This window comes from Panthera leo, chromosome F3, assembly GCF_018350215.1.
Source record: "Panthera leo isolate Ple1 chromosome F3, P.leo_Ple1_pat1.1, whole genome shotgun sequence".
In the NCBI taxonomy this organism is placed as follows: domain Eukaryota; kingdom Metazoa; phylum Chordata; class Mammalia; order Carnivora; family Felidae; genus Panthera; species Panthera leo.
The window spans coordinates 23309059-23882783 of record NC_056696.1 but is presented as its reverse complement, the minus strand read 5'-3'; the positions used below and the strand labels follow the sequence as shown (position 1 = coordinate 23882783).

Sequence of the window (573725 nt, the reverse complement as noted above, 5' to 3'; positions counted from 1 at the left end):
TTAGTAGATATCAAAAAAAATATTTTTTTGAAAAAATTACTCCATGAATGAGTCCTGATGGTACATGGAAAACATCATTTATTCTAGGGCCTGAATCAAAAATTCATGGGTTTAACTTGAAGCCTCCGACAGATAGAAATGAAAATACCATCCTTTTTCCCCCGCATGATCTCTCTCAAACCAACGTACAAAAAAACTGTCCCCCACATGATTCAGGAAGCAGCATAGAATGTGGGAGCAAGGAGGGAAGGGGGTTTTAAGTGTTATCTACCAAAAGCCACCCCTAAGCTTGAAAATCACTTCAGTACCTTGTAACAATTCCCCAACACATACACCCACTTTCCTACCCCAACAGTTCTACTTAGAATCGCTAAAGAGAGGCCTCACTACTACATGTGTGTATCCCTTTGTGTAGAGACCAGAGGGGGAAATTAATAATCCATTAATTTGGATTCCATGAAGTAAACCACAATGGATCTGCAGAAGGTGTGGATCAGTATCCAGAGAGGACTCAAGATTCCTGAAAAGAACGGATAGGGGTTGATGGAAAGGGGTCTTGATACAAATTTTCTTCATCTGTAGTCTGCTAGAGTCTGGACTTTAGTCCATGACAGGGAAGAAATAAAAGCAGGAAATAAAGGGCAGGCTCAATAGGTTCAACAACCAAATCTCAAATTGCTTGAGTAGAGTCTTTAGTTGCCCTTTATCTGTGCTGCCAGAACGCTTCCTCCTCTGCCTGCAGAACCACCACTTGCTTCTCAGTCTTCCCAACTGGACTCAGTTCCCTAAAAGCAGGGACCACAGCTTCTTTCCTGCTCCTTGCCTAACCTCAAGAAGAAGGCTTGCCCGAAGGCAGACGCTCTCCATGAATTAGTTGGGCATTTGCTCATGTCTCGCAGATTTGGGTAAAATCCAAGAGTAAACTTCTTTTTACCTTGCTGACCTCATAGGGACCTCAGGAAAATCCAGTGGAGGTTAGTGTTCTGAAAACTAGGAGTGCTTCATATTAGCCAGCTTGATTTGGGGGCAACTTGGCTCTGATGTCCTCTCCCAGAGTGACAGGTGTGCACAAACACAGGATGAAATTCCATCACTAAAACAGAACTATCTCAACAGGCTGAGGGTGAGTAAAGTTGCCAGCTTCTCAGACCATTGCTGGGATTGGTGATATTTATTCATTCATTCAACATTTATTGAGCACTTTCTGTACACAGGGAGGTATGCTCTGTTGGGGACACAAAGACTGAAGACAGAGAAGGTAGATGGCTGTGGTAGAGTAAGAGAAAACAACCAGAAGTGGGCAAGTAAATTAGGGTGACAGTTCAGCAAAGTGTTATCGTGGTTGTGGTGAGGGTGGGGGGAGGTTTGTCCTGACTTATCCTGACTCTTACAGGAAAAGTGGGCATTGGCCAGATTGACAAAGAGGATCAGAAATTCTTGGAAAGGGGAAGACTATGGCGAAGGTTGAGAGGTGTTTTACACCAGGCTAGGAAGCAAATACCCATTCTTGGCTCTCCCTGGCCATGTTTACCCTGAGAACTTGAGTTTGGGGATATCAGGGACATATCCATCATGTTCACCTCTGTTTCTCCAGTACCCACTAGAGTGCCTACATATAATAAATACAGAATCATTATTTTTTGGATGAATTAATTCCTGGAGGAATGAGCAACTGTGGATATTGGTGAGTAAATATTATTTTATGCATGACTGTAGAAAGAATGGATGTTTTGCTTAGTGTTACCCATTGCAGATAAATTTGTTTGAACAGTAGTTCAATTACGTCAAGAGTAATTGCCCATTATTACAGACATAGAGAAATTATTTCTAGAGAAATAAGCCTAAGTTTCAAAGCATAATTACCTCTGACATTAAGTGACTTCTCTGTGGACTCCTTTCTGACAACAGAAAATGAAAAGTTCCATAATACGGCAATAGTGACTCACTCTTCCATCTGAGGGTGTTACTCCCAGCTCGAGTATGACGTTTGCTTAAAAGAAACCACCCCCATTCTAAACAAATATGACATTTGGACAAGTCTTCAAGGATGAACATTTTATTGGAATATAGGCACTTGGCAGAGTAAATATGTGGTTACAAAGTGCTTTTAAGTTTATTTGCTTTATATAGTGACCAGAAAAACCCATCCACAGTGTAGATTTTATTCTTGAAGTTACAGACTTCAGAAGGCAGGTCCCCAAACCCTGGGTAAAGTAAGAAGACACACGTAGCTGACTTTTTTTAACCTACTGAATCTGTATTGCTTTAATCAGTAATGCCCTTCCCCTCCCCATAGTAAAATTGCTATGTAGCATATAGCATTTAGCACTTTTTATAAAGAATGAAAATCACTCATCTGGCAGAACTGTGAAACCCTTTGAAATCACCGACTCCAGTCTGGAGGGTCACAAAACCAGACTTAAGAATCTTTGCAATAAAATGTAGAAGATCAGGCCCAAAGACCTGCAGTTCCTCACACTCAGCCTCTTTATAAAAGCTTTTGGACAGGTCGGAATCTTATCCTTGTGATTTCCAAAATATTTTTTTTTGAAAAGAGAGTTTTCTCTGCGTGACTCAAGGCACCACTGTCTCCATTCTAAGCTGCAAAGGAAAAAATGACAAGCCAAATTTTTTCAAGGAAAACATTCTCTTTGTAAAAGGTCAATAGTAACATAGCTCATTTAAAGTCATGGGATTTTTGCCAAAAACCATGTCCTGAGGTTTTATGCATTTCTAATGGATTTGCCCATAGGAGAGATCCCTAGAGCAGCCTGCAGAAGCCTTTCATGCTGCTCATTTAAATTACAATAACCTTGCTCTAACCTGGAAACCACTGAATCAACATGAACAAGTCTATTAAAAACAAGACAAGCTCATAGTAATATGGAGCTATGCCATTCGACATGTTGAAATGAATAAGGAATATTTTTAACGAACGTTAGTTTCCTGTTCCACCTTCAAACAGAACAATCATCCCGCTTAATCTAGTGAACTTGTCTTTTGTGAAATCTGTACAGAAAAATTATTTGTATTGTCAGCTATATCCTCCCAGCACCCTCTGGCCTACAAGATGAGGAAAGAGAGGTCACTGATGTTCATCCATCCAATGCAGTGAGATGTACTTTCTTTAGGGTTGGAAAAATCTCTTAGTTTTCCGAGGGGTCCAAGAAGCCCTGAGGTGAGCAAAGGGAGGAAGGTGGGAAGCTCCAGCATGGGCTCGTACTGAGCGCATGTACCTCCTTGCTCGCTGACTTCTCCTGGAGAGAGAAGGGCAGTCCCGGGTGGGGCTGGGCACTGCTCCTTTGGCTCCTGGCCTTACTGGGCAGCGCATCTGACCATCTGGCTGTCTGCCTCTTGGACTTTGGACTCGCCTTAAGGGAAGACTCCCCAAAGGCAAAAAGTCCAATTAAAAACGTCTCCCTGCCTGACAGCAAGCCCCAGATAGCCCCGGCACAGCAGCGTGGCGGGCGTTCAGTTCTCACATTTCCTGAGCAGCTTGACGCGTGCCAGTGCTTATGCTCAGCACTAGGGATATGAAAGTGGCTTGAGAAGGCAGTGAGCCGTTACTCAAGGCTGTGTCTCCCTAGCAGGAAGCACACATGATTAATAAACCCCAGTTTCTGTCCTTGAGCAGAGGGGCCCCCGGAAGAGACGGGAAGTAAATAGAATTTCAATACTCTATGCTAAATGCAAGGATATGAGTGAACACTGGGTACTGCAGGGGACCAGGGGAGGAGTGGCCTCTGCCTTCTTTCCCTACAAGGAGATCCTTCATAGATGTGAAGATCTAAACACCCTAAGAGAAGTTATAATGATTCAATATGAGAATATAGTTATACTGATTATTCTTCATTCTTTGTGATGTAGAAACCTAGAAATTCTTCCTGGGGAGGTGGACAGAGCTATATTTTAATTCCTGGTTAAATAGTTAAACTGTGGGATAAAATAACTGATATAAATTTGCTGATGATGATCAAAACAGGCTTTTAGGACAATACGTTGGGATCTAATGCTAAAATTTATGCAAGGAAGTATCAACAGGTAGTTCCTGGGCCAGAAGCTTTTAAAAAATAACATGGTATTTTCTTGAAGATTAGAACACATCTTTTTAATCTTTTGCAAGTAAGTCCTTTAACATTAACAGTTATCATTGGTCACGATCCATCGAGAAGATGTATCTGTGTCTATTTCCATTAAGGTGTAAGTTCTGGGAGAGAGGAACTGAGTCTTTTTCACTACAGCATCTCCAGTGCCGGGGACATAATTGGGACTCAGTTAACTTGCTGCATGATCAAACAAATGATTTCCACTTGGGGTGACATCTTTGGAATTTGATATTGTACAACTTGGCTTTTTTCTTTCTCTCTTTCGCTGTCCACCTGCCTTTCTTTTTTCTTCTCTCTCCTTCCTTCCTTCCTTTCTTCCTTCCTTCCCCATTTATTCACATTATTCCCCCTCTGGGAATGAACCAGGTCTGCTGAATGGATAGACAGAAAGTTGTCATGGTTTGAAAATGGACATATTTTTTTTCTTTAAATTCCCATAGGCCTTTTAATTTATGCTAGACAAAGCACCTTTATCTTTTCTTCTTCTTTTTTGTTATTACTATGCCTAGCACAGCACGTGGCATACAGTAGCTTTCAAATAATGCTTGTTTAATTGGTAGTCTTTTACACTCGGTAATTAGCTAAGCTCTCTCTGCACATTCTAAGACTAATTTGGAATGCTTTCAGGCTTACACATGCCAAGGAAATTTTCTTGCCTCATCTGAATTTCCCCAAAAGGTGATTAATTAATAAGAATCAACACGATTAATTAACAAGACATTGATAGCGGAATTAGTAACAGGCTCAGACAGTCCCACAGACCACAACGTTCCTCTGTTTCTGCTCAGCTCCCCATGGGCTCTCTCAGGCATAACGTCTCAGGCGCTGTAGGACTGCCCACAGCAGGGTGACCAGTGCTCGCCACCTACCCTTTCCTGCGGTCTGACTGTGGATGAATGCTGAGTCCTTCAGGGACAGTGAAGTGGGGATAGTAGACGGTGAAGCTGGATTTACAATACACATTTGCATTCTTACCCAAAATTAAAAAGCCTTAAAGTGCATTAGAGGAAAATGTGCAGTGTATTGGCAACTGTGCTCCCACTGTTTTCTTCATCTTCGCTGGAACACCACTGCTTCCCTTAGACACCCTCAGCTGCCTTTCACCCCAAACACTCCATTACTTTGTAATTCCTATTAAAATGCTAACGCAGTAATTCATGGTAGAACTGTTCAATTCCACAAAGGTCCGCCTCAGTGCACATGCCCGGTGTGCATATCCTCTGGTTTCATCACACACACTAAGTACTTAATTTTGTTTTTTTGTTTGTTTGTTTGCTTTTTATGGTAACAACTTGCGTGTAACCCCTAAGCATACCCATAACCATTAACCTCTGGCTGAGTTTGTGCAAAGAAATACTTATGCCAAATTGCCCCTTTCACTCTTCTGAGGGTCGCCCTAGGGTACTCTCCCCGACGTCTTGTGAATCTAGCAGATCGATGTTTGGAACATTCTCCACCACCCACTGACACTCATGAACACCAGCAGCCTGAATCTGCTCTGTCTCCACACTGGCAGCAGCCTGGGCCATGCTGCTATTCCCTCCCACCGCTTCTTCCACAGAAACCTGGCTCTCACTGGGGCACGTGTGGTCAGCCCTGGAAATGCAATCTTCTTGCTGCCCGGCCTCACCCTCCACAGTGGATACAGCCTGGGCCTCCAGTCTGGAAGCCCTGCCTGTGAGCTCGCTCTCAGCGGGCTCCCCGGCCTCTGCTTGCTGCTCTGTGGGGTCTGGGCGGCTGTCACCCTGGGTGAGCCCTTCACAGATCAGCTGAGCCTCCACAAATCCCCCCAACTCCACCCTGCCAGCCTCCGCCTCCGGAGGGGGAGAATGGGCCTCCCTCTCACTGACTTCATTCTCTTCACAGCTGTGTTGGCTGGAGGCAGCTGCTGGACCGGCCTCTGTGTAGGTCTGAGTCGTTTCCTCTAATTTTTCAATTTCTTGGGGAACAAGGGTCTCCTCGTTTGTATCTTTTTCAATCTCAAGGGTGGCAGATTCCACTGGTACCTCAATGGTCACTGTCAACAAATTTCTGAGCTCCTTTAAGGAGCCTGAGGCAGAGCTGGATTCTGGCTTTTCGCAGGTGGGCTCTCCACCCTCAGGAGCCCCTCCAAACTCCAGCTCTGGTGAGCATGTGCCCAGGGCTCCTGCCGTGTCCTCTGCAGCCACAAGATCTACGACAGGGCCATCCATGCCTGCAATAATCACCTGTCCATTCTCACCCGGGGGAGGGTCGGGTACAGGAAGAGAAAGGCTTTCTTCTTTGGCCAACGGACTAGGGACCCCAGGCTGCTTCTTTTCCCCTGACTCCTGGAATACTTCATTACTCAGGGACTCACTATCTGAAACTCCTGGCAGAATGGCCGAGGCTCTCCTGGCAGGGCTGGCCTGGTTTGACCCTGCAGGGGTTTTTAGATCAGTTAAGCTGGACACGCTTTCACTGGGCAAGGCCATGTTGTCTTCAAATAAGTTGTGTTTCTTCAGGATAGCAGCTTCCTTTATCACTGAGAGAGACCAGAACACAAAACATGACATTAACACTCTGCCCTGGCCACCCTGGGGTTTCTGATTTTATCCAGAAGCCAAGCTTCCTTCCCAGCTTTTCTGGCTATCCACATACATTTCTCGACTTCAAATTCCAGTTTTTGTTCACCCTCTTCCAGCTGTCCTTCCCTGACGACCAAAAGCCCACAAACTCATTCCAAACTCTGGACCTCTGTAGTGTTCATTCATTCATTCCTTTGCTCATTCATTTTTTCAAAGTGGGCATCAACGATGGGACAGACTTTGAGAATCCAAAGATGAATAAAGTACGGCTTTTGCTTTCAAGGAGCTCGCAATGTAGAATAGTATCATCTGTAGCACTCATGGAGGCCCCAGTGCAGGGGCAGGCCTGACATTTCTCTGCTTCACCTCCCAGTCTAGTCCTGAATGTGTAACGTGTACTCCGTACTGAGCATGCAGAGAGAGCCCTGTTGACGTGTAGTGTCTAGAATGAAGACCTGTGTGCATCCACTCAGTCTTAGAGGCCTTGAGAGGACTACAAACAGTAAAAATAATGATAGCGGCTGACAGTTTGACCTCCACTATAGCTGTGCCAGTTGTATAGTGCCCAAAAGGATCACACTCAAGGGGGCGCCATTCGCTCCAGGATCAGCGCAGATGTGTGTAGTCAGCAAAATTCTCCAGCACCTGGCAGCAGAGCACCCTACTCTGATAAAATCAGTGTATCACGGCGATTTTTTGACAGAGAGCAATCAAGTGTCTGGAGAACGGGAGCCATTTCCTAATTGGCTCAAAGGTGCCACGGTGGACTGGCCTTGAGCGGGCCCCTCCTGTCACACACTGTGCTGACATCTTTACATTTTTTATCTCGTCGGATTGGCTACTGTGACCTGGGGCTTGTGCCTGGCCAGTTTTCTTTGTGGAGGGTTTTTGGGGATACTAACACCTTCTCCACGAAGACCAGATACGTTTCAGGCCTACGGTTTCAGGGAATGGCCCTGTGCGGTGTATTTCTATCAAAGTTTTCCTGTCCACGGTCCCATCACAAGCAAGGCCTCAGTCCACGGATAGTGGACACGGAGCACTGTGTCGGCACCCCGTGTCTGCTTCTGTCCAGCTGACGGGAGGTGAGGAATGTGCTGAGGGAGCAGCTGGCAGCCCTTTTTCCTGGATTCACCTCCTCCTGGCTCTGGGAGGGGCTGTGAGTCTGTGGCTAAAAGCACCTGTTTTCCTTTGTTTCTATCTGGAGCAGCCGGAGGAAGACAGCTGTTCATGAGACAGTCCAGCCTTAATCTCCCCAAGCCTTGGTTTTCTCTGAAAAATGAAGCTTGAAATTCCTGTCTCACAGAGTTCTTATTGATATTCAAAGAAATAATATCTAACGGGCCAGCACAGTGTGTGCCAAACCATGAACCTCGGTCAAGGTCAGTATCCCTCTCTCTTTCCTCTCTGTCTCCCCAACAAACCAGTATCGATTGCTTCTTCCCCTTTCATCCCTGTTGAGAAACCTCACTGGCCTCGCTGGGTCCCCTTTGAGGGGTACTCCCATCTATCTGGTGTCCCCACTCTCGGCACCAAGTAAATCTTCCTTACCTTTCAGGGTTTCGTCAAGGAGGCTCTGATGTAAAATCTCCTCATAGACATTTTCAACGTGAATCATATTGGTGTGATCTGCAAAAATGAACTGCTCGTATTTCTGGAGCTCCTGGGAGGGTGAGAGATAGGAAGACAGAGGACGAGGCATGAGAGGGCAATTTGTAGAGGAGGTACAGAGAGTATGGCTCCCACTCGTGACCCCCTCCTCGGAGAGTGAGGCACTCAGCCGTTGGTCATTCCCTTCCTTTTCCCCAGGCACCAAGGCACCATTTCCTGTACTGCGCACACAGATTTTGATCATCTCAAAGCCCTGTCAGTGGGTCAGTGGGTCTCAAGGCCCTCCTTTTTTTTTTCATCACAACCAAAATGCTCCCTTCTTCCTCTTTTTTTTCCTTTTAAACTCCAACAGGACTTTACCAAGTAAGTTACACACGGTAAAATGTACACATTTTATAAGTGCATCTCAGTGATTTTAAATATATTAACTAAACCCACGTAACTATAGCCCAGATCATGACAGAGAACATTTCCAACACCCTGTGCATTTTTTCCAGCCTATAGCCCCACCAAGAGATAAGCATTACTCTGATATCTGTCACAATAGATTAGTTTTTCTAATTCTTGAGCTTTATACAAATTGCATCACATCTTCTTGTGTATTTGGTTTAGAGATTCATCCGTGTTGCTGCCTGTATCAGTAGCTCACTCCCTTTTATTGATGAAAGGCATTCACTATATGGGTGGACTAAAATTGTTTAGCTATACTCCTATCGATGATGTTGAGATTTTTCCATTTTTAACTATTATGAATATAATTGCTATAAACATCCTTTGCATGATCTTTTTGGATTTAGGGGTTTATTTATCTTAAGTTCATACCTAGAAGTGAAATTCCTGGGTCCCTGGACTAGATATTTAACTTTATTAGGATGGGGCCTTTTTCAGGTGTGGGGAATCTCTAGTCAAGAGTTCTTCAGGAACATTCTCTTCTTTCCCTCCAACTGGCCCTGACACTCATTGACAAACCTAGGCAGGATGCAGAAGCCCTTAACCCTTCCTGCTTTCGGAGAGTTTCCAGATGGCTCGAGGACAGCAAGGGGTCAAAATGTACCAAATCATATCCCAGTTATCAGCATGAGGACACAGAAGGGATCAAAATGTACCAAATCACATGCCAGTGATGAACTCAGTTATCCTTACAGCTGATGGTGCTGGAAGGGCCCCAAGGGCCAGGGCCTTAGCAGCGGGATTTGATGCTTTTCGCCTGAAGGGACAGGATTTACAGCAGGTGATCAGAACCCACTACATGCAGACAACTCAGTGCTATAGGACTTGGGGGCCTGTTGTTCAGGACCAGGTCACAACAGGTGATAATGGGGTCCCTTTATATCCGCCCTAGAGCAAAGCCAAAGGATTGAAAAGGCATGAGCTTCCATGACCCTGAGAGGGTCTGTGAGGCAGGACTGACACACAGACAAGAACTGTGTGGAAAGAGCACTGCCCAGGAGGCTGGAAACTGCCCTGGATTAGCTGTGGGACCTGAATAAGTCATGTCACTGCTCTGTGCCTCTCCCTTCCTCTGCAAAGCGAGGGCCACAGGCTCATGTCTGCAACACCCTTTCATCTCCCTAGGTGGTCTCCCATTCTTTACTCCCCTGACTGGTGCCTAAGGACTAGGTGAAAACATGACTCTGGGACATCCTCCCTGACCCCATAAGCAGAGCTGGGCACCCGGCTCAGAACCGTGGCCATTGCTCTTCCCCATAAGGCCACTGCTGTGCTCATCACATGGCATACTATATGCCTGTCCATGCCTGTCAGCTGCCTCTAGGCTATGAACTCCAGGACAGCAGGGACATTGGCCTAGCACAGTGCCTGGATCACATTTGATACATATTCAATACATGTTTGTGGAATAAACAGCAGGCCTTTAAAATTTCAAACAGCTAAATAAGTGTGTGGAAAGGAACAATTTCTAGGGATGTTTATACTGTCGTGACATGTCTGGCTTTATAAAATAGGTCTTCTATATTGAACTGATTAAACGATAATGTATGTTTAATTCCTTGGAGCAATCTAACTGGAAGCCCTGAGGTTGGGTCTTGAGGAATTGGAATTTTTTTTAAAGCTTCCCATGCAATTTTAATGTGCGGCTGGACTGGAGTACCACAGATCTAGGAAGCTGTGATATAAAGAACCAAAAGGACCATGCTTTAGTCAAATAAAGAATCCTTCAATGAAGCAAGTAATTCCCAAATTTGCCCATTCTGCAAATTCAGATTTTAGGAAATTTCTTGGCACTGGAATAATATCCTTAACTACTGAAAACCTGGGGTGTCAGCTTCTTTTGCAACTAATCTCTCTTGATTAAAAATCATAAGAGCATTTTATAGATTGGGTACAGTTCTGCTGATGCTTGGAGAAAGGGAACTGATGAAAAAGGGGACTTTCTTTACTCTTCTCCTCTTCTTGGACAAGATGGCCTTGAGGCACCCAGATTGCTTTGGGATAGAAGAAGAAAAACACCCCAGGCAGAATATCTGTGTACAGACACAACGAGAGGTGGACTAAGTCATCCTCTGGGTGGCAGCATTTTTCCATCCACATATGGCCAAGGGCCAAACATACGGACAGATTCTTTACTCCTTTGACTTTTATCAAACGCCCAGAAATAAATGCTGGGTACTAGATATGCCAAGACTCTAAAGGAAAAAAAAAAAAACAAAACATTTATAGAATATAAAAATGACCAAAGAAATTTCTGCAGTAAAATAGCTTATGCAAAGGATTTTAATATTCCAACTCTTGGAGACCCTCTAAGCTACCCCAAAGCCCTTTTTAAATTCTAAAAAGCTCTTTATGATTTGCTCCAAGAGGGAGAAGGCACTGATAATGTCCAGGCTCATATATCATTTCTAAAATGTAGAAACTTTAATAGTAGTAAATATACCATTTACTGTAAATATACCATTTGCTGAGTGGATGCCATGTTATTAGCAAGTGTGAGCTGAGTTCAAACTCTGGTGGTTACCAGCTGTGACTTTGGGCCTGTGACTTAATCCCTCAGATTTCCTCATTTGTACAATGAAGATATAAATAGCACCTCCTCCTAGAGTTGTCATGAAAATTATTGAGATAATCCATACAAAGTGTTTAACATGGTAAGCGCTCATCGAATATTAATTAAATCATTCTAGTCTCCTCAATCTTAAGAAACATGCCACAAAATATGTCATCTCCATTTTCTAGAAGATGGAATCTAGGCCAAGGAAGAGGAAAAGTGACTTGCTCAAGGCCCCAGAGCCAATATATGGAGGAGCCAGAACTTGCACCCAGATGTTGAACCAGCCTCCTCAGGCAGCTTGTTCATTACTCTGCTCTGCAGACTAAGTCACACCTTCATAATCATGGCTGTCACTGGTAGCAGCTTTAAGTGGTTTCAGTTTCATTGATTTCACCAAACACACATTACTGGATTTATAAGAAAAAAATACCCTTCTGTAATCATGTTTCTTAAGGTCTTTTTCGGGATTTAGCGGTCAAGTTTCAGAGGACATGTGGTTCCCAAGAGTCATACTATGATGAAGAACGCCTGGTGTCCTCAGATGTTCTATGGCAAGACTTAATTTGGCTCAGAGTCAGATCATTACCTTTGAGATTTTGTCTAGGTCAGGGGTCAGCAAATCTGGTGGCTGCTTGTTTTTGCAAATAAAGTTTTATTGGAACACAGAAGCACCCATTGTCAATGTATTGCCTATGTCTGCTTTTGCACTTAGCAGAGCTGAGTAGTTGCAACAAAACACTATGATACATGAATCCTAAAATATTTACTATCTGACCACTTATAGAAAAATTTGCTGACCCCTCCCGGGTCTAGTCTACTGTTTGTAAGCACATCATAGCAAAAGGACTTGCTTGAACTTAATAGCAATAAAAGTATGCTCTCTGGAGTAACTCATCTCCTTACTGGTTTGCATGTGGATGCCAGTGCCTTCTGCACGGTGGGAAGTGTGATTTGAACCAGTGCCTCTTGAAATATCCTCTTCCTGATGGTGCTGCTGTCATAATCATATTGCTGTCAATACAGAGATAGAAACATATGCTAAATAGCAACACTGCAATCTGTTAACTTTTGCTTAAACAAAAACTCAGTCACTCACTTGTCTCTGTTTTTCCCCTAATTTCTGAGGACACTTGTGGTGTTTCTAAGGTCTCAGAGATCTTATCATGCAAATCTCTCAACCCTGGGTGGAGGGTACGACTATTAGTGACCCATCTTATCCTCCCCTCTTACAGATAGGGAAACTGAGGCAAGACCAAAACAATAACTTCTGCATTATAAAGAAGTTGGGGACAGAACTGGGGAGTGAGTTTGTATGACATCACCCCTGTCCTGGGTGGCTCCATAGGAGCCACAGTCATCTACTTCTTTCACTCTATATCCTAAAAGCAGGATTAGTGGGTTGTAATGGTTTCCACAAGGGAAGACAGAGTCTGGATCATTGCAACCTTAACACTGTGGCATGTTAACCAAAGAAGTTTAGTATCTAGACCAAGAAAGATGATCATTCACTGTTCTGCATGGAATAGTCAAGCCTAGGGACCACAGTTTGGTTTTAGATGATACTTCAAGGGGAACACAGACAAACCGGAACATAGTCACAGGCATGTGAGTAGAATGGTTAAAGACATGAAGGCATTCATACCAGAAATAATAACTTTGGGTGAAATTTAGCTCCCCTCCTCTCTTCTTATTCTCTGAGCTTTGAAAACAACCAAAGGCTACTATGTTGAGGGACATGGACAGGGAGGACAGAACTAGAATCACCAATGGTGAGAACTTTGGCTTCACATCAGGTAGTATGTTCTTGCGGTTGAAGGTGTCCAGAGAAGGAATGGACTGTCCTGAAAGGTATAAAGTGTCCTAACACTGGAGGTGTTATTGACATTGATTCTATCTTTTCTTTCCAATTGAAAGCTCATTATTATTTGTGTTATCATAATAAAAATTGCTTTTTTATTTGCTTTTTTAATTTGCTTTATTTATTTTATTGCTCAGTGATTTGGTTGCCAGAGTTTCCTACTTTCTGCGAGGTATTAAGATTGGGTCTAAAATTCAGGGACCACATTCTAGGCTCTGTGGGACTTTTATCTTCTGCTTCAAGGCACTGTTTAAGGGAATAGGTAGTAAGAAACTAGTGGGCTAAGTTTAAATATAGTTTGAGCTCTAGGCTCACCATTGACTAGCCTGTTGAGCTTAAGTAAGTCACGCTAGCTCTTAGTGGGTCACTTTCCTCATCTTTACAATGGAGACATATTCTAATCATATCACAAGTCCATGTGAGAATCGAACAAAACAGGATAGGTTAAAAACAAAAAAAGCTTTAAAAATACACCAGTGTAAGCTGGTATTATTAAAAACCATTTTGATATATACTTAAGCAGTAAGCACAATAAAAACAATTTCACATGGTGGGCATCTTTTTTTTGCTTACAGTGGACAGGCAATAAATATCAAGTGCAACTGCTATGAATGCAAGCTGGGAACAGGTCACTTCTAGCTGATGGACAATGATACTGAGGACCTGCGGTCCCTAAAGCTGCCACTAGATGCCAGAACAGGCATGAAAGTTATGCCGGGGGGGGGGAGGGGGGGGGCGGGCGGGGACTGGATGCCTGGTAGCCATTGCTACCTCAAGGGGGCAAAGGGGCCGGATTACAAACAGGGAGTGTGAAAGAGAACTTGGTATTTTCCACTTAACAAAAGCAGGGGTCACGCTCTTGTTTTATGCTTCCCACAAATGAGAGAATGGTTTTACCTTTAAGACTCGGAGCTTAACCTTCTCAATGGCGATCGCAGTTCTGGATGCCTCTCCTTGGAGGTGTGGGGAAAGCAATTGCTCGAAAGTGAATACTGCATTCTCCATTAACTAGAAACCAAAGGCGACACAGAACGACACCTGGTCAGAGGCCAGGGTCTCTGCCCTGGAGCAGGGAGGGGATGACCATCACAGTCCCCTCAGACTACTCTGGGGCCACCCAGAAGAACAGATCCTCACGCCTTCCACCTGGGCTGTGAAATAAATAGGCACCTGGCTACAGGGGGATCAGTAAGAGTCTAAGAAGTAAGCACACACTCACACTCGCGTGGTGGCATGTATACGTGTATTTTTTCCCCTCCTCTCTTCTTATTCTCTGAGCTAGAAAACCTATGGAGGCCATGGGATTGAGAATACCATCCTCCCCTGTGGTCAACCCCTTTCTCCAGTCTCTGTACCTGCAGCCAGGCCTTGACAAAGTGAGGTGGGAAGCTTCTCCAGTGATTTTTTTGGCTGCTTTAATCCTGCACTTCCACTCTTCGGTGGATGCAAACCACACCAGCACACCTCTCTCCACTTCCAGCCTACCACCTCACTTCTCTGCCTTTCTCTGACGGCCTGGAAGGGAGGCAGGGCCAGGGCTTGGTGGGGAGAATGGCTGATGTGCTCCAGGGTCAGGAAACGGAAGCGATTGAGATTTCTTATTCTCCGCACGTGTGCCTGTATCAGCTTCACTGGGTTCAGCATTACCAAAGGGACTTCTGTTAAACTGTTGCCCAGTTTTGTTCCTGGTCCATTTTTAATCCTTCACAACTCAGAGGTGAGATAATACGGTGTATCACTTAATCCATCCTGTAACTTTTAAGGACAAAAATGCTCCTTTCTTCCCCAAGCCTGTGATCTCAAAGCATGAACACATACCTTTGTTATAGCACTCTCAAACACCGTTAGTGACTTATCTAAGCATCTGTCTCTGAAGTGGGGTCTGGCACACTGTCCAGCCCCCTAGGGAGTTCCCCCAGAACACCTCTGAAGTAGAATTGGTCTTTTATGGCTTCAGTGATCACACCCTTTCTTCATTTAGAAAGCACTAGGGTATGAAAAGAATTTATAGTTGTTCCTGGAGAAAAAGTTCCTTATGGGGGAAAAAAGGTAGATCTATCAAGTAGATCCAAGAAATCCAAATAGGAAGCCATGATTGATTGATTTATTCATTGATTTACTCTTAACCAGGTTAGGGAATTAATTTAATCCAGTAGTTCTCCATTCTGGCTGCATATTAGAAGCAGTGGGCGTAGGAGTAGGGGAAACCACCGGGAGTGGGGTCTAGACATCAGGACTTCTCAAAAGCTCTCCAGACGATTCAAATGTGCAGTCAAGGTTAAAAGCACTGGTTTGACAAATCAAGTAATTATCAGTTAATGCTACTTTATTTCCCTGAAATGTTTTTTTTTTCTTTCTTTCTTTCTGATGCTCATCCACATGGAAGAAAGATGAAGCCAGCGGGGAGGACAAAGTACATCCTCACGCCACATGATGAAGAAATCGTGGAGAAATGGACCTCATGGCCCAGGGCGACACTAGCACACCAATCTCACCAGCCAGCCCCAGTTTCTCTGCTGTCTCCATCCCCACCCGCCACGGAGGCCCCTGCTGCTCCCACCTCTTGCATGTAGTTCTGGGTCCTCTGGACCACCAGATCGACGTGGGGGAATCTGAAGCGGCTCTTGAGATCCTGCAGGCGTTCCTGGAGCAGGTTGACTTTAATATAACAAGGTTCCATCTTCACGGAATCCAGTGGAAGATTCATAAGCCGGTCTAGATGCTGCATTTTGGTGAAGGGAAAAGTTAAATACCTTCAGACTCAGGAGCAATTTTGCATGCATATTACATATTACATAAAGTCTAAACAATCAGATGTATATTATTAGAGTGAATTGCTTCCTAGGTCGCTATATCAATGACATTTCAATTGTCTTGCTTCCCTCCTTCAGGGGTCCCTGGGGCAGTTCTATCGCTAGGGCAGGGACTAATAGAGGACCCGGCTGGAGGGTGGAAGGACCCAGGGAAGCATTTGGGGGACTCCAATCTTAGCTCTTGATGGACTCCAGGCTCCCACCTCCAGAACTCGAGAACTAGGCGGGCAGGCTCCCTGGCACCTGGAATTGCTGCTGGGCCCACAAGCCTCCCAGGCCTTCTTTAATGAGTGCCATGCACTTACAAAACCTCAGAAAGGTCGGGATGTCCTCGCACCTGGGACTCTGGGAATGAAGCCAGAATCTCCCCAGTTCTCAGAGGTTCTGTCAGTGCCCACAGAGATTCCCTCTGCCGTAGGTTCTCTATGGTGCTAGTGGGTAAGGAGGTGGGTGGTAGGAAGAGGCCTGGCCTAGGAGAGGCATCCAGTTTAGAAACTGGGATCCCTCCCCTTCTGGCTTGCGTGAGCAGTGACTTGGTCAGTGAGGCCACAGGGCTTCCAGCATGAGGGCAGCGATGGACCGCCTCTGCTAGAGACGTCAGGTTTTACCAGCATGCTCTTACACTGCGACTGTTGTCAAGATAAAGCATCCTATTTTCCAAGCTTATTTTAAACTAATTTTTAAAATTGAATACTGGGTTTCTAGAATAAGCAGGACGGTGGGTGGAGAAAGAGAAGATAGAAAGGTATTGAAAATGTATGCTCAGGGAGAAGTGGGGAGTAATACTGAGTAACTGTGAGTAATATCGGATGTGCTGTCTGATTTTCAGGTCACAGAAAGGAGACAAATCTAGACTTTTAGGTGCCTCTAAATAGGAATTGTTAAAGGGCCCATTTTTTTTTTTGCATGTTTTTAAAAAGAAAACGTTACTCTTGTTGAGAAGTGAGCTGTGACAGCCTCACAGAAGTGGAGTGAATGAGCACACACGTGGGGTCAAACTTGTCCCTCCTCACATGATATGTACTGTATTTATTTTTAAGAAATAACAATTAAGCAGGCAGGAGAGGGAAAATGGGTTACTGCTTGGCTTCTATCAGACCCACCAAAGTTTAAACAAGTGGTAATACCTATTGCTGATGGGCATATGGAAAAAAGTCCTCTGCCATACCCAATTGGTGGAAACGTAAAATTTAAATCCCTTTTTTTTTTGAAATGCAAATGGCAACATCTGTTAACAGGAGAAATAAACCTACGTTTCAACCTAGCAATCCTGCTTTAGGAATCTATCCCACAGGCATGAAAGCATCAGAGCATAATATATGTAACAAGATTATTTATTGCAGCTTTGTCCATGATGCCAGCAACATTTGGATAGTTGAATAAATCATGGTACATTCATACGTGAAATTATTATGTAGCCATTAAAAGAATGATTTAGAGCTAGAACGGCTAACTTGAAGACAGTTTCATGAGGTATGTTTGAATGAGAACACTGATAAACAGAGTAGGATCTGTAATACGATCCCATTTTTCTAACGAACAATCTGAAAAAACAGCCTGTAAATGTGTATGTTTTATATGCTATAGAAACATGGGGAAAAGGACAGAATGGCATATGCTAACATGTTAACACTAGTGACTTGTAGGGAGGTGGGTGGTGCCAGGGTACGAGGGAGAGTAAAGGCAAGGTTTAAAAAAGGCTGGAAAAAGAAACTTCAAAATATTCATAAAATTTATCTTGTTTCTGTATAATTACATGCATATGTATGCATAAAGATATAAGGGGGGAAAAAAGAGAGGTATCTGGTTTTATCCACTGACTCGTAGCAATGTGTCAAGAGTAAAACCAAGTTGCCACGTTATGTCTGTCTGTGATTATACCTCTGTCAGTGATTCTTGAACTTCAGTGTGCATCACATCCTTGGGGGGCCCTTGTAAACCAGACTGCTGGGCCCTACCTCCCCTCTGCCCAAGTTTCTGATTCAGTACAGAGATGGTGGGGGGCTGAGAATTTGTGTTTTTAACAGCCAGGTGATAATGACGCTGCTGGTCCAGGGACCACACTTTGAGAAACATTGCTTTTATCATGAGTCTTATTATTGGAAACAAATCAACAAAAAAAATTTATATAAATGACGGTATATGCTTCTATATTTGTATGAACAAGAAAAAATTATGTGAAAACACATTCTAAGCTATTTATATCAGTTAATTCAGGGAGTCAGGAGTCGAGGTGGTGTAGGTGTTGGGGTGGGTATGGGCGATCAATTATGCTCATATATATGAGCATATTGCTTCACTTGTGCAAGCATATTATTATTCTTGCAACTTGAAAACCATTGATAAAGGAAATCAGGTGAATGGACTGATGGATGGGGTGGCTGGAGGAATGGAAGAACTAGATGAATGAGAGAAGGAAGGGAAGGAGAGGGAAAGAAGGAAGAAAGGAAAGAAAGCATGAATGCAGATAGAGCACCAAGGAAAAGGCAGCCCCATGCAGACCATTCACACTGAATTCCTTGGCTTCATATCTACCTCTTTTAGCTGGGCGTTGTCTTTGGTGGTCTGAAAGTTCTGGGTAAGTTCATCCACTTCTTTTTCAAAGAGTGAGCGTACTTCACTGAATCCTGAGCTCACCGGCCCCATGAGCTCCTCCAGGATGGATGCCAAGAATGGTTGAACACTCTCCACACAGCTTCTCTCTGCTGGCTCGGCCACCATTGCTGAGATAGGAAACAGCCAGAAAACCATCACTTGTTATAGGCAAAGTTGAGCTCAGAGTCACTGGAGCCAGGCCACGACTGGGCAGTGCCCACAGAGCCATTTAACAGCCAAAGCAAGCTCAAATGGGCAAGACAGACCAGCACAGGGAGTCCTGTGCCAGCATCACCAGAATGGAAAGCCATTAGATGCTTTCAGAATTGAAATAAACAGTCCCTCCTCTCCCCAAGCTTTCCCCTGCCCTGGGATGAAATGCATTTTTCTGCATGGTGCCTGTAAACATGCAATGCCTAATACAAAAAAGAAAATGCTGGTGACCCTCCTGTTTACTATCAATGATCATTATATGTGCATAGCTTGTCTTCTAAGAAACACAGTTTACTAAGTTCTTTTAATTGAGGTATAACTGACATCTAACATTATGCTAGTTTCAGTTGTACAACATAATGATTCAATGCTTGTATATAACAATTTATTAAGTTTTAATTAATTTCTCTAAGAGTTAATCAGCTCATATAATTCAATTCCCCTCCCCCTCCTCAAGAGACTTTTTTTTTTTTTTAATTTTTTTTTTCAACGTTTTTTATTTATTTTTGGGACAGAGAGAGACAGAGCATGAACGGGGGAGGGGCAGAGAGAGAGGGAGACACAGAATCGGAAGCAGGCTCCAGGCTCCGAGCCATCAGCCCAGAGCCTGACGCGGGTCTCGAACTCACGGACCGTGAGATCGTGACCTGGCTGAAGTCGGACGCTTAACCGACTGCGCCACCCAGGCGCCCCTCAAGAGACTTTTTAAAAATCAAGTACAGTCTTTTCTTGGGCAAACAGAAACAAATTGCATTAAAAACAAATGCCACCTACCTCTCATCCCCCAATTTTTGTTAAAAGGCTATTTTCTTCCCCTGATAATCAAGGAAAACATGTGCAGAGACAAAAATACAGAGAGTGCAAAAAATTATAAAGAGGGATGAAATAAATGTAACCACACTTCCCAGACTCAGTAAAGATGCTCATTTAGAAAGTCTGAATGGGACATGCAAAGCTCCATTTACTTATTTATTTATTTATTTTTAATTAAAAATTTTTTTAAGTTTATTTTCTTTTTTAAAATATAATTTATTGTCAAATTGGCTAATATACAGTGAGTACAGTGTGCTCTTGGTTTTGGGGGTAGATTCCCGTGATTCATTGTGCTTATTTTCATTTTTGAGAGAGAGAAAGGGAGACAGTGTGTGAGCACGGGAGAGGCAGACAGAGAGGGAGACAGAATCCAAAGCAGGCTCCAGGCTCCGAGCTGTCAGCACACAGCCCCATGCGGGGCCTGAACCCGTGAACCGCGAGATCATGACCTTGGCTGAAGTCGGATGCTCAACCAACTGAGCCACCCAGGTGGCCCCCAAAGCTGCATTTTTTTAAAGTCCTAAGGTGACTGCCAAGATTAGCCAGGTTTAAGAGCAGTGAACTCGTGAAGGAAGCCTGAGCTGGAAATGGCCTGAGTTTGTTCTGTAAACTGGAAGGCTAGCTTTGTGGCGCTGGTAAGTCTCATAGCCTTGTCATGTAGTATCTCAGAACTAAGGGAAGTGTAAGTGCATATGGGTGTCCAATCCTTCCATCTTATAGGTGGACAGTCAGAGGCCTGGAGGTGCCAGATGGCTTGACGAAGGTCACACCCTAATTTGCACATTTGGGACTACACTTCGAGGGTATTTCTTAATGTTTTATTGGCAATAACTTGCTTACAGTGAGATGAACGGCCACGTTATTTCAATCTGCAGAAATATTTCACAGTAATGGGGGATCAGACTGCCTCTTCTAAGAATCTGAGACGACCAGTATTATTAGTATTATGAATGATTCACAAATATTTGGTATATAAAATATTAACGAGTCTTAGAACTGCTAGGATAAAAAAAAAACCTTTTGATTATTTGATTTAAATATGAAACAGTCTATGACTTCTACAAATGACTTGCTTGATACCAAAATGCAAAACTGTGTGTCAGGAGAATAAGTGAATGATTTATCAACTAACTTTGAGAGAAGAACTGTTTGAAAAGCATCTAATTGAAATTTCAGAATAATCACGAACACAGGCAGAATGCAGAAAAGATTTAGGGGTAGCTGGCCGGTTTCACCCACTGAGTGGGGAGGAAATGGGCACAGGGAGGGGCCGTGGAGAAACCTGTTCCTCTCTGCCTGATTCCCACTGATGCCTGCGCCGCCATGGGCTCTAGCCCGCTCCCTGTGCCTTTATTCAGTGTACCTTTCACCTTCTTTCCTCCACCTCTGCTTGTGAACATCCCACTCACTTCCAGACCCAGTATAAACTTCACCCACTCGGACAGCCTAGAGCCCTGGTACCACCACACAGCTCCTGAACTGTGGTCTGCCTGCCAGTGTTTCCGTAGGGATTGGAATAAATTTTACACCCCACACGGATATGCTCTGCTGATTTTCAAGGATGTAGAGGCGCTGTTGTAATGAATACTGTCCGGTGACACAATGATTCATAAACCATCCAGAAGTTAGGGCAGCTGTGGAGAAGCCACTGAGCGGAGAGATTAAGGCAAAAAGTGCTAGAGTTTGAGGGGTTTGAAGCCTGACTCTGTTTTGTTATCTGGGGCAAGTTACCTAATCTCTGGTTCAGTTGTCTCATCTGGTAGGTGGAGATCATAAGAGTAATTACTTCTGAGTTTACTCTGTTCAAAATGCTTCGAAGCGTGTGTGGAGCTCTGGAAACCCTCACTCACTGTTAGCCCTCATCATGCCTGTTGGCATCATCCTTTTTTCCAATCAACCCACACTAAAACAGCACTGTTGTTATGAGAGGCCCACATGGGTTTTGAAGTTGAAATGGTTGCTGTTTATGAACCACTGTGCCCTCTGTTCCTGCTGCTCTTGTGGCATCTACCACCTTTTTTGCTGCTGTTTCAGTATCTGTAACATGCCTCCTCTCCTCCTTTTGTAAAATCGCATTGTCTTCTTTATATCCTCATAGCCTTTGTATTCAGTAGGAGCAGAATGCATGCTTATTTATTTTTTTAATTTTTAATGTTTATTTATTTTTGAGAGAGAGAGAGACTGTGAGTAAGGGAGGAGCAGAGGGAGAAGGAGACACAGACTCGGAAGCAGGCTCCAGACTCTGAGCTGTCGGCACAGAGTCTGACACGGGGCTCGAACCCACAAACCATGAGATCATGACCTGAGCCAAAGTAGGATGCTTAACTGACTGAGCCACCCAGGTGCCCAGAATACATGCTTATTGAATGAATAAATAATTGTGGGGCAGAATGAAAGATTGGTTGTTTTACTCTCAAGAATCACGTGGGAGGAAATGGGAAGAACAGGACTTAATACTCCCAAAGTTTTCTCGAAATACAAAGCCCTTTATTGACACAGGCTGAGGTATACAGTCAGCCCCTGAACAATGCAAAGCTTAGGGGCGCTGACCCCCCTGTATAGTTGAAAATCTGTGTATAACTTTTGACTCCTCCAAAACTCAACTCCTAAGAGCCTACTGCTGACTGGAAGTCTCACCTATAACATACACAGTCAACGAACACATACTTTCTATGTCATCTGTACTACATACTGTATTCTTGCAATAAATGGAGCCAGAGAAAACAAAATGTTATTAAGAAAATCATTAGGAAAGGGAAATATATTTACAGTACTGTACTGTACTATAAGTGGATCTGTGCAGTTCAAACACCTGTTGTTCAAGGCTCAACTCTACTCATTATTTTAATGGCAGAGAACCAGAGGCCTGGTCAAAATGTGTTTCTTATACTGCCTTTTAAAAAGACTTGATCGTGACTTCCTTTCAAGGTATCTTTTAGGAAACAAAGACTAGTCTAGAACAGAATGTTTTTCCATCTTATGTGGGTTATACTGGAGCCACAGAGACCAGGCAAGAGTGAAAGGGAGAGGTTGGTTTAATTTGGGCCATGAGAATCGCCATGGTTAGGTCCAGCTCAGCCCAGCTGCCAGGAATATGGACTCAGGAGTTGGGTGCTGGCAGTTTTAGGTTGAATACGGTACTTTGATACACAGTCTATTCTAGATCAGTTGTGCTAATGGGAGGAATGAGAGATGTGGATGATAATACACACAAAACACTGTGAATTTATATCTGCCTGGGAAGGCAGCGCATGAACAGACACGCACATCTTTGCTGTAGTTATGCCTCCACCATTCTACTCTCTCAGAAGAATCAGCTGGGAGGGTGCTGAGGTGAGCTGGGCTGCAGTGGAAACAGGGCCTGAAGTGCAGAGGATAATGTCCCTATTAGATTCTAAGTGTCTTGAGAGCAGGAGCTGGGTCCCCTGTTCACTGCTAAAGCTCTAGCACCTTGCTCAGAAAGCACTTAGTATGTTTTTAATGAATGAGTAAGTAAACGGGCAAGTGAATGAATAATCTGAAAACTAACAATATAAGAAAATTGCTGATAAATAATCACAGATTTGCATGCACGCTTCTGTCATATGACATTGGGTGTGGCGCACTTCTGGAGATGTAGGAATGGAGAACCTCAACATTTTACCCTGTAGAATTCCTTAGAGGCCATTTCAGGCCTCTTGTGAGGGCACAGGCAAATATTTTTCTCTTAATGGCCAGGTAGAGAACATTGGAGACTTTGCAGCCCAGAAAGTCTCCATTCCAACTACTCAACTCTGCCCTTGTCGTATGAAAGCAGCCATAGACAACACATACATGAATGGGCACGGCTGTGTTCTGATGAAATGTTATTTACAAAAATAGATAGTGGGCCCGATTTGGGCCAAGGGCCACAGTTTGCAGACCCCACACTTGTGGGCACTCCTGATTACAGAGGAGGACACTAAGGCACATGGAAGTCAAGTGACCTTCCCAAGGACACATGACTGGCCAATGTTGCACTCGTGACTAGAATCTTGATTTATCAACTCTAAGTCAACTTTTTTTTCTTGTTGAGGGAAAATCCATTTATTCATCCATTCAAGTATTTGCTGAGAGTCTGCATATCCCAGGCGTGGTACTAGCCCCTGGGTGTGCCTGAGTAAACCAGGGATCACACGGCCCAGTTCTTAGCTTACAGCAGAGAAGGGCAGAGGTAGAAGCCATTACAATCAGTGTAAGAAGTGCTACAGGGGCACCCGGGTGGCTCAGTTAAGCGTCCAGTTAAGCGTCCAGCTTTAGCTCAGGTCATGATCCCACATTTGTGAGTCTGAGCCCCACACCGGGCTTTCTGTTCTCAGCGCAGAGCCGGCTTCAGATCCTCTGTCTTCCTCTCGCTCTGCCCCTCCCCCACTCTCTCACACACGCACGCACATGTGCTCTCTGTCTCTGTCTCTCTCAAAAATAAATGGACAAATTAAAAAAAAACAAAGAAGAAGTGCTACAGCAGGGAGGTGTGGGCAGTATCAGAATATACAGGCACCACCCCGGGCAAGAAGCAAACTTTCCTCCACCTTGTGTCCCTGAAGTTTCCTTGGGAAGGGCCAGGCCCTCACTAGCACCGCTAGCATACTCCTATTACACCTGTTAGCACCTCTTCCCAATTGCCTCAATTTAGTTTTCCTCTCAAATCATGTATTCTGACGACACGGTGGAGCCCTACACACACAGCTTATTTAGCACACAGGAGCATGGATGATCTCCACTGACCTTTGATCTTTCCAATTAAGAAGTTCTTTGAGTTCACGATCTGATCCATGTCTGAACGGATGGTTCCTTCTAGGTTCTTCGTCAGAGTTCTGCATTCCTCCTTCAAGGCACTTAATCCTTCTGAAACCTGATGCCGAACCAGTTTGTAGGCCTCCTCAAGGAGCTGCAACAGAGAACAGCACATAAATCTGGGCTCGGTCACGTGCAAGCGTGCAAGCGACTGCTGGAGTCAAGTAGTGGGGGTGGGTGGGAGGGTTAATCACAGATTATCATAACATAAACAAACCTGCATGTGCACTCTAATTGTTCTTTCAAAGTTTGAGTCTGTTTGGATCAGTCCCCATGTAAGTGAGACTGAGCAGACTCAAGGTATGCAGTTCTCTACACAGCAAAGAAATGATTTAAAAAAAAAAAACAACCCTGCCCACCCCCAAAAGAAGGGAATTCGAGTAGCACAGTTGCATAGCAAAATGATCACTTACACCAAGCCAGGCCCTCTTTCTGTCGTTCTTCTTCCCCTTAATTTTGGGCAAAAGGTCTGTCTGAAGGGTTGGCAGGAGCTCTTCCATCACCAGGTTACTTAGGATCTGTGGGGAGGAAGACACAGATTCCGTTAGTTGGTGATTGCTGAATCTGAGCATCAGGCCAACTGAAGTTGTCATCATTGGTCGTCCCTATCCAACATAAGATTGTCTTGGGCTATGTAAACTCAGCTAGACTATTAACAATAGCCAAAGTATGGAAAGAGCCCAAGTGTCTATCGATGGACGAATGGATAAAGAAGATGTGGTATATATATATATGTATATATATATATATATACACACACACACACACACACACACACACACACACACAATGGAGTATTACTCGGCAATCAAAAAGAATGAAATCTTGCCATTTGCAACTATGTGTATGGAACCATAGGGTATTAAGCTAAGCGAAATTAGTCAGTCAGAGAAAGACAAATATCATATGACTTCACTCATATGAAGATTTTAAGACACAGAACAGATGAACACAAGAGAAGGAAAGAAAAAAATAATATAAAAACAGGGAGGGGGACAAAACATAAGAGACTCTTAAATATTGGGGCCCCTGGGTGGCTCAGTCGATTGAGCATCTGGCTTCGGCTTAGGTCATGATCTCGCGGTTCGTGAGTTCAAACCCTGCGTTAGGCTCTGTGCTGACAGCTCAGAGCCTGAAGCCTGCTTCCGATTCTGTGTCTCCCTCTCCTTCTGCTCCTCCCCCACTTGTGCTCTGTCTCTCTGTCTCTCTGTCTCTCAAAAATAAATAAACATTAAAAAATTTAAAAAAAAGAGAGACTCTTAAATATGGAGAGCAAAGGGTTACTGGGGGGGGGGGGGGATGGGCTAAATGGGTAAGAGGCATTAAGGAATCTACTCCTGAAATCGTTGTTGCACTATATGTTAACTAACTTGGATGTAAATTAAAAAAATAAAATTAAATAAAAAAAATAAACTCAGCTAGGCTGATAGTTTAACTCTGGTTTTGAGGCTACAGAAATCTCAACTAAGACAATCTTCGAGGATAAATGTTCTTAAACATCTGCAAGGAACAGTAATGTCTGCTGACAGCTCCTCATCAGGAAGGACAAATTCCTCAGATTCAAACTTCTCAGATTCAAACCAAAAGAATCTAGTGCATTTAGGATAAAAGGCAAAACTTTCTCTATCGATAAGGGCACCCATAGCAACATTGTGAAAGGGGTCAGGCTTTGTTTTGGTGGCTTGAGTCCTGGCTTGTGTCCCCTGAGACCATCATCCTCCTCAAGCTCCCTTGGAATCTGTGTGTCTTCATGTTCTTTGTCCCTGCTGTTCTCTGAACCCCACCTCCATCCTCTATAAAGTTTAGAAAAAGATGGGGGTAACACACAGTTGGGGCAACTGGATGTTTGTGGGATGAACAGAATATGGGGAAGGGGATCTGAAGTTTTCAGAATGTTAAAATTGTTTCCAAGTCACTCCTAAAATGTTGCTTGGCCCAATGAAAAAATTTTTTTGAATCTGAGCAGTGTTCTCTGTGTCAATGTATTACAATGCTCCTTCTTTAACTACCCACCTTACCCTGCATGGAGCAGATTTGTTCAGATTCAGTTTCACTATGAATCTTTTGGGGTTCACAACTTAGTTTTCAATATCAGGCTATAAAAAAGATTTACAAGGGAAAAAGTAATTTTGAGAATGGTAGAAAAGTAGAGAATCATTTGACATCTGTTCTATGAATTTAAAATAATGTTCATGCAAAATAATTGACCTCCTTCTCATAAAAATTCAAATTAGGCTTTGGGAATTATGGACAATTTTTTCTGAGGTCATTGGTCAGCCTCGTGCTAGTGGAAATACTTATGAGCTCACTAGATTTTGCCTTCCACCAAGGGCTCTGTTACAGCAGGGTGTAACACATTAGCTGAGCTGAACAGGAACACTCCCAGGGTGGGAGGTGGATGAGCTGTCCAGTCCCCCTGTGCCTGTGGGTTCCTAGGAGAGAAGTCTGTTCAGGTCAGTGCAGGGAATGGGCCTCTTGTCACCTGAAATATTGAACTTCATGGTATGACAAAGATTATAATGGAGACAGGATTTCTGCTAGTTCTTGTGATTCATCGGTGGAGATGTTTTTCTTTCTTAGTCATTCTTTGGGAGCAGTCACGAGATGAACTAGAATTTTTGAGGAATTTACAAGGAACTTGACGTGTGCAAGCTCCATGGAGATGAGGAGATCCAACAATTAGATTCAGGTAGGTAGTTAATAATCCATTGACCCTCCCCCCCATCCTGCACAATGGAGTAAGTCCTTAGTTGGAACACATTTTCCCAAGAGTGATGAAAATGTAGCATAGGGAGAAGGAGCTAAGAAAATAAAGAGACCAAAGCCAGAACTTAAAAACAATGGGAAATATTATCTTAGTTGAAAGTGTTACATTCAGGGTCATAATAATTGCCTGCTTCACCCTTCTGCAGAGACTGGTTTGAGTCTGAACATAAGCATGAGAGGGGTTTGAAAAGATCAAAATGTTACAAAGGCCAAAGGGAAAAAAATCATCTATTTGGGTAGGTTTATAGTTTTCTTTTAGTCTTTCCCATATAATATTCCAAGACATTCAGTTCTATTTTATAGTTTAGGGAATTGAAAAGGAAATATGTCTGGGGGAAAAAAGGAGGAGAATAGGAGTGGTTTGCAAGGGTGGGGGGCTTGACAAGTCACAGGGCAAGGCAGAGCCTCAGAGTGCTGGGGCCCAACTGTGTCCATCCCAACACCGAGTCACCCTCTTCCCCTAACCTTCAGCCCCACCCTCCATCCTTGTGCTGCCTCTCAGCTTCCCAGGGCCTTCTCTGAGATTCCCTACCTGGGTCAGCTCTCCATGAGCAGGGTCCAAAGTTCTGGGGCTGTTCTAGGGAAAGTAGCTACTTTAATAAATAAACTGTGCTAATGAAAGGGTTCCTCAACCTCTCTCTTCAGAACAGGATCCACTGGGTCTCACCATAAGGGCCCTAAAAATACCACTTTTGCTTAAAAAAAAATGGTGTGTGTGTGTGTGTGTGTGTGTGTGTGTGTGTGTGTAAATTTAACTTCTGGGATATACAGATTTTAAAATTCCATCACACATATAAGAAATCAAACATGCCATTAGGTTGTTCAAAATCAACCACACCATGTGTTACCTTCCAGATGTGGGGAAGGTGTGAGATCTAGAGAGACTGCCCTCCTTCCTGAGACTGGACTGATAGTCTGATCAGGCTGTCGGCCTTGTGCCTTTTGTGTTGCTGAGAGGCCATGGGTGAAAGAATCCATTTAAAGGGGCATGTTTGAGGTCATTAGACAAAAGACAACCCTGAAATGTATGGAGAAGGCCTAAAACGTGGACAGTTTTCTTGTCTTGAAACCACCTGTTCTGTGGGAACTATTAACTATTTTCTCAGCTCATCTGGTTCATTTAAAGGCAAATTTAAATTGACAATAATAATTACAAAATAATAAAGATATATTTATTAAATGAATATATTGCTATAAATAATAAATATACCAAATCACTGTAAATGCTTTACATCTTGCAAAATACTTTCCTTCAGGACTTCATTTGATACATTTTTTATAGACAAGTAGGATATATATTGACGTTTTTACTAGTATATAAATATTTTCACCTTAATAGTCTGTAGGCAAGTTATCCTAAGATATTTGCTTTGCCTCGGCAGTTGCCTAAAAAATCACCACTGCCATGAGGGCCCACCAGACTTGCTGTGTGAGTCATTACTATGAAGATAATAATGTAATAATGCTGAACATCTGAATACCAGGCCATGAGGTTAGAGGGGGTGACGACACAATGATGATCAAGTAAGTGCTTAGCAGACAGGAAAAAAATGCAAATAAACCCAGTGCTTTAAACAGAAGATGTCAGTATGGAAGCCAATTTGACATATTTAAAAAAATAATAATAAAAGAAACAGAAGATGCCAGGGGCACCTGGGAGGCTCAGTTGGTTAAGCATCCTACTTCAGCTCAGGTCATGATCTTGTAGTTCATGGCTTTGAGCCCCGTGTGGGGCTCTGTGCTGACAGCTCAGAGCCCGGAGCCTGCTTCAGATTCCATGTTTCCCTCTCCTCTCTCTGCCTCTCCCCTGCTCTCTCTCTCTCAAAACTAAATAAACATTAAAAGAATTTAAACAGAAGATGTCATATTCTCAAACTCAGTTACGTCATGCCATTTTCTTTAACTACATAGCTTCTCTGGGCCCCTGACCTCTTTTTCCTGTGAGTCTGAGGACAGATGCTGCTTCGGCTTCATATGTGAGGTTACAGAGAGGCGGACCCCCGCTAGGCCCCAGACAGGAAGGTTTTGGAATTCATTTCCTTTCTCCAGCTTATTGAAGGAGAGCCTGATGTGGTTCGAAATGGGTTTTCTGTCACAGACTGGCACTGTGACTTCAGCCAACCTCTCTGAACATTCTTTCAACTGGAGGGTTTTGGACAAACAATCCTTGAAATGCCTTTCCGGCGCTCACATTGTCTGAGTCTAACTTCACCATAGATATTCAGATTCCTGGGGGAGCAAAATTTCTTATTGGGTCACTTGATAACTCCAGCTTTTACTGATCTCGTCTCTGTTTTTGTTTTGTGTTGTTCTGCTTTCCTACTTATGGTATTTTTTATACTGCAAAATTAGCACCTTCCTATCACTGCTGGCTGCCAATGCTTTATGATGTCCATATATGTACAGACCCACATGTCTACCCACATACACTTCTAAGGCTGCCTCGTTCTCGGGATGTTTCTAGGTATGTCTTGCCTCACCGCAAGGGCAAGGGATGAGTCATTTGCTTCTCTTGCACCTTCTAGCACTTAGCACAAATCAACCCAAAGCAAAAAAACAGAAAGTCAACTCAATCCAAAGAAAGGTTTCATTAAGTACCTGTTTTCAATGGCATCGAGAAAGAAGTGAGCTGACATGAGATTCTAAATGAAAAGATTAAGCAAATAGCATAGCTAAACTTGAGGAGTTAAGTAAATGTTGAACTTGGTATAGCCCCATGGTTGGTGCTGATCTTTCACTGGACCAGGAATCGGAAGCCATCATTTCCTTTGCCATCTGTCCACTTAGCATGGGAGCATGAAACTATCAGCTGCACAGGGCTGGGACCATCCTGTCGTGCCCATCTCTGGATCACCAGCCCCAGCATGGTGCCTGGCATAGAGGGGCTCAATAGCTATTTAATGAATAAAACTGGACAAGTCACTTCACTGCTATATACCTCCCTTGGTTTTCTCATTTACGAAATTGGAAATACTAATAACCTCATGAGATCGATAAAATGAACACACAGAATTAGGATTTGAACATTAAAAAGTATTACACAAAGGCATTTTAATACTGGTATATCTACTAAATATGTTGGTTTATTTGGCAGGCCAATCAGCGTCAAGTGCTTCAGCCTCCCCTTTTGCTTTCATTTTTCTTTATGGTATAAGTACGGTTAGTCCTTAGTTCTCTCAGATTGACGAATGGATATACTTCCCCCAAATATCAGAAACCAAGAGTTAGCCAAAGTTCTGGAATAAGTCTCAAGCTAAGAAATAAATGAGTTTAGAATCCACCAAAGCAGGGGTGGGTGGGAAAGAAGAAGTCATATGGTTAAACAATAAAGAACAGCCCCATCATCACGATCAAATGTTTTCGGCTTCAGATGTTTAATGACTATACGAAGGCAAGGCCTCATCCGGTCTCCTAATAACAAATTTCACTGGCCCCCAAAAGAGGCACTCAGGGAAATGAGGGGAAATTAAAGAACAGCATTGTTGGACCCTGTGTGCCTCTAATTAAATAACGCCGTTCCCACTCTCCTCTTCCTGGCTGAATCAGCTGTGTGATTGGTGTCCTCATGGACACAGTTTCCTTGGAGATTTGTAACAACGTCCCTGGTACCAAGCCAATGGACATGCTTAGCCCATGACTGGCATTTAACCAAGGTCATAGGAAAATTATATCAGACTATAGAGGATAGAAAACTAGAAGAGGTAAGTAAAACTCATAGAAAACTGTCTTAATGCTTTTAAAATGTATTTCTTTGACTTCATTTATAAATCATTCAGTAAATAAAGACAAGTGCATGTGCCAAATAGTTTTCCAACAACGTCTCACTTAATGCTCAGTACCCTGCAGGGCAAACATTATCATTACTCTCTTTTTTCAGAGGAGTAACTTGAGACTAAAAGAAGTTAAATAAGTTGGCAAGATTTAATCCAAGTAGGTTGACCTAAGCCCCCATCACACACTTTGAACTATGCCACACTGCTCGTGTTGGATTGTGGTCTGGAAGCATGAGGTCACTTGAAAGAATAATGCTTTGTAAAGAAAAAAATAGAAAATAATGGAGGGGTGCCTGGGTAGCTCAGTCGGTTGAGCGTCCGACTTCAGCTCAGGTCATGATCTCGCGGTCTATGGGTTCGAGCCCCTCATCGGGCTCTGTGCTGACAGCTCGGAGCCTGGAGCCTGCTTTGGGTTCTGTGTCTCCCTCTCTCTCTGCTCCTCCCCCACTCATGCTCTGTCTCTCTGTCAAAAATAAACAAACATTAAAACAAATTTTTTTTAGAAAATAATGGAAGCTCCTTGTTGTGGTTGCCCTGTTTTTATACTGTCCTGTTTTGCTCCTGGTCTGGAGGTGTTTGCAGACGGTGCCCAATACTCTGTGGACCAAATGCATCTAGACAATGAGAGAAACGGCCTTCGGAACCACATCTTCCACTTTTTTGTGTGTGATTATTTACCCTGACCCTGACCTCCTACACACAGACAGAGAAGAGAACCCCAAATTCTGAGCCCATGTTACCTGGACTTCATCCCCAGTGATCATTTCCCACGAGCCATAGTGTCCCTTCTCCTGCCGGAAGAACTGCACAGCTTCTAGAAAGGCTTGGGCTTCAAACGTCGTCTGCTTCATGTAATCTAAAAGAAAGAGGCAAGGGCACTTAGCAAAGAAAAATACTTCTACAGTTTACCATGGTTCTTCGAGTGTCATGGCTCAGAGACCTAATGTTACCTGAATATTACGAGGGATAGAATTACGAGACACAGAAAAATGAAGCAGATCCTGAATTCAAAGTTCATCTGCAGATGTGTGTCCCCTTGCTTGCTCACCACCATAGCAGCTGATTAATTCCATCAGTTACTGGGCATACTGGTTAGGACTAGAAGCAGATCTAGCCCCATTTGTTTCTCTCTTATAAATGTTTCCCTTGGGCACCTAGGCACCTAGTGGCTCTATGCCTCCAACCGTAGCACCTCACTAAGGCAGACCATTCTTTAACAGGGCCTCTGGTATCCACAGTATCCACTCCCAGTTCCCCGAACAAAACTCCGATTTCTTTGTGACTTATTATCAAGTTTCTGTCAAATATGCTGATTTACGCAAATAAAGGATGACAGTTTCTAACACTTTATATAGCAAGATACTATTCTTCTAAACATGTTACATATTTCACTGAAACCTCACAAAAACCTGTGAGGTAACAGGGCGCCTGGGTGGCTCAGTCGGTTGAGCACCCGACTTCGGCTCAGGTCATGATCTCGCGGTCCATGAGTTCGAGCCCCGCATCGGGCTCTGTGCTGACAGCTCAAAGCCTGGAGTCTGCATTAGACTGCATTCTGTGTCTCCCTCTCTGCCCCTCCCCTGCTTGTGCTCTCTCCCTCTCTCTCTCTCTCAAAAATAAATACAGACTAAAAAAAATTTAAAAACCAAAACCCAAAAAACCTGTGAGGTGAGTGCTATTATCATGTCGACTATACAGATGCTCCAAAAGCCCAGAAAGATTAATTAATTGCTTAAGGTCATACAGCTAGCAAGTGGGTGAACTCAGGTATTCTGATCCCAGTCAGAATACATTATGCTATGCCAGCACTATGCTATACTACTTCACATATTAGTTTTATGGTTTTGCCCTTCCAAACAGATTAGATTTTAAAAGGTATTATATCTGAGAGGTGATGTTTAATGCAGGATTTTAAGCATAGTCGAGGAAGCAGGGGCTCAACAGCCTTCCCAGAATTCCACAAATCACACCACGAATGCAAAAATTCTGCTAGGGACTGAATGGTTTGTGTCCCCCAAAAGTCATATGTTGAAACCCTAATCCCCAGTATGATATTTGCAGCTAGAGCCTTTGTGAGGTAATCAGGTCACAAAGGTACGTTGGGATTACTGCCCTTATCATGATGGGATTAGTGCCTTTATAAGAAGAGAGCTCTTCCCCGCTTTTGGCTCTCTCTCCAAACACTGGATCTGCGGGTGCTTTGATCTTGGACTTACAGTATTTTTGTTATAGCAGCCCAAACGACTGAGGCAATTTTCAATGCACAAAATATCTGTTAGAGGATACAACGATAACAGAATTATAAAAATCTTTGCAGGGGAATAAATTTTATAAATAATCTAATAATAAAGAATAGAACAGTAAATAAATCAAATCTTAGGGGAAATAAGGCAAAATGAAGTGACTGAAAGGGCCAAGTCTCTTGCTTCCAAGCCTCTCCTCTAGGACATGAAGCTCTCTTGCTAACAGCATATGATCTGCCTTTATAGGGCATATTAGATCGGTCAGTTCAAGGCAGCTGATTCACTGGGGACATTCGGAGCTTCAGACAATGGGATTACTCAGTCAAGGAATGAATGGTTGCTAAGTGGGATGAGGCTGAACTAAAAAAGAATCAATGTGCTCCAGAAGGTGACAATCAATTAATAGGCTGTAGATGACTACATTGAGATTTATTTATGAGGTCATAAGCCTCAGGAACTTGGAAAAGGGAAAATACAATTCAAGGCTAGCCTTGATAAGATTTTCAAGCAGGGGTGCCTGGGTGGCTCAGTTAAGTGTCCAACTTCGGCTAAGGTCATGATCTCATGGTTCCTGAGTCTGAGCCCCACTGTCAGCATGGAGCCCACTTTGGATCCACTGTCCCTCCCTTCTTTCGCTGTCCCTCCTCCCATCCCCGTTCTACCTCTCCCACCGCCACCCACCTCTCTCTCTCTTAAAAATAAACACTTAAAAAATTTTTTTTTAAAAATGAAAAAGAGCTCAAGCAAAATCCTCCACAGTGAGGATACCACAAAGCCCAGAATTTCCACCTTCAAAAATGTGGGACAGTAACTGACATTTCTAATATTGACATAGAGTTCTGCTCGAGCTCTAAATCAGAAAAAGAGCATGTCTGAGAATCAAGTTTTTAAATTGATGTATTTCTTCCTGGTTATTTTTTCTGGTTTGGCAAATGATTTAGTGTTTAATCTTTGAGGCTTGGAAAACACAAATTAAAGTCTTGGTATAAAATTGACAACAAGGGGGCTGTGATATGGAGCTCAGTACACTGGGAGGGACTTTACCAACAGAGATGGAAACTGTAATTGCTACACTGAGATTCAAGATTGACTCATGAGCTCTTATTTTTAACAGCTGTTTTCATTTCCAACCTCAGGAAACAAAGACATGGAAGAAAATGTGGTACTTGGATGGAGTGAGTACTGCCAGACCTGTGAACCTCAGAATAAGGTTTTAAATTCATGTCTTTACCAAAAGCATAAATTTACTTATTTCTTCCCCCACTAACCTCAGCAACCAAAGGAGGTATTTGAAATCCTACTCCTACCTTCTATTACTCTATCAAAGCAAACTATAGCATTCCCACTATAGTTGTGTTTTCAAAAACTTCTGGAAAAAATAACTGAGGAAATGGAATGTGGAGACAATGATGTGGGAGTCAGAGAGAAGTCCAAGAGGAAAATGGGGAGCTGGAATACAGTAGTGGTGGATGAAGCACCTTCATACAGGCAGAGAAGAAAAGGGTTAGTAATCAAATGAACCACACAGGAAATTATAGTAATTGAACACCAGCAATGAAGCCTGAAAGAATGAGGGCAGGGATCTGAATTCTGGACTCTCTACCATTAGGATGGATTTAAACTGCATTTTAACTACTCCTTGTCCATAGGGGAAAAAAGGATCTAACCTACTGATTCATCATTAGATTTTCAGGTTATAAACTGATTAGGTAAATTAATTTATACAAAACTTTTAGGACAGTATCTGCCACATAGCAAGTTGTTTTATGGATATTGGTTCTTATTATTGTAAGCCAAGCTCAACAGCAACTGCCAGATCATTAAGGAAATGAAGAACAAAGGTGTGCTTTGTAAGAGACAGAACTGTATTGCAATAGTAATGTGACCTTCATTTCTTCTAAGTTCTTTGCAAAGGCATCGCTGAACTCAGCCAGAATGTACAGGTGTTTGAGAGAAACCGGATTATCAGTTATTTGATCAACTTCCTGCCACAGATCTCATGAGAACAAATCCCAGGATCACAATCGTCCACTCTCCTGCCAACGAGCAACTGAGAGTTTAGTCCAATGGTCCCCAGAATCAACAATGGCCTTTGCTTGTTAAGTCTTCTCCGTGTAAGCTGACTTAGAAAAATGGCAGGTATCAGCGCCAACTCTACTTTTCCAACATGCTGTAATTATGAAGTTGCGGAGAACTTAGATATCATTAAATCCAGATCCCTCATTTTATGGCTGAGGAAATTGGAACAAAAAATGGTTAATTTCTTAGCCGAAGGTCACACAGCTGGTCAGAATCAGAGCCAAGAGTTGAAAAAGTAGCTCTGGCATGTCATAAGCGGCCTTGGCATTCATGCTTACTTAAATCACAGACTAAGGGAGCTGAAAGTGGTCTTAAAGGTCACCTACCCTAAGCTCTCATTCAATGCTAGAAGCCCTCAGAATCCCAGACACTCATCTGGCCTCAGCTTGAATATTTCCAGTGACAGGAAACTCACAATTTAGTGAAATAGTCATGGAACTGCTCTAATTATTTGAAAAATTTTCCTTTTATTGAGCCAAAATCTGTTTCCATGAACTCTCATTAATCCCATTTCTGATTTTCAGAGCAAAATAGACAAGTTTACTTGTCCTCTTCTGTAGGGCAACTCTAAAAGAATAGCTGAATATCCTTATTTTCCCTCAACCGTTCTTTAAACAATATAGTTTTGGGGATCCTTTAAATTCAGCCCTACCTTTTCTTTCCTCCCCTTGGTAGCCAATTCCATTTAGTCACTATCTTTCTTAAATTTGGCCCACACTGAATACAACCCACTGAGTATTTTTCAACTTGTGTAAATTATGTAAAGTAGAAAGATTACATTCCTTTTTTTTGGTCCCTAACTTCCTTTCTAAAATACAAATACATCACACCATTGACTCATACCTTTCTTATAGTCACATAAAATCCTACAACTTTTTTTGTATAAAACCCCTGTCAATTTAATCCTTTCCTAACCCGTACTTCTGCTTTTGGTTTTGAAGTACAGGTTTTAACACTGCCCCTAATAAATTACAACTTACTGTGATCAACTCAGTGCCCCACAGCCTGACAAAATCATTTAAAAATTATAATTGTTCCCAAACTCCCTTTCACCTCTGTAACATTCAACTATTTTGGTGGGCTTACTTTCTGTGTTTTTATCCAACTGACTGATAACAACATTCATCAGATCGGGGCAAGGACAGATCCCTAGGAAATTCTAAACATTTCAGAAGATATGTGGGAGAGACATCTTGGCCATCCATTCAACTATCACATCCTCAGGACCAAGACATGTCTATTCTCCTTGGTCTCTCCCTTTTTCGCATCTGTGCAGTTGCATGGAAAACTCCTATTTGGGAGACATGATTAAGGATTCTGCAAGGAAAAGAAAGCTTCTCTATGCCCCTTGGGGAAGAGTTATTCAGGGGGCCAGCTTTTGTTTCCCCCCCACCCCTTACACAGATTTACAGCATGTCTGAGTCAACTGAAACACCAAAGCTCTAAGGCCTAGGCAGTCATTCTGGATTTTGACTCTGGCTGCTGTGTCGGGACTCCCTGACTCAGGCTGGGTTTGGAAGCTGCGTTGTTATTTTATTTTATCGGTTCACTGCGCCAAGCCATGTTAGCTGATCTGCCTGGTGATCTGTAAAAGTTATGTAACTGCATTACTCACTACACTGCTATGGGGTTCATGTCACTAATGTATACTTCGAAATTGTCTTTAGCTTCAGGTCGTATGTCGTCTTTTCTGGGAGAGCTGCAGCAAGTCCGTTTGCCCTAATTTCTTCTCTAGAACAAAGGAGAAGAAGTACAGTGGCAAGTAACCAACATTTATTGAATACTAACAATAGAAGTATAAGCCAATGTTTATACACACCATCTCATATAATCCTTCCAGCCATCCCATTAGGTAAGGATTAATAGTCCCAGTTTTTAATTTTTTAAATGTTTATTTTTGAGAGAGAGGGAGCGCAAGTTGGGGAGGGGCAGAGAGAGAGGGAGACAGATGATCCCAAGCAGGCTCTGTGCTGACGGCAGAGAGCCCAATGTGGGGCTCAGACTCAGGAACCGTGAGATCGTGACCTGAGCCGAAGTTGGATGCTTAACAGACTGAGCCACCCAGGTGCCGCTTAATATTCCCACTTTAAGGCTGAGAAAGAAACTGACTTCAGGAAGGTTGAATAATTTGTTTAAGCTAATATGTGGTCAAGAAAGGCCTACTCTTACTTCCAAAGTCCTGTTATACAGCCTATGGTTTAATTTTTTTGAACTTTTTATTTTGAGGTAATTGTAGATTCATGTGTTCTTAAAAGAAATGATACAGAGATATCCAATATACCCTTCACCCCATTTCTCCTAACAGGAATATCCTGCAAAACCATAGCACAATATCACCACCAGGAAATTGACATTGATGCGGTCTCACCAGTTTGATATGTATGCACATGTACATGTGTGTATGTTTGCACATGCACGTATATGTGTGTGTATTGTGGTTTAACTTTTAAATTGCGTTAAATTTCCTTTCCTTATCAAGGTTTAGAACCATTTAATTCTAGAGTTTGAATATACCATAGGATCATCTAGTTCAACCACTCGTTTAACAAGTGAGCAGACTGAAGGCCAGACAGAATGTGACATTCTTAAAAACAGAACAAAAGAAAATACTACGGTGGAATTAAAAATGAATGGGGTCCATCCTAACGAAATGGTAATAAAAGTTTTTATTTAAAAAATTTATTCATGACCTAAGCAAATATTTATTGCCATATTATAAATGATAACTCATGAGCACTAGCCCCAAGATTACTTAGAAGTCCCTGAATTATATTTCGTAAACTACTAGACTAAAACATATATCTGCTGACCAAATCTTATTTGCGTTAGTGGATACAGACCGGCCAAGAAGAGAAGAGGAATAGGTCAAGAAAAAAAGTGTGCTTCACGGAGATCCAGGCACCTGAAGATGAATTATAACGGTGTTGCTCTAGGTGAAAATACAAAGATACAGAACTCACTCTGAGGATATAAATGGCTTCTCAAACAGATGGCAGAAAGGTGTTCCAGTGAAGATGTTTTGATAGAAGTTTTTAATCACATAGGAAAAGGCTGCATGCCTCATTTGATTAAAAGCAGGGCATCTCATGAATTCTTGATATGTCAATAAATATTAAAAGACTGTTTGTCAACAGAGAAAAGGAAGTGGTGATTACTAGAACAAGTGAAGACAGACTAGCCCATTTCCTTCACACCGACATACTAGATTGGCAGATTAGAAGGCTGTTGGAGACATCCTGCATCTAGATTCTAGCGAGGCAATTCTTAAAGCTTTACATGCTTTTGATTGACACACTGAAGATATTTAGATTGGTTGATAATGCCAGTACACATAATCGACTAAACAACCTCAGTGACGGCTGCTGGTTAAAGGGCTGACATCCTAGAGGAAAATCTTGAGGGCACTGCCCTTAAAACATTTTCAATTACTTAAAAAAGGCAAGCTAGATAAGCCCAGGGTTTCACTTAACTGCGAGCCCAGTGCAAGTTAGTGATGTGATGCAGTTGTACACAGGGCAGGTGAGGTTGGGCCATGGGACTGTGGATCATAATCAGGACAAGGACACTCATAGATGGAATCTGAGATATGCTCCTAAGAAATTACCATTACACACTTCTAGTTGATGCTGAGAAGCAGAATATTTTACAAACATCTTTTTAAAAACTGGAGTGCTTCTGAAGGAGACCAAATAAATGAGGAGTCTCACAGCCTTGAAAAGAAAAAACCTCGAGGAAAGAGATCTTCATCATCTACGTGAAGATCTGCAACGTAAAAGAACACTGGACTTGTTCCATGTAGATTCAGATACACAGTCAGGTCTGCATGGTCCAAAGTACAGTGTGGCATATTTTCACTGAAATAGGGAACAGATTTCTAACACTTATATGTATCTTAGAGTGAGGCAGGCTCCAACTGGGTGTCAGAATTCTCCCTCAAGAGGAAGTGCTCCATCTGGGCTGAGCTGCCTTGTAGAAGGTATGCAGACATGCTCAAACCCCTGTCTTATATACTCTCAGAACATCATGTGCCTCCTCACCATAGCACTTACAATAATTATAATTTCATAGTTATTAGTGTAATCATTTGAAATATGCCTTCCCCTAGCCTGTAAGTTCCAAGAGGACAGGAACTTTCTCTGTAGTTTGCATTCACCACTGTATCCTCAATCCGTAGCCCAGTGCCTGGCACATAAGAAAGAGAGAGAAAAAGAGAGATGGAGTGGGGAAAGGGGGAAAGGGGGAGGGAGAGAGCGAGGGAGATAGAGGGAGAGAGGGAAGGAAGGGAGGGAGGAATGGAGGGAGGGATGGAGGGAGGGAAGGAATTTAAATATTGGAGGGCAAGATTAAATCTCCTTTTAAAGTTCTGTCTAAACCAAGATTCCTTCCTTCCTTCCTCCCTTCCTTCCTTCCTTCCCTCTTTTCAACAGCACAAGCAGTGGGGAAGAAGGGAAGAGGGAGAAGGAGGGGAGAGGGAAGGGGAGAGAAGGAGGAGGGGAAGGGAAGGGGGAGAGGGAGAGAATCTTAAGCACAAAGCCCAACGTGGGGCTCCATCCCAGGACCCTGGGATCACAACCTGAGCTGAAACCGACTGAGCCACCCAGGCACCTCAAACCAAGATTTCTCGGTTCCAGATAAGACCAAAGTGTCATGAATGAATCAGATTCTCTCTTAATAAGTCTCTTTCTTACTGTTGTAAAGAGGTACTGAAGGGAATTGACATACTCTACCCCCGTGCTTCTCGGACTTTGGTGAGGATCAGAAAAACGGATTGCTGAGCCTCACCCCCAGACTTTTCAGATTCAGTAAGGTACAGGGCGGAGTCCAAGAATTTGCTTTTCTAATGAGCTCCCAGATGATGCTGATGCTTTAGGTACAGGGGCACACCTTGAGAACCATTCCTCTACCCAACATAAGGGGAGTGGTTCTCAAACATCAGAATCACCTATGTGCTTGTTAAAAATGCAATCCTTGGAGGGAGTGCCTGGGTAGCTCAGTCGGTTAAGCGTCTGACTTTGGCCCAGGTCATGATCTCATGGTTTGTGGGTTCAATACCCGCATCAGGCTCTGTGTTGACAGCTCAGAGCCTGAAGCCTGCTTTGGATTCTCTCTCTCTGCCCCTCCCTGGCTTGCACTCTCTCTCTCTCTCTCTCAAAAATAAATAAGCATTAAAAATGCAATTCTTGATCTTGCTCTAGGAATCTGCATTTAAAAAGCTGTTCAGCAAATTCTGTTGCAAGTGGTTTATAAACTATAGATTTTGAGAAAACACAAATTGCATAGAAGAAAAAGATACAATAGAAGACCATAACTTTTGAATGCTTATTAGCATCTTGATGAACTTATTCCCTCATTATCAGGTTAGGAAATGTCCCCTCTGCCGACTGCTCACTCACTTAACACAAAAGAACCCTTGTACTTAAAGTGATGTATAAAAATAGTACTACAATGAAGCTCTGTCAAAAGGTATGTGGATAAGGAAATACTTTGGGCAGGTTCATACAGACATCATTTCAAACAACTAGAACTCTATCCATTGAAGGCAATCATCACTGTCCAGACATAAATCCTCACTTGTGACCCTGGTTGAATCTCATTTTCTCTTTTTTGGTACTCAGTTGATATATAGACTATGTCTTCTGTGTGGCAGCCTTCTTTTCCTTAGCATAAACAATCCCATTTACTTTAAGTTTTTTCAAAGCCTTAAAAAAATAAAAATGACCCCACTCCTATCTCTTTCAAACAGTAAGGATGGTGTCATCAAAATCCTGATAAGGGAGGAGAGAATATTTGCTTCCCTCTAAATACCATGAAGATGGTCTGTGTCCTGAAGCTGTGTTCATTGAACATGCTTTCCATGGGCCTGAATGAGTTGATCTGTCACCCTATCCGTGTTAGATACCTGGGCAGAGTCAGGCCAGGAGAACAATAACACAATCAATGATTTCCTATATGCCCAGGACAAACATGTGTGTCTTTAGATGGGGGAGATTCGTATTTGAAGACAGTTAAGTGCAGAACGGTCTCCCAATATCCTAGTAACTATTCGTGGAGATCCTGCTGAAATGATCTCAAAGGAAAAAAAAATAATCATGCCCCAAAACTTAAATGAAAACGATCTAATTTCCTCTTTAAAACGTGAATTGTAGGAAGACGTCACTATGTAATGTTCACAGGCAGTTGAGGCAGTGCACATGCGCGGGTAATCTTTCAGCTCAGACCACAGAAACTGGGTCACGTGCATATCGCTGCCCTTGTGGGGAGTCGTGTGGCTTACTCCCTGCAGGCAAAATGTGACCACACAGCCTGGACACAATTTAAAGCAAGCTTGAGTTTTCAGATAAATAAGGAAGATGCTCCTCTAGCCACAGACTTGCCCTTCATTTTTGATGACACTTTCTCTTATTCCTGGAGATGATTGTTTACACATGGGTCTTATTATAATTGTCACTGCAGCACACAAAAACGTTAGGGAAATTCTTCCTGACTGCGTCTATGGATGACCTTTGTCTTGTGAGCTCAAAACACCTTGTGTAATCTTACCCACGTCGGTGGGAGCACGCTTTCTACAAGTAAGGCAGACAGGGGAAGGACTTGGCCAGGTTTACGTTAGAGAACAAATCACTGGGGTTAACTGGCATCACTTTATCATGTCCTAGCCTGATACACCCACAGAGTATAGCACCGTCTGCCAATGCTATCTGGGGATTTTCCACTCATCGTCATTACCAATGATTAATAATAGCATCCAGCTTGCACTTGTCAGAAGTTCTTACAGTTTACATCTCATTTGAGTCTCACAGCTATCTCATGAGACAGGTAAGCCAGATGTAATCATTCCTAGGTAGCAAATGGAAAACTCAAAATCAAAGAAGTTGAAGTCATTACCCAAGGTCATATAAATACATAACTCATTTCATTGGGTCATCAAAGGAGAGTAAAAATAAGAAGCAGGAAATAAGGTTCTAGTCCTATACAGACCTCAAAAAGGGCCTCACCTTACTTAAAACATCTAACTACAGCAGAAGTTGTAACAACTTTTGTCTAGGATAAAATATGTTTCCTTATCAGTAACCTTTCCCCAAAGACCTAAAAAATCGGAACTGCCCCAAGCTCCATTCCCTCCCTGAGAACTAGGGATGGCAGCTACAGCTTCCTGGAAACGCACTGCCTGCTCCGAAGAGGAAGGTAAGACTGGTTAATTGAATGGCCTCCTCCTTAGGTCTGGAGAGGCCATCTATAATTTAGTCCTCAGGTTCTTAGGGGCCAGATCATTTTTTAAAAACTGGGAACTTTAGGGGAGCCTGGGTGGCTCGGTCGGTTAAGTGTCTGACTTCGGCTCAGGTCATGATCTCACGGTTCATGGGTTTGAGCCCCGCGTGGAGCTCTGTGCTGACAGCTCGGAGCCTGGAGCCTGCTTCAGACTCTGTGTCTCCCTCTCTCTCTCTCTCTCTGCTCCTCCCCTGCTTGCACTCTCTCTCTCCCTCTCTCTCAAAAATAAACAAACATTAAAAGAAATTTTTTTTAAACTGGGGACTTTAGCAATCAGGCACCAATAAAAATAGTGTCTACATTCCTGACCTATTACAAGAAAGGGCAATGCTGCCAACAGAGTTCTTTTGAATTTCTAGGTTAACTGAGCCCACAGTGTGTACCCGTCTTGCATAATTGCTTCAAACCAAAGATACTTGGAAAGCATCTTGCTGTTGTGGTGGTTGAAAACCTATAACTGCATTAGCATACATGTCTCACTAAGGGATCTTTATAGGTAAATATGCAATTTTGTCATGAAAACCCGAAGCGTTCACAATTATTTTCAGTAAAGTCCAAGGAGCATCTTGCTTAATAACTTAGCTAATAACAAATTTAAGCAAAGCTTGATAAGATTACTGAATGGAATATTACGCAGTCACTAAAATAACGATTATGATGACTCATCTGCATCATGGAAAAGTAGTTTGAAGAGAATTTTCACTGCGAAAACAAGATTATAAAATTATACACACATCCTGATTAAGCAATGTAAATATTCACCCATGTGATTGAAAGGGAATGCATATTTGTATTTGTATTTGTAGCTCAAACTTTATGAAATGTTATACTATTATCCTTAGGAAGATCTGTGGTGATCTAATAACTTTTTTTTTAATACCAATCCTCTCGTGACCATGAGCAAGATTTGCCTTTCCCAAGTCCAAATGGTCCTGTGGCAGTTCGCCTCTTGGAATCTGAGAACCCTTATGAGCACTGGCAACTGCCAAATCATGGCACATTCCATGGTCCAGACATTCAGGATCCACGCTGAGGTGTTTGTAAAGTAAATGAACTGAAGAGTTCATTCTTCTTTCCCTCTCCTTAAAGGTATTGCTTTGTGCTGTTTGCTCAGAATAGGTCTGCACGCCTCCTTCCAGTGTTTTCTTTCCAATGAATGGAGGGGGAAACCCTTACATCTTGGAGCACTTTCAGGCTTGTCACAAATGTCCTTTAATGTATTATTACTGTCTCCTGCTTTCCATGACAACTGACACAGTGTGACAAGCATCAGAAGCTGGAGGTTCATCGGTGACACAACTGGATAAACTTGTGTCCCCCTATACCATAATGTCTTTGAGGACAAGGACTGTCATATTCATCACCGTATCCCAACGCCATAGCACAGTGCCTGGCACCAAATGTTCTTTTGAGCAGACCAACGAACGAAGAAAAAATGGCTGAATGATACAGAGGCAGCACAGAATGGCAGGATAACTATCTGCTGGGAATCAAAACGGGGTGTCACTTTGTCTATGGGAGTTGAGGTAAGTTACTTTGCTTCTCTGGGCCTAATGTATCACATGTGAAATGAAAGGCTTTCAGGTCTTCTTGTTCACTGTGAAATAGTGTAATTTTGTGATAAGCTGCAAATACAGTTAGTTTATCAACATGGGGTAGTGTTTTTCATGACAGAGATCTAACCTGGGGATCCAGCTGCAGGACCACCTTATTCTTTTCTTCCCACTAAACCTCTCTCTCTCAAATATGCATCTTTCTGTGGGCTTCACCAAACAATTAATGTGGCTACTAGAAAATATTAAATAACATATGTGGTATACTGGGTATTTACCCAAAGAAAACAAAAACAGTAATTCAGAAAGATATATGCACCCCTGTGTTTACTGAGGCATTATTTACAATAGTCAAGAGATGAAAGCAACCCAAGTGTCCATCAGTAGATGAATGGACAAAGAAGATGTGGTATAGATACACAATGGAATGTTACTCATAAGGAATATTACTCGTAAGAAAGGATGAGATCGTGTCATTTGCAACAACATGGTTGGACCTAGAGGGTATTATGTTAAGTGAAATAAGTCAGACAGGGAAAGACAGATACAGTATGATTTCATTCATATGGGGGATCTAAGAAATCAAACAAGTGAACAAGCACACAAACAAAAAGCAAGCACAGACACAGATCCTTAAATACAGAGAACAAACTGATGGTTGCCTGAGGGGAGGGAATGGGGGGATGGGCAAAATGGGTGAAGGGGAGAGGGAGATACAGGCTTCCAGCTGTAGAATGAATACATCATGGGGATGAATGGTAGAGCTTATGGAGCATAGTCAATGATAGTGTAACAGTGGTGCATCGTGACAGATGGTAGCTATACTTGTGGTGAGCAGAGCCTCATGTGTGGATTTGTCCAATCACTATGTTGTACACCTGAAACTAATGCAACACTGTGTGTCAGTCATACTTCAGTTTAAAAAAATTACATACGTGCCTTTCATTATATTTCTAGTGGACAGTGCTGATCTGAGTCTCTTTGCTCTCCCCTCTGCTCCTTCCATTAACCTGAATAACAGCTCAGTTTGTGGCTATTTCCACTGGGCTTACCACATGGGCTATTTAATTAAGCGACTGAAATAGTGAAATTATTCAAATTTGTCATTTTATTGTCCATGATAAGACTACAGCGACACTGATTTGTCTTCTATAAAACACAGAATCATTAACTTTGATGCTCATATATGTGTGGTCTATAACATACCCCCCCCCCATTTTTTCCTTGAAAAAATAAAATCTGCTTCGTATCACTTAATTAAACATTTAACAAAAGCACTGTGATTTACGCAATCTTCCAGTTCTCCAGAAAACTCACCATACTAGTTTGGGTATTTGAGTCTAAACTGAAAAGCCCTTAAAAGATTCCACCTCAGCCAGAAACTCCTCTTTTTTACAAAATGCTGAAGAACAAAACACATTGTATCCTTTGCCCAAATCAGAACTACCAGTTGGAATATAGGTCAGTTCTTAATTACCTTCGTTAACTAAGGAAAGCAATGACAATGATAATTCTTAAAACTTCATGTTTGCTTCTGTACTGACGTTACAGAAGCTTTTTGTGTATTTACATTTGAATTCAGATGAGTCCAATGTTGCAATGATTCACCCTAGTTTTTAAAAAAAAGAGCAAAGTTGGGGCACCTGGATGTCTCAGTCAGTTAAGAGTCTGACTTCAGCTCAGGTCATGATCTCACATTTCATGGGTTTGAGCCCCGTGTTGGGCTCTGTGCTGACAGCTCAGAGCCTGGAGCCTGCTTCAGATTCTGTGTCTCTCCCTCTGCCCCTCTCCAACTAGCACTCTGTCTGTCTCTGTCTCTCAAAAAATAAAATAAAAACATTAAAAAAAAAAAAGAGCAAAGTTGCCTTGTGGGGAGCTAACTCAGGCTTTCCTCTTTCCTTACTCTAAGTGAGAGTGGATGGCATCTCAGACCAATGAAACTGCTCACTTCTCTTCCTGTCCTTATTTGTTCCTTATCCTTCCCACTGAACGTTCTCTGGCCTGCACGCATGCACTCACATGTGTGCACAAACGCACGTACACACACACAGAAGCAAATCTGTCCCTAGGCTGCAGACAGTAATCAATACTGGTTTTAAAGGCTCCTCTGGAGTAGTAATGGAAAGGGGAAGTGGGAGCACAAAGAGACTCCAGACCAGTGCTGTCCAGTAGAAATACAATGAAAGCCACACATGCAATTGTAAATTTTATAGTGCCACATCATAAAAGTCAAAAGGAACTGTTAAGATTAATTTTAATAACATATTTAATGTAGGGGTGCCTGGGTGGTTCAGTCGGTTGAGCGTCCAACTCTGGATTTCGACTCAGGTCATGATCTCATGGTTCATGAGTTTGAGCCCCACGTCAGGCACTGTACTGACAGTGTGGAGCCTGCTTGGGATTCTCTATCTCCTCTCTCTCTCTGCCCCTCCCCTGCTCATGCTTGCTTTCTCTCTCAAAAATAAATAAACTTAAAAAAAAACTTAAAAAAATAATATATTTTATGTAAAGCAATATATCCAAAACATATAAGCAATATAAAAATTATTAATGAGATATTTTATACTCTTTTTTTGTACCAAGTTTTTGGAATGTGTGTATTTTACGCCCAACAGCATGTTTCGTTTTGGATTAGCCACATTTCAAGTGTTTGGTAGTGAGATTTGGCTGATGGCCACCCTGTTAGTGCAGCTGTAAAATATGCTCATGGTTTCAGAGTTATACTGTTTATCTGAGTGAGGAGGAGGAAGAAGGCAATAAAAAAAGCATGCCACTGCACACCGGAAACTCTTTGTTTATTTTTGAGAGAGAGAGAAGCGGGGGAGGGGCAGAGAGAGAAGGAGAGAGAGAAAATCCCAAGCAGGCCCCGCACCATCAGTGCAGGACCCAAGGCGGGGCTTGAACTCACGAACTGTGAGATGATGACCTGAGCCAAAATTGGGTGCTTGACTGACTGAGCTACCCAGGCACCCCCTGAACCTTTTTAAAGCAGCATCATTACAAAAGCAATCTATTCTGATCTATTCCTATTCTAAATCAATAAAAAGGAAAAAAAAAACTGGCTTTATCTCTAATTCCTCATTATACACATAGCACCATTTATCTAGTAGAATAATCCCAGGAGTAGAGTAATGCACAAAAATAAGAACTAAGATGACCTATAACAAATCCTTATATAGATTAAGGTTAGAATTTAAGACCTTTGACAATTATATCTCACTCATAAACCCTGCTTTATGGACACTGAAGAATCCTTGTGGCTTTAACTTTGAGGGTTCTCTAACAACACTGCCATATCTTAATAGTCCTGTTCCGTGTGGTGGAAAACTGCTAACCACCAACAGACATGTTAGATGAGATCATTTCCAAACAGGATACAGCCTTACAACAATCCGCTGTATTTATAGCAACAAATTGTTCACCCTTCTCTTACCCTTCACCAAAAAGAAAAAGCAGCTAAAATGCTCGATGGTAGCTAAAATGCTCGATGGTTTTAAGTGCCTCCTATTGTAGATAATCTCAGTAGTTGCTATAAACGTGAGCTACATCATGTAATTAACTCATTCCATGAAACTATTTGGAAGAAGTGGCCCAATGATCTAATTCCCTTATGGTAAAATAGAGACAGAAAATAAAAACAAAACTTCAATTCCTGTGTTGGAAATGTCAAAGTTTCTGAATGTATGAGAGAGATGAGGGAGAAAGGGAGAGAGGGAAAAAGGGAGACAGAAGGAGGGACGGAGAGTGGAAGGGAGAGAGGGGGAGAGGGAGAGAGAGAGAGAGAGAGAGAGAGAGAGAGAGAGAGAGAGAGAGAATGTGTGTATACATCTCCTATGATGATGTGTTAGTTGTAAGTAAATGCCTCCTGAGTGTTCACAGTTCTTAATGGTATTTTTACTATTAAAAAAGACATAATGGAATCATAAAACCAAAATGAGCTTTTAATGTCTAGTTCATTTGTCTACTAATAGGACAGCATTTATTTACTAAATAACTGAAACAGCATATAAATTATTCCAGACCTAGGATCATTATTAACAATAGTAAAAGCCAATATTTATTAAGTAATGCATTCCACTTGGGTTTACAAATTAAAATGAATCAAGTGTCAGTCATTTAAAAGACATTCCCTCAATCTTCCCATATATCACATTTTAGAGCATGAGTGTTCTCATTATCAGGTGGCTGTCCCTCATGGGTAACCTACATTTCTCATGTTACAGTCGAGAATATTCCTGCAAGTAACATCTTCAATGGAGTTAGAAATACCATTCAAAAGTCATTATTGTGTCTTCCCAGACCTTTCCTTTCAAGCTGAGTGCTAACAAATATCTCTAATATTCTTTGAAGTTTTTATTTTTCAACCCCATACTTAACTTTTTTGGATCTCCTCTCACAGTACTCTACAACTCGACATTTCTTAAGTCTTATGCTGGGCTTATTTCTCTCTCCTTAATTCTCAGCATATTTAATATAACCTTATTTTATACCGCAGGCTGCCCTCACCCCTCCACATCCAGCAGACTTGAGCCCTGTTAATCTGCTCCACTGTTTTTCCATAGGACTTATTTCCTTCTATCATACTATATAATTTGCTTATTTATTATGTTTATGATTTATTTCCTGTCTCAACCATTGGTCCCTAACTAGACTATAAGTGTCACAAGAACAGGGATCTTTGTTTTGCTCATTGTTGTATCCCAGGTGCCTAAAACAGGGCTTGGCACATAGTATATGCTCAATAAATATTTGTTTAATAAATGAATGTAGATCTGATCAGTGTTAATCCACATGGTTTCTAATTAAATGAATGTATAAATATTCATTTAGACCCATGTTTCTAGTTGATTGATAAGTATCTAAATGTCTAAATTAAAATAAATGTTTATTACGACATACAAGAAAACTGAGTTATACTGGCAATATTTATTCTTTAAAACGTTTGTTATTTTTCAGTATCAAGGACTGGGAATACTAATTATTTTTGAATTATTCCTACTTTTTTTGTAATTATAAATTACAGTCCACAGATCTAGAATATTCAAAGCTATGTTTACTCGCTTCTCAATTTAAATATCAAATATTAAATATGCTTTAGGCTGCTGACTGACTTCTTTACCTGTTTTATAAATTAGATCTCATAATTTTAGATTTTAAAATGTTGTGACTACATGCTATCTGGAGGAAACTGACGAGACGGCCAGTTTTTCAAACGGCCATTCTATTGATGTGAGTTTACCTTTGATCCCCATTTTATCTCCAATGCTTATTATGGGACCTAAAGTATAGTAGGGACCCTAAAAATTATGAATGTATGTATTTATGTATGTATGTATGTATGTATGTATAAAAACAACAAATAAATTTGTTGCTTTAAACAAATTTAAAAATTTTAAAGCTAGGAAAAAAGTGATAATTGGTTGATGTAGAACTGATAATATCACATTTCCACCAAAGTTATTAGTCCCATGGCCCATTCCCTATCACAGATTCACTCACTCACAGAACATGGGTTGAACACATTTTATGTGTGAGTCACTGTGAAGAAGGCTCTGAATACAACGGAGTAAGATTTGGTTTATGGGAGTAAAGTCTGGTGTGGGAAATAATGATCCCACCTTTTGTTCAGCACCATGTCCCTAGCATCCCCAAACAACCACATGGCAGATGCTTCATTTGGTAAATTTTGGTAACAAGAATGCATAATCACCCATAATGCAATAAAGGGTGTAACAAATGTTATCAGAAAAAGCCAAGAATCATGGGAATTCAGAAGAGGAAGGAACCCCTCTGGCTTGGGATAGCAATGTCTCCCTGGGGCAGGGAGCCAGGGAGACAAGGACAGGTTGAACTGTGGCAAGGAGCAGGTGTTCAGGGAAAGGGAAGAGCACCATCCATAGAATGGAGGCAAACCACATAGAGCATCTAGGACCTGTCCTTATCAAACAGCATTTCCTGTTTTTGAACCCTCAAGCTATGAATCTTCAAACAAAATACAGAAAAGTATGTATCACATAGTCTCACTTGGTAAAACATCAGTGACAGAACCCCCCCCCCCCCCCCGCTGTAATGTATGTGTGTATATATGGAGAAAAACATGGAAAGATACACACAGGGTTTTTAATATTGTTTACGCAGGAATGGAGAGAATGGGAGGAGAGAGCAAGCCAAACAAAGGTCTGGGACGTCTGGGTGGCTCAGTCAGTTGAGCGTCTGGCTCTTGATTTCAGCTCAGGTCATGATCCCAGAGTTGTGGGATTGATCCCTGTTTCAGGCTCTGCACTGAATGTGGAGTCTGCTTAAGATTCTCTCTGTTTCCCTCTGCCCTTCGCCCCTGCTTGTGCACACTCTTGCTTTAAAAAACAGAAGTCTAGCATTTATGATATGGTCAAATTTATGCATTTGTATACAGTTATGTATATGTCATATATATATATATAATATATATATTATATATATATATGATACATAGATGACAGATGTGAAAATTTTTAAATAAAAAATGGGGAAATGCGGGGCACCTGGGTTAAGCTCAGTCAGTTAAGCATCGGACTTTGGCTCAGGTCATAATCTCACGGTGAGTTTGAGCCCCACATCAGGCTCTGTGATGACAGCTCAGAGCCAGGAGCCTGCTGTGGATTCTGTGTCTCCCTCTCTCTCTCTGCCCCTCCTCCCGCCTCTCTCTCAAAAATAAAACATAAACTTTTTTTTTTAAAGGGGGAAACAAAATTTGTCTGAAAATACCATTTGGCTCATTAAAACCCTCTGCTCTCTGCAAATCTGTCCTCAGCGTACCTACGTTTATCAATGCCTCTCTTCCTCCACGTGATCCTGGGTAAATTCTCAACCACCCTGTGTTCGTATCTATCAGTGATGTCTGTGGAGTACGTGGTCTCTAAGATCCTTTCATTTGATCCCTCTGCTTCCCATGTCACTGGGGTCAAAGAACATAAGCCTACGTTTGTATTTCCCCAGTAACCATGTAGACCACACAAACAAACCAAAAAGGATCAGAAAGCAGAAGCAGGGTACATCTCACTACCTAATTTCTGTTCTGCCCATTCTGATTTTTTTTTTCCTGACTGGGCAATCAAGCCAATGCTTATTTTCATGGTTGTGTGAAGCCATCCCTACAGTGTGGAAGCAACGCTCACTTGCTGTGCATTGCTGATGTGCTTTGCAATCTCATTCAATTTCTGTTGGGTGGCTGCTGGCCACCAAATAGGCATTTCAAAGGAAGGTCTGGGTGCCAGTTTCATGAAAAGCATGGTGAAAACTCCACTGTTCAGGAGGGAACCAAGGTCTGGAACAGTAGAGGGGACAGCTGGGTGGGTGTGTGCAAGGCAGTTTGCTCTCACCTTTGCCACCCTTTTGCCTCATGGCTTTTCAGATGATAGTCAATCAGTGCCCATGTACTCCTGCACATCAGAGCCTTAGGAAACTGGAACCAGAGTCAGAACTTCAGCAAAGAATGAGCTGGGGGTGACATGGAGGGGGCAATGGTTAGGTCAGCACAAGGACTGTAGATAGCAGAGAAAGAGAGAGAGAAAATAAGGAAAGGTAGAAAGAATAGGCCCTCTCATGAATGGTTAAAAATAAACTGAAGAACTGCAGTGTTGGATGCAGTTGGAATTTGAGCTGTAGAGTTAATGAGGTAATACAGGCCATGGTTGTAGGCTGAGGGAGCCATGAGGAGGAAGATGAGCCTTGAGGGGCATTTAGAGATCCGCAAAGCTATAGGCAGTTGGGAGTAAGCAAGGGAATTAGAAAGCACACGATCCTTAGGCATAGAACATGGGGAGGGAGATGGGAAAGACAAAGAAGGCGAATTCCTCAAATTTCCAGATTAAAACATTTTTTTTAATTTTTAAACATGCTAAAAACTTCAAAATACTGGGACACCTGGGTGGCTCATTCAGTTAAGCGTCCAACTCTTGGTTTTGGCTCAGGTCATGATCTCACCGTTTCTTGAGTTCGAGCCCTGTGTTGGGCTCTGCACTGGCAGCACAGGGCCTGCTTGGGATTCTCTCTCTCTGCCCCTCCCCCTCTCATGCTGTCTCTGTCTCTCTCAAAATAAATAAATAAACTTAAAAAAAAAGAATTAAAAATTTTTTTTCAAAATATAAAATCAACTTCAAAACATTATAAAATTGTGACTTAGATATCGCCATGCTTAATTATCCTCAGACATCATGAAAAATGTTTTATTAGGATAGAAAATAAAATTTAAAAAGCCATGAAGGCTGTTTATGGGACGATATTACAAAAATTGATGTGTTACTTTATGAAAATATTTTTGATATTAAAAATAACGATATATATTAAACATTTACTGTATGCCAGTCATTGTACAAAGTATTGTCACATTACTTCATGTAGTTTTCATGAGAACTGTTTGGGAAAACTAAAGAGTAACGAGGGTCAATAACATAGTTCCTAGGCTTGAATCCAAAATAATCTGATTCCAAATGTAAAGCTTATGACCTCCACGCCATAACACTCTCCACAAAGAGAAAATTCATCTGAAATATGTACTGTCAGGTTTTGGAGAAAGCTTTTTGTCTGCTGAAAGCTTATCTCATGAAGAGACATACACTGGATGTCCAAATAGTTTGTGCCTGCAAACCTTTCACTCATGCAAAGTCTATGGCTCACATTGCCTGAAAGTGCATTGGTCAAACTAAATACTGTAGCTCTTATTTTCAAGGATTTTCTAGACCAGTGGTCAGCAAGCTTTTTCTGTAAAAGGCAAATTAGTAAATACTTCAGGCTTTGTAGGCTTAAAGGTCTCTGTTGGAGCTAGTCAACTCTGCCATTGTATCTCAAGACTAACTCTAAAATTCACAGGTGAATAGTATGGTCATTTTCCACATAAAAACAGGTAGCCAGACTTGGTCAGACTTGGTGAGAGAGAGAAGAGAGAGTGAGTAAGGTATACAGACCAATACTTTGCCAACTCTTGCCCTAGATCTTACATTCTTCAGGTCTAATTTTCCATGTTACTCCTTCACAGAATCCTTTCCTTGAGCCAATCTAAATCAAGCCCTTCTGTTATAATGTTTTACATACAACATCTCAAGTTCTAATTATATTTTCTCTTTATTACTACTAGCTTTTTACCTCTAACAAGGCAGGGATCATATCTAATCTACTTTGTACACCACTGGATTCCCAGCACCTAGCAAGTGCCTGATATACAAAAGGTGCTCAGTAGGTATTACTTGGCACAGGAAGGGAGGGATGGAGAGAGGGAGGAAGGAAGGAAAGAAGGCAGGCAGGCAGGTGGGCAGTTCCTCATACTTAACCGGGTTCTGTGTCCAGGAGTAGAGTTAGTGTGTTTCACAAAGCCACCTTCGCCAGCACCTCTTTAACTAGCACTGTGTAGTCTTATGTTATCATCAGAACCAAGTGTTCCAATGTCCTTTCATGTGAAAGAAAAGCAAATTTTCTCCTCTTTCGCCCACAGGTGCAAGAGCACCCATGGTTACTCTGGAGGAGTAACTCTGAAAGGAAATAATGACAAGGTTCACGTGGTCTTTCTTTGCACCAAGTCAACATCAGACCATGCCAAAGTACATATTGGAAAATCACCTGCAGACCTTCTCTTGGGGCTGCTTGTTTATCCTTAAATGCTCCTCCTTCCCAGCTGACATCAAACCCTGTATTGTGATGTGAAGTGATGGCCACCCCTCAGAATGGCTGATCCTGGGTCTCCTGATCCTGTTCACATCACTTCCTACTTGGTGCTCAACTTTTCATCAGGTTTATTAATTTAACATTATGTGCCTCCTCTAAGGAGCTCCAAGAACTTCATGTTCAGTAGCTGACTTACCTCATTTCCACAATATTGTGGTAGGTATTATTGGTTGACTTGTCTAATGTCCTCTGCCTTCTGAAGGCTTGAACACTGAGGCAATTCCCCTCTCCTAACTCATCAGTTGACCTTATCATCCTCTGGAACTACCGATACTTTCTTAGAGGGACAAAAAGAAGAAGGTTATTTTTGTTTTCATTCTGGCAGATATGGAGCAGACTTGAGACTTTGTCTCTGTTACTCTGGAAGTGTTTTTCCTTCTAATACTGTGATGCATGTAATAGATGTCACTCAGGAGCTCTAGCTGAGTTCAAATTTAGTTGTTAGTAATTTTGAACTATAGATTCAATTCCTACTTTGAATTAAATAAAACTTCTAGAAGCAAGCAACTACAATTGGGATTTCAGAATCAGGACCGCCTGCATTTATAAGAGACACTTTTGCCTTTTGAGGCAAAATAAAATATGCCTGACCCTTCTTCCACGTGACAGAAGATATTTGAAGACTTTTCCTCTCCTCAGTCATTGTGAAGCTGCACATATCTGGTTTTCTCAGAATACAACCTAATTTCCGGATCTCATACTATTTAACACTTCTCTGAACACACTCTAATATTGCAGCAGCAAGAACACACATCTATGTATGAATAGAGCCTAGCTATCTGATAGCTCTGTGACATTACACAAATTTCTTAATTTCCATGAGCCTCGGTTTGTTTGTCTGAAAAATGGGGCTAAAAATTACTTCTGCTTAGTATTGTCATAGGGATTGAAAGAGCATACATATATCAGACACACAGTACATTACCTAGTATAGTCACTCAAAGACTGGTTACTAGTATTATTACTTTCTAAAATCCCTCTTGAAATGTGCTGGGGAAAACTGAATGTAATCCTTCAGCTGCCGAGCTCTTAAACACACATCAGTTAGGAGCATGGGCTTTAGGGTGAAACATTGAGGAATTCAGTTCTAAGTCTACCACTTGATTAATTGTCCACCTCCTACACAGGTTCCTTTACCTGTCCAAACCTCAGTTTCTTCAAGACAACACCATATGACCATTGTCAACCTTAGCACATGGCACATGGTAAGTGCTCAATAAATATTAGCAATGTTAACCACTATTTTACCATTACAATTTACAATCATATCTCTGCAAGTTATTACATACAAAATATTTCATTTCCATTTTCTTCCTCTCTGAGCTATCTAATAATAGACACTTTACACGTGCATTATTTTAGTTCATGAACAAATGTGACTTACAAATTTCAATAGGGTAGGATTGGAAAAAGATACCTGCCTTGGAATTATTCTAGTAAGCTTCATGGAGGGGATAGGGTTCCAGAAGCCACTTTAATGTGAGAGGAAAAGTCTTTCATTCACAGAGGTGAAGAAATGTTTGTGTTCTTCTTTTGTTAAGTTACTTATCCAAAAGTGATGACATTAAAGTTACAGTTACCAATGTGAGTCTAAAGGATCATGTATAAAGCGAAAAGAGATATATAAAAGATAATAAGGATTTTTTTAAACAAAAGAAGGGATGTTTAATGAGGCATAGCCAGCAAAACCATTCATTTAAATAATGACATAATAATCACTCTGCCTGGCCATTCTTGATCAGAAATCAACTAGTAAAATTGATATTCACAAATCATCCAAATAATAAGCCCCAAGTGCTGTTTTATATCAAGAAGAAAGACTAAGGGTGCCTGGGTGGGTCAGTTGGTTAAGTGTCTGAATCTTGGTTTTGGCTCAGGTCATGATCTCAACAGCTGATGAGATCAAGCCCCACATGGGGCTCTGCATCATCAGCATGGAGCCTGCTTGGGATTTTCTCTCTCCTTCTCTCTGCCCCTCCCCTGCTCTCTCCCTCTCTCTCTTTCTCAAAATAAATATACTTAAAAAAGGAAAAAGAAGAAAGACTAAACAGGAATGACAGCAAGTGATGAGGAGCAAGAGAAAAAGTTATAAAATTGATGCACCTTTAGAGAAATGGAAAATAAGCAAAAAACTGTAAGGTATTCAAGGACGAAAGTGGTGTCTTTCAAGGAACTGCCTTTGCTGTTAATACTAGTAAACTGGACCCTCCTCCAAAACACTCTGAATAGCTTTGTTAACTATTCTTACCCTTTCCAGACACTTCTTCAAATAATCACCCCCTCCCTATGCTCTTTCATTCAGTTAAAAAGTAAGAAAATGCATGCATGCTTACCATACCCCAGACCTGTTGTTAGAAGCAATAGTAGAAGGGAACTGGCCTGGTCTCTAGGAGCTTCCAGTTTTAAGAGTCAGACAAGTAATCAGTCAAGGATGATATAATATGGTTGGTAGTGTGATGGAAGTAATAACAGAGAGGAAAGAAGGAAGGACAGACAAATGCACAGATAGAAAGAAGAAAATCAAAGAAGCTTTTATTTAACCCTGACAAATTAAGGAAGGCTTTCCAGGGCAAATGACATATAAGCTAAGGCCTTCAGAAAACTGAACTAATGAGTCCCAAATGAGCAACTGGTCCATGATTTATTTCTAAGGTAGAAAGAAGCAAAAGGCAGTAAAAATAGTGTAGTAATTATAGGTTATGTTCTTTGGAGGAAAACTAAGCAGGCAAGAAGTACAATTTCAAGAATATAATGTGTAACTGCCCATTTAGCCCCAATCGTTACCTCTCTATTATAATATTTCAATTTCAAATCTGTTCCCTTCTCTTCAGTTATCAAATTTACATTTCCAGGAACATCTTAATGAGGCCATAGGAGACTCAGATTCTTGACTTGGTAAAAGGAAAAATGGTATGAATAGAGCAGTACTGTATTCATTGAAAATCGCCAATTTTTTTCCTGCACTTGGGGGAATATGGTGGCGCCTGGCTGGCTCAGTCAGTGGAACATTCGACTCTTGATCCTGACATTGAGTTCAAGCCCCACGTTAGGTGTACAGCTTACTTCATAAACCTTAAAAAAAAAACAAAAAATAAAACCACCGAAGACAGAACTACAAAATCAGAAGAGAAGCCAGAGATGGAAAAAAATTTGACCATCCTCCCAGTCCAATCATCTATGCTGGGAATTTCCCTATGCTTCATTAAAACCAAACTGAACCACAGATGTCAACCAACCTACCTCATAATTAATAATATTAATGATATTTAGAACTCGCTGGCAATCTTAAGAACATTTTGCTTCCAAGGCATTTATGGAAGAAATCATGGAAGTTTTGCATTTGTTTTAGCCAACCAGAATTCAATATTTCTTTTCCATCCTATTGTTCATCCATCAGCACACAAGTGGGTAAACTGGCTCATTTTAAAGACAAACACAAACTATGATGACCTGTATCTGTATAAAAGATACGGAGCACAGTGTCTGTGCTGATGCAGTGATGTCAGTGAGGCTGGCAAGGGAGCTGGGGTGTAGCCCCCATCTCACACAACACGACACACACACATACATACACAACTCACATATGAAAAGTGGTCCAGCTGTAATACTGAATGTCTTTAATGAATGGCCTTGTTGCAAAATTCTGTGGTTCGTGACTAGGGCACACAGTGCCAGGAAGTACAGCTCACTCTGGGTATGTTAAGCTTCCTCTGACAAGAAGTGCTAGACGGATGCAAACTACCTATGTTGTTGGCAAGAATGACTCATTAGCATTGCCTAAAAGGAGTCTACGGCTTTGCTGGAAGGCTTTGGATCTCAAAACTTGAAAATACCTAATCTGATCTGGTAAAGAGTGACAAAGAAAAGAAGAGGAAAGACCTTTAACTATTATTCTCCCCACAAGGGACTGAAGAAGGGAAGGACAATGGTTAAGATGTGTTATAGGAATGCATCTACCCTGATTCACCACGTTCTCTGGAACAGAGACACTGCAGGCTGGGCAAGAGCTGACTTGAAGAGAGATGGAAGGAGGTAAAATGATGTTCCTGGTCTACTTCCCAGTTGTTATTCCACCTGTCCTTGAAAGTTAGGAGAAACCAATTCCCCAAACTCTCCACTACTGATGGAATGGGTGAACCTTACAACTGAGTCTTGTTTACAGGCAGTGGCTGTTTGGTTTTGGTTTGTTCTCCGCCCCCTGCACACCCACACCCACCACCCCGTCCAGCATCTAAGACAATGTTATGGATATGGTAGATACTTAATAAAGGTTCTTTTGTTCCAAATTTTGCCTATCTCATCACTTAAAGTGTCATTTATCCCTGACACACAGGCACGAAACTAGAAGAAAGATGATTGTCATTAATCTAGGCATTCGGACAGTCTGGGCAGTCCTCTAATTTCTATGGAAAGCTGGGGGAAGGAACAGGGAAGTACAAATAAAGAGAAGTCTCAGTTCTTTTCTTTGCTTGTACTTACATAGCCCATGCCCTGATCTCCCACAGGAAAGGGAACTTAGGAGGGAGTAGCCTGGTCTGAAAGTGGGTGTTATGATGTCATTGCTCCTCCACAACTTCCTTCTCTTTCACCTCCCTTTCTGATCCCCTTAGAATAGGAATGTCCCACTAACAGCCAGATGGTGATCGCTTGAAGCATAATTTGTGGTCTTCACAATAAAACACTAAAAAAAAAAAAAAAAAAAATCAGGTCAAGTCAGGACTTTCCCCCAGCAATAAGCCAATATAGAAATCCAACCAGCATAAGAAAATGCTGAAAGGAAGAAAAAATAAAGGCTAAGTACTTAAAACATAAGGAGATGGTAATACATAAGTACCATGAATTTTCAATCCCACCCCGGCAACGCACCCCACAAAATTATTCTCAGCTGTATATTTGTACAAGCCAAGAAAATTGACTTTGGAGAGCATTTTTACAGTACACAATCTACCACAGGAAAACACATCTGGGTTAAGGCACAACTTCATGTTTAAAAGCAGAGAAAAGACTTAACTTCTACATCTCAGCTGCTGCTTTAATTTCAATAAATGTACAGCAGCTCACTTCCCACTCAGATACATATTACAAAATTAAACATGCTGGTGTCAAGTTCAGTAAGAAGTGACTCACCTGACATCATCATGTGGGCCTGAATCAGGAGTTGGATTAGGTTTTTCTTATAGCAGCTAGTCAAATAATGGATGCACAGTAGGTGCTTAATAAGTACTTGCCTATTGAGAAGCTACATGGTGCAGTGGGCTAGATCGAGCACGGGCATTGGAGTCACACTGCCTGGGTTTAAAATCTTGTATTAATCACCAGCTGTCTTCCCAGCCAGAATCCTGGTCTATAAGATGGGGATGATAAAAACAATAGTGCCTACCTCACAGGATTGCTGTGAGGATGAAATGAGTTAATACTGTGGTTTTCCAAGTATGGTTCCCAGACCAGGAATATCAGCATCAGCATCACCTGAGAACATGTCAGAGATGCAAATTCTTAGGACCCAACCCAGACCTAGTGATTCAGAAACTCTGGGGATGGGGCCCAGCAATCTGTGTTTTAACAGGTACTCTGATGCCCGCAGAAGTTGAAGAATCACTGATTTAATCCCTGTGAAGTGAACAGCATGGTTTCTTTTGCTTCCATGCCTGTGCGAGCACCCAGGGAGCCCTCACGGACTGTTAACTATTACTACTGATCTATATAGAACTTAAAGGCAGCAGACAGGTAACTCAAATTTTTATATCACATGGTTCCTGCCCTCATCAGGCGTGGCCTCTGAGATAGCTGACCAGCAAGGGAAAAAGACTAAATAACTTTTAGAGGTATTGTTTACCTCTGGGATTTTATAGCCATCTCTCAGTTAGAGGTAGAAGATAGTAATGGGGTTCAGAACACGCTCTCCCCAAATATGGCACCTCAGCATATTGAATTTCTAAGCTGGAGTAGTTTGAGAAAATGGCAGAAACTGGAAGATCTCCCTGACCTTCTCCGACCCTTATCCCCCACGTGAGAGGTGACCTCCTTACACCTGGAGGAAAGGAGCATCCTTACATCCAAGACAGAGGAGCACCCAGAAGAATCTGAAAACCAGGCCTTACTAAGCTTCCCTCAGTTTACTACATTCAGCTCATACTCTTTGGCCTGTCAGGTCTTTCTACAACTTGCTATTCTGCACCAAACCCAGCATAAAAACACTCAGGTGTAATTGTTCCTTCAGGTCTTCATTTCTTTCTTTTTTTTTAATGTTTATTTATTTTTCAGAGAGAGAGAGAGAGAGAGAGCGAGCATGAGCAGGGGAGGGGCAGAGGAGAGGGAGACACAGAATCCAAAGCAAGCTCCAGGCTCTGAGCTGTCAGCACAGAGCCCGATGTGGGGCTCGAACCCATGAACTGTGAGATCATGACCTGAGCCGAAGTCGGACGCTCAACCGACTGAGCCACCCAGGCACCTGATCTTCATTTCATTATAAAGGCTCCCATGTCTATTAGACAAATGTGTATGCTTTTGTCTTGTTAATCTATGTTTGTCAGTCTGATTTTCAGACCCAGCCAGGGACCCTAAAAGGAGTGAACAAAACTTTCCTCCCCTACAATAGTCAGAAGGAGAGGACACAGGCAGAAGGGGAGAGAGTTATTTCATCTTGGTAGAGGAGATCATCCACACACTCAAACTCAAGGTACAGCTTGCCAGAGTGAGAGCTTTTATATGCAATTATATAATGCAGTAGAAAAGAAAAAGGCTCACATTGGAAATGCAAAAGTCATTAAATAAATATTTCTCAGTTGTAGTTGCTATTAGAATTAAGATTGTCTTCAAAAAGGTAATTCTATGAAATTGTGGTACTCTACAACGCGTAAATAAGTGGTTTGATTTTACCACTTAATGGCTAAGTACATTGTGCCCATTCACTATTTTAAGCTATTTTATTGAACACCATTTTAAACGCTGATTTCACATTATAAAAATCCTAACTCTTGGGGCGCTTGGGTCGCTCAGTGGGTTAAGCATCCGACTTCGGCTCAGGTCATGATCTCCAGGTTTGTGAGTTCGAGCCCCGCGTCAGGCTCTGTGCTGAGAGCTCAGAGCGTGGAACCTGCTTCAGATTCTGTGTCTCCCTCTCTCTCTATCCCTCCCCCATTTGCAGTCTGTCTCTCTCCCAAAAATAAATAAATGTTAAAATTTTTTTAAAAAAAATCCTAACTGTCTACAAGGAATGTGATTTTAAAAAAATAAAAATTAAGTTGCTTAAAGAAAAATGCCTTACATTTGAGAGGAAGACTCGGCAGCAACAATGGCATAACTTTGAAGGGATGCTGGTTTAAAACACAGATTTCTGGGCTTCTCTCCTCAGAAATTTGGATTTAGTAGGTCTGGGGGAAAGCCAGGGAATCTGAAATTTTAGCCGTCTCCTCACCTCCACCCTGACCGCAGACTCCTTCAGAGCAAGTGGTTAAACAGATCACATTTGAAAAACATGTTAAAAATCTTTGTGGATACTCTTAAATGAATAAGGGCTTCTGATTAAGCAAAGTTTTCAGAGCACTGAGGCTGAACCCTTTATATATAGGAAGGGTTTGAGTTATATTTAATGAAAAGCTTTCTAAACTGGAGTCCACATTTCTCTATCATGTCACAAATAGCATACAGGGTATAATTTAACCTTGATGCCTGAGACTTCTTCATTATTATCATTATGGCTGATATGTACTATAGCTGCAGAGAGCATTCAACATATAGTTGACTGAAACACTGATTCCTAAAGTGGCCCTGGAACTTGAAAACTTTCTGAATATCAATCAGCTTTAGCTTTTCAGCCTTTCCCCCAAGGCCAAGGTGGCAAATGTGTAGCGTCCAAACCTCAAGGGCAATGCAACATGGTTGCAAAACAAACTCAGGCTTAAAAGAGGTATTAGGGACAATTAACTTTCCAATACCATTTAAATTTTATCTATGGGTGCTCAGCAGTATGGTCGGCTCTGTACTTTAACCAGGCCTCTCACTGGGAAAAAAAAAATTCTGGATAAATTACACTGTGAATCCTATTTTTAAATACCCTGATGAATGTGCTGGCAGTAAAGTAAGAAATCTGTTTTGGGTTGAATTGTGTTCCCCCAAAATTCCTATGTTGAAGTTCTGATCCTCAGTGTCTCAGAAAGTGACCTGAGTTGGAAATAAGGTCATTGTAGATGTTAACTAGTTAAGATGAGGTCATTCTGGAATAGGTTGAGCCCCTAGCCCAAGATGACTGGTGTCCTTAGAAAAAGGCAAAATTTGGACACAGGCATGCTCAGAGGGAAAATGCCACGTGAAGATGAAGGCAGAGATAGGAGTGATGTTTCTAGAAGGCAAGGAGAGAAGCCTGGAACAGATCCTTCTCTCACAGCCCTCAGAAGGAGCCAACCCTGGCAACATCTTGCTTCGAAAACTGTGAGACAAAAAAATTATGGGGTTTGGGGCGCCTGGTTGGCTCAGTTGGTTAAACGTCCAAATTCAGCTCAGGTCATGATCTCAGAGTTTGTTAGTTCAAGCCCTGCATTGGGCTCTCTGCTGTCAGCTCGAAGCCTGGAGCCTGCTTTGGAGTCTGTGTGTGTGTGTGTGTGTGTGTGTGTGTGTGTGTGTCCCACCCCTGCTTGTGCGCTCTCTCTCTCTCTCTCTAAAAAATGAATAAACTTAAAAAACATTTCTTTTTTAATTTAAGGGGTTTAAGCCATCCAGTCAGTGGTAATTTGTCATAGCAGCCCTAGCAAACTAAGACAAAGCCCCAACACATAAGCCAAGCCTTGAAATTAGGCTTAGAAAAGTGAAGACATAACGTACCCAGTGCCTTTACCACCTTAGGCCAATGACTTTATGCTACCCTTTACATAGTCTCCGGGATGCTGGGTACTCCCAATCCATATGAGGTGCTCTATTAAATTGCAGAAACCACCCACATATACATGGTTTTAGACCATTACAAGGAACATTGCCTGTGTCAAACCTTGGCCCTGAGTAAAGGAGATAAACACTTCCCCTGAGAAATCATATTCATAAGCATGTTCCCACAACCTTTATGGCCTAAATTCACATTAGCTGAGTGCTCCAAATATCTAGTAGTGCCCTCTAGCATGTGGTGAGAAGAAACACAAATCCTCTCTGGAGGAATTCACCTTCAGTTGGCCTCAATGAAATATGAGTTTATCATGAAATATCACAAAGTACACAAGTTAATAAGGTACCATGAGCAAGAACAAGCAGAAATAAGAACCAGCAGAATACAACCCACAAAGATCTCAGATAATGGAATTAGCAGACACGGAATATAAAATATGTTAAGTTTAACATGTTTTTAAAATAAAAGAAGGAATTAGGGTACGTGGGTGGCTCAGTCGGTGCGTCTGACTTTGGTTCAGGTCATGATCTCATAGTTTTTGAGTTCGAGCCCAGCATTGGGCTCTCTGCTGTCAGCACAAAGCCCGCTTCAGATCCTCTGTCCCCCTCTCTCTGCCCCTCCCCTGCTCACTCGCCCTCTCAAAAATAAATAGACATTAAAATAAAAGAAAGAATTAAACATGTGAGTAAAGAGAGATGGTTTTAAACGACTATTCAGATTAGAAAAAGAATGAAAATGATGAAATAATAAAAAAAGTATGACAACTAAAAAATAAAACTCAACGAGTGTAACAGCAGATTAAATATAACTGAGGGGATCCTGGGTGGGTCAGTCAGTTAAGTGTCCAACTCTCGATTTGGCTCAGGTCATGATCTCACAGTTGGTGAGATCGAGCCCCATCCACGTTGGGCTTTGTGCTGAGTATGGAGCCTACTTGGAATTCTCTCTCTCTCCCTCTCTGCCCCTACCTCTGTGCACTCTCTTTCTCTCTCTCTCTCTCTCAAAATAAATAAATACATGTTTAAGTATAGCTGAGAAAAAAGATCTGTAGAAACTTTTCAGGAAAAACAGAAAAAAAGATGAAAAATATAAAATGTTTATATCATATGTATCTTATCAGATTTCTTCCAAAGAGAAGACATAGAAAAAAGGGAGAAAAAGAGATAACGTCTGAGAATTTTCCCAAATGTATTAAACAGTAATCCACAGATTCAGGAAAACCAACAAATTTCAAGCAGTATAAATAAACAGGAAATCCACAGCTATGGCACGTGAAACTGCAGAATGCCGAAGACAAAGAAAATGTATTTCTTTAAGTGAGAAATACATCAAACTACTTTCAAAAGAACAACAAATCTCTTACCTTCAATGACGGAAGCCAGAAGATAGTGGAATAAAATATTCAATGTGGTGACAGAAAAATAACTACCACCCCAGGATTTCACATGTGGTGAAATATCTTTTCTGAGCAAAGAGGAGGTAAAGACATTTTCTGATAAACAAAAACTAAGAAAGAATGAACCCAAACTAAAGGAAATTCTACAGGATATAGGTGAGGAAGAAAGAAAATGCTTCCAGATAGAAGGTCTAAGAGGCAAGAAGAAATTGTGAGCATAGATAGTGTAAAAATGTGGTAAGCATTAAAACTGTATGAAACAGCAATAATAATATATTGGAAAGTCAAAATAAAAAGATTAAAACTGTATGAAACAGCAATAATAATATATTGGAAAGTCAAAATAAAAGATAATTAAAATTCAAGTCAACAATAGCCTATAAACTCTGAGGCCGGGGTGGGGGTTGGGGGAGGATGTTGCAGGAGTTAGTGTTCTAAGTTACTTGTATTATTTTGAGAGAAAGTTGAGGATGTTGATTAATTTTTGAGACGTTAAGTTATGCAGGCTAACAAAACAAATAGAATATACACATTTTTATTGTGCAATACTAATCTAGAAGAAGGGAAGAATGTAGAGAAAAGAAAACAGAAAAAGTGAGATATATGGAAAACACAAAAGTAATTATAGTAGATATAAGCAAACTAAATGCTCCATTTAAGAAACTATCATGTTTTTATTAAATGGATATTTGTGTAAGCCATGAAAAAAATAAAACCAGTGTTGCTATATTAATATCAAACAACATAGACTTGAAAACAAATAGGATTAACGGAGATAAAATGGGTCATTTCATAATGGTAAATAATTCAATTCACAGGAAGCTAAAACAAATTTTAAATAAGTATCCATCTAGTAACATGTATATGTTACAAAATATGTAACAAAATATAATCCAACAATGAATAGAAGTGGAAAAAAATCTACCATTCATGGCCACTTTCAAGTGGCAGATTTTAACAAACCCCTCTTTAGTAACTAATAAATTTAGCATAGTAGAAAACAATCATTAAAAAAAAAAAAAGGACTGGAATGACACAAAGATACACTAAAGCTAACAGACACATACAACTATACAAGTGTAAAATGTATAGAAGTACCCATGGAGCTTTTTAGGCTGTGGGCCCCCTCCCCCAGAACACCACACACATACAGGCCATAAAACAAGATGCAACCAATTTTAAAGAATATCAGACAGACCATATTTTTTGTCTGCAGCACAATTAAGCCAGAAACCGATAATAAGGGGTGCCTGGGTGACTCAGTCGATTTAAGTGTCCGACTCTTGATTTTAGGTCATGATCTCACAGTTTGTGAGACTGAGCTCTGCATCAGGCTCTGCACTGAAAGCACAGAGCCTGCTTGGGATTCTCTCTCTCCCTCTCTCTCTGCCCCTTCCTTGCTCACATGTGTGCTCTCTCTCACTCTCAAAAATAAATAAGCTTAAAAAAAATAAATGCACAATATATAGTTGGAAATTAAGGAACATAATTCTAAGTGACTCAGAGGTTAAAGAAAAAATAACGGAAATCAGAAAATATTTAAATCTGATGGTGAAAAATGAAAAATACTGCAAAAATGATAATGAGGGGTGCCTGGGTGGCTCGGTTGAGTGTCTGACTTCAGCTCAGGTCATGATCTCACGGTTTGTGGGTTCAAGGCCCACATCGGGCTCTGTGCTGACAGCTCAGAGCCTGGAGCCTGCTTCAGATTCTGTGTCTCCCTCTCTCTCTGCCCCTCCCCAGCTTGCACTCTGTCTCTCTCTCTCAAGTAATGTTAAAAAAAAAAATGATAATGAAATATCATTTCACATCCAAACTTGTAGATTAAGCTAAAACAATACATAAAGGGAAGCTTAAAGCATTTATACTTATATTAGAGCAGAAGAAAGGATGATGATTAGTGACTATATTAGTTTTTCAATTGCTATACAAACAAATTACTCCAAAAGCTAACGACTTTCAATAGTGGTACATATTCATCCTTTCTCATAGTTTTTGTGGGTCAGGAACTCTCTGGGTGGTGGCTTGAGGTGTTTCATGAGGTTGCAGTCACATTGTTGGCCAAAGCTACAATCATCTGAAGGCTTGACTACAACAGAAGCATCCACTTCCAAGGAATTTTACTCACATGCCGCCATGTTGAGGCTGGCTGTTGGCAAGAGGCCTCAGTTTTCTCCACGTGGCCCTCCACAGAGCGCTGCTGTGTGTTCTCACTAGATGTGGCCAGCTCTTCCCAAGCAAGTGACCCAAAAGAGAGAAAGCCAGGCAGAAGCTATTCTTTTTGTGACCTATTCTCAGAACTCAACATACTACTTCTGCTACTACTCAACATACTACTACACCTCACCTCTATTTGTGAGTCACTAAGTCTGGCCCACATTCAAGAGAGGGAAAATTAGGTTTCATCTTTCTCAAGGAAAAGGTGTCAAAGAATTTTCAAGCATTTTAAGACCCTCACAATGAGCTAAGTATCTACCTGAAGAGATGAGGGGGGTAGGGATGGGGAACAACAAGCAAAAGAAAGCCCAAGGAAATAGAAAAAAAGGCAATTAGAAAGATAATATCAGAAATTCACCTAATAGAAAACAAATATGCCATTGTCTGCAAAATCCAAACTTGTTTCTTTTTAAAAAAAAAGTTGACAAAATTGACAAATTTTTAGTAAGACTGACCAAGAAAAAAGGTGAGGAGATACAGATCAACAATATTAGAAATAGAAAAGGAATAACTACATGGGGTGCCTGGGTGACTCAATTGGTTAAGTATCCAACTCTTGATTTCGCCTCAGGTCGTGATCTCACAATTTGTGAAATCAAGTCTCACATGGAGCTCCATGCTGATAGCACAGAGCCTGCTTGAGATTCTCTCTTTCCCTCCCTCTCTGCCTCTTCCCACTGTGCACATGCTCTCTCTCTCCCTCAAAATAAATAAACAAATACGCTTTATTTTAAAAAAGGAGAATAACCTTGATGGCAAAGTGTCATTGCAAAATTGCAGGCCAAATACACTCAACACTGATGTGAACACCCCCTGAGATATTAGCAAATCAATTCAAAATTATATTTCTATAAACCAGCAACAAACAGAAAGTGTTCATAGCAGCACTGTTAGTAACAAAAAATGGAAACAACCTAAATGCTTATCAAGAGTAAAATGGATACTAGAAATTATGGTACATTAATACAAGGGAAAATATTTTGCCACACAAATCAATGAAATACAGCCGTAAGCAATAACACGAGTGAATCAATGGAATAAAATATTGAAAAAAAGGAAGTCATGAAAGAACGTGTGTAATAAAATTCCACAAGATAAAGTCTAAAAACATGCAGAATGATTAAATATATATAATAAAGCTATGAAGAAAAGCAAAATACAAAATCTGGGATGGTGCTCTCTCAAAGGGAAAAGAAGGTAATAGGATAAGGGGGGGCACATAAGAAATAACAGAGGTGACAGTAATGTTCTTTAAACCTTTTGCATACTTCATAAGCATTCTTTTATAGCTAGTCAATGTTTAATTTAAAAAAAAAGAAAAAAGCTCCAGGGGCTCAGTCGGTTGAGTGTCCAACTTTGGCTCAGGTCATGATCTCGTGGTCTGTGAGTTCAAGCCCCACATCAGGCTGACAGCTCAGAGACTGGAGCCTGCTTCAGATTCTGTGTCTCTCTATCTCTCTGCCCGTCCCCTGCTCATGCTCTGTCTCTCTCTGTCAAAAATAAATAAACATTAAAAAAAATTAAAAAAAAAAAAAAACAACTCCAAACAACTAATAGAATGAACAACAGCCCCAACATGGTTCTCTTCCATCTTACAAGCTCCAAATTCGTTCACAGTATGGGAAGGACAGTGGCTCCCCATCCCATGACAATAGGTGAGACTTTTCTCCAAGCCCTCCTGCATGTTGATTTTAAAAAGAAATATAGGGGGCGCCTGGGTGGCTTAGTCAGTTAAGTATCCACATTGGCTCAGGTCATGATCTTGTGGTCTGTGAGGTCAAGCCCCGTGTTGGGCTCTGTGCTGACAGCTCGGAGCCTGGAGCCTGTTTCGGATTCTGTGTCTCTGTCTCTCTCTGCCCCTCCCCTGCTCATGCTTTGTCTCTCTCTCTCTCTCAAAAATAAATAAACATCAAAAAATAAAAATAAATAAATAAAAAGAAACCTACGAACATATGCCAAATGGAGTTCTTTTATAATGTTGATTACACAGCCACGTATTAAAACAGCCATCTCATTTGCTATATCATTTCCATCTTACCATATTCCACCCACAAGTTAAAAAAACAAACACAAAAACCCTTGAAAGTTAGTCAAGCTTTGCCAAAATCAGTCATAATAACATCAAAAACTGTCCAGTAATTTTGGAATGTACCCAGTCCAAATAACACAGACAAATAACTTCACTTGAATTAATTTCAACTCTCTGCTTGTTTATATGTGCTCCAATTTGTCACCCTTAGCTACCATCATAACACAACCTTTAGATCTTCATACCAAAATAACCACTTGGTTCATTAGAAGTAGGAAGTGGGGAGGGCGCCTAGGTGGCACAGTGGGTTGAGAGCCTGGCTCTTGGTTTCTGCTCACGTCATGATCTCATGGCTTCATGGGTTCAAGCCCTGCATCAGGCTCTGCGCTGACAGTGCAGACCCTGCTTGGGATTCTCCCTCTCTTGCTCTCTCTCTGCCCCTCCCCTACTTGCACTGTCTCTGTCTCTCTCAAATAAATAAATAAACTTAAAAAAAAAGAAGTAGGAAGGGGAGGTGAAGAGCAAGAATCAGTGGTTTCACTGAGGTGATAACATTTTCTGGACAGGCCAAAAGACGTGTTCAACAGTAGTTCCATGGCAATGTAGCTTCAGGCAACAGATAAACGGAAGACTATATACATAGGTACTGGTGGTGATAAATGCTAAATGGCTGAGAGAAAACACTTCTCGTGATTCTAGTCTCTGATGGAGACCTATTCTTTCAGTATCAATTCTTAGACTGTTTTTGAGAGATTTGAGTAATTTAAGTGTATCCATAAGTATAAATAATATGAATGAAACACATTTAGATCTATCATTTTGGCTTTTTACTTTAGTTTTATTCAGGTGCAAAACTGACATATAAAATTATAAGATATCTAATAGGTACATCTTGGTAACTACGTATATACTACACACACATATATATATATATATATATATATGTATGTGTGTATATATATATATATGTATATATATACACATATATACGTGTGTGTGTGTGTGTGTGTGTGTGTGTGTGTGTGTAGTAGTGGAAAGATTCCCCCTATCTAGTTAATTAATACATCTATCACTTTGTGTATTTATCTTTGGGGGGGGGGTGGTTAGAACATTTAAAATTCTACTTTTTTAGCAAATTTCAATTATACAAAACACTATCACCTATAGTCATCATGTTTTACATTAGATACTCAGACCTTATTCATCTTATAGCTGAAAGTTTGTACCCTTTTACCAACCTCTCCCTATTTCCCCTACCCTACAGTTCTGGCAACAACTTTTCTACTCTGTTTCTGTGAGTTTGACTTTTTTTTTTTTTTTTTTAGATTCCACATATAAGTGACACCATGCGGCATTTGTCTTTCTCTGTCTGGCTTATTTTAGGTGTATTATTTTTAGACTATTCCAACCCATGTCCTCACAAGCAGCATAATCTTCCTTTACAAACCAGCTTTTATTTAAATTATATAAAACCATATATAGTTTTATCATACACAAAATTTAACCAGTAAACAAGCTACATTACCAAATATTTTATCTTCAGAGCATATCTAAACTGAAAGATACAGTTATGTTTAGCAGGTGCACAATATACCGAGTTAAATTCAGATAGAACTACTTATCAAGAAACCAGACATAACCCACGTTTGGGTCATGCAAATGTATCATAAAGGTAGTCTGATTTAATAGTTTTGTGTTTTAAAGGACCAAGAGATGAAGGAGTCTTCTAAAAAGTAATGCTGAAAAGACAATAGATGTCAAGGACTAGGTGTCAGAACAACTAGTCCTCTACCACTAACCAGCTGTGTCCTTGGGCAAGTGACGCACTATTTGAGCCTTATCATAAATGAATTCTGGTGGGTTAGAATAGGTGACCACTAAGGTCTCTTCCAAAGTCAGCTTTGTATAAACAATAAGCAAGGGTCAGAAAGGGGGAAGTGATAACTCCTTTAGAGAAAATGGCATATTCACAAAGGGACAGAGAAATATTTGTAATTTGTACAGCATTCACTCTGTGAGGCAAAGAGCACAGACTAAAACCAAGGAGAGAAGGTCATCTCCAAGCAGGGAGAATCTTTGGGAAGAATTTCCTTGGGTCAGTCCTATGAAAACTGGAAACTGATATCGAGTTACTTATTAAACAGTAATTTAGCAAGCATTTTCTTTTATGGTGTATATAGGTTTTTATGCATTGCAACAAAAGTACACTGCAGAATACTTTTTATAAGTAAAAGCATGCAAAGAGATGTTTATTAAAATTGTACTTATATTTACGTATGTCCAAACATTCATCTCTAATAAAGTGTCCAGAAGATCCCACGCATAGTTAGAATTTTCTGACACAGAGATAGGTGTGTCTGTAAATATAAGTATGTGCCACAAATTCCTAAGTATGTTTTCATATATAACAACATAAAATGCATTGTACAGTTTCAGTTAAAACTGGTTGATGCCCACATCAGACACTTAGTCCCTCAAGTAATGAACTTGCTTCACAGGTGATAATAGGCTGAGGAGACACTGCTCCAAGGAGACGTTAGTGAAAACAGATCCGAGATCCACTGGTGAGTACTGGAGAGCATGAAACGTCATGTTCAAATAAACACACCAGAAAGGGTTTGCTCTATTTACTTGAATCATAAGATCCTTTTCTGTTTTAAAATTCAGTTTAATTCAGCAACATTTACTGAACACTGAAAATGTGCAAGTGTCAAAACCAAATCTAATAGAGGCGTTTGATTTGACGTGGGATTTCTGGGATAAGAGCTCAAAGCAGTCAATCCTGACAGCAACCAATTCCAAAGTTTAATCACCGTGACAGCTTCACATTCAGCCTGACTCACTCCATTACAGGCACCCTGGGATGTCACAATTGTCATAAGTGATTGAACAGTCTAATTTGAAACAGAGGTTTGCAGGGCATCATTACATGATTCTGCTCTTCTTCCCCAAATCCTCTGGGCTCTTCTTTTATACTAACTTTTCAACCCATGTGCCCTCCTGCTTCCCAGATAGTTCACTCTCCCCTCTTTCTTAGTGTTCAAGATGATGAAGACAACAGCGTCTGGTGAGTGGCAATCCTGGCTGTCCTTCAAGCTAGCACAGTACCGTCGAAGAAAACTTTGCCAGGGGTCCCCCTCCTTTCCAGAATCACCATTCATCCAGCAACGGTGGCCTTCTAACATCGGACTCTTTTGTTCCTCAAACCCTTTAGGCTTTGTGTTGACAAATTCCTTCAGTCACTCATGCCAGTGTGGTTTTGAAATAGGCCAAGCCACATTTACAATTATCGTCTCTAAAATCGCACTTCAATTCTGAAGTCAGCTTTATTTTAGCAGTAAGTTATTAATTCATTCATGTCCTTGAGCCATTTTATGAAACACAAGATACTTGCCTGAGCACTGCATGGGGATACAAGGGTGACACACGATTTCCCTTGAGGGACTTGAAATAGAGGAAGAGAAATAGGACAAGGAGATGTGAAAATGAACAATGTGAGGCAAACTATAGACAGTTTCCAATCGGGGGGCAGATAACAGGTGCTAGAGAAGTTAACCTTGGGGTCTTCATGGCAGGGGTCGGACTGAAGCTGGTTCTCAAAGGAGTAAGGAATAGGGAGAAAGGAGGCATAGGTATTTGAGGTGTATGCAAAGCCAAAGGTATCCAAGTAACACTCCGATTCAAAGAAGGCGGGAGGAGTAAGGCAGCAAGATTGGGAGAGAGGTGGCTTGTGCCCGTGAATACAGTAAATCAGGCCCAGCCAGCCGCCTTGGAATGAAATGTTTCATCTTTGTGACAATGGCCGTGCCCACTGAAGGATTTTAATCAAAAAGTGTGCTTACAGGTGATTTATCTGACTGTTACCTATAGAAGGAAGTGGCAGTAATTGGAAAAAATAAGATCAACCATAAGCCTCTGGGCATGTTTTTTATATATGAGTCCCAAAGCAGGTTGGTAGCAGTGAACTTGAAATAAAATATAGAACAGACACTGGCAATTAAGTATGTATCTGTATGAAGAGGGTGAGTCAGAGACCCTAACTGAGCCACTGAATTTCACAAAGGTTTTATATTCCTGATGAGCTTGCTGCCTACAGGCTCAATAGTAAAATCACAGATCCACGTAGTGAGTGAATAAAAGCACCAACCCATTTCACTTAATGTTTACAGATTTTACATACAAACATCTTTAAGCTGCACCAACATACATGCTCCATGCTTTTTCACACATGAGCGTATTTGTAACTACCAAAGGATGAAGGATTGAGATATTTACAGAGCCTTTACCGGACACCAGACCCTTGGACAATTGCTGGCAATGGGGATACATAGAAAAAAAAGCTGGTCTCCCTTTGAGGGGCTGGCAAACCACAGCCTTCCTACAAAGCCAGCCACAGCTTCAATGATGGCACAAAGACTGCTGATTTCCCCAGATTGTCCTCCTGTCTCCAGCCCTGTCCACGTGTCTGTCTATGAGACTTCCTCACCTGGATGTTCATGGACTTTTCCAACTCAGCATCTACAACACTGACTACATTACCTCCTTCCCTTGGAACCTGCTCCTTAGGCAAGGCTGCCGTCTCAGAGAATGGCAGCAGCTGGGACTCCTCCTACTGCCTCCACACCATCTAACCTCAAGTTCTGTCCATTTTGCTTCCTGCATATCTCTCTTATCCAGCCACCTCTCACTATCTCCATTATCAGCTCTCTGGCACAGGCTACCCCCATCCGTTGCCAGCCAAAGCTTCCTAAGTGGTCTCCTGGCATCCCAGCCTGCTACTCTCCCATCCTCTGCCCACACAGCAGCCAGTGTGACCTTTCTAAAATGAATATATGACTGAGTCACTTATCTGCTTGAAACCCTTTAAAAGTTTCCTTTAGCTGTTACAATAAAGTGCAAATCCCTTAATATCCATTGCAAAGCCCTTTATAGCCTGGATCCTACCCATCTTCCCATCCCCACTTGGATCCTCTCTCCTCTCTAAGCACCAGCCACACAAAATTCTTCCACTTTCTCTAATGATCCATGCTCTGACTCTCTTCCTGACCCCCCACGCATACTATTCCTCCCACCAGAAACACCTTTTCTCCTTCCTGCAAATTCCTATGCCAAGGAATCATTATCCTGAGCTGAAAAGACAGGCTTGCATTGATAATGATCATTATTCCATGTTGCATATGTACAACTCTGTATTTGTTAAAAGAGTTTTTAACTCTAACCCTATAACTACAATGACCAGATTTTTCAAACTAAAGTTCTAAAGAATAGGACAGGGCTGTGTTAGAATACCTTGCCTTTATGTAAGTCTCATTTTATGGAAGTGGACATTTAGTACCCTGACCTTCCCTCACTGGGGACAAGGGATTGCAGTGTGATTCCAAAAGGACAGAGGACAGAAGTTGCTCTGGGCACATATTATGCAATGGGCTTGATACTTAGGCCAGTGTGTTGGAGTGGGATGTTCTGCTAAAGAATAATCTTGTGGAATGTTTTTATGCCTGCTCAGTGAAGAGGTGCCAAAAACAAAACAAAACAAAACAACACACACACACACACACACACACACACACACACACACACCTGCCTTTATGTACCTTGGGAGTGTAAATAATATTTGAGGAGCCCAGAAGCAGCTCCCTCTCTTGAAGGAAGAAGGAGCAGAGAGCCCTCTGCCTGCCCCAACCTACTCTAAGACATAGCTTTATTGTCCAAGAACCAGGTGTCGAGATTGAATCTGTCAAGACAAATCAGGCCCTTTGTTGAGATTAAATAGGAAACACACCCACCCCATAAGGAGTAGTAGGAGAAGTGGTTCTGGATTCAGAATGAATGGACAAGGATACCTGGACCAGTTTGAACCCAGAATTCCTGGGGCAAGTGGGCTGGGTTGTGGTGGTATTTGAGCACCAAGGGAGGTATCCTAGGAATCCCCAGTGGCAGACATCTTTGGTGGAACTTACCACAAAGGCAATGAAATGATCTTCCTTCAAAGATTCCCTGAGGGTATTATGCTTAGTGAAATATGTTAGACAGAGAAAGACAAATACCATATGATCTCACTTACATTTGGAATCTAAAAACAAAACAAAATCAAGTCATAGGAACAGGCATTAGATTGGTGGCTGCCAGAGACAGGAGGTAGGAGGCAGGGAAAGGGGTGATGGTGATCAATCAAAGGTATAAACTTCAAGTTATAAAATAAATAAATTCTGGGATGTAATGTACAGTGTAGTGACTATAGTTAACAATACTGTACTATATATTTGAAAGTCACTAAGAGAGTAGATCTTGAACGTTCTCATCATGAGAAAAAAAACTATAATTCCGTGAGGTGATGGGTATTAACTAAACTTATCGTGGTGATCATTGTATGATATATATACATACATATATCACAATGGACTAATGGTATTGGACTAATACCATGTTATGTCAAATTACATTTCAATAAAAATGAAAAAGAAAAAAGAGGGGCACCTGGGTGGCTCAATTGGTTGAGTGTCCAACTCTTGATTTCAGCTCAGGTCATGATCTCACGGTTTGGGAGTTTGAGCCCCACGTCGGGCTCCATGCTAACAGTGCCTGCTTGGGATTCTCTCTTTCTCCCTGTCTCTGCCACCTGCCCCCTCAAAATAAATAAACTTTTTTAAAAAAGGAAAGGAAAGGAAAAAAAGATCCCTGAAGACTTGTGAGTGGACAAAGTCAATGATGGCCCAGCACCAGCTGCCTGAATATCTCAGACCTAGTTTTCAACAGCGGCATATTGTGGCCTGACAGCCAGTGGAGCAGAGACAGCAGGCTGACAGCCCTACTCTATTTGCCTGAGAGTGGAAATCACGCCGTCCCCTTAGGGTTTCAGGCCCCCGTCATGGCCCTAATTTTACATCTATTTCTGGACTCTTCTGGTAATTATGGAAAAAAAGAATGGTTCACTGTTCGTGAACCTCTTACGGGTTTACTCAAGATCACACAGTGAATAACAGGTAGAGGTGGAAACAACAAAAGTGAGTCAGTAAAGACGGGTGGTACATTGTGCGGTCAAAAACACAGAAAGACAAGTGAGGAGGGAAAGACCCGGGAGCTCACTGGCCCATGGCAGTCAAAGACTGTTCCTTACAATGTTCTGATGGTCTCTGGTCCTGCCTGTGGCTACAGGAATGTCTGCCACATCACAGCAAGTCTGCATAGAGCCTCAGTGAGGGAAAGTTGTTTATGGACAGAGGACTGTGACATAAAATGAGAGCAAGTGACTAGACCTTGTTATCTTAGTGCCTTTGATAACACTGGAGAGCAAAGTTAGGTTTTGAATTGACTGAAATCTTCCATAAATGGAATCTGAATGCAGGCTACATCACATCCAAAAATTCCCCAGGGAATTTCCTATTATGTACATGGAAGGGGGAATGAAGCAAGTCCCATCTGGCGAGGCAGAGAACATTCTCTGCTGCGTGAAACTGCATGGTTCACATGGTTAGTGCCAACGGCATGTTCATACTAGACCAAGGCCCTGCACACAGAGGTGTGAGTGTGTTGAAAAATGAGCTAGATGGAATGGGCATTGCTAGGCAATTATTTGTCTCTAAAACATCAAAACCACAAGGCAAGATATTAATAAGGGTATCGTTTTTATAAAGTCCCTAACCAGTTATGAGCCAATATTGTGACCATTGTTACTCAGAGTTGCTATAGCAAAATAGAGTGACATTATTTTTTCCCATAGCTTCCTACCAATACACGAGCTAGAATCAAGAACAGACCAACAAACATCGCTAGTGACTTTTGCTCTTGAGGACTGACATTCTCAGGGAAACCTCAGAACTCTAAAGAAAATATACAATGACATTAGCCTTATTAGGAAATAAAGGCACTGATGGATAAGGTGACTCAATTCAAAAGTCACCCGCTCAAAAAGACCTCCTCTGACAAGCCTCAAGTCCTGAACTCCATTCTTCACTGTGTAGTAACACCCCGTTACTCTGCAACACATTATCAAGTTATCTTGTTAATTTGTGCTCCTGTGGTCCTTCTTCTGTGTTTGAATATAGACCCAGAGAGAGGAACTCTGCACGGTTCATGACTCTGTTCTTAATACCTATGAAGGCTGACACAGGGTACATCCTCGGTGATACTTGACTAACTGCCTTTCCAGCGGCCAAAGAACAAAAAGATTAATTATCTGTAAATGAAGACTTCGTGGAGTCCAGAAAACCCCGCATTCACATCAATTCATCAAAAACATCCCACAGCGCAATGAAAAGTCTTTTTCCCATTATAGACTTGATACTGATTAAATCCATACCTAGAGCAAAGTGAAGCCAACATTACTCCAGGTGTGGCCCACGACCAGCAGCATCAGTGTCGCTCGGCAGTTTGTTAGAAAAGCAAAATCAGGGCTCCACTATAGATCCAGTGAATTAGAATATCTGAGGGTGGGGCCCAAAAATCCGTGGTCAATAAGTTCTCCAAGTGATTTGGTGTACCATAAAGTTTTGAGCAAGTTATTCAGATACAAAGGAGAGAAAAAACAAGAAATGTCATAAGGACTAAATTTGCCACGGACAGCTGGCACATCCTTGCTGTCATTTCAGCAAGAAACATCAAGAAAAAGGAAGAGGATGGATTGTGCACAAAATTATATGGATAAATACGGCTCACACGTGCCCTGCATTCTGTTTCATGGAGGCTTCCCAGACCTGACTCAAGAACCAGCAAAGTGGAGGCGCTCCTGGGCTCCAAACTCCTGCTTTCACTTGACTTCCCCTCCTTTCAGGGGCCAGCACAATGGTGGCCCTTTCTAGGAATCATTCTAACAGGCGAATGAGTAGGCCCCCTGAGTAAAAGCAGCCCTGCTGCGGATGTGAGGACAGCCATGTCATACCGTGATTGAGATGTCTGATGCAGTCACTCAGGAGAGCACTGAACTTCTTCTGCTCGGCGGCCTCGTGGAAGCAGAAGTAGCCGTGTCTGAGGAACGGCTGCCACAGGTACACCGGGAATTCCTTAGGCACGACCACAAAGGGCTGAGCGTTCTCCTTCTCACTGGATGCTAAAGAAACATTGAAAACACAAAGACATTTTAAAACGTGTTATCTTTTATTTAAAATACTTACTTCAGGAGGCACCTGGATGGCTCAGTCTTGGTCTGACTCTTGGTTTCGGCTCAGGTCATGGTTTGTGGGTTTGGGCCCTGCATCAGCTGCGCAGCTGGGAGCACAAAGCCTGCTTGGGATTCTCTCTCCCTCTCAATATGCCCCTCCTCGTCTTGTGCGCTCTCTCTCTCTCTCTCTCTCTCTCAAATTAAATAAACTTTAAAATACTTATATCAGCCTGTGAGGGAAACTCTTTGGAGCAGGCCGTGGAACAGAACCATGAAGCAGATGTCTTCACAGGATGGTGGAAAATGGCAGTTCAGGCTCCTCTCACTCCATCCACCAGCTCTACCTGTCTCGCTCCAGCAGGTGGCCTCACCTGCTACTTGACAAAGACAGCCAGGGCCACCAGACATCCTCTTTCTCAACTTCCTCATAGCAATGCTCCACAGAGTCTGCGCATCCCCACTGGCCTTCCTCAGGGTCACCTGTCCACCTGTGCAGACGCTCACACTCCCGTCCCCGCTCCTCCCTACCGCTGCCAAACCAACACTTGCTTCTTTGATCAGCAACCCGATTCTCACCTCGGTCTGGTTCCTGCCCCACCAGTCCTGAAACCCCAGTGCCGAGCTCACTGATGTCATCCTAATGGCCAACCTGGGGCTTCTTCTTCATTACCTAAGCCTTTCTTTTTTATCTTACCTAAGACTTTTTTTTTTCATTAAAAATGTTTTAAATTTTTTTTAATATGAAATTTATTGTCAAATTGGTTTCCATACAACACCCAGTGTTCATCCCAACAGGTGCCCTCCTCAATACCCATCACCCACCCTCCCCTTCCTCCTACCCCACATCAACCCTCAGTTTGTTCTCAGTTTTTAAGAGTCTCTTATGTTTTGGCTCCCTCCCCCTCTACCCTTTTTTTTTGTTTTGTTTTTGAGAGAGAGAGAGAGAGAGAGAGTGTGTGTGCACATGTGAGCAGGGTAAGGGCAGAGGGAGAGGGAGGGAGAGAATCTTAAGCAGGCTCTACGCTCAGTGCAGATGGGTTCCCATTTTATGTAAGAAAGGAACAGATCTCACAACTGTAGGATCATGACCTGAGCCAGAATCAAGAGTCAATGCTTAAGTGATTAAGCCACCCAGGTGCCCCCATTACCTAAGACTTTTTAACCTAATCTGAAACATCTGTTGCTGCTGCTAACTACCCTTTCTTTGGAAAACATTCTCTTCTCTCCCTTTGACCTGTAGCATCACCTCTCTCCTGGTGTCCTTCATGCTTTTTAAAAAATTGTTTCTTCTTGGCCAGCTTTACTGGTTCCTCTGTCCCTTCTCTCCATCCCCCTGTGAAGTGTTGGTGTTTGCCCTGTTCTGTCCTGGCTTCCCTCCACTCTCACTAGTCTCTGCTCTCCTTTGGCGTGGTCATCCATTCCATGATATCGCAGGTAGCTTCTACAGTTCCTATTACCTTTTCCTCTTTCATTTCCATCTAGAAAATCCTTTTGCCTAGAAAATCTTCATTCATCCTTCAAAAGTCCATTTAAAAGTTTGTCCTTGGGGTGTCTTTGTTGGCACACCCCCCCCCCACCACTGTACTACTAGAGACAGAGTTGTGTGCTCCCTATGTTATTCTCCCCAAATATCTCCCCAGATCTGTTTTCATGTCTGGCACTCACACTCAGGGTGGAGGGCACAGAATGAGATGAGCTCCCCACTGGTTCTCACACAGTTCCCCTCCCCAAGAAGCAGTACCACTGCCCTGGAGCTCCCAGAGGATGGAAATTGCATCGTACATATCCTTGCATGCTCAACCCTTAGCACAGTCATGGAACTGACTAGATGTTCAACTACAGTTTGCTGAGTAAATGTGCTATGTTATCCTAGGAAAGTTTAAAAGCTTTAAACAGTGGACTTTTACCACTCAACTCAAAATCAATTCTAAGAAACTCATGTTAAACCATGCTACTATTCATATCCCTACCCAAATTTTATTTCCTTCCATGCATTCCAATTATATATTACGCTTGGTTAAATGACCCCCAGCTTATTAGCTCTGTGCTCCCTGCCTACATAAAAAGGGCACCAATCTCAGGGAAGGGGAGGAAAAAAGAACCCTCTACGAGGCCACTGAAAGCACTGGGCGTACCCAACAATGGATCAAAGCCACTCCAAAACAGTCTTGTTACTGGCAAACTAATAAATCAAGACTGGATAAATAAAAAACAGATTTCCTGGGGCATATATGGGGACTCTATTTCAATGTCCTGAAGCTGAAGGTAACAAAGTAGAATGCACTAGAAGCACAATCTTTGGCCCACCAGTACCTCGAAAACTACCTGGCAGGCACATAATATAAGAATGAATCAATGCATGAACGAACAAACGAGTGAATGATGAAATTTGGTAGCACAGACCTCTAACAGTAACACATTATCTACTTTCCCCTTCTTTCTTAGTTATAAAATCCCTAACTTTCAGATGAGCAAGTGACTGCTTAAGACAAAGACTACGTTTCCAGCTTCCATTGCACCTTGGTGTGCCCTAGCCACTATGTTCTGGTCAATGGGATATAAACTAGAGAGGTAGCGAAACTTCCTGGAAGTGTCCTTGAAGAAAGGGAATGCCCCACCTCCTCCTTTTTTCTCCTTCCTGCTGTCTGGAATGAGAAAACGCCTGCCTGATGCTCCAGCAGCCCCCTCAGACTATGTCAATAAGGGCAATGACCTAGAGACAAAGGGAGCAAAAGCTAGAAAGGGTCCTTGACATTTATGGAGCTGTCACACCAGCCCTGGACTTGCAATATCCAAAAATATTTTTAGCAAAATAATAAAGCTTTATGTATTTGAGCCTTTTGTTTTGTGCACCAAATGAGATTCTAAATAACTGTCAAATAAGTGAATCACCTTAGCCAAATAGGAAGGCATTATTGATACATCATCTTGGTAGAATAGCATGTAAAGAAGACATATTCATTCATAACCTCCAGTGCTTTTCCCAAGTGGGGTTAATGCTTCCCATCTTTATTGTGCCTTTATTCTATTTCCAGTTGAATTAGTATCACACAGTGAGTCTTTCCTGATTAACATGGTTTTATGAAACCATTCCCCTCACTCTTTCCAAGATGTCAGTTTTATACAAATAAGTCAAAAGCAACACTGACCCTTTGCATTTAAAAGCTTCAGCAAGCCCCTTAAAATTCACTCCTCTTAGCCTCTAGCTGTCTCCCATTTAACAATGTACAACAATTTTCCAGAGGCCATTAGTCTGCATTTTTTCTGAGTTGAGTTACAAAGACATCACAAATGATCTACTGTAGAATATTCTATTTTTAATACCCAGAGAGCCACACCATACAATAAAAAAAAAGTCACTGAAATACCGCAAACTGAAGCCTTGGGCCAAACAGCGTTAGTCACACAGGCCTTGTGTTTTTTATTCCTTTTCATTCCTTCTGATATGCTTTCACCAAAAAACCAATAAATGTATTGTCTATTCTGACTGATTTCATTGGAAAGTTCTACTGGAGAGATTCTGAAGAGTCATCAAGTTGGTATTCCCATTTCTAGTGGCAGCTCCAGAGCCAAGATGACATACAAGTAGATGTTGAAAGGAAATATAATAATATGTACAGTACACATAAAGCATTGTTTTAGCTTGAATTACTTAGTAATAGTTTGTTAGTCTAGGTTTATGGTCCATGTACTAATCCTATAATAGTGCTATTAAAAACCCTATGCTAAGCATTCTGCACCAAAATAATGATTGATAAAATAATTATAATTTTCTCCATAAATTCTAATGATATGACTATACCCATTTTAAGAACGAGGTCTCTCTTCAAGAAACCAAGTAATTACTGTGTGGTGTGATTTACACAAAGCCAGATGGAATTGTTCCCCACAGTTCATGAATCTCTGTGAAACGTGCTATTTTGTCTACATATTATCCATCACTTTTTCTACATGGAAAAAGTGGAATAAATGAGAATCATAGTATGTTAGAGCTGGAAAGATCTTTCTAAATTTTTAAGTTCAAGGACCTAGAGTAGGAGAATCGGAAACCACAGAGGATCAGTAACAGCTAGGGAAAGCACTTGATAAGTGTCACAGAACTAGATAAAAATCCAGCCTCCAAATTTATCGTTCAATACTCTTTCCATGGCAACAATCAGCTATTACTTACAGATTCGCTGATTAATGCAATGCTATTTTTAAATAGTACCTATGAGTGACTGCAACGTTTGTTTAAAGTACTTTGTCAGTTTAGGATATTTTACTGCATTATCATCCTAAAATTGTAAAAATAATATTCCCAGACAGGTCTGGACTTGTTTGCTTAATGGTGGTATTGTACATTGCACAGACTGGACCCTACCTATTTATTTTTGCCACCCTGTGTATTGCTGTTAAAGCTGGCATATATTCCAAGGCCTTAAGATGCCTGACAAATGAATGGTACATTTTCCACGGGCTAGAAACACGGGGACTGACTTGTGTATTACTGAATGTGATTTAAAATAACAGAAGTGGTAAAATGTTTACTCCAATTAGAGAAATGACATCTTCCATTTGTCTACAGAGAATGTGTGGCTAGCCCAAAATTTGTCAGCCTCAGCAACTATTAATATTTTATGACAGGTAAGTCATTGTCAGGGGCTGTCTTGGGCATTGTAGCATGTTTAGCAGTGTCATTACCCTCTATCCAACCAACAATGTCTCTGGACACAGCCAAATGTCCCTGGAGGGTGAAATCCTCTTTCCCCATTGAGAACCACTGGTCTAGCTAAATAAAACAAGTTTAGGAGTTTTGTCTTGAGAAAGAACGCTGAGCAACTCACCAATAGGGTCTGGGAAAAACCGATCAGATAACAAATTATATTCATCTTCTGAGGTTAACACCCTGCCACCAGCTGGAAGAATTCGGCTTTTAGGAGCTGCTCCTCTCTGATAGGCCTGGGGAAAAAAAAAAGCGTAAATAAGTGATTTTTTTCTCCATTTGGATTTTTGAAAAATATCAGTAATATTAGACATAGACACAGGCACACACAACTCAGAGATAGCAACTCCTCCACTATGTCATTAAGAGCCATATATTTTAAAAATAGGTTTTGCATACCTGTTCCTTGCAAGGTATTACTTTAATACTTTCACGTGATGGTCACAACATGGTAAGTCAGAGTCTTTAATCCCAGGAGATTCACCCTAGCTATGTTTCTCAAGTGGGGAAAACATAATCTCAGTAACTTCTTGAAATTCTGCACCACACTTAACCATTTCAGACGCTGGCACCTGAATCATTCTTATTAACCACAAGAGTGATGATGCATACAGACACTTAGTGCACAAAATGCTTAGCGACTGACGACTAGTGAGATACGGGACACGTAATTGCAATTATGGTTGCCATGGATTTTCACCAAAAACATAAAAATGTTGCCATGATAAGACATGCCACTACGTGAGACTGTTTTACAGTGAAATGGTCTGGGATGGAAAGGTAACATCATGACATCAGAACAAAGTCTGGCCAGCAGACGAAAAGCTCTGTGGTTCGGGAAATGTCAAAGAGGTGCAGAGGATTGCTAAGCCCACAAGCAGTTTGTGGGCAGATCCACTCGCGAGGACAAAAAGATAAGCATGTGCATCTGAGGGGAGGGCTTAAGTCAGGGCAAAATTTTGAGATGAACAGCCTAAACGCAAATCAGGAATGGAACCAGGAAATTGTAGTACTCCAAATCTAGAGGGTAGTCTTGGGGAAAAGGAAAATGGTGTCTATCAGGGCAACAAAATCACAATAACAATAACATATTCTGCATCAGTAGGATGGCGAGTGAAGAGACCCAACAAAGCAAATTCTTGCACGTCTAAGAAGGTTTTCCAGTTTGTAAGAACCACTCATCAGCTGCTTAAGCGCCTCAGGGACCCAGGGCATAACAGAGAAGAATCTGAAATGGTGACTTTGAGAAAGTCTAAGGAGCATTTCAGTTAAGACTGGCCTCAAGACTGAATTGTGTTATTTGTTATAACGGCCCCAACCTGGGCTTTAATAAACATGATGTTATTTAATCCTCAAAAGAGTGCTATGAATTAGTTATTATCTCCATTTTATAAATGAGGAAAATGAAGCTCAAATAAGTTGCCAGTAGCCCAGTGGTAAGTTGGTGACAAATCCAGGAATCACACCCCGGTCTGTCCAGAAAGTGGACAGGAAGTAGGGCCTGATTATCAAATGAGAATGCTTCATTTTCTCCTGCTTAATTACCTGCCAAAAATGGACTCTCAATGAAATAATAGGCAATAGGCAATTTATAGGTACTTAATATATAACTCTTAGGTATAATTAAAAAAAATTTTTTTTACATTTTATTTATTTTTGATAGAGAGAGACAGAGCACAAGTAGGGGAGGGGCAGAGAGAGAGGGAGACACAGAATCCAAAGCAGGCTCCAGGCTCCGAGCTGTCAGCACAGAGCCCGACGTGGGGCTCGAACTCAGAAACCGCAAAATCATGACCTGAGCTGAAGTAGAACACCTAACCGACTGAGCCACCCTGGTGCCCCTCTTAGGTATAATTTTTTTAAAAATGCCCTTCTATAAATTAAAAAACAGGATATTATTAAAACCTTGAGGAATTATGGCAAACTGCATGGGCATTTTTTAAATTTCCAAGTTTTAAAAAAATATGTAGTTATTATCAAATTCAGTGACCATATCTTAACAAACTGAGCAAGTTTATTTAAAAACGATGAAAAAAAGGGGCATGTGGGTGGCTCAGTTGGTTAAGCGTCTGACTTTGGCTTGGGTCATGATCTCATAGCCCATGAGTTCAAGCCCCGCGTGGGGCTCTGTGCTGACTGCTCAGAGCCTAGAGCCTGCTTCAGATTCTGTGTCTCCCTCTCTCTCTGCCCCTCCCCTGCTCATGCTCTGTCTCTCCCTGTCTCAAAAATAAAAACATTTAAAAAAATAACAAAAATAAAAACTATGAAAAATAATTTTTTAAATAAAAATAAAACTGAAAACGATAGCAGGGACACCTGAGTGGCTTAGTCGGCTGAGTGTACAACTCTTGATTTTAGCTCAGGTCATGATCTCACAGTTTGTGGGATCGAGCCCTGCATTGGGCTATGCATAACAGCAAAGAGATTGCTTGGGATTCTCTCTCTCCTTCTCTCTCTGCCCCTCTCCCACTCCCACTCTCAAAATAAATAAACATTTTTAAAAAATGACAAGCAAAGCAAACAATACAGTCCATAAATCGCAAGTGGAAGGGGCAAGCTTGAAAAAATGAAAAGAGGAAGAAAAAAACCCACCAAAATCTGATCCAAAATTAAAATTTCAGTTAGCACCAAATGTGGTGAAAACCCTAATAAATCCAAGAGCAAACTCTATTGTGTTTTCTCCCAATTAGTTAGCAGTAATCAAACCGCCACAGCCCTACATTGGGCTCCGCCAGTGCCTGGCCATATGTTAAGTACCTCAATGCATTCATTTGTTTGATGCTCACAACAACATTGTGATGAAGGGATCATGCTCACCATTTTACAGAGGAGAAAAATGAGGCTCAAGGAGATGTACAATTTACGCAAGGACACATATCTAGTAACCGGCAAAGGTGTGATTCAACGTGCATTATATTAACCATGATGCTATAACTGCCTCTTCTCAAGCTTCCTTGAAAGAACATTGTAATGCGCCATCCAAAATATGAGATGATTTGTTATTATTATCATTATTGTATGTAGTGCATTGACAATGTGCTTCTGAGAGCAAATCAGGTGTTGAATAAAGTCCTCATATAGATAAGCAATAAGCAGAGAAGATATTAGCTTAATGAATGTTGAAAGAGTAAGACTACTTAAGAGAGCACTTGAGCATTGCCTGGTAGCCTGTGGAATAAGTTTGAACTGTATTTTATTTCTACTTTCCATCAGAAATGGAAAGGAAACATATTGACCTGTCAGTCTAAAGCCTCTTCCTAATGATTTAGCATCAGAAGTATTACTCAAAGTATCCATGGAGGTTGTGCCAAGTACTCTTGAACTGAGTCAAGAAAGCAGTTTTAAACCTGTTACTACCTTGAACTGTTTGAACAGTAACCATTCATTTCAAAAGGAGCTTGAGGATCGATGTAAACTAAAAATGTGTACAGTGCGAGATCTGGAAGGAACCAATGGGATCATTCAGCCTGACTCTCCACTTTAATTGAGGCCCAACCTAAACTTCAGTTTTTCAAATTCACTGCCCAGGGTTCTTTCCTCTTAGGCCAAATTACTTCCTTCCATGGGGAAAAAAATGGGAACCAATAAAGACTGAAGTCCTCTCAGGTGCTAGGCGCTTTACACGTTACCTCATTTTCTCTGTAGTTTGCAGACATTTTATATTAGCTAATAATCTAATTATTTTATAGGAAAATAATATGATAAGCAGAAAAAAGTTAAATGAAATCCATTAAGTGTAAGCGGCATAAAGTATGGAAATGTCTGAATTCTTAGCAACCAGGCAAATTCAGTCATAGTCTTAGTAAGTTAACTCCTCAGACGCTTGTCACATAGGAGGCTTAACAGTAGGAAGATATGGAGACACTGAGCAGAGAGGGGGAGATATCAGGCAGTGACTGAAAAAGATCTCGAAGCTGAATGATCAGAGTAAAGGCCCCTGCATTGGTCATTCAGTGTAACTTATCTTCAGGCTCACTTGCAATTACTTGTTCCAAGTCTGCCTTGCCCACTAGACTGCAAGCATCTTTCTCAGCTGCTGTTATATGCTCAGAACCTTCTAGGACACTTGGCATATACCAGGCATTCAGTAAACATGTTAACTGAAGTGAGTATCTGCATGAGTGAGTGCTTACTGACCGAATCAGTCTCAAAGGAGAGGGCATGTCAATCAACCCGGCCCATGTTTGAAAATGGTGCAAGAACCAGTGAAAACTAGGAAATATTTTACCTCTTTGTTCTCATAGCTCTCCACAGCAAAATCATTTTTAACCACAATGTACCGCTCCTTCCACTTCTTTATGTCTTCGGCAAACTGTGATAGCTCTGCTTCATACAGAACAGTTCCAGGCTCCAGTGGTGGCTTTAAATAAGGTGAATATAATTAATTATTACAACAAAAGATAACACAGCATGCTACCAACTAAGTCTGTGCATGGCAGTTCAAGGACTGTTTTAGGAAACTATCTTGTGGTAGTTGAGATCTTGTGAGATCCTGAGAAAATTGTTGCTTCCCCACCTCCCTCCACACTTCCCCTTCCTACTCCCTCTGACCAAATGCAAATATTTGTCTTATTGATATTTTTGTGACTTCCATTTCCCTCCATTAGGCTACAACAAGAGAAGTAGATGGTAGAATCGGGATTATAGGAATAAGGTTGTGCTTTGTATATATGTGGCACTTAATGAATCCGTCATAAACTCCAGAAGAGAGGGAGTGAGGTAGTTAAGTGTGAGTTGTGGCTATCTACCCCAATACCTTGAATATGCCCAAAAATAGGAGATTTAAAAGGCTGCTCCCCTGTTCATCACACTGTCAGGTGTAGTCTTGAGGATCAGTGTTCAATGGGCTTCCCAGATCCAAAAGCCCTGAGGATCCTGGCTGTAAACACATCCCCATGCTCCTCAAGGAGACCTTGTTTGCCCTCTGGCTGAAGATCGAGCAGGCAAGCCAGCAAACCTCAGTTCTACCTTTGTACTTAAGTAAACAGTCTGAGGATTTCTCCTTAACCCTGGTGACATACGTGCTGTAGGGGAGTCTCTGTTAGATTCTCAGTTAGGTCTCCCTTTGGGTTAACTGTGTAGGGAATAATTCACATCCTGTCTCATGGTATAATTCCTGTATTATCTCAGAATATAGGAATGGGCCTCCTGTCTTGCACATGTCACTGAATTTACATCTATTTTCCCTTTATTAAAAAAACCAAAGTGCCTCTAGAAACGTATCCCTCCACTCTCAAGCAAAATTTACATGAACCATATGGAAAAGATAGATATGCTAATCTTTGTAAGAATTGGCTAAGGGATGAACTAAATTGCCTTCTGAATTTATTCTGTCCTGACAGATAAAGAGGCAGTTTCCTATCTTGCCTCATTAACAGGTAAGAGAGAATCTCACTCTTCTCTTTAAATGAGATTGAACCGATATATAGGCTGAACTCTATAGTTTTATGTGCATTTTTTTTAACCTGGGCTGCTTAAATCAATTGATATGCTTGTTAAAATGTGGCCTTACTCTAGACTTACTATATCAGAATCTCTGGGGGTTATGGACCAAACTTTGCGTTTTTAACAAACTTCCTACATTGTGAGTAACAAACTCCCTAAAAATCACTGTTTTATGGGGATAACACTCAGTTATCCCTACACACTCATGTGGCTAAATCTATTGGTCAATTCACTCAACCTCTCAGCAGTATCTGACCTGTTTATCACTCCCTCTTTCTTGTAAGCCCTTCTTTATTGGCCTTCTGGCACATTCCTCTTTCCTGAATTTCTCCTCCTGCACAGACTATTTCTTGTCCATCCACCTTGCTGGATCCTTTTCCTTTTCTAGGGCTTGGTTGCGGAATATCTTCTTTTCTCTATTGATACTCTCCCTTATTATGTCCCATGGCCTAATACCAGTTATAAGCTAACAGCTACCAAATATCTATTCTCTAGTTTCTACCTCTCCACTGAGCTGCAGATGAGAGAATTCAACTACCCATTCAATATTTTCATGGGTGTAAATCAAATAACCATCTCAAACTTACATGGTCAAAAGAGAACTCGTGATTCCCAAGTCCAGTTTGCCTTCACCCTTCTCTTGCCCTGCTATCGGGTCCTCCTTACCAGTCTCCAAGTTCCCTTCTTATCCCTCTCCATAGTCTATTCACTGCAGAGAGGCCAGAGAAGTCGCCTAAAATTGTAAGTCACTTTGTATTCAATACCCTCCAATAACTTCTCTTCACATTTAAAATAAAAACACTTGGGGTGCCTGGGTGGCACAGTCTGTTAAACATCTGACTCTTGATCTCGGCTCAGGTCATGATCTCACAGGTTCATGAGTTCAAGCCCTGCACTGGGCTGTGTGCTGAGGGCGTGGAGCCTGCTTGGGATTCTGTCTCTCCTTCTTTCTGCTCCTCCCCCACTTGTGCGTTCTCTCTCTCTCTCTCTCTCTCTCAAAGTAAATAAATAAACTTAAGAAAAAAAAAAAAGAAACCCTTATCACAGTCTACAGCTCCTACATGGTCTGGTCTTTCCCTTTCACTCTGTAGTCACTTATCATCCCTTGTCTCTTGCTCACACTGCTCTCAGCACATAGCCTTCCTGATGTGCTTATGGCTCCTGCAGGGCCTTTGCACTTGTTGCTCCTTATCCCACAGATATTCACCCAGCCTACCTACTCTTATTTCACTTGAGTGTCTGCTCAAATTTCACCTCCACAGGGGGCTTCTCTGACCATCTTCTCTAAAATAAGACTTCTGCTTTATTTTTCTTGGAAGCATTCATTAGCACCTGATATCCCCTGATATATGTTTATTTATTTGTTTACTGTCTTCTACTTTTGAATATAAACAGGAAAGCAGAGAATTTGTCTTGATCCCCAATTTTTAGAGTAGGGCCTGGCACATAGTAGGTTATCAATAAATATTTGTTGAGGTTGTAGGTAATTATTATGATGGAGCAAGGGAGAAAGAGTAAGTTAGGGGATTAGAAGAGAAGATCACGGTTGATGAATGACCAAAACAAAAATGCCCATAGTCCAAGGCACTGAAATTATGACTTTTTTTTTTATTGAACTCACAACAGCAAGTCCAATTTCCTGATATTAAAGCATCAGTGTGGGAAAAACAATAAAACTGACCATGCTAGGTTTCTTTTCATATGGATTACACCATCAGCAAGGAATCACACATTCTAACTTCCAGGCAAATAACGTTTTTTGAGCATGAAATGATTTGAGAACAGATTTTTTTCTTAGGGACAGATTTTGTTGAACTGCCATTCAAATTACTGTTTATTTCTGAAACATGGTATGTTATAAAGCATTCTTCAGTGGGAGATATTTGTCAACCAAACGTCCACGGGTTACCTTGGTCTTCAAAAATTGTGATGTTAAATCTCTTTGCTGTTCCACTTCACTGCGAACATGATTGCAGAAGGCCACAGAGTACTGACGACTATAGAAGGGACTGAAGTTTTTGATGGTAGCCTCAGTTTTCCCTAGAAAAAATAAGAAAATTAGAATTTAGAAATGTGGCATCTCTTACAAACTAGACACATATCTACCCCACTAATACCACTGTTTACCAGGGATTTGTTAGTTCACATTTCCTGAGAACTTTGCAACATGCCATATGTGCCTGTATCTCTCCCTCCCCTTCTGACGTCATCTTGAGAGTCTCTGCTGTCCCTAAGGACCATCCATCCAGTAACCAATAGAATTTTTCTTCATCTTACGTCAACAACCCATTGCCTTGGCTATAAACTCAGTCATCCTTCTAAATCCCTATATGACTACCATTCTACCTTATCCGGTTCTCCACTCCAGCTTGTTCTTCATTCCCCTCTACCTCCAGTCATCCAACTCCTACGCAGTAATCCCAGGGGCCACCATTTCAACTCTGCACACACATCATTCCATTCTTCCTTCGATCCTTGAGGTTCCACCTCATCTCACTGACCCACAGCCCTGGATAAAATCGACCAACTGTTTCTTCTAGTTCTGCTCCTATGTTTCTGGTTTAAATTTTTTGTGTGACTCAAAGCCTTATATAATTACTATGAGGTAGAGGAAAACACTTTAAGAGTCTAGAGACCTGAGCTTTGGTCCCAATTCCAGGGAGACAGAAATCAGCTGGATGTTCTCAGTCAAGTCCCTCATTCTCTCCAGGGTCCAGTGTCCCTAACTATAAAGGAAAGTACTCACTAGTTCATGCTTTTCTTGAAATCTACATGACATTGAAGTACAACCCTGGAAGTACAGCTGCCTTACAATAGTGACCAACAACTGCATTATGATGACTTAGCACCAGAAGAAAATGAAGCTTAGGATCAATCATGGGGGGAAGAGGGGTAGTTTGAGGACTCAAGATGGAGAAAGAGGAGCGTCAGGCACTAGAAATATTCTTGAACTTTTCCAACCTGTGCTTATTAGCTTTAGAGAGTAGGTTAAGTTGCAAAGGAGGGAAAGGAGAAAAAGAAATAGGGGAGAAAAGGCAAAGGAATATTCCCAGACAGATTAGAAATCCTCACCTTTCAAGGACTTGCTACAAAGTAGAGAAATAAACACAGGTCTCACTGGCTGTGCTTACAAGCTGTTAGTCCTTGGAATAAGATATTATCTTGAGATAAAAATTAATGTGATATAACAATTCCAAAATATTTTAAAATATTTTCATGTGAGCTTCGCATAATTTTTGTTTTCAAATTTGATATAGTCACAGAGAAATATTAAAATATACTGGCAAGATTTGTTTAGAGCTATTATGCATATAAAATTTCAAAAATAAGTGAAGAGTTCTAACCACCTAGATTGAGATACTCAATATGAGAACCTTGAATTCATAGCTGCCAACTTCTATACGCATGGAATTATAGCCCCAGACACCCATAGTGTATGAATACTCTTTCTATAGAGTATCCTACTTTAGATCAGGCATTTAGATCTACTCTGTATGAGGAAAGGGGGAGTTCTTCCTTATTCCCTCAATAAAATGACCTTTTTTGGTCATACTTATGGGCTTTAATAACTATTACTTGAAAGGTGTGTTGAGACCCACTAATAATAGGTTCTGTAGAAATGCAAATAAAAGCTCCTATAATTTGAATCAGCATGCTTTTGCTTGCTCTGTGAGTCTATGGTATTACTATTAATCAGTATTTGTATAATACTTTAATATACTTAGGCTTTATAATTATCTAATTGGTTAATATTTTTTTAGCTTTTATATAGTGCATAAGAAATAAAATTCTATATCCTTGTCTATAATTTTCTTACATAGGAGTGGGATATCTTTAGGAATTCCCACAATGAGAATGAGCCTCACCTCACCGAAACATAGAAACAATTAACAAAATCTGCCCTTTGGGTCCAAGTGACCACTATTTTGTCTCGCAGAAGGGCAGCCTGCTAATTTATGACACTAATTTTTGCACTCTTGCAAGCACTTGGATTTAAATGAAAGAAGGTGGATGCCATTTTATGATGAGCTCTACAAAGCTTTGAAACTTGATTTCCTGCCACATCACAAAGCCTCAGTCAAGGATGCCCTGCCTCTACTGAGGTGTTATGATGCCACCACTCCCTCCCAATGTATGAGAAAAAATGCTTCTGTGATTTGAGTACCAACACATCTTCCACCAGGCAGCATTTATAAAAAAGGGACTACAGCTTTCTATGGTAATTAACCTAACGACTGGTTCAAAATGTGAATGAAACAGCTAACTATCATAAGTTCTAGGGGGAAAAGAACCTCAAGTGATTCCCAAAATGTATCTCGATTTTAGATTAAGCCTATCTAAACCCAAACAAAGGAACACCTAAGTAGGGATCTTGACATTTAAATAAAAGCCTGGTGTTGGGGCAAAACACCACCGTGGTTAGGAAAATGGACTCTCGAGTCAGACAAACATGGCTTTGGGTGCCATCTCAGCTACTCAACAGCAGTGGGGCCTTACACAAGTTAACTCCCCTCCTCGTATAAAATGAAGACAGAGGAGCAATCTCATCGTGTTACTGAGAGCACACATGTACATGAGCAGGGGAGGGGCAGAGAGAGGAGGAGACACAGAATCTGAAGCAGGCTCCAGGCTCTGAGCTGTCAGCACAGAGCCTGATTCAGGGCTTGAACCCACAAACTGTGAGATCACGACCTGAGCCGAAGTCAGAGGCTTAACTGCCTGAGCCACCCAAGCGCCCCTGGATCTTGTCACTTCTATTCCCACAATATTTGTTGATCCACCCTGTTGCCCCCACCCAAACCAGTACAGCTTCAACACCATAAAAGTCTCTTAATCTGCATTATTAATCACAGCAGAAAAAAAACAAAACAAAACAAAAACAAAACAAAAAAAAAAAACAAAAAACCACCAAAAGCATACTAGCTCTCAGCTCCAAAAGAGGAACAAAAAAGTCAAAGCCAGAGTGGGAGTTGGGAATGCCAGTGCTGATACACAGAGCCTGGAGGATTATGGGAAGTAAGCCAAAGCTTGGTCAGTGTGGCCAAGACAGATTCTGGGGAGTGGCCAGAGTGAGTCCAGGGCTGACGGAGCAGAACATGAGAGGCTGAGTCCAAGCTGGCCACCATGGTTCCTCTCAAGAGAAAGCTAGCACAAGTTAACAAGGCCCAGACAGTAGGGTAGGAAATTGTCCTTCAGATCCAAGTCTTGCCCTTAATGCTCCCAGGGAACTCTTGAAAACCATAAGAGGCATTCCTCATAGTCATAGAGGTACAATCCTCTTGGTCCTGGTCTGACAAGTTTCATTTGACACGTTGCTACAAGATCATTGTCACTACCTTCATAAAAACTTCAACAGTTCCCCATTGCCCAGAATAGTAACCACTTAGCCCAGTACCAAAGGCCCTGTGATCTGGCCCCAATTGTCTTTATTTTCTACCTCTCCTACTCAAATGAAATCTCCTTGTCCCCTGTACACGCCTTCACCCCTCCTTTCTCCCGCCAAACGCCCTGCCAGTCACTTTCAGATCCTTCAAGCCCAGATGGAAATTCCAACCCTAACAGAGGCTTTTTTGGCTCTCCCCAGGTGGAAACAATCTCACCTTCGTTTGTGTTCTCCCAAAACTGTGCTCCACTTTGCTACAGCTGTTTAAATATAGCTTATCTCTCCTCCAAGGGTATATATTGTATTTATGTACTTAGCAAATATTTGTTGAATGAATGAAAGAATGGTTGAGTAAATATTTAAGAATAAAGCAAAGTACAATGCATCATAATCTTGAAACCCATGCCAATGTCCCCAGAAAGGAGAAAGGCCCAATTCTCAACTTGAATATTTGTTATTAAAACTATACACTTTCAAAGCTCAACTCATTTGTTTTTTCAAAAAAAAAGACTCTTACTGATTAACTCCTTTTCAAAAAAAATTTTTTAATGTTTATTCATTTTTGAGTGTGAAAGAGAGCACAAACAGGGGAGGGAGAGGGGGGCGGGGAGAGACACAGAGTCAGAAGCAGGCTCTGGGCTCTGAGCTGTCAGCACAGAGCCCGACAAGAGGCTCAAACTCATCAATCATGAGATCATGACCTGAGCCAAAGGCAGATGCTTAACTGACTGAGCCACCCAAGCGCCCCCTGATTAATTCCTTTTAAGCTTTTAGATGAATTTTGTCCATGAAATTAGATGTGGAGAATTATTTACGAACAAACACCTTCCTTAGTTTGTTTATTTTTCTTGACCAGTCTGTAATCATGGGAAGTATATAAGTGTCTAGGTAAAACTTACATGAAGTCTGAATTGATTTGTATATTTTTTTATTCTAGAAGTTTTTTTGCTAAACCTCCAGATCTGTAGTGATTCAACTTAAATCTAGTCTTTATCACTAGTTTTCTTTCTTGAAAGATACCGTTTATAGTGGATTATTTCTAGTTTTCCCATCATCTGCACTGTCAATACAACTATAATCTATTCTAAAATCTTCTCTGAAATATAGAGATTTATCCCTGCTTCAAATACTTTTAGAAAAACAGCTGATAGGTAGTGAAAGATATAAACAATCCAAACATTATTTTGCTATATTTCCTTCTAATATTTTTTATAATTATTTTTTAATAGTTTGAGAATATTATATTTTGTGCCCAGTTTTATTTACTTAACATTTCATCTTTGTTTTTTTCCCTATATTACCTTCCAAAAATCACTATTTTCAGATGTCACATTTTTATTGTTACTATGAAGAAGAAAAATACAAACATTTTTAGAAAATGGATTTATTTTAACAAAGTGGCTATTTCCTGAAAACCGGGCCAAATCCAGACATTAGAAGAGGATTAATTAAACCTTTGACACATTTTCATAAACGCTGTTGAGGTTTCTGGTGAAGATTAATTTGGGGGGGGGGGACACCTGGGTGGCTCAGTCAGTTAAGCATCCAACTTCAGCTCAGGTCATGTTCTCACGGTCTGTGGGTTCAAGCCCCGCGTCAGGCTCTGTGCTAGCTCAGAGCCTGGCTCCTGCCTCGGGTTCTGTGTCTCCCTTTCTCTCTCTCTGCCCCTTCCACACTAGCACTCTGTCTCTGTCTCTCAATAATGAATAAACATTACACACAAAAAAAGATTAATTTGGGGGAATAAGAGAAGTAGCTCTAAAAAATAAAGTATTTTAAATATTTATAAAATAGAGTATAATACTCACTATTGTTTTTCCCCCAGAGTTTCTTAAATTATAAAAGTTTAAAAGTCCTGATGAATTATAACATCAGTTATAGTCTCAGGCTTCTGAGCATCATCACTGTGCACCTTAGGGTGGAGAAATCAGAAATCCCAATTCACAATACAAAGGTGCAAAAATCTAATTACACAGAATAATGCCCAAGGACTCTCTCTTCCAGTAAATGCCTTAGAGAATGGGGATAAATTGGATTCTCCATAATTGAACTAAATGGTGTGTGTGTGTGTGTGTGTGTGTGTGTGTGTGTGTGTGTGTGTGCTTAAGCACAGTGATGTTTTTGAACAGATTCCAAAGGAAAAGTAAAAAATTCTTCATGGGCAGCCTTAATCCCATCAACTCTCTGAAATTTATCTGGCAGGAACTCTACTTTGTGTTAAAAACAAGAAATATATAAACCAACTTATGTTCTCTATGATTTACTTCAGATATTAATACCCAGAAGAGAAACATAGAACTCTCCCAAGAGCTTATATTAAATATTTCAAAATCATGCCAGGACCCTCTGGATAGAAAACAGACATGCTTAGGAATAAACAAAGAACAGTTTCCTCGTTTCCAAAACTCATAGAGATCCAAAACTCTGAGTTAGGCTTGCAATATACTTGCCTTTGCACTATTAAAGACCTTCAATTTTTTGCAATCCCTGTTCTAAAAATGGGCCCAGTATCTTTAATATGGCCACAAAGCTTGACCTGTTAAGAGCATTCCATGAATCTGCATGTACTTACAGATGCTATGTAAGGGCCAGACACCAACTCCAGTGGGTGAACAGTGTGAAAATTCAAAAAGGAAAACCTAACTAAAACAGAGTCAGGAGGTTTGGCAGGGGAACTCTCAAACCCTACCACTCTTCATTAATTGCAAATCCAATAGGAATAGATGGACTTAGCTGATGGATACTACTTTACTATCCCAACAGGAAGAAGAAAAGCTTTCCTCCTCCCCTAGCAATAGCCCCGCCAATGGGAGAAAGTCACAACTCAGCCAATGAAAAACCACTCTACTTCCACTCCCAGTTTACTCCAATGGATTTTTTGTTTATGACAGCCTTCCCAACTTCCTCTTTACCTCTATAAAAAAGTGTTCCTCTCCCCTTTGTTCAGTGGATTTGCTTATGATTTTGCCATAGTTTGCTTGTCCCAGATTGCAATTCTCTGCTATTCCTGAATAAAACCCATCTTTTTCTGGTAAAATAACTGGCAGGTTTATTTTGAAGGTTAACAGCAGAAATAAGAACAATGTTTTCTACAAATGACCACAGCACCGAAATAAATTAAGGTGCCCATCTATACTAGGGATTTAGTAGAACAATACGCTCACAGGTTAATAAAAGTAAGAGAAATGGAGGAGACACCAAGAAAGGGAAAAACACTACCGTGCTATACATTCCAATGCCCATTACCTTATCCAAGGGAAAATTTAAAATCCCTGTGGTCAGCTATTCCAGTGAACAGCTTTCTAGAACTTTGAGACCTTAAGTCTGCCCTCCTCTTTTTTTAGAGGAAGAAATTATAATAGTATTGTTGGAAGATAGATATGTATATAAATATACCTGCATTTTTATGTACGCATTTTTCTTTAGCCATAATTAGATGAAAGCTAACTTTAAATTTCATTTCATTTGGAAAAACGTGCTTGGAAATTTTCAAGATTATTTTGCCATTACCTCACAGCATGCTTCCAATTTTCCCATGACACATCTGATGAGAATAAATCTTGTTTATTTTGCCACTTCTCTAAGCTGTCTAATGTCCCCAAAGGAAGCTGCAGATTGGCTGTCTTTTTCTTCATAAATATGAGAGGAAAGTGTGTGAAAAATAAAATTAAACCCATCTGACACAGCTACTTTTTCAGAAAGCATCACAAGAAGTATGAATTCAGAAGGAATCATGGTTGCCCATTAGACAGCCTTTTTTGGTTTTGAAGAAATACATAGCTGAAATTCACAAACTGAAATGAGATTTCCTTTGCTCCTTTTGAGTCTAATTATAGTTATTAAAATTTTTTGCACATATTTTATCAGAGGCTCTCAGATTATTCCAGAATCCTGAAAATATTCTTTGCTTTGAGATTGCGACCGTATAAATGAACACAATATGCACATTAAAAGAAATCAGGCCAGACTTAAAATAAACCAGGCAACAAGCCTAGGAATTTTACTAAGTGATTCCCCTTCCAACACAATAGGTCCTGGTGTCTCTTCCAGGTTTCTCTTTATTTTCCTAATTATATTCTTTTTTTCTTTCATTCCATTTTTCTTTTCCTCACACAGAAGTATATTTGCTTGAAATGCTTTCCACTATAGTTTCTACTTCTCTCTCAAGAATCTATACCATTCGTGTAAAAAAAAGTGCATTTTTTAGAGAACTGTATTTGGGGCTCAGATACGTGTTTTGTTAGTCTGGGTATATGGGTAACGATAAGTAGGAGTGACTTGGCTAGGAAAATGAAAGATGATAATGCTAGGCTTAGGAAGGTGCAGGTAGAACTTCATAAACCAGTTAACATTTCTGTAGGCTAGCTAACTTTCTGAGACTATTTACAAGGCAGATAAAGTACTCATTAGTGAAAATTATTTTAGCATGCTCTAACTTATCCTCACAAGAATTTAAGAACTGCCAAAATGGTTCTCATTCCTATCCACTTAATTCAGTCAGGCACTGTGTCCTCTGAATACAATTTTCTTGATAACAACCCAAGTATCTCCAATAATAAAGTCAGATCTAGCACAGTCTAAAATACAGCTCATCACATGCTTTTTTGACAATCTGTTGCCAGCAAAATAGTTAATCACTAAATTAAAATATTCTTGTGTAATGTACATTAGTGAAAAATTATCCAAAGCGATTATATGTGATGCTCTAAAAAAGGAGACAGAAAAAGGCCCATTAACTCTCTAATAGAAATAACTATTTAGATAGCATCAAGTTTGGGGCGCCTGGGTGGCGCAGTCGGTTAAGCCTCCGACTTCAGCCAGGTCACGATCTCGCGGTCCGTGAGTTCGAGCCCCGCGTCGGGCTCTGGGCTGATGGCTCGGAGCCTGGAGCCTGTTTCCGATTCTGTGTCTCCCTCTCTCTCTGCCCCTCCCCCGTTCATGCTCTGTCTCTCTCTGTCCCAAAAATAAATAAAAAACATTGAAAAAAAAAATTTAGATAGCATCAAGTTCTATGGAAACCCCATTTTTTCTATGGAAATTGCTCTTCTATAAAGTGATTTTACATGGTCCTTAACAAATGTCCTGAAACCTTCTAAGTTTAGCTCTGTTTGGAGTCCAGTCCTCACAGGTGAGATTCATTTACTCTAAACTAGTCATTACAGGCACCAAGGAAATTAAATATGAAAAAGAACTATAAATAACTGGGACTGCCTTCCACAATATCCCTAAGAAAGCAACTTGACTTCATCTGGACGGTAGCACAGATCTGCCAATGCCAATCACATTCCAACTTCCACATATTAATGGAAAGATCAAAGTTACAGACCTCCAGAGCTAGGTGGGATCATAATAATAAATTCCAATGTCCTCCTATTTTCAGATCAAGAAATTAATTGTCCCGTGGTCATAAAACTACTTAGTAACAGAACATTTGTAAAATGTTTTTTTAAATCAATGTCAATTTTGGGGGGCACCTGGATGGCTCAGTCTAAGCATCTGACTTTGGCTCAAGTCATGATCTCACGGGTCGTGAGTTCAAGCCCCGCGTTGGGCTCTCTGCTGACAGCTCAGAGTCTGGAGCCTGCTTTGGATTCTGTGTCTCCCTCTCTCTCTAACCCTCCCCTGCTCACCTCTCTTTCTCTCTCAAAAATAAATAAACATTAAAAAAAGTTTTTTAAATAAATCAATGTCAATTTTTAAAAATGTTTTATTTTATATTTGAGAGACAGAGAGATAGTGCAGAGGAGGGGCAGAGAGACAGAAACAGAATCTGAAGCAAGTCCCAGGCTCCAAGCTGTCAGCATAGAGCCTGATGTGGGGCTCAAACTCATAAGTAGTGAGATCATGACCTGAGCCAAAGTCAAACGCTTAACCAACTGAGCCACCCAGGCACCCCAGTCAGTGTCAGTGCTTTTAGCAGAGTTTTTCTTTCTACAAAATACTACATTGATTTTTATAGAAGAATTCAAGCACTCCTTTTTTTATTAATGGAGGAATGTAAATAATCTTTGGTAATAAAAACCATATTGTCAGGAAGCCTTGTGAAATGATCTTAAATTTGAGTAGAAAGATTTTTGTTATGGCCAATTTTGTGTGTCAACTTTACTGAGCCATGGGGTGCCCAGATACTCTGGATGTGTCGGTGAGGGTGTTTCTGGATGAGGTTAATATTTGAATAGGTAAATAAAAAATGAAGATTGCCAACGCCAATGTTGGGTGGACCTCATCCAATCAGTTGAAAGCCTGAATAAAACAAAAAGGTTGAGCAAAAGGGAATTTCCTTCTTTCTAGCTTCCCTGAGCTGGGACATTGTTTTTTTTCTTGCCTTTCAACTTGGACTGAAACATTGTCTCTTCCTGGGCTTCTAGCATGCTGGCTTTCATAGTGGAGCTAGCCTTCAGCTCTTCTGGGTCTCCACCTTGCTGACCTCAGATCTTGGGACTCATCAGCCTCCATAATCCCATGAGCCAATTCCTTTCTTTATTTTTATTTTATTTTTTTTTCCAAATTCCTTATTTAAAAAAATATCTCTCTCTTTCTTCTGTTGGTTCTGTTTCTCTGGAGAACCCTGACTAATACAGATATAACCAACCAAATACATTATTGAGTCCCAAAACAATTACTAATTTATTTCATTTAATCTATACATATTAAACCGTTGGGTCAGTAACAAATTAAAAGCAATGCAAATGTCTAGTGCTTCAATATAATGAGTTCTAAATTTATCAGTACAATCAGCATGCCAATGTCTTTCAGAATACATTCGGAAATACATGGAATCTGTATTTAAAACATTCCATTAAATGATTTATGAAGGACAGTAAAAGCATTTGGCTCAGATACATCTCAATTGGCAGAAGTTGCCAGCAAGAAGGCAGAGACCCAGCAAGGCTCTGGGCACAGGGGAAACAAATTGACCTTAACTGAGCACCCCTTAATCTCATTCAGGTGTTCCAATTAAATGGCATCACTGTTTCAATTAAAGCTACAGTCTTTGCTGACTAATAACATAAGGCTCCCTGGGAAATGCACTAATTAGGTAGATTTTCTTATTTACTGATTAAGAATGTGTTTTGTACCAAATCAAGGTTAAAAGGTACTGCTGTGAACCAGGCCTATCATCCACATGATATTTGAAATGTCTTCAACAAAGTTTTTCTGCCCTCTTCTCTGTTTCCTACTTTATATGAGTCAAGAGGTGAGATGTGTTGCCACTAATAAGAAGGTTGTGCCTATGTCTGTGTTTTCTTTAATTATGAACAATTTCAAGCATATAGAACATAAAGTGAAGAATATATATTCCTACCATCCAGCTAAACAAAATCTTAACATATACCATATTTGCTAACAAAAGATTAAACAAAACATTACAGCCACATTTGTAGCCCCCTCTACCCTGCCCCACAACATGACTAGGCACCACTATACTCAAAGCGGTATTTATTCCTATAAGTCATTTTAGATTCTTACAACATAGGTAAATATCAATACATATATCCATGTATAACTAATAGCATTGTTATGCATATTTTCTGACAACTTTGCCTGTCATTCTGCAGCTTGCTTAAGGCAGATAGGTAGATCACGTATATGTCATGTATATGTATATCATGTATATGTGTGATATGTATTTCTAGTGTATTCATTTTAACGGATATCTTTACTTCTAACACATCTCACAATTTATCTGTCTCCTTGTTAATGGGCCTCTCACTTATTTCCTCTTTTGCTCTTCTAATCAATGCTGTTGTGAATGTATATGGGTCATAAGCATTAGTTTCTCTAGAGTGTATGTATAGAATATTGGGGCAAAGTGCGAGCATCTTCATCTGCACTTGATATTGCCAAATTTCTCTCTGGGGGACGGCGGGGGGCGGGGGGGGGGGGTGGTAAGCTGTGTAATTCACACCCTACCAGCAGAGTATAAGAACTTCCTTCCTCCCACATCTTTAGAAACTCTAAGTATTGTCCCACTTATACATTTTTGTCTATTTTGATCTGTAGAAAATGGTACCTTAATTTACATTTATCAAAGTAATAGTGAGTTGAGCACTTTTCCATATATTTATTGGCCAGTCAGGTTTCTTATTCTATGAATTCACATCCTTTCTCCATACATCTTCTTCTTACTGATATATAGGCATTATCTGTCAATTTTAGGTATGAATCCTTCTCAGATAAAAACATTTCTGTTGTCTTTTCCCCATCTGTGGCTTGTCTTTTCCCTTGGATTACAGTGTTGAAGAACAGCTTTAAAGTTTAATGAAGTCAGATGTAACTATCTTATTCTCTCTGGTTTGTGTTTTTAGTGTCTGGTTTAGGAAATCCTTCCTTGCTATTGTCTTCATAATGATATTCTCCCTCATGTTCTTCTAAAAGGACATTAGCACAGGCTTTTTACAACCTGGAATTAATTTCTGTGTGGACTATGAGCCATGAATCCATCCTTTACCCTACAGATAACTAATTATTCCAGCAATATTTATTTTGCATTTCTTCCAACATGTGCCTATTTCTGATACATTCCAAGTTTGCATATTTGAATAGGTTGCTTTTGAGCTCTCTAGTCTATTCCATTTGGTCTATTGTCTATCCCTGTGCTATTGGTACCATACTGTCTTAATTATTATAGTGTTAATAGGAATTTCTGGGGGCACTTGGGTGTCTCAGTTGGCTAAGCATCTGACTTCAACTCAGGTCACAATCTCACGCTTCGTGAGTTCGAGCCCCATGTTGGGCTCTGTGCTGACAGCTCAGACCCTGGAGCCCGCTTCAGATTCTGTGTTTCCCTCTCTCTCTGCTCCTCCCCCACTCTATCTCTCAAAGATAAATAAACATTTAAAAAAATAAGAATTTCTGCCATCAGGAGTGTAAAGTCTTCCCACTTGGTTCTTCTTCAAATTGTCTTAGATATTCTTTAGCCAATGCTCTTCCATAAAGTGAATTATGTCAAGTCCCACAGAAAAACAATGTCAGGATTTTGATTGGAAAAACAGTGAATCCGTGATTATTATGAGGCCGATAGTTTTATGATATAATCTTCCCATCTAAGATTGCTGCTAGCCCAGACAGCATTTACGTGCAAACTAGGAAAAGCTACCCTTTCCTACAGCCAGCCTCACATGAGAGAAGAATGCAGCACAGGCTTGTTTTGACCTCTGCTAACCCTTCTTTAGTTAGGAGCCTCCTGCTATGAACATCCTGAGTCATTGTAGACAGGAGCCCTGTTCTCATTCATTAGCATGGCATATCTCTTCATTTAGTCAAGCCTTCTTTAATGCTCTTTGATGACATTTTGTCATTTTTATTCATGAAGATTTTTGCACATATTTGTTGATTTATTCCTAAACCCAATTTCATATGGATTTGTCTTGTTCTTATGAATGGAATCTTTTTTCTTTTACATTTTTAATTGGTTATTACCAGCTCTTAACTTCGATATGTTTGTCTTATACCCAGAAACTTTATTTTTTTATATATGAAATTTATTGTCAAATTGGTTTCCATACAACACCCAGTGCTCATCCCAACAGGTGCCCTCTTCAATGTCCATCACCCACTTTCTCCTCTCTCCCACCCCCATCAACCCTCAGTTTGTTCTCAGTTTTTAAGAGTCCCTTATGGTTTGGCTCCCTCCCTCTCTAACTTTTTTTTTCCTTCCCCTCCCCCATGGTCTTCTGTTAAGTTTCTCAGGATCCACATAAGAGTGAAAACATATGGTATCTGTTTTTCTCTGTATGACTTATTTCACTTAGATAACACTCTCCAGTTCCACCCACGTTGCTACAAAAGGCCAGATTTCATTCTTTCTCATTGCCACGTAGTATTCCATTGTGTACATAAACCACAATTTCTTTATCCATTCATCAGTTGATGGACATTTAGGCTCTTTCCATAATTTGGCTATTGTTGAAAGTGCTGCTATAAACATTGGGGTACAAGTGCCCCTATGCATCAGTACTCCTGTACCCCTTGGGTAAATTCCTAGCAGTGCTATTGCTGGGTCATAGAGTAGATCTATTTTTAATTTTTTGAGGAACCTCCACACTGTTTTATACCCAGAAACTTAAAAGAAAAAAAAACTCTTTAAATTAATTTATCTTTAAATTATCTTGGATTTTCTATGTACTCAATCATATCTTCTGCAACAAAGTTTAAAATTCCTCATTATACCATGCAATTGCCATTCTAGAGTTTATTAAGTCCCAACATGAAGGCACGTTTTAATTACATGTGAGAATTAAATCAAATGGGTTATTTCAGTTTAGAAAAAGACTTTAGATTCCTAGTTAACAGATCTAGAAAATATATGGATAGAGTAAATTGATTTTGTTTGCCATTTTTGCCCCCAACTATAATTAGTCCATTATTAAATAAAAACATCAAGATTTGTGTTTCATTAAGGATTCATTAAATTAGTGTGGTTCAGCTTGAGTTTCTGTACCTTTTATCAAAAGCCTTCCTTTTAAAACAATTTTTGTAGTCACTGCAACATATTCTTTTTTAAAATTAAGGGATCTAGAAAAATAGAAAATTCTATTCCCTACCTCAGACCCACTGAATGAGAATGTACTAAGACTGAATGGAAATCCTGTCTTCTCAATATATTCTTCCAGTTGAGTCTTATGATCAGGACAGTTTGGTATTTAATAGCATCCCTGCAGGCGTCCCAACAGTGTAGAAGAGAGAGCAAAGCTGTCTGTTTGGCTCCACTACAAACAAATGAGCTCCAGACTGGGCTGGACTCAGCACTATTTAGCAAGCCTTTTCTCATGCTCGGTGACTGCCTTGTCCACTCTCCAAAGCAACTACTGCACCTTCATCAGTATCCTCAGGCTCCCTTCCCCGCTCTCCCTTTACTCCCAGAAGACTTCCTCTTTCCAGAAAATAAAGATAAACCTTAATTCTCTCCTATCCATTCTCAAGTTCATCCCTTGTCCACTATACTTTTCCTTTTTCCAGCCTGTCTCAAAAGGAAGACATCCCAATCCACTTCCTCCAAACGCTTACCCCATCAATGATGTACCTTTTCTTGGATTGTCATTATCTTCCTTTTCACTGGGTTTTACTTCAAGCCCCAAAATGTGCTCAAGTTCTGAAGGAAAAAAAAGTACTCACCTACCTCTCAGGCAATTGCGCTCTTTTTTTCCCTTCACCATCAAACCTCTTGAACAGTATTCCAGATTCCTCACCTCCTATATGCTTCTTAATCAGCCACTCTTTCTGGAAACACAATCCCACTGCACAGGCTGTATACACCCCAATGATTCTCACATGTGTGTCTGCGATCCCAACCTCTGCTACATTCTGTCACAGATTTCCTACTGTCTATTGCTATATAACTCCATAGCTCATTGAAAGTGCGTTTCTTGTCCCTGACTCCTAAGAGCCTAGAAAGGTCAGTACCAGGCACATAGTATGCCTTGATAAATATCTGTTAGATTGACACTGTAATATTAGCAATATTAGTTCTATACTGGATGCATTTTCCCTGCCCATCTTCTCAATCTCTACCACCTGTTCTTAGTCTCTTCCCAGGACTAAGGGGAAAGCAGATGGGAAATTAGTTTGCCAAACAAATAGAACATTTATACCAACATTTAAACCTGTAAGTACCTTTATAATTCTTTAGAAAACTCTATTCCAAAACTGTTTCTTTCATACTATGAGTTTATTTTCCCCTCATCAGGGGACCAGATAGGCTTTCAATAAATAATAATTTGTCAGAAAGCAATATATTTAGCTATATACTGATTAAGTATGAGACAAATTGCAAAAAAAATTAAATAAATAGGTAATCTTAAGCGTTTAGATATCTGGTACAGGGGCACCTGGCTGGCTCAGTCAGTAGAGCATGCAACTCTTGATCTCAGGGTTGTGAGTTCAAGCCCATGTTGAGCATGAAAGCTACTGAAAGAAAGAAAGAAAGAAAGAAATCCTACAAATAGATAATAGAAACCTAGTACAAATTGGACTGTCCTCATCTGTTGATGAATCAAACTAACCTCGCAGCAGCCTGAGGCTCACAGCAGGAACACTTTATTCCTTTTCTCTAAATCCAATCTGAGCTTTACTGTTCCACTGGGAGCAAATCATCAAAACTATACATTTACAAAGAAAGTTGTAAGGTAAACATATAGATTAAGACCATGCTTACATGTCACAAAAATAATTGGTTGATTTAATCCAACTCAGCATGAAGGGGGAAAGAATTGAGTTTAAACAGCGTGAATATTGGAAATTTGTTACCTATTAGAAAAACAAAAGGTTCAAATTTATGCTGGAAATAATTTTAAAAGAAAGACCATTAAGAAGAAAATTAGTGAGATATTTTGTCATCTGTTTTCCTGTTTTCTGTGCAGGGTGTCGGTGGTGCTTGGACTTGTCTATATTTGGGTAATGGCAGCAGGTGAGGTGTACAAAGCAGCTGCCTTTGAACTTCCTGGGGGGGGGCAGTGGAAGACATTCTGTAAACATCCTAGGTAATGAGCATAAAATATATCTGAATACACAATGCCTTCTATGAGTCACAGGTTCTTTAATAATCTTTAGATAAACAAATAAATAAAACAAACATTAAACAATAACCAAAAAACAATTTTTTAAACCACACATACTCAAAAATAATCTCCAGATGGAAGGAAATTCCCTTAGGAAGGAAAAATGAAAAGTTTTGTCTCAGTTATGCAGGACTAGAAAGAAAAGAATATATACACATATATATATATCACATATATCTTATATATACCATATATAGTTATTTTCATATACATATATATACATATACACACACACACACACACATATATATATATATATATATATATATATATATATATATATATATTATGGTTTTAAATAAATAAGACCTGCCAACCAAAGCCAGGAAAATGAATGGACAGGAAATGAGGCAAACTTGAAAGAGGAAGTGGTTTTGAGCCGTCAACAAGAGGGGATTGAAGAGTAGGAAACCCACAAGATGGGTAAAAATGGAAAATCAAGGGCTTTATCTTAAGAAAGAAACTCAGCCCATGACTAGATTATCACAAAGATGCATAACTCAACCAATTAGTCGTTTATGGCTATTTAAAGAGACTGAGAAGATAATCAAGAGAGAACAAAAAGAAAGAAGTTGTATTTCCCCTCAAAATACTTGTAAATCATTAAATCATTAAAAATATAAAGGGAACATTTTTTTTATTTTTTATTTTTTTCTTAATTTTCAGGTTTGAAATAGAGTGTGAGCAGGGGAGGGGCAGAGAGAGAGGGAGACACAGAATCCAAAGCAGGCTCCAGGCCCTGAGCTGTTAGCACTGAGCCCGACACAGGGCTTGAACTCACAAACTATGAGATCATGACCTGAGCCGAAGTCAGATGCCCAACTGACTGAGCCACCCAGGAGCCCCTAAAGGGAAACAATTTAAATGTAAAATAAGAATATCTTTCTTTTGATTATATAACCATCTGGGATTTTTAAAAATTCAGTACTTTGACCTTAGATATCTGAATTGTTATAAAACTTGGTAGTTTATCTGCTACTTTGAAGTTATATAAAAGTTGAAGCAAGTAAAAATTTTCTTCCATAAAAAAGTAATGTATTTTCTGATCTTAGAAATAAAGTATGGCATATTTTAAGTTGAATGCAAACATTAAAATATATTTGTGAAAGGAAACTAACATAGCATGTAAAAATGCACATCATAAAAGTAAGCAACACCAACAGAAAAGTGAACATAGACTTTTATAGAGAGATCACAAAGAAGTTAAAGAAACAAAACCAGATGGGCAGAGAAAAAAAGACTGGAAGGACCTATATTAAAACAGTAACAGTGGTTACCATTGAATAATAGGCCCATGGATGAAATTTTTCCCTTCTATTTTTATAAAGGGCTATGCTTTGTAGACATACTGTATTTTTAAATGGGTAATAGAGAAACTTTCTCCAGAGAAACAGCACAGACAAATAATAACCTGCTTAGGAAAGGTTTAAAAACCCTGGGTAGAAAGTACACAACTACACATATAAAACCATTCTGCATTATTAAACTCGTATTTAAAAATCAAGGCAAATAGGTGTCCCATTAACTGCCAGAGCATGGCATAATCAATCCAGTCATTTTAAGAGTAGTAGTAATCAATAGTAATCCCTGGAAAAGCATCAATTCTGCCATCATTTTCGAGAACATTCAGACAGTTGAAATAAGCAATTGATTTAGCTCAACTATAACTCTGTGCTTGGGTTATTTTAAACATGTAGTCCCAATTTTAAAAAACCAGTAATTACATAAAAATACCAATTTTGGCTTAATTATTTTTCTCATTTTTTTTGCTTCTATATTACAATTTTAACACATGATTCTGTCAAAATATATTACATGTTTATTATGTGCACACAATTGTAATAAATGAATTGATGCAGGTCAAAGTAGAAAAAGGAACAGGCCCCCCCACTCTCCATCCTCACTGATTACCTTCTTCACTCCCTTATTTTCCCCAGGCCCTCGCTGCTGTCCCACTCCACCTGCACACGTACAAGTAACTGTCACTGTGGAAAGATCTCACACATACTGGGAAGTATAATAAGCATGTAAAATACAATGACACAAAATCATTTCCTTAACAGTTCAGTGTAATGTAATTTCTGCTCCCAACTATGACCTTGGTGTCATGGGTTGTCTATAGAAAGTCCCCTCCTTGGAATTCTAGTGAGTCCTTTCTAAATCCCAAAATACTTTACTCTTTTAATCAGTGTTACTAAAGCATAATTTGCACGCAATAAAATTCACTAATTTCAAGAGTACAATTCAATGAGTTTTGACAAATGTTTATAATTGTACAACCACACTTGATCATGATATAAAATACAAAATATTTTTAGCATTCCAAAAACCCAATTAAAAAAAAGTCAGGCTATCTAACAAATAATTACTTTTATCCCCTTTTAAATATTCAACTACCCTAAAATCATAATATTTAAAATGTTTCTGGGCACCTGGGTGGCTCAGTTGGTTGAGCATCTTACTCCTGATTTCAGCTCAGGTCATGATCTCTCATGAGTTCCAGCCCCACACTGCACTCTGCATTGACAGTGTGGAGACTTTTTGAGATTCTCTCTCTCCCTTTCTCTCTGCCCTTCCCCCACTCATTCTCTAAACAAACAAACAAACAAACAAACTTTAAAAACAAACTAACAGGGGTGCCTGGGTAGCTCAGTCGGTTAAGCATCTAACTTCGGCTAAGGTCATGATCTCGAGGTTTGTGAATTCAAGCCCCACATAAGGCTCTCTGCTGTCAGAGCACAGAGCCCACTTCAGATCCTCTGTCTCTGTCTCTCTCTGCCCCTCCCCTGCTCTCTCTCTCTCTCTTTCTCAAAAAACAAAAAAACATTTAACAAACAAACAAAATATATGTCAGTTCCATGAATGCTTAGTCAAAAGTGTTAAAGAGTATACCTGTTAGATTAGATTATCACGAGATGCCAATAGGAAGATTTGTCTCATTTGTACTGAGCATTGTGTTTGGTGTTTAAAACACCATCACTTTTCATCTTCTAACTAGCTGTGAGACCACACCCAGCAGATGAGAGCAGAAGCAAACCTCCAGAGATAGCAATAGGAGTAATATTTAAAAAACAGGAATCAAGAACTCTTCCAACCCCAAGAGAAGTCCAGGGAACATCCACAGGATCCGTACACCCAGGTCCCGCTGAAGTTGTCCACTTTCATGCTCAGTGACCAAAGCCACAGCTCTATCTCTCTTACACTTCGTCTCCTGCAGACTTTTCAGGACTATCCAGTTTTCTGGGCCTTTCCTTATCCTCTTTCACAATGTCCTGCTCAGTGTTTGTGTTTTTGTTTTTTAACCAGTAAGTGGCTGGAGGAAAAGGGGTAGGGTAAAAATCAAATATATCCGTGTTTCAAATGATCCGCAATGAAATAAGAGTCTTCAGAGATGAAGTTCTAGACAGACTACTGAGAGGAAAGTTTGAGTTGCATTCAATTTAGAGTCAAGGCTGCCAAAATATAGATGTATCTATCAACCTTCCTCCTGGAAGATAAAACAACTGACAGTTTGATTTCTCTTGGCAGGTTTCCCACATCTCTGTTTGTGGGGATGTACTCTGCAGTATGGGGATGCCTGAAATGAGCGTGCTCAAAGTGATAAGAATGAAACTGACTCAGGGGGGGTAAGTTATGTGATTTCAACACAGGTTTTCCTGTATGTACACGGAAAGACATGCTCTACTAAATGAGGACCGGCAAGAAGTCAATCAGACAAGAAAAGCACAAAACCATCCATTGAATAAACTCCTAACTGGTGCATATTATGGGTGGAAGGGAGCAAGGGCAAATTAGGCGTATGATACCTCTACACATAAATATACAGGTACCAACTTGGGAAACAAAGTTTAAGGGTATGGATGCTCAGGGCTTCAGCCTCCCTCCTGGCAGAGCTGTTTGGTAAGAGGAATGTGGTCACCAAATGTCCACGATGGTTTTAGGACATATGTTAACGCACATAAGCAAAACAGAACCATAAGGGGATGTGACTCAACTAATTTAGTCTTTAGTGATAGATGCAATACTTCAGCAAGAGGTAAGAAGGTCTCTGGCCACGTTTTGATGCAAATGTGCTTCCTTGCTCCTCAAATGCACATTTTCTCCACATTTTAACAATTCTACATTGGGAGTGTGTCTTATAATCAATGGGGTCTTACAATTGTCTGCCATGAAGTTGCTATTATGACCTGGTTCCACGAGCATGAACTTGGTCACAGCCATTCATTTTGCAGTCGCCATAACTGGGCTTTGTTTTATAGCTAGTGTTGGATTTCATTGCCATTTTTATATGTCTTTAAAAGATTATACTGATTCAACATCAAAACAAAAACTATCGTGTAAATAGAAAGGCAGGCGAATGGGGTTGCAGGATAAATTTAACATTAATGGAATAAATATTTAACTTTGGAAAAATAACCACAATTCCCTCTTTGATTGCAAAGCAACAGTTAACGGTTGTATGGGATCTAAACAAGAGATAGGGGAGGTTGAGTTGCATTTTGTTACAAAGATCCATGAAAAGTACTGTCTACCACATGCCAAGCAGTACAAGTGAAAGCAGGCAAAAGGGCCAGATACCTCGGAAGAGATGCAAGAAACGTCAAAGCAATGATAAGCCAGGATGGTCAATTCAGGTGTAATGCAGGATGATTGTTAAACACCGTTGGCAGCACTTTTTTTCTTAATGGTACATATGACCTTATAATTGAGGTCATATGCAAGTCAGTGAAATACCACAGTCAAGTTTGTCTTCAGCACCCTTCTCTCCAGATAGCTCAATACACTTCCCAGGTGATTCTGCCTCTTAGTATCACCTCCCTCAGGAATACTAATATTTGAAATACAATACCTAATTATAAAATGAAATATGGACAACACTGCTTCAAAACCCTAAAACTGTTTTTGCATTATTCCTTCAAATAATCCAGCATATGGAAAATCATAGGTTCAAATACACTTGACCACTTTATTGGTGGCTACAGATCGCCAATTTCATCCAAAAATCATGAATTCTTTCCTCTTGCATATTTGGCTTCTTTGACTTGAATTTTATGATTTGTCTTTCAAGAGTCTTGAAAGCTATTAATGTTTGGTATAGGATTTAAGAAAGACAGAGTCTGGGCATAATCAAAGAAAAACTTATCTGCCTCTCTATTCCTTCTTAGCACCAGTCTCTTTATATCTGTTTTCTCTAGCATATAGAAAAGGCATCTCTTTATTCATGCCAAGGACTGCCCAAACCCTTCCAACAAAAGTAGAAACACATCAGATGGCAATTACAATGGAAAACTCTCAATAACCCAGAAAACATGACAAAAATGCTGTCCAAAATTTGTTTGGACATAGAGGAATTTTATTTATTTGTTTGTTTATTTTATTTTATTTTATTTTATTTTGAGAGACAGAGAGAGTGGGGCAGGGGCAAAGAGAGAGGGAGAGAGAATCCCAAGCAGGCTCCAGACTATCAGGGCAGAGTCCAATGCAGGGCTTGATCTCATGAACTGAATCGTGAGATCATTTCCTGAGTCAAAATCAGGTCAGACACTTAACTGAGTCACCCACGTGCCCCTACACAGGGGAATTTTAAAAAGTAACTAGACTGGAAATGCCTGGCTGGTTCAGTTGGTAGAGCATGTGACTCATGATCTCAGGGTCGTGAGTTTGAGCCCCACATTGGGCATGAAGCCTACTTAAAAAAAACAAAAGTAACTAGACTGAATTAAATACAAACTGCCAAGTTTAACACTGAAAACCCTTCCAATACCCATGAAATATTCCCAGCTTACATTTTACTCTTACTTCTACTACTTCCCTACATTCCCGTCAAACTATTGTTCTGCCACCATGACCAGTACCTTCCCATGTCCCTCTACCTAGAATGCCCTTTCTCCAAGTCCATTTCAACCCTTCAGAATCCTAACAATCCTTCGAAGTCCATTAATTCAATGGATATTAAACACAGTCTATGTACACAATACTAAGGATAAAAAAAGTAATTTGGAAGGTTCCTGCCCTGAGGAATCACCAGTCTGACCTATCTTAAATATATCTTCTGCAAAGCCCCATTAGATCCCCTCAAATACCTGTGATCTCTCTTTCCTGTAAATCTTCTTCTCTTGTATTATTTCAACTAAAGAATCTTGTACTAATCTCCCACTATATACCAGAGATAATATTGGGCACATTTGCATACATTTACATTACATAACCCATACAAGAGCTTCACCAAGTAGAGTCTCCATAGACCCACCAGGCACATAAGAAAACTAATGCTCATAAATTCACATTCATGGCAAGTGTCCTGTTCAGCATCAGAATCAAGGTCTATTGGTTTTTGTATCCAGGGCTCTTTACATCAACATTTCAACAGCATTTATGTGATTCTATTGTTTGTGTGATCATTTTGCCTTTTTTTTTAATGTTTATTTATTTTGAGACAGAGGGAGACAGAGCGTGAGTGGGGGAGGGGCAGAGAGAGAGGGAGACACAAAAACCGAAGCAGGCTCCAGGCTCTGAGCTGTCAGCACAGAGCCTGATGCAGTGCTCAAACCCACAAACTGTGAGATCATGATCTGAGCCAAAGTTGGACGCTCAACCAACTGAGCCACCCAGGCGCCCCCATTTTGCCCTCTTAATGACAATATTTTATTTTTATTTATTGTCTATTCTTTATTTTCTATTTTTCATTTTTATTTATTCCTGTTTTAATAAGAATCGAAACTAATTCTAATGTATAGTTTGAACACCAACTATATGAAATATCTGGCTTAGAGCAAGTGCTCGAAACTTGTTTACAAAAAAAATGTGTTCCAAGTATTCTGGTGAACGCCAGCCAATGCTGGTCATAATGATGCAGAGATGAGGGTCTAAGAGCAGCCTCCTCCCCGACATTGTGAGAAGTGGGGACATTGAGAACTCACTGGTCCATGAAAGGGTAAACAATCTATGTTGACCTGATTGCGACTGAGGCCTAAAGTAAGCAACACGCTGGTAATGTATTAAAAGAAAAAACATGAAAAAGAGAAGTTTGCAAGAATTCAGACTGGTCTGATCATGCTCTGTTCACAAATGCTGGGTGAGATGTAAGTACCTAGGACCAGAGAAAGCCTAGGTAGGTAAATTGCAAAGTCCGAATCCAAGGATTCCAAATTAGTCAAGAGCTAAGGTTGTTTTTTAAGCTTTGACTGGGACCTGGGATCCAGAAAGAAAAACATTCCTCCTTCTCTAGGAACTTATGTAGCTGAGAGAGAGCTCAGCTCGCGTCTTGAAGAAGAAGAAGCTACACAGAGAGAAAGGCTACAGGCTCACGGTTGAAAGCAAACACAGACTAACCAGAGAGACATAGGATTTCAGAGTTGGAAGGAATCACAGCTATTTCCTAATCAAACCTACTCTTGTGATAGACACAAAAACAGGGGAGTTGAATCTATTTAAAGGTTACACTTAGGCTAAGCTAATTCAATAACGTGAGCTTGCCCAATTATAACTGGCCTCATCCAAATATAGCTGTGCTCCCAAGATTCCGTCACCAGGCAGTGAAAGCCATATGCACTCAAAAGGAATGGATATATGCACTGCCTGAGCCGTGACGGACACTGGGAGCAGCGGATCATGGGAGAGAAAAATCACTGGAGTGTTCACAGATTTGGGGAGTACAGTTCTAGAGGCAGACACTCTCTATTTTTGATCCCCTGGAAAGTGAAAGTAGAAAGCTCTCCGGAGTAAGTGGGATGAAGAGCCACCCCAGGGAGCTCTCTGTTTGTGGGGTCTCATATTTATCATATTCCCAGACTGCTGTCTCTCACTATGTACTAGTTTCCTGCGGTTGCCGTAACAGACTACCAAAAACTTAAAAATAATAGAAACGTATTATTTGCTTCCAATAATAGAAACGTATTCTCCCACCATCACAGAGGCCAGAACTCTAAAATTCGTGTCACTGAGATGAAATCAAGGTGTCATCAAGGCCACACTTCTTGTTTGTGTGTGTGTAGGTGTGTGATCTCCCTCTGCCTCTCTCTTATAAGGACACATGTGATTGCATTTAATCACCTCCTCTCAAGAACCTTAACCTAATCACATCTGCAAAGACCCTTATTCTAAATAAGTGAACATTTTACAGGTTTCAGGGATTAGGGATATTCTTCAGTCTCCCAAGTCATGTTAACAAAAGTCCACCCTTAATATAAAAATATTTTCTGTTAATGTAAACTGTTAACGCAAAAATATTTTCAAATAAAGAAACTCACAGGAAGCCACACTGTGAGACTCTTCTCCATCCGATTCCTATTCCTCCTGTGCCCCTTTGTTACTTGCATAGGGACATTTCTTTATAAGGACTGGGTTTAAAATTTTTTCTAATGTTTAAAAAAACATTTTGGGGGAAGGTGGAGGGGCAGAGAGAGAGGGAGACAGAGGAGCCAAAGCAGGCTCTGCGCCGACAGCAGAGAGCCCGATGCAGAGCTTGAACTCATGAACCGTAAGATCATGACCTGAGCTGAAATCAAGAGTTGGACGCTTAAGCGACTGAGCCACGCGGGCACCCCAAGGAATAATTGTAAGTTGACCTAAGGAAGCAATAAATGCTAGGCAGTACAAACATTCAAAAATCTAGTAAAATCATGTAGGTCTTCATTCCTGACTTCTTTCAGCAGCAGATTTAAAGCTCCTTCCTAAGATGGTTCTGGAGGTCCTCCAAAAGCCCTTCTACTTCAAAAAGTCACCATCACTACGTCTCACCTTCTTCAGCTTCTCTATACCACCACACTGAAAAGATCAAGTGAGATTATTTGCTCCCAGACAGTTAGAGTTTGTATATTGTTTGGATACTGTTTGGTTCGCTCATTATCTCAAGAAATATTTCTTAACTGCCTGTCATGAGTCAGACACTGCATTAATCCTTGGAGATAGAGGAAAGGTGGGCTGATGTTCCCAGTAAGTGCAGACGTACCTGTGATGAATGCCATAACAAAGTCTACACCAGCGTCAGGGGAAGCTACAGCAACAGAGGGAGGTGTAGCAGAGAGAGCTCAGCCTCTTGAAACACAAAGAATGGGGTTCAAATCCCAACTTGCCACTTAGTGTCTTACTGTGTGACCTTAGGCAAATCACTTAAGCTCCTTGGGCCTTACTTTTCCTACCTGTAACAAGGGGACACAGACTACCCACTTTAAACAGCTATTGGGAGAACTAAGTAGTATAACATATACGAAGCTCCTGCTGTGTGGTAAGGAGCATCTGAGCCAGCCTGAAGGAATTGGGGAAGCTTGACAGAGAGGTAAGGCTTGGACTGAAACTTGACAGGCACGTAAAGGTTTGTCAAGTCAGTCCGGGCAAAAGCTAAAAGCTCAAGGTAACTGGAAAGAAGGTCATGAGGTGGGGCTAGAGAGGTGGGCAGGAGTCAGTTATAAGGTTAACAGGGAGCCTTTGGTGAACTTCTAACAGGGAAGTGACATGCTCTGATTTACACAAACATGTCAAGAATGGTTTGGGGTACACACAAAAACAAAGTTAGGGAAATCCGTTACAACCTGTAACGATCCTGGCAAAAGCTCACAAAGGCTTGGAGTCAGACACTGACATGGAAGAGGACAAGACAAGAAGACAAGACATTTTGGAGTTAGAATTTTTTAGTGGGGGGGTTGTCTGTGACAGGTAATGGAGAATAAGAAGATCAGGATGTCTCCAAAATTCTCCAGTTACATCTGTATGATATCAAAATAACTATGATTCCTTCCTTCTTTCCATCCTTCCTTCCTTCCTTTTTCTTTCCCTTCTTCCTCCCCTCTTTTCCCTCCATCTGTATCTCTCTCTGTTTTCTTTCTTTCTGATAAAATCAAATGAAATCTTTCCTTTTGAACCGAAACAGAAATTCAAACTGGGATATAAATACAAAAGTATGTTGAACGTATTTTTCAGCTTTCAAGTGGTTGTTTTGACAGAACAAAGTCAGTATAAATGTATTTTTAAATCCTGTTAAGCTTTCTCCTTAAAAAATGTAAGGATTCTGGTGGAGTTCTAAAGTGAAAACATTCTTTTCACTAATGAGAAATGACAGAGTGCTGAGAGGCCCCAGATGTCAAATATAAATGAAATTTTAGAGGGAGAATTTCAGGGTTCACCCCAGTGACCACCCCAGTAATCATGACTACTGTCTGTGGCCAGCTAATAAACTGTATCTGTAAAAGTTAGCTGCGACAGGGGTGCCTGGGTGGCTCAGTCAGTTACATTAAGCATCCAACTTCGGCTGGGGTCATGATCTCACAGTCTGTGAGTTCAAGCCCCGCGGTGGGCTCTGTGCTGACAGCTCAGAGCCTGGAGCCTGCTTTGGATTCTGTGTCTTATTCTCTCTCTGCCCCTCCTCCTACTTGTGCTCTGTCTCTCAAATAAATAAATAAATTTAAAAATTAAGAAAAAACTTTTTTAAAGTTAGCTGCAGCAACCAAATCGAGTTACTCAGAGTGGGTTACATTATCAGATATCTACTGGCTTATTTACTCCTGAAATAAATTGACTCCATCCCATCTGACAAGGATTATGGATTATTTTTATTCAACTTTTCCAATAATTTTACTTCTCTTGACCTGATTAACAATCATTCAATATTCAGTAAATGTGTAGTAGGTTACCATTAAATGTAACTGTATGAGAAGCCACAGAATTATAAAGAACACAATTTGGTACTGAGACAGAGGTGAGATACAGCACGCCCAGTACAAGGCAGACTGCCCTGGGACCACCTAACTGTTATAACAAGGTTCTCAGAGTACAGAGGAGAGTTACACTTCCCAGGGAAATAACTGATGGCAGAGATGAAGGTAGAAAAAAAATCTCAGGCAGAGAGAACCACATAAACAGAAAGACAGAAAGTGATCAGCTCCAGGATTCTCCTTTATTCATACCCCCCCCCCCCCACCAACCCGTCAGAGCATGCTTCTTCTCACTGAGGTTCCTTGGCCCATAACACCTCCTTCCCCTCCTTTCTCCTTCTGCTGGTCTCAATTCTAATATTACTTCCTCTAGGAAGCCCTCTCTGACCTTTTTAGGTAGAATTTAAAGCTTCCTTTTTGTAACTCACAAAAGCTCTCTGGGCACATTTTTAAATGCATATATCACACGTTATTTAAAAATGGCTACTGGGATTTAAGTCCCTTACTTTTGCCCCTTGACATCCAAAGGACTTTAGGCAAGCTACTTAACTTTTTTGTGCTTTGATTGGCTTAGCGCCAAATCTACCAAGATCAATGTTCAATAAGTGCTGGCCACTGTTATTATGGCATATTTAGAACTCTTGTCTCCCACACTTGACTGTAAACCTCTGGTGGCTAGGGATTTATCTTATTCGTCTTTGTATCTCCAGACTCTAACATAGAACTTGGGAAATGCTGAATAAATGAAAATTTTCAGTGGCCAATGTCTGCTTCCGGGAGTGTTTCTGAGAAGATCTTCAGGAGAAAATACCCGGTATGCAAACGGTAATTCAGAATTAGTGCTTGGAAGAAAATAATTTACATTAATGTGACCATTTGAGCATTAAGTATACAATAGTGATGTCAAGAGGTGGGATGCAGGGACAGATGTGAATGATAACAAGGAAGCATTACAGTGAATAGATTCCTCCCAAATTACTCTTACAGGCCTCATAGTGACTTGGAACTTTTAAAATTCTTCAGATCATGTAATATCACAAACTTCCCCCACACCACTCAGCGGCAAGTGGCTTAAAAGTACAGGGAAGAAAACAACTTATAATGTACTGCATTTAAATGGTTTTCTGAGGAAAACACTTGTAAGCATATAGGATCTTAATTAGTGTAAACTCAAATACCCTAATTTATTTTATTTAGGGGCTAGGGAGAGGACTAGCATTGTCTTAAAACCTTTCAACAATAATATGATTGATATTAACTTACTCATTAAAGCAAGCATTTGGCAAGAAATTTAAACTAAACATTTGTATAATTTAAAAAAAATTGTTCTTATTAGTGCTGTGAGTAAATTGCTTAGGTATATTCTATATTCTTAATTAATACACAAAATGGATAATATTTGTGAGAATGCCCCCTCTATTTCTGGATGGAAAAGGTACAGAAAAACCATGAACATGTCATCACTCATTCTGCTTGAGGGTTGCATGAACTGACTTCCTACATCTAACTGGTTAAAAGGGGCAATATGATGGGGAGCCTGGGTGGCTTACCGTTTGTGAGTTTGAACCCTGTGTCGGGTTCTGTGCTGGAAGCTCAGAGCCTGGAGCCTGCTTCGGATTCTGTGTCTCCCTCTCTCTCTGCCACTCCCCCACTCACGCTCTGACTCTCTCTCTCTCTCTCTCTCTCTCTCTCTCTCTCTCTCTCCCCTCCCCCTCTCAAAAATAAAACATTAAAAAATAAAAGGGGCAATATGCTGCAAACACAGATACAACAGAAAAGGACCCACTTCTATCTACCCTTTCTTATGTGCCAATTATTTTCTGGTTCACATTATGGGAAAACTTCCTAGACATTATACTGACTCTGGACATCACTTAGAACAATACCCAAATGACTGGGGTTGGCAAATACAAGAAGGAAAAAGAAAGGAGACAAGAAATTGAGCCCAGTAGGGGCACCTGGGTGGCTCAGTCGGTTAAGCGTCCGACTTCGGCTCAGGTCACGATCTCACAGTTTGTGAGTTTGAGCCCCGCGTCGGGCTCTGTGCTGACAGCTCAGAGCCTGGAGCCTGCTTCACATTCTGTGTCTTCCTCTCTCTCTGCCCCTTCCCTGCTCATGCTGTGTCTCTCTCTGTCTCAAAAAATAAACATTTTTAAAAAATTTTAAAAAAAGAAAAGAAATTGAGACCAGTAAACTAAAGCCAATTGAAACTCTTTGGCAGCCTTTTCCCTCTCAGCTCTAACAAGCCTTGTTCTAAATTAAGCAAGGTAAACACCTAAGATGTCAACACTTTTATTTAAAGAATCTGAGAGAGATTCCATGGACCTCCTGAATTCAGATGGGAGAGTGGCTTAACACATACATCTTAACAATACCAGTTACTTTATTCTGGTTACTAAAAACCATTTAGAAGTGTTTCCCTATGTCTCATGCTAGAGGGTAACACAGATTGGTGTCTGGTGTCATGTTCCTGCAACATTCTCAGAGATGCACCTGTAATTGGGCTTGAGGAACAAGGCAGCCACTGGGAGGTGGAGGAGATCGTATTTGCTCTAATTTGTGGTAAATTCTGCAGCCATCTGCAGCTTTCTGACCTCACACTGAATTAGGGTCTGGTCTCCCCTAATGAGTTGCATAAAGGTATCCATTTCATTATAAACTGTGTCTCTAGGACCTGGGAAGATGTATAGTATTGTAAGTGATGATGGACAAGTCTGTAATTGAAGTGTTTGAGGTTACGAGTTGGGTTCACAGGATCAGTTACTCTCACAGGGAAGTGCAGAGGGCAGGTGAGTCTCTCACAGGAGGGACATTCAGAGTTCTCAGGAGAAGAGGGAAGTTTTAAACCATGAGGGAGGATATGAAGACAGATCAAAGATAGGTGATGTTAAGGCAGAGAAATGACCTTGACTTATCTTCCCACAGCTCATAGCCCAATGACAGAAACTGTATTTAGACAATGTATAGTACATAATAAAGTCAGTAGTTTAAAAAAAACAAATAAAATAAATAAACAATAAAAATAAATAAAAAATAAACAAATTAAGTGGTAACACTTAGTTTCTTGAAGTCCCTGAGTTATCAATGACTCAAATACATAAAAATTGCTGACCTGTAAAACAATTTCTCAGGCAGCCAATACAGCTCATAACGAAAGCTATATAGGCCATGAAATACAATAATAAAAAGTAAATAAATAAATAAATAAATAAAAATTTAAAAAGGGGCACCTGGGTGGCTCAGTTGGTTAACCATCCAACTTCAGCTCAGGTCATGATCTCGTGATTTGTGAGTTCAAGCCCTGCGTTGGGCTGTGTGCTGACAGCTCAGAGCCTGGAGCCTGCTTCAGGTTCTGTGTCTCTCTCTCTGCCCGTCCCCCCCCCCCCACTCTCTCTCTCTCTCTCTCTCTCTCTCTCTCTCTCAAAAATAAACATATAAAGAATTTATTTAAAAAATACAATGGTAAACTATCAGAAAGAGAACATAGTAATTACTATATCTTTCCACTTCCTGTGCACATTTAAGCTATGCTTTCTTTCGTCCATTTAGCTGTTTTCAGTTGAAAAGATGAGATGCATTTTGTAGGTTATAAAATACAAAAACACTTACCTTTGGAGCAAATCTGTAGCATAGCAGGAAGAACACAAATGAAATAGACTGAAGCCTTGAATTTCATCACCTATTTGAGGAAATCTTTGTATTTCATGGGTAGACTTCAATATTAGACATAAGAGCAGTAAAACAAAAACAAAAAAAAAAAACAAAAACAAAAAACTAAGAGCTGCCATTTTTTTTATTTTTTTTTTTAACGTTTATTTATCCTTGAGACAGAGAGAGACAGAGCATGAACAGAGGAGGGGCAGAGAGAGAGGGAGACACAGAATCTGAAACAGGCTCCAGGCTCTGGGCAGTCAGCACAGAGCCTGACGTGGGGCTCGAACTCACGGACCGCGAGATCATGACCTGAGCCGAAGTCGGACGCTTAACCGACCGAGCCACCCAGGCGCCCCAGGAGCTGCCATTTTTAAAAGAATCCCATTTCTCCTAGATGCTGTACTGATACGCCTGACTGTCCACATTTAGAACCACGGTAATGACTGGTGGCAGCAGCATCTCACACTCAAACTCTGGAACTCTGTGCATCATCAAAACGGTCAGCCCCTGTGATTTGTCAAATCAAATCTGAGAAAGGCACCTCTATGTGACTTGAAAATCAATGATGTTTCAGAAAAATCCTCGACCCAGAACAGGAAAAAGAAACATGCAATGATAAGAACATCAATGAGAATGAGCACTATGTGTTTTGTTTATTTTGGAGAGAAAGTGATACTTTTTCGTGTAATCTGTCTAGAAAAATGGTTCAGCTTTTTGGAAGCCCCTTTAATATGTTGAAAGTCTGGGGTTCCAGAAAAATGTATATAGACATAAAACCCTGCCAATTCAAATTCCCTGACCCCCAAGTCGAGACATTTTGATTTAGATGTCTGTAAGGAATCTTTCTGCAGCTAGCAAGACTGATATTCTCAGTTACAAAATTAGATCAGAATGAGTTCTGTGGGAAGCCTGTATTGGCCAACACGTGGAAAAACAACGGGTTTGTCCTGAAAGAATAAAGGAAAAGAGGAGATTACATCTAAGCTTCATTAGTGTTTTGGTTCAGACATAAATTCAATTTCCAAAATGGTAGCTCTTTGAAATTAATATAGGCCCCAGATCAGTGCAACTTTAATCACCAAACCATCAATGCCACTTCTTAGGGAGAAATTTTCATTTTCTTAATAGCAGAAGAGAGGCTGGACTTGGGGCTTATTAATGAAGCCAGCAAAGGTTAATGATGAAGGACACACAAAAAAGCAACCATATTGTTTAGAACTTGACCATGTATCTTACTGCTTGAATATCTGCAATTCGCTAAGGAAATGTAGTACAGCAAGTCAGAACCAATAATTCAGCAACTGCAAATTACCATTCAAAAAATGACTTCCACAATATTTGCTCATATAGTTAGTGGGATCTTATAGGAAATGATTAACTTAAGAAATCTCTATCAAGTACCAACTTATCTAGAGCACTACACTAGACACTGAAGGTGATATGAAAGAGAATAGCTCACTGTGGAAGAATATGCCCCAAAAGGAAAGAAGAAAGCTCAGGATTTGAAGCTTATCACAAAAATTGAGAAGAGTGGATAGGATGATCTTTTAAAAAGAAACATGAAAAAATCATGTGCTACCTTTATCCCTGCCACATTGTACAGCACCCACAACACAGTTACCTCTAGGCATACTGCCAATTGCTATCTTTATGCATGTGGCACATCAAGGAGTTACATCCAGAAGGTACCCAAATACCACAGGAATAAAGGAAGCTACTGCCCCGGGAAGGAAAGGGTGGGGAATGGTCACCTCTCCTTGTTGAGGGTATTAAGGGTCCTATGAAGATAAGATTGGTCAGTCATACTTCTTGTCCATCTTTCTGGTGACTCATTCTGTAATATCATAGTCTACTGAAACATACAAATCCCCACTAGCCCATGATTCAGTCCTTGGATCCTCTTAGGAATGAGTCACATTGCTAGAAGATAAAAGGAGCATCATTTGTATCTAAGAAGTCACAGCCTAGAGACTAAGAGACCCAGGAGCACAAGTGTGGTTTTTATGCCTCTTCGCCTCAATGGTTAGTACTTTGGCAAAGTGAAAAGCCTGGAGAAGTGAGAGATCCACTATGAAGAGATGATCGGTAAATGGGATGCCATGTTCTGTTTGATGCCTTTACTTGCCACAGTGATGGCCTTTGGGTAGGGCTGGAGGACATCTCATTAGGAGAGGGAAGAAAGTCTTCAAAACCATTAGGCAGTCTTAACTTGAATATGGAAGGCAGGGGGGGGGGGAAGCAATGCTCATGTAAAACCATGAAACTAGTTGCCAGAAAGGTCTTCAGTCATGTCATGGGAAAAAGAATAATAGTTCAGAAGGAGCCATGAGACTCCTATAAGAAAACAATTGGGAAAACTTCCCAAAATGATACTCTCAAGGGTCTCATAGTTGTATGATACCAGTACACAGCATGGGAATTTGAGAATAAAATGGTAAATACCATCTCATATTTATTACTCGAAGTTGGTAGAATTCCAAAGAAATATCTGTAAGGAAGGGAGGTAAAGAAATATCACTTATTATTTGTGTGAAAACCCATGAACCTAGGTGGTAAAGGATGATGAAGACATTCAAATAAGGATTAAATGAGAGGAAAATATATTGTTTTGTTGATAAAATTGGTATCAACAGACTATCAGTCCAAATGGATAGTCTGGAAGAAATGGATGATGTGTTCCTAATTTAGTTTACAATGCTGGCAAGAGGCACAAAACAGTTGTGATGGGAAACTTCAACTACCCAGACATTTGATTGGAGGCTCTAAACTAAAAGCAGAATGTCTGACAAGTTATTGCCTGGACTGGATAGCAACTTTATTTCTTTATAGACAGAGGAAGTAACCAGGGAACTGCTACTTGGATCTAATTATAAACAACAAAGATATCAGCCAGTGAAGCGAAATAAAGGCATACCTTGTTGCACAGACATTGCACTTTTTACAAGTTGAAAGTTTGTGGCAACCCTGCACTGAGCAAGTCTATCAGGACCATTTTTCTTTTCTCTTCTTTTCTTTTTTTAATATTTATTTATTTTTGAGAGAGAGTGTGAGCAGGTGAGGGGTGGGGGGGGGGGGGGGGACAGAGCATCCCAAGCAGGCTTCACACTGACTGCAGAGCCAGACGCGGGGCTTGAACTCACCCACCATGAGATCATGACCTGCACCAAAATTAAGAGTCGCAAGTTCAACCAACTGAGCCACCCAGGCACCCCTCAGCACCATTTTTCTAACAGTATTTGCTCATCATGTGTCTCTGTGTCACATTTTGGTTATTCTCCCAATATTTCAAACTTTTTTGTTATTATTTTGTTATGTGATCTTTTCAAAAAATTATTTTTTAATGTTTATTTTTGAGAGAGAGAGAGACAGAGACAGAGCACGAATGGGGGAGGGGCAAAGAGAAGTCAGACACTTAAGTGACTGTGCCACTCAGGCACCCCTGTTATGGTTTTCTTTGATGTTGTTATTGTAATTGTTCTGCGGCATCATGAACCATGCCCATATAAGTTGGGCAACTTGATTGATAAATGTTGTATGCGTTCTGACTGCCCCACTGATGGTCATTCCTCCATCTTTCTTCTTCTTGGGCCTCCCTATTCCCTAAGACACAACAATATTGAAATAGGCCAATTAATAACCCAATAATGGCCTCTAAGCGTTCAAGTGAAAGGAAGTGTCATATGTCTCTCACTTGAAATCAAAAGCTACAAATAAGCTTAGTCAAAAAGCTGAGACAGGCTGAAAGCTAGGCCTCTTGCACCAAACAGTTAGCCAAGTTGTGAATTCAAAGGGAAAGTCTTTGAAGGTAATTAGAAATGCTACCTCAGTCAACACACATATTATAAGAAAGCAAAACAACCCAAATGCTGATACGGAGAAAGTTTTAACAGTCTGGACAGAAGATCAAACAGCCATAGCATTCCCTTAAGCCAAATTCCAGTCCAGAGACACATTCTGTTTTCACTTCTATGAATACAGAGAGGTGAGGAAGCTGCAAAAGAAAAGTTTAAAGCTAGCAGAGATTGGTTCATGAGGTTTAAGGAAAGAAGCTGTCTCTGTAACATAAAAGTCCAAGAAAAAGCAGCAAATGCTGATGTAAAAGCTGCAGCAAGTTATCCAGAAGATCAAGCTAGGATAATTCATGAAGGTGGCTACGCTAAACAACAGATTTTCAATGTAGACAAAACAGACTTATATTGGAAGAAGATACCATCTAGGACTTTCATAGGTAGAGAGGAGAAGTCAATGTCTAGCTTTGAAGATTCAAAGGGAAGGCTGACTCTCTTGTTAGAGGCCAGTACAGGTGGTGACTTTAAATTGAAGCCAGTGCTCATTTACCATTCCAAAAATCCTACTGCCCTTAAGAATTATGCCAAATCTACTCTGCCCATGCTCTAGAAATGGAACATCAAAGCCTGGATGACAGCACACCTGTGCACACAGGGTTTACTGAATATTTTAAGCCCACTGTTGAGACCTACTGCTGAAAGAAAGAAAGAACGAAAGAAAGAAAGAAAGAAAGAAAGAAAGAAAGAAAGAAAGAAAAGAGAAAAGAAAAGAAAAGAAAAGAAAAGAAAAGAAAAGAAAAGAAAAGAAAAGAAAAGATTCCTCTCAAAGTATCACTGCTCATTGACAATGCACCTGGCCACCCAAGAGCTCTGACGGAGATACACAAGATTAATGTTGTTTTCATGCCTGCTAACATAACATCTGTTCTACAGCCCATGGACCAAGGAGTAATTTCAACTTTCAAGTCATATTCTTTAAGAAATACATTTTGTAAGACTCTAGTTGCCACAGATACTGGTTCAATCTGATGGATCTGGGCAAAGTAAGCTGAAAACTTTTGGGAAAAGGACTCATCATTAAGATGCCATTAAGAACACTCATGATTCATGTGAAAAGGTCAAAATATCAACACGAACAGGAGTTCAGAAGAAGTTAATTCCAATCTTCATGGGACTTTGAGGGGCTCAAGACCAGTGGAGGCAGTAACTGCAGATGTTATGGAAATAGCAAGAGAACTAGTCTTGGAAGTGGAGCTTGAAGATGACGTTGAATTGCTGCAGCCTCACGATAAAAATTTAACAAATGAGGAGATGCTTGCTTGCTTCTCATGGATGAGCAAAGAAAGTGATTTCTTGAAACGGAATCTACTCCTGGTGAAGATGCTGTGAACGATGTTGAAATGCAAACAAGGGATTTAAAATATTACCTAAACTCAGTCGATAAACAGTGGCAAGGCTGAAGAGAATCAATTATAATTTTGAAAGAAACTCTACCCTGGGTAAAATGCTATCAAATGGCACCACATGCTACAGAGAAATCATTCATGAAAGGAAGATTCCATCAATGTGACAAACTTCACTGATGACTTAAGAAACTGCCACAGCCATCCCAACTTTCAGCAACCACCACCCTGATCAGTCAGCAGCCAGAGCATTGAGGCAAGACCCTCCACCAGCAAGAGGATTATGACTCACTGAAACCTCAGATGATAGTTAGCATTTGTTAGCAATAAAGGATTTTTAAGTTAAGGTATGTATGTTGTTGTGTTTTTTTTTTTTGACATATGCTATTTATAGACTACAGTATAACATAAACATAACTTTTATATGTACCAGAAAGCCAAAAAATTCAATTGACTTGCTTTTTAGCGATATTCGCTTTATTGCAGTGGTCTGGAACTTTACATTATCTCTGAGGTCTGCCTTTAATGAAACTTGGGTGGAAATGATGTCACTATATGTCACATATGACAGAGCCCTCTTAACGGTCCGCCACTTATGCAAGGCTGTCACAAGTTTTGTAAAACACACTTGCTGATGCATAGGGACCCAAGGCTCAAGTTCAACAGATTACACTCTAGTACCTCTGCTTTGCCTGCCACGTTGTGTGCTTATCAAGTGCCTGCTGCGTTTCCTTCCAAAGCTATCCATGCCAATCGTACTGGATATTGTGGATAAAGAATTTAAGTTAAATACTCTACAAACTAATTATTAGTGTAAAAAGAAAAAAAATGTAAACTATGCTAAATGTTTTAGAGAATTTTGATAAAAAATTCTAACAAGAAGTGTTAAATTAGGTGTAGGTAATTCAACACAAAAAAATAGAAATATAGATTCAAGGTGTGTGTGTCGTTTTATGATTTGCCACTTTAGCTGTCTTATTATTAATTGTCCAACTCCATTCCAACAGCAGCAGACAAAAGGCTTCTATCATGGCATTTTTGACAGTCAGGCAGGGGGTGGCTGAAAATGATAATAAAACCTAGACTTCAGGAAGGCAGACTTCAAAAAGGTCAGCAGAGGGGCAGCCAGCTGGCTCAGGATGTAGAGCATGCAACTCTGGATCTCAGGGTCGTGAATTCAAGCCCTATGTTGGGCACAGAGCTTACTTTTAAAAAAGAGGTGGGGGGTAGGGGTGTGATGGAAGGATGCCTGGGTGGCTCAGTTGGATACATGTCCAACTTCAGCCCAGGTCATGATCTCACAGTTCATGGGTTCGAGCCCCACATCAGGCTCTGTGCTGACAGCTCAGAGCCTGGAGCCTGCTTTGGATGCTGTGTCTGCCTCTCTCTCTGACCTTCCCCCATTCACACTCTCTTTGTGTCTCTCTCTCAAAAATAAATAAACATTAAAAATTTTAAAATAAATAAATAGATAAAATTTTTAAAAGGTAGGGGATGAGCAGAAACAGAGCCATGACTGGAGCAAGAGACTCTGAAAAGGGTTGAGTGGCACCCATCTGTCCACATCGTCTGTAATTCTATCCGTACAATCTTAGGTTGGGATTCCACCAAGGGAGAAATGATGGGGGCTCCTACATCGTTCTCCGGGGCCTCTGACTTCAACAGACTAGAATAAAAATTAGAAAGAAGGGCTCCCCAAGAACAAAGGTAAGAAAGTGCTGGGGCTCTCTGAAAATAGTGACATATAAATTGGGACTTAAACTTTATAAGAACAACAAAAATGTTCATTTAGCTACGTTAGGAATGAAAGGGATGCCAGGAAGAGATAAGTGAGAGGGTTGGCACCATGACATAATGTTGCTGAACTAACAAAGAGAAAGAAGAACTACACCACTATTATTTTTGTCCTGTCTACTCTTCCAAGAAGAATGATTTCTGGACTTAAAATAGTAGACCAAATATGGTCGCAGAAAACGAAAGCCCAAGATTGGTAAAGAGATTTAAAGTGAGCAGCAGGAGTCTGTAAAAGAACTACAATCCGGTGCACTGAGAAAACGCATAAATAAGAGTGCTCAGCGTTGCTGAACAATGGAGGTACTGGCAGAGTTGAATGAACACATGTAAATCTGATGCTCAAAAAAAGAAAGGAGGAGGAATGGATGCAGATTTCACAATTCACAGGCCTTTGAGCTTCATTTTTATACCAGGAAAGATTATAGAACTGATATCAATGGGATGGTTTGAAATTTTTTAAAAAGTCGTAAATAGTATTTTTCAAACTAAAAGCAACTATCGAATTTATTAGGGAAACAATAGAGGCATTTCTTTTAAAAAGCAGGACCAAAATCAGAATGACTACTACTGGGGACGGGGAAGACACAAATTCTCCCCTCTTCATATTTTCATGAAAGGAAATCTGGCACCACAGAAAGAAGAAATTGCCCACAGAGGAGTTTTAGAGTTGAAGACAAAGAAAAGCATTGTTTCTCCTGACTTGATTTCTGTTGAAGTAACCGATGTGCAGTCAAAGCCTTTGAGATATTTGTAAAAGTGTGGCAGCTCTTGGAACTGAATGAGGTTAAGAAGTTTAAATAGACAAAATGCATTTGTGATAGAAAAATGATGCTAAGAAGGTAAGGTGCCAGTAGCAGATACAGAAGGACAAATATTGTATGATTCCACTTATAAGAGGGACCTAGAATAGGCAACTTTATAGACAGAAAGTAAAATGGAGGTTATTTAATGGGTACAAAGTTTTGGTTGGGAATGATGAAAAGTTTGAGGTACAGATAATGGTGACACTTACACAACATTGTGAATGCATTTAATGGCATTGAACTGTACATTTACAAATGGCTAAAAAGATAAATATTATGCTATGTATATTTTACCATAATAAAAAAATTAAAAAGGCTCTGACCAGAGAGACCTGGGTTTGAATCCCAGATTCATATGGATTGAGTTCTCTTCTTATACACACCTGGGAGCCTGGGTGCTGGCCAAGGACCAGAGACCTGGGAGGGTTGGCTGAGTCTGGGCAAGAAGTTGTGGCAGAGGGCCTGGTCCAGGAGCTAAGTGTGAGCCAAGAGGCAGGCATAGAAGCTGGGAAGAATTCAGTTCTGGCACAGTTCACTAAGAAAGTAACAGTCCATATATGGATAGATTGGGTTTAGGAGATAATGAGCTTTATGTCACTAGAGATATTGAAAACTGCTCACCGGCTTAAAAGAACATTCAAGCATAAGACGACCTTTAAATTCCCTTCCAGAGGGGTAAGCAGATGACGTTTATTCCTTTATCACACCCTCCTTACACTAGGAGACATATACAGTAGTGCCCCCAAATAGTGGTGAAGTGGAAAAAGAACTCTCAGATATTTGGTTATTCAACCCACTCCTGGACAAGCAGAATCAAGATATTCAAGAACATGTGGCAAGAAGAAAGGATCCCTAGAAATAAAAATTGTCAAACACAATAGTCACTATTAAATATGCTTATGGAATTTTTTTCAAGAGATCCTGAAGGTATATTTGGTACTTAAAATGGGCTAATTCAGATACATTTCTTTCTGAAAGAGGTCTAGATTCAATGAACTCCAGTTCAAAGCAATTATTTATTCATTCATTCGATGAACAAGTATTGAGGGCAGAAATCATGGAATCCAAAGGTGGCAGGAAAACACGGAAGAGAAAATTGCTGCTACGGTGAACTCAGATTAGTTACTGTGTGCTCCAGGAGGTTCAGAAACTCAGTGAGACTGAAACACTGCACATCCACTATGCCTTTCGGTTTAAAGCTATTAACTGTTCAAGTTGTTCACACTCTTTGACACCTAAGAAGAATTTCTAAGAAAATAATCAGACAGGCACATAAATATTTATGCATTAGAATGCTCACTAAAATATTTTTTATAATAAAGAACTTGAAAATGACCTACCAGCTCAATAAGAGGAGGATGGTCAAGTAAATTGTAGGATATACGGAACCTAGCATCCTCCATAGCCAATGAAACTTATGCTTTAGAAGAAAGAATATTCAGTGGTAAAGGTATTGTTTGTGATATAATACAGAGTAGCAAAGTTCTCAGTTTCTAATCTGGAAACTGAGGATGACAGTATTTATAGAAAATTATGTAGAGCTGTGTTTGGGTCCCTGCTCTGCGGCAGACCAGCTGTAAATAAGGTTCTTGCACTACGAAGCAGACGGCAAACATCACCATCACTACTGCTCTCATCACTATTGAATGGAAGCCAAGAAAGAAGCCATAAAGAGATCATTCAGTGGACTGTTTATTTAAAACAATTCAATCAAGGTAATGATTTTTTATCCACTTTATCTTCAAAATAGGTTTTTTAAAATCAAGAGTTATAAAGGTAAGGACCCCACTCACCCCAACTCAAGTGACTGTATTAGCCCGATTCACTAGTGCAGAGGAGTCTTTGTTAATGTAAATTGATGGTTTTATGTTGATCACCTGCTAGCTGGACGCTGAACAAGGAATCTGAGCATGTTGGTGGCAAGGTAAGCAATTTTTTTTTTTTTTTTTTTTTTTGCAGGCCATCCAGGATTGTTTAGCCTAGTGAGATGAAATTTGCAAAAGGTAACTGAATAATGAGGAAGAGCTAATGTAATTTATTCCCCACTGTAATTTATTCCACATTCTTAAGCAGGCAGGCCCTGGACACACTGCCTTTTTGCTCCGTCATTCTCCTGCTATGTGATAGGGGCCATTAAACTAGGTAAGAAGATGAATTGCTAGAGATGATTATGCATGCCTTCAGCAGCCCATGAAATGTACCTGAGAACAATAAAGATTTCTGATGACCTGTCAGGGAGATGCTTATGCAAATGAGAACATCATGATTATACTTCTGCTTGTTCATCTAAAGGCTATCATGATATATAGATAGAAAAACTTCCCTTGCTCAGTAGCATCACAAATAAGAAGCTAGTTTCAGATTAGGATATGCTAGAAATGAAAATTCATGGCCAAGTGCCTAATTCGGCTATAAAAGAAGACAATAATGGACACAGGATCAGCATCCAAGTTTATTTCCTTTGGAAACAATAATTTCATCAGATGACACTTCTTACTGCTCTTCTGAAATTATAGTATTTGGCACTAAAAATTATTTGCAATCCTCAGAAGTAAAATATGTTGTAAATATATGTCATCAGCATCTTTCTGCTCTTAATAAATGATACTTCTTTTTTTAATTTTTTTTAATGTTTACTTATTTTTGAGAGAGAGAGACAGAGACAGAGCATGAGCAGGGGAGGGGCAGAGAGAGAGGGAGACACAGAATCCGAAGCAGCTCGAACCCACGAGCCATGAGATCATGACCTGAGTTGAAGCTGGACACTCAACCGACTGAGCCACGCAGGCGCCGCAACAAGTGATACTTCTGACCCGAATTCAACAACTTTTAAGGTGTCCGTGAAAATTAAGACAAAAAGGGGTAACTGAGGTGAAGCCCAAAGCAAACTCCTTTTGAGAGCAGCCTCCTCTTCTTGTGGCTCTACAGTGACATGATAACAGCAGGGCTCTGGCTCCAGGGATAACTCCATCCACTAAATGTTAGTAATTTGACCTAAGCACAGATTTACTCTTCCTGAGCCTCAGTCTTGCTGTCTGCAAAATGGGCACGATAATAGTACCTATCTCGGGAATTACTGTGAGGATTTAAATGAGGTAACATATACAATTCTTAAGTGCCTGGCAGGTAATTAAAGGCCTCATTTAACAAATAGCAGTTACGATTATGATTATGAATCCATCTGCCTATTTGATATCTCCACTTGAATCTCAAACTTAGCATGTCCAAGATGAACTCTTCACTGTCACCCTCACATGTGTTCCCCCCATCTTCCCTGTTGCAAATAGTGGCAATTCCATTCTTTCTGTTGCTCAGGTCAGAAATCTTGGAGTCATCCTTCAAGCCACTTTTCTCCTCCTATCCCACAGCAAATCCTGTCAGCTCTGCCATTCAAAATGTATTTGTAACCCAAACACTTCTCACTACCTCCAGACCTCTAGCCCTAGCCACCCCTGACCTGGATTATATAGCTCTAACTTCTTAACTGACTTCCTGCTCCCTCCCTTGTTCCTCTTGCAGTCTGTCTACACAGCAGTCAGAGAAATCAGATTATGTCACTCCTCTGCTCAAAACTCCCCATGGTGTCTCTTCTCACTCAGAGTAAAAGCCCAGGTCCTTACGGTGGCCTATAAATCCCTCCGTGATGTGACCCCTCTTATCTCCCTGCCCCTCCTCTTCTCATAATATCCATTACTCACTCCTCTCTAACCACACTGGCTTTCTGCTGTTCCTAAAACAAGACAAGCTCCTTTCCAAATTCAGAGGCTTTGGATTTGCTATTTCCTCTGCCTGGGAGGTACTTCCCCTAAGTACTCCTATCTGGGACTTCATTCAAAAAGTAGAGAGGGCTTAGGGGCACCTGGATGGCTCAGTCTCTTAAGCGTCTGACTTTGGCTCAGGTCATGATCTCATGGTTCTCGTGAGTTCCGAGGCCCACATGGGGCTTGCTGCTTGACAGTGCAAAGCCCACTTTGGATCCTCTGTCTCCTCTCTCATTGCCCGTTCCCCACCCCACCTCACCCCCGCCCCCCACTGGCTCACGTGCGCTCTCTCAAAAATAAATCAAACACTAAAAAAAAAAAAGTTAGAAAGGACTTCCCTGACCCACATCTGAAGCTGAAGCCCTCATCACTCTCTTTCCACTTCCATGCCCTTATGTTTCTTCATAATATTCATTACCACATCCTATCTCACTATTTACTTACTATTTACTGTATTCCCCCCCCACCCGACCTCCCTGATGAAGTCTCTGGAGAGCAGTTTAGTCTGTTTTATCTCAGTTCATAGAACAGGGAGTATCCTCTTTGATGACTAGAAAGAAAAACATGCAACGAATGCCTCACTATAAGAAGTGGATATATTCCATGAGGTTTTATAAATCTATCCTAAGTAGGATTCTCTGGAGAGACTTCATCAATTAAATGACTTGTTTCACTAATGAGAAGACTGAGGCCTAACCACAAGCCCAAAGTCACACGGTAAGTGTTAGAATCAGGACTCAAATAAGTTCTGCACTATTTCAAATACTTGTGCCTAAAGTCCCTGCTTTCTATTGAGTTTGGAGCATGCGGTAGGCTCTATACCATAAATTTTAAAAACTGGATAGAAGCTCAGTTCTGGTTCCAACTGGTTGACTGAGGATAGTTTTTTTTTTTTACTTAAAATTTTTTTTTGAATGTTTATTTTTGAGAGAGAGAGTTGGGGGAGGGGCAGAGAGCGAGAGTGAGACACAGAATCCGAAGCAGGCGTCAGGCTCTGAGCTGTCAGCACAAAGTCTGACGCAGGGCTTGAACTCACAAATGGCAAGATCATGACTTGAGCTGAAGTCGGACGCTTAACTGAGCCACCCAGGCGCTCTGACTGAAAATCCAGACAGAAGAGATTTTATTTGATGTTCAGTTTACTTAAAATGTTTTACTTTGATTTTAGAATGAATAAGGTATACGATTGTAAATACTACAACACCTAACCATTGTGAGAAGACTTGTTCCTATCTCAGTTTTCAGTACTTTACAAAAATTAGCAAAATGAACCCTTACGACCTGGGGTGGTACCCTTATCCATTTTACAGTGGAAGAAACCAAGTTTCAGATGACTGGCAAAAGGTTGCACAGTTAGCAAGTGACGGGGCTACTCGTGTTGTCTGCCTGCAGGGCTAATGTTCTACTGAGTCAAGAAAACTCCACAGTTAGCATTTCATAATGTTTTGTAAAGATTTATCTGCTCTGTACGTTCATTTTGTCTGCTTTTCTGAAAATGGAACACATGCATATTATATAAAAATATCATTTTGAAAGTTTTTATCACAAACCTTAATCAGTCTTATACTCATTTGCAAAAGACATCATATGTATATATTTGTCCTTTTAATGAACAATGGAAGGTTAAAAATCTCTGGAGAACTGCTGAGCTTGGTTATCAACACAGCCCAGGGCATCACATATTTTCATAAAAACCATATGGAGACGAGCAAGGGTTTGCTCTCCCTCCCTCGACATCCACTGATGTCAAAAGCTGTGGTGATCCTAAACAAAGCAAAGTAGTTGGTTATGGTATGCCTCAAGAGTTTCTCATGAAAGTGCCAAATAACGATATTGACGAGAAGAAATGTCAAAACATGAAACACGTTGGTAAGAAGATCACCAAAGTTACCATGGATCAGGATGCAGTCCTTATGGCTCTTCTTGGAACTTAGAATTCTAGAGACCACTGGAAATGTAGGGAAATGCAACTGCAAAGAAACATGGGACATCCCAGAGTGTAGGTGGCATATCATCTTTATCAGAGAGTGCTGAGTAAGGTAACTACATTATTTCAATTTCAGTAAATTATATGATTCAAGAAGCACCTGTATTATTTAAAATTCCTAAGAGGAATTGGCAATACGTTATTTAAGGCAAGCATTTTTTTTAATTCTAAACTCATCTTAAATATTATTTAAAGACACAATGGCCCAAATGTGATCCTATGAAAAGTGGTGCATTACAGAGGGAGAATGAGTTGGAGGGAGAAAAACCTGTGGAAAGGAATATTCGGGAACAAAACGGTCTGTAAATATTCCAGACATCCTCATAAAGTTGTCCGTAGGGTCCATTATAGCAGCAAAGAAGAGAAAATGGAAGAAAAGAAAAGGAAGTCCATCATTTTTTTCTTTTTAATTGCTATCCACTCTGCCATCGCCTGGCTGGAAGAAAGGGGTGGTCGTATTAAGAATACTAAATTTCCACAAGTTTCCATCCCTTTAAGACAAAATCCCGAGGACATAAGAATTAAAATTTCTTTATGAGCTTAAACTATGCAACAGAGGGAAATGTGGAGACCAGAAACAAAGAGAATGACCTCGGGGCTTCTTTTTTCTGGGATCCCGAAGGAGTCAATTTCCGGCCAGTGTGTCTGCTCACCTGTGCCTGCAATTCTTCAGTAGCAAAGGAAAGCTACACTTAAGTTTTAAACCTAAGGCTGAATAATACATCAGATGAAGAAAAGACTTGCCACTGTTAGCGTTTTTTTGTTTTTGTTTTTGTTTTTGTTTTTGGTATAACTCTGAATTAGAGCATCTTCTGGTTTAGACTGAAAACTTCAAGCTCGGAGATTTTTGATTGGGTTTGGTTTGGTTGGAATACCACAGCTTATGAAGAGAGCTCTGTGCCAGGAACGTGGAGATCTGTGTTCCCATCCTATATCTGCCGTTACTAGCCTTGCAGGCAGGAGCCACTCACTCGGTCTCTCTGATTACAATAAAGGGGTTGGATTAGATAGCTATCCGAAGGTCCCTTGCAGCTCTGTGAATCTTCTATGAATTTTTATTCAAAAGCAGGAGTCTGTAAGAAATATCATGTGAGCCACAGATGTGAGTCTCATATAATTTTTTTAAATGTTTTGTTTATTTTTGAGAGACACAGAGAGAGACAGAGCGTGAGCGGGGGAGGGGTAGAGGGAGGGGCAGAATCTGAAGCAGGCTCCAAACTCTCAGCTGTCAGCACAGAGCCAGACACAGGGGTCAAACCATCAGATAATGACCCCAGTGGAAGTCAGACACAACCCACTGAGCCACCCAGGCGCCCCGAGCCTCATGTAATTTTAACTTCTCTAGTAGCACATTAAAAAATTTGTAGAGAGATTACACTGATTTTAAATTATTTTATTTACATTTAATGTATTTATATATTTATTTCACCATTAAGACTTAAATATTATCGCTTCAGTATACAATTGCCATTAAATAATATTGATGAGATATTTTGCATTCTTTTCTTTGCAGACTTCTTTGCATTCTTTTCTTTGAAGACTACTAAGTCTTCAAAACTCAATGTGTATTTTATGCTTGCATCACATCTTAGTTTGGATGAGCCACATTTCAAGCGCACAATAGTCAAGGTTAGAAGGCTTGAACTTTTCTTACCTAAAAATTAACATACAGCCTGCCTTTCAAGTGGGACTACACTTAAAGTAGAAAAGCTATTCATTAAGATGTAAGGGTGATGTTGAGGGGATGTAAGGGAAGAGGTGATCATAAAAGGGGTATGACTTCTGATAGAAATCGCCAAATGAAGAGATACAGAAGGAAGCTGTGTCATGTGGAAGGTTGGAAAGTTGGACACAGATGATATGTGCACCTCCAGGCTTGGACAATAAAATGTTTGCCCCTAGTGTGCCACTGACCCTCTTATCTGCAGACATAAGCAGAGTATCTAATTAAGGTCTTTGTCCCCACCCCCAAAAATAATGGAGCCCCATCAGGGGTTCCTAATCTGGGGTCTGTGGACCTTTATGGAATCTGCAGATGGAATTCAGGGGTCTAAAAGTTGAATGGGGGGCTATAACATCTTTATTTTTATTAAACTTCCAACTCAAATTCAGCATTTCCTTCAATTATGAATGGAGACAACAGACCGGTAGAATTTACCAGTACTTGTGACATTTTTTTCCTGTTTTACTTCCGTTACAGATTTCTTTAAAAAATTTTTTTTAATTCCAGTTAGGTAACATCACAGCATAATATCAGTTTCAGGTGTACAATATAGTAATCAAGACTTCCATACATCACCCTGTGCTCATCACAAGTGCACTGCTCAATTCCCATCACCTGTTTCACCCATCCCCCCACCCCACCCCTCTGGTAACTTGTGACTTTATCATCCATAGATATCACAGATGTTTTCACAGCACATTTTATTAGCTGCCCATCTTAAGATAGCACTTCATCAAAGTAACAGCAGTTATTAGACCCACCATGAGACCTTGCCACTGAATGTATTAGTAAAGAAGCACATGTTTATTATATCACTGATTTTTAATATATTTTGATATCTGCATTTCTTTTATTTTTAAAATTTATTTGAGAGAGAGACAGAGAAGGAGCATGAGTGGAGAAGAGGGAGAGAGAGAGAGAGAGAGAGAGAGAGAGAGAGAGAGAGAGAGAGAATATCCCAAGCAGGCTCCTCACCAGCAGTTCAGAGCCCGATGTGGGGATTGAACCCACGAACCATGAGATCATGACCTGAGCTGAAGTTGGACACTTAACCGACTGAGCCACCCACGCGCCCCGATATCTGCATTTCAAAAAAATTGGTTTCTTTTGTAATTCTGTGTATTTTTGTTTTCACTTAAAAAATGTCACTCTGAGAAGGGATCCATAGATTTCATCAGAGTGCTAAAGGGGTCCGTGCCACAATGCCCTAGATGGAAAGAGTATGGGTTTCTGAATGACCCACTCCCCTTCTCTATCCCACATGGAATCACATTGGATTGTGTAATGACTGAAATATACATTGTTATCACGTCGAGCCATGGGGATTGGGGGGTGGGGGGTGGGTGTTAGTTTCAGCAGTTAAGCCCACTCTGCACTAATGTATAACTGAAATCTGGCTTCAGGCCCTGACAATTGAGTATGAATATAACTAGATTCCATATACTGAAGAGAAGGGCACTGGCAGTGATGTGCTGATAAACTGATCTAAGAACAAAAAACAAAACAAAACAAAAAACCCATCCAGCATGGCTGATTTCAAGCTACCAACAAGGCATCACTGAACTCTGAGTAAGGAGGGGATGCCCAGATTCAGCCAGTCAGTGTGAGCCAGCTCCAGAACACCACTGGGACTCCTCTCCCATGACAGATCCTAGAAAGGTGTCTTGCTTTGTCTTCCCTTGGTTTGAGGGGAGGTGTGTGTGTGTGTGTGTGTGTGTGTGTGTGTGTGTGGAATTTTGAGACTAGTTGTTGAAAGGCTCCTATGGAAACCATTGTGTCTGACTCTTTCATAATGAATAAAGAATACCTTAGATGCAGTAATTTGTGAATTCAAAATGCTGTTGAAAAGAATCTAATTAGTACTAATTATAATACTAGAGTGTCCCAACAAATTATAATGCCATTGCTTCTGTAGAGGCATTTTGTGTTTAAACACTTTAAACATTAATCCTCAGAACAAATGTGTGAGACAGGTATTATATGGCAGTGTCTGAAAGCCAATTATTTACTCTGGGAAGGCCTGGTACCCTAACTGATAGTAAAAACAAATTAGCATACGTGTAGGATTGGGAAATCCAAGAATTAAATCACCTTCATTTATGACCTCCTTTTATCTCACTGGCCATTACTGCTGGGCATTTTACACATGGGAAACTGAAGGCAGCCAGCGGGCACATCCAAAATCTTCAGAGAATCCAACTTCAGATTCGACAAGTCCTCAGGAGAGGATCATGCCTGTTTTTAAAATGTGAAAGCTCCATTTATGAGTCTTTTGAGCCTTGTTTCCCAAATATTAATATTTTCTTTAATAATGAAGAAGTTGCCTAAGGTACCATTTTATTTAAAATTAATTACAAGTGACCTACTATTCCTGCTTCTACATAAGCTCCACATTATGTTTTGCTAACATTTAGATGAATTTTAATTTCTGGACTATGCTATGTATAATCTTATCCACTGGAAGTACTCACTTCGAAAACTAGTCATTTAGAATTAAGATATGGAATCAAGGGTTTAGTAAATGTTTCAGTTTCTACCGAGAAATAAACTACCAGTTTAGCTCATTTAAAGTGGACAAGACACTATTCAAAGCCTATCAAGTCGGCACTCCTTTCCATTAAAGAAAAAGCTTTGTGGGGGCACCTGGATGGCTTAGTCAGTTAAGTGTAGGACTCTTGGTTTCGGCTCAGGTCATGATCTCGTGGTTCGTGGGTTCAAGTCCTGTATCAGGCTCTGCGCTGGCAGTGCGGAACCTCCTTGGGATTCTCTCTCTCTTCTCTCCGCCTCTCACTCTCTCTCTCAAAATAAATAAATAAACTTAAAACAAAAAAAAAATTTTTTAAGCTTTGTGGACAAGATCTGGAATTTCTGGAAGAACATTTGACATCCTATTACCTTTTTTCTGAGACATTCACTTGACGGGCACATAGCAGACACTCAATAAATGTTTGTGTTTACAGTTCTTTTTATCATTATCATTTCTCAGACCAGGAGTTACCATTTTTAGTTAAGAATCACCATCCCAGTTGACAGGCACAGGTCTTAGCCATGCTCTATAATTCTTATTTAAGTAGCACGTTTCAATTAATGTCACTGATTAATTACTTTCCAACAAAAACATTTTAAATATTTACACTCCAGATATTACACATTTGCTATTATTGCTAATAAAATTTATCTTCATTCCAACTCCAAGCCTGTGTCTGTTTTGCTCAGGCATATCAGGCATATTTGCTTCAGGCATATCTATCTAACTCATTCAAGCATGACTTACAGAGGAAATAATTTTTTAAACAAACATGTTTAATCCAAACTGGGCGGGGGGAACCCTCTGAATTCTTGGGAGCTAATTATAGAAATTGTCACTTGCCCTGTGTGAGCCCCAGAAGTAATGGCACATGTCCACTACTAACAGTGCCCTTTTTGAAAGAATAGCCACAATTTCCCTTCGTTTCTGAGTTGACCCCTGCTCATCTGTCCAGGACCCAACCCAGCCCCATGTCAGCAGCTCCTCATGCCGATCTGCAATCTGCTCCTCTCCCAGGTCGACTGGGAGTGTTGGTAGCAGATAGTCCAGCTACATTTTCCAACAGATGTCCCAACAGACTTCAAAAACATAGCAGTCATATTGCTCTTTCCTAAAGACTGGAGACAAGAATCATTTTTTATATCTTCTATTTCCCTTCTCATCATGTTCATGTTTCCCTCTGCTTTAGCAAATGGAACATATTTATAAAAGCCGTCTCAACATCCTTGTCTTCTGATTTCATCATGTCTACAATTCCGAAGTCAGTTTCTATTGATGGATTTTTTTCCCTTAGAGTTATGGATATTTTTATTTGCCTGGTAATTCTTGATTGGATGCTGGATATTGTGAATTTTGCATTGTTGAATGTGTATTTTTTTCCAATAAAACAACTATGACAAATTCTTTATTCATCAACCAACCCTTACAGAAAATATGAGAACTCACATTGCATGAAACAGAGTCACTGAGATGAATAAAGGAATCCTTAGTGATCACCTATTCCTTAGTCAACTTTAAAGTTCCCACACTGAGATGATACCAATACAGACACCAACACAGAAAAATACTTCAATTGGAGTTCTCATCAGAAGACTCCAACTAGAAACAACTATGTATCTCTATGCTTTTTTTTTAAGTTTTTATTTTAATTCATTAGTTAACATACAGTGTTATATTAGTTTCAGGTGCACAATACAGTGATTCAACAATTCCATACTTTACTGGTGCTCATCATGACAAGTGTAACTCCTTAATCCCCATCACCTATTTAATCCATCCTTCCTCCCCGCCCCCACTCTGGTAACCATCAGTCTGTTCTGTATAATTAAGAGTCTGTTTCTTGATTTCTTTCTCTCTCTCTTTTTCCTCTTTTGCTCACTTGTTTTATGAATGTGTATTTTTTTTTGTATTTTTATAAAGAATGTTGAACTTTGTTTAGGCATGCAGTTAAGTTACTTAGGATCAGTTTGATCCTTCTGAGGTTTGCTTTTACATTTATTATTAAAGCAGGTCCAAATCAGTCTTGCAGGGTAACTTCTGCTCGCTACTACTGAAGACTCTGAACCCTATGCATCTTCCTATTTTTGTGGGACTTCTGTGAGTCACATATTAAGGTTTTTGGATTGACCTTTTAATTTTTTTAAGTTTATTTATTTATTTTGAGAGAGAGAGAGAGAGACCATGGGAGGGGCAGAAAGAGAGGGAGAGAGAGAATCCCAAGCAGGCTCCACATTGTCAGGACAGAGCCTGATGTGAGGCTTAAGCCCACAAATTGTGAGACCATGACCTGAGCCAAAATCAAGAGTCAGATGCTTAACTGACTGAGCCACCCAGGCACCCAGACCCTTTAAGTATTTTTTTTTTAATATTGTCATCATTTGATCTTTTTGTTCTATTTTCTGCAAGATTCCCTCAACTTTTTTTTCCAAAGCACCATCTGGGTTTTTAAAAATTCTGATCATCAGATTTGTAATTTCCAAGAGCTATTTCTTATATATATATATATATATATATATATATATATATTCAATATATAAATATAAATATATATATATATATATAAGAAATATATATATATATATTTCATTTCTTCATTGCATCCTAAACTTGTTTTGTAAACTCAACACTTACCTTATTTTTTAGGATATTCATTGAAATTTTTAAATTTTTTCAACTTTCATTCATTTATTAAGCAAATAATTATTGATAATAAACTATGTACCAGATGTTGATGCATTTGCTGAGAATAGAGCAGTGAATGAAAACAGAGGCCCTGATTTCAGGGAGCTTACATTGTAGTGATGGCAGGCAAGCAATAAAAAATTAACAAATAAATGTATCATACGTCTGTTAGTAATAAGCACTGTGCGGAATCCCCTCCCATCAAACTCTTCTCCCTCTTTCTCACTACACTCCAGTCATTCCACCTGTTCTTCAGGACCTTCAAGTTCCTTCTCCTCCATCCCCTTCTATATACCATTCTCTCTACTCAAAATATTCTCCCCCTGGTTCTTCACATGGATAGTAACTTATTACCCTCCTGAGCACCATATCTTAAGCATATCTCATCTCCTTGCCCTATCAGTGCCATTAGTTTTCTGTCCCAGTACCCTTTTAATTCCCTTCATGATATTTATCAAAACTCATAATGTTGGTTATCTGTCTAATAGCCATTCATGCTTTTCCTTGGTAACTGAACCTGATTTTGTTCAGGTATCCAAGATCCTCCCTATAGCCATGTGCTTCAGAGAAGTTTGACTCTAGCCCTGGTCCACGGGTGAATCTGGATGAGTCTAACCAAATCATGATAATTCCATACACTTGTCAGTGATGGCTTAGGAAGGATTGTGTGACCCAAATTCTGATCAGTGGAATATACAGAGGAGTCTCCTAGTAAGCCATCTGGGAAAGGTTTGCTCATATAAAGAAATTCACAGAATAGATAGTCCTCCTTTTAGTCTCTTGATTTACCTAAGAATGTGATACTTTCTGATGCTCTGATCATCTTTTAACCATAAGGAGAACTAGTGCACAGAGAGTAGAAAGATACAAACAAGCTGACTTTTGGTGATACCACTGATCCACTAAATTAGTATGTTGTCATTCTTTATGTTTCCATGAGCTCTTAAGGCATCTACTAGATAATGAGTCTCAAACACCAGAGAGACGTCAATATAAGGACCAATGTATTAAATAATACTTACTTGTAAAACAAGAGTAAATGAGAAAAGAGAACATAATACTTATATACTCTGACATAGTAAAATAATAAAATAAAATTGGAGGAGAATTTGGATAGCATATACAAAAACTGTGTTACTACTTCTTAAAACAATTTGTTCAATCGTTTTCTACGATCATAACTGGTGGTGGTAGTATTTGTGTTGTCTGAGGTTATTGTTTGTATTAGGGGGAATGCATCAAATGAGAATTTGGGGATATTTAGTTCTATAATCTTGTGATAGAATTGAGAACCAAGGAAAAGAATAGATAGAAAGATAATGTAGAAAACACTTTTTCCTAGTTCTATTCACTAAATAGGCACAGAAACAATGGCCCACCTGTCATTGCAATGAGCTTTCCTAGGCCCAAATTGTCATCTTGAAATACCATTTCCCACTAAAATAAATCAGGCTTCTTATAGATATTGCATATTCCAGGTACAGGGTAGGATATAAACAGGATGAGCTTAGAACATCTTGATCTACCAGATGGCAAGGAAGCTATTAAATACTACTAGGGTAATTTCAAAAGGATTCAGGAGCCAACTTGAAGAGGTTTTCATTCCCAATGATGGGAAATTCAAGCTTCAATAAGGATAAGAATTACAATGGAATTCATGAGTTCACAATAATATATATTTTTTTACTTTAGAGAGAGCAGGGGGGAGAGAGGCAGAGGGAGAGAGAGAGTCTTAAGGAGCCTCCACACTCAGCACAGAGCCTGGTGCAGGGCTCAATCCTAAAATCCTGAGATCATAACCTGAGCTGAAATTAATATTTTTCTAAATTAATTGATCACTGGGGTGCCCGGGAGGCTCAGTCAGTTGAGTGTCCAACTCTTGGTTTCAGCTCAGGTAATGATCCCAAGGTCATGAAATCAAGCCTTGCGACAGGATCTGGGCTGACAGTATGAAGCCTGCTTAAGATTCTCTCTCCCTCTGTCTCTCTCTCCTGCTCTCTCTATCTCTCTCCTTCTCAAATAAATAAAATAAAAAATTTTTTTAAATAAATTAATTGATCATCTTTGGGGAATGACAGGAAAACAATAAATTATCTTGAAAATGGTAAATAAAAGGGATTAAGTTTTTATCCTGCCTTTCCTATACAAACTATAACAAGGGGTAACAAAACTGTAGATTACAAAAAGTACCATTCTATAAAATGATTCCAGCTAATAGATGAGAACAAAATGACATAATTAGCATATAACAATTTTTCAAACCCCAGTGAATTCATGGGTTCTGGCAATGAGCATCAATGGTTGCTAGCATCACAAGAAGAGACAACCAGATGTTATATACCTCCAAATTAAGACCACAGCACAACCCATAGTCTTGACAAAAGTCTTTACTCTGAGTCTGATCAAGTCTCACTATCACTCTGTCAATGTGTACAAAATCTAGAAGAAACGTGTCGACCTGCACCAGGAGCAAATTCCAGACCGTAGAAAACTCTACATTTCAAATAGCCTGGATCCTCCTACACATAATTTGCAAGTAAAAAAGTTATAAGGGAAACCTGTAGATTAAAAGAGATATTTTTTAAGTGGCCAGGACTAAACTATAGAGTTTAAAAAGGCATTGTGGGGTGATAAAACTGTAAGGAAATGTAAGGAAGTCATTACTCTAAAGTCTAGGATTAGTGGTGTGGTACGTAGTCTATTATGGAAGTAACTCTCTGATGAAGCACAACTCACGTTATTCATGACTTTGTGGAGTCCCCTCCTCTTTAATCTGGGCTAGTCCCAAAACTTGCTTTAACCAATAGAATGTAGCAGAGTAATCCCATGTCATTCCAGTCCAAAGCCTTAAGAAGCTCTGGCAGCTTCTAGAAGCCGTAGCACTCTTGAAAACCCTGACCCACCATTTAAAAAGCTCAGTACCTTAGTGGACCTGGGTGGCTCAGTTGGTTAAGAGTCCGGCTTCAGCTCAGGTCATGATCTTGCGGTTTGTGACTTCGAGCCCCACATCAGGCTCTGTGCTGACAGCTTGCTCAGAGCCTGGAGCCTGCTTTAGATTAGGTCTCCCTTTCTTTCTGCCCCTCCCCCGCTCACACTCTGTCTCTGTCTTTCTCAAAAATAAATATTACCAAAAAAAAACAAAAACACAAAAAAAACCCCACCTCAGTACCCTACAGGACAGACCATGTAGAAAGGCCACCTAGAGAGAAAGAAAGCCTTCCCATTTGAGTCTGGCCACCAGCCCATCCACCAACTGAATGCAGCCACAGGAATGACCACTTGTAAAATATAAGATGTACAACCACCCAGTTGAAGCCAGGGCAGATAGCAGAAGTGTGAGCAAATTAACCGTTGTTTAAAGAGCCAGTATCTCTTGGGGGTAGTTTGTTAGGCAGCAATAGAGAACTGAAAATAGTGGTCACTGTGGGAGAAAACAAAGTGATTTAGGATTTGGATGGAGTATGTGGAAGCCTCTGGAATGGCTAGTGAAGTCCTTTCCATTTCTTGACCTAGGTGATGGCTACATGGATACTTTGCCTTAAAGTGATTCACTATGCTATACATTTGTTTTGTGTGATTTTCTGAGCTTGTGTTTTATGTTAAAATAAAATAAAATAAATAAAATAAAAAAATAAATAGTTTAAAAGAAAAAAGAAAATCCAAATCCACATGTTTTGGCACAAAGATATTTACTCTTCTTCCAAAATTCCTTCAGACTATGGACTTTCTAAAAATTGCTTAGGAGCTCCTAGTTAAAACTATTAATATATTCTTATCCTACAGACATAAACATCTAAATAATAGCAAGCACAGAAATATAAATTTCTTTGGGTCCCAGACCTTGCAATTTGCAAAACTGAATTAATTGCTTTCATATCTCTAAATCTTTTCTCCTCGGAGTGAGAAAAACTATGTATACAAAACTATGTATACTATGTATACAAAAAAGAAGAAGAAGAAGAAGAAGAAGAAGAAGAAGAAGAAGCAGCACTTTTATAAGCTGGCCTGCACTTTCTTATTGGCAGCAACTTGCTAGTCTCTTTTTAAAATGAATTTTCCAGTTTCAAAGGAGAAAATCTGTATTGCATTTGTGTGTGTGTGTGTGTGTGTGTGTGTGTGTGTGTGTGTGTGTTTTAGTTTGGAACTGTTAGAACTTTAGCCCTTGTGTCCTATGTTTTTCTAAAGTGCTTTAAACAGACTGTAGCATATGAATTCTGTTTTTTGTTCTTTTGTATTTACTTCTGACTTCATTTTACATTTACCAGTGCACATTGCTGCATGTACCTTTCTTCTTAGAATGATGTCACCTAGCTTTGCTGACAAAAAAAAAAAAAAAAAAATTAAATTAAATTAAAATATCTGGGGCACCTGGGTGGCTCAGTTAGTTGAACATCCAACTCTTGATTTTGGCTCAGGTCATGATCTCACCATTTGTCAGGATCTGCCCTGACAGCGCGGAACCAGTTTGGGATTCTCTCTCTCTCTACCTCTGTCCCTCCTCCTCATGAGTATCCATGCTCTCAAACTAAACATTTTTTTAATTAAAAAAAAATAAAACCATAAAATACCTAGGAATAAATTTAACCAAAGAGGTGAAAAATCTATACACTGAAAACTATAGAACGATTATGAAAGAAACTGAAGAAGACACAAAAAAATGGAAAAAGATTCCATGCTCCTGGATAGGAAGAACAAATATTGTTAAAATGTCGATACTACCCAAAGCAATCTACATATTCAATGCAATCCCTATCAAAGTAACACCAGCATTCTTCACAGAGCTAGAACAAATAATCCTAAAATTGGTATGGAACCAGAAAAGACCCCGAATAGCCAAAGCGATCTTGAAAAACAAAACCAAAGCAGGAGGCATCACAATCTCATACTTCAAGCTATACTACAAAGCTGTCATCATCAAGACAGTATGGTACTGGCACAAGAACAGACACATCAATGGAACAGAATAGAGAACCCAGAAATGGGCCCACAAACATATGGCCAACTAATCTTTGACAAAGCAGAAAAGAATATCCAATGGAATAAAGACAGTCTCTTTAGCAAGTAGTGCTGGGAAAACTGGACAGCAACATGCATAAGAATGAACCTGGACCACTTTCTTACACCAGACACAAAAATAAACTCAAAATGGATGAAAGACCTCAATATAAGACAGGAAGCCATCAAAATCCTCGAGGAGAAAGCAGGCAAAAACCTCTTTGACCTTGGCCGCAGCAACTTCTTACTCAACACATCTCCAGAGGCAAGGGAAACAAAAGCAAAAATGAACTACTGGGACCTCGTCAAAATAACAAGCTTCTGCACAGCGAAGGAAACAATCGGCAAAACTAAAAGGCAACCGACAGAATGGGAGAAAATATTTGCAAACGACATATCAGATAAAGGGTTAGTATCCAAAATCTATAAAGAACTTATCGAACTCAACACCCCAAAAACAAATAATCCAGTGAAGAAATGGGCAAAAGACATGAATAGACACTTCTCCAAAGAAGACATCCAGATGGCCAATTGACACATGAAAAAATGCTCCACATCACTCATCATCAGGGAAATACAAATCAAAACCACAATGAGATACCACCTGACACCTGTCAGAATGGCTAACATTAACAACTCAGGCAACAACAGATGTTGGCGAGGATGCGGAGAAAGAGGATCTCTTTTGCATTGTTGGTGGGAATGCAAGCTGGTGCAGTCATTCTGGCAAACAGTATGGAGATTCCTCAAAAACTAAAAATAGAACTACCGTACGACCCAGCAATTGCCCTACTAGGCATTTATCCAAGGAATACAGGTGTGCTGTTTCGAAGGGACACATGCACCCCCATGTTTATAGCAGCACTATCAACAACAGCCAAAGTATGGAAAGAGCCCAAATGTCCATCGATGGATGAATGGATAAAGAAGATGTGATATATATACATACAATGGAGTATTACTCGGCAATCAAAAAGAATGAAATCTTGCCATTTGCAACTACATGGATGGAACTGGAGGGGATTATGCTAAGTGAAATTAGTCAGAGAAAGACAAAAATCATATGACTTCACTCATATGAGGACTTTAAGAGACAAAACAGATGAACATAAGGGAAGGGAAACAAAAATAGTATAAAAACAGGGAGGGGGGGCGCCTGGGTGGCTCAGTCGGTTAAGCGTCCGACTTCGGCTCAGGTCATGATCTCACGGTCCGTGAGTTCGAGCCCCTCGTCGGGCTCTGTGCTGACAGCTCAGAGCCTGGAGCCTGTTTCAGATTCTGTGTCTCCCTCTCTCTGACCCTCCCCTGTTCATGCTCTGTCTCTCCCTGTCTCAAAAATAAATAAAATGTTAAAAAAAAATGTAAAAAAAAAAAAAACAGGGAGGGGGACAAAACAGAAGAGACTCATAAATATGGAGAACAAACTGAGGGTTAATGGAGGGAGTGTGGGAGGGGGGATGGGCTAAATGGGTAAGGGGCACTAAGGAATCTACTCCTGAAATCATTGTTGCACTATATGCTAACTAATTTGGATGTAAATTTTAAAAAATTAAATAAATAAATAAATAAATAAATAATCTGATTAGGAGATTGAAATTCACTGCCATAATTCACACTGGGTATTTTGTGAAATTTTCACGGTACATTTATTTTAATTGGATTAGAAACCATTACAAATTGAGCTCTTGCTGTTGCACTTTCTACCTGGGAACCCAGTTCAGAATTTCCCAAAGATTACAATAGAGTACAACTACAATCAATCAGTTCAGTAGTCCAACAAAAATAAATAAAACAATAAAAAGAATCACCATTGTCATTTTAGTAATTACCATTACTACAGCACCATTGATGGTGTAGTCCTCTCACTGCCAGTGTCCATAGAAAAAAAGAAATGTTTCATTGAGACCAGATCTTGATTCAGTGTCTGACTCTATGAGGTTCATCAAGGCATGAATTGGAGCCCAGGAGGGAAGGTCACTGTTTCTTCCACAAAAATAGGAGAATATGTTAATTTGTCTCAGTCTAGTGTTTATTTTTGATGATTTTAAGAAACTCTCAATTCATACTAAAGAAATACTAAAGGTAGTAGAAAGTTATTGTTGCCACTAGAAATTACCAATTGGCAATAGTTTTCCTAATTAGAAACTCCTCCTAGCTTTGTCAGTAGTTTGGCATGCATTTGGCATGATTTTTTGTCAAAATATAATGTGATCAGCATATGTTTTTGTGTTATTTACACTGGGCACTCTCTCCTTCTTCCTCCCATCCCTGCTATTCCCACCTGGGTAGCTGTAATTCCTCACTTCCCAGGAGAATCCATTCCCTTCTACAAATTAAGAACTAACACTGATACTAATGGCAGAATCTTTACTGACTTCCTACTTTCTTCTGATTAATTTTTCTTAAAGGGAGTCAACAAGGCAGCACTTAGTGTGCTGGTTATGACATTTGGGGCACAAGTACTAGAGACAATCAGAGTAAGATGTGTCTGTGGAATACAGTAACACAGATAACACTGGCTTAAATAAGATAGAACTTTATTTCTCTCTTATGAAGGCTCAGTGCTGGTATGGAGGTTCTACCACGTGAACCTAGGCTCCTTCTGTCCACTGACTCCATGCTGCATGAACTCCTTCTTAAAAAGGACACCTCATAGTGAAAGACACTGTTCCAGCCACCATCACCATCTAGCCAATAGTATGAAGGAAAGGACACAGAAGGGCACACTCTTTCTCTTTAAAGTTACTTTCTGGAAAGAGCATACAACATATCTACCTATACCCCTTACCAAAACTCAGTTACATGACCACATCTAGTTGAAAAGACGCCTGGGAAATATTTTTACTCTGGAAGTTCACATGGCCAGCTAACATTTAGAAGTTCTAAAGAACTTCTAGAAGTTTTTTTTTTAAGTCTATTTATTTTGAGAGAGAGAGAGAGAGAGAGAGAGAGCACATGCTCATGGGCAGGGGAGGTGCAGAGAGAGAGGAAGAGAGAGAGAATCCTAAGCAGGCTCTGCACTGTTAGTGGGGGGAGCCCAATGTGGGGCTGGACATGGTGCTCCACGTGGGGCTCCATGCGGAGCTCGAACTCACGAACCATAAGATCATGACCTGAGCCCAAATCAAGAGCCAGTCGCTCAACCAACCGAGTTACCCAGGCACCCTATAGAGGTTCTATTATTTTTAAAAGTAAGGAAGGGGCACCTGCCTGGCTCAGCTGGAGGAGCATGCGACTCTTGATCTCAGAGTCATGAGTTCAAGCCCAACATTGGGTGTAGAGATTACTTAAGTAAATAAAAACTAAAAAAAAAAAAAAAAAAGGGAAGAATGATATTGGGGGATAACCAGCACCCTCTACCACCCCTACTCAAAGAGGATTTAGTATATTACACAACAAAAAGTACGCACTAGTAGGACAGAGAGGCGATCAGCAAGGTGTGCCCGGGCTCTAGCTTCTCTTCTCTGAGACTACGTTGGCCTGGCAGTGCTCCAATGGTGGCTATGTCTTTGAGCTAGCTCCCTTCCTACTTAGTTCCAGGCATCACATTCAAACGCAACAAAGTCCAAAAGAAGAAGGAAAGGAAGAATATGTCTCAACCCTTTGTCTCCTTTTAAAAAGGGAAGAAAACTTTCTTAGAAACAGCCAGTAAACCTCCCTTCAAGCCTCACTGGCCACACTGCATCAGAATCCCATGCCGCATATAATCACTGGCAAGGAGAACACAGCACCGTGATAGGCACGGGCCAATCTGCACCCACCCCTCAAAAGCCGTAAGTGGGGCTAGCCTCGCTGGGACACATGGCTTTACAGAGGGGACATTCAGTCCCCAAATAAAAGTGCGGTTCTGTTTGAAAGAGGAATGGGGAAAAGATGTTGGGTTGATGTCTAATTGTGCCTACCCATGCTCCATATCCTAATTACCCATGACAATATACTGCCATTTCTAGCGAGATAAACTGGACTCTCAGATTACACTGTCATAATATCCATATAAATCAGACCAGTTCTTATGCCCGTCTCCTACCCACAAATTATGACTGAAGAACAGGCAAATGTGTAGACTAGTACTATATACATCTAGATTAAGTAGACTACAAACATGTACAGTTCTCCCTATCTTCCATTCATCCTGTCTGTGGAGACATCACTCCAGACACTGTTCTGAGCATAAATTTCATATACTGCCACCCATGTGAACCCTTACGGTACAAGTATGAGAAAATCCCCCTATGAGAAATACAAGTTGTTTTTAAGCTGAAACTCGTTTTCTTTATAAGCATCAGATCACCGATAAGCATTTCACTGGAAGCCATTGGGCCCTTACGGGTTAACTGGGACTCACTCTGCAGTAAGTCTAGGAAAAGAACGGTTTTCCTGCCACTTGCTGCTACCGGGCCTCCACGTGTCTGCCAGTCCCCACCGAGACCCGTGTCTCCCACAATTCTCAGCTGTGGCACTGATTTTCCAGTACTTATTCTGACTCTACGCAAGGATTTGGGAGGGAGTTTTCAGGTTCTTTTTTGTTTTGTTTTGTTTTGATTCATTAACAATCCAGTGGCAATTTTTAAAAGGAAATATAATTATTTCTCAAACAGGAAGGCATTGTGTGTTTTGAAGCTATAGCTCATTTTTGCATATCAAAGTTTAAAAAGTAAAAGGAAACGTGGCATAAAGAGAGCAAAGTGCCCTAAGTTGATCACCGGTGCCTGGATAATTTATGAGCTTTCTTTCTCATTGAAAGAAGACCCTTTTAAGTCAGTGCTAAAAGCAACACTGAGGGCTAACAGATAACAAACACTGTCCCTATGATTACAACCTGGTCTTAGAATTATTTATTAATTGAAACATCGTATCAAGTGAAATTACTGAAAGTTTCCAGAAGCAATCCTAAAAATGTATTCTGTGCCAGGAAACATGAGTGTGGTAATAATTTTCAAAGCATCTTTAGAAATGAAGTAACTCCTCAATACTTCTGATATCCCTTCGCCTGGAAATTCACTAAATCCTAAGAAATAATGTATTTTCAAAACAACCATGTGATGAGCATCACTGTTAACACAAAGTTTCGATGCACACAAACTGAACGGCAGCTGTTAAATGATTTGTCTAAAAGCAAATGCTGATTCAGACTCATTAGCATACCAGAAGTAAGCTGCTTATAACACATACAAGATTAAGTTAACAAAACTGACTCCAAATATACTGACTAGTTATTCTCCATATGTTAGCAAAGTTTATCAAGCTTGAAGGAAAGTTATTGAATCAGCTACAGGGGCTTTCAAATCTATAATATTTCACTGGCAGCTCCTTTCTGAAAAATAGGTCATAAAATTGTATTTAAACCTTACTGTCATATTTTCGATTGTTCTGCTTATAATTAAATCAAAACTTGAGAATATTTATGGGCTAAAGGATGGGCAAATCAGAGAAGATAGGGCCATATATATACATATATATATATATACACACATATACGTATATATACATACATACATGTATACATGTATATATGTATATATACGTATATATACATATATACATGTGTGTATATATGTAAATATACATACATACATATACACACATGTGTATGTGTATATACACACATATATGTGTGTATATGTGTGTATATACACATACATATATGTGTATGCATACATATACACACATATGTGTGTGTATATATATATATACACATATATATAATTTTTTTACAGGGATCTGAGGCTTCAAAACCATCAGGAAATCACAGCCTCATGACCTTCATGTGCTCATGCACTAACAATTCACAACACCATGCATTTTTCCAATGCTCTTTTCTCTTTTGGCAAGACTAGTATTCTCAAATGAGGCAACGTCTCATTTTCTCTGGAGGTATTCTAACTTTAACTCTTCTCTTCCCTCTGCCCGTACATAACTTGAAAGTGTCCTCCCAAAGAATAAGGAGATAAAATTGAACAAGACTTGTGGATGTAATGACTGTCACACACTCTGCTATAGTTTTATGCATTCAGAACATATTCATTACAAGTCCTTTCTGTGCACTAGCCGTCTCATACTTTTGTGAGGGTAATAATTTAATTTCACAATAAAATAAAAGGGTAACACATTTTCTTTTCACATGAATACAAGGCTTGCACCAACTGTCATGACCATGAAGTCTTTAAGGACATTAATCCCTTACATTGCTGGACTTCCAATGATTACTGTAGATGGCCATGATTCAACTTTAGGTGTCTCTAAGCTTTGCGGTGAAAGGAAGTCTTATAAAATAAGTGGCATAAACATATTTTGCAAATAACTAAATGCAAACCCCTCCTCACTATGTTCTACTACATTGTTCTTTCAGTCCCTTACACACTGGTGAAAATAAGCACATGGCCAAATTTGTAAGACTAAGGCAGCCTTAGTTTAGCTGTTTAACTAATATAAATAAGCCATCCATCTTTCTCCCATTTTAAATAAACTACAGCAAAGGAATACTTGACCAAGATTTATCCCCTGACAGAATGGGCTGTCGATGATCCTCTCTGCCTCCACAAGCACCAGAGCAGGAATCTGGAAAGTCAATTACATGGCTCTCAAGTGCCCTGATTTGATATCCTTTTAAAATGATTTTAAATGTTGTGGTGACTGAAAACAAATATGGAATAAGGACACTAAATAAGTGTTTTCCTATCAGGAAAGTTCAGGGGGCCAGAAACAGAACTTAATCAGGAAGAACTTAACCATTTCTTTACAGAATTAGGGTAAAATGTACAGTTCAATACTTAGTTTAGAAGGTATTTCTAAAGCCAGAAAAATACTAAATTCACAAGATAACTAAATAGGTAGTGGTTGTGGGCAAGGTTTGCTGCAGAATAGAGAGATGGGGTCAAATACACCCAGGAGATAGAGTCACGATTTTCTGCAGTTTCCATTTAGTCTGGGTTTTTGTTTTGTTTTGTTTTCTAAAGTTTTTCGTTGCTGTTGTTGCGTTTGTGTATGTTGTTTTGTTTTTCTGCCTCAGACTCTCCAGTGAGTCACTTTGTCTGAAAGTCTCCCCAAATGAATTTCTCCCCATCTATTACTTTAGCTAACTGTTACAAAATATGCCAATGTTCCTCTTTTGTTCCCCCCCCCCTCCTCCGTCTCCGGAGAGGGAAAGAAACCCTGTAACCTGGGAGCATAATGACACGGTCCTTTCTGCCTCTGATGAAATCATCCACAAGTGATCTGAAGTTCCAGTGAAGAGATGTGGCCGACGCCGCGTTTTACAAAAACAGGCCAATGTTACCCGGAGGGAAATTCTGCTGTATAGGCCGGGAATCCCCCGGGAAGTCTCCAGAAATGAGGGATATCCCCGTGGCTCTCTTTGGGCAAGTTCAGAAAGAGCCCAGAACTGAGGCGAGGGTGAGGTGTTTCTGGGCCAGGTGCTGATCAGACCCCAAGGCGGGCTGAGCGGAAAAAACGGGGTCGCGCCCCCACCCCTCGGCCTGCACCTGCCTCCCACCACCGTGCCGCGGCGCTTCCCAGAGCATCCCCCGCCGGCGGGCCCCCGGCCGCAGCGCAGCCCCTCCCGAGCCCAGGCGTGCGGCCCCGGAGCTGGGAGAGAGCTGGCCCCGCGAGGCGCCGTGCGCTCCCGAGGTCCCCACGCCCGCCGGTAGCGCGCCTCAGGTGGAGGGCGGGTCCGGCACCGGCTGGCGACGCGCCCTCTGGGGTCAGGGTCCGCGCGGCGGTGCAGTCCCCCCCCCCCCCCCGGGCGGGCGCGCCGCCCCCGGCAAGCCCCCCGCGCGCGCGTACCTCGGATGTAGGTGCACTTGCCCTCGTCCAGCAGGCTGGAGGCCGAGCCGCCCATGGCCGCGGTGCGCGCGATGCACCCGGGGCGACGCTGACGGCTCCCGTGGGCGCCCGCTGCTCGCTCCTGGAGGTTGCTGCGACGGCGAACCCGGCTCTGCAGTTAAAGGACAAACTTCCTCCGAGAGGCGCCGCCTTCTGGGGCGCCTCCTCCAGGTCCGCGCGCGCCCTCTGAGGATCTGTGGGCTGGCCTGGGGGCTGTCTTCCCGCCCTGGCTTCGCTGGGGAGCTCCGAGGGGACGTCCAGTCTGGAAAGACTGCCCGCTCGTTCCTTCTCCTCGCCGGCCTTTGCTTCTTTCCCCGGGTTATGGGCAGCCGAGAAAACACCGTGGGGTAAGTGCACAATTTCCCTAGTGACTGGAAACCTCTGTGAGCTGGAACCTTCGCCACTCACATGTCACGAAGTGGAATTAAAGACGTTGCTTTGCACGCCCTTTGGTACTAGAAGCAGCAGTTCGCAAGCATCACCTAAGAACTTGTTAGAGATGCAAAATTTCAGCTCCCCCACCCCTGTGTACCCTCTAAACACACACACACACACACACACACACACACACACACACACACACACACCGCGCCCCGGGTTAGAAACTCCAGGAGTGGGCCCAGCAATCTGTGTTTTTCTCAGGGCATTCCAGGTAATTCTGAGGCCTACTAAGGTTTGAGAACCGACAGTAAACTGTACCTTCCTTCAGCCATGATGTTAGACCAAGGAGGGGGTGGTGAATGAAAGGAAAAAAAGAAAGAAATAGAAAACCAGGGAAAACCTAAGGCTGGGTCCTGCAATATGTTCCTAGTCCTGAAACTTCTGAAAACCCCATCAGAATCTGTTCCTACACCTTTAGGTCCAGTTCTTCCCCTCAGCAAACTGGAAATAGTTCATCAGAAAGGGCATCTAGTCTTTTCCCACAACCACTATTTAGCTTGGCAGCCTCTCCCAAATAAGACTCCACTGGGGCAGAAGGGTCACCATGCATTTCTTCCTATTCTTAGTAATCAGAGTTTCAGTGACTCCTATTGACTTAACCTCCAAGGTCGAGTGGCCTGTACACAGAAGAACCAGGCCTGAGCAGGACTCGGAGGCTCTGCCCTCAAAAGTTAATTAACTAGCATTTTAACACAAAGATTTCTCACACCTCACACCCAATCTCTCTCACCCTACACTCTAATCCTTCAATAAATCCTCTCCTTTCTGCTTTCAGAATATATCCAGTATCCAACCATTTCTCACCCCACCCCCACCCCCCCACTGCTGTGACACTCATCTTTTCTCACCTGGATGATTACAGTAGCCTCCTGACTGGTCCTCCTCCTTCAGAGAAAAAGCCCCAGTCTGTCGCTGACACCAGGCCCCCCCTTCCTCTCTGCCCTCACCTACCACCACTCTCCCCTTTGCTCTCTGGTTGGCCCCACTGGCCTTTTTGCTCTTCTAGGATACACCACCGTTGCATGTGCTCTTGGTTCGCCTGGGATGCTCTTCCCTCAGATTTTCACCTGGTTCACTCTCTAAGTCTCTCATTTTATTCAAATCTCTGCTTAAATGCTTAACACTTCAAAAGAAGCATTTTTTTTTACCCCATTTATACACCAGCCCTCATCTCTCTCCACTCCTTACTCCACTCCACTTCATTATTATTATTAATTTCACTTAGCATCATCTGATATGCTTCTTTATCTGTCCCCACTGAAACGGAAACTCCATAAGGTTGGGGATTTTCTTTGTTGATGTCGTTTCTTGTTTCTTTTATATGTATATTATTATTCATTTTTTTTCTTTAAGGGCGGGGATTTTTGCTCATGTTCTCTGATGTATCTCAAATGCCTAGAACAGCACCTGGCATATAGGTGTTCAATAAATAACCAGTGAATAAATGAATGAGTGAAATATATAATGTAGAATCTGGACTCAATGAAAGCTGTGAATCTCAATGAATAAATAGCATTTCCAGGTAACTACTCAATAATTTAAACTCTTCAATGTTCAACTTTTTTCTCAATATTTTAAGTTAGCTCTTAGAATTAAGTATATCTTCCCAGGGTAGTAATACCTTTTCTTGTATAAATAGCTACAATTGTGCATCAGAATGCTGTTATTGTTGTTGAAGAAAACTGATTTGGATCTTCTGCCAGAGTTTTGGCTTGTCACCTCTGGTTTGGGAACAATCTGAGAAAAGACTGATTATTCTCGTCTCTCCTTTGTTGCTCATTTGTAGCACTCACAGATGGAACAGGTAAGAGGAAGGATTTGTATGTGTGTAGTAGCAACAAGCTTTGTAATCACAGTCTCAGCCTCAAATCCTAGCCTGATAACTTAGTCGCCATGTGACCCTGTCAAAGTGCTTAACTTACTTGTTTCAGTCTCTCTATCTATTAGACGGAGCTAATAACACTTCCCTTATGTGCTGTCATCAAAATTACATCTGATCAGGTCTGTGAAACACTTAACATATTCCCAGGAACATAGTAAGTGTTCAATAAATGGAAGCTAGGATTGTTATTATCAGTAACAACAAGAGTGGTCAAGGCAGCAAGTCTTTAGAGAAAGTGGAATTTTAATTAGACCTTGCAAATCATTGATATTACATTAAGAAAGAACTTCTGTTCCCATTTTTTTCCCCAAACAAATAAAGCTCCTTTTCCCCAACCAGTTTACAGGAAAAAATAAGGAATTCATTATTTTAGTTACAGTATTTAATATTTGCAAATCCTATGTGGGCACCATTTTATTAATCACACACTAAAAATGAGTCTCCAAGCAATTCAATAACTTTATGAAGCAGAGTCAACTTCATACGATTCAAATCAGCTAGTTTAGAAAATTTCCTATGCAATGTTAGTTTTTGTACTACATTAATGTATTTTGTATTAAAATACTCTTTTTATTTAAAAAAAATTTTTAAGTTTTATTTAGTTATTTTGAGAGAGAGAGAGAGAGAATGAGCAGAGGAGGGGCAGAGAGAGGGAGAGAGAGAATCCCAAGTAAGCTCCGTGCAGTCAACGTAGAGCCTAATACAGGCCTTGAAGTCACGAACCGTGAGATCATGACCTGAGCCTAAATCAAGAGTTGGATGCTTAACCAACCGAGCCACCCAGGTGCCCCTGTATTAAGATACTCTTAAGACCACTGCTTTCAGGTCAAGAGCACATATTAAAATGATTACCCTTGAAACATCTTAATTGAGATATAATTCACATACCATAAAATTCACCCAGTTAGATTACCTTTTTCAAAGGAGCAAATTAGATTAATAGACATTTAGTACCTTTATTTATTTATTTAAAAACATTTTTTTTATGTTCATTCATTTTTGAAAGACAGAGAGACAGCACACAAGCAGGGGTGGGGCAGAGAGAGAGGGGGACACAGAATCTGAGGCAGGCTCCAGGCTCTGAGCTGTTAGCACAGAGCCCAACGCGGGGCTCAAAGTCACGAACCATGAGATCATAACCTGAGCCAAAGTTGGACGCTCAACTGACTGAGCCACCCAGGTGCCCCAACATTTAGTACCTTTAAAATGTGCATGAGTTCGGGGATTCTCTTACATGTCCTAGAACTATGAATCCCTTGTTTGCCATGTTCTCATTTGAGTAAGTGACATCTCTCTATGTGGGCATTTAACTGCCTGCACAACAGGGACAATCTCACACTTCTCTGCATTTCCCCAGGGAGCCTGTACTGCTGTGTAATGTAGGGGCAGGAGCTCTGTAATTACTTGATTGTATGAGAAGTACACATCGTAGGTCGTACAAGTTATCTAGCTTCATCTTTGCAAAAACTGATTGAAGTAGGCACGTTATTATCACCATTTTAAACACGAGAGAATCAAGGTTAGGAAGTTTAAGAAATCTGGGGTGTCTGGGTGGCTCAGTTGGTTAAGCGTCGGACTTTGGCTCCGGTCCCGATCTTGTGGTGTGTGAGTTCCAGCCCCGCATCAGGCTCTGCACTGGCAGTGCAGAGCCTGCCTGGGATTTTTCTCTCTCTCCCCCTCTCTCTGCCCCTTCCCCACTCTCTCTCTCAAAATAAATACACTTAATTTAAAAAAAGAACTTTAAGGAATATAGCAAAGGTCATCTGTCACCTGGGTTTATCAAACTCCAGAATTCACCCACTTAACTGCTGTACTACCACTTTTATATTAAATCTTTTGTTTATTTACATAAATAATCCAGGTCTTACTATAAAAAATTAGAAACTATTGACAAAAAGAAAAAAGGGGGGAAAAGCATGCAAATCCCAACATCAAAATCTTTAGGTAACCCCAATCACCATTTTGGTATAGATTCCTACAGATTTACACAACATAAGTGCAACTCTAATTTATAATTATATAAAAACTTATTTATAGTTACTTAATAACCAAAATGAGGTGATGCTCTTCATATATTCTATAACCTGTGTTGTAATTTTTCATTTGGAGTATTTCCATTTAAATAAATGTCTAGATCTAGGTCAATAACAGTTCATTGTATAAATGTAACTTAAATCACCTGTCTAGCAGCTATGTATGCATGCTTGTTTCCCTACTTCTCAGTCACATTGGGTATTTTCATATCTTTTTTTAATTATCATCATTATTTTCATTAGTCATTTAAAAAAATTTTTTTAAATATTTATTTATTTTTGACAGAGTGAGAGAGACAGAGCATGAGCAGAGGAGGGGCAGAGAGAGAGGGAGACACAGAATCCAAAGCAGGCTCCAGGCTCCGAGCTGTCAGCACAGAGCCCGACGCAGGGGGCCGAAGGTCATAGGACCTCAATAGACATTTTCCAAAGAAAATATATAGATGGCCAACAGACACATGAAAAGGTGTTCAGCATTACTCATTACCAGGGAAATGCAGATCAAAAGCGCAATGATATATCAGCTCATACCAGTCAGAATGGCTAGTATCAAAAAGACAAAACAAGTGATGGTGAGGATGTGGAGAAAAGGGAACTCTCACGAACTGTTGGTGGGAATGTACAAACCATGAGCCGAAGTCGGATGCTTAACCGACTGAGCCACCCGGGTACCCCTCATTAATCATTTAAATATTTGGTAATTTAGGAGCCAAAATAAGTATCACATCCTGTGATTTAATTATGAAATGCTTAAAGAGAAAGATTCATTGTTCTTCCATGGACTTTCTGGCTATACAGGTTATTCTGATACTTTTCTGTTTTTCTGTTGATTTTTTAAAATGTTTATTTATTGGTTTTGGGAGAGAGAGAATATGTGAGCATGCACACGTACTCAAGTCCGGGAGAGGCAGAGAGAGAGGGAAGAGAGAGAGAATCCCAAGCAGGCTTCTCGCTATTTGTGCAGAGTCCTATGCGGGACTCGAACCCACAAACTGGAAGATCATGACCTGAGCCAATATCAAGAGTCAGTTCCTTAACTGAGTGAGCCACCCAGGCACCCCTTTATTTTTTATTCTTATTGATTTGAAAGAGTTTTTTTTATATATTAAAGACATTGACCCACTTAGTCTAACACACATTGCAAATTAAACACATTTTGCTTATTAAATGTACTTCCTTATGTTCTTTATTCAGTTATCTTCTTTGAAGATTGGCCAGCCATATACAAATTGTAAAATCAATTACATTGGTCTTCAGCACCCTCCAATCTTCCCTTAACATTCCCTTCTCATTTTTTTTGTTTAATATATATTTTTTAATGTTTATTTATTTTTGAGAGAGAGACAGAGCACGAGCAGGGGAGGGGCAGAGGGAGAGGGAGACACAGAATCTGAAGCAGGCTCCAGGCTCTGAACTGTCAGCACAGAGCCCGATGTGGGGCTCGAACTCACGAACCGGAAGATCATGACCTGAACTGAAGCTGAATGCTCAACCGACTGAGTCACCCAGGCACCCCATCATTTTCTGAGGAACCTCCATGCTGTTTCCCACAGTGGCTACACCAATTTACATTCCCACCAACAGTTCATGAGAGTTCCCTTTTCTCCACATCCTCACCATCACTTGTTTTGTCTTTTTGATACTAGCCATTCTGACTGGTATGAGCTGATAGATCATTGCGCTTTTGATTTGCATTTCCCTGGTAATGGGTAATGCTGAACACCTTTTCATGTGTCTGTTGGCCATCTATATATTTTCTTTGGAAAATATCTATTGAGGTCCTATGACCATTTTTTAAGCTGATTGTTTTTTTAGTGTTGAGTTGTATAAGTTCTTTATATATTTTAGACATTAACACTTAATGGATAAATCATTTGCAAATCTCTTCTCCCACTCACTAGGTTTCTTTTTTGTTTTGTTTATTCCTTCTGTATTGGTTTCCTTTGCTGTGCAAAAGCTTTTTATTTTGGTTATTTTGGTCTAGTGCCAGTAGCTTATTTTTGCTTTTGTTTCCTTGTCTGAAGAAACATAGCCATGAGTATGTTGCTAAAGCCCACATCCAAGACATTACTACCTATGTTTTCTTTTAGGAGTATATGGATTTAGGTCTTAACATTTAGGTCTTTAAGCCATCTTGAGTTTATTTTTGTGTATGGTGCAAGGAAGTGGTCCAGTTTCATTCTTTTGCATGTAGCTGTCCAGTTTTCCCAATATCATTTATTGAAAAGACTGTCTTTTCCCCATTGTATATTTTTGCCTCCTTTGTTGTAGATTAATTGACTGTATAGGTATGGCCAACGTACTTTTCAAATATGAATCATCACAATTTTATATAGCTCTCTAGCATTGCATAATATCTGTCATTAGAAGTACAAGTATTTTAACAGAAACTAATGAAGGCTTAGAACTAAGGATGACAAACTCTAGAACCAGGGGGGGCATTTAGATGTTTAGGTATCCATCTTCAAATGTGACAAAGACCAGACCAACACAGTTGCCCTTGTATAAGCAGTAACCTATTATTGCCATAGATAAGCAGATTCTACTGGTTCTGAAGGCAAGACTCTAAACTCCCTTGTACTTGGGCAAGGTGTTAGTTTAGTACTAGTGCACAAAGGGAAGAGTGCCACCTGCTGGACCAGCAGTGATACTCCGTGTGGGGTGAGGGCTCCATGGCAATGAGGAAAATGACAGACTCTGGTCCAAATCAAATTCCTATGCTTGCACTTAAATTAGTTTACCAGTCATTTGGCATTATTCACCTATTTCTTACAAAGTTCTTATGCTCATCTGACAAATGAATTGCTTTTCCAGAATTTTCCTGTTGAATTTATTTGGGGTGCTAATTCTATTATTTTATTATACAAGCTTAAACTTACTGCTTATAACACACATTCTGACAGTAGTTATAATCTATTTTGTAAAGCAGCCTTTTGATTTTTTCCTCTCGGAGTCACAGTTCACTCTTTATAGTGCAAGTCACGAAACACATTAATTCTTCTAGTCAGGTACCAATAGTTGTGAAAAATAATATTCCAGGGCTCTGACTTCTGTTCTGGTGTGCTTGAACGGAGAGATGGAAGGAAGAATTGGCGAGGAACCCCAAGGGGTTGCAGGAACAGTGGGCCTGGTCCATTAGGGTGGGGAGGGGCACTACATCACTGACATCGCTTATAATTTCTGTATGTGATAATTTAAAAAAATGAAAACTGACTTAGTTTCATTGCTTTTCTGTTCTCTACAGACAACGCACCCCTTATGACCTGAACCAAGGGCAGACCACTCACACAGCATCCCCCTGATTCATCCCCAAATATTTGCACTCATATATCGTATGGGTAGTAGGGCAGAGATGTCCAGATTTATATGCCTCATGTATGGAAAAAATACACGATGACTTACACCTGATTAAAGCAGTCTTCATCCATGATGCATTAAATGCCTTCTTATTTTGACACTGAGGCAATTATTAGTTCATTTAGGTTGCAAATGATAAAACTATCATATTAAATACCTTAAAGTGAATCTATTTAATCAGATTACATCCTTTTAAAATTTAGCTAATATCAGCTCACTGAAGGGATAGCAGTTTTGCAGGAGAAAAGAGTAATCTAGGAACATGAGGGCCTTTAAAATATATTTGGTTAATCTGTTTCCCAACTGGGAAAATCAGGATCTTGCCCAGGACTATTCTATTAGCAACTACTGAAAAAGACTGTTTATTTCCCCTAAGGTTGATGAACTGGGAGGATAGCACTACATTCTAGCTCTGTGTAGGGCTCTCTGCTGACAGCTCAGATCCTGGAACCTGCTTCGGATTCTGTGTCTCCCTCTCTCTCTGCCCCCTCTTGCCTGTGCTTTGTCTCTCTCTCTCTCTCTCTCTCTCTCTCTCTGTCTCTCAAAAATAAATAAACATTAGGGGCACCTGGGTGGCTTAGTTGGTTAAACATCTGTCTTCAGCCTAGGTCATGATCTTGCTTTTCCGGAGTTCAAGCCCCACGCCAGGCTCTGTGCTGACAGCTCAGAGCTTGGAGTCTGTTTTGGATTCTGTGTCTCCCTCTCTCTCTCTCTCTCTCTCTGCCCCTCCCCCACTCACCTCTGTCTCTCTCTCTCTCTCTCTCTCTCTCAAAAATAAGCATTTAAAAAAGTTTTTAAAAATAAACATTAAAAAATTTTTTTTAAAGATTAAATCAGATTGGCAGAAATTCGGCAACCTAAATAGCTTTGTTTTACATGGTGCTATTAAAGTTATAGCCACATAAATTCTATCACTTAATGCTAGAATTCTTGGAAATTAACTACTGGAAGAGCAATAATAAATTTGAGGGAGCCCAGGGTAGATAAACTAAGTAATACTAAGAAAGTGAAATATCAGTAGAAAACCTGCTGGAGGACAAGGATAGTCTCAACTTTCTGAGTTTGTTTGTTGAGACTGACGCACTATAATTTTGATGGCTATGACTTGACCTGCGGTGCCTACAACAGTGCCAGGCTTATGATCAGCACTCAGTAAAGGTTTGATGAATGAATGAATAAATGTTCTACAATAGATACAAATCTTTGGTGCAATAAGGTTTTTCCTGTAATTGCCATAAGTTATAAGGCATAGTCATTGTGGGCTGAGCCAGATGGAATTTCAGGTGACCTTTTTTTTAAAATTTCTTCATTGTATGCGCACCTGGCTGGCTCAGTCAATAGTGTGCGACTCTTGATCTCTGGGTTGTAGGTTCAAGCCCCACATTGGGTGTGTAGAGATCACTTTTAAAAAATCTTTAAGGGGGCTCCTGGGTGGCTCAGTCAGTTGAGTGTCCAACTTTGGCTCAGGTCATGATCTCATGGTTCGTGGATTCGAGGCCCGCATAGGGCTCTGTGCTGACAGCTCAGAGCTTGGAGCTTGTTTCAGATTCTGTCTCCCTCTCTGTCTGCCCTGACCCTGCTTGTGCTCTGTCTCTCTGTCTTTAAAATAAATAAACATTTAAAAAAATCTTTAAGTAAAAAGTTTCCTCATCTTAATATTGAAGGAAGTGAGATCAGAAGAGGTAAAAATGATTGCCCAAAACAGAGATAGGAGTAGTAAATCAGTTACCAAACATTTATGGAGTACCCACTACTAGGTAAATGTTTGGCATTGTTTCAGATAATGGACATACAGCAGAGCCTAAGATGTCAAGGTCTCTGCCTTCAAAAGAGCTTATATTCCAGTGGGGAGAGAGGATTAACATGTCCATGAATAAATAGTTTCAGGTCCTGATAAATGATGCTATGAAAACACTAATATAGAATATTGTAGTGGAGAATGATGGAGGGTGGGAAGAGACCCATTGAGTTAGCATATTGCTCAGCACGGGGCTCTCTAAGAATTCTCATGTGAGCTGAGCTTTGAGTCATGAGCACATATCCATGCAAATGTATGAAGGAAGAGTATTCCAAGTGCAAGTGCAAAGGTCCTGAGATGGGAACAAGCTTGGTGTGCTTGATGGGGGAGAAAAACCCAGCTATGGTGTTTCACCTGGAAGGAAGAGAGGATAAAATGGACTGAGATGAGGTTAGGAAAAGGAGTTGGGTTTTATTACAGAGGGTGATGAGACACTGTACGGAAGGTTTCAAGGAGAGGAGTCATATAACCAAATTTTCATTGTAGACAAACCACTCAGGCTGCTATGTGGAGAAGGGGCCAGGGTGGGAATGAGGGGAGGCTGTGAGCCCCTTGGAAGGCCGTCCTGGTAATCCAGGCTTGATGGTGGTCACTTGGACTAGGGTGTAGCAGTGGACAGGGGGCCAGTGGCCATGCTCAAGCATGTTTTGTAAGCACCTGCAAGACTTGCTGATAGATGCATGTGGGCAGTTAGGAAATGAGTGTGCCATGTACAATGATGGGGAAGACTCTGGGAAGAATTAATTGGGAGAAAAGGGGAAATGAGTAGTTCTGCTTTGGACATGTTAAATTTGACTTTTTTTTTTTTTTTTTAAGTAGACTCCGTGCCCAACATGGGGCTTGAACTCATGACCCCAAGACCAAGAGTCACGTGCTCTCCTGATGGAGCCAGCTAGGTGCCCTGGGTTTGACATTTTTATTAAATATTGACATGGAAAATGCCAAAAGGTCATTGGATGAATAAATTTAGGCCTCAGGCTAGAAGTCAGGAGAGGAGGTATGGATTTAGAAATCATCAGTAAATAGGTGAAAATTAAAGCCATGGTTCTAGAGGAAAGTGGAGGTAGAGAAGAGAGAACTGAGGCCAGAGCCTAGAGCACTACAGGAGGCCTGCAGGAGGAGGGGGAGCTGGGAGAAGGGCTGAGAAAAAGCTACCAGGCAAGTCAGGGGAAAATCAGAAGAGTATGGCTTCCTGGACGTTGAAGCAGGCAACCTTAATAAGCACTCTTTCTCATTGATATGGGGGTGGGAGAATGGGGGGAATGAAAGCCTGGCTGGAGTATGGAGGTTAGAAGGGGAGATGAGGACAGAAAAGCAGCATGGCTTTCAGAGTGAGGAAGAGAGATGGAATTGTGGCAGGAGTGGGGATGGAAGGCCGAGAGACTGCTAACGGAAACAATCCAGTGAATGTGTTGGTAAAGGAGAGCAGGGGAATAGCCATGTGGAAGGACTGGCCTGGGGCCTTGGATAGAGCAGGGATGCCTCTCTCACTGTAACTCAAGGGAAAGACAGGTACCTGGGTTCAGATGCAGGTGGGCTGCAGGATTTGGTGAAGAGCTGGAGTAATTCTTGGCCATTTTCCATCGGTTTTCCCAAATCCTACTCCAGGGTATAACCACACAGCCTCCATTAGACTTCTGAAGGTGTAACCCCTACTTTTAACTGATTTGCAGTATGAAAATATTCTGCTAACCTGATCATCTAAGTTTAGCGGTACAAAAAATCATTGTCTAATTAAGTGGAATTCTTATAATACCAAGCTTATTTTGAGTACAACGTAAAAGAGACACAGCCCTTAGTTTTTAGTCTGAATAAAAGAATAGAGTTAACAAACAGAAAAGTGGAAGGAACCTAGGTCCTTGAAATCATTGTTGAACCCTTGAATTAACCAACTCTGGAATGACCCTACCACAGATTTCTTTATGGGAGTTAATAAACATACTAATTACTTAAGCTGTTTTGTTGGTTGCCACTTAGAGCTGAAAGCATTTTAACTGGCACAGAATTTCATTGAGATACATGGTAACTATCTGGAAAAATAAAGCTCAAACTTTACACAAAAATTGACAAATCAAAATATAATTTAAAAAGTACTGGCAAAGCTATGCAATTCCTTTCCAAGTATGAAACAAAACCTAGAGGCCCCATGTAGATGGGATAATTGTTGAATAAACCATTATAATTTAAGACATATTGCAATGTTGATATGGAAAAAAAAGAGGATTCACAACATGTACATGCTACATACACTTTGTATAAGATTACAGCTCTATGTCCATTGGGTTTGTTTTTTATTTTACTATAAGGTTCTTCGATTTCTGATTCATTTTGAAGACGTTGATTTAATTATCAGTATAATGCAACATTAAAAAAAACCCTCAAGGCCATATAAGGAAATACTGGTAATCAAAAGATAAATGACAAGTTGGGAAATTTTTCCATTTGAACCTGGGATTTAAGGCTAATTTTCCTAATAAAGTGTTCCCTTAAGCCTATTAAAAACACCACCACCAAATAGGAAATGATATAGGATATGAATAGTGCATGTTGACAAATGAATGGCTCTTAAATATATGAAAAATGCTCAGCTTACTCATAAAAAGAGAATTTCACATTAAAACTACACTGAGTTACTATTTCTTGGGTCACCTTTTCAATTGGGGAATGTGTGGGAAACAGGCCTTCTCATAAATTGCTGGCCAGAGTGCAAAGTGATACAACTGAAGAGTAATTTGACAACATCAATCAGCATTATAAATGTGTAAACTCCTCAAGGTAGCAATTCCACTTTAGGAATGTATCCTATTGAATTATTTGTATACTTGTAAAATGATATTTGTAGAAGGTTATCCTTTGTAGCATCTCTGGTCCACCAAGGGTCCAGTGAAATAAATTTTGGAGCAGTGATAAAACTGAACACTACTGTAGCTGTAACAACAACAAAAAAGAATGAAAATTTCCTTTAAATTCTGGGTGCCTCGCTGGTTCAATCAGTACAGTATGTGACTCTTGATCTTGGGGTGATGAGTTTGAGCCCCATGTTTGGGATAGAGCTTACTTAAAATGAATGAATGAATGAATGAATGAATGAATCTCAAAAAGAAAGGAAAATTTCTTTAGATTTTGTTATGGAAAGATCTTCATGATTTAGTGTTAAGTTAAAAGAAAAAACTACACCAGACACAATATGTATAGTATGCCATCATTTGATATAAAAAGTATGGATAAATATATGTACATACTTGCTGTATATACATAAAATATCTCTGTAAGAATATACAAGAAACTAATAACATGGGTTACCAATGGCAATAAGGTTGGGACAGACAAGAAAAGAAAAAGACCTTTAACAATTTATTCTTTTATATGTATTGGATTATAAAGCATATAAATATACATTTTTTAAATAAATTTTTAAACACTGCAAATTATAAAAACTAAATCTCTGGGGCACCTGGGTGGCTCAGTTGGTTAAGGGTCCACTTCAGCTCAGGTCATGATCTTGCAGTTTATGAGTTTTAAGTCCTGCATTGGGTTCTGTGTTGAGCCTGGAGCCTGCTTCATATTCTGTGTCTCCTTCTCTCTCTGCCTGTCTCTCTCTCTTTCAAAAATAAACATTAAAAAAATTTTTTTTTTAAGAAAAACTAAATCTCTTATTAAATACTCAAAATTTGAAAAAACAAAATTATTTTTGTAAAAACAAATGTTTGGGAAGAAAATCAAATGTCCAAAAACACCTAGAATTTCCTAAGTGATGAGAACGATAAAGGTGTCTTTTTTTATGTTAATGAGTAATTGGGGCGCCTGGGTGGCTCAGTCGGTTGGGCGGCCAACTTCGGCTCAGGTCATGATCTCGCTGTCCGTGAGTTCCAGCCCCGCGTCGGGCTCTGTGCTGACAGCTCGGAGCTTGGAGCCTGTTTCGGATTCTGTGTCTCCCTCTCTCTCTGACCCTCCCCCGTTCAAGCTCTGTCTCTCTCTGTCTCAAAAATAAATAAACGTTAAAAAAATTTTTTTTATATTAATGAGTAACTTTGGAAAGCCCTAGTTAACCAAAGGATGGGACTGGTTGCCAGGGGAGTCAACCCTGTGATCAGAAGATGCCACCCTCACCACCGCCCCCCCCCCGCCCCCCCCCCCCCCCACACACACACTCTCCCATCCTCCTAGGTTGGGAGGGAGAGGGACTGGAGATTGAGTTCAATCTCCAGGGGCCGGTCAATGATTTAATCAAACATGCCTATGTAGTGAAGCTTCCATTAAAACCCCAGTGGAGAGGGCAGAGAGCCTCCCAATCAGTGAGCCTGTGGACATGCTGGGAAAGTGGTGGGCTCTGGGAGGGCCTGGAATCTCCTGGCGTTTTCCCCATGCCTTGTCCTATGCATCTCTTCCAAATTAATCAAACCTAAGGAAAGGGTCGTGGGAACTTCTGATTTAGAGCCAGAAGTACAGGTATGAATCTGGATTAGAGATTAGCTTCTGAAGTGGGGAGTGGAGGTGGGGTAGTCTTGTGGGACTGAGTTCCTAGCCTGTGGAAGCTGATGCTATCTCTTGGCAGACAATGTCAGAGTTAAGTTGAATGGTAGAATGCACTGCTGCTGTCCCAGATGTGTGGGGAAACCCCTTCCCACATTGAAAAAATAGACCTACCCTATGACCCAGCAATAGCACTGCTAGGAATTTACCCAAGGGATACAGGAGTACTGATGCATAGGGGCACTTGTACCCCAATGTTTATAGCAGCACTCTCAACAATAGCCAAATTATGGAAAGAACCTAAATGTCCATCAACTGATGAATGGATAAAGAAATTGTGGTTTATATACACAATGGAGTACTACATGGCAATGAGAAAGAATGAAATATGGCCCTTTGTAGCAACATGGATGGAACTGGAGAGTGTGATGCTAAGTGAAATAAGCCATACAGAGAAAGACAAATACCATATGGTTTCACTCTTATGTGGATCCTGAGAAACTTAACAGAAACCCATGGCGGAGGGGAAGGAAAAAAAAAAAGAGGTTAGAGTGGGAGAGAGCCAAAGCATAAGAGACTGTTAAAAACTGAGAACAAACTGAGGGCTGATGGGGGGTGGGAGGGAGGGGAGGGTGGGTGATGGGTATTGAGGAGGGCACCTTTTGGGATGAGCACTGGGTGTTGTATGGAAACCAATTTGACAATAAATTTCATATATTGAAAAAAAAAAAAAGAAAAAAAAAAAAAAAAAAAGAAAATGGGTCCCAGAACACTCTTCAGGGGCAATCAGAAATAGGCAGGTGTCCCAACTATCTGGCATAAATATTTGGGGACCTTGGTCCTGTACACTCTGACTCCTTCACTCTACTTATTTCTTGTTCATTCACTCCAATTGTCTCTCCAGTCTCAGTGCCTCTAAATAAAGCTGCCCCGATCATACAAACCTTAAATAAGCATAAATATACATATGCATTTCTGGACACCTGGGATGTGCGTGCACAGAGAAAAGGTCATGCGAATAGGCAGTAAGAGGGTGGTCATCTACAAGGCAGAGCGAGAGAACTTCCAGCCTCCAGAACTGTAAGAAAATAGATGTCTGTTATTAAAGCCAAATAAATAAATAAATTTTTATATTTTATTAAGATCCTATATTATATTACATATCCTACATACATAATTAGTTCCGTTTCTCTGGAGAATCATGACTGATACAATAGCTATGCCATTTGCAACAGATCAAAAATAAACTAGTACTAAAAAGATTGAAGTAGGAGTGCCTGGCTGGCTCAGTGGGCAGAGCACATGGCTCTTGATCTTAGGGTTGTATGAGCCCCACATTGGGCATAGAGATCACTTAAAAAATAAAGATTAAAAAAAAGTTCTTACCTTAAAAAACAAGAAGATTGAAGTGATTAGGAGCTGGTGTCTCTCCCTTTGGTAGCATTTATTCAGAAACATAAATTCCAAATCTGCTTTGGAATCCTACAGTCTCTAATTATGGTACAAAAAGATCCACCATTAAAACAATAAAACTAATTGTGGGTCATTTTAATTTTAATAACATGTGACTTATTGTTTTGAGAACGTGCTAAGCCATCATTAAATGAGACAATGAGAAAGTGATGCAACTTTAAATACTCTGAAGGAGCACTAATTTCAGGGATTTCCCTAGGATTTTTTTTTCAGTCTTGTAGCTTATATCCAGATTGTGTTGCAATATCTACCTTTGAGATGTGTCCCAATAAGTTTAAAACCTATGAAATTCGGGGTGCCTGGCTGGCTCAGTCGTGACAGTGTATGACTTTTGATCTTGGGGTTGTGAGTTTGAGCCTCACGTTGGGTGTAGAGATTGCTTAAATATAAAATATTTAAAACAAAACAAAAACCTCTGAAATCTGAACAAACAGGAAAGCACCTGGAGCCTCCACAAAAAGCAAGAAGGACATATAATTATAACAATGCTCTGAGTGACTGGGTGACAGCCACTGAGTAAATAGCTAAAGCAAAGAGAGAATAAAGCATAAAATGAATTGACCTTGCTGAAAAATCTGTGAACCCCAAGTGCTGAAAACATGTCTAGTTCTCTGGAAGTTTATATATGCAGATATTGGCACTCTCTAAGGAGCACCGACCACAGACCCGGTGGCACACAGGATCCGGACACAGCCCCCACATCTAAGATTAGAGTCTATTGGGGGAGAGCATTAGACAAGTAAACAAGTAACTACAAGGAATTGCAATGTGCTTTATAAAATGATTCCATTTACAATTTCTAAGAACACCTTCCCTAGGCAGGAAGGACGGCAGGTTATTCTGCTAAAGAGAGGAGACTGATGGCAAAGAAAAGGTAACAAACAGCCTGACCAAGAAGCCAAACTTCCCACCCAGGTCTCTGAAATTGAAAGGGCAGAGAATTTGAGGGTAAGGACAACAGAGACTAAAGCAAGGAAATTCATCCCCAAATATCGCAGGCAGAAGGAGATTTTCCGAGACACAAGAGTCAAATGTAGTTTGGCTTGGCTGTGGGGTATGTGGTGGAGCATTGCCCAAGGTGAATGAGAAAGACTGGGCTTTGTGAGGGACTAGATGTGGAAAATGGAGTGTCCAGGCTGGGAAACTGGGTGGTGGAGAACAGAAGGCTGATGACGTACAGAAGGAAAAACTGTCTGTGAGAAGAGGAAGATGAGTTCAGTTGGGGGGTGATGAAATTAAAGAGCTGGAGGAATATCCAGGTGGAGATTTCAAGTAATCACTCAATAACTGGGGTCTAATGTTTGGGAGAGAATTTAGGGTAAAAATATACGTTGAGTCATCATTAGCAAACTGGATGAGACTCCCCAGAGTTAGAGGGCAGAAAAATAAAAGGATCAAAGGCTGCTGAGCCCTAAGGCAGATGAAAAGGGAGCAAGCAGCCCTGCAGGCACTGAAAAAGGTCAAGGACATATTATTGTGCTGTTTTGTTCTGTTGTGATCAATTATGCATGACATGAAATTTACCATTTTAACCACTGTTAAGTATACAATTTGGTGGCATTAATTACAGTCACCATGTGTGCAACCATCAACACGATATATTTCCAAAACTTTTTCATTACTCCAAACAGAAACCCTGTAACCATTAAACAATAGCTCCCCATTGCCGTAACCCAAGCCCTCAGTAACTTCTGTCTACTTTCTGTCTCTATGAATTTGCTTATTCTAGGTACCTTATATAAGTGGAATCATACAATATTTGTTCTTCTATGTCTGGCTTATTTCATTTAGCATAATGTCTTCAAGGTTCATCCATGCTGTAGCATGTATCAGAATTTCATTCTTTTTAATATGGTGTGCCTTTTTGTAGTCACAAAATAGGAACAGGAAGAATAGCAATTGTGGGTGTACTAGGACTGTTATTAAGGCTCACATGCTGGGGCTTGCCAGAAGTACACAAATCAACTGGTAGGCCAGAATTGAAAATTAAATGCAGAAACCATGATCCATTAATCAGGAACTCTATAGAGCAGACAGGCATCTGAGAGTTGGAGGATGCTAGGCAAATCTTCACCGGAGAAAAAGATAGCAGAGTGTATCCAGACTTATAGATGAACCCAACACAATATTCCCTTCCTCTGATGGGAGGCCTGGTAGCAAATGGGTCTGCCGGAATAGTTCCACAGGCCCAGGAGGGTCACAGGGGTACCTATATACACAGTTACTATCTGAAGGAGAATAAAGAGCATGAGCCAGAGAAGCACATCAAAAGCAGGTCATCAAGCAAGGGAAGCCAGAGGAGCTGATGGGCGCCCCAAGTCAGATGATAGAAGAAGGGGAATATTCAGATGGAATGAGTGAAATACTCGGAAGCCAACGTTAGATGCTATATTCTATTAACACAAGCTTTATATGATCGAGGTAGCTTCTTTGGAGGCACTGAGACTAGGCAGATAATAGGAATGAATCCAAGAAATGTAAGTAAGGAGAGCAACAGGAGTCAAGGTATATAGGACTAAGTCCCCAAATATTTATGCCAGATAGTTGGGGTACTTGCCTATTACTCCTGATTGTCCTCATGTTAATATTTTTGCCCTGAAAGTTTAAAAGTTATCAGCTCAACCTCTGATCCCCCCGTAAAGGTATTCTGAATGCTTTTAATTCTTGTAGATGAGTCTTATGCATATCCCATTACTCAAATGATTGTTACTGAGCGGAAAGATAAGCTTCTCATTATACATCATTGATCTCAAATAATGTTTTATGTTATTTTGCCTTGTAGAAAATGAACTCAGTAAACTTCTGAACCTATAAATTTATTAATTTTGCTGAATTAAAGAAACAAAGAAAATATAGAAGTCTATAGAAGATCTGAATAACATTAATAAATGTAATCTAATGGACATATACAGAATACTATACCCAGCAACTGTAAACTACATGTTATTTTCCAGCACACAAGAAATATTCACAAAAATTCTCCATATACTAGTCCATAAAGCAAGTCATGACAAATTTCAAAGGACTGAAATCAGGTGCAGTTGGGCCAGAAAGCAATAATAAAAAAGGTAACTAGAAATTAAGAAGTATACTTGTAAATAATCCATGGATCAAAAAAAAAATAATTATGGAAACTTTTAAATTTTATGAATCATGAATCAAAAATTAAAGGATGCTGCTAAGTACCCAAAGGAAAATGTGCAGCTTTAAATGCCTAAATTATAGGGGCACCTGCGTGGCGCATTCAGTTAAGTGTCTGACTTGGGTTCAGGTCATGGTCTCACGGCTTATGAGTTAGAGCCCTGCGTCAGGCCTTCTGTTGTCAGCTGGAGCCTGGATCCTCTGTCTCTGTCTCTGTCTCTCTCTCTTTGTCCCTTCCCCACTTGAGCCCTCTCTCTCTCTCTCAAAAATAAACATTTAAAAATAAATAAGTAAATAAATTATAAAATACAAAATGCTAGAAATTTATGAGCTAACTAGACTTCTCAAGAAGTTGGAAAGAATTACAGTAAAACAAATCTGAACAAGGAGAAGGGAATAAAAAACTAAAGTAACCAAAAAATAATGAAGTAGAAAAAAAAATAATAGAATAGAATGTCAACAAAGCCAGATGATTCCTTAAGAAGATTAAAAACTGATAAACCTCAGGGCACCTGGGTGGCTCAGTCAGTTGAGTGTCCGACTTCAGCTCAGGTCATGATCTCACAGTCCGTTAGTTTGAGCCCCACGTCAGGCTCTGTGCTGACAGCTCAGAGCCTGGAGCCTGCTTTGGATTCTGTGTCTCCCTTCCTCTCTGCCCCTCCCCTGCTCATGCTCTGTCTTTCTCTGTCTCAAAAATAAATAAAAACATAAAAAACAAATTTTAAGTTAATAAAGATTTGAATAGGGATTTCTCCAAAAAATATATGAAAATGACCAATGAGCAGATGAAAAGAAGTTCAATATCATTAGTCAGTAGGGAAATGGATCTCAAAGTCACAATGTCCTATCACTTCACACCCAGCAGGATGGCTATAATAAAAAAGATAGACAATAACAAATGTTGATGTTAAACTGGAACCCTTTTTTATTGCCAGTGGGAATGTAAACCAGTGCAGTCACTTTGGAAAACACTGGCACTGGTAGTTCCTCAAAGTCTTAGACAAAGAGTTACCATATGGCTCAGAAATTCTACTCATAGGTATCCAAGAGAAATGAAAACACAGGTCTACATGAAAACTTGTACATGAATGTTTATAGCAATATTGTTCACAATAGCCAAGAAGAAGAAAAAAAAACCACATTTCTGTCAACTGAATAGAAAATAAAATGTGGTCTATTCATATAATGGAATATTATTTTGCAATAAAGAGAAATGAAGTATTAAAAAGCATTACTAAACATGGGTGCACCACCAAAATGTTATGCTAGGTGAAAAAAGCCAATCACAAAAGACCACATAATTATAGAATTTCTTTTACATGAAAAGTCCAGAAAAAGCAAATCTACAGAAGCAGGAAGGACTTTTGTGGTTGCATAGGGCTGGGGTGGAGGGGTGGTGGTGGTCAATGAGAAGTGACTGCTAATGGCCCAGGGTTACTTTTGGGGTGATAAAAATGTTCTAAACTTCGATTGTGGTGTGTTAGCACAACTCTGCATATACCAAAAACATTGGACTGCATGCTTTAAAAATTTTTTAATGTTTATTTATTTTTGAGAAAGAGAGAAACAGAGTGTGAGTGGGCAAGGGGTAGAGGGAAAGGGAGACACAGAACCTGAAGCAGGCTCCAGGCTCTGAGCTGTCAGCATAGAGCCTGACATGGGGCTCAAACCCACAAACCGCGAGATCATGACCTGAGCTGAAGTCGGACACTTAACTGACTGAGCCACCCAGGTGCCCATGGACTGTATGCTTTAAATGGATGAATTTTATGGCATGTGGATTCTATCTTGTTATGAGCTGAATTATATTTCCCCAAATTTTGTATGTTAAAGTCCTAACCTCCTGTACCACAGAATGTAACTATATTTGGTGATAGGGATTTTAAACAGGTCATTAGGTCACACTAAGGTGGTTAGGATACACCTTAATCCAATCTGACGGGTGTTCTTAAAAGAAGAGGAGATGTGAGTGAGATATATATTGGTTTTGTTATGGCAGCCCAGCAAACTAACAATATCTCAGTCAAGATCTTGGGAAAAAAAAGTATTTTGTCATATAGACTTGCGTCTGCCCTAAAAGAAATTGTGTATTCAGCTCCCCAAACTATTAGGATTATTTAGGACTCAGATAGGAACTTCCTTCTTTTTTTAAAAAACCTTATTTCCTAAAATTCTTGCTTGGATTCTTTATTTTCACATCCTTCCTAATGACAATAGACTTCATTAATATAAACCATGGTTTTTAGGGACTGGCTTATTGATTTAGTAAAGGACTGGGTAAAAAAAAAAAAATGTCCACATAAGAAATTGCAAAAACTAACCTTCTACAAAAGCAAGGCAACACATGATTCAAAAGCTCCCCCTGGTGCAGTATATACCCAACCTAATGTGAAAATCCAAATTCGAGCAATATCGATTCACTGACCCAGCCTTGGGAACTAATACTTTCCTACATTTACATTTCCTCAAAGTGGAAGAAATAACTTAAAATATATAATTTGTGAATTTGCCAATTGTTTTTTATTTAAATAGCATTATGCAGTAAAAGTTGGATGAAAAACAATTTTAATGGATATAAATTTCATGAAATAAAGGCCACCTGTGTATCTGTAAATAATAAAAAAAATAAACTAATGAGATAATATTATGAATGCCTTTATGGCAAAAATTTGAAAATTTAGGTGAAATAGATAAATCCCTAAAATATTACAGAGAAAAAGACAATTTAATTATATAATCATAATCATTTAAGTGGATTATTACTCCTAGTAACTCTTTGAATATGCAGAAATATATTACTTTTGAAGCTTCACCAAAACCAGGAATACTTTCCCTGTATAGGAGATGAGAGCTGGGGTCATCCTGCCCATTAAAATACAGAATGGATCAGCTCAAATATTCATTGCCCTAGTATAAAGTCCAATATCTTCCTCAAGATTCCTGAAAACTTCCAGGGAGATCCTGCTCATGTGGTCACCTGGCTCTGACAAAATTTACCCAAACTTTTTAGTTAGGCTCCTCTGAGCCCTCTTTTCAACTGGGCCTAGTCTTGGCCTGTAAGGACTGCAACTTTCGGTATAAACAATGTCATGTCTCTCCTACATTAAAAGACTTGAAGAAACACTACCATGGTTTCTGACAGCTCAAGGCTTTGTCCCTAGGATGATGACCCCAGTCCCTTAAGTTCCTGCCTGAGAAAGCTCAATGCTGCTGAAAGAACTTAGTGTTTGTTTCCAGACAATACCTGATTATAGGCCCCTGACCTTCCTTATCTTAGGACCCTGACTTAACTTTAGAAAGGCTGGAAATGTAAATCCTTTCTCTGTCTTTTTGAGATGTGTCTTCTGCAACCTAGGAATGCCTTTTTCAAGGACCTGAGAGCCATCCCTTTGAAATGTAGTCACCAAGAAAGAGAGGACCCCTGTCTCCCAGACTCTGTGGGAGAACAGGAGCCTAAGCACCAGTTAGCAAACTCAGCCTAATCATACACACTAACCCTCCTCCACTGACATCCATTGGTACTTTCCCTTTTATGCACCCCAGCCTTTAAAAGAGTCTTCCCCCTTTTGTTTTGGCAGAGTCCAAGTTCAGGATATACTGAGGTCTCTCCTCTACTGCACTAGTACTGAATAAAATCTGTCTTGTTGCAAAATTTTTCTTTTATTTTGCTTTGAATTTTTGCTCCTGGTGAATTAATTCAGGTAATGGAAGGCCTCATTGTCCCACATGTACCATTTCTGTTCCATGCCATGTGGATCCTGTTGCAAAACCCATTGGTCTTCCCTAATTTCCTTTTTAAAAAAAAAAAACACAACATTTCCACAGGTAATTAGTGTGAACAGTCATTTTTACTGGAAGTTCTGGGAGACAGAGGGATTTTATATCACAGAAAAGCAAATGGCTTAAAACAGAGTATCAGAGATCCTTCTAAAAAATACTTTACCTCTCTGCTATGTTGTTCAGTCATTCTCTCTCCTTCCTCTCTTTGTCCTCTCCTAGCTTTTCCGGACTCTGTTCCTTTCTTGTACTGAGCAATATGCCACTTCTTTTGTTCTCTTGTCTCATGCTGACCATGCTGAGATTCTCACCTTCTCCCACCAAACAGTTAATTAAAGTATTTCCTAAAGTAAGACAATTCCCTCCCTAAGGTAAGTTCCAGTGCCACTTATTACGAAGAAAATTTTTTTACCTTGCTACAATTCACATATATCTTCATATTTATCTATTTGCATATCATTACTGATTCCCCTATCACCACGCTTATAAAGGATCATTGTAATACCAGTGGATACCAACAAGCACATAAATGTTCTCTGCCTTATCAGAGAAGCAAAACCATCAACAGACAGGGGAGAGATTTCACTAAATTAGGGACACTTACAAGTGGCCATTAGTAAGTACATTACTTCACACATCAAAAAGCACTTAAATAACCATTTGCTTTGCCGCATAAATACATAAAAATAAAAATCATTTAGCTAGTTAACAGATTATGAAGCTATTAAATGAAATATATTAAAGGCTTTAGCACTGAACCATGTCTGCAAAACTCACAAAATTCACTACATGTATCTAATGCTGTTTCTCATTTTCAAATAAATGTCAGCCTTGAAAACAATCCATTTTCTCAAAATTCTCCAAGAGTTATTTTTTATTCTACTACCCTTGGACCTTTTGCCTCCATTTTTTCTTTCTTTCCTTCCTTCCTTCCTCCCTTCCTTCCTCCCTCCCTCCCTCCCTCCCTCCCTTCCTTCCTTCCTTCTTTCCTTCCTCCCTCCCTCCCTCCCTCCCTCCCTCCCTCCCTCCCTCCCTCTTTCTTTCTTTCTTTCTTTCTTTCTTTCTTTCTTTCTTTCTTCCCTTCCATCTTCTGGAGCCTGGCTTGGATTACTGTTTGTTAAAAATAAAAAACTACAGTGTCTGCTTCACACTTAATAGTATCTTCAGTGAGAACGACACATTGTTATAACTAAGCAAATTAAATTATAGAAAGTCAAATTATGAGTCCAGAATAGCTAGATAATTATAGATAGAGTCACTAGTCTATCTACCAAAAATGTGCTGAATAATCAAACAAGTAACACTTATTAGCCCTCTAGTATGTCTAGTTATTTCAGATACATATTCTCCTTTAAACTGTACACCCTGGCTGCAGCTCTATTTTATAATTTAGGAAATAAGGCTGAAGGAGGTCTAAGCAACTGTCCCTTGCCCCCAAATTAAACAACCAGGAAATGACAGAATTGGATACAAGCTCAGTGATTTTTCAGACTCAAAATCCTATGCTCTTAATTCAGTGAGATTTTGTCACGCATTACTGCTTTTCACTTTAATATACACATTTGCAGTCTGGGTATTTTTATCTGTAATTAGGAATTAAGGCAGCTTCCTTGTTGATACTTTGGCTTAGTCAGCCGAACAGATACAATTAAAGTGGTATTAGGCTACAGAGAAAAAATGTGCCACTGGTTTTAAGTAATTTTAATACTCCAGGGAAAATTTAAGTTGTTTTTCAATAATAACCTGATTTATGTTTTAGTTGGTGAGTTATACATATTTTCTAGAACTTATTTACTGAAACCTGCCAGGTTTTTATCTCTCTCAAAACATAAATAAATATGCAAAATTTTTTAAAAACTCTTTTCTTAACAATTATTAAGAAAAGTTTCACATTTCATAACTCTTGTTTTCATAAATCTTATTCATACTATACAATAGCACTCCTGTCTTCTGCTCATGCCCCTACACACATAAACACAGACCCAGGTCCACAAACACATGAAGAGTCCCTAATGACTTTATGTCTACAAGAAGGTTAAAGGATAGTGCATTTTTTCCCCTTTCCTTTATACAAGGAATTTCAGATATGGATTAGTCAAAAATCTCCTGACCTGCCGGGTAATGGTCTTTGGCTGAGCAATGCTACTGACCTGAATTAAATAAATTTCAGGGACTTCACATGAAATTTTTAATATAAATTTATTTTTGTGATTCAAGACAAGCTAATGCTAAATATTCAATGAATTATAATTAATGCAATATTTCTTATTCTTTAAAGTTTTTATTTATAAATTTATTTAAATAATCCCTGCACTCAACATGGGGCTCAAACTCCTGGCCTCAAGAACAAGAGTGGCATGGTCTTCTGACTGAGCTGGCCAGACGCCCCTGCAGTATTTGCTATTGTATGAGGGACTGATACCAAATGAAGGACACCAGGGGCTGCAGGAGAGGAGTCTGAGCTATTGAGGTCTGCTATTAGATTGACAAAAAAAATTTTAAGTTACCGTGTCCATTGTGGGGAGGTGTCAGGGAAACAGTCACTTATATACACAATAGGTGAACATATAGTTAATATAGTTTTCAGTTGGAAAGTTTAATAATGTTATCAAAAACTTTAAAATGTTTAAACTCTTAATTGACCAGTATTTCTTCTTTAAGGAGTTCGTACTGTAGAAATATACACTGTTAAAGAGATTCAGGTGTAGTAAGGATGTACAAAATTTATGTGTAAGGATGTTTACCATAGATTGTTGATACAAAAAAATCCTTGAAACAACTTATGTATTTAACAATAGGTCATTTTATTAATTGGCATATTGACATGATGGCACACAAAAGGAAAGGCAATATAATATACTAGTTACAGGATAGGCTTTCAAATCAGACAAACTAAGGTTTAATCCTAACTCCATTAGATACTTGCTGTGTGACTTTAATATCTCCTAGACTCAGATTTTTCATCTGTAAAGTAATGACAATAGGACCTACTCCACATAGATATTATGAAAATTAAATGAAAGAATGTATGTTTCTAAACACACATTATCTAACACTTCAGAATTATTCTTTTCTGTCCATTACAAATTATGTTTTAAATATTATTTCTGAATATGGGGAAATGCTGACAATTTAAGATTAAGATTGAAATTATATACAGATAATTATTGTAATTATAGTATAATTCAAATAGTTCTACAACCTATTGGTATGAATATATTCATGCCAGACTTTTCTTTCTCATTAGCCCCTTGCTGGGTAACTGCAAGACCTCTGCTGTGTCTCCCCAGTCTTCCCCAGGCATTTCTTGGAAGCCCCTGGGTAAATCTCATGTGCATTCCATTCCCACAGCATCCAGGCTACTCCTGGTAGCACCTTGTCCAGAGCAACCAGCTGAAATTTTTTCAGCCTCCCAAACCAGTTCTATTGCTAAATGTGATCTGAAATATTTTGCACTTCTTGGCTTTGGTACCTGAACTAAGCTGAAATATTCTTTAACTGTCCATGGAGAATTAATGCTGCCTGAATTCTACTAACTTTCCTAGTAATTATTCTCTTTTGTTCATTTTTTTTTTGTCATTTGTACCTCACAATCAACATCTTATTAAATGATGCCCTATTTTTAAATTGTTCTTCTTTCATAGGTATAATTTTGCCACTTACTGTCTTGTTTACTGATAGTGACTTAGTATCTTCAATTAGATTATAAAGTCCTTAGGAGAAGAGACTAGGTTTTCTTTTTCTTTAGTATCCCCCTATAGCACAGACATGAAGTATGAACTCAGGAAATCCTTATTAATGCAGCCCCAAAGATGCAGTAAAGAATAAATCACGTAATAGACAGCTATGGCTCAGCAATAAATTATTTTACGCTAATAGGATGGTCCCTTGTATGTTTATTTCTTCCCTTCTTGCTCCACACTACCACTATCCAAAAGTCAGCCTAAAGTAATGGAAAGGCAGGAAACCTCTGGTCTGGGCTCCTCAGACCTGACAAATTCCTCCCCGACATGGGCTGCTGAGGCTGCTGAAGCAGAAACATGCTTCCATAAGGAGCAAAGCAGGAGGAGACACTGGGATGCTGTATTCAACACGCACTATCCTATATCCTCGATCAATTCCATGTGCATCCTTGCATCTGTTTCTTTTTTTGGTTTCAGGTGAAAGTGAAAATAATCTCATTCACATCAACCCTTAAACCGGGATCAGCTTTTGTGGTATGAGCTAACTCATCAGATACAATGGGAAATCCTTTATCTCATCTAACCCTCCAGCACAAAGGGTGATGTGGCAAGACACTTGGTGCTCACCAACGACTCCATAACTTCTTCTGTATTTCCTAGCTTCCCCTGCAGATAGGTTGCGGCCATATGACTAGTTCTGCCCACTGGACTAAAGAGAAAGGACAAATGTCTCTTTGGGGTCAAGGAAGTTAAAAACAGGCATGCCTCCTCCATCCCTCTTCTGTTATAATGATATTGGACTAGGAGCCATTAGTCACAAGAGGGAGGACAGCTGCCAGATCCACACTGGAATCTATGTGAGCAAAAACTTGGTCTTTGTGTTAAACCACTGAGATTTCACAATTTGTTATTGCGGCATAGCCTCTTCTGTCCTCATAAACAATAGATGACATTCAGAATATTTAATAACTGGTAGAGAATGGGCACTGATCTATCAGAATAAATGCAATGACCAATCAGAACAGGCATTGGCTCTAAACAGCTGGTATGACCATCTGAATCCATACTAGTTAATAGCCCAGAAAACAACCCTACAAATTTGTTCCAATTTTATAGTTGATGAAATTGAAGTTCAAAGATCAAGTGACCTGCCAAAAATTAATGTGTTTTAAGTGATATTCAATCCAGCTCTGTTTGATACAAAGCCCCACTCTCTATCTCAGCATTCTGCTTCCTTCTTGTTGAATGATGCCTAAGTTACCTCAACAACTCATTGGACGTTAGGCTGCAAGAGAACTATCTAAACAGCTTAATTATTTATCTAAACTATGATAGGATGGCCCAACAGTATAGGTTTATTACTGTATTTTCTTTAACTTGAACCTAATCTTGTCTCTGTATAGAATAACACCATTATATCTTGCCTTTTAAAAAAAATTTCCCGTTTGTTCTTAGTCATCGTTAACCCTGGCACTGTATTATTTAGGTTGATACATCCAACTTTATGATATAACATATACATTAAAAAGGCAAGAGAAAATTAAACTGGATGAAATTCTGGCTTTTGGCACGGTTCTTTTGCTCCTGCTGCTCATTCTTCATTTAAATTCCTGTCTCTTTTCTCCATGACATGATCATCATCTGCACAGCAACTAACTATTATATCACAAAGGATGGTGCCAGTGAGTGAGAACTGATCAGCAGGAGCTGAGCAACACTTAAGCAACAGTAATTCTATTTTAATACAAATATCTCTAATTATAATAAGCCAAGGAAGAAATAGAGCATTCCCCTCTTACCCTCACCTCTCAAGTACAAGCAGTGGTCTCACTCCAATAGTTTCTCACAAAAATATTGTACTTTCACCCAGAGTTGGCTTTAAGAGCATATTCCTGTGTAGAGATGATATCACCTGTTATTGCAAGGCAAACATGTGTCTAGACTGAAAAGTAGGTACAAATTAAATTAAAATCACACAGATTACTGTTGTGATTTGAGTAGAAATCAAAGCAGGAACTGCATTTTACAGATTGCTAAGAACATTCAAACAAACAACAAATCAAAACCTCTTGAAAAGTGAAAGGAAAGATGCAGAAATAGTTACTTGGCAAGAGGACAAGTATTATTAGAGCTTCTCTTTCTAAAGAGGAAATTTGGGGGGTGCCTAGGTGGCTCAGTTGGTTAAACGTCGGACTCTTGATTTTGGCTTGGGTCATGATCCCACGGTTGTGGGATTGAGCCCCGCGGTGGGCTGCATGCTGAGCATGAAGCCTGCGTGGGATTCTCTCTTTCTCCTTCTGCCCTTCTCCCCTGCTCGTGCTGTCTCTCTCTAAAATAAAAATATAAATAAAAATTAAAAAATAAAGAGGAAATTTGGAATGGGAGTGGTGGTCAGGAGCTTTTATAGGTGCTAATCACAGCAATGATAACGTGCATTAAATTTGAAAGGGATTTGCATACTTTACAACACAATCTTAAGGTAACACTTTGACTGGCATGCAGAATTCTCCAGGGAAGCTAAAAACCATAGTACATCCTGATGATGGAGTCTAAGAGAACAGTGGATGATTACTGGATGCTGCCCAATACCCACTGTTTTTATATTGGTTTTACAGAATTTGAAGTCAAATTATATTTATAATCTATAATATACAATCTTATAAGTGGAATGTGTTGTTTGAAGAATATCAGTCTTGCCTCTCCCATTAGATGACAAGCATCTTGAGGGCAAGTTCCATGTCATATATGACTATCCTATGTCATATAATGGTCAAGACAATCCATGATAAAGAGGTACTGTCTCAATTTAATATTAAAATAACAAGGTCCTCATTCTATATTACAGTAGAAAACATACTATTGAAGTTGACCCTGTATCTGCTCTTTTAGCCCCAAAGTTCAAATGAGTTGGGTAGTAGGGTGACCCACCATTCTGGGTTCTGTCATCACTGGAGCCCTCCCACATCCTCAAGCCCATTAGTCTCCTAATGCCATTTTACCCTTAACCTGGATTCCACTGTCAACCATCCCAAAGAAACACCCTCCCAGTACCTTAAATCTCTAGCCTGTGCTCTTTCATTATCACATCTGACCTTTCTGGATCATCTCCATTGTTACTTTCTGTGTGTTTGAGAATTATTGCTGGAGACTTGTTGCTGGAGGAAGTCATGGAATTTTGTTTGACGTGGCTTTCTTTAAATTTCCACTTTTCACCTCAGTAGGCCTTCCCAGGAATCCTGTAGGTCATCTCTTCACTGATTCCTTAACACTGTCTACATATTCAAAAATTTTAACTAGTATAGCAGAGGCACTGACCTTGAACTGATACAACAGGGTCTGAGAGAGGCTCTTAGCTGCACCTTGGATTTACCCTTTAATTGCTGACTGAGGGTCCTGGGAAAGAAGCCAGGTTGCCTGGGCAGATGTTTACCACCTGATACAAAATGATGACAATATTTTGAAAAAGTAGTACAATAATGTGGCTTAAGCCAACTGAATACCAGTTCTATTTTCAACTATAACTCTTCTGAAAACTGTCTCTTCCTTTTTCTTTCCCTCAATTCAACATTAACTTTGCTATGTATTCATTCAACAAATAGTCATTAAACACCAGACATCATTCTAAATAAACAAGAGACAAAAATCTCTTGTTCTGTGGCCTTACATTCTAGTGGGAAGTGACAGATAACAGAAAACTAATACACCAAGTACATCACATAGTGTATTTAAAGTGATCAGAGCTATGGAAAAAAAAGAAAAAGGAGAGGGGAGGGGAGTTCAGTACTCAGGGAGCAGGTGAAGATTTTAAATATGGTGTGAGGGTTGGGCTCATTGAGAAGGTGACTTGAAGAGGATGAGAGATAAACCATGTGATGAGGAAAAAAGTATTCAGGACAGAGTGAACAGGCCATACAAAAGATTACTTTCTACAAACTCCACATTATCCAAAGATGATTTAACCTTCAACCTCTTGTCTTCAATAACTCAAAGTTATTGATTGGTAAATGATCTCTGTGGCCTTTCTTCTTTTCCATTTCTAAAACATCTTTATATTTTCTTTTTTCCTTCACATTTTAGATAAATAAGTGTTCCTCTTTCCAAAGTCTTCTGCTTTCCTATATCCTCCCCCAGGAGGATCTTCCCCTACCCTCCTCACCTCATTTACCCTTCTTTCCATCATCTACAATCTCTTTTCATTCTGTCTCTTCAGATATGCAGAAGTATTTTCTGAATTAAAAACATCATTATCACGGAAATGCTTCTTCTAATTATAGGCTATTTCTTTCATTTAAAGTACCTTCAATTTCCTCACCACATATATTCTCTTTAGCCTTGATTTCTGCCTTCTGCCCCCTTCAAACAACTGAAACTCATCTCTTTTCCTAAAATCCAACTGTACCTTTACTTTTACCCTGTTCACAGCACTGTCAGTTGATAACTGTCATTGTTCAGAGAAGACTGGTTTGTAAAGAAATACAACTACTTGTACTAAAATCAGTATTCAATTTGTAAAGTTTTAAAATTTTTAACTTCAAATACGCCCTGCAATTTAGCTCTGCTTATCTGCCCATTTAGTTCCCTCTATCATAGAATGTTTCATTCCCTGCCTGCCCAAATCCTGCTTATTCTCCAAGATCTAAGGTTCAAATGCTCCTTATTTGAAATGGTCTTCTTTCTGCTCTCCTATCATTTCACTTGTATTACCCAGGAAAATGCCTTTACTAATAGCTGTGCATATGTTTATCCCCTTCAGAAAACTATGAGCTCATTTGAGGACATATACTATGTGGTATTTTTGTTTCTGTGAGACAGTCTTGAGAAACCGAGAATTCTTATTTTCTTGACTTTCTGTTTTTCAGATATTTTGGGTGGTCTTTTGTGTGGCAAAGTGTTTTTATACAAGTATTAATGAAACATTCAGTCTCTCACTCTGCACTAGCAGTGCTAAGGGGCTTAAAGATTGAATTCGTGGCAAAAATACTACATTGATGCTAATAATTGTATTGATAACACTGCAAGTGCTTTCCTAGCACAGAACTGCTGTGGGGCAAACTGTAACTTCTAGTGTCTGGTGGTGGCAACATTTTCCTCACTACACCTGTTCATGGGACATGGTTTTGGGCATTCTTCCTAACGCTTAGCCTTGGGCTTACTGTTCCAAATATCCCAACCATTTTGTGAACTACCTCATACTCTTTAATAAAACTCCTTTTCTACTCAACCAAAGGTAGCTTTTGTTGCTTATAACTAAGAACTCTGACTGAAAGATATTTTCCTTAACTCCCCATAAACCAACTAAGTCAGTATCATAATATTTAAAAGACTTTAGTCATAGGGATAATATAATGAGAACACAACATTGAAAGTAAACTACCACAGGCTCCCAGATATTTGCTACTCTCAGGGTCTACAAGTCTTGTCTATCCTCCTGAGGAGAGTTTCATTGGTCTCTGCACCTAGTTTCTGACAGGGCTACATGTGCAGAACCTAGCTTTACTCATACAAGGTCCAATTATCCTTAGGCATAGTGCCTAGGGCCCACAATATTTTGTGAAAATGGTTTAATTTTAATTGCTTAAAGTGGAATTTTTTAAATGGATATAATAAATATAATGTATATAAATTATAATAAAAATATAAGAATGAATCCAGCCTGGATTATACAACATAGTAATAAGTGTGTGTGTGTGTGTGTGTGTGTGTAGAGAGAAAGAATAGTAAAATAAAAAATAGATCCATATACATACAGTCAACTGAATATTACCAAGATGCCAAGTCAATTCAATGAGATAGGGAATTTTTTTTAAGTTTATTTGTATTTATTTTGAGAGAGACATAGTAAGCAAGGGAGGGGCAGAGTCAGAGGGAGACAGAATACCAAGCAGGCTCTACGCCATTGGCGCCCTATGCGGCCGTGAACTTACCAACCGTGAGGTCATGACCTGCACCGAGATCAAGAGTTGGACACTTAACCAACTGAGCCACCCAGGTACCCCAAGATAGAGAATATTTTTCGACAAAGGGCATTGGAACAACTGTAAAAATGTACGGAGAAAATAAACTTTAAGTACTAACTTTGACAGCACACACATATAAAAAAATTGAATGATATAGAGAATATTAGCATGGCCTTTGTGCCAGGATGACATACAAATTTGTGAAACAGCCCATATCTAAGAGTTGACCTTAAGTATTTTCACCACACACAAAAACCTTATTGTATTTGTGGGGTACCAGATATGTTAACTAGCTTGCTTGTGTTAATCTATTTACAATATGTATCAAATTCTTACATTAGAGCAATCTAATTAAATAATGATCAACAACATGAGTAGAAATTTCACCCCAGAAGATATACAGATGGCAAATAAGCGTATGAAAAGTAGATCAATATCATGTCATTATACAATTGCAAATTAAAATAACAATGAGATACTACTACATATCTATTAGAATGGCCAAAATCCAAAATACTAACAATATCAAATATTGGCAAGGGTATAAAACAACAGGAACTCTCATTCATTGCTAATGGGTATGCAAAATGGTACAGCCACTTTGGAAGACAGTTTGGCAGTTTCTTACAAAACTTAACATTCTCTGACCACGTGGTCTGGGAATTGCACTTTTTGGTATTTACTCAAATGAGTTGAAAAGTTATGTCCACACAAAAACCTGCACACAGTTTTTTATAGCTGTTTTATTCACAATTGCCAAAACTTGGAAACAACTAAGATGTCCTTCAGTAGGTTAATGGATAACTAACCACAGTATATCCAGACAATGGAATATTATTAAACACTAAAAAGAAATGAACTATCAAGCCATGAAAAGACATGGAGGAACATTAAGTGCATATTACTAAAGAAAGAAGCTAATCTGAAAAGGCTACATATGATTCCAGCTATATGACATTCTAGAAAAAGCAAAATTACAGAGACAGTAGAAAGATCAGTGGTTGGAGTGCCTGGGTGGCTCAGTCAGTTGAGTGTATGACTCTTGACTTTGGCTCGGGTCCTGATCTTATGGTTCATGGGTTTGAGCCCCACATTGGTCTCCATGCTGATTGATGGTATGGAGCCTTCTTGGGATTCTCTTTCTCTCTCTCTAAATAAATAAATAAATAAATAAATAAGCTTAAAAAAAAGATCAGGGGTTGTCAGAAGATGAGGGAGAAAGCGATGAATAGGCAAAACATAGAGGAATTTAGGGTATTGAAAGTACTCTGTATGATACTACAATGGTGGACACATATCACTATACATTTGTCCAAACCCATTGCATAACACCAAGCATGAACCCTAATGTAAACTATGGACTTTGGATGATAATGACATTTCAGGGGATAATGATGTGTTTGTTGATTGTAGCAAATGTACCACTCTGGTGCAGGGTGTTGACAGTGGGGGACGGTATGCATATGTAGGGGCAAGAGGTAGATGGGAATTCTCTATACCATCTACTCAATTTTGCTGTTAACCTAAAACATATCTAAAAAGATAAAATCTATTAAAAGATGTGAGCCATAAACTGAGAGAAAATATTCTTAATACATAAAGAACTTATACAGTAATATATAAAGGACTCTACAAATCAAAAATAAAAGGGTAAAAAAATTTTAAATAGGCAAAAAACATACATTTCACAAAAGTAGCTTTGTAAGTGGCCAAAAAAGCACATGAAAAGATATTCAACATCTTTAGTCATCAGGGAAATATGAATCAAAACCACATTGAAATTCCACTTCACACACACTAAAATGGCTAAAACTAAAAGACAACATCAATTGTTGGTGAGCATGTTGTACAAGTGCAACGCTCACACTGCTGATAGAGTATAAAATGATACAGTCTCTTTGGACAACTGTTTGGGAGCTTCTTTTAAAATTATATACCCACCTAATGACCCAGCAGTTCTACTCCTAGGTATTTATCGGAGAGAATGAAAATTGACATTCACAAAAACTTGACCAGGAATCTTAATAGCAGCTTTATTTTTAGTAGCCAAAAACTGGAAGCAAATACAAATATCCATCAACAGGATTATGGATTTTTTTAAATGGTCTGTATGTATACAAAGGAATATTTGTAATAAAATGGATTAAAGTACTAGTACAACAATATGGGTGAATCTCTAAGACATTGCACAGAGTAAGAGAATCAGACACAAAAGAATACACATCATATAATTCCATTTATGTGACTTTAAGAGCATAATAATCCATGATGATAGAAATCAGAACACAACTGCCTATCTGGGAAGGGAGACTGACTGAAAGAGAACATGAAGGAATTTTCTAGAGGTGATGGAAGTGACTTATGTCTTGATTGGGGTGGTAGTTATCTGAATACATACATTTGTTAAAACATATCCAGGGGCCCCTGGGTGGCTCAGTCGGTTGAGTGTCTGACTTCAGCTCAGGTCATGATCTCATAGCTCGTTGAGTTGGAGCCCCGTGTCGGGCTCTGTGCTGACAGCTCAGAGCCTGGAGCCTGCTTCAGATTCTGTGTCTTCCCCTCTCTCTGCCTCTCCCCTGCTCGCGTGCGCTCTCTCTCTCCCTCTCTCTCAAAATAAATAAACACTTAAAAAATTTTTAAAAACTTCGTATCCGATTGTACACTTATGGATTACATCTTACATCAGTGCATTTCATTGCATGTAAATTTTACCTCCATAAGAAAGGAATGTTATCATATAATTACCTTAAGCTGGGTAAGCAAAACATACCATTTACATGTTTTTAGTTTTTCTCCCCCTGATGCCTAGAAGTATCCAGAACACAATGACTGCTCAATACTTGTTTGAGGAAAGTTAAATAAAACAACCGATTGTTTTGGCAGTTTACAGACCTACAATGAGACATTCAGGTAGTTTCTTTTAAACACGTGTTTAGTTTCCTACTGATAACTCCTTATAGAAAAAGGGACCTTTTTTGTATGTTTTTCTTAGGCTGGCAATGATCGCTCTAGCTTTGAGCAAATTAAGTCTTTGGCAGACAGTATACATGCATGCGTGCTCACGTGCATGTCTCCATAGTATAATCAGTTGTCTTGAGTTGTTCTCCTGTGATAGAAACTGTCTAAATTGGCTACTTGTTTTTTTTTAAGTATCTGATCACATAAGTGTATTGTGAAAATAAACTGAAAACTATATCACAAGTACTGGTGAGAAATACATCATTGCTCAACTAACAATTTTCAAGGTAATTTCCCTTCAAAAATAGAGGAACAACTGCAAAGTTGTTCCATTTTGTGTGTTCTTTTGTTCCAAGACTGTTCCCAAACTAAAGCATTTATTATGAGAAATGTTTTCTCCAATAATTTTAAAGTTTAAAAAAATAAAAAGATTACATAACTATAGGTAGGTTACTCATGTTAGGCTAAGTCTTTTTTTTTCCCCTTAGATGTACATCATTAAAATGCAATTACTTTCAATACTTAAATGTGACTTGAAAGGATAGATTTTTTTAAACTTCAGTTAAAAAAAAGCAGATGGCAGACAAAGATGTGCTACTGAATTCTAGCTATTAAAGTTTGAGATTTAAATTCCAGATGAGAATGAAGCAAATAAGAATGTGTAAATTTTAATATTTACCTATCAGAACTATATTTTCCAAAAATGTTTTGCTTTAGATTAAGCAAAAGTTACTCAGAAAATCTTAGGTCTTTCTCAAATAAAAATAATTTTATTTCAAAAGCCAGGAGTTTCAATAACTTCCAGATTAAGAAATGAAGTCCCAGTTAATTTGAAAAGATGGTTGGAGAACTTTTATTTTATTACATAACTAGCATAAAAGGAAACTTCTGAACCACCACCAAGTTCTGATTCTCTACTTTCAAATTGAGGTCACATTCCTCTCCCTTGTCTGTCTTGGTCTAGCCTCTTCCAGTAAGCATACATCTGGTTTAAATTCCCACCATATGTGATAACTCAATGCATAACAGATAATAAATTTAGAAAACTATATTCCTATCGGCTTTGGCTTCTATTCTCTTAGCTTTTGTAAGTCTGATGATTTTTCCATCTTAGCTTATCTATGTTACAGTAATAAGAGAGGCCCAAAACACAGAATGTACTTTAGGACTAAAAACTTGTCTCCAAAGGCAATCAGCAGGAAACTTGAAATGATCAATCCTGTATCTTTATGAGCTTTGAAAAACTGAACCCAACATTTCATGACTTCTCATACTATATAGTCCTTTTTATCCAATTATGTTTAGTAAACGGGGATTATTACTAAAGCATAATGGATATTCACTATTTGGATTATTCGTATATTTATTCTTTTATTTCAGTACAAATATTTAAAAAACCTAGTACCATTATTATTAGTTAAAGCAGGGTCACCAATTATGAGAAGGCAGTTTAGAACAGTGGTTAAGGATATGGATTTGCCCACCCTATTCACCACTTGAGGTGACTTAGGCAAGCACTAAAATCCTTTAAACCTATATTTTCTAATCCATAAAATGGTAATAATTATGGTAACTTCTTCATAAAGTTGGTGTAAAGATTAAATGACATGATGCTTCTAAAATACTTAGCACAGTATTTGACACATACAGAGTTTATGAGGTTGGCTATTAGCACAGTTGTGAATTTACCAACAACTCTTCTCATTTTCAGGATTAAAGCTAATATTACCAATACTGGAGTCCTGTGAGAGGTGCTGTTCCATAGTCTGTAATTAATAATGGGCCTCTAGGAAGAATTATTCCTATTGCCTTTCTCTTATTGGCCTCATTACATTTGGTATGTGTCTGTGTACCCTACAAGATCCTAGGTTCTTTGAAGCTAGGGTATAGGGTCTATGTCTTATGTGTCTTTGAATTACTGAGTCTGGTTAATTATAGACTCTTGCTAAGGGAATGTATAAATGAACATGCATGCAAATACACTTAAAACATTAATTTTATACTTAAGTTATTTATGTGGTTTTAAGTAATCATAGAGTAATTTCTTTTAACTCCCTTGGGTCTATAAAGCAATATAGTATTAGAGCTACAAATAACAGTTAAAAATTATATATTGTATTGTTCTTTGTTTACATTTCAAAGAGGAGATCTAGTTTAGGTATTTTGTATTTGGGATATCTATTAAAATTTTATTTCAGTATTCATTCATTTATCTATTTATTTATTTTAGAGAGAGAGAGGGCATGAGCAGGGAAGAGGAGTAGAGGGAGAAAGAGAATTTAAGCAGGCTCCATGCTCGGTGCTCAGTGTAGAGCCCAGCACATCCCATGACTCTGGTATCATGATCTGAGATGAAATCAAGAGTCAAATGCTCAACTGACTGAGCCATCCAGATACCCCATTAAGACATCTATTAGACATCCAAGTAGAGGGGCTGAACAGGAAGTTGGACGTAAGTTTGGAGAGGTCCTTTCCAGAAACTTATAGAAGTCCACAAGTTTGCAGAGAATTGAGAGTAGTCAACATATGAGTAGCACTTAGAGCCACATTACTGAATAGGATCCCCCAGAATGAGGATATAAATTAAAAGGGGGAAAAGTCCTAAGACTAAACCCTGGGACATTCCAAAACTTAGAGCGTGAGTGATGATGAGAAGCCACAACAGAGACTGAGCTGGAGAGGGTCGGAGGGTCAAAGAAATTATGAGAACCAAGAGAAAGCCAATTATCACATGTTCAGCTCTCATTGTCTGTGGCTCTTGCTCACATCCATCTTGGGAGCTTTTTGCAAATTCAATATGCTACTTGGATCCATCTCCAGTTTTCCAAACTAACCCTTGGTTTCTCACAACCCTCATTCAATACTCTGTTCTGCATGTGTCTTCAACCAGGCCCACCTGAAACTTTAGGATCCAGAGGCAAGGTCAGAGGTGTCCTTTTGCTAGTCTCAGCTAACACCAGCCATGTTATACCTCACCCTTATTCCTCACCTCACTTGTCATCCTCTCGTCTGGTGAAGGAAAGAGAGCTACCTTGGTGATTTGGCTTCAGACCCCCTGATTCAGCTTTTAGGTGGATGTGTTGTACCCCCTTAAACTTATCTTGTGCCCCACTTTCTTGGGCTTCCTCCTTGCTTGTGATTTGTATTCTTGCTCCAGCTCTAGGCATTTGGCCACTTTGGACAAACAACCTGTTTTTTTCAGCCAGTCCCTGAGTTCCTCTATCTCTGCACAACCCCACCCCCACTCTACCTCAACTGCAGTGGCTAGTGCTCTTGCTGTGACCCTTTGGGTCATCTGAGCCAATTTGGAGAAAGATCAAGTCTCTTGAATCCAGCCTAATACATTGCTCAAGCTTTTTACCATATGGTGATCTCAAAGAGTCTAGAAAATAAAAATTCCCTGGAATAGATGTATATATATATGAATGATGGAAAATTCAAATATTTCATTCTCAATCTACAATTTGTACTTGTTTCCAGCAATCACAAGCTAAATTAGTATGAATTTCTGGAGGGAGTACTAGGAGTCTAATTAGCAAACAACACCTGGTATTTCCCCTAGAGACGGTGGGATATAAATTAGTAGCAGAAGAACAGAATCCCAAGATAATTATATAGGTTCTAGAACTCTTTTAAAGAGTTGCTATTTGAGGGTTCTGTAATCATTGGTTGGTGCCTGTTTAGCCTAAATTCTTGCTAAATAGGGTTAGGAATGTTTAGGGGGATGGAAATTGAGGTCTAGTAGTAAGACATTCGAATCCCTGATTTTCAAGGCCACTACACAACTAGATCTCTAGAAACAAAGTAAAGAATTTCCAAGTTCTAGTTTTTCTATTTGTTTTGGCTAATGATGCCTGATCTAGAATAGCTTTTGTCTTTACCTCAGTCCTTCACGTAATAATTGGTACATATATGCAGAAATTTCACTCAATTTCATTAGAGAAGTTTACTTTTCATATGTAATTGCATCTTTACTGCTTTTATGATAAAACACAATGTTGTATGTATGGAACATGCAAACAATACAGAAATTAAAAAATAATTTAGAAACTGAAAGTCCTCAAAAGTCCTCCTTTCCTTGAATATAGTCCTTAAGTTTGGTGTATATTCTTTTGAATTTATATTATGAAAATGGGATATATGGTATATATTGCATATATTGCTGAGAAACTTGAATTTAAAAAAATTTTTTTAATGTTTATTTTTGAGAGAGAGAGAGACACAGCACGAGTAGGGGAGGAGCAGAGAGAGAGGGAGACACAGAATCCGAAGCAGTTTCCAGGCTCTGAGCTGTCAGACAGAGCCCAATGTGGGACTCAAACCCATGGACTGCGAGATCATGACCCGAGCCAAAGTTGGACACTTAACCAATTGAGCCACCCAGGCTCCCCAGAAACTTGATTTTTTACTTGATAATATATTATTGATATCTTTCTACATCAGTACTTATAGCTTTACCTCATTCTTTTTATTTATTTTTTATTTATTTTTTTTTACGTTTATTTTATTATTTTTTGAGAAAGAGAGAGAGATAGAGCACAAGTGGGGGAGGGGCAGAGAGAGAAGGAGACACAATCTGAAGCGGGCTCCAGGCTCCGAGCTGTCAGCACAGACCCTGACACGGGGCTCGAACTCACAGACAGCGAGATCATGACCTGAGCTGAAGTCGGACGTCCAACCGACTGAGCCACTCAGGCGCCCCTACCTCATTCTTTTTAATAGTTATATGATACAGTACTATATAGAATACTAAAATTTATTTAGCCAAAAATGTGAATTATATCCAGGTTTTTACAAACACAAGCAATGTAAAAATTAACATCCATGTATATATTTCTTGGCACACTTGTGTGTGTACTTCCATAAGATATATTCCTGGAACTGGATTTCTTAGGCTGAAAGACATACACATTAAAATTTTTCCCCTCTTAGGAGGTTGTGTCATTTTTCATGCACATCATTAATGTATGTGATATCTGTGTTCATAAACACAGGCCAACAATTAGTATTATGATTGTGGGAATATGGGAGGTAGAAAATATACCTATTCAAATTTTCCTTTTCTAAATATTGTTGCAATGATTAAACACTATTTGTAAAATATACAAAGCAAGTATTTTTAGTGACCTCTTTTTAAAAATTGTAGTTATTTTCATTACTTAAAGGCATGCCAGATGTATCTTAAGAACAAGGCATGTGTATATACATACATATATATATATGTTTAATGCTTATACATTACATTTTGTCAAGTACTGAGGCCCATTTACAGATGAATAATGACTGGTGTTGAAACATGAATAATGACATTGTGCCCTCATGCTACTTTCACTCTGGTGGGTGGGTAAGGGGGACATATTTGCATACAACTAATTTAGGCAAGTGAATGGAGGAGAAAGATGCTAAATGTGGTTTGAGAACTAATCAAATTTCAAGTTCCATTTGGAATATTAGGACTAACGTATATTAAACTTTTACTCTTGGTATGAAACATTACTGTGTTTTGACAGGACTCTTCAAAATCAACATCCAAGGGGCACCTGGGTGGCTCAGCCTGTTGAACGTCTGACTCTTAATTTTGGCTCAGGTACGATCCCAGGGTTGTGGGATCCAGCCCTGTGTCAGACTCTGTGCTGAGCAGGGAGCTTGCTTGAAATTCTCCCCCCTCCCAACCCCCCACCTCTCTCCCCTGCTCATGCGCTCTCTCTCTCTAAAATAAATTTAAAACAATTGTTTTTAAATCCCACAAAATCAACATCCAAATACGGTTCTACTTGAAAGTCCACCACAACAAACTTTCCTGTCGGTCATTATTTTGTAGGGGGGGAGATAGCTGCAACAATATCACATGACATTCCTAACATGGGTTCTCCTGACCCAAGATCGTTCCTGGAGTATTCAATACCAGAGGTAGCAACCTCATTGCTTCTCTATTCTTTTCTACTAAAGAGCTCTGAATTTTCCACATTTGTTGATAGAGGTGGGTCTTTTTCTGTACCATGAATGCCACAGTGTTTACAGGTTACATTTGACATCTTCTTGTAATGCAGTTTTCATTCACTATGTGTCAAGCCCCAAGCTAAAGGCTGGGATAAGAATATGGTCAAGCCTAATTAAATAGCAAGTCAGGAAATGAATAGATTGGCAAATAGCTGAGAACTGGATCATGTGGAAGAAGGGACAGCTGTGTTGAGGTCAGGCCCACAGTCATCCTTTATATTTTAGGAAAGGGTTAAACCAGGACACTCTTGAATAATCAAATTCAAGAGTGAAGACTAGAGGCTCCAAGGATATGTAAATGTCAAGAAATCAAGGAATTGCCAATACACTAAGAACATCAATACTGTCTTAAAACAAGAACTAATTAGAACAGAGGAGTAAATGTTGGAGAGGACACACTAGGGCAAGTTTGGTCACCCATATATCCTTAACAGGATACCATGACAAGAAGGTTCTTTTGCAGGGATGCCTGGGTGGCTCAGTAGGTTGAGCACCCAACTCTTGATTTCTGCTCAGGTTGTGATCTCATGGTTCATGGGATTGAGCCCTGTGTTGGGCTCTGCGCTATAAACAGAGCCTGCTTGTGACTCGCTCTCCCTTTCTGTCTGCCTCTCCTGCACTTGTGCTTTTTCTCTCTCTCAAAAATACATCAGTTCCAAGGCATAATCTCTTCCCTTGCAGTAAACATTTTGAAAGGAAAAAACATACAAAGTTTATTTGAATGGATAAACATTTTTCATACTAGGAAACTTAAGCCAAAAATAAATAAGCTTAAAAAAAAAAAGGTTCTTTTGCAGCCACCTCTATGCCATCTTACTTCATATGTGACAGACTTCATAATTCTTAGGGGAGAACAGTCAATTCTGATCTTATAAGCATGGTCTGTGAAATGTGTTTATTTAAAAAATGATAAAACTTTTCTATAGACAGATTAAAATCCTTAGAAAATATCTCTTCCTGGATGTAACACATAAAACCTCATTATTCTGGGTTGACCAGAATCGTTTTCAGATTTACCTGAATTAAAACCTACTTTAGTATCTAATTCAATGTACATTTAAATATGGCTTGCTTCTGTAGAGTATAAAATGCTAATGACTCAGCAGATGGATACTGCAGGGGTTTCCAGATCTTGATGTAGTCTAAAATAAAATAAAATTTTCTTTGTATGGGTGGGACTTGGCAGTTCTTTTAAATTCTTTACCAAAAACATTTCCAAGAAATATGTTAGATAAAGATGTCTTTACCCTCCACTCTCTCACCCTACAAAAAACAATTCTAGAACCACGCTTGTTTTAAGTGGAAAAAATTAAAATGTCCAGAAAGGCGGTTGGAGTAAGCTGTAATTTGACTTAAATATTTTGCACTCTTCTACTGTACATCCCAACAAAGATTTTCCAGACTTCTCTTCCAGAGAAATCTCCATTTTAGTTCTGAGTTTCAGTCTTAATTATCTATTCCTTGCTAGTTTCCAGGATGATTCTTGGTGTTCCTATATCAGTGCCAAGGCATAAATCTCTTCCCTTGCAGTAAACATTTTGAAAGGAAAAAAACTTATATGGTTTATTTGAATGGAATAAATATTTTTTCATACTAGAAAACTTGAACCAGTAATTATTAAATCATATTTCAATTTATATTTGAAGTTGGATATCACAATAAAATCTCCCATTTATATGCTCTATTATTCACTACAAAGAAACAGTTGGCTATTTGTGCTGCATCAGAATGAAAACTTTATTCATTCTTTTGAGTTTTCAAGCACATGCTAGTTCATTATTTTAATAAAATGCACTAACAGATGTTAGGCAGAATGTGGCCACATCTGGGACACATAAAATACATTCCAACTCTCCATAGGAGGGAAATAGTAATATTGTTTAGTTCTTCCCAAAAGTCTCACTAGCCCATCTCATTTAATCTGTTTAACTCCTTCAAGTTGAACAGTTAAGGGTAGCACCAATTATCTTGGTTGTCTTGAGAATATAAAAAGGAACATTGAACTAAAACGCCAAGTGAAGCGTCACAAAAAGAAATACGCTATGTTGAAATACAAATAAAACTTCACTAAGGCCTGTGGCTAGAGCTATATTTTTTCAGCTGAAGAGGCTGTAAATCTTGAGTTGCTTGCTTCCTGAAGCCACCTTGAATTATAGGTCTCTTTAGGCCTTTCTACAACGTCTCTACTAAAGTTGACCCTTTCAAAGAAAGCACAACACATCCAAAAGATGGCAAATAAAGATTTTGGTAGAAGATATATTTTGACAATGGTATTATATACATATACATATATATATAGTGATTAAATCCCAAGCTATTTCTGTCTCTAACCTAACTTTTAATTTTGTTTCCTTAAAGCAAGTTTTCTAAGAAAACAAAAACAAGACCTGCTGGCTTTCTGTCAATGGATCAGGTTTATATACTGTTACATTTAGCATCATCTCTAATTCCTTAAAAAGACCACACTTAGGATTGGAATGCTAGTGTTGAAAGAAAGCTCTGGAGATGTTTTTTTTTTTTGTTGTTGTTGTTGTTTTTTTTTATATGCTGCTTACCCATTAGAAAGAAGAAAAATGCTGGAGCTGTCTATGCAGCATTGAGTGGGAAGGCACATGTGGCATAAAGGAAAATATCCTTGGACTTGAATTCAGATGACCTGGCTTTGAGCCTCTGCTCTTCCACTTATGAGCTCAATGTTTGGGAAAGCTAGTTAACTACAGAAGTCACATTTCCCTTGTCTGTAAAGTAGGAATAATACCTTGGAGGACTGATCTGAAGATTCAGTGAAATAATTAATATAAATGTGTTATGTAAACTGTGACACAAACATAGCTTATTATTAACAGGCTATTGGTGTCCTGAAATCTTTCATTTCAGAAGAGCAGATAACAATTTGATATTTGGAGAACAGCTAGAAAAGATATCCATGTGGTGTATATAGAATAGGCAAGCATAAATTTCCATTTAAAACACACTGCCTAAATAGAGAAAGACTCTGGAAGGACTAACTGCAATCTTAATAGAAATTTCTGCTCTTAAGTGATAAAAGTGAGGCAAACCAAGCTCATTTGGTACTGTGCTATTTCATATACACACTGGGATCAAAGATTCCCAGTTTTTCATTCTCTTAACACCTATTTATTGAGCATCTGATATATGTGCTAAGCATTGTACTAATCTCTACATAGACACTGATAGACAAGATTTCTGCTATCAAGGAACTTATGACCTAGTCACATTAATATCCTTATTCCAGAAACTTGGAAAAGTTTTGGCACACAGTAGATGCTCCATAAAAGTTGGCTGGGCTGAACTAATCTAATTTTGTAGAATTACCATAGCAGAAAGCTAGTAGAGCCATGAATTTTGTGATCAGACATGATTTTTTTGTGATCTATTCACCATGTGGTTTACAGGGTCTTAAGTTTAGAGGGAAAATAATCTTTCATTTAAAGTAAACTCTACTCCCAACATGGGGCTCAAACTGACACCCCCAATATCAAGAGTTGCATGTGTACTGACTGAGCTAACCAGATGCCCCAAAAAGAATCTTTTTAACTAGAGTGCATGCAGTCATCTACCTATAGTATGATATTTGTATTATGTAGTGTTACTTTAATGTTTTCTATTCAAAATACGATTATCATTTCCAACTAGTTCATTTAACATGGGAGCAGAGTATTAGTAGAAAAATTTTTGAAGGGTAATATCCCTTATGTCAGGTCAAAAAATTAGCAAAAGGAATGCAGGTTGGATATGTCAAATCACTATAGATAGGCTGACACTGATTTAATACACAATTAAAACAAAGGGGAAGTAAATGGAAAGTCCATTTATTTACATGATAGCCAATTCTTAACAAGTACAGAGAGTTTACTTTTGAAAGCACAACTTCCAGTGTTATGGAATAAAAGTTCTTGGAGTTTTTCATAATATACAGGAGCTCACTGGTGGGGTCAGGGTGGGTGACATTAGTATTATTCACCAATATCCCTACTTCTCCTCACTTGGTTCAATGACTCAGTCTCTTTGCAGATGGCGGAGGCTATGTAACTAGTTTTGGCCAATGAAATGAGATCAGTAATTTGCTTTTTTCCCAATCTAAGGCTGTGATTCTTTAGTCACCTCCTCTGCCACAGAGACTCAGTTGCTGTGATCTTGGTGATACAGCTACAAGATGGTGGACCCTCTGCAATCTGGGTCCTGGAGTGACTCAAACAGAGTGAGTCTGAGCCATATGAAGCATGAAGCATGAAGAAAGCAATAAAATTTTTGTTGTGTTAAGGCATGGAGATTTTGCAATTTTGTTACTATTCCATAACATAATCTTTCCTGATTAATGTAGTCAGGAAAGGACCATAGTACTCTCAATGCCAAGTTTTTGAGTAAGAGATAAAAGAGATAATATGAGTTCCATTAATTTGTCAGCAGTGTCTTTCATATTAATGATGCTAGCCTGAGGTCTAGCTTTTTAATCACATTTAATCCAGATATCCCATAAGTTTCCCATTTTCCCACTAATTCTCCTGTGAATCTTTTTTAAGTACTATATTTAACTTTCATCCATAAAGTTCCTGTGCTTTCTACAAATGATCACTTTTTGCAACATCAATTGAATTTCTTAATCTAACCACACATCATTATCTTCACAGGCATAACTGGAGCAAAAGGTTCTGAATTATGAACATCCTTAATTGAACTACACATTCAGTTGTCATGAATAAAGAAGGGGGATGGTTCTGCAACTGCACTATCTCTAGAAAGCAGACCCTTAAAGGAAAGGAAAAGCAGAAGCAGTCCCTGATTATAGTTCTTTCTTAAGACACAGTTATGTCCCGATGATCCAGCAGAAGTTGAAAATATCTTAAAAATCCATGTAATACACCTAACCTACTGAACATCATAGCTTAGCTTAGCCTACCTTAGACATGCTCAGAACACTTACATTAGCTACAGTTGGGCAAAATCATCTAACACAAAGCATATGTTATAATAAAGTGTTGAATATCTCATGTAATTGAATATTGTACTGAAAGTGAAAAATAGAATGGTTGTGTATGGGTACAAAGTGATTGTAAAAGTATCAGCTGTTTACCCCCTGATTGAGTGGCTGACTGGAAGTCGTGGCTCACTGTTGCTGCCCAGCATCACAAAAGTATCCTACCACATATAGCTAGCCCAGGAAAAGATCAAAATTCAAAATCTGAATTATGGTTTCTGCTGAATAGTAACACTTGCAATCATTTTTAAGTTGAAAAGTCATATATGGAACTGTAAGTTGGAGGACCGTCTGTATTTTGATTTTTTGACCTTGAGGGGCTTTGTAGAGTTTGAGAATTGTCATTTTTTTCCCCTTTTAAGTGGGCTCCACACTCAACATGGGGCTTGAACTCACAACTCCAAGATCAAGAGTTGCATGCTCTACTAACTGAACCAGCCAGGCTCCAAAGAATGGTCATTTCCTCTTTAAAGCTACAGATAACAGGTGAAAGTTTTCAAGTCACTGAAAAAGAGTAATGAGTTGCTCTTGTTTTGCTCGTTTACTTTAATGGATTTGCTAGGATACATAATGTGTTGTCTTTAATATTTTAGTACCTGTCCTTTTTCTACCTGTTTCAAACTGCCACAGTCCTACTCAAATCCTAGTTCCTTAGGAAATTAAGTCCAGAGAAGTTATGCAATTGACTTACGTCGTATAGTTAGAGACACATTGGAGGCTATAAACTTAGTTTGCCCAATTCCCAGTGTGGTCCGTTTCTTTATGCCACAAATGCCTTCATATTTACTATCTGATATTGCTGGTTATTTTCAAGAGAACATGACATCTCACCAATGATACACCTTGAGGTCAGGGAACTCTCACTTGTTACTTCTTCAGCTTATAGATTATTCACATTTTATATAATTTTTTGGTAGACTAATTGGTTGTGTTTCAGGAAATAATTACATCTATTTAATCCATTCTTATATCTTCAAGTTCAGAAGAGAATACTGGAAGGGGCCAAGGAGGTAGGAATAAAATAGCAGCAAGGTCTAATAGAGCTGATGAAAACAATCAGAATGCTTACAGACGTCCAACAATATAATTCTAGAATAGAAGGTCATTTTCCCTGGAATAATGAGATCTTGTAGGTTCACTCGGCCAGGATGGTTTGTGTTTGTTAAACGGGGAGACAGGATGCCAAAGTTCAGGTGAAGTTCTAGAGTTGAATGCCTAATGAGGATTTCTACCGGGTGGAGGGATGGGTGTAAAAACAGGAGGCAGTCACACAGTGCAGAACTCTGAGCTCCAACCCCCGCAGCCGGCCAAGGAGGTGTAATGGGTGGGCCGAGGCAGGGGCACTAGACTCAAGGAGGCAGAACGACGAGGACGAAGCGGCGCCGTCGACATCCGGGCGTTGCCCGGGGGCTGCGTCGACCCCGCGGAGGGCGCCGGGGGGGCGGGGCCGGCCGGCTCTGGGAGGGGCGGCTCGCGTCCTCCAGGCCAGCACGCGGCGGCGCCCCCTCCCCTCGCACCGCGGGCCTCCCCGCGCCGTGCACGCCCCCGTCCCGCGCCTCCGCCCCCTTGCTCGCTCGCTCCTTCCCGCCCTCCCCGCAGCGCCGGCCGCGCCGGCTTCCCCTCAGTCTCTCATGAATATTGAGCGGCCCCTGTTGTATTTCCCGAGCTCCATTGCGGAAGCCGAGGCTCGCCATATTGTGCGGCGGCGCCGGCGGCCGCGGCGGCTTGTACCTGAGTCTCGGTCTGGCCGCGGCCAGCGGCGTCCCGGGCTGGAGCAGGAGCCGGTGAGTGGGGCGGGCGGGGAGGCGAAGGGCGCGGGAACGGCGGGCCGAGACGCGCGTCGGCTTGGTCGGGCAGCGGGCGGCTGACGGCGGCCCGGGGGCCGGGGGTGTGTTGCCCGCGGGGGTGTGAGGGGAGATGGCGTCGTTGCCGCCCCCGGCCGCTCTCGGGGCGGGGATGGCGGGGGAGGCAGCTCCTCATTGTTCCCGTTTCTTCGAGGGTCTCGGCGGAGGTGGTGGGTCCGGTTTGCGGAGGACCCGGTAGGCGAAGCTCGGGGATTGGATTCCTTCCTTCGCTGGGAGCCCCTCACTCTCCGCTCCTCAGCGCGGAGGCCGGGGCTGCGGTGCGGCCCCTTCGTCTCCCGGGGCGGGGGCCCCAGCCTCTCTGGGGGCCTCTCTTCGGAGGCCAGCGGCGTGGAATGTGGGGGTTTTCCTCCGGGCTTCCCCCTCGCTGCCGGGGGTATGTGTCTGCACCGTGGGGGTGGGGTAGGGGCGCTTTGTGCAAAATACCCCCTTTCCCCCGCGGTGGAGTCGGGGTTCGGGTATGGAGGCGCTACTCGGCGTCGGGGTATCTTGTGGGCTTGCGGAGAGACCCCCTCACGGTTAAAACATTCCTGGAGTGCCGCCTGCCTGCCCGGGAGTATCTGTTGCTGCTTTCCAAAACCGCGAGGTTGCCCCGGAGGAGAGTCGTGGGGGGAGGGGGTGTTCTTGGTTTGTTTCTGATGGAAGCTTCGCGTTTCGAACCCTGTCGTTGACGCTGAGATGTTTGGTACCGGGTGTCGCCAGGGAGCGGTAGTGCCGGTTGTCAGGATCTTTACCCTCCTATAGAAGTAGCCGCCTTGTTTCCTTCCGGAGATACTGTTAGTAAAAATTCGTCTTTCAAACTTCGAGATTCATTCCGATTATTTGCCCGTTAAGACCATAATGGCTTTATAGTCTTCTCTCCTTCAAACCTTTTTGGGTATGTACTGCATGGCTGTCAGAAGTTTGAGAGAACGTGTGCCTTTAAGGGGTAAAATGGTTTGAAATTGATAGGTTTCCTTGAGGTGTGTGAAGAAATTTGTTTGCTATGAAAAGGATAGGTTTGCATTCAGTGTTTTGGTAATACGCATTACTTTTAAAAACTAAAAATAAGTGAGACACGGCTTTAGTGTTTTAGACTGAGAATTATGTTTAAAACTAACATATGAGTGATTTGCATTACATAATCTACTTTTGGTGAGTTCCAAGACGGTAAGCTGGAATACTTAGTGTAATTGGTAGATAATCTCCTTTCCCCACTTGTATTAGGGTATAATTGTTGAATTTTTTAATAACTTAGATTGATGTCAGATCCACCTTCTTACAGTGAATATTTGACCCTTGATTTACAAAGAATTTAAATGGAAGCAATAAGACTTTTGGTTATTCCTTTTTCACCCTGAAACTTGTTTGTCACAGGCAACAGGTATCTTTAAAATCTTGATTGTACATTTAACGTGCTTTTTTGTAAAATAGTGGGTAGTTACATAAGACTCCATTTTCCAGAGATAGCACAGCAAATATGGCCCCTCACTTTTTCTGAGGTTTTGAGTGGTTTCCTTCAGGTACGCTTGTGGAATCCACATTTGAGTTTAATTATAGTAGGTGTGAGAGTGAAATGGAGAATTTTATGAAGGAAAACTGCCTCAGTAGGCTAGTCTGAGTATTTAAAAATATGCTGGTGGTCCTCAAATGTGCTACACAGAAAAATTTCAAATTAGAGCCATTAACATTATGTGAACAATGCAGACATTGAAAATACTGAGACATTCTGAGAATTTTGAGTTTCTCTCTGCCTGTATTGAATACCCAGACAGCTAGCTCCCAGGTTTTTGTGGACATAGGTACTGTGTACAGTAGGTCAGCAAACATCTTAGGAATTTCATTTTTCCATTACTGACCTTCAGTGTGTAGTGTCAGGTCTATCTCTTTAATCTGATTTATTCGTGATTTGTGTTTATATTATGCGGTCTTTGGAGTAAAGGTGATGTATGTCTGATGAATAATATATGTTTTAGTGACAGTTTCTATACATTATCAAAGAAGCATAATTCCTTCCAGCAAGAGAAGTGAGTTAATATTAAAATGCACTTTATTAAAGTTATGGACACATTTTTAGTATGACTTAAAGTACCTCATAATTTTGTAGCAACTCATTTATTAAATCTGGAGAAACTAAATAATGCATCACAGTTTGCCATTTTTAAAAAAGGAAAAATACTGTGAAATTATGCACATTCTGCCCACATACAGATCTACACTTGATTAATTAGTGTTGTTTATTACATATGATGTGAAGACATTGTCCTTATACACCAGTTATTTAATTTCCTCATTTTTTTCCGTTTCTCTGAAATCTTAGTTATCGTAGTAACTTGTTGAATATTTATTTGCATCTGACTGAGTAGATCCCCCCTATAATTTGGGGGTACAAAGAGGTACAGTAATATTTGCCCTTTCCATTCCCTCTCTGTAGGTCAAAGTATTCTTTTATCCCCACCCTGTAGTCTTCCACCTAATGTGTCAAATGGGTCCTTTGGTGTTTCTTGTTGTAAGGAATACATTTTGGTTGATTTTACATGGACATACTGACTGTGGTAATCGGACTCTTGGCACTTAAGTAGAAGCTGGTGTTAGTATGTTTGTAGCAGGAGGTGGGTAATGAATATAACTGACTTTATAGATGTAGATGGTAAGGGGGGGAGGTGGTCTGCTATCCAGTTTTATGCTCTGTGGAACTGGCCATGGACTTTTAAGTTTAAAATTCTTTTCACTTCTGTTTTGTTTTATAGATGTTAGGCACCTGAAGTGGACTAGTATAGTTTGTCTGGGCCTAGGCATACTCATGTTGAAAGCTCAGCAGCGATGTATGCGTGGCTAAAATCCGAGAAAGAGTGCTGTTGCTTGAATTTGCTTTCTCCCATTTCATTTAGAGATGGAGTAACAACATGTTTGCTGCTTCTACATATCTGCCATTTTGTCATAATTGAAAAAAATAAGTACAATAATAAAACATTTTTGAAATTAACCTCAGGTTAAATTGTCTAATGACATTTTATTAAGTGAAGTAACAGACCGTATGAAAACTTATCAAAGCATTTTGATCATTTATTTTCAACAGATGTGTTGATTATGGACCCTCCTTCAAGGGAGATTTCTTTTTGTTTCCACTGTAGAGTTGTATTTTATGAAGAGATTAGATTCTAAAGTCTATGCGTAAAATGAAAGTCACATGTGGTTAAAACAAAAAACAAAAAACAATGATGCTTGAAGATCCATAGGGAAGGGAGAATGCTGTACCAATACATTCAGCTCAGCTTTAGTATTTAGAACAGATTGCTGTTTCTTTTGTTGAACACTGGATAAAGTAGTTAGCTTGCCTTTAGGAGCCATGTTGAACAACAGCAAAAACATGTATTTATTTTTAAAAATATTTTACTTGTTTTTTAAGTAAACTCTGCCCAGTGTGGGGCTTGAACTCATGACCCTGAGATCAGGAGTTGCATGCTCCATTACTTGAGCCAGCCAGGTGCTCCCAAAATGTATTTATTTACTGTAAGAATCACATTCAGCATGGTATTATGCTTTTATGAGGAGAGGCTTTTGGGAGCTGAGACCTTTGAAGAACAGCAGATCAGCTCTACCATCTCACATTTTCCCTAGGATATGTGCTCTAGTAAAAGGTGATTGTGTGTGCTTGGAATAGCCTGCACTGTTTAAATATTTCTCATTTTCTCTCTTTTTTCTTTCCATGTTAGACAGTTTAAAATTTTTTTTAATGTTTATTTTTGTGAGAGAGAGAGAGAGAGAGACAGATTGGGGGGGGGGGGGGTTGCGGGGACACAGAATCCAAAGCAGGCTCCGGGCTCTGAGCTGTCAGCAAAGAGCCTGAGGCGGGGCTCGAACTCCTGAGCTGAGCTTTGAGATCATGACCTGAACTGAAGTCAGATGTTCAACTGACTGAGCCACCCAGGCACCCCTCCAAGTTGGATAGTTTAAATCACAAAAGATAACAATTTTTATGCTGCAGCTCAACAATTTTTTAAAAAAAGATTTTAAGTAATCTCTATGCCTACCTAACGTGGGGCTGGAACTCACAACCTGAGATCAAGAATCGCATGCTCTACCGACTGAGCCAACTAGGCGCCCCTCCCTCAACAAATTTAAAGGGTTTTAAGTTATCTATTATAGAATCTAGAACAGATTTTATCTCTCGGAATAACACCCAATTTTCTTTACTTTTCCCTTTCAGTGAAGCAGTAAGATCTCTCAAAGGAGAGCAGTTGGAATCACTATGTTTGACAATATATTAGTCCTGGGTAGAAAAAACAGACTTCAATAAGGATTTCAACAGAGGTGATGTAATATAGGGAGTTGGTTAGATGGTTGTAAGAGCAAAAGAGAACAGTACAATATAATTGATTTAAGAGCTCAGAAAGCAGATTCCATTGGTCTGGTTCTGAACCTTTGAGGAGGTCATCTTTGTTCAGCTGCTGATCAGGTTCTGGAAGTACCCAAAAGTACCCAAAGAAGCTGGAGTCTGGAATCAGTTGCTGCTGCCAGGAACTGAAAGGAAGTCCTCTTCCTGCTTTCCAGCCTCTTTTTACTACCTCCACTGTCAAAGCCTAACAGGGAGCTCCTTGGAAGAGCTGGCAGAAGAGTCCTGAGATACAGTTGTACAGTCCTAGCCTTGTCACCATAGAGCAGAGTCTAAAATGGTGGTTTTGGAGTTGAGAGACAATGAGTAAATGATCTGCACAGATTAGTTGTAGGTTAAAATACAGTAGTTTAAATAGGGAATCTTGTCCTTGCCTGTTCAAAAAAAAATGTGTTGGTTATCTTCTGTGTGCGAGACCCTATGCTAGGGATAGGGATAGAAAAACGAATTGAACAAGGTCTCGGTCATAGAGGAATTTACGGTCTAAGTGAGGATGACAAATAAACCATCTTACAGTGTGTTAAGTCCAATAACAGATGAGTGATGTGCTTTGGGAACCCAAAGGACGTTGCAACCTACTTGCCTCTTCTCTGCCTGGCTAAACTTAGTGACTATTTTTATTTTGTATCTTGATCGAATCCAACTTCATTCTCTGCTGTGTTTAGCTCAACTCCTATGAAAGCTGTTTCTCTGAGATGCTTCAATTTTGTTATGTAATCATAATTATTAGTTAAGCGTATCTCTGTGCCTTATTGATTTAGGTTGTAAAGACCATTACTTTCTCTGCACTTTTAGCCTAGCCTAGTACTGTGAATATATAAGATGTTTGAGAAATATTTATTTTTGCAGTGGATAATGGGAATTAAAATGTTCATTACTTTTGCAAGCATTGTTCCTTCTTCCAAGGTCATTAGAAAATAGTTTACGTTGGGGTGCCTGGGTGGCTCAGTTGAGTGTCTGGCTCTTGATTTCGGCTCAGGTCATGACCTCCTGGTTCTTTGGTTCAAGCCCTGCGTTGGGCTTCACGCTGAGAATGCGGAACCTGCTTGGGATTTCTTCTCTCCCTCTCTGTCTGCCTCTCCCTCCCTCTCTTTCAAAATAAATAAATAAACCTTAAAAAAGAAAATAGTTTAAGTAGTGTTGTTTGATTTTACAGATGTGAGAATTGAAAGTTTAAAATAATCGGTTAACTCAAACTGTATGGTACCAGCAGCTGATCTAGAAATATGACTGGGTTTTTTGTTCCAGAGCCAGAAATTTTGGCAGGGATTCATTTAGCGGCTAAGTAAAATCCTCTTCTACCTCTTTTATTATTATATAGCCTAATGTTCTGAAGTCTCACAGTTACTTCTGGGGGAAAGAAAAGACAGAAGCCCCTCATTTTATTTCCTAAAAATAAAAATATCATACAGTGTCTCTTTACACTGTTCTTTTTAATTATCCATTCTTTGTCTCTGTTTTTCCTGTTCCCTGTATTGCTGACCACTACCTCTATTAGCTATTGTAAAACTTGCATATCTGTAGTATTTTCATTTTGACTTCTTTTTAGAAGAGTGTTCTGTTTGTTTCCACCATCATACTTACACTATTAGCTTAAACCAACTTAAAATCAACTGATTCTTCACTTTTAGAAAGATGTATGCCTCCGTGCCAGTAATTGCATTAAACCCTCAATATTTACACTATTTGCTATATAGAGTCCAATTCAGTCTGGGACTGCTGTCTTGGAATCCAGCCAGATGTTTTATAGAAGGCTTTACTGTATTACAGAAGGGGTAGTGTTGTGTGTAGTGGAAAGAGCTTCAGAATTGAAGGCAGGAGTCTTGGTTTCTAGGTCTGGTTTCACTGTAAGCAAGATTATTGGCCTTTCTGTTTTCTATTTAAAAACAAAAACAAAAAAATCCCACCCTTTTTGACCTCACAGGTTATTTGTAAAGACCCTAAGAGGTAGTGTAGGTAGAAGGTTTTGTAAACAGCAAAGAACTTTGTAAATATACGGGCTGTATGAAGAAAGACTGAGATGGATTGATCTCTTACATGGGTCCTGGTTATAGTTCTGTGCCTACTTTAAAAGGAGTTTTCATGTTTAAAAGTTGTCAGGGTGGAAATGGAAATGGGGTTTGGGAAGAGTTGTGGAAATCTTACAACCCTACTTTGCCCAAGTCTGGTTTACAATATAGTATTTCTGTCACTTAAATAATTGTATCTTAAGGTTGACATTCCTCGTTAATTTCCTCACACCAGGGTTAAATATCTTGCTTATATCATTAGACAGTAGTACCCCAAATTTTACTTAAACATTAAGAACAAAACTACCACTCTGTAGATTGTTTAAATGACTAGGGCCTGGGGGAGTAGGGAAACCAATGTTATTACTATTTTGACTGGAAATTAACCTATTGTGATTTTGTTTTACTTCTATGTTACTTTATGATATCAGTTACAGAAAATACCTGCTTTTAATATTACACTTAACAAAATTAGAAATTATATCTGTTGTTACTTTTAATGAACTTACTTAAAAATTTTAATTGATATATTTGTGAAGAAAACATGCCTCGTTGAATTAGTGGAAAGATGCTTTTTTCTAGTTTTTAATTTTTATGAGGTAGTGTGTCCTCCAGGAACTGTTGTCTCATGTGACTCTGAAGTAATGGAATAGGATAAAGGCTCTCTAATAATGATAGTTGAGCATTGTCTAAAATATTTATAAAATATTAAGACTCCATTTCTTTGTCCTTAATTTTATTATAATTGATTATGTTTGTATTTAAACATAGGTCTCATTGCCAGTTTTGGTTAACCAGTATTTACTTACTAGTGTAGCCTCCTGAAATATTTTTTTTCCCAGAAGTCTCCGTAACTTTTTGAAAGGTAATATTACAGCTATGTTTAATATAGATAACATGATTATTATGCCAATTTAATATATTCTGAAACTTTTTGGACAGTATGTTGCATAAATGATTCAGAAGTGTATTTTTTAATTTTGGAAAATTAAGAAAAAAATCATGCTTTCAGTGCTCAGTTTTAATTGCTTTTAAATTTTGATGTATTTCCTTTTGGAAGTAAATTTATTATTTTTTTTGTTTGTTTCTTTAAAACATAGTTTTAGTTGTATTTTATATATAGATCTGAGTTTATATGTGTTTTTTAAAGTTAACTTGATTATCACAAACATTTTCTATGCCATACCAGTTTGGTAACATTTTTGAAAATGGCATAATACTTCAAGTGGATGTAAATAGTGGTTGGATCCTGAGGTTCCTTTTAGCTTTGTATTTACATTGTGGTAGGGAGGTCCAAAATTCACTGTGGCAGCCAGATGGAAGTGATTAACAAGCAATACCTATTGTCTCCATAAGTTTACCTTTGCAGGAACAAATCTATAATTGTCTTCAGTGGCAGTAGCTTGTTACAGTATAGCTGATAAAACTGAGAAGGATTTTGAGATAGCCTCTGGTTTTGAGATAGCCTCTGGTTTTTCTGTTTACGTTTTGGAATTCTTTTTTAGAGCAAGTGTTCTTGGTCTTCAGTCCTGGGATCTCTTAAGGGACCACGACTCTTCTGAGATTTGGGGCGTGTGTTCTTTTGTGTGGGATCTCCCCCGCTTCCCGCCTTCCCAGCCATCAAGTAAGAGTTCTTAACTTTGATCAGATTCTCAGTGGGGGTGTGGAGTCAGAAAAGTTAAGAACTGTACGTAGACTTAAAGGATTTTGTTAAAAAGTAGTAGAGGGAAAACTGAATGAAAAGTGCCTGCAAACAGTATCTTGTATTGAATTAATGTCAGTTTTGTTTTTTGTTAATTGTTTAATAATATAAAATCACTTTCACTTAGTAGTGAATGATTTCACTACTTTAGCTACTTAAGTTTTTATTTTATTTTTTTAAGATTTTGTTTTTAAGTAATCTCCACACCCAACATGGGGCTTGATCTCACAATCCTGAGACCCAGTAAATAGTTGTGTGCTCTCCTGACAGAACTGGCCAGGCACCCAAAGTTTTTCTTTATTATGGTTATGGTTTTCTGTTTTTACCATTATTTGAAGAACTCCCATTAAGTTTGTCAGAGTTGAGTTGCTAACAAGTAGTTTTTAAAAACTATTTTGATATATACATATTTAAATATATAGATTTTTATTTCTAATAAGGAACTCTGTCTTAATGGACATTTTACATATGTGTGTGTGCGCGCGTGTATTACATCTATATATCACCTAAAACATACTTGTTTTATAAAGAGGGTTAGATCTGGGGTGCCTGGGTGCCTCGGTCAGTTAAGTGTCTAACTTCTGCTCAGGTCATGATCTCATGTGTGAGTTCCAGCCCTGTGTCGGGCTGTGTGCTGACACCTCAGAGCCTGAAGTGTATTCTGTGTCTCCCTCCCTTTGCCCCTTGCCTGTTTGGGCTCTCTCTCATGCACGTGTGTGCTGTCTCTGTCTCTCTCTCTCAAGTAAATATTTAAAAAAAATTTTTTTAAATAAAGAGGGTTAGATCTATATATTGACTAACTCAAAATCATACTGATTTCCAGTGTCTATATGAGCTATGCCAAATTTTTGTTTGCTTCTTTCATGGACCTAAAGATTTTGCTAATCTTTGGATTTATCAGAGCTATATATAAAAACTTCTATCTTCAGAGTTTCTGGGTTTTTTTAAATTTTTTTTAGTGTTTATTTTATTTTTGAGAGAGAGAGAGAGAGAGAATGTGAGTGCAGGAGGGGCAGAGAGAGAGAGAGAGAGAGAGAGAGAGAGAGAGAGAGAGAATATCAAAGCAGGCTCTAGGCTCTGTGCTGACAGCACATGTTCCACCGATGTGAGGCTCGAACCCACCAACTGAACCGTGAAATCAGGACCTGAGCCGAAGTCAGACGCTTAACCGACTGAGCCACCTAGGTGCCCCAGAGTTTCTGATTTCTTTTTCATTCTAAGACCCTGGGCTTTGATACCCCGGGAGCTGCTTTTTTCAATTTAAAACATTTTTGATGCTTTTTGATGCAAGTTGCAGAAACTAGGAGATAAGAAAGGCCAAAACAGAAGAAAGGTTAAAAATGTTTATCTTTTGGAATTGTTTCAAGAACCCCAAATGAAAATTGGGGTTTCCTGAGTCCCAGTCTGGCTGCTACTATGGAAAATATATAGGGACATAATTGTTTTTCTTCTCTTTCTGCAAGAGAAAATTTATGCTGTGTAGCAAAGGGATACCAGAAGCATTCTTTACTCCTTTGTTCTTATCTGTTGTTGTCTTAAAACTGTTAAAACCTGTGCTTATTATTTTGGGAGTTGAAAAATGGAAACCCCCTCCGCAAACTCTTAAATAACTCTGTTACCTTCTAGAACATAACTTTTACATAACTGCAATTGTAGCACAGATGCAAATTAGTGGCTTCTGTTATCACTTTACCTTGCAGGTATTACTAGTCATTACATATCACATTAATAATTGTTATTTTTAATGGTTGAAGAAATTTCCTGATGTTGATGTTGCAAATGCCTCCCTGCTGTTGGTGATGGTATTGAAGTATTAACAGTAGTGTTTGGTATGGTGGTTAAGGGTATGGCCTTCTTAGTCCAACAGACCTAGGTTTGAGTTTTGCCTTTGACATTTACTGTGAGACCTTTAAGTAAGTTGCTTGCTTGCTTGCTTATTTATTTATGTATGTATTTATTTATGTATTTATGTATTTATTTATTTATATTTTGGCTCAATTTCCTTATTTCTTAGATGAGGAAAATAATAGTACCTACTCATAGGGTTGTTAGGAGTAAGCAACATTTCATGGAAAGTAGTAAACACTTAGTAAATGTTATCTGTTATTAATAACATTATTTCCTAGGACTGGGTAAAAGAATACAAATGTTGGGGCGCCTGGGTGGCTCAGTTGGTTAAGCATCCAACTCTTGATTTCCTCTCAGGTCATGATTTTGCGGTTGTGAGATTGAGCCCTGTGTTGGGCTCTGCGCTGACTGTGGAGCCTGCTTGGGACTCTTTCTCCCTCTCTATTTGCCCCTCCCCGGCTCATGCTTGTTCTCTCTCAAAACAAAAACAAAAAAACACGTTTTTGTGTCTCTGGAAATGAATTGCTCTCACTGCTTTCTGAAAGGGTTATTCATTTCAGTTGCTGTTGAAAGAGAATGTGTTGGCATTGGCCTTCAGCTTTGTCTTACCTTTCTTAATCTAATCATTTTCTTTTGTCATTGTCTTACCACAAATTTAATTTTTCATCAGATATGCTCTGGCTGCAAACGTAGACCCTGTTGCTATATTTTCGTAACACAAGAGTGTTGCTATGATTTCCTACACTGTTACTTGCTAAAGCTAATGTATGTGTTTTTTGGCACTTTTGCTTCTGGCAGGAATCTGCACTTAATGGACATTTCTCATCCCAGGAAAGGATAATGACCTTGGTTTACCACTTTTCAGTAGTTAACTTCTATTCTGGCATATGGGGCTTTGGACTAAAAAACTCCGTAGTTACTAGACTTTTTAGCTTTGTCATTAATGATAAACTTGTGTAAATTTTTAAGCATTGCTTTATGTTTTAGTTGTGTTTTGACATCTCCCTCTCAAAAGTAGAGGTACTGATCTCTCTGTGCCGTTAAATCTGCAATGTTTTGGGGTGGCTGACCATGTATGCTGATGATACTGAGCAGCAGTCTACAGCCCAATAGTAACCTGGCTACTGCTACCATATCAGTATGGTCCCTTGTTTAGTTTCCTGTAATCTGGGGAGGGATGTGAAAGAAGTTGGTAACCTACCTTGTTCTACTTTAGGAACTTGATTTTTTCTGCTCTGCTCAGGAAATTATCAATGTCCTTTGTGTCTCTTGGTCTTAGGGTACTGGGAGAATGAAAAGTAGTCCCTCTCTAAGAATGTGGTTAGTTTGTGGTATGGAGTTGGTGTGTGTACAGGGCTGAGAGCTTAGATTATGCCAAAGTCTGAGGTCTAAATTGCTAATGAGTCAGTGGTTTGGCAGTAGGTCACTAGATTCGAGTAATTGGATGAAGCAGATTGGAAACCCCTTAGGCAAGCAGAGGTTGAGACTTTAGAAGAGTTATAAAATCTAGACTGGCAGATGAGAACCAGGAGGTGTAGCGTCAGTGTGAGGAATGTCTTGACAGAGGGACAGATAATTAATAATTCAGGAAACCAACAAAAATGGAAGGTTTTGACCAAAAGTGGCAAAAAATAAATAGCACAAGAGAAAAAAAAAATCCCTCAGGTTTATAGTACCTTGGATACTAGTTTCAAAGAAAAATATATAGCTACATCATTGTTTAAAATATGTGTGCAAAGAGGCCAGATGGATGTGGAGAAGTAGGATATCAGCTATTTTTTTTAAGAGAAGGAAAAAAAGTGCAGATAGCCTTGGTTGTGACTTGGAATGCTAGATGTGTGAACAGTATGCCTCTTTTGACCTGCTTTGAAAAGATGGGAGGAAACTGGTTATGATTGGTTGAAGTATTCAAGTTGAAAGAAGTTCTAAAGGTAGCGTGCCTTTGTAGCTTAAGAGGACAGTACTCCAGGCATTGTACTTGTTAAAGGACATTTAAGCAAGCTTTCTGATCTACAAAATATTAGGAGTTAAGAGGGCTCTTGATAATACTTTATTTGAATTCTTAAATTTACAAATAAGGAAACTGGATCCTCAGCTAAAGTGGGTAGCCCTAGTTTACCATTGGAGAATATTTGTAGAAAATTTATGGCTACTCTTATTTCAGTAACCAATATTCCTGTTATCAAATTGTCTCCACCTAGTGGCAACAAATATTTTGCAAAGCTGAGTATAAACATGGGAAAAACTACTAGGGGAAACTATTCATCACAGCTTTTGAGGAAAAGTTAGCCTTGGTGACAGTTGTAGTGCTTTTGCAAAGAGAAAGGAGGAGACAGTGTGCCTGATGATTACTTTCATATTCCATAACCTTATTAAGGAATTTGTAGATTCTGTATACCTTAGTTCGGCAGCACATTCATTGTTGACTGTAAGAAGTTAGTATGTTAAGCTTGTATTTTAGAATTTTCATATATACACATCATATAAGCATATATGTATGTACCCACATTTATACATTTTTTGGTCCATTTTTTGTTATGAGTTCAAATGCTAGCATGGTAACTTCGTCAGTGGAAAAGAGATAAACTAAACAGTAAATGATGTTGCTAGTTAGTTACGTGGTGGCAGGGAAAGGTGTAGTTCCTGAGTTCTTAAATGTAAAAAATGAAACTCTGAAAATATTAGAAGAAAGTATGGGGGGGGGTTTAAAATAATTTTATAGTATGGATTTAGAGTGTGGCTTAGGTTTCTAAAGAAGCCATAGAGGAAAAAATAAATATGTTAAAAAATAAATACGAAATAGAACCTATGGCCTTAAGAAGTCAAAGCAAAAAGACAGAAAAACAAATTGGGAAAAAATATTTAACTGTCATGGACAATGGGTCACTTAACAAAAAGACCAATTTCCTTAACAGAAAAAGGTTTTTTCAAATCAGCTTTAAGAAAAAGGAATAGAAATGGATATGTACTAAGTAACTGACAGACCAAAAAAAAAGACCAAGAAAGAAATGAAAAGATACTTAGCTTCACTCATGATTGAAGCCTTGCAGGTTAAAGCAGCAATGAAATATCATTTTCCTACCTATTAGATTGGATAGGCTTAAAAAAAAAATGTTAATCCTTAATTAGTAGAAGGGTAAATTGGTATAGCAATTTAGCAGTATTTGTCAGAACAGCAAAATTTACCTGCCTTTTAATGCAGTAGTTTCTACTTTTGTAATTTACTTAGGCAACTTCTTACCTAGGATAACTTTTCGTCAAAAGTAAAGTTAGGAAAACATACATGAAACCCATGAATGAATGAATGGTGAACCGCATCTTTTGGGGGGACAGTTTCAGGAACTTCTAGTAGTATTTTGAAATGCCATGGGTTTCTTAGGTCACTAAAAAGGAATCTTTATCTAGAACAGCAAGTTTTCAACTGTGGCTGTACATAAAAACCACCTGGCTAACTTTCTAACAATAGAGCCCCAAGAGTTAATGATTCAATTGGCCTGAGATGGGACCTTGTACCAGAATTGTTTAAAAGCTCTCCAGTTGATACCTATATTCAGCCAAATTTGAGAACTTCTCGAGGGGAAGACTGTTTTTCTTGTGGATGTGTTTTTCTTTTGGCAGAAGCCAAGACTCCATTGGGCAAGTAAACTGATGAACTTATTTTTTTTTCAATTTCTCTCTCTGCCCTTGGCTTCTCATGATAATATGGTTCAGCTGGTATGTTAGTTTCCTATTGTTGCTGTAACAATTTACCACAATATAGGGGCTTTAAAACAACACAAGTTTATTACTTTACAGTTCTGACAGTCAGAAGTCCAAAATGGGTCATAAGAGATTAACATCAGGATGTTAGCAGGCCTGCATTTCTTCTGGAAGCCCTAGGGGAGAATTCATATCCTTTCCTTTGTAGCTTGTAGTGAGGCTGCCGACACTTCATGGCTTCTGAGTCCGTCTTCCATCTTCGGGCTAACAGTATAGCATTTTTGATTTTGCTCTTGACTACTATCCCTTTGTCCTTTATCACATTGCCTTCTCTCTTATAAGAACTCTTGTGATTATTATATTGGACCAAACTCAAATAATACAGGATAGTATCCCCATCTCAGATTCTTAATTTAATCACACTGGGAAAGGGCTTTTTGTCATGTAAAGTAACGTAGCCACAAATTCTGGGCATTAGGCCGTGGGCATCTTTAGGCCCCATTATTCAGCGTACCACAGTTGGAGACTTAATTCAGAAGGCCACTAAAAATTTATAAATGGAATATTTTAGTGTATCTTAAGTTGGTATCATAGCCCAAAGTGTAAATTAGCTCTATATAATAAATTATGATTCCTGTTTATCATCCCTCAGGAACAATAACACAGTTTTTTTCTTTGTTGTTAGAAATGTAGGTTGGATAGGTTAGGCCGCATTGTCTCATTTTTACTGTAACAAGAATAGCTATCATATTCTTCACGGGATCCTGTGAAATAGGTACTTTATTTGAGCCCTGGCAGGATTTATACTTTGATTTTTGTCTTGTGTTCAAAGAATAGTTTATATAGCGGGGTTGAGGGACACAAATAGGTTTCTTCCTGTTGAGTAGTATTGCTGATGAGGTGTTTTGAACCAGATGCAGATAATTCATAATATTGATATGGTGGAATAATTTTGAATAGTACTCTTCTTATGCCTGTGAGTTCAGTTAACAAGCCCAGAGTTTTCTTTGATTCTTATTCCACTTTTCTTTTCATACTTCATGTTCTTTTCTCTTACAGTTTTGACTACTATAGGGTGAAATTTTCCACCAGAACCTTTCGTGCTTCAGATGTGTTAACTCTTATGGATGACCTGTGTATACCTTATTGTATGCAACAGATCCAAAACCGAATTCAACTTTTCACCCCTTCCTAGAAAATGCATACCATTTCCTGTTTAAAAACATTTTAAAAACCTTTTTTATGTGGTAAAATACATATAATATAAAACTTATCGTTTTTAATTGTGGAATCCAGTGGCATTAAGTATATTCACATTGTTGTGTAACCATCACCACTCTACATCTCCAGAACTTGTTCTTCATCCCAAACTGATACTCTATATTTAATAATACGAATTCTTCATTAGCTTCTCCCCCCAGCTCCTGGTAACCATTATTCTACTTTCTTCAAATTTGGCTATTCTGGTATTTCATGTAAGTGGAATCGTACTATCTTTGTCCCTTTGTGTTTGGCCTTTTTTTTTTTTTTTTAACTTAGAATAATGTTTGAAAGTTTCATCCATGTGTAATGTGCCTTAGAACTTCAGTCCATTTTGAAGCAGAATAATATTTCATTATACATGTGTACTACATTTTGTTTACCCATTAACTACTGATGGGCATTTGAATTGTTTTCACCTTTTGGTTATTGTGAATAAATGTTAAGAATATGGGTGAACAGATATCTGTTTTAGTCCCTGCTTTCAATTCTTTCAGATATATACCTAGAATTGGAATTGCTGGATCATATGGTAATTCTGTGTTGTTGTTTTTTTTTGAGGGACTTGCCATACTTTATTCAAAAATGGCTGTGTCATTTTACATTCCCACCAGCAATGCACTAAGGTTTGAGTTTTGCCATATCTTCACCAACACTTGTGATTTTCTGGTGTTTTTTATTTGTTTGTTTTTGTTTTTGATAATAGTCCTATAGCCATCCTAATGGGTGTGAAGTGTGATGTCTCGTGGTTTTGATTTGCATCTTTTTATTTTTAATGTTTATTTTTGAGAGAGAGAGAGAGAGAGAGAGAGAGAGCGTGTGCACAAGTGGAAGAGGGGCAGAGAGAGAGGGAGACACAGAATCTGAAGCAGGCTCCAGGCTCTGAGCTGTCTGTCAGCACAGAGCCCAATGCAGGGCTTGAACTCACGAACCATGAGATCATGACTTGAGCCAGTGTCACACTCTCAACTGACTGAGCTACCCACCCGCCCCTGATCTTTCTCATGATTAGTAATTTTGAACATTTTTTTTCCATGTGTCTATGACCAATAGACATATTGGTCATATGTGTATCTTCTCTGGAGAAATGTGTCTATGCAAGTCTTTACCCATTTTTTAATTAAAAATTTTTTTAAATATTAAAATTTTTTTGTGTGTTTATTTGAGTGAGAGAAAAGGAGTATGAGCAAGGGAGTGCAGAGAGAGAGAGAGAGAGAGAGAGAGAGAGAGAGAGAGAGACAGAATCCAAAGCAGGCTCCAGGCTCTGAGCTGTCAGCACAGAGCCTGATGGAGGGCTTGAACCTACAAACCATGAGACCAGGACCTGAGCTGAAGTCAGACATTTAACCGACTGAGCCACCCAGGCACCCCACTAATTTTTTTCAACATAATACTTAATTTTATTTTTTTTAATTTATATCCAAATTCGTTAGCATGTAGTGCAACTATGATTTCAGGAGTAGATTCCTTAATGCCCCTTACCCATTTAGCCCATCCCCCCTCCCACACCTCCTCCAGTAACCCTGTTTGTTCTCCATATTTATTAGTCTCTTATGCTTTGTCCCCCTCCCTGTTTTTATATTGTTTTTGTTTCCCTTCCCTTATGTTCATCTGTTTTGTCTCTTAAAGTCCTCGTATGAGTGAAGTCACATGGTATTTGTCTTTTTCTAACTAATTTCACTTAGCATAATACCCTCCAGTTCCATCCACGTAGTTGCAAATGGCAAGATTTCATTCTTTTTGATTGCAAGTAATGCTCCATTGTATATATATATACCACATCTTCTTTATCCGTTCATCCATCGATGGACATTTGGGCTCTTTCCATACTTGGGCTGTTGTTGATAGTGCGGCTATAAACATTGGGGTGCATGTGTCCCTTCGAAACAGCACACCTGCATCACTTGGATAAATACCTAGTAGTGCAATTGCTGGGTCGTAGGGTGGTTCTATTTTTAATTTTTTGAGGAACCTCCATACTGTTTTCCAGAGTGGCTGCACCAACTTGGCATTCCCACCCACTCATTTTTTTTAATTGAGTTTTTTTTGTTGTTGAGTTTTATTCTTCATATATTCTAGATATTAATCCTTTATCAGATACGTGATTTGCAAATATTTTCTCCCATTTTGTGGGTTGCCTTTTCACTTTCTTGATAGTGACCTTTGATGTACTAAAGATTTTAATTTTTTTTTTTTTTTTTATGTAAGCTCTACACCCGACGTGGTTGGGGCTTGAACTCATGACCTCGAGATCAAGAGTTGCTTGCTTTATTGAGCCAGTCAGGTGCCCCTAAAAGGTTTTGATGTAATAAATCCAATTCATCAATTTTTCTTTTATTGCCTGTGCTTTTGGTGTCTTACTAGAAAAAATTGTTAAATTCAGTGCCCTGAAGAGTTTCCTTTATGCTTTCGTCTAAGAGTTTTATAGTTTCAGTTAACATTTAGATCTTTGATCTATTTTGAGTTAATTTTTGTAAATGGAAGAGGGCTATGGTCTAACCTCATTCTCTTGCATGTGGGGATACCCAGTTTTCCCAGTACTTTTTGTTGAAAAAACTGACCAAGAATAGTCTCGGCATTCTTGTCAAAATAATTTACCATGTAAGGAATTTTACTTCTGGGCCTTGTATTCTCCTTTGGTTGGTCTATATGTCTGTCTTTGCACCAATACCAAGTTAGTTTGATTATTGTAGCTTTGTAGTAAATTTTGAAATCAGGAAGTAGGAGGCATCAAACTTGTTCTTTTTCAGGGTTATTCTGGCCTGTTTGGGGTTCCTTGAGATGCTATATGAATGTTACAATGGGTTTTTCCGTTTCTGGAAAAAAATCAGGATTTTGATAGGGATTACATTGAATCTGTAGATTGCTTTGTGTAGTACTGTCATCTTAACAATATTGAGTCTTTTGATCTGTGAACATGGGATGGGATATCTTCCCATTTACCTACGTCTTTAATTTCTTTCAGCAATGTTTTATTTTCAGTGTATAAATCTTTGCCTTCTTGGTTAGTTTGTTGTATTCTTTTTGATGCTTTTGTAAATGGAATTGTTTCCTTGATTTCCTTTTCAGACTGTTAGTGTATAGAAATGAAACTGGTTTTTGTGTGTTGATCCCCCCCCCTCCCCAGCAATTTTGCTGAATTCATTTAATCAGTTTAGTTTTAACTTTTTTGTGTGGAATCTTCAGGGTTCACTATATGTAAGATCATATCATATGTAAACAGATACTTTTTCTTTTCCAGTGTGGATGCCTTTTCTTTTTCATGCCTAATTGATCTGACTAGAACTTCCAATATAATGAACAGAAGTGTCAAAAATACCATTTCCTGTTTTGCTCACTTTTTTTTCTTTTTTGCATCAGCATCTAAACAGCCACAAGCTTGGAAGCTTGTGACTTTCTTCTCTCTCATGTCTTACACCCCATGTATTTTGCCTCCTAAGTATTTTGCAGCTCTGCCACTCCTAATTCATTCTTACTATTAACAGACTCACTATAGACATTTCTTACTTGGATTATTGCACTTGGATATAGCCCTTTAACTAGTATTCTTGCCTCCTGCAAGTCCACCCTCCGCTAGTACCAGAGTTGATCTGTCTCAGATGCAAATCTCACTTTGTCATTCAATTGTGGATTTTCCTGACACCTTTACATGGCTTTTAGGCTTCCCTAATCTGGTCCACAGTTTAATTCTTTAGCTTTACTCTGTGCTACTCCCCACCTCTCTCTTTTCACTCATTTAATAGTGAACTACTTAGAATTTCCCAAATACACCATACTGACTTGTACCTTTGCTTATTATGATGGTCTTTCTGGATTGCTTTCCTTTCCTCAGTTGGTTAACTTCATTTAACCTTGAAGTCTCTTTTTTCAAGGAGGGGTTTCTTTTCTCTGGGAAACTATTTCTGCTTTTCCATTTGACTGTTTTGTTTTGTGCTCTTATAACATTTACCAAATTATATTGAAAACATGTTCAGGGCCCACTAGCCAATAAACTCGGGGTGGGGAGTGGGGTCTCATTTCCTATCACATGGTAGTTCTCAAATGTTTCCTAAACTATTGAACTCATCTGTTTTTCTTTATGGGTCTATTAGCTTCTAATATGGATAGGCAGAGGGACAGAAGGAAAACAAGGCCGTTCCTGACGTAACTGATGTTGACTAATATTAGACCTTGATAGCTGCATTCTGAAGCCTGGGGAAAGACTTAATTAGGCCATTAAGAACCTTGAGGGAGTAGAGGTTGGGAAAAATGAAGGAGTAGTGTTAGAGGAGGTGAGATAGTGATGGGTGATAAGTATGGTAGGAGGGCACAGATCACATAAATAATCTAGATCTGCATTTTAATTGCTGTTTTAAAAATTCCTGAAACAGTTATTTTCCCTGTAACAATAACTCAGTTATGTAAGACTAGAAAACATTTGTTACCAATACTTATTGTTTGTTACCAATACTCGAAAACTTAAGATTGGATAATGAAGAGTTGGTTAATCATATTTGAAAGGTTCCTGCTCTGTGCTCCACAATGTGTAAAAGATATAATCCAATTAGGAATTTATTATATTACGTTTTTAAATAAAGATGCTATTATTGTTACCAAAACTAATTTAGGTGAGTATTCCAGATGTTTAGCAGAATGGCATCTTTTTCAATAAGGAAGACTTTCGTTATGTCTTTAGAAGCTTGCAAAAATTAATGTCTTACAGCTGTAATTTTACATTAAACTGCTGCAAGTGGTTTTTATGAGGTGATACTGCAGGCAGTGTTATGATGGCAATTAGGTTGCTTAGTCAGAATTTATTATTGCTGTCTGGTTTGTTTAGTCTTGAATAAATTTCTAAAAATCAAACACCTGTATCCGGTAAGCAAGCAGTATTCTAATTAAGGAACAAATAATTTGCTCATTTACGTATTGTATAATGTAAGAGGAAAACAAAAATGCTAAAGATTGAGAGAGTTAATTTGATGTGACCTTTATTTACTGCATGTTTAGAGGGGACAATAACCGTGTAAGAAAAAAGATGAATTTCTTGGTTTTAAAATAAAAAGTTTCTTGGTTTTGTTTTATAGTGTTTAGGGAAACAAATCTCAAATGAAAAGTGCTTCATAGGAAGATGGGATAATGGTTGTATTTTCTGATAATATATTTCTCAACTTAAAAAACAAATTAAGGAAACCAATTATAGAATAAAGACATAAATAAGTGTTGGCTGCAAGGAATTGGTTATACAGTTAAGCTTACTTTTGGCAAGTATGGTAGGCTGAAAAATGGGCCCCTAAAAGATGCCCACATTCTAATCCTTGGAATCTGTGATGTTATACTTTGGGGCAGGGGTGCATGCGCGCATGTGTGTGTGTAAGTCTTTGCAAATGTCATTAAATTAAAGGTCTTGATATGAAGAGAGTATCCTGGATTATCTGGGTGGGTTCTAAATGTCATCATAAAAGAGAGAGGCAGAAGGAGATAACATACCCAGAAGAGGAGGCAATGTGGCCACAAGCATAGGAATGCCAGCTGGAAGAAATAAGGAACAGGGTTTCCCATAAAACCTCTGGAAGAAGCACAGCCCTGCCAACACCTTAATTTTGTCCCAGTGAAAGTTTTGGCCTCCAGAACTGAAGGAGTGTGGTAGTTTGCTACAGAGTTACAGGAAACAAATACAGCAGTCATTTTTTCATCTGTTTTTTTGTGTTTTTTTTTTTTTAATGTTTATTCATTTTTGAGAGAGCACGAGCGGAGGCTAGAGAGACAGAGACAGAGTCTGAAGCAGGAAGCAGGCTCCAGGCTCTGAGCTGTCAGCACAGAGCCCGACGTGGGGCTCAAACTCATGAACCTGTGAGATTATGCCCTGAGCTGACATCGGACGCTTAACCGACTGAGCCACCCAGGCGCCCCTACAGCAGTCATTTTTCAAAGTATAAATGGATATTTCTAAACAACCCCATTGACCTAAACTCATCTCCTTTTGGGGGTGTATATTTTATAGCTCACTCATATTGTCTTTAGTTCTATTACAGATATTCACTTAAGATTTTGGTGTATTGGGAATCTGACCAAAGGATAAAGGCCATGTAGGTTCTTAACACTTTTGCCCTGTATCCTTAATGATCAGACACCAGTGTACCTGGCCTGTATTATCTTAATCCCCTCAAAGATTGTGTTCTAGGAGGATGAGGGATGATCCAAGAAACATCCATTTGAAGGTCTTCGAATGTTCTGCAAAGCTCTTGTTCAAGATGCACTTCTTTATGTCATTTTGTGTCCCTTTTATAAAGATACCACAAGCTTCTAATGATATATAGACCAGAAATGTCTCTATCCAGTATTTCTTTTTTTCTTTTAAGCCTCTGGGAACTATACTTATTATTGAGCCACATACAGTGTACTAGCAGTAGACAACTGACAAATCTCTTTCTGGCAGTTTCTTGTTTGTTACTGAAAAGGCCTTATTAAAGAGTAGTCTTGGATTAATTGGCCAACTGATTGATTTTTTTTTAATCACATGAGGCACATAACCAAACATTTTTTTGTTACTTTCTAAAAGAATTATTCTTGGGGCACCTGGGTGGCTCATTCGGTTAAGCATCTGACTTCGGCTCAGGTCATGATCTCACGGTCTGTGAGTCTGAGCCCCGCGTCAGGCTCTGTGCTGACAGCTCAGAGCCTGGAGACTGTTTCAGATTCTGTGTCTCCCTCTTTCTCTCTCCTCCCCCCTCATCCTCTGTCTCTTTCTTCTCAAAAATAAATAAATGTTAAAAAAAATTTTTTAAATAAATAAAATAATTATTCTTTTTGAAAGGGGATTAATGTGCAGTTGTTAGTATGTTAAGGAGTGGCTAAGTAATTTTTCTTCCTAACCTTTTACATGTTGGGCAGCGGCGGGGGGGGGGGGGCTCTTAAACCCTTTCCACTTTATGACCATCATTTGTGGAATATGCCAGGTACTTTATATGAACATGTTATTCAACTTTGCCAATGACCTTGAAAATTTTTGTCGCTTTGCAGATTTAAAAAAAAAAAAACAAAAAAACAAGAAATTTGGGTGTCAATCCATAACCAGTAGCTTCCAGCACTAGGATGCAAATGCAAGCTAATCCAGTTCCAAAAATCACTTACCGTGCTTTCTAGCTGTCTCATTTGTTGTACCATAACATAAAGACATCCCTAAAATATAAAGTTCTTTGCCCTTATTCTTGAGGAATTTATGGTTTAGTGGATCTATTTTTCCTTCTAGGGGAGCTAGAGAATGGTGTTGGGAGCAAATGTGTGGCCCACTCGGGATTTGAGGGTTTTGGGAGTCTCAAGAGTTGAATGGGAAACTGTATTTGTTTTCAGTTTTTACATGAAACCTGTTCTTTGCCACATCTAATAACCTCTAATAGATTTGATTATGATTTTGTTGTACTCCCCTCAACCAGTGTAAAGATTGTAGATTAGGGCTGGGATTTAAAAAAATGACACATTAGGGGTCCGCTACGTTATTTGCCAGGTACTATTAAATGAATATTTATGTAGGAACAATGTTGTGATTAATGGTTAGGTTTCTAGACTAGTCTTCAAAAGACGAATCCATAATGTCATTAAACCTAGTATATAAATACAAACTTTCCGATACTTCATACACTTCATTAAATTCATTAGTTAAGCATAGTATGTTTTTAGTGGAAAAGCTTAGAATGGAAATTTTAGTTTCTAAGTTGGGGACTTAATGTATTTTTGTCCTGAAAAAATAATTTTTACATTCATTTTTAAAAATTTATTTTTAAAGCTTGAATCACAAGATAAGTTTTATGAATGAAATTTTGTTCAAATGATAAGTTTTTAATGGCTATATTCATTCATATTATCCTGAAAGTAAACACAATTTCTGGGGCAAGGATAGATTAATTATTATAGCAATAACCCCTTTGCCCCAGTTCTTCCCTCTCAGAGTGATGCATTGAGACCTGGATGTTCATTTGGTAGGTAAGGAACCTGAAAAATATGAATTTGGGAGCTTGTAGAGGTGTTACCCCCTTCCTGAAAGAGGAAGGGAAACCTTTGTTCCTCAGTATAAACAAAACCTCCTCAGTTACAGAAGGGGAGGATCCTAGGTTCTTAACCTTTGGAATGTAAATGAATGTGGGTAAGGGGTATGGACAGATCAGACATGTCAGAATTTATAACCCATGAATGTCTCTGTAGTCTCACACCCCCTGAGCTATCAACACATACTTCTAGGGAGGTAAATTTCTAACGTATCAATTCAGTTGTATTTAATTTTTCAACACTTCTTTTTTGAAGGACAGATTGGTTTGCTCAAATAGCCCTAACCATGCAGATACATTAAAAATATTTTCTTTATACATAGAAAATAGACCAACTGATAATTACTCCTTTTGTCTTACTTTTTCCCCATGTTAATTTGAAATGTATGTTTGGTCATGAAAATGTGAAATGTTAAGATTGCCTCATTTGAGCTCCTTTATTCAGTCATCACCACTGTTAAGTTCTTCAGCAGATTTTTACTGAGTAACTACTATATGCTAGGCACAGTGCAAGGTACTGGGGGTATTGTGGTGAATAAGGTAGATAAATACCCTGCATTCAAGGAGCTTAGAGGCTATAAGAGTGTTGTAGAGAAAAAAAGACATGAGAAAACAGCAAAGTTAGAATTTTGTTAGAATGCGTAAAGGAGCTAGCTATGGCAAAATCTTGAAGGGGAGGGGAAGAAAGCATTCTGTTCCAGATGGAAGGGATGCACTAGTAAAAAGATTCTAAAATGAGGGGTGCCTGGGTAGCTTGGTTGGTTGAGCGTTCGTCTTCCACACATCATGATCTGAGTTCGAGCCCCATGTCAGGCTTGGGCTCACTGCTGTCAGCCTGTCAGCGCAGAGCCTCCTTTGGGTCCTTTGTCTCCTTCTCTCTTCATCTCTCCTCAGCTTATGCTCTCTCTCAAAAAATAAAAGTTTTTTAAAAATTTTAAAAAAGATCCTAAAATGAGAATGAACTTGGTAAGATTGATAAAGAGAAAGGTGGCAAATATGGCTGACACATAGTGCACAGAACTCAAAATCACAAACCTACATTAGGTGTTTGGATTTTTTAAAATAGGATCATATTCTATATTTTGCCTTACAGCTTTTTAAAAAGTTACTGTTTGTTGTGTGCATATGTTGAATTCCATGTCAGTATGTGTAGCTACATAATACTGTGTGCTTTGGCTATATCCTAATTAGCCATATTCCTATTGACATATATATATATATATATAGATAGATAGATTTCTACGATTTTTTGCTATCACAAACAATGCTGTGATCACCATTCTTGTATATATATTTATTGCATACCTGTATGAAAATTTTTGTTGGATAAATTTCCTAAGAGAACCATTATAAGGCCAAACTTAAGTGCATTAAACATTTTTGACAGATTCAGGCTGCTCTGAAGATTCAGCCAGTACAGTACAGTGTTAATATTTTGATTTGGCCAAAGAGCAGAGACCGTTCTTTTGGTATGTTCTCTTTCACTGGCATCTGTGTTTGACAGATACTGTCTTTTGATTTTACAACTATTAATTTAATTGAATTTTTTAAAAGAATAAGCAAATGAGATTAGTTTAGAGTTTAAGTTTAGAGTTTAACATACATAGAGTTAACCTATGTATGTTAGAATACATATTGTATGGAAGTTCCGAGCTAATTTGTCTATTATAACACTTCTAAATAATGTGGATAAAATAATGATTATCACCAGTAAGTTCTTAATTGTATGTTGATTGAAAATAATAAATTTAAAAACAGGTGTGCGTTTCCATTTCAAGGCATACATTCCTAAGGCCAAATACTGTAAATCCTCTGTCCCCAAAACCATGCTGCTGTACACTTCTGGATTTGAGAATTCCTGTTTTCTGCATACTTTAACACATACTGTATTATTAGTATCTTGATATTTGTCAGTATCATAGACAAGAAATAAGGCTTATGTAGATAAGAGTGTTTTGATTTGCAGTTTAGGGATTATTAGTGAAGTTAAGCACAATTATTTTGCCTATATTGAGTTGTCTTTTAAATTGTCTTGGGAGAGGATTCAGTGTACGTTATGGATATTTGCCTGTATTATTGATGTTGCAAATATTTTCTCCCTCTCGCTTATCAATTTAGTTTGCTTGTGATAACTTTCCTTGTTTTTGTATAGAAGTTTAAAAATTTTATGAGGTGAAACGTGAACTACTTTTAAAGTATTCTGGTATTGTGTCTTAGTAGCTTGCCTTCCTAATCTTAATTGTAGGCAGGCATTCTACCCTCATCTTATATAGATTTTTATTGTATTGTATTGTATTTTTAAATTTACATCTAAGTTAGTTAGCATATAGTACAACAGTGATTTCAGGAGTAGATTCCTTAATGCCCCTTACCCATTTAGCCCATCCCCCCTCTCACAACCTCTCCAGCAACCCTCTGTTTGTTCTCTATATTTAAGAATCTCTTACGTTTTGTCACCCTCTCTGTTTTTATATTATTTTTGCTTCCCTTGCCTTACGTTCATCTGTTTTGTGTCTTAAATTCCTCATAATAGTGAAGTAATAAGATAATTTGTCTTTCTCTAATTTCTCTTAGCATAATACCCTCTAGTTACGTCCACGTAGTTGCAAATGGCAAGATTTCATTCTTTTTGATTGCCGAGTAATACTCCATTGTATATATATACACCACATCTTCTTTATCCGTTCATCCATCGATGGACATGTGGGCTCTTTCCATACTTTGGCTATTGTTGATAGTGCTGCTGTAAACATTGGGGTGCATGTGCCCCTTCGAAATTGTAGCGCTTTTTTTTTAATGCTTAATCCTTTTGGAGTTTTTAATTTATTTAGGTATGTCTGATTTAATTTTTTTAATTTAAGTATTTAAATTCTTCTGACTTAAAATAGTGTTGCTTTTCATGAAACTTTAATATTAGACATAAGGAATGTCTCCCTGATTCTTTTTCAGAGTATCCTGAGTATTCTTGTGCATCATTCAGGTTAATCTTAGAATCATTTTATATATTGATATTTTGGTTGGGATTGCATTACATTGGATTTATGTTTACATATATGTTTATCCAATTCATGTTCTCTTTAATATCTTTCAGTTATGTTGTAGAGTTTCGTGTTGTCAATATTTCATGAAATTTACTTCTAAATATTTTGTAGCTTTTGTTGCTCTTGTGAATGGTTGTAAATCAGATCACTAAAAAAATGCATTTCTAAATGTTTATTCCTGGTTTATAGAAATCTATGGCTTTTTTGGCTTGTTTTTCTCTATTGAAGCCACCATGTTGCTGCCTTTTTTTTTTTTTTTTTTTAATATAGTAAATTTTCATTTGATTCTGCTGGATTTTCTAGGTATTTATATTATCTACAGCTGATACTTTTGTCAATTCCTTTTCCAGTGTCCTGCTCCCCTATTCTTTGTGTGTGTGTTGGGGGAGTGGCATATGGAGGACTTCCAGCAGAAATGCAGTCTTGTTTTTTTTTCCTGACTTTTAAAATAGGAATCTTCAAAAGTTTTAACCTTGGGGCTTCTGGTATATATATCTTCATCAAGTTAAGAGTGTTTTCATCTATTTCAGGGGCACCTGGGTGGCTCAGTTGATTCAGTTTTGGACTCTTGATTTCAGCTCATGTTATGATCTCAGGGTTCATGGGTTTGAACCCCCATTGGGCTCTGTGCTGACAGTACGGAGTCTGCTTGGAATTCTCTGGCTGCCTCTCTCTCTGCCTCTCCCTGCTCACACTCTCTCTCTCTCAAAAAAAAGAATGTTTCTTGGGAATGCAAGCTGGTGCAGCCACTCTGGAAAACAGTATGGAGGTTCCTCAAAAAATTAAAAATAGAACTACCCTACAACCCAGCAATTGCACTACTAGGTATTTATCCAAGGGATACAGGTGTGCTGTTTCGAAGGGACACATGCACCCCAATGTTTATAGCAGCACTATCAACAACAGCCAAAGTATGGAAAGAGCCCACATGTCCATCGATGGATGAACGGATAAAGATGTGATATATACATATAATGGAGCATTACTCGGCAATCAAAAAGAATGAAATCTTGCCATTTGCAACTACATGAATGGAACTAGAGGGTATTATGCTAAGTGAAGTTAGAGAAAGATAAATATCATGTGACTTCACTTATATGAGGACTTTAAGAGACAAAACAGACGAACATAAGGGAAGGGAAACAAAAATAATATAAAAACGGGCAAGGGGACAAAGCATAAGAGACTCATAAATATGGAGAACAAACAGGGTTACTGGAGGAGGTGTGGGAGGGGGGATGGGCTAAATGGGTAAGGGGCATTAAGGAATCTACTCCTGAAATCATAGTTGCACTACATGCTAACTAATTTGGATGTAAATTAAAAACAAATTAAGTTAAAAAAAGTATTTCCATCTATTTCTGACATATTAGAAGACTTAATTAGGAGTAGTTCAATTTATTTGATATAAAGTAGAATATAGTCTAATTTTAAAAGTATACTTACTTGTATGTGCATTTTCTTTTTTTCCTTTTGGTTTTGTGGGAAATTTATAGCATTATCTTTATCAAAGCTAATTAAATTTTGCTTCATGAACAAGTCCCATTATTTTTTAAGTGTTCTTTCGATTTGCTTTATGCTTTTATAATTACTTTTCCTTTTTCTAATTTTATATTCTAATTTCTAATGCTTTTTTTCAGTTTTTATGGTTTTATTACTTAAAATTGAAGATCATAAATATTTCTGAGGGATGTTTTACTCATATATCCCATAAATTCTTAATCTCATTTGATTCTTGAGAAGGTCACCTCTCTTTAGCTCTGTAACCTCTTCTTGTTTTCCTCTTTACCAGCCACGTTGACCTTTCTTTTTTTTTCCAGCATGTCCTTTCTTTTTTTTTTTTAATTTTTTTTTTCCTTAATGTTTTTATTTATTTTTGAGACAGAGAGAGACAGAGCATGAGCAGGGAAGGGGCAGAGAGAGAGGGAGACACAGAATCGGAAGCAGGACAGCATGTCTATTCTTTTGAAAGTCCTTCCTCGATCCCCCATCTTGAAAAGCCCAGGATCCTTTTTTGAATCTTTTATATAGCACTTAAGAATTATTAACTTATTTTATGCATGTTTGTTCTGCTTATTGTTGGTATTCATAGCAGCTTGTACAGTGCATGAGGTGCAATAGATAAATCAATATTTGAATGAGTGAATGAATGATTTGTAATCTTATGAAAGGATTAGGGCAGGGAGAGAGACCTACGCAGATACATAGTCCTGTTCTTAGTTAGATGAATTTGGGTAGAAATACTTAAGGAGAATTGATAATCTGTAAATTAAAATTATTTGAAAACTATCCTAGCCCTGTATAGCCCCCTGGAAAGCTTTTGTATAGGTCAGGAGTATATATACATACTCCAATTTGAAGATGCCTGGTTAAATCATGTAAGATCAGCTTTAGTAAGCAGTAATTCTTTACTGTTATATATCATTTAAGATTCATTTTTTCCTTTCTAAACATCTTCACTTATTTAACTTCTATTAAAAAGCGGGTTCATTTCTAGGTGTAGGAGAAAGTATTAAGATATATTAAGTCAATGGAGCAGAGATGTAAGCAACTGTAATGCAACACAAGTCTAAAGCACAGGACGTACTTTGTTCTTTTTTTTTTTTTTTTTTTTAACTTTAGTAAGTAACCATTTCCATTGGCTTCTTTCAGGAATTTTTTTCTTTATCTTTGAATTTCTGTAGTATGAAAATGATATGTCATGGTGTAGTTCTTTTGGCATTTATTCTGCTTGGTGTTCTCTGAGCTTCCTGGATCTGTGATTTGGTGTCTGACATTAATTTGGGGAAATTCTCAGTCATTATTGTTTCAATCATTTCTTCTATTCCTTTCTTTCTTTTTTCTCCTCCTGATATTCCCTTTACATGTATATCACATCTTTTGAAGTTAACCCATAGTCCTTGGATATTCTCTTCTGGGATTTTGTTGTTGTTGTTTTTTCTTTGTTCTTTTTCAGTCTTTGAGGATTCTATTGATCTGTCATCCTCTAGCTCAGAGTTCTTGCTGGAGGCATATCCAGGCTACCAATAAGCCCATCAAAAACGTTCTTCATGTCTATAACAGTGTTTTGATCTCTAGCATTTCTTACTGGTTTTTTTCCTTAGGATTTCCATCTCTCTGTTTACATTGCCCATATGTTCTTGTATGCTATCTATTTTACTCATTAAGAGCCCTTCACGTAGTAATCATAGTAGTTTTACATTCCTGATGTGATAATTCCAGTACTGTTTTGCCATGTCTGGTTCTTATGCTTGCTTTGTCTCTTCAAATTGTGTTTTTTGCCTTTTGGTATGACTTAGAATTTTTTTCTAGATAGTCAGACATGGTGTACTGGGTACAAGGAACTGCTGTAAATAGGCCTTCAGTTATGTGGTGGTGAGATGTAGAGGGAGATGAAGGGCTTTACAGTCTTGTAGTCTCAGTCTTTTAGTGAGACTAATACTTTGGACTGTGAACTTTACCACTAGTTCTCAGTTTATTTCCTCTTCCCTCAGGTGGGACAGGATGCCTAGAATGGGCTGGGATTGGGTATTGTCCTTCCCAATCAGTCAGGTTCTGATAATATCCTAGCATGGTAGGTTCTGAATAACTCGTTTTCCCTGAGGGCGGGCCTTGTTAAGAACAGACTTCTCTGGCAAGCATAAAGGGATTTTTACTGTTTACTGTGGGAATCTGGTGAAGCTTCTGGAGGTAAATTTCATATTTTGGAGCTACCTCTATGACTGGGTCTGCCTGGAGTTTTCAACTATCAGACTTAGCTGCACTGAGTCTCTAGCAATTTAATTGTAATTCAGATTTACCTTTCTGACACTGGATCCTGTTGGAGTTTCCACTCCCGAGTTGCTCTGGTAAGCTGAGATTTCCTATATACTCTGTCTTTTCAGTCTTGGGGACTGTGGTTTACCTTGCGTCCTCCCCTTGCTATGGGTCCAAGAAAAGATGATTTTTTTAGTCTTTTCAATTTTTTACTTGCTAGGGCAAAGTGGTGACTAACATGTGGAACTGGAAACTGGAAGTCTAACCTTTTTCTTGTTTTAAAAAATATAAACTTACTAAATCTGTGTAGATGCACAGGAATTTTTCATCTTTTGCATATTCTGCTCTTTGTGGGTAGTCACTCTTGAAGGTGCTGTGTTTAAAAGCTTTTGAAACCACATTGAGCCTCTGTGAAAGGATTGCATGATCTGCCTGCCATAAATGTGAACATGTGCAAAGTCAGCATGGAAGTGCCAGGTATTTGTAGTCTCTAAAAGAACATCTAAATATTGTGTTGATATTTCTTCCCCATTGGTTAGTGATGCTGCAAGCTTTCAAAATCTGCCTGTAACTAGGTCTTTTATCAGATTGAGTTTCTGTTTTTGCCAAGTTATCTTGTCGTAGCTAATAATAACTTTTCATTTGTATATTCTCTTCACAAAAGTGAGAGCCTACTTTGTGCAGGAAACATTTCTGTTGGGGAATCTCTTATTCAGAAGTATAATTTAGGTGTGATAATTGGGGGTTGGGCCAGGTAGACCTAGATCTTTTTCTGTTGTCCTGCAAGCATCATCAGGCAGTAGTCTAGGTAGCACATTCCTGTTGCTGGAAAGAATCTCTAAGGTTATTTTTTCTGACACCTCGTTTCTCATCTTCACTGGATTAATCTCTGTGCTCTGTCTTTCCAGTTTATAATTATTCCTAGGTGATCCATTCTTATTTACTCTGTGTATTAGTAGTATCTGAACATAGATAATTCCCAAATAATGTTCATTAAAATCACAATTCATTCTCATCTGAAAAACAAAAACTAAGTATATTTCATATTTTTGGCTTGGGCAAGGGAGAACATCAAGACAAAAATGCAGCTTCTCACCAAATGAAAGTAAAAGAAGGGTTATATGTGTTTTGGGGGAAGGGTAGAGACTTTAGATTAAATTTAAATGACACAGTATATTGACCTAAAGCAAGAGGAGCTAATTCTCTAGAGCTTATCCGTTCAGTGACTGCCAAAAGTGGAGATTTGAGCTTCCTGTTATACATATGGATCGTGTCCTTCAGACCATGTATATGTATATGCTTCCTCTCTGTGTGTGTCAATTGTATCTCGAGGCCCCCGAAAATGGAATTTTTAATTCTTAGATCCCTGTTGGCCCTTCTTGGTCAGGTGACAGGAGAGGCCACTAAATATAACTCAGATCTACAGCGCTGATAAGTTCTTAAGAATTGAGATGGTGGTTTTGATGATCAGCACGATTGTATCCTTTTTTTGGTCTCAGGTTTACTTGCTGCATTATCTGGTAAGATAGCATCCCTGCGGTAGCATTTAAGACCCTAGATACCAGAGAGAACATATGCTGTGTAATACAGATAGATATACACAGAGAGACTGGAAAACTTTTCAAGGCCATGGAGATCCTAGTTTTTCCAAATACCAGGAAATTCTGCAACTACAACTAACTTGTGAATTACTTCCTGAATCTTGCTTGCCAAAGAAATACAAATATCTAAATCAGATACAATTTGGTTATATGGAGGAGAACTGCTATCTCTACAACTGAGCTTTCAGCAGAAGGCTTTTATTTTTTTTGATGGTTCCCGTTAATTTGCTGGGAGAGCTTTGGTCCTAGGTTAGCAGTTACAGGTTGGGAGATGGGATTAGGATTTGGAATTCTTAGAAATTCCTCCTGAGTAATTTTAGTTTTCTGAGACATTCATTATGTTGTAGTAGGATTTATGGTAGAGATAATGGCACATATATCTACAAGGAAACAAAAGGCTCAAGGAACGTTTGCTTGTTTGGGAGCCCACCAATTCTGGTAAATAAAATAAGTGAGAATACTGGAGGTAGACTGAGTGGGCAGCCTTGAAATAGTAAACAAAAGTCACAGCTTGCTCATATGAGAGGTTTGAACATAATTTATTTCAAATTTTTGCTTGGGCAAGGGAGAAACTTCATGTGGAGTGTGGTTTTTTGTTAAAAAGAGACAGGTATGTAGAATTTTAGTGGTTAAATATAGTTTAAATTTCGATTAAGTGCTTTTGCTTCTTAAAGCAAAGTGGAGCTAATTGCCGATTGGGTGAGTTCTTGATAGCTGTTTAAATGGTATTTGCTGGAAGTGGGAAGTTCAGCTTCCTGGATACAAATAGGTCATGTCCTTCATTGTCTGCATGCCAATATAGAATATATGATTTAAATATGCAGGTTGTGTCTTCAAGCAGGTGTGGGATTTTTCTGTCTAATGAACCACTCTTCCTCAGTGAGCCATAAATAACTGCAACTCAGTATTTGTAGCCATTCCACTTATCTTGTTCTCTTCTTTTTTCTTTTAATTTTATTTATTAAAATTTATTTATTTTAATAAGTTTTATTTATTGAAATTTATTTGCTTTAATAAACTTTATTTATTAAAATTGAGAGGGAGAGAGAATCCCAAGCAAGCTCTGCAACGCAGAGCTTGAACTCACAAACCAGGAGATCATGACCTGAGCCGAAATCAAGAGTCACTTGACTGACTGAGCCACGCAGGCATCCACACATTCCTTCTGTGTTCTCCATCTCCTTAAAGGATAGTTGTTTTCCCAAAGTCATATTGGATCCTCCTCTCTTACATCAATGTCGAATGTATCACTAAGTCCATCTAATTTTGTCTCTATGTCCATGCTTAACTGCTTTGGTTCAGATAGTTAACCAGGTTTTTGAAACAGCGTCCTCACTTTTCTTACTGCTAATTGCTCTTTGTTCCTCTACCTTCTGCAACTATTACTTGAGTTTCTGTGAAACTATTTGATTGCATCACTCATTTGAAACTTCCAGTAGCTCCTGAGTACAGGCGTATTCTGTTTTCATGCCTGTCTTCATACATGGTGTTCTATTTTGTCCGGAACCCTCTTTCTTTTCTATTCCCATCTTGGTGTAGTAATCTCTTATTTTTTAAAGCTTACTCCATCTCTGCTGAAGCCTTCCCTTACTCCTCAAATTCCTTGATTCTTTTCTGAAATTCCATATTGTTTTTTTGATTCTGCTGCTTAGAATTTATCTTGTCAGATTGTAGTTTACTTATTTACATGATTTCCTTCTTTTTAGGCTGTGAATTCTGAGGCAAGGACGTAGAGCAGTTCAGGTTGGCTAATAATAGATACCTACTAAAAATGTTAATGCCTGGAGCCCCTTCTTTTGCCTGTTTTGGAGAGGAGTTAGTTTTCTAAGACCATCTTCCTCAGATGTATCCTAGATCCCATTCCCCTACTCAAAGACAAGCACAGAAATTGGCCTTAACGTTAAGTTTATTCGTAACCAGAGGAGAGAGGCAGAATTAATGTCAAGGTGGTGAGGAGACCTTGAAATAATGCAAATGGTGAGCAGTAGGAGGAACTAGAATATTTAGCCAAAAGGAAAGAAAAATCAGGTGGGATATGATAACAGTACCCAAATATTTGAAAGGCTGTCATGTAGAAAAATTATTAGTCTTAATCATTGTGTCTCCAGAGGGCAGCTATAGAATGAATAGGTAGCATTTTAAGGCTCAGCGTTAGGAAGAGCTTTCTGAACATTATAAGCTGACTTACTATATCAGGTAGAGGATTTTTCATGAGTGGAACTGTGAAAGTAGAGGCAGAATGAGCACGAGTTTAAAGTACTATAAAGTAGATTTTGCTGTGTCGGGCAAGAATTGACCATGCTGAAGACTATTACATTTTCTTTATTCAGTTCTGAATCATAGAACTAAATGTTTAGAAACTTAGTTATTGTTTAGGATTAAGAGAGTTTTCTGTACATTCAGTAATAATTTTAAGCTTTTTATGCCACCTGTAGAGTATTTAGAGTTCAGTGTAGTCTCTTGCTCTCAAGTAGCTTGTATTTTTAAATGAAAAGATTCTTGAGCTTTTCTTCTTTTTAATTTTTGAGGAGCCAGTGTGTAATTTCTATTTTGATTGTTCTTAGGATTCACAATTCCAAAAAATCAGTTTTGAGATTTACTTCCCCTTCAGATACTGAAATTGTTTTTCTTTCCTTTTTATTCCTAGCAATGTCTCAGGCTGTGCAGACAAACGGAACTCAACCATTAAGCAAAACATGGGAACTCAGTTTATATGAATTACAACGAACACCTCAGGTAATGTAGACTAAGGTAACTAGGGGGAAATATGACACATCTGTAAACTGGTATACATTTTTAGAAAATGAATACTTAAAAGAGCATAACGGTAATAATGAATTTATATGCAAGCAGTTGACTTGGGTATGTTTGGTTTACACTTCATTCATTGATTAAACAAATAATTCAAGTGCATAGTCTGTACCAGGTCCTAAGCTAGGCACTAGGTGAAGTGGTGAATAAAATAGTTGTGGCACCAGCTTATGGAGTTTATAGACATTAAACAAATATCCATAGAATTGTACATTTTAGAAGTTGTGTAAATGGGGAAAGTCCTCAGTGAGGTAACAGATAATCATGGGAGGGGGCATTAAGGGAGATCAAGGAGGTGAAGATGGGGGGCACCTGGCTGGCTCAGTCAGTAGAGCGTGTGACTCTTGATCTCTAGGTTGTGGGTTCGAGCGCCATGTTGGGTGTAGAGATGACTTAAAAATAAAATCTTTTAAAAAAAGGTGAATAGGGGAAAGACTGGGGGGGTTCCAGGTTTGAAGGAGATAAACATACTTAAAATTGAACTCATTTTGAAATGCCTGTAAGTCAGGCAGGCATAGATGCTAACTAGGAGTCTGGCCTAACTGTAAGATTTCGGGTGTGGTCAGCAAATTTTAAGCAGTGAGAATGGATAAGATAATCTGGAAACCTGGAGAGAGATGATCAGAAGGGCCCCAGAACTTCATCCAGGGGAGATTCAACATTTAGAAATGAAGTAATGGAAAAGAAGCCAGCAAAGGAAACTGAAAGAAACAGCCAAAGTAAAGAAAAATAGGAGAAAAACAGGGGATCAAAATCTAAGAGGAGTTGTGTCAAGAAGGAGGATGTAGCTACTGTGTTCAGTACTACCTAGAGGATGGGTAAAATGAGGATTACAAAAGTGTACTTTGAATGTGGCAATGTATAGTTCATGACCTTGACAGGAGTAAGTTCACTTAAATAGATTGTACTGTGTTGAAGGGGAAAAAAGTGAAAATATATAGGCAATTTTTCAGAGAAGTTTGGCTGTGCAGAGAAGCAAAGAAGTGGAGTAAAAACTGGAGGGGAACATGGAACTGGGAAGTTTAAAATTTTGTTTTGTTTGTAAGATGGGAGATAGAGGTGTACCAATGATATCCCCCCCGCCGCCCCGGCTCCACACTGCTCTAAGGTGTATCATTCATATTTCACTATAGATAGTAACCCCATGCAGATGCTACTCTAGGCTGGTTTAGTGGAAGCCTGAGAGCTTCTCATGCTGAAGCCTGAGAGCAAATAAAATAATCAAAAGAATATACTTGAAAAGGTAGGAAGGAATGTCCCTTTGATAGAAAGAGGCATGTTTTCTCCTTTTAGCAAGAAAGATGATGATGATTTAAAAAGATGTCGTAGAGGAGTGCTTGGGTGGCTCAGTCAGTTAAGCCTCTGACTTCAGCTCAGGTCATGATCTCACAGTTCTTGAGTTTGAGCCCCGCATTGGGCTGTGTGCTGACAGCTCAGAGCCTAGAGCATGCTTCGGATTCTTTGTCTCTCTCTGCCCCTCCCATGCTCGTTCATTCGTTTGTTCATTCATTCATTCATTCATTCTCTCTCTCTCTCTCTCTCTCTCACTCAAAATAAATAAACATTAAAAATAATTTAAAAAGAAAGATGTCACAGAGAGAAAATGAGAGAGCTCTCAATGAAATTTGAGGTAAGATAAGCTTTTCAGTGTTCAGGTGTAGGAAGTTCTGCAGATAGAAGAAAAGGTATAAGATCACATAGAAAAAACAAGTTTGTTACGAGAGAATTGCTGAGCTGTGTTGAACACCCATTTGAAACGTGAAATTTAGTGATACTAGTCTGGTTGTATGATTCCCCCCTTTTCTCCCACAGTGCTACACACCTGCACTGGTACAGACATGGAGAACATGGGTGGTTGAGTACAGGGCTGGGATTTTACTAGGCAAGTTCTAAGGAGGAAGAGGACAAACTTGGTTACTAGCTGAGTCAGCATACTTGGAGTGATGTTTCTTCATCAGAAGTTTGTGTGTGTATTAAATTAAGTAAAAGAAAATACTGAAAGTGCTATAGAGAGGTTGAAACATACTAAGACACTCAAAAATAGTGGTAGTTACTGTAAATGCATTTTACTTGAGTCCTTTATGGACAATATCTGTAGTTTTTGTTTTTCCTTGTAGGGTCATCATTCTTTGGCCCTGTAGAGAAAACATATGTATGGAGAACTAGTGGAAACAAAGTGTCAATAACATAGAAAGCTCTTTATTTCTTTCTGACCTTCCTCTTCAGTAGCCACCTACTGGATATCTTTCCTCAGTCCATAGGAGTGCCTGGTTGTGACTTTAGAGCTAGGTAAATTTGTACTCAGTGCCACCTTGTGGGAAGGGTGGGTAGTGGTGGTGGTGATAAAGAAGTCACTGATGTCTCTGCAGCTGGGAGATGTGTTCTGGAATTCTACATTGGACCTCCAAATGCATTTTTGCATTGGAACATTTTTACACGTGACAGTTAGAAATACTAGTACCGGTACTATGGATTAAATTAGTTTGTAGATTAACCTGAGAACCTGAGCACTTTGTATAAAACTACTTTTATGGATCAAGACTTAAGGTTCAAGAAGTGACTTAAAATTTTTTTTTAATGTTTATTTTTGAGAGAAAGAGCATGAGCAGGGGAGGGGCAGAGAGAGAGGGAGACACAGAATCTGAAGCAGGCTCCAGGCTCTGAGCTGTCAGCACAGAGCCTGACGCACAGCTCCAACTCATGAACTGTGAGATCATGACCTGAGCCGAAGTTGGATGCTTAACTGACTGAGCCACCCAGGCGCCCCTCAAGAAGTGATTTTAAAATCTATAGACCACTTGGGGCGCCTGGGTGGCTTGGTCGGTTAAGCGTCCGACTTCGGCTCAGGTCATGATCTCACGGTCTGTGAGTTCGAGCCCCGCGTTGGGCTCTGTGCTGACCGCTCAGAGCCTGGAGCCTGTTTCAGATTCTGTGTCTCCCTCTCTCTCTGCCCCTCCCCTGTTCATGCTCTGTCTCTCTCTGTCTCAAAAAAAAAAAAAAAATAAATAAAATAAAATAAAATCTATAGACCACTTTAAAATTAAGCAGTGTTCAATAATAAAGGGCAAAACTATGATTCAAGAATATATCAACAGATACAACAAAATATTTAGTCTTAAAAAGTTTAGAACTAAGCCAGTCACAATTCCACTTATATGAGGTATTTAAAGTAGCCAAATTTCATAAAAACAGAAAGTAGAATGGTGGTTGCCAAAAGCTGAGGGGAGGAGAAGGAAATGAGTTGTTTAATGGGTACAGAATTTCAGTTTTAGAAGATGAAAAGGATTCTGGAAATTGGTTATACAATAATGTGAATGTACTTACACATTACTGTGAACATGTATATAAATTAGAGAATGTTTGTTTTGGAATCTTAAAATCTTTTAATGGATGGTGTGAAATAATGTAGTTTGTTAACAGAATGGTGCAATTTGTGAAGATAGAAGGATTAAATTTTATTTAGCCTTAGCTTCCTCATTTTGCGGGTAACAAAACAATGTTAAATTATTATTTAGAGTCACATTAATAGGTCTAGAACTGGAACCGAAGGCATCTGATTCCAAATTCAATGCTTTTTTTGTTAGGCCAAGATGATTTACCATTACTTATCTTTTAAACACATTAATATATTATTTTTAGCCATTAAAATAAGAGCATTGATATTATAACAGTGGTGGGGGGTTGAGGGGATTTGGGGGGAAATTATGGTAAAACAAGGTTGGCTGTGAGTTGACAGTGGTGGTAGCCGGGTCATGGGTATATAAATGTTCATTTTGGTCATATTTAGTGCTTTTGCATGTTTGAACTTGTCCATAATAAAATAGGTAGCATTTAATTTTAAAGTGACTCTTCTACAGGAGGCAATAACAGATGGCTTGGAAATTGTGGTTTCACCCCGAAGTCTACACAGTGAATTAATGTGCCCAATTTGTTTGGATATGTTGAAGAACACCATGACTACAAAGGAGTGTTTACATCGTTTTTGTGCAGACTGCATTATCACAGCCCTCAGAAGTGGGTACGTTGAAATGAGTTATACTAGGTACTTAAATTATACCAGGATGGTGCTTTATGGGTATTGAGAAATACATTCTCTAATAGGTATTCATTTGAGAACTAGAAATTCTTCTAAAGTCTAAGTTTTAATTATTGGAGAATCTTTGTTTTGAAACAGTTGATTTTACACAATTTTAAAAGCTTTATAAAAGCATGAGTATTTGTTTTGAGGAAATTACAAAGCATGAAACCATGGTTTTTCTACTTTTGAATTATATAAAATAATATCCTTATGAATGCTATTTTAATAAAAGGATTGATACATAAATTAATATGTATTAGTGGGTAGCTTTTCCTTGTGGCATGGATATAGGGGAATTTATATTAACAAGAAATAGATTTTTATTTCTAAGATGATTGTATATAAATTATCATTGGGGAGTATTCACATTTTTCTTTGTTAACAAGTTCTGTTGAATGTCTCAAGTTTCCAAAATCTTGCTTACCCGCAGAGAAATTCAGGTTAAATTTCTGTGACTTAATAAAGGTATTGGAATAAACATAACTATCCAGAAATTGGATATTTTTGTCGTTAGCCCAAAGATACTGACATTGCTTACATTTTCTTTCCCCTCTTTTTATTTAGCAATAAAGAATGCCCTACCTGTCGGAAAAAGCTAGTTTCTAAAAGATCACTAAGGCCAGACCCAAACTTTGATGCACTCATCAGCAAAATTTATCCAAGTCGTGATGAGTATGAAGCTCATCAAGAGAGGGTATTAGCCAGGATCAACAAGCACAATAACCAGCAAGCACTCAGTCACAGCATTGAAGAAGGACTGAAGATACAGGCCATGAACAGGTATATGGAAAAGGAAGCCAGAGATGGTGGCCGTTTTTCTGAATACTTTTATTAAAATATTGAATTTACTTAACAGCCTCCACTTTGGAAAAGATAAAATACAATTGTAAATAGTGGTTCTGCATGGTTACCTTTCCATGTAATATACACTTTCATTTGTAATAGGGTATTCCATTCTATTCTCTCTTGTATCCACTTCTCCCTCCACTTACCATTCCTTTTCTCCTCTTATTTCTATAGCACAACTGCTTAAAAAGTTGTCTGTGTTCATGGTCTCCAGTTCTTCTCGCATTCTATTCTGAACCCCCTGTAGTCAGACTTTTATCACACCCTCCCCCACCCCCGTATCCCCTCATCAAATTTTCCAGTGACCTCCACATTGCAAAATCTAATTGCTGATTCTCAGACCTCATTTTTCCATCTTATTTAACAGTATTTGACACAGTAAATTTCCTTTTGAATAGTTTTCTTCACCTGGCTTCTGGGAGACGATAATCTCCTGGTTCCTTTTGTATGAATTAGCTATTCCTTAACTCAAATTTAACATGTCCAATACTGAACTTTTAATTTTTTAAAGTTTATTTATTTATTTTGAGAGAGAGGAAGAGAGAGAGGAAGAGAGAGAGTCCTAAGCAGTCTTTGTGCTGTCAGTGCAGAGCCCTCATGTAGGGCTTGAACTCATGAACTATGAGGTCATGACCTGAGCGAAAATCAAGAGTTGGACGCTTAACTGACTGAGCCACCGAGGCCCCCCATACTGAACTTTTTATTCATACCCCCTACTTTTCTTCATTCTTGATCATTTCAGTTGATGGCAACCTTGTCATTCCACTTGCTTTAGCCAAAAACTTTGGGAGTCAGCCTTAACATTTCTCTTTTCTTTTTTTCTCACGTTGTGCATTTCAGTCTGTGAACAGACTGAAAGTTAAGTCTTAACTTTTTCCATAATGTATCCAAATTGGTCTAGGCCACCACCATCTTTCATTTGAGTATTAAAATAGCCTCCTAATTGGTCTTTCTACTTTCCCTGCTTATCTTTACAAAGTCCATTCTCAGCACAGCAGCCAGAGTGATTCTGTTAAATTGAAAGTCAGATCATGGTTTTCCTTTGCTCTGAAGTCTCTAATATCTATATTGTATTCACTTTCAGGCTAAAAGACCATGATGATGGCTTCCAACACCCTGCATTATTTGGATACTTTCTTACCCTCATTTTTGTTTCCTGACACTTTTTTTTTTTTATTTTAAATATAACTTATTGTCAAATTGCTAACATACAGTGTGTAAAGTGTGCTCCTGGTTTTTGGGGTAGATTCCTGTGGTTCATCTCTTTAAATACAACACCCAGTTGTCATCCCAACAAGTGCCCTCCTCAATGCCCATCACCCCCCGCCCCCCATCAACCTCAGTTTGTTCTCTGTATTTAAGAGTCTCTTAATGGTTTGCCTCCCTCCCTCTCTGTTTGTAACTAACTGTTTTTTTTCCCCCTTCCTTTCCTCCATGGTCCTTTCTGATACTTTCTCATGTATTTAGGCCTCAGTGGGAGTCCTCATTTTCCAAAGTAGGAGATGCCAATAAAGCCCTGTCCCAGTCTGATGTTTCTTACCTAGGTTAAACTTCAGAATCACGGAAAGTTTTAAAATTCTAGGGCCTCTGGTACCATCCCAAATGAAGTAAATCAGAATTTTTGATTGAGGTTCAAGCATAGCTATTTTTAAAGTTTTAGAAGTCGTTCTGAAGAAGATGTGCTGCATTCTAACTGTATTAAACTGGCCTACAGCTCTGATTAACAAAGTAAAATAAAATGCTGAATGCATATATTTTATTTTTTTATTTTTTTAATTTTTTTTTTAACGTTTATTTATTTTTGAGACAGAGAGAGACAGAGCATGAACGGGGGAGGGGCAGAGAGAGGGAGACACAGAATCTGAAACAGGCTTCAGGCTCTGAGCGGTCAGCACAGAGCCCGACGCGGGGCTCGAACTCACAGACTGTGAGATCATGACCTGAGCCAAAGCCGGCCACTCAACCGACTGAGCCACCCGGGCGCCCCTGAATGCATATATTTTAAAAGAGTTATATAAATTTCTAAGACTTTGAGGGATTTTAATAGTTGTTCATTTTAGTCTTTTAGCAGGAGAAAGAATCCCCTTTGCAAAATTTTTATAGGTAGTCCTTTGATTTTGCTTGAACGTTTCTAGTGGTGTGAGGACATGACAAGAGTTCCTTTCATTTGTTCGTAGCTTTTTACAGCTTCCTTGCTGTTCTTCAGACTTCCCCAGCATGCTTTTGTCTCAAGGCTTTTGTGCTCTGTAAAGAACCCTTTTCCAGATAATCCACATGGCACTCTCTCTCACTTTCTTCAGGTTGCTAAGTTCCTATCTTCTACTTCAGCACTCCATACCTTTTTACCCTCCCTTCTTGATTTTTCCCTACAGCTCTTATTCTCTGACATTTGTGTGTTACCAATTGCACTAGAATAATATAAGCCCTTAGAGGGTAGAGACTGTCAGTATTATTGATTCTTATTACTCCAGTGCATAGAACCATGGTTGGCTTAAAGTAGCTGTTCATGGGGCACCTGGGTGGCTCACTCAGTTAAGCATCTGACTTTGGCTCAGGTCATGATCTTCAGTCATGGTTCATGAGTTTGAGCCCCGCATCAGGCTCTGGGCTGACAGCTCAGAGCCTGGAGCCTGCTTCAGATTCTGTGTCTCCTTCTCTCTCTCTCTTTCTCTCTCTGCCCCTTCCCCGCTCACGCTCTCTGTCTCAAAAATAAGTAAACATTTTTTAAAAAGGAGCTGCTCAGTAAATATTTTTGATTATGAATTTTTTGAAGTTCTACCTTTATATTGAATTAAAATTAATTTCTTGTGTGTAGCAGTCTTGATCTTTGTCAAAATACTTATATTGGATTCTGTACTACTTCTACTAGTTCTTTAAATAGTAGAGGCTAAATATTCACATTCCTAATTATGGTTCCTCCTATGACATTCAAGTGTGATGGTGTAGTTCTTGAAATGCTATTAGAGTAGTATGTAGTATTGTAGATATGATTTGATATATGCAAGATATAATCTATTAATCTATATTAACATTATTCTAAGAATGCTGCCTGAAATAAATTAATCTAGCTCTGTCACCTCAAACTTTTTTCGAAATAAGTGTGGGGTAAAAATAAATATAGTAAGACAAGTAACCCTGTTAGATTACTTTACAGTCAACTGAAACAACTTTGCTTTTGTTTTAGTTGCAGATTTTAGGAAATGTTTAGGTATGGTCTTTATGTTTTCACTGGGTTTTTTTTGTTTGTTTCATTATTTTGGCCTGTTTGTTTTGAAATATGTTTTAAATTGTGATAGAAAATATAACATAAAATTTACTGTCTTAACCATTTTTAAATATACAGTTCACAGTAATGTGTAAGTACATTCACATTATTGTATAACCAATTTCCAGAATCCTTTTCATCTTCTAAAACTGAAATTCTGTACCCATTAAACAACTCATTTCCTTCTCCTCCCCTCAGCTTTTGGCAGCCACCATTCTACTTTCTGTTTTTATGAAATTTGGCTACTTTAAATACCTCATATAAGTGGAATTGTGACTGGCTTAGTTCTAAACTTTTTAAGACTAAATATTTTGTTGTATCTGTTGATATATTCTTGAATCATAGTTTTGCCCTTTATTATTGATCCCTGCTTAATTTTAAAGTGGTCTATAGGGGCGCCTGGGTGGCGCAGTCGGTTAAGCGTCCGACTTCAGCCAGGTCACGATCTCGCGGTCTGTGAGTTCGAGCCCCGCGTCAGGCTCTGGGCTGATGGCTCGGAGCCTGGAGCCTGTTTCTGATTCTGTGTCTCCCTCTCTCTCTGCCCCTCCCCCGTTCATGCTCTGTCTCTCTCTGTCCCAAAAATAAATAAAAAACGTTGAAAAAAAATTAAAAAAAAAAAAGTGGTCTATAGATTTCATAAGCAGGATTTTGTGTGTGTGCGTGTGTGTTTTGTTTTTTAAAAAGTGAAAGTTCTTGAGCTGTTTTCCCAAGCAGCGGGCTGTTATTTCCTTGTTCTGGCAGTAAACATGTATTTCTTTCATATACAGGTTGGGGGTGGGCGGTGTGGTAGATGTGTATCACATCCTAGCTCTAGTTCTGGCACTTATGAGCTTATAACCATGGGGCTTTGAACTTCATTTTCTTTGGTTTTCTCAACTATAAAATGATAATAACCACCTTGACTGTTGTTTTGATGAGTAAATCAGTTGTATAACCAGAGCACCATGCCCAGTTAGTGTTGTTGTTGCTGTTGTTTAGTGTTTGAGCTTGTTAGACTGCTTTTCTATCCATGCTTGTCATTTAGATACCATCTCGTTTTTCTCATTAGAATAATTTTATATTATATTAGCAGACTTCGAGTGAGGTTGGCAGGGAGGGAGTGCTTCCCATTCATCTTAAATCTTGTTTCCTTATGAACTTCTAACTAACTAAAAAGGGGCACAAATATATTCCCTCAACTTTTAAATTTTCTTTCTGAATCATGACTTTAGATTTAAAATCTCATAACAAATGATCAAAATACAAATGGCAATAATTCTGATAGTAAGTAAAGAAAATTCTTAAGTGAATATAAACATTTGTTTGAGTTATTCAAATATGTATATATGAGTGGGGTTCTTTAGAACTTTCTGGGACACGAGGGAAATAAATGCCATTATCCAACTTGAAGCAAATTCAATTATGAAGACTTTTTTAGAATTCTGAAGTTCAGTAAACGTGTTTTAAAATTGATGTTGAAAAGGTCCAAATGTAAATTTTATGCAACCCCCTTATTTTTCCTTAACTAGATTACAGCGAGGCAAGAAACAACAGATTGAAAATGGTAGTGGAGCAGAAGACAATGGTGACAGTTCTCACTGTAGTAATGCATCCACACACAGTAATCAGGAAGCAGGACCTAGTAACAAACGGACCAAAACATCTGATGATTCCGGGCTTGAGCTTGATAATAACAATGCAACAGTGGCAATTGATCCAGTAATGGATGGTGCTAGTGAAATTGAATTAGTATTCAGGCCTCATCCTACACTAATGGAAAAAGATGATAGTGCACAGACAAGGTAAGTGTGTAGGTTAGCCTTAGATTATCTGAATTTATAATATTTAATTTGGAATTAAAAGGTAGTTTTACATAAGAAGTAAGGGCAGTATTTGTTATATCATTGATTGCCAGCGTTCACTTGGATATTCTGGCTGTGTAGATTGTTATTTACTTCCTTCCTCATGTGCTTCCGATCCACATTTGTGTATCTGAAAGGAATGACACTTCTAGGTAGAGGGAAGAAGAGTTATTTAAACGATACTAAGGTTACCAGTAGGCTCTAGAATTCATGCTGGCAAAGATGGCTGTTTTACCACTTATCCCCACACTGCCTGTCATTGAGGTCAGATAAGTATCAAATACTTGTTCAATGAGTGATTGAATGGTATACCATGCTTAAAAAAAATTTATTTTCAAGGTTGGTGCTTCTAGGCTCTGTCTTAAAAACCAGAAAATCCATCAGTTCTTAGACAACAAGAAATTTGCTCATATTCTTACTATTCCTCTTGCTGCTGTAGATGACCTAATTCTGCTCATTGGGGTTGAGGGTTATGTTCTTTTCTCCCTGCAGTTCTCCTTGTATGTGTTTGTATTTGTCATTTATATAATTTTTGGATGATAAGGTAGGTAGAACTTTCATGTCCTTTTAGACAGATAGTAAGTTTGTACTTTCCGCTCTTCAGTACCTCTCAATAAAAAGGTTTAGGTAGTAGAGAAATAAATTTATGATACTATTTTGTGAGTAATTGAGACACTTAACATTTTATTTAGCTTGTTAGAAACGTATTCTATAGTTTGAGTATGTTTTTATCATTAATGTAGAAATTAAATTTTTAATTTATTTTTCCAGATACATAAAGACTTCAGGTAATGCCACTGTTGATCACTTATCCAAGTATCTGGCTGTGAGGTTAGCTTTGGAAGAACTTCGAAGCAAAGGAGAATCAAACCAGATGAACCTTGATACAGCCAGTGAGAAGCAGTATACCATTTACATAGCAACAGCCAGTGGGCAGTTCACTGTGAGTATTTAAAAGAATAGCTATTGAAACTGGAAGCACATTCACCAGCTGAGACTGGCAGGTGGTTTGGTGGGGCCTACTCAAAATGGTTCAGGACCCTGAGACCCTGACAGGATGAGAAATTGCAATGGGGTAGTAGTTACCATTTTGATATCTTTTGGTTGTTCTTTCATGAATAGTATACGTGACAAGAAGTTTTATCCTAAGATTAAAAAAAAAAGGGCTTTTATGTTTGGTACATCTCACTACTGTGCTTTAAGCAGTTTCTAATTCTTTCTTTTTCTCTTTTAGGTATTAAATGGCTCTTTTTCTTTGGAATTGGTCAGTGAGAAATACTGGAAAGTGAACAAACCCATGGAACTTTATTATGCACCCACAAAGGAGCACAAATGAGCTTTTACTAAAACCAAGTCTGAGAATGAACTTTTTTTATAGCCTATTTCTTTAATATTAAAGATGTAACGTCTTTACTTTTATGGACAGAATCTTGGATATGTTGTTCAGTTTTCTTTCTGAGCCAGACTCGTTTACACTATTAGAATCTTTTCCCCTTAATTTAAGATTTCCTTTTTGGAAGGGACTGCAATTATTCAAGACATATTTCCTTTTAAAAATAATCTAAGTTGTATGTTTTCACTAAGTATGGTTCCATTTGGAGCACCCTTTTGACCCAGGAATTTTTCATAGTTCTGTATTCTTAAGATTCAGTTGGCTATTCTTTTCCCTCCCCTCCAAAGTTTTTTAGGCCTACAGAATGTTAAATAATACGTATTTTGACTTTTTTTCCTGGAGTCTTGTATATTTATAGTTTTCTATATAAGCTGTAGTATCTTCATGAAGACCAAGGCTCAAATTTACTGTGCTTAAAAGACAATTCTCATAGGATTATTATTTTCATGGTATTTTCTTCCATAAAATCTCATTTTTTAAAAAGGTTCTTTATGAACTTAGTGTCCATTGTCATGCAATGTTATTTTCTTCCATTTTTTCCCTCTAATTTTGGAATTTCTGATCCTGGGAAAGAGAAACAAAATGTCAAGTTCTGTGAGAACTTGGTTCATTTACAGATTTCACTGAAGAAAGAAAAATTGGTCTTATGTAGTCTTCAGGTGTATATTTAAAGAGGTCTTTTTTGTATTAGCTTTACTGTCACTTCAGTTTCTTTATTATGTGTGTTTGATGTTTTTTCCTATTAAAATATCAGAGATATGGAGATATTTTGCACTTTAGCCTTGATGAAAAGTACAAGATATGTTCAAACCTTCCCTAATTCTTTTCTTATTGGTAGCCACGTAAGTTTCAAGAATAACATGGCGCATAGAACTAACAATTGGGGGGTGGGGGGAGTTTGCTTCTGTTTGAAAAGTGTGTTCAGCATTTTTGGTGGCCCTATCAGTTTATAAATTTGGTGCTCTGCTAATCACACTCTAGAGAAGCAAGTTAATGGAGCTTGAGCCCTGCCCTAGTGAAAGATTATTCTGTAGAAGAATGTCAGCAAGTAGGGTAAAGTCATTCTCTTCTTAGTTTTATATTGAGGGACAGTGTTGGGCTTTTGGAGCCAGAAGGCTTTATGAAGACAGATCAGAAATATGATTGACCTTGTGTGTTACTTTCATCACTGTCCTGATTCCAGGTATGTTTCCAAGTTTATAATAATCACAGTATTTACAAATACTTTTGTTTGCATTGAGAAATTAACCCCAACGGGTTTTTTGTTTGTTTGTTTTTTGTTTTTGGACAGGGGTGAGTAGTCCTTCAGTACCATTGTAACTAAATAACCTGTCTAGTCATTGTATATATTTATCTGTCATTTTTGACAGATTGGGGCCAGCTTGATGTTTTGAATCTTTAGCCCAATATGAAACCTAAAGGCTCATTAAATTTTTTACCATTTTATTGAAAATATTTACAATCTGTTTTTACAGTTTTATTGGTAATCTGTGCCATGAAATTTGAAGACCACCATAAATCAAGGGAAATTTTGTATTCAGTTCCTTTTCTGGTGTAACATTAAAATTGTATAGATTATTATTAATGCATGTCCACTGAATATAACCCTGGTTTTGTGATATAACTGCTTACATTTTATTGGTGATCTTAGATTAGTGGTTGCATTAAATAACTAAATTCCCATTGTGATTAATTGAAATTTTGTCTTGTTGCAGAAAATTATTTGTGAATATAAGCTTTGTGCTTAGAGAATGTTTGTGTTTTTGTCAGTATGGGAGGATGTAAACTTTGCATCATTAGTGGATTTATTAGATTTGTAATGCTTTGCAAAATATAATAGGTATTTGATAGAGCATTGAGTGTAGTGTGTGTGTGTGTGTGTGTGTGTGTGTGTGTGTGTGTGTGTGTGTGTTGGTGGCTTAGGTACTGTTTTACCATCACTACCAATCAAGGTTTTGTAAAGTATTCTCTAAGTAACTTCTATACCCACTCTTTCAATTGAGGAACAAAAGGCTCACCAAATGTGGTAAGGGCCTTTGGATACATTCTCAATTTAAAAGTTATTATGGCAAAATATGCATAATCAGATTTACAGCTTAAACCATTTTTATGGGTACAAATCGGTGGCATTAATTTAAGTACATTCAGTGTTGTGTACATCATCACTGTCTAATTCTAGAGCTTTCTCAGTATCCCAAACAGAAACTCTGGACCCGTTAAACAATACCTCCCTATTCTTTTCCCCACCGTAACCCCCCAAGCCCCTGGTAACCTTTATTCTTCTTTCTTTTTTTGAATTTGACTATCCAAGGCACCTTTTATAGGTGGAATCGTATAATATTTGTCCTTTGTGTCTTATTTCATTTAGCATAATGTCTTCAAGGTTCATCCATGTTGTTGTTGATGTATCATATTTTGTTTATCCATTTTTCTGTTGATGGACACTTAGGTTGATGGACACTTTTTTGCTATTGTGAATAATGCTACTATCAACATTTTTATACAAGTATCTGAGTCCCTACTTTAAATTCTTTTGAGTGTATATCTAGAAGCAAAGTTGCTGGGACATATGGTAATTCTATGTTTAATTTTTTGAGGAACCCCAGTTTTCTGCAGGGGCTGCACCATTTTATATTCCCACCAGCAGTGTACAAGGATTCCAGTTTCTCCACATTTTTACCAACACTTGTTATTTTTGTTTTGTTTTTTGTTTTTAATAACTATCCCAATGAATAAAAAGTGTTAATTTCATTGTGGTTTTGAATTACATTTCCTTAATGGCTTATGATACTAACTAAGCATCTTTTCATATGGTTATTGGCTGTTTGTATATCGTCTTTGGAAAAATATCTTTTCAAGTCTTGCTCATTCTTAATTGGGTTGTGTTTTCTTGTTGAATTGTAGGAGATATTAAAATCTGTTCTGGATATTAATCTATTATCAGATATACAATTTACAAATAATTCTATCCCATTCTGTGGGTTGCCTTTTTACTTTCTTCATAGTGTCCTTTGCACAAAATTTTTCATTTTAATGAAGTTTAGTTTGCCTATTTTTGTTATTGTTGCCTGTGCTTTTGGTGTCCTATTCAAGAAAGAATTGCCCAGTCCAGTGTTATGAAGATCCTCCTGTATGTTTTGTTTCTCCTAAGAGTTTTAAAGTTTTAGTTCTTTTTTTTTTTATTTTTTATTTTTTTTTTTATTTTTTATTTTTTTAAATTTTTTTTTTTCAACGTTTTTTATTTATTTTTGGGACAGAGAGAGACAGAGCATGAACGGGGGAGGGGCAGAGAGAGAGGGAGACACAGAATCGGAAACAGGCTCCAGGCTCCGAGCCATCAGCCCAGAGCCTGACGCGGGGCTCGAACTCACGGAGTGCGAGATCGTGACCTGGCTGAAGTCGGACGCCCAACCGACTGCGCCACCCAGGCGCCCCTAAAGTTTTAGTTCTTAAATTTATATCTTTGATCCATTTTGAGTTTTGTGCATGGATGCAATTTTGTTTTGTGTTTGGATATCCACTTTTCCCAGCACCATTTGTTGAAAAGACTGCTCTTTGTCCATTACATTGTCTTGGCAGTCTTAGTTGAAATTAATTGACCATATATATGAGAATTTATTTCTGGGCTCTGTATTCCATAGGTCTATATGACTGTCCCTTTGCCAGTACCACACTGTTTTGATTACTGTAGTGTTACAAGTTTTTATAATAAGTGTTATAATAATAATGTTATAATAAGTTTAAAATTATAATTTTAAATCCTTTGAACCTTGTGAAGAAGATGTTTCCCTTGTACATTTTAGGAAATTAAGGTTCAGGATTCTGATTTGGATAAATAAATATGGAATAATTGAAATGCAAGATGAGAAAAGGCATCTTTTTCAAATCCCCTCACATTTCTACTTGGAAATAGAGTAAAACCTTGGTTTGAGAGCAAAATTTGTTCTGAAAACATGCTCTTAATCCTAAGCCACTCATATTATCAAAGCAAATTTCTAGAATCATTGGCTCAGTTGTGATCATGTGATGTTCAGTGTCACGTACTACTCATAGGGCAAGACATCTCTTCAAGTTAAAATTTATTAGAAATGTTTGCTTGTCTTGTGGAACACTAGCAGAACAAGTTACTCACAATTCAAGGTTTTACTATACTTTTCTAAATTTTAGAAACAGTTATAAGAAAGGAGTATTAGTGTGTAGTTGTTGTCACTGGAAAAATTACTTGAGAACTCTTCTCAATTCATGGAGTAAGGACCTCTGGAAATCTTTCATAAAAGCAGTGAGAACATTGTAAACGTTGTCAAAATCAAGTTTTTTAGAATTCTAAAACTGAACTAAAGTCTGTCAGTAATTGAAAAAGCATTTATTCAGTAAAAACTGTAACATAAATTTTGTAGCATTATAGATTGCCTTACCCTCCTTTCCCACGTTCCTGGGTTGCCTTGAAAAAGAATAGGCTTGCAACTATGGTAGCGGTGGAAACCAGCAGCCTTGTAGCCACTGGAAGGGGTTTACAGCTCCCTAAAAAGCCCACCCCATAGAACTGTCATTATCTGACCTGTCTGGTTCTTCACTGAACAGCTCTAGTCCCAGAACTTGTCTTCTATTTTGTGTGACTCTGCCTTACAGCCCTATCTACAACCTCTTGTTCAGAAACAGTTTCAGTTATTTAACATAGCAGCTTCTCTGAGGCAGTGATACCAACTGGGGCTAAAAATAAGCTGGCCAAAAAATAAAAGGAAAAGCTGAGGAATGACCTATCTCTGAAAAGCTTCAGCATATTTCTATGAATATAGAAGGCCATGTACATGTTCAAGGTTGTATGCATGCCCAAAGCAGGGGAAAAAAAAAGGAAGTCACTAATCGTACCTGTGGCATTACTTGAGGCTCTGCAAGCAGGAAGTGAAGGCTAAGGTAGGCTTGAAAAAACTGCATGTTGGGGTGTTGAAGGCATGTCTCCACACATTTACAGAGCACTTCAGCAAGGCGAGGGGAGTTATTTCAAGGTATTTAAGGGAATTTCTGTTCAATCTTACCTCATCTGTCAGCTAATGAAGCAGGGTATATAATGGTCACATACAGTTAAGAATGCAGACTTCACAGAATTAGTCCAGGAAGGTCATTCAAGAAAGCACAAACACAGTAGACCTTGAAGTGAAAGGATTCTGTTCTCCAGAGTTGGCACATTATTTTTTTTTTTTTATTTTTAAATGTTTATTTTTGAGAGAGAGAGCGAGCAGGGGTAGAGGGGGGCAGAGAGACAGGGGGAGACCCAGAATCCAAAGCAGGCTCCAGGCTCTGAGCTGTCAGCACAGAACCTGACATGGGGCTTGAACTCATGAACCATGAGATCATGACCTGAGCCCAAAGACTTTAAGTTAGCTTCTAAAAAAATGTGTCCAAAGAACGAAAAGCAACCAGATTTTAAAAACTAAATGTGAGAACAGTTTTTCACCAAATAGAGAGTAACATTAGAGAAATTATGACAAAAGAACCATATAGAAATTTTGGATTGAAAAAGTACAGTGAAATAAATTCATTTAAAAATTCCTGGGGTGCTTGGCTGGCTCAGTCAGTAGAGCATGCAACTCTTTGATCTCAGGGTTGTGAGTTCAAGCTCCATGTTGTGCATAGAGCTTAAAAAAAAAAAAAGTTCAACAGCTTTGAATTGGTAGAAATATTCAGCAAATGTGAACACAGGCCACTAGAGGGTATCCTATCAGAGAACAAGAAGGGAAAAAAGCTGCAGAGACCTGTGGGACGCCAAGTGTATTAACTTACATAAAGGGAGTCCCAGAAGGAGAGGAAGAAAAGGGACTCAAAGAGTATTTGAAGAAATAATTGCTAAAAATTTTCAAAATTTGATGAAAAACATGAATCTGTACAACTAAGCTCAACAACTCTTGGAAAACAGCAAAAGGAAAGTGATTCATCAAATACAAGGGATCTTTAATAAGATGAACCACTTCTTTAAGTTCATTTTTGAGAGAGCACGTGCATGTGTGAGCAGGAGAGGGGTAGAGAGAGAGGGAGAGAATCCCAAGTAGGCTCTGTGCTGTCCATGCAGAGCCTGATGTGGGGCTTGATCTCACAAACTGTGAGATAATCACTTGAGCCCAAACCAAGAGTCGGATGCTTGACTGAACCACCCAGGCACCCCATGGTTAACAGATTGCTTCTCATGAAAGTCACAGAGGTCAGGAGGTTGTGAATGACAGAGTCATGAAAGAAAAAGTCAACCAAGAATATCTATATACAGCAGTTACTCCTCAGAAATGAAAGAAATTAAGATACTCCCACACGCAAACAATGAATTTGTCTCAAGTATACCTGCTCTGTAAGATATATTAAAGGAACTCCTTTAGATGTGATAGGATCTTAGATAGTAACATGAATCTACACAAATAAGTAGAACTGGTAAAGCTGACTACATAATTAAATATAAGAGATACTATAAATGTATTTGTATTGCCTTGGGATGCTACAACAAAATACCATAGATTGGATGGCTTAAACATTACACTTTATTTGTCATAGTTCTGGAGGCTGGAAAGTCGAATAAGTTGTGGGTAGGTGTGGTTCCTGGTGAGGGCCCTCTTCTTGGTGTACAATCGCCTTCTCACTGTTTCCTCACATGGTAGAGGGAGGCAGAGAGTTCTGGTTTCTTTCTGTTCTTATAAGGGGGCCCACCGTTACCGAAACTAAAACAAATTACCTTCCATAGGCCTAACCTGTAAATACCATCACAGTAGGGTTTAGGGTTCACTATAGTAGCTTTGGGGTGGGGAGATAAAAACATTCAGTCTGTAACAGTACTTTGTTTACATTTCTAATTTAAAAGAAAACTGCATCAAGTAATGCAAAACTGCTGAATGGCTTATAATGTATAATTTTTGGCATAAAACATCAAGGAGAGAATGGAGCAATATTGGAGCAAAGGTTTTCTAGACTATTGAAATCAAGTTGGTATTAATCAGAGCTAGAATATTTCAGATTAAGATGTTGTGGTCCCTAGCACAGCCACTAAGAAAATAATTCTACCACAAGTATAGTAAAAGGAAGAAATTAAAATGGTATATAAAAAGGAACATTTAACACAAAAGAAAGCTGTAGTGGAGGAATAGAGAAATAAGACATAAATAGCAAACTGTCAGATTGTAGATCTTGTTACCATTAAGTATGTTAGATGTTAATGGGTTTAATGCTCCATTAAAAGGCAGATATTAGGTGGCACGAGGGTAGCTCAGTCTTTGAAGTGTCCAACTCGTGATCTCGGCTCAGGTCATGGTCTCACAGTTTGTGAGTTTGAGCTCTGCATCGGGCTCTGCCCTGACAGTGTGGAGCCTGCTTGGGATTCTCCCTCTCCCTCTCTGCCCCTCACCTGCTCAGATGTGCGTGTGCCCTCTTTCAAAATACATAAATAAACTTTAAAAAAAAAAAGGCAGATATGGCAGAGTGGATTAAAAACATGATACATATACTGTCCATAGGAAAATAGTTCAAAGAAACAGATCGGTTGAGAGTAAAGGATAGAACATAAAACAATAACCAAAAGAGAACCAAAGTAGCTATACTAATATCAGACAAAATAGACTTAGACAAAAATTGTTAGAGACAGATACTTTATAATGATGAAAGTTCATCAGAAAAATGTAATAATTATAAACATGTATTCAAACAACAGGACCTTAAGGTACATTGCCAGATGAGGCAAAAACTGGTGTAATTGAAGGGAGAAATAGACAATTCAAAATGATAATTGAAGATGTTAATACCTATTGTCATAGAGGACAGTTCCAACTGGGCAGAACAATAGCAAGGAAGTAGAAGACTCGAACAGCACAGTAAAACCAACTGGACCCAACATATCTACAAAAAACTTCACACAGTAGCAGAATACCTGGAATGTTCTCCAGGGTGGACAGGTTTACATTAAGCCTCAGTAAATTGAAAAAACATACAGATCTGTATACACACACACACACACACACACACACACACACACACACACACAGCAACATATGGTCTCTGGCTGTAATGGAGTGTGTTTAGAAATCAATAAAAGGAAGTTTGGTTAACTCACAAATACATGGAAATTAAACTACTAAAAAACTAGTATGTCAAAGAAGTCAAAAAGTAAAGTAGAAAATCTGAATGAAAAGATGCAGCATTCTGGAATTTATGGGATGAAGCTAAAGCAGTGCTTAGAGGGGAAGTTATAGCTGTGGATGTGGGTATGAACAATATCTCCATAACATAACCTTCTAACTTAAGACACTAAAGAACTAAACCCGAACAAGGACGAAAACAAAAAAAGGAGTAAAATAAATAGGAAAACAGTAATCAAAACTAAAAGCTGGTTCTTTGAAGATAATAAAATTGACAAACTTTTAGAATGATAAAAAAAATTTGCTAAAATCAGGAATGAGGAACAATTGCTATCACATTATAGGAAAAATTATAAGGGAATAATGTGAACACCTGTATGCCAACAAATTAGAAAATCTAGATCAAATGGACAAATTCCTAAAAAGACACAAGCTGTGAAACTGGCTTAAGAACAAGTTGAAAATCTGAATAAGAGATGGAATTAGTAATAAGACTTACCATGTAGAAAAATGCTGAGGCCCAGATACTTGTGAATTCTATCAAATGTTTACAGAAGAATTAAAACCTTTTCTTTATAAGTACTTCCAAAAATAAGATGAGGCTCATTTTATGAGGCTAGTATTACTCTGGTACCAAAGCCAGACAAAAGCATTACAAAACTACAGATCATTATCTCGTGTGCATGCAGACACATCGGAAAAACAAAATCCCACTAACATGCCAAATCCATTAACCTAGAACAGTTAATACAGGACTTCTTCCAGGAAGATAGAGTAGTGTTCTCCCAGGCAGACAGAAAATAGTCATTGCCAAGGGTTGGGGGAGGAGTGAATTGGGAGTGACTGGTTGCTAATGGGTATGGGGTTTCTTTTTGGGGTAGTGAAAATTAGTAATTCTAAAATTAGTGGTGATACTTGCACAACTCTCTATATTCTAAATCCCTGAAATCATTCCTTAATACTTTAAAAGGGTGCATTTTATGGTGGATGCCTTCTCCTTCAATAAGGTTATTTAAAAATTTTTCTTTTTTCTAGAAAAGTCTTCTTTTACAGACACAACTTTCTGTGCCATTTAGCATACTCTGGTCTAACCATACTAGCCTTTTGGGTCCAAGTAAGTATTAGTGTCTAGAGTTTCTTCCAGCTTAAACATTTAATGTTGTATTTTCATACTTAGAATGTCTTTATACCACAGATTATTTATTTGGTGTAAAACTATGGTCTTTTTGAATATGGCGTTATGTTTCTTTCCTGTTAAAGAAATTCTCCCCTAGTTGCTGTACTTTTGGAAGTTTAAAGCTGGAAATCACAAATTTCCTTTTCTGATTTTAATTAGGAATTGACTTCATAAGTAAATTAGTTGTGTAGCTAAACTGATTTTAGCAAGGTGTAATTGGAGAGTTCTCTTCAGTGTTAACGTTCCACTAAATTTCTTTCAAATGAACCCCTGAAAACTTTTTTTTTTAATGTTTTATTTATTTTTGAGAAAGAGAGTGAGAGCAGGTGAGAGACAGAGAAAGGGAGACACAGCATCCAAAGCAGGCTCCAAGCTCTGAGCTGTCTGCACAGAGCCCGATGCGGGACTCAAACCCACAAACCGTGAGGTCATGACCTGAGCTGAAGTTGGACAGTTAACCAACTGAGCCATCCAGCACCCCTGAACCCTGAAAATCGTAAGTGCTTTTTCTTCCAGTATATAACATTCAGTATCAGTCTCTACTTTCTTTAGGTGGCTATATTAATTTACTAGAGTTGCCATAACAAAGTACCACAGTTTGGGTGGCTTAAACAGAAATTCATTTTCTGACAGTTCTGGAGGCTATAAATCCGAGATCAAAGGTGGTGGTGTTTCCTTAGGTGCCTCTCTTTTCGACTTGTAGATAGCATTTTCTCCCTTTGTCTTCACATATTCTCCTGTGCATGTGTGTGTTGTAATCTAAGGACACCAGTCCTATCAGATTAGTGCCCATCCCCAGTGACCTTTAATTACCCTATTTCCAAATACAGCCACATTCTGTGATAGTCAAACATCTGAGTACTTAAACATGAACTTTAGAGAGACATCAATGCTGAGGGGCCTAGACACATTTAGCAGGCAATTCCTAAGGTAAAGATGAAAGTACTGTATTATGCTAAATTAATCTCTTAACAAAAAAATAACTAAATTTTATTTGGTGACCAGTAATAAGAATACACTGAAGGCAGTACTGCTTCCAGTTGGCAAAAGGTTTTTTCTAAAAATGTACTTTCTCTGTTTAGTCTGTGGATTAAAATGTAAACTTCCCAGTTTAAATTTTTTTTTTTATGTTTTTTTAATTTTTTTTTTTGAGAGAGAGTGTGAGCATGAACAGGGAAGGGGCAGAGAGTGAGGGAGACACAGAATCCGAAGCAGCTCCAGGCTCTGAGCTATCAGCACAGAGCCTGGCATGGGGCTCGAACTCACGAAGTGTGTGTGATAACATGACCTGAGCCGAAGTCAGAGGCTTAACCAGCTGAGCCACCCGGGTGCCCCCTAAACTGCGCAGTTTAAACCAAACACCACTAAGATGATGCCAAAGGAATACTTTTGGGTTTTTAATGAATAAATTCAGGTAAAAAAGAATTGTGGATATAATGGGTGTTGTCAACATATTGAGAAGTGAGATGTTTTCACATGGACGGTGGTAACTGATTTAGCAGGATGGAGGAAGATTGAAAACATCTACAAAATGCTTAGCAATTGGAGACTTTGGCTTGCCTTTCCAGCAAAATCGGTGTGAAAATGGGATAGGTTAATGGTGTGTCTGAGGAGTATTTGGACCCACAGAAACTTTCCCTTACCACCAGATTACTCTTTCCACTGTTCCAGCAGGATAAGGGCAATTAGTTCTCTATAGAAAATGACCCAGAGTTGTGTGAGACTTGGGACACCAGGCATAGTGGAGGGGGCCCCATACTTATGGTGAGAGGACTCTGTTCCCTTCCAGCATAAAGTCCCTACAAATGCTGGAGTTGTAGTTTGCCATGATTTTGCTATCAATCAAAAACTATGTTCTGGGAAAATCTTGGCAGTAGAAAATGGAAACAAAGCTGAAAGTGCTTTCCACATATGTATTGATAATTATCGAGTATAGGGTATACTGGTTAAAAGGGTTTCAGATAGAAAATGTGCAGGAGGCTAGTGGTTAACTATAATTTTATAATAATTATGTATCAGAATTTTCTATGGGACTGCCTTTTTTTTAATTACACTTTTTTTACAATTCCACTTTTGTCTTACATATGTATGTCCTTTGCTGAAGATAGATCATGAAGTGGCTAAAAGCAAGAGCACTTAGGTAAGCCTGGGGTTGGGTCCTGGCTCCTTCACCTGCCAGTTTTAGAATGGCATTGAATAAATTAATCTCACTTAGCCTTGCTGTAATTTATAGGATATAATCTGTGTAGAAACAACACTGTGCAGTGCTAAATCTCATAAATACAAGCTATTGCAGTTAATATGCCACTTCCTAGGAAATGTTTTCTTACATAAAGTAGGTTGAAGTTTACAGTTTGGGGATAATTCAGATTCAGTTTACTCACATTTCAAAGTTAACAGTCTTATCTACACTTGAGAGCTAGAAAAGGATCTTTAGGCTGGGGGGGGGGGTGGGGTGTTGGTCCTTTCTGGATGCGGAAAGGGTGGCGGCAGAGAAAGGGATCATATAGCTGTGGATGACAAGGTGTTGTAGACCAATGCAGTCACTGTTTTTTTTATTAATAATTTTCTAAAGTATTTTGAGAGAGTATGCCAGCGTGAGCAGGGGAGGGGCAGGGAGAGAGGTAGACAGAATCCCAAGCAGGCTCTGCACTGTCATCACGGAGCCTGATGTGGGGCTGGAACCCACAAACTGAGATCATGACCTGAGCTAAAATCAAGAGTTGGACACTTAATAGACTGAGCTGAGCCACTCCGGTGCCCCCACTTTTTTTTTTTTTTTTTTAAAGATGTTCAGCCTTTGTAACCTCTTCCTGGGCTTTGTGAATTCCCTAAAGAGGAAAAATCAATCTCTGTATGGAGACTAAAATTGTGAGGTGCTCACTTTTCCAACCTCCCCTGTAGCTTTAAGTCTGAGATACTGGATAGAAAGTTTGTTCTAGTAAATTGGCTGAATTTGCTGTGTGGTGGAGTCTTTCAAGTGAGAGTAAAGATACTGGTCAGTAAACAGCAATATTCTTTGAATTGGAATAAAAATTTTGGAAAGATTTGGATGAATGAGTATCCTAAATCCTTAATGCCACTAACCCTCACTGAAAATGGAAGAAGGCCCTTGGATGTCTGCTGCCTTGGCAGATGACCCCTTAAGTGCACTTCAAGGAGTTAGTTACCTTGCAAAAAGCAGCCCGTTTGCTGTATAGGTAGCTACAATCCTTCATTGCCTGCAGGATATAGAGTCAGATCCCAGCATGTCCTTGGGAACAAGTACAAAGTGTGACCTGAAAGAATGCTTTTTTGATCATATATACTAATGATATGTGGAGTATACCTGTGGAAATAGACTATGTTGGGTCTTGCAGGAATGTAATTTTAAATTGGGTTAAATTATTGATATAGGTACACTTGTACCCGAAATTCTGGCTCAGTTGTCAGCTTGTGGGATGTTGTGGGATGTGGCTCTGTTTACTTGACTGAAAGAAAAACTCAGGACTGGCTCCTCTAAACTGGAGGGAAGATGCTAGAAATGCTGTGATATAATGTAGAGAAAGGAAATCAAAGACTTAAAAGGGGGAATATTGGAGAGAATGTATTATATGTGATCTGCTCACCACTGTCTCACTGTATATCTCACAAGAGCCTGGTCAGCTGTCTTTACCTAGGCTTGGGAAATATAGTGGTGAGCAGGGCATCCTTGAATAGTATGTCAATTGGCCAGGGATGCCTGTGGAAGATGATTATTCAGTGGACATTGCCCAAGCAGCAGTCTGTCAGAAACTTAGTTCCCTTAACTGCTGGCCCAGAAAGGTGTACATAGTTAGAGTTACTATAACAGGCAGTAGGACTGACAGGATGATCAGTATAGTCTGACATAGGATTTTTTTGGCTTTGGCTAATTGGTCATGTGATCTAAAGGGCCAGAGTGGTCCTACTTGATTTATATTACTGAAAACTACAGGTCTGACTTGAGCCACGATAGTTGTCATGATACCTTAGCAAGTCCCAGGTCTGATTTAATTCGTATTTTCAGAGCACTTTGAGAAAGGACCCTGCCAAAACATCACAAGGCTATGATATGTATTTTCCTCTTAGCCTTCTCCAGAGTAACCTGGGCCATTTGCCAGAGCAATTATGCACCGAGGAAAGAAATTCCTAGACCTTTTGGGATTACTGAACTGGTCTTAAGTTCTGATTTCTGGAAACCAGAACATCATGCATTTATTCAGAGTGGAGTCTGGTTGAACTCAGGTGATAAACGGGTTTTAACCCAAATCCACCACGTTGGCTCCCAACCCCATTTCTTCCTTTCTTCTATTTCTCGAGTGTATGGTTAGAGTAGTGACGTAAGCAGCTAGCAGAGTCAACACACTGGTTTCCTGATGGTAGAGTAAAAACTGGCTGCTTGTATTAATCAAAATTTAATGGAGCAATACAACTGATACTATTTTACAATGCACTCAACATCTGCATGCCCCAAACTACCACAGTAGTTAATGGGGACAAGGCGCTAATGTAGCATTATTTGGAATTTTAAAAGTATTTCCTCTTTAGGTTGATAACATTACCTTAACAGAGTTCCTGACTACTTCTCACCACCTTTCTTTGGAAAATCTGTGTATGTGAAATTAAAACACAACATATATTTTAAATAACAGTAATTTATATATTATTTCTCTATCAAATTAGGCTCCTGGCATAAAGCCCAACGTTATCACTGATCAAAATATGTCACGCTGACAAGCATTTGGCAAGATTTGAGACAGATACTCAATTTAACAATATGTACAGATGGTCCAAGCGCTGGTTTGCCTTGTGGATTTATAGTAATTTTTAAGTATATAAACAAAAAAGTAATAACTTTTATTTTTGTGCTCATTTGTAATAATTTTAACTGGCAAAAGTTACAGGGTTTTTTGGGGGGTCATTCTAGTATATCACTTGCAGTTCACCTGTTCGTTTATTTAAATATGATTCTACTAATGGGAGAAAACACATCCTCCTAGGACTATGCTGTAATAACACAAAGAATTTTTTTTATTTCTGCTTATCTACTATGTTGATCTCACTCCCTGGATCTTTAAATATGTCATGGGTGTGCTTTTTTTCTTCCATAGTGTATTTAAAACCTTTTCAGTTATAACTCTTCTCCATCCCCCAAGCTTTATGCTCACTCAGATAAAAAGTTACTTCCTCTAAAAAGTAATGCAGGGTAAATATGGATTAAGTCCTTGAGACAAAAATCTAAACTTTATACCAAATCCTGTTATCCAAACTTTTACATTCAAATGAAGCAAGAACAAAATTTATTAATGGAGCTTCTACTAATTTTCACAGTCATGTTAGCCTGGGCTACTTATACAAAAAAATGAGCACATACACACACCCAAAAACAAAGCAAATCTGTCTCCCACCACCCCCCCAAAAATCCTTACTTCGTAAGTTCATAAGGTGGCAAGTTTTACTTCTGAGAGGTAGCACAAACAAGCAAATGAATATTGTACGTGCATTAACTGAGGCACTTGAGATCACCCAATTTAATTTACAGCAAAAACTCTCCAGAATTTCGGTGCTTATGAACAACTATTAGAACAATGGTCTCAATTTACTTTGACAAACTCTTACTCTGACTTCAGTCACCTGACCTTAAACTTAAAAGAAAAACTTATTTCTATCTCAGACAAGTATTTAAACTCTCAAAAGCTAGTAATAAATTAAAAGATCAATGTGGAAAGAAGTATGATTTCTGAAAATTGGGAACACATTTTAGCTCTGTAATTGTGAAATAATGTTAGTGACATGAAAGGGCATTGTTCTATTTAGGGTAATACGTAAAAGGCTTTTGGCTTCATTTTGTGTGCTTAAACAGAAAGACATGAATCAGTTTAAGTAGACATGTGATTAAGAACAGTAAAGGATGGTTCCATAACATACATAAAATTCCAAACACTTTGCAAGTGAAAGTTTTCTGAGTTACTAAATGGTAGGGTGATCTCAGTCATAAACCTGGCTTCATATGAAATGTTTTCATTAAAATTTTAAGTTTTCTTTACAATAAGAAAAAACTGGAAAGCACAGCTCCCAAACTAGCTAAGTTAGAAACTGCTAATTTTCTGAATGAAAACACTGTTTTTTTTATTTTTACACCACTGAATTAAAAGAATAGAAAAAGAACTACAGTTGGTATAGAGAACTACCAGGCCATCTAGACAGACATCTGGAGTAACTCTTGGCTACATTTACCATCTTCTGCAACTGCTTGCTTCTGCTTTGTCGTTCATTGACATTTCAACCCTGTCAGCCACTGTATCCTCGGATGCTGGCTGGACGTGGCCCTCCGACTGTCCTCCCGTGTATGTAGGGGTGCTGTACTTTAAAAGGATCGATTTAAATTGCACCAGAGGTGCATCTGTACGAACACCCATTGGGTCAAAATGAGTTCGGCTCACTCGAAAGCCTGCTTGAGAAAGATAGCACAAAAACTTTTTCAACCTGCAGGAAGGAAAGGAAAAAAAAAGGTTCTGTATTTTTATGTAAATCACAATGTCATTAAAATATAACATATACATTTTGCCATTCACTGGTTGTCTTACTTTGGCATATTCATTCCTTTAATGCTGTGTCTGTGGATGTTGTAATAAAAGGGAGGATGTTCAGTACTGACATCAGTCTTTTGCCTTTTGGCTAAAGTTGTGACTGTTTCATTACCTTTTCTTTTTCCTGAAACATACACATACAAAAAATCAGAACACCTTAATAATGACTCTTTTTGGCCTGATATTTTCTATTGTGAAAGATTTAAATATTGATCAATCTTAAAATAATAATTTTTGAGAACCCATAGAGATTAGTCTGATTCTCTTTATATATAAGAACAGCTCAGAGACTTTATTTTTAAAACTCGTATTTTGCTTTATTCTAAGAAGGATTTAAGACACCCCTGCTGAAGGTGAGTGGCCTGGCTGAGGTTACACGACAAACAGGAGTAAAATGATGCTCTTAAATCCAATGCTTATTGCAATGTACCATAATGCCTTTACTCTCCCAACTGAGGATTGGGTAGAATTGTGAATGTTAGCAAATTAGTTGAAGATGCCAACTAAACATGACCATTGGAAGGAGCATTTAGTAGTTATTAAACCATATACTATTAAAAGGAGTTGAAGTTTTCTTGGCTTTGAAGATCAACACTAAAATGTTGAGCAACTAATAAAAAATTGTAATTCTGTCCTTTGTCATTCACTGACATTTCAACCCTGTCAGCCACTGTATCCTCTAATGCTGGCTGGATGTGGGCGTCCGACTGTCCTCCAGTATAGGGGTCATGTTAGCCTGGGCTACTTACACAAAAAATGAGCACTTACACACACTGAAAGCAAAACAAATCTATCCCCTCTCCCCACCAAATCCTCACTTTATAAGGTGGCAAGTTTTACTTCTCACAGGTAGCACAAACAAGCAAAGGAATATTGTACGTGCATTAACTGAAGCACTTGAAATCACCCAATTTACAGCAAAAACTCTCCTCTTCAGAATTTCAGTGCTTGTGAACAATTATTACAACAATGGTCTCAATTTACTTTGACAAAATCTTATTCTGACTTTAGTCATCTGACCTTAAACTTACAAGAAAAATGTATTTCTATCTCAGGCAAGTATTTAAATTCTCAAAAGCTAGTAATAAAAGATCAATGTGGAAAGAAGTATGATTTCTGAAAATTGGGAACATATTTTAGCTTTGTAATTGTGAAATGACATTAGTGACATGAAAGGGCATTGTTCTGTTCCTCTGTCTTAACACTATCTAGTTCTTTTTATTAGTATTCAAAACACATTTAGAATCTAAGCTTTTATTTATTTTTTTATTTTTTTAAATTCTTTTTAATGTTTATTTATTTTTGAGACAGAGAGAGACAGAGCATGAACGGGGGAGGGTCAGAGAGAGGGAGACACAGAATCTGAAACAGGCTCCAGGCTCTGAGCTGTTAGCACAGAACCTGACGCGGGGCTTGAACTCATGGACCGCAAGATCATGACCTGAGCTGAAGTTGGACGCTTAACCGACTGAGCCACCCAGGCGCCCCTAGAATCTAAGCTTTTAAAGAGCAAAACAAAACCTTAGACATTAAGACACTGACATAAATCTTAAAATCGTTTGGATTCGAATTTGTAATCCCTAATACAACCATATTTTAAAGTGTGCATGCACACATCCCAAATTATAAGAAAGGCTATATAGTAAATTCTTCATGGCTAGAGAACAGGGTCTTATGGTTAATTAATGGAATTGTGATATATGTTGATGAGAAAGTTTAAAAGAATTAGAATAAAACAATCTTTATTACTGTATCAAATATAATTTGAGCTTAAGTTTGGTTCACATGGTTCTTCAAGGTCTTCTAGTTCTTTCAAGGGGATCACCATATATTAGAGATGTGAACAAGTACATGTTAATAGAAATTCTGAACTGTGCAAATGCCAGATAAACAAGTTTTACTATAGTTATGTTGTCAGTATAATACGGTAAAGAAGCATTTTAAAGAAGGCCACCAGAGCAATCTCTTCCTGCCCTTCTAACTGCGTTTTTGCACTAATACATACATATTTACGTATATACACACACGGACATATACATACCTTGTGCAATGTAGTTATCTGGTGTGGTATCATCTGTAGTTTTAATAAACACACCACATTCTTCTAAAATAAAAACATGGGAATAACAAAATATTTTACAGAATGACCTTAAGCAACAATTCAAACTTTAAATAAAAGCTTACGAAATTCTACACACACTGCTTTTATGAAATACGAGATTCTGTGGTAAAAACAGACTACAAGGTTTACATTTTTAACTGCCTAACAATAGCTGCTGCTTTTAATGACTTAACTAGAATGTCTAATAGGCCCACCCTTGTATCAACAGCCAGATAAAACTACAAAAGCCTATTTTATACCAAAGAGAAAATAAAGGACAAAAAACAGTTGTAATGAGTGAAAGTGTACAGCTTCTGTGTCTCAATGGATATTACGAAAATTTTCGACACTATTCTCAGAATTACCTAAGGTTTCTCTCTCTACAAAGCAGGTATAGGATAATAAAACCACAACAGACGTTTAGTTCTTTTAGTCTACTAAAACTAGAAAAAAATATATATTTTAATAAAATTGTTACTCATTTCAGGCCCTGAATGTAAATGTCACCTTGCTTGAGATTTGAAGGCGTAGGAACTGAAAACTGACTTTGAGGAGTACACTCTGATTCAAAGATTAATGTCTTTATTAGGGTCTGAATGTCATCTAAACCATGGTGAAGAGATTCAAATAGCATTCTTTTGAGGAATCCAGTATTGAAAAGGGAACTTGACCTGGAAAAGGAAAAAAAAAAAATACAGAGAACTGGGTTTGAGAAAGGTCTATTAAAAATAAAAGTCTCAGGGTACCTGGGTGGTTCAGTTGGCTAAGCACTTGACTCTTGATTTTGGCTCAGGGCATGATCTCATGGTTCGTGAATTTGAGCCCCCATCAGGCTCTGCACATTGAGTGCAGAGCCTGCTTGGGCCTGCTTGGTATCCTCTTCCTCTCTGCCTTCCACCACACATGTTCTCTCTCAAAATAAATAAATAAACTTAAAAAAAAAAAAAGTCTCCATAATTTAATCACAACTAACTTAATTTATAGGATGGAGTAAATGCTGAAATTAAAGAATTTATGATTTATTTTAATGTTTACTTTTGAGAGGGGGACAGGGGCAGAGAGAAGGAGACACAGAATCTGAAGTAGGGTAGGCTCCAGGCACTGAGCTGTCAGCACAGCCCAATGAGGGGCTTGAGCTCACGAACCATGAGATCATGACCTGAGCCGAAGTTGGATGCTTAACCAACTGAGCCACCCAGGCATCCCAAGAATTTATGGTTTAATTTAAAATTACCTTCTATTTGCCCACACCTTTTATCATGTTATTTCTCTAAGTTAGTGGGATTAGTTGTGGAAATTTCACTCACAGTAAATCAACAAAGAATTTATTGAGCCCTCAGGTAAGGTGTGTAAGACTACTAGCCCTGTGGTACATACGGGTGTGGAAGATACACCAAAGTATAAAAGACAGGGTTTACCCTATAAAAGCCTATAAATCTAGATAGGACCTAGACAGGCGCACAGTGTGAAACATAAGTTTTCATAATGCATATTCTTGTCAGTAAGTCTTAATCCACCTTGTGTATGGTAAAGTGGGGTGGGACAGGAGTAGGTATAGGAGAATTACAGTGGTGATGGTGATTCAGTTAAAAAATGTCACGTCTCATCGACTTTCCATTTAATTTGAGAATGACCGGTATAATGGACAGAATATGAAATTCCAAGTCAGATAAACCTGAATTCACATGCTGGCTCCACCACTTACTATCTATGTAATCTTGAGTGATTACTGCTTTTGAGTCTCTTATTTTTCATCACAAAATAGAAAATAAAACTTTTCAGTCTTGTTATGGGAATTAATGAGATAGCACACAGAAAATCCTAAGTATATCCTCAATGAATGACAGCTATTACTATTTGGTTAGCAAATACATATGAAAAGATGTATGACTTTAAAGTGTCAAATGAATGATCGATGTGAGATTTACTAAAATGGGATTTAGAAATTTTGGGTGAAACACCGGAAACTTCAAAGAGGACACAATTTGAACTGGATCTGGGGAAAGGGGAAGAGACTGTGCATGAGAGTAAAGACATGAACAATGGCTCTGAGTGAGGAAATCTTTGCAGGTGAGTCCCATCTAAACAGCTTTACCTAAAACAAAAGCATGTACTTTCACATGTCCTTCTCACTTAAAACTAATTTCTTGAAGACTTCTTATATCAAGTTGACTCTTCTATAAGAAGTTACGGTGATCATTTCATAATCACATCCTAGTTCTGCAAACTGTCAGCTGAAAAAAGCCTCATTCTTACTAATTCAGAAATGAATGATCTAGTTTGCAGATCTGCCAGGCTCTTTTTGATCTCACCATCTCTTAGCAGTGTCACAAACTTGTGAGAATAATGGTATAGAAAAATCTGAAAACAGAAAACACTTTAGCTTCATAGGGGTAGAAGAATTATAATTATTTACCTAGACTTAAAAAAAAATTAAATTGAAATTTGTTCTTTTACCACACATAATAAATCAATATGTAAATCAATTTTGAATACTGGCCTTCCTTAACATAATTCCTATGACGGAATTATGTCTCGATAAACCCATTACAAGCTGAAAATGCATGTACTAGAACTAACCTCCCGAACATCATAGCATAACCTAACTACCTTAAACATTCTCAGAACACTTAAATTAGTTAACAGTTGGGCAAAAAATATCCAGCACAATGTCTATTTTATAAAGTGTTGATTATTTCATATGATTTATTGATTATATTGAAAGTGGAAAAACTGAATGGTTGTTAAGTGTACTGGTTGTTGATCCTCATGATCGTCTGCCTGGCTGGGAGCTGTGACTTAATGCTACTTGCCAGCATCATGAGAGAGGACCCGTATTGCATATTGCTAGCATGGGAAAAGATTAAAATGCAAAATTTGAAATACACTTTCTATTGAATGTGTATCGCTTTTGCACCACTATAGAGTCAAAAAATCCTAAGTCAGGAACCATCTGTATATTCTTATGCTTAAGCACATACCATAGAGGTCCAAGTTCTATTGCTGTCTTTCCAGGCATGCTTCCATGACAGTTACAGGGCAGCTGTCTATATGGGTTTTCTGTGAAAATATAAAAAGAGAACTCAAAGGAGAAATGACAATGTAAATAGTAATTGTTAATAATAATTTGCAGCTACTATATAATGAGGATCTACTATGTGCCAGGTATTATGCTAAGTATTTTATATGCATTTAAAAAATTTAATCCTTACAACTCTTTGAAGTAGGTACTGTTAAAATCTCAATTATCCAGATCAGAGAATTAAAACTTGAGAGGTCATAGAAATCCAGGTCAAATGGCTTATTAGAGGCAAAACTTCTACTAGGGTTTAGTCACTATGCTACATGAAACAATTTAAGTAGGAGAAAGTCTAGAAGTCCACAAGATACTCATTTAAAATCAACTGATTGGGGTGTAAATTATATGCAATAAAATTTATACGTGTTATGTGAAAAGGTTGAGTTTTAATAAATGTAACCAACATCCCATCAAAATAAAGACCTTTCTCATTAGTTACTTAATGCATTTGGAAAGAAAACAAATTACTCCTTAGGCTTGATCCATATTCAGCCCCCCCAAATAGGTTAGAAGAATCTTAATTCAGTTTAAAGAACAGTGTGAGACCTTATAATCACAAGGAAATTGGGGAAATACTAGCATTATTCTTAGTTTCCAAAAATGGGGCAATATTTTACTATGGACTATTCAGTTCACTTAAGCCCCAGAATAGTCATTTTAAATCAGACTCTCTCCAACTGACTTCCCCCAGGGCATTCCTAAGTTATCATCCACTTTCTTGGAATGGCCTGATCTGATCAATCAGTTCTAGATATATTCAGAACTCAGAATTACTTGGTAGGGCCATAGGTCTATAGCCCATTGCTATCCAACATCACTGTTATTCAACGTAATTAAATGCCATAATGCACAGATACGAGATCTTATTTTAGATTTACTTAAAGGCTTCTTCCCTCGCTGTTTCTACTAGATCGACTTTTCAGTATTATTGAACTCTAAGCCTTATCATCAACATTAAATTTGTTGAGAACATGTTCCAACGTTATATGAATATACTCAAGAAGTCTTTCCTGGAACCATTAAATAACTAAACTACAAAACTATAGGCAGTATTATCCAAATTAGGGTAATTTATATTTACAGTTCTTTCAGTTATACCCACTTACCACAGGCAGGCGGCAGCACACACATGAATTATTAGTCAGTTTGTTTCTTGATGCATCTACAAAATGCTCCCATCATACCAACCTATGTCTTTTCCCAAGCCCCTTACCTAGGATTTCTAAGTGCTAGGTCAGCAATAGCAAATTCCCTCTTTGACAGGTCAGGGCTATCATTTCAAGTTACTAGTAGCAAAAAACGAAGGAATAAAGAAAGAAAACTAGTTCTGTCAGGGCATTGGTATATAGGCTGTGAAGACAATTCTAGATGAGGAATTAAAAATATTTGGAGACTTCTATTTAAATGCAATGGATTAAACGTGTACTTTATCTCTGCTGTCTCCTAAAGCATTATTAAAATGAGAACAAAGGAATAAAAATCAAACCAAACGATAAATAAATTGGGAGGAGGTAACAAGATGATGAGAGAGGTCAGTAAAATTTTAGAAGTGGAAATAAGGTACACAAGGGGATAACGGATTTAGCAGGCCAGAGAATGCTAAAGCCTAAGCCTGAAATGGGCAGACAGGCTACCAACAAAACAGCAAGCCCACTAGTGTTGTGCGGCTCCAGAAAGAGCTGAGAATTGAAGGTACTGATCATCTCCAAAGATGGGTATAGGGTTGGTACTGCAAAAAAGAGGTCTAGCTAAAAATTTTGAAGGGGTTCAATTAAGACCCCTAGATTTCCTTCTCTAATACCCACAACCAGGCTCTGTGCTTCCTCGTTCCAAAAGATGAAGTTAATCTTGGGTAAGGCTGAACCATTGAGGATCTGGAACCAGGGGCAGCAGTCACAGTTGAGAATAAGGAGGTTTAGGAAAAGAGGCATTAAGTAAAAGACATGATAAATGTAAGATCTTCCAAGTCTCCTTTCCCCAACATGGCTCCTAGAAGGCTGGTGGAAGATTCAAAGATTTTTCTAGAAAAAATTACCAATCCAAGAAAAAAAACTGAATACGTATTATTCATGGTCATTTGGGGGGTCCCCTAGTGACAAGACAAACTGGTGCCTTCTCATTACATACGGTAAAATCCATCAGTTTACAACCCCTGACTCCAGTGCTTCCAAACAACTTTCAGTGAGCACCAAGACCATCAGACATTTGAGATCTACCACGACAGAGAACCAAATTACAATACAGAAAAATAGGGAACAGAACAACAAAATAACAGCAACAATTATACAAAACTAAAAAATCTATCCTCCCCTAAATATAAAATATACTCAACTATAACCAATATTCTTAGCACAGATTAGATGGGCAGAAGGCTACCAACAAAACAGCAAGACCGCTAGTGTTGTGGGACTCCAGAAAGAGCTGAGAATTGAAGGTACTGATCATCTCGAAAGATGGGTAGAGGGTTGGTACTGCAAAAAAGAGGTCTAGCTAAAAATTTTGAAGGGGTTCAATTAAGACCCCTAGATTTCCTTCTCTAATACCCACAACCAGGCTCTGTGTTTCCTCATTCCAAAAGATGAAGTTAATCTTGGATAAGGCTGAACCAAGATTCTTGTGAAATAAGAATAGGACACTATTAAAAAAGAAATAATAAGAAAATATGAAGTAACTTAAAAAAAGACAAAATATGACAAAAATTTAAAAAGAAGAGTTGGAAAATAACAATCAGGGATAGCTATAAAGGAGAACTAAATGCCAAAGAAATGAATAGGATTATTAAAATAAAACAGAGGATCAATCTAGAAGATCCAATATATAGCTAAAATTATTTCCTGGAAGACAGAAAAGAGACTTTGAGAAGAAAATTATCGAGAAAAAATAACACAAAAATAGACACATAGATCAATGGAACAAAATAGAGTCCAGAAATAAACTCACAATTACATGGTCAACCTATGACAAAGGAGGCAAGAATATACAATGGGAAAAAGACAGTCTTTTCAAAAAATGGTGCTGGAAAAACTTGACATCTATATGTAGAAGAATGAGACTGAACCACCTTCTTACACCATACACAAAAATAAACACAAAACGGATTAAAGACTTAAATGTGAGACCTGAAACCATCTCTTCTAGAAGACCGCACAGGCAGTAATTTCTCTGACATTAGCTGTAGCAACATTTTTCTAGATATATCTCCTGAGACAAGGAAAACAAAAGCAAAAATAAACTATTAGGACTACATCAAAATAAAAAGCTTTGCATAGCGAAGGAAACAACGAACAAAAAAATTCAGCCTACTGAATTAGAGAAATATTTACAAATGATATATCCAATAAAGGGTTAATATCCAATATACAGACAGAGCTTTTTTTTTTTTTTTTTTTTAAATTTTTTTTAACGTTTATTTATTTTTGAGACAGAGAGAGACACAGCATGAACGGGGGAGGGGCAGAGAGAGAGGAGACACAGAATCGGAAGCAAGCTCCAGGCTCTGAGCCATCAGCCCAGAGCCCGACATGGGGCTCGAACTTGTGGACCGCGAGATCGTGACCTGAGCTGAAGTCAGACGCTTAACCGACTGAGCCACCCAGGCGCCCCCAGACAGAGCTTCTACAACTCAACACCGAAAAAAACCAATCTGAATAAAAAATGGGCAGAAGACCTGAATAGACGTTTTTCCAAGAGGACATACAAGTGGCCCACAGACACATGAAAAGATGTTCAACATCACTAATCATCAGGGAAACAAATCAAAACCATAATGAGATATCACCTTACACCTGTCAGAATGACTAAACTCAAAAAGACAAGAAATAATAAGTAAACTGGTATAGTCACTCTGGAAAACAGTATGGGAGTTCCCCCCCAAATTAAAAGTAGAATAACTATATGCTCCAATAATTCCACTACTAGGTATTTACTGAAAGAATACAAAATCACTAATTCGAAAGGATATATGCATCTCTCTGTTTACTGCAGCATTATTTACAATAGCCAAATTTACAAATAGCCAAATTATGGAGATATATGTACATCTCCATATCTCCACACACAATGGAACATTACACAGCCATAAAAAAGGACAACATTGTAGCATTTGAGACAACCTGGATGGACCTAGAGTGTGTTATGCTAAATGAAGTAAGTCAGACTGAGAAAGACAAATGATTCCACTCACAAGTGGAATCTAAAAAAAGCCCCAGAAATGAATAAACAAACAAAAAGCAGAGTCAGACCTATAAATACAGAGAAAATCTGATGGTTGCTAGAGGGGAGGGGATGGGAGGCTGGGCCAAATGGGTGAAGGCGAAAGGGAAATACAGGTCTCCAGGCCTCTAGTTATGGAATGAATAAGTCAAGGGAATAAAAGACACAGCATAAGGAACACAATCAATGATACTGTAATGGTGATGTACTGGAATAGATGATAGCTATATTTGTGGCATAATGTATAAATTTGTCAAATCACTAAGTTGTACACCTAAAGCTAATGTAGCATTGTATGTCAACTATACTCAAAAAAGAAAAAGTAAATTTAAAAAAAAAGAAAATGTGGTACATATATAATAGAATATTATTCAGCCACAAAAAAAGATTAAAATCCTGCAATTTGTGACGTGAATGAATCTTAAGGGCATTATGCTGAAAGAAATCAAACAGAAATACTTTATGATCTCATTTATATGTGATATCTAAAAATGCTGAACTCCAAAAAAAGAGTAGACTGGTGTTTGCCAAGACCTGGGGGCAGGGGAAATGAAGAGATGTTGGTAAGAGGCTGCAAACTTTCAGTTATAAAGAGAAGAAGTTCTGGGGATCTAATAATGTACAGTGTGGTGACTGTAATTAACAATGCTATACTATATAACTGAAATTTGCTAAGAGAGTAGATCTTAAATGTTCTCATCACACACACACACACAAAGGTAACTGTGAGGTGATGAAAGTGTTAACTAATCTTATTGTGGTAATCAGTTCACTATATATGTATATAAAATCAATGATACACATTGTACATCTTAAAGTGACACAGCTTTTGTTAATTGTATCTGGATAAAGTTGGAAAAAATGTAAGTTCGAAAGGAAGGACCTCACCTATGAAAAGAAAAGAAAGAAAGAAAAGAGAACAGAAAAGAGTCGCCTGGGTGGCTCAGTCAGTTAAGTGTCTGACTCTTGATTTCGGCTCAGGTCATGATCTCACAGTTCATGGAATCAAGTCCTGTGTCAGGCTCTGCACTAACAGCATGGTACCTATTTGGGATTCTCTCTCTGTCCCTCTCCTGCTCACGAGCATATGTGCTCTCTTGCTCTCTCTTGCTCTCTCTCTCTCTCTCTCTCTCTCTCTCTCTCAAAAATAACTAAATAAATGTTTAAAAGAGAGAAGAAAAGAAATATTCCAGGGCTGGGAAGATGGTAGAGTAAGAGGGATGTTAAGCTCACCTCGTCCCATGGCTACAACTAGATAACAGTTACATCATAAATAACCCAGAAAATGACCTGAAGACTGGAAAAACAAACTCCACCACTAAAGGCAGAGAAGAGACCACACTGAAGAGGGTAGGAAGGGCAGAAATGCAGTGAGGAGCAAAACAGTGTCACCATCTGCCATGGGGAGAGGAACAGATGATTACACCTGGAAGGAAGCTCACTCAATGAAGACAGATAACCATAACGTTTGGCTTTGAATTTCATCAGTTCTTAAAACCAATAGTACTTAAAGCCCAGAATTTTAAAAATCAGTGGACTTGGTTCTGGGAGAGCCTGGAGGGCAGCAGGAAGTGGAGTCCCTGCCCTTAAAGAGAGCATGGAGCCCTTAAAAAGGAGCCCTGTCCTTAAAAAAAGCCCATGGAGATTCAGTGTAGAAACAGCAATTTGAAAATGCCTGGGACATGGGGGAGGGAGAGTCGTTTACTCATTTTGGATCATGTCCTGGAGGGGAAGGGATTGCCAAGGGACTTCTCTAGGGTCAAAAGAGCTGTCAGGCACAATCTCCCTGTCCCACCCCCAGCATAAACACATGGCTATGTGGAAACCAGTGACATTCACTACATAACTTGCTTACACCACACCACGACCCCTCCAGCCGGACCTGCCTCAGTCCCAGGGCTGCAAGTACCCTCCCCTAGAAGACTTGTACAAACCTTGCAATACTAGGTCTCCTGACCCATATGTTTTGTGTGGCCTCAGTCTCAGTGGCAGTGGCTACACAGGCTTTTTGGAAGCCTCGTGTACCTTGTTAAAATTGTGCGCTCCACCCATACATCCCTGGGTCCCTGCAGGTCTCATTTTGCAAACAGACTGCCGTGCACCTTGTTAAAACTGCACACCCCATCCTGGGGACCAAACACTGCCCATAACAGGCAAATAGAGACTCATTGGACAACTGGACTCAAGAGAAAAGCAGCCAGGACACAACAGCAGGGTGTGTTAACACACAGAAGACATGCCTGAAGCACCAGGCCCTGGTGAAGGGGGCATTACACTGCAGGGCACTACAGGACCTTTTCCTCATAAGGCCATTACTTTCAAGAGCAGGAGATGTAGCTGACCTTCCTAACACATAGACACAGAGACAAAACAAGGAGACAGAGGAATATGTCCCAAATCAAAGGATAGGACAAAACCACAGCAAGAGATCTACACAAAACAGATAGAAGTAATATTCTTAAAAGAGAATTAAAAATAATGATCATAAAGATAGTCACTTGTCTTGAAAAAAACAGCAAAGGACATCAGTGAGACCCTTAACAAAGAGATAAAAAAGAACCAATCAGATATGAAGAACACAATAAATGGCATAAAAAATATACTAGATGGCTAAAGTAAGCAAAGGAACAAATTAGCAATCTGGAAAATAGTGATGGAAAGTAATCAAGCTCAACTGATGAGAGAAAAATAATTCTGCAAAATGAGAACAGACTTAGGGAACTTAGCAACTCCATCAAGCACAACAGCATTCACATCATAGGGATCCCAGAAGAAGAGGAGAAAAAGGGGCAGAAAATTTATTTGAAGAAAAAATAGTGGAAAACTTCCCTAATCTGGTGGAAAGAAGACAGATATCCAGATTCAGGTGGCACAGAGATCCCCCAACAAAATCAACCCAAGGAGGTACATGAATACACACAGTAATTTAAATGGCAAAAAGTAGTGATAAAGAGAGAATTTTTAAAGTATCATGAGCAAAGAAGAAAGTTACATACAAAGGAAACCCCATAAACCTATCGGTGGCTTTTTCAGCAGAAACTTTGCAGACCAAAAGGGAGTGGAATGACCTATTTCACGTGCTGAAAGGAGCAGCACCTGTGTGGCTCAGTCAGTGGCTCTTGATTTCAGCTCAGGTCATGATCACATGGTTCATGAGATGGAGCCCTGCATTGGGCTCTGCAAAGACAGCATGGAGTCTGCATGGGATTCTTTCTCTCCCTCTCTCTGCCCCTCCCCTGACTGTGCTCTCTCCGTCTCTCTCAAAATAAATAAACTTAAAACACACACACACACGCCCTCGGGGCACCTGGGTGGCTCAGTTGGTTAAGCCCCGACTTTAGCTCAGGTCATGATTTCATGATTCATGAGTTCAAGCTCCACATCAGACTCTCCGCTGTCAGCACAGAGCCCACTCCGGATCCTCTCTCTCCCCCTCCCCCCACCCTCTCAAAATAAACTAAAACAACAAAACAAAACAAAACAAAACCCCTCAACAAAGTAGGTTTAGAGGAAACATAAAGGCTTTATATGAAAAACTCACAGCTAACGTCATACTCAGTGGGGAAAAACTGAGAGCTTTCTCCCTAAGGTCAAGAAGACAAGCATGTCTGCTCTTGCCAGTTTCATTCAACATAATACTGGAAGCTTTAGCCACAGCAATCAGACAACAAAAAGAAACAAAAGGCATCCAGATTGGTAAGGAAGAAGTAAAACTTTCATTGTTTGCAGATGACATGATACTATATATAAAAAACCCCAAAAAATTATACCAAAAAACCCGCTAGAACTTCGTAAATGAATTCAGTAATGTTGTGGGATATAAAATGAACGTACAGAAATCCACTGCATTTCTATACACTTATTTAAGTAGCAGAAAGAGAAATTAAGATAACAATCCCATTTACAACTGTACTAAAAAAATCACAAAATACCTAAGAATAAACTTAACCAAAGAAGTTAAAGACTTGTTCTCTGAAAAATATAAAACACTGATGAAAGAAACTGAAGATGACACAAAGAAATGGAAATCCATGCTCATGGATTGCACGAACAAATATTGTTAAAATGACCATATTACCCAAAGCAATCTACGGATTAAATGTGATCCCTATCAGGGCTTCTGGGTGGCTCAGTTGGTTAAAATGTCTGACTCTTGATTTTGGCTCAGGTCACGAACTCATGGTTTTGACATCAAGCCCCATGTGGGGCTCTGCACCAACAGTGTGGAGCCTGCTTGGGATTCTCTCTCTCTCCCTTCTTCTCTGCCCCTCCTGTGCTTTCTCTTGTCCTCTCTCTCTCTCTTTCTCAAATAAATAAACTTAAAAAAAATTTTTTTAAATATGACTCCCTATCAAAATACCAACAGCATTTTCCACAGAACTAGAATAAACAATCCTAAAATTTGCATGGAACCACAAAAGACCCTGAGTAGCCAAAGCAATCTTGAAAAAGAAAAACAAAATTAGAGTTATCACAATTCCATATCTCAAGTTATATTACAAAGCTGTAGTAATCAAAACAGTATGGTATTGGAAAAAAAAAAAAAGACACAGAGATCAATGGAACAGAATAGAAAGCCCAGAAAAAACACCCACAAATATAAGGTAAATTAATTTTTAACAAAGGAGGCGAGAATATGCAATGGAAAAACAGTCTCTTCAACAAATGATGTTGGGAAAACTGGATAGCTACATGGGAAAGAATGAAAGTGGCCTACCTTCTTATATCATACATAAAAATAAACTCAGAGTGAATTAAGGACCTAAATGTGAGACTCGAAACCATAAAACTCCTAGAAGAAAACAGAGGCAGTAATTTCTCTGAAACTGGTCATAACAACATCCTTCTAAATATGTCTCCTGAGACAAGGGAAACAAATACAAAAATAAACTATTGGGACTACATCAAAATAAAAACCTTCTCCACACTGAGGGAAACAACCAACAAAACTAAAAGGTAACCTACAGAATGGCAGAAGATATTTACAAATGACATATATGATAAAGGGTTAGTATCCAAAATATATGAAGAATTTACACAACTCAATACCAAAAAAATCCAAATAACTCAATTAAAAATGAGCAGAAGACTTGAACAAACATTTATCTAAAGAAGACATACAGATGGCCAACACATGAAAAGATGTTCAACATCACTCAGGGAAATGCAAATCAAAACTATAATGAGATATCACCTCACACCCATCAGAATGGCTAAAATCAAAAACTCAAGAAGGGCACCCTGGTGTCTCAGTCCGTTAAGCATCAGACTTCAGGTCATGATCTCACGGTTTGTGGGTTTGGGTCCTGCATCAGGCTCTGTGCTGACAGCCTAGAGCCTATTTTGGATTCTGTGTCTCCCTCTTCTCTCTGCCCCTCCCCTGCTCTCTCTCTCTCTCAAAAATAAAGAAACATTAAAAAAAAAAAAAAAAGAAAAACTCAAGAAACAACAAGTGTGGGCAAAGATGTGGAGAAAAAGGAACCTTTGTGCACTGTTGGTGGTAATGCAAACTGGTGCAGCCACTGTAGAAGACAGTATAAAAAGGGCACCTGGGAGGCTCGGTTGGTTAAGCATCCGACTTTGGCTCAGGTCATGATCTCCTGGTTTGTGGTTTCAAGCCCATGTCGGGCTCTGTACTGAGAGCTCAGAGCCTAGAGCCTGCTTTGTTTTCTGTGTCTTCCTCTCTCTCTATCCCTGCCCGCTCATGCTCTGTCTCTCTCTCTCTCAAAAATAAAGAAACATTTAAAAAAATTAAAAATAAAAAGACAGTATAGAAGTTTGTCAAAAAATTAAGAATAGAACTATCCTACAATCACTCTATGATCTAGTAATTGCAGCACTGGGTACTTACCCAAAGAATATGAAAACGCTAATTCAAAAAGATATATGCATCATTATGTTTACTGTAGAATTATTTACAACAACCAAACTATGGAAGCAGCCCAAGTGTCCACTGATAGATAAGTGGGTAAAGAAGATATGGTGTACACACCCACACACATACACAAATGGAGTATTATCCAGCCATTAAAAAGAATAAAGTCTCACTATTTCCAACATATATGGGTTTACAGAGTACAATACTAAGTGAAATAAGCCAGAGAAAGACAAATATCACATGATTTCACTCATATGTGGAATTTGAGAAACAACAAACAAAGGGGGGAAAAATGAGAAATCAAAAAAACAGATTCTTAGCTATAGAGAAAAGATGGTTTACCGGAGGGAAAGTGGGTTGAGGAGGATGTGTGAAATAGGTGAAGATTAGGAGTGCATTTGTCTTAGTGAGCACTTAGTAATGTATGGAACTGATAAATCATGCTATTGTACACCTGAAACTAATATAGTACTGTGTGTTAACTACACCAGAATTAAAATTAAAAATAATTTCCCAGAACTAAAGAACTCAAGTTCCTTAAAGGGCTCACGGATTATCCAGGCACAATAAATTTAAAAAGATGAATTAATACACATATTACGAAATTATTTTAGAATACTGGGTAAACAAAGGATGTTTTAAGAGCATTCACAGAGAAAAACACACAAAGGACTAGATATAAGAACAATAGCAGACTTCTCAATATTGGAGGCTAGAAGACAATGAATACAATAATACCTTACGCATTCTGAAGAAAAACGATTTATGACCTACAATTCTATACTTGGCCACATGATTCTTCTCAGGAAGCTACAAAGTGTTCATTCAAAATGAGAAAATAAACAAGGATAGTGGAAAAATATACAAGAGCCAAGATATAGGAGACTCATCAGAAGGAGAAAGCCAAAGAACATCTCCAAGACGCTGGTTAAAAGGAAGCCCCAGGACGACACCTTTCAGCGGACTTGCAAAACAAAGCACCCAGAGGAGAGTGGGAGCACTGTCTCCAGGGAGGTGACACTGGGACTGAAGATAGCCTGATGCACCTACCCACACAGGAAGAAGCTGTGAAACTGTAGCAAAGGGTTTAGGAATGGATTATGAAAAGTGCACATACACAAAAAAAGGAACAAAAACAGCTAAGGATTAATTCCAGAGTTATCCAAGAGTTGCATTTACAAAAGGGAACATTATTACAGCATATTAACTGGTTCATCTGTGTTGGAAAAGACTTCTAAGATAGCAAATGACCTTGTCTCCTGGTTTTCATACCCTTGTGTAGTTCCCCTTAAGTGTGAGATCACTACATCTAGAGCTCATTTCTAATTACTAAAATATGGCAAAAATGATGGATATTATTAGACTAGGTTACAAAATATCATGACTTCTGTCTTGCTTTTTCTCACGCTCTCTCTGGTTCTTGCTGGATCATTCTGGTGAAGCAAGCTGCCATGAGAAACTAGATAAAGAGGAATGTATGATTAGGAACTGGGGAAGTCACTGAGCAGCAAGCAAGGTGCTGAGGTCTTCAGTCTAACAACTTACAAGGATCTGAATCCAGGGAGTAACTATGTGAATAAGCTTGTAGGCAGATCCTAACCCAGTCAGGCTTTGATTGCAGCCTTGGCAAACACCTTAATTGCAGCCTGGAGACCCTGAGCTAGTGGACCCAGCTAAGCCATGCCCAGATTCTTAACTCAGAGAAACTATGAGACAATAAATGTTGTTTTAAGCCACTAAATGTTGGACTAATTTGTTACATAGCAACAGATAACTAATACAACTTGTAAGCAATAGTTTTATATTTATAAAAATATAAACACTGAATACTGATTTAGCCACACTGGAGAAGGGAGGTACACGCATGTGACTAGGTTGGTTTAAGAAGCTGAATATTCTTCCATGGAAAGAAGTTATAGGTACTATAAACATGCCATTTAGAAATAGGGATGTAAACATTAGAAGAAATAGCTCTGATATTTTAGCTGGTAACTTTAGGGAGTATGGCAGGGGTCATTATTTTATTAAGACTTATGAAACTAGTTGACTTTTGAAACAATGTATTACAAGTTGATAAAATTGTAGAAAATTCTGAGCGAACTGACTTCTTTGAAAGACTCATTTACACTCTGCAAGGTCTATATGATTGCAAGCAAATTCAAAAACAAATCTAATTTCTTTACAGTAAATAATTAGGTCAAAAATCCTTTAAAATGTTTGATTAAAAAAACAACTACTGTAGATAAAAGTTCAAAAGCATAAGCAAAGGACAGCTACTAAAAATTTAAAAAAACAAGAATATAACCACAGAAACCAAGAAAATTAAAAGGAACCAATGAATACCACTTGGCTCAACTCTATGTAAATAATTTCGAAAAGCTAAAGCTAAAACCGTTCCCAACCACTGAAAAACAGGGCAAAGTTCCAAATTCCTTTTAAACAGACTCCAAAGCCCAACCAAAATTACTACTAAAAAGGAAAACTATATACCATCTCATTTATGAATATTAAAACAAAATTTTAAAAATTAGCAAATTGGGAGCCCTGGGTGGCTCAGTCGGTTAAGCATCCAACTCTTGATCTCAGCTCAGGTTATGATCTCACAGTTCGTGAGTTCTAGCCCTACATGGGGCTCTGCACTGACAGCATGGAGCCTCTTGGTACTCTCTCTCTCTCCCTCCCCTGCTCTCTCTCACCCTCTCACTCAAAATAAATTCAAAAACTTAAAAAAAATTAGCAAATAGAATCCATCTTTTTTTTTTCTGTTTATATATTAGCTTTTGAGAGAGAGTGCGAGCAGAGGAGGGGCAGCGAGAGAGGGAGACAGCGAACCTACAGCAGGTCCCATGCTGTCAGTGCAGAGCCCAACACTTAACCGACTGAGCCACCCAAGTGCCCTGCAAACAGAATCCATCTTAAGAAAATACTTCCTGGCAGAGTAGTTTATTTTAGAAAGTCAGAATTGTTCAATATTGGGAAATTTTATTATGATTACTCAAATCAGTAGACCTAAGGAGAAATATCACACAATCATCTCCACAGATGCTGACATACATGACAAAATTCAACATCTTGCTAAAATACAGTAAAACTGGAAATGAAGGATATTTTCTTGACATGATAAATGATAGGTATCTCATGCTTGAATCAGAAAGCACCACAGAGAACTAAAGGAACAATGACGGATGCCTTCCATTCTCACTATCAATTAACACTGAAGCAAAAGTACTTGTGCAAATGAAAAGCATACTAAGTTATTAGGAACCTTGAAAACCACAATGATATCTATCCTCTTCAATGCAATCAAAATAACACTAAAAAATAGATGCCAACAGAAGTGATAAAATGAGAAAAAATATTTGCAACTTGTATCACTGGGGTAACACTCTAATATCTAAAGAGTTCTTAAAAAATGTGAAGACTCTAACAGAAAATAATGGGCAACTGTTTCTATGTCCCAGAAAAGTAAAATAGAAACAGCATAAGCCTCATCTTTTTCTTTGATCCCCATGCCTGGCATATAGTAGAGTCTCAGTAAATGTTTACTGAATGAATTTTATAACTGATGGTTTTTGTATTCAGCCAGAAACATGATAATTATTCTTATAAAATTAATGATTTGAAACACCCAGACAAAGAGGTAATCTGACTTATGTTCCTAAAATTAGTGACAGTGGAATCTAAGTTATTTCTAGATGTTTCAACAGAGGGCAGGGCTAGAGAGCATAAATTGAATACAGCATGAGTAAATAACTTTAATAAACTCACACGCATGTCTTGTCTGTTGATGAAAGGAAATCCAGTATAGGAAATAAAGTTAGCACTGTAATCTTTAAAATCAAAGGACAACAACATGTATAATTAGGGATGTGATAAAGACTTATTCATTGGAGGCTTGTATATAAACACAATATACAGTCAAGAGAAGCTTGAATTTACCTTCTACCATATTACCATCCTTCTGAAAAATTCTCTCTTCACACCACTGACAATGGATCAGGTACTGAATCTTCTTGGCTGTTTCATCTGCAGAAGTAGGCCCCCTCAAAACTCGCACAACAACCAACACAAAATGTTCTAAAGCCACTGCAAACAGTACTTCAATGCCTTTGTTACATCGGGCTGCAGCTCTGCAAAAAATTTTTAAGTTATTTTGGGGGCTCATCATGTTTCCTTGGCATTTTTATATTGACAATATTAATTGGACAGTAAACTATGGATGGATTATGGGAAAATACGGAAAATTCAATTCTTAGTGGCAGTGTTTTTAAAAGATCATTAGTATAACCTTTACACAAATTGAAACACAGGAAATAAAGGATGCTTGACAGAATCTTTAGTGACTAGACATTTTCCATTATGGAATTAAGTCAATAAGACTAGTCAGTAAGACTAGATTCTCAGGGTGCCTGGGTGGCTCAGTTGGTTAAGCGTCTGACTTCAGCTCAGGTCATGATCTCACCATTTGTGAGTTTGAGTCCCACACTGGGCTCTGTGCCCCTCTTTCTGCCCCTCCCCTTTCTGCCGTCCCCTGCACATGCTCTCCCAAAAATAAACATCTAAAAAAAAAAAAGACTACGTTCTCTGATTTTCAGTGTCAATTTGTTTCTTGTCATCACCACCACCCTTTCTCTTTATCTATTTTTTTTTCTATAAAAGCTTCTTCTAAACAATGATTGAGTACTACCTGCAGGATAGTATACCAGATGCTGAATGTTAAGTGAAAAATGAATAGGCAAAGTTTCTGACACTGTTAATTTTATAGACTTTTGGGTTAAATTCTAACTGATACATCATTTATGTAGTTTTCCCTTTGCAATTATATGTACTAAACTGATTTCATATGTATTAATTTCAACTTGTTGATGTTACATCATAAACATTTTTAAGCACATATACTAGGTCCTTGGTAGGTATACAAACTGAATATCAGAGTTTTCAGCTAATTAGGAATAACTCCAAAGGTCTATGAAGTTTAATAATCTGTATTATGCTAAGGTAGGAATTTCAATCTAACTGCTGTGAAAGCTAGTGTTGAGGCTAGTGAACAAGCTGGCTGATCATGCATTAGCTATGTTCTCAGTGTCAATTTATATTATATTGTTATATTCTTCTTCTAGCATAATTTTTTGAATCAAACTGGTGCTCAAAGAAATCTTCCTTGCTTTCTTTAGAAATCCTGATGAAAAAAGAACTTTGTTTTGTGGGTGAGACCACTTTGCAGAATCAAGTATATAAGCCATCATTTCTAAAATTTATTTATGTTTATTATTATTATTATTATTTTAGTAATCTCTACACCCAATGTGGGGCTTGAATCCATGACCTCAAGATCACGAGTTACATGCTTTGTCAAATGAGCCAGCCAAGCGCCCATATAAGCCATCATTTTATTCAAACTATGTAAAGAGATGAAATGGACATATAACAGTGATTTTTTCTAAATCTAAAAACAACCTTTGCTTTTTCTTTTCACGGTGGTATCCCCACCTACCCTACGTTGTTACAATAACTGATTTGAAGTTAACTTTCATTCTTATCTCTTCTTTATTACTACTTACTTTAATAAAATTTTTAATTGGAGAGTAAACTATTCTAGACACAAAAGTTTTTAAATCAAATTGTAACAGATACGACATAAGATTACCAAACAAATCAAGATCACAGACATGAATAGAGAATTTGTACCCTGTGAATTTTTTGAAAAATGCAACTGGCACTTTTTGTAATAGTAGCTCTATCACACAGTCAAACATACTAGGCACATTGCTGTCAGTCTGGTACCTTGCCACTGCAGCTACAACAATTCTGGCTGCTAGTTCCTTGTAATACTCAGTTCGGACAATATTACAGCCATAGTGACGCCGGGCAACATGTTGTGCCTTGGCATATAAAGAACTGATATCTGTAGAAGTCACAGACACTATGCCAAGGTTTCTTATATTTCTGAATGCAGAATCTAGATAGTTCACCGATGTTCCAAAAGGGTCTAGGTGTCTAAAATCAGAAAGAATACAGACATATTTAAAATCATACTAGTAATCAAAATGGTACCATTGTCATTATGTCTAATGATAAAATTCCATGGATTCAAAAGTATTTTACAAATCTATCTTAAACATATAATTCTGTTTTTAAATTACGTAAGAAAATGACCATATGATATGTCAGACATATAAAAATCAATCAGTTTTAGAGAAAAATTGTCATGCTTGGGAATTTTATTTCAAATGCTAGAAAATGTTCCTACTGCTTTCCTTAGGCCAATGGTAAAAAACTGTATTAATTCAAATAAACAACAACCATCTTAATTTTTAACCCCTCCAACACCCGCCCCCCCATCCCAACCCCCCCCCCCCCCCCCCCCCCCCCCCCGCAATCCAGGCCAGTTTAGAAAGTGACACAGCAAAGTTTTTCACTTACATGAAATCAAAGGATCTCAAATGCATTAGTACATTGGCATCCATTTTGGTCACCTTAATGTTACCAAGATTTTCTTCTCCTTCTTCAAGAATATCATCACTCTCTTCCTTTTCCTTACTGTCTACCACCACTTTCAACTTGTTTAAATGGCAATTTTCCTGAATCAGTGTCACAGAGTTCTCATTCAAGTCATTAATTGTAACCTTAACTGCATTTCCAAGATGTTTTGCCCATTGTAATCCCATTATCCCTTAGGAAAAATTTGAAGGAAAATGAATTAAAAAAAAATTTTTTTTAACATTTATTCATTTTTGAGAGAGAGAGAGAGAGACAGAGTGCGAGTGGGGGAGGGGCAGAGAGAAAGGGACACACAGAATCCAAAGCAGGCTCCAGGCTCTGAGCTATTAGCACAGAACCCAACACGGGGCTCGAACCCACAAACCATGAGATCATGACCTGAGTTGAAGTCAGATGCTTAACTGAATGAGCCACCCAGGCGCCCCAGAAAATGAATTTTTTAAATTAATTAAAGAATAAAAACAGTATATAATAATAAAGTATATACTCTTTTATAAAAACAAAAACACATGTTTCAAAACCTTAGTATTTTCATACATAACTTTTTCTACTTACTCACTACAAAGCCTCTGAAGAAAAGTGACCACACACAAAAAATGTGTTGAGCAGATTTCCATTAATAATTCTTCCAAAACTTTTCTATAATCCAGATTCAAATAAAATTTTTGTTTGTTCTTTATTCTGGGGAATAGGTTTTCTTTTTTAAAATTTCTTATAATGGAATGCTTTTTTCAAACTAAATCTTACAGAGAAAGCCAACATACAATGTGACTAAGAGTGGAGTTACTCTGCTTGGTGGGTGGGAAGTTGGAACTCCCCCCACTGCTAAAGTTTACCTAATGCACCAAAATATGAAAACAACTTTACTGGACCAATATGTCTCCAAAACTGCACAATAGCATCACTGTGAATTGAAGAGAACAACTTTGTATATGTAAGCAAAGATCAAGAATTCAGACCAAGAAAGCCTCTTCTCATAGGCTCTCTATACCTACTGGATTAGAGTCAGAGGGGACATTCATTACAAAGGAGATGGTGACACGGGCCCAGCCACTGTGGATTAGAAAACCCCCATGTACTAAAAGTATAGACCAGCTTTTCCATACACGTGCCTCATAAATGTAAATATTCAACATCTACTATGCACTATGGTCTTTACAAAAATTTTCATATTCTCATAACAAGCTTGTGAAATAAGTTCTGATATTCACATTTTAGAGATGGGGAAGCATGCAGACTAACTGCTATGAATGGATATAAATTTACAAAGGAACATTAAAAGAAAGGACTGAAAAGATCTTCCCCAAACATTAGCTTTAATGATTTCAGGTGAAAAAAAGAGTAGTTCATTTCAGCATTATTTACAATAGCCAAGACATGGAAACAACCTGTGTCCATTGATGGATAAAGAAAATGTGATATACACACACACATATACACCCACAATAAAATACTATTTGGCCATAAAAAAGAAGGAAATCCTGTCTTTTGTGACACCATGGATGAACTGTGGGGGCGCTATGTTAAGTGAAAGAGAGAAAAACAAACATTGTATGATTTCACTTATATGTGGAATCTAAAAATACCAAACTCATAGAAACAGAGATCAGATTTGTGGTTGCCAGAGTTGGGGGCAGAGGGTGGAAGAACTGGGTGAAGGTGGTCAAGAGTCCAAAGAAGACACACAAATGGCTAAGAGACACATCAAAACATGCTCAACATCACTAATCATGAGTAAAAGGCAAATAAAAATGAAATATCACCTTTACACCTGTAAGAATGGCTAGAATCAAAAAAATCAAGATAAGTGTTGGTGAGGGTACAGAGAAAAAGAAACCCTCATGCACTGTGGGTGGAAATGTAAATTGCTGCAGTTACTGTGGGAAACAGTATGGAAATTCTTCAAAAAAAATAACAGAATCACCACATGAGCCAGTAATTCCACTACTATTTACCCAAAGCAAATGTAAACACATTCAAAAAAATATATGCATGCATCCCTATGTTTACTGTGGCATTTTTTATAATAGTTAAGATATAAAAGCAGCCCAAGTATCCACTGATAGAATAAAAATGGGGTATATATACAATGGAATACCTTTCAACCATAAAAAAGAATGAAATATTGCCATCTGCAACAACACAGATGGACTTAGAGAGTATAATGCTAAGTGAAACAGACAGGCAAAGATAAATACCAAGATTTCACTCATACGTGGAATTTAAGAAACAAAACAAACAAAGGGAAAAAAAGAGACAAACAGAACAACAGACTCTTAAATACAGAGAACAAATTGGTAGTCACCAGAAGGGAGCTGGGTAAGGGGATGAGTGAAATAGCTAAAATGTTAAAAAAAAAAAAAAAAAGAAAAGAAAAGAAAAGAAAAGAAAGGAAAAAAAAAGAAAAGAAAAAGAAAAAAGTAAAGGGTTGTGTACAAGGGAAAATGCTGAAAACTAAATTTGGAAAAGTAGGTTGGGATCAGATTATGTAAGATATTAAATTGCTTTTAACCACTACTTTTCCCTGTGAAGAGGAACTTGAAAAGGAGAGCTAACTCACGCTTACATCCTTTTATTACAAACTTCCCAAGAATATACTCCTCTAACCTTTAAAAAGAAAGACTTGGATTAGGTACAGGTGGCTTCTTAGAAATTTTCTACTCTTCCATGATCTTTTCTTTACTGTTAAGTTCTTTTAGGAAAATGTTCTCAGTCTTTAAAATTTCACCTTACCCCACTGCCTAATGACTAGGCAATTTATCACATCACAAAAAAAGAGAGACAACCAAACATCAAATACTTCCTAATTGCAGTAAACAAGTATTCTTGGAAAAAAAAAAAAAATCCTATTTGAATCTGATCAAACCTGAAGACTCAACTACCAATATACAGAAATACTGGAGATAACTACCAATATACAGGAATACTGGAGATAACTACCAATATACAGAAATACTAGAGATAAAGAAACAGGTTTTATGAGCTATGAAGATACCATCAGCAAAAATCTAGACTCTGGAAAAGACAATAGACATACAGACAAGCTGTATGTCGACAAATAATCATCACACACGCAAAAAAAAATGATGGAAATGAATACAGAGCAAAAAGACACTTAGATATCTCAAACAATGAAAATGCATAGTCTTCATCTGAATTCCTACTTGATTTTTTAAGAAACTGTGAGAGCCTAGCTCTAGCTATGTTTAGCATAGCTAAACATTTGATGATATCAATGTGTGATAATGGTATCAACGTTTTATTTTTGTAAAGTCCTTATCTTTTAGAGATCCAACTGAAAATATTTACAGATAAAATGACATATTTGTAATCTGTTTCAAAGTAATAGGGATGAAGGATGGTGGAGGAGGTATAAGGGTAAGTGCATGAGATACATATACACGAACAAGCATTAAGTTGATAATTTTTGAAGTGAGTGACAGATACACAGGGATTCATTTATTAAACTCTACTTTTGTATACATTTGAAATTTTTGCACAATAAAAATATTTACCTTGGGTCTTTACTTTTTATGTAAAAATATTCTGCTAGATACAATATCCATATAAATTTTCCAAGAAAAGATACTGCATAAATCTGATAATTAAAGTGGGATCCAAAAAAAGCTTCATTACTTACCAGTGGCTCCAAAGGCATCTAGACATTCCAAAGGTTTTCGTTCCTTGGCCAAAGCAGCCAATGTACAAAATATTAGCTGTCTAGAAAAAAGTATAATAATCTGAAATAATCTTATTGCATCATGGCTTCATCACTCTAGATTTTATTTAAGAATAGTAAGAATTAGGGTTCCTATTTACTATACAAACTATTTTGAAAGAAGACGTAGTAACATATTCTTTACCTAGTAGTACAAGAACTAAACATGTGTGAAATTAAACTATCAATCTAACTGGGTTCTATAAACAAGCATTCACCATGAATAATGGTTTCATAAATAAAACTTGCCCACTAAAGCACCAGCCTGTTCATTAATTATATAAAGGCAGGCCTATTTTACTGAGAAAGAAATTAGTTTGGTAGGAAAAAAAGAAAACAATCATTCTGAAAAATACTAAAACAGATGATTTTCATTCTGTACCCAGTTTTAAACTTCAATATATTAGAACATAAAAAGAAGGTCACATTTGTAATCATTTGAAACATCCCATAACCCTTTTTTCAATTCATCTTACCGATTTAGTTTCATTTTGGGATTAAAATAGGAATCTGTTTTTTGAGGTATAGAATAGTTAGGACAAACTTGTACATCTGTGTCTGCCTCTTTCAAAATTTCATTAGGTGGTTTAGCAGCAGAAGCTAAGATGAAAAACAAAGATTTCCAGTGAAATACAAAATAATTCTAAGTATCTAAAACAATATACATTAAAAGAAATAACTTTCCTTTATAATACTTTGTTAATGTAATCAACCGGGCAGATATCAAAGAAGAAAAACCCTAAACTGATCTATCTGTTCAGTACTGTCTGTAGGAAAGAGTAGCATTCAATTAAGTATTTGGGCAATTAAAGTTTAAGTTAAAATCTTATCTGCCTAGAACATAATACATCTATATTATGAAACCTAGTTAAGAACAATTAACCTAACATAAAACCATTATAAAAATTCTAAAATACCTTTATTATTCATCAAACTACTATGCTGCATTTATTTACATAGGTTGGCTGTTAAACATATCTTACTGTGGTATAACTGTTATAAAATTAGTATCTCTGTATGGTTTCATTCCATTAGCTATCATGGATGACTAAGAATCACTATACTTCCTGAGCATGCTAGATTTCAGAACTTTTTTTTTAATGTTTATTTATTTTTGAGAGAGAGATACACACAGAGCACAAGCAGGGGAGGGACAGAGAGAGGGGAAGACACAGAATGGGAAACAGGCTCCAGGCTCTTAGCTGTCAGCACAGAGCCCGATGTGGGGCTCAAACCCGTGAGATCATGACCTGAGCCAAAGTCGGACGCTTAACTAACTGAGCCACCCAGGTGCCCCTTCAGAACACTTTCTTATGATTATAATTTTAAATCACAAATTACATTCAAATGGGTATAAAGTAACAGAAAAAAAAGAAAAAGATTCTACATTTAGTATACATTAGAATCATTTAGCTATAAACCCAAATGAAATACCGATATATTTGTGTGTTTTATTTTAAATATTTAAGAAATGAGACATACATATCATGTGTGGGGAAAAATAACTGAGATTCTTTATGTTTGGATTTCTTGATAATATTATGATCAGAATGTTAACTACATGGCAACTATATCTCTTTCCTTCTTTTTTTTTTTTTTTTTAGAGACAGAGAAAGTACTAGCAGTGGAGAGCAGCAGAGTGCAGAGGAAGAGAGAGAGAGAGAATCTTAAGCAGGCTACATACTCAGCAAAGAGACCAACCCTGGGCTTGATCCTGCAACCCTGGGATCATGACCTGAGCCAAAGTCAAGAGACAGATGCTCAACTGACTGAGCAACCCAGCCACCCCCACATTTCTTTTTTTACAGTGCCAAATCATCGTAACCTTTCCTAGTGTTGCATTATATATTCTACGCCTACCTAAGTGGCATGTGACATATTTCACACGATCAGCCTTTCTCAAACCAGATTCTATTAGAAAATTAAGCTCTACAGAAAATTATTTTTTTCAATTCTTAAAAGGTACATAGTACCATTTTAGATGTGTAGGAGAGAAGTTAATTCATTACATACAATGGATGCCGTAGGGCATGATGTCTTAATTAATCTTAATTTTGAGAAGGGCTGCCTCAGTAATAACCTATTAATAACCTGATAGCACTTCAGGATAATAAATGATCTTTATATCACTCTATTTCCTTTTTCCAGTGTTTTTCAACAGTAAGTACAACATAGTTATCTATAATCTTTCATTAAGATACCTATATTTACTTTGGCATCAATCAGTTAAATGTTATGAGGAGCCTTACAGAAAGAAAAGAAACCTGAAGTCATGGATTAGTAGTCAATTAAATGGTGAAGTCACTATATTTTATCTACTTGATGTCTGAAAATAATAACTGGACCATTATTTAAGAATTTACCTATTAATATATTGCTCAACTTACCAGCAATATACCTGGATTTCGTCTCTCCTTTATTCACATGTCGCCTAACATGTCCCAGCATATCGGTCCTTCTGGTGATTGTTGCTGAACAAATGATACAATGATAATGGGCGCCCATTTTACTGGATATCTATCAAACAGAGTATTTAATTTAAATATACAGATAAATTACTAAAACAATGAAACAGAAGTTTATTTAAGATTGCAAATTTAAGTATGTTAGCATATCTTGGGTTTAATGGTAGAGAAGAGAGTATTAATATTGCCATGGGGCTTTGAAGGGATCTTTATTTCCTCATCTATATTTACATATGATTTTTACTGACTTTATAATAGACCACTAATTTAATTTGTTTTGTTCATTCATTCTAATCAGCAAATAACTGTACCCTATTTTCTGTAAGTAGCACTTACAAATGGTATAACATTAGCAGCGCTGTGCTGGTAGATGTTTAACAATTGTTCTCCAGGAAAATAAAGCCCTGACTTATAGTGTTTGCTGCTTTCTGTGGCATATATACTCTATCATGGCCAATTTCAAACTATAATTGTTGCAGATTTCAAGCTACTCATATGCTATCACTAAATGTGAATTTGGGAAGAGATAGATAATATCATACTAGAAAACATGGCTACCAGGTGGATAATACAAAAATGTAGTAAAATAATTAGGAAGTGATGAGATTTGAATACTATTACCTTTGTAATATATTCACCTTAAAGTTTATACAATTTAATTTTTAATAATGGCCATATTTAACAATCAGCTTTCAATATTTCTAGAAATTTCAGTTAGTTTCAGCACATCACAAAATGTTAGAGACATAATAAGTCTTGGGGCACTTGGCTGGCTCAGTTGGTGGAATGTGCGACTCTTAATCTCAGGATTGTGAGTTCGAGCCCCACATTGGGTATAGAGATTACTTAAATCTTAAAAAAAGACTTTTTTTTAAAAGTCTATTTGTCCAAGTAAAAAATTCTCACTTGAAAATTTCTTTAAAATTTAGTTGAGAATAAAAAGACTACTCCACTGGGTTTTTCCTAGTTTTGATGACTTTTACTCTTAGATCTTCTAAGATCTTAGATCCTATTTACTTGGGATCAAACAGCAAGTTGAGAACACTGCACAGAGTTCCTTATGGTACTGTGGTTATCATATTCAAAATGTCCTGGATAAGGCCGATGGGCCAAGCATTGTCCCAATTACTATGTAAGAAATTTTTGGGTTTTTTCTCCCCAGCACTTTACTCTTTTTAGTGACATGAAAAAAAATTAATAACGAGGCCTCATTAAGCTAGTATTCACTCAAGATAGCAGCACTAAAAAATATTATGTAATTTGTATTCCCCAAAATTCACATCTGTGCTAAAAATGAACACATGTACTTTTTAAAGAATTAAGATTTCAGAAAGATTCTTGATACTGTCCTTTGACAAATTAAAAGTATAGAGAAGATAAATATGAATTGACACACACTAAGATATTTACTAAGTCACAGAAATTGAAGGCTTTTATTCCAGAATCAAAATTTATTACAAAAGAAAAAATTTACTTTTTATTTAAATTCTCCATTCCAAAGTTAGTAAATAGGTCAATTTCCCTTTTGAACATAAGAAAACAGTTTCTCTGACTAAAATTTAAAATTATAAAATGAAAAGTTCAATACAGCAACTCTTTTTTTCATATAGTTCATATTTTTCCTGCTAGGATAATCTGAAAGCACTCAGATACAAAATCTTAAAGTAAACCTCATTGCCAAATATGCCCATAGCCTTAGAGCAAGTAAAAATTGTGCTTTCTTTAAAGAGGGCAAAATTTAAAAATAAATCTAACATCTGATTACCTGTTCTCCAATAATGTTTGGTTTCACTGGTCGACAAGGTAAGTGACAGATGCACATCCTGTAACCTAAAGTGAAGAATGGCTGGTTGTCATATCACTGTTCACTAAATAGTCCATTATCATTAAAAGTTATTAGCAAATTTTATAAGAATAACTGGAATTCTTCTTGTATTTATAATATCGTAATTTATTTGAATGAGACTGTTAGTTTTAGATATTTGTTACATAAGATATAGCATAAAAGCAAATATATGAGATCCAGGTTTGAATTCTGGTTCTGCCAAGACCGTGCATTGTCTTGGTTAGTTAGCTTCTTTGGGACTCAATTTTCTCATCTATTCTCTGTCATGTTGACTTTTCTTAAGCTTCATCTTCTTTGCCTCATGCTACATTTGCCATTACATAGCCTCTTCTTCCATTGATGATACGGCACTTAGTTCTCTCCCACCTTTCTTAATCTTCTTCACAGCTCCTCTTCCCTCTGTTATACTCTAAAACGTAGACTTTCTGTAGGCTTGCTCTGCTACATGACTGTTTTCCCTCGTTTCCTTGGTAATTTTAATGCCTTTTATGACTGCAACTATCTCCACTGGGGGAAGGAATTCCAAATTCTAGCTGTAGTTACTAACTCCTTACTGAAGGCCAGATCTCTATTTCTAACTGCCTATTGAGATGTATGCCTGGGTTATCAGGTCAGCATTTCAAAATCTACTGTCATGGACTATAAATATATCATTTCCCCTTGAACCAGGTCTCTTTTCCACTTTTTAAATGAATGATAATGCCTTCCAGTTTCTCCTAACTTTAAGTGATCTCCAACTCCTTTCTTCTCATTCCTTATATCTAATTGTTTCTCTTACTTGTACATACGGAGGTATTTCAGGACTCAGCAACTTCTTTTTTTCCACTGATATGTACTCCTATGGTTATCCCATCCAGTCATATAGCTTTAAATACTATTTGTAGTCTGACAATTCCCAAACTTGTATCTCTAGCCCAGACCTTTCCCCCAAACCCGAGATTCATATCTGGACAAGCTACTGACATCTCCAGTAGATGCATCTAAACCTTTGCATGCCTAAATCTGAGGTCTTGGCCTTCTTCCCCAGTACCTGGTCCTAATGATGAGGGAGGATGGGGAGAGCTGAGGGCAAAGTGAGGCTAAAAGCACCTCCCCCCATCCCCCCCCCCCCACACCTGTATGATATTCCTTGGACACTCCTGGCTACCCAAAAAACAAATGGTCAAACTGATTAAGTCTCCACCAGTTTACTAGAAAAAGGCAATCCCATCAATAAACCAGAGTATAGGAACTCTCTACAGTCTTAATGTCTTGCTGGAAGGAAAAACAACTTTAGCTTAACTACAGCTAGGCCTCCGATAAGCCTTTAGCATGTGAAAGTCTCTTTGGAAATTCCCCCTTGATTCTATCTCCCCCACCCCCTCCGTAAACTAGTTACCCCCCACACTTATAGTACAGCTCTTCCTGCCCACATGTCCTGTCCTCATGCTTTAATAAAATCACCTTTTTATACCAAAGACGTCTTCAAGAATTCTTTCTTGGGCATCGGCTCTGGACCACCGCCATTCTTGGCTTTTTTCTCCCTCACATCTCACTTCTATCCCTTTGAGAGGTCTTGATGCTTCTACCTTAAACATATTTGTCAACTACTTTGAGACCTGCTTGCTAGGACAAAAACTATGACACTCGCCATCTACCAGATCACCATGTGAAAAAACCCAACTTAATGTACTTAAGAGAGTAAAGAAATACCATGAGCCATTTACCAGAATAACTTGAAGGAGGAAGACTAAACCTAATGGTTAAACAATGGCTTAAATAAAGAATACAAAAGAGACCTTTTTAATTAAAATGAGACATTTCTCTTTTTTGATAAAAAGTCAACATGATTTACTACACATTCTTATGTATAATTAAACATAAAAGACAGGATGGCTTCTGAATTAAGTCTCTAATTCCTTCTTCCCTCAGGAACCAGTGAGAACCTTGTACCAGTACCACTAAGAAAATAGTTCTGGCTTCTTTTCTGGGTGTCTCATACTGGCTATTTCATCCGGTTTGGTTCAAACTCCAGATAACCACACTTAATAACACCTATACTCACAAAATCATATTCAAATGTAAATATACATATGCTTAAGACTGATATTTAGGGCTTTGGGGGGGGGTATTTTTGGTTTTTATCCAAATGTAGTATCATAAAATCTTCCATATATATTGTATTCAATTGCAGTTTATCATGGAAATCCTTCCAAGTAAGCTAGTACTCATCTAACACATACTCTTTACAATGCCTGCATAATATGTCATGGCATTTATGTACCATAATGTATTCAACCATTCCTTTTATTTTAGTTTCAAGTTTTTGTCACTAAGTACAAGCTGCAATAAATATTCTTGTATATCTATTCTTGCCTATTGATTCTTTTACTCCCAAAGGAGGGAGTGCCTGGGAGATATATACATTTTAAATTTTAAAAATGTTGCCAGATCTCTTTCCAAAAATGGCATAATTCACATAATTCACTCCAAAATCTAATAATAATTCATTATATCTAGGAAATCTTTTAACTTGATAAAACCTCAATTTTTAAAAATGTTTATTTATTTTACAGAACAAGGGGGGGGGGCAGAGAGAGAGAGAATTCCAAGCAGACTCCGCACTGTCAGTGCAGAGCCTGATGTGGGGCTCAAATCAACGAACTGTGAGATCATGACCTGAGCCAAAACCAGAGCCAGACACTTAACCAACTGAGCCACCCAGGCACCCCTAAGATCTCATTTTTTTGTCCTTCAACTTTATTCTTTATATGAGCCCTCTTGTTAAATTTAGTCCCCCAAATTATGTCATTTTTGTCATTATCACAATTGGTATCTTTTTCCTAATTTCCATTTATCTAGAGTAGAGAAAGGCAATGATTTCAAATATTTATCTTATATCCCACTATTATTCTACATACTCTAACTCTAGTTTTTTCAAGCATTCAGCAGAAAAAAGATATTGTCTCCTCTTTTCCAATACTTACATATTTTATTTCGTTTTACAATCATTATACCTTCAAAAGAATGTGTCAAATGGTAGTCGTTCAACAAGTTATGGGGACCCCCCCAGGGCAAAGCAAAGTACCCAGTGTAGAACAGATGCTTAATAAATGTTTGCTAAACTAAGCTACACTTGCAACATACATCTTGTTGCCAGAGAGCTACATGGCCTTTTATTAATAAACACATTAAAAGAGGGTCATTAAATCCCTCAGAAATTTTAAATGGAAAATATTTGATTATGTTCACAATAAAATTCCAAAACTGGTACTGAATCTTGAATTTCATTTATGTTTAGCAAGCATAAAACTACTAACCTTCAAATTCAACCGAGACTTTCCAGTGTAAATTTTGAAGGTGACGACGAAGCTTATGGCTATTACAAGCTCTGAATTTTTCCTTAGGGCACAATGGACAAGACTGTTTGTTTCCTGGCCAAAAAAAAACAAAAAACAAACAAAACAAAACAAAACAAAACAGAAAACCAATAAAGCACAGAATATACTAGTTACTAATTCGTTGACTTAGCTACAAAAGAAGTCATAGGGGACTCCCTCCACACAACACACACACACTTCTTAGATAATGTCTATGTTAACGTTAGGGAGAAGTCATCTCTGCCTCACCAGGTAGTTAACAATAACTGTATTAGCACATGGTCAGTGATTGATTTTTTACCCTAAAACTCTCCTGTCTGTGGCTGATATCCTTGTTGCCCTCGGGAACAGAGAGAATGAGAAAGTGATGAACTACATGATATCCCTCCAGCCAAAATGCCTGCCAGGGAGAGAATCAGGGGCAGCACTTGTCACACTCCCAGAGAGGTAGGAGCTGGGCAGGAAGCATAAGCACCTGCTGTGGCATTCTACTCTGGGCAGCAACAAAAACAGTTAACAGGTGGAATCAGAAAAGCGGGAGGAGTGGAAGGAGTACATGGGATCCAAAATAACTGCCATTCTGGGACAGGGAGCATAGTTAGAACCTGCTGTATCCTATTCGAGAATTTGTTAAAGTCTTCCTTCTTTATTAATGAAAAGATATGGATCATAAAAAATACAAGTCTTATTTAATTAGAGATGTAACAGATCTCAAATATAAACTTTGATAGGGACAAAAAAACTAAAATCTCAAATTCAGGTTTAAAGCAATAAAAATATACAGAAATCATCAGCGACTTATTTTTTAAATCCATATAGCACACTGCAGGTATAGGCAAAATTAATTTTTCCATATGTTATGCCTACTTCAAAAACCCATGAAGTGATACTGAGGACAGAATTCAAGCACTAAGGATGGCGAAGCAGAAAGAGAGGAGCTTGAGGCAGTGACAGCAATGAGGAACTCTTGCACCAGCCCTAAAAATTCCCCACCGTGGGACTTCTTTTACATGACATAATATAAGCCTTTCTATTATGTAAGGCACGGTTTCTTGGGATTTCCGTTACTCATAGCCAAATGCGATTCCTAACTTATAGAATGGACAGCACTTATATATCATGAAATTATAATTTCCTCGAGGAGCAATGAACAACTTATTCCTGTAACACCTGTGCATGTAGAAGGCTACCAATTTCCTGAATGAAAACATTTTATTTATTACTGCTCTAGTTCAATAGCAATAAACAAGTCTATTTTCAGCAATTTTTCATGAGTTGAAAGATGAAACACTGTTAGAAATTAAGGGAGACAAACCCCTCCAAATATGGAAGTACCTGCATCAAGATTATCTGAGTTCAACGAACTGGCAGAGTCAAAATCCCCTTCAGTTACGAAAGCTAACTTCTCTAGATCAGCAAGCTGCCTTTGAATTGAGATGTGTCTCTCTGAAAGGAAATTTTAAGAGTTAGAAGATTATGTTTTAACAATCTGAATTCCAGTTATTTGATCACGTCAACAGACTCCGACACTTGTATTTCCTGTAGCATGGCGTCCTGGTGCCTAGATGGGGAATACTGCTGCAACTCAGCTTATGACAAGCGTGCCTCAGATTGCAAAAAGTTGGGTAAAAAAATGCCACTGTGTAACTTCACACCTTTAAACTTTAATTATTCAATATAATTCTACAAAAAATGTTTTTACTCTGAACAAAATGAAGAAACATAAGCCATCTCCCCTATCTTTATAAAGAAAATTTCAACCAGGTGGAAGTGATATTAATATGTTAACCAACTATAACACAAGGCAGAATGAAATGAATACTGAGGTAAAGGTACTACGATGTGGGCATACATAGGAAGGGGGAATTAATTCCAATGACTGCCTCTGGGAATGTCTTCACTGAAGAAGTGGCATTTGACTGAGATGTAAGGTATGAATAGAATTTCAATAAGCAGAGATTTGGTGGCTGCCCTTATAAACTGAAGTAACCTCATCGACAAAGGCACAGGATGTGAAAAAAAAGAAAAAAAATACAGCCACCTCTATCCCGCCCCTGGCTTGAATGTAGTATGTTTGGAGAATGGGGTTGGTAGGAGAACAAGCAGTCAAAAATGTATAATGATGATGGAAGACATAAATTCTATGAAAGCTAGGCTGGACTTTCATCTTCAGGTAATTGTGAAGTCTGCATGATTTTGAGGAAGTGAATGATATGATCTGAATGCATTTAAGGAGGTTATCTCTGGCTGTAGAACCTAAGACAGTAACTGATGTGAGAAATTAGCAATGGAAAGGTACAGAATAGATGGTTAAAAAAAAAAAAAACCAGAGAACTTTGGATTTGAGAAATAACTGTGAATGAAAAGTAAGTTCAAGAATGATTCTAAAAAGATTTCAAGTTTATATAGTTGAAAATAATGGTACCATTAACCAATGAAGGAAGAGGAAAATATTTTGGGTAGAAAAGGAAAGGAGAAAAGGGAATTTAGTTTTTGACATAGTGTGTTTGAGATAATACCAGTATTCATATTCAAGTTTAGTTTATGCAGTTGAACTGTTTTTGGAGCTCAAGAGGGATATAAATTATAAATACGCGTAAGGTGAAACTAGGAGCTTAAGAAAGCCCAAGGAAAAAAACATTGTGAAAAAAGAGAAGAAAAAGGGCAAAGTCCAGCCCCAGTAACACATTTTTAGGTTTCTCAAACATTATACATTCTTCAAATGTCATACTTGTAAACTTTGGAATATATGAATAAATCTTACCCAAGATTATTACCCAAAGATGCATTACCCAAAGCTGCTGTGAACCCTCTGCTGATTAGTATAAATAGATGCAATTTGGAAATGAGGTATGGAGAGATGCAGGTAACATAAGAGACACTAAGGAAAAACAATCAGGAGGGTAGATTCAAAAAGAATAAATGATAAGGAGAATCAAGATAAGATAGAAGCCAAGAGAAAAGAGAATGTAAAAGACAAATGTTCAACACTAAGTATCACAAATAGTTGCATAGATCAATAAAAGACCACTGGATTTAGTATTAGCAGGTCTCCAGTGACCTTTACAAAAAAGGTTCAGTGAGGTGTTCTGGAATACAATGGGATTAGAAAAAAAACACAAAATATAGAAAATCATATAGATTATTTCTTTCAAAAAAGGTGGCAGTATAAAAAAGGAGATAGATGGGACTGTAGTTTGCTTTTTCTTTCTTTCTTTTTTTTTTTTTTAAGGATAGAGAGACTTGAATATACATATCTCCAAGGAAAGTAATATTTACTAAGTGGGAGCTTGAAAATACAAATACAAGACTAGGAGATGAAAATTGACAGGAAAAATCCCTAACTAGACAGAAAACGGCAAACCGTAGAACTCGCTAGTAGTCATTATACAATTAGGTTATACAATTTAGAACCTTAAGCCTTTTAAATTCTGTTCTTGTCATTGCTACCTTCCTGCCTATTCCTCTCCAAGCTTCACTCCCACTTCTTTTTTTTTTTTTTTTTAACTCTTCAGTATAATTTGTGCCCTTATTTGTCTCCTCCACAAATAATCAGTAAGAAGGCAGGGGCTATGCCTTACTCAGTTTTGTAATGGCTATGTGCCTAATACAATATCTTGCACACAGCAGGCACTACAGTTTGTTAAATATTTTTTTAAAAATCATTAGTCAATTTTAGATGCAGTAAGTAGCATACTAAAGTCAGTAATTTTGGAATTCAATTCAGCACCATCAGATATTCCTACTCAAATTTATTAAAAGACAAATTTTTACTTCATTTTTAAAAGAGAAAAAGAGCAACATATGTTAGTGGTTAACTTATTACACTAGGTACTGTTCAAGTGACTTTACGAAGAGAAAATTTCTATAAATAGGCAAAATTTTTTTCCCATTTGAGCAAAATCTTTTGTTAGATGAGACAGTAAGATTCAGTCAATGAATCCATGTGTATAAACCAATCCATTTCATTTGTAGTCATAAAGGCTTTTGGCTTCCAAAGTTCAAATATCTGTGTATGTGAAACAAGATATACAGTACTAAGTAAAGATATGCTTTCTGAAATCTTTCTAAGTAGTATAAAATAAGAGAAAAGGACCTGATAAGTTAGAAGAGAACAATGAACATTCTGTGGTCCACTATGAGAGAGAACTCTCAAAGATCTGTCTAAAGATTCATGATATGCCTGAAATTACTTTCTGGTTCAAAATAGTAGATATCAGACAATCTGTAGTTAAATCACTCAAACTTTTTCTAATACACTAATAATCCAGAAGTCAATAGGCAAACCTCCTGTTAAACAGATGAATCCAAAACGCTAGGAGGTTCTTTTACAACTTGTTACTTTTTCCTCATTTTTCAATTCTATTTCAGATGTGTCATCTTCATCCTGCCTACTTAAGACTGATTTCAAAGGACTAACTAGACCGTATAAAAATAATTTTTAAAGTGAGATTAATATGTATTTCCAATGCATTTCAGATTTCTAAATCATTATATATTTGTCCCTGTAATCCATTTTCAGGTTTCTCAAACATCATACATTCCTCAAATGACATACTTGTAAATTCTAGAATATATATCTTCCCAAACTATGTTTAAAATATTGCTGCTGGTGGGGAGTTGAAGAAGCATGCATTCCCTAAAGCTGCTGAACCAATTCTGATTAATATAAACAAATCCAACCTGGAGGGGAGGAAGGGAGGCTACTTACTCAGGAGAATGTACCACCCCCAACCCCCAGCTGTAGTTGTGGGTGAAGAAGCAACTCCTTCCAGTTCTGATTTAGTATGAGGAGGAGGGGCCTACCAGAGGCACGCTGTCTTTGTCTTTGCTGTGATCAGCTCTACTCTTTATTTAATCTACTATAACAATTTATATATGGCTTTAAAATTGCACAACTCTATTAAACTATAACTATCCAAGTGTTTTATAAATATTAAATTCACAACTGGCCTAGAGGTAGGAAAGAAAATGAATTAACTTAAATCATTTTGTTATAATTCAGAGAGAGCATTAAGGGTCAATTTATGGCCCACAAAACAAAACAAAACAAAACAAACCCTTAGACTTTACATTTAAAACATTCATAAGATCTTGAGTGTTACTCCTTACGGTCCCCTAAATCACCACTTACAAAACATGCTCGCACATACAGAAGCACAGTAATAATGGGCTAATAATTTTCAACAGTTGACTTCTGATGGAACTGGAGTACAAAACTCATCTGGCATTTATGTCTGAGGGAAGACATCTGTAATTTAGTCGACCCTTTCTTAAACTACTTATCAGCCTCAAATTCTTTTTGGAAGCAAGGTGCTGAAGAAAATTAAATAATAAAAACTCATCTATTTGTGCGTGTCGAGCATAAAAGCTACTTGACAGCAATGGTTTCTAAATTTGGCAGCTGGGATCTACTACAGTAAACAGGTTGCCTCGGTTACCATGTCACTTTTCGAAGGACTTCGTGAACCATGGCAGACGGGGCTGAGAGGGAAACTACCAAATTAGGTGTAACTTCCTATTTTCCTATCAGAAAAGACCCCCTTTAACGAAAAAGCCTTCAACCTCATCATTTCCTTCTATCTGCAGCACCCTTGGCCTCCACAAATCCTCTACCATGATGTCCTCAAGGTTTTTGGAGATGCCTTCTCCCATTCTGTACCCGCTTCACCCACTACACGGGTCCCTCCTTCCTCCCCCCACATCCCTAAACCTGCCTTTCCCCATAAAAACCATCCCAGTGAAGGGCCTCCCCTACTCCCCAGCAAGGCGCACTTTCTCGCTTCTCTTGCGGCAGAAAGATCTGGGCCTCCTGCACTTACTGCTTTCAGCCTCGTCAGGGGCAGAGGCTAGGGACGGGGACAGGGCCGGAGCCTGGGCGAGGGCAGGGGCTGGGGCTGGAGCCGAGGCCGGAGTCGGAGCCGAGTCCGGGGCCGGGGCCGAATCCGGGGCCGGAGCTGGGGTCGGGACCTGGACCTGGGCCACCTCCACCTCCTCCTTCTCCTGGGGTAGCAGCTCCTCCTCCGCCATATTCTCCATAGTTACCGCCTCCGTGCCAGGCCCGCCCGGGGACCAGGAGGGGCTCACGGCGGGGTGAGAGAACTGGCGTGAAAGCCCAGAGGGCTGGATCCAAGGAGTGGGAAAGCAAATGGGGAGGGCTGGATGCGTGCAACAGACAAAAGATGAAGAACCAGTGACCAAATCCTGTCAGCAGAAAAATAAAAAGCCAGAGGCAGCAGTTCGCGGTGCCGTCCACTTCCCTTTCCCCGAGGCGTTACGACGCCACCACAGCCTGCGCAGTAACGTATCGGGGCGGCATCCAATGAGGTAACAGAGTTCCGCTTCCGCGGTGCGTCTCCGTTCTAGCCGTCAACCACGGAAGCGAACCAAGACTACAATACCCAGGGTGCAGCGCGCCACCTGGGGCGGAGCCCGAGTTCCAAGTCCTTGGAGGAAGTAAACGCGAAACTAAACAAACGCTCGGAGCGTTCGAGTAGAAAAGTCTAGGTTCGAGTGCAGAACTACATTTCCCAGCGGGCATCGGGACCAGGGGACGTCCTGGGCCTCTGGAGTTGCCACCTTCGTGGGCGCGAGTAAGGTAACTGGGGCGCAAATTGACGTTTGGCTGGGCAAGTTCCCACTTCTCTCACACGGGTACCCTAGCGGATGGCCAGCTGGTCGGAGGATTCCGGGGCCCCTCGAGCCTGGGCGGGGTGACTCTGTGGGCGGATCCGGGGAATGAGCCAGCTCAGTGAAGGGTGTGGTTCTGGCTCGGGTCAGCCTCTCGAGCTGCCCCTCGCTCAGAGCAAAGGTCTGGTTTGTTTCTGCGGAGCCCGTGGGCCGCGGCGGTTTACGAGCTGCTGACTAGCTTGCCTGCCAGTCTGGTTGACTTAGAGTTGGGGTCTGCGCTTCCTGTCGCACCCTCATCCACACCGTAACCTGAACACTTCTCCTTTTGTCTTTATTTTGCTTTAACCTCAGATTCCTATTATCAGCACTGCCCTGTGGTTGTAAGAGTCCTGTGGGTAGGGAAGTTGTGTGTGTGTGTGTGTGTGTGTGTGTGTGTGTGTGTGCGCGCGCGCGCGCCCTACGCTTGTATTTAGACTTAATAACCAGAGCTGTGAGTGTGTTGAGTTTTAGGTCACTTGATTGATGCGATTCAGATTCCCCACAGCATTTGCCCAGTGAGTCCCCTGGCCCCAGTACTTGTCTTACTCTCTGGCCTGCTTGAGCCTAAGCCTCACTCATTCAGAACCACTGGGGCAGGCAGAGGAAAGCTGGAGTTTTCTGGCTGCTCCTCCTGGGACTGGTCCGAATGTTATAGGCAGCAGGGGAGGAGAAGGAAGCCCCCTTTAGTTTCACACTTACACACTTCCAGTTCGGTTTTCTTAGTTAATAAATCTGATACTAAATGCCTACTTATCTCATTGGTCTCCTTATTTCCTACTTGTTTCAGAGCCCAGGTGAGAGCAAGTGTGATTATTTAGCACTTTAAGAGTGTAATAGGAATTTAGTTGCCACATTCCGAACCCCCCCAGCCCGCCCAATGGTTAGGAAGTGTATCTGGAGGGTTGGTTTTTTTTTTTTTCCCTCCTCCCCAGTTTAATGGAAACAGTTGAACCCATGGATTGACTGTTAAAGTTATATCTTATAGGAATAAGTAGTGGCTAATTATATTTGTGCATCATCCAAACATTGTTGTTGTTGTTTTTTTTTAATTTCTAAAAGGCTAGATGGCTAATTGAAAGCTTGATTCAGTATATCAGCTGGAAACCAGAAGATGGAAAGGGTTAGATTTTAGTGTGTGGACTCTGGGAATTTCAATAAGAACTTTTAAGTGTGGTCTGTGCTCTTGAGACAGCTTAAAAAAAGAATCTTAAAAGTTGAAGAATTATATTGAGCATATTACTCATCTATTGCTGCCTAAGTTATCCTAAAACTTAGTGGTTTAAAACAACAAGTATTTATTACCTCATAGTTTCTGTGTGTCAGAAATTAAGAAGTGGCTTTCTGGGGTACCTGGTTCTGAGTCTCATGAGGTTGCAGTGAAAATATCAGCCAGGGATGCTGCCACTCAAAGGCTTGATTAGGGCTTCAGGATTAGCCTCAAAGCTGGCTCACTCACATGCTTGGCAATTGGTTCTTTTTTGGCAAGAGGTCTCAGTTCTTCACTGGTGGGCCTCAATGAGCTACTTAAAAGTCATCATGGTATGGTGGCTGGCTTTCCCTAGGGTAAGAGAAAGACAGAACCCACAGTGTCTTATATAACTTAGCCACGTATGCCATATAGCAATTCCTATTGGTGACACAGGTCAGCCCTATTTATTGTGAGAGGACTACCTAACAGTGTACTTACCAGGCAGCAGAGATCATCAGGAGCCACTTTGGAGGCTGGCCAGCACAGGAAGTCTCCCCTTTTTGAGCTTATATTTTTTCATAAAACCAACATGACTTTCACACCATTATAAATATGAAACATGTGTCATGTTAAACATGTAGGTGTTTTTGCTTGGATAGTCCATTATCTTCAGTGATTTTTTTTTAATTGGGCTTATTTTTGTATTCAAAGCAGTGACATAAGACTAACTTGGGTCAGTTTAAATTGTAAAAGGTAACATTATAAGTAGTCCATTGTCTTGAAGCAATTCATTTCATGGAAGTTATTGTTTTTTTATTATACCTTTCCCCAACATGGAATAGAATCCTTGGAGTAAGAGAAGGAAAAAGAAGATTATTACTCTCATCTGGAAGCACAACTGTGAATTCAGTTATTGCCATACATTATCTTACAAAGCAAAATTTCTGGGCGATTTAGGATCAGTGCTTGGAAATCTATGTTGAATATGCTTTTGTTAATTTTTACTGTTAGCATTTCTGTTAGCTATCAGCATTTTCCTTCTTTCTCTCTACATTCATCAAAGCATTCTAAAAGTTTGATTTAGTATACTTGCATTATTTTATATAACTTCACTTACTGTGGTCATGATTGACCAGGAGTAATTGCAATTGTTTGGTTTCTAAAGCTTTTCTTATGTTCAGAGTCCCCATATGTGTCACTGTCAGCAATAAACTCTCCTTTGGGCTTTGCTTCTAGACTCCTGTCTATCTTCCCGTTCCAACAGACCTGGTGATATTTCCAACCCCTAGGCTTTCTATTCCAGCACTGGAAGCTTCTGGTGCACACTGAGTTGAGTGTAGAGGGTGTGTCAGGAGAGTAAAGACTTAGGACTAACTGGTTTTGAGGTGTAGGTAATTGAGTGTAGAGGGTGTGTCAGGAGAGTAAAGACTTAGGACTAACTGGTTTTGAGGTGTAGGTAAGGCAAAATACAGCAGTTCTGCAGGCAGTTGGAAAATGGTGATCTGAAGCTTGGGAGAGAAATCAGGGCTACAGGCACAGTTTTGAGAGTCATTCCTAAAAAGGTGATAGATGAAACTGAAGTAGAGGAAGAGATCATTATGAGGGAAACTGTAAGTGAAATAAAGTGGAACAATGAGAGAATTCTGTTGTCTTGGGAATGGTTAGAAAATGGAAATCATTTTGTAAAACTCCAGTCTTTGTATAACTGAAAGAAGATGAATTTCTAACGTATTTTATGGTGGTGGTGGTAAAACACACGCACACACACACGCACGTAATGTGTTTTTAATGTTTATTTTAGCTTTTCAAAATGTCCAACAAAGAATCTTGTGGAAAAAAAGAGAAGTCTCGGAGAAAAGGCAGCACCGCATCACCCAACTTTGACCTAGAAGTAAGAATTTTGCTTTACTGACCCAAAGATACCTTTTTTTGCAGTTCACTTTTGTGTTAAGAAAAAAATACCTCAGTTTTAAAATGAGCTATGTAAATATTTTGTTTTGCCCTTCTGACACAGAAGTAATTTGTTTTTCCCATCCTTTTTTTTCACCCATTCTTGCATTATTTTATTTATTCCTCACAACTCTGTGAAGTAGGTACTTTATTATCCCAATTATACAAATGCCAAAACTGAGGCTTAGAGAGGTATGTAATTTGCCTAGTCATTCCTGACTTGAGTTCTAGGCCCTCCTTTACATAGAAATAACTCACCATTATACCTTTATTGTGTGTCTCCTTCTTCATTTACTCAGCACTGGATAAGATTATACGCTCATCAGTCAGAATAGGCTACCCTGTGCGGGGGAGGCTAAAGGTAGGGACGGCATGCTCACCATGTGCCTTTCTCTGTGACTCTCAACACATTACCTTAGGAAGTACTTTAAAAAAATTTTTTTTAATGTTTATTCATTTTTGAGAGAGAGAGAGAGCAGGAGAGGGACAGAGAACGAGGGAGACACAGAATCTGAAGCAGGCTCCAGGCTATGCCCTGTGAGCACAGAGCCCGACATGGGGCTCGAACTCACAGATGTGAGATCATGACCTGAGCCAAAGTTGTAGGCTTAATTGACTGAGCCACCCAGGCCCCCTGGAAGTTTTGTTTTGTTTTTTAAGTTTATTTATTTATTTAAAGAGAGAATGAGAATGAGTGGGGGAGGGGCAGAGAGAGGGAGACAGAAGATCTGAAGCAGGCTCTGCGCTGACAGCACAGAGCCCGATGTAGGGCTCGAACTCACAAAATGTGAGATCATGACCTGAACCAAAGTTGGACACTTAACCGACTGAGCCACCCAGGCAAACTAGAAGTATTTTAGCAGATGAAATTTAGGGTGTCCCAATTAATTGAGTGAAATGTTATCTCTAGGAAACAAGACTGAAACATGATTTATGTGACCAAAACAAACGAAAACCCTGCAATTAGTTTTATTATAAACTCTCTGAATAGTCTGCTTAGTGCATCATCAGAATTAGACAATGTTTATGCTATAGTACCATCCAAGATGAGAGACTAAAGTCTAGCAAAGGTGAATATTCACTATAGAAGTGATTTCTGTGGTAGCAGATTAGTTCATAAGGCTTTTACATCACCTGGATAAAGTAGACTAAGGATCATTACACTTTTTGATGTTTGTTCCTTTCTTACTAACTATCTGATTACTAATTTGACCTCCCAGATATAGGGATAATTGGAAAGGGGACCCTGGAGTATGGCCTTACAGTACTATGGTATCTTTGATTTATGTATCTTCTATTTGGCACTGATAATTGGCATGCCGTTTGCAATTCTCCTATTCTCTTTTAATCTCCTTGAATCAGACTTTTTGTTGCCATCACTCCTCCAAATATGCTTTCATCAAAGCCAGCAGCAGTGGTTTCCATGTTGCTAAATCCATTTGTTGCTCTTCAGACCTCATCTGACTTGAACCATCAGCAGTATTTGACATAGCTGATTACACTTTCTCCTTGAAACATTTTCTTCACTTAACTTTTGAAACACCATATTCTCCTGATTTTCCTCCACACTGGTGACTTGCCTGGAAGTGTCCTCTGTTGATTCCTCATCTTCTTAAACTATAACCTTTCAAATGCCCAGCTTCGGTTTTTCCAATTTAGTAAGTTGCAATTCCATTCTTTCAGTTGCTTGGGGCAAAGTCCTGGTCATCATCCTCTACCTGCATCCAGTCTATCAGCTTTCTCTTAATAATATATTTAGAGCCTGACTACCTCCTCTGCTGTCACCTTGATCCAGACAATCAGCTTGTTTCTCCAGATTGTCCCAGTACTTTTCGTATTTATCTCCCTGCTGCCACCTTTGCCTCCTCATGTTCTCTTCTCAGCAAGCTGCCAGAATGATCCTATTAAGATGTAAGTCAGATCATGTCACTCCTCTGCTCTGTACTTTCTGGTGGTCTTCCATTTCCCCCAGAGTAACAGCTAAAGTCCTAGCTGGGGCCAACAAAGCAATCTGTTCTCCCCATCTCATCTCCTTTCATTCTCTCATTGCTTTCTCCATTTTGTGTTTTTTTGCTATTATTCCAACAAGCCAGGCACATTACTGCCTCGGGGGCTTTGCCCTTGAACTGAAAGCTCTTTCCCTAGATATTCATGCAGCTTTTTCCTTCACTTCTTTAGGTCTCCAGTCAGATGTCAGCTTATCAGTGGGGCCTTTTTCTGACTACTGTTTAAATTTGCAGCCACCTGCACCCCCACCTTCCAGCCCTTCCTGCCTTCTTTCTCTGTTTTATTGTTTTCCATCGCATCATCCCACACTAAATCTATTACTTGTTTATTTGTAAATTCCTGCACTAAATTTTAACCTCCATGAGGGCAGGGGCTTTTGTTCATTAATCTGTCCCCACTGTCTAGAATGGCTTTGGTACATGGTAGGTACTCAGAGTTTGTCCCGGGTCTGCTGAGTTTTGGATCCACTGAAACATAACTGGATGTATGATTTTGCTTTATAAAAGACTGAATTCCACCATGGCAGTGCCACCTCCCCGTACCTTTATCTGAGCCATCAGCTGTCTTCTGCTGTAGCACCTGTATCCTATCTCATCTCTAATTCAAGAGCATCTAGATCCTCTGATTTCTAGTTGTCTTCTTTCTGGCTGAATTTCCCTCCCTCTTACCAAAGGATGTGTGCCTTTAAACATTTCCCCCCCTGAAGGTTATTATTAATATAGAAAGAATATTAATTTATAATAACAATGGTTAAATAACACTTACACTATATTTTGTGTCTTTCTTTCCTTTTTTCAACTTGGCATTCTTAGGATAAGAAAGAGAAAAAAGCTTCAAGTTCTCCTAGTTCAGCTTGCTGTGTAAGGTCTGTTTCATCAGAGAAGAGAAAACTGGTAAGTGTTCATATACTATAACTAACTCTAAACATTATTTATATTAAAGTTTTAATGTATAATTGGAAAGTTTATGATATAAATTCCCCCACGACTTTTTTACTCATATTTTCTTTATACTTTATGATAGCCAATAGAAAAAAATAAACCAGTGTTTGGTTTTTTTCTTCCTTCTCACCAAAAAGCACTAATCAAGGCCTTCATTTCTTTCTGGGGATACAGGGCCTCAGCACAAGAGAAGAAAGAGAGAAATAGGATATAGTCCCTGTCCTAAAGACTTTAAAGAATAGAGAGAAGTAGAAGCGCATGCACAGATAACTTAACGAAAGGACATACCTCAGTGTCAAAGCAGAAAAATGCACAATAAGTTGTAAAAGAATTCAAAACATCAATCACCAAGACTTGGAACATACTTAGGAAAAAAAAGGTGGACGAAATATATGCTAACGACTGAATATAGATGGAATAAAGATGAATGAGTTAAAGAAAAAAGGTTTTCTTGGCTAAGAAAGCGTGGGCATTCTAAGAATCTATAGATGACTCGAGTGCATTCAGCAGAGAGAAAATAAACCAACCTACCTAGAAACAGAAGGACTATTTTGAGGAAGAAAAATAGAACCTACCATGTGGGATCAGACAACATGGATATAAATTAAGATAGTTTTAAAAAGTCTCGTCCCATATATGATTGTATTTGGCTTTACAATATTCTTGGGAGATAGCGATGGCAGATATGTAGTGTTTGTGTTTTCAGATCCAGAAATTAAGATCCAGAAGGTTAAGTGACTTGTCCAGGGACACAAAATTGTTTATAGCGACAGAGCCAAGTCCAGAGTCACATAAATAATTAGAAACACATTAAGCTAGCTCAGGGGTGGTTGGTGAAGTGCTTAACTACATTCAAGTTGAAAGTAGGTGTATGTGGGGATAGCTACAGGTTTGCAGGTAATGAGAGAAAGTAGTTGTGAAAGTTGTGTGAATGTAGAATTCTGTTTTTAAGAGTTTGTTTTTGTACAGTGACACTGCTATTTGAATCGATTGTTTCTGTACTAATCTCCTTAAAGCATAGGTTTCATCATATTTCTCCTCTGTTGAAAAATCTTCACTCACTTTTTAGTCTGTCATTTAGGACCTTCTTAAATTCAGTCACACCTTAACTCTCCAGTTCTCTTTTTTCTTCCTCAAAATAGTCCTTCTGTTTCTAGGTAGGTTGGTTTATTTTCTCTCTGCTGAATGTGCGCCAGTCGTCTGCAGCTTCTTAGAATGCCTAAGCTTTCTTAGCTGGGAAAACATTTTTTCCTTAATTCATTCATCTTTATCCCATCTATATTCAGTCGTTAGCATATATTTTGTCCATCTTTTTTCTTAAGTATGTTCCAAGTCTTGGTGATTGATGTTTTGAATTCTTTTACAACTTATTGTGCATTTTTCTGCTTTGACACTGAGGTATGTCCGTTCGTTAAGTTATCCGTGCATGTGCTTCTACTTCTCTCTATTCTTTAAAGTCTTTAGGACAGGGACTATATCCTATTTCTCTCTTACTTCCCTTGTGCCGAGGCCCCGTGTCCCAAGTACATAGAGAGACAGGGTGGGGGAGTAGAGATAGTGGCCACAGGTGGTTTCGGTCCTGGCTCTGCTGCTGACTTGCTGTGTGATGTTGAGAAAGACACTTTGCTGTATTTGAGCCTTGGGTACTTTATCTGTAAAAGGGGAATGATGATATTATCTATCTCACAGGATTTATTGGAAGGATTAAATAAATTGTTGTGTCATCCTATTCACTAACACATAGGTGTGGAAAAAAATATTGTCTCCCAGTCTCTTTCCCCTGTAACTGTGGTAAAAGTGCACAATTTATATTTCCTAAATGATACATTTTTTTTTTCTTTCAGAAATCGGATCATACAGACATTCTGTACTGTGATATAAAAAGAAGACAAGAAGTGAGAAGGTAAATTCCCCCTTTTTATTGATATTTTTTACTTTTTGGGCCTTAGAATTGTGAAAGTAAATATTTTGATTTGCAAATTTTTTTTACTTTGATTAGTACTGATTTGCATATAAATATTTCTAGCTATATCACAGGTTATGATTTTTTAATTTTTTTAAAATTTTTTTAAATTTTATTTCAGAGAGACAGAGATAGCATGAGTTGGGGAGGTACAAAGAGAGAGGAGGAGAGAGAGAATCCCAAGCAGGCTCTTTGCTTCTAGTGCAGAGTCTGATGTGGGGGTCAAACCCATGAAACTGTGAGATCATGACCTGAGTGGAAACTAAGAGACCGACGCTAACCCCTCATTATTGAATTTTCTTAATGTTAGTGTAGATTTAATAAAGAGTTGAGTGAAATAAAAACTCTTGTCACAATTCTGTGCTTTCAAGTAAATGACCCTTTCAAGTAAAATGCTAATTTTTATCTCAGGTGATTTGATTTTGACACACCCTTAGAAGTTTCATGACTTTGTTACATATAGTGATAGAAGAAGTTGTGTGGCTGGTTTAGAAATGTTATAAATTAAAGATGAATTACATATTACCTCTGAAGAGAATGTGGTACATATTGAATTGGTATGGTTTCGAAACTGTGTTAATTAAAGAGGATATGGCCACAACTAGATAGCTTGGGGAAAAATGGTAGGAACCGTGGAGATTATTTTTCTTTAGTTTCTGTGTTCTTTGGATAACAATTTCAGAGAATTTTGTGGTGAAGGCATTTCTTGCCACTAATACGGTACAAATAAGTATAAAAGTATGCATAATGAAAGTGTATGAGATCATAGTTTCTCTGAAAATAAGGAGTTATGGGAAAATGATAAAATGGCATTAAGTATATACATAAAATTTCTGCTTCACCAACTCAATGTTTGCTAAAAACGTGAAAATTCAACTTGCCTCTAGCTTTTCTTCAGCTTTTTTTTTATTGTCTCCTTTCTTTGTGATACTTTGCTTCTTATATTATTATCAGTTGAAGTACATTCTGTCATAAATTTCACATTACGTTGACTATTACTTTCTAAATTTTTTAAAATATTTTTTATTTTTTAATTTTATATTTTTAATTTACATCCAAATTAGTTAGCACACAGTGCAACAATGATTTCAGGAGTAGATTCCTTAATTTAGCCCATTCCCCCCTCCAGTAACCCTTTGTTCTCCATATTTAAGAGTCTCTTATGTTTTGTCCCCCTCCCTGTTTTTATCTTATTTTTGCTTCCCTTCCCTTATGTTCATCTGTTCTGTGTCTTAAAGTCCTCATATGAATGAAGTCACATGATATTTGTCTTTCTTTGGCTGACCAATTTCACTTAGCATAATACCCTCTAGTTCCATCCACATAGTTGCAAATGGCAAGATTTCATTCTTTTTGATTGCCGAGTAATACTCCATCAAATGTATGTGTGTGTATGTATCTTCTTTATCCATTCATCCATCTATGGACATCTGGGCTCTTTCCATACTTTGGCTATTGTCGATAGTGCTTCTATAAACATTGGGGTACACGTGATCCTTTGAAACAGCATACCTGTATCCCTTAGATAAATACCTAGTAGTGCAATTGGGTAGTTCTATTTTTAATTTTTTGAAGAATCTCCATACTGTTTTCCAGAGTGGCTGCACCAGCTTGCATTACCACCAGCAGTGCAAAAGAGATCCTCTTTCTCTGCATGCTCGCCAACATCTGTTGTTGCCTGAGTTGTTAATGTTAGCTATTTGGACAGGTGTGAGGTGGTATCTCATTGTGGTTTTGATTTGTATTTCCCTGATGATGAGTGACGAGGAGCATGTTTTCATGTGTTGGTTGGCCATCTGGATGTCTTCTTTGGAGAAGTGTCTATTCATGTCTTTTGCCCATTTCTTCCTTGGATTATTTGTTTTTTGGGTGTTGTGTTTGATAAGTTCTTTATAGATTTTAGATACTGACCCTTCATCTGATATGCTGTTTGCAACTATCTTCTCCCATTCTGTCAGTTGCCTTTTAGTTTTGCTGATTGTTTCCTTCGCTGTGCAGAAGAAGCTTTTTATTTTTATGAAGTCCCAATAGTTCATTTTTGCTTTTGTTTCCCTTGCCTCCGGAGGTATGTTGAGTAAGAAGTTGCTGTGGCCAAGATCAAAGAGGTTTTTGCCTGCTTTCTCCTCGAGGACTTTGATGGCTTCCTGTCTTACATTTAGGTCTTTCATCCATTTTGTGTTTATTTTTGTGTATTTTGTGTATAAGAAAGTGGTCCAGGTTCATTCTTCTGCATGTCGCTGTCCAGTTTTCCCAACACCACTTGCTGAAGAGACTGTCTTTATTCCATTGGATATTCTTTTCTGCTTTATCAAAAATTAGTTGGCCATATGTTTGTGGGTCCATTTCTGGGTTCTCTATTCTGTTCCATTCATCTGAGTGTCTGATTTTGTTCCAGTACCGTACTGTCTTGATGATTACAGCTTTGTGGTATAGCTTGAAGTCTGGGATTATCTCCTGCTTTCGTTTTCTTTTTCAAGATTGCTTTGGCTATTCGGGGTCTTTCTGGATTTTTTAGGATTATTTTAGGATTATTTGTTCTAGCTCTGTGAAGAATGCTGGTGTTACTTTGATAGAGATTGCATTGAATATGTAGGTTGCTTTGGGTAGTATTGATATTTTAACAATATTTGTTCTTCTAATCCAGGAGCATGGAATCTTTTTCCATTTCTTTGTGTCTTCTTCAATTTCTTTCATAAGCTTTCTATAGTTTTCAGTGTATAGATTTTTCACCTCTTTGCCTAGATTTTTTCCTTGGTATTTTATGGTTTTTGGTGCAATTGTAAATGGGATCGATTCCTTGATTTCTCTTTCTGTTGCTTCATTGTTGGTGTATAGGAATGCAACTGATTTCTGTGCATTGATTTTATATCCTGCAACTTTGCTGAATTCATGAATCAGTTCTAGCAGTTTTTTGGTGGAATCTTTTGGGTTTTCCATATAGCATATCACGTCATCTGCGAAGAGTGAGTTTGACCTCCTCCTGGCTGATTTGGATGCCTTTTATTTCTTCGTGTTGTCTGATTGCAGAGGCTGACTTCCAATACTATGTTGAATAATAGTGGCAAGAGTGGACATCCCTATCTTGTTCCTGACTTTAAGGGGAAAGCTCTCAGTTTTTCCCCATTGAGGATGATATTAGCGTTGGGTCTTTCATATATGGCTTTTATGATCTTGAGGTATGTTCTAGCCCTACTTTCTTGAGGGTTTTTATCAAGAAAGGATGCTGTGTTTTGTCAAATGTTTTCTCTGCATCTATTGAGAGGATCATATGGTTCTTGTCCTTTCTTTTATTGATGTGATGAATCACATTGATTGTTTTGCAGATATTGAACCAGCCCTGCATCCCAGGTATAAATTCCACTTGGTCGTGGTGAATAATTTTTTTAATGTATTGTTGGATCCAGTTGGCTAATATCTTGTTGAGGATTTTTGCATCCATGTTCATCATGGAAATTGCTCTATAGTTCTCCTTTTTAGTGGGGTCTCTGTCTGGTTTTGGAATCAAGGTAATGCTGGCTTCATAGAAAGAGTTTAGAAGTTTTCCTTCCATTTCTATTTTTTGGAACAGCTTCAAGAGAATAGGTATTAACTCTTCCTTAAATGTTTGGTAGAATTCCCCTGGAAAGCCATCTAGCCCTGGACTCTGGTTTTTGGGGAGATTTTTGATTACTAATTCAATTTCCTTGCTGGTTATGGGTCTGTTCAAACTTTCTATTTCTTCCTGTTTCAGTTTTGGTAGTGTGTATGTTTCTAGGAATTTGTCCATTTCTTCCAGATTGCCCATTTCATTGGCGTATAATTGCTCATAATATTCTCTTATTATTGTTTTTATTTCTGTTGTGTTGGTTATGATCTCTCCTCTTTCATTCTTGATTTTTATTTATTTGGGTCCTTTCCTTTTTCTTTTTGATCAAAGTGGCTAGTGGTTTATCAATTTTGTTAATTCTTTCAAAGAACCAGCTTCTGGTTTCATTGATCTGTTCTACTGTTTTTTGGTTTGAATAACATTAATTTCTGCTCTAATCTTTATTACGTCCTGTCTTTTGCTGGTTTTGGTTTTATTTGCTGTTCTTTTTCCAGCTCTTTAAGGCATAAGGTTAGGTTGTGTATCTGAGATCTTTCTTCCTTCTTTAGGAAGGCCTGGATTGCTATATACTTTCCTCTTATGAACGCCTTTCCTGCATCCCAGAGATTTTGGGTTGTGGTGTTATCATTTTCATTGGCTTCCATGAACTTTTTGATTTCCTCTTTAACTTCTTGGTTAGCCCATTCATTATTTAGCAGGATGTTCTTTAGTCTCCAAGTATTTGTTACCTTTCCGCATTTTTTCTTGTGGTTGATTTCGAGTTTCAGAGCATTGTGGGCTGAAAATATGCCTGGTATGATCTCGATCTTTTTGTACTTGTTGAGGGCTGATTTGTGTCCCAGTATGTGGTCTATTCTGGAGAACATTCCATGTGCACTGGAGAAGAATGTATATTCCACTGCTTTTGGATGAAATGTTCTGAATATATCTGTTAAGTCCACCTGGTCCTGTGTGTCATTCAAAGCCATTGTTTCCTTGTTGATTTTTTGATTAGATGATCTGTCCATTGCTGTGAGTAGGGTGTTGAAGTCCCCTACTTGTTATGGTATTACTGTCAATGAGTTTATGTTTGTGATTAATTGATTTATATATTTGGGTGCCCTCACATTTGGCACATAAATGTTTACAATTGTGAAGTCTTCTTGGTGGATAGACCCCTTAATTATGATGTAATGCCCTTCTTCATCTCTTGATACAGTCTTTATTTTAAAGTCTAGGTTGTCTGATAGAAGTATGGCTACTCTGGCTTTGTTTTGTGGACCATTAGCATGATAGATGCTTCTCCATCCCCTTATTTTCAATCTGAAGGTGTCTTTAGGTCTAAAGTGGGTCTCTTGTAAACAGCATATAGATGGATCTTGTTATCTTATCCATTCTGTTATCCTGTGTCTTTTGATTGGAGCGTTTTGTCCACTGATGTTTAGAGTGAGTACTGAAAGATATGAATTTATTGCCATTATGTTGCTTGTAGAGTTGGAGTTTCTAGTGGTGTTCTCTGGTCCTTTCTAGTCTTTGTTGCTTTTGGTCTTTATTTATTTGTTTGTTTGTTTTTTCATCTTTTCTCCCCTCAGAGAGTGCCCCTTAAAATTTCTTGCAGGGCTGGTTTAGTGGTCACAAACTCTTAATTTTTGTGTGTCTGGGAAACTTTTTATCTCTCCATTTGTTTTGAATGGCAGCCTTGCTGGATAAAGAATTCTTGGCTGCATATTTTTCTGATTCAGCACATTGAATATATTCTGCCACTCCTCTCTTGCCTGCCAAGTTTCTGTGGATAGGTCTGCTGCAAACCTGATCTGTCTTCCCTTGTAGGTTAAGGACTTTCTTCCCCTTGCTGCTTTCATGATTCTCTCCTTGCCTGAGTATTTTGTGAATTTGACTCTGATATGCCTTGTTGATGGTCGGTTTTTGTTGAATTTAATGGGAGTCCTCTGTGCTTCCTAGATTTTGATGTCTGTGTCTTTCCCCAGGTTAGGAAAGTTTTCTGCTATGGCTTGCTCACATAACCTTTCTACCCATATTTCTGTCTCTTCCTCTTCTGCGACCCCTATGATTCTGATGTTGTTCCTTTTTAATGAGTCACTGATTTCTCTAATTCTTAAATCATGCTTTTTTGCCTTACTCTCCCTCTTTTTTTCTGCTTCATTATTCTCCATAAGTTTGTCCTCTAGAGCACTGATTCCCTGTCCTGCTTCACCCGTCCTTGCTACTGTGGCATCCATTCAAGATTGTAGCTCAGTTATAGCATTTTTTATTTCATCCTGACTAGCTTTTACTTCTTTTATCTCTGCAGAAAGGGATTCTAATCTATTTTCGACTCCAGCTAGTAATCTTATTATCGTGATTCTAAATTCTTGTTCAGACATCTTACTTGTATCTGTGTTGGTTAAGTCCCTGGGTGTCATTTCTTCCTACTCTTTCTTTTGGGGTGAATTCCTGCTGAATTCTGTGGTTCAGCTTGTGAAGATTGTTGTGTTAATCCTCAGATCAGTTTTCTAGGTATGCAGGATGGTTTATTGTTGGTCTGGCTGTATTTCATGGACGTGAGACACACAAAAAACTTCCATGCTGTTCCACCATCTTGGCTCCTCCCTCACCTTCTAAACTTTTTGAACTGGATTTTTAATGCCTTTTATCATAGAGTATTCTTTTTTTTTTTTTTTTTAATTCTAAAACCCTGCTTGATTTTTCACTGGTTACTTTTTGCCTCATTAAGGGCACATTTTGTAGCCCTTGATTTTACATCTATGTTACAAGAGCATGAATAGACTTCTAATTTACATACTACCCCCTTAGCCTTGTCCACGTTGTCTTTAGGGGGAAGAAGAAGCAATATTGTTGAATTATTTTGAGAGTGGGATCCAAAGTATTCCAAGGATGCAATGAAGTTCACCTTGGCTTTAGTATTTACTCAAAATTTGGGGACGCCTGGGTCACTCAGTCGGTTGAGCATCTGATTTCAGGTCAGGTCATGATCTTGTGGTTCGTGAGTTCAAGCCCTCTGTTTGTGGTGCTCTCTGCTGTCATTGCAGAATCTGCTTCAGAGCCTCTGTCTCCTCTCTCTGCCCGTCTCCCATAGGTGCACATGCTCTCTCTCAAAAATGAGTAAATGTTAAAAAAAATATATGCTATTTGGTTTTAGCTCTTGAAATGCTGAATAATTGAATACCTACTGCAACATTTCTGCATTCCTGAATCCATGTGTGATCAATGATGTTGTGTGGGTTATCATCGTATCTACTGAGAGTAACAACATCAGTAATATGTGGCATATTGGATTTATTGTTAATATCTGAATATTCTCATATATTAATAAGTACTCTAGATGTAACTTATGTGAAATTTTCTTTTGTCAGAGACAAACTATATGTCACAGTAGGTATTTTAGAACTGTCTCATCATGTGTTTAAACAATATGGGATAGAAGCTATTATATATTGAAAAGTTTGCTTGGACAAAAGAAAGCTGTGCTTTGGAAACATTAGCATCAATAGTGCAGAACTTCTAACAACCATTGGTTGTCTGCAAAGAAAGTGGTTCATTTGCTGTTATTTATTTATTGGAGAAGTGAACAAACTTATTTGCCTCAAGATTCTAAGTATTTCTTTATGATATATGGCATCTTCTGTAAAAATCTCCCTATTCACCTATAGGGAAGGTCCCCAAATTGGTGGGACTTCAGTGAAAGCTGAGGTACAGATGAAAAAACAGAGAGAATTTTGTCATCCTGAAAGCCACTTAACATCATTCCATTACCACAATTCTCGATCCATGGTTGATGTATACATGGATGTATCAGCAATGAAAACATTAGCAAGGGTAACAATCTTAAGTTTGCTTTTGAAAGTTTCAGAAAGCATTTTTGTGAGCAGTGCACTGTCAGTTTGTGGGATTTCTCCGGTAAGTTGCATCATCAATATTGACCAAATCTTTTTAAGTCCAGGAGTTGAAGAGGTGAGAAGTTGTACCTCAGTTACTATTAGATAGAGGGCAGTATTGCCACCAGCAGTGCCCATTATTGGCAGAATTAGCCAAAAGGTAATTTATTCTTCAATTGAGCTAAGTTGAAAGTAAGTATACAATTCAATATCCTGAAGGTAAATCATGATAACCAACAGAGCAGTCTAACAGCTGCTAGTGTTGAGAAATTGTTTCTGTAGGATGTCAAATTTAAAATGGCTACTAAACTTTTACATAACACAAGTGTAATAATAGTTTTGACAGAATTTCATATTTGTTCTTATATCACAAGAGTTCATCAAGAATGGTGTTTCAACTTCAGCTGAAAATTGATTTTACACTAAGTCAGTCATAAAAAAATAAGTATTTTAAAAAAATGAAGAGTATTTGCTCCATGTCTAACTTATATCTAAAAAGAGCTCAGAACTTTAGTATTTTGGGGTTGCAAGTATAAAACCTCATTATCACAGTATATAGCATTTTGCAAAACTAGCTGATAAGAGATGATTTTTAAGATTTAATTTTGTTGGCCTTTTAAAAGGTATTGTATTCAGTTTTCATTAATTATGACCATGTAGACCATAGTGCATAGATTGCTACAAAAGATGCAGTACAGTGTTATAAAGAACAAATAAGGAATGTGAAAGTGCTCAGAGAACTACAGGGTCCCATTAAAATTCTTGAGTTATGTTTTGTTTGTTGTTTTCCTGATTTTTCTTTAATACAGCCAGCATCTTAAACCGGGTATACCAGTAGATGCCAAACAAAGTCCTATTAAAATTAAAATTTAAATTTTATCATTATTTACTAACAGGTAAATAATGATGTGTAGTCTTTTTGTAGGAGGAGATAGAAGATAAAATCAGATGAAGACCTAGGTGAAACTCCTATTAAAAACTCCGAGATGTTTATAGTTTGCTCTTTTGTAATGAATTATTTGAGAAGTCACCTATTTACTATTTCTTTTTCCCCTGCCAGGCTCTAAGCTAATTGGGAGTAAGGACTCAGTGAATGTATCCTCCACTGCCTCTCCAGTGCCTAGCACAGTGACAGGCAATTCGAACGCACTCAAGGATTTACTGATATGAATTAACAGATTGTATTTCATTGATTTTTTTCACCTTTCTTTTTGACTACATAGTAGTATCTACTTTTATTAAGCAGGAAAATATCACCTCTAGCTGTTGCTACTTCTAACATTTTAGTACATTTCTTTCAAGACAGTCAACTCGAATGGACTCAAGGATTTATTGATATGAATTAACAGATTGTATTTCATTGATTTTTTTTCACCTTTCTTTTTGACTACAAAGTAATACTACTTTTATTAAGCAGGAAAATATCACCTCTAGCTATTGCTACTTTTAACACTTTAGTACATTTCTTTCAAGACTTTTTATTATGCTTATTTAAATTGTTGAGACCACATTATATATACAGATTTGTGCCCTGCTTGATTTTTGCTGAATGTTATATCAATATGGTATATCAATATGTTTATATCAATATGTTTTGCTGAATGATATATCAGTATGTTATATCAATATGTTTTGTTAGATCATTGAAAACTTTCATAAGTATCATTTGAAATGGCCATAATATAATAGCATATTTCTTAGTCATTTCTAAAATTTTAGTATTTACTACCTTACTTTTGCTATTATAAATAATCCTGGATTTTAGAAAAGTTTTTAGTCCATTTTTAATTTTTTTCACCTTGGTATAGATTTCTAAAATGAGAATTACTAGTAAGTCAAAGAATATGAACATTTTTAGAATTCTTAATTATATTGTCAAAAATTCCTTTGTGGAACTGTTACATCATTTTGCATTTCTACCATGAGAGAGTCCATTTTTCAACCCATTGCCAGACTTAATGCTATTTTAAAATCTTTGCTAATTTGGTAGAAGACAATGGTATGTCATTATCATTAGCATGTCTATGATTAGTAGGGAAGTTAAACTTTTTTTCTCAAATGTCTGTTAGCCATTCCCTTTTTCTCACCAGTAATTTTCTGCTTATGTCCTATTCTAGAGTCAGTACTTTTTGATGTGCTTTTTATTTACTAAGGTTGATAAGCTGTCACATATATAACAAATACCATTTCCCAGTTTTAAAATTTTTATTATCTTTCAATATGCTAGAGGGTTTTTTTTAATTACAAAAAAATTTTTTAATGTTTATTTTTGAGAGAGAGACAGAGCACGAGTGGGGCAGAGGCAGAGAGAGAGGGAGGCATAGAATCTGAAGCAGGATCCAGGCTCTGAGCTGTCAGCACACAGCCTGACACAGGTCTCTAACTCACAACCCATGAGATCATGACCTGAGCCAAGTTGGCTGCTTAACCGAATGAGCCACTCAGGTGTTCCAGTATGTTAAAGTTTTAAAGTAAATAGTCATTTTTTAAGAAGTTTTATTTAAATAAGCTCTATACCCAGCATGGGGCTCGAACTCACCACCCCAAGATCAAGAGTTATATGCTCTTCCAACTGAGCCAGCCAGTCGCCTTGTAAATAGTCATTTATGTTTATTATTTCCTTTTGCAGTTTTTCTCACCGCTGTGAAGTTTAGGAAGTTCTCTATTAAGAAATCGGATAAATACTCCCTTTTTTTCCCATATGGCTTTTAAGGGATTAATACGAAGTGTAGCAATTATGGTAATTATTTTGCACTTAAGTGTTTAATCTGTAAGGAATTCATATTGCCTGATATTATATGAAGCTATAAATTTGATTTTTTTCCAAATAGCAAACCAGTTATTCCAACACCATTTGTAGAGTAATTCTTTACATTTCATTCTTAGTGTAGTCATGTATTTTTTATGATGTTTGTGTCAAGCCAGTTCTGTCATTTCCCTAACTAAAATGATAGATACAGTGCAACATTACATATAATCATGTGTAACTGTAATGTAACTTAGGTTTCTGTGCTGCTTTACAGATTGAATGTAGAAACCGACACTCCAGGAAGGAGACCAAAAATCAGTTCTTTATCCCCTCAAGGGCCTGTTAAACTCCAGGAAGCATCATATTCCGATGCTAATCAAATTATCTCACAGAGCCCTTCTTCACATGGGACTAAAAAAGATTTAACTAAATATGACAATTTTAAAGATATTAAATTGACAAATGTTAGGAGCAAGGCTGACCATGGAATTAAAAACTTTTGCGGTCCTAAGATTGCCAAAGATGTGAAACCAAAAACAGAAGGCCAAGCAAGTGAAAAACAATGGCCTCATTTACTCACTCAGGGGGAGAAGTTGAAAGAACTCAAGAAAGAAAGGTACAAGAAATTTAGAGACAGTTCTGAAAAATGTGTTTTGGGGAAACGCAAGAGAATCCATTTTTCTCAGGATTGTAATTCCGACAAGATAATCAAGGAATCCCTTGAATCTAGAAGAAGGAAGATCAGTTTCAAAATCCCAATAAAATCCCGTGATACTCTCCAGAAGCTTGTAGAAGAGAATGTCTTCAATTTAGAGTCTAACAATTCAAAGACTAAGCAGGAGAAGAAAGAAAGACTGAAAGGTTCCCAAGCTTCATTAAATTTGACTAGGCACAAAAGTGAACGTTTATTTTCAGAATCCACGTGTAAACAGGCTGTACATGAGTGGAAAGGAAAATATCATCATGAGCATCGAGAAAGTAATGATTCAGGTTCTGGTGAAAACCCAATCCAGGTAAGGTGGTGCAAAATGAGAATGTCAGTTGTAGCAAAGAATTTTAATAACAGTCAGGTTTGAGTTTTTTCTATTATTAATAGTGATCTCAGAGAGCGGATTCACCTTAGGAAGATATTTGTTGGTTCCTTTATTTTACCTTTTTAATTCCAACCTCCTTAGGAAGATAATCCCAGTAAGTATCAAGGATACTTGGTAATAGAAGGTAATTGTGAAAAGGTAGAAAGCAGCACTTACAGAGAGTCCTTTCAAAAAAGCACTGTGACCGTCTCTTAGGCTCTTCTCTAACCCTGGTTACTATGGAACATCCAGGTTACTCTTCTGAAGAGCTATTCCTTTGACGAGTCGTTTTGGAGTGCCACTACCAGGCACTGCAATCACAGTCTCTGTTTTCAGAGACTCCTTCATGTGAGGAGACACACAAGCAATCATCTTAAGTCTAATAAGTACTTATCACTTAACATGGGAATACACAGCCAGGGAATAATGGCCTTGTACACTGTAGAGGGGCTACTTAAGAAAGGTTTGCTGGACAGGGTCACATTTAAACTGAGAGCTAAAGAATGAAAAGGAGTTATTCAGGTGAAGCCAGGTAGGGTAGGATGGGAGAAGCAGGGATGTTCCAAGCAAACGGAACTAGTATACAGAGATCCAGCCTGGAAAGTTTGGCACATCTCTTTTGCCTCTAAATTATGCAATAAATCAACACGTGTGGACTAGTTGGAGAACCTAATCTCTCTAGCCTCGTTCCTGTGGCAAATAAAATTATTTATCTTTATAACTTTTTTTAATGTTTATTTTTGAGGGGCAAGGGAGGGACAGAGAGAGAGAGAGACCCAGACTCTGAAGCAGGCTCCAGACTCTGAGGTGTCAGCACAGAGCCCGATGCTAGGCTCGAACTCAGGAGCCGTGAGATTCAGACCTGAGCTGAAGTCGGACACTTAACCGACTGAGCCACCCAGACACCCCTAGAATTATTTACCTTTAAGAGAACTTAAGAACTTTGGAATTTCACAACTTCTGACAGCCTGATGTTTAGAGACTGCTTATAAACGGGTAGTTGAGCCTACCTGCTTTTAGGAACGAAGACTATAAGATACTTCCTAGGAGACACAGAGGGATTATAACTAGGGAGGCTGGAAGAGCTGGAGAGAGTACTTTTCGTTCAGTGAAACTGAAAGAGTCCAAAGAAGAAAACAGTTGAGTTCTTTTTATTGCTTTCTTAAAAGAAAGCTCCAGTTTTCTTGGGTTACAACCAGTTCTCTAGAGAAAATGTGAGAAAGGAATTTGAAGTTGCAAGATGTTCAGTGAACACTCTGGTGTCATTGCTTGATGTTCCCCCTGTACTATGCACGTAAGGAACAGTACGAGAAAGCCCCAGCAGTATACCTTACAGTCTCTTTTTGTCTCTAAATAGAATTACCACATAAATCAAAAGAGGTACTTAGTATGAATATTAATTAAGTTGTAGGAGAAGCAGTTTTTGCATGATTACTTTCCAGTTCTTGGCATTAAAACTCCTTATAAACTGTTCCTTTGATAGCAATCTAATCTGACTTAAAGTCCTTTAAACACAGGAGCAGCAAGTAAATATTGTTCTTATCTTAGTATATTCTCCTTAGCATATTATTGACAGTAGTTAATCTTCCTAACGTTATGTTTGTTGTTTTTCTCACAAATTCTTTAATAGATAATTATCTTCCTAAAATAATGAGTGTACTTCACAAGGAAATAATTATTATTTTCTGGATTTGGTAATCCTGTTATTGAGTAATCCCATTATGCTTTCCAAAGAGAAAATAACTTCTTTTGTTTCTTATATTTTATAGCCCTTTGATAGAGACCCCTTCATTTGCACCCTCCCCTCACCGTTGAAAACTAATGGTCCAGAGATTTATAGTTCATAGGCCACTTTTATTTTTATTTTTTTATAGGCCACTTTTATAAATAGCATCCTCCTCCTACAGGTCTATGAGGTAGCGATTCAACAGTTCATCAAACATTAATTAAAGCTGCCTATTATGTATCAGGTACACTTCTAGTTTCTAGGGATTTAGAGATGAATAAGATGATCTTTACCCTCAAGAATTTCCCAAGGAGGCAGATTAGTAGACAAATACAGTTGCAATACAGTGAAATAAACATTAGAGCCCTAAGAATTGGGCTGGTGTTAGTATAAATTTGGGGGTGAGTTAAGGAAGGGCTGACAGAGTAGAGATTCTTGAGCTTGGTGTGAAGGGTGTGTAGAGCAAGAAATAAGAGTTCTCCCAGGGTGGAGGGCCAGCGTGGTAATGGTACCAAGTCATGAGATTGTCCCATGGCAGAGCATACATGGGGACTTAAGTTGTTCAGTATGACTACAGTTGAGATGTGTAGAAAATCTGCATATAGGAGAGGGAGTGGGAGAGGAAGCCAGGGTCAGGCAATGGACTACTTTGTATCCCATGGGAAAGATTTGTTCTGTTTTACCTTGTGTGCCTTAGATGGTGTAGAGAGCCACTGAAATATAACCAGGGAAGCAGTATAATCTGGTTTTCAGTTTAGAATCACTCCAGTAGATAAAGCCATTGTTACTCTCATTATTGATACTCCTTTTTGTCATCCCCAGGGAAGGCTGTATCCCAGTTCATTTATTTAATAAAGTGTGGTAAGAGGAGGCAAACAAATGCCCACTGAGACTTTCTTTTTTTAATAGGGAGAAGTCTTCAGGAACAATTGACCTGAACTTTTTGGTTTGGAGAAGTGATAGAAAATTTATTAAAGTCACTGGAAGTGGCCTGTGGTCAAAGAGAGTGAAGGGTAGTAGTGACCTATGTAAACGAACAACAGGACTTTAAATATCAGGAGTTGTAGGAAATTCTGATAATATTCTCTGGCTTGTTTGGCACTTCCTAATGGAAGAGAACCTTAAGGATCTGGTGAGATTTAAAGTCAATTGGAGAAGAGATTGTAAAATCCAGAGTCATGACACAGCAAAGCTATAATGAGCCTATGTGTGTGATGTATATGGTATTATAGCATGTGAAGACTGGCGTTGGGAATTTAGGATGAAAGCTGAATTCCCAGTAAAGCAACCTATGATATACTTGTTTAAAGGGAATATGTAATTTATACCATATATAGCTGCCTGTAAAATACATGTGAATTTGGTGCTATTTTGCAGAATTCTTAGAAGAAGATTTAATTTAGCAGTGGCTTTTGCTGAATTCCCTATTACCTGTACATAGGGTCAGGTAAATCTCATCTGCTTAGCAAAAGTGCCAGTGGAAAATTGGAGAGATTTTTGACTTCTGTTGAAAGACAAAAATTAAAACACAGACCTCTGGTGCTCTACCCATGTATAAGACAACTAGGCATTTTTCAGCTTTTCTCCTTCAGCCATATCATAATCTTTAGGTTCCCTTTGTTTTGTCATGTTACTTTTATTTTTATTTTTGTAAGAAGATGTTAAGTAATCTCTACACCCAATGTGAGGCTTAAATCCACAACCCCGAGATTAAGAGGCACATGCTCCACCGACTGAGCCAGCCAGGCGCCCCTGTCATGTCACTCTTACAAGTGGGTCAGCTACTCCTGGGTGAAAATTTCCCACCATTGAAGGTCAGCTTGTTTACCTTGGTCATGGTTCTTTCTGTTTCTCAGGGTAGCATGTAGTTCTACTCTTATAATACAAGTATTTTTAGGTGAAGGAGTAAACGTTAAACAATTTCTATCTTGTTTCATTGACTTAACCTTTCTTCTAAAAAAGATTTTTTTAACGTTTATTTATTTTTGAGAGACAGAGACAGAGTGTGAGTGGGGGAGGGGCAGAGAGAGAGGGAGACACAGAATCCAAAGCAGGCTCCAGGCTCTGAGCTGTCAGCACAGACCCCGATGTGGGGCTCGAACTCAAGACTACAAGATGATTACCTGAGCTGAAGTCAGACGTTCAACTGACTGAGCCACCCAGGTGCCCCTTGTTTCACTGACTTAACAGAATGAGGCTTTTTTATTTTAGGGGAAGTTTCTATCTAGGGACAATTTGCCTCTTGGGGGGGGCATTTGGCTGTTCAGTAGATAGAGACATATTTGATTGTCAAGATTGGGAGGGAGAGGTGCTGCTGGTATCTAGTGGGTAGAGGCAAGGGATACTGTTAAACAGCATAATGCACATAATAACCCCTAACACAAAGAATTATCTGATGCCACATGTAAATAGTGCCAACGTTGCAAACCCTACCCTAGGTATAGACTTCATCCTTAACTAATGAAATTATTTTTCATTTCAGAGTTTTGAACCTCCATGTTCTTCAGTGTCCCTTGAAAGTATTCAAGATACAGATCAAGAGGTTACTGATATACTTATTTACTTTGAATATTTTAATGAAATTAAGTCAAACAGTTCCTATATTTATAGATTAAAAAACGGCTATGAAAACCTTGATAATATGAAAATAACAGTGATATCTCTACCTAATATGTAAGTTTGTGAAGCCATGAAAAACTAGTTGGGAAAATACTTAATTTACTTAATCACCTTTATGTCTTTGTTTTTAATAAGCTCTAAACTGGTTTTAATAAAGAGCATGGAGCCTGTGTCCACAAGTTATATGAATTCTCATTTAATGTTATCACACATTTGCATGCTTATACCTAGGCTTGCCAAACTGCAGTGTGATATTAACTTGTTGGCTTCATTTTTCTAATCAGCGATAAGATGAAAATATTATTGAAAATGAGAGTGCCTGCATTTTTTTTTTTTTTAACCTGTTGCCTTCATTTCCTAGCTGGAATCTCCTGATTGACTCTCATGAAATTATTGCATAGAATTTTATGTTTCTTGGTCCTATATTAAAATTAAATTCGTGGAACACTTTGTTGCAGTTTCCTATTTGAAGAAGACTTTACAACCATATTGATTACTTCTTATTTGTGATGGTCAGTTGTATTTTTCTGTCTTGTGGGTCGGTACTCCTTGAGAGAAGAAAGATTTCTCACCCTTTCTCTAAAACTAGATTATATTTACAATCCTTCACATCAAAATATATCAGGGAGTTACTTCCCTGAAGTGAGAAGGGTCTTAAAGTCTAGATTTCAGTTTTTGATGGTTCATAAACAGTCTTAGAAATCGCAAGAAGAGGTTCATCATCCAGATGTAAACATAGTTGGCTCCCAGAGTACGTTGAAGTGAAAACATGGGATGAGGATGAACTTATTTTGAAGGGCTACTAGGGAGTAGGTTTTGTGCAGGGAACTTCACATTATTTCAGTCCTCACAAAACTACTACCAGGAAATAGATATTTAACATTCCTATTTCATAGGTGAACAAATGGAGACCCAAGTTAAATACTTTGCTTGCCTAAGGTTACAGAAGTAGTAAGATTAGAGCTAGTTTTAAAACCCTGCATTTTGTTTATAAATCTGTATTCTTTCATCTTGCGGCCTCCGTATTTTTGTAATTTTTTTCCCACAAACGATTTCATCTTCGGTGAATTAATTAGAATTAATAGCTTTCCAGCCTTTTTAATCTGCAGAGGAGATAATTCAAAATATTTTACTGTGGGTCTTTTGCTATTTAGATGCAGATAGTGGAAGAGCTCCATGCTGTACGTGTGGGGAAAAGTGTGGATTTACCTGTGGTTTTATCTTCCGGGGAGTTAACGAGCATGGAGATTGACTTGGTGGACGATGATGTACATTCCTCTCCTGGTATATCCTATATGTAGATGATGATGTTTATGATCTCCTGTACTTTCTTAGGAACCTAATGTGCGAACATTCAATTTTTATAATATTTAGGTGTGCTCATTTGAAATAAGGAAGTATGATATATTCTGGCTATAGGAATCTGGTCAAATATTTGTTTATCATCACATTATTGGGCAGTTGGCCATATTTTTGCCAAGCATCAGTAATCACAGTTATCTATTATTCTGCTATCAATGATCAGAGTTGTCTTTTAGTCTTGGTCTTAATCCTAACTTTTGACAATGTCAGCTTATGTAAAGCACTGATCAGAAATAATGCAAATTGCTCAAAGGTATTATACTCATGGTTTTTTTATTTATGTAGTAAAGTTTTGATCAATTTTACCACTGGGAGAAGATAATGATAGATATTATCCAAAATCTATTAGCATACTGGTTTGAGTTGTGTTTATAAAAATAGTATTGCTACATCACAGTCACATTGCACTTTTCAGTTTGCTGAGTGTTTTCCTGTGCATTAATTTGTCTGATCCTCACAATGGCCCTGCGAAATAACAATGCTGGTGTTGTCTGTTTTCTTTCACTTTCACGTGTTTTTCTTTTCAACTACATTTCACTCACCGTATATTAAAATTAGCTTATAAATTATAAGTGCACAGCTGCTAGTGATGCAGAACGGGGCTTGGGAGCATAGTTAACTGCCAGGGCAAATTAGTTCATGATTTAAAGTCCACTCAGAAACAATTCATGATGTTTTACTAGTAGATAATTAAACATTGATTACTGTCCCTTTAAGGATTAAACAGTTTTGTTTTTGTTGTCTAAAGGATTGCCTTAAGAATACCATCAAAATTCTATGATACCAAATTTTAGTTATTATACAAGTCTTTTATCAAGTGCCATGAAATCCTAACTTTACTCTTTTTCTCTAGCAAAAAGTGCTTCAGATAAAAAGCTTCTAATTGTTATTGACACAAATATTCTGATGAATCATCTCAAATTTGTTAGAATTTTGAAGACCACAGAAATCCCAGGTACTTATAAAACGTGATTCTGATTTTCTTACTTGAGTTGATATTTTATATCAACAATGATGTGGGGTATTTTTTTTCACAAACACGTTTCCATTTGGATATGCTATGAAGTATATATATTAATATATGTATGTTAATAATCAGCATAAATTAAAAAAAGAGCCTTAAGAGGTTAATCTAAAAATCTAAACTTACTCTTCTTTGATCTCCAATAGTATTTATTTTTGTAAAATTATTTGATTCTTATATCTGTTTTTAATTTCCATTTTTTATGTGTTATCTCTTCATTTAAAAAATTTTTTTCATGTTTATTTATTTTTGAGAGAGAGAGCCAGTGCGTGGGAGGGGCAGCAAGAGAGGGGGACAGAGGATCCCAAGGGGGCTCTGTGCCGACAGCTCAAACTCACAAATTGAACCATGAGATCATGACCTGAGCTGAAGTCAGACACTTAACTGACTGAGCCACCTAAGTGCCCCATGTTATCTCTTCATTTAGACTGTGAATTCTTTACTTCAAAACTTCCAATTCTCCTAAAACAATTCAATTTAGTAACCAAATAAACATTTGTTGACTTCTAAGAAATCTTTTTTTATTTTTCAGGCTTTGATAGACTTGTGTTAATAATTCCCTGGGTTGTTGTACAAGAGCTAGATCGTATGAAGGCAGGAAAACTACTAAAACACGCCCAGCACAAAGCTATACCTGCAGTTCATTTTATCAATGACAGTCTCAAAAATCAAGATAAAAAGCTATGGGGTCAATCAATACAACTTGCATCTCAAAAAGTTTGTAAGTATGGTTCTCTCAGGATGTTTTCTAATTAAGGATTATTTGGGTGCTGACTCATGATTGGAGGGAAGTGGTGCAAAATGTAAAAGAAAAATATATAATCAGGCACCTGGCTGGCTCGGTCGGTGGAGCAAGTGACTCTTGATCTCAGGGTCATAGGTTCGGTGGAAGGATTACTTAAAAAAAAAAAATCTTTATTATTTCTTCTAAAATTTATTTATTTATTTTGAGAGAGAAGAAGAAGGGAGGGTGTGGGGGAGGGGCAGAGAGATAGGGAGAAAGAATCCTAAGCAGGCTCTGCACCGCCAGTGCAGAGCCCGAAGCAGGGTTTAAACTCACAAACCATGAGATCATGACCTGAGCTGAAGTCAAATGCTTAACCAACTGAGCCACCCAGGTGCCTGATAAAAACAACAGCAACAAAAAAAATCTTAAAAAATAATTTATAATCATTGGAATATGGAATGGCCAGGTGTAGTGATGGTTTGGGATATTCAGTTAGGTTTGGTTCAGGGGTTTTGATTTTGATTTTTCTGCTTCATAGGCTATGTCTGTATTTCACAGTGACTGTACAATTCTGTATGTATAGTTTTCTCTATTACAATACTTTGGATTCTTTTTGTGTGTGTGTGAATATCATTGTTGAGTGATGAAGCCAGTAAGTGATCTAGGTTTCGAATCTGTCACTGTATGCAGTTAGTATAATGCAGGGAGAGGCATTGTTTTCCTCTGGTTTGTCAGAATCTGTAATAAGGAGGTGTTTGTATAATAAAGGTCTCTAGATTTTCTTTTAAGCCATTTTTATTTTTTATTTTTTTATTTTTTTCAACGGTTTTTATTTATTTTTGGGACAGAGAGAGACAGAGCATGAACGGGGGAGGGGCAGAGAGAGAGGGAGACACAGAATCGGAAACAGGCTCCAGGCTCTGAGCCATCAGCCCAGAGCCTGACGCGGGGCTCGAACTCACGGACCGCGAGATCGTGACCTGGCTGAAGTCGGACGCTTAACCGACTGCGCCACCCAGGCGCCCCTTTTAAGCCATTTTTAAATCACTCTAGTCTTAGGACCTAAGTATATTCTTTATGTTTTATATATATAACTTTGTGGAAAAAATCTGTGTGTAAAACAACGCTGTTGTCTCTGCAGAGTTTATACATATATTTAGAGAATTTATTTCATTCTTTAAAACTTTGTTTCTTCTTAATTCATAATTATGTATATATTATGTACATTCACTCTATTTTAAATATCGTGGGTATATGTTTTCTGCTATATTCACATACACCATAAGATATGAAAGAATTCATCCTATGATGAATCTAATTATGGTATTAGCCCTGTTAATAGTTGTTAGTCCAATCTTTGGAGAGAAAGGGTCTCCCCCATTCATTCACTCATTCATTCCATTTACAAATGTTTATTAGCTCTTAGTATATATATTCCATATACAATCTTTGTGCATTTTGAGCTTCATGTGGTATGTTTAAGAGCTTTCAAAGGGAAACCACACATATCACTTATTAGAGTTAAGACCAAAATGTTTGAACATTCATATTAAACCAAACATCTTAGATGGTCTTTTTTTTGAACTTTTCATTATGAAAAATTTCAAAGGCAGAGATAGAATAACGTATGAATCCCTATGTACCTATCACTCATTTTCAGTAATTATCAGCATTTTGCAAGAACTGCTGCAGGAATTTGAAGCAGATCTCAGATTTATCATATCGTATCATTTTTACCCATAAATACTGTGGTATGTGTTGCTAACCGACAACACTTTTATTTTTAAACAACCACACGATTAACAAACGTAACCCCTCATCCAAACCATCATGTCAGTGAAAGCCCAAACCTTAAAAAGAGATGGGAACTTTTTTACTCTTAATCTTTTATTTAAAATTTTTTGGTTTGTTGGTATAAATTATATTTTGTTATATAACAGCATGGATAAAGATGATAATAATAGACAACATTTATATGGCCATTATTCTCCAGGCCCTTTTCCAGGTGTTTTAACAGCTGATATCATTCAAACCATGTAGTACTTGTAGAAGATACTCTTATTAGCCCCATTTTAGAGATGAGGAAATTGAGACCTAGAGAGGTTAAGAGCTTATCCTATATAGCATATCTATTTCTTCAACAGATTTGCTTTGAAAATTATTTTAGAGTTCACTTTGAATAGGTATTTTGGCCACATTTGTTATTTATAGATGCTTAGAATGATTCTTTTGACTTTTCCATTTTCATGTGCTTTTTGATAATTTAACTTATTCACTCTGTGCTGTTTTTGATGATTAAGGAGGATAAATTATAGTAGTGGTCTCAAACTTCTGTGTTGTTTAAATTTCTGGGTGTCTTCCTTGAAATCCATATTTCCCTTTAATATTTGAATGGTATTAGTCTATCTTAGTTTTATTAAATTGCTGAAGTTACTTTTAGTTATAAGGTTGTAGATATAAAATTAGGTTATTTGTGTAATTATCTATGTCAGGTATGTATGTCACATAAAGAACTTAATGTGTTTCTCCGTATCACTGTTTCCTTCAGACTGATCGTTAAGAACATTCTTTGTATAAAGTACAGTGTACTTAATAAGTTTATTCTGTTGATAATGATTTTATGATATCCATTAGAAATATCTTTAGGCTTTTTTATCATAGTAAAATTACATTTTATATTCTAATGATGAACTAATATTCTTATAAAAAATTCAGGATTATTGAGTAAAATTAAAGTGCTTGTTTGGAAAAAGGCAAGAACAAGTTGATCTTTTATTACACTTTACAAATGTTAAGCACATTTGCAACCAACTCTAATAATTGCTAATTTGTATGTATTATATTCCTTTTATATAATCATTGAGTGTGATAACAATGCATTTTTTAACCCTTTTCAAAACTGTGTTTATTTTATATAGTGTTCAGTATGGTGAGAAGAGAATAGGATTTGAAATCTGATTAACCTGACCTGGAGAAAGTTAAAGTTGAGGAAACTAAGGAAATGAAGTAGGGAAAAATAACCCCAGCTCAAAAAATGATTGTGAAGATTTGTTGAGTTCATATATTAAAGCACTTGATGGTTTATGGCCTAGAATAGGCGTAATTCTCTTGTGTCCTTGTTAAATGGAAAGCTTATACAGCTTGACCAAAACAAAAAAAAAAAATCCCTTTTTCCAAAATGGACAAAGAATAATAGATAATTCACAAAAGAAGAAGTACAACTAGTCTGCTCCTTGTTCACTGCAAATATTTTCCTGTTTGCCATTTTTAATGTTGTTAATATCTTATGTGTAGACATTTTTAATTTATATCTTTCACTTTTTATTTCCTTATTTCTTTTTATTGCTTCTAAGTTTAGAAAGCTATTCTTTTGCATTTTAATCAGTGCTTCAGTGCTTTGGGAATATGAATTAGTAACTTTTCAGGAGAGCAATTTATCAGTGTTATCGATAAGCCTAAAGATAAAATTCTCTTTCTAGAAATGTATTGTAAACAGATAATCAGATGCTTACAGTGATTTATATAATATTCATGACAACATTATTTATACAGCAAAAAATTTGAAACAACCTTACTGCCTAACAATTAGAGAAGTTACATACAATGCTATAGCTATGTGAGAGAATACTACTATATTTCAAAAATGTTAATAACAAGATAGGATTTAAAAGAATAAAAAGTATCATCCCAAATTTGTTAGATTTATATAGATTATTATGTATACTTACAGATGATGAATATTGGGTATATTTTAGCTGATGGAATTATGAGTTATTTTTAATTCTTCATATTTTCTGTATTTTCCAGATCTTCTATAATCCTTATTTTTATAATAAGGGCAAAATAATCTGCCACTCCCACACCTGACATTTTTCCATCACTTTTATATTTTCTTTTATGATCTTTTTGTTGATTCATTTATTTGCCAAATATCTGTACAGACACTGTTCTGGGGCTGCATCAGTGAATGACATAAACAAAGCCTGCTGTTGAGAAGCTTAAATTCTATTAAATATTAAAAATTATATTAACCATAATTTATACATAATTTTGTGGGGTTTTTGATGTTAAGAGTAGAGGTCATTGCTGTTGTGCCATTTAAGCTGCATTTTAGGTAATAAGTTTATATTACTTAAAAAGCACTTGTTATTGCCATTTATTGGGCCAACTGCTTCATATTAATTTTATTACATTTTCCTGGGTAAGCAGTTTGCCCAAGATTACGTATCTAGTAAGTGGGAAAGCAGGGATTCAAACCCACGTTGGTCTGTTTCCAGAGTTTTCGTTTTGTTCAGTTTTGAACAGTACCTGAGCAGGTGCTCAAAAAATATTTGTTGAATAAATACTTCATGAATATTCTTGCAATTTTAGGTGTGTTTTCAAGCCCCACATATTCTAGAAAAAGTGAGAGAACAGATAATCTTGAACTTTGATACCTTTAGAGCAGTATACTGTAACCTTTAACCTCCTTTCATCTGCTGAATTCGGTTGTTGCAAGCTAACTAATGTTTATTTTGTTTTTGTTTTTGTTTTTGTTTTTTTGCTGCCCATTTTGCCTTATTGTGGTATTTACTCTGGACTAAAAGAAGGAAAATAGGCTGCTGTAATATATGTCCGCTGACTCACTGGTTCTCTGACAAAAGGACTGAATCACATCTCCCTCAGGCTTACGCTCTGCAATCATTTCAGTTCGGTCTAGATTTCACTATGAGATTGTCAACTCCTCAGGAGTTTGTATATCCAGTTACTTAGTGCAGGGGCCTGGGTACAAATTCAGCCTTATATAAAATGTATTACTTGAATGAATGAGTTTTCTAATTTGAACATTTAGAAGACTAAGTAATGTAGGCTAAACGTTGAGGTTAGGTAAAAAGGGAACAAAGTTGGAGCTCATTGTCTACTATGCATTGAATTTTAGTGTGTAAGAGACTTGCCAAGGGGTTGAATTGGTGTTTGTGTCTAGGCGCCAAAGGATGTGACCCTGAAATCTTAAGAAGCACCATAGGGAGTTTTGAGGCAGGCAGTATAAGGACCTAGGAAGAACACTGTCTTTGGTCCTGTTTCTACACATTACATTATTTTCTCAAAACCCAGACTTTTACATCATGCTTTAGGGCTTGCAGAATGCCAGCAGACACTCTGTCAGCCCCTAATTGACGCTTGGTCGAAATTACTTTTTGTGTTTTCTGCCTAGGGCCCGTATTACCTTTTCCTATACATCTCTGAATGTTAATTGCTTAGAGATTAAGGAAAAGCAGACACATGAAAATGGTTCCATTGCTGGTAGAACAGTTGTTTATTATTTTACAGACCTTTTTGTTAAGTGGAGATAATTTCAAGAATGATGTAATCATCTAACTTATGATCTCTACGTGACTGAACTGAGAGACTGGAATTCATATCTTTCTTTAGGTTTCTAGTATGGCATTTAACTCACTGACCACTTTTCTTTCCTTTGCATTTATTTATTTATTTATTTATTTAAAATTTTTTTTAACGTTTATTTATTTTTGAGACAGAGAGAGACACAGCATGAACGGGGGAGGGGCAGAGAGAGAGGGAAACACAGAATCGGAAGCAGGCTCCAGGCTCTGAGCCATCAGCCCAGAGCCCGACGCGGGGCTCGAACCCGCGGACCGCGAGATCGTGACCTGAGCGGAAGTCAGACGCTTAACCGACTGAGCCACCCAGGCGCCCCTCCTTTGCATTTATTAATAGGCATATCCTATTCCATTTTAGTAGTAAACTACATACTTTACTAAATATGCGATTATATGCTACCTGAATTCTAGATCCAGAATTTTTAAAGCATTGTTTTGCCGTGTTGTATTTTTCTCTTTTTATTTAAGAAGTTTTCTTTCTTTTAGATGTTTTTGATTTGTAAATATGGCCTGGGCTGCCTAGATTTTTGGTGTGCTTATTGACTGTTGCTTTTGCTAAATTTGCAGATGGGCTGAGTGATGAGAACAACGATGATCGAGTATTAAAATGCTGTCTTCAGTACCAGGAATTATTCCCTTCTTCTGTTGTTATTCTGTGCACGTGAGTTTCATGGTCATTTTACTCTTTTTTAATTTTTTAATCTTAAAAAAGTGTTTATTTTTGAGAGGGAGAGAGCATGAGCAGGAGAGGGGCAGAGAGAGAGAGAATCCCAAGCAGGCTCCACGCTGTGAGCACAGAACCCAAGGTGGGGCTTCATCTCAGGACCCATGAGATCATGACCTGAGCTGAAGTCAGATGCTCAACCGAGTGAGCCATCCAGGCGCCCCATACCAAAGAATTTTTAAAAGTCATAATGTACCCACCATGCTAAGGATGGAGAACATACATCATTTTCTAAATCTGCTAGTAAACATACTCAATTTTATTTCACATCCTCATAACGTGTAAGCTATAGAAGAATGAGATTTGAATCTTATAAAGTCTTATTTTGGTTTTATTTATAAGACATTCAGAAACCTTTTGTAAAAGCTGGGGGCAGCCAATTTTATCTTCCAATAAAATAGTTCAGAAATAAAATTCTGACAAATTTGTGGTCATGAGGCAAAAAGGTTAATTAATTAATTAATTTGTGGGGAAGAGGCAGTTTATGTTGCAGTTATGCCCCTGGTGCCTGTTAATAGAGTGAGGGCTGGAATGCCAGATCTCCCACTTACCAGCTTTGTGACCTGGACAAGTTGCTCAGTTAGTTACCTCACATGTAAAATACAGGGGGGATACTAATCATAAAATGATCTCAGTAGGAATTTCCTCCTCCTCCTCCTCCCTTTCTCCTCCTTTCTTTCCTCTATTCATAACTTATTTCTAAGGTAAAACTAACATAATGTTAAACAAATTTGTATTCACTGTGTATGAAAAAAGGCTCTGAAGGAACTGAGAAGGGCAATTTTGAACTGCAGTTTTAGTCCGAGTTTTTTTTCACTGAAAAATGGAGCTTTTACTCTTTCACAATCATGCCTAAATTCACTATGAAATGCAGTGATGAGAGAAATGAATAGACCTAAGGTTTTTCTTGTAAGGGGGCTTGGTCAGTTATCATTTTAAATATATGTAACTTTTCGGGGCGCCTGGGTGGCTCAGTCAGTTAAGTGTCTGACTTCGGTTCAGGTCATGACCTCACGCCTCATGGGTTCGAGCCCCATGTCAGGCTCCATGCTGACAGCTTGGAGCCTCGAGTCTGCTTTGGCTTCTGTGTCTCCCTCTCTCTCTGCCCCTCTCTGCTCATGCGCGCGCTCTCTCTCTCTCTCTCTCCTTCAAAAATAAATATTAAAAAAATTTTTAAATATATGTAACTGTTCACTCACTGTTCAATACACCTGAAAGTAATAAAACATTATATGTTAACTGTAATGGAATTAAAATTTCTTTAAAATGTAAAAAAAAAAAATTCCCATTTTAGCTGTCTTCAAAGATGATGTTATTCTTTTCAGGATTAGAGGAAATACTAGAGATTTATGTCTAGCATATTTAAAATTATTTTTTATCTAGGGCATAATATATCATGGAGTTTGTGGAAGGTTGAAATAGATAATATGTTAATCATTTTGAAATGAGCTAAGCTAAATTTGAGGAATGATTGTTATGTAATTGTTTTTTTAGTTCAACTTAGAATGAAACTTAAATTGGTGAGACTTTAACAATTCTCTGTTATTTCTGCAGTCAGTGTTTTGGGATTAACAGAGGTAACATTTCTTAGTGAAATGAAAGTTTGTAGTCAGACTGTACTTTTAATTCTAGCACTATCATGTTCCAGGTGAGCCTGTTTTTTCTTTTTCTTTTTTTTTTTTTTTAATTTAATTTTATTTATTTTTGAGACAGAGAGAGACAGAGCATGAACAGGGGAGGGTCAGAGAGAGGGAGACACAGAATCTGAAACAGGTTCCAGGCTCTGAGCTGTCAGCACAGAGCCCGACGTGGGGCTCGAACTCACAGACCGCGAGATCATGACCTGAGCCGAAGTCGGCCGCTTAACCGACTGAGCCACCCAGGCGCCCCTGTTTTTTCATTTTTATTTTTTCCTTTAAAGGGCTGTAATCATACCTACTGAGTAAGTCTCACCTACTTACTGTGAGGATAAATTTGTTTTACTTAAATGGATAATGGTAATGATGAAAATATTGATAATGATAGAGCGAGGAGAACCCTTCTACTATACCTTATTTTAAGTACATTATTTTACATTTACAACCCTGAGTATGGGCCAGCAATACCTAGTTCATATCTCTATCCATTTCTTTCTTCTAAATTCTAGACTAGTATATTCATTCTTATTTGCTGTCTTTACTTGGATGTCTCGTAAACATTTGGGACCTGCCATCTCTAGAAATGAACTCTTGGTCTCTCCTTCTAAACCACTATCCATCTGAATAAAAAGTGCCACCGTTGGAGCTTCTGAGTGTCTCAGTCAGCTAAGTATCTGATTCTTGATCTCAGCTCAGGTCTTGATCTCAAGGTCGTGAGTTCAGGTCCTGCGTGGGGCTCCGCACTGGATGTGAAGCCTACTTTAAAAAACAAACAAACAAAACCAGGGCATCTGAGTGCCTCAGTTGGTTAAGCATCCAACTCTTGATTTCGGCTCAGGTCATGATCTCATGGTTTTTGGCTCGAGTCCTGCATCAGGCTCTGCTCTGCTGATAGCGCAGAGCCTTCTTGGGATTTTCTGTCTCCCTCTCTCTCAAAATAAATAAATAAGCATTTAAAAATTTTTAAAAGTGCCATCTTCCACCCATTTGCTAAAGCCAGAAACCTAGGAGTCATTTTTGATACTTGCCTCTCTGTCATAATTTATATCCAGTCAAGTAAGGGGTCCTGTGTGATCTTTTCTTTATCTTCCTTGCTAACCTGTGTCAACCAGGTTATTTTTCCACCGCCTTTTTGACTCTAAGACTGATTGTGCTGTGTACTTCCATACTTGCTCTCTTTCATTTATTCTTCAAAAGTAATGTATTTAAAAATTTTTAATTTTAAACATAGTTGCATTATGGAGAATTTCAAAATACTTAAAGTGAAGAAGAGTTAATAAACTCTTAAGTATGCACCTACAATTTTCAAAATTGTTCCATTCTTTTATTATCTATATCTCCATTCACTCCTTGTCCCCCCATATGAGTGGTTTTATACAGATTTTTTTGTGTTTTGAGGGAAAATGTGCCATTTTGGAATGCATAAATCTTAACTATACAATCTTCACAACGGATACACTGGTGTGGCCCACATGCCTCTTGATAGATAGAAAACTTCTGTCACCCCAGAAAATACTTTTATGCCCTGCCCCTTTGTGCTCTTTTTCTAGTTTCTTTTTCTTTTTATTCTTTTATGTTTTTATTTTATTTTTGAGAGAGAAACAGAGCACGAGCAGGGGAGGGGCAGAGAGAGAGGAAGACACAGAGTGTGAAGCAGGCTCCAGGCTCTGAGCTGTCGGCACAAAACCTGACGCACGGCTGGAACTCAAAGACTATGAGATCATGACCTGAGCCGAAGTTAGATGCTTAACCAACTGAACCACTTGGGCACCCCTCTTTTTCTAGTTTCTTAAGGTGGAAGCTGAGATCATTTATTTGAGACTCCTATAAATTTCCCTGTAAGCACTGCTTCAGCTGTATCCCACAAATGTTGATGTTCTATTTTTTTCATTCAATTCAATAGAACTTACCTTTGACAATTAGATGATTGCTGTTTAATTCCAAATATTTGCACATTTTTTAATCTTCTTGTTATTAATTTGTACTTTAATTCCACTTTTGCTTGAGAACATTAATTTATATGGTTTCTGTTCTTTTAAATTTGTTAGTTTTATTGCCAAGAATATGGTCTACCTTGGTGAATGTTTTATGTGCACTTAAAAAGAATTTGTATCCTCTTGTGGGTGGAGTATTCTATAAATTTCAGTTAGGTCAAGTTGGTTGGTAGTATTGTTCAGGTTTTCTATAACCTTACTGATTGATTATTCTGTGATTATTGAGAGAGGAGTATTGAAATCTCCAACTATAATTATGGGTTTGTTTAATTCTCCTTTCTGTTTTATTTGTTTTGCTTCATGTATTATGAAGCTTTGTAGTAAGATGCATACACATTTAGGATTGTTTAGGATTGTCTTCTTGGAGAATTGACCCTTTCTCGTTGTGTAATGTCTCTCTGTTCCTGAAGTCTCCTTTGTTTAGTATTAATACTAGCATTCCAGTTTTGTTTTCGATAGTATTTATATTGTATATCTTTTCCTATCCATTTACTTTTAATCTGTGTTTTTATATTAAAGTAAGTATTTTGTGGGTAGTATATGGTCAGTACTTTCTTCTGTGTCCATTCTGAGAATTTCTTTGAATTGATAAGTTTATACCATTCATTTTTAATTAGATCAAAATCTACCTTTTTGCTAATTATTTTCTATTTGTTTCATCTGTTCTTTTTTCTTTTTCTTTCTTTTCTTGAGTTGTGTATGTTTTATGGTGCCATTTTATCTCCATTATTGATTTATTTATACTGTTTCAAAAAAACGTTTTAATGGTTGCCCTAGCATCTAAAGTTTATATCTTACTTGATCAAAATCTACCTTCAGAAAATATTATATTGCTTCATGTTCAGTGTAAAGATCTTATAATAGGATGTTTCCAGTTTCTCCAATTTTTTGTACTATCATTGTAATATTTACTTTTACAGAAATGATAAACACATAATATTTTTTGTTACTATTTTTGCTTCCATCATTTACCACTTAAAGCAGAGAAAAAGTGAGTGTTTTAATCTTGCATTCCATTTTTTGCCTCTTCATTATTTATATAGATTCAGGTTTCTGTCTGGTGTCATATTCCTTTTGCCTAAATGAATTTCTTTGACATGTGCATGCCTACTGGCAGCGAACTTTTTGTTTTGTTTATCTCATAATTTCTTTATTTCTTCATTTATTTTTGTTTATTTTTTTATGTTTATTTTTAAGAGAGAGAGTTGGGGAGGAGCAGAAAGAGAGGGAGACAGAGAACCCCAAGCAGGCTCTGCACTGTTAGCTCAGAGCCCAACACAGGGCTTGAACCTACAAACCATGAAATCATGACCCCAACTGAAATCAAGAGTTGGATGGTCAACCAACTGAGCCACCCAGGCACCCCTCTTAATTTATTTTTGAAAGATATTTTTGCTGGATATACAATTCTGGGTTGACTTTCTTTTTTTTTCCTTCCAGTATTTTAAAGAGGTGACTCCATTTTCTTCTAGTTTGTATGGTTTCTGATGAGAAGTCTGATGTAAATGTTATCTTTGTTCCTCTATATGTAATGTGTCTTTTTTTTGCTCTCTGCTTTCAAGGACTTTTCTTTGTCCTTTGCTTTTTTAGCAGTTTATTTTAGCAGTTTTTAGCAGATATGTCTCTGTTTGTATATGTGTGGTGGGTTGGGGGGCTGAATAGAGAAGGATTTATCCTGCTTGATATTCTCTGAGCTTCTTTGATCTCTGGTTTCATATCTGTCTTCAGTTTTAGATAATTCTCAGCCATTATTTCTTCAAATATTTTTTCTGCCCATTCCCTCTTTCCTCCTCATATTATAGAATTATACTGTGGTAGCCAGTGACCCCTGTGATCCCTGCTTCTTAGTATGAACGCCCTTGTATAGTCCCCTCCTGCATTGTACCAGGGTTGGCTGTCTGTGTGACAGACAGCATGCATCAGAAGTGATAGCATGTTCCTTCTGTGATTAGATTATAAAAGACTGGGACTTCCTCCTTGGGCACTCTCTTCCTTTCTCCTCTCTCAAATCACTTGCTTTGTGGAAGCAAGCTGCCATGCCATAAACAGCCCTGTGGAAGAGGACCACATGGTGAGAAACTGAAGCCTCCAGCCAAGAGCCAGTGATGGACTAAGGCCTGCCAATAGCCACGTGAATGAGTGCCAGTTAAACCTTGAGATGGCTGCAATCTTAGGCAATAGCATATTACAACCTTGTAAGAGACTCTGAACCAGAACCGACCAGTCAAGCTGTTCCTAGATTTCTGATTCTTAGGAACTGTGTGAGAAAATAAATGTTTATTTTAAGCTGCTGAGTTTTGGAATAACTTGTATACAGCAATAGATAACTAATATAGGCACATATGTTAGACTGTTTGATATTGTTCCACAGCTTCTGGATTTTTTTTTTTTAAGAACTTGTACTCTCTTTGTATTTCAGTTTGGGTCATTTCTTTTGACCTGTCTTCAAGTTTGTAATGTTTTCCTTGCCTGTGTCAAGTATACTGAGGAACCTGTTGAAAGCATTCTTTATTTCTGTGACTGTGTGTGTGTGTGTGTGTGTGTGTTATTGCTAGCATTTAGTTGCTTTCATTTAATTTTCATGATTTTCATCTGTCCTGAAATTACCTGTCTGATTTTGCATGCTATTCACCTTTTCCATTAGAGCATTTAACAAATAAATCAAAATTATTTAAAATTCCCTATCAGATAGCTTCAACATCTGTGCCATATGTAAGTCTGGTTCTATTGATTGCTTTGTCTCTTGGCAGCATGTTATTTTTTTTCTGGGCAGAATTTATATACAGATTTTAAGGTTCACTTGCTCTGTGGTTTCCTCCCTTCTTCAGCTCCTCACTTAACTCTCTATCTGCTCTGGCCGGCCCTGAACATGGTCTCTGACATTTCAAGTTACTGTGGCTGAGGCTTCTGTTGTAAGCCATTGATGAATTAGAGAATGACCTTGGGCAAAAAGGTAGAACCTTGTAGAACCTCTATGATGAAGACAGACTTCTCTCCAGCTTCTGCCCTCATTTTTCTGATCCCTAGTGCCTTCAGATAGCTTTTTTTTTTCCTTTTTTTGTTCAAATTTTCTGATTTTCGGCTGTGGAAAGATTAATCTGACCAAGCTACTGTGCCATTAACAAAAGCTGGAAGCCTGTTGGATTCCAGAATAGCAATTTAATAAACACAGATCTGATCATGTCACTTACCCACTGAAGCCCTTAAATGTCTTTCTATTTATTAATGCCCTTGCCTTAGCCACATAAACTGTTCTCATGCACTATGCTCTAATCATACTTTATTTTTTCAGCAAATAGCAAATCTCACCATTTGTCTTATGCTCACTTTGAGTAAATTTGTAATTGCCTGCCATGTGGAAATTATTTCTTTTACCATGGCTCTCTGTTTATTTCTTTTTGGATGATCATATTCCTGTGTTCAAATCTGTCTGCCGCTTACCAGGTAAAATTTTGGGCAAATTACTTAACCTCTTTGCACTTCAGATCCTCATCTGTGGAAGGGGGATACAAATAGTACCACTGCTACATAAGAGGTTTATTGTGAGAATTAAATGGGTTGCGAACATATATGTATATGTATATGTATATCTATCTATAGACATATAGCTATCTATAGAGATATATAGTGCTTACAACAGTGCCTGGTACCAGGGAAACATTCAATATGTAGTAATTATTATTCTCAAAAGCTATTCTACTGTATGTTAATTCCTTTATCTTCTCTGTTTAAAAAAAAATGTTATCCTTTGTTAATATACATGTTGAGAATCTCCAACCTTTGATTAAATCCCATGTGTTTTGAGTTACCATGTGATTTATCTTATAAAAAAATATTCTTTCCTCCTAACCCCAACCTTAGGGATGATAGAAATTTAAGAAACAAAGGCCTAATAAGTGGTGTGAAGTCACTTAGTAAAGAAGAATTGAGTGCAGATTTATTAAACTTATCTCCGAACACAGATGTATGTCATCAACCTTGTTTATCTAAACAACAATTGAAAGCAGGTAGTATTCTTACTGCAACTAATTTGAACTATATCTTCTTTTATGTACTGACATTGATAACAATTGGAATTAATAGTAAATTTCCATCTTGTACATTTAAAATAACATTGTTTGAAATACTTTCCAGCTTTTATATAGTAGAAATAAATGAAAATCATAATGGTAATCCAGAAGAAAACAGTTAACATTATTGCCTTCTACATACACTTTTACAAATTAATTTGAATTTTTGTCCATACACTTAAATGCATTTTTACATGTTTATAATCACCGTATATATGCTATTTTGTGCCTTGCAGAGTGTATCTTTTAAATTAATAGTAACTATAGAAAATATTCATTTGAGGTAGAGAGAAATTTTTGGTTTCTTTTTAATGTTAGCTTCCTCTTCATAAACTTCTATTAATACAATAAAAACTTAGTAATAAGAGAAACTTGAAAGATTCTAATAATACTTTAATTTTTAATTTAAAACTAATACTTAAGAAATTAATGGCAGTACCATTGTTTTATCTTTTTTTTTTTTACCAGAATAATCTGTTCTGTAGCTTGATATTTGATGGAATGTTGTATTAAATCTGACATAATTTAAAAATACATTCTACCTTTTCCCCTGTGGGGAAAATAATTATTGAAATCTTTAATATCATATGGACTTTTTTATATGTAATTGTATAAAAATTGACATATATACATGCTACTTATTTGACCCCTTTGGTACTAAAATTTCTTTTGTCATAATATTCAAAATGACATTTAGAAGAAGTAACAGGATATTTTGGTTGCTGCTTTTTCAGGGGTAACATGCTTTCAGTTTGCCCTTCATATTACTACCACTTTAAATCCTTAGTATTTGTAGAGATAAGCCACTTAATGTTTTGAGTTTTGCCATAAAGAAATTGCAGCTGCCTTCAGGCATCAAATTAATAATGTTAATGAAATGATGTCAATTAAAATAATAAAAACTTACTTTAAAAGGGGAGGGCATAAAGGTAGTTAAACCAGAGATTCTCGTCCTTTCAAAACAATTTACTGATGTGAGCTGCAATGGGAAGAATGTACTATTTTTGGACGAAAACACACTTTGATCCATAATTCTTCATTTTCTATTATAAATAGATGCAAAGCATTCTTTTAATTTTTCCTTTTTTGAAAATACAATTGAATTGTGGTTAAAATATCACACATTTCTTAAATTCCTATTTTAGTAAATATATTTAGTTGCCTTTTGTCAAAAAGATAAAGCTTTTGCTAATGTGATATGTTTATATCTAAAATAATTATAGATACATGTTTCTAAATACTGTTTGAAAAGTTGAGTATTGATTTGGTTTCTGTGTAATTTAGGTACTAATTATGTACATAAAATGCTTATTATTTATGGCCAAATGCTAATTTTAAAACAATAAAATATTTACTGTGAGTGTCTTAAATAAAGCTTGTGATTCTTTGTTTTAAAGAAGCAACACCATTAGAAGAGAGCTATAAGGGAGAATCTGTACATTCCAGACTACCCATTCTACTTGAAAGCATCATATCTGATCTTGAAAAATCTCTTGGAACAGCTTTATCTTCAATACTAGAAACAGAAATGAAAATTGCTTTTGGAAACCTCTGGATGGAGGTGATTATTTCAACTCTCTTAGTTGACAAATTTCTTTTTCGTTGCTAAAGATTTATGACCTTATCTTAAGAAATAGGACATGTATATGTGTAAGCTTCATTGTGATAATTTATATCCCATTATATTTTTTCATATAGTTTCTAAATAACTTCTTGAAAACTAAATGGTGGACATTTCCTATAGATTAAGAACTATATTTTGTCATTTAATTTTTTTTCAATGAGCAGGTATTTATTATGTATCTACTGGTGTCAAACACATTGCCCCCATGGAGCTTAAATTGAATTCAGAAAAACTTCTCTCGTATTTAGTTTATTTGAGTTAAAATGTTTAGTATAGGGAATCCCCATTGCAATGTGTATTCAGAAAAAGAAGTGTATATTTTGGCTTATGTCATATAAATAATCAAAGTATATCAAAGTATAAATATCATATCAACAAGATATTTTGTATTTTCTAGATTCACATCTTTTCTGCAGATAGTAAAACATCACATTTGGCAATAGTGGCCCTTTTAGTTTGGTTAATGTTTGTTTGCTGTTCATATGTATAGCTAGGAGGAACAGTCCCCCTCAGTTGTAGATTCTAATAACTTGTCAATATGATGTTTTTGCTGCTTGATTATATGATCAAGTCTTGAGCCAAGATGATGATGATCAAAAGATTCTAGGAGGGTTGACTTAAATTGGATATTTTGTAATTGAGTCTAGGAAAGTCATTGCATATGAATAATTCAAAAAAGGATGTGCTGACATCTTGTAGTGCTAAATGATGAATCTCCTTTATAAACATGCCTTTGCAAGAGTGTAGCAAGTGTTAGTGCTAGCTGATGTCTTTTTTCTGTATAGATTTTCCCACAGCTATGTGAAATAATTAGATTGATTTCCTCCTAGAATTGACTATGTTGGAAAGTAAATTGAATATCTTTCCTGATTAAAACTATGCTTCTTCTGATTAAAACAGTGCTTTCGTTTTGCAGTTTCTGAAACTATAAGGATTAATACTAATCTGAATTTTACAAAAACAATTTGCGGTGGAATTAGAATTTTAAGATCACAATTGGCTTTTAATAGAATATCTCTTAGTTTAAAAAGAATTCAACTAACTATATTTTTCCCAGAAATATATATAGATATTTTTAAGTAATTCCTAAGTACTTTTTAATAATAGGAATAATAAATAAATTAGTAGGTAGTAATTTTTTCTAAATACTTTTTTAGATGCTGTACTTGAAACCACCATGGACTCTAATTCATTTATTACAGTGCTTTAGAAAACATTGGTTGGCTGTATTTGGATTAGTTATGGAGAAGAACGTGCTTTTAACCATTGAGAGCCTATATGAAAATCTCTGTAAAGGTATGAATTTTTTATTTTGTCTTTAGCAATGTTGTGTTAAAGTCAGACTAGCAGATATTTTCCATGGAATGTGAAGATGAGTTAATAAGAAATTGGTCAATTATTTTTTAACCATTTACACCTCTGATTACTAAAGGGAGTTTGTGGAAGCTGAATGAATGAAGTTCATAGAGCTTATGACCATTAATGGTATCACCACCGTTGATATTCCTGGATATAGTGAATATTTAGTTTTTTATAATGTTTGAAAACTTTTAAAACCGTATTTTATTCAGGTATGAAAATAGAATTTAGACTTTTTTTTCATTTCTCACTGTGTTTAACACACAAACTTTGACCCCATTTCAGGTACTAATTTTAGAAATAGTATATCAAAGTATGTATCTAAAATATATGGTTTAGGAAATAGAAAGTGTTTGTCTTTGGTATATAGTGAGTTCTAGAACCAGAAGACACTAGAGTCAACAACTTAGTTGGTGATTTTTAAGCCATGTTGCACAGAACCTTCTTGAAATGCCTCTGGAGCTGCCACAGATTGGAGATGGAAAGGCTAACTGGGAGCCTGGAAAGTTGGCGGGCCTTTAGCCCTCAACCCCAGCTTTAGCCATGCAGTTTTCTTTTATCAGTTTATATATGGAGAATCCATGTAGGTGTTGAAGAAAATGTTTCTCTGCTAAGAAAAAAAAGATGGGAAAAGCACTGATCAAATGTTACAAGAGCCCATGTTTTATAATCAGGTAAACTATCCCTAAGAGGTAAGTGATTTGTCCAAAGTCAAACTACTGGATTTTTCTTGCTATAACTTTAAAAAGCAAAATATGTGTAACAATTATTGGGATGTTCAGTTTGTTCTGGACTTTTTTTTAACTCCTCTAACATGATCTGTTCTGTTTATTATTTTCCTGTATTGGTTATATCCTGTCTGCTTTTGAAAAATAACTGTGAATATAGAGGACTATTAAATAACAACCTGAGTACTTGAGGATTTAAGCTAAGTTTAAAGGCACAAGAGCCAGGTAGTGAAGAATAAGATAATTTCATCATAAAACATATGCAAACAATTAATATAAAACTTGATTTAACACTAATCCTCCTGGAAGCTAAAACAAAACACAAACAAATATATTCTGTGGGAGGTATACCATGGCTATCTTTCCCTTGAAGTGTAACCTTTTGGGAAATGTTTTATATCTTTGGAAATTACTTCAGGGGATTTAAAGTACCTGGTCCAATGCCTTATGACTTTTAAAAGTTACCAAGTTTTTAAAAATCTTTATTTTGAGAGAGAAAGCATGGGCGGGGCAGAGAGAGAGAGAGAGAGAGAGAGAATGAGAATGAATCCCAAGCAGGCTCCACGCTGTCAGCACAAAGCCTGATGTGGGGCTTGAACTCACGAATCCTGAGATCATGACCCTGAGATCACTACCTGAGCTGGAATCAAGAGCCAGATGCTTAACTGACTGAGCCAGCCAGGCACCCCTAAAAGTTACCAATTTTTAAAAGACATTTTAAAAATTTAAAGATAATTCTTTAACTATAGAAGATATTTATAGGTCGTATTATTATATAAGAGAAGAGACAGGGAATGACTCCTTGGACATGCCTTTAAACCAGTTTTTATAAAACATAGAAATGTCTTTCATATCTTAAGTAGAAGCATAATTTAGTTCTATCAAAAGAGAAAGCCCATAATTCATGTATGATCTTGAATAAGATTTAGTTTAAAGAATGGCATATTTAGTTGCCATTTTTCTCTTTTTCCAGGGGTGGGCAGTGCTTGTCTTTTGCACACAGCTTAGAGGTAGTAGGTAATAGGAGAGAATGAAGAGATGATGGCTGTTCCTCTTGCTAAAAAGTCTTTTTTGGAATCATTGTGTGCATAATTTATTGATCCTTGGTCTAGAAGAATCTAATGCCTAATGTGTACTGACTTGTGAAGAATATATAATAGAACTATAAAAGTGCCTTCTGCTCTAAAATAATTTTAAGAAAAGTCACAGTTTATGATTTTGTTTACTGTCTTTTAATAGTATACTCAGCTGTTAAGTTATGATTGTGCTTAACTTCAGTAATCCCAAAGAATGTATCCTTAGATCAATTCATAGAAAATTGTGTGGAAAATGACTAGTAGCATTTCCTGATTTTGTTATCCATATTAACTTTAGTCAAAATGATTATTGACCTTACATAAGCATTAAAGTATTTCAACCATGTAGATTTCTTTTTATGTTGTGTCTAGATACTGAATTTATCATTGTTATTTCCCTTCAGCACATTATCTTAGTAAAGGCTTTTTGTGAGACAGAAATCAAATGATTAATTCAAGGCTACAAGCCTAACTGAACATTGACTGACTTGGAGAAGCACCCTTGAAAGAAACTGTGCCCAGTTTCTTTTCCTCAGGAGATTTACTAGGTTCATCAAATCTACATTCTGTCCTTTGTGTAGCATTTCTATCTGTCTTTTCCCACAGGAATTTAAACTAGTCATTGACTTTAAAAATAACTAAGTGTTTTGTAAGGAAATATACTTGTTTGTTTTATTTGATAAAGGGGAAGCCAGAAGCCTGGCTATAGCCATCACATTAGATTAGAACTTCTGAATATTGTATAATTAATTAATTAAATCTACTTTTGATTTTTATTTGATTTTTCAGTAATTTCCAAGAAAATACTTGTTTTTGTTTTTGTTTTTTATATTAATTAATTTATTTTTATTTAAATGTTTATTTTTTTATTAAAAGTATTTTTTAATGTTTATTTTTGAGAGAGAGAGAGAGAGACGGGGTGCAAGTGGGGGAGAGGCAGAAAGAGAGGGAGACACAGAATCTGAAGCAGGCTCCAGGCTCTGAGCTGTCAGCATAGAGCCTGACACCGGGGCTTAAAGTCAGGAACTGCTCGAACATGACCTGGGCCAAAGTTGGACACTTAACCAACTGAGCCACCCAGGCACCCCTTAAATGTGTGTTTGCCTATTTATTTAGAGAGAGAGTGGGCGAGCACACATGCGTGTGAGTAAAGGAGAGGCAGAGAGGGACAGGAAGAGAGAATCCCAAGCAGGCTCCACGCTGTCAACAAGGAGCCCCACACAGGGCTCAGTCCCATGAACCATGAGATCATGACCTGAGCCGAAATCAAGAGTCAGATGCTTAACTGACTGAGCCACCCAAGCACCACTCTAAGCAAATACTTATATAAGTGATACAGAGGAACTATTTACTTTTTTAAACTCATGGTACCAGTGAAAAACCATGCTGGTGTTTCAGAATATAAACCATGCTGGTCTCTCAAGTTTCTCTGAAACTGAGAACCTTAAAAGGAAACAAAACAAATACATTGTAGCATGGTTATTTTAAATGCCTTTGAAAAGCGTGTGTGTGTGTGTGTGTGTGTGTGTGTGTGTGTGTGTGTGTGTGTGTGTATACACACACACATATATACACATATATGTACATATATATACATACATATATAAAATATATGGCACATGTATATTATATATATATATATATGTGTGTATATATATATATATATATATATATATATATATATATATAATATGGCACATATATATGGCACTCTACCGTAATAATGGAAAGAATTTTTCAGTTCTGGGCTTTGATGATGTTAGAAATTTGCTTAACTTCATTGCTCATAACTTTTAAAATCTTTGAAATTATTGTCACCACCTCTGAGAACTTAATGTAAGTAATTTTAGTTGAGAGAAAATTGTTATACCTTTAAATTATTTCTTGTAGATTAACTCACATTGCTAATTTATAAGGAAAAAAATACTGCTGGCTTATCTTGCCCACAGCTGTTACTCAGATTATTTATATTTTTGCTAAAGTTGTGTTGAGCGAAGAGAGAAAATGTTATTTTCAATAAATCTAGTGTTACATTTGATGTAATGGAATTTGAAGTTAAATCTCTATGTGATTAACTGAGTTGGTTATGAGAGGGACTGCATGTAACTTACCTGCTTACCCGAAAATGTGACTCTTCTGATGCCTACATAGCAATCTGTATATGAAACAACCTCAGTTTTGAAAATCTGTAGTTTGGGGCGCCTGGGTGGCTTGGTCGGTTAAGCATACGACTTCGGCTCAGGTCATGATCTCACGGTCCATGAGTTCGAGCCCCGTGTCGGGCTCTGTGCTGACGGCTCAGAGCCTGGAGCCTGCTTCCGATTCTGTGTCTCCCTCTCTCTCTGACCCTCCCCCATTCATGCTCTGTCTCTCTCTGTCTCAAAAATAAATAAACGTTTAAAAAATTAAAAAAAAAAAAAAAGAAAATCTGTAGTTTAACTTGTTTGGTAATTATCTCTCTTTTCTGAAAAGTATAATGTTCTTTCACTTTAAAGTTTACTATGTTGAGGGTTCTCCTGGAATCTGAATCCAGAATACTTGGATCAATTCCAAGAACTTTGTCTTTAGCTAAATTTAATTCTAATGCTTTTTACACCCAAGAAATAAATTAGGAGTAAGGTATAGGTGTAAATGCATACTTTCTTAAATTTCATAATTAACTTTAGATTGGCTTTCCAAACACATTTTTATATTGTATACTCATTCTTACATATGTTTTCCTTCTTAATTTCTGTTACCAGCTAACAAGGCAGTGGATTTTACAACAGTGAAATTTCTGCTTCAGGATTCTAAAAGTTTGTTACATGCTTTCAGTACAAGGTCAAATTATGATGGTATTCTTCCACAGGCCTTTGCTCAAGTTAACAAACTGCTCCAGACATTTGCAGAGGTAAGTTACCTTTGGAATGCCATTTAGAGGAGCTAATTACATGTGTTCTAAAAATGTATTAGCAGATAACAGAGATAAAGGATATTTTAATTGTAACTTACTTGAACACACTAAGGGATTAAGTATATCTTAAGTGAATTGAAGGAAAGTAAGCAATTTTTATTACAAGTTATAAAACACATCCTCTTATGTGTGTATGTGTTTTGTACATCACCAGTAAGGAAAGAACATACTTGCTTAAGAGAATATCTCATGAAGTAAAAGAAGCATCTTTTTAATAAACTAATAAGAAATATGTGATAATTCCTATGGAAAGAATTGACTTAAGGGGTGAAATTATCTTTTGGGTTAAGATGACCAAAATATTGGTAATTGTATTTTTCCATGGCAAATGTGACTTTGAGAATTATTGGTAGGAAAGAATGGACCTGTGAATTTAGGGGATTGCAGCTTGATCTGTGACTGGAGTTGTGTAGGGAAAAATACGTTATCCTTTCCCATCACAGAACTGAGCCCTAAACCCTGTCTTTAGTGAAACAAACATAGTGAACAAGATGGAACGTTCAGGATACTCATAGGCTTATCAGTCTTTGAATTAAGATTATTGAAAATTTTAAAAAATAGGATTGATTGAAATAAAAGTAATAATGAATGTCAAGTTTTAAGTTCCTTTCATCAATTGGAAACCTAGAGATGGGAGTTACCATGAAAATGTGGTATTAAAATTTAGTGCTGTTTATCAGATAATGGTATGCCTACTATATGTTGCCCACTGAGTGTTTAAAAATATTGAATTGTTATTTATTCCTGGATCCTGATTTTCCAGTTGCTACATTAGCAAGAGATTCATGAAGGCCACTGGTGAAGAATCTATATCCTCATTAGTGCTTTTCCCTTAACACCTGACATTAATGTGATTGCTGGAAACAACCTGTGATGTTTCCACAATGAGAGCTCTGAAGCATTTCTCCTTTATTTTCATGTTTAGAAACAGTTCACTGTCTGAGTCAGCCAGGAGCTTTGTGATTTAGCTTGGGCTTTTAAAATATACTTTCAGGGGCACCTGGTGGGCTCTGTCTGTGGAGTATGCAACTCTTGATCTTGAGGTCATGAGCTCGAGCCCCACATTGGGGGTAGAGATTACTTTAAAATAAAATTAAACATTTAAAGTAAAATACACTTATGGTAGGAGTTGTTTTGTAGAGTGCATTAGATTTATTTGGTATATGACCTAAATACTTAGTCCTGTCTCAGTAACTTGAGCAACAAATAGATTACCTCCAGGGATAGGGTATCTGAATACAGTAACTGTAAAATAATAATAACAACAACAAAAATTAAAAAAATAAATAATCCCCCCCAAACTTTATTTACCAAATGTAGAAAATCAGGAAAATAGGGATATTCATTTGTTTGCTTCTGAGAAGGCTTGTGAGAAAACAAAATGGAAAGTTAACCAATTATTTTCGAGATTTTTATATAAATGAGGTGGAACAGGAAAAGGAGACATACATTTTTCTTTTTTCTTTTTTAAGTTTATTTATTTATTTAGGTAATCTCTGCATGCAACATGTGCTCGAACTCACAACCCCGAAATAAAGAGTCACACCCTCTTCTGACTGAGCCAGCCTGGTGCCCCTACAGTATTCTTTTATAAGCCTTCCAACCATCAAAAAACAAACAAATAAATAAGGCTTGCTCTGCCAGGATGTTAGAATCATGAAAGTCAGTCTTCTTAAACTTTAGACCTACATGCCTCAGGATCCCCATCCTGGCTAGTTATGTCTTTAACCTCTGGTTATTTAACCCCTCTGAGCCTTAATTTCTTCTTTTGTAAAATGAATATAATAATCTGTGTCTCAGAACTGTCACGAGAATTAAATATACATTGATACTTGTAAAGCACTTAGTGCCTCACACAGAGTGAATGCTATGTAGGTGTTTGATAAAGGAATCCATCTACATACTTGCATACGTGACTATTTGAGAACTGAGGAAAAGAGGCAGCATGTGATGATTTAAGAAACATATCTCAGAACAAAATATGTCTTTCATTCATGCATATGTTATAGTTCATGATTCATGTAAACAGGCAAAACCAGAAAGAATAACTTTTTCTTTTTGTCTTCCTGCACCCAAAGATAGAAAAGGGTAACATTTACTTTTATTTTGGAGAGAGATCATAACCTCATTCAGAGTCAGACTGCTGAAGGTCAAGTCCTGTTTGTGAGTCTTACCAGCTGTATGACCTTGCATGAGTTACTTACCCTTTCTATGTCTCAGTTATAAAATATGGATAATCATAGTATCTGTTTGATAGGGTAGTTGTGATGATTTTTGTTTTTAATGTTTATTTATTTTTGAGACAGAGAGAGACAGAGTATGAATGGGGGAGGGGCAGAGAGAGAGGGAGACACAGAATCGGAAGCAGGCTCCAGGCTCTGAGCCATCAGCCCAGAGCCCGACGCGGGGCTCGAACTCACGGACCACGAGATCGTGACCTGAGCTGAAGTCGGACGCCCAACCGACTGAGCCACTCAGGCGCCCCTAGTTGTGATGATTAAAAGAGCTAATAGATGCAGAGTTCTGGGATGCCTGGCTGACTCAGTCAGTGGAGCATGCGACTCTTGGGGTTGTAAGCTCAAGCCCCACGTTGGGTAGAGAGATTATTTTAAAAAAATAAAATCTTTGAAATAATAGATACAGGGGCACCTGGGTGGCTCAGACACTTAGGCACCTGACTCTTGATTTCGGCTCAGGTCATGATCTCATAGTTCATGAGATCAGTCCCCGCATCAGGCTCTGTGCTGACAGTGCTGGAGCCTGCTTGGGATTCTCTCTCCCCCTCTCTCTGCCCCTCCCCTACTCTCTCTCAAAATAAATAAATAGACATTTTTAAAAAATGACTGGGTGGCTCAGTCATTCAGCCTCTGACTTCCGCTCAGGTCATGATCTCACAGTTGGTGAGTTTAAGTCCCACATTGGATGAGCACAAGCTTTGGGTGAGCTTGTGCCCTGCTTTAGGTGAGCTCAGGAGGGGTGGAGAGAGAGGGAGAGAGAGAATCCCACGCAGGCCCCACTCTGTCAACATGGGAGCCCAAACCCACAAACTGTGAGCTCATGACCTGAGCCGAAATCAGGAGTCAGATGCTTAACCCACTGAGCCACCCAGGCACACCTCCCCCAAGGTGATATTTAAAAAAAATTATTTGAATCAATAGTATAGCACTTTATTCTGCTCAGTATCATTATTTATAAATATTTAAAATATTCTTAGGGGCACCTGGGTGGCCCAGTTGGTTCAGTATCTGACTCTTGATTTCAGCTCAGGTCATGATCTCACAGTCAGGAGATCCAGCCCCTCATAGGGCTCCACTCTCAGTGCTGTTTGGGATTCTCTCTAGCCATCTCCTTCTGCCCCTTCCCCTGCTCTGCTCGTGTGTGTGTGTGTGTGTGTGTGTGTGTGTGTGTGTGTGTGTACTCTAAAATAAAATAAAATATGCTTAAATATTTTTCATTGTCCATGCTATTTACTGCACTACCTCTTTCTGTCAACCACCAAACTTCTTAAAGAGCAATCTATAACCATGGTTTCCATTTCTTCACTCACTTCTTCCTTAAACCTTCACAAGTAGAATTTTACCTCCACACTCTGGTAAGTGAATTAGGTTATCATTTCCTTCTTAATGATCAAATGCACCCTTTTCTCACTCTTTCTTACTCTTTCTCATTTCTCAACCTTTCTTCAGCACTTGATGTTGTCTACCCTTTCTTTCCTGAAACTTCTCTCTTTTGGCGTTTATTGCTATTGAATACTTCTGACTCTTCCCCTATCTCGTTGATCTCTTTTTTTCTTTTTGCTAATTCCCTCCCTCCTTCAATTCGTCTACCCTTGTCCTTCTTTTTTGCTATATTCTCTCCTAACAATCTCGTCTACTTCAGAGGTTTGTCTCCCTTGAGAACAGTTCCCAACTGTGTCTTGTAGGCTGCAGATCTGCATATCCAATTACCTGCTAGCTATCTCTACCTAAATGTCTTTTTATTCTTCACAGACAACATTCTGAACACAAACTTGTAGTCTGTTTCTCCTCTTTTCTGTAACCAGCCCTTCTTGGCTTTACCTCAGGTGGCCATAAAAATCCAGAAATACAGATAAATATACATTAAATGGCTTACTGCTATTGCACTATGTGGCATGTTCAGTGTGTTTTCCTTCATCAGCAAGACATAGTTTAATGTACTGTTTAAAACTGCAGTTTTAATGTGGCACATTAAAATAGCATTTTCATCACGTCTTGCACATGTATCTGTGATGTGTTGATGTGTTTATATGTTTGACTTTTACTGAATAAAACTGTGTCTTTATATTCTTTGGAGAAATAATAATCAAGGGGGTTTGATCGATTTCTACTTTATGGACACTTTATATTTCTATTATTTGTACCATTATTCTTCTACGCATCCAGATTCAAAAAATCTTAGAGTCTCCCTGTTCCCTGAATCTAGACTTTAGCCAAGTCTATCTAACTTTGCTTATAGCATTACTTACCCCAATTTGAGAAGTCCAGGACAAGAATGCTAAGAGAATTGTCAGCTCTTAAAATTCTGTGAAACATTGCAAATTTCCATAAGTGTCATCTCCATTCCGCCTACACAGGAGCCAACGTCCCCAAACCATCCATTCCTAGAACAGAAGTGAGACCTTGATGCCATATTCATCTCCGCCAACACCAGACATGTGGCCAGATTTCACAGGGGTGACCCGTGAATATACTGCCATCTTAGAAGCTGTGAGACCAGAGCAGACACAGGTGTTAAGTGGGAGCTGGCCTCACATTCCTTCAGACTAATCTGTACCTGAGCGACAGCTACAGTCTGATACTGGTGACAGCCATTAGCAGGACTGTCATACCCTGGAGCCTTGTTTTGAGCTTCCCTGTTATACTCCCAAGGCTTTCTCTAGGGACTGCATTGGGTGGAGGAGTTGTAAAGGTGGGGGAGGGGGAATGCAGAGGCCCTGTAGACTGGAACAGTGGAATGCATGCCTAGGGCATACAGCCAGCAGTCTCCTTTCCTGGAGGCTCTAGTGGAAGCCGCAGTATTTTTTTTGTTTGTTTGTTTAAATTTTAGTTAGTTCACATACAGTGCAATATTGGTTTCAGAAGTAGAATTCAGTGATTGATCACTTATAACCTATAACACCCAGTGCTCATATAACACCCAAGTACCCTCCTTAGTACCCATCACTCATCTAGCCCATCTCCCCACCTACCTCCCCTCCATCAACCCTTAGTTTGTTCTCTATCGTTAAGAGCCTCCTGTGGTTTGTTTTTCTCTCTCCTCTTTCCACCCCCACTCCACCCCAGTCTTCCCCCATATTCATCTGTTCTGTTTCTTAAATTCCACATATGAGTGAAATAACATGTTTGTCTTTCTCTGATTGAGTTATTTTGCTTAGCTTAATACATTCTAGCTCTTTCTGGTCAAGTCTTTAAAAATGTTTCTTGCATGGGGGACCTGGGTGACTCAGTCACTTGAGTGTCCAACTCTTTGATTTCAGCTTAGGTCATGCTCCCAGGGTCGTGGGATTAAGCCTCACATCCAGCTCTGCGCTGAGCATGGAGCCTGCTTAAAATTCTCTTTCTCTCTCCCTTTGTCCCTCTCCCCCACTCGTGCTCTCTCTCTCTCTCTAAAATGAAAATAAATAATGCTTGCAAAAGTTTTTCTTTTTCTTTTACTGCCTTTTCCTACTTAATTCAAGTTCTTAGGACTCCTCTTCTGGATCATTTTAGTAGCCTTCTGACCAGTCTTCATGCCTCTACTTTCTTATGTTCCCGTTTGTCTTAGAGTACAGTCCTGAATCTGTCACTTCCTAAAGTTAGAAACCAGTGGTTTCTTCAGTGGCATAAGATTTACATTCCATTCTGATTTTTTTTTTTTTAATAATAGCCCTTTGCAATCACATTCTTGTTAATGGATTGTAAGGTGCTTGGAGGCTTGATTACACATGTTTATTGTATCCTAGGTGTTCTCTGTCTAGTTTAATGCCATACATGTAAAAGTGTTCAAACAGTATTCTTAAGTTGATATTAGCATGTTAGCTAAGAAACGTCACTATAGGGGCGCCTGGATGGCTTAGTTGGTTAAGCGTCTGACTTTGGCTCAGGTTATGATCTCATGGTTGGTGGGTTCGAGCCCCAGATAAGGCTTGCTGCTGACAGCTCAGAGCCTGGAGCCTGCTTCAGATTCTGTGTCTCCCCCTCTCTCTGCCCTTCCCCCACTCACACTCTGTCTCTCAAAAACGAATAAACGTTTAAAAAAATTAAAAAGAGATGTCACTGTAGTAAACACATTGGAAATATTGTTTGATATAAGTGGAAAAGGAAAATATTTTTTCTAGCTCTGATGCCTTTCTGGGAACATCGTGTACACAGTCAAGGACAAAGAATAGTCAGCATTTCTCGGAAAGCTAGAACAATGTAAGCACAATTGACATTCTGTTTCTCTCATTTACTGATGAAGAACTAGCTGAAATTTATTAATTCTTATTTCCCCAGGTCAAGGCAAAACTTAAGCAAAATCCTTCAGAAACTACAGTGGGTAAAAAGCAAGAAGATACCTCGTTAATGAAATCTAATAACCAAGAAGTCACCATTTTCTCAGGTTCTCATCTTCCCCAGCCCAACAGGCATCAAAAAATCTGGTCTACCCTAGAGAATGTTTGGACAACATTATATCAGAACAGGTACTAAATTTCTAAGAATTTTTGAATTCTAGGGTTTTCCATCATTGCTGTTATTCATTGGACAGTTAGTGTTTGGGTTGTGAGTTGAATGCATTAGATTACCTTACTGAGAGACTTTTACCAACTCGGTGCTTTAGAAACAGTGATGCTTAAATAGGGATGCAATCAGATTCACCTGGAGAGTTTTAAAAATATATATGCCTAGGCTCTGTCCCTAGAAGTTCTGATTCGGTCTGCTAAGACTGAGCTGACACTGCAATAGTGCATAAAAAAAAAAAAAAAAAAAAAAAAAAAATCTCTCCAGGTGATTCAGATGTGAACTCTTGATGAGAGGCATTTCCCATGTATGTCAAAAACCAGTGAAGGCCACCTAGATTGGCTGAACAAATTAGCAGGATACAAAGCCTTAGTAAAATTTATTTAAAAAAATTTTTTTTTTAACATTTATGCATTTTTTGAGAATGAGAGAGACAGAGCATGAGCAGGGAAGGGGCAGAGAGAGAGGGAGACACAGAATCAGAAGCAGGTTCCTGGCTCAGAGCAGTCAGCACAGAGCCTAACATGGGGCTCAAACGCATGGATCATGAGATCATGACCTGAGCTCAAGTTGGACGCTTAACCGACTGAGCCACTCAGGCGCCCCTAAAGCCTTAGTAAAATTTAAAATAACCTAAGAAAATGTCATTTTGGATTAGGGAAAATTTATATAAGGCATTTTGAAAAGGAAGATAAATATTTTTATTCAAAAGGAAAAAATGCAGGGCGCCGGGGTGGCTCAGTCGGTTGAGTGTCCCAACTTTTCAGCTCAGGTCATGATCTCACAGTTTGTGAGTTCGAGCCCCACGGAGGGCTTGCTGCTGTCAGCTCAGAGTCCACTTCAGATCCTCTGTCCCACTCTCTCTCTCTGCCTCTCCCCTACTCACACGTGTGCTCTCTCTCTGTCTCAAAATTAAAATAAACATTTTTTTAAAGAAAGGAAGAAATGCTTTTATTCCTTTGATACACATGAAATACTATGTTCCTGGTAAAATGAAAAGATAGAGACCAGTTGTGAGGAGGTCTTTAAATGCTGCTGGAGTAACTTAAAAAATAATTTAAAACAACTGATTTTAAAGTAGGCCAACAGTCTCTCCCATACTTTCTCCCAAACCCATAACCTTTATATAATTTTATATATATTATATAATTTGCCAGTCATACTGTATGCGGTTTAGTGTGATTTTGGTTCAAGGGTCCAGTGCGACTGTTATTTTAGATTAACACCATCTGTCCTAGCAGCAAAGGAATAGGAGCACTCTTCTTAACCATCTATTCTCTATTTACAACACTGTAGATTGAGGGCCCATTTTTAGCCCTTGGAATTTTGTATTTTCTTATAAAGCAAAGGTTTTGTGTGTTTGTTTTGTCCAGTCTTAGCGTATTTGTAATGTTTTGGCTAATCAGAGATTCTTGTTAGCTGAAAGTTACCATATATGCTAGGCAGAAATTATCACTTTCAAAATAAAATAGATTAAAGCCATTTGTAAGATGCTTTAATCTTCTCTTCATTTAGAAAATATTTGAATACTGCAGCGCCTGTGTGGCTCAGTTGGTTGAGCATCCGATTTTGGCTCAGGTCACGATCCCAGGGTCAAGGGATCAAGCCCCGTGTTGGCCTCTGCCCTGAGCGTGGAGCCTGCTTGAAATTCTCTTCTCCTTCTCCCTTTGCCCCTCACCCCTGCTCACACACTCTCTCTCTAAAAAAACAAAACAAAACAAAACAATTGAATACTTTTTTGCCTTGGAGTTGACCTATAATATATATACGTTTGTGGTGGATGTTAGAATTCTGGGTAATTTCTGTGTAATAGACTTTACTTTGTAGTATTTCAGTACATGAAAAATGCTTATATTGCTTTATCAGCGCATGGTTATTAAAGCCCACTTCATTGCTTCTCATGCCTGATTGTGTACCAGAGTCACTGTATAATTTTCCAATATATTCATGCTTGAGCCTTTCATGTAGAGATGCTCATTTGAAGGTCTGGTAGGCCCTATGTATTTTATGCTTTGAAATACTTTTTCTTTTGGAAAGGTAAAACTGTACTTATTAACAATTGCATTTCTTTAGATTTTCTAAGTTTTCCCTTTTGCAGACCCGTCACCTTTTTTATATATCACTTCTGTGAATGTGGAAAAACAATTTTTTGGTTCTTCAATGCATTAAATATATAATCACCATGTGACCCAGCAGTTCCATTCACAGAACTATACCCAAATGAACTGAACACAAGGGTTCAAACAAAAACTTACATATGAATGTTCACAACCATTTGCAATAGCCAAAGTGGAAACAGTCCAATGCCCATCAACAGATGAATGGATAAACAGACTGTGGCCTATCATAAAATGTTTGTATCTATAAAATGGAATCTTTCTCAGTCATAATAATGTATCGACACCCATTATGACGTGAATGCATATTGAAAACATGCTAATTGAAGGAAGCCAGACACAAAGGTCACATGGTATATAATTCCATTTATTTGAAATATCCATAGTAGGTAAATCTGTAGAGATAGAAAATGGATTAGTGGTTACCAGGAACTGGGGGGAGGGAGGAATGATGAATGACTGCTTAATGAATACAGGATTTCCTTCTGGAGTGATGAAAATAGTCTTGATTAGTTAGTGGTGACAGTTGCAGACAGTGTGAACTACCAAATGCCACTGAATTTGGAACACTTTAGAATTGTTAAAATGGTAATTTTATGTTTATTTTACCACAATTTTTTTTTAAATTTTATTTATTTTGAGAGAGAGAGAGAATGTGAGCAGGGGTGGGGCAGAGTGACAGGGGGAGAGGGAATCCCAAGCAGGCTGCATGCTGTCAGCACAGAGCCTGATGTGGAGCTTGATCCCACAAACTGTGAGATCATGATCTGAGCCGAAATCAAGAGTCAGACATTTAACCAACCGAGCCACCCAGGCACCCCTATTTTACCACAATTATTTTAAAAAGTGCTTTGGAAAGTACTGTGAAGTAGGGGAGAAACTTCCTTGAATGCTACTACCTAAAGGTGACCCAGTAGTTAACATTGTTACTGTTATGTACACCCAGCTTTGTTTTTAGGCATGTATATTAGTTTCCTGGGGCTGCCATAGCAAATTACCACAAGCTAGATGGTTTACAATCATAGAAATTTATTCACTCACAGTTCTGGAGGCTGTAAAGTCTGAAATCCAGGTGTCTGTAGGCTCTATTCTATTGGGAAGTTTGACTAAGATCTTAAATAAGGTCACATTCTGAGGTTCTGGGTGAACATGAATTTGGGGGGCATGCTGTTCAACCCAGTACAGCATATGTTTTGACTTTTTATATGGTGGTTGTTATGTTATATAAATAAATTTTGTATACCTTTATGTTTCTAATTTATAGATGGCGTATTATTTTAATTGTTCTTTGTTATTTCGTCAGGTGGCTAATTCACTATTTAGCACTTTTTATATTGCTGAACATTTACATGGTTACTAATTGTTTACCAAATGCAAAATTATTATTAATATGTGATAGATTTCTAAAATTGGAATGATCAGAGTAAAGTATATTAACATTTATAACTTCTAGTTTCAGCAAACAGGTAAATCTGATGTCTTTTCTTTTCTGCATCCTTATGTACTGGAGCACTGACAATACTTATGTACTGACCTGAATGTAGATCAGTAGTATTACTTCCAGGGATGCCTGGGTGGCTCAGTCGATTAAGCATCTGACTTCGACTCAGGTCATGATCTCCCGGTTCTCAGATTCGAGCCCCTCATCGGGCTCTGCACTGACAGCTCAGAGCCTGCAGCCTGCTTCAGATTCTGTTGTGTGTGTCTGTCTGCCTCTCTCTCTCTCTTAAAAAATAAACAAGTAAATGTTTAAAAAAATACTATTACTTGCATGTCTTATGGTCTTTTGATATGAAACATTATTCCCATAGCTTTTACAGTATTACTTTAGATTAGACGCATATGGTCATTGACCTAGATCCTCTGCATGAATGGTAGCCTGGACATTCACAAGTCACTGTCTTTTATTTCTGATTTAAATAAATCAGGATAATGAGAGAGGAGTTATAAATATTACCTTATTTTATATATTATAAATGGAAATGCTTGAATTACAATAAATAGTGCATATTTAAAAAATTAAATAAATAAATAATGCATATGTACTTATGAGTATCTTTTTTTTCCACTCTATTTTAGCATGGATGTATTTCAAAGATTGGGCTCAAATGCAGCTTTGACTTCTTCAAAAATAGCATCATTTGAGGAAGCATTTGTATATCTTCAAAAGTTAATGGCAGCTGTGAAGGATATTCTTGAAGGAATTCAGAGGTAACCACTAATTAATTTTGAAGTTTCATTTATTTTCTCTTTCTTCTAAGTTGACTAGCTTTTGCAGAGGTGCTGGGAGCCTTTCAGCAAGATTTATAAGCTAATGACCTTTAGATTTCACTTTTCCCTCTCCTTTGCAAAGAATCCTCTATTTGTAGTTTGGACCACAAGAATGTTTCTAGTTTTTTCCTTTCTAGAAAAAACATACCAGGTTTGAAGCTTCGTAAAGAACTTTATTTTCATTATGGTGCAGCTGTAGCTGTGAAAACAGTGCCTGGTGTATAATGGGCACTCAGTAATTACTTGTTGAAAAATAATGCTTAGGTAATTATCACTGCCCTTTAAATACAAATATATGTTAGTATTTTTTTTTCTTAATTTTTTTTTTTTTTTTACCATTTATTTATTTTTGAGACAGAGAGAGACAGAGCATGAACGGGGGAGGGGCAGAGAGAGAGGGAGACACAGAATCGGAAGCAGGCTCCAGGCTCCAAGCCATCAGCCCAGAGCCCGACGCGGGGCTCGAACTCACGGACCGCGAGATCGTGACCTGAGCTGAAGTCGGACGCTCAACCGACTGAGCCACCCAGGCGCCCCTATATTTTAATACAGTCTCACAGTACCACCAAATGAAGAAGTTTGAGATGCAACATAATGATGCTTTGAGACTTATATTTATGTGATTATTTTAAATATTTTTGAAGCATATAGAAAACATAGTGCCAGAAAGCTGTAGAATGGACTTTAGCATAAAGTCAGATGTTTTCTTTTGCGGCAAGAAAGGAGAATACAAAGCTTAATCCTGCAATTATTTTGATATATACCAAAATTGCTTGACCTGAGTTCAACATGCAGCTTGCTAACAGAAGACTACTCTTCTTTATAGATTAAAAAACAAAACCAAAAACTCAAAACTGATTTGATTTGATATTATGTCCAAATTTTAAAAACTTGGTATTTTTCAAAACAACAGTAGTTTTTGAGTTTTTTTTCTTTTCTCTTAAGGGTTTTTGGAAACTTCATCTCATTGTTAATGCACAGAGCATTTGTACCACTTTTTGGATCACAGTTGGCTAAATGATTCTGAGAATAGCTTTTTGGGGGGCACCTGGGTGGCTCTGTCAGTTAAGTGTCTGACTCTTGGTTTATGTTCAGGTCATGATCTCACAGTTCTCTGCACTGACAGTGTGGAGCTTGCTTGGGATGCGCTCTCTCTCTCTTTCCCAAAAATAAATAAATAAACTTAAAAAAAAAAAAGAATAGCTTTTTGGTACTCTTAAGTTACTAATGGATTGAAGAGGTGGAAGATCCCAAGGGCAAGTTAAATATTATCTCTAAGTGCAAATAGTACCCCCCCCCTTTTTAATGTAAAGCAATACTAAATAAGAGTAGCTTTATGAGGGGAAATACTCAATTTTTATTTTAGCTATGCAAAAGCTATTTCACATTCTAGGTTGCACAAAAGCCATTCTTGACACTACTTTTTTCTACAGAAAGTAGGGATAGCAATCTATATTCAATTACTCAAAAAATGTTTATCAAGCACCGGTTATCCTTGACATCATATCAGGCTCTGGGGCATCAAGGATGAATTCCGTGCGATCTCTGACTCCAAAGAGCTCGTGGAAATCACGCAGTCATGTTACAAAAGAAAATTAACAGGAGCGCCTGGGTAGTGTAGTCAGTTAAGTATCTGACTCTTGGTCTGGGCTCAGGTCATGATCCACGGTTTCATGAGTCTGAGCCCTGCATCAGGGTCCGTGCTGGCAGCTCAGAACTTGCTTGGGATTCTCTCTCCCCCTCTCTCTGTCCCTTGTCCCTGTCAGCTTGTGCTGTCTCTCTCTCAAAAAAAAAAAAAAAAAAAAAAAAAATTACAATAGAGTTGTTAATATTCTAATAGGAAAATAAGCAATGAGGAAGGAAGGGTTTGGCAGTAGATGACGTCGTAGGGGAATGTCTTGTGGGCCATTCAGAGCTGTGTCTGCTTTGTCCCATAGGCTACATGTTTAGATCTGTTAATTATGTGCCCAGACAGAAAGGTTTCTAATCCGAAAGCTTTGGAAATATTGTATACTACACTACTCTCTTGCAAAAACCAATCTGTATCCATTTACATATTGATGGGTTTTATAAACCTTTGCTATAGAGAAACCTTTTTAATTTTAGGTGCTTTAAACATACAGAATCTCTCTACAGAGCTTCTGATGTGATTGGTTTAAATATGTGCCCAGCTATCAGGAGTTTAAAATTTTCTCCAGGTGATTGTAATATGTAGCCAAAGTTGAGAAGCACTAGTTAACTTTCTTAACCCGAGGTTCTCAACAGGTACTGGCAGAATCAGCATCCTCATCACCACCTGGAACTTGTTATAAATGCAAATTCTCAAACCTTGCCAGACCCTACCAAGTGCAAAACTGTGGGGGGTGGGGCCCAGTTGTCTATGTCGTCCCGGTGATTTGCTGCACATCAGAGGCTGAGAACCACTGGTTTAGTGGCTGACTATAATCATCTGGGAGCTTTAAACAAAGAACAGTGGCCAGCTTGACCCTAAACCTATTAAATCTGCTTCTCTGAGCATGGGACCTGGGCATAAGCATTTTTACAAACTCCCCAGGTGATTCTCATGTCAAGCCAGGATTGGGAAATTATAACCTGTAGTACTTACATAAGCTGTGTCTAAAGAAGTAAATGTTTGAGTTTTAAGGATGATATAATTTTGTTATTCTTTCCTCCAAGGACACAATACCTCCAGGAACAAGAAAATATTAGTGGTTCTGCTACTTTTTAGCACGTTACCTGGAATAATAAATTTTCTTGAGCCTCTGTATTCATCTGTAAAAATGGCATAATAATACCTTTCAAAAGCTTTTCACAAAGTTCTTGTGCTTTGGAAGTCAGATGCTGATATAACTTACCAAACCAGTGATTCTCCACTTAATTGTTGGGGAACTTGTTAAAGATAGAGAGTTCTGGATTGTAGTGAAATCACAATATTTGTGGATATTTTTGTAGATGGAGGAAAGTTGTATTTTTAACAAGCTTTCCAGGGAATTTATAGGCCCATGGTGGGGGGACTGCATTAAAGAAACTGATCTAACTTCCTGTAATAAATATATTAGAACCACTTTTGCTACCAGTAGAGGGCATTGTGAATAAAGAAGTTTGCTCATTTCAGCATTCATTAATCTACAGGAAACTACTAAAATCGCGATGTTTTTCTTTTTTTAGCCCTTCAAACAATAGGCATTTAAATAAAAATGTAATAGAAGTGAATAATTATTTTTCAAGTGTATATGTAGTCTTAAAACCTTTAATAAACAATCATTAAATCAAAATAAATTCAGTTAAAAATTTTGTGGGTGGCCTACTATGGGTAGATTTTTATATTTTTTAAACATTGAAAAATACTCTCAACTTTTTTTTTATGTTAAATATAATTTATTGTCAGATTGGTTTCCATACAACACCCAGTGCTCATCCCAACAGATCACTCAACTTTGTAGTAACTGCATATTATTAGCATTTTCTGATGCTTGTTAAAATGGAGTAGTTTCATTTGATTTTGAGATACATACCCAGTGAATATAGCTCAACTCTATTTTATCATAGCAAATCATGTATGATGTTAGATTGGGAATCGGTGAGAAGGTGACCTGTTAACCAGGTCCTTCAGTTAAAGAAGTGAATGAAAATGTTTTTATTAAACTAAGAGTTTGGGCTTCTAGTTCCAGATTTATCCCTTTGTAGTTGACTTCAGGCTTGTCACTTACCCCTCTCTAACCCAGTTTCTCTCCTTATTAAGTGAGAATCCTGATGCCTTGTTTAGCAGAATAAATGAGATGATGTATGTGAAAATACTTTTTCAGCCGTAACGTATTTACAAGTGTTAGCTTTTGTTTTCTCCCTAAAGCTGATATGTTAAGTTTGAAATGTTCAAAAATATGTATTTCAATTTTAATGATGCTCTAAACATGATTCTGATTAAGGTGGAAAATATTGGTGGAGCAGTTGTCCATACAGTTATATAATGGGAGCAGAATACCTAAGTTTGCAAAAACTGAAAAAGAGGTGGGAATATTGATGATTCTTACACTTTCTGTATACTTTTTTCTTGGGTGGGAGAGTGAACTTAATTTATTTGCTATTGGTTTGGAAATTGCTTTTTTCTTTCTCATCTTTCCCATTTTGTGTAGATAGGACCAATTTGAGCACTTTTGTTAATGGTTTCTTTATCTAAACACTAGAGAACCAGAGTCAGTACTCTTTCCATGTAGACAAAAGTGTATTGAGATTTTTTTTTTTTTTAGATCTGTACTATCTAGTGTCATTTTATGCTTTAGTAAGCATGATCAGGTTACTCTCAAGATCACAGAAACCTTTTGCTTGGTATATAAAGGTTATAAAGTTTCGTTTGAAGTGAAAAATTAATTGGAGAGTCATATGGCACATTCTAGAGAAGTTCTACTTGTATAGTAATCAAACAGCATTGTTAAATATTCATGTACTTAGGGGCACCTGGGTGGCTCAATTGGTTAAGTGGCCTACTTCGGCTCAGGCCTTGATCTTATGATTCGTGGGTTCGAGCCCCATGTTGGGCTCTGTGCTGACAGCTCAGAGCCTGGAGCTTGCTTCGGATTCTCTGCCTCCCTCTCTCTCTGCCCCTCCCCTGCTCATGCTCTGTCTCTCTCAAAAATAAATAAACATTTAAAAAATTATTTAAAATATCTGTTTGCTTAAACTGGCATCTCTACAAAGTTAACTAAACAGGTCATGTTCTCCAACTCCAAAGCATACCATAAATGTGTGTAGCTTTGATTTAAGTATGTTTTCGTGTCTGAAGTAGATGATGAGCTGCCTGGTTTGGGGGGAGTGAACATAGGAAATTGCACTCTGCCTAGATTTTATAATCATGTTTATGTGTTTCACCTTTATAAAATAAGGTTGAAATTATTTAAAAAAAAATGGTAGCATCTTGAATCCAAAAATATAAGCAGATCGTGTCTCAATGTGCATATTCATTTTAACACTTGAGTGAACATGTAAAACTGTGCACTTCTGTGTTAATTTAATGAATTCTAGATTTCTAGCTCAGGTAGCTTTAGATGAAGTGTTTGAAATAATGTTTTCTTATTTTCATCTTTTGAATCATATGCGGGGCTGGGAGAGGGAGTTACTATTCATTATAAGTAACTTGTCACATTTTAGAGGGGGGAATGTTCTTATATGAGAGGGTATTTCTTCTTTAGATAACATTTTTTTTTTTCTAGCTGTCATATTTGGTTTGGTTGTTTTTTGAGAGAGAGAGAGAGAGTGTGTGTGAGTGGGGGATGGCGGGGGGGAGAGGGAAAGAGAATTTTAAGTAGGCTCCAGGCTAAGTGCTGAGCCCAACTAGGGGCTCAATCTCTCAACTGTGAGATCATGACCTGAGCTGAAATCAAGAGTTGGACACTCAACCAACTGAGCCACCCAGGTGCCCCTGTTTTGATTGTTTTTAAATGAGGATTGAGTGCTAACTGATGCATTGGGCTTGGTCATGTTCTGGATGGGCTTCATGCCTCATCTTAGAATATGATTTTGGAAAATGAGACTTGTGCTTGGATTTAGGAAAGGAAGATTGTTAATTTTTATCATCTTCAAATGCTTTAATGATCCTCAGAACTTTAGTAACCTCTGTTACAATCCTATGACTTTGGTTTGAAATATTTTGTAGAGCTGTTTTTGTAAAGCACAATAATAATCATGAAGTTTGGGATTTTTTCAGTCTGTCATTCACATATATTTTTATATTATTAAGCCTCTAGAAATGAATTTTCCTATTTACTTTCTTATGGCATTTTAACATTAGAGCAAAACATTTACTGGTGTAACCATACATGATTCCTCTGAGCAGGAGCCCTTAATCACAGCAGCTTCTCAGATCTGCTAATGATTTAGCCACTTCAAAGAATGTGGAGTTTGCATTTGCAAGAATATTTTATTAACTTCATTGTGTGTGTTTTGGAGACTGACTTCTTGAGGCTTTTTAGAAAGGTTATTTAGAAAAGGTCCTCCTTCAGTTGACACAAAGATAACACTCTTTAGGCTGTTTTATAGATTAAGCTAATTGTTCAAACAAAAGTTTCTCTTAGAAACACGTGTAGAATAGAATGACATTATAAAGTGACTTTTCAACATCTCAACTCACTGCAATGTGCAAGGTGTTTAGCCACTGATAAATATTGTCCTTATCTAGAGTGGGGAGGTTTATCGGTGTTTATTTAGGTCTGACCTATTTTCTTTGAGTCTTGGCCTTTCTACCCTTAGATAATTGGACTTTACCTCTGCTCTCCCATTGGGGTTCCCACATATCACTGCACCTCTTTATCAGACGCTTTTCACACCCCTAGTCCTGTCTATCATCAAGTGTATCAGTTACTGTGTTGAGTAAGAGAAAAATATAATACAAACTATTAATTAAAAATGAAAGGACTTACTTGCTTCACCCTCCTTTCTTTCTTTTTTTTTTTTTTTTTTTGAGAGGGAGCGAATGAGTGAGCAGGTAGAAAGGCAGAGGGAGAAGGAGAGAGAGAATTTTAAGTAGGCTCTCCCTCCAGTGCAGAGCCCAGACACAGGGCTCAATGTCATGACCATGAGATCATGACCTGGGTTAAAATGAGGAGTCAGATGCTTAACTGACTGAGCCACCCTGAAGCCCCTCCATGTGATCATTTTGTACTTAACTTTCTTTTAATTTATTTTGTAATCAGCTCCATGGGATTGTGAATACCTTTAAGGAAGAAACTTCACTTATTTTCTTTGTCTTACTTTTGTATATCTAGATATATACCTGCATCACAACGACACATAGTAGATGGGGGGGAAAAGTATTGAATGAGTTCTTTATAGTCTTTCCAGTAGAGGGTAACTTCTTTAGGGCTGAATGCTACCAATAGTACTACATTATGACATTTGAGGAATAGGTGACATAGACGTTTTAAAAGTGATACAGAAGAGAGAAGTGTAAGCCAAAAAAGGGAAACAGTAAGAAAAGGAGAAAGGAGAATGAAAGAAGAAGATTGAGGAGATAAAAAACGGTATTTATGTCTAGAACAGATGATGGAGCCCCCAGTAATTTTCCCAAATAGCTTTTGGGAGTCCCACGTTATCCTTGATTACTTAATCCTGGTCTCTCTATATCAACTTTATAAATTAGGGTTAGTAGAAGGAAAGATGAAATCTAATGGGAGGGATTGAGATCCAGGGACTATAACCAGACCTTTCTTATATAAGACATATGTAATGTATTATATAAAACGTAGACAGTTATTTTATAAGTAAAAACTTTTTTATGTTGTCTGTATTGCAGTTTGATAAACACTGCTCTAACTTAACATTTATATCAAATGTTATATATAATACATAATAAAATTTATATTCGTTAACAAAATATATGGCATCCACATATTAATCTGACTGAGTTATCCAGCATTAGCTGATTTGTTTTAACCTGGCCATTTAATGCTACTGAAGACAACAGATCACTCATGACTTAATTTTTAGAATAACTAGATTTTATTTTACATATCTGAAGCTCTTACCTATGCTTCCCAGCATTTGTAATTCAGGGACCTTTATTTTTATTCTAAATAGCAGGGGAGTGATGCCATAGTCACTTCTCCCATCCCAAAGCATTTCTAGGTGTTGGTTTTTCTTGTTTTAGTGAATAAAATCCAGTTTTGGGTGACAGAGTTAAATATCTGCCATCATAAACTCCTTGATCATAACAGAATTAAGCAATCAAATATAAAGATTACTTTTGAAGATGACAAATATTTGAATTTATTTATGGAGTTGTTTTTATTTAAAACCAACATTCCTTTAAATTTGCCCTTTGTTTGTTGCTGGTTATTTCTACCTAATGATTTGTCGATCTCATATTTGATTAAAATTCCCTGCTATTTAGGTCTTATGTTAAGAAATGCCAAATCCACTTAAAACTATGTTTTTCAGTGGAGCAGATGGGATAAATGACTGACCAAATTAGTGGGGTTAAACATTAGTAAAATAAATGAAAATGAGGGGAATTAATTAAAGATGCTGAATAAGTGCTATTGTGATTTTACTTAAATAGTAAGCATAGGAGATAAAGCCAGATGACCAGTTCTAATTCTTTCTTACAGAATAGTTGTACAAAGGTTTAAAGTTAGAGACTCTAAGATTATTCCCATCTATTTTGAGAAATATCCTGTTGGGCCTCTGAAGACCTCTTAACACAGTGGTAGGTCAGCTGTCTGCCTGGTTTTTTTTGTTTTTGTTTTTTTTTTTTTAACGTTTATTTTTGAGGCAGAGAGAGACAGAGCATGAACGGGGGAGGGTCAGAGAGAGGGAGACACAGAATCTGAAACAGGCTCCAGGCTGTCAGCACAGAGCCCGATGCGGGGCTCGAACTCACGGACCGTGAGATCATGACCTGAGCCGAAGTCGGACGCTTAACCGACTGAGCCACCCAGGCGCCCCTGTCTGCCTGTTTTAAGAAGTGATACAATCAGTGTCCTCAGGACTATTTGTCCTGGATATAAAAGGTGGAATCCAAGGCACCTGTGTGGCTCAGTCGGTTGAGCGTCCAACTTCAGCTCTGGAGCCTGCTCAGAGCCTGGACTGCTCAGAGCCTGGAGCCTGCTTCAGATTCTGTCTCTGCCCCTCCCCTGCTCGCTCTCTTTCTCTTTCTCTCTCTCTCTCTCAAAAATAAATAAACATTAAAAAAATTTTTTTTTAAAAAGGTGGAATCCAACTCAGGACAGTGTTTTCTACATAGAAGACAATAAATATTATTGTATATCAGAAACCGCTGGAATTACCTAATGTTTTGATATGCCAATTCCTATTAATAAGGCATAATAAACCTTCTAGAATCAACATATACTTACCCTTAATAATGTAGCTGAAGCTATAAATTGTAAATTTCCAATTCATCTTTCTTTTTGCTAACATTAAGCTAGTTTACTTTGTGACAGCATTCTGTGTATTTTCCCCAACTTATTTGTTGAGCTAAACTAGATTATGAAAATCACCAAAATTATATTTTCTATATTAAAGATGGTAATCTATGTAGATTTTATTTTAAACCCTTTTGATCATATAGATTAAAAAGTGTGAGTACTTTGGCACATTAGTGGAGCATAAAGGAGTGTGAAGAATATACCAAGTCAGCCTTCTTCAAAAGGATTTGTGTCCATTTAGCAGCGCTGCTGTTAGCGTAGAAAAAAGTGAAATACTAAGACTTTTGTGGGGGATTGCTAGATACTGGCTCTGAGTGAATACTAATTCTGGGGACCCAAATTCCACCATAGTTGGAGAAATGGTCAGTGAGACAAATCAACCTTGATTGATAAACAGTAACTACTGGTTCATTTGATAGCTTAGGAAAAGCAAGATTGGAAGTTTGGTGACAGGGACGTCTGGAGAAGAGGTTTGTGGATGGGCATCTTGCAATGGGCACAGAATATGGGGGTGTTTGTGTCCCATGTGAATACTCATCAAAGGCTACCTACCGTATGCAGAGGAGACTCAGTAATCAGGTGGACCAGATCAGCTGTCCTGTAGATGTCAGTGTTTCCCTAGCCACCCCAGTGTTTGGTCAGTGAGCTCCTAAACAAAGGGACAATGGCAGTCTTAGAAAACATGAGCTCAAACGTGGGACTTCCCCTCAAGAAGCCTGCTCTGGCTGCTGCCACTGTTGAGAGCCCAAACTGTCAGCAGCAGAGGCAAATGCTAAGCATTCAATAAGGCACCATCTGCTTGGAGACCAGTAAGCCACTTAGAGTGGCAGTGATTTAGACCCTTTCCATCATGAGGCAGTGATTTGTCCTCACAGGAATAGATATTTCTTTTGGATGTGGATTTGCCTTCCCTCATGGTAGTGATTCTGCCAGCAGCTCCATCTATTAATTTAAGGGATATATTGGCCACTCTCTTGATATGCCATACAACCAAGAAACTAATTTTATAGCAAAGTGCAGCTATAGCTATGTGGAATTCACTGTCTTTATCATACGCTAACCTAAGCAACTGGCTTTGCAAAATACTGGAGTGACCTGTAAAAATCTTATTTACCATACCAGCTATAACCTGTTGAGTTTGGGTTCTGTCCTAAATAATGCTGTATATGGTGCCCTTTTCCCCTTAGAATATGTAGAATTCAAGAATCCAGGGAAGTAAGTGGTGATGGTTTCTCTATTATTATACCAAATAACTTTTCTCCTGGTAACAAGTACTGTTTCAGTCATTGCTTAGTCAAGAAAACAAACAACTCTAGATATTTTGGACAGAAAATTTAATATACATACTTAATTTCAGTACTGTCAGAAGGACTGGAAGAGCAAAGGGGAGAAAGTGGGAATATCTGGAGGTGCGGAAGAGGGTTTTTAATGTATTCAGAAAAGATCTTGTATCCCAGTGCCCTCTGTACCATAGGAGCACAATCGTGATTACGTGATTGTGATTGTTTTTTAAAAGTCAGCAGTTCCTACAGATTGCTTGGAAATATTTGCAAACAATAAGAGACATGGATGTGATCCCAGGAAGTATTTCACGTGCAAAAAAAGAGCATTCTACAGTCCAGGGTGTTCCATTCAGTTAAGCTGTAATTGTTATTCTTGCTTTACATATTGAAGCTTAGGGCCAATGTACTAGCACCCATCTGCCCTCAAAACAAAACAAAGAAAATACAACTTATTTTCAGTGCCATTAATCAGTAATTAGTTTTTTTCGTAAATGTATAGATTTCCAGAGAAGTTGAAGAGATATAATTGTGTTATAACTTGAACCAACATACTTTTCATACCCATGCATTTTCAACTTTGAAACTCATTGAACTCATTTTAAATAGAATTCCATGTTCAGAAATTTATTGCCAATTCTTCAACTTAGACACTTCTGTGATGTAATGACTCATGGGAAAGGACCATTGTTTAGACACCTATTCCTTATGGATTTCTACACTCCGCCTCAGGTCTGTGTCTTTCCCGGGCTCTAGGGTCATTGGTTCCTACTGCCACTATCCTGTCTACCACCAACAGAGCCACTGATCTTTCTCTCTACATGAGAAATATTCTTAGTTCAACCAAGATACAGTAGGACTTTATCGAGGGAATCTTCACTAAAAAGCTAATGAATATATGCGTAAGCAGAAAGAAAAAGGCAAAAGCAGTTCAATTCTTTGTGGTGAGCCAATCAAAAGATTAGGTGCACAAGAAACTGCATACTTTGCAGTTTAGTTGGTGGTTGACTTCCCTTACCTCACCTGCCCTGTTCTGCTACATAACAAATCATCTCACAACTTATTGGCTTGAAACATTGGCAATCACTTATATTCTCTAATGGTTCTGGGGGTTGACTGGACGCAGCTGAGCAATTCTCATTTGGGCTCTCTTGTGCAGTTGTGGTCACATGGCATCTGGTGGCATTTCAAAGTCTGGCTGATGCTGGGTGTTGACTAGAACACCAACACGTAGCATCTCCATGTACCCTTAACTTCCTCACAGGCTGAAGGCTGGTTTCTAAGAGTGTCCAAAAATGCCAGGTGAAAGTTCTTTTGCCTTTAATGGCATTGCCTCAAATTATATAGTGTCATTTTCCACGGAGTCACAGACCGTAGATTCAGGGAAGGGAACATAGACTCCATCTGTTGATAGGAGGAGGAATGTCAATATTACATTATAAGAAGAACATGTGAGATGAGAGATCTTGTGGTGAGGCCATCTTGGAAAATACAGTCTAACACAGTCTGCCCTCTGGCCACAACAGTTTACGTGCCTTCCCCTAGCCACATATACTCATCCCTCCCCTCGAGACCACCACGTTTTACCCCATTATGACATTAGCTTAAAATCTAGGATCTTATTTATTTATTTATTTAATATATGAAACTTATTGTCAAATTGGTTTCCATACAACACCCAGTGCTCATCCCAAAAGATGCCCTCTTCAATGCCCATCACCTACCCTCCCCTCCCTCCCACCCCCCGTCAACCTCTAGGATCTTATTTAAATCAGGTCCAGGTGTGGTGAGGCAAAGCTTCTTGGGTATGACTCCTTGGGTACCACTCCTCTCTGGTTTTACTGTGAACTAAAGAGACAAGTTAGTTCCCCTCATCTCCCAACACATAATAGTCAAGCGAGGCATTGGATAACTGCTATATACCTTCTCATTCCAAACAGGGGTTGGGGGCAGGGGTGGGAAACCAGAGGCATGCAGGATTCCTGGCAATTCAAAACTCCAGCTATGCACGTGTTACCACTTCATGAGGCCTCAGTCCTGGTGCCTGCAAATTACTTACAGCTGCTCTTAACTCTCTTCTCTGGGTTCTTGGCTTTAGCCTCTGAGCTTTTTTAACAGGAGAAAAGTAAGCTGCAACTGAGGAGCCTTCTCAGTCTGCTTCCTGTTCATAAAAGGTAGGCAGTACAAAACCTCTTTTCACTTTGTATTACCTCTATCCCATTTAGCCCAAGTAGTTGCGCTTCTACCACGACAGTCCTCCAAAATACTGTTTTCTGTGAATCTTACTGGGGTTCACTCCATTAGACAAAAATCACAATCGCATATTTCTTTAAAATAAACCCTTGCATTTAAACCCGACCTTGGGTTCCCTGTGAAGCTGCTACAGGGCAATGCCCTTAAGATTTTTTGGAAGTCCTGTTGCTCAACAGATTTTGTGAGCCACACTCTTAGGACCCTTAAAGGGCCTTTTGTGTGAAAGTTTCTCCAAGGCACCTTAGATCTTTCTGAGATTTCAGCTCAAGGTTTTACAGTAATGCTGTTACTGTTTTCTTCTTTAAACCATGTTTTCCTGCCAAACCTATTAAAGGTGAATATTGAATAATACTCCTAGAATAAATTTGGTTGTTACTTCAGGAACTTGATACACTCCAAGCTTTTGCAACTTGTTTTCTAGACTCACCGCTAGGTGTATCCTATCACTACCACCTTCCCTTCTGTATATGCTCTCCTTTTGTGATCTCATCTACTCCCAACCCTTTCATGAACTTATTTCAGTATTACCTCTCTCCTTGGTTCAGTTGTGAGCTTTCTGCTGCTACTCTAAATGTCTAAAACCGAACTCATCATTTAAACTGGGGCCACTTGACTGACTCTGTTTTTTTTTAAGGTACAGGATTCTCTACGTGTCCATTAGGTCAAAGTTGTTCATTGTATATTCATATTAGTATATGGTTGCTGATTTTTGTCTGAACAGTTCTGTGATTTTTGTTAAAATTTCCAATTGTAGTTGTGAGCTTTTCCATTTCTTCTTGTAATGCTGTCAACATTTGCTTTCTAGATTGTGAGGTTATGGTATATCTGCCTGGCAAATTGGCCTTCTTTACTGCTAATAACTTTTCCCTTCAAGTTTATTTTGTCATGTGTTAATCCTGCCAGACTTGCTTTTTCTTTTCTTTTTTGTTAGTATTTTCTCTTTATCTCCAAACATTCTGGGTCATTATTTCTTTTGTTTTCTACATGACATAATGCTAGTCTGGGTTTTTTGATAGTAAGTAAAATCTGTTTACATAACTATGATTACTGGTATATTTGGACTTACTTTTACCATCCTTTTTTTCTTTTAAGCTTCAAACAGGCTTATTAATCCAGAAATACTCCCCTTTATTTGTAAATGTTGAAATTTTTAAGGTTAAACAATTCTTTTAAGTTTGTTTATTTTTGAGAGAGAAAGCACGAATGGGGGAGGGGCAGAGAGAGAGGGAAAGAGAATCCCAAGCAGGCTCCACACCGTCAGAGAGGAGCCCAACATGGGGCTCTAACCCACGAACCACGAGATCATGACTGAGCAGGAGTTGGGTGCTTAACTGACTCAGCCACCCCTAAGGTTAAATAATTCTTATGGAAACTTTAAGAATACAGTGCAGAAGTCTAAACTAATTGAGGTCACAGACATTTACCCACACAACGAATGAACTAAAACAACAAAAACCTTTCCTAATGCGATACAAATGGATGTTTTAAATGAAGGGAAATTTCTTGCTCATCACTGAACTAAAATCTTGGCTTGTGTTCTTATTAAACAAAAACCATGTTCCCCAAAACACAAGTTCAGCTATTGAAATTCCTTTAAAGATCTTTGCTGGTGATTCCACAATGAGGGCCATCCCGAAGTGCCATATGTGGGGCTGTATGCTCTCACTTTACCTTTTGTATTTATCCTTTCCTTTGTCCTCGTTTGCCCTTTATTGGATCAACCCAGGTGTACTGTTGTTAGTTTTTCCAATCCTCCTTTTATCCCACTACTTATTGGAAAGTTGCACATTTTATTTCTGTTTTATATTGTTATCCTTAAACTAATAAATGCATACTTGACTTATAAAGTTTAAAATATCAGGATTATTCAGATCCTGAGTAAAACAAGGCTCTTAAGACTACTTATATTCTCCCTCCTCTCATCTTCCTTGTCTGTACTTTTTTTTTTTTTTTTTTTTTTAATTTTTTTTTTCCAACGTTTTTTATTTATTTTTGGGACAGAGAGAGACAGAGCATGAACGGGGGAGGGGCAGAGAGAGAGGGAGACACAGAATCGGAAACAGGCTCCAGGCTCCGAGCCATCAGCCCAGAGCCTGACGCGGGGCTCGAACTCACGGACCGCGAGATCGTGACCTGGCTGAAGTCGGACGCTTAACCGACTGCGCCACCCAGGCGCCCCCTTGTCTGTACTTTTTGACATTAGTTTCACATTGTTTTAAACCACCCTCCCCCAAATTATTTTTATATAAAATAGTTTTTGTTTTTAGCCCTGTCATATTTATTAGGTGTTTGCATTTTCTCATTGCTTTATTCCTCCTACTCTTTGAGGATTCAGCTTTCTATTTGATGAAGCAAATGTTTGACTCAGTCTTGTAGCAAAGCTTTATTAGTGGTAAGTGCTCTCATTCTGACTCCAAGTGTTGCCTTGCCTTCATTCTTGATTGATCCTGAGCTGAGTGTGGATTCCAGGCTGAGAGCTGTTTTCCCTGAGCACTTCAAAGACAAAATTTCATTATCTACTATTGTCTTGGAAATGGGAAGTCAGCTGTCAGCATATTGTTTTTCCTTAGTAGGTCACCTGTCTTCTTTTTTTCTCTGAATGCTTTCAAGATTGTCCTCTGTAACTTACCTGTTTGGCAGTTTTATCACAGTATGTCTAGGTATGGGTTTTGTTTCATTTACCTTTCTTGAGATGTAGTATGCTTTCTTCAATCTGAACACTTGCGTTTTTGATTCCAGAAATACTCATTCATTGTCTCATCCATCATTGCCTTTCCCCCATTCTCCTTCTTCTCTTATTTTGGAATTTCTATTCCTGCCTCTCCTCATTCTCTGAGCCGTGTCTCTTAACTCCTTTTTTTTTTTTTTTTTCATCTCTTTTATCCCTCTGTGCCATATTCTGAATAATTTCCACAGATTTATTTTCTAGTCCATCAATTCTTTTTTCCCCAATTGTAAATAATTTTATTTAATCATTTAAAAATATATAGTACCTTCACATTGCTTAAAAATAATTCAAAAGGCAAAAAAGGATATATAGTAAATGAAAATTGTTCTTTCCATCCCTTTTACCTCAGCTACCTTGTTCTCTTCAAGGACAACCAACATTAGTTACTGAAGATTCTCTCTTGTTTATACTACCCATTTTAAAGAGAGAATACCTGGTAAGCTCTTTAAGGGCAGAAGCTCTTTTGATTTTTAATATATCCCCACTCCACACAAGGGTTAACATGTGATAATCAATAGGTGCAAAAATAATAGGAAATACCTGGCTACCTGGATCTTAATGCCATGATTCCATAGTTACTGGTGTAGAGAGTTCAATACCCAAATTTGCAAGTTTAGGAATTTTATCAGTTTACTGTGAAACCTTCTCAGACTCAACCGTAATCAAATTTAGAACAAAGTAAGCTGATATATCAGTATGCTCATTTATTTACATTGAAATCAGTAACTGAACCAAAATATTTATATACTCCTAAAGGAATGTTTACATCGCATACTAGATTATTACCAAGTTTTCTTGCTGCCCCCCCCCCCCCCCCCCCCCCCCCCCCCCCCCCCCCGGGTTGTTGGCCTCGAGCTAAAATAGTCTCTTTTCTACAATAGAGCTTAATCTGCCCTTCAGTAAGGTCACCCTTTCCCCCATGCAGGGAAATTCTTTTTCTTTAATCCCTTTTTCCAAGTTCTATATAAACTATTACTTTTCTTCATCAACTATGTCAGTCTGATTGTTATCTCAAAATCTGAAAGCACAACTGGACAGACAGACATCAGTGTTGTTTACGTTTCTTTCATTACATTCCTGTTTCCTAAGGAGATATCTTGAGGTCTTTGATTAGAATTGGATGATCCTTAAGGTTCTTTCAGCTGTATATTTGCAAACCATATTTTAGGATGAGTATTCACCTCACGTGTTGCGTATATCTTAGAGGCATTTTGTATAGTGGGTAGGAACATGGACACTGGAGCCATCTTCCTTGGGTTTCAATCCCTACTCTTTGACTTTTCAGACTGACTCCAGAGAGACTGAGATCATAACATAGATACATACATACAAACATTTATTTATTTATTGAGAAAGAGAATTTTAAGCAGGCTCCATGCTCAGCGCAGAGCCCTACATGGGGCTTGATCCCATGACTCTGGGATCATGGCCTGAGCAGAAATCGAACCAGATGCTCAACCGACTGAGCCACCCAGGTGCCCCTAACCATTTTATTATTATGCTTAAATGCCAATGTATAAAATAAACTGGAGGTACAGGTTAATGACCCAGATAAAAGTATATGGATATATAGTATTTTAACCTTTCTATGAAATTAACAGAAAGCTGTGGTATTTATCAGTGTATTTTTATTGTATGTGTATATATGTCTTGCATATAAGTAAACCATATAGTCTGTTGCTTTAACAGAATTATATTTTGCTTCTATAGAATTGCCTTTATGATTAAATTACAAACATAGTCATTAAAATTACCTATAAACTCTTCTTGTCCCACCACCAACTTAAGGGAATAAAAAAGATTGCCAGTGTTCTGAGTAAATCAAATTTCAATTATTAATTTTGACTATTTAAAAGTTCCTATATTTAATACTTGTATCTAATTAGTATAATCACCTTGCAGAGTTCTTTATCTCTGAAGGGAAAACAGGAACATAAAATAATTTGTCTAATTTGTTTAAATCATTTAATTTTTTTCTTTTTACCAGTTTCTTAAAAATTTTTTAAAGTTTATTTATTATTATCATTTTAATGTTTGTTTTTTAGAGACAGAGTACAAACGGGGGAGGGGCAGAGAGAGAGGGAGACACAGAATCTGAAGCAGGCTCCAGGCTCTGAGCTGTCACCACAGAGTCCGATTCGGGGCTGGAACCCACAAACTGCGAGATCATGACCTGAGCTGAAGTCGGACACTTAACCGGCTGAGCCAACCCAGGCGCCTTTCTTTTCACCAGTTTTAATTATATATAGTATTCTTTCTTTCTTTTCTTTTTTTTTTTTTTAATTTTTTTAATGTTTATTTATTATTGAGGGACAGAGAGAGACCGAGCATGAGCAGGGGAGGGGCAGAGAGAGGAGACAGAATCCGAAGCAGGCCTCCAGGCTCTGAGTTGACAACACAGAGCCCGACGCGGGGCTCGAACTCACAAACCACGAGATTATGACTTGAGTCGAAGTCGGACACTTAACCGCCTGAGCCACCCAGGCGCCCCTAATTATATGTGGTATTCTTTCGAAATTTAGCACTGATAGATATCTCATACTTGCATAGCTGATTTCACCAAATTAACTATGGAGAACATATAATTTTAATTTAGTGTGTAATAAGTAACCCAAAAAGTGGGGGGTGGAGAGTGTGCTCTAAGACCTAAGACTTTTTTTTCCTGGTTGAGTGTTTCCTCATTGTCAGTGAGGTCAGTTTTCACCCAGTTTATGAGTAATACAACTTAAATCATCAGCAAAATCCAGTTTGGTAGTATTGTCCACATATGTCACTATATTAAAATGAGAAGAGGGGTGTCTGCGTGGCTCAGTCAGTTAAGCCTGCAACTTTGGCTCAGGTCATGATCTCACAGTCCGTGAGTTGCCCCCTGTCAGGTTCTGTGCTGACAGTTCAGAGCCTGGAACCTGCTTCAGTTTCTGTGTCTCCCTCTCTCTCTGCCACTCCTCTGCTCATGCTCTCTCTCTCTCTCTCAAAAATAACATTAAAAAAAAATGAGAAGAGCAGAGCTTTGAGAGAATGATCAGCAGTTGAATCCTAGTTCCATCAATTTACTGTCACCAAGATAAGGTTAACCTCTTCGTATTTGTTTCCTAATCTAGAAAATGGAGTTTATGATCATTCCTTTCTTAAATTGCAGAGATTAGAGACAGCATTTGTTCAGTTCCTGGCACTGGTTAGATGCTGAATAAATTACATTATCCCCAATAATGAAGTAATACTGGCTCATAATAATAGTTAAGCCTTGAGTCAGTTCTTACCATAGAGAATGTAAAATAAGTGTTACAAATAATGCCACAAACATTTTCACTCTGTAATTACTGTTTTTAAATCTGATTTGCTTATTTTGGTAAAACACACCATAAGTATATTTTTAAGTATACTTAAAAATATGTTAATGTGGTGTTAAATATATTCATAATGCACAGCCATCATCACCATCCATCTCTCTAACTTTTCATCTCTATAACTTTCATCCATCTCTGTAACTAAAACTGTATTCCCCCTCCCCCAGCCTCTAAAAGCCTCATTTCCCCCTCCCCCAGCCTCTGACAGCCTCTACTCTAATTATATATACAAAAGTATTGAAAACAGGGTCTCAGAGATGTATATGCACACCCATGTTCATAGCAGCATTATTCACAGTAGAGAAAACATGGAAGCAACCCAAGTGTCCATCAACAGATGAATGGATAGGCATTATGGTGTAATACATACAATGGAATAGTATTCAGTCTTAAAAAGGAAGGATGTTCTGATTTTGCTACAACATGGATGAACCTTGAGGACATTGTGCTAAATGAAATAAGCCATATAATTATTTTTAAATAAACTTATTAATTTTTTCACTCTCAAAACTATTTAAAATATTAATGTAAAACTTTGTCTTGCCAGCAGGGAACATAATTTATTCAGTTCTGTGGTATGTAAGTTATGATTTATAAATATCTAAGAACATGCTCTCTCTTCTTTTGAATGTCTAGAATTAGATATAAAACTTGAATATTCTAGACTTCTTTTCCCGCTCCTGAGTCTGTTGCTTTATTTTTTAACGTAATTAGAAGAGTTTTGTTTCAGTTTTCAAAATTCTAACTTAAAAATTAGTCCATTTTAGTGCATTGTTTGATTTTTAATTTCAGTCAGGTTATTCTAGTAACTTCTGTCTTTTTTTTTTTTTTTTTTTTTTTAGTGTTTATTTTTTAGAGAGAGCACAAGCGGGGGAGGGACAGAGAGAGAGGGAGACACAGAACCAAAGCTGTTAGCACAGAGCCTGACGCAGGGCCCAAATTCAGAAAAAGTGAGATGGTGACCTAACCCAAAGTTGGATGCTCAACTAACTGAGCCACCCAGGCGCCCCTTAACTTCTGTCTTTTTAAAAAATTTGAGTGGATAGTCTTTTTTTAAATTAACTAATTAAATTTTTTTTTTAACATTTATTCATTTTTGAGAGATAGAGACAGAGCACCCACGGGGGAGAGGCAGAGAGAGAGGGAGACACAGAATTGGAGGCAGACTCCAGGCTCCAAGCTGTCAGCACAGAGCCTGACATGGGGCCCGAACTCAAGAAAAGTGAGATCATGACCTGAGCCAAAGTCGGACATTTAACCGACTGAGCCACCCAGGCGCGCCCCTCTTTTTTTTTTTTTTTTTTTTTTTTTTTAAAGAGATGTATTGATATTGGACAAGATGGAAATGAAACTTGTGTAATTGAGATTAACATGTTGCTTACCTAATGCTAATTGCTTATAGATAAAAAGAAAATTCAAAGTGCTTCTGTGGTTAAGTGTCAGGACTTTAGTTGAGTGTTGGTTCTGGTACTAACTTCCTTTGTGGCTTTGAGAGAACCAAAACAACTGCAAAGATCAAATGTTTGAACATAAATAAAACAGTTTACCAGAAGCATTTGGTAAAAGGCAAATTAAAGCGTTTCTTTGCTTCCATTTAAAATTCTTTAGGTGTTTTATTTTGATTTTATTACTATTATTTTTTAAGTAGGCTTCACGCCCAGCACAGAGCCCAGAGCAGGGCTTGAACTCAACCCTGAGATCAAGACCAGAGCTGAGATCAAGAGTCAGACACTTAACCTACTGAGCCACCAAGGCATCCCTCTTTAGCTATTTTAAAAGAACTTTAGGGGCACCCGGGTGGCTCAGTCGGTTGAGCATCCGACTTCGGCTCAGGTCATGATCTCGCGGTCCGTGAGTTCGAGCCCTGCGTCAGGCTCTGTGCTGACAGTTTGGAGCCTGGAGCCTGCTTCGGATTCTGTGTCTTTCTCTCTCTCTGCCCCTCCCCTGCTCATGCTCTGTCTGTCTCTCTATCAAAAATAAATAAACATTAAAAAAATTTTAAAAAAAACTTTATTTCATTTGATTTTATAAAATCATTTAAGGGCAAGAAGATAGTGGTGGTTACCCATTTTATTAGTGGAAAAAGTATGGGCTCCAGAGTCAAACCAATAGAGAGATGCTTACCACCACTCTGTATAATCTTGGGCAAGTTTTTACCACTCTCACCCTTGATTTCTATATCTGAAAACTGGTAATATTTCCTACTTTCTCCTCATTCACAGGTGAGGAGTGGGGGTGCAGAAAAGCAGATAATTTGATCAAGGTCATGTAACTGAATTTGTGGTGGTAAAAGAATTAGAGCTGATGTATGTAATATGTAAAACGGCGTCAGTCTCTAAGTGTTCAGGAAGACACTATATGTTGTTATTGATGCTGTTCTAAAAGAAACTCAAGTGCATTCAGATCAGATATGGGTTATAAATAATCTATGAGCTGAGAACTGCATCCTGTTTCAGATGTCTGTTCCCCAGTTCTGATTCCAGAATTCCAAAGTGAAATTTCCAGGTTGTAAACAGCTTGAAGATAGGCAACCATGTTTTTTAATTTTCTCTTCTATTCATAGCTAGTATTATTTTAGTAAAATATCCATTTGAGAAAATAGTATGCATTGGATAAGTACTTATTGATGATTGTGAATTTCTCTTGAAAAGACAAGTGTGGATATTTTTATAAATTAAAAATGGCCATTTTCTGAAAAAGCATTTCCTTTAAGGGCTAATTTCTTCATTCTGTTATTTTAAAAAGTTGCCACTGGAGGATAATTTTAGGACTTTCATTATAAGAGTCTTTTGTTTTCACATTGATATAAGAAAAAAAAAAATGAGAAAGCTATAGAGAAAGCTGACCTCTGAAGAATTTCTGTGTGGGGAATTAACTAAGGCATAGAAGTCCATAAACCGTTTTTCTCCATTTAGTTTTTTTTTTTATTTTCAACAAACTGTACTTCTAGTTAGTGAAAGTTGGCAGTTCTTTTAGTATCAGGCCAAATTCCATTCTCATAAACTCAGAGTTCATAGGACACAATGAAGTCTAACTTCAACCCTAAATTGAATGTATTTTAATAAAGATTATCCATTTAGGGCTCAGCTTACCTTAAAACATTCTTTAAGAATAGTAAACTTTAAAGGGAAAAAGAATAGTACATTTTATAATGAATCTTGTAATGTATATCCTAGTTTAAAATAATAGTATGTGTAGTTTTAGTCTGATAAAAGTAATATATCTGTGAATGATGCTGAAATACCAATATACCTTTCTTCATTAGAATATAATTTTGTGATATTTAGAGAAAATCAAATCTTTATATTTGGAGCAAATGACTTCTTCCTTAGAAACTTAAAATTCCTGTGTTTCATCACTAGAAACTTGTTTGTTTACAAGTAGCAATTAACAAGTGGAAAGAGATTGTCAAATGCATAACAATGAGATATTTTTCTTCCTTCATTATCTTCCTGTGCTTGGTCAGGATTTTTTTTCTTTCACAAGCCCTTTAGAGTTCTGATGCATTGGTCTACCATGTGTCTTTGTCTTTTTGTTCGCTGATGTATCCAAGAGCCTGGAGCAGAGCTTGGCTCGTAGTGGATCCCAAATATTTGCTGAATGAGAGAATAAAGGGTCTCTTGTTCTGCTTTTGGGCATCTTTGGTATGCATCTTGCTTTTTTATACTTAGCAAATACATTGTGGGGTTTAGCCGTTATTCACTAGATTTTGACTCATCCACTGGACTCTGAATTATAGTGTGATATCATTTATAGTCACAGCTGTGCTTTGTAATGATAAGAGGGACAGAACTTACAAACTGAGAAAACAATGTAGTCCAAAAAGTCCACACTATAAGGACAGAAGGTAGATTAGTGTCTGCCTGGAGCTGGGATTGGAGGCGAGAACAGAAAGTGACTGCACGTGGGCAGTAGGAAACTGTTTGGGGTAAAGGAAATTCTGAAATTGGATCGTGGTGATCGTTGTACAGCTCTGTAAACTTACTAAAAATCATTGAGTTGTTAAATGAATGAATTTATGGTATGTAAACTGTACCTTAGTAAAACTGTTGAAAAGAAAACAAAACCAAGTTGAGAGTTTAAAATTGTTTCAATTTGTTGCTAATTAGAAAACTAGGATGATGTAATTATTTTCTTTATTTCTTACTTTGGGTAGGACTTGTTGCTATAGATAAATGAGTAATTTACCTAAAACCAGGTTTTCTGTGAAGTATTTCAGGACAAAGAAATGTTCATTTTATTCTCTGGTAAAGTACTTTCTTCTGTGATATTGGCTTGGAATTTTTAAGGCTTTTAATATAAAACATCTTGTTTCATCTAATTTTCTTACCATCTTTATTGGAAATAATCCAGAACTATAAAATGAATAGATGTAAATTATTCCACATTGCTGATAGTTTGTTTACATTTGGTTACAAAAGTAGGCCATGTTATTTTCTTCCGTTGCCTTTCTGAAAGATTAGTTTATTTAGATTGCTTTGTTTTCGTTGTTTAAAGGAAATTATGGAGTCTCCCTCATGTACTATCCTTCTCTCTCCCCACCTTTTTTTTTTTGGTTAGGAGATTATTTGTATTTTAAATTTTGTTTATTTATTTTGAGAGAGAGAAAGAGAGAGCAAGTGCAAGTGGGGGAGGGGCAGAGAGAGAGAGAGAGAGCGAGAGAATCCCAAGCAGTCTCTGTGCTAATAGCAGACATGGGGCTTGAACTCACAAACCGTGAGATCATGACCTGAGCTGAAATCAAGAGTAGGACACTCAACCAGAGATTATTTGTATTTTAAAATTACTTGTTGGGAGAAAAAAGTTTTTTTTTCCATGAAACTATTATTCTTGTGCAGATTTTTGTATTCTGTATGTTTCTCCTCCAGAGTATAGCTAGCCCCTTTAAAAATTTGTACCCTGAAAAATGATTTATGAAAGCTTTCCCACAAGTCTAATAAAAGCCAAATCGTGTAAAGGTCTGATTAAGGTTATTGAGATCAGTTAACTCTGAAGTCCGAAGGTATCAAGCGTTGGCAAGGATGTGAGGACCTCAGACATTGTAAGTAAAAGGCACTTGGATTTTAAGAATTAATTGAGGTGGCTTGATTTCTCATTAGTTAGATCATTGTGCAGTTACTCTGTGGCCTGAAACTATTAGATGGTAATAGTTATGTTACTATTATAATTGATAATATATATAGTGCTGGCTGTCTATCAGACACTGTTATAAAGGCTTTTTTTTCTTAAGGAACTCATTTAATTCTGATAAGAATACTATGAAGTGAGGACTATTACCATCCTCATTTAACACATGAAGGCAAAGAAGTCACAACTCCCCCGAGGTCACACAGCTAGAAAATGTAGGCAGGCAGGCAAGGCCCATCATCACTATACCATAATGAAAGGACTGTTTTCCTTCTTTTCTTTTTTTTTCCAGAAGAAAAAAAAAGGCTTCAACCTGAAAGGGTTCAAAAATCCTTAGTATAAAAAAATAACAGTGGATACTTTAATGCTAGATGGAGAAACATGTTCTTTCATTTCCTTCTTTATTTTTATTTTCCCTTGTTCTCATCTGTTGTTTTTATGTTTCTGTTATTTACATACTTATATTTTTATGTTATTTATGTTCCTTTCCATTGTTACTTTATGAATCAGTATTATTTTCAGCAATGGACATACTCTGATTACTCATGCTTTTTCATAGAATACTAGGCTGATAGTTCAAATAGTATTATTTGACTTTAGTCAGAAATATTTTATTAGGATTTCTTTTATGTGCCTGATAGTTTAATCAATTGTCCACTTGGATTGGTTGAACATTTCTGTGGGAACTCTTCAAGCGTTACCTGCTGCTTAGAAGGTGTGGAGTTTAAATGCACCTTCCATTCTATCTACCTTTTGAGAAATATGTATTAATGTAACTCAAAAGGTAAATTTCATGTAAGAATGCTTATGGCTGTTGATTAAATGGTGATGCAAGTATCAATATAAATAAGCAAAAAAATTTTAATAAAGTGATGTGTTGAATTAAACTGATGGTTTTATCATTTTTAGTGGATAAATAAAAACCAAAAAGTTTGTGAACATTTTAATAAGCTTATCCTACAATAAATTATCTCACAGTATGAATATATTTTGAGGAAAAGTTCAAGGTGTCATTTTTTTAATCATTCATTCCCATTCCTTTGTTTTTATTTTATTTTTTAGGATTTTGGCCCCTAACAGTAATTTTCAAGATGTTGAGACCCTCTATAACTTCCTAGTCAAGTATGAGGTATGAGAAATATTTTGACTTGTTTATCGTATTTCCACCATAAGCAAGTTTTACTATAAACATGGTAGAATTCTAAAATGCGACAGAATTCTATTTAACTGACATTTGCTTTACATTCTTAAATACCACAGGAGTTTGTCAAAGACCTATTAAACTTTTTCTTTCACTCTTGAAGTAAAAACATAGAGTTCTATAATCCTACACTTTGTCCAACACAGAATTGTTTGTCATTAGGGGTGCTGTTGACATTTTGGACAGGCCATTTCATCATTGTGTGGAACACTGTGGGTATTTAGCATCTCTGCTCCTCAGCTGCTAAATCCCAATATCTGAGTCATTGTGAGTACACCTCACTCAGCTGGCATACACCAGCGGCCCCTCGCGAGAAAGCATCACCTCTGTTTGAGAGCCGGTGATCAGGGAAAAGGAAAGCTATAATTTCGTTTCCTCTGTAGCAGCAGCATAGGCCCTGGTGGTGGAGCTTAGAGGTGTGACTCTGATGTAGTTTGTCACGTAACTTGAAGGCTTTCCCCATCAGTGCTGATCCAGGGAAAGTATTCTGTAGATCTTCAGTTTGTTTGCCCATGTTCCTGAACGTTCTTTCTTTTCGTGTGTGTGTGTGTGTGTGTGTGTGTGTGTGTGTGTGTGTGTGTGTGTGTGTAATTTTTTTTTTTTAATGTTCTAAGTGAAGGAATGTGACATTCAAGTCTCACATCTCTTATAGAGTTAAACTTTTTAAAATATATTCCCTTTTATTTCTGGTTTGCTCTTTATTTAACTTTTTGGATGTAACATACAAAGAACACATGCTGGGATCAAACTACCTGTGTTCAAATGTTGGTTCTACCCCTTGTTAACTGTGTGCTCAAAAAGAGTTATTTAGTTCTCTTTGCCTTAGTTTCTTCATCTGTAAAGTGGGAATAACATCAGTAGATAAATTATAGATATTCTTGTAAAGACTAAATAATTTAACATATATGAAGTGCCCCAAACAGTACCAGACACAGAGTAAGTGTTCAATGGTGTTACCTATTTTATAGAAAGAGTTGTGTTTTCCATCACTGATACACAATTTTTGAAAATTTAGGCACTGTGCTATTTGAGTTATCTGAGAAAAAGAATCTCTCGGACACCAGGGTGGCTCAGTCTATTAAACGTCCAACTTCAGCTCAAGTCCTGATCTCACGGTTCGTGGGTTCAAGCCCCGCGTCAGGCTCTGTGCTGACAGCTCAGAGCCTGAAGCCTTCTTCAGATTCTGTGTCTCCCTTTCTCTCTACCCCTCTCCTGCTTGTGCTCTTGTCTCTCTCTGTCTCTTTCTCTCTCTCAAAAATAAGTAAACATTAAAAAAAGAAAGAATTTCTATTAATTTCCAGATTCTGGAAATTTCCAGACTCCCTGCACATGAGTAGAATATAGCCTAAATCAATAGTAAGCCTCAAAAAATATAGAATTCAGTCACTGACTGTGTGCTCCAAGTGTGTCATGACTAATCTTTGTATGATCAATGACTTGTATTTATAGTATTGTAAATTATATCTGAATTGTGATATTTGTGAACTTAAACATATTAGTTTAAATATATTATTAGTTTAATTATTAATTATTATTATTAGTTTAAGCATATTAGCTTGATAGTGTGAAAAAGACATTTCTTTAGAAAATGTCTGTAAATCAAACTTTTTCCTAAATAGACCTTTCCCAACAGTTTATAAACTTAGTATTTAAATGAAAGTGAAGGCTCTTCAGTAAGGGTCAACTATAATATTCAGGTGTTGTTAGAGTTGAATAATTTTTTCTTTCAGCTTGAGTTATTTCTAATGTTCAGGATATAAACAAGATATGGTTGCTTCTACTTTTAAAATAGTCTACCTTGCAGGGGGCGGGTGGCACCCAGGTGGCTCAGTTGGTTAAGCGGCCGACTTCGGCTCAGGTCATTATCTCATGGTTCACTAGTTCGAGACCTGTGTCGGGCTCTGTGCTGACAGCTCGGAGCCTGGAGCCTTCTTGGGCTTCTGTGTCTCACTCTCTCTCTGTCTCAAAAATAAATAAACGTTAAAAAAATTAAAATAAAGGGGCGCCTGGGTGGCGCAGTCGGTTAAGCGTCCGACTTCAGCCAGGTCACGATCTCGCGGTCCGTGAGTTCAAGCCCCGCGTCAGGCTCTGGGCTGATGGCTCGGAGCCTGGAGCCTGTTTCCGATTCTGTGTCTCCCTCTCTCTCTGCCCCTCCCCCGTTCATGCTCTGTCTTTCTCTGTCCCAAAAATAAATAAAAAACGTTGAAAAAAAAAATTAAAAAAAATAAAAAAAATAAAAAAATTAAAATAAAAATGTCTACCTGGGGCAACTGGCTGGCTCAGTCAGTAGAGCATGAGACTCTTGATCTTGGGGTTGTAGGTTCGAGCCCCACGTTAGGTGTAGAGATAACTTGAAAAGTAAATAAATAGTGGTGCCTGGGTGGCTCAGTCAGTTAGCATCTGACTTCGGCTCAGGTTGTGATCTCCTGGCTCATGAGTTTGAGCCCTGCATGGGGCTCTCTGCCGATAGCATGGAAACAGTATGGAGCCCGCTTCAGATCCTCTGTCCCCCCACCGCCCTGCACTTCTCCCGCTTATGCTGTCTGTCTCTCTCAAAAATAAAAAAAAAACCTTAAAAAAAGTAAATAAAATCTTTAAAATAGTCTACTTATGTGACCCCAGATATGCTTCAGTCCTTTAAATAGAATTATTTTAACTTCTTTAAAAACTTGTGCTTTTTTTTTTAGAAACGAAATATTGAATGTGTGCATTAGAAATCTTCTAGGGGCGCCTGGGTGGCTCGGTCAGTTGAGCGTCCGACTTCAGCTCAGGTCACGATCTCACGGTCCGTGAGTTCGAGCCCCGCGTCAGGCTCTGGGCTGATGGCTCAGAGCCTGGAGCATGCTTCCGATTCTGTGTCTCCCTCTCTCTCTGCCCCTCCCCCGTTCATGCTCTGTCTCTCTCTGTCTCAAAAATAAATAAACGTTAAAAAAAAAAAATTAAAAAAAAAAAAACCTTCTAAAATGCTAGGCTAGTTGAAGGCTGAATCTATTTTTTTTTAAGATGTTTATTTACTCTTGATATATATAGAGAGAGACAGAGTGAGAGTGGGGGAAGGGGAGAGAGAGAGAGAGAGAGAGAGAGAGAGAGAGAGAGAGAGAGAGAGAGAGAGAGAGAAACAGAATCTGAAGCAGGCTCCAGGCTCTGAGCTGTCAGCACAGAGCCTGATGCTGGGCTTGAACCTGTGAACTGCGAAATCATGACCTGAGCTGAAGTCCGGTGCTTAACCAACTGAGCCACCCAGGCACCCTGAAGCCTGAATCTATCGATAAGAGCCAGTAGTAGTAGAATTTAGTGTTTGATGGAGAACACATTTTTTTCTTTCCACTTGATCTACAAAATGATACTTAATTCTAATACTCAATTCCACTAACCCCAGAACCATAGATCACTTCTGGTTCTTTGAACAGATTAAGTTGTAACTACAGGACTAGTATTTTTACACATAGTTCGGTGTTAGCCTAGCATTGTGATCACCAAACTTCTGATTGTTCCTGCTGTTTTTATGCGAACGCTGGAAACTTGACATTCTCTCTCAGAATATGGGTCACTCTAATTGTGCTCTTTCTGCTCATTTGACTTCATATGCATTTTAAGTAACTACATCTTGGTTCTTTTCAGGTAAATAAAAATGTCCAATTCACTGCCCAGGAACTTTATGATTGTGTCTCACAGACTGAGTATCGGTAAGTCCCATCTGTATTTAGATACACGGTTGTCATCAGCTTTTACCGTACATGGCTCCACTTGATGTGTTGGCAGAGGATTCTCTTTATGTCTTTACTACACTCTGATTTTATTTTACTTTATTAATATGAAATAGTTCATACATACAAAAGAGCTCTGTGCGTGTGTGTGCACGCATATATAAAAGCAGGTATAAGGTTTAATGTGGCTCTCAAATTTTTTGGCCTGAGGACTCCTTTATATTTTACAAAATTTTGTCTCGTTGATGTAGGTCATCTCTATTTGCTGTATTATAAATTAGAATTGAAAATTTTTTAAACATTCATTTCAAAATAATAACTAATTAATTACATGTTAAGATAGGAGCATATAATTATGAAAATAATTTTTCCCAAACAAAAAGAGTGAGGTTCTACACTTTGCAAGTCTCTTAACATCTGGTTTAATTGAAGACAGATGGGTTCTCGTAGTTGCTTTTGAATGGAGTTTGCTTTGATGATAATGTCATGTACCACTGGAAAACTGTTGCACATTCTTGCAAGAATGAGAATGCAAAAGGCAAATCATGTCTTTGTCTTATTATGAAAATAGCTTTGACCCCTTTGACCTCACAGCCCCTTATTTTCCCCACACCATGTTTCAAAGAATAACTAGTATAAAAACTACTCACGCCTACCCTTCAGTTGACAAAACAGACCTTTACCCATCTCTGTGTATATCCTCCCTTTTATCCTCTCCTCAGAGATTTGTGTTTATAATTCTCATCTTTATGGGTATATGTATCAGTAAATATATGTTGATCAATTTCATCTGTTTATGTACGTAATAGTATCATATATGTTCTTTTAAAAAATAATTTTGTTTATTGCATTCATGTGTAATAAAGGGGAAGGAGTAGAAAATCTGATTCTTTAATATTCAAGGTGTATATGTGAAGCCCTCCAATCCTGAGCCCCGGCAAACAAATTCATGAGGAGCAAAAACTCACTTAATGCCATTAGTGTTGCCCTCTGTCTCATACTCCCCGCCTCCCGTCCCCTGCTATTATTTTTTGACTTTTGAAAATTATCCATGTTGAGGCATGGAGCAGTAGTTGGCTTGCTAATAGTTCTGTTATGGCATAACATATTCATTCCAAATGATCACCTTTGTGCCGTGCAAAGTCAAGCAAGAAAAGGGCTCTTGGGAAAAATGGGCTGAGGCACATCACTCAAAAACTTAATAAGAAAGCTATTTGGAAAAAAAAAAGGAACCTAATCAAACTCGTATCAGTTTTACACCTGTTACGTGGTTAAGAAATATATGAATGTGATAAAAAAAAAAAATCTGACACTTTTCCTTGAAAAAAAGCTGAGGTTTGCATGGGGAAGTGAAGTGGTCCTTGGAAGGGTTGCAGCTTGTGGGTTCATGCAGTGTGGTGGAGGGAGGGTTGTCTGAAGTTGAATGTAAAGTTGCCACACCAAATGTGAATGAGGCACTGGTACATGTTTAAAGTGTGTGCAGGTGTGTGTTTTGTGTATTCCTAAGTAGCTTGGTTTGGCTGAGTACAGTTTTCTCTGTTCATCACTGTTGGATATAAGAAAATGTGAAATTTGCATCATGCTCAAATTCTTTAATATAGCAGTGGTGTTGGAACAAATTCGTGTGTTCAAAACAAGTGCTGTAGCAAAACTGACTGTACTTTCACTGCTGTGTAATATGCCATTTCTATCACTAAACCAGTTTATTTGCTAGTTTTAACTTGCACATGTACCTGTGTTGTTACAAAACTTCATGAGCAGGTGCAATGACAGTGTTAACATCAAAGTAATTTTTCCAAGAAAAATTATTGGGCATGTCCGTTGTAGCTGGAGGTGGGTGAAAACAATTTTTTTTCTAACTTTAATCTTTAGAGTGTCAATCAGTTATACTCTTATGATAGAACTTCACAAATAGGCCACAGAAAGGTTTGTGTACATGACATTTGTGTCAAAAATATAATGTCTGCAAAATTCAATACTTTAAGAAAAATCATTCACCACAATCAAGTAGGATTTATTCTTAGGTTCGGAGGGTGGTTCAATATTCACAAATCAATCAACATGATACATCACACCAGTAAGAGAAAGGATAAGAACCATATGATCATTCCTTGTCAGGAACAAAACAGGGATGTCTACTTTTCTTACTTTTATGAAACATAGTACTGGAAGTCCTAGCCAAAGCAATCAGGCAACAGAAAGAAATAAAAAGCATCCCAGTAAGTAAGGAAGAAGTCAAACTTTAGTTATTTGCAGACGGCATGATACTTTATATAGAAAACCCTAAAGATTCCACCAACAAACTTCTAGAACTGGTAAATGAATTCAGTAAAGTCACAGGATACAAAATCAGTATACAGAAATCTGTTGCATTTCTATACACTAATGATAAGAAGAAAGAGAAACTAAGAAAACCATCCCATTTACCGTTGCATCGTAAACTATGAGATACCTCTGAATAAACGTAACCAAAGAGGTGAAAGACCTTTACTCTGAAAACTATAAAACAGTGTTGAAAGGAATTGAAGATGACACAAACAAATGGAAAGACATTCCATGCTCCTGGTTTGGAAGAACAAATTTGTTAAATGTCTATGTTACCCAAAGCAATTTATACATTTAATGCAATCCCTATCAAAATACCAATGGCATTTTCCCTAGAACTAGAACAAACAGTTCTAAAATTTGTATGGAACCACAAAAGACCCTGAATAGCCAAAGCAATCTTGGAAAAATAAAAGCAGAGCTGGAGGTATCACAGTTCCTGACTTCAAGGTATATTACAAAGCTGTAGTGATCAAGACGGTATGGTGCTGGTACAGAAATAGACATACAGATCAATGGAACAGAACAGAAAACCCAGAAATGACCCTACAACTCTGTGGTCAGTTAGCCTTCGACAGAGCAGGAAAGAACATCCAATGGGGAAAAAGTCTCGTCAACAAGTGGTGTTGGGAAAACTGGACAGCGACATGCAGAAAAATGAAACTGGGCCACTTTCTTACACCATACACAAAAATAAATTCAAAATGGATTAAAAACCTAAATGTGAGACAGGAAACCATTAAAATTCTAGAAGAGAGCTCAGGCAGCAATTTCTCTGACATTGGCCTTACCAGCTTTTTTCTAGATAGGTCTCCTGAGGCAAGGAAAACAAAAGCAAAAATAAACTATTGGGACTACATCAAAATAAAAAGCTTCTGACAGCAAAGGAAACAATGAATAAAACTAAAAGGCAACTTACTTGGGAGAAAATACTTACAAACGACGTATCTGATAAAGGATTAGTATCCAAAGTATATAAAGAACTTCTAAAACTCAATACCCCCCAAAACAAAGAATTCAATTTAAAAATGGGCAGAAGACAAGAACAGACATTTCTCCAAAGAATACCTCCAGATGGCCAACAGACACATGAAAAGATGCTCAACATCACTCAGGGAAATGCATATCAAAACTACAGTGAAGTATCACCCCACACCTGTCAGAATGGCTAAAATAAATACAATAAACAACAGGTATTATCAAGGATGTGGGGAAGAAAGGAACACTTGTACACTGTTGGTGGGAATGCAAACTAGTGCAGCCATTCTGGAATGCCACATGGAAGTTCCTGAAAAAGTTACAAATAGAACTGCCGTACAATCCAGTAATTGCACTACTGGGTATTTACCCAAAGAATATAAGAACACTAATTCAGAGGGATACATGCACCACCCCTATGTGTATGGCAGCATTCTTTACAATAGCCAAGATATGGAAACGGCCTAAGTGTCCACTGATTGATGGATAGATGAAGAAGATTTGGTGTGTGTGTGTGTGTGTGTGTGTGTGTGTGTATACACATACATACACACACACACACACACACACACATATGAAAAGGAATATTATTCAGCCATAAAAAAAATGAAGTGTTACCATTTGTAAGGACATGGATGGAGCTAGAGAGTATAATCCTGAGCTAAATCAGTCAGTCAGAGAAAGACAAATACCATATGATTTCACTCATGTGGAATTTAAGAAACAAATGAACAAAGGGAAAAAAATGAGAGACAAAGCAAGAAACAGACTATTAACTATAGAGAACAAACTGATGGTTACCAGAAAGGAGGGGTGGGGGATGAGTGAAATAGATGATGGAGATTAAGGAGTGCAGTTGTCATGATGAGCACTAGGTGATGTATGGGATTGTTGAATCACTATCTTGTACACCTGAAGCTAATATAACAGTGTGTTAACTAGAATTGAAATCAAAGCTTAAAAAATATATAATGTTTGTCAACCTTGGACATATTTTTGAAGGTATAGAAAAGCTCACTGTGGATAACTTAGAAGGCAGAGTTCCTTGCAGGATGGTTCCAGTCAGGTGTCTAAAATTTTTTTGACTTCACTTTACCATTGGAATAGTTGGGAGTTCTTTTTTATGGGTTTGTACTGGGGTCAAAGTTGAATGTTCAGAGTTAAAGTAGTTGTACCTATTTTTTTCTTCTAAGTCTTCTTATGCCAGGGATTTGAACTACAATATTAATTAATAAGCTCCCTCTTACACCCAAAAGGATAATTTTGAAGAGAAATGGAATATATCCAATCTCTTGAATGCACTGAAAAGTGGTGGTTGTTGCTTAGAAGGCTTTTGGTTAGTAGCTTTTAGAGTTGTTACTCTGTGGTTTGTTTTGAAATTGCTGTCTCTACAGTGATCAGTAGCTCTCATACTAGCCTCACATGTGCTCCACAGCTCACAGTTTTTAAATAAGCTGCCAAAAGAGAGAGGTTCTTTCGGTTTCCGTGGTTCGTACTAGACACAGAGCCAAATGCACCAGATGAAAGGAAGCAGAGTTTTCCTGGTGAAAACAGAAGGATTTGACTTACATATAGCTGACCACTTTCTGGAATGCTGAGGAAAATGATTACTTACATTGCCTGAATTTATTAATCTGGTTTTTTTCATTTATAAAGTATTAGTTGCAAAGGAGGACACTGCTGATGTACCCCTTACCACACTTACTGCAATAGGGAAGTCATTAAATTCCTTTTCAAGAACAGAAAACTATTTCCTAGGTTCTGATAAAGCAAGGAGTTAAGGTTTCAGATTGAAAGTAGCTTTGATCAAAAGTTGAATTCCATGACACGGCAGACAGAACCTTGGTGTTTATAAATAAGTTTATAAATATGTTTGTGTTTTATCTATAAATAAGTTTGTAGAGTCTTCAGCAGAGCTTTTGGGCTTGCCAGTGAGGTCTGAGCATTGCTTACCCTGAGCAGACGAGGAGCCTGCTCAGAAAATCCAGGATGGTAAATTAATGAGATTATCAAATAGATGACCAAACAGATATCCTGGGTGATATCTTTTATATGTATGAGAAATAAGTTAGGAACAGCATGTAGTTCACTTTGCCTTGAAAGCTCTTGGGCAGTGTGTTCCAGCATGTTTGCGAGGCAGGCCTCTGTGGTCATTTTGTCTGTATGAAATGCAAATTAGTTTGCGACATCAGCCTCATAAAGTAACTGGCATATCCAAACAATATGCTGCCTAACCTAGCATCTGGGTCAGAAGCTGTTTTTTTCCCTTGGGGCAGGTGCTTTTGGGAATTACTGCTTTCTGATGCCAGGAATCAACTCCATGGTAGTATCTTCCAGATCACATTAGAATTGTGGTTCACACAAGCATGGTTTCTTAACTTGAGTGTCAGCCTCACCTGGGAACTTGCAAGAAATCAAACTAGTAAGGCTCTACCGTGGACCTTCTGAATCGGAAACTCTGGGGTGGAGCCCAGCAATCTGTGTTACCCATCCCTCCAGGAAACATTAAAGTTTGAGAATCCCTGCACTAAATTAATGACCTGGTCTGTCCAAGAAGCCTCAGATAGAAAAAAGCCTTAGAGAAAAATAATCTCAAAACCAAATTTACACCTTTGATGCTTCTGCTTTAATTAGAAAGGGACGCTGTTTTTTGTGTCTATTGATTCAGTAATACTTTGCAGTAAATTTGACTCATTATTTGTGACAGAAGATATTATAAAATAAATGTATAGTTTTTTTTCTTTTTTTAATTGAGATAAAATTCACATAATGGAATTAACACCCATTTTAAAGTGTACAATTCAGGGGCAGTTAGTGCATTCACTGTGTTGTGCAATCCTCTCTAGTTCCAAGACATTTCCATCATTCCAGAGGGAAATTCAGTACACATTAAGCAGTCAGTGTGTGTTCTCCCCTTCCCCCAGACCCTGGCAATCTCTAGTCTGCGTTCTGTCTCTATGGATTTCTCTATTCTGAATGTTTCTTATAAGCAGAATCCTACAACATATGACCTTTTGTGTCTGGTTTCTTTCACTTAGCATGGTATTTTTGAGGTTCATCTACACTGTAGTATTTATCAATCAGTACTTCACTCCTTTTTATGGCTGCATGATGTCCCATCGTATGGACAGACCACATTTTGTTTATCCACTTGACTGTTGATGGACATTTGGGTTGTTTTCACTTTTTGGCTGGGGTGAATAGTGTTGCTATTTGTGTACAAGTATTCGTTTGAATTCTTCTAGTTCTTTCAAATTTTGGGGGGTGTATATCTAAGAGTGGAATCCTGTGTTTAACTTTTGGAGGAACTACTGCCTTTTTTTCATAGCAGCTACACTATTTTTACCTTCCCACCTGCAATATAGCAGTAGATGAGGGTTCCAGTTTTTCCAAATTTTGACAAAATTTATTTTCCTTTTTTTTTTTTTTTTTTTTTGATGAAGGCTGTCCAGATGAATGTGAAGTATGCTCTCGTTGTGATTCTTATTTGTATTTCCCTAATTCCTAATGATGTGGAGCATCTTTCCATGTGCCTATTGGCTGTCTGTCTTTTTTGGAGAAATGTCTACTCAGGTCTTGTGCCCATTTTTCATTGGGTTGTTTTCTTTCTGTTGTTGAGTTACAAGAAGTCTTTATGGGGAATCTGGATCTAGGCCAGAATCCTATGTGTGATCTTTCACGCCTGCCTATAGGCAGTTCTAAGACTTTGTCTGGCAGGCTCCTTTGGGAAGCTGCCTTCCCCATACCAGATTGGGTATACTCTCTTCTAGAAGAGTGTACTGCACTCTTCTAGAGGCAGCTGTGGGCAATGCTCAGACCGCCTGCCCGTGAGCCTCCACGCATGTCTGCATTCCTAGCCTGGGCAGTTTTCATTTGGAGGCCACCTTATTGGGGACATTGGCTGAGGCACCTCTCAGGCACTTCAGCTGCGACTTTTGGAAGCCTTGGCTGAGGTATTTTTCCCCATTCTGACTCCATGCTTTCCTACTCCTCACTCTTCTCCTTTGCTTTGTTTTGAATGTTTATATCCTCCCACTCCCTAAAATTCATATGTTGAAATCCTATTGCCCAATGTAATCTTCTTAGAAGGTGGGGCCTTTGGGAGGTGATTAGGTCATGAGGGTAGAGCCCTGATGAATAGGATTAATGCTCTTCTAAAAGAGGGCTCTCACCAGAATGTGACCATACTGGTGCCTTGATCTTGGATTTCCAGCCACCAGAACTGTGAGAAATAAATCTCTGTTGTCTCTAAACCACCCAGTCTGTGGTGTTTTGTTACAGCAGCCTGAATGAACTGAGACCTCCACCCTCCCTGCCCCTTAGCCCCATGGGTCCGTGAACAGGCAGGAGCCTTAGTTTAGGGATCCTTAGCAGCAGTGAGATGGTAGCCCCTGTCTGCCCTGCGTATCATCTGACCCTCACCCAGTGCCATTCTACGAGAAAAAATGGAGTACTAGGGAGCTGGCACCTTTAATTTTGTCTCTGATTTGCAGTGTTGCAGTAAGTGAATAATGTTGATTTTACTTTCAGTTTGGCTCATTGTCTTCATTAACCACCTTGGCACCTGGCAGCTTGACATGTCACCCGTTCTGAGTACTAGACCCTATCAGATGTATAATTTGCAACTATTTTCTCCCATTCCGTACATTGTCTTTTCACTTTTTTGATAGTGTCCTTTGACACACACACGTTTTTAACTTGATGAAGTCCAGTTTATGTGTTTTTTCTTGTGTTGCTTAGGCTTTTGGCATCATACCTAAGAATCCATTGCCAAAGCTAAGGTCATGAAGATTTACCCCAATGTGTTTTTCTTAGAATTTTATAGTTTTAGCTCTTACAGTTAGGTCACTGATGCATTTTTGAGTTAATTTTTGTATATGTTGTGAGGTAAGGGTCTGACTTCATTTGCATCTGGATGTCAAGTTGTGCTAGCACCAAATGTTGAAGAGACCATTTTTCCCATTGAATGTTCTTGGCACCCTTGTTGAAAATCAGTCAACCATGTAGGTGAGATTTATTTCTGGACTTTATTTCTGTTCCATTGGTCTGTATGTCTGTCTTTATGCCAGTGCCACTGTTTTGATTAAAGTTGCTTTATGGGGCGCCTGGGTGGCTCAGTTGGTTGAACGGCCGACTTCAGCTCAGGTCATGATCTCACAGCTCGTGAGTTCGAGCCCTGTGTCGGGCTCTGTGCGGATGGCTCAGAGCCTGGAGCCTGCTTCGGATTCTGTGTCTCCCTCTGTCTCTACCCCTCTCCTGCTTGCACTCTCTGTCTCTCTCTCTCTCTGTCTCTCAAAAATAAACATTAAAAGAAAATTTTTCTTAAAGTTGCTTTGTATTGAGTTTTCAAAATTGGGAAGAGTGAGTCCTCTGAACATTGTTTTTCTTTTTCAGGATTTGACTATTTGGGGTCCCTTGCAATTCTGTGTGAATATTAGGATCAGTTTTTGCAAAAAAAAATATTATTGGGACTTTGATAGGGATTGCATTGGCCATGTAGATTGCTTTCGGGAGTTATTATCATTGTCCTCCAATCCATAAACATGGGATGCCACTAATTTAGGTCTTTAATTTCTTTTGGCAATGTTTTGTGTTTTTTAGAGTTTACAAGTTTGTGCTTCTTCAATTAAACTTATTTCTGAGTATTTTAATCTTTTTCATGCTATTATAAATGGAATTGTTTTCCTAATTTCCTTTCCTTTTCTTTTTAAATTTTGTTTATTTTATTTTGAGAGAGTGCAGGCAAGCAGGGGAGGTGGAGAATGGGACAGAGAGAGAGAATCCCAAGCAGATTCCACACTGTCAGCACAGAGCCCCACATGGGGCTCGATCTCATGACTGTGAGATTATGAACTGAGCCAAAATCAAGAGTTTGACGCTTAACCAACTGTGCCACCCAGGCACCCTCATTTCCTCTTCTAATTGTTCATTTCTAGTATATAGAAATAACAACTGATTTTTTTGTGTGTTGATCTTTTATTTTGCAACTTTACTGAATTAATTTATAAGTTCTAACAGTTATTTTGTGGATTCTTTAGGATCTGTAAATAGAGAATTTCACTTCTTTGTTTACAGTTTGTATGCTTATGATTTGTTTTTGTGCCTAATTGTGCTCCTAGGACTTCCAGTACAGTGTTGAATAGGAGTGGTGAACATGGGCGTCCTTGTCTTATTGCCGATTTTAGGGAAAAGCTTTTAGTATTTCACCAATGAATATGAGGTTAGCTATCATATACTGTTTTTATTTGTTTTTATTATTATTATTTTTTAGAGCATCCACAAGAGCGGGGTAAAGGAGCGAAGGGAGGGAGGGAGAGAGAGAGAGAGAGAGAGAGAGAGAGAGAGAGAGAGAGAGAGAGATAGTGATAGTGAGAGAGAATCTTAAGCAGGCTCCATGCTTAGCACAGAGCCTGATGCGACTCGATCCCACCATCCTGGGATCATGACAGGAGCTGAAATCAAGAGTTGCACGCTCAACCGACTGAGCCACCCGGGCCCTGTACTGTTTTTATATTAGCATTACATTGTATTCCACTTTTCTTTCATTTGAGATACATACAGCAAATAAATAGAAAAGTTCATAGAGCTGTAAAACATCCATTGTAGACTTTCTTCTTGTACCTAGAAAGAATTTTAGAAAAATTGCATCCAATATTGTAATTAGATCACTGAAGTTCGCTACTGCCATGCAGTTTTGACCAAATTAGCCATGGAAATGAATCAAATAACCACTGAAAATATTTTTAAATTGATTTGATTGAATTTCCAGTTTATTTTGACCTGAGATTTGGTCAAAGCAAGTTGGATACTATGATAGGACAATTTAGAGAAATAGAAGTTTTGCAAAAATCTCATGAGCAATATAGAATCACAAAACTAGAAGCAACCTCCAGTCTTGATCTCTGTTCCAGAACCTATTAGGAGTTGGGATTGTTTAGTTTGCAAAAGAGAAATAGGATCACTACAAGGGACATAAAATATTTGTGCTATTAGATAATGACTTTTTTTTTTTTTTTTTTTTTTTTAACTTAGGCCAGTCAGGTCAGAAAATGGAGGTTTTTTTAGGCCTAGTGTAAAGGAAGAACTTCCTAGAAATTAAGAGCAAATATGAAATGGGCTACCTTTCATGATTGTGAGCATTGTCACAACTTGGTGAAAGCTAACATGATATGACTCACAGAAATGCTGCAGAATGGCACAGAAAGGTGTTAAGGTGCCCCCACATCTGTTATTCTGCCCTTCTCCATAAGCCCTCGGAAAAAGGAACTTAAGAATTCCTATCATAATATAGGAAAAACACGTGGTACTTTTGCTTACTGATAAGCAATGACAGCTCACTGCAGCAGAGAGAGTCTGTAAGGTGATAATCCACAGAAAGCTGACCCACAGAGATGAAGAAGATCAAAAGAGGAGACAGCTCCCCTCTTAACTGTGAGAGGAGGGGAAAGAAGACAAGAGACACGACTAGATTCAAAGTCTAGTTATTAAAGGAGTGTTTCCCCCCACCCCCCAAATGTGGAATAAATCACCAAGAGCAGGAATGGGGCCTGCCATTTTTGTTTCATTTTTAAGTTTATGAGAAAACATTTACATCTCTCCTCTTTTGGGATCTCTTAGGCTCTTCCAGAAATCATCTTCTGAGTAGTTGTGAAGAATTGAAAGCAACACAACTCTAATTTTAAGCACTGTAAATATAGGAAACAGGACTAGAGTAACACAAAACCAAAAGTCAGGTTTTAGTCAGTGTCAGAGAAACCACACATCTTGAGGAAGTGAGGCTGCTCAGAATGTGGGGTGTTTACTTGTGCCATCCCTACTCCCTCTCATCCTAATCCCTGAGTTCCAGCTGACTTCTTTTTCCTTTGTATCCTACATCAAGGGATCCATGGGGCAGGGGGACAGTGCAGGGAGGTGGCTAGTGGTCCTCCCCAACACCATGGAGATGGCCCGGAGATGATCTTAGAAGCCAAGGAAGTAATAACAGTGTAATTTACACTTAAAAACCCGTCCTTTCTCAAACACCTAATGTGCCAGATGCTTGCTAGATGCCGGATATTCTTCGTGAGCTTCTATAGACCATCTCCCAGTAGATTTAAATAGTTTTGCACGACCCTAGACACCAGATGTAATGGATTGGTGCTCTGATGACTTACAGATCCCACAGTTTGTGAGCCCAAGTCAGCTAATGACAGACCAGCTACGCTTAGTCTGAAGTAAAATTTTGAGTCAGCCATTACTCCCTGTGTTCCATCGCTGCTTGAGAGTAATTAGTTAATATCCATTTGTTAGTTTCGCAGTTCTTTTTAAGAGTTGAAGCTCTGAAAATATATATAATAAAAATAAATAAAATAGAGAGTTGAAGCTCTGTCAATTTCCCATTGCTGCTCCATTACATCTCGTAGTATCCTCCAGGCTACCTGTTCTTTAATTCTCAAACCAAATAAGACAAAGATGTGTGATCTAGGCTCTAGCACTGCTTTACCCTTTGGATTAGAACCCTGGAACATCACTCCATCTCCTGCTGGGAGAATCCTTCAGAGACCATACTAAGGACTATTTTTTTTTTTTTAATCAGTAAAGTTTTTTTTGTTGTTGTTGGTTTTTTTGTTGTTGTTTTTTTCAATTTATGAAGTTTATTGTCAAATTGGTTTCCAAGGACTATTTTTCGGCATCCGACTGCGCTTGTTGGCAGCAGGTCTGCCATAGGAACCCTTACTCCTGAATTCTAGGAATTGTACCAAGCTCGCCATGTTGGCTGTCTGAGAATCTGTGCTACTACTGTGTGCTTATCTTCTCATGTTGTTTTGTCTGTGCTAAGAAACTATAACTCTCTTGGTATTTTAATCTTTCAACTATCAAAGAATGTATTTCAAATCCATGTTAACCTGTCGTGTCAAGATTTTTTCATCTATCTGACTAGCCGTCTTGCAGTGATTTAACATTTCTTTATCCTCTAGGGAAAAGTTAACCATTGGATGCCGCCAGCTGGTCGAGATGGAAAATTCCATGCAGCAGTGCAATGCATCTGTCTATATGGAGGCCAAAAACAGGGGATGGTGTGAGGACATGCTTAACTATAGGACCTAAATCCTGATTTATAACTTAAAAGGAATGGCATTTGTCTTCAGGAACAATAGAGTGGCTATCAACCTTTTGAGTCAAACACAAGTCTTGTAAAAAAAAAAAAAAAAAAATGTCTCATAGGTGCAAGAAGGTGATTGCTTATTGTTGAAAATCTCATTGAGGTTCTAAAAAGCCTAATGCATCCAATGTGGGATAAACTGTGTACTCAACTCATTGCAGTTGACAATACCTCCCTACCTCTACTCCTGACACTGAGCCAATCTGTCTAAAGAAGGGAGAGCTGTCTTTTTTAATCTCTTAGGGCAGGAGCCACTTTGGCATCTGTGGAAGGCCCAGGGGCACAACATTAGCATCTCTCTCAACCCTAAACAGGAGTACATGGCCAGAAACACTTCCAAACCCCAAGAAAGAAATAGGACAATTAGGACATGGCCATGCTCACCATGCTCCACAAATGAAATCTTACCCTGGGCTGTTTTATGATCACACTATCTTCCATTTAGACCTGGTGAACGTAACATACATCCCTTCCACTTCCCCCAAGGTGATAAAAGTAGAATTTTGACTTCAGCTCCTGCTTACTATATAGTTTCTTTTCTTCTACCCTAGGTTTGTCACTTTTCAGTGCACTTCTAATGGAAAAAGCAGAGGAGACCCCTATAACAGACTTCCCTTAAATGTGAAGAGGCATGGATTTATGGGATTAGGTGGCAGTGACTAACGTTTGCCCCTAGCTAAACCAAGTGTTTAATCAACTTATTTAGTTATACATTGGAAATCCTTGTTTAGTATATTATGCTTTTGTTAATACATTAGATTAAATCTAATTTGGTATTCTATGATAAATGTTAATTTATTTTTTACAAAAAAGCAATAAATTTTATTTTTAGTAAGGTTTTGCTTTTCATTTTACTTCCAAATTGTGTTTCTTGAACTGTGTACAAGGTATGATGATAAAAGTGACCCTCTCCCAATACAAGAGAATCTATGCCGGAATTCTCAGTGTCAATCTGTGCAGGGCCCCGCCGAGCTTTATGTTTGCATAGGAAGCCACAGCTCTACCTAGGGCTCAAATGCCATCAGGAATATGAGCCGAGCCCCGTGGAATGAGAAGCTTCCAGAGGATCTCTGCTCTCTTTCCTTTTCTTCCTGGAGGAGCCAGAAAAGCATCGCCCTCCCCACCCCTCCAGGTTTTTTTTTTTTTTTTTTTTTTCAGATTTTTATCCTTCAACTGCTTCTGGTTTGTTACTGGGTTTTGGTTCTGCTTTGTAAACTCCCTCTCCTCTTCCCTCTTTTTATTTAAAAAAATTTTTTTTTTTGTTTTTGTTTGAGAAACAGCATGAGCAGGGGAGGGGCAGAGAGAGAGAAGGAATCCAAGCAGACTCTGTGCTGTCAGCACAGAGTCCAAGGTGGGGCTTGAACTCATGAACGGTGAGATCATGACCTGAGCCAAAGTCAGACGGTTAACCGACTGAGCCACCTAGGCGCCCCTCCCCTACTTATCTTTTTAACATAGGTCGTGATCTTTAGGAAATTTCACTCCTGTCACCTGTGTGCTTCCACACATTTCACTTTTTAAAAAAAGTTTGAGGGGCGCTTGGGTGGCACAGTTGGTAAAACGTCCGACTTTGGCTCAGGTCAGGATCTCAACTTTGTGGGTTCTAGCCCTGCATCAGGCTCTGTGTGGACAGCTTGGAGCCTAGAGCCTGCTTTGGATTCTGTGGCTCTCTGCCCCTCCCCTGCATGCACTCTCCCTCTCAAAAATAACATTTTTAAAATGCTAAAAAATAAAAATAAAAAAATAAAAGTTTGGGGGGGTGGAGGGAGGGGCAGAGAGAGAGAGACAGGAAAGATTCCCAAGCAGGCTCTGTGCTGGAAGTGCAGAGCCCAAGGCAAGGCTTGAACCCATGAACCATGAGATCATGACCTGACCTGAAACCAAGAGTTGGACGTTGACTGAGCCACCCAGGTGCCCCTACACATTTCACTCTTATGCATGTAGACTTTATCTTAGTCTGTGTCTTTTATAGTGTACATTAATTTGTCAATTACTTCAACCTTTTTCATTTTTTATTTTGAGATGTGAAGATGTTCTGACTTTCTAGTCTTTCTTTTGATTTATAAACTTTCTTTTAAAAATGTTTAATGTTTTTTTAAAATGTTAGGTTTTTCTTTGTTGCTGTATTTTCTAATCTTAATTTTATACTTTCTAATAGTCCAATGCAGGAGGTGAGGGATCCCTTTCCCCCACCCTCTACTCGTTTTCTGGGTCCCCCACTCTGGATTGAAATAACTCAGCTGACAGAAGGATCATAAGTTCCACCTTGTAGAACACATTTGTTTTAATGAAAGAATTATTAGATCCTTATGAGAGGAACTTACAGTTCTAAAATCTCCATTCTTCAATATGTATGGCTATCATATTTTGGGCGGAAGCCATCATATGTATGCCAGTAGGAACAAATGAGCAAAGTCACACCAGGGAAAGGGCTCCCTTGGCCTTAGGAGTTGGTGATAACTTCATGAGGGCCATCCAGGAGTATTATTCCAGCTAAGTTATGGGCACTATCTTACATTAGTAGACTTTTCCAGCTTACTGTTACAAAACAGAATCTACTTCTTTCCCGAGAGGACTAGGGAGGACCCTTTGGGTGTAGCCACCCCAGCAATTCCAGCATTCTGGGCCAAAGGAATGCTGGTTCTAAGAATTGGGGCTGGGGGCTCCTGGATGGCTCAGTTAAGCATCCAACTTCACCTCAAGTCATGATCTCACAGTTCCTGGGTTCGAGCCCTGCATGGGGCTCTGTGCTGACAGCTCAGAGCCTGGAGCCTGCTTCAGATTCTGTGTTTCCCTTTCTTTCTCTCTGATCCTCCCTCACTCATGCTGTCTCTTTCAAAAATAAACATTAAAAAAAAAAATTTTTTTTTTGAAGAATTGGCTTCTGTTGTGCCCCACTGGGAATGTTAGGACCTGTAGTAGGCAATTGGGACTGCACAGACTAGAATTTAACAGATGAATTTCACTTTCCCATTTTGGACTTTGTCACCTGAAAGACAGGGGACATAAAGCTCATTTACTTTATCTTTTGACCATCACCTTGAGAGAGAACAGAAGTCTTTTTACCTTTTCAGGGTTGATCCAGGTGTATTTAGATGGTGTCTTGGTTGGAGCCTAGGTCACTGTTCATACTCCTTTTGACAGCTCCACCCCAGCCCACCTATCTGTTGGAGACCCCCCCCCCCCACCTTTTTTTAACATTTAATTTGAGAGAGAGAGAGAGCACGCGAGCACGCGCGCACACCAGCATGTGAGTCTGGGAGGGTAGAGAGAATCTCAAGCAGGCCCTGAGCTGTCAGCCCAGAGCCTGATGTGGGCTCAACCTCACCAGCTGGGAGATCATGACTTGAGCCTAAAACAGGAGCTGGACACTTAACTGAGACACCCAGGCACCCCTTGGAGCCCTTTTCAAGCCTACTTTTTTCATTCCATGAGGATGAATTTACCTCTTCTTTAAGAAATAGATTTCACTTTTGAATAATCAAACACATCTTCCACTCTCAGGAAGTGATGCCACCCAAAGCCCTTTGCTGATTTAGACAGGCCAATCAGCCTCCCAATTGACGGCTCTTTGGCTATCCTGCCAAAAAAACCCACTCCAGTGAAAACAACCCCAGTTATCAGCTATGAAACTGGAAGGGGAGGTGGTAGACACCCAGACCCCAGCTAGTTGTTTGGCTCAGTTCCGCTAACTCAAACTGGTGTTAACATCCTATTCTTTAGGAGTTCTAATCTTTACTTAGCTTCTGCAACTCTACTGTAGACTGATGGTCATGGGCTAAACTACATTAGGTTTGTATATAATCCTTGCCAGTAGAATCAATGGTTCCCTACTGGGATTTCTAGGGAGGTAAAATACAAATATCTCTTAGTCCCCTTTTTAAAGCCTTTTCTTTTAAAAGGTTTGGCACCCTTTTGGTTAAGCTAGAAAGATAAAACCTTTTTAAGTGCAGTTTTGAGTTTTTTCAGAACAAATAATCACCAGCTCTCGTGCCCTTTTGTAGTCAATTCCCATCCACACCCCAGGAAGCCATTCAGGTGTCTGCTATCGCTGGTTTCCTCTTTTCCAGAATGTTATGTAAATGCCTTGAGGTTGGCTTTTCACTTAGCATAATGCTTCGGGGATGCATCCATGTTGTTTTTAATCAGCACTTCATCTTTTTTATTCCTAGGTAGTATTCCATTGTATGGATGCACCAATTTATACATTCACCAGTTGGAAGGCTATGTTGACTTATTTTTGGTGACTGAATAAAAGCAGCTACATTCACATACAGGTTTGTGTGAACATTTTCATTTCATTTGAATCAATTCCTAGGAAAGGTGATTACTGTATCACAGGGCATTTAATTTTGTCAGAAACTGTCACTTTTCCAAAGTGACCTTACCATTTTGTTAATTCCTCCAGCAGTCTCTCGGCATCCTAACCAGAACTTGGTATTTTTAATAGGTATGTCATTTTGCTTTTTACATTTTCCTACTGATTTATGATAACATCTTTTCATGTTTGTTTTGAAATCCATTTATTTTCTTTGGTGAAGTGTCATGTTCAAATCTTTTGCCAATTTTTTTTTTTTTTTTTTTAAAGTTTTGAGTTCTGGGCACCACTTATCAGGCACATTCTTTCAAGCCTGTACCTTTAAAGACTTGGTACCATTTTTGCTTAAGATAGAGACAGCACTTGCTTATTGCAGGAGGTAGATATTACTTTGATTTGGGAGTAACCTTACTAGATACTTGGCCCTGCTAATTACTGGACTAGTTGCATTTGGTAGATGCCTTTCAACATTTTAATACAGCCACTCTCACTCTGAACTTGCTGTAGGTCAGTTCATCTCTGGGTCATTCCCTCATTTCTTTCATTCATCCCAGCTTGGTATTGTGTGTGCCTTTTCTCCAGGCTAAAATTTCTTCCTTTGCTCACTGTGAGCAAATGTGTAGCCATGCACCCAGACATAGGTCCTTCTTAGATTTCCACATGATTATCAACCCTGTACACACTGAGGTTTTTGCTTCTCTCTCAGTCAACCCCCAGTGAGGCATGGAGCTATTAATAGTGAAGTTTAAATATTTTGTGGCCACTATTGCTGGTACTTGTTGCTAAGCATCATTTTACAACTGAGAATGTTCTGGTTTTATTATGAAAGAAACTGGTTCTTCATAGTAATTACTTTTTAACCTACAGAGGATTCAACTTTTTTTCCTTGATTTAAAAAAAAATGAATTTGATATTGTGTAAGGTGTACAGCTTACTTTGATACATTTATATATTGCAACATAACTGCCAGCCATGGAGTGATATTTATCACATTACATAATTATAGCATAACATTATCTATATTCATTATACCATGCATTAGGTCAGGTTTATTACTTCTTACAAATTTGTACCCTTAAATACCACCACTCTTCTCTCTACCTCCCTCACCCCTGGTAACCACCATTTTACTTTTTTTTCTTTTTTTTTTTTTTTTACATCTTTAACTTTTTTAGATTCCACATATAAGTGGTATTCATCTAGTACTCATCTTTGACTTATGTTGCTCAGCATAATGGGCTCAAGATCCATCCATGTTGTTGCCAATATTGTTGCCATCTTCCTTTCTCATGTACAGTTTTTAACTTATTTAACACGTCTCTTGTTTACAGGACCAAATTTGTGTTGTGGCCTTATTAAATATAAAGATTCATACACTGGTGTCTCCTTGTTTTTCTTTATTTTCACCTAGTTAATTTACTGTGTATCTTATGCGTCACTCTACGAAAGACTCAACAAATCCTTTTTTGGAACCAAGTGGGATACAAATAAATGACTAATATTATAGAGACAAAATCTTCTGTGATCTCATACTCTTCCAAAGGCAACTCTGGAGTTGCAGAAATCTCCTCCAGGGACTCTGTTACCTACTTCAAGTTTAAGACTTGTACGATCTGGAGAAATCACAGAGTGCACACCCAGAATACTAGACAAGGATTCTAGAACTGCATCGCAATCCCAGATCCAGATTTCCCCCCAAACTGTAAGGAATTCTAAAACATGTTGAATGGATAAGTATATGTGACTAGAACTAGAAGCCAAAAATCAAAACCCTACCTTGAAAGTCACAGTAAAAGTCATACCTGAGTATAACCAACTATTGTGAATTAAAGCAGGTCATTTTAAAATTTTGCTGTTTTAGGAATCTAGTATGTTTTATGTGGTATTACAACTGACCTCAAGGGTAATTATTACCAATGGTATTTCTAAACTACTCCAAAACCCATACTAGTGGTAAAAACTTTATGTTGAGGCTATCCACATTTTCTCCTTCCCTCAAGAAAAGAGGTACCTTTTAGATGCAGATAAATATAAACAACTTGTGATTGAGCACTGTTTTTTTCCCTTTATGGGAGCTTTTTATATTCAAAACATACTTGAAAAACATACTTTTCACCACCAAACTACCTGTTTGGCATTAATAACAGAATACTGGAAAACTCTAACCCAAAATATTGACACATATTTGCTTAATGGAATTAGCAGGTTACTTAGGAACTGAGAAGTAATTTCAAGGATTTTACTGCTGAATCCTCAACTAAAATTTTATTTCCTTGAACTAAATAAAACATATGCAGATCCATTTAAAAAAATAGTCACCCTGTGAGGCAAATTCAAATCTGCCAACCTAGTTTTAGTCTAGAACCAAACCAGCAACAAATACAGTCAGCAATACAATGCTACCAGGTTAACTTTCACGATGGTTCTTTGTAGAATAAACGAGAGAAATACGGTGTCAGAGTACCAGTGTGAACAATTTTCTTCCTAACCCAAGTCAGCCACTGGTAATCTTGTCCTAGTTGGCTCATTAGATTCCTGTGTGCTTCTTCATCTTCTTTCAGAAAAAAAAAATCTTACCATCAGCTCTTATTTCAGACATGTCAGGTAACTATTTTCCCACAAATACTTTAAGCTCATCATTACTGGGAAAACAAACAAAAAAAACTGTCCCCAAGACTTTTAGTAATGAATGAGTACACAAACAACATCTGGATATTAATTCCATGGTGCAAGGATTTCCTGCAAAGTACCTTTAATATGTTTGCATCGGCAGCAAGCATTAGGATGTGCTAATTTTGGCACCATCAGTTATATGTGTAGCACTACACATTCGATAAAGTCACCCCAACCAGTATTTATCCATGTGAATAGAAAAACTGAACAAAAACATAGTTCTGATAAATGCTGAATTCTTAAACCCAATACAGTTTAATTTTCTTCCACAATCGAGGGCTGCTATTTAGGATTGTTTTGTTAATGATAAATAAAGACAGGAATTATTTAGAAAATAAAGTACTTCACCGTTCTTATATATTAAATGTCTTGCTATATAAAATATACCCTCAAGAAGTCAAAGTATGTGAAATCAGTGTTTCAAATAAAAATCACAGCTATGTTACTGTTCAGCAACTCCATTCAAATAAACATCAGTACTGTATTCTCAAAAAAAAGAAGAAAAAAAAACCCTAAAAACCAAAAAAAACCAAACAAACAAAAAAAACAAACCAGTAACTGAGGCAAAAGCTTTTAAGTTTGCATTCTGGGTGTACAACAGAAACCCCTCACCCTGCATCCTTTAAGACCGCCAGTCTGCTTCAGTAATTTGAATCTGCCACATCTTCAATATGTAAAGCACTGTGCTGAGAATATAAAAAGTTATAAAAAGGCAATCATAAAAGATTAAATCTTGGTAGGCATGTCAGCTTTCTTTTAATAAAAACAAAAATAGTCATTGTCATCTAGTTAAATAAGTCTCTTTTGTATAGTGTTCCAGTTATTGAAAAAGGGCCCTTAAAAAACCCAACTGCCTCGATCTTAAACCTTACCCTCTTGCCCCATAATACATGTTTGAGGGAAGAGTCATTAATGTGCAAATTGGCAAAACAAATGTGGAGGAGAGGGGACTTCTTGAAATGACATGCCCGATCAAGTCTTGGTTTATTCTTTTACAATATCAACTTCCAAAAAGTAAAATAACCAAAGTAGTCCTAAAAATACACAAAACAGACCTTCATCTTTGCATTCCTTTCCCAATAAACACAAAAAGTATGTACAGCATGTTTAATAATATGCAATATGCAAAAGCTTTGTGTTGCTGTTAGCAACATCTATACCCACCCACCCTCCTTATTCACAAGTGTACCTCTACTAAACACAATTACATCACTAAGCCTGTTAGTTTGTTAAAACTGGAAAATCTTTGTATAGGGGCTCCACTCATTTGACTCAAAGTTATAGACTTCCACCGTATTCAGAAATTCATTGCCATCAAAGCCTCCCACTGCATAAATGGTGTTCCCTACAGTTGTAATCCCAGCGTTGCTCCTTGGTGAAGTCATGTTTCCCATCATCTTCCATTCATTTCTAGTTGGGTCATACATCTCCACACAACTGATGGCATGAGAACCATCAAAGCCACCACCTACAAACAATTTTCCTAAAAGAGAATGAAACAAGGTAAATCTAGAGAAGGAAAAAAACTCCTAAGTCTGTTTTTTGCTAAAATTGGTGGTTCTTAGTAGAAATACCTGCTCATTCTACCAAAAGTCTTTGTTAAATGCCTTCCTAACACGGCAAGTAAACCCATTCATAGATGGAACTCAGGCAATTTACAAAGAGAGGGGCAGCCTCTAACTGAAGCACAATTCTCACAATTCTTTGTGGTAACTGCTACTGCTGCCATTTCACAGATGAAATGAGGCGCAAAGAAGTTGGACAACTTGCCTAAAGAAGCAGCTAGTACGCAGCAAGCCAGAGTAGTTCTGTGCACTGGAGATTCTATACTAGTCCAGTGCCTCAGAATTAAGATTCAAAAAAAAGTTATAGAAAAGCAGTTTTCAGATACTGAACATTTTCTTGAGCTTTCCAATTCTATAAAATTATTTTAGTACAAAAACTTCTTGGAAACAGACCAAGAGTTATTACATTTTCAAATATATATGCAGAGCAGTTAATTATTTTCAAATATGCAGAGCAGTTAATTATTTTCAGACACATAAAATGTCAGCATTAAATACTGTGTAGCTTTAAAATTTTTTTTTTAAAAACATTTATTTAGCTTTGAGAGAGAGCGCATGAGTGGGGTCGGGGCAGAAAGAGAAGGAGACACAGAATCTGAAGCAGGCTCCAGGCTCTGAGCTGTCAGCACAGAGCCCGACAAGGAGCTCGAACTCATGAACCGTGAGATCATGACCTGAGCTGAAGTCGGATGCTTAACCGACTGAGCCACCCGGGCGCCCCAATACTGTATAGGTTTAAAAACTTCCATCCTCTTGGGGCCCCTGGGTGGCTCAGGTGGTTAAGCATCCGACTTCAGCTCAGGTCATGAGGTCACGGTTCGTGAGTTCGAGCCCCGCATCGGGCTCTGTGCTGACAGCTCAGAGTCTGGAGCTTCCCCCTCTCTCTCTGCCCCTCCCCTGCTCACACTGTCTGTCTCTCTCTCTCTCTAAAATACAACAAACATTAAAAAATAAAAACTTCATTATTTTCTCATTTGATTGTCCAAAATCTATCTACAACCACATATTTACAGAAGAATTGACAAGGCTCAGTGTGGGCTGCGGGCTACTTGCCGGCATGTCTACACATCTATACTTTCAGCAGGTGAGCCATAAGCTTAATTAAGATTGCACTTTGTTCCCAAGACAATGCTAATTAAACTCATTATGATAATTATATAATTAAACATGTAAATCAATACAATGAATGTGAAAAGAAAGCTGCATCCATATCAAACTAACTTTGGAAAGATCTGTTTAAAAAAAAAGCCTTAAGTTTTCCTTCCAATTAGGTATGGAGTAGACAGAAGAGACTAGAATCTAGGTGATTTGCACTTATTTTGCAAGTCAAATCCATTAAATTCTTGCTCTAAAGGAACAAACTGGAACTCTAAGATGATACATTTTGCATATGGTTTATGGACTTAGAGAACTTCAGTGAACCCATCAAAAGACTAGTGTGTTAATATATTTATATTAGTACTTCAAGTACCGAGTCTGATTAGAAATGACTTCTAAAAGACAAACCACCAATGCCCACTGCATCAGAAAAAATGTCTGCTCTGACTTCTTATTATACAAGTGTTTAGTTATCACGGACATTCTCTGGGAATATTAGAACAAACTCTTGCCACTCCCTATGCTTCACCTTTCCAAATCTCAACACTCACCATCAAGAACAGCTACACCAGCTCCTCGCCTTGCCACGTTCATGGGTGCAATTAAGGTCCAGGTGTTATTTTCAGGATTGTAACGTTCTACTGTGTTCAGACAATTCCAAGACTCTGCACCTCCAATTATGTACAAAAAACCACCAAGCTCACAGACTGCAGACTGGTGTCTACCTATAAAATTGAGTCAAACCAAAATTACTTTATCTCCCAAAACTTTAAGTGCGCATACTACACATAATTGATTTTGAGGTAAAAAAACAAAACAAACTTGAGGGGAAAAAACCCAAATCAACTCACGAATGTTAAGAGGAGCACAGCTTGTCCATGACTTTGTTATAGGATCAAATACATCACAGTTTTTCAGTCCTTTTTGACCATATGGATCAGAGCCACCAACAATGTATAATTTCCCATTCAGAGCACATACTCCTATATGAGTATAAAATAAGGTTATATATTGATAATTTAATTACCATATTTAAATACTGATTATCTCAGAAGGAAAGTAATTTTACCTGCGTTACAACGGTTAGTTCTCAATTCTGGAACAGGAATCCAGTCATCTATGTTTGGATCATACATCTCTCCACAACTCAGGTCATCTGAATGGCCATTCGATCCACCTACCACATAGAGCTGGCCCTAAGTCAAAAGTACAAGATCAGAATTTCTGCCATTCTGAAGTTATGAGAAACAGCTAAACATGGATTGCTTCTTCCTTACCATGAGTACAGCCATCTGAAATCGAGCTCTCGGTGTTCTCATGGGAGCAAGAAAGGACCAGTGATCTGTACGTGGATCATAGCATTCAACTGTTCGAAGACATTCCTCTCTGTTATAGCCACCTGGTAAAAGAACCATCAAGATTCATGTTTAAGATCTCAAACCAGATGAGGGTTTCTTGTCTAGAATGATTTAGGTAATCTGCACAAAGAGAAAAAGAATTTTTATCCACAAACCTATTAAGGTCCCATTAGGTGATGTTTTAACTCAGGGCTTCTAACAGCCGAACAACATTATCAGTATGAGTAAATTGCTTAGTCTTGGCTTGAAAATTAGGATGGAACAATTTAACGACTTTATAGTTTTTTAAGAATTAGAAACAGACATTTACTTAAAGGATAGGCAATACAATAGTATTTACTTTTGAATTTCTTGGTCTTTTTAGAATGTGGTAAAGTAGAATGCCAAGGAAGAAGGCATATTAAACCCTCCCTTTCCAAAGTTCACATCAAAGCAAGCACAAATGTCCATGCAGGGGCTTAGCCAGTTGAAATTTTCCAATAAGAAAACACTCATCCTTCTGTTCTTACCTGCTGCTATGAGCTTGCCATTCATCTCTGCTGTCCCCAGACCAGACCGCGCATACTGCATGGGAGACATGGGCTTCTCTATCAGCTCATCTGGTTGCATCTCAAAGCTTAAACTTTTAATTAGTTTTGGAGTACTTGTTGGTGAGCTCTGTGGGCTGTTTCGCCCGTGAAGGAAAATTACACAGAATATACCATCCAGCACAGCCAGGCACAAGTAAGTGTTATCTGTAAGCATAAGAGTTCTATGTTTAAGATGCAATTATTACTACTTTTGTTTGCTGTGTGATCCTGACTTGGATTCCGGATCCCAGACTGGAACGATCTGCTACTGTTTTCCAAATCTAATGGCTTCTGAGTTTTTCCCACAAATAGTCAACTTCAAAGTTATTAAATGGTTCCACTCAACACTCTTCTTTAAAAATAAGTAAGTCAAAGACAATCTGATGAGTGTAATACACTTACTTGAAGTCTTTTCCGAAGCAACGATTTTCCACTCATGCTTAGGGCTTTGTACTGTAGCATTTGGAGAAGAGAGACATCCAGTGGAACTGCTACTTATCGGCTTATGGCCATTCTCACGTGGTGGCTTTTTCTGCAAAATCAAAAGGTAGCTACAGAAACCTAGCCAAAGACCATACCTGGTGTACCTCTGTTCCTGAGCTATTCCACAACACTGAAAAAACACCTAGAATCCTTCACTTATGTATGACATTTAAAGAACCCTAAATTTAACACAAACCAACACTTTCCAGTTGACACAAATTACTAGCATACTTCCATCTCCACTTATAATGAAACAACTACACCTACACAAGGAGCCTGGTCAGGAAAAGCTCAATTTAAGCAATTAAAAAGCAAGTTGTAGATCAAGTATGAGAATACCTCAATGGAAAAAAAAAAAAAGAGAGAAAAAAAAAAACTTTAATCTACATAAGCTCAAAGTTCACATACTCTTTATATGAAGTATAGAATCATCTTTCAAAAGAGATTATTAATTTAAAATGGTATGAATTATCTGAAAGATTACATTTAGCCCACTGTCTCCAAGAAACTATCAAACCTAATTAAATCATATGTACGGATATCCTTCATACAATGCCAGCAAAAAGTGAACAGACATATCCAGTTCGGTCCCTCTGAAAAGTATTTCTCAGGACAAAAGTGGCAGTTACAAGAAACACTTAAAAGCATATTTCTTCAGGACCACCATATAGGTATTATAGAGTGCTTTTCTAGACAAACCATATCAAAAGACAAAATATGGTAATCAGAAATAAAACAATAATACTAAAAGAACCAAACGTTCACAAAAGTAGTATAGGAACACTAAGAGGGAGAAATAGGCAAAGCTACAAATTTTCAAATGATTACAAAAGAATTACATTGTGTTCTTGTGTAGGAGTTCCCTTTGATGGTTTTCTTATGTTATTAGTCCTTGACACTTTTAAAGTATATGATCATATGGAATTAGAAGAGTCAGAGACATCCTCAGAGGACCTACCAAATGAACAGGTACCACCCCCACTTCAGTACCTGACACCCAAGTGTGCCGATCCACTTCTTTGGATCCCCAGGGCCAGAGCCACATGGGTAGCTAAGATTTATAGTAGAAATTTGTTTCTTATGGAAGCACAAAGCTATGTTAACAACTTAGAGGAAAAAAATTTGGTAGCTACTTAAAGCTGTGAAAAAACTATCAGAAGTTTGGTGTGGGCCAGTCAACAAGCATGGTTATAGCATATGTTGGCTATTTTGAGAAAAGGCAGAGAATTAATGGTTACCATTCAATTCTATTTTGACATTTATCATATACCTAGGTATAATTAGGCACTTTATTCACCTCCTCTCTTTTAATGGAGTAAGGGCAATGCTGCTAATCCATTTTATAGATAACAATACTCAGAAAAGATATGTATTGCCTAAGGCAATACAACTAAAAGAATAGAAATTCTGAGTATAAAGCCACTCTTTTTATACTATGACAGATTTTTGTCCTCTGCTACTAGAAACTCCAAGGTACATAAAACCCCATCCCAACCTGTGGGAAGAAGGGATCCAAAGTATCACAAATTGATGATGCCATCAAAGGAACTCCTATACAAGTACACAATGTAATTCTTTTATAATCATTTGAAAATTTGTAGCTTTGCCTATTTCTCCCTCTGAGTGCTCCTATACTACTTTTGTGAATGTTTGGTTCTTTTAGTATTGTCTTATTTCTATTTTTTATTTTTGTCTGATATGGTTTGTCTAGAAAAGCACTCTATGATACCTATATGGTGGTCCTGAAGAAATATACTTTTAAGTGTTTCTTGTAACTGCCACTTTTGTCCTGAAAAATACTTTTCAGAGGAACTGAATTGGATATATGTCTGCTCATTTTTTGCTGGCATTAAGAGCTTTTATTATAGTAAGAAAACTGTTCTAACGTATGGATTATAATTGAAAAAAATCAATGTGAAAGAGGAAAGCATGATTAACAATGAAGACTCCTAGTGTTTTATAACTAACAAGTCATACAGAGGTGCTGGTTAACGCCTTTATATTCCTTCTGGAACATTTTCAAATACAATCCCTTCCTCTCCCTTATCTTCACTTTCCTGTATTAACTCCTCCCACACGCTACCCACCGGCCCCACTTTCTTTGCCTCTGGCTCCCCAGGGGGTAATCTCCGGTGGCTATTTCTTTTTCAACCACTCTTACTTCTCAAGCTAAGATATTCTTAACTTTACACTCTTTGGAACTTATACCCACTAAAGGTTACCAAGTGCCCTCCCAAAACCAGTGAAGAGATACCCATAACCATATTTTACATGACCTCCAAAAGAATGATCTGACACAATTTAGTCTTCCTCTGTTCAAACTTTCACTGCTTATGTTAGCTAGCTTTCTAACACAAGTTGATTCTAATCTTCTCCTTCCTAATGGCTCCTCAACCTCTTTTCCTATTTCTCAAGCCTAATGTGTCCCCTCATCCTATTTTATTCATGATCTTTATCCAGGGAACCACCTTCTAATGGGTCACATCAGAATCCTGCTTTCTCAAATTCTTCCTTTTCCTTAATTTTCTTATTCTAAACAATCACTAAGGACTCACTCAACCTTTGAAACTATAAATGCTTAGAGTCCACTTTTCCTCCTTCATGCTCCTGGATCAAGCCCTCATTTTTTTTAACTAAACTACTGCTTGTAGTAATCTATAAATTGGTCTCACAATTGGTCTACCCTCTGTACTTGGCCAGAAAAATAGAAGGGCTTAATGCAATCATTTAGTAAAGAAAAACAAAACGAAACAAACCACAGATCAGCTGGAGTCCCATGACCCAGAGACTGCCACCTGATAGTTAACCACGGGTCTAAAATGATTAATGTACAGATCTTTGCTGTACAGAAATACAGTATTTAACCAATGCCCCTACTGTTGGGACTACTGCTCAGTTTTTCACTATTATTAAAGTTGTGAAATAGATCTGTTCAGGGGCCCCTGGGTGGCTCAGTCAGTTAAGCATCCAACTCTTGACTTTGGCTTAGGTCATGATCTCTTGGTCATGACGTCAGGCCCTGTGTGGGGCTCTGTGCTCACAGCACAGAGCCTACTTGAGATTCTCTCTCTCTTAAAATGAACATTAAAAAAAAAAAAGGAAATAGATCTGTTCATGTCACTCTACTTCCTTGTCTACAATTCTTTGAAAATTCCCCACCACCTGTAGGATAAAGTATTAAGCCCTAACCCAGTGGCATTTACCTACTTTCCCAATCTTGTGACCTCGCACGGGTATTTTTTCCTATCTGACACACTCTCATCTGCTTTGCAAGCTCTTCTAAATCCTAAGACTGTTCAAATGTTGCCTCTTCTGTAAATTCCTTAGTTTCTCTCCTCTTGGCTCCTCTATCCCCTCCCCTTTATGCCTTTTGTAGATCCCTCTTAGAAGACTGTACGGTTTTCATCTACTGCTATAGATGGTTCGGCAACCAGAAACTGTCTCTTACATATTTCTGTGTCCTAACATCATGGTCTGCCATTTTACTCAACGGCTGCTTACTGAAAAAGTAACAACAAAAAAAAAAAAAAAAACAAAAAAAACAAAGTATCTTTAGAGTATGAGGGAAAATATCCTAAATGTTCAAAATGCAAACTATGGACAAAGTTCTCAACTAATTTAAACCCAAACACTTTTTGTACAACATAAAAATACTTGGCCACTACTACCACAGAATACCTGACAACTGCCATTCAGGTCACTTCTGAGTCTCATTTACCTTCTAACTGGTAAAGAAAACACCCCTTAAAACTGGGTTAACTCTGCCTACTTTATAGTTTATTCCTCACAAATACAACGTTGAAGCTAAAGGTCAAACAAAAAGAATGCATACTGTATGACCATTTATATACATTTCAAAGGCAAACTAAGCTATTGTTTCCGAAGTTAGAATAATGGTTTCCTTTAGGGCTGTGTAAGGACATGACTGGGAAGAGGCAAGGGAAGGCTTCCCGGGCCACAGAAATCTCTTCTGGACCCAGGTAGTGTTTAAACTAGTGAGTTCACTATTTGACACTTATGATGTGTGTCCTTTTCTCTAAATTTTTGTCTAGAAACTAAAAAATTTTTATGCCTGACATTTTTTTTTTTTTTTAAAAATTGGGTCTAACAACACCCATTCCCTGTTGCAAACAATTTTTTGTAATCTAACAAAAAAAAAAACCAATTTCTACATTGCTTCATCTTATTGGCCTTGTTTTCTTACTACCTGTAAATCCTATTTCATTGAGAAAAAATCTAAATGTGGTTTGCTAATTTGCTGAATTTTTTTTTATGTGGAGAAACAGTAGTAAATCTAAGAAAGATATGCTTGTTTTGTCCTGAAAATGTTTCTGTTCGGATATACCAATGAAATTCTTCCACTTTCCTTTCTTAAAGGAAAATTTCAGTCTACTAGAAAATGCTCTAATCACATTTTAACCTGAGGTTACCTCAGATGTGCAATGTGTACCTGCACAAACTGAATGTGGTCATCATCACTGCCAAACACCTCAGCCTGTCCATCTAGTAGGTTCCCATCAAGCAGCTTGTGATCAGCTGAGTAGTACAAGGTTTGAACCTGCAAAACAGCAACAGAACACCCATGTGGCTACCGTCTCCATGGCTACTCCACTAGTATGCAGATCACACAAACGCCTCAAGGTAACCTCCAGTGTGCTTCTTGAACTTCTTGACATCTTGCTCTGGCAGGATCCCGAAGTAAAGAAAATACATGTCATGGTTGTAAAAATTTTAAAAACAAAAATAAAATACAGAATCTTCTAACACTGGCCGAAGAGTCCTTGGCTTGATTGGCTTGAAAGAAATCTTCATTTTTCCATAGCTTCTATTATATAGCATTAAAAAAAAAAAGGCACTAATACAATATATGGGCTCTTAAAGCATATACATATTTACAGTAAAATATGGACTATGGTTTACACCTTTGAAGTGCTCTGATTTGCATTAACATATTTGTCCTGTAGGCAATGTCAAGAAAAACAGATAAAAAGCAAATGCAAAACTCAAAACAAGCTGTAGAGACACCTCCCTCAGCAGATGCAAACACATGGTCAATGCACCTGATCTTCAAGTGGGAAATGATATAAAATGTAAAAATCACCTGTTAGCCTTTTTAGAAGATAATGCTAACAGTATGTTTCAAGACCTAACAGATCTGGAAAGCCTTTCGTGGAATGACAAATTCAAAGTCACTCCACTGCTCCATCTGCATGTGTTTAACTCCCACCATTTCTCCATCAAGTTTGTCTTGTGGTATTTTTCAAAAGTTAAGTGAATGACTGTACGTATGAACAACACCATTGAAAAAAACACAAAGCTTTAAAGATAAGAATCCTGTAAAGGAGTAAACACCATTAAATCATCATCGTTCTCTGCCCACAGCGGATTTTTCTTAGGAGAACTGGGGCAGGACTGCTGCTTCTTTACGTGTCAATACACTTGAGGTTTCTTCTTGTTTCTTCAGTCTTGGGTATCCTAGTTTTGTTAATAAACCTATGGGGAGATAAATCAATGGGGAGGAACAACCATTAGAAGCTTTTACCTACTTATCAAATTTAAAGCAAAAACCTGTGAAGAAAAATTAAGAATCTACAGAAAATTTCAGTACCACCTCCCATTTCTAAAGCAAATTACATGCTACTTTAAAGGAAGTTAACAGCACATAATAAGCAAAGAAATAAAAAAGAAAAGCAGAAGACCAAACTGAACAGTTCATTCAGCTCACCTGGACACCCCCCCTGTTTCTCAGCTTAGGGGTACCTATAGCAAAATTTAAATTCTTTAGGGTCATGGTTATAAAATAAAAGTGAAAGGGAATCCTTCATTGTTATAGCAAAATAATTTTTAAGAATTGTTGCATCCCATTTACTTTAAAACTAACCTCTTCCATCAGCTCTTCCAGACTGTCTCCATTCTCCCAGATGCTACGCTGCACCCAGTTGATTACCTTTGTATACAATTTGCCATTGCTGGGCAAGCAAACATTATCTTCAAGCATTACCTCCAACTAGAGTTAGGAAAAAACAATGACACTTAGATCAGTGTTGAGTCTCTTAATTCTCAGCTTAATGTGCAATTTCCTAATAAAATGGTCACAGATGCCCAATCTCATCCCATACATTTATTCTCATTTGTAAGAAAACTCTAAAAACAAACCAGTAGGCAGCAAACTGTTACACTGCTAAAAAATAACAGTATCATTTCAATGTACTTTCTCACAACCATGCTTGAAACATGGACAAAGATCCAGCAACTGTAAGTAGTGTATACATACATATATATCTTTATAGATTTTACCCCTTACCTTTAGCCGTGGAAGTTTAAGAAACTCTTCCTCTTCTGAAATTTGTAACAGATGCTCCTGAATATAGGCATCAACTTTATTCAACAAACGGGTGTCTCCCATACAACTTGCAAAATTTCGGTAAGAGATGCAGCTGGTAACATCCATTCTAGATAGCAAATAATCACCACAAACCTGGGAAAAGAAATACACAAGTGACAACACTTACATATATTTTATTTAATGAATATTTAATACTCAATATGTAAGCATTCTGTGAAGATACAAAGATGAATCAAACACCACTGCCTTAACAGAACAACGTTAACTCTGGGAAGAATAGATGTATGCAAACAATAAACATCAAAGAATGCCGTACAAATGTCTAAGTTGTTTACGGAAAGATGCAACAAACTGAAATGCCATATTAACGCATATGCAATGTGCAGATAAGTATTTCCAATTAGAATAATTAGATAAGACTTTATCATGAAGACAGTATCTGAACTGGGATCTACACAAGAGATGATGTTCAATGCAGATAGAAGTAGGGAAGAAGCTGGGACCAATTTAGTTTGGCTGGAGCAAAAGACAAGTAGGAAAACAATTTTGGAAACACAGCAACTACATTAGGGAAAATGTGCAATGCTAACTTGAGGGGTATGTGCTATAAACCACAGAAGGATTTTAAGCAAAGGAGTGACATTACAGAAGGGGCCAGGAAACTTCCTCTTACAGGGCTTAGGCTTTTGGGCCATAATGTCTTTGTCACAACTACTAAACTCTGTCACTGCAGGTGGAAGCAGCCAGAGACCCTATGTAAATAAAAGCTGTGTTCCAATAAAACTTTATAACAAGCAGTTGGCCTGAGGCTTTGCAGTTTACTGACCCCCAAATTAGAGAATTAAATGCTTTTTATCCTATGAATTATTAGGCAGTTTTCAATGGTGTTACATTCTAGAAGGAGTACTTTTACAGAGGAACTTCCAAGTGTAGAACAGTGAGCTGAGAATTAAGTTGTGTGATTAATTCTTGAGAAAAACAAGAATATTTTACATGTTTATTTTTTTGAGAGAGAAGGGGGGGCGGGGAGGGAAGGAGGGTGGGAGGAGGAGGAGGAGAGAGGGGAAGAGAGAGAGAAAGAAAGAAAGAAAGAGAGAGAGAGAGAGAGAGAGAGAGAGAGAGAGAGAAAGAGAGAGAAAGAGAGAGAAAGAGAGAGAGAGAATTCCAAGCAGGCTCCAAGCCCAGTGCGGAGCATGACGGGGTGGAGCATGACAGGGGGTCTGATCTCACCGCGAGATCATGACCTGAGCTAAAATCAAGTCTGATGCTTAAATGAGCCACCCAGGCGCCCCAAGAATATTGTAAACCCTGCTACCAGTGACCAACACAGCCACCCAGCTAGTGAAGACTACTGGAAAAGCAAGAGTTTAGTTCAAATTATCTGAGAGGAAGTTATGACCTTGCTACATTACTACAGCTAACTGGTTAAAATCACATTCAGTTGTCTAGGGGGAAGAGGGGCCACTTTCAAGTTCTTGAGACTAACAAATGTCTTATGACAAATTATGCATCTTAACTATGTAAAAGCAGACTTGCTAGTAACAGCCCTCCTTATATGTTACTTCTGGTACTCTACCTGCTTTACTCGGTCCATCTTCAGCTTTTTTGCTGCAGAATAAACATCTTTCACTAATTCCTTATCGGCTTTCAACCTGTTAAAGAAAAGTTCTTTATCACTTGGATACCAAGGCCTTAAAACACAGATTCTACTTAATCCAAATAAATCAAGGCTTGGAATTTCCTGGTGACATCCCCTAATTATACACTTTATAAAGTACTTACTGAGCAGTGTAGGCATAATTCAGTAAGACTTCAACAGCTTCTGGATTGAGATCATCAAATTTAACATGAGAAATTCCATGAGGATCACTATCACTATTAAAGATTTCAAATAAGTAGGGACTGCAGCAAGCCAGAACTGCTCTGTGTGCTAACATCTCATGGCCACAGACCTGAAATTGTAAGGAATTACAATTAGAAGTACTGTGGACTATTTATTTCTCTAGCTAATTACCACATCAGGTCCTTTATCTAATATTTATAGGTAAATCATTGTTTTTTCAAGTTATTTCATCAAATGCCTACCATGAAAAAGAAAATAAGCATATCCAAGAACGTACTGCTTTTAGAAATAAAATATTAATTTTGTAGGTTTCCAAATTAAGTTTTAAATACCTGAAGTCGAACATCACAGAACTGGCCACTTTTCCTCAGGGCATTTAATTTGGCAACAGAAGACTCAATAAAGTTTTCGTCTTCAAACATTAAATATCCATTGGGAATCATTTTTCCTTACAAATTTGGCTAAAGAGCACAAAAAAGCCAAGTTATTTTACTAGTGAACAATGATTTTTATAATTATACCTTAAAGAGTAATACAGTATCTTTATTTTCAAATTCCATCCTATCAACAACACAAAAATTTTATTACACAAAAACACTGCTGAAAACACTGGCACTGAATGTCCAAGTCTTTGTACAGCTATATTTTGGTCCTCAGTCTTTTTAAGGATTCATACAGCAGTGATTAGCTCAACACTTTTGCCCAGGTTTCCCTGAACATTCATTGGGAAGGGAAAGAAATGTAAGCCCACCCTGCCCAAACCCATACAATGAGCAATTTAAGAAGCCTGGAAGGATGTAATGTGGTCATCACTTCCAGGTTTCCTTGATTTGGGGTGCTGTCATTCCTTTACTCCCAAATGAGAGAAATGGATAAATAAGGCAAACTTAAATCTGTCCCCTTTGCAAGTTTCAGATATTCCAAATCACTTATCTCCTAGGAATACATGCTAGACACTTAATGTTCTTTTAAAAAATGTCCATTTCACCTTGTGAACTAATGCCTATACAAAGCCATCATTAAAAAGCAGTAATAGATTTTAGTTTGCCCTGATTTAAATTCAAAAGTTTACAAAAAGAAAAAAATAGAATTTTTTTTTTTTCTACAAATGATCACTGACTTCCCCTTTAAAAAAATTATGAGGGGCGCCTGGGTGGTGCAGTCGGTTAAGCGTCCGACTTCAGCCAGGTCACGATCTCGCGGTCCGTGAGTTCGAGCCCCGCGTCAGGCTCTGGGCTGATGGCTCGGAGCCTGGAGCCTGTTTCCGATTCTGTGTCTCCCTCTCTCTCTGCCCCTCCCCCGTTCATGCTCTCTCTCTGTCCCAAAAATAAATAAAAAAACGTTGAAAAAAAAAATTTATATAAAAAAAAAAATTATGAAAAGGCTATTAGTATACTGGCATAGTCTTCTGAAAAACAATGTGTCTTAATGTTTCATTGGGCATGAATATTCACTTACCTACTGAACTGGTGAGAAATGTATTTCTGAGATGTCTTAAATAATCCAAGGACAAAGGAGTGTTAAAACTCAGCACTTCCTCAAGGTATGAAGACGGGTGGTTGAAGTGAAGGCAGAGGTGTCTTAAGCTCTAATGGTGATTCCAAAACTATCAGGCTTGAAATGATGTAATCAAGTCCTTAAAAGCTATAGACATGAATTTCTTCTGTGATAATCATGCATCATAATCTGCAATAATGACAAATTTTAGATACTCAGAATGATCAAAGACTGTCATTGATCTAAGTGGATTGTATCATACAAAGTCCTTATCTGAAAGAAATGTACATGGCTCTAACACAGAAAATAACCAAGACAAATGCAATTATACCTAAACATTTTTCACTTAACCTGCAACTATTCAGGTGATCAAAAAACAAAACACCCTTCCCTGGAAGACAGAAGCTAACAACGTGTATCAATTAAGTGAGATATGTAAGCACAAGATTAGAGAACAAATATAAATATTGGTTAAACCTAATATTCTTTACTATTAGATTCCTGTCCATTTTTACCGGCCAGCAAGCAACCTTTGGGCATCATTCCCCAGACGTGTATACAATGCTCCAGTCAAACCAGATATACTATTTCCCAAAATGTGGTCTGCTCTTCCCAGTCTCTGTACCTTTGTTCAAGTTGTTCTGTTCTTGGAATACCCTTAACCCAACCTCTGCTAGATAAAATCTTACCTCCATAGAGCCCTTCCCAATCCCCCCAGTGGAGAGAAGTTTCTCCCTATCTTCCACATACTAAACCTTCTCTTGTGTGATCTTCCAGCTGATCTGCTCTGGTTTTGGCTTCTGTGGACTTCCTTATCTTCCTTGATTTAAGGTCCTGGCAGGCAGAGCCTCTGTCTTGCTCATCTTTGTATCCATCCCATCTCCCCACTACCAAAACTAGCCTAGAAACATTATAAATATAAAGATGAGCACTTTGTTGAAGTGAACTAAATAAACAAAAGGGAAAATACTGATATCTGTTCTCTATTTGGCCCTTTTTCTCGTTTACAGTAATAAACTCCCACTAGAATAGTTCTGGTCCAAACCAAATCTGCAAAGTAATCATATTCAGTTCTCCTACCTCATTTTCAAGTCATCAACTACAAGTGTCAAATTCAGATGGTTCTTATTTTTTAATCACCTGAACTGCTATGTCACCACTGTCTAATTCAGGAAACTAGAACTAAGTAAATTATTTGAAAGGCATGCATACTTTTTAAAACGGACATCTTAAAATTACCTGGATTTTCCTTATGCATCAATCATACACAGAATTCTAAATCTAACAATTGTATTTGGGTGAATGAGTAATCACTTAACCCAGAATCCACTGAAGGCTGGTCCAACTCTAAGTGAACAAACTGTCGTGTTAAGTTCAACACATGCACAATCTGTAATGGGTCTGACCCATATGTCCTAACTGGTTTCTCCATAACTTAGGTTCTATTTCAAAGAAACCTGAGTAATTCTGACTCAGGTTGGGATTGTTGTCAATGCTTACCCCTGCAATGAAACTGTATCATACCATTATGTAATATTGGTTTCCTCTGCTCTACAGTTGCACCTACATTAGTTTGTTCAGCTTTTAAGAAATCAGTTCTAATAAATGATTCCCAATTACCACACAATTCCATGTACACAGAGAAAACACACTATCCTAAGGAAACCTTCAAACATTTTCAGCCAAGACCCAACTCAAATTAAGAAGATCTTTATATATATGGTATATACTGGGTAGCCAATCCACAGACATAGTTGGTAACGCCTCACTTCAGTTCCCTAAGTTGCCTTTAAAAAAAGAAGGGGAAATGGGATGAGGAGGAAAGAGGGAGCTTCCATGCAAATTATGGCAATATATTTAAAATGTGCTTTCTGAAAAACCATAAACATTGTGATACAGAGATTTAGAAACATTTTAAACACTGACCAGTTTTATTCATTATTCAGTGTTTATCTGTAAAGTAGTCTTGATCTAACCAAGAATAAAAATGGCATCTATTTATGTTTGATAATTTGGAAGTTCTACCTTAAATTTTGAGGGAAAACAAGACATGGTTAAAATCACTTCAGTCCATTGGGAGCAAACACTGGAGAACTTCTAGAGCAACTCTTGGCATACACATTTGTACAGTATTATTAGTTCTGCAACAGAGTGAGTTCTACATTTAGTATTTGATGACCTAGTATATCAAGATCTTAGTATGATCCTTATCTCTTTAATGATCAATACAACCCTATTTGATTTTAAGAGCTAGCCCAAGATCACGTGACATTTAAGTTAATGCAGCAAACTTATTTTACTCAATTACTGTCCTCACATACTGTAGGCCCCTACTCTCACCTACCCCTAAGCTGGAGGAGGTCTTATCAACTCCTGCCTACAAACCATGTCTTTGAGTGTTCACATTCACTCTCACTAAAGTAAGCATTGGGCAAACTGAGTTTCAAACTATTCTAAAAATGTACAGAAGATCTCAGTTTGGTCTATGAAACTCAAGCTCAGTAACTGGTGGAATAAAAATGTGAGCAGATTTTTTTTCTTTAAAAAGCCTAACAAAAGCCCCACCATCCTAGAGTTATATAAAAGAATAAAACTTAAAATCTTCTTTGGTATTTAAAGAATACAAAAATACTAATTCAAAGGAATATATGAACCCCTATGTTTATTGCAGCATTATTTACAACAGCCAAACTACGGAAGCAGCCTAAGTGTCCACTGATAGATGAATGGATAAAGAGCATGTGGGGTACACGTAAACACATACACATACACATACAAAATGGGGTATTACTCAGCCATAAAAAAGAATGAAATCTTAACATCTGCAACAACATGGACAGATCTAGAGAGTATAATGCTAACCAAAATACACCAGAGAAAGACAAATACATGATTTCACTCATATGTGGAATTTAAAAAACAAATGAACAAAAGAAAAAAAAAAAAAAAGGAGACAAACCAAAAAATAGACTCTTAACTATAGAGAACAAATAGATGGTTACCAGAGAGAAGGTGGGTACAGGTGAAAAAGTGAAGCGGATTAAGGGTACACTTATCTTAATAGCACTGAGCAAAATATGGATCTACTGAATCACTATATTGCACACCTGAAACTAATGTAACACAACTATACTGGAATTAAAATTAAAAAATTTTTTCTTTGGTATTTAAAATATACATTCCATTAATCCACTTTTAAAATTAAAACTAGGTCAAATACAATATATTCTGGTAAATACACTTCAGTTCCTTAGTATGGCCAGTGCAAGAAAAGGGAAACAGAAGACTCATAAATGAGTAATTAAACTGCTTTAGTAACCACCAGAAGCCCACATGTTATGTTACCACAGACCCCAAAAGATTAACTTAACTGAAATACAGTTCAACAGGTCTTATCCAAGAGTTGTAAGAAAGGTAGGCACAATGTGGCCTCCCCTCCAAATTCTTTTCGGGCCTTCAGTAAGTGGAAGATAAAATGTTATCACCAAACTTCCAAAGCATCCTTAAAAGCTCAAGGAAAATTACAAATATTTAAGTTTCAAGGCAATCTTTTGAGGGCAGCCCACTCACAAAATAAACTCTATTTTTAAAGGACAGACTTTATAATAATACAAAGTAAATCTCTGTAAGACCAGAAGTTACAAATTCCCAGTGTCACCTCTGAAACTACTGTTTCATCATCTATATCAAAACTCACCAAACTCACTCACTCACTCCATCCTCATTGTTCTGAACTCTAATACATCCCACAAACATTTATGGCACCAAACATATGGCAGGCACAATATGGAATGGGATGCTCATAATACCAATGGAGTTAATGCCATTCTTCAGCCCTGAATACTTCACAGACCAACCAAAAAAGACAGGTAAATCAAGCAGTGAAAATAGCTCAAACAAAAGAGGAAAGGGGTATGACAGCATACATATTCCAGAAACTGCAGCTATTAGCATGCATATGGTAAATAGAGAGGAAGAAAGAAAGATCAATGCTAAGGGTTAAATGATGCTGGAGAATAGAAAAGGATTATAGCAAGAACATTCTAGCAGAAATGTGGGGGATGTTCTGGAGGAACAGGTAAAATACGGAAGCAGGGACATTAAGATATTATATACCCCTGCTTATCCTAAGGCAGTAAGGATATTTTAGCTTGGATATGTGTGGTATCCTTATCAAAATTAGTACCAAAATTAGAATTCCAAAAAACCTAACGGTTATCTTTAGTTTGCTGCATGCTCAAAGTTAGGAAGGAAGAATAAGAGGAATTTGCTTTTTATGCTAAGGTACCTGTTGGGTATCCAGGTTGATACCAAAAGTGTAAGAATACTGATCTGATAGGTGGAAAAATACAGATAGGTTTAGAAATCATTTACAAGGTGGTGATTCAAGCTTGCAAGCGAAGATGAGCATGTATTTTCTGTGCTTCTAACAAAAACCCAGAGATCACTTCCTTGTTCATAATTCCTCCATTCACACTCTCTAGCACAGTAGGTGGGAGGATCTTTTCAGCCTCTAAGAGATCCTTCAAGGAGGTTCAAAATCATATTGTTGAAAAGTCAATGAAATGATTTTTAGGGGTACTTCATCTTAGTATTCAGTGATTAAGACATTTCCTCAATAAGAGAACATTTTACATTAAAAAACCACACTTGTAAAATGACATCAATTGCCATCTAAACTGTTATCTCAAGCAAGAAAAACAAAACCCCACTCCAAAGTAGCCAAAAAGACACTAATTTAGGAGTGCCTGGGTAGCTCAGTCTCCAACTGGATCTCAGCTCAAGTCTTGATCTCAAGGTCGTGAGTTCAAGCCCAGTGTTGGGCTCCATGCTGGGTATGAAGCCTACTTTAAAACAAAAACAAAAAGTAAAGAAAAGGGGGGGGGGGGGGGGGGGGGGGGCAAAAAAGACGACAATAAAACTAAAACCAAAACCTGGGATCCTCTGTTTTGGGGGGTAAAGTTAGAAAAACAGAACTACAAATTAAGATGAATTAAAAAATTACTATCTATTAATTACAGAGATTTCTTTAATTGGAAAAACAGAGGAAAATCATTCTGGTTCTCTTTTAGGTCAATGGTTTTAGTCTGGTTTTACCACCAGCTACCAAATTATAGACACTTGAGAAGTAGCCTGCCAGATGGCATTAAATGATACTATTGTTAATCCAATTCTAAATAGTGTTCGCCTCATCGCCAAGATATGCAAATGCAACTACTCTCCTCAGCATCTTTAAGACAGAAGTTACAGCAGGATTATGCCCAATGCTATTCACCAGTATTTTGCTATCCTTAAATCAACTGCTAGTTCTAGAATTATTAAAAGAAAAATATGGCTTCTGATTAGTCTAGTCCATGCCGTACTTGTTCAACTGTTAATAGTACTAAGCTTCCAGAGCTGTTACTTATTACTAGACAGAAGATCACCACAAAGTCCTCAAAGAACAGCTTGATACCACGGTATTCTAATCCCCTCCATCACTGGCAACAGACATTAGGAAACCAGGTCTTCAGGCATCTGATTTCTACTTGCTATAGGTTTTGAAATGTCAGATGTTTCAAACAATAGATTTGTCTACTATGTATTGGGAAAAAAAGTAAATCCATTTCTAAAATATTTGCGTCTAAGTCTTCTTACATTCTCAATCTGATATTGCCTGATACTTTCCTACCATTAAGAACTTATAAACACCCTTTTGCAAGATGCGTATAACGACAGAAAAAGAGCAAACCTCTCCGCCGATTGCTTTGGTAAAAAGGAAAGTGGCGACGGCCCCAGAGTGACTGGAGTGTCCTGTAGCCCCAGGCCTTCCTCCCCGCGCGGCCTGGCGGGCGCCCACTACTCCCAAGGCTGGAAGGCAAGGCGCCCAGCGCTCGCACACCCCCGGCCGGGATTGGCCGGCCAAGCAGTCATTCAGAGCCGACACGTCAGGGCAGCCGCTCCCTCCCTCCTCCCGCCCTCTTCTCCCCGCGCTTGGCAAGAAAAGCGGGCAACGTGGAGCGGGAACAAAGGACCCCGCGGCCCACGGCGATCTTGGACGTGGTGCCACCCCACTCCAGGCCCCAGGCACAGATGCCGCCTTGGACCGGCTCCCGGTCCACATGCGCCGGGTCCTGGGAGGTCTCAGGGAGGAAAGTCGGGACCTCGGTTAGACCCAGACACTAGGAATCGATTCCTGACAGCGGGAATACAGAGATTCCCGCGTCCTCCTTCCGGTAGTCATCCCTGCCCCGTGGCGCCCTGACCCAGGCCCACGAGGCTCCCTCGAGCAAGAACTCCCGCCCTACTTCCTATGCCCCAGCTCTCTCCGAGGCGGCCGGCACGCGCCTCAGCAGCCGACGCGACCCGGCAACCATGGCAGCTCCAGGAGCGCGGGCCCCGCGCGGCGCCGGCTCCTCGCCCCCAGAAAGCCGCGGCAGCGGCTTGGAGAGTCCTCCCCCGGGACCAGGACGCCGCTCCGCGTCTCGCACCGTCTCCCCCAGCCGCCCGCGCCATCTCTCAGCAAGGACTCCGGTCGCACCCTCTTCCTCTTCCACCGTCTAGGACCTGCGCGTATTACCTGGTTCATCTCTGAAGAGATGGAAAAACTCATGTCTGGTGCTTCGATGGGGAGCAGGAGGAAGCGGGCGGGAATCGGCGCAACGGAAAGCGCCTCGAGGCCGCGGAGGGGGGGAGCGGTCGAGCGGGAAGAGGAGCGGAGGCTGCGAGGAGGGGGCAGGGCCACCGAGGGTTCGTGGGGACTCGCTCACTCGTTCGCTGGCACTGCCGCGCCAAAGCAGCAGGCGGAGAAACTGCCGAGCAGCTCTGAGCGACCGACCTCCACGCGCGTCCCGGAGACACTGCTGCTGCTGCCGCCGCCGCCGCCGCCGCCCGCTCGCGCCGCACCCCCTCGCACGTCACCACGTGCGCCGCCGCCGCCGCCGCCAATGCCTCCAGGCTGCTTCCGGCTCGAACCGTCGGCGAATCACAAGCGAGCACCAGAAAGCTCCGGCTCGCGGCCCCGCCCACCGTTCGCCCCGCCCCGTCCTTCTCCTTCGCCCCCTTGGGTTCGTTCCCTTCCTGCTGGGCTCAAGTAGGTCAAGGCAAGGTGATCCCAGGGAGACAGGCAGTGCTTGGGGCGCGCCTCCTTTTACTTAGCGCGCGGTCGTCTCCTTTCCTCGCCTCGCACCCTCACTTCGCCCTTTCGGACTGTGCCGGAACTGGTTTGCTCCAGCCGCCCTCACCTGTTCTGCCTCCCCCTAGAGGCACAACAGCCGGAGATCGGACGTGGGAGATTAGATTTCTCGACGTCAAATTTACATCTAGGCAACCGCCCTAGACTGGGGCTGGCCACAGTGGACCCGAAAGTCTGCGGTCGGCCGTGGGCCCCTACCTTTGTTGGAGGGTGGTGGTGAGTGAGGAGGGGGCGTGGAGATTGTGAGTGAGAAGAGAGGCACGCTGGGGGAAGAAGGGGTGAGAGGATTCAGTAATAGAGAAAAACCATTGGAGGGGTCAGAGAAGGCCTATTCTATTAGTGTTGCTATAAAAACCTCCGGATTTGTTTTGTCCGAGGGCGGCTATCCCTTCGGAGAACAGTCCGTTCTTTGCTGGTCTTGCCCTCTTTTGGAAAAAGAAAATAGCCTGGAGAATCTGCAGTCCCTATCCTAACCTTCTGGGGCCATTTAGACCTCATACCAAACCTAGTTATCCACCCTGCCACTTTGCCCCCAAGAGGCAAACCCGTTCCAGGGACACATGAGGTATACTGGGCTCTGACGGCAACTTCATGTGACTGAAGAGCATGCTGGAAAGTTTCCTAGATTAAAGGTGAGGGGATTTACTGAGGTAAAGTTGTTTAGAGTTTGGCAGAGGCTTCCAGGCTAATGTCCTGTTAGTTTATCCTGATTTGGGGAAGGCACGTAAACGGTCTAGATCTAACCTTGTTTGTATTTCACCACTCAGCTTAATTTGTAGGCATTTCTAGGAGCCTAGCATCCTTTTAAAAAAAATTTTAATGTTTTTATTTACTTTTGAGACAGAGAGAGACAGAGCATGAGCAGGGTAGGAGCAGAGAGAGAGGGAGACACAGAATCCGAAGCAGGCTCCAGGCTGAGCTGTCAGCACAGAGCCCGACGCGGGGCTCGAACTCACGAACAGTGAGATCATGACCTGAGCCGAAGTTGGACGCCAAACCGACTGAGCCACCCAGGCGCCCCAAGAAGCTTACCATTCTTTATCATGAACTATTTATGTTTATGGGAGCCGGAAAAATAAATGTTGGGGCTCTTCAGCTGCAATAGAAGCTTTACAACATTTCATTCTAAAATCTTGAGGCAAGGAGGCTAGTTTCCATTTCATCCCCCTAATCAATTGTGGGAAGAAACAGGAACTAAGATATCTATTAAAATGATTCTTATATCTTATGGAAAAAAAGACTGCCATTTGCCACTGGGCTCTTATTTTTTGTCTTCTGATAATTAATAACCAACAACAGTGTTCACTTATATTGCAAATGAAACTATCAGAGTACATGACTCCTAAGCTCTTTTAATACCAAGGGCTTCATTCTTTCAGTGAGAGAGTATGAATTGCTTACTTGGGGTAGGCACATGACTGTGTGGCCTGCTGGACACATGGTCCCTCTTGCTGTACTCTAAATAGTGCCTTTGTGACCTGAAACAGTCAACACGTTTTTTAAAGCTACAGTGTGATCAGTCAACGCTTTTTTGCCATGTATGGAATTTCACATTTACATATTACATTTTCTATGGACAGTGGCATAATTAATTAATTCCATTTGTCTTCTAGGCAACTCCAGACTCGACCCTATCCAATTACTATATAATCCAGATGAAAACTTCAAAATGGAACACTGGCAATTTCAACCCTATAAGGTAGCAGATTATAAGATTTTGCTCCTAATATTTAACTTAGACAAGACATATTGGAGAGTGTCTAATAAAAATAAAAACTATCAACCCCTATTTTATGTCAGGTGCTGAGAAAGATAAAATTAGGAATTGGTGCTAATCTGTAATCTTTCCATTTTTCTCTCTGATCCAGCTTCAAATGTCCCAGTGCTAAACTCTGACTTGTGTTTTATTCTTTATGTGTTAGTTTGCTAGGGCTGTTGTAACAAAGTACCACAAACTGAGTGGCTTAAGCAACAGAAATTTATTGTCTCACAGTTCTGGAGGCTAGAAGTATGAGATCAAGGTGTCTGCAGGGCCATGCTCCCCCTATGGGAGCTATGGAAGAATCTGTCCCGCCCCTTTCTCCTGGCTTCTGGTAGTTCTTTGGCTTGCATGGCATTTTCCCTGTGTGCCTATCTCTTGGGTCCAAATTTTCCCTTTTTATACAGACAGCAGTCCTACTGGATTAGGGCCCCACCCTAACCCAGTATCTTAACTAAATCTGTAATGACTGTTTCCAAATAGGGTCACATTTTCAGATATTGAGGGTTAGGACTTTAACGTATGAATTTTGGAGGGGACATAATGTAACACATTAGTTCAGTGTTTCTCAACTTTGGTCCACTGACCATATTCATCAAAACCACCTGGATGTTCTTATTAGAAATGCAGTCCCTAGGCTTCACCCTAGACACCTCACCCAAGGAGGAGAAGAGTGATTTTTGCCCTTAGGGGACATTTATCAACATCTGGAAAAAGGCCCAGAGAAATGATGTTATGAGTATCTAGTGGACCTGAAATGCAGCTCAGCCACCTACAAGGCACAGGGAAGTTCCCACACAAGAAAATCATCTCACTTAAAATATCAGTAGTGCCAAAATTAAGAAACCCTACTCTAGAACCACTAGATCAGAACCTCTGGGAAAGGGGCCTGGAAATCTACATTTTGACAAGCCTCCCAGCAGCTCGGACCCACCTTCAAGTTTGAAAACCACTGCAGATACAGAAGCCTTTACTAGGCATGTGAACACGTGCCCTTTTGCTCCAGATATTAGTCACCTCTCTTATCAGCCATGCGCACGATGATAAACTAATTAAATTAATTAAATACTACTTAGCAATTCACACAATTTACAAGTCTTACTCTAATGTTGATTTTAAACTGGACGTTTATGTACATCTTAACACTTCTCTACCACATTATATTATTTTTAATCAACTATCTGCATATTCTGGGTGTCCTTTGCCTGATGAAAAAAACCATTGCCAATTTATGGTTTGGCAAAGCAACGTTTTGCCACCTCCAGTCCACTTAATTTCTGTTGTATTCTGAGTTACTGACTGACTTGTCTGTTTCATATATTGCTTTCATCCCTTGTCGGCCATGCTTGCTGTTCTCTCAATTCTTTTTGGCAGTTGAAATATTTTTTTAGTACATTAGTGATGTCTTAAGAGCACAAACAAGAAAATGGTAGCATCACAGGGAAAAATCCTAAAACTTCCATTAAAATAGGTCATTGGAAATCGTTATGTATTGTAGTATATAACAAACTGAGAATTTGATGCCTTTCTAAAAACATTGTTTTAAGTATTCCCTTTTGGAGAGAATCTTCTGTTTTCCTGGTAGGACTTCCATAGAGGGTTTGCATCATAACAGGCAAACTGTTCAGGTATTTTTTTTAATCCACAGATTATAAAATCAGAATATTTTGGTCCTGTATTAGCCTCATTGGCTATTACATTATCTAAGCCAACTGTTTTACTAATGACCTTTTGCTAGTTTTCTAAAGTCATCACTGCTAAAATTTTGAGAAAACTCTAGTCTCCTCTTCCAGTAATTAGAATCCCCTAATACTTTCTTTGTCTTTCAACAATTTCTTAGGCATTAAAACTTCTCATGTCATTCAGATGTTCTTCCAGTGACATTATATGACCTTCAAACCTGCTACCTCTTTGGACTACGCAACCAACACCTGTATAGTCAGCTCTTGAATTCTAATGAGTAACCTAAGCTTTCCTAAGCCTTCATCCAAAACACCTTAAAAAAAAATTAACTTCATTGTTGAAAATAAGCAAGGCATGGAATAAGTAGCCTTTATACTAAGCTGAGTTTCTGATGTAAACATTAAAATCAAATGTATAAACAAAAGTGTGGTAACATATAGCACAATCTATACAGTTCAATCCAGGAGAGATCTTTTGTTGTGTTCACATGCAAAACTTGATATCTGATAGATGAAAGTTACACACTATAGTTCAGTTTGACTAGCAGCCAACTCTTGCCAGTGTAAACTGATCACTTAACAGATGAAGTCGAGACTTCTTTAAAGAAACAGAAAAGACAGAGTAGTGGGTTATAACGTCAGTCTCCCTTTTTCTATATAATGTTTCCTAGTGTCTGGAAGAGACCAGAATGAAGGACAGTGAGAACATGATGGAATTTTATAAGAGTCAAGTGCACTGGGCTTTCTAAACTACTGAAGACAGAAAGTCTTAAAATTGTTATCTAAGGGTTCCCACCCCTAAGAGTGATCCCTCCAGGCTATGCTCCTCCAAACTTGGTACCCTCAGGAGCAGAATTGTCAAGTAAGGTGTTTTCTTTCCCAATCACCTCTTCTCTAATGTCTTACTAGAGAGAAAAATGTGGAAGACAATATGTGGTGGCAGTGGGTCCCAGTAGTACCCTTCAGGGTGACCAGGTCCCTGACACCCTTCTCTTCCTTCCACACTTCTCTCAATGCCTTGCTCCTATCTCTCTTTCAAGACCCAATTAGCACCTTGCCACTTCCAAGAAGTGGGCTAGTATCATGGGAAAAGTGCTGGACTGAAAGGTCTAGGCCCAAATCTTGGCTCTGTTCCTTAACTATTTAAGGAAAATCTCTTGTCTTCTTGATGACTGTGTTTTCTAATCCTTAAAATGGGAACAATAATACTTGCTTCACAGCATTGGATACTTGGCACGTGGTGGGTGGTAAGTAAATATGTATGTATTTATTTAAATGCCTCTGCCAGTAACTCCAGCATACCTAACTTCTCTTCCATCTTCCCGAGCCCAGGGCACATCACTTGTAACACTCACTTGTCACCACCACGGGATAGTTTTGTACTTGCAGACTTAAGAGATGAGTGGTTTGAATCTTTGAATACATAACAGCACTTGAGACTCTTAAGTAGGGTGTTCCTCTGCCCTCAGACATCTTAGAAGTGTTGGAAGAATGAATATCAAAATCACACGTATCTTTCATGGCTCTTTCTGTCAAGCTGATGTTTCCAAATAATGAAGGTAAGTGGTGGAGGTGTGCTGGTGTGATAGAGGAGTAGGAAAATAAGAAAGGGAGTGGTTATTGAGGCATATCAAATAGCAGAGGGAGTAAATGTACTTCAAATGACTTAGAACTAGGGCACTGGATCTCCCTAGCTAATATCCCTTCTCTTTCTCAAAAAGCCCTCAAATATGCTGAAGGGAATGTAGGATTGTCAACTCAATCTTTCCCTAGTTTCTTTCCCTAGTTTTCTCGTAGTCCAGATTCAAGGAATGTTCTATTCCATTAGTGGTGGGATCCTGAAAATCATACTGTTACGGAGAGAGGGTAATCTGTTCTGCTTTGTACTTAGCTCTATGGGGGTCAGGACCATGGTTCATTTTGTGTCTGATCATAGCACCTACCTTTGTATTTCTGTGAATGATTTTTGTCTTCTAAAAATATGTATTAGGTGAACTTTGGGAAATTCTTTTCTTTGTGTTGAATAGGAAATTGGAGGAGAATTTTCTCTCTGCAAAGTACTAACATTTTCTTTGCTATTAAGGGGATTCTATTAATTTTTAAACATCTTTCTTCAATAACTTATTATAGTATCTTAAATGATTTAAAATCTGCCAAATCATAAAAATTTTATTGCTTTTCCTCTATCTGGAATGAATTTATGGATATCAGATTTGCATGTTAACCACAAATGAAAGAGAAAAATCCTTTAATTATATGCATTTTTTAAAGGTACCACATTGCCTACTGAGAAATTAGCTTCATTAATTGGCTACAGTGTCACTGTACAGAAATTCCTGTGTAATCTCTTAGTGTTGCATCAATTCTTATTCATCCCATTAAGTTTATGAAATGTGATGAGTTCTCACCCAAAGGAGTAGTAATATAGATATACCTTATAATTAACCCAAACTTCTTTGAGGGTCTACATCAGAGAAAAAATTAAATATGGATTTTAAAAGTCTTCAAAGACACTACAGAATCCTGGTCATTTGTTTACTATGTTATTTTTAAAGTGCTATAAAGAATTAAACCCAAGTTACTAAAAGGTTGAGCACTTGTAAAGAATTGAAAAATTGTATGTATATATACATATATATATACACACACACATATATATACACACACACACACACATATACAGTATACTGCTTCCTGTGTTTCTTCTAAGTGGAAATGTTATATTATGTAGCTATTTCTCACATTTTTACATAAAATTATTTTCTACCATGACAAAATGAATCCCATGTTGTTGTTGTTGTTGTTGTTGTTGTTTTCCTCTGCATTTCCTAGAAAATTAGGAGAAGCCTATGAGCTGAACCATCATGTTAGGGATCAAGGTTCTTCACTGTATGTATGTATGTATGCTGTGATACAATATCTGTACCTAGCAAATCTTGTCTCTCATGTTCCTTTTCAGCCATACCGAATCCCTCCCTTCCTTAATATACCATGCCCTTTGGATCTGCTCTTTGCACTGACTAAAGCACCCTTCACTTGGTTAATTTCTACTCATCGTCTAGGCCTCAGTGTAGAACTCACCTCCTCCAGGCAGCATTCCCTCACTGGCTGAGGCTTGGTGGACTGTCCCCTCCTATGAACTTACATAGCACTCTGGGATAGCTCTCTTTGTCATAGCATTAATCACATAGTATGAAAATTTCACTTGTCTGTGCCCCTTCTGTAATGCTATACTCTAGGAAGACAGATGCCATCCTCTTCATCTCTGCATCCCCCGTGCCTACCCTGGGTGAGGCATGTAGAGATCTTCAGCAGATCTCTACAAAGGAAGGGGGGACGGGATAGTGCATTATTACTATTGCGTTGAGCTTTGAAGACACAGAGATGTAGAGAAAGTGACTTATGTCTGAGTTTTTGTAGTGTGATGATCAATTTGTTTTAGGTTTCAAATTCTAACCTAAAGTGCTGTGTGATGTTCACAAGTAGTCGAGAAAGTACCACGTAGGTACTTGTCTGTCACTTTTCAGATAAATGTACCAGTGGGGCCATTGCATGCCTTTCATGTGACCCTATTTACCTACATGGGGTAGCCCACATGTCAGTGTTAGTTACCAAACAGCAAATCAAGCACACGGATTCTTAACAGATTGAATCATTCCATTTTCTGGAAGAGAATGTATCTACAATTTTGATATCAGTCAAGGGAGGTATCGTTCTAATGTTACACATATGCAAGACCTTTCCTATGCTACAGAGCCTATTTCTGGGTTTCTTAAGCCCCTCCATTCCATCACAAGCTTCTTGCATGTCTTCTTGAAGCTTTAACAACCACAGTGTCAAGTATGGTGCCTAGGATGTTACAGGTGCTCTGGGAACAGTGAACAAATTACAGAGTAACAATTTTGAGTGTTATACAGGCATACGGTCACTTTTCATGTTATATTTAATTCACTCCTCACAGCAGCACCAAGAAGTATTAATTGTGATCCTTATCTTATGGAGAAGGAAATGGGGATTTAGAGATGCTGTAAGTTTGCCCAAGGTCACGTTACTTCAATGTTGGGAGCAGAAGTTCAATCGAGGAGAGTCTGGTCTGAAGCCTACCCCTGTTCCACCACTACACTCTGCCTTTCATTGCATGCTTACTGAACCAATTTATTAATAATTTCCATAGGAGACAAATGAATCATCCGGCACAGCTAATTCATCTGGAGGAGGGGTGGACAGGAAGTATGTTGATGGGTTATATAACTGAACTTTTGTCTTTGAGACCAGTAGAATTAGCTATTAAGGATAATCAGAAACACAATATAAACAGTAAATAGAGCTGTGAATACACTAATGTGGCATGTAGATGTAGGAAAGGGAGTAACTCTTCTTGATAAAAAGCATCAATCTAACTTCACCCACAGGTCTTTAAGAGAAACAAGATAAGGCAGAAATGGCTAGTTGACCATGTCTTCCATCCATTCTCCCTTTCCTCCTTGGAAACACAATACTAAAGGTCACAGCTCCTAACCTCCCTTGCAGCTAGTTTTGGTACACTGAATTGTGTGAGAACTTCACACAATTTTCTTCAGAGGGAAGTTTCCTTCAAAGGGAAGAGGAGTACCCTTCTTCCTTCCTTTTTCCCTCTGGCTGGGATGCAGATGTGATGGGTTGAAATCAAATAGCCACTGTGGATTAGGGGATGACAGGCCCAGGGTTGACCAGAGCAGCGCCACAGGAAGAGTCTAGCTTCTGATGACCTTGGAGCTGCCATTTCTGCTCTGGATTGCCAAATTCTAGACTTCTTCTATGTGAAAAGGTAACAAACTGTCATCTTGTTTAAGCCATAAATGGCAGTGGAAATAGCCAATTTAGTGATTTCCGTCATTCAAAAAAAGTGTCCCTTCTGCGTGTGACTCTGTTTGTATTCAATTTATTTCATCTTACAATACTGCAGCTGTTCATATTTCCTGGACACCAAGTGTGGTGCACAATAATACTAGCAAGCAGCAAATATCATTACTGTGTCATAGGCTGTTTGGGTATTGATCCTATCTAACAAGTTCACAGTCCTTTGAACTTCAGAGTCCTTTGTAGGTGACTCTGATTTAAGACCAGGAGGCCACATGTAAACCCTCCAGATAATCTCAAATTTTTCATTATACCATTTAGAAAATTAGGCCCTACTTCAGCTATCCCTGATCTGACCATTACCTAATGCCACATCATTTCCCTCCCAAAATGGCATTTTATATACTACTTGATACTTAGCAAATGTTTACTGAGTTTACACATAATACTGTGTGAAACATTGTGTTGTATACAGCAAATTCACAGACGGATTGTAAAAGGTTTTGAATCTTTTAGAAAGTAATCAGTTTATTGAATGAGGTAAACTCTGTGGGGCACGCATAGGAAATGGCTTTATTTTTCTCTAACCTTCAAACATGCACTTTCTCATTCCTGCCCTGTAGATAACCTCTCACATAGATCTCCTGGCTTTTCAGCCACTTTAAGTAAGGTTTACTTACTTGTCAGGTATTAAAAGACAAGTACAGTTCAGTCTAAATCCAAACCCAACATCTAATTCTCTAGCCCAATTATATCTTATCTCACATATAATTCAAAGTTTCCCTTGGCTCCTCCAGCCCCCAGCCCAGGCCTGCTCCAAAGCTCAGGCACCCAGAGTAAGCAGGGTGTGTTTCCTCCCTCTTCCATTACTCTCCACCCATTGTAGTAAATGCAACTCCATTCTAATCTCCACCCTTTATTCCTGCCACATTCCCTCTTGCTCACTTCTCTCCAGTCCCGCTGGCTCCTTTCCACCCCAGAAAATACTGTAAACATGTTCTTGCTAAGGGCCTTTGGATTTTCTAGTCTCTCTGCCTAAAACACCCTTCCCCCAGCTATCTGCATGCCTTGCTCCCCCACCATTAGGCCTCAGACCAAAAGTCCTCTGATCCGTGAGATCTTCCCTGACCACTCCATCTCAAATTACACACACCCACAGCGATCACTTACTCTGCTTTATTTTTCTCACCTCATCGTCTGATAAGTTACACTTCTGCTGGGAAACAAGGTGCCTGTCTCCCCTTCTGCAGATACCTTTCCATCTTTATGGGGGAGGTTGGGAGGTAGCACAATTTTCTCTCTGTGTGAGAAGAGAAGGAAAAAGAGTCAAAACACTCTCTGCTTCTTTGAATTCCTGTTATCCTTGACTTCTTCAATGATCTTTAACAATTTGGCCATGTCATATTTTTATGTGGAGGTGAGGGTTTCATAGATACTGAACTGATTTGTTTTCTTTTATGAAGTTTGGCCTGGATGTTTCAGACACTCTCCTTAAAATGGGGTGGGGTGTGTGTTTGTGTATAATTGTCTCTTATTATTCCCGGCTTTGGGACTTTAGCTAAAAACAGACAACATGCTGAGTAAATAGGAATCTTCTCACAAACTAATGTACTCTATTACAAAAAGAACATTTGAATTTGAGTTCACCATTATGATATGAACAGATGGTTCCAAGAATTCAAGATGTCCAGTTTTTAGGAAATAGGAACCTAGGCATTTCTAGAGCTCAAAAGCAATATAAAATTGTTTATGCATCACTATGGTAGAAAGCTACTGGTTCTGGCTATGTAGGGTTCATTCTTCTTTCTTCTTGGACTAATAAATACCCTTTGGCTGCAATGAATGTTCATGGATGAACATGTGACCAAATTTGGTCCAATTAGAACAAATACTTGGGTGTGGGCTGGACAGGAATCTGGAAGATATATGCCTAGTGCTGCTGGGGACCTCCCAGGGAGAGAACTTGCCTCAGAGCGAAGGCAATAAAAAGGGAAGTGAATGCGAGAGATGGAAAGAGACCAAGGTGCAGTCGTATTGCACTGGATCCAGCCATGCCTGCAGTCAATGCCTAGACTTTTTATAGGAGTCAATTAATTTCCTTTTTTTCATAAGCCAAGTGGTTTGGCTTTTCATCACTTGCAGCCCAACTGTCCTGGTTGTCATTCCATGTATTGACTTTAAACCCTTGCCTGTGCGTTGTCATCAGAGCTGCTATGTCCCTGGCATATTTTCTCAAGATGGACTTTTTCCAGGGAGTGATGATAATTGCAAGGACCTATTAATGTCCCATTCTGGGATTCTTCTGGCCACAGGGCACAATGGAAGAAGTATTGTTAATAATTATTTTGACAAATACAGTAATGTTATATTTGGTTGCATAGTTGTGTTTATGATTCTGAATTTTTCTGTTCTATGTATCCCTGAAGAAATTTTCTTTTCTTATTCATTTCCCATAATAGTTCAACATGGAAGGCTTAAGGGTGCCTGAGTGGCTCAGTCGGTTAAGCATCCAACTTCAGCTTAGGTCATGATCTCATACTGGAGCCTACTTCAGATTCTGTGCTTCCCCCTCTTTCTGCCCCTCCTTCTCTCACGCTCTGTGTCTCTCTCTCTCAAAAATAAATAAACATTTAAAAAATAATAATTTCACATGGAAGGCTTATATTCTTTTTATTCATCATTTTTATTAGTTAATCTTTAGAGAAACTCTACAAATATCTTTAGGTTACTAATCTTTTATGTTCAAGTATAAGTTATATAATTAACTCTAAAGGTATCAAAACTCTTTAAGAAACCTAAAATCCTTTAAGATCTAAAAAAATATATTCTCCCTAGTGCCTGAGATATTCTTTTAATAAGGAGATTTATAAAGTAATATATACCCCAGAGTGGTTTACATCTTTGAGAACTCTTAGCAGTGTTATTGTTGGGAAGATTAATTTTTTTGGACAAAATTAGAAATTATCCCTAATACCATGATTTTATACACCCATTAAAGATCTAAGTTTAATTTCCTCCTTTAATATTAAAAAAAATTGTTAATGTTTTTTTTTGAGAAAGGGAGAGACAGAGTGTGAGTGGGCAAGGGGTAGAAAGAGAGAGACAGAATCCGAAGCAGGCTCCAGGTTTCGAGTTGTCAGCTCAGAACCGGACACAGGGCTCAAACTCATGAACTGTGAGATCGTAACTTGAGCCGAAGTTTGAAACTTAATTGGCTGAGCCACCCAGGCGCCCCTTTCCTCTTTTTATTCTTAACAGAAAACATTTATGGAAAGAAATATCAAAATTTGAGATGAGATTTGATATCAAATTCATTATAGATTCAACCAAAAGGAAGAACTTTGAGCACCAGAATCCATGAAACGTTACATGGCATTTGGTTTTGGTTTTATCCTTCTAATAAGTATGTGGAGAAACTGGAGAGGTTCCTAAGAAAAACAGGAAAAGATTAACGGGTAGAACATGGGATAGGTAAGGAAAGAGCTGCTCTTTCCTTTCCCGGAAAAGGGAAAGCTGACCTTAAAATTCCTGTGTTTGGGGGTGCCTGGATGTCTCAGTCAGTTAAGTGTCCGAGTTCAGCTCTGTTCATGATCTCATGGTCCTAGTTTGAGCCCCACCTCAGTCTCTGTGCTGACAGTTCAGAACTGGAACCTGCTTCAGATTCTGTCTTGCTTTCTCTCTGCCCTTCCCCCACTCATACTCTGTGTCTCCCTCTCTCTCTCTCTCTTTCTCTCTCTCAAAAATAAACATTAAAAATTTTTAAAAGAATAATAAAATGTTTATTAAAAATATTCTTGTGTCTGCTCACTTATTAATTCACTAAGCAAATATTTATTGCATGCTTACTGTATACTAGACACTATGGTAAGTTTTCATCCTATGGGTGGGAAATAGATACAAAAATAAATCATACAAATTATGAAAAGAGCCTAAATGTCCATCAGCTGGTGAATGGATAAAGAAGATGTGGTTTATATATACAATAGAATACTGCTTGGCAATGAGAAAGAATGAAATCATGCCATTTGCAGCAACATAGATGGAACTGGAAGGTATTATGCTGAGTGAATAAGTCAGAGAAGGACAGATATCATATATTTTCACTCATATATGGATCTTGAGAAACTGAACAGAAGACCATGGGGGAAGGGAAGGGGAAAAAATAGTTATAAACAGACAGGGAGGGAGGCAAATCACAAGAGACTCTTAAATACAGAGAACAAACGGTGGATGAGGGATGGGGGAGAGGGAAAATGGGTGATGGGCATTGAGGCACTTGTTGGGATGAGCACTGGGTGTTGTATGGAAGCCAATTTGGCAATAAATTAACATTCATAAAAAAATAAATAAATGGCTATAATCACTAATAAGGTTAAGTAAGAGAGAGGTTCCAAGTACTATGGGAATCTGGAAGAAGAGCCGGTGAGCCTGTGAGGGCAGTGATCAGGGAAACTTCCAGTGGAGGTAGGGTTTGACCTTGAGGGATGAGCATGAATTTTCCTAGTGGATAGGGAAGAGAATTTCAGGAAACATGCAAAATAAAAACAGTGAGGATTCCCCGAGTAGATTACAGTGGAGAGGGAAGAAGGCAGGAGTGGACTGGATAACGAGACAAAGGTAGGCAAGGAGGCAGGTGTCTGGCTATTCTTTAGAATTTGGAGCTGTCTTGAAGGCAATGGGGCGTGGCTGAAGATATTAATTTAGGGAGGAAAATTATCATATTCATGTTAAAAAAGCCTTTGTGGAGGGTTTTCAAAGGAAAAAGCTAATGAGTTCCCCATATCCACAAGTGAAAGAATAACATGAAAAAAGCTGACATGGGGAGGACTGAATTTTTGCAAGAGAGTGTATAGTAAAACAAAGAACCTTGACCTGGTGGGTGATCAGGCAGAGCTTATGAAACCTGGAGATGTTTTATTAAAGGATGGTCATCTTTTACATTTTATGTTTCTGGGTGAGGCAAGAGGTTAGATATGCTTAGAGTTTCTAAAGTGTGTTCTTTAGAAGACTTGTTAATAGATGTTTCATGAATAGAAAACAAAGTTTCACTGCTTTCTAGAAGTTTCTTCTGCATAACTGGATATGACTATTTACTGTAAGACTTTTTTTTTTTTTTTTTTTTTTTACAAACTTTAACATGCTAATGTGCCTTGTGAATCTTTGAGTGAGACATTGAATTTAGGGTTTCCAAACTTAATTGATCACAGGATCCCTTACATGGAGTGCTTATGTTCTGTTCTGAGGAGCACATTTAGTAAAATACTGAAATGGATGCCTTTGATTCTCTTAACCAACTCTAAGATTTTCCCCTTAGGTTCTGATATTCTAAAAGGTATTTAAAACTTGGAATTACTTTTTTATAGTATTTATTCATTGCAAGTGAGTTATCTTAGAGTTCTCAAGCAAGTCTGCCAATATTAAATAACAACTAGGCAATGATTAGCATTTAGAGTCCTTAAGTTAAGGTTGGATAAATCAGATAAAATGTGAACATTTTTGTTGGCCTTAAACATAAATCCAACTAGAATCCTATGGACCAACTTAGTAGACAATCTGGGAAAGCAAAGGTTTCATCTTAAAGAATTAAAATAGAAAATAGAAAATCTGTTCCTTATCTTCCCACCTGAAGTTATTACCTGATACAACTCAAAACTCACAATGAGAGTTAGAATTCTAGTTTGTTTAAACAAAGAGAGATGGAACTTTTGAGTCACTTAATGCACATTACCATTGGGAACGTGACATTAGGTTACCAGACAGAAGATTAGGGATGTTTAGAGAAATCTCTCAAGAATAGTTAGATTTTCTAGTGATTTAATTTAATCCTGGGATTGCAAATAGATTTCAATTTAAATGTCAATTCCAATTAGTTGACTGTGTTGCTTGCAGTGTTGGACTGTAAAGAATCAAGACTAAATCTCAATGCAGTGGAACAAGTGTGGCAATTGATGAGAAGTATCTATTTGCCTTCTGTGGGGAATAAGAGTGAAGCTCCCAATCCTTGGTTGCCATCTCCCTATTAAGTTATACCTGGAGGTATGTTAGGTCACAAAGGGAGCCGTTGAACTGGATTGGTTCAGAAACAACTATTTGATGGGGCGCCTGGGTGGCTCAGTCTGTTGAGCGTCCGACTTCGGCTCAGGTCATGATCTCGCGGTCCGTGAGTTTGAGCCCCGCGTCGGGCTCTGTGATGACAGCTCAGAGCCCGGAGCCTGCTTCAGATTCTGTGTCTCCCTCTCTCTCTTCCCCTCCCCTGCTCATGCTCTGTCTCTCTCTGTCTCAAAAATAAATAAAACATTAAAAAAAAAAAAGAAACAACTATTTGAGAAATACATGTCATTAAAAAATGATTCAGAAGACCTTATCAAATCACTTTGTGTATAGCCACATAGGTGTGAAAGGGAATCATATTACACTGATTTGAGTTAGAAATGTGAACTTTTCAGAAATGTGGTCCAATACCAGACCCCATAGGAAGAGGTCCTTGACAAAAAAGTCTACAAATCTTTTAGCATATGGAGGTGTAATTCCTGTTAGGAAACTACATAGTTGGTCTTTTCTGTGAGTACATCAAGTTCATGTTCATTATTATCTGTTTTGCCATGTGGCACTGTAAATCCTTAAAGGAATTCTAAATATAAAGAGGAAAGAAAATGGGGCCTCTGTTTCTCACAGGGATCCCAAAGTCCCTTCAATGGGTGACACTCAAATCAAGGGATACTCAAATCAAGGAAAATAGTGACGTGTCCTTGTTGACCACGCTGCATCCAGACAAATCCCAGCCCACAGCTCTTGGTGGGGCTTGTCCTGTTGGTGGATGAGCTGCTGCCCAAGTCTGGTGACGCACCTGGTGAGTCAGGGACCGTGACAACTTCATACCCAGCTTCCTGCCCAAACCTGAGCCAATTTTGTTTCTTAGCCAAACAACATACAAAACAACTTGAGGAAAATATAAAGTTATGCCCTTCCAAGACAGTCTGTTTCCAGTAGTGTCTGGTCTGTGGCTAAAATTCTAGACTTGAAATTAGGGGAGCTCAGAACTGTTGACAATTCTGCTTCTCCAGGCCTCTATTTCCTCATATCTGCAATTGAGAAGAGGGGGAATCTAGGGGAAGGCTAGAACAGTGCCTGGAAATTTATTTGATCTTATTTATTTATTTATTTATTTATTTATTTATTTATTATTTTAATTCAGTATAGTTAACATACAGTGTTATATTGGTTTCAGGTGTACAATATAGTGATTCCACAATTCTATACATTACTTGGTGCTCATTGTGATAAGTGTATTTTGTTTTTATTAAGTAAACTCTACCCTCAATGTGGGGCTCAAACTCAGAACCTGGAGATCAAGAGTCACATGCTCTACAGACTGAGCTAGGCAGGTGCCCCTATAGGTGAACTCTTAATCCTCATCATTTATTACATCCATCCCCCCACTCACCTCCCCTCTGGTAACCGTCTCCTTGTTCTTATAGTTAAAAGCCTATTTTTGGTTGTCTCTTTTTTTCTTTGTTGATTTGTTTTTTTCTTAAATTCCATATATGAGTGAAATCCCATTGTCTTTCTCTTTTTTCACTTAAACATTAAATTTCTAAATCCATCTATGTTATTGCAAATAGCAAGATTTCATTCTTTTTTATAGCTGAGTAATATCTTAGTGTGTGTGTGTGTGTCTGTGTGTGTGTGTGTGTGTGTGTGTGTGTGTGTGTGTGTATCATATCTTCTTTATCCATTCATCTATGGGTGGACACTTGGGCTGCTTCCATAATTTGGCTATTGTGAATAATGCTGCAATAAACACAGGGGTGCATATATCCTTTTGAATTAGTGTTTTGTATTCTTTGGGTAAATACCCAGTAGTGGAATTACTGGATCATATAGTATTTGTATTTTTAATTTTTTGAGGAAACTTCATACTGTCTTCCACAGTGGCTGCACCAGTTTGCATTCCCACCAACAGTGCATGAGTGTTTCTTCTTCTCCACATTCTCACCAACACTTGTTCTTCCTTGTATTTTTTTATTTTAGCCATGCTGACAGTTGTGAGGTGATATCTCACTGTGGTTTTGATTTGCATTTCTCTAATGATTAGTGATGTAAGCATCTTTTCATGTGTCTGTTGGCCATCTATATGTGTTCTTTGGAGAAATGTCTATTTATGTCTTCTGCCCATTTTTAAATTGGATTATTTATTTTTGTTTTTGTTTTGGTGTTGAGTTATATAAGTTCTTTATATATTTTGGATACTAACTCTACTGGATGTGTCATTTGCAAATATCCTCTTCCATCTCCCATTCAGTAGATTGTCTTTTTGTTTTGTTGATTGTTTTCTTTGCTGTGCAGAAGCTTTTTTTTTTTTTTTCTTAATGCTGCCCCAATAGTTTAGTTTTTGCTTTTGTGTCCCTTACCTCAGGAGACATATCTAGAAAATGTTGCTAAGGCCAGTGTCAGAGAAATTACTGCCTGTGTTCTCTTCTAGGATTTTGATGGTTTCCTGTCTCACATTTAGGTCTGTAACCCATTTTGAGTTTGCTTTTGTGTATCATATAAGAACGTGGTCCAGTTTCATTCTTTCTGCAGGTAGCTCCCCAGTTTCCCCAGCACTATTTGTTAAAGAGACTGTCTTTTTCCCATTGCATATTTTTGAGTGCCTGGCAACTTAGTGGTCCCCAATAGACACTGAATGAATGAATGAAAGAAGGGAAATGTCTGCCTTTGGTTACTGAGTCGTTTTTGGCAAGGTGAAAATGAAAGGCTTTGAATAGTTTCAGCATCCCCTTGAACATAATGATTGGCTTTGTGGACTCTTCATCTTGCCCCCTTTTTGCAAACTACATTGGCAAACAGAGAGCACAGGCTAAGATTCCTGCCCTTACTGAAGTTACATTTGAATTTGGGTGTTGAAATGCAGTAAGGTTAAGTGGCAGGTGTCACTCATGTTTCTCTAGTCCTATTTCTATTACACATCTTCTTACAGGTTTTTCAAAATTTCTTTGCAATTATAGATATATCTGAGCATGGAACTCAGGCCTGCAGGAAACAAGCAGCTGTCAGCGTGGGATCTGCTAATTTACTTTCAGAACATATATGTGTATATATAATTACTTGCTCCTTCCCTTCCGTGGAGCCCTCTGGAGCCAGAGCTCAAGGACAATGAGGTCTTCAATGTTTGCTGATAGATCAAGGCCAAGGAATTCAGCTTATATTGTGTGAAACTTCAGGGCAGCAGGAGCACAGCTACTCTGAAAGAAGAAAATATGATGTCTTCTGAGACAGTTTCAATATGTTGGATTTATTTTTATGTCATTTTTCACTGGCTTTTTAAAAAGCCAGATCATACCAATCATTTCAATATATTGAAAACATGTGTAGTTAAAAAAAAAATGTTTCCTGAAGGAAAACTGTATCAATGATAGAGCCTCTCAGTTTTTGTTTTTCATGGCAAGTTCAACACTATGAACAAGTTCTGTGAGAGTGAAAATGCAGATAGAACTTTCCTCCCAATTGTTTATTCCTAACGGTAAGTCCCTGTAGGGCAGCCCAGCTAGGTGTTAGCTCTTAGCTCCCTCTTGGTGGTGTGTGTGTGGGGGGGTACTCTGTGAGATACTGTAGCCCCTCGTTGAGCCATTACAGACAGGGAGGCCAATCATGAATCTGAGCCACACAGGCACGTATCCTGACCCCAAGGGAGGAGGACCTCGGCAGGACATCACTGTGCTTGTAATTAATTCACAGGTGAATGATTCAGATTTCACATTTCAAATTTGCATTTATACTAGTGAAGCAAAGAATCCTTTGTAAAACACTAACTCGGAGGGCTTCCTTACCTCTTGCCTGGGTTGTTGTCATTGTGTCCTAACTGGTGTATCTGCTTCTGTTCTCAGGGGACTTGAATACTGATTAGAATCACCAGGTAAAATACAGAAAGCCCTGTTAAATGTGAATTCCAGATAAGCAAAATATATATATATTTTTTGGTATAAGTTTGTCTCAAAAGGTTTAGTCAATTTTGCCCCCAAATATTACATGGGATCACTTAACATATGATGGACTGACTTATCATGAAATCTATTACAGTTTTTTTTTTAATCTATCAGTGCCTACCACTTCCAAATCTGTGTCCAGCCTTATCATGTGCACTAAACTGAGTATCTCCATTGTGATGGCTTGCAGGTAGCATGTTGAAATCTAAACTCATTATCTTCCCTGCCCATAATCTCAATTTCAGCCATCCATCCAGTTGCTGAACTGCTCTGGACCATTCATTTGCCCTTAAAACCATTAGGTGGGTCCACAAGCCCTCTCACAGGCCTCTTTGTTTCTCTCTCTACTCTAGTCTCAGCAATCAGCGATACCTTTAAAAAGATTATAGCATATTCCCTCTACTGCTTTCTCTCTCTCTTTTTTTTATGTCTTTCCTTTTAATCAAGTGACTTTCAAAGTTTGGACAATCTCACATACACACACACACACATGCACACACACACACACACACGGGTATATGAAGGTACAGAATCAAAAGTTCCTTGTAACTATACTTACCCTTAAAACCTGAGGGGCATTCATAAAACCTGATTTTTTCTATTCTATTTCATTTTTAAAAAAATTGCAATCTGGTGACCCCCTTAATTGATGAATCATGACCTGTGGCTTTAAAAAACCACTACTGATTCTATTTTATACATAACGATCTGACAGTCATTATAAAACATTGAACAGATTGTGTCACTCCCCTGCTTAAAATCTTTCAATAATTTTCCATGCATTAGCCTTAAGAGAAAGTAGAAGATATGCTCACTGTGGCATTAAAAGCCTCTTTTCTCTCATCAGCTGGTCCTCTTGTCTGAAGAGCACTCCTCCCTTTTACCTAGTGCTAATGCCCACAATAAATGAGTTCTGCAGGCTCAAATGCCATTTCTTTAGGAGGCTTTCACTGACCTTTTAGCCTGGGTGAATCCCTTTCCTAGATGGTCTTCCATATTTAATACTTTCATAGCAGAACCAACCTTTATGAGTATTGGTCAGTCCCTCAATTGCTCAAAATCCTTTAGAGGCTCTTCATTTCATTCAGACTAAAATCCAAAGTCCTTCCAGTGGCCTACACAAACCAACATGATCTTTCCTCCCACCTCTTTGACCTTATCTCCTACTATGCTTTCTCCTTATTGACTCTGCTCCAGCCATTCTGGCATCATGATCATTATTCCAGGTTGGCCAGGTATCCTCCTACCTCAGGACCTTTGCATTTGCTGTTATTTCTACTTGGAACACAACACATCCTACAATATTTACTGGACACTCTCTCATTTCTACCAGTTTTCTCAAATGATACATTGTCAGTGAGGCCTTCTACAGTCACTATATTTAAAATTGCATCCCCTATTCTGGCACTCGATTTTCTTCTTTATTTTGTATTAATTTATTTTATTTATTATATGTCTCTCTCTGCTAGTATGTAAACTGTAAGATGATAGGGATATTTTTTTCATTGCTAAAATCCCAGCACCTAGAATAGTATTTGGTTTATGTAGGTGCTCAGTAAATTTATTTGTTGAATAAATGAGTGAGTCAATAGGTAACTCCTGTGTATCCATTGGTTGTTGTGTATCCACTTTCAAATCATTGTTTTCTTACAGGAGGATATACCTGTTCTGTTCACCAGTTGTACCCAGCTTATTGCCTGGCACATATTAGAGTCTCAAAAAATGATTTCCTGAATTAAATTCATTTACATTGAGAGTGATAACAATAGAGAGAGAATAGAGTGTGCCACTTTAAGAATAGTTACATTTGTATTCATAGTGTTTATAACCGGACATTACAGCTCTGTACACAATCCTTAGAAGAGAAAACTATTAGTACAATGTATTCACTTTTATTTGCTGGAAGGAACGTTAGCCTTATACTGTTTGCAAACACCAAAAAATTTGAGGAGCATTTTATAGGAGAACACGGTAGAGAAAGAGGTTTGCTGACTTCAAAGTAGTGGCATGTACACAGTCCCCCTTTGCTGTAATCATAATCAAATAGAACATAGGTCCACAGTTCCTGGCTGAAAACCTTTAGGACCAGCTGGATTCAGGACTCATGTTCTCCCCCACCCCAGGTCTCAGAAGGTGGATGTGCTCATTCATTACATACACAGCAGACTCTGGGGCAGTGCCCCATAATTAACCATGTCAGTACTTCTGCAGAGAAAAGTAGAGTTGGCCTTTGAACAACACGGGTGTAAACTGCATGAGTCCACTTAAATGTGGATTTTTTTGGATATATACATTATTGTAAATCTATTTTCTCTACCTTATGATTTTCTTTTTTATTAAAAAAATTGTTTTTAATATTTATTTGTTTTTGGGAGAAAAAGAGCATGAGTGGGGAAGGGTCAGAGAGAGAGGGAGACAGAATGTGAAGCAGGCTCCAGGCTCTGAGCTGTCAACACAGAGCCTGATGTGGGGTTTGAACCCATGAACTGTGACATCATGACCTGAGCTGAAGTCCGGTGCTTAACCCACTGAGCCACCCAGGCACCCCTACCTCATGATTTTCTTAATTATATTTTCTTCAGTTTGATTTATTGTAAAAATACAGCATATAATACATATGACATACAAGATAATGTGTTAATAGACTATTTATGTTATCAGTAAGGCTTCTGGTCAACAGAACTATTAGTAGTTAGATTTGGGGGGAGTCAAAAGTTATACACAGATTTTCCACTGTGTAGGGATTGGCATCTTAACCCCTCGTGTTGGTTGAGGGTCAATTGTAGGACTAGTGACACTTGGTAAGGTAAAGACAACAAATAGCCTACATCCATTCCATTCTAGTTTTTCCACGGAAATGAACTTTGATGCCAAAAGAGTGTAAAAAACTGGGTTTTCAGAGCTTTTGAGTTGTTCTTTTGGCTTCGGGGTATTATTTATTGTTGCTGGGTGGTAACACTGTGTGCCGCATGACCAGAGGGCTGTTGGCCTCAAGAAAGTTCCTGTTCCTTTCTCAGTTTCAATGCTAGTGATAGAACAAATGATACATGATTCTGATTGAATGGCAATTCAGTAACCCAATTGTCTAATATTGAATGAATTCATCTATAATAATTCAAGTAAATAGACGCAGGAAGAAAAATGTCCTGTTCCATTCAATATCCCAGAACCATGACTACAAGAATGTAGTCCCATCATTAGTTATGAAACAAACAAACAAACAAACAAACAAACAAACAAGGTTTTGATTTGATTGCCTCTAGAGTTTGAAATCCTTAAGGCAGAAGCTCTCAAAGGTTGGTGTTCAGACTCTGTAGTAGGAGTCAGCAAATGTTTTCCATAAAGGGACAGACAGCAATATTTTTGACTTTGCAGGCTACATATCTTCCCTGTCTGTGTGCATATTCTCAATACCTCCTCTGACTCACCACCTCTATTGCCTGCCCAGAGAAGACTGCCTGACCTTGGCCCTGTTATCATGTTTGGATAAAACTGTCAGAAGAAAATCCTGTTGGCATTCAGCAGTTGGATTAATAAAGTGTTTTGTAGGAGTTAGCCTTGATCACATAACCACTTTTCTCCAGTAGACGATAACCAAATCATTTCTTGCTTGTGAGAAAGTAGCTTCTCAATGAAAAGGCATTTTTCAGAAGAGATTCACCTCCAGCAGGAGGTGGCCCAAATGAAGATCGTGCTGTCATTGAAAGGCTGGCTGATGTCATAATCTGCCTTGTGAGTTCTAGGTATTTTTTTCTAGGACACTGTTTGGGTTTCCCTAGCTGGATCCGTATCATCTAACTAAACAAAAGTCTGACTTTTCACTTATTAAAATTTAACTGCCATGGGGCACCTGGGTGGCTCAGTTGGTTGAGCGCCCGACTTCAGCTCAGGTCATGATCTCTCGGTTCGTGGGTTTGAGCTCCACATCGGGCTCGCTGCTGTCAGTGCAGAGCCTGCTTTGGATCCTCTGTCTTGCTCTCTCTGCCCCTCCTCACTCATGCTCTCTCTGAAAAATAAAAATATAAGTAAATATTTAAAAAAAAAAAACCAGAAACTGCCAGCCTGGGATATGATGATAATGATGATGACAATTAAAAGGTGCTTTTTAACACCTAAGCATTTTACATCCATTCTTTTGAGTAGTCAGTATCACATCCCTTGTAGTAAGTACTATTAAGAAACCAAGACTTAGATCAAATGTTTTGTCCACGGTCAGCCAGTTAGTGTCAGAGCTGAGTTTCTAACCCAGGTCTTGCAGAGTCAGCCCTGCATTTTTGAGTATGATAGAGTATGACCTCATAAATATATATAATTTTTGCATAAGAAGAGGAAAATCTTATTATTTATGCCTTGATGTTTGTGTAGATGACCCTACTGTGAGAAATATTTAAAAAATTGTTTTTGCCCAGGTGTCTGAGTGGTTTAGTTGGTTAAGCTTCTGACTTCAACACAGGTCATGATCTCACGGTTTGTGGGTTCCAGCCCTGCGTCAGGGTCTGTGCTGACAGCTCAGAGCCTGGAGCCTGCTTCCAATTCTTTCTCTCTCTCTGCTCCTCCCCCACTCATTCTCTTTCTCTCTCTCTCAAAAATAAATAAACATTAAAAAATTTTTTTAATTGTTTTTGTGTATAGTATAATGGATGCCATTCTTTTTGTCTGAAGAATGGTGACATGGACATTTCTTTTTTAGGGATACTGGCTTCTTTTTAGCATAATCTTCTGGCAAGTTGTTGAGTTTTTCAAATGTGGTTTTTAAAAAGTCAGCTTGAGTTTTGTCTCAAAGATGTTATTTCCAAGGGAGTATTAAAACCTTTGTGACATTTTTCCATTTAAGTAATTAAGATGGTTTTAATAAGGTTTGAACCTTCCCTAATATGCATGGAAAACAGTGAAGAAATAGAAAAAAATTAGTTAATTTAGCACCTATGGTATGACTAACAGTCTTTTCTCAATTAACTTATGACAAAAGGCTTTACATTTCTTGTTCCCCAGGTTTTCTGTATCGAGAGGAGCAATATCAGGGGATTATTTTAAGCTCATTGAAGGCTTTAGGAGTCTGCATTTTATCAGTACTGCATGGGCTAAGGGCTGTTTTTCTCATTACAGGAGTGAAGACTGACTGAACCTAGAAAGGCAAGAAACCTTCCTTTGGAGACTTTCTCCTAAGAGAGGAGGTAAGAGGTTGTATCACAAAGGTAATGCAGTAATAAATACCCTGATGGAGAAAATGATGAAAGAGAAAGAAAGAGGGTCTATGTTCCTTATGTCTTTTGTGTCAAATACTGGGAACTCCGGGTATCAAAACCGACAATAGTATTTTCTAACCAAGCCTCCTGCAGAGGCAACTATTTTAAGCTCTGCTGCTAATTTCTATTCTTGATTTATCAATTCTGGGCGATATGTACTGACTCCATGCTGTAAAGAATGGGAAGAATTCTCATAGAAACTTCTACCTAAATTACTGTCTTTGACTCCTGATAGTTGTTACCTCTAACAATATATTCAGTTTAGTGGTTGCCTTCATTGAGTGAACAATGTAGACGGCCTCTATTTTCTGACTGATTTTTAGATGTACCTATTGACTCCAGCTATGAAAGTTGAGGAAATTAGCATAGGTACCCACCATTTTACTCTTTTCCTTAGTTGTGTTTTTATTTTTATATTGCCACGGCTTATAACATTCATATTTGAAACATGCTTCCTTGTCTTCTAGCAGCTCTATCAGCTCCTGATTGCCCTCAGGATAAAGTCCAAATTTTCTACTAGAAATAAAATCCGTAACTACCTGGCCCATCTTATCTCCCTGGCCTAATCTGCAGCTTGGGAGTTCTCACTGTCTTTATTACACCGCGGCTTTTTGTCTTGCTGGGACTTTGCACACTTGTTAACTCTTAACTCTGGAAATCTGGCTCCTTTTCTTCCTGGTAAATTCTTGCTCATGCTTCAAGACCCAGTTCCCATATACCCTTCTATGGAAGCCTTCTGGACTCCCAGTTTCTTGGGTGGTCAACTCCATGGACTCCCGTAGTCCTCTTCCTACCTCCATTATAGGACTTGGATGTTAAACTATGATTTCAGCTTTATGCATCTGCGTCGTCTCCTTACAGGTTAACATTAGATTGGGCATTCCATTTCTGTGTCCTTAGCATTCAGCGTAGCGTCTCTACGCTGAATGAATGAATGAAAGAATGAATAAATGGATGAGAAAAAGCCTTCAAAAGAAGTTCTAATCCCAAACAATGCATTCAGGGTTTTCTTTCCTAAATCGATTTTAGTCAGCAAAATTTACAGTGGTTCTTTCCTGATCTGTTTTATATTTTTCTTTACTTTGAATACTTTATTTACATTCTTATGGGGGGGAATAATTGAAGGAGAAAATAATTTCTGCTGATTGCTGGTAAATACTCACCTTTGCTGCATTGAGCTCAAAAGCGAGGAAGGAGAAGAGAAGCTTATACACCAATACTATTTTAGAAATTCAAATTACCAAACAGAGAGTAAAATTACTTTGAAAGATATTTACTTATTTTCCAAGCCACTAGTATTTGATTTATCTATTTTTTTTGTATTTCTTTAAATTTTAATTCCAGTATAGTTAATATATAGTTATATTAGTTTCAGGTGTTAAAATATAGTGATTCAACAATTCTATACATTACTCAGTGCTCAGCGTGATTATGTGTACTCTTAAATCCCCATCACTTATTTCACCCATCCCGCCACCTACCTCCCCTCTGGTAACCATCAGTTTGTTCTCTATAGTTAAGGGTCTGTTTTTTGGTTTTTCTCTTTTTTTTTTAAATTTGTTAATATGTTTTGCTTTTTAAATTCCATATACAAGTGAAATCATATGGTATTTTTCTTTCTCTGACTGACTTATTTCACTTACCATTATATTCTCTAGGTCCATCTATGTTGTTGCAAATGGTAAGATTTCATTCTTTTTTATGGCTGAGTAATATCTCATTATACATATTATATATATATCTCATTATATATAATATGTATGTAATGAGATAAATCTTCTTTATCCATTCATCTATGGATAGACACTTGGGCTACTTCCATAATTTGGCTATTGTGAATAACGCTGCAGTAAACACAGGGGTGCATATATCCTTTTGAATTAGTGTTTTGTATGCTTTGGGTAAATACCCTGTAATGGAATTATTGGATCATATGGTATTTATATTTTTAATTTTTTGAAGGACCTTCCATACTGTTTTCCACAGTGGCTGCACCAGTTTGCATTCCCACCAACAGTACACAAGTGTTTCTTCTTCTCCACATCCTCACCAACACTTGTTGTTCTTGTATTTTTTATTTTAACCATTCTGACGGATATGAGGTGATACTTCATTGTAGTTTTGATTTGCATTTCCCTGAGTGATGTTGAGCATCTTTTCATGTGTCTGTTGGCCATCTGGATGTATTCTTTGGAGAAATGTCTATTCATATCTTCTACCCATTTTTAAATAGGATTATTTGGGTTTTTTTTTTTTTATGTTGAATTGTATAAGTTATATCTTTATTTTGTTTTTTTTGTGTTGTTTAAATTTTTTAATGTTTATTTCTGAGAGACAGAGCATCGGGGGAGGGGCAGAGAGACAGGGAGACACAGAATCCAAAGCAGGCTCCAGTCTCTGAGCTGCCAGCACAGAGCCCAACATGGGGCTCAAACTCACTGACTGTGAGATCACGACCTGGGCTGAGGTCAGACACTTAACCAACTGAGCCACCCAGGCGCCCCAAGTTGTTTCTTTATTTTGGATACTAACCCATTACTGAATACGTCCTTAGCAAATATCTTCTCCCATTCAGTAGATTGTCTTTTTGTTTTGTTGGTTGTTTCCTTTGCTGTGCAGAAGCTTTTTTATCTTGATGTAGTCCCAATAGTTTATTTTTGCTTTTGTTTTCCTTGCCTCAAGAGACAGATCTAGAAAAATGTTGTTGTGGCCGATGTCAGAGAATTTACTGCCTGTGCCCTTTTCTAGGATTTTTATGGTTTCAGGTCTCACATTTAGGTTCTTAATGCATTCTGGGTTTCTTTTTGTGTATGGTGTAAGAAAGTGGTCCAGTTTCATTCTTTTGCGGTTAGCTTTCCAGTTTTCTGAACATCATTTGTTGAACAGACTATCTTTTTCTCATTACATATTTATTCCTCCTTTGTTGAAGATTGACCATATAATCATGGGTTCATTTCTAGGCTCTGTTCCTTTCTATTGATCTATATTTCTATCACTGTGCAAGTACCATACTGTTTTGATTACTACAGCTTTGTAGTATATCTTGAAATCCGGGATAGTGATACCTCAAGTTTTGTTCTTCTTTTTCAAGATTGCTTTGGGCATTTGGGGTCTTCTGTGGGTCCATACAAATTTTAGGATTATTTGTTCTAGTTCTGTGAAAAATGCTGTTGGTATTTTGATAGGGATTATATTAAATCTGTAGATTTGCTCTGGATAGTATGGACATTATAGTGATATTTGTTCTTCCAATCCATGAGCATGGAATGTCTTTCTATTTCTTTGTGTCTTTTTCAATTTCTTTAATCAATGTTTTATAGTTTTCAGAGTACAGATCTTTAACCTCCTTGGTTAAGTTTAGTCCTACGTATTTTATTATTTTTATTGAAACCATAAATGGGATTATTCTCTTAATTCTCTTTCTGCTACTCCTTTATTAGCTTATAGAAATGCAATGGGCTTCTGTATATTGATTTTGTATCCTGGGGCGTTACTGAATTCATTTATCAGTTCTAGTAGTTTTTTGGTGGAGTCTTTAGGGTTTTCTCTATATAGTGTCATGTCACCTGAAAATAGTGAGTTTTACTTCTTCCTTACCAATTTGGATGCCTATTATTTCTTTTTGTTTACTGATTGCTGTGGTAGGACTTCCAGTATTATGTTGAATGAAAGTGGTGAAAGTGGACTTCCTTGTTTTTGATCTTAGGGGAAAAGCTCTCAGTTTTTCACCATTGAATATAATGTTAGCTGTGGGTTTTCATATATGGCCTTTATAATGTTGAGATATATTCCCTCTAAACCTACTTCATTGAGGGTTTTTATCATGAATGGATGTTGTACTTTGTCAAATGCTATTTGTGCATCTTGAACAGATATCTATTATCAAGTATTCTAAATGAAAATAATTTGTTTTTTATTTTCACTTTTTTTAGTCTACTGAGTCAATTTTTTTAAGAGTTACGAAATATACATTTGAGAAGGAAACCATTTCCCAGAAATAGTATTTATTTAAAGCAATTCCTTAGAAAGTTCTGTAACTGCATGATCTACTTTGAGTAAACACTGCATGAGGCCTCAGGTTCTGTTGAATTGACATAATTTCAGTTCTCTGTTGACTAAAATCAGCCCACATGTTGATCCTCATACACTTGTTAGATTTGTTATGCTCTTAAATCCTACTGATGTAAAATTGATTCATAGGTTAAAAGCTGCTAATGAATTGAACACCCAGATATAATTCTGTGTGGCCTGAGAGATGGGTAGGTAGGGCGCCTGGGTGGCTCAGTCGGTTGAGCATCCAACTCTTGATTTAGGCTCAGGTCATGATCTCATGGTTCATGGGATCAAGTCCCATGTCAGGCTCTGCACTGACCATGCAGAGCCCGCTTGGGATTCTCTCTCTCCCTCTCTCTTTCTGCCCCTGCTCCTCTCTCAAAAATAAATAAATAAACTAGGGGCACCTGGGTGGCTCAGTCAGTTAAGCATCCAACTCTCAATTTCAGCTCAGGCCATGATCTCACAGTTCCTGAGATTGAGCCCCACATCAGACTCTACGCTGACAGCATAGAGCCTGGTTGGGATTCTCTCTCTCTCTCTCTCTCTCTCTCTCTCTCAAAAATAAATAAACTTTAAAAAAAAGGGGTATTACATGAATCGCCTTATAAAAAGAAGAGTGAAGTGGTAAAGATCTAGAGTCTCTCTGATTAGAATCCTGGCTCTCTAGGGGCACTTGGGTGGCTCAGTCAGTTAAGCGTCTGACTCTTGACTTCAGCTCAGGTCATGATCTTGTGGTTTGTGAGTTTGAGCCCCACATCAGGCTCTGTGCTGGCAGTGCAAATTCTGCTTGGGATTCTGTCTCCCTCTGTGTCTGTCCCTTCCTTTCTTGCTTTCTATATCTTTCTCAAAGCTAGAAAGAAAGAAGGAAAGAAAGAAAGAAAGAAAGAAAGAAAAGAAAAGAAAAGAAAAGAAAAAAAGAAAAGAAAAGAAAAGAAAAGAAAAGAAAAGAAAAGAAAAGAAAAGAAAAGAAAAGAATCCTGGATCTCTATTGCTTTCTACATACATGACCTAGAGAAAGTTACACAACTTCTTTTGAGCTATCTGCCAAAAGGGGAATACCAATATGACAATACATAGAATGAGTGCCCAGCACCTCATAAACACCCAGCAACTACTAGCAATTATTATTTTCATTGTAAAGAATACATATAGGAAAAAGCAAATGGTCATTTCCCTCTGGTAATCACTATAAATTGGTTAGAATATATCCTGTTAGAGCATTAAATATGTAATTTTAAACAAGAACACAGCATTGCAACAGGAGTGTTAATGCTATGTTTGCAATGACTTGGTTCAACAATACCTAAATGTATAGTTTACAAACAATTTTTCTATGGAAATTTACTTCAAAACCTGGTTTCTGTATTACTTTATGGTTTTTCAGTAGTAAGAGAGATACTGGAAGAAAATACAAGATGATAGAGTTACTGAAGAATTCATGATCAAATGTATTCAGAATTCACACACAGTCATTATGAATTCAATATTCATGACAAGCATTCTGGGTGAACAGCCAAACTATGGGGCTGAGTTTCTCTTTAACTTTATATATATGGATATTGTATTTTAGAAATTGCCCTTCTATGTATTCTATTTCTGGTCATCAAGAGGAAAGCTGTTGCTTAGCAACCAGTGGTTCCTGCTTGGCTGATGTGTAAAATGCAAAGCCATGCAAATAAGAGGCAAATAATTCTGTCCATTAGGAGCACTGTTACTGTTTTTTTTTTTTTTCAATAATTTTTTTTAATTTTTATTTTAGAGAGAGAGTGAGTTGGGAAGAGAGGCAGAGGGAGAGAGAGAGAGAGAGATAATCCCCCAACCAGGCTTCATGCTCAGCGCAGAGCCCATCATGGGGCTTGATCCCAGAAGATCAGGATCACCATCTGAGCCGAAATCAAGAGTTGGATGCTCAACCAACTGAGCCACCCAGGTGCCCTGCTGACTTACTGGTTCTAACAATTAAGTTGTCTCCCAACTTAGTTTATGATTCCTTGTGTGGAACATATAAATTTTGAGACAGAAGCTGTATCATTATATTTACTAATCATCAAAAAAAATTTTTTTAATGTTTATTTATTCTTGAGACAGAGACAGAGTGTGAACAGGGGAGGGGCAGAGAGAGAGAGGGAGACACAGAATCCGAAACAGGCTCCAGGTTCCAAGCTGTCAGCACAGAGCCCAACGCGGGGCTCGAACTCATGAATCATGAGATCATGACCTGAGCTGAAGTCGGACACCCAACCGACTGAGCCACCCAGGCGCCCCTGCTAATCATTTTTAAAGAATACAGATTGATTCACAAGATTAACTTAGTGTATAAAAAAGGAATAATTCAAGGATAAAAATTTACCTATATTTTGAAGTATATGTTTAACATTTCAGGCAGAAAATATTTACAGCTTAAAACAAAAAGGAAGAAAACCAAAATATATATACTGAATTCTGGAGATGTAGCCAACAACAAAAAATATGTTTATACCCTATAAAACTTCCAGTATAATTTTGAATGTATTTTCTTCATTCATTTAGGCTTTTAGCAAAGATTATTCACCAAGAAAAGAGAGGTTATATCATATGTGATAAGAGATTACATGGTGGTGAGAGTCCCTTGTCTGCTGCTAACAAATACTCTCTCTTAAGCCAAAGAATATTTATTGAAACAAAAGAATTTTGTGCTGCTGATGGTGTACTCAGGATTGATAGGATATTGGGGAATAAAGCTTGAAAGTGGGCTGGTACTTTAGGCACTTTGGAATACTTCTTGTGGTCATTGCTGTTTCCTTCTGTCTTTCTTATGTTTCAAAAGCCCAGGGGAGAGCACCTGATGGCTAATTCCTCATATGCCTGCTCCTTGGCTGGGGTGATCTGGTCTTTTCAGCTTCCATGGAGGTATGCAACTTCTCCTCAGTCCTCAGTAGGACTGAACACTACTCAGGAGACTTCTCTTCCCCAAAAGGAAATCTGGGTGCTATTAGGAAGAAAGAAATGAAAGCTGGAGATGTATTCATGGGCATAGACATATATGTATATATAGTGGAAAATGTTATGTAAGAGTTACTTATAGTAAGTCTCCAGGGACTACAAATCAATTCATCTATGACCTAATTGCTTCTGTCTTCTGATGTTCCTTACCTCTAAAGTGATATAAAAATCATGAACTCCACATATTTATTGGGTACTATAAAATTATCATTTAGTTAGTGGTATCTAGATCATTTTAGAGGGGTAATACATAAGTACAGTTAGAATTTATAAAACAGTAATGTTTGCATATTTTCATATGCAATTTAAGTCAAGTTAATTTTTATGATTTGAAGCCTCATTTATCTTTATACTGTCGCTGAACATCAAGCACACTGAAGAAATCTATAGAATCACAGATATTAAACAAGAACTAAATTAAGAATAAAATTAAACCATGCTTATTGAGTCTAACTTTTTATACAATGTAGAAGCAAAACAAAAAAGGCAATAAGCCAAATAATTACTTTATGTAACTGGGTTTTTGATTCAAAGGAAAAGCTCATTAGATGGTGAGTTTACAAATATTTCTCTGGCAAAATATTTTGGCTTTTGCTTACTGATTATTAACAATATTCCTTGTCCCTTAACTTAAAAAAGTCATCATTACAATTTGAATCTGTCAGTTGGACTCTTTTGGTAGTAGCCAATGAAAATAGTCAAGGTCCCTAAATCTACTGTCTGTGTCAGGACAGGAGGTCAGCAGCTAAATCAAAGGTCAAAATAATGGTCTCAAACAAGATAGAAATTTGTTTCTTTCTCCCAAAATAGTCAAGCTTAAGTAGACGAGGGCTGAGTTGGCAGTTTCACGGTGCAAGGGACTAGTTACTCTGTCATCATCAACATAATACTTCTATCTTGTGGTCTGATATGGCTGCTCTCGTACCTTGCCACATATCTGTATTCCAACCAGTGGGAAGCAAAGAAGGGCAGAGGGAGGGCACATATATCATTAGCCAGAGCTTAATCACATGGCCATACTTAGCTGCAAGAGAGGTGAGTAAAAGAGGTCTTAGTTGGGTAGGTAAGTTCTATTGTTATAAAAGGGTAGAGTGAAAGCTTTCTGCCATACATCTCATCATAAACTTATTACTATCTCATTATGCTAAAACCGAAGATGTCTACTTAAAAAAAAAAAAAAAAACCAATAGCAACCCAAATGTCTATTTAACAAACTCTAAGCAAAATTAAGTAATATTATGAAACGGTGAGTAAAATTCTTTAAGAGTATATTACCTACACATAAATTAAACTCTTGTCTTTCAATCTATTAGGGTAATATATAGTGTACAAAAGAATTAATTAGCCTAACTTCTAATATCCTTAGAGAGTGAGTGATTAAGGGCATCTTAGGTATAGTTCTGCCACTTTCAGACTCCTTATATCATTGGCATGTTGCTGGAATACTATGTACGTGTTTTAAATGATCCTCAGAAAAAGACATGGTCTTATATAAAAACCCTTAAAATACATATTCCCTTTGATCCAGAAATTCTACTTTTAGAAGCTTATCTTAAGGACAACATTGAGGATGCAGAAAAAGATTCATCTATAAGGATATTTATTGCAAAGCTTTTTGTTGTAGAAAAAAAATCAGAATAACCTAAATGCCCCCCCAAAGGAAAGTGTGCATATAGATTGTTATGTCCATATAATAGAATAGCATGCCACCTTTAAAAATGATAGATGAGAAATATATTTATTGACATAGAAATGTGCTCCAACAAATTGTTAAATGAAATATATGGATTAGAAAATAGTATGTACAGTGTTATCCAAATTAAAGCTATACATTTTTATAAAGTATTATAAATGAAAGCTATAAATATTCTTGAAGAAGGCTCACCAAAACACAAAAAGTGGTTATTTCTGGGTGGTGGTGGTGTCGGTCACTGTTGTTTTATTCTTTTTGCTTCTTTGTATTTTTGAAATTAGGAAAAGAGAATACATATCATGTGTATAATTACAGTTGTGTGGGGTTTTTTTTGTTTTTTGTTTTTTTTTTTTTTGTTTGTTTGTTTTGTTTTTTAACATAGAAATTAAAAGCTGTGTTCTCTTAACTCTCAGCCAGACTCAGAATGGTGCAGGAAGACAAACATTCTCCCAGCCTGATCTCCAAGGAGGCTCTTGTTCTGGAAACAGTGTTTCCCCAAAGACTCTTGGGCAGTTTTTTCGCCCCAGGAGAAGTCACATCTCCCACAGACAGAGGCAGATTTTAGATGACCTTGAAGTCCAAGAGCTTGAGTTTTATTCTATAAGTAATGAAACACACTGTAAATTTTAAAGCAATGATACAGGATAAGGATATATTTCCTCCCTCAATCTATCTCAAGATTTTCTACATAATAGGTCCTTAGAAAACCGCTGTGGAATGAATAAAGGAATGATGAGAACGGGTAAGATAATGAAGAGAAGAGAGACTATTGTGATACCTAGAACATATGATCAGTGGAAATAAATTGGCAGGATATGGCCAAAGACTGTATGGAAGAGAGGTGGTGTCTAAGACAGCTCTGGTTTTTGTGTTTAGGGACCAGGATGAATGACCAAGAGAAACTGGAAGTCAGAAGGATTAGCTTTGGAGTTAGAAGTGAGGGTTTGGAAATCCAGTAAGAGGACAGAGATATTTATGGAGAATTAAGAATTATGCTACAGGCAGGCTGGTTGAAATTTGGGGGTGGATTCTTAGAGAGAAGGGTTAGGGAGATTAAGCTGATTTGCATTTAGCCAGGAAAGAACATAAGGAGGGACTGATGAGGCAAGCAGCAAACAAGGAGATTGGCCAGTGAGAAGGACCCTTGTGCTCCTTCCTCCATGCCTGAGATGGCTGTGCTCACATACCTCTACTGCATCTGGTACACATCCTATCACTCAATTCTTCCATAGAGATGTAAAATACTAATGGGGAAATTTTCAAACATAGCCAAAAAATTGAGAATAAGATAATAAACACAATGTACCAATCACCCAGTATATCAGAGTTCAATAAGTAAAGGAGAACCAATAGGATGTGTGTGTGTGTGTGTGTGTGTGTGTGTGTGTTTCTAAATACAGGTTTCCCCAGCAATTCCCCTATGAAGCCATTCACAAACCAAAATGGTGTATAAAGCAAAAAAGCAGTTGCCATGAATTTATGTGGAAAAATTTTTGAGTGTTCCCAGACCTAAAAAAATAACCCCTCTTAGGCTTTTCTGATACCTTAGCCACATCTTGCCAAAGGATGCACAAAATAAAATCAAGAGAAATCACAGATGCTCACAGACACAGTTCAAACCTATGGCAGCTTGATGCTGAGTGTGGTTCCCCAGGGAAGGAGCTTAGCGGTGCCACTCTCGCTGCTTGTGGTGCACACTGCCTCTGTAATGGCTCCCTGAAAAACAAACCCTGAACATTATTTTTGCTTTTTGCCTTTTTTTTTTTTTGTAAAAGCAAAAATCCTCTTAGAATTTCTTTTGGTTAGAAAAAATAGGTACTAATGTAGGTCTTTTGTCAAAGCAACGTGGCATTACACACACTTTCAAAAGTGGGGGATACCTGCGTACATATATATGTGTGTATGTTTGTACATATGCAATCGTGCAATAGTGGGACCTGGTTAAATGGTGTTTGTAAGGCTGGAATTTGAAGTGCCCAGGGCAGGCAGTGAGGAAGGGAAGATGGGTGTAAAGTGGAGGAAAGCAAGAACAAGATGGAGCTGGGAAGGTGGAGGATGGACTGAAATTCATCTTGCCTCTGACCTTGGTAGTGTGGGTGTCCTACTGAACTCGGGTCTCTTCATCACAGAGCTAGATACATGCACCTTGCTCTGGAGTTGGAGAAACTGGAGGGAGTAGGTGGAACAGATGCAGGCCTATCCACTGTCTCATGCTTATCTGGTGAACGAGCAGATAAATGACAATATGTATGGCTATAAAAATAACTGCAGCTTTACTTCCCTTCCCCGTATTCCACACAAGAATGGTTCCTGTGGGTCACCCTAACCAGAAACACAGAGGGAAGAGAATTCTGGGAAATGAAGTTCAGTCTAGCCAAGTTGACACATTGCAAAGCCACCACACCTCATTTCAACAATTATCATCTCATGGTGAGCCTTATTTCATCACTTCCCCCACCCCCTTCCTGTCCCCCATCCATTTTGGGGGAAGAAAATCCTAGGCACCCTATCATTTTATCTTCAAACCATGTTGTACTTTAAAAGTTGAGGTTTTCTGTCTCTTTCTATAATGAGCTTCTTGAGAAAAGGATCCTTGTCTTACTTAACTCACCTATATACTCACCTGTATAGGTATCTTATAAATGCTTGTTGACTGAATGATAAATGCTATTCATGTGAAGGAACAGAAGTTTAGCAAGAACAAGTTTGATGTTATAAGGCTGTCTTCACCCTGAGGAACCGGATACAAGAATTGCTACCTCCATAAAGTCAGTCCTTTCTCTCTTATGCCTCCAGCTTGAAATACCCACTCCTTTGTGCCCCATGGTGCACATTGTCTGTACTCTTACCCCAGTATTCATATACTTTGTTTTTAATTTGTTTATATGTCTCCCTCTTCTATTAGATCTAAGTTTCTTGAAAGAGAGAACCAGGCTATGTGACCTCTCTGGCTTTTATCTTTTAAAATTATCCAACGTAAAACTAAGAATATTGGCCTCCCTCACCAAGATTCCTGTGAAAATTTCTCCTGAAGGGAAAGAGTTGGACTTTTCTGTTTTTATTTTTCTACTGCCTTGGGTTCACAACAATTACTTATATATAGTTTTCCATTATACCTAGTGTCTTCAAGGTCAGTGTGTGGTGCAATATACACAGGGAGTTAGAAACTCTGATCAGGACAGTGGAGGTATTGCTTTTCTTGCACGAATTACTAAAGGATTATGAGTTCTTCTGCCTTTCAGAGTAGTCGGGACTCTTGGCTGCAAGTGACAGACTCTAACTTGGACCAGAGTAGACAAAATGGCAACCATATACACTCATATAATATAACTAACTGCCAGAGAGGCAGGAACTACAGAGCCTGCCTGGGGATTTGATGGCACAAGGACTCACATCTCCCTTTACACACCATTATATCTCTTTGTATGCTAATCTCATTCTCTCAAGCCCGCTTTCCTCACAAGGCTGACATATCCCCCAGCTTCTCTCCCTGAAAGGAGAAGCCTCATTTCTCTAGACCTCAGTTAAAAAATCCTGAGAAAGGGGATCATGTCTGTGGGAAAGGTAGGGAGTAGTCTGCGTTATGTGATGGGGTACTGTGATTAGCAATCAGTATCAGAACCACACAGTTGGGATGAGGTAGGAGCAGTTCCCCCAAAGAAGTGTGGTGTGGGGTCACCAAAGCAAAACACAACTTCTGCACCTGTGTACCTTTTAACTGCAAAGAGATTAGAGCAGATAGGAAGGGCGAAACAGCAAACAAAATTCTGTTGCTATTTGTACAAACACTTATCACTGTACTAGGTGCCACAAAAGAAATAAAAACGAACAAGAAATAATCTTTGCCCTTAAGAAGTTTATAAGACATGGAGGGATTAAAACGTGCTTAGGTAATCATGGATTCAAAAGAGAATAGTGTTATCACCAAAAGCAAAGGAAGTGCTATAGAAAGTTCTGTGCAGAGGGAGAGACCAGGTTGATCTGAACAGAAAAGGCTAGGTAGTTGGTTTGGACCTCATGGAGGATCAGAGGTCTGATAAACATAGATGGAACTTTGGATAGGTGATGAGCAGATACTTTCTCTGGCTGAAACCACATGTGGAAGTCTCCCACTTGGGAGAGGTGTGCAGAAGGTGCTTGGGGACCTGCAAGTAATCTAGTGGGAGGCATGACTTAAAGTCATATTATGGAGCCCCTTGACTGCTGAACTAAGGAGTGTGTGTTGTTAAATCCTATGCTTTCTCTCACTGAAACCAATGGGAGCACCAAATGAGTCCATGGAAGAAAAAATTTGATCTCTGGATATGTCTCACTGCAGAACCCTAATAGAAGAAAGCATGGCAGTATCTAAGAGAAACAGGTGTCAGCTGTGCTGTTATTGCCAACATGTGTGATGTTAGAATATGTACAGAAGGCCTATGAAAAGTTGATGACATACAGCTTGAGGTGGGGAAATTAAACAAGAAGATAATTTTTCAAGCATTAGATAGCAAGTGGGACCTGGTTAAGCTAGTGGTTCTCAGAGTGTGAGCTTGGGACCACCAACAGCAGTAGCAACATCACCTGGGAATTTGCTAATAATTCAAAATCTTAGGCCCCATCCCCCACTTACTGAACAGAAACTCTGGAAGTGGGTTTCAGCAATATGTGTTTTAACAAGCCTCCTAGATGATTTGATAAATGCTGAAGTTTGAGAACTGTGTGCTAGACTGAACATGGCACCCCAAAAAGATCCACGTTCTAATCCCTAGCACCTGTAAATATTACCTTATCTGGAAAAAAAGGGTCTTTGCAGATGTGATTAAAGATTTTGAGACAAGAGATTATCCTGGATTATCTGAGTGGGACATCAATGCCATCACAAGTATCCTCATAAGACAGAGACAGTTATATTAGGCAGAAGAGGAGGCTGCTATGTGCCCAGGAGGCAGACACTGGAGTGAAGGAGCCAGGAGTGAAGGAATGCCTACAGCCACACAGATGCTGGCAGACCAAAAATGGACTCTCCCTCAGAGCCTGTGGATGGGGGGCCAGGATGGCTTTGATGACACTTTGATTTCAGCTTGACAAAATGGTTCTCAAATTTCTGGTGTCTAGAACAGTAAGACAACAAATTTTTGTTGTTTTAGGCTGCCAAGTTTGTGGTAATTTGTTACAGCAGCCACAGGGACTAATACACACTCAAGAAGACTGTAGGATAAAGTACTTAAAAATTCACTAAATTCTTATAATAAGAAAATATGCTTGCTATTATTTTAAAATTCTAAAACTATTCTTTTGTGTTTAGTAAAATTTGCCACACCTAAAACATTTTCCTAACAGTTTGTTATTGAGTGTTAATGTGTAATAATTTTCATAATGTTAGCATCCAAGATGGCCTTTACATTCCTTGATTTTCTTGTGATAGCTAACCCTGCAGGAAATGAAACAAATCCTGTTGGGTGGAAGAAAAAAAAACAACCAGGAGATATTTTGCTTATAGGTAAGATTTGCATGAGGTTACAGAGCTGTAATAAATCTTCCTTTACGGATAAAAAAATGCTCTTGGAAAGTACGTATTCCTGTTTATTTACGGGAAACGCTTCAGAATAAATATGAGAAGATTTTCTATCTGTAATCTATGCTACTTGATAAAAATTTAGAGCTCTTTGTTATAATACCTGGGACATCGTAATACTTGTAATAACTTATTTCTCTTGCGCACAATGCTTCTCAGATCACTTTCATATATATATTTATTTTCATATATATATATTTTTCGTATACATATATATTTTTGTGTGTATATATATATGTATATATATATATATATATATATATTTTTTTTTTTTTTTTTTTTTTCATATATATAGTAATCCCGCCTTATCCGCAGTTTTGCTTCCACAGTTGCCATCAGCCATTGCCGGCAACAGCGGTCAGGAATCCGATGATCCTCCTCCTGACGAATCATTGGAAGGTGAATAGTAGCCTAACTTTACATCACAACACCTGCGTCTGCGTGGTTCACTTTTCGCTTCGCTTCATCTCATCCTGGAGGCATTTTATCCTCTCCGTCATCACAAGAAAGGTGAGTACAGTACAAGAAGATATTTTGAGAGAGGGCACTTTTACATAACTTTTGTTACATGTTGTTATAACTGCTCTATTTTATTGTTATTGTTGTTAATCTCGTACTGTGCCTAATTTAGGAATTAAACTTTATTATAGGTGTCCATGTAGAGGAAAACATAGTATATATAGGGTTAGGTATTATTCATCGTTTCAGGCATCCACTGGGGGTTTTAGAATATATCCCCTATAGATAAGGGGGGGGGGCACTGTATTTACATTTAATCCTTAACAACTACTAGGGGAGCTTGGCCCCACAGGTGTTTTTTTCCTATTTTACAAATAAGAAAAAAAATGATGCTCACAAAAGTTAAATGACTGACTCAGGGTCACCAAAAGGGTAACTATTGGATTTGAGGTTAGCAACTGCTAAAATGTGCTGTTCAGTGCTATTTCCATGGATCTGGGTTTCCTCAAAAAGGTGTGTTAATATTTGTGGTTAATTATGCGGTGGTTAATTACACTGTGGTTCAAAGGTCTTGTGGTCTGTTTAATTCCATCGACCACTTGCTAAGCATCTTTTGCATGTCTATGATGGTGCTAGTTAATATGGGTCTTTGTAGAAAGGGCTGGACAAAAGTCCTTGCCCTCAGAGAATGCAAGTCACTAATAGGGAGGAATACCTATGCAAGTGAAATGAGTAGTCAGAGAAAGAATAAACTCAGAGGCCACGATCTGGGAGACTTTATGCAGAAAAACTTTGAAGAATGGATCCGATTCAGAGAGGTGAAATGTGGAAAAGCATTCCAGGAGGCAATAGGTGTGTGCATGTGTGTGCATGTGTGTGCATGTGTGTGTGTGTGTGTGTGTGTGGCCAGGGTGAGAGCGAGTGAGCAAAAGTGTAGATGCTGCAACAGCATGTGGACCTGGGGGAAGCCATAACCTGAGCTGTCAGAAGCACAGGGTCTGTGTGCTGAATAATAGGAGCTGGCTTGCCCACCGGGCTTCAGAGTGACATAGCAGTCAAGAATCTTTAATCTTTCCAGTGAGCATTACACCCTAGAAAAGTAAGGGAAAGGCCATACTCCTACCAAAAAATTAAAACACAACTTAAAACCCTCTCTTTCTTTAAGTTCTCCTATTCTAGTTCTATAGACATAGCTCCTGGGAACTTATAGCCCAGCTCTTGTATTTTCTGAGTATCACAGGTGTGTGTGTGTGTGCGCACGCATGTGTGCTCATCCAAGTGTGTAGGTGTGTATAAATGTATTTGAATACCTGCTCATAAAGTTCTTCTTAGGACAAGATGAAGACAAAGTCTGCAAATAGACAGGGAAATCAAAGTAACACTTACATAATAAAGGGACAGAATTTAGGGGAAGGCGCTAGCAGGAGAAAGAAGGGGAGGGAGGAAGTAGAGAAGAGAAAGCGAGAGCAGAGGCCAGAGGCTGAGGAGAAAGGACCCCAGGTAAGAAACTTCTGGGGGTGAGGGTGGTTGAAGGGCTTTTAAGAACAGAGCTATTTAATTTTTACTTAATTTTTTTGACATTTATTCATTTTTGAGAGACAGAGACAGAGCGTGAGTGGGGAAGGGTCAGAGAGAGAGGAAGGCACAGAATCTGAAGCAGGCTCCAGGCTCCGAACTGTCAGCACAGAGCCTGACCCGGGGCTCCAATTCACGGGTCATGAGCTCAAGACCTGAGCTAAAGTCGGAAGCTTAACTGACTGAGCCACTCAGTTGCCTCTATTTTCACTTTTAAATTATTTTTGGTGCTTCCATGTAAGTCTTCTCCATTGCCTTGAATCTTCCATAAAAGTTAGTTATATCGAGAGCCTTGAGTCAGTGATATTTGGGAAGGCACATAAAGTGAGGGGTGTGTGTGAATGAAGCAGGGTCATGTCTAGCATGAGGCAACAGCAATGGTAGCTCTTCTGTGGTGGTGAGGTGGATGGCAGACCAAATTAAGTCAGAGCCATCTAGGTACCTTGTCCTCCTTCCCCCCAACCCCAGGAGAAATTGGGCAGGATATTGGGTCTTCCATTCCATGTATCTTGGGGTTCCAGCCAATTTCATTTGAACCATACAGGACATGGTAACCCTTGCATATATGTGGGTTATACCAGCTCGTGGTCAGTGACAGTGACACTTTCATCTCTGTTTCATTGGGCTCTTCTGTCACCAAGGAAAGACCTTTCTGTTTGCTAAAAATTACCAGGCAAGTTAGCCAGCTCCTGGAGGAGGAGGTAGAGTTAAATGGGCTAAGGGTAGAGTCTCCAGAGAGTGACTCAGGTTTGGCTTCTCTTGGCTCCAGAGCCTATTTTCTGTTTACCAGAGGATTAATCATGGTTTCCAAATTGGTCTGCCAGGACGCCAGCAAGACTGGTTAAAGAAAGCAGAGGTGCTGAGTTTGGGATTTTTCCATGCTGTGGTCAGTGATTTTCATCAGGAAAATGAAGGGATGGGATTCCTCCTTTATAGCCTCACAATGAATTATTGAGGGTCCTGTAACTCATCTGATTCTGGTCATCTGTCTCAGAATAAACTCACCAGGTTTATAGCAATTGAGGTGAGATGCCTGACGTCTTTCATTTTAGGTCAGCATAAGAGTAAATTCGTAGTGTTTGATTAACCAGATTTGGTAGATATTTGATTTAAATTCAACCTGGCAACTATTTAATAAAGAACCACCATGTGCTATGCTATAGAAGCCTAAAGCTGGTATTTACAGGGAAATCAAGGAGGGTTTGGAAATATATAGAAAATAAATAAACGAATGAAGGAATGGATGAATAAAAACATTCATATATACATATATACATAAATCTTTACTCCTCATAACAGGGTTTCAGCCATTTGCTATATTCATTACAACCCTTTTAGGATATGCTTTTTCATTATATTCATATATAAGCAATGCATCAACATCATATCTTCTGGTGTTTGACAATGATATCACGGGAGAAGTCTTTTTAGAAGTCTTTACAAGCAGTAATGGTCTTGCTCTCATTTGTTGCGTTGTTTACCATAGGAGGTCGTTTGATTGTTTTGGACTGTTACTACTTCCACAGATACTCAGACAGATCCTATTTTCCCACTGAGGCCACAGAAGCTCTTGAAAACATCACAGATCATTTTCAAATGGAGAACTTGTTTTTCCACTAGCTGAAATTACTTTAAGTAATTTGTGATAATTATACTTCGGGATTTACTATGGAGGTGTTTATTTATCCTTATATCGACAATAATAACCTCTAGCTGGGGAAAGTTGTATTAATCTTACAAAAAGACTTATATTGTGAAGTTGATTGGTAAAAAGAAATATGTGACAGGTCTGTTATGGTATTTTTTGCTTTATAAGTTTTTCTTTCAAATTAGAAAAAAAAATTAGGATAAAGAAATAGCTTACCATATTATAATATTGCTATTTGGGTCCTGATTAATTTGCATCCCTTCAGCTGTTTTCTTTATATAAATTTGCTTTTACGACACATAGGGACCAACATTATTGTGATACATGCTGTGATTAGAATGTAGACAGGTTGGTAGACAGACAGACAATAGTGAAGTACTCTTGCTAACTTAGTCTCCAAACCCCACTGATGTCTGAAATCCCACTTACTCCATAGTGTTAGGCATAGTCTCTTTCAACAGTATTTTGTGCATATTTCCAGACAGTGATGTTACCTTAAAGAGCACTAATCAGCAGGAAGTGTGGCATATTTGAGGAGCATGTTTCCACCTTTTCTCTGTGCCATTAATCTGGCACTTATTGGGCAAGAACGGTGATAACCAAAGTCCATTCAGTATTCCCCACTGACAAGATGGAGAAAGAGCAGCAATGGTAAATATTGGGATAATCATTCTTAGACTCGCTTCTGGATCTGACTTACGCTTGCAGAGATCAAGGACACCCAGCAAGTGAGTACAAAAGTGGCACATAAACTTGAATTCCTGAATCTGGGGTTGAGAGTTAAAGGGTCTAGTTTCCAACCACTCTGTAAACTTCCTGAACCATGGGCCTCTGTGATGACCAAGTGAAGTGAGGATGGGATTACATCAAAGTTAGGAGGTTCCTAGGATGCATTCCTTAGAAGCTATAAACCGGGTGTTTTAATCAGGCTGTTTGGAAAAGCTTCAAGAGTTGCTTGCTGTAGAGGTAGCATCCATGGAGGCAATAGTTAAGTAGTAATATTCAGTTAAGGCAAAACCTTTTAAAAATCATTTTGAAGGGGCACCTGGGTGGCTCAGTCAGTTGAGTGTCTGACTCTTGATTTCGGCTCAGGTCATGGTCCCAGGGTCATGGAACTGAGGCCTGTGTCAGGCTCCACACTGAGCATGGAGCCTGCTTAAGATTCTCTCTTAGGGGCGTCTGGGTGGCTCAGTCGGTTCATTAAGCATCCGACTTCAACTCAGGTGATGATCTCACGGTTCCTGAGTTTGAGCCCCACATCAAGCTTTGTGCTGACAGCTCAGAGCCTGGAGCCTGTTTCGGATTCTTTGTCTCCCTCTCTCTCTGCCCCATCCCCACTTGCACTCTGTCCCCCTCTCTCCCAAGAATACATAAACATTAAAAAAAATAATAATAAAGATTCTCTCTCTCTCTCTCTCTCTCTCTCTCTCTCCCTCTCCCCCTACCCCTCTCCCCTACTTGTGCTCTCTCTCTAAAATAAAATAAATAAATAAATAAATAAATAAATAAATAAATAAATAACAAATCATTTTGAAATCTAGAGTTGGAAAGGCTTTAAAGGCCATCTGATCTACCTCCCCATCTACCCTAAGAACGCCTCGATAGCATCTCTCAAGAGTTATCATCCACTTTCTACTTGACCACCTATCATGACATGCAATGTATTTAAAAGTACCCATTTTGGTAGTGGCCTTTCTGGGCATATTTACATTTTCCACTCACATATTTAAAATCTTTTAGCAATATCCCCTTCAATGTGGTTGGCAAGTAAACTTTTCCTTCTAGATTTCCCTACTTTTGTGCAAAAGTACTTGCTAGATACTATAGAGAGAGTACAGGATTGAATAAAGAATAGAATCCTGGCTTTAAGGACATTCCAGTCTAGTGGAAGAATTTAGACACAGATACACTTTGCCTGAAAGGAATAATCAGGGAAATTTCAGAGAAGAGATTGCATGTGAGCTTAGCCTTAAAGTGTGAGTAAAATGTGAAAAGACTTTTCCAAGAATGGCCTAGAAAATAAGCAAAATTCTATCACATGGAGAAATAATGCGGTAGAATTCAGATTACTTTCTTAAGGACTCTATTTCCCAGAAGACAGCAGTAGGGACTTTTCCATTAAAGGATTTGCTTTGGGAATGTATTATTGCACCCTTTGATTTTTCAAAGATGTTAGTAGTTCTCTTTTTCAACAGAAGGTTCCTACTAAATCAGATTTCCTGTCCCCAGAGTGATCTTCTACTGAATGGAGGAAGTAAATAGAATTCCAGAAAGCAACTTTAAACCATACTTATTTTGAAAAAATGTCCAGAGGAGACTTTTTTTAAGGGAACTTTTTTTAAAAGGAACAAAAAAAGCAAGTAGCCCAGATTTTGTCCTATAGAATCCAAAGATCATCTAAGAGGGAGAGCCTTGGCATACACAGCAGAGGTTTGAAGTCTGAGGGTTTTTGATTTGCATTCCCTGGGTGTGCTATATGGGTTACTCACTGCCTGAAAGTAAGCTCTTTTGTTCATCTCCCCCTTCCCTGGGCTAGTCCAGACCCAGCTCTGCTATGTCTCTCTGGGTTTGCTTACTGAGAACAGAGGAGGGATATGGTCAGTGGCTAACCTTCAGGATAGAATGCTGTCTCTTCCACCACTGACTCATAAGGTGATTGGGCCAGCTCACTTCCCCTTCTGATGTTTCTATTCCTTTGTGTCTAATGGAGCCATAGCAATCCACTTTGCTTCGTTCCATGGAAATACATGTATATATTTGTGAGTGTTATTTGAGACAATAATGGAAAGGAGAGTAGGCAAAGCACAGAGACATTTTTAATTCTCTTACTGTTGCACCAACAGCACCCATGGGATAGCCCATCAAGGGTAAATACCAGCTTTCTCAATGTTGGCTTGTTTATTGCAGGGTAGGAACAAAATCTTGGGCTAACCAACTCACATCCCCATGTTGACTCACTTCCTTACCTTCCTCCTAGCTGCTAGGGCAACAGGGTTAGTTGCCAGAGGGCTTATTTTGCCTTCCCAAACAGGGTTAGTGTTTCGTTGTTGAGTTCAGTGCACAAGATAGATTCTTATTCTTCTACAGATACAGAGGTGCATTGCTTCATGCTATGGGCTGTTTATAGGACGAGTTTGTTGAATATGAAATATTTGCAAACAAATCAAATTTCTTCCCTGATACTATTCCAGAGGAGTTTCTTCTTTATTTTGAGTTGACTTCTCAGCCTGGCAAAGTGGGAAGAGTGTAAGAATAAGAAATAGATTAAGCTACTTATTCTGGTTGTGCCCCTAATTAGCCATGTGACTTTGGGCAAATGGCACTCTAAAGTTACACTAGTTAATGATCTGGCTTGTGGGGCCTCAGTTTTGCCATTCCTAATATTCTGGATTCAGATTAGGTGATTTTTATGGTCTAAATATGGAATTCTTTAACAATTTCAGTAACCTATGATATTGTCACTTTAAATGTCGTGTTTTTAGGCTTTTCTTAAGGAATTTATAGCACCAATTATCTACTTTTGAGAACTGATTTGAAAGATGATAATATTAAGGTTAAACAAAAATCCATTTTATAAGCAGGATTCCTATTTAAAATGATGACTTGTCTTTTCTAGCAAAATATTGGACCATATATATGTAGCAGTTTGATAAATATTCTGCATTACCTGGGCCCTGCTTAGCTCTCCAGTCCTCAGACTTCTCTCCGTACTCAGTTCCTTAGTGATTTGTATACCTGTGGCTTTAGGTACCGTCTATTCATTGATTCCAATAGATTTACATATCATGCTCAGGCTTCTCTCCCAAAATCCAGACTCATATTCTACTGTGGGTGACATTCTCATTTGGATTTCTAGTAGGTATCTCAGACTCAACATGTCCAACACAGAATGCCTAATCTCCCCCACCTCCCCCTACTCTCCCCATCACAGTACGCAGAGACTCAGACCTTCCGCTTGCTCATGTCACAGTTTCCTTGTCATCCTTACGCCTCTCTTTCTGTCGCAATCCACTAAATGTGACCTAATTGGTCTCCCTGCTGTCTGCCCTTGTTCACTTATGAATCATTTCCCAAACAGCAGCCAGTGTGATCCAGTTGCAAACGAAGTCAGAAGTCAGAAATTGTGTCACTGCTCCGCCCAAAGCTCTTTAACTGATCTGAGTTAGTAATTGATTCTTGATCGCTCAGAACACAAGCAGAAACTCAGGGCCCTGGTAGCCTTTTCAATTTCATCTCTGCTTTTCTTCCATGGCTCACTAGGCCATATCACTCTCCTTGCTACCCTGGAGTTTGCCAAACGTGTTTGTTCCAGAGGCCCTTGCATTTGCTCTTTCCTGTCCTGTGATGTTCTTTCTGTAGATATCCTCACAGCACACTGCCTTGCCTCTTTCAGGTTTTTGTTCAAATGTCATATTCTTATTGCATTCTTCCCTGAACTGCCTCTGTGCCCTGCCCTCCTATGCCCTGCCCCTGATTTTCCCTATCACCTTTCTCTACCTTTTTTCTCCATAATTCTTGTCACCACATAATACAGGGTTTCTCCACCTTGGCACTGTTGACATTTTGGCGTAATTCTTTGTTATTGGGGATTACTCTGTGCTTTGTAGGATGTTTAGCAGCATCCTTGGCTTCTTACTCACTAAATACTAGTAACCCTTTTTTTTCCCTCCCCAGTTGTGACCACCAAAATTATCTCCAGACATTGCTAAATATCTCCTAGGGAGCAAAATCATCCCTGGTTGAGAAACACTGATCTAATACAATTTATATTTTACCTGTTTATTTACCTTCCTTTTCCACCATTAGAATATAACCTCCAGGAGAAAAGGAATTTGTGTCTCTGTTGTTCACTGTAGTAATTCGATTAGAGCCCTGTGCATAGTAACTGCTTAGCAAATATTTAATGAATGAATGAATAAATGAGATGGGCTCCTGTCCTGTCTCTCTGTCCTCATTAAGCTATAGTCATACCCTTTCTTCTGCCTTTTGTTCATCCTGAGCTCATTCTCACCTTCCTGTCTTTTTCTTTCAGTTCCTGCTTCTGGAAAGCTCTGTCCACAAGTCATCACAGGGTAGACCCCAGCTTGTTACTCAGGTTCCTACTCAAATGTCTCTTGCTCAAAGTGGCCTTCCCTGATCACCCTACCCAACATGACTCTCCTTGCCTGCAGAGTTTATCATGTTACTGTGATTTCGTTTCTTCATTACATTTATATCTGAAATTGTTCGTTTCACATATTTTGAATTATTCTTTGTTTACATGGTGAATTTCTGTCTTTCTCTCTTAAAAGAATGCTCTCTGAGCCCTCAACCTTATCTGCCTTATTTATCGTGGCAGTCCCATAATTAGAACAGTTCCAGGCCCATGGTTTGTGTGCTGATTGAATGAATAATCCTATCTCCCAAGCAATTTCAGCACGGAAGAGATTCTCAGTAGTTAGGAGTTAAGGGTTGTGTCTGTCAGGGTTCAGTTGCAAAGAATAGAATCCATTTTAGCTGGCTTAAGCAGAAAGGGATTAACTACAGTATGTGGCTTACAGAATCCCTGAGAGGGCTGAAGAAACAGCCTCCAGGTTGAGCTTTTAAGAACAACCTGGAAAGCCACGCGCTGCCTGGACCACCAACGGAGAGACTGCTGTTTGTTCAGGAGACCTCTTTCCCACTGCACCAGGAAGCTGAGGTGCCAGCTGCTGGCTCTGAGACCAAGCCATTACTGTCAGGATCACAAAGCTAGCATGAGAAGAAGGTCAGCACTATCAGGAGCTGTCACAATCAGGAAACTGCCCCAGAAAAACCAGATATGGCCACCTCAGCGTCGGCCAAAAGAAAGAGCAAAACGGCCAAAGCTTGTGCTCCAGCTCACTTGATCTTCCAGCTCTTGTGCCAGTACTTCTGATTAGTGGAACGAATTAGAACTAAAACTTTGGCTGCTGGGCGGTCTGGGAGATGTGGCTTTTCACTTTCCAGTCTCAGAAACACAAGAAGGCACTTTGGAAGGAGGTGCGAGTCAACGTTGAGGGCCAGCCTACCTATAACCCAGGTGTGGTGGTAAGGTAGGGTGGAGAGATGAGTGATAGCAGAGTCGGTGAATCTTCAAGTTTGTATCTGCCAGGCAATAAGGTCACACTAAAAATCAGCCAAATAGTTGAGAGTCTTTTGTACATGGTACTAATGGGTAGTGTTCATACAACTTCAGAAATAATTACTTTTCCCCAAAGATGCAGTAGCATGTTTGCTACTGTGAATAGCATCACAGTCCTAAAGCATCAGTCTCAGACAAGCCAAGCTCAATAAAGCCATGATCTGAGATCTCCTGGAGGTCTGAACTGTTTATACCTCACAGCTCAAAAAACGTGAGATTGCTCAGCTATGTTTTTCAAAGCTGGCCATGTACATTTATTTCCAGTTTAGGGCAGTGGTTAATCCCAAGTCATAGAAAAGGCTTAAATTACACAGAATCTCAGACTGGCAGTTTTGGTGTTGGCTAAGCAAGAAATCCATTACTTAATTTTTTTTTATTTGAAATCCATAAGGGTGTATTTATTTGAATGAATCTATTTTTGTAAAATATACTGTGTACATTAACCATCTCATACAATGCAGTGAATATATATATGCATTATTGAATTCATTTTATTAGAAGAATAAAAACCCACAAATTCTTTTTATTCTTAACTTTACACCTGCATGCTTTCCAGTAGTTAAAGAAAGCCTCATTGCAGTGATAGGTGCTGTTGATTTATCTGTTTTACATGCTTAAAACTCTAAATAGGATCGGTATAAAGTGATAACTAGGGAGCCCTTGCTCAACTAAAAACGCAGAGATACAGAAAAACCTGAGCAAAATTTTAGAATATGCTTTTAAGAATAATTTTATCACATTTAGGAAACTTAAAAGTCTGCAGCTTTTAAATTCTTCCTTTTAAGTACTTCACACTTAAAGATAGCTTAAGAATTTCTTCCATTCTCTCCTTTCAATTTTCTTTGTGAAGTACTTTTTAAAAAAAATTTTTTTTAATGTTTTTTATTTTTGAGAGAGAGAGAGAGAGAGGAGAGAGAGAATGTAAGCCGGGGAGGGGCAGAGAGAGAGGGAGACAGAATCCGAAGCAGGATCCAGGCTCTGAGCTGTCAGCACAGAGCCTGACATGGGGCTCAAACCCACGGATTGTGAGATCATGACCTGAACAGAGGTCGGACGCTTAACCAACTGAGCTACCCAGGCACCCCTCTTTGTGAAGTGCTTTTTTAAACAGCTGCTCCTTTTGAGTACCTTCTGTATACTAGGTCTTGAACACTGATTTAATCCCCAGAGCTTCCCTTTGAGGTGTAGATATTATTTCTGTTGTGCCAATGTGGAGGTGTAGATATTATTTCTGTTGTGCCAATGTGGACACTGAGGCTTAGAGAAATTGCTTAATTAAAGACACCTGGCTATAAACAGGCAGAGCTGGGATGGCAAACTGGGATTTGACTGTGTATCTCCCTAAGTCCAAAGCTTACCCTTTCTTCTGCAACATGTATTTATTCACTCACACATTTATTCATTTATTCCATTAATGCTGCTCTAGTGCTTACTATGGGCCAGGCATGTACTGTTTGCTGGGATTAAAATGATGAGCCAAAAAAGGGGCACACCATCCCTGCCTGTGTGAAGCTGAGAATCTCCGCTTTCTCCAGGTTAGTTCCTTGTTCAGGATTTATAGATGAGGATTAACTTCCCGCAAATACAGATGAGAATGTAAAGATTTCCTTTTTTGTTTCAAGTAGGAGATGACCGTTTTATAAATATTCCCATGTGAACGAATATTAAAATTGATTGCCAGCCCTAGGTTATATGTGTTTGCCTAGAGTCCTTGATGACTTCAAGATTAATGAAGCACAGAAATTAATTAGAGAGGCTGAAACTCAAGAAATCTCTGGAGAGGAAAATAAGGTTTATCTGATTTTTGTATGAGGCAGAAGCAACGACAGAAATTGAGTTCCTGTCATGAAGGATCAAGTATTTAAGACATGGTTTAATAATGTTTTCCGGGGTGCTGGCAGCCTGAGCACATTGGAAAATACTGCCAAATTCCTGAGTAAACCCCCAGCCATCAACTAGAAATGACAGGACCTATTATGTGTGTCCAGACTTCAATGACTAGAGGGTCCAGTTGGCTGTGTACTGGGTGAGAGGGACATGTCTATTAACCGGTGGGAATATTCTTCACTTCCACACACAAAAATGTTTTCTCCTGTTGGTAGATCTTTCATTTTGCTCCTTCTGAGAGACACATAGATATAGGGAACATTTCACTTGCTAATTTACCATAAGGAAAACAACAGCCCAAGTAAGGGTAATAATGAATGGCTGGTGTTCAGCCTCATTCAGGGGGAGTAGTGTGGAGTGCCAAGGCCTGTGGGACCCTAAAAATAACATGACTTATCTAATGGGGAAGCAGTTACTCAACTCCTGTTGACTGTTGCCATGAAAGAGGGCATTTCATTTTTTAAAGAGAAGCCAGAAGTCTTGATTTTTCTGAGAAACCACCTGACATCTGCATATTGGCAACTTAAAAAACCCTAAACTTCTTGGGCCAACATATTTGTTTTTGTTTTTTTATAGGTTTATTTTTTTATTTTGAGAGCGCGAGAGAGAAAGAGCACATGTGCATGTGCACAAGTGGGGAAGGGGCAGAGAGAGAGAGAGAGGGAGAGAGAGAATCCCAAGCAGGATCCATACTGTCAGCACAGAGTCCGGTGCGGGGCTCGATCTCATGAAGTGTGAGATCATGACCTAAGCTGAAATCAAGAGTCAGACGTTTAATCGACTGAGCCACCCAGTGCCCTGATTGGCCAACATTTTTAATTGGGTGACCAATCATCGTGGTTTGTCTGAGACTGAGCTGTCTCCTGGAACATGGGTCTTTGAGTGTTAAAATGGGGAGAGTTCTGGGCAAACTGGGATGGTTGGTCCTTCTAGAATGTGGAGGATGAAGGAAACATGTCTGTAGGCTGAATAAAGTCTGCAGATGGTCAGTTGTGACCTCTGATGAATAGGACAGCAAGCTAGAATAGGGTTCACATGGTCACATTTTCAAAGGAGGGGAAGATATTTGACAAATAGAGGAGGATGACATATATAGGAACTAGAGATGTACAACTGTTCACTTCTGTTTTCATGGTTCTTCTGGGATGGTCATGACCAGATTAGAAACCCCTATAATAAATGATTGCAGTGCTATAGTGTTCTTTTTTTTCAGCTGTTCATCCTGAAATTTGTTCAATCAAGGAACCCACTGGGGAGAAAGCCCTTCCTTGGAGAGTAGGAGATCCAGAGGGTGGAAGGAAGAGACTGTGTTCTCTGAAAGGACACAGACAATCAAAGGACATGTTGGAAGGTTATCTAGAAGTGTCTTGGGTTAGACTGTTTTTATTCTACTTAAGTTTTGTAACTGTAATTTTAAGGGTTAATTTTTCACAAGCTTTTCTTTAAAAATCATTTTGGGGAGGCATTACAGAATATTACCACAGAAAGGAAACTTAAACACCATGTGGCCCAAAACTTGCAAAATTGGGGAAACTGAGGCTCAGTGTCCCATAGTTAAGTTAGTGGCAGAATGGTTAAACCTGAAGCTGTTTGGAATGGTGTGGATGGGTGCCAATAGGTTGATAAAGGAAGACAACCCAGCTTCTCTATGTTGCATTTCCAGCAATTAAGGAAGTGTTATGGTATAAAGAAACAACCATTAAAATTTAAGAACAGGGTCACTTGGGTGGCTCAGTAGGTTGAGCGTTGGACCTCGGCTCAGGTCGTGATCTCATGGTTCGTGGGTTTGAGCCCTTGTGTCGGGCTCTGTGCTGACAGCTCAAAGCCTGGAGCCTGCTTCGGATTCTGTGTCTCCCTCTCTGTCTGCCTCTCCCCCACTCACACTCTGTCTCTCTCTCTCAAAAATAAATAAACATTCAAAAATTTAAAATCTAAAAATAACAAAAGTCATTTCATACGCTGCCTTTTGTTAATGAAATTAAATGATAATGAATCACTGAATGCTCATATTTTTGAAACTCATTTCAAATTGTTTAAGATGAAGGACAGTAAAATAGAAGAATCCCCTATCAAAAGGGCTATTAAATTGTATCTGGGTCATTTCATGTGGGCAGCATGCATTTCAAACTAAAAACCTGTGATTTGCAAAACATAGACAAGGAGGTTTAAAAAAAAAGTCTTTTCAACCATTATTATGTACTAGCGTATATTTATTTAGCTTCATTCTTCAGTTCCGAATGCATCACTTCTTCACAATAGAATTTGCTTTGAAGTCTGAGAATGAGCTCTGTGGTGAGCATATGCCCCCAGGCCCATATGGAGCAAGTAAAAACAAGGCTGATTTTTATCTTATTACGCTGGTATCCTGGAGCAGCCAAATAAATTAATGGTCATATTTACAGTCACAAAGAGGTATCAGTGAGGTCCAAAGATTCACAGATTCCTTGCTTGAATGATTAGAATCCTTCTTGCTTCCTTTCAGGCCAAAATTAAATAACAAGGTTCATCTTTGGCACCTGTTTGTGTAAATTAGAATAGGATAGAGATGATGGCCCAATAACATGAATGTCCAGCCAACAGACCACATAGGCCAATATAAGTTCCTTGTAGACCCTAAGAATGTCCTAGAGACTGGAGATCAGTGGTCATATTGTCTTTATTGTGGGTAGATTCCATGTAGATGTAGGCCACTTTAATATAAGCTTGGTAATAGATCAGAGTCAGAATGATTTGATATGGGGGGCCAACACTTAACAATGAGTTGATGGTTAAAGACCACATTCCCTGCTGCCCCAGCACTTACCATTACCCTCCTGATTAGATCCAGGAGGGCAGTGACAAGGAAGAGGTATGTTAATTCTTGATAACCATTTGGGGGTTAATGGAATAGGAGAAGGAGTCAACAAAATACAATTATAAAACATTGTTTTGGTGTCCAGGTCAGATTTCCTTCCAGGGCAAATTTCTGAGGGGGTGGTTTGGGTACTCTATTTCAGGGGCAAATCCTAGAAGTGTTATTGCTGTTGTGTGTGTGGAAGCTGAGTACAATGAACATTATTATCTCACATGATTTCTGAGGGACAGGAATTTGGGAATGGCTTAGCTGGGTATTTCTGACCTAGGATCTCACATGAGGTTGCAGAATAAGGGTCAGTCAGAGCTACAGTCATCTTTAGGCTTGACTGAGGGCTCCAGGGTCTACTTCCAAGATTGTGCATCATTGGCTCAACATGGCTTATTCACATGGCTGTTGTTTGGGGGCTTCAGATCCTTCCATTTTGCCTTCAACCTGTCTGTGGGCCTACTTGAGTGTCGTAATGATAAGGCAGCTAGGTGCCCTCAAAGTGAGCAATCTGAGAGAGAAGGTAGGACTGTAATTAGTGTTGCTTTTGGAATTGGACTTTTGAGATTTACAGAGTCATGGTACCACTGAGTTGCTTCATTTCTTCATACCTCTAACAGCCACTGTAGTTGGGGATAGTATGGATTTTCCAAGGGTGACTGACTAACTTGCCTTAACATGGAAAGGAAACGAGTCTACATTGGAAGACGTGGAAGGTAGGAGGTGGCTATGGCACTGAAATTAGAAGCCTTTTATTTTTTTATTTTTTATTAAAAAAATTTTTTTTTAGTGTTTATTTTTGAGAGAGAGAGATAGAGTGAGGCAGAGAGAGAGGGAGACACAGAATCCAAAGCAGGCTCCAGACTCCAAGCTGTCACCACAGAGCCTGACGTGGGGCTTGAACTCACAGACCGCAAGATCAGGACCTGGGCTGAAGTCCACTCAACCGACTAAGCCACCCAGGCACCCCTAGGAGAAACCTTCTAAATTTTTTTTTTTTTAATGTTTATTTATTTTTGAGACAGAGAGAGACAGAGCATGAACGGGGGAAGGGCAGAGAGAGAGGGAGACACAGAATCGGAAGCAGGCTCCAGGCTCTGAGCCATCAGCCCAGAGCCCGACGCAGGGCTCAAACCCACGGACCACGAGATCATGTCCTGAGCTGAAGTCGGACGCTTAACCGACTGAGCCACCCAGTTGCCCCTAGGAGAAACCTTTTAAATAAATGACTGTTATGCATTGCTGAAAGCACTGGTAAATTAGCCTTTTTTTTTTTTTTTTTGAGAGAGAGAGAGAGAGCATGTGCGTGAGCAGTGAGGGAGGGGTAAAGGGAGAGAGAGAGAATCTTAAGGCATGACCTGAGCTGAAACCAAGAGTTGGATGCTCAACCAACTGAGCCACCCAGGCACCCCAAATTATCCTTTTTTTTTTTTTAATTTATTTTTTAATATATGAAATTTATTGTCAAATTGGTTTCCATACAACACCCAGTGCTCATCCCAAAAGGTGCCCTCCTCAATACCCATCACCCACCCTGCCCTCCCTCCCACCCCCCATCAACCCTCAGTTTGTTCTCAGTTTTTAACAGTCTCTTATGCTTTGGCTCTCTCCCACTCTAACCTCTTTTTTTTTTTTTTTCCTTCCCTTCCCCCATGGGTTTCTGTTACATTTCTCAGGATCCACATAAGAGTGAAACCATATGGTATCTGTCTTTCTCTGTATGGCTTATTTCACTTAGCATCACACTCTCCAGTTCCATCCATGTTGCTACAAAAGGCCATATTTCATTTTTTCTCATTGCCACGTAGTATTCCATTATGTATATAAACCACAATTTCTTTATCCATTCATCAGTTGATGGACATTTAGGCTCTTTCCATAATTTGGCTATTGTTGAGAGTGCTGCTATAAAAATTATCCTTTTTTTAAACATTTAGAATGGAAGGATTTGAGCAAGTGTTTAGCCCAAACCTTTCATTTTAAAGATGGAAGTTGAGGGCATGAGAAGTGAAATTCTTCATAAATATTTGAGTGTGTATATTTAAAAGAGTCATCATCTTTAATTAACCTTTGTGGGTAGATTATACGGTAGAGTATAGATAAACTCTCTGTGGACTTTTCCAAGCTCATAAGAGAATGTTTACACTCGATGACGTAGTGATGTGATTAGTGCTTTAATGTGACAGAAGAAGATGATCATTTACATGAAGAAAGCCAAGATAGTGACTAGCAATGAAGAAACCAGAAATGTGATTCTCAGCAACCTTTGAAGCATGTGAATTTGAATGTGGATAAAGGATCAAGATCATAAACCTAATTGCCCCCCACACAAATGGGACAGTGGGTTCTTGGGAAATTGTAAGGAAAATTTCTTCTTCTAGGCCTCAAAACTTTAAGGAAAAGGAAAGGAAAATCTTGAGTAACTTGCTTAATCCTGCTGAGACCCATTTCCTCTCCTGTCAAATTAGGCTTTTGATAGCAACCTTGTGGGATTATTGTGATGATTAGAAATAATCTAATACTAAGTGGGTGCTCAATAAATGGTAGCTGATTCTATTATTGTTACTATTGTTATCAGTATATATTTTTTCTTCAAGGCATTAAGCCCATAACCAGTGTGCACTCATTCTTACCTAGAACTTTTATTCCCTTGGTTCTCAAAATGACATTGAAGTATCTGAAAGGTGACGGTTGGCGGAAGGTATGATCCTTTAGTACCCTACAGCCTTGTTAGGTAGTGTTTCCCCTGAGGCCATTTGCAGCAGAATTACCTGGTTGTTTGTTAAAAATACAGATTCTTGGATCCTGCCACAGATCTACTGAGTCAATATATCTAGGGATGAAACCCCTGTAATCTCCACTAAAATTTGAGAACCACTATATGAGGTGCTTTGGAGACCCTGTGGGGCTCACAGAGGGCAAGGCAGCTGACTTGATCTTGACCAGAACCTTCCAAATTTCCTTATTATGTACCCCCATTTCTTTAAAATCCAAATTTTGTTTGTCTGTTTATTTATTTATTTAAATTTTAGAGAAAGAGAGAGAGGGCATGAGTAGGGGAGAGGGGCAGAGGCAGAGAGAGAGAGAATCCCAAGCAGGCTCCATGCTCAGTGCAAAGCCTGACACCGGGCTCAATCCCAGGACCTGAGCTCAAATCAGGAGTTAGACACTCAACTGACTGAGCCACCCGGGAGCCCCTATGTACCTCCATTAATAAAATCTTTTATATAATGTAATACTAATGTTTATGTATTTATACATTTATTCATAAATTATTTACATGAGCCACTATGTTAAATATCATATATAGTATAAAAGAAAATAGAAATTTTAAAAAGATGACAAAAATTTTATGTAAAAATTTTAATATTTTCTTAAAACCTACTGGATCGTATGATATACACCTAGCCTGGTGTATGTCTCCCAGAGACCACTGGCCAAACCAGAAGTGATCACTATGTTTGTGTTTATTCAATTACTTGTTAAGTAAACATTTACAAAATTCCTTCCAAGGGCTTCAGGGCCTCACTGTGAATGATCATCTCTTTCTGTTATATTGAAGCACTAATAACATCACTACTTCATTGTGCACAAGGTTCTGTGGGTAGGAGGGTTCAGTTCATCTCCTTCAGGTAGTAGAGTGGTGCGGCATCTAGTTCAAGGCTATACTGAAAATCACAAATCTGTACCTTAACAAAATATTTGGGATTGGAAGAAAGTCCAAGATAATCTTGGTATGTCATTAAGAATCTAAGAAACAAAGTGAAACAGATAAATGGCCCTCACTGAATTAGACAGAGCACCCTCTTTGGGAAGGCTGTGTGGTACTGTGGGAAGAACACTCGACTTGGTTTTGGAAAACCTACAGGTGGGCATGTGTGTCCGTGCTTCTTTCCTTACTGGCTGTGTGACCTTCTGTAAATTATTTACTCTCCTTGTGTTTCTGTAAACACTCCTTTGTAAGACAAGGATAATAACGCCCTTTCTGCCTACCAGACATAATTGCTAGCACAATCAAACTGTTCTCTTTTTGATAATGATCTTGTAGAATTCCAGGCTTGATCCATCAGCTGTCCATTGCTATACATTTATTGAGTGCCTGATGGATATTCCAGAGTGTCACCAGGTAAGTAGAAACTCACTTACCTTGATTGTGCTAGAACAAGCAAGTTTTTATTCTCCTGAATTCAACAACTGCTCACCTTCTATCTGTAACACTTCTGTGCTCACAGAGGTTAAGAGAAGTGACTTCAAAGCCTGGCTTTAATGCTCTGACATTTCATTTCCTTAAGCCTTCATTCCCTCATCTGTAAAATAAAGATAATGATATTTATCCCCCAAATTACTCTGAGGAATATCTGAGATAATTTATGTGAAGTCCTTGGTGCAATTGAAACATAATAAAAACTGAATGATGCTTATTACTTAAATGGCAAATACAGTAGGGTACTCTTTCAACATTTTGGTAAATACAAATGGCAATTTGATACAACTGTTCAGACTGGATTTCACTTGGTGCTTCTAAAAAACCAAGTGATTTGACCTTACATCTTCTATATGATTACCTTTTTCATACTGGTCGTTGCAAATGAAGTTAAAAGGTTTCTTTTAACATTCAGGTAGGGAATGAATAATGACCAGCTTGATAGAATAGAAATTTTTATTATGTTTTGGGCTGTTGTAGATTTGAGAACTGCTCCCAAATGAAGACTTAATATTTCAGACATAGAAATAAAAGGAAAAAATATTTCTTAAAAAAATTTTTTTTTTAATGTTTCTTTATTTTTTGAGAGAGAGAGACAGACAGAGTGTGAGCAGGGGAGGGGCAGAGAGACAGAAGGAGACCCAGAATCCGAAGCAGGCTCCAGGCTCTGAGCTGTCAGCACAGAGCCTGATGAGGAGCTCGAATCTCAAAAGCCGTGAGATCATGACCTGAGCTGAAGTCAGATGCTTAACTGACTGAACCACCCAGGCGCCCCCAAAAATATTTCTAATGTAATAAGATGTAATCATGAAATCATGAAGTAATGAGCCGGTAGTTTGTATGTACCACAACAAAGCTCTGATCTTGATTTTTAAACTATGTGGCACAAATCTTACCCTAAAATTTAATAACAACAGATTTTTTTTTTCTTGTTACACAAGCTATTGACATAGCTTAAATGACTCACTAAATGACTCATGATGCAATGGACTGGCATTTCCTTCTTCCTTACTTAAACAAAGATGATTTGATTATACAGGCACATTTTGGCTGACCATAGCTTACCTTCATAATAGGCCTGCAGCTTAAGAAATGCCCCCAAAGACTGACCAGTATTTATTTCTGAGTTAATTTAAATGCAGTTTTCCTAAATGTCCTAAGTATAAACCTAATCTTTGAAACAAGGGTCTTCTATTGCCTGAGTTTGAGGCTGATCTTCTGTGTTGTAATTTGTCTTGGTGTCTTACTCTGCTTTCCTATCACTATAGGCTCATAGTGGCATAGAGTATTAGAACAGGAAAGAACCTTTGAGATCTAACTCTCCTCTCTCACTTTCACATGTGAAAACTGCCATCCAGTCAAGTCAACCATTTTCATCAGCTTCAGAGTAGAGAATAGACTCTAGGTCACAACTCTGAGCTCTCTGTTCATGGTTTATTTCTACCCAACTCATCTTCTTTCAATTTCTCTGACTCCTGACTTAATTTTTTTTTTTTTTTTTTGGTTCAGTTGTATAAAAAAGTGTGGGAAAATTGGATTAAACTGAAACATTATGTTCAATCCCTTCTCTAGAATAAGCCTTGATGTGTGAGTGGAAACACTGGTATTTCAAGGTTCGCACTATTGAAGTGTGGCAAATTGGCCATGGACATGCTATTGGATTTGGCTGCACACATCCTATTATATCTTTGGCACTGGGGCTCTAATAAACTGCATACAAAATTGTCTCCAATATTAGTGAATATTCACATTGAGAAATCATGTTTATTTCTCCTTTTACATTGCAGTGTGACTTTATGTATTCCTTAGCGAATTAATTACACTGCAGTTCCTGAGCCAAATTCAGGATTTTATATATATTATAAAATATTGACTAATAAATTATATATTAGACCCAAAAATCATTATTGAGCTTTAGTTGAAGAGAGCTGATCTGATATCCTGAGTTGTAAACATTGTATAGTAATAGCGTATTTCATATTATTGAAACAGAAGATGATTATTTAGCAAAAATAAATAAAAAATTCAGCAAAAAAGGCAAAGTAGGTGTATGAATATAGCATCAGATTGGTGTAAGACAGGATCCTAGAATTATGTGTTTATAGAGAAAAATGGTATCATGGAGATTTGGATATACCAGATGAACACAGTCTAGATGTTACAATTTCAGGGCAGAAAATTGTGAACAAATAAATAATCCCAGAACCAAATATGCATTATTACATATCAAGGAGCAGTGTAAAGTGTGAGGAATCTGAAATTTCTAGAAAAATGTAGATTGTATCCACTACCTTATTTCTTTAGCCTCTGTACTTAAGTTTCTACTTCTTTACTCTTCTGAAACTGTTTTCAGGAAAGTCACCAATGAGTTGCAATTTGCCAACTTTCTTCTTCAAGGAATATGACGTTTGACACGACTGTCTACTTCCTCCTAAAAACCCTCTTCCTATTTGCTTCTGTGATGTTGCTGTTGCTGTGGAATAGGTTGCTGCTGCTTATTTCTTTCCTTCACTCATATCATAAACATTGATATCCAGTATTTCTTACTTGGTCCTTTTTTTTATAATACAACAAGAAATCATGAACATACAAAATGAACCAAATTACATGTGTCCATAGAAGACACTGCTAATTGATTTTGGCAATTTTCTCTCATCTCTGATGCTATCCTAAGAATTCTCAAAAATGCTTTAGGAAACCACCAAACTATCAGAGTTCACATATGAGAGGAAAATCTTTTTTCCACTCCTGTTTTATATATCCATCTCAGAGGAGCTCATCTGTAGTCATGACTTTAATTCCAAAAATCCTGGGGCTTATTCGTTAGTGTCTCTGGTACCCCGCACAGTGCCTGTAGAGCATGGTTTGGGTTGAATAAATATTTGAAGAATAAATGATAAAATGTTTGATAAGCTAACAATGCCTAAGTATGTTCTGACATATCTTGGGTGCTTGAATATAATTAAAATTGAATTGTAGTGAGCATAGAGAATATACAAAATAGTGATGATATTACAATGAGGTATGTACGTGTTGAGAAATTTTATTTCTGAACAAAAATCACTTTCTATACAAGACTTTATAATTATTTTCAAATAAGTAAACTTAAGATCTGTTCAGTAATAAGAAACACCCAGGGGAGATGTGAAAGCTTGCATTGGGGGTTTGAAGAGATAGTAATAAGCTAGTCCAGTGGGATATTTTCCTCAAAGTTGTAAATTCTAGTTCAGTGGCCAATGAGAATAAAATGTGCTTTCTATTTATTCCTAGCCGAGCTTAAAGTAATAACACATAATTTTGCACTGTACTTTGTAAACTTGTGAGAGAACTCTAAATCTTCAATAATCAGAATTGCGGCCTGATTTGTTTCTGAACATTAATAATGTAAATAAGTCACTAAAATGCTTACTATGAAGATGCTTCCAATAAAACATGTTTAAAGGAGGAGAATAAAGTGTTGTCAACTTGGATCCTGCTTTTTCTCTTTTCTCATTTTCTCATTTTTAGATTGATCTGTAAAGGAGGATTGTTATGCAGTAGGGAGTATTATTCACTGAGGTCATATTGCCTAAATTTTATTTATTTGTATTCCACCTCTACCATTTTTTTTTCTGTTTTATGAAAGCACAATAGTATTTAGCACATGGTAAATAAGTGTTGGATGTTACAGTTATATATTACCAAAGATGCTTGGCTTGAGTTGGGGGTGTGAAGTGTACATTTTTCAAGACATGTGATGGTGTGGTAGTTCTTGGGGGCTGGGTTTGAAGCCCAAAGGGTGAGCCACCAACTCATACTGCATTTATGCTAGTGTGCATTCAATTTCAGGGTGTAACCAGAAAGTGGAAGCACAGAGGTGGGGTAGAAGAGCCCAGGACAGGCGGGCCAACTTGTGTATGATTAATTTTCTAGTGGAGGTGTTTGCAGACTTTTTTGCACAAATCAATATTTGAGGCTTCGTAGGCCATATGATTTCTGTTGTAATTACTCGACTCGACTGTTGTAGTGCAAAAGCAACCACAGACAACACATGTTCCAATAACATTTAATAAAAATCAGTGATGTCCTAGATTTCTTCCAAGGGTCATAGTTTGTAGACTTCTACTCCAGTGGTGTGGTTTTGGTGCTCAATTAGTTTTCTTAAGTCTACATATTATTTTTAATCTTATTTTATGCTCTGTGTGTGCCTATGTGTTTGCCGTTGCTAAGTCATTAATTTCTATCTTTCTCATTTTTAACGTGGACTGAACTTTAGTTTGCTCTAATGTAGGTGCATTCTTCTGGACACTTTCTACCTCATCTGAGATTTGTTTCTCCTCCATTCAGAGCATGGTTTATGAGCTGCCTAATGAGATTAGAACTACATGCAGTCTATTGGAAGACCTGAGCCCCATTCTCTCATCTGAGATTTTGATAAATTTTCTATACTAAAGATCAGTCAGACTGGTTGGGAGTGCATTTTATTCCTGGACAGATTCTCTCGATCTTTAGTTTATTTTCCAGTTCTTCACGGAGTCCTGGAAAATGGTAAAGCCTGAAGTGTTAACTCCTCCTGAAATTACCTGTGCACTCCATTGGTTCACATGTCTCTAAATTTTGGGGATGGGGTGGGTTGGGGAGAGAGGAGAGAGGTGTTGGCAAGACTTTTCTGGATTTTTCTGACTCAAAGTATTAATTCAATATTGCTTCTGGGGACTAGGAACAGGATTAGTAGACACTCAATTTCTTTTATTCCTATTTTTTTAGATTTTTCTTTTCCTTTCTTTCTTTCTTTATTTTTTTTTTTTGATGTTAATTTATTTTTGAGAGAGACAGAGTGTGAGCAGGGGAGGTGCCGAGAGAGAGAGAGGGAGAGGGAGACACAGAATGGGAAGCAGGCTCTAGGCTCTGAGCTGTCAGCACAGAACCTGACGCGGGGCTCAAACTCACTTTCAGGGTGTGTGCAAGATCATGACCTGAGCCGAAGTCGGAGGCTTAATCTACTGAGCCACCCAGGTGCCCCAAGATTTCTCTTTTCAAAGTTTATGGCATAAGCTTAGACCCTCTCCTTGTTTGGTAATGGACGGCTTTTTTTCTTCTTCCTTTTCACATTGCTTATGTGCCTATTTTGTTTGAGAGCAGAGTGGTATGGTAGCTAAAGACACAAGCTTTGGATTTAGACTGGTTGGGATTAAATCTCAGGTCTACCTGAGCTTCAGTTTCTACATCTGTAAGTGGGGATGATAATAGTGTTGGTTTTCAAAAAGATGTACTATCAAGTGAGTTAACATGTATAATGCCCTTAGAATAATGCCAGGTGCATTGTAAGCACTATTCATATTTTAATTATTGATACATATTTTTGATTTTTATCTGAGCTTTCTCAGATACTGAGATAGATGATTGTGCTAGTTGGTTTACTCTGCCATATTGGCCTTCAGCTTGACTATTTTTGAAGCTCTATAGTCATTCTTTATTAGAAATTAAACCTAAAAAGCTGATACCAAACTATCATAATCACTTATGGACAGAAGCAGCAGAAAGAAAAAAGGGCCTTTAGTACATTTAATAGATAACTAAATTGGAAAGGGTTAGCCTTACAACTGTTTATAAATGAGATTGACTCATTTTCAGCTCTGTGTAGCCTTGATTTATTCTGCTGGCCTGGCTCATAAGTGACTTGACTTGTTTCAGAGCATATACTTCCTATTTTGTTTTGACTGTTTGTCTCACATCAGGCTCTTCCAAATCCCCTCCCTGACCTTGTCTTTTGGCCACAAATGCCTCTTCTCATCTCTTGCCACCTGGAATGATGTTGGTTCCACTCTTTCCACTACTTTTCATGTAAAGGAAGTGTTTGTATTCCTGGGTCTAAATGTCAGGCAGAGAGATTGGTCATTGCTTGCTATGTTTTCACCCAATGTGTTAGATGTAGACTGGTTCCTTCCTTTACTTAGATTGTAAGGTTTAAGGTGAATGGATCCTATCAAAATCAGAGCTACAGGCTTCTTAGAAATCTTTTGGCATTTAAGGACTGGTGGAACATTTTCAGCAGGTTGCACTAGGGACTTGGGATTTACAGATAGGTTCAGTTTTTGTTTTTGTTTTTAAGTAGTAGTAAAAATTTTAATTTTTTTATTTTAATTTTTTATTTGCACATAATTGACACACAGTGGCTAGAACTAGTTTTGTATAGATTGTTTAGAAGTTCTTCTCTCAGTCCTCTTACAGTATGAGTTTTTGTAATCTTGAAATTATATTGCAACAAAATTGAAGTAAACAACCCTATTTTTTCTGATAATCAGCTTTATTCAAATGTTTTCAAAAATTTACATCTGAGAAGAGTCAGTGCAAAAGTTCAAATCTCCCAGATACTCATACTGGCTATAGGTGAACTCAAACTTCCTTTTAGTTAAGCAATGCCCCTGGTCAATTGTGTGCTCTACATGCATTCCTTAATCTTCACCACCACCATCCCCACTGTGATCCAACAAATATGCCTGTCTTTGTGAAGCTTACATTCTAGCAGGGAACAGGAAAGGGAAGGGAAGGGAAGGGAAGGGAAGGGAAGGGAAGGGAGGGAAGGGAGGGAAGGGAAAGGAAGGGAAGGAAGGAAAGAAAGAAAGAAAGAAAGAAAGAAAGAAAGAAAGAAAGAGAAAGAAAGAAAAGAAAGAGAAAGAAAGAAGAAAGAAAGAAAGAAGAAAGAAGGAAGGAAGGAAGGGAGGAAGAAAGAAGTCTATTTTAATAAAAGGAGCATGGCTGAATGGGGATGAACAGTTAAATTAATTTTTTTTGTAAAATGAAGATCAAATAGAAACTCATTTTTGTCTCAATCTTTGATGAAAATATATCTCAAAAGTGTACAGCTACTCTTCTACTTTAATATTGAACATGCAAAGGTTAGCTTGACTCAGTGCTGATCCTGGGACTAATCTGAAAATCAAAGAATATATTTGATAACAACATTTTTGTCTTTGTTTTCTCTTAAAAATCGATTTTTTTCATGAAAGAAAATGTGTTTCTTGAGTTCTGGTTGAGGGTTTGATATTTTTCTCTCAGCTCTTGTTTATATGTTACCACAGAATGAGGTGTGACACAATATTTAGTCAGTCTGAGTCACAGTGGCTCGTGAGGTCGGGAACGTTAAGTCAAGGCTTACTATCTCCAAGTTTCTGTGTATCCAGTCTACGTGAGACCCCAGTGATGAACAATTTTTTAAGTTCTGTCTTGCTCCAGTATATTAATATGAATATGTCAAAAATTGAAAGAATATTAACATGCTTCTTTAAACAAATTAGGCAACATTTCAAGTATTCAGAGTTATTCTGGAAATAATATAACAGACTCTCAAGTTCCTTCAATCCAGATTTACCACAGGATTTGAGGACTTTTAAATCCTTAAACAAATTAAGTGTGAAAGGTAGATGTGTCTGTGTCCCCTTAATACTCTTCCCTTCCCTCTCTCCTTAGAAGTCATTGTTCTGAAAGTGGGATAGGCATCACTCAGCTATTGCTGTGTGTAAAAGTCACTCCAAACAGTGGCTTAAAACAACAGCCAGTTATTATTGATCATGAGTCTACACATCAGCTGGGTGGTTCTACTGATATGAGATAGGGCTCTCATATTAGGGAGGCTTGCTCATGTGTCTGTGGTCAACTGGCAGGTCAGCAGGGAGCTGGCTTGTGATGGTGTGGCCTTTATCATGTGTTTGGAGGTTAGCTGATTGTAGGCTGAAGTGATGGGATTGGCTGGCCATGGGTTGCTCATCATTGATTAAGCCAACTCAGCCTTATTCACAAGGTAGCAGAAAGATTCTAAAAGGGAAAATAGAATGGAAATGTGTAGGGTCTCTGGCAAAACGTTGCTTCCATTGCATTCTGTTGGTGAAAATGAATGTCACAAAACACCAGATTGAAGAGATGGGAAAATAGACTTTGCTTCTTGGTAGAAGTAGTGGTAAATATTGTAAGGGGGAATGGATGTCAGGAGGGGAGGAAGACTATGTCTTTTCTGTGATCGGCTACATAGCATATGTATTTTTTCCATGTATGTGTCTTACGTTTTTACTAGATGTGTTTATATTTGTAAGTAATATTTTGTATTATTATAAAAATTAGTACATAGATATTCTATTCAATATACGACTTTTCACATTGCTTTTTAAAAAAATTCACAATGATGTTTTTGAAATTTACTGTTATAATGAATTTAATGTATATGATATCACAATTTATACATTCTCTTGTTGGTGGCCATTTAAATTATTTCCCATTATTTTTTGCAATCACAAGCAAAGCTGCAATGAACATACCTGTATGCAATTTTGTGTGTATATATGAGAGTTTCTCCAGGTATATATATATATATATATATATATATATATATATATATATATATATATATTTTTTTTTTTTTTTAATGTTTATTTATTTTGAAAGAGAGACTGTATGAGAGGCAGAGAGAGGGAGAGAGAATCCCAAGCAGGCTTCATACAGCATGGAGCCTGATGTGGGCTTTTATTTTAAGAGTGTGAGATCATGACTTGAGCTGAAATCAAGAGTTGGATGCTTAACAGACTGGGCCACCCAGGTGCCCCTCCACGTATATTTCTAAAAATGAACCTATTAGGTTGTACCATACATAACTTTTCAGCTTTATTGGATATTGCCAAATATTTCTCCAAAGTAGTTAGACCAATTTACATACCCCATCAGGATGTGTAAGTTTCATTTCTTCCTACATCCTTATGAGTTACACTTTCTGTTATAAGAAATATTTTTATTTTTTGTGGAGCCAGTTGAAGAGTGCTGTCATTTTAATTGCATATCATTTAGTAATACTGAACATAGTTCATATGTACACTGGCCAGATAAATTTCCTCTTCTGTAAATTAATTGCCTATTCATATATTTCAACATTTAAATTTTATTTTAAATATTAAAAATGTTTCCATTGGATTATTTTATTAGTGGTAGTTAAAAATATATAAATACTGGAAACCCATCCTTTTTCAATTATATATATCATCTTTTTGATTGTGACATATCTTTTAACTTGATTTATCATGTTTTCTGCTATGCAGGTGCTTTTTAATGTTAATATAATCAAACATTTCAGTATTTTGCTTTAAGGTTGTGCATTTTCTCCCTTTTTTAAATTTTATTTTAAGTTTTTATTTTAGTTCCAGTTAGTTAACATGCAGTGTTAGATTAGTCTCAGGTGTACAATCTAGTAATTCAATGCTTCCATACATCACCCCATGCTTTTCACTACAAGTGCCCTCCTTAATCCCCATCACCTATTTCACCCATCCTGCTACCCACTTCCCCTCTGATAGCCATCAGTTTGTTCTCTATTATTAAGAGACTGTTTCTTGCTTTGTCTCTCTCACATTGTTTTTCCCTTTGCCCATTTGCTTTGTTTCTTAAATTCCACATATGAGTGATATGGTATTTGTCTTTCTCTTATTTTTCTCAGCATTATAGTCTCTAACTCTATTCCTGTCCCTGAAAATGGCAAGATTTCATTCTTTTTTATGGCTGAGTAACATTCTATTGCATATATCTGTACCATCTCTTCCTTCTGTATTCATCAATCAATGGACACTTGGGCTGTTTCCATGTCTTACTATTGTAAATAATGCTGCTATAAACTTAGGGGTGCATGTATCCCTTTGAATTAGTGTTCTTCTGTTCTTTGGGTAAATACCCAGTAGAGCAATTACTGGATTGTAGGGTACTTCTATTTTTAACTTTTTGAGGAAACTCCATTCTGTTTTCCAGAGTAGCTGCACCAATTTGCATTCGCACCAACAGTGCATAAGTGTTCCCTTTTCTCCACATCCTTGCCAACACTTGTTTTTTCTTGTGTTTTGATTTTAAACATTCTGACAGGTGTGAGGTGATGCTCATTTTAGTTTTGATTTGCATTACCCTAATGATAAGTGATGATGAACATCTTTTCATGTGTCTGTTGGCTGTCTATATGTCTTCTGTAGAAAAATGTCTGTTTATGTCTTCTGCCCATCTTTTAATTGGATTATTGTTTTTTGAGTGTTCAGTTTTATAAGTTTCATTTATTTTATTTTTTTTTTAATTATTTTTTTAGAGAGAGCATGTGAGCAAGGGAGAAGGACAGAGGGAAAGAGAGAGAGAGAGAAAGAGAGGGAGAGAGAGAGAGAGGGAGAGAGAGAGAGAGGGAGAGAGAGAGAGAATCTCCAGCAGGCTTCACGCTCAGCATGTAGTCCAATTTGGGGCTCAATCCCATGACCCTGGGATCATAACCCAAGCCAAAATCAAGAGTTGGTCGCTCAACTGACTGAACCACCCAGGCACCCCTGTAAGTTCTTTATATATTTTGGATACTAACACTTTATCAGATATGTCATTCACAAATATCCTGTCCCATTCCATAGGTTGTCTTTTAATTTTGTTATGGTTGTGCATTTTTTGTCATGTTGAGAAAACCTTCCCTACCAGGATGTCATAGATATATTTTCTTATATTTTATTCTAAGGTTTGAAAGTTTTTCTTTTTGTGTATAGCCCCTTAATCCCTCTGGAATTTACTTTGTGTATGATGTAAAATAGGCATGTAATTTTATCTGTTTCCAAATAGAAAGCCAATTTTTCTGGCACAAGTTATTAAATAATCTTTTCTTTTTCAATGATTTGTGATGCTAATGTGTCATATCCCAAATTCCCATGTAGACATGGGTTTATTTCTGGGCCATTTATCCTATTTGATTGGTCCCATTTCCATCTCTGTACCATTGCTATACCCTTTTATGACTGTAGCTTTGTAGTAAGTTTTATATCTGGTAGGTACTCTCCTTTGCCCTTGCTTTTTCCTATTAAATTTAAGGGCAGCTTGTCAACTTACAGAGTGGAAAATTCCATGCAACAAGGAAAAGTAGAATAAGGTAAGGGGGATTGTGAGTGCAGGGGAAACTTTACGGTATTAAGTAGGGTGATGTAGATAGGCCTCACTGAGAAGTAAGACTTGAGGAAACACAGGAAATAAAGAAATCAGGCAAAAAGTTTTATTGGGGAAGAGTCTTATGGACAGAAGGAACAGTCAGTGCCAAGGTTCTGAGCCAGATGTGAGTGAGAAAGAACAAGGAGGCCAGTGAAGCTGAAGGAGAATGAACATGGGGAATAGCACTAGGAGTTGAAGTCTTGTGGGAACCGTAAGTGCTCCTGGGGAGTGCTTATGAGGGGCAGTGAGCCACTGTCAGGATACTGGCTTTTGTTCTGTGTGACATGGGAAGCCATTGCAGCATTTTGAGTGGGGTTGGGACATAGTCTGCCTTAACATTTAAAAGAATCGCTCTGGCTCCTGTGTTGAGGATTAAAAGTAGGAAGTAAGTGCAGGAGCAGGAGAGCAGTAATGGGGCTGTGGCAATAATCCAGCGGTGGCTTGGACCCAGCTGCCTGCAGTGTCGCCATGAGAAGTAGCTGGATTCTGGTTCTATTTTACAGGGAGGGCCAATAGGATTTCTTGGTGGATTGGGTGTTGGGGTGTGAAGAGAGGAGTCAGGATGACTCCCGGGGTTTTGGCATGGGCAATTGGAAGAAAGAGTTTCTGTTAACTGGTTAGGGTTGTGGGAGGAGCAGTTTTAATGAAAGATCAAAACTCAGTTTTGAGCATGCTGAGTTTGAGATGCCTATTAGACATGTAAGAGGAGCTGAGTCTGGAGTTTAGGGGAGAGGTTCAGGGTGGGGACATAGATTTGGGAGTCATCGGTATACATCTGATATTTAAAAGGTGAAGACCAGATGAGATCATCTAGGATGGGAGTATAAAAGAGCAATGGTCCAAAGACTAAGCTCCTGGCTAAGAAGTCAAAGAAACACTACACAAGGGACCTTTTTAGAGTGATGGAAATGTTCCAAAATTGGATTGTAGGATTGTGGTTGTGTGACTTTAAATTTACTTAAAAAAAAAAAAATCACTGAAGTAGACACTTAAAACGTGAAGTTTATGGTATGTAAATTATGTCTCAACAGCCTTAGCTGTTAAAAACATACATTTAAAAAAAGTAGTCAAATGGCTGAGGAGGTGCCACTGAAGAGTATTTGGGAAGAAGTGGCCAGAGTTAAGGGAAAAAATAAGGAACCATGGAATTCTGGCAAACAAGTCTGTATAATCTTCATTCTTTGTGTTAATCCCTCTTTGTATCCTTTCTCTACTGTATTTTTCCTAGCTAAAATTGGGTAAAAGAAATTAAACATTGTATAGCTTGCGTTTGCTCAAATATGTACTTAATCCAGGTTGACATCCTTGTTCTGCCAGCCTTTTTTGGAGCAAGTGCCACACAAATTCCCTCAGATTAAAAAAAAAAAAGACGGATTAATATTGGAGGAAAGGGGTAAGGGGGAGAAGGGGTGACTTCACGCTGAAGCATCATTGCTAAGATGGTCTCTACAGGTGTAGAAGGAACAAAGGAGGGTAGAGTGATCTCGGTCTGAGTTCCAGAGCCCTGGGCATCCCCTGTAGTGGTGGTCGGCTGCTTTGTAAGTAGAGAAGCAAAGTTTACAACAGTTTAAATGGACATGAAATAAATGCAGAAAATTCCACGGCAGTGACTTTTCCTGCTTTTATATAGAGCCTACGACATGTAGGTCAGGCTTTGTGACTTTGGGAACTGATGGGATAAGAGGCACCAGCAGATACCTATCTTCTTTCTAATGTAAGGGCTCCGGTGGCATTATGCAAAGCAGCGCGGGGTTTTTTAATCACTGCTCCAGTGGAAGCCTCCACTTTAAAGGGTGCGGTATGTATGAAGTCATTTCTTAGAAGTGTACTTAATAAGGGAGGATTAAAGAGAAGCAAATACAATTCTCAGGATCCAAATAACCTGCAAGCAAGCACAGATTTGAATTGTTCGTTTTTCTCCATGTGAGAAAGTATGCAAAAATCTGAGGCCCAAATAGGGAAACTCAAAAGTGAACTCAATATTTTTGAGCATAAAATGTAATAGGTGAAGAAGCAACCATGTCACAGATGATAAAATAAGTCAGAAGAATTCATGCCAACCTTCTACATCTTCTACTAGATATTAAGAGTATGTTTCTGGATGGTGAAAATAAAGGAGATCTAGAAAATAAAGATCTAGAGCAGGACCTGGATAAAATACCTACATTTTAATAGATTGGAGTTTGGAGCATTTCACTTTCACTGCTATATTAGCATGAAAGATTCTATTTATTTTAGCACATCTCATTCAAGAAGTTCAAAACTAATTATGTGTGGGTTATTTTGGTTAGAAAAAAACATTTATTGCTTTTTCTAATAAACAGCAGTTTATTAGAAATCACTACAAATCACAGAAACCTTTTTTTAATTAAAAATTATGTTTAACGTTTATTTATTTTTGAGAGAGAGAGACAGAGCGCAAGCAGGGGAGGGGGAGAGAGAGGGGGACACAGAATCCAGAGCAGGCTCCAGGCTCTGAGTTCTCAGCACAGAGCCTGAGGCGGGGCTTGTGAGATCATGACCTGAGCCGAAGTTGGATGATTAACTGACTAAGCCACCCAGATGCCCGTTTTTTTTTTTTTTTTTAAGTTTATTTATTTATTTTGAGAGAGAGAGAGAGAGAGTGCGGAATGGGCAGAGAAAGAGGGAGAGAGAGAGAAACCCAAGCAGACTCTGCTCTGTCAGCACAGAGCTCGATGTGGGGTTTAAACTCACGAACCACGAGATTGTGACCTCAGCCTAAACCCAAGACTCGGATGCTTAACCGACTGAGCCACCCAGGGGCTCCCAAATCACAGAAACCTTTTAAAATTAATTGAAACATATGGCCATTTTATTGCTTTTAATGATTATTTTTGAGAGAGAGAGAGAGAGAGAGAGAGAGAGAGAGAGAGAGAGAACAGGGGAGGGGCAGAGACAGAGGGAGACACAGAATCTGAAGCAGGCTCCAGGCTCTGAGCTGTCGGCACAGAACTGTTAGATCATGACCTGAGCCAAAGTCGGAAGCCTAAACCGACTGAGCCATCCAGGCACCCCACATGTTGCCATTTCATTTTATCTGAAGAAGACCTGCCATCACAAAGGAGTAGGAGAGCTGGTCTACTGGGCTCTCAGGCAGGGTCTGTCTGCATGGGGGGTGGGCAAGAAGGAGAGGAGGGTTTAAAATGCCCAAAGGTGTTTCTAATAGGAAGGTGGTAGTTGAAGAGAAGGGGTTCTGTTTGAAGAGTGGTAATTTTTTTTCCTATTCAGTCCTGGGAGGGACAGTTCTGCAACTGTGTCCTGTGGCAGCACAGGAACCATCCCGAGAAGTAACTGCTTTGTTTCCTAGGGGAATAGTCTTTCTGGGGGCACTCAACTGCTAAGTGAATTTCTCCTCTACGCTAAGCCATAGGGACAATACCCTCCCCTCCCCCCAGCCCCCCCATACAGGCTGCACCTGACCATGAGTGAGTTGTCTGCAACAGTCAGTGGGGTTAGGCAGCGCAGAGTGGCCTGGTGGTTGCGGGTAGCCATTTCCTCATCTATCCACTTAGAATGTGTTATTGAGTGCCATCTGTGTGCCAAGAACAGTGTTAGAAGCTGAAATACAGCAACAACCCAAGCAGACACCTGCCTCCATCACTTAGTAAACTCATATATAATTAGGACTTGTGTTGGGGTGTTGACAGCACAGAGCCTGCTTGGGAGTCTCTCTCTTTCCCTCTCTCTCTGCCCCTCCCCCCCCACTCTCTTTCTCTCTCAAAATAAATAAATAAATAAACATTAAAAAAAGAACTTGTGCTAAGTAATGCAAAGGAAAGGCATAGGGGTCTGTGATAGAGCAAATGGGGTGAGGTGGCAGGACAGGAGCCTAGGGAATAGGGTGGCTCAGTGTATAAAAGGGAAGAAGAAAGGCACAGTGAAGTGGCCTTGTGGCCAGGCAGTTATGGTGGCATTGCCCAATTTCCCAGGAGGAGGCCTGCCCCGAAGGAGCAAGAGTCTAAGAGGAAGGGCCACTTTGAGAGTGCAAGCTTGCAGGGGTTAGCATCAGAAGGAGCATGGGATGGGGGTGGGCCTGAGGTCTGCACAACACAGCTCATGTATAAATGCACAGGGGAGGGGGGTGCTGCCATTCCTGCGGCCTAGGGGTGTTCACACCCATTCCCAACCCCATCCCCCCCCATTCCCCAGGGGGAAGGAAGGTTAGTTTTTTTTTTAATTGCAAAAATAGTTACATACTTATTTGAAAACAAAAAATCCCCAAACTCCAAAAACAATATACAAATGTGCATAAAGCAAGAAATAATTAAGTTCTCAAAAATAAGTTTTTGAGAACTCAGTACTCCTTCGAGGATTAACAGGTGTTAACTCACTTAATCCTCAGGATACTGCCTCAGATACTACTTTCCCTTACCCCCAGTGTGGGCATATAAGGCAGACAGAGAGAGAAAGTAACTTGCTCAACACAGAGCAAAAGTGGGAGTTGGTATTGGAGCTCAGGCAGTTTGTACTGGTTACAGTCACGCCATATTAACTATTCTCTTGTCCATTCTTGTCTCCAAAGAAGAAATATGTTAAAAAATACATATTTCTGGGCCTTACCCCGGAGCTATTGAATCTGGATCTTTAAAGGTGGGTCCCAGGAATCTGCATTTTTAACTTGATCCCTTGTAGTTTTTTCTGTGTATGCTACAGACCAGCACTGGGGGATAAAGGATAGTAGGAAACACTTTTTCAGCTAGGGGAGTAAACCCTCATAATTTAATAACTGGTTATTAAGTAAATTCAGTGGTCATCTGGAAGAAGCCTGTAGATGGACACAGGTTGTGTGTGTGTGTTGTATGTTACTATACACATACATGTGAGTGTACATATACATGTGAATAGTATCCAGAATCAGAAAACAGATAAAGACATAAATACCCTGAAGACAGTAGATATGAGATGCTCCGAGGCTACCAGTGGCCAGAAAGCTGGGTGGTCAGAACTAAAATGTATACCATATTGGTTATTAGTTGAGATATTTATAGCTAATTGTGTAATAAATTTAGTTTATTAGTTTGCCTAGAGTGTGATTTAACAAAACAACATCACTAAGTCATTTGTTTCCCCTCGTCGTAACTGAGTAATACCACTTAGGGATAGAAGAAATTCCTGATCCATTCGGGGTCTGTGATAGGGCCTGGCCGGGAACAGCTACACAAGGACACTGCGTAGGCAGCTGTAGCACAGCACAGGGCGAGTTACAACACAGCCATGGAGAGATGCAAAGGTTACTTTGTTTCTGTTCCCTTTCATTGGGTTCAGGATCTTCTATTCAATTTTACACATTAAAAAAAAAAAAATCCAGTTCACGGATTCGCTTAGGGTGAGCTCCTGAGGCCAGGATTTAAAGTCCAGATAGAAATGAAGGGCGCCTGGGTGGCTCAGTCAGTTAAGTTTCTGACTCGGGCTCAGGTCATGATCTTGCAGTTCATGAGTTACAGCCCCGTGTTGGGCTCTGTGCTGACAGCTCGGAGCCTGGAGCCTGCTTCGGATTCTGTGTCTCCCTCTCTCTAAGCCTCTCCCCTGCTCGCACTTTGTCTCTCTCTCTCAAAAATATATATAAACATTAAAAAAAAAAGTCCAGATAGAAATGAGTCCCAGTGTCTCTCTCCCTGCATGACGCTGGGTAAACATAGGTACACTCAGATTCCTGGGTTATTGCTTTCTTTGACTCCTCATGAGCCACCATCCTTCAGTTAGACAATTTATACTTACCATTAAAACAAATACTGGCTTCATGGCTCTGTGAGGCAATTTTTAAAAGCCAGGAGAAATGGGCAGTAACTTGAAATCATTTATTTAAAGAGAAGGAATTAAAGGTTAATGAACAAGAAAGACCCCAAAAGGACATCATCCATACTCATGATGGTTTTGCTTTTTGTTCCTCTTTAATTCTGCCTGGTTTTATTTTTGGAATAAGCTTCTAAGATGTTCTTTACATTGTCTTTTTTACTTTAAACCCCCTCCCCCTTCAACCTTCCTTCCCAATTTTCATTGACTGTCATTTTTATTTATGCCTTTGGATTGCAAAACTCAGTGGGGATGTTTTCTTCTTTATTATTTGGGTATTGTGCTGTGCTTCCATCTGTGTCTTATATTTTCTCTTATTTTTCATCATTTGTCTCAAATTCTGTTGATACCTCAGGCCACTGAGCACTCTCCCATTCTTCTTCCTTTTTACTTTTCGAGTTTCCACATGAGATTCCACCACCTGCCCCTCCCTCCCCCACAGGCAGCTGTGGCACAGCTGAGTTTTTCATCACGGATGCCAAAGAATTTATCCGTGCTTGAGTGGCGGCTCTCCTGATGGACAGTGGCCCTCTTGTGCAGCTCTCCTATCTCTAAAATGCAGGGTGAGGCCATCGTTTTCCCCATATTTTATTGACAGATAAAGTGATGAAGATTAAATAGCGTTCCCAGGAACAAGCAGTGAGTCAATAATAAGTGTTTTGCCAACTACCTGCCCATTAGAAGTTGGTCCGTTGACAATATTCTCCTTATATAATAAGTCTCAAACATAATAAGTACTCTTCTAAACACAAATGACAGCCTCATGAAGACCGCAGTACAGGCTCCTGGGAGGATTCCCTGCTTCTCTGCCCTCCAGCCACCAGAAGCATTCTCTCTTTCCTCAACAGGCTCAGATGCTCAGCCCACTCTCCTTTCTTCAAGATTTATTTAGTTTTGAGAGATAGAGAGTGCAAGTGAGGAAGGGGCAGAGACGGGGGGGAGGACAGAAGATCCGAAATGGGCTCTGCACTGACAGCAACGAGCCCATTGTGGGGCTCAAACTCACGAACTGTGAGATCATGACCTGAGCCAAAGTCGGATGCTCAACTGACTGAGCCACCCAGGTGCCCCAGCCCACTCTCCTTTCTAAGCTGAGATCCTGTGACCTACTTTCTCCTTCCCTTTAATAAAACAAGTATCAGATATTAGAGTTTCCCAAAGATTACTGAGCACTTAATTTGTTCATGTACATTTTGCTGAAGGTGTCTGTTATCTCCAAGTTATACATGTTTAATACCGTATTTTAAGACCAGTATCAAGCCCTGGAGCACCATCTCTTGGTTCTGTCTGTTCAGCCTTTGAAAATCCCGTAGAATATGCCTCTGGGTTCACCTGTTCCTAGTTTAGATGTCTTGGATGTCTGGCGGTGCCATCAGTGTTGTGTGTGGACGCTGGGTATTTCTGTGTGACTAGATAGGAGCGTTGCCTGTGGAGTGGACAGGTCTGCTCTCCAGCATCCCTGGCGGCTTCATTCCTGCAAATGTTTTGCCCTTTTGCTCCAGGAAGTTTGGCGAAGAATGGTCCCTTCTCTGTTCAAAATGACAGATCTATTTCTGCTATGTGTCAGTGGAGCTTGTTTTATAAACTTAAAAATAGCCTCTAGCTTTTATTCTCATTCTTCTTCTCTTCTCTTCTTCTCTTAGCAAGTCATTGTATTTGCTGAAGGACGTAGAAGTCCCAGCATGGGGGTGGGGGTGTGGGGCATGGCACAGTGAGGAGGTAAAACTATAAGTTAGAAACACAGCAGCAGAATGGAGGGAAGTGAGGACAATGCTTTCCTCTAGAAAACAAAACTGTTTCAAGTTTTTAAAATTGATCAGATAGCCATGCTTATTATTTATTATAATGACATAAATAATAGCAAAACACCATGTGCTTTTCGTGTACTAAATCCTATACTTAAGATGTGTCCTTCATTTTTTTTTTTTAACCTCATTTTACAGGTGAGAAAACTGAGGCTAGAGAATTTATGTACCTTGTCCAAGGCCACACAGCCAATAAATGGCACAGCAGGTTTCAGACTGAGGTGAGGATGGCGCCCCAGCCCCTCCTGTGCCACTTCCTGCACTCGGATGTGGTCTGAGAGGTCCAATGGGAAGAACTTGTTGCTATAAAATAGAACATATACAATAAACGCACAGAATCTGAGCAATCTGATTTCGTGTACAATAAATGTAGATGGCGGTACACAAATGACTTTAATTATTTAAATTACGTGCACTCTTACACAGTCAAATCAAGTTTTTGCTGTTTATTTCCTCATTTTGTGAGTTTTCAAATATCTTCAATTACCACCAAAGTGAATACTTTCCCTGATGCCTGGAAGGTCATTTCAAGTCTTATGCAGTGTGGATGTGGTGAAAAGTCAAAGGCTCTCTATGTTTAGGGGATTTGGTGTTGTCAGGCAGTTCCCCATTCATCCTTTCCGAGATCACACTGTGAAAAAATCATCATTCCAATCCACAAGTATTCAAGGTTTGTCATGCTACTAGATTTTTACAAGGGCATTGATTCAGAGGTTGAGCTTCGGCATTTCATAGGCCATTGCTTGCAGTTCCTTTTCTGCCGTTTGTAGTTCTGGGACCTTAGCTGTCTGTGTTCTAAACTTTGTTTTCTCATCTGTAAAATGGGTATACCAAGAGTGCTTAGTAGGGTTATTAGGATTAATAATGGATTAATGGTTATTAGGATTAGGATTAGGTTATTAGGATTAATTAGTAATTAATAATGAGCTAAAGTTGAAAACACTTAATACACTCCTTGATATAGTGAGTGCTCAATAAGTGTTAGCTGTTAGTATTAAAGGTAAAATACTAATCATGCACTTTATTATACAGTGAAAGAAGATAAGAAATAGCTGAATGGATTCCCTGAACTGTGTGATATTAATTTAGGTTTTTTAAGGGAACAATGTTGTAGTCTATAAATTCTGTAATGAAATAGAAGTATGTATTCTGAATGGATCCTTCTGAATTAGGACATTAAAAATTGGGAGCACCTGGGGGGCTCAGTCAGTTAAGTGTCCTACTTCAGCTCAGGTCATGATCTCGTGGTTCATGAGTTCCAGCCCTGCACTGGGCTCTGTGCTGACAGTGCATAGCCTGCTTGAGATTCTCTGTCTCCCTCTTTTTCTGCCCCCACCCTTTTTCTCTCTCAAAATTAATAAATAAACATTAAAAACAGAGAGAGAGAGAGAGAGAGACAGAGCATGAGTGGAGGAGGGGCAGAGAGAGAGGGAGACAGACTCTGAAGCAGGCTCCAGGCTCTGAGTTGTGATAACAGAGTCCAATACGGGGCTTGAACCCAGGAACGGTGAGATTATGACCTGAGCCAAAGTCAGATGCTTCACTGAGCCACCCAGGTGCACCTAAATATTTTTAAAAAGTGTATGTACATATGTGAACTCATCACAATGTACACTTTATCTTACAATTTTATTTTTCAATGATACCTTTGTAAAGCTGAAAAAAACACAAGAAAGTAAATATATGGTTATAAAAAAATCATCATGTTGTAAACTTATATACTGCAATTTTATTTGTCTATTATGTCAATAAAACTGGGGAATAATAAATGATAAGAGAAAAAGGAAAGAAAAGGGAAATCAAAATGAATTGAATCTACCTGAAAGCCATTTGCTGATATTTTTATTTCTTTTTAAAATTTAATGTTTATTTGTTTTTGAGGGAGAGAGAGAGTGCACATGCATGGGGGAGGGGCAGAAAGAGAGGGGGACGGAGGATCCAAAGTGGGCTCTGTGCTGACAGCCTAAATCAAGAGTTGGATGCTCAACCTACTGAGCCAGCCAAGTGCCCCGATGTACGTTCCTATTTTAAAATGATTACTACAATAAGGTTAATTAACACCCCTGTCACCTCACCTGGTTACCTGTTTTGTGTATGTGTGTGTGGTAAAAATGCTTACATAAGATCTATTCTTTTAGCAACTTTCGAGTATACAATACAGTATTATCAACTGTAGTCACCATGCTGTGCCTTAGCTCCCCACAACTTATAACTGAAGGCTTCTGTTCTTTTACCAACATCCCCCATTTTCCCTCCTCTTCAGCCCTCAGGAGCCACCATTCTAGTCTCTGTAACTAGGAGTTCAACTGTTTTTTCATTTTGTTTGTTTGTTTGTTTGTTTGTTTGTTTTTAGATTCCACATATCAGTGAGATAATAGTGTCTGTCTTTGTCTGGCTTATTTCACTTGGCATAATGCCCTCTAGGTTCATCCATATTGTAAAAGGCAGGATTTCCTGCTTTCTTTTGGATGAATAACATCCATTGTATGTATATACCACGTTTTCTTTAGTCATCCATCCATCAGAAGACAGTCAGGTTGTTTCCATGTCTTGGCTATTGTGAGGAATGCTGCAGTGAACTTGGGGTGCACATAGCACTTTGAGATCCTGATTTCATTTGGATAAATACCCAGAAGTGGGATTGCTGGATCATATGGTAATTTTATTTTTAATTTTTTGAGGAATCTCCGTACTGTTTTGCACAGTGGCTACACCAATTTATATTCCCACCAACAGTGCAAGGTTTTTTTATTTTTTATTTTGGGGGGGGGGTGTTGACAAGTATTTTGATGTGGATATAAGAAGATTTCAAACTCAAACTTTAAATCTGGGTGAGCACTGCTCTTTATCCCCAGAGTTTAGGTTAACATGAAGGGAAACTTTATTCTCCATTCTGGATGGCTTTTTTGGAAATATCTTCAGGCTTGTTTCTATGTTTCAGAACCAACCACAAAGTTTGTCTTTCCATTCTGACAAACCAGCAGACGTCATCTCCAACGTCATCTCTAAACAGGGACCGAGGGGACAATTTTGGTGAAAAACTAAGCCCAAAGTATGTACGAGACACATGTGGAAACGTACATGAAACTTTCAGGATGGTAAAGGAGGAACTTAAAACACGAGACTTGGATGTCTAAAGCAATCAGAAGGCTGTGCCTTAAGCAGAAAGAGAAAACTCTGTTTTATTTACTTGTTTTTTAAAGTTTCTTAATTTTGAGACAGAGAGAGAGTGAGAGGGTGCTATCAGTGCAGAGCCTGATGGGGCTCGATCTCGATCTTGCAAACTGTGAAATCATGACCTGAGCCGAAATTGAGTTGGACCCTTAGCCAACTGAGCCATCCAGGCACCCCAAGAAGTCTCTGTTTTAAATTGTACTGATTGAGGGGTGCCTGGCTGGCTTAGTCAGTGGAGCATGAGACTCTTGATATTGGGGGTTGTGGGTTTGAGCCCTATGTTGGGTATAGAGGCGGCTTAAAAATAAAATCTACAAAAAAATAATGAATAAATAAATTGCACTGATTGTTTTCAGTGTTCTTTTAATTATGCTGTCCCATTCCTTATGTCATCTCCTAGTTCTGCCAGTCTGATATCTGAAAACAGTCACTGTAGGAATATTTGTGTCTGGTAGAAGATCATAAGGCCCTTGAAACTATCAGGAGGGCCTTACTCATGATAAATTGATTCATAATTTAGTTGATTACCTTGAAGATGTTTTTAAGGGAACATGGGAAAAAGTACCCTGTAAAGTTATGAATAACCCTTAAAATAAACTATATAAGGGTCTTAGCCTTAAAGGAGTGATTCTCCTTATTCTGCATGGCTTTACGAAGAGTGCATCATACTGATGGGAGAGCAAAGGTAGTGTGGCAGAGGGAGGATCTCTCTAATCACCAGTGATGTTTTGGGTGAGCAATGGGCTTTCTTGGGAACTAGTGAGTTTCTAGTCACTGGGCATTCTCAGTGTGACCTGTGCATTTACTGTCATGGGTGTTGTAGAGAACCTTGACGAGATCAGTGATGTTTTTCTCTGTCTTACAAGTGTAGGGGAGGAGTTTTTCAGAAGCTACATGATTTGTGATTTCACAAGTGATTAAATGCAGACATACATATGAGAATCCAGCATCTAGCTATCTCCCTTGAAAATGGGCATTACAAAAAGATTTGTAAAAATGTGAAGTGAGGCCATTCTTGTAACTAAGTTTTGTTTTGCAAGATTGTTATTTTTCATGAAAATGTTATCTATGTCAACATGAGCTATATTTATTACTGTTTTCAATGAATTACTATATAAATATTTTTAACATTCCTCAGTTTTAATCTCTAATAGGGTAGGTACAAATAGTTATCATTCACTCAGGAAACCATCAAAACCCTAGAGGAGAAAGCAGGAAAAGACCTCTCTGACCTCAGCCGTAGCAATTTCTTACTTGACACATCCCCAAAGGCAAGGGAATTAAGAGCAAAAATGAACTACTGGGACCTTATGAAGATAAAAAGCTTCTGCAGAGCAAAGGAAACAACCAACAAAACTAAAAGGCAACCAACGGAATGGGAAAAGATATTTGCAAATGACATATCGGACAAGGGGCTTGTATCCAAAATCTATAAAGAACTCACCAAACTCCACACCCGAAAAACAAATAACCCAGTGAAGAAATGGGCAGAAAACATGAATAGACACTTCTGTAAAGAAGACATCCGGATGGCCAACAGGCACATGAAAAGATGCTCAACGTCGCTCCTCATCAGGGAAATACAAATCAAAACCACACTCAGATATCACCTCACGCCAGTCAGAGTGGCCAAAATGAACAAATCAGGAGACTATAGATGCTGGAGAGGATGTGGAGAAACGGGAACCCTCTTGCCCTATTGGTGGGAATGCAAATTGGTGTAGCCACTCTGGAAAACAGTGTGGAGGTTCCTCAAAAAATTAAAAATAGACCTACCCTACGACCCAGCAATAGCACTGCTAGGAATGTACCCAAGGAATACAGGAGTACTGATGCATAAGGGCACTTGTACCCCAATGTTTATAGCAGCACTCTCAACAATAGCCAAATTATGGAAAGAGCCTAAATGTCCAACAACTGATGAATGGATAAAGAAATTGTGGTTTACATACACAATGGAGTACTACGTGGCAATGAAAAAAAAGAATGAAATCTGGCCCTCTGTAGCAACATGGATGGAACTGGAGAGTGTTATGCTAAGTGAAATAAGCCATACAGAGAAAGACAGGTACCATATGGTTTCACTCTTATGTGGATCCTGAGAAACTTAACAGAAACCCATGGAGGAGGGGAAGGAAAAAAAAAAAGAGGTTAGAGTGGAAGAGAGCCAAAGCATAAGAGACTCTTAAAAACTGAGAACAAACTGAGGGTTGATGGGGGGTGGGAGGGAGGGGAGGGTGGGTGATGGGTATTGAGGAGGGCACCTTTTGGGATGAGCACTAGGTGTTGTATGGAAACCAATTTGACAATAAACTTCATATATTGGAAAAAAAATACTAAAAAAACCCCCACATAGTTATCATTCACTTAAACACAGACTGAGGCCTCTTATTTATTATCTATTGCTGTATAACAAATTACACCAAAATTTAGTGGCTTAAAACAACAGACATTTATCAACTCACAGTTTGTGTGGACTTCTGGGTCTCGTCAGATTGTAGCCAGGATGTTGATTGCAGTTGCTGTTACCTGGAAGGCTTAACTGGGCTGGAGAACCTATCTCTAGGAAGGCTCACTGGCTGAGGGGAAGAGGCCTCTGCACCTTGCCTTGTGTGTCTTTATAACACGACAACCAGCTTCCTCCCGAATGAGGGATCCATGAGAGAGAGAGTAAAATGGAAGCCACTTGTTATGACCTTTTATGACCTAGCCTCGGAAGTCACACATCACCATTTTGCCATATTCTATTCATTAGAAATGAGTCATTAAATACAGCCCACACTCAAAGGCAGGGGAATTAGGCTCCATTGAAGAGATGAGTATCAGAGAATGTGCAGACGTATTTTTAAAACGCAAAGTCCTCTTTAAGAGCCACTGGAATAGATGATCTGTCAAGGGTATTTTTAACCCTGAGTTTCCATGGGGAAGGGAAATGAGGTCAGTGTTTAGGTCAGAATAAAGATCCAAGGGGCCCTCTTGAAAGGATTTCCCTCATTACCCACCTGGCAGATTTCCACAAATTCTTTGAAACTAGGTTCAGAAATCACTTCCTTCAGAAAATGTCTAGGTCCCTTCCTCTGTACACCTCTGTTCCAACGTATACATCTGTGATTATGCTTGCATGCTGTATTGCAATTATTTTGTTTTTTATTCTCTCTTTTTTATTAGACTGTGAGCTTTGGAGGTCAGAGATGTTATTTTTTTCTCTAGTACCTAGCACTGTGTCATTCTTATGATCTTCTGGAGCCACATTTAGTCTATGTTCATTTATTCTTTCACACTGTTCCCTCTTTAGTGTCACACACTGTGTTAGCATTGGGTAAGATTCCTTTCATGGTGTATTTTAGTAGGAAGACAGACAATAAACAAATAAACAAAAAAAAGGTAATTGCAGAAAGGGATCCATGCTATGGAGAAAATAAACACAGACTGAGTTAGGTGGATTGTGGTGAGTTCTGGGTATAGTGGCCTTAGGGCAGTCAGAAAATGTTCAAGGTGCCATGGTCAAGTGAGAAACAGATCTGAAGTGAAGAATCTGTAGGGTCAGTGTGGCCAGAAGTGCCACATGTGTCACTTGGCCTGTGACCATATCTATAGACAGAGAGAAAAGTTGTTTGGGCAGAAATGTGTATGCAAAGGAGGCTGGGAATTACCCAGAATCTACACAGAATCCACAGCAGGTAATGGAGTTGGGCCTCAAACCCAGGCCGTGGGTTCAGTACAGTTACATGATGGCTGTCTCCAGTAAACTCCAGAACTTGTTGGAGGGAGATGAGGTATGCCTATTTTAAAGAACCAGAGACCACAGGTCGTGGGTGTCATTGTGGTGCATGTGGGCCACGGAAACGCAAAGCAAGGAGCTGGTGAGTGTGGCAGAGCCGGTTCGGCCTTTCGTGTTTGCACTTGTTCCTTGCTTCTTTGTTGTCCCATCCCTTCAGGCCCAGTGCCCTCGTGCAATTCCACCCCCCATCCCCACCCCATCCAAACCTACTCTTGGGGAAAATTCCCCAGTCCTGGAAACCTGCAGTTGGTGCATAATAAAGGTGTGGTCCAGCTGGCTTCCACATAGCAGAGGTGCTGTGTTCAGGGAATCTAGTTGGGGAAACATTGCTGTAGGTTTCTCTTGACCTTGCAAACATTTGCAAAATTAAGTTTTATTATCCTAAAAACAAGCAATAAACAAACAAACAATAAAAGCCCCCACATCCTCAAATGTTGACTCCTCCATGAAGCTTTCTCTCCCTTTCATCATATATTATGTATTGTTTACAGGTCTCTGTATTTTGAGGGCAGGAATTGACCTTTATTTACTTTTAGTATATTTTAAATGGGTAGATACTCAATAAAGGAAAAGTGGGAGAAAAAAGGAATCAAAAACTATGTACACTGGGGTACAAGGGGCTGGTTTTGCTCAAGATATTGTCCCTTCCCCCGACCATATAAATATACAGTAATAGGAGGGTGGTTGAGTGCATGATGTCTTCCTTACAGAGAATTTCTAACAAGGGAAATGCTTATGTTATAATGTTAAGTAGAGATAGAGCTGACTGAATTTTTTTTTAAGTTTATTTATTTATTTTTGATAGAGTGTGTGCACACGAGCAGGGAGGCAGAGAATCCTACCCAGGTTCCATGCCGTCAGTAGCAGAGCCCTGAGCCTGATATGGGGCTCGAATTCACACACTGTGAGATCATGACCTGAGCCAAAATTAAGAGTTGGGTTGCTTAACCGACTGAGCCACGCAGGTGCCCCAGAGCTGATTGAATTTAATAGAATGTGTAATCATGCATGGGAGAAGGATCTGGAAGGAAATGAACCAAAATGTTTAAATGATGATCTCTGATTATAGCATTACCAGTGATTTTAATTTTTACCTGTCTAATTATCTGACGTTTCTAGAATGAGCATGTATTAATATATATCAGATAAGGAAATTTGGTTTTTCCTCAAAATATTTCTCTCAGAAAAGAGGGAGTTGCCTTACATTTTGATCCTTCCAGAGTCTTTTGCATTATGGGATGCTCTCTCTGACTTTTTTTTTTTTTGAACCACAAGTACTATTTGGGGAAAACACATTAGCTTGAAATGACATCAAGAAGTCATGAACTTTTAGATGATTACGGTGGTCTTTTGGTTAAAAAAAAAAGAGTAAAGGAATTTAACATGAATTTAATGAATTTATTCTTTGGGATAAGATCCCTAACTTACAAGCCTTATGTGTTATCATAAACCAGCTTTCTGAAAATCCCTTACATAGCGATACTATAAGTGGTTCCTCTCTGAAAATCATGAATATACGCTCATAGGATGAATAAAACAAATCATTGTCTTAGTGTTTTGTGAATGGGTACTTGTGGCTTGGGATAAAAACTTCAGTGACAGCATTATGGCTAAAAAAATACAAATTATATGGAAGAGAGGATGATGTTTTCCATCTGGAAAACTGTCAGATGACTCAAAAAGTGTCTCTAGAAATATGGAGAGTGCTTGCCACTAGACACGGAGGCAACTACGAATCAAATACCTTCACGGAGTGCAAAAGTAGGAGAAAACTATTTCTCAATCGAATCTTATTTTATATAATGTTATTTTAAATATGTATGCTTAATTAAATTAATAAATTAAACATTGAAATTAGATACATAACTATTTCATTGGTGCCCCTCCCTAAAGGTTTATATTTAAATTGGTTGAATAACATTTTTTTTTCTCTTTGGGAAAGTGCCTTACAGTTAGGGTCACTTTCTATTCCTGCATACTTTTATAATAAGAGCAAAATCAAAAGTACAAAGTTGTTATCCCTTCTAGGGGCTCTTAAAATTTAATAGACATTTATGCTTTTATGTAAGTAATTAAACTTTAATGAGGAGATCCTAGGCATCAGCCAGTGGATGGGGGAAGTACTTAGGGAAGCAGCTAGGTCTCTGTGCCCTTAGAGGGCATCATCTTAAACCGGAGTGAGGCTAGCTTTGCAGGGGAAGTTTTCACCAGGGAAAATTTCTTGGAGGAGTGACTTTGAAGTTCAGACTACAAGTAGGTGGTAGACATATTAGGTAGAAAGGAATAAAAAAGCATGAGTTAGCAATCTGCTGCTGCTTTACAAACCACCCAAAACTTAAGGGCTTAAAGCACCACTCATTTATTTGTCACTGTTCTTTGGCTTGGCAGTTTGTGCAGAGCTCAGCTAGGATGGCTCATCTCACTCTGCATTTGTTTGCAGTTGTGGGTGGGTCAGCTGGTCATGGGTGGTCTTGCTCACACCCTGGAGCTTCAGTGAAGGATCCTGAAATGGTCCTCTACATGTGGTTTCTCTCATTGTCACAGGCGGCCACAGAGTTCAAGGAGGGTGAAAGCGGGAGGTGCAGGGCTTCTGGAAGCCAAGACTTGGACGTCATAGATGACACTTCTGCCACATTCTGTTGGTCAAAGCAAGTCACAAAGTCAGCCCAGATTCAAGGTAGTGGGGAAATAGTTTCCACCCTTTTATGGGAAGTCCTGTAAAAAAAATCGGTGGCCACATTTAACTTCTTGCATGGCGTTTCAGATGGGGAGGACAGCTTCTGGAACGGAATAGAGACAAGAAAATGTAAACTCCGTAGTAGAATTTTTAAGGAGTTCAGCCTGATTAAAACAGAGAAGGCCTCTTGGTGAGCAACTGGAAATCACACCAGAAAGGCTGCCTGAGAGAGGCCTGAAGGCTGTAAGCTTGGACCCAGAACTTCGATGTGAGGGTTAACAAACCTCAGTGCATGTACCCTGGCTTCAAGTGTTGACTTTAATTCATTTTCATTATTGTTTTTATTTTTTAAAGATTTTTTGCTTTGAGATCGTAGAAGACCCTGTGTCATTTAAGTGCCATGTCCTGAAATGGACATTACCAAAGCCTTTGTGACTTTCTGAAGACAAGAGAGCACAGAGACAATAAAGGACAGTGGTTAAGCACCTGAGCTTTGGAGCCAGACAGGCTTTGGTTCAAATACTGTCTCCACCACTTGGAAGCCATGTGACATCTGATTAGCCACTTAACCTCTTTGGACCTCAGTTTCCTCCAGTATCATATGGGGCCGAATTAGCACCTTTCCTGCAGGTTGACTGTGAGGAATGGATGATACGCTCATGGATTTACCCTAGGGTCTTAAACATTAAATACATAATGTCAATTAATGTCAGCTGTAATTACAGCCTTTGGATTTTAATTCTGCATCTGTGAAATGAGGTATTACTGCTGAAATGCCAGGGTCTCATTTTAAAAATAGCTTATTTTTAAAATTGAGCATCAGGAAATTTGAAAATTAAAGGGCTATTCCCATTCCCAAGGATAGAGTTCGGTCTTATGATTTGCATCCAAAGAAGATCTTTTTCTTTTCTTTTAAAGTATTTTTTTTAGTGTTTATTTATTTAGTTTTCAGAGAAAGAGAGGGGCAGAGAGAGAGGGAGACAGAATTCCAAGCAGGCTCTGTGCTGTCAGTGCAGAGCCTGATGTGGGGCTCCAACTCATGAACTGTGAGATCATGACCTGAGCCGAAATCAAGAGTTGGACACTTAACTGATTGAGCCACCCAGGTGCCCCAAGAAGGTCTTTTTCTTTAAAAAAAAAAAATTTTTTTTTAACGTTTATTTAATTTTGAGACAGAGAGAGACAGAGCATGAACGGGGGAGGGGCAGAGAGAGAGGGAGACACAGAAACCGAAGCAGGCTCCAGGCTCTGAGCCATCAGCCCAGAGCCCGATGCGGGGCTCAGACTCACAGAAGTCGGACGCTTAACCGACTGAGCTACCCAGGTGCCCCAAGAAGGTCTTTTTCAAAGCTAAATGCTTCTCTTTTCTGAAAGAAAACTGACCCTTGGCAAGCATATCTTACAAGCAGTTGATGCTTTGAGGAATAAATGCATTTATTCTCTATGTGAATGTATTATTTTAAGACAAATCAGGATGCTGGAGACTGTTCACTTTTAAACATATATTTTTTGCCTATATAACACAAATTGTAAATCTCCTACTGGGTTATAGATTCTGTGCTAGGTATTGGAGATATAATGATAAGTGAAATCAACATTAATACTCTCAACAGCTGCTTTTAATACTCTGCATCAAATAAGGCCTAAGTAAAAATATCCATATTTTTTTCTAGGGAATGTAGACAAATAGGATGCCTAATTTTTTGCTTTTATTCCTGGGCTATTGTTATTATTAATTTAATAGAAATACTTTCATCTATTTTGAAAAAAAAATATTTTGATAGATAATTCTAGAGCCAGTCCTAAGTCAGATGGTCCATATGTCTGGCAAGTAGAGTGAAAACCACACTGGCTAATAGTGTAGGGCTTTTCTGAGCCCTATCATCCAGAGAAAGAGAGGTTTTCCCAAGGTTGGTTGGACCCCTCATAGAACAACATCAAGTGAGGAAGATTTAAAAACAGAAAAAAATTTTAATGTTTATTTATTTTTGAGAGACAGAGCTTGAGCAGGGGAGGGGGAGAGAGAGAGGGAGACACAGATCCGAAGCAGGCTCCAGGCTGAGCTGTCAGCACAGAGCCCAACATGGGGCTCAAACCCATGAACTGCGAGATCATGACCTGAGCCGAAGTCAGATGCTTAACCGACTGAGCCAGACTGAGCCACCCAGGTGCCCAGGAGATTTTTTTTTAATGTTTCTTTTTTTTAAGTTTATTTATTTATTTTGAGAGAGAAAACATGAGTGGGGGAGGGATAGAGAGAGAGGGAGAATCCCAGGCAGGCTCTGTACTGTCAGCATGGAGCTTGAACCCATGAACCATGAGATCATGTCCTGAGCTGAAGTCAGATGCTTAACTGACTGAACCACCCAGGTGCCCAAGTATCTTTAAACACAAGTACATTCTAAAAAAATACTAGTATGTACCAATTTGGGAGGAATTAATGCTTCTCAGACTATGTTATTTGGGACTTATCCTTGGCTGTCTTCACATTTTTCATATCTCTACAAATGAATAACCCTCTGGCTCAGTAAGTAGAATGTATGTAGTCATGTATAAGGAGGTCCACTTTGGGTCTTAAGAGACTCAAACTAAGGCTAAATATAAATAAAACATGAACCATTTGAGAGATTATGGAAGTAGGTTCAGCAGAAGAACATGCCATGTTCTGGCTTCATTTCTATCTCAGGAAAGTGGGGGATACATTACAGAGGATGCATCTTGGCCTCAAACAGGAGGTCACAATCAGAGAAAAGTGCCCCACATCTTTTTATTCTGTTCAGAGCATCTGTGTGAGGCATGAGAAGGACCCTGGCCTCCCCACTGAGGCCCATTCTCGGGTAACTTTCTTAGGCCCTGTTTGGAAGCATATATTTTCCACTCTGCCTCTCTCCCACTCTTAATTCACACCTGTAATTCTTCTTTCAACCATTTCCCAGGAAATAGTTGAATCTGTCACACTGTCTTATGTCCTATGCTTTAATTATAATCCAAAACGCAGGTAATGGAAAGTATTGGCACACTACTAATTATAAGACAAAAAAGCAATGTTTCTTCAAACGTGGTGAATAGAGTATCAAGTAACCTACTGTCAATTAATTATGAGTGTGCCCATCCCAGCATTTTAAAAAAGAATCCCTCAAGAAAACTGAAAAATGCATTTTTAATGGAGCCACCTGTGCCTCTAGGCCTTAAGAACTTTAACAAGGATCAGTCCATGAAAAGAGTTGCTATAAGACTGTATAATAAATTAAACATAAATTTTAAATTATTCATTGCATCTTCCTAAGAGATTGAGATGCTGTAGGGATAATGAAAATGCAGTTTAATAAGCAATCCATAGTGATTTTAAAAGGCAAGTAAAAAAAAAGGGTCCATTAAAATTTCACCTTTGTGGAAGAATGAGCTAAAAGGATAAGTTTAAATTAATGGTACTAATTAATGTGAACCTGCAGTGCAAGACATTACTTTAGTTTTAATTTTATTTTATTATTGTTAATTAAAATATATTTGATGTATAAATTGTGTAAGGTTAAGGCATACAACATGTTGATTTGACACATTTGTATATTGTAGTGTGATTGACACTGTGGGCATTAGCTAATGCCTTTATTATGTCACATGGTTATTTCTTTCTTTGTTGTGGGAATTATTAAGATCTAATTTCTTAGCAAGTTTGATGACGATAATACGATGTTGTTTATAATCACTATACTGTGCATTAGATCTCTAGGATTTATTTAATAATTGCAAGTTGTACCCTTAGACAATATCTTTCCTATTCCTCTACTTTCAACCTCTGGCACCCCCCATTTACTACTTTATTTTGTACTTTAATGGAATTTTATTGGTTTATAGTATTACCAGTTTAATCATAGGGTAGAGCTTGGGGAGAAAATAATAATAGTAATAAAAATGATAGATACTGTTTATGAGTTGCTTTGTTGTTGTTTTTTAAAGATTATTTATTTTGAGAGAAAGGGAGAGTGTGAGCTGAGGAAAGGCAAAGAGAGAGAGAGGGAGAGAGAATCCCAAGCAGGTTCTGTGCTCTCAGCATAGCCCAACATGGGCTTGATCTTTTGAACCATGAGATTATGACCTGAGCGGAAATCAAGAGTCAGATGCTTGACTGACTCAGCCACCCGTGGGGCACCCTGTATTGCCTCATGAAGATGAACCAATGAAGAGAAGTAGCTGAGAGCTCTGGCGTCAGAGTTTCTGGTTCAAACACCAGCTCTTCCTCTTTCAAGCTGTGGCACCTTGGATAATTAATCTAACTCTTCTGTGCTTCAGTTTCTTCCCATTTATAGTCCCCTTAATGGTTCTTCCCTTAATAGTTTCTTCCTATTAATAATACGAGGATTAAATGGAAAAATGTAAAAAACAATTAACCCAGTACTGGCTCTGCAGTAGTGAGAATTCAGTATGTGGTATAGTTATTGCGATTATTGTTGCTGTTACTGAAAGTAAAGAAAAGAAAGAAAGAATAGTGTGGTTGCAATAGATGACAGACAGCCCTAAGTAGTGCCATACGTTTTTGCCGAGTCTGGGAGTACAGCAGATTACTCTTTGAAGTCATCAAGACTGGGTGATCCCTGTTGGTCTCACTCATGGCCTTCTGTCCATAGTACCTAATGCATCTAACTTAATGGTGTGCCTCATCTTGCACCACCTGGTGACAGTGTAGGGGACCCCTCAGCCTCCTTTGGGTACTGTCATGACAGGTTCATGTTCAAGCTGATTTCTTTCCTTTGTTCATTTCCTCCTTGAGCTAACCCCAGAAGGGAAATCTTTGACAGGTTTCTCCATTTTGAAATCTCTCTTCCACGCTTCAGATGTTTTCTCTTCAAAGAAAACCTGATTTAACATTGCTAGCTAAATCATAAAACAACGGCTTTACCCTTCTGTGGCTTTTTAAATTCCTTTCTGAAGACGTGAGGATGGTGTGATGGGTTAAACTGTGTCCTTCCAAAATGCATATGTTGAAGCCCTGACCCCTGGCACCTCAGGATGTGACTGCATTTGGATATGAGCCTTTAAATAGGTAATTAAGTTAAAATGAGGTCATATGAGTGAGACTTAATGCAGTATGACTTGTGTCCTTATAAGAAGAGGAGATTAGGACATATGACCATGTGAGGACACAGTGGACAAGGCAGTCTTCCATAAGGACAGAGTAATCAGAAGAAAACAAACCTGCCAAGATCTTCATTTAGCCTCTGAAACAGTAGGGCATTTCTCTTGTTTAAGCCACGCAGCCTGTGGTGTTTTGTAGGGGCAGCCCTAGCCACCTACTGCAGGTAAAATGCTCTTCAGGTGGACTTGAGGCAGGAGATTCTGCGCTCAAGGCCCTCAATAGTGAAGCCTGAGTCAGAGGAAGAGCCCTCACTGCCAGGCTCCTTAGGACAAGAGCTCTGGGTACTTTGAAGGCATGATATTTATCTTAAATATCTTTCTCCATAGGTCAGAAATTGTATCATTAGCAATTTATATGGAAGGATTGAACCCCTTTTTTAGTGTTGTCAACCTAAAGGTAACCGATTCAGCTAGCAAAATTGAGTTTATTTGGGAAGAGCAGAGGAATCACAATTCATGGTAAGCAAACCATGGTGAACCACAGGCAAGTCCAGAGAACAATGGAGGAGCCCACCCTTTTATAGAGGAAAGGGGGAAGTTGGGAGGGGTTGTTCTGAACAAAAGTTAATTGGAAGAAAATGAGTTTGGAGGGGTGGTGACTTCTCGGGCTGCAGGCGAGGGCAGCTAGCTGTTGCTGGGCAGAAAGAAAACCTTCGTTCTTCCTCCTGGACCCAGCAAGCTGTGATGAGTGGTGTGTGAGAGCCCCCGCCCCTCATGGCTTTCCAATTCCAATTCTGAGTTAGGTGTCCTTAGCACATTTTCGCAGTTCAACATCCCATGGTAAAGTGAGACTGTGCTAGATCGCTGGGATGCTGTTGGTGGATGGTGAGTGTGGGATGTGGGTTTTGAGGGCTTCTAGGAAAGGAGCAGTGAAGGAGAGCATGCAAAGTCACAGATTCAGATCCTTTCCCTCCTGGCTCTGCCCAGCGCCAGACTGGAAGAGTCTCTGGCTGGTTGGCGGGAAGAAGTTTTTATTTCTTCGTTGGTGGTTCCTCCTTCCCAGAATGTGAGCCTTTCCGGGCTTGGGTACAAGGTCTGTGGTGATTGCTTCATGGTTCAGTGGTTGAGATAGCTGTGCTCTGGGTCCCTTCTTTCAGCCTTTTACTTGCAACATTTTCATCAGAAATTTCTGCTTTAAGTGTAAGGGATATGGTGCAATTGGGGAAGGAAGTTTGGAGAATAATTGAAACAAAACCCTTGTCCTGTTCAGTAAAACAGGACCCATTCCTGTCTCCTGCTGTCCGCCAATGTGTTTAACTTTTCCTCTATTTTTCCCTTACTTCTGACTCTATTGTGGTGTAGTTTACAACTTCCGTATTTTTATTTGTCATCACTTTGCTTTAACCACGAACACAAAGGACTCTTCAACAGCAGTAGAAGAAACTGAGTAGCTGGTAGAAATGCTTTTGTATTTGAAGTCAGAAGAAAGTTTTTGCCCAGGAAGTTTTCTGCTCCTGCCTATTCTCTCCTTCCTTCCCTGGGCTCCTTACCCCAAAACTGTAGCCTGTTCCCAAACCCTCAGGATAGTAGTAGTTTTTAGGGAACAAGATACGTTCTCTTCTTTTGTTGAGATTGTTGAAGACTGGGGAAAAAAAAAGGCTTTAAGACTCCCTAAAATGAATTTCTAAGGTTTCTAAAATGAATTCCTGACCAGTGGGAGAGATTTTGTGAGGCAGAAAACCCTCCCAAAGTTTCTAGTAGGTTGGTCTCTCTAATCTATGAGAGTTCTGCGTGTGAATGAAATAGAGGATGGAGAAACACGGTTGACATCTGGATGAATGGAACTAGAGCTTGCCTCCTAGAAACACAAGAAACTTGCATCACACATTATCCTAGGTCATGTACAATGTTACATATTATAGGAAAAAATTATATGGGTAAGTATTTTTTATACCATTTCATTTAAAGTTTAATTTTATTTGAGTGGTGCCTGGTGGCTCATTTGGTTAAGGTTTGGACTCTTGATTTTGGCTTGGGTCATGGTCTCATGGTTCATGAGTTCAAGTCTCACATTGAGTTCTGTGCTGGCAGTGTGGAGCCTGCTTGGGATTCTCTCTCTCTCTCTCTCTCTCTCTCTGCCCCTCCCCTGTTCACTTTCTCTGTCTCAAAATAAATAAATAAATAAATAAATAAATAAATAAATAAATAACTTTTAAAAAGTTTAATTTGAATGAATGGTAGTCATTCTTTCTTCTTTTCTTTCTTCCTTTCTTTTTCTTTTCTTCTTCTTCTTCTTCTTCTTCTTCTTCTTCTTCTTCTTCTTCTTCTTTTGGTTTTCTTTCTAGGCATGGCAGTGGAATGTATGTCAATGTATGGCCCCTAGATGGGGAGTGGTCATAGGGAAGGGTGTGAAAAATGCCCATCTCAGTCTCAGTGTCTATACTCATGGGTGGTAGAGAAATAGCCATTAACAATATGGAGGAAAACAGATCCCTTCACTAAAGTGCGTGTCATTCCTTGTGATGTTGCAGTTTCCTTTAAATACATAGCCTCAACACTTCCTCGAAGAAATTGAATGTATATCTGTCAAGGATAATTAAAACTGTGGATCAAACACAAAAATAATGCTTTGGAAGAAAATCTTTTCAGAATCTGTACCATACTCTTTATTTTATTATTATTTTTAAAGCATTCATTTATTTATTTATTTTAAAAGAGAGAGAAAGAGAGAGAGCATGAATAGAAGAGGGAGAGAGAGAGAGAGAGAGAGAGAGAGAGAGAGAGAGAGAATTCTAAGCAGGCTCCACACTCAGGACATGGGGCTTGAGCTCATGACCACAAGGTCATGACCTGAGCCAAAGTCAGAGAGTCGGATGTTTAACCCACTGAGCTACCCAGGCACCCCTGCACCATCCTCTTTTTAGTCTCTGGTCCAAACGACAACAATGAACTTTGTAAATGCCTTTATGTGGGCCTATGTATTGGCAGTCAACTTGTTGGACTTACCTTGGCCACCTAAGTTGGACACAGTAAAAGAATTGCAAATTACTCATACAGGAGTATAAAGGAGAGTATATCTTCAGGGGCCTTTGGCCAAGAGAAGCCCATGGTATATTTTTATCTAGATAGTTTCCTCTGTAGCATGTTTTAGACATTATAATAAAGTAGATCAGTATGGAGTAGATTGTAGTTTCTGTATAGAAACAATATTAAAATTGAACTTTGAAACAAATGAGTCATTGACATGGTCAACAGTATGTTATAAAAGGAAGCACATAGTATTCGGATAAGTAAATGTATTTTAGAAATACTAATAAAATAAATTTAAGTATAGCATACATATTGATTACAGAAGAGGATATGATATAAAGGTATATTTTTACTGTGTCAAAAATTTATTTACTCACTAGAATTAAACATTTTATTAAGGACTGAATTTGTTATCCAGAAATTTATAAAGTCCCTTTTGGATGCCTTGGATCTCTTCAAAAATAACTTTAAACAATTTTAAATCCCCACCCCCACCCTGGGTTATTATACTCTCCTTAGCAAGCAAAAGCACATAAATCATTCCACTGATGTTAGCATTACTCTTCAGTGGTACTTAACAACGTGCTTGTGGGCAGGAAGGTTAGCAATGTTTTGTCTACCAAGAGTTTTTATTTTAAAGGTATGTTATAAAACTAATACATATTCATAGTATGCAATTTAAAATAAGCAGAAAGAAAAATAATGCCTCATAATTTTGCATCTCAGAGATAATCGCTGTTTCCTAATGTGTATGTTCACAACCTTATAGCACCCAATTTTTTCATCTAAAAAATCACCTTGTTGAATATTCATAGCATCATTTATTTTTTTTTCTTTTTTTTTTTTTTAATTTTTTTTTTTAACGTTTATTTATTTTTGAGACAGAGAGAGACAGAGCATGAACAGGGGAGGGGCAGAGAGAGAGGGAGACACAGAATCGGAAGCAGGCTCCAGGCTCTGAGCTGTCAGCACAGAGCCCGACGCGGGGCTCGAACTCAAGGACCGCGAGATCGTGACCTGAGCCAAAGTCGGCCGCTCAACCGACTGAGCCACCCAGGCGCCCCTAGCATCATTTAAAATAGATGCAGCTTATTTCATCCTATATACCATGCTTTATTTAACCAACCTTCATTTCTGGATATTTCAGTTGCTTTCACTGGTTTTGCCATTATGCTTGTAGCACCCACACCTGTGGTTTCATGGAGTGTTTGCTTCATTCAGGAAAAGGGGAAAAGCTTGAGTCTGGGTTACCGGTGGCTCTGCTGACACAGATGGGACATGGACTGCTGAGGTGCCAGCAGAGCCATCTACTCTGGAGTTTGGAGGACGAGGGAAGCCCTCCCAATGGACATCATTTTGAACAGTCCACCTTGTGTTCCATTTTGCCTGAAAGGAGAGAAGACTGGAGGACTGATGGCAAGGAGGTTAGATGATATTCTTGCACTGGGCTCTAAGGTATGTCCTGCAAGAGTACTGATCCAAGAGCATCTACTCCAGAGGTGACTCTCCACAAAAGGGTGGGCATGATGAACTGCTCTGTGGATGTCACACAGCTTCCTCCCCAGGTATCTTGGTACTTGTTTAGTGTTTTGTGAACAAAGTAGGAGTCAGGGCTGGAGGCTGTGCATGCATTCCATTCAACAAAATTTTCCCTTACAAAGACTAACTTGGCCATTAGCCTCTTTGAGTGCCAAGTTTTCTAAGCGATGCCCAATCCAGGATGTTCATATGGTACTGTGTGCCAAGTGAGGTGTGGAGGGATGAGTCACCTCTTTGGAACCCTTCTGACCCAGCAGCACCAATTGTGGAATACCTGTATCATTTTTTGGAAACAATAGCAGAACTCAGTGAATGGGGCAGATTGTATTTCTAGGAGAAGTTTACCTGTTGCCCTGATTGATTCTGCTCCAGAGAACCATTCATAAAGCACTTAAGCACTTTGAAGAATCCATGGTGGGTTCCAATATCATTCCCTAGGTCTTCTGCACTAAGTGAACCTTGATTGGTAAGCCTAAGAGATGAGTGTTCACCATCGTCTCCTATGGGTTTATATTTACTCTTGTCCAGGTCCATGCTGTGTGGGAGCAACCATGTGTTCCTATAAAGCATGGGTAACTAACTGCAGAGATGTCTTAAGCTGTGCATATGTTCTTCCTCAAAGAACAGGCTTGGAGGGATGCCTGGGTGGCTCAGTCAGTTAAGCATTCGACTTTGGCTCAGGTCATGATCTCACGGTTTGTGAGTTCGAGCTTCGAGTCAGGCTCTGGGCTGATGGCTCAGAGCCTGGAGCCTGCTTTGGATTCTGTGTCTCCCTCTCTCTCTGCCCCTCCCCCACTTGTGCTCTGTCTCTCTCTCTCAAAAAAATAAATAAACAAAATGTAAAAAAAAAAAAGAACAGGCTTGGAGGACAGGGAACTAGTTGGTTTCTATGGAAGGCTTTGTTCTTTTCTAATATGCCATATAGAGTGCTGGTTCCATTGCACATTAATGACTTCTTAATCCAGGAGATGGTTACATATTCTGTGGCTTAAAATGATTTTTATTGTAGTAATATATATAAAACAAAAAATTATCTTTTAACAATTTTTAAGTGTAGAGTTTTGTGGCATTAAGTCTGTGGCTTTTGCTTCTAAACTTGAGTCCACCTCTATTTTCTATGGAAGCTCCATTTTTTTCTAATGCCATGACTGTATTTCCTCCAGGCCAAGATGCCATTAATTGTACAACAAACTACTATATTAACAGCAACATTTTATTTAAAAGGCTATTCCAGGCAAGTTTCCTTGGATGACATTTTTAAGCCACATTCCTATTTCGGAAGTATTAATATATAGAAAATGTGCATCATTGAATTGAGGAAGTGTGTATCTTCTCTGTGTCCTGTGACAATGGCAGGAATTAAAATGTTTTCTTTTTTTTTAAGATTTTATTTTATTTATTTTTTTAAGTAGGATCCACACCTAACGTGGGATTGAACTCACAACCTGAGATAAAGAGTCACATGCTCCACCAGCTGAGCCAACCATGCCCCTCATGGAATTAAAATGTTTCTGAGAGGAGAGTCACTTGCCATGTGTTGTCCATGATGACCAACCTGGAAACACATACCTTACTGGACAGTCACAAAACTCATGACACTACCTGTGCAAGAGGTCTCTGAAATAAAATGCATATTAAGGAGACCTACAGGGTGTCATGAAATTTCAGAAAGAAAAGTTTTGTTGAGGACTAAACAACCACTGCCAGAGGACAGGTCTTAATATTTTTGAGCATCTACTATCTTCTGAGAACTTTATATGTATCTCTCACTTTAACCTCAGAACAATCTTGAGAGGTAGGTTGGAGCCACATTTTACAGAGGAAGATAAGCAGGCTCAGAGTTTTTAAGTAATTGACAAGATCTGATGCCTGGCAAGGAGTGGAGCTGGAGTTTGATACTTGATCTGTATGACTCCAATGCATGGGTCCCTCTTCATCACACCAGTTACACACTGTGCTTTAGCTGCACCGTAACATTAGAGAAACAACTGAATTCCCTAGTTTCCAGGCCTTGGTTTTTAAAAAAAATTTTTTTTAATGTTTATTTATTTTTGAGAGAGAGAGAGAGAGAGAGAGCAATCGAGTAGGGGAAGGGCAGAGACAGAAGGAGACACATAATCTGAAGCAAGCTGCAGGTTCTGGGATGTTAGCACAGAGCCCAGTGTGGGGCTTGAGCCCATGAACCGTGAGATCATGACCTGAGCCGAAGTCAGACGCTTAACCAATTGAGCCACCCAGGTGTCCCACAAGCCTTGTTATTTTAATATGATTTCCTTCTCCTTAACCCCCTATGGTGGCCATTGCCTGTAAAATCGTGTGTTTCTAACCATGGACTACATTGTGATGGGTTTCTATTTTTTTAACCGGTACTTAAAGCTTTGTTATTTAATATTTTACATATTTATGTTCTTTCTCCTCAGTAGATTATAAGCCTGAGAGGCACTGACTTTGTTGTATCTCCCCCAGCAATTTATAAATCACTGATATTCAGTTATTACCTATTGATAATTTTAATGAGTATTAGGGAGACATTTTCTGATATAGCTGTTCCAAAATAAAAGTCATAGTCAAGATCATTTTAAAGCATTAAGGTATGGTTCATGGGACTTCTGACAATGTCAAAAAGTAAGGGAGACTGATGAAGGAATAAATAGAATTTTAAAATTTGAGAATAGAGTTTTCATTAAGGATTTCTATAAAATATTTTTACTACTTTAAATCTTTACTGTTAAAATCCCTTTAGATTTCCATAAAAATTCTCATTGTATTTATGTTTGTCCTCAATCAGATTGTAGTTCACCTCCACCAGAAAAACTTCCCCCACCCCCACAGACTACCTTATTGTTTATACCTCTTCTAAGCCATAGCTTTTTGAATATTTCAGAAGACTAAAACTGAAAATTTTTCATGCAGAAATATCTATCCACATCAAAAGGCAACAGGAAAACAAAAGCTAATTTCATTCTGAAGATTCTCTTTTCTCTTGGCCATGGTGATGGTTTCCTTCTTGAGTCACTTCCCCTGAGAGGGTAACACTGGACAGCAGCCTCCAGAGCCAGTGAGAATCGTCTCAATGAACAACAGAAGATATAAACAAACTTTCTTTCAGTTCACGGTAGTACTTATTTTGCATTGGAAAGTATGTGTAATTCAAACTACTATAATTCCATTTTCATGCCAAATGTAATCCTGGAGGAGGCTCTTGCTGGCATGAGGTCTGGAGTTTGTACTGCCTCAAAGCTAGTAGCTTGTTTTTCCATCTGGGCTAGGCACAGAGCTTGCAAGCTTTTTTTCTGAGTTACTCATTCTCTGGTAAATTCCAGTCTTGGGCTACTGTAGGACATATGCAAGGCTTTGCCCCAAGAGTTGGAAATGTAATATGGCCCTTGTTGAAAAGTGTTTTGCTACTGGAAGTACAACTAGTTCTACTGAGGTTTGTGTTGGCCACCTCAGGCTTGTGGGTTCAGTTCAAATTTTTTACTTAGTTCTACAAGGTTTTATGGGTTGGCTACCTGAGAGACTGGCCCTCACACTATTCCTTCTTCCCAGCTGGGAATATTTCTTGCAGTACTTGGCTAAAGAGTTCCAGATTTTACTTTGGAATAGTCATGATGATGGTTCAAGTGTTTTAGGAGAGTGTTCATATTTGGAATTTCCCTATCTGGTCTGACATGACTCTAGTTGTTGGCTTCTCCTGATGGGGCAGTGTTGAAGGACTTGGTCTTGAGAATATACTATTTGTTTCACTGAGTTGATTTATATAGATTTTAGGTTTGGAGGCTGTATTAGTTTCCTGTTGCTTGCTGCAACACATTCCACAAATGTAAAACAATGCAAATCTATTTTCCTGCATTCTGGAATTCAGAAGTCCAAAGGAAGTCTTGAGAGGCCAAAATGTAGGCGTCAGCAGGGCTGGTTCTTTCTGCAGATCACAGGGAAGAATCCATTCCTTACATCTTCCACTTCCAGAATCCCCCAACAGTCCTTGGATACACACTCCAGTCTCTGCTTTCATGATCACACCGTCTTCTCCTCTACTGTAGTTAAAAGTTCTCTTCTTCCCTTCTATAAGAATTCTGTGATTGCATGTAGAGCCACCCAGATAATACAGAATAATCCTCCTATCTCAAGATCCTTAATTACATCTGGTAAGTTGATTTTGCTATGTACGGTAATACAGTTTCCGAGGATTAGATTATGGACATCTTGGGGGATCATTATTCAGCCTACCATAGAACTTGATGCATCTGAATTTGAATTCTGGTTCAAACATTATTTTATACTTTCTAAGCCTTAGATTGCGCATGTCTAAATGTTGATAATAATGCTTATATCTCATTAGGTTGATACAAGATTCTGATGAATAAAGTATGTAAAGCATCAAGGACCCCATAGCCGTTCAGTTAACGTTAGGTTTTTTTCCCCTGCCTTCTCTTATACTATCTGAAAAGTTAAGGATTTCAGTTTGAAGGCAAGTGAGACTTCAAACTTTATAAATATTGCATTACAAATACAAAATACTAAAAACATTTCTGCTGAAGAGATTATCACACAAACACAATACTGGTTAATATTCAGTTGGGGATCAAGTCAGCATGAAACTGTAATGTAATGCAACAAAGAATGTATTATTGTATTCAGAGATGTAAGTATTATAATATGAATGGATTAGAGGCTTCCTAACTCCAATATGATATTGAGAATTTTCTGCTTTCAATACCTACTCTGCTTTGTTTCAGCAAATCAGATCACTGTGTTTGGGGGAAAGCGTGTGAAAGAGGGAGGCATATCATTCTTCAGGTTTTTATTTAAGCATGGAATACATTAAAGCAATGGCAATTTACAAATTAATAAATATCAGTTAAGCTTCTCTATATATCAGACAGTGCCCAAGATAAAAGCCATGGTTCTTACCTTTAAATGGTTTATAATTTAATGGAGAGACAGAAAATAAATATATAATTGCCATAAATTAGAATAAGAATTTTAATGGGTATGATGGACACAAAGGGGAAGAAGTACTAAGTCTGTGGGGAGAATTGGGTAAAACTGTGTGGAGAAGAGATGGTCATTCTTGAGCCAACTTTTGAGGGAGGGGAAGGCATTTTCCAGGTGCATGTGGGGATAGGGTGATCCAGGCAGAGGAAGCTGTGTCTGGAAATATGTGAAGGACCGCATTACTATATGCTCACGGGACCATGTATGGTAGGAGCAGACAGGCATAGACATTTATTTTGAGAAACAAACATACCTGACATTGAATTCAAGGATGAATTCAGGTTCTTTTTGTATAAGGAACCTTGCATAATATAATGTCTAGTTCATTTACTCAACAAACACTTCTTGGGCAGCTACTATGTGCAAGAGAAAGTGTGCAAGGCTTTGGGCATACAAAGTTCAGAAGAGTCGATTCTTGCCCTCCAAGTCCTTAAAATCTAACACAAGAGCTTATAATCAACATGTTCAAACTCTAGAAATTTGAAGAGTTTGCAGTTAAATACAAGTGGGTATTTCTTGTGCTGAGCTTTTATGGAAGTTGAGGGCTATGAAAATTGGAGTTAAAACACTATTTAAAACCCATTCATTTTATTATCTAATGGCAGTAGCAATGTTGGCTCTTCACCAAAGATTTGCACTTCTCTTCCATAGTGAAGAGTAGTTACTGGACAGTGACTTTTTGGCAGTGGCCAATGACTGCATTTCCCAATTATTATACTTCAGTGGGAGTATATAACTAGCTCTCACTTTTGGAATATGGCACACATAACTTGTTGGCTGAAGTGGTTAAGAAGCATCTTCTGTTTCTTCTCTGATTAACAAAACCCCAAACAAACCTCTGATTAACAAAACCCCAAACAAACCTCCATGTTTTCTGAGGATGGTGGAGGCACAAGAAAGAAAGAAACCGGGTCCTTGTATCACTGCATGCAGGAAAGCTACCAGTCAACTAGAAACAGTCTCATTGATTAATACGAGTGAGACATAATATTATATTGCTTAAAGCTACTAAAAATTTGGTATTTATTTCAGCAGCTTGTGTTACCTGAGTTATCACATAATAAAGATTCCATTATGCAGATTCCATTAAGCATACTTACCATGCTTCCTGGGATTGTCTTCATTGTACCATTAATAGCTAGTGCTTTTATTCACAAGTCTAATGATTAGGATTATCTCCTCTTAAGCTAATACATGATTAAATTCTGTCAGTTTTAGTCAATGATCTCTAGAGCAAGGCCAGGTAAGAAAATGTGTGTTTCTGGTATGGAAGGGCTTCCTTATTATGGCATTGCAGAGAGAAGAGGGAAGTTTCTGAGGCCAGCTCAAGCTGGTTGGTATGTTACCTGGAAAGGAACTTAAGAAAACATCATGCTGAAGATAGTGTGGTCAGAGGCAGAGATGGTATCAGGAGGGGTTACCTAGAAGTTCTAATGAGCCTACAAAGATCAAGAAGATCCTTGTGTGATAAAGACCATGAGGACTGAGAGTTCAACATCTAAATCCAATAATAGGCCTGAGAGGCTAGATATATCTTTCCATGAGTGGTGGTAGGAAGCTTGTTCCCTAGAGGAACCAGAATAGATGAAACAGGAGTAAGAGAAAATAATTTACCCCTTTCTTTGTGTTCTTCAACCTAACCTAACCTTTCTTTCTCTTATCTTCTTAGTTTATAGACTTTATAGAATTCTTTTCACTTTCCTCTGGGTTCATTTTAAACTGTGTAGAATTAAATATAGAATTTCGTGTGGCCAGTTTATTGCCAAGCTTGGTGAGTTTGGTTATTCTAATATATGAAGGTTATACATAGGGTAGGGTGTTAGGAGGCTGGGCTTTGAAATCAACTAGATTGAGTTTGACTTCCCAGTTTGACTTACCCATTGGGTGATTTGGGGTACAAACTTTTAGTTATAAGATGAATAAATTCTGGGGATCCAATGTACGGTATTGTGACCATAGGTAATACTGTATTGTATATTTGAAAAGTTGCTAAGAGAGTAAATCTTAAATGTTCGCACTGACACACACACACACACACACACACAACTTGGTGAGGTGATGGATGTTAACTAACCTTTTTGTGCTAATTATTTCACAATGTATATGTATCTCAAATCATGTTATATACCTTAAACTTACACAATGTTATACATCAAATATACTTCAATAAAGCTAGAAAAAAATCAGTTACCCAAATTTCTATATCCAGAGTAAACTACTATTAATGGTGTTTTCTCCTTCCTTCCTTTTGTCCTTCTTTCCTCCCTCCCTCCTTTCCTTCCTTCCTTCCTTTCTTTCTCCCTTCTTTCCATCTATCCATCCATCTATCCCATCATCCTTTCCTTCCATATTGAAGAATGCTACCCATACTGTTTTATAGCTTCTTTTTTTTACTTAATTATTAACATATTTCTATGTTATTAAATATTCTTCTAAAAAGTAAAATGAATATTTTTCTACAACATCATTTTTGATGGCTGCATATGACTTTGTTTTATTAATGTAGCAATTTATTTAGCAGTTCTCTATTTTGGGGCCAGAGTTGGAAATACCATTGTTTTGACTAGTGTGGCATTTGCCATGTACTTATCAGTGAAGCCAGGGGAATATTTTGATAGAATTTGTGTTTTCTCTGATCTCATCTTATTTTCTTCTACATTCTCAACATCATTGTTTCCCCCACCCCCAGTTGAGGTAACCACTTCCTTCCCTTTGCTCTGAGCATATACACTGGAGCATATCTGAAACTCAGTGGGCATTATAAACTGACTAAATTTAGTTTTAAAAAATCTGGCTGGGCCCACGGATATTACTTTCTTTCATAAAGGCTTTAATATTTTTGTTAATTTAGTTCAATATCATTTGTAAGCTATGAGTTTTATTCATGAAATGGGTCATCAGATGGAGGTCATCAAGTGGCTTTATCATCGTGCTCCAAAGCCCCCGAAATCTTTTTGTCTCTGAAGAGGCAATATATAGGCAAATACTCTAGTGAATACGTAAGCGTATCAGTTAGCAATTGTGTTATGATGGAGTCTGCCACTGATTCCCAATGTAAAATTGTTCAAGGGAAAGGAGCTAACATTTATTAGGAACTAGATACTGCACCTGGATTTACATCATTAAATCCAAACTACAGTTTTGTTGAGGTTACCTGTTAGCACTCTGATTTTCAGAATATACCGAAGCTAAGCAATTAATCAATTTGCCTAAAGTCACGTAACTGGTACAAGGTGGAGTGGAGATTGAAATACAGGTCTGCCTGGCTCCAAAACATTTGGGCCACTCACGATCATTCCTGCCCTTGTAATAGTTCACTAATCAATGAACTCTTGTTTCAAGAATATACCTTAAATGCCAAGATTAAGCAACAAATGAACGTGCTGTTGGATAATCTATTTCTATATCTGAGTGGTTAAGGAAACCAAAGTAGGAATACAGTTGCTTTGTGCTTTCTTCCTATGTCCCAAGATTAATGATGGTCAGAAAGATTCAGGAATCTGACTGCTCCAGTAATTCTTCCTATGTAGCCTCCAAGTTTCTGGTAAAAATGAATTAATACTTGGTAGCCACAGATTTATAGTCCTAGAAACACTGGCCTGAATAGGTCACCTAATAATCTCACTCTTAATTTTTAACACACATAACACACTAATGGGGAAAAAAATAGACCTTACCAGAATTCTTTGCAAGACATAGTTCTTGTATGAGACAGTAATGAGGCAATGTCTGGTTTTTATTAAAGGTCATAAATTAATGATTCATAACCCAAACAAAAGTATAGACTTTGTCATAAACATTATTACTAACCAATGCATTGTCAGTGGAACATGCTTTGAGAAACATGAAATGAGACCTTTCTTCATATCTTATTTTACTTTAGTTGTCACTTGAATCTTTCCTGACAGTTTGTAATCCAACCTATTTTAAAAAGCTAGAGAAGGAGATACATTACTCACATTGGAATGAGTTGCAAAAGACATTTATCCAAGGATCACACCAGGAAGGGACCAGTGTGTGTGTGTGTGTGTGTGTGTGTGTGTGTGTGTGTGTGTTTTAATAGATGTGTAGTTTTGTCTCCATAGAAGTTTGAATTTGATGTTCAGGATTAAAGTAGTGAAGTGCCAGCAAACATGAGTGTCTTTGGAAAAGCTATGTAAGATTTCATATTTAAACCTTGTGAACATTACTCCTTTATTGTTAGACTTAATCTGTTTTCCCTTCCTTTGGAAACTAGCTTTTGTTTTGAAGTAGGAAATAGTAAGAAATTGCTGCAAAGGGAAACAATAGAAAATAAATATGTTATTTTTGATGTTGTTTATTTGCATGAGTATAATGTGTTTATCATTTTTAAGCTAAGTGTTTTTCTCACATGCTTGGAAAAATTAACTTGTCTGTGCCACGGTGAATTGCTTGCTAGTGTTTTATGGAGCCAGATATATGCATTGCTCAGTGATTTTCGGCGGCGGGGAGGGTGGCATGGATGGAGGATAAGAATCTCATGGAAAAGACATATACAAGGTAGCATTACATGAAACTTAACCATAAGTAAGGGTCTGAGGGACAACCTGACATTATGGAAAAAAAATTATGGATGCAGAGTCAGAGGATTAGTGTAAATGAGGGGTGGTTATGTTGGATTCACTCTGGAATATTCTCTGATAGGAAGTGGACTCAGGAGAGGAAAGAGGGACTGTAGGAGCTTCAGAACAGGATGGTGGAGGTAAAACAAAAAGTATTGTTCTGGATAAGCCTCTGTGGTGCTCTGTCTTGGGAAAAGATGACCACCTGGGAAGTATATGACTAAACCTCAGGATGTGACTTTGGAACCCTGTCTGGTTTTGGTGAGGAGTACACTTGGTTAGCACAACCTAATTTCTGACTGGAATCATCCTTGATTTCCTCTTTAAAGCCTAAGAAGCCTAGTCAGGGGTCTATACTCTGCTGGTGGTAGCGACTGGAACCTGAGACTTGGGTGAAATCGCCTGGGAAATAAATGTAGGTAGAGAAAAAGGAGAGGATTCCAGACCACTTCAAAGTTCAGATTGGGTAGAAAAAAGGAGATTAAGAGTGGGGAAAATAAAGGGCCAGTGAGGTAAGAAGAAAACTAGGAGAGTGGGTGACACTAAGGCCAGGAGAGGGAAGTGTTTCAAAAAGTAGGGAGTGGTCGATAATGCTAACAGGTCCAGTAGGATGAAGGCACAGATGTGTTCATTGGATTAGGCAATGTCGGGTCACTGGCAACCTTGACAAGAAAATGGAGGAATCAGAAGCTTGACTGGAGTGGTCAAGATGAGGACACAGACAAGGTTGAAAGGATGGACATGGGACTGTGGGATCCAGACTGGAGGGAAACACATGGATGAGTGATAGGGCCTGAGTGTTCAGAGAGTGGTTGAGTAGAAAGGGAAATGGGCATGAAAGGTTAGTCTTGATGGCCTCTTTTGAGGTAAGAAAGTGGAGATATAGTTACTCTTTTGAGGTTTTTGCTATAAAGAGTGGAAAAAAATAGGTTGAAAACTACTGGATACCTTGGTTCAAAGGGGAGGTGATTTTTAAGATCGAATAAACTAGATCAGATGAGACCAATTCAGAAGAGTGGGAGGAATAGAAGTGTAGGAGAGAGGGCGTAACTGCAAGCTAATAGGACATGGATTAAGATGTCCCAGTGGAACAGGTGGGCCTTATTAGAAGAAGGGTCATAACTTCTTGTATCTGTAGGGAAGAAGGTAGAATGAACAGGTACAGAAGAAAGTAGATGTATAGAAAGATGAGGGCACTCACTTTAAATTGCTTCTAATTTCTCAGGAAGATATAAAGTAAGGTCAAGGGTAAGGTGAGACAGGGATATTTGAGAGGAGAGCAGAAAGTGTGGAATGGTTGTCCATGGGAGTCAGACAGCAAAGGTACTGTGGACATATAAGTAGTTGTCAGGAAGTGTTAGATATCCTTGTGACTCTGCGTCATGAATTTATTGTGGAACTAGTTAGGAGTATTTAATGGTTTCATCAAACTTCAGTTACTAGAATATGGTTAGAGTTGAGTTTAATCAGGTTTGGAGATTTTCTAGGCAAGTAGGAAGGAGGAAGAGAGAAGGAAAGTAATTACAGGAGTTTGCACGTCAGTGATTTTCTGGGCATGGAGGGTAGTGAGGACATGAAGGGTGATAGGTTGAGAAAAAAATCATCAGTAAGAGGGGGAGTGATCTGGAGGTTGTCATATGTGATCTACACACAGGTGGAAGTAAGTGAATTGTAGTCTGATGGTATGGGCTTCAAATGAGCTGCATATTTTATTTTATTATTATTTTTTTCTTAATGTTTATTTATTTTTGATAAAGGGAGGGAGAGAGAGACAGAGAGAGACAGAGTGAGCGGGGGAGGGCAGAGAGAGAGGGAGACATAGAATTCCAAGTAGGCCCCAGGCTCTGAGCTGTCAGCACAGAGCCTGACATGGGGCTTGAACTCATGAACCATGAGATCATGACCTGAGCTGAAGTCGAATGCTCCACCAACTGAGCCACCCAGACGCCCCTGGGCTGCACATTTTAAAGAAGGTAAGGCAGATTAAAGTTTGAAAGTAGCACTGGAAGCTGGGGGGACAATAACCAGGTTCTAAAGTTCATGGGCCGTAAAGAAAACAGCAACATTTTCTTGTGTCCTTAGGAAGACCAAGGTTTCAATTAGAGAAAGGGGATGAAGGAATCATTCAGAGAAGGTGCACACTAGAAGTTCTGTATGGCTTGGTAAGGAAGAGGTGGAGTAGGATAGAAAAGATGAACATAGGATTATGGGATCCAGACTGGAGGGAGACAGCTGGATGAATGAATGAGAGTGATTGAGTAGAAAGAGGATATAAGTCATGAGAGCCTTGATGGTCAGCAGTTCAGATCTCAGTCATAAAACAACTAGAAGGAAGAGGGAACTGCAGACAGAAGGTGCTGTATGGGCTTCCTTGAGATTTCTGGACTCTCTTCGGGTTCTTAATGCCACTGACCAGCTGTACATCCTTGGACAAATTATTTTCTGGCTCTCACTTTTCTTCATGTATAAAGTGACTCACTTCCAGCACTCGTGCTGTTTTCATTGTCTGAAGTGGTCCTTTGCTAGCCTGTTGAAATCCCAGCCATTCTTTAAGAATCTTCTCAGAAGCCATCTCTACTATTAGGCTTTTCTTATTTAATCACCGGTTCCAAACCAATGTGACCTTTCTGTTCTCAGAATCACTGTAACACGGATTCGCCCTGGTGGCAGTTACCAGTCTTCCAAGTAATACATTTATTTCTGTTTATCTCTTATCCTTGTCAGAAAATCCATGTGAGAACATGAAATGTGATACATCTTTTTGCTTAAGTAGTTGCTCAGTAAATGAATCTTTTGAATGAACAGCGAAGCATACTTCTGGAGGACAAAGGAGTAATGAGAGAATAGATACTTTTAGGAAGAGAAAGTGAAAAATACCCTGTATTATATTTCAAATTTGCATAGGACATTTAGGTACATGGAAAATGTAATTTCATTAGGTCTAAGAGTTGTTTGTATGGCTCTTGCTACAAACTTGAAGCAGTTACAGATATAATAAAGCTATTAGTAGAGGCTTGATTGTGTCCTGCTGAGCCTGGGGCCTGACCTCCCTGGGCTTCCCTTACTGACCACACTGTTTCTCTCTTTCCCCTGCTGATTGTATTTTGCCTCAGTAGGTGCATTCTCCTCCAGGGTCTCATTAGATGCTCCAACAAACAGGGGCAACAAAAAACACACACTCTTCATTCCTGTTCCATGATAGATTCTGTACCCCTTTGATCACAAGCTTTCTTGAATACTGCTGTCCAGAAAAGAGAGGACCCTCAGGAGTAGGCTGGACATTGGCCCCCACAGATAACAGATCTAATCTCAGGAACTTGTGTATGTTACCATATATGGAAGAAGGGTCTTTGCAGATGAGACTAGGTAAAAGATCTTGAAACGGGAGATTATGCTGCATTTTCTGGGTGGGCCCTAAATCCAATCAGAGGTGTCCTAATAAGAGGCGAAGGGAGATCTGACACAGAAAATAAGGCCGTGTAAACAGACACAGATTAGAGTGATGTGGCCACAAACAAGGAATGCCAGCAGCCACCAGAAACTGGAAGAGGCAAGAATAGATTCTCCTCTAGAACCTCTGGGGGGCACAGACAAATTAATTTTTCTAAGCAAGTAAGAAAAGAGCCTCTGGGGGGCTCTTGGGAAGATGGCTCAGGGATACTAATTTTGAACTTCTAGCCTCCAGAACTGTGGGAGAATAAATGCCTGTTGTTTTAAACTGCCATGTTCATGGTACTTCGTTACAGCAGCCACTGGAAACTAATAAGCCTCCCAACTGTTCCTTCAAATGACTCCTAATATCTCTATTAAGTACTCCATGAAAAAATAAAGGGTCCCTAATAGCATTTCCCCACCTCATCCAGTGATCTATTTACTTGATCTTCAGGAGAAAACCCAAATGTTTATTGGTTTTCTGTATCATGTTTGCTCTTGATTTGTTGTAAGCTAAAAAGTGGAAGGGAATTGTTCATTCACTCTGTGAAATATCCAACCCAATGCACTCTAGATGCTGTTTTAATGGCAAAGACTTTATATGGAAGACTTTAAAGGAGAAAGAATTATGAGAATAGCAATTTTAACAAAAATCTCTCCTCTTTCATTAAGTATGAATTTGGGATTAGGATGCCTTGCTTGTCAGAGTGGCAAATGGGAAGTAAGCAAGGTTATGTTTTTGGTATAGGAAGCAGAAGAGAGGGATAATGTATCCTATCCTCATTCTATGACATTCAGAGTTTTCTGATTATCAATACAATCTTCCCTGCAGATAAATACACTTTAGCATTTTATTATATTTAGGGTTTACTTACATCCTTCTAATGATCAAGTTTATCTTAAATTTGTGTCTATGCTTTGGGATACAGATCTTTGAAACAGTTCATTTGCATCCCAAAGATTTGGTTAGAGTCGTAATTCCTAAAGAAGATAGATACATTTGCATTTCTAATTTAGGATGTAATTTCATCTTTTTTTCTGTTTAAAAATGCTTCAATTGGTAAATTGGTGATAATTTGGCTTTTTTTGTACCCCTAAATCAATTTAGAAGGAAAAGAAAAGTCAAAGAATATGTAGTCAATATACAAGACAGTATTAAAATCAGTTCATTTTAACATCAACATTGAGAATTTTATATTATCAGCAAATAAGACATGTTTTATTTTTCTCAAATCTGGGCTTGATAAATGGCTTGAACACATCTATTACTCTGGGTGAACTCCTCTCAGTGTGAATTCTCACTCTTACAGGAAGGGAGCCATTGGTTTATGGTACATTTAGAGTGGCTTTACCACATGTACAAAAAGTCTTGCATAAAAGAATGTTAACTCCAAATGTTAGGAAACAACCCCAAGTGCCTGTTAATAGAAACTGGTCAAATATATTATAAATTCATAAAATGGAACACTTCACATACATTAAAAATTCAGTATCTACACTTACAGAATGATTCTCAAAACCTATTTAAAAAATTTTTTTTAATGTTTATTTATTTTTGAGAGAGAGACAGAGACAAGAGTATAAGCCAGGGAGGGACAGAGAGAGAAGGAGACACAGAATTCGAAGCAGGCTCCAGGCTCTGAGCTGTCAGCACAGAGCCCAATGTGGGCTCGAACTCACGAACCGTGAGATCAGGACCTGAGCTGAAGTCAGATGCTCAACTGACTGAGCCACCCAGGCGCCCTTACCATTTGTGTTTTTAATTAAAAAATTTTACTTTTCTGGGGTACCTGGGTGGATCAGTTGGTTAAACCTCAGACTCTTGGTTTCAGTCAGGTCATGATCTCATGGTTTGTGAGTTTGAGCCCCACATCAGGCTCCACGCTGTCAGTGAGGAGCCTGCTTAGGATATACTCTCTCTCCCTCTCTCTCTGCCCCTCACCCATTCTGTCTCTCTCTCAAAATAAATAAACAAACTTGAATTTTTAAAAATTTTACTTTTCATCTTGAAATAATTCATACTTTATATAGTCGCAAAAATAGTACTAAAAAAGTCCTATTTACCTTCACTTAGTTCTCCCAAAAGTTAACACTTTATATAATTATATAATACAATGCTCAAAACTAGGAAATTAACATTGATGCAATTCTGGTAAATAATCCACATACTTCCTTCAAATTCTTTTTCAGATGTCCCACTGATGTCCTTGAGCATACTTTCGCCTGGGACACCTCCTCCTCCTTAGTCTTTGCTTTTTTATGACCTTGACACTTTTGTAAAGTAGTCATCAGATATTTTGTAGAATGTCCCTCAACTAGGTCTTTCTAATGTTTCTTCATGATTAGACTCAGATTATAATTTTTTTGGCAAGAATATCACAGAAATGGTGTTGTGCACTTTACGGTTAAGTATTGGGAGATACATGATGTTGGTATGTTTTATTGCTGGAGACATCAACTAGAACATCAGCTAGATGGTGTCTGGGTTCTCTATGGTCGTTATTGTCTTTTCCTTTTATAGAAAAAGAAGAAAAAGGTCTATAGGTCATTATTATCTTTTCCTTTTAATAATTATCTTGTGGGGAGTTAATTTGAGACTATTTAAATATTTTGTTGACATCATGCTTTTTTTTCTACTAATTTGAGCATCTATTGGTGATTTTTGCCTTAGCAGTTACTACTGCAGTGTTTTGTGTTTTTTAAATTTTTTATTTATTTTTTATTTTTTAGTGAGAGAGAGTGTGTGAGTGAGGGAGAGGGGCAGAGAGGGAGAGAGAGAGAGAGAGAGAGAGAGAGAGAGAGAGAGAGAGACTCTTAAGCAGGCTCCAGGCTCCATGCTCAGTGTGGAGCCCATCGCAGAGCTCGATCCCATGACCCTGGGATCATAACCTGAGCCGAAATCAAGAGTCAGATGCTAAACTGACTGAGCTACCCAGGTGCCCTCATTTGTGTTTTAAAAAGTGATATACATACCTATGTCTGTCACTGTGTAGAATAGCTTGGGAATGATTTATCAGAAGCTGGAAAATGTGATTAGCTCTGGGGAAAAAAATTGGGGAAGAAGGCAGCTAGACAGCCAAGTCAGGGAGATGTTTTACCATGTAACTTTTTATGTCATGTGAACTTACCAGGTTCATATCTTATGATTTGGTGAGGGACAGTGATGGAATGAAACCTGTTGACTTAAAAAATAAAATAATCTTTTCAAATGACACAAGAAAAGGGGCACCTAGGTGGCTCAGTAGGTTAAGTGCCAGACTTTGGCTCAGATCATGATCTCACGGTTTATGGGTTCAAGCCCTGCGTTGGGCTCTGTGTTGACAGCTCAGAGCCAGGAGCCTACTTCCATTTCTGTGTCTCCCTCTCTCTCTGCCCCTCCCATGCTCACACTCTGTCTCTCTCTCTCAAAAATAAATAAACATTAAAAAATTTTTTTGAAAAAGAAAACAAATGACACTAGAAAACAATTTGCTATAAAAGAAATACATTTATGATGAAAAGTATTGGGAGAGGAGAGAAGCTAACTTCTACTTAACAAAATGGATTTTGTTGTTTCTTTAGATAAAGATCAGGGACGATTTCTTTCTTTTCAAATGTTTATTTCTTTATTTTGAGAGAGACAGAGAGACAGTGTGGGTGGGGGGAGGGACAGAGAGAGAAGGAGAACAAGAGAATCCCAAGCAGGCTCTGCACTGTCATCATAAAGCCTGACATGGGGCTTGAACTCAAGAACCCTGAGATCATAATCTGAGCTGACATCAGGAGTTGGTTGCTTAACTGAGCCACCAAGACGCCCCCAAATCAGGGACTATTTCATTATGTTATCTGAAAGCACAACTACTTGGGTTTGTGATCCAGAACTGTAACTAGCTGGTTCATTCAAAAATTATTTATTTATTAAAATTTTACTTACAATTTGTGATAGATTTTCAGATAAGGTCTACATTTTATAATGTGTCTTTTGGCATAAACATTAAATTCTAAAGAAACATCAGTTCAGCAAGAAAGTCTGGAATTCTTACTATTGAAAGAAGCCATTTTGAGCAAGTATACTAGAATTTTATTTTGAAACATTATATTACTTTTCACAACTAAGAAAAGATAATTTCTTTAAAAATTTCAAGTCATATGTAACTGTGACTTCTTACCATAAGCATTATTCTGAGAGATATTTTGGAACAACTCAGAATGTTTTGGAAGCACTGACTCTCCCTGAGCCACACTTGTCAAACATGATATGTCTATGCTACTTGTTTTTTTAATGTTTATTTTTTTTGAGAGAGAGAGGCAGACTGCAAGTGGGGGAGGGGCAGAGAGGGAGAGACAGAATCGGAAGCAGGATCCAGGCTCTGAGCTGTCAGCACAGAGCCTGAAGCGGAGCTTGAACTCATCAGCCACAAGATCATGACCTGAGCTGAAGTCGGACGCTTAACCGACTGAGCCACCCAGGTGCCCCAATGTCTGTGCTACTTGTAAAATTGATAGGATGCCATTCTTGCCAGCTTGCAAGCACAGTGGGTCACATTGATATTTGTAACATGAAGGTCTATCCCATTTGTCATCAGAGGGTCCCTCCTTTAACATGGGAAAGTAAGTAGGAGGCTTAATCTTACAGATCTCTGAAGTATCCACACAGAAGTTTCTTCAGTACCTTGTGGGATTTCCCACCACTCCAAGTCCCTACTGAACCCCAGTGGTGATATTGCTGTTGCTTGTTCTGTTTCTCTGCTGCTGTCCATGGATGAGATGATGCTCTCCTCTCTAGAACCACTGGAGACAGGGTGAAGGGAATGTGTGTGTGTGTGTGTGTGTGTGTGTGTGTGTGTGTGTGTGTAATATTACACTAGTTTGTTTCTTTAACTTTCCTGAGACTTGTGTAGGTTACAATAGCTGTCAAATAGAACTTTTCACAGTGATGGATTTGTTCTCTAGTTAGCACTGTCCAGATAGTCACTAGCCATAGGTGGCTGTTGAACACTTGAAATACGGCCAGTACAACTGAGAAACTGAACTCTTACACTGTTGGTGGGAATGCAAACTGATGTAGCCACTCTGGAGAATCGTATGGAGGTTCCTCAAAAAGTTAAAACTAGAACTACCCTATGACCCAGCAATTGCACTACTAGGTATTTATCCAAAGGATACAAAAGTGCTGATTTGAAGGGGCACATGCACCTCAGTGTTTATAGCAGCACTATCAACAATAGCCAAATTGTGGAAAGAGCCCAAAGGTCTATTGACTGATGGATAGTTAAAAACACACACAATGGAATATTACTCAGCCATCAAAAAGAGTGAAATCTTGCCATTGGCAACAATGTGGATAGAACTAGAGAGTATTGTGTTAAGTGAAATAAGTCAGAGAAAGACAAATACCATATGATTTCACTCATATGTGGAGTTTAAGAACAAATGAACATAGGGGAAAGGAAGGAAAAATAAAATAAGATAAAAAACAGTGAGGGAAATAAACCATAAGAGACTTTTAACTATAGAAAACAAACTGAGGGTTGGGCTACAGTGGGTGATGGTTATTAAGGAGGGCACTTGTTGTGATGAGTACTGGGTGTTACATATAAGTGATGAGTCATTAAATGCTATTCCTGAAAACAATATTACACTATATGTTAACTAACTTGAATTTAAATAAAATCTTGGAAGAACGTAGATAGGTAGATAGATAGATAGATAGATAGATAGATAGATAGATAGATTGATAAAAAGGTGTACCTGGGTAGCTCAGTCGTTTGAGCATCTGACTTTGGCTCAGGTCATGATCTCACAGCTCCTGAGTCGAACCCCACGTTTGGCTCTGTGCTGACAGCTCAGAGCCTGGAGCCTGCTTCAGATTCTGTGTCTTCCTCTCTCTCTGCCCCTCCTCCCCAACCCTGTGCTCTGTTTCTCTCTCTCTGTCTCAAGTAAATAAACATAAAAAAAATTTTAAATAAATAAATAAAATTTAAATAGTCACGTGTGGCGAGTGGTCACTGTATTGAGCAGCACAGGTTGAAAGCCTAGTTTCTGGAATCTAATTGTTGCCAGCTGTGTGACCTTGAGTTGGCCCCTTAATTGCTCTAGGTCTAATTTTCCTCATTTGAGGGATGGAGATGATTAGGTACCGACTTCCTAGGCTTGGTGTGAGGATTAGATGATATGCAGTTGTCCCCCCTCACCCACTCAGTTTCCAATTCCCTTTCTTCGTTTCAGGTACCAGCTGTCAGCTGTGGTGAAAAGCGGAGATTCTCCTTCTAAAGAACCCTGAGGTCAGTCGCAGCCCAGTGCTACCTCACAAGGCTGCATTGTGCACTTTGCCTCATCTCATTGCATAGGCGTTTTTAAAAAATTTTTTTTAACATTTATTTATTTTTGAGACAGGGAGAGACAGAGCATGAACAGGGGAGGGTCAGAGAGAGGGAGACACAGAATCTGAAACAGGTTCCAGGCTCCGAGCTGTCAGCACAGAGCCCGACGTGGGGCTCGAACTCATGGACCACGAGATCATGACCTGAGCCAAAGTCGGCCGCCTAACTGACTGAGCCACCCAGGCACCCCTCCATAGGCATTTTATCATCTCACGTCATCAAAGAAAGGTGAGTACACTACAGTAAGATATTTTGAGAGGGAGAGACCATATTCACTAATTTTTCCTATAGTATATTGTTATAGTTCTATTTTATTAGTTATTGTCAATCTCTTAATTATGTCTAGTTCAAAAATTAAACTTTTTATTGTAGGTATGTATGTATACAGTATATATAATGTTTGGTACTATCCATGGTTTCAGGCATTCGTTGATGGTCTTAGAATGTATCTGCTATGGATAAGGGAGGGACTACTGTATGTAGAACGAAATGCTTTTGAACCCTCTAAGAGAAGGGCTCAACGACTCCTAGTTGCTGTTTATTATACAAATTACATGGCTCCAATCCACTCTATTGGCAGGAAATGTCTCCTCTTTTTTTTTTGAGATTACTGTTGTAAGTATTTCTAAGGTTTCCTTTGATGTACACTGTGGGCATGAGTTAATGCTTTGTTTTTAAAAGATTTTATTTAAGTTCCAATTAGCATACAGTGTAATATTAGTTTCAGGTGTACAATATAGTGATTCAGCACTACTAGGTATTTACCCAAAGAATACAAAAATACTAATTCAAAGAGATACATGCACCCAATGTTCATAGCAGCACTATCTACGATAGCCACATTATGGAAAGAGCCCAGGTGTCCATCGTCTGATGAATGGATAAAGAAGATGTGGTGTATATATACAATGGAATATTACTCAGCCATAAAAAGAGTGAAATCTTGTCATTTGCAGTGAGATGTGGATGGAGCTAGAGAGTGTTATGCTAAGCAAAATAAGGCAGTCAGGGAAAGACAAATACCATATGTTTTCACTCATAGGTGGAATTTAAGAAACCAAAACAGATGAGCAAAGGGGAAAAAAAAGAGAAAGAGGGAAACCAAGAAACTATAACTATAGAGAACAAACTGATGGTTACCAGAGGAGAGATGGGTGGAGGGATGGGTTAAATAATTGTATGGAAGTGTTCATGCTTTTTTAAAAAAAAATTTATTTTGACAGAAAGCATGAGTGGGGGAGGGGCCGAGAGGGTGGGTAGTGGAGAGAGGAATCCTAAGCAGGCTCCTCGCCATCAGCACAGAGGGGCTTGAACTCATGAAACATGAGATCATGACCTGAGCAGAAATCAAAGTTGCGGACTTAACTGACTGAACCACCCAGGCGCCCCTAATCAATTTTTTTAAAAAGTGGTGATATGTGTATTTCCAACAAATGTTTTCTGAGGCTTTTCCCTCCACATGCTCATTTGAACAAAGAAGTAATTAGCAGCTCTTATTTTATATAGGAGGATAAAAAATTAAATTCTTTGGGATATGCTGTAGGGAGAAGCATTCTGAAACTGCACATTAGTTTTACTAGTGCTTTAAACACTTCTTCAACAATAAAACAATAAATTAAAAAAATTCTGCTTGCAAGGTAACCCTAATAATATAAAAGTGAAGTATACCGAAGGAACATTAATAATCCCTTAATTTTTGGCTTGATATTCTTTTGAAATTTTCCTTATGTATTTTGATTTGATTTCATTTGTAGTATTCACAATTCCTGGGTTCACGAGAAGGAGGAAGATTTTGCAAATAAAAGTTAATATTGCTATTTCAAATGAGAACCATTATTAAATTAAAAAAATATTGCTAAACCCCAAAGCACCTTTATTTATAGAGGAATATATAGTCAGAGCTAGACTATGGGTGGTAGACTATTTGCCATTAACACCTACTGAAACCTGGGGATTATTAATTAATTGTGATTAGTTGATATAATGTTCAGAAAGTCATAGCCCCTGGTATGTGACAACACTTTTGTTCATTGTATCACAAAGACATTTTTTTTCATTGCCGTGGTCATAACTGATTCAAAAGCGAAATTAGCAATATTAGTTTTATCTATTATTTTAATGGGATGTATTGTTCTATGTGAGTGAATTTTCTAGATAAGTGAAGTTCACCACTTCAAGCATGGATATTTTTTTCAATAAGATTGTAAGTTTCACGAGGACAGGGACCAAGAGTTATTTACTGTATTTAAAGTACATTTCTGGGGCGCCTGGTGGCTCAGTCGGTTAGGCGTCCGACTTCGGCTCAGGTCATGATCTCATGGTCCGTGAGTTCGAGCCCCAAGTCAGGCTCTGTGCTGGCAGCTCAGAGCCTGGAGCCTGCTTCGGATTCTGTGTCTCCCTCTCTCTTTGACCCTCCCCCGTTCATGCTCTGTCTCTCTCTGTTTCAAAAATAAATAAACATTAAAAAAAATGAAAGTACATTTCCTAGTGCAAGTACTATTGGGCACAGGCACTTAAAATATACCCTTTTGACTTTTACATAGTTTATTTCTTAGAGCCTCATTAAAAGCAGCAGGGTCGGGTGGAAGGAATCACATTTGCATACTCTGGTACACTTATTTGTTTATATGTTTTCATGCTTTTGTAGACACTTAGCTTCTGTTTAGTTCACCTCTGTATCCTTGGCAACAGTGCTGGTGCCAGCTCAGTGGCTCTCACTAAGTGTCAAATGGCTTGACCTGAACTACCTTAGAGTTAGAATTTCTGAGTGTATATTTTTACTTTGCCAGTTATTTTCCTTGAGTCTCAAATTTCTCATCTGTAACACAGAAACAAATGCAAAGTTGTTATGAGACTCATATAAGGTGATTCATGTGTGTGTCCATAACCCAGTGTCTGGCATATAATGGGAGCCCAATAAATGTCTCCTCTCTTCCCTTCCTTTCTTTACAGGGCAGGTATTCATTTTCCTTATTTTATAGATGAAGTGTTCTAGGTATAGAAAAGTTATGCAACTTATCAAAGTTCACTTTTGCATTTTAGTAAAAGCACCAGAATTAGCCTCTATCTCTTGACCTCCTACCCATGCTTCTGCTATTAGATCATGCTGTCTCCTGTATTTATCAAATTCCACAGGTAATTATTGGATTTGGGGGGGGCTCGAGCCCAAATGAAGAAATAGATAAGAGAATAAAATTCAGACTAAAAGACAATGGGAATTTTATTAATTTATACAACGAGTGTTTCTTTGTTGTAGGCTCAGTAAAAAGCACTAAGTTTGGTCTTATGTGAGATTCAGAAACCTTATGTGAGGTTGAATGTGGCAAAGTTGTTGCCTTAAAGAATCTGTAAGTGGTAGAAATCAAAAGACATGAATCCAAAGAATGATAATCCAATGCAGTACTTAATAAGAGCCTCATGAGTGATATAAAGTGCTAAGGGAATTCAGAAAGGTGGGAGAGATCACCTGTAGAAGATAGCATGTTTGGGGAGGTGTTATGATCCCCCATCACCATGGTGGTTAGGGTTTAAGGGAACTTGAGTTATGTTTATTCTCAAGTTCTTCTGCCAGTGTTACTCCTTGTTTTAGGTACTGTCATCATAGGAAAACACCTGGATTTGGATTTGAAGACAAAGCTCTTTATAAAACCAGTTGTGCAATTATTTATGCTGCATTTTCCCTTTCTATGTAACAGCTGTTATGGAAAGTATTGTGTTTGCTTTCCACATTTAATTAGCCACTAATGACCAATATGGTCTATAAATCAGTTCTTTGCTTATTGTTTGTTGATGATTCAGGTCAAGCACAGCAGGTGGTTCTTTATGCTGGATTCTCCAATAAGCATTTATTTACAAGATGGATGCATCAAGTTCAATAAAACAGCCAAGCACAAACAGTTTGAAAATGGCCAGGTTCCTAGCATGGGGATATTTCACCACAGGATACTTTACCACAAAGTTCAGACTTCCTTTCGAAGCAGACCTTCCTATCTGCTTTCTTCTTATTCCTTCCCTCCTCCCTGTCTCCTTCCTTCCTTCTTTCTTTTTTTTTTTCCTTGTTATTTCTTGTGTTCCTACCCAAAGGGAGTATACGAAAGAAATAGAAATTACAACTTCTTCCCAAGTGAAATTGACAATAGATTTAGGGAGACAAATCTGGAACACGAAATGATACGTGAATATAGATATGTGTAGGGTGTGGCAGCCCAGCCTGTGAACTTAAGGGTGGAGAGAATTCACAGTGAGTAAATGATCCGTTTGAGGTAGGGTTTGCCAGGAAAATTTCTGGAAACCAGTTTGCTTTTTCTCTTCTGCCTGCACCAAAGCAAGTTACTTCAGGTGCTGGTCTTTTGATTCCATATGGATGTCATTCTTTATTTGCATTATCGGCACAGCCACATTTTTAAATTATCCAATCCAAACTGACTAATGTCCCGTTTTCTGATTTCATTTCCCAATGTTCATATAGTGTTCAAACTTAGGGCCAATTTGTATTGAGCATGGCCTTTTTGTCTTCCATATATCCTTACATTGGTGTGGCCATAGCTTCCAGTGGGATTGCAAAAGTGGTGTACAGGTAATGGTAATAATAAGAGAGGTATTTTTTTTTAATGTTTATTTATTTTTGAGGGGGGGGGGTGGGCAGAGAGAGAGGGAGACACAGAATCTGAAGCAGGCTCCAGGCTCTGAACTGTCAGCATAGAACCCGACGCAGGGCTCAAACTCACCGTGAAATCATAACCTGAGCTGAAGTTGGACACTTAACCAACTGAGCCACCCAGGCACCCTGAGAGTTTGTTTTGATGACAGTTTAATTCTGTATTCCAAATCAAAACTTCCCATTGGTCAAACATTGCCAGGGAAATCCTTGGGAGTGCAAAGGAACATAGCTAATTTATTTTATTTTATTTTTAATGTTTATTTAATTTTGAGAGAGAGAGAAAGACAGAGTGCAAGCAGGGGAGGATCACAGAGAGAGAGGGAAACATAGAATCCGAAACAGGCTCCAGGGTCTGAGCTGTGAGCACAGAGCCCAACATGGGACTCGTATTCATGAGCCTTCGAGCTGTAAGATCATGACCTGAGACGAAGTCGGCTGCTTAACCAACTGAATCACCCAGGAGCCTTTTTCTTTTTCTTTAAAAAAATTTTTTTCTTTTCTTTTCTTTTCTTTTTTTAGGAATAGAGTTAATTTACTCAGTACATGCTATGCTGGATACTGTGCTATGTATTTTGGACAAAGCCACCCAATTGTTACCCACAGGTTATGGGTGAAGGAACTGAGGTTCACAAGGTTAAGTCCCTTTGCTTAAAATCATACAACTGGGATATGATGAAGCTAGGATTCAAATCTAGGTCTCTTACTACTAAATCCATGCGTGTTCCACCCTACTGAAGAGCTTACCTAATACAGGGTTTGTAAAGGATTTCCAGTTGCCGGGAATGCAACACAATCCAAGACGTGCCACTGCCACCAAAACCACTGTCCTATTGTGGGAAGAACCCGAGTCAGGGGCTCCTGGTGCTCTAGGAAATACTATGGAAACTAAGAGATGTGTGTGAGGAGGGGGCTAAGGTAAAGGAGAAGGTAAATGTGTGAAAGATGTTCCTCTGTCACCAGTTTTATGTTCAGCTGTGGACTCTGAACTAGGGAAGGTCTGTGTTCCCAAAGTTACAGCTCGGTAGTAATGTTGGTCTCTCACCTCACCTGCTTGTTCACAGCTACTTTGGCAAGAGTGCCAGTGCTGTTTCTGTGGAGTCTGGGTGGTGTCATTCACCTGTGGATTCAGAACCAATGTCTGCTCTGACCATCTTAGATCAGGGACCAGCCGTCTGGTTCAGTCTCACTTAACTATTAAGGTATCTTTTCTGTTCAAGAATGTCACTGTGTTTTTTTGTCATCCAGGCTTGAACAAAGCCAGTTCAGTACATCCCATCAGCCCATCAGCTCTTACAATTTTAAATACCAGGAGAAATACATAGTAATCCTGCTTCCTTTCCCTGAGAAAGCTCTGCACTCTATGCAAATTGCACACCCCATTTCCGGACACCTTCACACTTACTTCTCAATGGTGTGAGGAAAAGGGGACTTGCCCTTAGCTGCTAAATCCTGGAGCCTAGTCTCTAAGTCACTCAAAAATGACCTCTGTTTAATCTCAGAACTAGAGTAACCAAATGCATGCTCGTTTCTAAACAAGATGGCAATATTGTCTGGGCCTAGGTGTTTCTCAAGCTCAGCCCTTATCTTGTATTTCCTAACTTGCCCATCCTGTTACCATCCATGAACCAAAACCAACTGGAGTACAGTAAGGCACTAGTAGGACCTAAAGAACAAAATACAGACAACCAGAAGCTGAAAGAGGGGGTTCATGAAGAGGGATGGGAGTGAAGGAGTGAATTTTCATTACAGAAGAGTTGATTTAAGGCAGATTTTCCTTGTGACAGGGACAGATAGACTAGTTGAAGCTAAGGAAGCTTAAGCTTCAGGGCCCTCAATTGAATGAGACCCTTCCAAGGCCCTGGGAGAGAGTATAAATTTTTATGTGTAATTTAAGACTCTTTTTCTTAAAGGGATTCTCCAATTGTATGAAATTTAGGCTCCACAAAACTTGAATCCATCACAGCTCTTTAAAAATGGTTCTTATTGGGGCACCTGGGTGGCTCAGTCGGTTGAGCATCCGACTTTGGCTCAGGTCATGATCTCGCAGTTAGTGAGTTCAAGCCCCGCGTGGGGCTATGTGCTGATGGCTCCAGAGCCTGGATCCCACTTTGGATTCTGTGTCTCCTTCTCTCTGCCCCTTCTTCCGCTCATGTTCTGTCTCTCTCTGTCTCTCAAAAATGAATAAACATTAAAAAAATAAAAAAAAATTTTTTTAATGTTTATTTATTTTTGACAGAGAGACAGAGCATGAGTGGGGGAGGGGCAGAAAGAGAGAGGGAGACACAGAATCCGAAGTGGGCTCCAGGCTCTGAGCTGTCAGCACAGAGCCGGACGCAGGGCTCAAACCCACATACTGCGAGATCATGACCTGAGCCAAAGTCGGACGCTCAACTGACTGAGCCACCCAGGTGCTCCCCCACCCCCGCCCCAATTTTTTTAAAATGGTTCTTATTAACACAGAGGCCAATCCTAGCTAGGCCAGTCAAGAATTGAGACCGAATTGGTGATTGGAAACCCTTGGATGAAGAAACTGCTTAGTGGAAAGAGGCAAGCAGTAACTTCTGGCATCCCACTTTTGTTTGGGCTAGGGATGTTAAATAATGTCCATCTCAATTACAGTCATTGAAGTGGCTGTGTTGAGAAGGATGCTGAAGTCAAATCCAGGTTGATGAGATTCAAGAATTAGTGATGGCTACCATGGATACCCATCCAGTATGAGCCCTGATTTGGGTTTGGACTCCATGTATCTCTCCCAACTGGGAAGCAGCAGTATAACAAATGTGGGTAGAAAACATAAAGAGCAAAGGGATGGCTTTTTCTTTGGTAAATTTTCTTTTAGAAAATAGAAAACAATTCTTTTTTTATCTCACTTCAAAAATTATGCAGCATGTTGGGACATGTGGCAAAGAAAGGACCTGGCTAATGAACTGTCCTGGCTATACTGAACCTGGCTAATGGCTATCCCCTGAATGCAGAGCTGGATGCTGAACAGACAGTGAGCTAGACTCCAGAGCCTCTCAGTGCTTTCTGTCTCTGCCATGGGCTTGATGGATCACACAAAGATCTAGTGGTCATTCTCTACATGGGTAGTGAATAGTCAAATGTTGTATTCTTAGCACATTCTCGGTGTTCAAGGATCAAAACTCGTGGCTCATTAAATAGTTAACAGATTTATAATGTATGCTTTTCCTAAGTAGTGTGTGTCATGGACTGAATTGTATCCCCCCCAAAACTGATTCCGTACCTCAGACTGTGACTATATTTGGTGATATGGTCTTTAAAGAGGTAATTACATTAAAATGAGGTCATTAGGGTGAGCCCCAATCCCATATGACTTGTGTCCGTATAAGAAGAGGAGATTAAGACATGGGCATACATAGAGGGAAAATGCCATGTGAACATGAAGATGGCTTTCTCCAAACCAAAAAGAGAGGCCTCAGAAGAAACTAAACCTGCTGACACCTTAATCTTATATTTCTAGCTTCCTGAACTGTCAGAAGTAAATTTTCTGTTGTTTCAACTACCCAGTGTGTGGTACTTTGCTATGGTGGCCCTAGGAAATGAATATAGTGGGTATGCAATATTCCTTTAGAATTTTGTTCTTATCCGTATGCTGTAGCATTTCACATATTTTCTGGTTTCTGTTTTATTCATAGTTATTGAAACGTTTTCTCCTCGTTTTTCCATTTTTTTTCCTTTTTACCATGCATGCTCTTGGCAGAACATTTAATAGTGGTGATTTTTGCCACAAGCCAGTCTGACTTGATGATATTTCTATTAAACTGCCAGAAAGATTTATTGGAAAGCTGGTAAGAAAGGAGGACAACTCAAATTAATTTCACTGAAATGTACTGGAGGATGTAAATAACTCATGGCTTGAAAATCTGGTTAATAGTCCTGTCGGTCCAGAAAAATGTTGCTGGAGAGAGAATAGCAGGGAAGGCTATAAAAGTACAGGCTTATCATGGAAGAGGGTGTTTTGATCTATATTTTGAATAACATGGTTGAGGTCAGTAATATGTTTATTTCAGAAGTAAGATGATGAATTTCAGTAATTATTTGGTGTGTATTCATATCAGCCATAGAGTCATCAGATGATGTGCACTGTAGGCCTCAAAGGCTGGAATCACAGGAAACCACATCTTGATTAGCCATAACTCATTAACCAGAGTTCATCTCCAATCTTTTCTTAGGAGAAAAAAGTATGCTAACAAAACACAATAAGGTAAGGCATGTGAGAAAGTAATCAACATTCTAAAGTATAACCTGGGATTCAGTATAAATTCAGGCCAGTCTCATGGGTCATTTACATCTCTATCCAAATGTCCACTTAATATGAATTATTGGCAAGAATTAAGATACTGAACTAATGCAAATCTCCAGTTGCCAAAACATAATTTAATTTTGTTCACCATATAGCGTCTAGTAAAAAAAAGTGATCTGATTATATTAAGGAAGTATCTTCCATAGCAAGAGTAGAATCAAATGAGAATTCTTACTTGTCATCTAAGTAGAAATTCCAGTGAATAAACCTCAGCCCTTAAAAATGGAGGGATTGCTGTGGTTCGAGTTTCACTGGCAATAGCTCTTCATATCAGTCACCACATGTAAACATTGACTACTGGCTTCTAAAACTTTCTGATACTTTTGTTAAAGATAGTGAATATTTTTAAAAAATTCATATGACTGTCAACCCCTGACACCCACTCCAGAAACTGCTAGATGGGCAGCCATCTGTAGGGGGTATTTTTACCACGGATGCCATAACCTCCTGGTCTGTGCCTCCATCCTTTCTTGCCTGAACCCCTGCAGTAGCTTCTGATAGAGGCTACTGGTTTCTCCCCCTTGATCCTCTATAGTCTGTGCTCAACACAACAGTGAGCCTGAGAATTTAAAATACCTCTGTCATTTCATGCTTCTCTCTAGTTCAAACCTCTCATGACTTCCTGTCTGTCTCAGAATGAAAAACAAAACACTAACAATGGCTTTCAAGGTCAGCCTGATCTGCCTGTACCTCTGCCTCTTCAACTCATCTCCCTACTCTGGCTGTGCTGGCCTTTGCTATTTCTTAATCCTGCCAAGCCTGTTCCCTCTGTCTCCTCTTTCTGCAGGGAAAGGCTCCTTCCCTCACACCTTTTGGGTTTTGGTTCAAATGTCATTGTCTCACTGAGACTTTTCTTTCTTTGAAAGAGCCGTCCCTCTTCAGCAGCTCTCCCCTCTCCCTTTCCCTGATTTGTTTTTCTTTATCACCCTCATCACCATTTGACATAGTCTCTACTTACTCGTTTTATTATCTCTCTTCCTTCACTAGGATGTAAATTCCACAATGACAGAGATTTTGGTCTGTTTTGTTCACTGTCTAGAATCCTGTCTGGCCCATCAAAGAGCCTGTAAATATTAGTGTAATGAATGAATGGTTGATGGAGACTGTTTCCAGCACCTTATTTACCTGTTTGCAAAAGGGCCGGCAAGAGAACTCAGAAAGAAGTTAATGAAATTCTAACATTGGGTTAGGGCTCAGAAAGCAGAATGGAACACAGGGAAATAGCCAAGCATTCTAATGCCATCTTGCTTTCTGTGGGATTTGACAATAACATTCAAAAGCCAAAGGAGATAGACTGATACTTCCATAGTAATGTCTTTCTATATATTTATACCATAAAATAAACAGCTAGGCAATATCAAGGTAATGTTGGTTCTTTCTTCATTTTCATTTTTTATTTGTTTGCCTAATCATATATGCTATAAAAATTAATGACACTCTATTTAGAGATAGGATATTTTCCAGACTTTTGACAAGTAAAAGTCCATGGATGCCTTTTTTGTTGTTGCCGTTGAATAGATTTTTAAATGAAGACGTTTAATTACTTGAGTTTTGTCATTACAATCATCTGCTGATTACAGCTGTTCCTAGGAAGTAGATTAGAATACACTTTTTTTACATTCTCCTCAAATCAAAACCTGCCATAAAAATAGCCATTACTAATTTGAAGACGATGATTTCAGCATTTCACTATTTTGACTCCCAATTATTTAGAGTTTCACCCAAAAGCGCTTGCTTGTTTGTTCATTGGCAGATAAGTTGGTTCATTTAACCAGTGTAAAATGGTGGGGTAGAATTTACATATGTTCTCAAAAGAATAGCCTATTTTTTTGGTGAGGATGACTTTCATAATTTTTGTTTGTTTCCAAAATATATGTTTCTTCTTCAGATAGTGATATAGGATACCTGAGTTTCCTCACAGTGTATATTCTTGTTTTCTCCCTCCCTCTATCAGCTGTAATATCTTTCAAAAACCTGACTAGGGTAAGTAATATTTAAAGAAATATGAGAGAAGGGAAGGAGAAGGCAGTGAGTATTTGTGCATTAATATTTTTTTTCCCCTAACACAGAGCACAATTTCTTATAAGTTGTGTTTCCCTTTTTGCTTTGGCTGCTAGGAAGCTCCAAGCCATATTTATTAATAATTATAGTAACTAAATTAGCACTTGAGGCTAGCATATTTGCTTCTTTCAGGTATGCATGGCTTTGCTTTTTCCATTTCCATTTTCGTTATGGTGTACTGACATTATGTATGTCTATGGTAAACACCTTCGTATCCTTCTATAAAAGATATGGATTACAAAAATATTAGAAACTTAATTAACCCTAATGGCTTCTTTATCCCTTTTCTCCTTTTACCTATCCCAATTCCAGCAGCTTGATAGACTATGACATAATGAAAAATACCAAAATTGCTTTGTTTGGAGTACATTATGATGTAAGCCCATGTAATTAACAGTACTGATAATATTTAAAGGGCTTTTATTAACTAGATTATTGTATTGAATTACTGAATCATGAAGGCAATTGAAGCAACCAAATTTAAGTTTTTTTTCAGTCTGGAGGGAATTACTAAAACATATAAATAAAACGATATCAGCAAATTGCAGTGTGACTATAATACCGTGTTCTCATGTTCATGAATCAGAAAATCAAATCCTGGAATGTGAACTCCATGAGCTTGTTAAAGGAGCTTGTCTGTTTTGCTCACTATATCCCCAGTGTTTGAAATATATTGTAGGCGCAATGACTATTTGTTGAGGACTATTGATAAATGTAATTTTCTATAGATGATGTGTATATAAATTGTACATATGGAATTAAGCCTTGTTCAGTTGTATTTCTAAATGGGACATGGCCTGAGTGGTGAGGGGAGGGAGGAAATAATGGAGAAGTTTCTCTCTAGACCCCACATAGTTACCACATTTGGTGCTCTCCTTCTTTTGATAGCTCTGGATTTCCATTTGGTACTGTTTTTCTTCTGCCTGAGGGATTTTTCCCTTAACATTTCTTGTAGGACAGGTTTGCTATTAATAAATTCTTTCAGCATTTGTATGCCTGAAAATGTCTTTATTTTGACTTTATTTTCAAAAGCTATTTTTACTAAGTATGGAATTCTAGGTTTACATTTTTTTCTTTTTGTACTTTAAAACTGTTGCTCCATTGTCTCGACGTTGTTGTTTGCAATGAGAAGTCCCTGTACGCCATGTGTCTTTCCACTGGCTTCTTTTTAAGATGTTCTCTTTATCGTTGGTTTTAAGCAGTTTGGTAGCAACACGGCTTGCTGCAGTCATATTCGTGCTCTTCATAGTTGGAGTTTGTGAGGCCTCTTGGCTCTGTAGTTTAGTAGTCATCATATTTGGAAAATCTCAGCTATTATTTTTTCAAATTATTTTCCAGTCCCTCACCTTCCCTTTGACACACTATTTACGTAGATATTAAGCTATTTGAAGTCCTCTCATGGCTCACTGATTGCTCATTTTTCTCCGTCTTTTTCTTCTGAATTTCGTTTTTGGTAATTTCTACTGCTGTGTTTTCAACTTCACTAATTATTACTGCTGCATTTAATTTTCTATTAAACACTTCCCAGTGTATTTTTCATCTCAGACATTATATTTTTATATCCCTAGAAGTTTCACCGGAGTCTTTCTATCTTCCAAGTGTCTGTGAAACTTTAATCATACCAGTCTCCTCTAACATCTTGAACAAGTGATACACAATTTTAATAACTGTTCTAACATCTTTTTCAAATTCAAATTCTATGATCCACGTCATTTCTTGGCTTTGATTGATTGATTTTTCTCAATATGGGCCTTATTTCCTGGTTATTTGCATGCTTGATGTAATGGGTTGATTGTGTCCCCCTAAAAACTCCTATATCGAAGTCTTAACTCGCAGCACCTCAGAATGAACCTTATTTGGAGACAGGGTTAATGCAGAGTTAATCAAATTAAAATGAGTTCATTAGGGCGGGCCTAATCCAATATGACTGTGTCCTTATGAAACGGGGAAACTTAGAGACACACACACACACACTCACAGAGTCAATGACACAGAGCCATCTATAAGCCAGGGAAGAGGGCCTGGAACGTGTCCCTGCCCCCCTGCCTTCCCATCTGTCTACTCCCTGTCAACATCTTGATCTCAGACTTCTACTCTCCAGAACTGTGAGTCAATCAGTTTCTGTGAGGTCACCCAGTTTGTGGTATTTTGTTACAGCAGCCCTAGCAAACTTAATTACTTGGCAAATTTTGATTGGAAGCAGAAATATTGAATTTTACCTTGTTGGGAACTGAATATTTTGTATTTCTAGAGGTATTCTTGATATTGGTGCTGGGATCCAATTAAGTTACTTGGAAGCTGTTTTACCCTTTCAGTCTTGCCTGTAAGTATTGCTTGGTGTAAGCAGAGCAGTATTTTCTCTAGGGCAGGTTTTGTCCCATTACACAGGCCAAGCCCTTCTGGGTATCTAACCAGTCTGATGCCTCTTGAATTATTAGTGTTTCCACTTCAGGGACTATTGCTAGCTTTTTGTGAGCTTTGAAAATTGTTTTCTCTAATCCTTTTGAGTGGTTGTTTCTCAGACAGTGGATACTCTCTTCACATCATTACTTAGCTGAAGACTCGGGTAGGGGGTTGCTCTGCAGATTTCCAGAGCTCTCTGTTCTCTGGTATTTTTTCCTCGAAAATTCTAGCTTTTTTAGGCTTCCTGGACTCCCAGCTCCAGCTCCTTAGCTCAGGGAAACTGCCAGTCCCAGCTGGAAAGTTTTGGCTTTCCTCCATGCATCTTGTACATCCACCCATCAGGCTAACCTAGGCATGTTCTCATGGTTATGGCAAAGGGGCACGACTGGAAAGAGCAAGTTCATTGGTCAAAGAAAGTTACATGGGTGAACCCAGGACTATTTCTGTGATTAATTTCCACAACCAGCTTTATGATCCTTGTTACATATTATGAACTTATTCTTTAGAAAGAATATACAGTATTACCAGCAATATATATGTATACTTATTTTTTACATTATCTGGCTAGCTTTAGGTTTTACATTTTTTATTTATATTTTCAGTGCTTGGTTTTATACTTGGTTTTTCTTTTTTCTTTTTTTAATGTCTATTTACTTTTAGAGAGAGAGTGGGAGGGTGGGGGAAAGGGCAGAGAGAGAATCCCAAGCAGGTTCTGTGATGTCACTGTAGAGCCCGACGTGGGGCTTGATCTCATGAACTTGAAACCAAGAGTTGGATGCTTGACCATCTGAGCTACCCAGGTGCCCGGTTTTTCCTCTTGAGGAAATTGGTTCCAAGCTATTTTGTAACATATTATTCTTTTCTGACTCTTGTTTCTGAGTATATATAGTATAATTTCTTCATTGATTTTTTCTTGCAAATAATCATCTAAAGTCCAGAAATACTGATTACAGTATATATTTTTCTCTCTCAATGAAATTATATTAATGGTTTAGGATATCTAACCAGTACTAACCTTTATTTTAATGGGATATTTCCCAAAGTCAGTTTACTTATAAATAAGTGTGATTGAGAAACAAAATGGAGGTTAGAATTGGACTTAGAAGCAAACACATTTAGAACTGCAAAGGGGTAGAGATTATCTGGTACAGTGTGCTCTTTAGAGATATGTGCAAATAGGAAAACTGGGGCATAGAGCAAGTTAGTTAATTGTCCAAAGTGAAAAGCCCATCAGTGATGCAGAGTCTGGTACATAATAGGAATTTAAAAAGCATTTTTTTAATGAATAAATAAACACAGGACTGGAATTTAGGTCTCCTGACTGTGTGTGCCACTCTCAAATGTATCATTATAGAAGTATAATATTTCTAGGATTGAAAATAACCTAAACTGGGGCACCTGGATGGCTCAGTCAGTTAAGCGTCCGACTTCGGCTTGGGTCATGATCTCACTGTTTGTGAGTTCGAGCCCTGCATTGGGCTCTGTGCTGACATCTCAGAACCTGGAGCCTGCTTCAAATTCTATGTGTGTGTGTGTGTGTGTGTGTGTGTGTGTGTGTGTGTGTGTGTCTGCCCCTCTTCCACTCACACTCTATGTCTCTCTCTCTCTCTGTCTCAAAAATAAATAAAAATTAAAAAAAAAGAAAAAAGAAAATAACCTAAACTGTAGGACAGAAACAAGCAAATTAAATTAATTTAAGGAAACACAAACTTTTGGAGTCTTAAAAAAATCTTCAGTAAGATGGCTTCCTGTAAACATACAAGTAGAAGAGACCATACCATTCTTCAGAGGTGTGGAGACCAGGGGGTGAAGATGTGAGGGAGGGAGAAGATCACTCCCTAATGTTAGCAAGGGTGCTACAGCTTCCCAAGACCTTAGAGACTTAACTGGTTTTTGGGGAAAAGACAGTGGTGCAACTTGGGCCTCATGAATTCATCTATGTGAATAATAAATAGATTGAATGCAAAGAAAGTATATCCATTCCCAGTGTGATGTAATTATCACTAACATGGAAAATGGTCTATTTTAAACGTTGCGGTGCTTTTTAAACCTAGGACACATGCTCATAAGGAATGTCTAGTAAAGCCTAGGATATAGGCTCACCAGGAATGCCTCATGAAGCTTTTTGTAAATTATCTCTTTATCAAGTTAAGTCTTAGAATTTTTTTACTAAATGACTTATCTGGTATGAGTTACAAGCCTGAGGTCTTGGTGGTATTTCAACACAAAGTGATGAGAAAGACATTCCTCAGTTAACTACTGGCTTCCCGTAGGTTGAAAAAGGTCATCGCTTGACCCAGCTGTCAGACTCCTGGGGACATGGTGAGATGGGGTGAGGGACTGGGCACGGTGGTGGTGGTTATGCAGGAATGAACGGCCCAGCTCCCCAGGAGCTGGACTAAATCTCCCGCAGCCTTGTTTAGGAAGGACTTTACGTCTGACTGACTTGCAAAATCTGTTTTTCGTGGTCTGTTGGTGCTAATCATTAACAGGTGTTGCTGGGCAGCTGGCCTGACAAGAGTATTGCAGACAGAAGCAAGACACAGTGGTCCTGGGAATTTGGCAACTGCAGAGATAAGAGGGGGAGAAACTCCTTTATAGATGTGATGTACATTCTTTAGTTCACAACGATTAAGGTTGACAGGATGTATAAAGTTTATAAAGTCACGAAGAGGTAAACACAATGGCGAGCTGTCCAAGGGAAGGGGCTCCTTGGTTTTGTGCCCACCTGAAGATGTTGCATTTTTATTTCCTCTTCCCGGAATGTGCATGCTTGCTTCAGCTCTCCACTAAATGTTGCCTCCTCAGAGAGGCCTTCTGTGATAACTCCATCTAAATTAATTTCCTCTGTACTCACTTCACTCTCTCTCGCACATCATCCTGTGTGATCATCATCATCTGTAGACAGGTGTTTGCTTAATTGCCTGTGTCCCACGCTGGCAGTAAGCACCTTGAGAGGAGAAATACTGTCTACCTTGCTCACCGGGTTTCCAGAGGTCAGTAATTGTTTGGCGAATGATTAGAGTAAACGTGGCTTCTTCAGTGAGTCATAGAATCGTGGCAGAAGTACTGGGTACATCTTGACACTGAAAGTTAGTCTTCATGTTCATTAAAGATATTCTAAAAAACCTATAGAACTTTCTACCCACAAGGGCATGACCTGTTTGTGAGTGATCTATTAAAGTTTAGTAAAAGGCAGGAAGGACTGTGTTTTGCAGCTGCAGATGTCTTTTACAAAATAACTTTTTGTTTTTTCCTCTCAGAAAGAGAGTACTGTACAGAGTTGTTTGCAGTCTGAACCAGAATAATGTTTTGTTTTGTTTTCTGTATCATATCTTTATTGGTGACCTCAGAGAGAGGGCATTCTCTCAGCTAGAGATTTGATAAGGTAGGGAGATTTACATCCAGGAATCTACTCAGTTGTGGTGACACCTTGGGGCTCTGATCAAGCAACATTTATTTGACATCAGAAAGCATAAAGAAGAATAAGGAGGCAGAAGAGGAAGCAGAGGAGCGGAGGGAGAAGGAGGAGAAGGAGAGGGAGAGGAAGGAACCAGGCAGTGGTTTCAAAAGGATTTATTTCACCTGAACACACACCTTATAAGAGACCAATAGATACCATGTGGCCTGAAGTTTCAGTTTGAGCAAGGAATTGAGGAAATTTAGCAAATGGTGGCGGCTAAAACCACACACTGCCCAGATTTGAATCCTCAGTCTATCTCTCATAACCTTTCTAAGCCTCAGTTTTCTCACCTGTAAAATGGGGATAGTAATAGGAGCTACTTCCTAATTTTGTTGTGGATGTTAAGTTGGTTAATACATTTGAAGTGCTGAGGCTGGAATGAGGCCTGGCACAGAAATGTTAGTTCTGGGTTTTTAAAGAAGTCGCCAAGAGTATAGGAACTGAACGGGGAAGAGTCAAGTGTTCAGCACCACAGAAAAAGGTGTTAGGGAAGAGAGTTCAGAAGAAGGCAGAATAGGACTAGCCTTCTTGCTTGTGAAGTCTGAGGAAGCTGGTAGAGGAGGCTGACGAAAGGTCTGTTTCAGACTATGGAAAGGCAGCCTTGGTTTTGGGGTCTTCAGAAGCCTTTGCACATGAGGTTTTCATGGACCCAGAAAAGCCACAGGGACCTGAGTCCCGGGGAGCGGGATTGTAGAATGCCTAGTTGGCAATATGCAGTGGTTTACTAGAGCTTACCTAAAGTGCTTTTCCTCTCAAGCAACTGAGTGCTTCCCTTGTTTGAGGGACCATGTTGGAACTTGAGACTCAGGAGTCAGCAGCCCTGAGCCATGAGATCAGATAGGCATCGAACACTTGGAAGCAGATAAAACACACCTTCTGGCAGTATGTGGATTATTTGCCTCAAAGCCAGATGAATTTATAAGCAGCTTTATAAATTACAGGGCAGGAAACTCTTCAGAAGTTTCCTAATGAGCATGGAGTGCTAAATGGAAAATACTACCACAGTAGTCATAATTGCTCTTTTAAGAGGCCTGAATGTCATCAATACTGTTTTTATTTAGCAAATTTTGTCATGGATTCATTTTACTGAATTTAAAACAGTTCAGGTGTAATGATGCCCTCAGCTTCCTAATCCTGTTTTCCCCATAAAATCTAAGTTTCTCAATTGCAGATTTTCTTCCCCTAGAGGCTTTCAGAGACTGGAGAAGCACTGCCATGCCATTATTACAGATGGACCCTAGGTGGGTAAGCTGAGAGGTTTCTCCGCAGGCATTTCAGTCAAGTCTTAGGAAAGGAAAGAAACTAGCATTTAGTGTGTACTAACTGGGTGCTTGTTACCAAAGCACACTAGGAACTTTATACACATCTCGGTTTTCTCTCACAGGAATACTACCTATTAGGGGGGATTATTCTCATTTTACAGGAGAAATCGGAGGTCATAGATACTAAGTGACTTGATAAGGTGATATTGTCAGGGTTTGAGTCAGAGATGTTGATTTCCAGAATCCCTGTTCTTCCTTCTACACCATCTTCCTTCAAATATTACTTTAACTGATAGATACGATGAGAAGGGTGGGTGGAGATTTGTGGTGAGAGAGGAAGAAAAGGGAGACCTGGAAACAACATCTGGCATAGAAGGAACAACTTGATAAAATAAAGAAAAGTAGAAAAACTCATCCATTCACAGTTACAAGTGAGCTCTTATGTTCAAGACACTATATAAAAGTTAGTTGACTCGTGGGGCGCCTGGGGGCTCGGTCGGTTAAGCGTCAGACTTCAGCCCAGGTCGTGATCTCGCCGTTTGTGACTTTGAGCCCCGAATTGGGCTCTCTGCTGACAGTTCAGAGCCTGAGCCTCCTTCGGATTCTGTGCTTCCCTCTCTCTCTGCCCCTCCCCTGCTCATGTTCTGTCTCTCAAAAATAAATAAATGTTACAAAAAATTAAAAGAAAAAAGTTAGTTGACTCATGAGTTACAGACTGTTAGGGGAATGTTGACTGGCTGGCTGGAGGGTAAGAATGGGAAATTGTTTGGATAACTCTGGCCTGGAAAGGTGGGTGAGAAGGAAAACTTTGAGGGCCTTGGGAGTTCAGAGAACTCTAGCTGTGTCCTAGACCAGACACATTTTGGAATTCATTTGGTCTTCTCTTGATTTTGTGATCAAAGGCAACCAGGGGACTCATGAGATTTTCTGAGATAGTTTCAGTAAGTTTGAACCTTTTACATTCAAAATGAGGTTTTTCTCGGAGAGGTAGGTGGGCTTCCTGGAAATGGTGAAGCTTGCGCTTGTCTCTCTCCCTTTTTAAAATTTTGGGTGTTATGACCAATTGATGAATCAATGACTACATTTCCTTAATGAAAAATAAGTAGTTCTAAAATGTGTTTTTCAAGCAAGCAATTAAAGAATGGTTGCCATGACCTCACTTACTTTGCTGCTAGCACTGCTGCTGTCCCTTCTAGCTGTCTAACATTTGCCAGAATGATTAATAGTCTTCGGTGCTTCTCTTGAACCCACTGTTTTCTCCTCTCACTTTTATTATAGCACTCATCACACTTTAGCAAAATTATCTGTTCTATGTGTTTATCTCCACCACTTGATTGTTAGTTCTGGATGGCAAGGGGAGTTTAATCACTTCTGCCCCAGCTCAGTGCTCGTGCATAGTAGGCATTTACTAAATGTTTGTTGAGTTAATAAAAAAATTTTAAACTCTCAGAAGCAGTGTATTGATATTAGTGAATAGTGCATGACAGCCTATGCTTCCACTATACCTAAGTCTGTTTTAAGTCCTAAATAGCAAAATATGTGCCTGGTTATATCAGGCAAATGCTCATTACTCCCTGCAGCACCTTGTCCCTGCTACATAGTCCCCAGATGTGGAAATGCATTTGTGGCTCATCACCTTCATCTGTACTTGTAGGCTGATATGATAGTATCCTTGTGACTTTTAGTGGAATTTTCCATTTAATGAAGAGACACCTATGAGCCTTGGAGAGGATGTTTTCACTACTGGGCATCTCACACAGGGAACTGGAGCCTGTTTTGTACTATATGTATCCACAACTTTGTAAACCAATGAACTGAATACATGTGCAGAGTCCTCTGATGTTGTCTCTAGGAAAAATAGTCTGCCTCAAAGTTCAAACTTGATTTTGGGGGGGGGGGTTGGGGGGAGGGTTGTTTTCTTTTTGGTTTCAAAAATCTTATTTAAGGGAGTCAGCTAGATGTAGCTTTTTATTATGACTAGAAATTTTGCTTCCAAGTTCTGGCCACCAATCTTCTGGAAATTTACTGCCACGGGCCTCAAGTATGTTTCTCTTTTCGAGTGGTAATTGAAGAGACTCCTTCTTTTCTCTGTGGAAATTTCAGAGGTCCTGGAGATTTGGGTGTCAGCAGCATCTCGGCAAAGAAAATGAATATCTGACCCAAAGCCTCAATGATTCTTTTTTTTTTTTTTTAACGTTTTATTTATTATAATTTTTTTATTTAAAAAAATTTTTTTTAACGTTTATTTTATTTTTGAGACAGAGAGAGACAGAGCATGAACGGGGGAGGGGCAGAGAGAGGGAGACACAGAATCGGAAGCAGGCTCCAGGCTCTGAGCCATCAGCCCAGAGCCCGACGCGGGGCTTGAACTCACGGACTGCGAGATCGTGACCTGAGCTGAAGTCGGACCCTTAACCGACTGAGCCACCCAGGTGCCCCCGTTTTATTTTTTTTTATTTTTGAGACAGAGAGAGACAGATCGTGAATAGGGGAGGGGCAGAGAGAGAGACACACACAGAATCTGAAACAGGCTCCAGGCTCTGAGCTGTCAGCACAGAGCCCGACGCGGGGCTCAAACTCACGGACTGCGAGATCATGACCTGAGCCGAAGTCGGACGCTTAACCGACTGAGCCACCCAGGCGCCCCAAAGCCTCGATGATTCTTGATGTAAACATGGTTTTGATATCATATGGACCTGACTATATGAACCCCTAAGTCCAAATGGATCATGTTTATAGAACAGAAACACCTGGGTAATTTCTCATAAGAGTAGGTATCTACATAGATCCACTGGAAGTGATACCGACAAAATCTAGCATTTTCCATTTCTCCCTTGAAGAGTCAGGAACCTCGATGACTGGGTAGTTTGGGTGGTAATTTTGTTCTTTTTTTGCTTACTTAAACCATGTAACTAAATAATAATCAGCAAGCATTTGCTCTGGTAAAGTACTGTGCTAGAAAGATAGATACAGATAACTGGATGCTCTTCTTAAGCAATTACTTACAATCTAGTTGAGAAGGGACATTTGAAACAGTATAGATATCACAAGCATTGTCAAAGGACACATGAAATAACTATTTGAAAGATGAAAGGAGCCGATATGTCAGATTTTAAGGCAAGACATGATGAATGGCCAAGTTGTGCCTTGAAGGAAGTATAGGACAAAGGGCAAGATGGGAAGGATATTCCCATGTGGCCTCTGGTGAGGAGACAGAAAAGCACCATGCGACTGCTTAGTAAAGTGGTCAGTTTGCCTGATGTGTATAAAGCAGGAGTCCTATCCAGAAAGATGTCCTCTGAATTTTAATCCATGAGCTCAGGGCCTTCCCACACATAGTTACTTCTACTTTTGAACCATGTCCTTACCTATTCCCTACCTTTCCACCTGGCTAACCCTTGCTCTCGTTCATAGTCCATCTTAGACCTTCCTTTCTCTTGCCAGTAGTCTTCCAACCACTTACATTAAGTGGTTTTCTTGAACATATAACCAACATGAACTTCCTTTAAATTTCAAATGTCCTTTCTCTTCAACTGGATTGTTAAGTTCTAATGTTAGGCCATGTGTCCCCAGATCCCCAAATATATGTCTCTTTGTATTGGAATTGGCTGTTTACTCATTTCTATTCCTGCAAAGGCTCTAAGCAGCCTGAAGATGGGATCAAGTATTTTCTTGACTTTTTTTGGCTCTAGACTAAGCATAGTGTCTGACACCTGAGCTCAGTAACTGGTTGTTCAGTAAATTAAGCAGTGAATGAATAGCTGAACAGACTCAGTGGACTGAAGGTGTAAATAATCAGAGTGAAGGTATAAGTATCACCAGTATAAAGAAAATGGGGTGCCTTTGCTTCTCTGGAAACTTTGGTGAAAATTTTGGGGACCGGTGATTAGGGAAATGTGGGATGGAAGAACGAGAGAAGAGAAATGATCAGAGGCTAAGAATGTGAGGAAAAGGAAAGAGGAAGGATATTGCATCACACCTAGTGTCTAGTCACTTACCATCTAAATAGTTTCATTGTGATGACAACTGATTTTATGTCAGTCATCTCCCCAGCATCAGTTATTTGGATGCTGATTTTAGATTAAATTGTATTTAATGTATTCACTGGTTAACTCATTTAATGAATATTTGAGGATCTCTTCTATGCAAAGTTCATAAAAGCTTTAGTAACTGCATATGTCTTGTGAAATGCAGTAGAAAACAAAGTTTTTTTTTTTCTAGCTGGGCATAACGATTTAGATGGGAACTCCTAGCTGTTGTGAATAGTGTGGTGATGGTAATATGAGTAAGGCCCTTTAAAGTCTTTTATACTAGATTACAGGGTGATTTTTTTTTTAAGTTTATTTATTTTGAGAGAGAGAGAGAGAGAGAGAGCAAGAGAAAAGCAGAGAGAGAGAGAGAGAGAGAGAGAGTGAGAGGGAGAGAGAGAGAGAATCCCAAGCAGGCTCTTCACTGTCAGCACAGAGCCCAATGCCGGGCTTGAACTCATGAACCTCAAGATCATGACCTGAGCTGAAATCAAGAGTTGGATGCTTAACTGACTGAGCTACCCAGATGCCCCTAGGTTAAGGGTGATTAAAAAAAACAAAAGTCTTGGTCAGATTCTCCCTTATCCCCACCTCCTTTACTTATTACCAGGAAATAAATGGCTGAGAATTCAAAGTACCAAGTATTGCTTTCACATTGTGCTAATCTCTAACAATTTTTAAGCAGGAAGAGGAAACCGCAAGATGGATAAAGGAACTCCCCCCCCCCCCACTCTTGTCATTTTCCAGTTCTATATTAGAGACAAGCAAAGAGTTTTACTCTTCCAGTTAAGTCGTTTCAGGTGCTTCCCTTAGCATTAAATGATGCACAGTGAGTGTGTGGGGGCTGCCGCAGAAGCCCGCTGTGGTCTGAGTCTGTGTTACAGATGAAGCGGAACACACACACCCTAACAAATGACTAGAATGATGTCAGAGTTTGCTGTTCCCTATGTTCACTGCTACACCTCAGTAACTGACGCTACTTGATATAATAGTAACGGATGTTATTCTAGTAACACTGGTATTATTTAGGACTTAGGAAGTCGCTAGAAAATCCAGCTAGTGACTACTGGATTGTCGTCAGTGTTTCAAATTGTCAGACAAATCAAGTTGGCGTAACTCAAAATGGTGGGTTACCTGTTAAGTACGAGTAACTGATGGAAGGATATCTTGAGAGAGATGTTTAAAGTGATTCACACATGCTTCACATACTTCCCATGGTCGCTCCTGATCTGGCCCTGGAGCACTCCCTCTCATTCTCTTCTGGCAAATTCTGCTGTCATCAGGTGTCAGATAAACAACTTCTGCTGAGACGTCTTCCCTGACTGTCGTGTATATATGTCCACTGCTTCTTCTGCTTACAGCTATTGTAATTCTAATTGTATTGAATTTTTCCCTCCAGACTTCCCTCCTTCCCTCCCTTCCTCCTTGCTTCCTTCCTTCCTTCCTTTCCTTCTCCTAGCTCCATTTTTCATAAGTCAAAAAAGCTTAGATATACTATGTCTCTAGGTAGAATATGAACATACATTAATCTAGTTTTCTTCTTTTCACTATTTTTGGAACTAACCATCTAATGGCCAAGTGAAATGGCCTCTTTTTATATTCTCATCCTGTCTGACCACTTGGTGGGAGTCCTGGTTTCAAGTTGACCTTCCTATCTAATCTGCTTTCCCGGTTCTTTGATTAATTCTGACAACACTTTTTTGTTTATTTGTTTCCTACATTGCCCCTCTTCTTCTACCCACCCTTCGAATGGCTCTATCAGCTAAGATTGTTTTTGGCCATACATACAGAAAACCTTATAATAGTGCTTAATAGATTGGAATTTATTCACATCAGTGACAATAAGTGCTAGCACAGTTCTTTTGCACCTAGCAAGAACTGCCTTGATTTGTTACTCCCCCCAATATAATGTAGGTAAAGAAACACCCATAAAATATAAACATGCAGGTTATTGAATTATAAAATGAATACTTGTGTAACCATCACCCAAGTCAAGAAATAAAGTGTCAGTATTCCCCAGAGACATCCCATTACCCATTCCAATCCCTACCCCCTTTTTCCATTCCTAAGATGAACACTTTTCTAGTCTGTATGGTAATTGCTTCCTTACATTTTCTTAAGTTTCTACCACTTCTGTATTATTCTAACTATACTAACTAGAGTTGAGTATACTAACTAGAGTTGAGTTTTACCCATTTCTGACCCTTTTATGTATGGAACCATGTAGAAATGTATTTTGTGAGTTTAGTTTCTTTTGTTCAACATTTATTTGTAAAATAATTTCATCCATATTGTTATGCATGGCATTCATTTCTATACGAATTCTATTGTATGAATATGCCAAAATTTATTAATCTATTTTACTTTTGACGATCATTTTGGGTAGTTTCCAGTTTTTGGATATTATAAATGAAGCTGATAGGAATAGTCTCATCTGTCTCCTGATGTCCACGTGCATGCATTTCTGTGGATATGTACATAGGAGTGGGATTGTTGAGCTTCGTGTCTTTATTTGGAAAGAGTTCTCCCCAGTGATGTGACAGAACCAGGAGGAACACACCCAGCATGACCCACAGACTCACATCCCCAAACTGATTCCATCTTGGAGCAGAAGAGTGAAAGTGAGGCTGACCCATGGGGCAGGGCGGGGGGGGGGGGGTGGTGGTGGTCATGGTGCAGTTGTCTGGCTCATTTGGTTGTTGGGAAAAGTAGCTGATCAGAAAGTGAGGAGGGGGTCAGTTAGATGCTGGTGGAGGAATTTTTCTACCTCTTGGGGATGCAAGAAATGGATGGAGAGGTTTGGGTTTGGCTGTATTTGGAGATCTCTTAGTTGTTTACCCATGACTAAATAACATCAGTGGTAATTTAGAATCAGAAATTTGGGCAGATGGTCATGGAAAACTTCTCTCAGAAGGTGACATTTGAATTTTGAATTCTGAGAAAATCTGAATTTTGAGAAACAGTCCATAATTCTCGGGAAGAACATTCCAGTGAGGGAAGGGCATGTACAAGTGAGGACACATTTGGAGATGTTAAGAAACCACAGGATTGCCTCAGGAGCTCAGTGGGCAGGAGGGAAGTGGGGCATGGTGCAAAATGGGGAAGGTAAGTTGGAGGCAGAGCCCCTTAGGGCAGATGGCTCATGGTAGGGAGTTAGTGGGCCTCAGTAGAATGGAAGGAATATTAAGTTAGATGGTAAACTGATTTGGCTCATGTTTGAAAGGGATTAGTCTGGATGGATTGTGGTCATGGCAAGAGTGGCAGCAGGGAGACCAGTGGGGTCTGTGCCTCCGGGAGAGATGACAGTGACTGACTGATGGTGGAGAGATGAAGGGACTGAATGTAGAAGAGAAGTTGACTGCGTTATTATGGCTTGAACAACCGAATGGATGGCGGTATCATGAACCAAGACTGGAAGCACAAGGGTAGGAATAACTTAGGGTAAAGGGAAGAGAAGGCAATTGTGGGAAAGAAAGTTCTCGTCTGTCCATGTCAGGTTTGAGAAACCTATTAGATATTTCAAGGAAACCTTTAGATACATGAATTCAGAACTAAGAGGAGTGTTCTTTATAGATTGTGAGCAAATCTTTATATCTCTGGGCTCTATCACATGGCCTGGTACCTGGTAAATAGTCAATGCATAGTTGATGAATGAATTTCTTCAGCAAATATTTATGGAGGTCTTACTCCATGCCAGGCACTACTCTAGGAGCTAGGGACACAGCTATGAACAAAACACAAAAATTCCTGCTTTCCTAGAACTGAAAATGAATGCATGCATGAATGAAAAGTGTATATAGAAGTAGATATTTAATAAGGCACTTCTTATTTTTTATTCTATGTCTTAAGTCTTTGAAGATATTAATTAAAAATGGAATTCTCCAATGGGATTAATTATAAGAATAGTGTCTAGAGAGACTTCAGTATAATAACCCATTTTTCTTCTTCTTTTACTTGATTTTTGTTACAGTATTGATGCGCCCGAGACCTGTGTATCAGTTGGCAGTAAAGTTAATTGTGGTAGATGGGTGTTTACAGTTGCTTTGGAGTCGATTTCTAATTTTCTCTTGAAAAATGTTATTTACAGCCATCCTGTTTTTTTCACTAGCAGGTGTGAGATGGCTCTAGGCCACATGGAGGAGCAAAATGTCACTTCTGAGGTTTGTGATACGATTGTCTGATAGATTCCCCAGGTGGAGTGAGAGACCCTTCTCGGTGCCGTCACACTCAGTGCTCTCAAGGCTGAGAAGCCGAAGGGAAAATCTGCGTGCGTTAGTGGGGTGTGCCTGTGGTCTCTCCACTGTGCTAAAAATAGTTCCTAGAGGTTTTGTGTTCATTAATATTCTGTAAAGGTAATGAGCGTCTTCTGAGCTTTTGGGGAGTTTGTAACTTGGAATAACCTGCAGTAATTCTGTTTTGCCCAGAGAGTTACCTATTAAATGCTATAAATATTTTGTTTCAGTTTAATCCTTTTGCATTTGGATGCTTATGTATTAAATATCAATGTTAATACCCAGAACAGATGATTCAGTTTATACACTGAGTCCTACCAGTGTAAACCAGTAAGACCTACCAGCTAAAAAATGTATTTCCTGTTGACCCAGGGTTTCATTGACAACAAAAAAGGAAGGTAAGTAGCAGGTCAGTCATATTTTGTCTCATCAAGAAGGTGGATATTTCTCAGAAAGTTTGTTTTCAATTGGAATTTTCCTTTTTGATTGCCTTAATTGGGGAAAAAGACTACCTTTCTTAATGAAATACCCCCAATCTCGCCAGAATTAGGAAAGGCAAATAGTTGAAAATTTAAAAAGCCTGAACTTAGAAAGAAGGTAGTTAAAATGCTTACGTATTAAAGGATATGTTCATTAATGTAAAGTTTGTGCTTGCAAGAGACTTTATAGATAGTGACTTGGGAGAACTTAAGAGCTTTTGCGAGTGTACATTTCATGATTTAATACACTGTCTCCACTTTTCTCCCCGTGTTCAGTGGATCCCCACTTGGATATTTTGACTCCATGTACCAACTCCTCTAAATCAAGACTGAGTAGTGGCTTCAGAGACACCATAATCTGCAAAGAGGACTCTGCTAGTGCAGGGAACAGTGGGCGGGGAAAGATGAGCTGCAAAAGGCAGTTAGATTATGTAGGGTGTGGAATCCATGCTAAAGATTGTGACTCATTTTCTGTAGCTGAGGGCAAACATTTGGAGGATTTTAGAAGAGGAGGAAGAGAAACAAATTGGTCTTTTAGAAATCTGACTGGGGGTCTTGGGGAGGAGGACGGTGAATGGGCCTGAATCTGGGAGCAGAAGGCCAAAAGGATATCATTACGGGAGTTGACCGTTTTCCACTCCCATCCCAGCTTTGTGTTTAGTGTTCTCTGAACAGAGGCTTAGGTCTCTGCTTCTGGCAAATAGTTTGGCATATAAAGAAGTTACAACAGTTGACAGAAACAAAGCTGATTTGTCATCTTAATTCTTTCTTGCAGCCCTGGTCCCATTTCTTCTCAAGGTTTGTAGGAAGAAAATCTTCACTGGTACTGCCTTTCTCTATATTTGTTCCAGGATCAGTTATATTTTACTAATACAAAGTTTAGTGCCTTTTTTTTTTTTTTTTTTTTTTTTTTTTAATAATCAGCAGAATTGGGAAATCTCAGTTTGGAACATGGCCTGGCCCTTCTTCATAAACTGTTCCTCCAAGCAAACTTGACTAGCTAATTAAAATTGGCATGGAGAGGCTCTTCTGTGACACTTCCTTTTGTAGCTGAAGTGTAACAAAGGCAATGTGTTTCCAGAACTTGACTGTGTTCCCCTAGCGGGTGAAACCTGCCTTTACTTCCTGGAGCTCTTGGTGTCTTCATAGGCTTCCTGGGGATGGCCTTGAGGGGCTTGGCCTGACATCCCGGGTGTGGAGTCTTCCCTAGGGTCAGCTGGCTCTTGGGTTAGAAAAGAAATGGAATTTTTGGTGTATACAATTCTCTGTTCCTCAGTTTCCTAATCTTAAAAATAGAATACTTACTGTATTTGCCTTATGGGTTTATTTTGAGGATTAAATGAATCTATAACCTAAAGGATTGTTAGGCGGGCTGAGTAAATTAATATATAGGAAATACTTAGCACCATGTCTGGCATACAGCGAACATCATATAGATGTTTGTTATTTTTTCGCAGCTCATTTTTCCATTACTCACTGGCTCCCACCCCCTGCAGTTGAGCCTGCTGTTGCTGCCATGCCT

General features: G+C 38.7%; 6 protein-coding genes and 3 non-coding genes across 19 annotated transcripts; 5 read left to right on the top strand and 4 right to left on the bottom strand.

The window, feature by feature from the left end:
* Positions 1-2040: 2040 nt before the first annotated feature.
* NIBAN1 (niban apoptosis regulator 1) lies at positions 2041-153162 on the bottom strand. Its single transcript, XM_042924492.1, has 14 exons — positions 153012-153162; positions 89430-89560; positions 86304-86435; positions 82197-82311; positions 77152-77319; positions 31657-31772; positions 24791-24895; positions 24309-24471; positions 18477-18664; positions 15689-15850; positions 14026-14136; positions 12174-12281; positions 8204-8315; positions 2041-6609 (listed from the first exon to the last, which is right to left on the bottom strand). The coding sequence occupies exons 1-14, from the start codon at positions 153064-153066 to the stop codon at positions 5483-5485; spliced, it is 2793 nt and encodes a 930-aa protein (XP_042780426.1). The 5' UTR covers positions 153067-153162; the 3' UTR covers positions 2041-5482.
* On the top strand, positions 111071-111143 carry TRNAM-CAU. The gene has a single exon. It is a non-coding gene; the product is annotated as a tRNA-Met (tRNA).
* Positions 153163-185175: 32013 nt separating the features above from the next.
* LOC122212497 lies at positions 185176-185285 on the top strand. The gene has a single exon (XR_006199176.1). It is a non-coding gene; the product is annotated as a U6 spliceosomal RNA (small nuclear RNA).
* Positions 185286-200154: 14869 nt separating this feature from the next.
* Positions 200155-246468, top strand: RNF2 (ring finger protein 2). 4 transcript variants are annotated; one of them, XM_042925007.1, is made up of 7 exons: positions 200155-200215; positions 234847-234935; positions 238868-239028; positions 239653-239868; positions 244708-244980; positions 245812-245983; positions 246275-246468. In XM_042925007.1, exons 2-7 carry the CDS (start codon positions 234849-234851, stop codon positions 246374-246376), a joined length of 1011 nt encoding a protein of 336 aa, XP_042780941.1. In that variant the 5' UTR covers positions 200155-200215; positions 234847-234848; the 3' UTR covers positions 246377-246468. The 4 variants fall into 4 exon arrangements, with proteins under 4 accessions (XP_042780941.1, XP_042780940.1, XP_042780942.1 ...); XM_042925006.1 differs by lacking the exon at positions 200155-200215 and adding an exon at positions 200720-200806; XM_042925008.1 differs by lacking the exon at positions 200155-200215 and adding an exon at positions 201581-201660.
* A 14336-nt stretch (positions 246469-260804) lies between these two features.
* Positions 260805-301765, bottom strand: TRMT1L (tRNA methyltransferase 1 like). Of its 3 annotated transcripts, none has more exons than XM_042924564.1 (15): positions 301290-301765; positions 296803-296913; positions 295408-295521; positions 292028-292092; positions 290185-290314; positions 288274-288397; positions 287720-287799; positions 284002-284251; positions 283363-283575; positions 281518-281708; positions 267391-267469; positions 264917-265080; positions 264350-264412; positions 262306-262432; positions 260805-262204 (listed from the first exon to the last, which is right to left on the bottom strand). In XM_042924564.1, the coding sequence occupies exons 1-15, from the start codon at positions 301504-301506 to the stop codon at positions 261952-261954; spliced, it is 2181 nt and encodes a 726-aa protein (XP_042780498.1). In that variant the 5' UTR covers positions 301507-301765; the 3' UTR covers positions 260805-261951. The 3 variants fall into 3 exon arrangements, with proteins under 3 accessions (XP_042780498.1, XP_042780499.1, XP_042780500.1); XM_042924565.1 differs by having other exon boundaries at positions 264956-265080; positions 301290-301764; XM_042924566.1 differs by lacking the exons at positions 295408-295521; positions 296803-296913; positions 301290-301765 and adding an exon at positions 292475-293196.
* Positions 301766-301905: 140 nt separating this feature from the next.
* SWT1 (SWT1 RNA endoribonuclease homolog) lies at positions 301906-408248 on the top strand. 6 transcript variants are annotated; one of them, XM_042925306.1, is made up of 21 exons: positions 301906-302065; positions 305127-305216; positions 308095-308175; positions 310068-310126; positions 320671-321409; positions 325678-325737; positions 326969-327098; positions 328030-328131; positions 328733-328921; positions 334876-334969; positions 342525-342670; positions 344131-344294; positions 345515-345653; positions 350262-350410; positions 356968-357155; positions 361389-361520; positions 386296-386362; positions 390056-390120; positions 402402-402502; positions 406759-406863; positions 406995-408248. In XM_042925306.1, the coding sequence occupies exons 2-20, from the start codon at positions 305136-305138 to the stop codon at positions 406839-406841; spliced, it is 2769 nt and encodes a 922-aa protein (XP_042781240.1). In that variant the 5' UTR covers positions 301906-302065; positions 305127-305135; the 3' UTR covers positions 406842-406863; positions 406995-408248. The 6 variants fall into 6 exon arrangements, with proteins under 6 accessions (XP_042781240.1, XP_042781241.1, XP_042781243.1 ...); XM_042925307.1 differs by having other exon boundaries at positions 406763-408248; XM_042925309.1 differs by lacking the exon at positions 406995-408248 and having other exon boundaries at positions 402402-402500; positions 406759-406847.
* Positions 334536-334620, bottom strand: TRNAG-UCC. Its single transcript has one exon. It is a non-coding gene; the product is annotated as a tRNA-Gly (tRNA).
* Positions 408249-409129: 881 nt separating the features above from the next.
* Positions 409130-431201, bottom strand: LOC122211853 (influenza virus NS1A binding protein). Its single transcript, XM_042925312.1, has 15 exons — positions 430896-431201; positions 424298-424525; positions 423172-423300; positions 422779-422948; positions 422573-422648; positions 420955-421128; positions 420532-420657; positions 419101-419208; positions 414570-414699; positions 414108-414332; positions 413518-413639; positions 413310-413436; positions 413092-413223; positions 412792-412965; positions 409130-411060 (listed from the first exon to the last, which is right to left on the bottom strand). Exons 3-15 carry the CDS (start codon positions 423280-423282, stop codon positions 410807-410809), a joined length of 1929 nt encoding a protein of 642 aa, XP_042781246.1. The 5' UTR covers positions 423283-423300; positions 424298-424525; positions 430896-431201; the 3' UTR covers positions 409130-410806.
* Positions 430915-509679, top strand: LOC122211525 (actin cytoskeleton-regulatory complex protein pan1-like). The gene is made up of 4 exons (XM_042924773.1): positions 430915-431382; positions 433124-433209; positions 469640-469820; positions 509584-509679. Exons 1-4 carry the CDS (start codon positions 430915-430917, stop codon positions 509677-509679), a joined length of 831 nt encoding a protein of 276 aa, XP_042780707.1.
* The last annotated feature ends 64046 nt before the right edge of the window (positions 509680-573725 follow it).

Bases quoted from the DNA above. Each gene is read 5' to 3' on its own strand.
- RNF2 (XM_042925007.1), top strand. From the start codon at position 234,849: ATGTCTCAGGCTGTGCAGACAAACGGAACTCAACCATTAAGCAAAACA. The intron at 239,869-244,707 runs GTATATGGAAAA...TTCCTTAACTAG, and splicing joins AAGATACAGGCCATGAACAG to ATTACAGCGAGGCAAGAAAC. The intron at 245,984-246,274 runs GTGAGTATTTAA...TTTCTCTTTTAG, and splicing joins CAGCCAGTGGGCAGTTCACT to GTATTAAATGGCTCTTTTTC.
- NIBAN1 (XM_042924492.1), bottom strand. From the start codon at position 153,066: ATGGGCGGCTCGGCCTCCAGCCTGCTGGACGAGGGCAAGTGCACCTAC. The intron at 86,436-89,429 runs GTAACCCGTGGA...CCTTATTTAAAG, and splicing joins CACAATTTTTGAAGACCAAG to CCACCACTGGAGCCTGGAAC. The intron at 6,610-8,203 runs GTAAGGAAGATT...GGTCTCTCTCAG, and splicing joins CCTTGACGAAACCCTGAAAG to TGATAAAGGAAGCTGCTATC.
- LOC122211853 (XM_042925312.1), bottom strand. From the start codon at position 423,282: ATGATTCCCAATGGATATTTAATGTTTGAAGACGAAAACTTTATTGAG. The intron at 420,658-420,954 runs GTAAGGGGTAAA...TCCTAACTCTAG, and splicing joins TTAAACTTCCACGGCTAAAG to TTGGAGGTAATGCTTGAAGA. The intron at 414,700-419,100 runs GTACACATTGCA...TTGATTTTGCAG, and splicing joins ACCACATTCAGTTTGTGCAG to AAAAAGCCACCACGTGAGAA.
- SWT1 (XM_042925306.1), top strand. From the start codon at position 305,136: ATGTCCAACAAAGAATCTTGTGGAAAAAAAGAGAAGTCTCGGAGAAAA. The intron at 325,738-326,968 runs GTTACTGATATA...TTTGCTATTTAG, and splicing joins TTCAAGATACAGATCAAGAG to ATGCAGATAGTGGAAGAGCT. The intron at 327,099-328,029 runs GTATATCCTATA...CTTTTTCTCTAG, and splicing joins TGATGTACATTCCTCTCCTG to CAAAAAGTGCTTCAGATAAA.
- TRMT1L (XM_042924564.1), bottom strand. From the start codon at position 301,506: ATGGAGAATATGGCGGAGGAGGAGCTGCTACCCCAGGAGAAGGAGGAG. The intron at 292,093-295,407 runs GTTAGTAGTTTT...TCTTCACTTTAG, and splicing joins AGTCTCGGTTGAATTTGAAG to GTTACAGGATGTGCATCTGT. The intron at 290,315-292,027 runs GTAATCAGATGT...TCTGTTTGATAG, and splicing joins CAAACATTATTGGAGAACAG to ATATCCAGTAAAATGGGCGC.
- LOC122211525 (XM_042924773.1), top strand. From the start codon at position 430,915: ATGGAAAAACTCATGTCTGGTGCTTCGATGGGGAGCAGGAGGAAGCGG. The intron at 433,210-469,639 runs GTAGCAGATTAT...TTGCTTCCACAG, and splicing joins GGCAATTTCAACCCTATAAG to TTGCCATCAGCCATTGCCGG. The intron at 469,821-509,583 runs GTGAGTACAGTA...TCTATGTTTCAG, and splicing joins TCTCCGTCATCACAAGAAAG to AACCAACCACAAAGTTTGTC.